Genomic DNA, 576,716 nt, shown 5'->3' with positions numbered 1-576,716 from the left:
ATATGATTCCCTTGGTCAGGGCAGTATTAAAACATAAATTTTAATTTGCATGCCTTTGCAAGGAAAGGGCATACACTGTCCAATTCACACAATTTCCTTCCCCGCTTTGCCAGATGCCTAAAAATACTTAAATTTGCAACTTCCAAGATAGAATAAGCAAAATTATGGCACTGGGAGGATAGAGAGTGCCGACCTAGCACTTTCTGGGAACTGTAACTACTTTAATATAGTATAGCATCAACTACATGGAGTAGACTAATGTAATACAATGTTTATAATAATTGCTAATATGTATTGAGTGGTTACCATGTACTACTTCCAAGCACTTAACATGTATTCATTCCACTGTTCTTTAAAACAATCTCATGCAAAGCTTGGATTATTATCATTGTTTTGTTTTCTAATTTTTTATTATATGTTAGAGTATAGTTAACAATGTTGTGTTAGTTTCAGGTGTACAGCAAAGTGATTCAGTTATACATATACATGTATCTCTTCTTTTTCAAATTCTTATCCCATTTAGGTTATTACAGAATACTGAACAGGGTTCCCTGTGCTATACAGTAGGTCCTTATTTTAGAAAAGGAAACTGAGACAGAGAAAGAGAAAGGTTTGGTATCTCTCCCAAGGTCATGAAACAGGTAAGCAATAAGAGTCAAGACTTGAAGCCAAACAGTTCAGAGTGTGAGTTTCCAAACACCAATACATATGTGATAAAGGTAAAATGAGAGAGGGGGAATGGCTTTGAATCTCTCCAAGGAATTTGTACTTCATTCTGTAGTAACAGGGAGTCACTGAAGGTTTTTAAAAAGAGAATGACTGCTCACGTTTGTGCTTTAGAAAGACGACATCGAGGATGCACGGGAGCAGAGTGTGACTGTAGTCAGGGGAATGACCAGAAAACAACAGTGAAAATCTAGATAGAAAATGAGAGCGTGAACCAGGGCAATGACATTGGGGATACAAGGAGCTCCTCAGACATGGAATTCACAGGCTGTCCCAGCTTCCTCCCCAGGCACCCTCACCCCCATCTCAGTCAACTAGAATTTTGATGGCTATGCCTACCTCCCCTGCTGAAAAATACTGGCTGTGTCACTTCTTTCACCCCTTTCTGGGCTTAGACCCTTTGTACTGTTCAAGATGGCAGCTAAAGAATCTGTGCTTTAATACATGTTAACACATTGGTTAACCTAAAGGGAGCAAGTTCAGCCTCAATTCCCTCTCCAAGCAGCAGTACCTATGGGAGAGGTGAGTTTAAGGTAGAATAACTCTGCACTCAGATATAAAACAGGAGTTGGTAATCTGAAGAATAGGTAGAATTTAACAGAATGATCAGGTTATACCATGCAAATTAACCATCATTTATATAAATTTGTCTGTAGCGTCTTAGTCTGTACACACATAATTTCAAAAATTAATTCTTGGTTCAGAAGAGATCCTAGAGTCATATATTAATTTCGTTCATTTAGCCTTTTCTCATTTTTATTTTTTAAATGTTTCATACATAATATGAATGTATTTTACATAAATTCTAAAAGATAATAGCAAATAAACATTTGTGTTCACTGCCCAGGTCCCAGATTTTTAGAACAGAATATTATTTATTCACTCCTATGTATTCATTTTTTGTCCTTCCATCTGATTCCAAGCTCGGCAAACTAAACTGATGGCATTCTATGGCTGAGAAAATTTTTTGCATCTGGGAACACCCCAATAGACCCGTCAATGGTTTATTTGCATAAAGGACCTAGGAACTTACTGGAAAAGAACTCATCTTCAGGATCATTTTTTATCCACTCTAATCTTCCCTATAACTGTCCTAGGGCCTGTTTGTTCTCATGGATGGGGAGTGAAAAGTGTGAAGTGATGAGAAAGGCTTTCAATTTCCATTAGCAACTTTTGGCTGTCTGCAGATATCTTGAAACTGTATTTCAGATACCACTACAGTTCAACCTAGAACCTCATTTACACAGGAAAAGAGATAACCAAGAACTGGCAGATATTTGAGGAAAACCACCAGCAACAGAGAAACTATAGTCAACATAGTCAACACAGAAAAGAACTAAACCCCACATCGAGTGAAACAAGGCTATTAGAGGAAACAATTGGTAACTCTAAAATAACTTAAGTGATGACTCTGAGAGAGATTGAAGAGGATAACACATTTATGTTTTAAATCAAGATGTAACTGCTTTCACAATATTACAAACAATTCTGGGAGTGGTAGACAAAAGATAACAAAAACTACCCCTTAAAAAAAAAAAAAAGGACCAAGCCTGCAAGGAACAGACTATTACTATGTTGCATGAATTCTTACAGAATACCCAAAAATATATAAACCTTCCAAACTCATTCAACGAGATGTTACAACCTTAATATCAAAACTAAAAGAGGTTAACACAATAAAGACAACCTCTCCGTCTATACTGTAACAAATGTTTACAAACAAAGTACTAGCAAATTACAAGAGCACTATATATAAGAATAATATACTATGAAGTAGGTTTTATCACCAAAATTCAAGAATGCTCCAATCTCTGGAAAACTATTAATGTAGTATTTACAAGTTGGAGAATAAAAAGCATATAATCATGATAGATACAGAAAGTTATTTCATTAAATTCAGCACTCACTTCTGATTTGAAAACTAATAAATTAGAAATAGAAGGACTCTTCCTTGGTAATGGGTTGCTTAGGAAATAGATACTGAAAGCTTAAACATAATGGAAAAATTAAAGACAATTTCATTTCCGTCAGGAACCAGTCAAGAATGCTCAGTATCACTGCTACGATGTAGTGATAGGAACAGTCAACTTCAGCAACAAAGAGGTGTGTGTTGTCTATAAAGAATTGCAAAACAGTAGCAAAATCAACTACTACGTTTGGATAAAGAAGATGTGGCATACATATACAATGGAATATTACTCAGCTATAAAAAAGGGATGAGATGGGGCTATATGTAATGAGGTGGATAGACCTACAGTCTGTCATACAGAGTGAAGTAAGTCAGAAAGAGAAAGACAAATATTGTATGCTAACTCACATATACGGAATCTAAAAATGGTACTGATGAACTCAGTGACAAGAGCAAGGACGCAGGTGCAGAGAATGGACTGGAGAACTCGAGGTTTGGGAGGGGACGGGGGGTGAAGGGGAAGCTGAGACACGCGAGAGAGTAGCACAGACATATATATACTACCAACTGTAAAATAGATAGTCAGTGGGAAGTTGTTGTATAACAAAGGGAGTCCAACTCGAGGAGGGAAGATGCCTTAGAGGACTGGGACGGGGAGGGTGGGGGGGACTCGAGGGAGGGTGGGGGAGTCAAGGGAGGGAGGGAATACAGGGATATGTGTATAAAAACAGATGATTGAACTTGGTGTACCCCCCCAAAATAATAAATAAATAAAATCAAAATTAAAAAAAAATCAACTACTACGGTCTGCTTTTATTACCACCACGTGCCAGCAATTCTAAAAAATGTCAATAATAAAATACTTATCTCTGAAAAAAAAATTATTGGTCTAAGATCTAAAACTACAGCCTCAGTGACTATTGTTTGTTAACATATGTATGTATATATATATATATGTCCATTATTATGCACATATATATACATACAAATTAACACATTTTAGTATTTGTCCTTTAATAACTTGTAATATATCTGGAAGCCAATATGGAAAATTCCTAGTTATACAGTCAGCCCTGACACAGGGCTAAGTTACATGGATTTGTACTGAGAGAAAGTTCCTAAGAGTTCAGAATTATTCAAGGTTGCTTCAGGCACTGTTTGTGCCTTGCACCCCTATGGTACTACCTATTCCTGTCTTGAAACAGTAGGTTTAAAATCAAAAAATTGATATCAAAGTGATTACAAAGATGAAGAAACTGAACTGAATTTACTTCAATTCTGCCACTGTATGAAATTCCAGAAAAAAGACAAAAGACATTGGGCTTGAATGCCTCAATCATTTTCCCTAAGAACCAAACACTCATTCTACAGCAATGGATCAAATAACGGCAATGTTTACTACTAGTTAGCCATTTCCTCTGATTTTTGCAGAAGAAAAAAACATTTCTTTCAACCAAATGTAAGAGAAATTTATGAGGACTTTCTGATGAAGATACTTTAATGGAACTTTTTTATACACAATGATATTTGGAAGCTGATAGAATTGATCCCCAAGAAACATAGACACGGTCAGTATTACAATTTCTGGACTGTACTAAGAAATGGGATCTTTCTGAATCACTGAAAATTTTATCTTTATGTTTAAGAATTTTCCTATTTGTGTATCTGCTGCTTCATGTGAAAAAAAAACTCTAAAATTAAAACTAATAGCAATAGTCTATCTACTATGAGCAAAGATGGATTAGCAAACCTAGCTATACTATTAAACATGAACAACCAAGATTAATTTTTCCAAAGTTTAACTGACAAATTTGCAGAAGTTAAGGCTTGAAAATAAAAGTTGTAAGGTTATTATTACTGACAGACTATAGTTATAAATTCCCCTTTTTTCAAAAAATACATTAATTAATTGAAAAGTATTAACCCATAGCTTTTTTCCTTTTATGTATTGTAATACTTGTATTCTTTTTAATATTAACTTTAACTGGCATGTATATAAATATAAAATTTAATTTAAAAATCTCTAAGCTGTCTGCATTTCTATTCTGGCTATTGTTATTACTTGTTTCCTTTCATGATTATTACTAAAAATAACTTTGTCATAGAGAGGACAGAGTGCTAAAAAATGATCTACTCTAGATGTCAAATACATGAGGTATGCTACTATGTCTACCTAGAAAATATAAGACTGTCAACAGAAAAATCTGTCAGAAATTTGGCAGTGTGGCACATTAGCTTTCCTACATAGCAACAACAAAACTCGAAAATAACAAATTAAAAGATTAATAAGCACTAAACTATAAAATAATTAAACTACATAAAATGAAATGAATAAGTATATGGGATGGGACGATTCAATATTTTAAAATCTAAATCTCTCCATCTTGAATTAACTGATAATCAGGTTAAAAGAATCATACAATCAAAGCTGGAAATGACCTAAATTTCTATTAGTTGCATCCATTGAATTTACAAGCAAAACTAGCATATTCTAAGTAGTAATACCTTATGCCCACTTTGATGTAGAAGATAAACAGGATACAGCTCTGGTTTCCCCATCAGTGAGATGTGGGTGCTTTCATATCATAGAAACACTAAGATGCAAACTTCCAGGAGAATGAAAATGGCCTACATCAATTTTATAACACAATTTTAGCAGGTCTCCCGCCATTGTGATCCTCAGTTTGAAACGCCAATGAAATCATACCAGGATAAAATCAGAGACACACTCCACTAAACATTCGTGAGCATTCAAGACTTTGTCTTCTGAACAAGTTGCACGAAAGTAACTCACCAATTAAGGACTGTTTTGGGGTTTTTTTTATTTTTTTTGTTCTGTTTTTGGTTGCACCGCATGGCTTGTGGGATCTTAGTCCCCAGGTCAGGGATTGAACTTGGGCCATCAGCAGTGAAAGCATGGAGTCCTAACCACTGGACCACCAGGGAATTCCCTAAGAACTGTTTTGAAACAGCATTATTCTTTGAAACTTCTATTGATATTGACCTAAGAATTTTTAATTATTAATGCCACTGTTTCCTAGCAACACACATATATAATAACCTCTCTAGATTTGTAGCCTAAAAAAAAGAAAGCATTTGTAAAGAAATACATTCTGTGACTTGGTAACTTCTGGTTAAGTAAATTAAAATCTTGAAATTTCCTATTCTTAGTTGGGAGCAGTCACTGTTACCTTCTAACCATACTAACCAACATTTAATTATAGGATATAAAAGAAAATTTCTAAATTCACTGAAGTTTATGTAAAATGAACACTTTCATATCACATAAAAATTTTATAAAGACAAAGTATTAATTTCCAGACATATTATAGGAGATTAACGAGAAAATTTTTGTAATGTACACAGAAGACTTTGTACACATTCTTTCTGCTCTGGAATCTCTCATTTTACCCAAATATCTAAGATCCCTTCCCAGTGTCTAACACCTGGTACCACTCTTTTCTTCCTCAGGACCCACCTCTTGACATAAAATAATTTCTCTATCTTAAGTTTCCTTTCTGAAGTTCTTAACTCTGCCTTCCATCTTCAGAGTGCCACAAAATTCTATTCTGCGTACAAAATCTGTGGGTCCTGCTTTCTCTGTTTTTAAATTCATGCTCATTTAGCACTGACCATGTTTCTCCCCATTTTTTTCTCATCTGACTCCAGCCATACAGGAGGGTTTCACTCACCTCATTCTTATCTGTTGATCTAGAATGTGAACCGAATAGTATATAATACAAAACACGGGGTCATAATAACCCCCATATGCCCTGCCATTCACTCTCCCCAAGCCAATAACAAAGCAGGCAGCTTAGTTCATATAATATTTAGACTAGCAGTGAAAAGAGAGATCTTTCTCCCTCTTGTACTCTGTATAAATAAATTAGTCTGACCAAATGAAGAAATGTGGTGTAACATGATTTATTTGGGCCAGAGCTGACACTGGGAAGACAAAGCCTCCTTATCTGCTTACGGAAACTTAAGCAGAGGTCAACAGCCACATCCTCTGATTCGTATGCCACGCACGAACACCGTGGGGAAGAACTTGAACCCGGTCTTCAATAGGAGTCCAAACATATACTAATATGTCTTATAGACTAAAAGGGAGTGAAAATAGAAGCCAGACTACAGAGAGAAACACACGGTCTCCGAAGAGAACATCTAAGAGAAGCATCAGGAGCAGGGTTCAGAACCGGTCTGGCCAAGCAAACAAGCGCCCCATCCAGGGGACGGAGCTCCGGAAACACAGCTTCGGTTCAGTAAAGCTGCAAACGCAGTGTCACTCAGGACCTGGTCTCACTTCCATGGGACCACCACCACTAACAATCTGGACCCTGGAAGGGACGGTATTTCCTCGCTGGATGGGAAGAAATTTTACTACCAAAGAAGTGGAGGCAGCTAGAAACTATCCCAAGAGGCCTCTGAGACACTGTGGAACATAGTAGATGAGCACATGTCTGTCATTCCCGTACCAAAGCAAGAGGGACCTGGAGGCAGACTGGGGGGTGAGGGGGTGCAGCTGGAGTAGAGAGAAGCAGAGGCAGAAGCTGGGACTGCAGCTGAGTGCACGTGCCTCCTTTGGAAGCTCCTACAGATCCCGCAGGTAGGAGTGCGGGCTGGACCCTTTAACTGTGGGATCTAGTGTAATGGCAGAAAGTAATATCTAAGTACAAATCAAGGGGCCACATAGACTAGGGGAAAGCAAAATGTTTTCCCCCCAAAAAGACTTTTTTGGAAAGAAGTAAAATATTTTTCAACAAACATGAAAATTCAAAGTAACCAAATGAGGGCTTTTATTGACAGGGTGAGAAGTTTAAGGTCAAGAATGAACAGCGAGTGAGGGTGGGAGTCAAGCAAACCCATCAATTAGAGATCCCTTTCCATTGAAAAGTAGTATTCAAAAGTGCAAATTACACTCGAGCTAAATCTATTCACACTTCAGTAAACATTAAAATATCCAAACCATTAGAGTGATGGAGGAAGAAGAGTCTGGTGTGTTAATTCTGGAGAAAGGAGTCCATCATTTGATGAAACTGCAGCACACAGAGGTCAAGGGATAGGTAATATATTCCCAGCTGACAGAACAGAGGCAACACACTACTTGAATAAAGATAAACAAAAGTTTTTTGGGAAGGCTTCTAAAGCAAACTTAAAGTCCCCATAAACTACAGTGCCTGGATTTCTAGAGAAAACTGCTTGAATTCTATGAAATATCATTTTGATATAGCAATTGACTTTCTGATAAAGGTCACTAATGATAAGAATTAGAGCAAGAATCACATGAGAAAAAGTGTGTATAAATAAATCAACCAACAATTTTAAACAATGTTAAGACATGGATTTGAGGTCCCATTATTTTTATATGGGGCCTTTTCCCCACAAAGACCAGTATCATTTTATCTTTGCTTTTTGGTATATCACATAAATTCCACTTAGGTTGAAATAAGTTGCATATAGCTGTTCGTGAAGGAATTAATTCCCTTTGAATAAACTATTTGTCCTTTTTAAAAGGAAAACAAAAGATGCAAAGACGTAGATATAGAAATCCGTAATTCAAGAAATTAAACCATTTTTTTTGGCTCATTAGTGTTCCTTTTCTGTCAGCTTTCAGTATCTTTACACCTTCCGTAACGCTCAATTCTATTCATGTACACTCTATTGTTCTCCTTGTTTCAACTACTGGCAAAATCACAAAACAGAAGACAAAGGAAGTCATAATATTCTATCAGTTCAAATCGAAGGACCATGCGTTTAGGAAGGATTCAAGCCTGCTTTTGCAAGATGATCCTGGAACACAAAAACATGATGAATATATGAAAAATATTTCTCACTTACTGCCTGCCATAAAAAGATTGTTTGAATTAAACATCATTATTGCTCTGTTGTCAACATGTTAGAACATAGAGATGAGCCACACACGTGCCTAAGCTCTGTCGTGATCCATAAATTGCTGTTATGTTTGCTCTTGCTGGTTTCTTTATTGTTTAATATTTTCCAGTACACACTAACACAGACCCTGATCCTATTTTTGACATAATTCATTTTTTTTCAAGCTGTAAGAGACAAATTCTGCGTGATCCTTTGAACCCTTCAAATGTTTCAAAGTACACTGGTGATGAATGATGCCGTCGAGGACAGGGGCTGTCACTGACATGGTATTTTGTCAAATAAATGTAAGCAAGGTTAAGGGTCTTTGCTATTACTTAAAAGGCTTATTGTGATAGAAATACTTGCTTCATTTCACATAACTATGTATCCATTTTTCAATAATTTAGGATTGCCCTACCTAGTTCGTAGATCATAAAAATTTTAGAGATATAAAGGATCTCAAAATGATCTTATTGAAACCCTTCCTGTGTTCTATGAGGAATCAGTTTGGCCCAAAGTTTAAAGGGCTTGTCCAAGGTCACACAACCAAAAAACAGGCTGGGGGACCTAGAATCTGCCTTTCCATTCCATTGCTAAGTTCCTTCTAGTGTGTGTCGCATCCCATTTTGTGGCCAGCTATACTTATCAGAAAATTTACTACAAGAAGAGCAAGAAACTCAGTGAGGCTGATCCTTACTCTAGTTCCAACAGAAGGTATTAATTGGCTTCGGAAATAACCTATGGTTTGGTTTATCGGTTCTCATTCAACTCCTATTAGAATTGGTGTGTTTTAAAACTTTGCTGACTCCTAAGCGAACATGAATTGAAGGGTTCAGACTGTAGACTTTCTAAATGTGTGAGAAAAAAATGTGCAAATTAGAGGATCCAGGCATAAGGTGTATACATGGTTATGCTGTTGACAGTTACGTGGTCAGATCGTTGTGTTCCAGTTTGCAAATCAAGTGTTTCCATGTGCCATAACATAGCAGGAAAATGTGATGCAGTGACCTACCATCCATCTAGAAGTTTTCACTGATAGAAACAAAAAATTAACTCCTGAGAAAATAATTTATATACATTTTTCCCCGCAGAGCTTGCTTTGCTAGCTAAGGTCGGCTCCAAACAGAAACACCTGAAAACCATGGCTGAGTCTACACAGACTAAACAAAAAAGGAACATTAATTTGATTGCTGTGGATAGCCACATTTAAGAATTTTGACTGAAACAAAGTTAAGTATGCAGGGTAAACTGTTTGGATAACCATTTAACCAAGTGACAGAAGCAGAAATTAATAGTAAAAGAAGAAACATTTTGTTAAAAATAAATACTGGAATTAAAATAAACATCTTGCCCCAATGTTCACAGCAGCACTATTTACATGGTCAAGACATGCAACAACCCAAGTGTCCATCGACAGAGCAATGGATAAAGAAGATGTGGTACATATATATACAATGGAATATTACTCAGCCATTAAAAAGAATGCAATAATGCCATTTGCAGCAACATGGATGGACCTGGAGATTATCATACTACGTAAAGTAAGTCAGACAAAGACAAATATAACATGATATCACTCATATGTGAATTCTAATTAAAAAAAAGAAAAGAAACAAATGAACTCATTTACAAAACAGAAATGGACTCACAGATATTGAAAAGTGGTGGGGAAGGATAAATCAGAAGCCTGGGATGAACACACACACACACACACACACACACTGCTATATCTATTAGGTAAGATAGATAACCAACAAGGACCTATGATATAGCACAGGGAACTCTACTCAATATTGTGTGATAACCTATGTGAGAAAAGAATCTAAAAACGAATGAATATATGCACCTGTATAACTGAATCACTTTGCTGTACACCTGAAACTAACACAACATTGTAAATCAAGTATACCCCCAATAAAATAAAATAAAATAAAATAAAATAAAATAAGAAATTGGGGCAATCATCCCAGAATGGAATTTGGAAATATTAGTCATGAGCCTTTAAATGTTTTTTATCTAAGTTACTCACTTTCAGATCTATATGCTAAATAAAATATCATGGATAAGCAATGAAATAAAATCCTGAACATAAAGACCATGGGCTTCAGAATTCTACTCAGAAGAGGAAGAAATACGTGTTATTATAAATTTTTCTCCATATATTAGATTACAAAGAGATAGAAATCTATTCAGTAACTGTAGAGCAACCGCTATGTTCAAGACACTGTTTTAGACAATGGGCAGGTTTTTAGCAGAAAATAAAACAGACAAGATCCCTGTTCTCAGGCAGGTTAGCATTCTATTAAAAGAAGGCAGCATATAAAAGTGAAGAAATTCATGGAATGATGTTCCTATTCTTTTGTTCTCCAAGTGTCAGGTTTCCATTTGTAAACAAAAAGAGTTTGAGACAAGCAAAGAGTGAAAAAAATCTACATCTCTTTTCATATTTGATTTCTTTTCCTGGCACAAAATTATCCAGTGATTGTCTATAAAATTTTGATTTCATCTCCCTAAATATGAATACCTGTTTAGGCACATTAAATGTTTTTCATATGAATGAAACAATTTTACAGTTAATTAAACAAACATGGATTGAGCATCTACTACTTGCCAGGTACTTCCACAGGGACTGAGAATATACATTTCAAGAAACCATGTGGAGTAAAGACAAATAATTAAAGACAATTATCTCTATCTACAAGGATATTGATGGAAGCATCAATATCCTTGTCCTAAGAAAACACAGATAATAGCAATCTCTAAATAATGTTTAACAAGACTATTTTTAACACTATTTTTAAAAATGCCATTTTACTACCATTTTTAATTGTACATTCATAGTGTCCAATCCTTACATTATATATGTTATTTTTTTTCCTGCTGTATAGATGAGGAACCAGGTTGAAACAGGGTAAATATTTTCTAAAGCTGCACAGGTGGTAAATAGTAAAGCCAGGAATATTTCTTTAGTCAGCCTTATTCCAAGGCCAACACTTCTACCAAACTCCCCAGGGTTCTTCCTATTACCACACCTTACTGTTTCCAAGCATCTAAGAACCTCTTTATATTTGCTCAAATCTTCAAATAAATTAAAGAAAGTGATTTGTGGAGAGAGTGCTTTTATGGCCCTGCCCCCACACAACATGGAAATAGAGACCCCAAAATGACTTGCCTTTCTGTGAAATGATGGGCCCTACTGTGTAGGAGTGTGCTTTACTCCTAAGAAACGAGATGCATGCAAATCATTTCCATGTTGTAGGCAGGCTTCTGAGCAATATGTAAATAAGCGAGAGAAAAAATATCCACATTAATAAACAGCCCCTTGGATACATGAAACCCATCTGCGACATTAGGTAAAGAGTTTGTATACTGTGCAGTCAGACGGGATGTCCATATTGCATTCCTCAGTGTCTGTAAGGGAAAACAGAATGGTGGTTCAGGTAGGGCGGTGCCATATGGCTGAATCCATGAAAATATCACAGAGTTATTTTTTTTTCAGCAACTGTGATCGGTCCATGTAAGCAAGGATCAAGTCTCTGCAAATAGAATTATGACACTCCAAGTTTCATCTTGTTTCCAAGGTCTCTTTCTCACACATCCTGCTGAGATTAACCTATAATATTTCTCTGCACGTGGATTGAGTTCTCCTAAAATAGGGGATGGCGACCAAAGGGAAATTGCAAGTAGAAGAGACACAAGCAACAGAAATGGCCCAAAGTGAGAATCACAGATTGACAATACAACATGTGCCAGTGAGCCCATGGCTGACATTATCAAGTAAGATGACTCAGAGGGAAAAAAAAAAAAAAATCCACCAAAGGAACTGTTAACTCACACCAAACAGGAAATAACTGATTAAAGATAGAACAGAAATGCAAAACCAGGACCTAGCTTGAATCTGACATCTTTAGCTGTGCCGTCCTTGGACAGGACCATAATATGTAATAGCACCTATACTTGCTCGATACTACTGCCACTCTCTTGGAGAGCTGGGGATGATAGCAAGAAATTAACAGGCATGCTGTCATTTCTTCTTAACCACTCTACTTATTCTTTTCCAAATGAGATTTGGGGTTCAATTTTGTTCTAACTAAAAAGCAAGAATTAAGGATGACAGAATCTGAATAGAGTAAGTCAAGTTAGCTGTGAGTTTTGCAGTTCACCTCACCCTCTCTTATACTCCTCAGATTCTAGATAAAATAGACTGCTTCTTTTAGCTGCTATTAGCATCTGCTTTGGGAAAGGTGACTTTCAAAGTCTTTAATGGTATTTTTTGCCAATCATACCATACAACCCAAAAAACTCCACAACTTTGGGCTAGGTGTTTGCCTAGGTTCACATTAGAATTTCAACCACTTCTTCCCAGAAGTGAATTCTACTTTTATCTGACACATTAAGCATATCTACGCTTGCTCCCAACAACCCACTCTGGATTTAATTCTCTAAATGTATTTTAATCAATATTCTGTTTGGAACCTTGAGCCAAGTTGCCCCCAGCTTACGAGGCCACAGAGAGGAAGTAAAGAGGCTTATAACTCCTGAGACCTCAGCCAGCGACACACAGCAAACAGTTGTATACGTAAGTTCTCTCTCTTTAGAACATTAGGAACAGTCAACTAGATTTCTCTCTCAATCCTGTTTGCTTTGCCTATCATCCAAAATGCAAGCCTCACTAGTCTTCCATTCTTTCCTGTCTTCTCACTTCCTTATCACTAAGCCCTTGCTGCTCTCTGAGTCAGCTGCCACCCTTTTGCCTTAACTGAAACCTGGCTCTCCCCCGAGAATAGCTCTTCTCATCCTTCTATATGTCTTATATGTCTGGAGTTGGGGAAGTAGAATGGAGGGACTAATTAGCATTAACATTTCCATGTCTTCACTTCCAGACCATTATCTTCCTCCCTCATGTCAAATCTTTCTGCCTTTCAGGCTTTTGCCCACTAGTCTGTCATGTTTTACTCCTCCTTGCTGTGTCACTCACCATGTCTTTATTTCCTTTATTTATTTATTTTCTTTTTTTGGCCACGTTGGGTCTTCGTTACTGCATGTGGACTTTCTCTAGCTGAAGCCAGCGGGGGCTACTCTTAGTTGTGGTGCAGTGCGCAGGCTTCTCATTGCGGTGGCTTCTCTTGTTGCAGAGCACTGGCTCTAGGTGCACGTGCTTCAGTAGTTGCAGCACACGGGCTCAGTCATTGTGGCTCATGGGCTCTAGAGCACAGGCTCAGTAGTTGTGGTACATGGGCTTAGCTGCTCCATGGCATGTGGCATCTTCCTGGACCAGGGCTCGAATCTGTGTTCCCTGCCTTGGCAGGTGGATTCTTAACCACTGTGCCACCAGGCAAGTCCCTCTCTACATGTTTTGAACACTTTAGAACCTGACTTTTTGTCTTCCTATTCACCCCAAGTTTAACTTTCATTCTAACTACCTTTGATTTCCATCAAAACCCCAGTGTCACAGTGATTCGGCTTCCTCAATTTAGTGGGTTTCACTACTCTACTCCAACCTGCCCACAAAAATTGCTTCATCACCCCAAAATTTTCCACCTGGAAACTATGAAAATTCATTACTTTCTCCTCTGATCACATCTGTAAACTGTCCAGTTCATTTACTGTTTTACTCCCACAATGTGTTGACATCCTCAATCTTCCAGTCCCACATCCCTCCATTTTCTCCCAGTCTTCAACACCTTGCTATCACAATGATGGAACAATGTCACATATTTGCCCAGTTTTTTTCCACTAGAAATTTATGGTCAGAAACTTATATTGCTCTTTTAGTATTACCTGACATTTCTTCCTCATAGTCTGCTTTTTGTCCTTAGCTGTTCTCTTAATACTTAACTACTCTCCCCAAGCTCAAATTCGTTCTTTTCAGAATAACATAGGGAATTACCTCTTTTCTTACGAAGATTAAGGAAAAAGTCTATAAGGGGGAAAGAGTCTTCCTAGTTTTCCTACAGTTGTTTGTGTCCCCTAATTGGCGTGGAAGGAAATCCAAAGATCCCATGTACCAAGAGGGGTTGAAGATGGGCTGAGAGAGCCAGCAGGGGTACAGGGGTCATATGGCCAGGATAAGAGTTGGTTACTGTTCCAACTAGAAACCTGAGGATAACACGCTGAATTTTGGAGAAATCAATTGAGCCAAAGATCCAAGCAGAGTTCCATTAAAACCGCAGACTAGTCATCATTGAAGAAACACTGGACACTGTTTATGACAAGGGATGGGCTTGATAAATGACATCTGGGGAAAATGCCAGTGCAGAACCAATTCAGAGCCAGAGCAGGAAGTAGTCCTTCCCTCTCCAACACTGGTGGCAGTTGCATAAGATCCCTAGAACCTAGAACTGACCCCATAGAGGATATGGTGAGAGAACCAGAGCAGAAAATTTAAACCTCTTCATGGCTGAATTTTTAACCTGTATTAACTAAGTATCGATATAAGGTTAGTTTATTGAACTGATTAAACCTGAAATTGACTGTATAGCATTTTCTGTTATCAAGTGGAAATGGGGAATTTTAATAGAGACAAAGTCAAGTCACAAGGAAAAAAGTTATAAATTATATGCATGAATGTGGTTTACCAATTTCACTTAAAAATTCATATAGTCGCCCATGTCAAAAAATATAACACATTTACCCTTGAAACAACAAATCCCACTTGAAGAAATTTTCCCTGTGAAGATACTCAACGATACAAAAAGAGATAGGTGTGCTGGGCTGTTCATGACACCATTCACCAGGGACTTCCCTGGTGTTGCAGTGGTTAAGCTTCCATGCTCTCAATGCAGGGGGCCTGGATTTGATCCCTGGTCAGGGAACTAGATCCCACATAAATGCCACAACTAAGAGTTCGAATGCCACAACTAAGGAGCCGGCAAGCTGCAACTAAGGGGCCTATAAGCCACAACTAAGGAGCCTGCCTGCCACAACTAAGACCCAGCACAACCAAATAAATAATTATTTAAAAAAATAAAGGCATCATTCACAATAAGAAAGGCATGGAGAAAACCCAGGTACCCATAATAAGAGATGAATTATGTATCTAGCCATAATTCATATATATAATATGCAATAAAGTAATCTAAAAGTATATATCTATATTTATTCGCCTAGAAATCTATATAACCAATAGATTGAAAGGGGAAAACTGACAGCTCGTCCCCATATATGAAGCAGTGCGTTTTCATTCTTCCCTAATAAACAGATCCACAGTATCCACTTGGCCATGGTTAGGGCTCATTTCCCAATTACGGCCATGGTATGTTTATCAGCATCCTTGCTAACAGTGTCATTGTAACGCTTCATCAGACAATCTCCTTTCTTCACATTTAGCAGCAGCAGGAATTTTGCCCTGCCAGAAACAGAGCAAGGGGTGAGGAAACTACCTGTTCTAAGAAGACAGTTTTCAACCCCTAAGATGGTCCTACTCATAATTACGGGATTCAAGATAATGGATCTCACAGCCTACCTCTTAACTGGTGATACTCCATTGAGTTCTTGTCTTGGATAGTTTTCCTTTTCATTTTAAATACTCTGAGTGGTCTTATTCACAACACGTCTTAGGTACACATACCCAGAAAGAGAGCTTGAGATGAGAATTTGTGTGCAAGTGATTCATTAAAGAAGGGCTTCCCAAGGAGACCAGCAAGGGAATGCAGAAGCAGGACTGGAAATGGGATCAAACCAAGCAATGGTGCAAAGTCCTGGAGGGCAAATTACATCTCACAGTTTGCCCCACCTGGAGGCAAGAGAGCTAGGCTTTCGCACTCCATTACCACTTGATCATTGGCTAAGGTCTGCCCCTTGGTACAGAAACAACCAGGCACTTCCAGCTCTCTGAGCCTGCAGACAAAGCAGTCACAGCTCCTAAGGGCAGCTCTCCATGGGTACAAGCCACTGGAGACCATATGGAAGATGGGGTGGGATGCTGGCTAGAAAATAGAAAATGCAAAAGGGACTCAGGGGATCTGTGTGCAAAATATCAGTGTCCCCTTTAACACCCACATCTTCAACCAGCGTGAAAAATGCCAACTCTGTATCATTACTGCAGACCTCATCCTTGAACTCCAGACCTATACACCTTTCTACCTATTGTACCTCTTCCTTGTCAACCAGGCTCCCCAAACACACCTTGTCCAAAACTGGGTTCACATCCTTATCCTCATACACTGCTTTTCTCAGTGAATACCACCTTCATACCCCCAGTGGCCAATTCAGAAAACTCAATTCACCTTGCCAGACACCTCATCCTTTAATTCACCAAGTCCTTGTGATTTTACTTTTTCAATATATCTCTAATCTATCCCTGACTTGATACCTTAGTTCCAGCTTATTACTTTCCTCACTGTTCCTTGTTTCCTGTGCCCCCGATAATTCATCCTCCATCACTCTACCGTGGATTATCCCTCTCAAATTTAAATCTTAGTATATTACTCCTCTGCTTTAAATCTTTGAATGGCTTCTCATGTTGCAGGTTAAAAAACTAAATACTTGGCATTTCAAATTATATCCATCCTGTTCCAACTCCCATCTACTTTTTCAGACCATTTTCTACCCTTAAAATCCTAAACTCAAGACATATTAAACTATATGCAGTTTCCCAAAGTTGTCTTTCTCTCTTACTCTTGAGGTAATCAATAAATCAATGAGCACCTATACATTTTCAATACTTAGTCCCCATATTACCTCTTCCAAAAGCCTTTGGTGGCATTTCCTCCCTTGAGCTGATGAATTTTTCCTTTCTGTTCCCATTGCAACTTGTGTACATTCTCATGGCAGTATTTATTTACATCTAGATTATTAGATGATGAGGTCTTAATGGAAAGAAATATCTTATTCACTCTTGGCCTGCTTAGCACACTGCCTGATGTAATGCTCTTGTCGTTTTTGCCCGGCTTCTGACTGCTTATCCATGATCAGACAATACTGCTATATTGGGTACCAGTGATACAAAGATGAGTAAGGCTGAGTCTCTGCTTACAGTCTAATAGGGAAGATTTTCAGATATGAGATTTTTCAAATACAATCCTATGATGAGTTCTGAGTTAGGGGTATCAACTGGGTGCTGTGAGTTTCAAAGGGGAACATTTAGCCTAACCTAAGGGTTTAGGGAAGGCTTGCTGTAGAATATAATGTCTGAGCAGAATATCAAAGGAGAAATAAAGGTTAGCCGGGCAAAGAAACGGGATTCCTCCCAATATTGCCATTTCAGCTTAAAGTAGTATTATCAACCAACTGTGTCTTGTCCCTAAATGTCACCAAAGAAACAACCAGCCAACTTGGCAAAGGACAGTAAAATGATAGGCCTTCCTCACCAGAAGTCTAGGTGATTTTATCACTTTGGTTGGATTATTTCTGAGCCTCAGTGAAGTTAAACACCATGTAGGCCTATATATATATTTAATAGACTCTCCTTAATGTAAACAATATCTGGAATGACCTTTAGTACCACTCATCCTAGATTTTACTGGAATTAAGCAATTAGCAGGCAAATGTCACATAGCTGATTTTCCATTGCCTTTTTAAAGGTATCACCAGAGTCCAAAATGTTTGCAAGATTTTTTTTTAATGTTATTGCAATAGGGTAAATTTTTATTATTATATATGGAAGCTAATCATTTCAGAGTAAACAACAGATGTTTGCACCCTTATTACTGTTTGGTACTGACATCGGTATTAAATGATAATATGAAAACATGTCACAGACGTGAATGATGAATTCAAATGTCAGAAATGGAGGAAAAGAAATGTTTAAAATAGAAAATGTAAGAGTCTTGAGCAAGAAGTAAAACTATGAGCACCTTCTTCAGGCAGAGTGCAATACTACCTTTCCACAGAATAATAAAAAGCTGAAAAATTCCAAGGTACATTTCTCTTCAAAGAGTTGTTACTGAAGTATAGGTGATTAAAGTTTTCATTTAATTGATAAAGTAATAGTACCTGGTGAAAAATGCAACTGTATCAAAAATAGTAAATTTATTAGATATTATGTATGTATAATAGATAGATAAATAGATTTCTAGACAGATGTTCTCATATTGTATACCATATTTTCCGGACGTTGTTTGATCTGTTTCTAGAAACCCAACGTCACATATTTAGATATTGATTCACCGTACTGGCAGTTGCAAATGATGTTGTTAATTTAAATTACCATCATTCATGTTTTCTGAGAATTAACCTGATTATGCTAAAACATGTACCTATCAAAATGGGCTAGTTTTCACCAAAAATTAGTAACGACCATTACTAATTTTTTTATTTATGTAGTTTTAAAATATTGGGTGCATATCACTAAATGAAATGTTCTCTTTTTTCCTAGTCATTAGCTCAAAGTGATCAAGATTGATGAAATGGGATATCAAAGGCTTCCCCTCTACAGATGAGCTCTGTCTCCTTTGAGTGAAGCACGGGCTCTGTGAAAGCAGGCATCTTGTCTGTCTTATTGAGTGCTGGGTCCTCAGCGCCTATGATAAGGCTCATATCTGGGAAGATGCATGATATACATGTGTTGAATGAATAAGTGTGGAATGAACAAATGAGTGAATGGACGACTAATAAAAGCATTCAGAGTTTTTAAGTTTCCTTTAAAATGATATCACCTTGAGCCCAGTTTTGAAACTTTCAAAACATTGAAAGCATGCTGTAAATCTTAAGTATTATGTCTGTAATAAAACTGGAAGAAAGTTGAACTCACATGCATTTTTGTTCTCTACATAGAGGTTAACAGGCATTGGTTACAGCCTCCTGTTTACCACACACACACACAAAAAAAGCCAGGGAGGAAGTTGGCCCATCTTCCCCACCATACCCATTGATTATGGAGCCAGACTTATTTAAAGTAGACTGTACAAAAGCAGAATTGTTTATTTTCCAAGGGAACAGGAATGGTAAAGTGACTTAACTTTGCAATATATAGGAATCATTACTGCTGGTAGAAGGTTGCGACTCTTCCCCAGAGAAACGAGGTCCAGATCTAAGGCTTGGCATCTCCTCCATGTGCCTCTGTGTTTCCTCACAGAGTTTGGACTCTACTCTTCGCCTGAAAATACATGTCCTTGGTCATAACAGAAACCACGGAAAAAAGTGACTGAATCTTTCCAATTCCATGCCTTACATAGTTGTTAATGTAGGCTCTAGAAGAAAAACACATGGTTTGAATCTCAACTTGAACTCTTTGGAGCTTGAACTCTGAGAAACTCTTACTGTAGGTAAGTTCCATACCTTTCTTACACCTCCTTATCACCTGTGAAAATGGGACTAGGAATAGTTCCCCTTCACGGGGTTGTTATGAGAATAGTCAGTGATCAGTATGCAAGAGGTATTTGTGCTATAGCAGCATCAGCAGACGACAATCATTGCTCGGGTGTGATGGCCTCATGTAGGGAGGAGAAAATCTCTTTCCTTGAATCTCTGACATTGGCTGGTGTAGAATCAGGATGCTAAAGCCAAGGCTGTTAAAACAAGCAAGGATATCTTTCACTTGTGAGAAATTAAGGGGAAAGCAACTAAAATGTATTATCTCCCTACTGTATGTCATGCACTTACCATGTAGTTCTTAATGTAAACTTCACAACAAATCTAAAGCTCAGTATCGTTTTCCAATTTTCACATATAAGAATATGAGGCTGGAAGAGGTCAAGTAACGTGCCAAGCTCACAGTCCTGGTAGGTGGCAAACCTGGGACTCAAAGTGGGTCCGAGTCTAGAGTCCATATTGTTTGAATAGTGTCCTCGTGCTGCAGCTAGTCCTGGACCTCTCGTTCAGGGCCCACCCCAGCCACACACTGTTGCACCTACTAGACTAAAACACTCCTGGCAACTATGAGAACAGAACAGTGTGGCCCCACCACTCCTGCGCCCCACCACTTACCAACAGTAAAGCTGACCTTTAGCGCTCCATCCAGCTGTTTCTAAGACCTATCTTTTAATTGAGTCTAAACTTAGGAGACATTGTTATGTATTGGCTACCTCTAAAACACTAAGCACAGCTGACTGGAGTGGGAAACCTGGTAGAGAAGGACTCAATCTGACTGGGAAAAAGACGTAGCAATTGCTGGCATATTTGGAACATATCGAATAAATCCTGCTTTTGCTATTGAATGACTCATTAGGTGGGTTAATTGGTTGATTTTTTTTTTTCAGATAGCTTTGTGTGTAAGATAAATTTCTAATCCTTTCTATGTAGGCACCTTTGCTCTGGAGAATGTAAGGAGCGTTATAGAAAAAGTGCTAGAATTCAAGTTGGATTTTTGACACTGCAAGTGACCTATTGTATGCGCTACATGAACAGTAAAAACCAAAAGATACTGTCGATTGAGTTATCATCCTTATGACTCGATTTCTTAATCTGAATGTGTATAGACTTTTGAGATTCTTGGAACAGAGAAGCTAAATGACTTCTGTATATCCTATTCCAAATGCATTAATTTTAATGAGACTGAATTATATCTATTAAATTTCTTACCACCTTTCTTTTGATAGAAAATACCCTTCTGTTTCATTTACTCTATTCATAACATATTCTGATATTCATCTGCTCTTCTTTCCATTAATATTGCATTCAAATTACAAGGTGACATCATTGTTTACATACTGGTATTTAAACATCTTTCCTGAGGAATATTTTCACTTTTTATTGTTTAAACAAGGTAATAAGCAGATGAATTTAAATTCAAGCTGAAGATAACTTTTATGTACATGTTATAGTTCCACTGAATGCCATATACAACCCAAGATAAATATAACCCCCAAATTCAAAAGTGGAGAAAAAAATATTTATTCTCCATGAAGTCTAGTTGAGCCTTTGTACAAATTCAAGTATAGTATTCATGACATTTTATGCATAGAAAATGAAAGGTAAATTTGACATTTAAAAATAGGCTTACCCCTGCCCTCCCCCAACCCCTTGACTACTTTTACAATAACTATTGCAAAGCATAAGAGGCTTGAGAGACAGTTTTTAAAATGGCAATTTTTTTCCGGACTCTTTTTCAGAATTAAGATAAAATTGTGAAAATAAACACTGGAAGTCTGCAAGTTGAAACTTACCCATTGACAAATAACATACATGTCTCCATTGTCAAAAATGTATTTAAAAGGGAAGAGCTTAACGGTGTCTCATTTTAGCAACCCAGATGTTTGTTGTCAGCTTATCCGATTATTATTAATAGGAATCTAATTGATATCAATTCTTCAACAACTAGGTTAGCACTTTCTCACTGTTTAACTTTTTCTCTATAGTTGCCACATTTAACTGTTTTTTTAAATTCCCTCCAGTCAAATTCTAGGTGACCTTCTCAGCTGTAAAGATAAGCTGTAAAGATAGCAACTTTGTTTAGAAATACATTTTACCAAGCTTAAACGCTATTGAAGTCTCATCAGCTAGCAAAGGGCAAGCCACACTTCATTTTTTAGATAGCTCACATTGTTTTCCATAATGTAATGACTGGAGCTTGGGATGTTTAAATGGTACTTCACGGTGCAGACGTGGTCTAAACTTCTTCATGATTATACATATGCTATTCTATGGTGCGCACTAATCTCTTCTGCCTTGGGTGTTTTAACAAAATGGCTGAAATTTTCAGCCATTATGGATGAGTTATTCAGCAAATCTGTAAAAGCAATTCCACTTGACAAGCCTATAGTACTACTTTAAGTGATTGAATCTCTTTGATTCCACAATAGCAAGGTCCTTATTATTCTTGCAGGAATTTTACAAGTTCTAAGAATATTTCCAAAATGCCACTAGCCACAGTGCCAGAGAGAGACAGGCAATTCAGTCAGAACTATACTAATTTGATTTAGGGAGCCCCATTAGAGCAATACTTTCTTTTAATAGAGGGAAAAAAAAAACAGTACTATTTATTATACTTTGTATTCAAATGCACTGATCTTTATTAGATGGTCTTGAAGTTCTATCCATAACATGGCATTCCTCTCTTGCTTAAATTTCTTTTCTCATCAGTGAATGGAAGTCACAAAATTGGTGAGGTCATGAAACTTATTTATCTGAAACACTGAATTGTATACATCCCTTAAAGGCAAAGGGATGTTTTTTGCCCTGAGGGTATTAGTCATGGTCCACAGTTCGTGGGAAAAACTAAGGAAGTCTCAAAATTGTGTTCCTATTATTTCCATTTCTCTAAGACTTTGTTTGAATTCCAAAGTGAATTTTCTATTATCCCATTGTACATCGCATAGGAGGGTACCAACCAACAGCCTTTGGGGCGCAACACCTGCAGTTACATTCAAAGGCGTGACTTTTCCAAGCAGTTTGTGAGCTGGCCTGCATTGTCCTCCAAAGGATAAAGGCCTAGGTTTTTTACCTGACTGGCAGAAGCATTCCAGCACCACGAAAGGACTCTAAACATTGTTTTGTAAGTAATGAGTCCCGCTGGTTTCATCCTGCAAGACATTGAAATCCCACAGGGAAAATGTGGTTAGAAATAAAACAGAGGGCTGGGGCCTTTAATGAGTTTCCTATCCACAGATGCCATCAAGCTTTTATACTATTCATTTTATTTCTACAGCTTCAACAAAGATTCCCAGAGTTGTGGGCCATACTCTTAACACTGAAGTGCATAGAACTTGGCAGAAATCTACACTTCAGAGATAATAACATATCATTCCATGAAATAAAGGAAAAGGCATAATCAAAAAAAGAAGTTAAATATGGAAACCTGTTTTGACAACAAATGAATACAGATGAAGCCAGACAGGAAAGGTGTTATGTATGCATGTTTTCTTTTCATGTTTCACATAATTTATGATATTGCAAGAACCTATCAACTTTTCTTTTCTTTTTTTTCATATCCTTTCAGTCAGATAGATTATTTATATTGCTTTCCATCTTGTATCAAGGAAAAATTTCAAAGACTGGTGCTTTGAAAGAACAGAACAGCACTTGCAAAAACCTATCAAAAATATATATGGCTCATTCCCCAATTGCATTTTATTAATTCCTAGAATTCGGGATTCCTCAAAGCCATTTGGATGTACGACAAAATAAAGTCAGACTTTCTGAATTTAAAAAATAAGAAGAAGGAAAAAAAATAAGAAAAAGGAAAAAGCAATTGTTACTTAGTAGATGAAGCATGGAAATTACCAGTGGAAGCAAATATTCACCAAATATATTTTGTTAACAATGATATAAAAAGTTTCCCTGAAACTTTTCACTGGGTGAAAATATCAGATCTCATCAAATTTAAAAATAAATGACAGATAAGGGACTTTTTTGGATTTGTAATTATTAAAATCAAAATAAAACTGATTTTTCCAATCTTATAAAACTATCCCTGAGTTTTATTTTCACTTACAAAGATTTTTCATGTATAATCAAACTAGAAAATTTTAGAAGAGATTTAGTAAAGAGTCAAGAATTATGGAGAAACTATACCATGAAAAAAATCTATCTTTCCAAGAGTTTTTTACTTCAAAAAATATTTAGGTTGCCTTTTGACAATTTGATATTGACCCTTAAGGAATTTTTCAGGTTGACCTCTGGTGAGCCAAAGTTTTTGTATGTCTTGGATTTTACTAGCCTATCTAAAAAATCATTGCTTAAGTAAATTAATGATAAATCTAATAATTTTATGAATTATTGTTGATAAAAATAATGCTAAACATGCTAGTAGAAATTACTGAAATATTTCTATCATTTCAAACTCATCTGTCCCAATGCAAATGAAGGAGAAGGTAATAATTCAGAAGACCTATAGAGACTTTTTTAAAAATAGATATGCAAGAGACCTAAGTTGATGAACATTCAAAAACAGAAGCTTGGAGTAGTTCAAAGGTATTAATAGAAAAGAAAAGAAAAGAAAAACTTTGGAGACAGTGAATGAAGAAATCCATAACATCTCTATCCCCAACCCAAATCATGTGTTTTAAGTTCTTTAATCTATAACATTATTTTTGCTAGCCTGATTTTTATAACTAAGAGGCCAATGTGATTGAAAACTGATTTACATTCATATATAAAACCCAGAAGTTAGGACTCTTTCTTCCACTATTGCCACCATCACCTCACACATTGCCTTTTCTTCATTCCATGGATCATAATAACAGCTTTCATTCTTTGAGTGCCTCCATCGTGCCAATCATGTTAATGCACATTTGCAATAAAAGACTTCCTGCAAAATAGGTTTTCATTCCCATTTTATAGATGAGACTTAGAAAGTTTGCATAAGGAAAGTTTCCCAAATCACACCACCTTAAAGAAGTTAACCCAGGATTTGAATCAAGTCTTTTTATGGCAAATCCATGATCCTCATACAAAGCCTGTTACGTTATATATTTAAATTTTCTTCCATCCTTATTTTATATTGTGTTTATATCTCTATTTCCTCTGTTAAATCAAATAGACTATCTTTTTTCAAATTATTTGATCAGTAAATTTAGTCAAAATCATCACATGGCTTCATACTTGGAGATTCAAACTTAAGAAATGATGATAGAAGGCATCAATTGAGAAGATTAATTTTTCTTAAATGAATTTTCTAACTTTGGCAGTTCAAATTATTTTAAATTAGTTGAACTATATTTAGTACATAATAATGCTTGAACCAACTGCAATACCTGAAATCAGCACGGTGTATCAAATGGGAAACCTTGAGAGAACTGACAAATAGGAATGCTATGATCCCAGCAATAATGGAAAATTGTTAAAAAATACTAGCAACTTGAATAAATTAAAGGTAAACAGTTCCCATGAAAAAATAGACACTGTAGGCACATTTAAGGTTAAGAAACAAGGGAATTTTTGCACCTGTATACTATTTGTGTTTTATCAAAATCTCGATGAGGCGTGCATTGCATCTGCACGTTAGACACATATTTTAAAATATGTGAAAGATTTGATGCTACCAAAGAATTTTTCCATAGTTGCTTTATTGATTTTGACAGGAAAATAGTGGTTTGTAGGGCCTCACTTGTTACTTGACTATTTCTTTGGATTTCCAGACAATTTAATAATTTAATTTTCTAAGAAAAAAAATAACATTAGTTTACTATTATGTTTGTATTATTTTGGTCTATTTCCTACTATTATTTACCTTACCATGAATTTTAAGTGATGATACCTTGACATTTTAATTGTACATGATTTGGAATGTGTTAGTCAGTTAACCCATTTGAGGTTTTTTTGTTTTTTGCTTTTTTCAGAATCGAAAAGACTTATGTTAACCCTTCTGGTTTTAGCAGAACTAATTTTAACTGATTCACAGGTTTTAAAATTAACATACAGGAAAGATGACTTACTCCTCAATGTGCATTCAACAAAGGCCTCAATAACATCATATACAGAATGTATCTGAGGGAAAAATTATGCCTTATCTCGGTTTTCAATTGGGATTCACATAGTTCAACTTCTTGATTAAGAAATATTAAAATAGGGTTTCATGTTCATGGATCTGTATGAATTGAAAGAATCAGAGCTGATTTCAAGACTTACAGAGTTTAATTTGGAGGAAAACAGAGGCTTGGATCTTACAAAGTGATTTAAAGGAAATAAATTTTGTGCTCTGCATTTCAACTACTTCAGGAATTGGAGTCATTTGGCAAATAGTTAACATTAAAGTCATGCACTTTTTTTATTGTTTGTCATTAACCTTGATTTCATTTTTAAAAGTCATTTCATTTTATCACAAAATGTGAGATGAAACCTTAGGTTGTTTTGGGGAATCAGTTTTTGTTCCCACAGGCACATTTGTAAATGAACAGAATTTGAGGAAACTAAAAAGGAACCATACAGGAAATCTGTAAAATATGGAGAATGTGCTTTGGCAACATCCTACTATGTACCAAAAATTACATATTTTTAAAACAAGCAACATTCTAGATACAAATGGATTCTAGGAATCAAATGTTTCAAGTGAAAGGCTCTTAAAGGTTTATAGTTAGCATAGTGGAAAAAAAAGTACACTTTAAGACAATTTCTATGCATAATCTATTTATTACTATCTATTTTGTGTAAGTAAAATAAATAGCAAATTATTTCAGAGGTAAATAACCATCTTTTAATGCTTAAATCAAGTTATTGGGTAAAGCGAACAAGTTTAAGCACTAACTAGTATTTTGCATACATACCATGGACACAAAATAGCACGTGCTTTCTATTTATGTTGGTTACCAATCTTGATATTCAAGGGAAGAGTGTATAAAGTTAACAAGCAATTATTATTTGGCAAATTAGTACTCAACAACCCTGAGTAAATAGGAAGTTTGAAACCTATCTGTTATACAGCTACTTTAATTTGCATAGCACACTGGTGTGTTTGCTTTGCAAATACTTTGCAATGAATCATCATTTGTACTATACAGTCCAAAGAAAAGCAATCAAAATTCACAGCAAGACAATGAAATTAATTATAACTGTTGAATTCTGTGGTGGTAATTCCTCCTCATGCGGGAAGATTAATTGCATTGCACTTTCCTTGCACTCCACTAAATGATCTGATGAATGTATAATCATTTACAGATTTCTCAAATGCTGAAAATTGATTACCTTTGATTAGCTCTGATCTGCACAAAGAGCTCTGACAGAGTATCAGTGAAACATTACAACATTACAGACAAAGTAACAAATGATTTAATTACCAGTGTGCTTATTAATGTTAGATTCCCTGCAGTGATCCTGGCAAATCAGGGGCCTGTAATAGACCTGTGGGTTTCACTGAATTCCATTAGGGTTTAAATAATATTTCTCACTATTTCTCAAATCCTTCTTTTCATGGCTCCTTAATAACTCTAATTAATTTTAATTTGCACCAAAAAAAATTCCACAGCATCTATAGAAACTTTTAATTAGCTATAAAATAAAACTCTTCTCCTCCCAAGAAGACATATATGATCAGCTTTGGAATAGACTCACAAATAAGTTTTCATTAAGGGTAGTTATCTCTCGCTAATATTATTAAATGAAAATCTAAAGCAAATGTTGAATTGCACATGTGGTCCAACTCTCTTCTAGCGGCAAACAAAATGAAATTTGTTTAACAAGAACCAAGTGAAAGAACAGTATATGGTAAAATGTTTAGATAGTAGCGTGCTAAGCATCATCATAATAGTCTTTTTTTTTGTCTCAAATGCATACTTTCAACCATTTTAACTATAGTATAGAAAACACACTGATTAAGAAGCTTCAGTGTATGTGAAAGAGGATTTGAAAATGCAAGAGCAAGAGAACACTGGCCCAGTTAGACACAGAATGTGATGAATAATGTTGGCACAAACAAATCAAGCTTATCTAGGCTTGTACGCGGGAACATTCAGATCACTTTGGATTGGCAGCTTTTAGGGCTTTCCCCAATTTGATGCCATTATATATGACATTAAATTATTGTGAAGCGATGACAATGAAAACCCAGATGATCAGAGGAGTCAAACAGAGCAGCTTAAATTAAAATATGTGCCTGCAAGTGTTTCCAGGCAAAGAAAAATTAGAGGGTAGGCAATTAAAAGGTTGTTTAGCACAGAAATGCTGATATACAGACAACTTTATAATAATATTTTTGCACAGTGGCTCTGCAGTTCTGCAGAGACAAGGCAGTGCTGCAGGTGTTTCTGGGTGGCATTTCAAAGCCACTAGCTGTAAAACTTAAGACATGGGATATGCAGCCCCCAATGCTAATGAATACATTTGTTATGTTCAGTGCTGTCAGCAGCTGAAAAGCTATCCATCACATGGAAACAGCGCAGAGTCAGGAGTCTCTTTTTGTGGAGAAATATTGAAGTCAGATTGTTGATGTCAAAAGTCAAAGTCTAGTTCAGCTATCTGTTTTATGAATCTGACTGAGACACATTGTGCCTGAGCGCAAACTGATATCTAGCAGAGCTCATTTTAGCAAATGTGTGATTTAGAAGTCAAAAAAACACTCCTACAACCAAACTCATAGCAGGCAGAGGCTGTGGCATGCATGCAGAGTTTTACATTTTAATATGACACCGTTTGGTAGTGTTTATCATCTGAAATCCAAACCATATCAACTTTCTAGCTACGATATTTAAGATCTGTGTACTTTCAGAAAAAAAAATTCACACAGAATAAGAGAATGCATTAAAATACTACCACAATAGCAAAGTGATTGGCCTTGTTGGGCTTGGTTTTGTTTTCATCTTTTTGCTGCAAATCAAACCACAAATAGTGAATTCACTTTGTTCCCAACAAAAAATAGACACTTATATGGGGTCGAAATGAGATGAGTATTTAATGGTGGTTAAATTGCAGACACTACTCAAAGCTCCTTTTGGACATATGCACCTCATTACACTCCTGGAACCTCTATTATAATATTTCTTACAACGTCTAAGTGTATATTTTATATGTAACGTACCAAACATCTCCAACAGCCAAATGTTGCTGCATTCCTAGAAAATTTGAGTAAAACAGGAAAAAAAAAAAAGCGCAAATTCACTATGCTCAGGGCCTCTTTTTTTGCTTATTTTGGTCCGCAGCTCACCTTGTTTCAAAAGATATCTACCTTCTTTTTTTTCTCATTGGAAAAAAATTTCAAATTAATTTACAATAAAAAGTGAATGAAACAAAATTGGTTTGGATAGTATATTCAATTCTAATAGAATTTTTAAACTAACTTCAAAATAGATGACATAGCTTGGAAACTATAGTTTCACTTGAACAAATCTTGGGAACCAAAGTGTACAGTTCGTGTGTATTTCTTTAAAGGAGGGCTTTGTGTCTCCGAGGTAGCATATGCTCAGAATGCTATTACACTTGCCAGCCTTCCTGCAAATTTGTGGTGTTTAACAAAAAACAAGCACTTTTTTCAATTCAAGTCAGGAAGACTCTTTTTTTTTTGCTGATTTCGCCTTCCTTTTTCTTTTCTAGCACAACCTTCAGGGCGCATGGTGTAATGGTCAGCACTTGCACACGGGAGCAAGAAAGCCTTTCCTGAACTGCAAACTTTATTCAACAAAAAAGATTGTGCCCTAGCTCTTTCTTCCTCCCAAAGGGGAAAACATACAAATATCATGTAGAAAGCTTCAGGACTTCTAAAGACCTCAGTAGGTCTTAGAAACATCAATTACCTTTTTTTTTTTTTTTTAAGAACAAGGAAAAGAAGCAACACACACAATAGCAGAGATTATTTTTACTCTAACTTGGTTCAGTGATGCCAGATGTAGACTAGAGCTCTATGGCTCGAAGGGTCACGAGTTTGAGTCAAACTCAACTTCAAGTTAACTGGCTGGCCTTGGGGGCTGTGCAATTGCAGAGAGACATATTTGTTTCTGATGGGGAAAGAAAGGATCGTGAATCCAGAGTCTCTGCATCCCCTTGCGCTCTTGTCAGGAACTCACTCTCATATATCACTATCTTAAAAACAGACATTTTCCTGATAATAAATAAATAAACAAATAAAGCAATCATGATAGATCCTGTTAGAGAGTAAAAAGGAACAAAAGAAAACAAAAATGAAGGGGGGAATTTATTCCTTCCAGATGCATATTTGAAAGCAGTGCTTGTTTGTTAGCCCTGAATTTTGCCTATATTACCCAGCAAATCTGCTGACAACCATATGCATTTAAATAAAACCTGACATCATATCCTAATTTTAATACTTTGCAATGTATAAAGGCAAACCCTATAGTTGAATGGCCAGATTTTCTTGTGTCTTTTTTTATCTTTTTCTTTTTTCATCAACTAAAAACCTCTTTGGAATACTAGGCAGGATTATTTCATTTTAAAACTCCTTCCAGATAGATATATTAGCAACCATTTGGAATACCGCTATATATCTGTCAGGGAAAAAAATCCACAAAAGAAAAAGAGCCACCATATGGAATTCACTAGACACTAAAGCTCTTGTCCACCCAAATTACACCAGTCCTCACATAATAAGAAGACATTGCAGAGGCAGTGCTGTATGCCTTCCAGGCAGAGCTCCATAGCCAGCAATTAGTCTATATAGTCAGAGGCCAAAAAACCTTATTGTCTTACTTGCTGTATAATTATCTGTTATGATGAACTGTGATTCTAAGGACTATTGTCTTTACGCTTGGATCTGTGTGTGGAGTGGTTGTCTGGCTGAGACCCAAGAATGGACCTTCCTTTTAGTATCTCTGCCTGAGTGATTTCTCTGGTCTCTTCCTGGCTGGGTAAAACAGAGACTGTTTCTGCATGATTTCTTGGGTTGATGAGAAGCAATTATGCCTTAAATGAAGTCATTCATGTCTGCCATTTTGTTTGCATATTTTCCAGTGTTCACCTGTTATTAAACCTGTCTTTAAACTGTAAGCTAGTTTCAAGTAGACTTTTGTGTCTAACACAGTTTGGTAATCAGAGGAAAACAAAATAGATAAAATGTTTTCTGCACAAATCACTCAAGCAAGAAATCTAATAAAGTGATTAAAATCTAAAATAGCATTTAAGAATTTCCTGGGCATTTTTATTTCTTTGAATTTTCGCCTCATTCCCTGAAAAATGGCAATTGTCTTCGCTGTCTTAGTGTGAAAGTTAAAGCAACTTTGTCATCTGTTGGAGGAAAAGGAAAGGACAGGGAAAGGAGATGATGTTAAGAAATCTTACTCTCCTTATCAGATAGTTATTGTTGTTCATTATTATATGAAAATATGTTGGTGTATGTAATAAAAAGGATATTAGAAATATTTGTTTAAAACTGATTATTTCTTATAGGTAATGAGTTCATTGGAAAACATGGATTAAATATTTAAAGATATATAATGTAGCCAGATGTAATTATTAATTTAAAGTGTATTCTAATGAAATTTAGACAACTAAAAGGAGAATATTTTACATGAAATCTTGTAAAACAAACATTCCATTGTATACTTTTCAGTCTTTAAATATCTGAAAAGCAAATGCCTATACTAGCTTATGATGCAAGATTAGATGAACTACAGTTTAAAGTCAAAACAGTCAGAAAACAAAAATTGAGTTTACTATCAATTTATCTAAGCTAATGCATGTTTTATTAAATGAAGCTTTATTGAATAACTTTTTCCCCTTTTTGGAAATTTTTACATTTAGTCAGCTATTTATTAGCTACTCTTTGTCAATGGATATATTTTACACCTACAATTAGTTTTAAAAATAAGCCACAGTGGCTGGGCCAGAATGACTTACTGGATATTTTTCTAATAGTAAATACAAGATGGAATATTGTTAAGCAAATTGGAAGTATAATTGATGCTCTGATACCTATATTATTTCATATTATACTCATTAATTTTGGGAAAGAATCATTTTTTTAAAGGATATAAACTTAGTAATTTAATTTTAAAACAATTTCATTTTGTCTAAGTTTTAAAAAAATCCAGCTAACCATATGTGTTTGATTTCTGAGTTTCAATGAAATAAGAGAAGACTTGCTGATGGTTTAAAAGTACTTAATTTATCACCACTGAACAGAAAGCATTTCCCCCCTGAAGAGGTTTGTACTAAGGTGACCTCTGCTGTTTAAAAAAAAGGCTTGCAAAAAGCAGTCCCTTTCCTAAAATATTCAGTAATCCTAAATTACAAGGATGGAAGTGGGTACCGCTGTGCTTGAAAGTATTTACTAAATTCATTACTGTTTCGATTATATATGTGAATTTTAAGCCTTTTTCTCTCATAGCTGGGAAATTTCCTCTGTCATTTACTTCCTTGCATTTTGCGTATAAATTCTGACTGACTGGGATTCCTGCCATTGAATTTTCTTCTCACTGAAGGGTTTTCTCCGCTCCTGGTGGGGCAAAGTCATGACCCAGAAAAAAATTGATTCATGAATTCTCAGGGTACAAGTAAAGAAGAGAGGAAATATGCCTTGGCTGAGCTCCGACTAGTGACAATTTAAAACCTGTAATTAGTCTGAATTCAAGCTGCAAAAGGAATCTGAATTAAAAATTCATTAATTCAAACTGATATATTAACTTTAACAAACTAGATCCCTTATTACAAGGAATCGGTTTTTATGAGCTGTTGTGTTCACTATTGGAACCTAAATTTTAGTAATTTTTAAATTATTCAAAGATGGTACAAAGCCCACCAGATTGTATTGCACTGTGCCTTTTCTCTACCTTGATAAGCCTAACTTTTATTGGATTTGCTTGGCATTAGTGCCTCAGTCCTGGGTTTTATTTCCACCTTTGTCCTAAATTTCGTGTTTGTAAATCCCCATTGTCCTGTGAAGCACATGTTTTTTAGCTGTTTCCCCCCTGATGTTTCCAAGACCCCAAGGCCCCTTTAGCTAACTCCCTGACATTTCCATGAACCACACTGCTGAAATGTTATACAGTAATTAATGTTGATCCTAGTACACACTCAGCCTCCAGTACAAATTAGGATGGAAAAGGTTATCATAATATTTTGCTAGTCTATTTGGTAGATCTGAATTGCTCCCTGTGGGGGACAAACAAAAAAGAAAGGTGTCTTAAAGTTAGGCTTCAGAACAAAGACCATCCAGATAGTAATGAGTCCTTGAAAATCACTCATATTTTAAACTTTTCATCTGAAAATAATTCATCATCATGTGTCAACATATTGATTCGTAAATTATAATCCCTCAAGACCAATGTGCAAGTCTGTCAAGTGGGTCACTAGGTACTGACCAGGGACGGGCTCTGGAATTCAGACTAAAACTCTGTTATCATTGGGTGGAGTTCAAATCCAGGTACAACCAGCAGCTGGAGCTTCTCCAACTGTCAGTAGTGTCTGAAAAACACCAAGAGACTAAATAATTTAGATTACACTATATTGACCTATATGATTGTTTAAATGAGTAATGCAGCCACCAACTGAAAGAGGTCAACCATCTGTAGAGGAAACACCGAATTTGGTTTCATTTCCAAACAAACTTTTGAAGAGCAAATTGTTTTTTCTGTGGGAGGTAGAGGAAAGTCTGAAGACAGATTAATGACTTCTCCTCCTAAATAAAGGTTAAAGCTTCTGTCATTTATAGCATGGAACTTCAATAGAAAAGAAGTCATAAGGCATCTGGTCCAACTGCCACATAATCAGTGTAAATGGGTATTGTTTCGGGTGGGTTCAAAAGTAAGTGGCTTTGAGAAGGCAGTATTATTTCATTATATGTCATCATCATTCATTACATATACGTGTGAGTACATGTGTATATGAAGGGAAAACCCTTTGGAAAGACAATCCTGAAGTCAGAATAACCACATTTTTAAAGATAATGGCAAAGTATTTGTTTTAAATGCAATACTACCTAACCCCTTATCTCTGCGGCTTGGAGCATCTGTAAATCAGGATTTGAGATGCATACAATTCACATCCAGTTTATTTGAGGAAAAAAAGTGCCTATCTTAATGACAGTAGCACGTACGGATCAAACTCTTGGTGTTCAGGCAGCTCACACTGAATTAAAGTTGGAATAATTAAGTGCCCCTACCAACTTCTTCAGAGCCATTACCTTCCAACGGGTTGCTTGCCAGGCAGAGTGGTTTAATTATTGGATTTCTTCCGTGATCCTCTATTCTCCTGCCACTCTACTTTAACAGGCTTCTCCAACCTCTTCATGGTAAACAAATTACAAAAGAAAAGAATGGCTGAGAGGAAAGAGATTAAGACCTGTGTGCTCATGAGCTAACTATGAATTTAATGCCATGAATTTAAAAACAAAAAAAAACCCACAAAAATCTTTGCCATTGGTCTTTACTTCCTACACACACACACACACATACACACACACATTTCTTTTGAAATTGCTTGAGGCCAAGTGCACATGAATGTTTAGTAAACACTTTCCTCAAATGCTTCTGGACATACTGTCCATGCGGTTAACAAAAATATTCTTCACTATTCATCTTTGCATCGTTAGTCATCTGTTCAGCAATAATAAATCTTTTATCATAATAATTCAACATATCAAGAAAATACCTGCACTCCATATGTGAAATGTTGAGCTTTTTAAATGCTCCCTGGTTGTAGTAATACTAATCCAATAAATCTTTACGTATATGGGCAATATACACATATTGCTACTAAAATGTAATTTTGATTGCTGTCGGTTGATAATGAATGCTAATTGGGAATCTATTATTTAAAAAAAAATTTCTGAGAGCCTACTGAGAGCTTAGTGCTGTGAAGAATGCAGAAATAAATAAAATACAGACACTACTAATAATTTATTTATGATGAAATGGAAAAATCCACTGACTTACGATAGGCTCATTTCTAAGAACTATGACCAGAACATACAGCCATCATGATACAAGTCCCTGTACCATGGTTTCATGCTCTGACTTCTAACTCAGGAGTAAGCACAGGCTGGCGCTCTCTCGCTCTCTCTCCGCCTCTCTCTCTCTCTCTCTCACACAGACACACACACCCCCCACAGGAAGCTTTACACATTTCTTATCCGAGCCAACTTTAAATAAAGACAAGGAGAAGCAGCAGAACGTCACATGGTCTTTCTCTGTAACTGTTTATGAGTCCTGTACCCCACCAATATTTCCCATTCCAACCTCCCTCACATCCCAGAAGTGAAGGTTACAAAGGATGGTGATTAGTAAAATGTGATCCAGTTGATATGTCTCGAGTAGAAGCCACTGTAATGCATATCTCCTTTGTGTCAAAGAAATACCAGGGAGAGAAGAAAAACTCAGTAGTGGCTAGGGAAGAACATGGCTAAGGAAAAACCTAGTAGTGGCTAAGTTCAAGTATTTTGTTCACTTTTTCAACATGACGTACCAGTTACATTGACATCTTGATACTTTAATGCCTACTTATCTATTTTTTTGTCCAAACATTTTTATATTATCTATCACAATATTTATTAGAGAAATTGGAAATAGAAAAAAATATAATTCCAGGGTAGTACTCCTCCAATGTTGTGCTGCATTTCTAAATATTTTATGGTCTGAAAACAAAGTCATATTTTGTTTGAATACTGCTAATATAATCATTGTTCCTTTCAACATGTATCAAGTCCTTACCTCATGCCAGACACTGAAATGAATCCTGCAGATACCTCACAGGAGAGACACAACTCTGGGGATACAGGAAAGAACAAACATACAGTCCCTGCTCTCATGGCACTTACATAGTAGCTAAAATTATGAAAACTATTCAACTTCTGTAAGTGAGGAAAAGGCCAATTCTCTGGGGCAAAAAGAGACTTGTGGATATAAATCATCTAGATCAGCACCGTCCCAATATGACAGCCATTAGCCCCCTGTGGAAATAGGGGGCTGTGGCAGGTTTCAGTAGAATATGATCAGACTCTCTTCAAAGATCACTATGGCTTCTCTATTGAGAACAGAACAATCCTGATTTATGCAAATTGTCTTGGGATAATTATTAATAGTGCCCTGTTTCACTCACAAAGGTTTGGGTGACAAATGCATGGTCACCCAATAGTCTGAGGCTGTGGAGGTGACCCAGTAAGACACTGATCTAGGTGGCTTGGACAAGGATGAAGCGAAGTATCAGTGAAGTAAAGCATATAATGCACAGGAAATTGCTATTTTTATTACATAATCCTACACCTCCTCTTTCTTTTTATTTTTAATTGCAGTAAAATACACATAACATAAAAATCTTCATTTGACCACTTTGAGGGATGCAGTTCAGTGGCATTAAGTACATTCACGTTGTTGTGCCACCATCGCCACCATCTGCAGAACTTTATTCCACATGTAAAACTCAAATTTTGTGTCCAGTAAACAATAGCTCCTCATTCTCCCTCCCCTCAAGCCCCTCGCAACCACCATTCTAGTTTCTGTTCTATGAATCTGACTACACCACGTACCTGATATAAATGGAATCATACAGTATTTGTCTCTTTGTGACTGGCTTATTTCACTTAGCATATCTTCAAGGCTCATTTGTATTGTAGCATGTGCCAGAATTTCCTTCCTTTTTAAAGCTGAGTAATATCCCATTGTATGGACATAACCCATTTTGTTGATCCGTTCATCCACCGATGAACACTTGGGTTGCATCCGCCTTTTGGCCCTTGTGAATGCTGCTACGAATATGGGTGCACAAATATTTCTTCAATATTCTTTTGGGTAGATACGCAGAAATAGAATTGCTGAATCATACAGTAATTTTATTTTTAATGTTTTGAGAAAACACCATACTGCTTTCCACAGAGTCTGCACCATTCTATGTTTCCACCAACAGTGCACAAGTGTTCTAATGTCTTCCCATCATTACCAACACTTGTTATTTTCTGGGGCTTTCTGATAGTAGCCATCCTGATGGATGTGGGGTAGAATCCTGTGTTGCTTAAAACCCAATTTGCATTTCCAGATTCAACATGGTGTATTTTCCCAGAATGTCAAATTATTGCAAAGTGTTGGATAAAACATATTTTTGTACTAAAAAAACAAATAGATTTTTGTGAAATTGAATATAATCTGCATAAGAATTTCTTGTACACATCTGTAAGATAAAAGTTTCAACGTGATATTTCTGCCCAAGCATGGTCCCTCCCTGGGTCTCCATGGAGTGCCAGTTCACTCTTCTTATTTGAGGTGCTTGAGGAGAAGAGTTTGTAAAGTAGTGGAAAATCTGTTTTGATATTCATAGCAGTTAATGTCAGCTAATATTTGAGTCTATGGTTGACCAAATGTGTGACATATATGATTTTTAATCTTTTTACTGCAGTAGGCAATGCCTGGCATACTAACTGCTGATAACTGTGAAGAACCACAAATAATCTCAGAACTATACTTTTGCTAATCCTTCCAGCCTAATACTTCCCCTATTTTTGTTTACCAGAGTAACTAGTAATTATTAATACGTCCTAATTTCATAATTTTTTATTGAGAAGCAGCATTACAAAGTAGTTAAAAGAATGGCCTCTGCAAACAAACGGCCTAGATTTTAATTTCAGTTTAGCTACTCACTAGCTAGGTGGTCTGAGTGACTTCAGGCTACTTACTGATCCTCACTGTGCCTTAGTTACTTCACCTTTAAGATGTCAATACATGCAAAGCACTTTGAGTAGGACTTCAACAAATGTTTATTTTTATTATTATTAGTTTAAATTGTATTTAAACATATATATTTCAACCAAAAGAATAAATGTGTTCTTTCTGATTCATGAACACTAATGTTTGCTATGGTTATGAGTATCTACTATACCTACCAATGGATCATTGTGTAAGTAAGCAAAGATAAACATATAACAAATTCATATTAAAAAAAACTCCAGATTTGTCAATCAAAGGCTTTGACTCAATTAGAAAATTTACTTCAATTGGTGTGATTTAGCATTGCTAGAAATTATCTAGATTGAGAGAACGTTTCCTGTGATTCACCAGCTCTAAGTTACCACTGACACAAATCAACGGAAGTGCTTGTTTCATCTAGAAATGTGCCACTGTATCCATATTTTGCATTGCTGTATTCCACATTAATCTACAAACGCAGTCTGTAAATGCCTACTCCAACGTACGAGCGTCTGACTAGCAAATGGCATTTCAACTCCAAAGACATCATGATACGTCCTAATGTATACATACAGAAGAGTCACTGACATTGGGCAAATGCATGGCTGTAATAATTCAGTTCCCTACTGACACGAAACAATCCATAGCTACCCATCCATTTTTATAAAAGGACAGTGTGTCATTATCATCAAAATATGAACTTAAGGCATCAGAATGACTACATTTGAATTTGAGTTTTTTTAATGAGGTGAATATTGTTTTATATGGAAATTATTTATTTTTTGTTATTCAGTTTATAGTAGCCCTGAATGTGTCCCACCTGGAAAAAAATTTCAGCAGTAAAAAAGGTAGTTACAATAAAATCATTTTTCCCAAATTTAAAGATAAAAAATAAAAGCTTTAAGCATTATGTAGTTGTCTTTATGCAACCAAGTAGGAGGGAAAAAACAAGCTACAAACAAAAAATGCATTAATACAGTATTGTCTTTTGTATGTACCTATGTAGGTTTCTTTACTCGTGTTCTTTATTTCTTCTTGTGGATTTAAGTTACTGTCTCGTGTCCATTCATTTCTGCCTAAAGGTCTCCCTTCGGTATACTTTTAGGGCAGGTCTGCTAGCAATAAATTCTCTCGGTAATTTCTCCTTAATTTTTTTAAAAAATTCTATCTATCTATTTATTTATTTTGGCTGCGCTGGATCTTAGTTGCAGCATGCGGACTCTTATTTGTGTCATGTGAACTCTTAGTTGCAGCATGCAAACTCTTAGTTTTGGCATGCATGCAGGATCTATTTCCCTGACCAGCGATCAAACCAGGCCTCCCTGCACTGGAAGTGCAGAGTCTTACCCACTGGACCACCAGGGAAGGCCCTCTCCTTAATTTTTGAAGGATAGCTTGGTGGATATAAACTTTTAGGTTTACAGTCTTTTCTTTTCAGCACCTTGAATAGAACATTCCTCTTCTTTCTGGCCTGTGTAGCTTCTATTGAGAAGTTACCTGTTAATCTTACTGAGGATCCCTTGTACATAAAGAATCACTTCTTTTTGTTTCTTTCAAGATTCATTCTTTGTTTCTGTCTTTTGATAGTTTGATTATAATGTGTCTGGGCGTACATCTCTTTGAGTTTATCTTGCTTGGAGTTCATTGAGCTTCTTGGATATGCAGATGTTTGGGAAGTTTTTGGCCAAGTTTATTTTCAGATATTCTTTTTGCTTCTTTCTTTCTCTTCTCCCCTTCTGGGACTCCCATTACGTGTATGTTGGTGTGCTAATGGTGTTCCACAGGTCTCCGAGGCTCTGTTCATTTTTTTCATTCATTTTTTTTCTGTTCTGCAGATTGAAAAACCTCAACTGACCTATCTTCAAGTTCACTGGCTTTCATTTCTGCTACCTCAAATCTGCTACTGAGTCCTTTAGTGAATTTTTCATTTCAGTTATTATACTTTTCAATTTCAGAATTTCTAATTGTGTCTTTTTTATATAATTTCTATATTTTTATTGATATTCTCTATTTGGTGAGACACCATTATAACACTTTTTTTTTGTTCTTTAGATATAGTTTCCTTTAGTTTTTCTGGACATATTTTAAATTGCTGATTTAAAGGCTTTGCATAATAAGTCCAACATCTGGACTACTTCAGGGACAGTTTTATTGATTGCTTTTATTTCTGTGATAGGCCAAATTTTCTTGTTTCTGTACATCTCAAATTGTTTGTTGTTGTTGTTGTTGTTCAAAATTAGACATTTAAAATAATGTGGGGGCTTCCCTGGTGGTGCAGTGGTTGTTAATCTGCCTGCCAATGCAGGGGACACAGGTTCGAGCCCTGGTCTGGGAAGACCCCACATGGAGCAACTAAGCCCATATGCCACAACTACTGAGCCTGTGCTCTAGAATCTGTGAGCTATAACTCCTGAAGCCTGCATACCTAGATCCTGTGCTCCACAACAAGAGAAGTCACTGCAATAAGAAGCCTGTGCATTGCAAGAGTAGCCCCCCACTCTCCACAACTACAGAAACCCCACACACAGCAATGACGACCCAATGTAGCCAATAAGTTTAAAAAATAAATAAATAAAAATGAAATAAAATAATATGACAACTCTGGAAATCAGATACCCAACCCCAGGCTTCACTGTGGCTGTTGCTGGTACTATTTCTTCATTTAGTGACTTTTCTGAGCTAACTGTAATTTTGGAAAATCTGTATTCTTTGCTGTGAGTGATCACTGAAGTTACTGCTTAGTCAGCTTAGTAGTTTACTAATGATTAGAAAGATATTTTCCTAAATTCTTGAAACCAGTAAGTTTTCAGCCTTTGCTGAGGTTCTCTATGTACATATTGAGGCATCCCTTCAATGTCCAGGTGGTCAGTTTACATCTCTGCTTTAGCCTTCATCTACTGCCTCCACAGAGCATCAGGGTCAACCAGAGGTGAGCACTCAGGGCCTTCTCAGAGCTTTCCTGGGTATTCACAGAACCCTTGGGATGTGCACAGCTCTGTGCATGCATGACCTTCTAGATTCTCAGGACTATATAGGAGCTTTTCAAAGTCCCCTATGGACATCTCATTCCCTAGCATTTTGGGGTCATCTTCTTGTTTGCCGCTTAGACAGGGGTGATGTTAAGCAACTGCAGTTAATAGTTTTCCCTCGGGTAAAAACACTGTTTTCACTGAGTGATCTCTGAGTTGGCTCAAGTACAATAAAAGCATGCTCTGCAAGTGGAGATTTCCAGAGAACTACCGAACAAGTCAACTGATGACAATTCTCTGAAAATGGGGCTTTAAAAAATCTCCAACCCACTGTGATCTTTGTAGTGGCTGCTAAGGTGCTTATTTTCATTGTGATTTTGGGGCTGTTGTTTTGCAAGGCTTCTCCAGATCTGGGGAGAAGGTGGTGGAAAGGGCACACTAAATACCACAAAACTTGCTGTTCTTAGTGAGATTCAGCCATTTTTCTTGAATAAGTGCTCCTTGAATGATTGCAGGTTTGAGATATTTTCCAGAGTTCTGAAAAAGTTATTTTGACTATTTTGCAAACATTTTCATTCATGGGAGTACAACTTTGAAGTTCCATACTCTGCCATTCCTGTTAATGTTCAGCCAAACCCCTTGATATTTAAACACCAAGCTATTTATGACCTTTAAAGAAAATTTCAATAGATGATTTGGAACGTTTACCTCTTTAATTCCTCTTTACCTAACTCAAGTAATAGTTGTTGAAGCCTTTTGAGTCCTAGGGCTTGTGAGTAGCTTTCCAATATGCTCTAGGTCCAGTGGATTGACTCAAATTAAAGAGAGATAAAATGATGTAATTATTAATAATCCATGACTAATAAAGAAGCACCTTTGATCCAGAGAAATAATGATCTTTTGTTTTATTATTAACATTAGCACTAGTCACTATAGGTGTTGCAGCTGGCGACTTGAAGGAGGAGATTACATCAGGTAAATTAAAAATATACCAGAGATAGCACTTCTTAATTAATTATTGTGACCCTGAGTTTTGGGGGCAGTTCAGTCCAGAGAGAAGGAAGAGAAAGATTGAGTCACTGAGATTCTCCAATGGACATGCTAGGAAATTTGCGGAGTATTCTATGCTCAACAGTATTATCTTTTCTTCCCTAAACTATGTTGACAATGAAATCCATTCTCATATTATGAAACGTTTTAAGTAGCACTATAGAAATGTCATGGTATAAGCTGAATTACCACTTGCCTGTCTCTTCAAATCTTTACATTTTACAAATTCTTGCCTTGTTAACTCAACATTCCTAGTCTTAATTTTTCTAAAAATTTGTGTTGCCAATATTAAAAAATCCAGTCAAGTATATAATTTCCTAGAAATGAGTCTAACTACTAACTTTTGCTAGTTTAGCTGGTGATTTTGGCATAATTCAAAGTCAAACATTTCAAAGGTATAACACTGTAGCACCCTCATGGCTATGGTTCAGGGTAAAATGATTCCTGCCGTGCACTTTGATGTATAACTGCAAGTTATCATTTAAATACATTTTTAGGAATTTGAGTAACTCATAAGCTGCTTCTTAAAGAAAAAGACTAGTCCCGAGGGTTGGCATCTTTCAACTCACCTCTGTGCAGGAGGGAGCTCTTCTCTACAAACAGAATTCAGTCTGACTTCCTGAAGGTGTAACAGCATGTGAAACTCACAGCCACTCATCTGAGACAATAGGAGTCCTCAGTTACCTGGTGCTAATTACGTGTCATATATGTATTTAATCCTTGCCTAAACTCTATGGTATTCCCTATTGTTAATCCCATTTTATAGAAGAAGATGCTAAGACACTAACGTCTCGCAACTGAAAAGAGAATGGATTTTGCATTTGGACCTTAACATTTGGTTCTACAACTGCACTTTATACTGCTACATTAAACATCTGAGAGATAAACATGCTTATTCTTAATACAGAATATATATTAAAAATGTGCTTTATTAATGACATAATTCTCAGGAGAGAGGACACATTTCCATATCTAGTTTTCATGCAAAAGCTCAAAGAAGTAGTACATACACAATGAAAAGAGAATGTTTCGAGGAACATATGGATCGTTTGTCTAATAGACTGACAACCATCTCATAGTAAATTAAATTAGAAAGCAGTAAACAGACCATATTATCTAAGCTCACTGTAATAGATTTACTAAGTAAACAATTTATAAATTATTTATTAAAATACAAATAAAATTATTATAAATAATTTATATATTACTAAAATTTTGATGTGATGCCCTTGATTCTTCCAAGGGTTTAATAGGAAAAACCATATAAAACTATCATTGGAAATACCTTCTACATATTTTGTTTGATGTCCCTTATGAAGTTTTTTTAGAATTTAGTAACAAAAAATGTCTTCCTTTGAAGAAGCAATCTGTATCTTTTACAAGATAATAAGAGTTATGAAATCCATCCTCCTTTCCTTGTTATCGGCTGCCAGGACTCTCTGAGCTAAGTGTAAGACTTAGTCACAGTTAATGTATTTGCACTTGAAATAGTATATTTTCTACCTTTAGAAAAATCTTTATCTATTCTAAAAGCATTTTTGTATACACGTTTTTTAAAAGCTTCTCCAAACCCATTCTAGGAGCAAGCAGGTGATTCTTTTTAATATCTTATTGAGAAAATGTCTTTCTCAAAACCAAGGTTATCATTGTTTCCCTGTGAGCTAATTCTGAAGTTCTTTAAAAGCCACAAACACTAATTCAAAGAGGATCATTAGTGATAATTTTTAAAATCTCACTTAATATCATCATATCAACAAAACTAAAGGAAAGGTGACTGATGAATTCTAGACATTTTACTTCTGCAAACCACTTCCCTCAATGACACAAAGGAAGAAGTAGCTATGGTCACCTTCCACTGGACCTCAAGTAATGTTCTCCTACACAGTTTGAGATTTGAGTGTTACAGGCTAGTGGGTCCAATGCCAGAACTACACTAGAAACACCTCATCACTCTATCCGATGATATGGAGACGGTCCCTGTCCCATGAATTATGTTAAAAAGGTGTAGGCCATGGCTCATCCTAGAAAGCATTAACTTGTATTTCTCTTTGTATATTATATATATAATATATAATGTGTATTTATGTGGGTGTATTAAAGGACAGGGATATAAACTATCTTCAGTGTAATGGTCTCTTCTCTTTTGGAAAATAAATGAGAATTTAATTAACAAATTCTTTGTACTTCTTGTACTTGTTCTTAAGAAAATACTGATAGGTGTCAAATATGCATGTTATCTCAATATCTGTGCCAGATCCTCTTAATATTGATTGCTTTCTTTTCTTTCTCATTCCCTTCACTCACCTCAGATTGGAATTTTCATGATTTTTTTCTGTGCTATCACAATATTTTACTTGTATGTCCATTTGTGAATGCATCCATTTTCCCAGCTAGGTTTCTAGATTTCTTTAAGACCAAAATGTGTACCTTTGTATTTTTCCAGAATCTGACCCTAAGCCTTGTACACAGTAATTCTTCGGTAAATACAGATACCTTTTGCTGGATTAGGACTACTGACAGAAAGATTTTGTGGAGTGGATTATGTGATATAATTTTCCCTTACTTAATATAAATGGTGAGGCTGCTCTCATCCTTAAACTATGAAATAAGGTACTAGTAGTCATGTAGTATAGCAATTGAGTGTCAGCTCTAGAGCTAGACTGTGTAGGTCCAAAATCCTGGCTATTCACCCCTTCCCAATAGCCTCATTTGTAAAAGGTGATAAATTGGACACACCTCACAGGGTGTCAAGACTATAAATTAGCTAATACAAGCAGAGTACTTAGTGCTTATACAAATTAAACTTTAGCAATGCAAAAACCTAAAAATTTTGACAGGTGAATCAAGAAAGTCATGGTTAAAAGGGTAAGTAATTTTTAAGTTAGAATTTGGTATCCAGAATTTCATTAGTACTTTACAGGTCAATGAGCTGTTGTGATACATCGACATGGATTTTATAACTTTTCAGAAACAATGTTATTATATAAGACATTACCAATATTGAAAAAAATCTTGTCTAATAATTTTGTCAGAGGAATTGTTCTTATTTCACTAATTACACAAATTTGGAAAATACTGTGTTGTAACTAACATAGAAAAAATAACTTTTGCATCAATTTTGTCTCTCCTATGAGATTTATTCTAGAACAGCTTTTAGAAAAACTTCATTCTCATAATTTGGGCAAAAACTTAGGTTCTGGAGTAATCAACTATCTTAATAACAGATCACTGAGCCTTCAGAGTCTAGGAATGAATAACATATTTGTCTCTCTTTTGTAAAACAGAATGAAGCACACACTTATGAAATGAAACTGCTAATGAGTCATCGCACACATAACAAGCGCTCATTCATTTACATGTCTAGTATGTGTTCTGATAATGCCCATAAAGGAAGATCAAGATGTTTTGGAAGTTGTAATCAATAAAGTCTTACTCTATGTCAAGAGCACTCATAACTTAAAATTCAAGCATCTAATGTTCTGTCTTCATATCTGTATTTGGATCTTTATATTTTTAAGTTCGAAGGAAACCTAAATCAAAATTTTCAAAATTGAGAACAAATAATTTATTTCCAAAATTCCTTCTCCAAAATATTCATTTGATTCTTCTTTATAAATTCTGTACTTTATTAATTACCCAAACTTTTTTTTATTAACTAAATATCAGTCATTTTTGTGTCTTTGATTTTGTAACATAGTCTTTGTAAAGGAAAAATTATTGTCCTTATCATGAAGAAAAGAATTTAAAAGTTTATTTTTCCCACACCTATTCATTCTAAGAACTGAAGAAGTTAATATAAATCTTGATAGTGGAAACATGAGCTAATGCTTTATGATCCTTTATACTTTTGTGTTTCTTAAAAATATTTGAGATATGCCAAGAAATGGAAGCAACCTAAGTGCCCACCAATGGCTGAATAAAGAAGGTGCAGTGTATATACATACAATGAAATATTACTGAGCTATAAAGAAGAATGAAATCTTGACATTTGAGATAACATAAATGGACCTAGAGGGTATTATGCTAAGTGAAATGTCACACAGAAAAAGACAAATATTGTATGATTTCACTTATATGTGGAATCTAAAAAACAAAACAAATAAGCAAACACAACAAAACAGAAAAAGAGTTATAAATACAGAGAACAAACAGAAGCGGGGCAGGGAGGAAAGAAATAGGTGAGGGAGATTAAGAGGTACACACCACCAGTTGCAAAGTAAATGAGTCACAGGTATGAAATGTACAGTGTGGGGAATATAGTCAAAACAGTATGGTACTGGCACAAAACCCATAACAGATCAATGGAACAGGCTAGGAAGCCCAGAAATAGACCCACACATCTATGTAACATCTTTGTGCACTGACATATTGCAAGTACACTTTTCATGGCGATCATTTTGAAACATGTAGAAATATCAAATCACTATGTTGTATAACAGGAAGTAACATAGTGTTGTAAGTCAATTATACTTAAAAAAACAAACAAGCAAACTAATAGAAAAGGAGATCAGATTTGTGGTTACCAGAGGCAGGGGGTAGGGGGAGGAGGAACTGGATGAAGGAGTCAAAAGGTAAAAAATATACATATATTCATAACATATATTCATAACCTATATATTTATTCATAACCTAAAATTTTTAACTTTGGGGGAAAGCCAATTTAATGCTATAATTAAGAAATTCTTAAACATAGTAAACTATACAATAAGTTAATTCTCACAATTAAATAAAATAAGGCTTTTTATTTAGTGTATGTCATTATTGTTCATTATATTTGTTCAGTAAAAATGAAATGGTCAGAAAGGGAAATAACCTCATGACTATTTAAAAACTCATATCCATGAAAGATCTTTTCTTTTAATGTTTTACTTCATACTAGGGAGTTTAAGCCTTGGTATTCGCAGTGTACCACGTTATGACCCCTGCAAAGAACCTTCAGTTAGATTTTATTACATTTAATATGGAGCTCAAGTCATTATCCCAACAGTCAAATCTGCATTTGAAATTTGGGCTGTACATTACACATTGGTGGCAGATGTTCCCATATTCTAAAATAATAGTAATAAAGTTGTGATTTCTTTCAGTTTCTCTTAGCGATCATTACTTTGTGAGTTGGTATGGAATTAATGTCAGGCTATCTTTATGTGCACATTTTAACAAAGCATTTTAAAGGACTGGAAGATTATCAGATATTAAGGGAATTAAGAGATTGATTTTGAAAGTCATTTAAATTAGCAACAGATAGAAAGACCCCAAACAGCTAAAGCAATCCTGAGAAGTTAAAACAGAGCTGGAGGAATCAGACTCCCTGACTTGAGACTATACCATAAAGCTACAGTAATCAAAACAGTATGGTACTGGCACAAAACCCATAATAGATCAATTAGAACAGGCTAAGAAGCCCAGAAATAGATCCACACATCTGTGGTCAATTAATCTTCAACAAAGGAGGCAGGAATACACAAAGGAGAAAAGGCAGTCTCTTCAGCAAGTGGTGTTGGGAAAGCTGAACAAATCAATGCAGTTAGAAACTTCCTCATACCATACACAAAAATAAACTCAAGATGGATCAAAGACTTATATGTAAGGCCAGACACTATAAAACTCTTAGAGGAAAACATAGGCAGAACTCTCTTTGACGTTAATCGCAGAAATATCTTTTTTTGATCCACTGCCTAGAGTAATGAAAATAAAACAAAAATTAAAAAATGGGACATAATTAAACTTAAAACCTTATGCACAGCAGAGGAGATCATAAACAAAACCAAAAGACAACCCACAGAATGGGAGAAAATATTTGTAAATGATGCAACTGACAAGGGATTAATCTCCAAAATATACAAATAGCTTATGCAGTTCTACATCAAAAAACAAGCAACCCAATCAAAAAATGGGCAGAAGATCTAAATAGACATTTCTCCAAAGAAGACATACTGATGGCTAACAGGCACATAAAAAGATGCTCAAAGTCACTAACTATTAGAGAAATGCAAATCAAAACTGCAATGAGATGTCACCTCACACCAGTCAGAATGGCCATTACCAAAAAGTTTACAAACAATAAATGCTGGAGAGGGTCTAGAGAAAAGGGAACCCTCCTTCACTGTTGGTGGGAATGTAAATTGGTACAACCACTATGGAGAACAGAATGGATGTTACTTAAAAAACTAAAAATAGAACTTCCATATGACCCAGCAATCCCACTCCAGGGCATATACCCTGAGAAAACCATAATCTGAAAAGACACATGCACCCCAATGTTCACTGAAGCACTATTTACAATAGCCAGGACATGGAAGCAACCTGAATGTCCATCAACAGAGGAGTCAATAAAGAAGATGTGGTACATATATATAATGGAATATTACTCAGCCATAAAAAAGAATGAAATAATGCCATTTGCAGCAATATGGATGGACCTAGAGATTATCACACTAAGCGAAGTATGTCAGACAAAGACAAATATCATGTGATATCACTCATATGTGGAATCTAATTTTTTAAAATGATACAAATGAATTTACTCACAAAATAGAAACAAATTTACAGATATTGAAAACAAACTTGTGGTTACCAAGTATCCCTACACTTGGTGAGGAGGGATAAATCAGGAGCTTGAGATGAACATACACACACTACTATATATAAGATAGATAACCAACAAGAATCTACTATATAGCACAGGCAACTCTACTCAATATTCCATAGTAACCTATATGAGAAAATAATCTAAAAAAGAATGAATATATGTATATGTATAACTGAATCACTTTGCTGCACACGTGAAACTAACACAACATTGTAAATCAACTATATTTCAATAAAATCAAAATCTTTTAAATAACAACAACAAACTGGTTTTCTTTTAAAACCATGTTAATATCTGGGTGCTACTAAATGAAAAATAACAAACACAAAGGGAAGTTTATTTTTCATGCTAATATTAAAGACTGAAAAACAGATGATACTGAGTTCTAAAATAGTGCACTAATTTATCTCTATAAAATGTGAAGTGGACAGGCTTGATTAGTGAATTGATTTGTTAATTTTTCTTAATCTTTAGTTCTTTTCCACAAATATGTTAAAGTTATAAAAGAAGGCTGGAGACAATAAGCTAGACATGTTTGAAGAGACTGACAATTTAAATATGAATAAGGGTCTATCACTCAATAACAAGGCAAATGACAGTAAGAAATACAACTAAAAATGCCAGGAATTCAGATATCTTAAGAATCTACCATAAAGAGATGTATGATTATGAACAAATACACCTGTGAAGACAATATGCCTATGTTTTTTTCAAAATAGTTCAGTATATAAAATACCTTCATATCACATTATGAAAGCTTAAAAGTCAATTATTAGATACTTAAAAATACTCTATAAACAATGAAAAAAGTAAAAATCCAATATTCTACACTAGTCTCTTCTAGTGTGGTTGTACATTAAAATAGTTTTCATTTCCATGGGAAAACAAATAGAACCAAAGTGTTGAGATTGTGTGTTTATATATACATTCAATATTTATAATCATATAAGTACATATAATGTATACCATGTATGATAATTTTTTTAAAAAATTCCTGTACAGTAAGAAATGCTATTCCCCAAATTGTGGGTAAATAGCAACAGCCTGTGGTCATTTCTGATGTTGCAGTTTTCCTATTTATTTACTTTAAGTATAAATACAATATTTAAGCATTTGCTTTAAGAAACACTTACAGTATTTCAGTATTTACTTATAATAAATATTCCATTTACCTGTCCTAATAGTTGTGAATGGCCCTCTATTCATATCCTCCTCCTCACAAAGCACCACCTTTTAGGAAATAAAATCTGGAACTAAAAATCTGATTAGCTAGTCTTATGGCAGTTGTGGAGGGCGGTTGCTACATCCCACCTAAAAACATAGCAAACTTCCAAATCTTGCAGACATTGATATACTCTATGATACAGTTCATGTCCTGAGTTGACACTAAGGGTGATTCAGATCTCATAGGTCTCAGTACGGAGTTTAGATTGTGTAATCAAGGCAATGAAAGTCATTAGAAAGTACTAAGCAGGAGACAGTGGAATGACATTTTAAAAACACGGTGTCGGCGGTCTATGTGGATTAGTGTGGAGAGACAAATGTGAGGATGGGGTGTGAGGAATCTGCGTTAGCAGCCCAGGTGACAGATGAGGGTGGCTTCACCAAAGGAGGTAGCAGCAAAGGTGGTACAGGATGGATGGATTCAGGACATGTTGGAAATAGCTCTAAAGGATTTTTTTCATGGGTTAAAAGTAGGGCTAGGGAATCAAGAAAGAATACTAGTTTTTTTTCACTTAAGTAACTATGTCATGAGATAAGGAAGACTGAGGACAAACAGATCGATTTTATCAAGAGTTGTGCTTCAGACATGACAAGTTGGAGGCACCTGTTACCCACCCCTGCAGAGACACGGGAGGCGATCAGAATCGAGAATCTGGAGTTCACAGGCTGGGGAAGCCCAGCAGGAGGTTATTATTGACAGCCATCGACATATAGATGATACTCTAAGCTTTGAGCCTAGAGTCATTCACTTATTCATCTACCCAGCAAGTATTTACTGAGCACCTCAGATGAACCAGGTACAGTTCTAAGTGTTAGGAATACAACACTGAAAAAATTCAGATAAAATCCTTGCCCTTATGGGACTGACATTCTATGAAGAGATCCCCTAGAAAGAAAATGTAGAAGGCAAGAAGAGGACCCGGGTCTGATCTCTGGGATACCCCACCTTCACTGGATGACAGGACAAGGAGAAGCCCACAGAGAATACACTGGAATAGCTACCTGGAGAAGATAAACCAGAAGATTGTGGTGTCGCAGAAACTACGAGAAAAAGAGACTCACCCATCTGAACGCTTTTTTAACAATTGTTCAACTTTGTAAATGCCTGCTGAGGTGTGGAGAAAGATTAGAAAGAGAAAATGATTTTTAAATTAGGTGATAAGCAGATTGTTTGTGTCCTTAAGACTCCGTGAAACAGAAGACAGAATCTGTATTTAAGTGGACTGAAAGCAAAAACGGAGGGGAGGGTAACAAACTGGAGGCAATAAGTGTGAACTTAGGTAAGTTTTACTGTCAAGGGAAGTTGAGAAATAAGCAAGTGGCTGGAGGACAAATAGATTTCCGTGTGATGTCTGAAAGCTCTCACCAGAGTGTATGACACATAGTCAACATTCAATAAACACTATACATTGTTGCTGATGACCAGTGAGATTTAGATTTAACAGTTTGGATTAAAAAATAATTTACTGACAAGGGGTTGTCACTGAACCTAAGAGTTGTGGATTTTCCACTGGAAGTCTTAACATTAGTTCAGATTGCACAAAGCCTGAATTCACAAATCAATAAATACAAATTATCAATAAAGCTAGATAGGCAGCATTTTTCATCGATTAAACTGGCAATTTTTTAAAGTATAATATTCAATGTTGGTAAAGGTGCAAGGAAATGAATCTTAAACAGAATTTGTAGGAATATAACCTTCCTGGAAAGTAAATTCGTATATATTAAAAGCCTTAAGAATGTGCTTGCTTTTAGTTTTGTCTGTTTTTCCCATGAATCCCATTAGAGTATATTTAATGGAAGAGAAATTATAAAGTTAAAGAAATACAGAAGACAGACATTTAAAAAAAGAAGCTGAAAATATACATTTTCTGTAAGTAGCATCTGATGTGGGACTGTTTGCATAAATTTCGTGAAATATCCAACTATTCAGACTTTTTTTTAACCTTAAGGCTAATTGTTGTAAAGCTCTGTACTTAGTGCCAGCCTTTGAGACCACCCAGAGTTTTCTTCAGGAATGCAGAATGTTCACCTTAGTGGGGTGAGCTTCTAGGAGCACAAGGACCTGAGAGCCAGTCTCTGGGGGGACTTTGCTTGTTTACCCTATTTTCTGAAGCAGTGCCAGGTTAATAGTCACATTCATCAGAGTTTTTAATGGTTAGGGATCTGTCTTCCCCGACAGTCCCTGGCTCCCTTTTAGCAGCCCTGTTCTTAGAACAGTACAGTTCAAATCTGGGCTCTCTGTGGGGGACTCAGAGAGCCATACCAAATAATTTTGATTTGTACAAAATTTGGTGGCCCTGGAATATAGCTGACACACTAAGTGAAAGGTGGAATTCCTCAAAGGACCACCAAACCAGTCCAGTGTCTTAGAACGAGATGCTTCTGACATGATGGGGATCACTGCTAATTCTATAAAATCAGAACATTCAGACTTTGACTGGCTAGAGACAGGACTCATTTCACAATGCAGTGCTGTTATATTTTCTTCTTGAAACTGAGTTTTTAAACCAGCCCATAATATCTTATTTTAGTACTTGACAAGGTTTGAAATGTTTTTATTATTCCATTTGCGCTTTAGCGTAATGTTATCCCCATTTAAGCTACTGAGAAACTCAGATTCAGAACTGCATTCCCTATGTAATAATAAGACTGCTTCATAAGATTTCCTTAACCACTGTGAGCAAACCCAGAATGTGGCACAATACACAGCAGAAAGGCTACAAAGCGTGAGTGGATATGAGGGCGTTGCATTAACTTACCTCTGCCCTTTAAAGGCCGTTGGGAATACACGGGCAAGGCTATCTTTGCACTAGCTGCTTCTTACATATGGCCCAAAGCATGCTTCCGGCACCAGTGTCTTTGGAAGAGGTGTGAAAAAAACTTCTCTCTGAGTCCAGGAGAGTGGGCTGTTCAAATCCTCCTGGAGACAAAAGAAAGAATTGGTTCCAGTGCCTTTTTCAATCCTAACAGCTTTCAGATGACACATTGGGAGTCATTTATACAGACTTGAATATACCCAAAAGCGTTCCTCGCCAAGCCTTCCCACAGTCTACATGAGCCAATGCAGATCACTTTATTTAAAAAGGTTATATGTTATGTAAAACCCACACAACTATCTGTCTTGGATTTTTCTCTACCCCTACTTGGACTTCTGTGGGGTTTCCTCCATATTTTCCATCTTTAACTCTAGCCTGACTGATTTATCATCACCCATAAAGCAATGTTCAGTTTAATACCCCACATTCCAAAGCTACCAACCACTGGACGTTCTGCTCAGTTCATCAGTAAACCTGCTGCCTAGTGGTCACTTCCCCTGCCAGTCGACGAGCAAACGATAATTGTAAAAGGTGACACTCCTGGAAATCTTTCTTTTATAGAGTAGTAAATCAAACCAATATATGGTGCAGCCCATGCCTAAAATGTTGCTTTTTTTCTGATAGGAAACTCTCAGGGTCATCTGTGAATCTCTGCCTTAAATACAGGTCAACTGTATTTAACCTCCTGCTACAGGTAGATGTTTCAGCAAAATGCATTTTCCTACTAGCTCTTCTCACCAACTAGGAAGTCTGCCTCATATATTTTAAAAGGTAAACACTTCACTGACTATATTCTAGCACCAAAAGGTACCCTCTGTGGTGTCATATTGGACTGGAGAGACATTGCTGGCCATCTGACCAAATGTCCTACCTCTGTGAAAGCCCTTGGAGGGCACTCTTGCCTCCGACTTATAAATTGGAAAATAAAGTTTTATTCCTAATTATCTATTATTATAGCTACTATTTTCATTTCCCATGATGCCTTTCATTCTGTTGTGGTAACAAATGGCTTACTTTATATTTTTTTTATTCATATTTATAGCAAGCCATTAGGTGGGTAGCTTTCCATGAGATTTACGTGGATAGTATTTTAGAGATGAGAGGTAATTCTCTACCATGCTACAGACCTGATCCATTTCATGAACAGACTTCAGTGAAACAGCAACAAGGGGAAACATGGACAAAACATTCGCCGATGGGCATCGGTCACCCGTTATCTTTAGCGTCTTTTATTTTCTCTGCCTTATAATGTCATTTTTAATCTTCCTAATTAAGCCTATATGATGTGCATTGACATAAATTCTGGTTCAAATAATTCCAGGTTCAATGACTGTGACATAATTTCAGGCTCTTGCTTGTTGGTTGACTGGTAACTTCATGCTTCATATATGCAAATATAGTTAAAATGTGATTCCCCTATTTTGAGAACATACAGCAAAACCAGGTCTTCAAAAATATAAATATTTTAAAACTGTTAAAGAGAAATATATATTCATAATTTTATTCATAACTTGAGTATAAATTTATATCTTAAAGAGTATAATTTAAATTTTATGAATATAAACTAAATTTTATTTATAAATTAAGAGTGCAAGTTCATATATATGTGTGTGCATATTTTTTCCTAGATTTCTTAAATGCACACTTAAGAAAATATGTATACATACTCAATTTCTAGATTTCATGTTGGAGTCTGCTAGTAAGGGCAATAAGCACTTTTTTCAAATCAGTTTTTTATTATTTATTTGTGAGAAATGAAAACAACATGAAATTATACTTTAATAGTGGATTGCCAACGCAATTATAAGTTATTTTCCCCAACCATCTCTATTTTTGGTAGATGATTAGTGCCCTGTGGGATCCAGAGACTTCTCTGATCGAGAGCTGTTTGTTTTCTGCACGCTGCAATTATATATTACACATACACCAAAGATGAGTAGCCTCATGTGTTGGGATAAATATGTTATTATAAGTTCAAATGCTTAGATACTTTTTCGATGTTTATTTGAGCTGAGCAAAACATAGTGGTTTGAGTTCACAGGGGGCTTACATAAACCTTTTGGGGGAGAATTTCAGCTCACAGGGGTTTGTAAGCAGATGGCATATGCAAGCAATCACACTTCTCCTTGGTGGGAGGAATGGCATTCTCAGGGTAACAAAATAAGGGAGGGAGGTGCCATGACAAGTCTGTTCTCAGAGTCTCCACCTGGGCTTTCCCCACAAGGCAAAGGCACTAAGCATAAGTTTGAGGGATAACATGGAATCAGAACACAGTGAAGTGCTTCTCTCAACACCTTCAGACTGGCCCACCCCCATTCTCCCTCTGGGAGCGTTGGAAGCAAGTTGAACCATCCCACTGTTCAGAACTGAGGCGAAATTTTGCAAGAAGTTGATGAGATTATGTTTAGAAATGTGAGAACCTGGAAGTACCCATTACTTGTCCTCACAGGGTGCCACCCTTGGCGCTACAAGCAAGAAATAATTTCAAAATGGGAATCAAAGGACACTTTTATAATAGTTGGACAGGCACCCAGTTCTCCAATGAATAGGACTCTGGAAAGTTTGGGTGGGAATACATGTAAGAAGAGCCCTCCACATTCCAAGCAGCTCTATCCATTCTCCACATAAATCTTGGGAGGATCATCCTGCCCAATGTTATCAGAACTCAAAGCAGTGACCAGTAAACTATGATAAAAAGAGAGAGACAGGAGAACATCTGGCCCCAAGGAAAGCCCTAACCCAGCTTAGTGAATGCACAAAATTGGGGTGAGTGGGGAGCAGAACAGGGGGAAGAGAAAGGGAAAAAAGAGAAATAATACAGGAAGGGAAGTGAATGGAAGGAAAGCAAAGGAGGAATGTTTCTTAACCCTCAGTGACCGCACTCACCAGCAAATGTGCCTCAGCCAAAATCCTACAATCTGGCAGAAACCATAGCAACACCGCCCCCCAAGAGGGGAAATGAAGAAAGAAATGGACATGGATTTGGTTATAGAAGATGTTTTTGCCCTCTCTTCCCCACCAAACCGTTGTGTTTTAAAATAACCAGGGTGTCCAATCAGACCTCAGGTCATCTACCCCCTCTGAAAAAATACTACGGCTACAGTAGGTGTTTGTGGGACAGAACCTGGCACGCAGATATGCTCTAGGACAGGTCTACAAGTTGACCACTGAAACCACACAAACACACCAAAGCTGACGCCTTTCATTTTGGTTAAACTGGAAATAAACTTGCGTATTAAAGGCCAGATGTGGGGCTTCCCTGGTGGCACAGTGGTTAAGAATCCTCCTGCCAATGTAGGGGAAAGGAGTTCGATCCCTGGGCCAGAAAGATCCCACATGCTGCGAAGCAACTAAGCCCGTGAGCCACAACTACTGAAGCCTGTGCGCATAGAGCCCGTGCTCCGCAACAAAAGAAGCCACCTTAATGAGAAACCTGCACACTGCAACCAAGAGTAGCCCCACTCTCTGCAACAAGAGAAAGCCCACACGCAGCGACAAAGACCCAACGCAGCCAAAAATAAAATAAACAAATAAATAAAAATTAAAAAAATAAATAAAAGCTAGGATGGCAGAGAGATGATTGACAAGACTTTACACTCTTACTAGCATGTCTACTCATAATAAATGTGTAGGAATCATTTTCCATCTAGACCAACATGGATCTACTTGGGGTGACACAGAAGCCATATTGCTGCCAAGAAAAAGCAAAGGGCACTACTATGTTCAAAGAATTTGACTCCCAGCTCGCTTCATATACACTGAAACAATACTGAAATGTAATACCTAAATAGAAAGATCATTTCTCTATGCCGTACCATTTTCCGAGTGGCTGTTGCTCCTAAACTGTGGATTTAAACTTGTTCTAGTCTTTCGTATCTATTTCCTTCAAAGCCACAGGTGTAGCAATCAGCGATGCTGCTCATAGCTGAAGTGCCATCATTTCACTGCTACTATCCAGTTTACCCCATGACAAGAAATACTGTAAGTATGGACAAGTTATTCTATAAATGAAGAAAATACCATGCTAAATCCTGAAAATGTGGGAGGGGTCCTCCCTAAATCAGTGGACTATATCTTGAAAGCTGTTAAAAGAGAAAACAGGGTAATACCAATTCCAGGCATTTGTGTCAACCACTCACAGTTTGCGCCTAAACTACAATGCTGCTCAACAGTGAGCTGCACTCCTTTAAATGTGAAGGTTGTATCTGATCAGAACGCAAAACACCACTCAGATAGACACAGACTCACAGTGAGTTGTGCACACAGCAGAACCACACCAAGCTTAGAAAGAAAGAATGAATTTTGGTCTATAATTGCAACAGAATGAAAAGAAAAGGATGGGTAATTCCAAAGGAAGGATAAACAAGATTGGGTGAACTGGAAAATAGGTAAGAAAAAAGAGAAAGATCTCAGAAGTATATTGAAGATCTGAAACCCTTTAAGTTTTATTCCATTGATTTAACAGTTGTTTTACTTATCACAGACACCAGGAGAAACAAGATATTTACAAGGAGCAGTGTTTAGCATTCTTTTACTTTAAAATAGGGCAGGTGAACTGGCTTCTACAATGGGAAGTAAATCAGAATCTAGGAGGATACTGAGGAAGTCCCGGCCTGTGCATTCAGATGACAATGGGGCAGCTGGAGAAGGGCTTATGATGAGGTGGTTCAGTGAAGGCAGCTGTGACCAGATGACAAATGTGCAGCATTTGAAGTCCTTTGGGATTACAAAAATATTAGGTAGGAATCTGATTAAAAAAAAAAAGGGTTTCCTACAGTAACTTTGTGCAGGTTATCGGACATTAGAGCAAAGTATATTTTCCATATTTATTTTCTCCATATGGAATGTTTGGAACTGGAAAAGGGCTTTAGAGAAAAACTAATGAAATCCAATGGAGTTTAGTTAATACTAATAATGATATTAAAATGTGAAGTTTAGTTCATAGTATTGTATCAAAGTTGGTTCCTTAGTTGTGATAACACTACCATAGTAATGTAAGGTGTTAGCAATAGAGTAGTATATGGAAACTCTCTGCACTCTCTTTGAAACTTTTCTGTAAACCTAAAACTATTTTAAAATAAAATGTTTTCTTAAAATTAAAAAAAAAAGTAAAAAGCACTTGCTAGTATATGCAAGTTTAAAACTCTGGCCTATGTGTTTAGATGAGTTCTTAGCACATGTAGTAAATCCTCAATAAATTCTAATATTATTACGAGAAAATGCATAATGTCTAAACATTTAAGAATTTAGGTAAGAGTTTTACATGATAGAAAGTTTTAGAAAAATTGATTTCGTGGCTATTTGGTAGTTGGCTTGGATAAGGCAGTAGAGGCTGTAGATTCTGGGAGACCATTAAGAAAATTTTTCACCTCTCTGTACCTTGGTTTCTACATCTGTAAAATGCTGAAACTAAGTTTACCTTCCTCATAGGGTTTTGGTGAGGAGTAAGTGAGTTATTATATGTAAATTTCTTAGAACAGTGCTTGACATTTAGGAAGAGCCCAATAAGTATTATGTATTACTAGCATCATTTTTATTATCATTGCATTATTATTATATTGAGCCCTGCTGAAGAAAAGAATAATAATTGTATTGACAAAACGGGGGGAGAGGGGATAGGAAAACACAGTAATTTTGAAAAAGAAGAATGATCGGCTAAGAAAGAAATATCTAGTAGAGATTTGGCAAAAGGAGATTAGAAAACTTTTTTGCAGACAAGATCATTTAAATACAAGAATAAATAAAACCTCTGAGACTATGGAGAAAGAAGCAAGCCAAGATCGCAACCTTAAAAAAGTAATCTCAGCTAAAGGGTAGCAAAGGGTAGAGAAACTCATAAAGGAAAAGAAGAAAAAGAAATAGAAAAGAAGAACTGATCAGGCTATTGCAGTCTCAGAAGGGAACAGAATAAGAATTTATAAAAACGAAGAGGGGGTTAGGTTTATGGAAGACCTCAGAAGACATCTAAGAGAAGACCTAAGAAAAGCAAGAAGACTCACTCATGACCTGAAACAAATAGTTCAAATAGAGAGAGAAGTCAAAGAATGGTTTTATTCATTATGTATACTATTTTTGTCTGTCTTTCACCCTGTGAATATAAGCTTCCTCAGGACAGGGATTTTGTCTAATTTATTCACTGATCTATGTACTCAGTAGGCATTCAATAATATATGGTGAATTAAGAAATAAATAATTCTCAAACCAGGTTCATAATTTTAAAAATAGTCTATATTATAATTGTGGAATCAATGAGAAAGAAGCTATCGTCAAAAATTACTTGACAATACTAACTTCCATGAAGAAAAAATGGAACTAGGACTGTAGAATTTCAAACTGGCAATAACAAATTTATTTTTTTCCAGGAAAAAAAATCCAATAATAAATATCACCAAGTAAGTTTAGCATTAACCATATTTAACTTTTTATTCAGAGGAATGGACATCTTTTCCAGCACCTCTAAGACTATAATTATTGTACATTCTTCTCACCTTTGCTGTTCACTGTAAAAGAAACTTTGATGACAATTTGGAAGTGAAATTTCTGATTTTTAGAAAAATTTGGAGTCTGGGTGGTAGAGAACAAAAGAATGCCAAAGTCAAATCCTGTTTGAAGATTAGGTTATCAAATTCTTTATGATAATACTAAAACCTGAGGTCAAATGTTTTATAGAAATAGGGCGAAAAAAGAAATAGGACGTAAAAATTTCCAAAACACTAGAGAGATTTTTTAAGGAGCAAAGTCTACATGATCACTTCATATAAGTCGAAAATTAAATGGATGCAAATAACAGCAAGAAAAGAAAGTAAAAAATAAAATGTTAGGAACAAGATATAGAAGGGGTCATAATAAAAATGAATGGACTAAAAAGACCCTTTTAAAAGACCAAACATTGTCTGAATAAACAAAAAGGAAAATCTATAAATTCTGTTTTTTGGAGACATACTTAAAATAAAATGACACAGAAGGGTTGAAAAAAAAGAAAAGTAAAAATATATCATAAATGAAAACAAGCAAGCTTGAAAATAATTTATCAGTAAGTGTCCTGGCAGAAAATATTTAGCACATTCAGCTTGGATAATTTAAAGAGAGTTTAATAAAAAGAAAGGATGGGCAGGGTTTAGGAAAACCAGCGCTACGTATAGCAGGAAATGCTTACCATCCCTAAGTCTGCATGGGTAAAGGGAGGGAGCTATGGCAGGAACCCACAGCCTGTAAGGAGAAGGTCGTCTGACAGGAGCTGTGACCTCTGGTCAAAACCTAGAGTCACATGACAGCTCTACAAGGAAGGAGCCTGTGGAAGAGGTACCCCAACTTCATTCTCCTCCCTCCCTGAGATGTCTTGCCAGTGGTCCCCGTTAGTCTAACCCAACCAGAAGCCAGAGGGCAAGGGTACCTCTTGATGTGTGTGGTCCATACAAGTCAGCATCTAGAGGCAGAGCAGAATAGACAATGGTGGAGTGTGGATCTGGGAGGAAAGTATAAGATTTCCAGTGCAGATAGTCATAAAAGATAAGTAGAATTCAACTTAAAAATCAGGTGAAGGAAAGTGGAGGTGAATATTTTCCATGGTTAAAAATTTCAAAGATACACAGTCAGGAAGTTTTATGCACAGTAAATGTATCACTGAAATATATAAGGTAAAAAACATCAACAACATAAGAATGATCTGATGAAACTCTGTTGAGTGACATAGCTTAAAATCTGACATGACCAGAACTGAATGAATGATTGACAAATGTGCTTAGTAAACATATACAGAGAGTTTTGTACCTAACTGAGAAACATATTTTTTTCTAAAGACACACAAAAAAATTAATCATCCACTAAGAAACAAAATAAGCCTCAGTGATTTCCAAAACAATACATTTACAGAACACATTCTCTTACCAGAATTCAATAATAACTGAAATTCACTAAGCACTAATTTTGCATTCTAATTTAATTCACATACTACTATATGGGAGATGTTACTATCCTCATTTCAAAATAAAGAAATTCTAAAACTGAAGGAAAAACCATACTAAATGTTAAAATGCTGTGGAGATAGTAAATACATTCAAATATCAGCTATATATATTCTTACAGCAGAATGGAGTGATAGAGATACTGAGGAGAAAAAAGACAGCACCAGAAGATAATATATAAATGATACAAATTATATATGTATATATATGTATGTATATATATGCATATGTGTGGATATATATATCTATCTCCAGAAAAATGAAACAGAAGGAAGAACCAAATAAAAAAGAAATTTCTTTAAACTAAAAACTCAATTGTTCAAACTGAAAGAGCCCACTTGATACCAGGCAAAATGAACGGAGAAACATGACTAAACATAGCTCGTGAAGTTTTCTATTTCAAAGGCTGCTAACCTTATTAATCACAAGTCTGAAGCTATGAAAACCTAATAATAATCATAAATATGTCGAATATTTAAACATATGGGAAAGATCTCAACTGAAAAGAAAACGTAAAGTTCCCTTCTACCCATCTTCTGGGTACTTTCTCTTCTGGGCAAACCCACCTATGCACTGAGATCACTGTTTTTTCGAGGTCCCCTTTCAAACCCTACTGTCAAGGGCTACAGGCAGAATCATCTGAGGTCTATTGCAATCCCCACTCTGTATTTTTATTAGGTACCTTTCAAAATGCATTGATACTGCAGTTTATGGCTTGCATATTTTTCGAAATTTCATGTTTGGAAGCAAATTACAGAACAGTGATTCTGTTTATGTTGAGAAAAAAACGTATGCGTGTGTGTGTGTGTGTGTGTGTGTGTGTGTGTGTAAAGAAACAGAAAGGAAACAAACATAACGTTAAGAGCAGTTACCTGAAGGATATTCAAAAATCTGTGAAGATCTAAACTATTGAGCTGAAGAATATTCCCAGCCTCATCTAGGATAATAGGTACAGATTTCCCCATCCTCAGCAATCAGCCAGCATAATTATACATAAGTGAAAAAAAAGTCCAAATATACAAGCGCTTGTGTTCAAGCCAGGGAAACTTGTCTGAGGCTGTTTCACTTCCTAGACCAATTAAGTGGAAAATATTATTTTAAAAATCACCGCATTCTCCAGCCAAGTTTCTTAGCTGAAGTTCACTGTAGTAGCTTCAGTGACACATAAATGCCTCTTTAAAATTTCAGAACTTTTGTTGCGATATTTTTGCCATGTCCATACATTTGTGGTTCAATCAGCAGTAGCAATTGTTGTGGTTTCCTGTGGTTCCTTAAGATAGCCCACTGAGTTGAGAGAGTTGTTATTTCTGAGTTCCTGCAGGTCACATAGCTACCTAGAAAGTGATACATGTAAACACTCACAAACACTCACATCTCATTCACTTTGAACCCATTCATTTAAAAAACAGCATTTGCCTGCTACATAGCCTACTTTTACGATTTTGTTTTTCAGTTTTGCATTTACTGGTTTTGAACGTCTCACTCACTGTTCTATAAATTCCTTGAGGATAAGGATCAAACTTTTTTCATTGCTGTATCCTTAGTACCTAACATTTACCTACCTATGTCTGGCATAAAGAAATAGAAAATAAATATTCTCTGGGTGGATGAAATGATGGACGGGTGGATGGACGAATGGATGAATGGATAGATGGATGGACGGATGGCTATGTTCACTTATAACTTTCAGCTCTATTTCATCAGAAAGAACTTTGTGTAAAGGATTTCTAGTGTGGTAGTTAGTAAACAGCCCTTGCTAAAGTTTAGGCATTGTCCTGACTTTACTGTGTTGATATGTTATAATAAGAACACAGTTTTTAAATCTCACCCCTCCCAAAAAGATTAATCCAAGTGATTAACAGGTAATCTCATTTATGAAAAAAACGATATATTTCCATCTTCTGGTCAACTATTTTCATTGGTTCTTACAATTTCCCTTTTCTCAATTCTCCAAAAGATTACTTCTCAAACTTTTCTAACAAGGGTCATCAAATAATACTAAGATTTTATTTCGAAAAGTGTTCTAAAATATGTTTTTAAACTTCTCTAACCAACATTTCCATTAAGAGATAGAGCCTGCCATAATGTGTCTTTATTTGACCAATTCAAGATTGACTATCTCCATAAAGTGATAGAGCAAATCCTCCTCTACAGCCTGTCACTCTCAAGAAGCCTTTGCCAAAAACCAAAAATCATTTTTATTTTATTTGTGAATTATCAGCCCAGCTGTAGGTTAATCATCCTATGACAGCTGTTGGTCACTGAATTAAACCAAAACGACACTAGTGAACAAAACTGAGCAAGCAACCCATATATATCCCGGAATGGAACAGATTATTTTCACTGTGTTCTCAATCTTAGAAAAAGAGAGGAGAGCAGTTACATTAAAATTTTCACATTAAAAAAAAAATCCACTTCTGGCTACTCTCCTGTTTTGTTTTGGTCAAATGGTTTTAAATAGCCATTAAAAATCAGTAAAGGAAAAATAAGAAGGAAAATGTGAATCTAAACTCAGAACTGTGAAATTAGGCTCACTGTCTATTGAATACACCCTACACCTGTTACATTTTGCCACTGGAACGGGATAAGCATTGTAACTAAATGGATTATGCTGCATTTTACTAGAAACAAATTACCCAATACTACCATTTATGAGTTAAGATTTCCTGTAAGAAAATAGTGCAGGAAAAAAAAGAGGGATTATTTCATATCTTTGAAGGGTATTTTATCACACTGTGCAATTGCATGCAATTTAACACCTAAACTGCTTAAAGTGCAAATGATATCAACTAGTCCACCCTAAGGGCCTGGTAATAGTCCTGCGTTTGTGCTGCTAGAGCTGGTTTTGTCAGCACTTCCATTATAAGCCCGGTCTTTCAGGATTTTTTTCCACTCAACCATGAAAATTTGCTGTAGTTTACAACGTGGCATAGCAGGTTTCAGCTTAACAGCTCCTATTTTTCTTCCAGCTATTTTGTCCCAAAAGAAGTCAGCTGGCCATCTCTTTGGTTTGTAAAGAAGAGAAGAGAAAGAAGAATTTATGCTATAAATTATAGGAAATACATTTCAAATTAATAGTTGATTCATCAAGGATTTTATCTAACCTCATTGGTGCTAAGAGAGTTTTACCCCTACAGCCCCATCTCCACGAGAGGCTCCTAAAATATTTGGGGGACAGCAATTATTCCCTTCCAAAGCAACTGCTGGCCTGGCAAGTTTTCCTCGGTCCATATACACTGGGGCTACAGTGGAGAAATAAGAAAACGCTTCATAAATGGTCAGAGAAATCTCAAAAGGGTGATTACAGACAGATAGGAACAGAAGACATTATAATTGCATCTGGTCAGTTGCTTCCTGGAACCACTACCCCTTCACCCCCTCCCCATCCAACCACAGAAGAAAGCACTTAGAGCCTTAGGCCATTGAAACCAGGGTGTCCACACATAGATGTTCCAACTTTTCTGACATCTCTCACTCCTACTCTGGATAAAGATCATTCTCTCAAGTGCCTTTCTGGGGGAATTCTCCCCTCTTTTCACAAGAGATGATTTTTTATCCCCAATCTCTACTTTTCATAAAGAAAAATAAACATTGGGTTCTTTTTTGTTTTATCGACAACCTAAAACAGAACTACACATGAGGTAGCTCAACACTGACTGCAAACGAAGAACCATCCTTTCTCATATACACATCACTGTGTGATCAGTGGCCACCTCCCCTCATGCCTCCTCAGGGACTTCATTCCTTTTATTATTCTCTTACATGCCCATACTCCAAAGCCTCTTTTTTTTTTTTCCAAATTCTTCCTATAAATTTATTAAACAAACTCCACCTTGAAAAAAATTTTAAATCTCCCCTTGAGCCTCTGTAATCTTAAAGAAAATGTTATAGTTATTTCAAATACTATACACAAACATATTTATGCATTTAATCCAGCCAGAATTTTTACTCAAATATGCAGTAAGCAGGGATCTATGTTCATTTTCTTCCATGTGGTTGTTAATTTTTCCCAAACCATTTATTGCAAAAGCCTTACTTTCCCTATATATTTGAAGTCCTTCTTACCTGTTTATTTAAGTGGACAGATTCACACATCTTTCAGTAAAGGTTTTGAGTTACACATACACACAAGCGTGTATTATGTGTATGCATACATACACATATCACATATCATTTTTACAAAATTTATTCCTACATATTTTATAGTTTTTAATGCAAGTATGATTAGAATCTTTGCTTACACTATTTTCTAGCCAGTTTTCACTGGTATAAATAAAAAAGCTATTGAGTTTTGTATATTTATTTTTTATCCTTCAACTTTACAAAACTTGCTTTTGTAGAGTCTATCCCACGTTCTAAGTAACTTTTGTAACTTTCTGTCAACTGAAAAAAATATTTTATTTTCTGCTGGTAATTACTCTACTTTTTTTGTTTTACTCACATTGCATTAGTTGGAACCTCCGGGAATGTTAAATAATAGTGAATATCCTGTCTTGATAGAGATTTAAGAAGGAAAATATTTAGTGTTTCAGCATTTAATGTGATTCCATATGCTTGACGTTCCTGACAAACACTGTATAACATTTAGGGTACATCTATAATTTCTATTTGGCCTATATGGAATTTATCAGAAATGACTGAATTTTGTCAGGTACTTTGCAGGATTATTTTATATAATCATATTTTTTGGCCATCACTTTGTTAATAATGATGATAGCTAATGCTTATGTAGTTCTCGCTCTGTGCCAGATATAATTAAATGTTTTATGCTGATGAGCTCATTGAGATATGTCATATCATCACCCCAATCTTACAATGAAGGAGCAGATACATAAAGTGGTCACACAGCTTTGTGTGGAATAATCAGGAGTCACGTCCAGCAGCCTAGACCCAGAGCCCAAGCTCAGAACCACTATAAGTTATTCTTTTCTCATGCTGGCCTATGTCCTAGACTTTTGCAATCCTTGGATTGCTGGAATAAATGATATTTTGTCATTATGTATTATTAATAAAATAACTTTTAATATAGTACAGACTACACCTGTATAATTTACATTGTTAATTCTATATGAACAAATGAGATTGGTCTGTAGAGATTTGTATGGAAAGTAAATATAAGAGATTTTATTATTACTCATACCTAACTTTTTCTAAAATGTATTGGGAAGCTCTCCATCTTTTTCTATGCTCAGAAAAAGTTAAAACAACATGGGATATACTGGTTCCTTAGAAGTTAAATATAATGTACACACTATTATTTTGGACTGCAAATTTATCTAGTGTTACCTCTTTGAGCACATTTTTAATTTCTTCCACAGTTATTGTTCTGTTCTAATTTATTGACGTGTGCTCATAAATATTTTCATGCAATACTGGTAATACTATATTTACATAATTATATCTATTTTTCATTCATAATATAAATTTCTCTCTTTTCATTCACATCAAGGATTTACACATTTTGTTCAATAGCGTGAGGTGAAAACTCAGTTCTACTTTTTTTCCTACTTTACTATTTAATCTGTCGTCTTTTTCTTTATAGAGGTAAGAACACTTAACATGAGACCAACCCTTCTGGTACAATTTAAGTGGAAAATACAGTTTTGCTAACTATGGGCGCCATGTTGTACAGCAGATCTCTCACACTTATCTTTATCTACACTCATGTGCCTTGCTTTTTGTTGCTTTTCATCTTTTTCTATTTGTTCAATGATTATTTAATAATAAACCACATAAGGCCATAGGTTCTAACTACAGTCTGCACTGTCATATGTTTTTATATATTCATATCTATTTTATAAACTGCAAATCATTTGCTTCAGTTTTGATTGGCTTTTAAGTCCATGTGTTATTTATAACAGTTCTTTTTTCTTGCAAGTTCCTAATTCTGTTGCATCCTTTATTCTTAACTTCTCGTTTTATTTAATCATGTAAAGCAAATATTCTGTAAGCTGCACATTTTAAGAATTATAATTTAGGCTTTATTTGTAACCTTTCTAATGAAAGTTTCTTTTACTCTCACAAATATTTTGTGAAAACCAAACCTCTGTATCTCTCGCTCTCTCTGTTTCCTCTGTGTGTGTGTGTATTGAGGGCTGTAATTAATATTTTTATTTTTGTTACTAAAATATTATATATCAATTAGTATATTTTGCCTAAGTTACCTGTTAAATTCTTCTACAATAATATATTAAAATCTTAGACTATGATTATAGTAATTTAAACTATTTCTAAGATTATAGATATTCTAGTGCTATATTGTTTGGAAGATGAGGGTTAATGTTATCTCCTTCATTTAGTTTAATTTTATCCTTATGTAGGTAAATTAGATACATAGATAAAAAGGATTCAAATTTGTTAAAAATGTATGAAGGTAATCACTAGAAAAATAGATTGCATAGTTGAATTTCCAAATATCCAAAAAATAAAGAATTAAGAAGACATCTTTACCAGCTTTGCAAAAGCAAGGAATGGGATGAGAGGAAAGTAGACAATGATACTAAAAGAGTATCAGAGAATATCATAAAATGGCAACAAAATAGAAAACAAAAAAAAAGGTAGGAATAAAAAATTCAATTACCCAGAATAACATGAATTGATTAAATTCCTATATTGAAAAACAAATATTGTTGAATTAACTTAAAAAACCATGGAGATTCTTCTGTATACGAGAGCCACACCTGTAACAAAATGGCAAAAGGATGTCAAGTCAGGTTGCGTATAGCCTTTACATTTGCAGTGTCCGTCCCACTCAGTCCGTCCCCACTGAAACTGCCTACAACAGTCTTCCTCCATTCTGACTTCCAGTTCTAAAACAGCTCCTGAAGTGGGCCCCGTACCTCCAGATTTGCTACCTCCAGTCAATCCCTCCACATTACAGCTTAAGTAACCTTGTTAACGTGAGCTCTGAATTTCTCCTGTTTTTTTCTGAGTTTCTCCCCAAGTCTCCATCTTCATCACCCAATGCTGCCCTGTGAATCGCTTCCCTTAGCCACCCCAAACCATGGTCCTCACAATTCTCTAAGTGAACTGTACTATATCATGTCTCTGAGTTTCATGACTCAGCAAAAGTTCCATGAGAGCAGAGATTGTGTCTGTGTAGGCGCTCAATAAACTTCTGTTCAGTGAATGAATGAGTGTGTGGGTGAGTGAACAAAAAAACAAGGGAATTGGTAAAAGGATGAATAAATTCTATTCCCTTTTTTTGGAGTTCCATCTCCATCAGCTGGTCCAATTTCTACACTCCTTTAGCAAAGCTTCTCTGAGAAGTTTATGACGGTGTGTGATATAATAACCTGTTTTATGTGACAGTGCAGACATAGTAAGTTCTTTTATAAAGAATTCTACATAAACTGGAAGTAATACCTGACGTATTACCTAAAAATAATGTCCTTTTATAAAGCGATCTGCAATTTGTATTCATTTTTTTTCTGTGCCTTTATTCCCTGCCTATTATTCATCCAAGACTCCAGTCCTTTTCTTCTTTTTTTCACTCAGTTCAGGGTTTTTCTTTTCCTCGGTGACAAGTATTCCTCCTGTCTTCAAATTAAGAAGTCAAGAGTTCAACTTTCCAAGGCTCTGGATAATGAGTTAGAATCCCAGGAGATGTATCACAAAGAGAAAAGAGATCAGCCTACTCATCTTCACCTACACTTTCTCTGAACTGACTCATAACCTAAGAGAGAGGATGGCACACACAGAGAGAAAGGGCAGGGGCAACCTCTCTTGGTCTCAGTTTCTTCACACGTAAAATGACGGTGTCCGATATGACAATCCTGACAACAGCTGATATATGACCAAACAAATGCTTTGTACCAATTCATCCCAGGTCTATGCTACATATCAAAAAACCAGACAGTTCTTTCCTTTATATAACTATTTTCCCCAAACCCTCCTACTAAGCTTCAATAAAGGAGGGGCTTAGTTTTAAAGGAAACTGACTATGGCAACTAGGATAACGAAAGAAGCCTTTAATCTCACTTTAGGGCCATTTACACCAAGACCTAACCCTTCTGTATATACTCTTTCCTGAACAAAATAATGTTGTCCTTCTTACGCTAAAGGGCTCTAAACTGGAGTCTGCATCCTGATTGGTCTCCATACATGTTAATTTGTTATTCTCAGTGTTGAAATAGCTCAATATTGTGATCTGGCTGGATGAATTGTGGTGGGCCTCACGTAATTTGTTGCTAATAATAAACCACCACATTTTTTTCAGATAATTACTTTTTTAAACAAATTAGAACATACTCAAAGTTAATTCTTTCTATATCATCACTCTTACCAACTTGTAGTCCAATTATTCCTTGGTTGAGAAAGGTGAAATTAGAGCAAGAACATGCAGAAAATTAAGCATAGGCTCTGCATCTAAACCACAGCTACATATTAATACCATCCAAGAAACCTTTTAAAAAACATCCATGCCTGGACCTCTACTTCCAGAGATCCACTTTCAAATGGTTTCCCATGAATCCAGTGGTTCTCAAAGGTTAGCAGGCTTGAAAATCATCTGGATGGTTTGTTAAAATGCAGATTTCTAGGGCTCATCTCTGGGGTTTCTGATTCAGTGGTCTGGGGTGGAATCTGAAATTTTATATTTATAAATATTGCTGATACTTCTGGTCTGTGAACCACATTTTGAGAAACACTATTAACTATGCCACAAAAAGTACCAGATGATCATAACACCTTAGAAACCTATCAATAACACAGCTTTCCAGACTAGTCTCATGAAGATTTTGATTTAAAATGTTTGGCATGCGATCAGGGAATTTTTATTTTAACCATTATCGTCAATGACTTCTCACCAGGCAAGCTTGGGCATCCCCACCAACAAGAGACCTCTGGCAGCAAGTAGAGAAGGACAGTGGGGATGATGTCTCAGGCTTTTGCCCAGGGCTGCATCATGGTCGGAGCCATGTGGCGGGGTACCATGTGCTTATTTTCAGTCTGTTTCCATACTGCAGGTGTCAGGACAGATCTTATTCCACCATACTCTGCTCTTCCTGGCCTCTCCCTCCATGGCTTTCTAACCGCATTGGCTTCCCTTCTCTATCTTGGCTGATTTCTCTAGCACCAGATCTATTTCGCTTATTCCTTTTCCCATCACATCTCTCTAATGGATGTTTTATATCATCACAACCACTGTTTTCTTACCGTAGATTCTCCTTAGATGAAAGGAATCTGGCTTTCATCCACATCACCTTAAGGAATAAACTTTAGAACAGTTTTTCTTATATTTGAGACATGTAACCTCTTGTAACAGAATCCTCTTCTAACCTATTGGTGGTATTAAATTATTTGCATTTTTGTGTTACCTAAATAGGCATAAATACAAATTCAATTTAAACTCTGTATAACTGTTATCAGTTATGATAATGTAAACATAAAAGTATAAATTAAATACAAATTGAAAAACCAATAAATTATAAATGTAAAATATAAATCTAGTATCTAGATGATATATTTCAGAAAACATTTAGTTATGTTTAGTAATAATATAACATAGCATAATATATGCATCTATATCTAATCTGCTTCTCTATTTTGATATCAATAATACTTATACCTATCTGTACAACTCAGTTTTAGAAGATATATAAATAATATTTAGTCTTTAAACTCTTTGAGGAAGCAATCTTAAAATGTCAATTTTAATTCGCTGTCCCTTGAGAACTCTCTAAATTTATCTTGTTTAAGATTAGTACTGCTATATTGTTGGAATCTGTTAAATGCCTATGTGATCCAGTTAGTACAATAAGAAGAAACAGAAAAGTTCTTCATTAAGGTATTTAGATTTTGGATTACTGCTAAGGACTAATGTGAACAAGGACAGAATCTACACAATACAGCTCACAGGATGGATATGACGTGACCTGCTACTGCTCTGCTGCCTCTGAGCTCAGACACCTATATTCTGAAGTGTATGTCAAACTAAGTCTCCCCAACACGTCCACGTTAGGTGCTATGTAATGATCATCGGTACAGCAGACACTGACGGAAATGACAGCCATCCTTCACTTCTTGAAAAAATATATCTTAGATGCAAACATGAGCACTGACCATCTAGCAAGTGGATATTCAATAATACAATTTATGTTTATATTATTTTTTAGATTTTCAAATAAAATGAAAACATAAAATTTAAACTTATTTCATGGTGAACTCATAAGACCCAGAGGCTATACCTATGAACCTGTGGACTGCACAGAGGGTAGTTTGAGGAAACTACTTTAGAATAATGGTTCTTATTGGCGTGGAAGAAACAGTTACTTCTGGTGGATCTGAATAACTTGAAATGTTTTTTAAACTACGCATATCCTACTATCAGATTCTGATACAAGATACTGCTTTTGATCATCTCCTGCTGTGATAATGCATTGTCGCTGATGGGAGTGGTTATATATCTTATGTTATAGAGAGAAAAAGAAGTTTAAGAATTACTATGTTCAAAAACCACCAAAGATGTCTTTAACATCAAAGTCACATGCTTTTCCTCAGTTGTAATCCTTATCGCTCAGACTCATGTGATGTTTACTATCTTTTTCTTGAAACTCTATCCTATGAGTCTTAAAAACTTATTTTTTAAGACTCATAGGATCCACTTCTACTTACTTGACTGCACGTAGTCTTTCTTTTTCACCAACTCCTCTTCATCCACTTTGCTCTTAAATGTATGTTCTGAAAAGTTATTTGTTTCTAGCTTTTCATTCTTAACAACCATTCCTACTTCCATAAAATACTCAGAAGACTGCTTTTAATCTTTCGAATTATTGGGCAAAGGAATAAAGAGGATTGAGGATACAGTAAATGAGTATAACAAATATAGATTTACATAATCCCACTTCTCATCACTGTACTATGATTACAAAAATGAGTCAATCCTTTCAAGAGTAACCAAATATTGGAAAAACAAATTCAAATTATAACCAGAAATTTCTTCCCACACCTATATCAGCACAATAAAAAGTTCCATCAAGAGCAAGTGGCATGAAACAATCCTTTACTGAACGTAGTACCTGATTGAGTTAATTTATAGTAATTTAAAGTCATTTAATTTTTTTTTCAAGTTCAGCCAATGATTAGTCAGAGAAAAATATCCGGGAAAAGAATTTCTGGTTCCAAATATGTCTTAATGAATAGGATTTGAAATCTGGACTATAGCTTAAAACACAAAAATAATAATGATATTTGGATAGATTAAGATCAGAACAGATAGAAAGAAAGGTTTTTTTCCAGAAGATCATCTGACCTGATCTAGAGGACTTCTTGTTGTATATGGATGGAAGGAAGAAAAGAATGATTTAAAAAACTTGAGATGTCAGTTTCAGGGGAGGAAATTATATTGGATATATTTATACAGAGAAACTTAGGAAAGTGCTCGTGATTCATAAGATATAAGAAAGGATCCATGATACCTCTGTATTAATTAATTTTTGCAGTCTAGTCTTGGCTGTTATACAAACTGATTTCTCTGGACTTTAGTTTCCTTATTAATAAAATGAAGCATTTGGATTAAATCAGATTATTAATTATGCTGCATTGATAATTTAACCCCTAAATATCAGTGGCCGAACGGATAAATGTAAAATATTTCTCATGTCTAATATTGGCCTGCAAACGTTCTGCTACATTAAGTCACTCAGCAACCCAGCTGATGGAGGTCTTGTTACGTTGAGACATGACCTCAATCTCAGGACCAGGCTTCACAAGGCACCATGGTAAGGGAGGATGTTGATGGAGGGGGCGCTAGCTTTTAATTATCTCAGCCAGAAAGTGATACACACCATTCCCATCATGGCCAATTGGTCAGAACTATTCTTATGGTCCGAAGGTGTCTGAGAAATATAAAGGAATACATGGGATATTTTGTGATCATTTCTGTATCTGCCAAATCTGAAATTTCTCAACAGGGGTCCTAAAATCTTTCATCATAAAGGCTGGCATTTACTGACTACCTTCTATTTCTCAGGCAATTTATACACATTAAAACTTACGACTTACAGTACTAAAATTTACTACCTACAGCTGCAACTTACAGTAAAGTAGGCAATATTATCCAATCTTATAGATAAAAAACAGATTTAAGAAAAACAGTTTTTCTAATAAGTACTGGAGTTGAGTTCTAAATCCAGGGCTATTAACTCAAATAAACAATGAGACTGTTTCTCTGTATCTCACTGTCTTCCCTGAGTGTGGTATAATGAAATTGGCTTTTGAAAGCTTGCGCTTTGCTGTTAAGCAGGAAAACAGATCTGAAATTTGTTTTAATTACGTCAAAATGCCTAAAGGAAATTGTATGTTTATTTATAATATGACTGCAGGTTATCTAAAATGTCACATTTCTTTACTTTTGATTGAAATTATATAAAATCATATGATAACAAGGATTATCTAATGCTTATTAAACACTCTTATAGCCCATTATAGGCCTTTGATGAATAAAGGGAAAATATTACAAAATATTGGATCAGTTGGGAAAAAATTATAGTGATTCTACATGATATAAACTGGGTATTACTGGGATAGGTTAGATGATCATGAAGACATTTCTAGCTCTAGGATTCCCAGATCTTATTATATGCATTGTTGCTCCCATATTTGCAACTTCTTTGTTCTTGCCAAATGAATATACCCCAATCAGCACATTAGCTCTCCTGATGTTTTGTTTATATGGTGCCAGCTCTGCAGTTATTTGGAAACCCCAGGTGATTCGATGAAGTTTTCCCTTTGTATTTGAAGGTTTGACATCAATTAATGCAACAAGAAAGTCATTAATTTAATTAATAATCACTGAAAATTCTCCCTTGCCCTGCCACTTCTAAATTTATCCTCAATTAAAAACATTCTTTTGGGCTTCCTAGGTGGCGCAGTGGTTAAGAATCCACCTGACAATGCAGAGGTCACGGGTTCGATCCCAGCTCCAGGAAGATCCCACATGCCACGGAGCAACTAAGCCCGTGTGCCAAAAAAAAAAAAAAAAAAACATTCTTTTATTTATTAATTTAGCCGTGTTCACTGAGTACCTACCGTATGCTCAGCAGCATGCGGGGCTCGGATTACAAAGATGAAGATGTCGAAGACCCTGCTTTTAAAGAGCTCAAGATCTCAGGAGTAAAAACATTTTAACATTTGTTTCAGTTTGGTTTTGTTCCCCCTTAACTGGGCCCCCAAACACTCTCTTTCTAGCAATTTACTTTACCTATTTCCTAGTGAAACTAAGCTTTTCATCATTTTATTAAGGCATTTGTGCTTGTATTGTCTAAATGGCACCTGTTTTCAAAATACTTAGGAATATTAATTAGCTTGCTTTTCAGCACAAAAGATAAAATCATGTTTTAAAAACATAATTACCTTTTATCAGTTGTAGTAATAGGATTTATTTTACATATTTGTTTTGCAATAGTATACAAACAAATGCTAGAAACAAAATATGGGTGGATTTTTTTTTTTTTTTTAGTTAATACAATATTTTTAGGATCTCAATAGCTTGGAGAAATGAGTTACTAGCATCTAACACTTGAAAGTATATACTACATTTCATTTGACAAACACCTGAAAAAGAACAGCCAATTTCCTAGAGCAGAATTAATATAAAATAAAAATTTTAGAGACTTTCTTTTTCTCTTTAAATTTTTATTAATTATTCTTAGTTTGCTTTTGGGAGTTGGAAATGTGTTCCAGTGTTTTCAAATACAGAAAAATTTACTGAGTTAATCCATAAATGCCCTCTTGTGACAGTCTCCAAAAATGCAACTGCCTTTCCCCCATTTATTTTGTTTTTTTCTAAAATAATTTAATATATCCAAGGCTATAACTGTTTTGATAAAATGTTTTATATTTTATCTGATCAAATTAACTTATCTCTTTTTTAATAAGCTATGGCAATATGACATTGTGAAATTGAGGCAGAAAACTTATGACAATACTATTCCCCATGTAAGGTAATTATTGCAAAGACCTAGGAAAGATCTAATTCTACCATTACTTTATTCTACTTTGATGTGCATGGTAAGAGAATTCTAGATGTTGTGAAAAGATCCTTTTTTCAACCTTTTCTTGAGAACTTTTAGGGTCATAGCATCTTCCCCACTATGATAGCTAAAAGATAATAAATACATTAAATCAGCTTGAACCATTCTTTCATAAAGTATTCATAATTTTTAATTGATTGTCTTTTCTATTCATTGGTCATCCTGGATTTCCTAGAAGCAAATTTTACTATTTACAGTTGGAAATGAAACAATTAATGATTAAAGCAGTTAAACAACTTGCCCAGAGAAAAAAGTGAGTGCATCGCTGTATGACCTGTGGGCCAACTGTGGCTTCCATGAGCTTTTCACATACCTATAATCGAAAGTCAGATGTCAGCAAAAAGCTTTTCAAAGAGCAAGTGATGTGTACTTCTTAAAATTTATTTCTAAAATTTTGTTTTAGGCCAAGAACACTCAACATAATTTCAAAACACAAAAAGAGTGTTGAAAAGTGTTTCCTTTCCAAGATTCATTCTACAAAAGTTTTCAATAAAGATATAAACATGAAATTTCTTAAGAATATGACATAACATAAAACACTGAAATGAGACAGACCTTTGTTGGAACAAATTACTTGATTTAAAAAAAAATCAGTTTCTTATTCTGAAAGATGGCAATAAGAATAACCTGCCTCATAGGGTTTAGTGAGATTTACATGTGATCATGTATATGTCAATTTCCTTGCCCTTAGTAGAAGCTTAAAAATTATAGCCATTATTATTAGAAAAACAGCTTAAATGTGTGCTGTGGACTCAAAAGAAAAAACAATTTAGCATTATTAAGTGGCTTTATTTAGATGGCCACATATCAATAACTGCTAATTCCTTATATCTTAAATTTAAAAACAGTATGATTACATATGGTATGCTTAATATTCATAACAAATGAGAATAAGAAAATTCAATAACATGAATTCTATTTATACTTTTATTGTTAACTTAAATATTTTATTTAAATTAAATTCTCTTGATAGTAAAATCGGACAATAAGTAGCAGAGATACAGTTTTTTTCCTGAGGATGATACAATCTTGAACTTACAAAGTCTTACCTTAACCAACTGGAGACCAGTTGTAAAGAATAAACGTTGGTGATCTATGATGGAATTCAGGGGCATCCTGGACAAAGGAATGTCAGAGGAGAAAGAAGGGAATAAGACTGCTTGTCATTCTCCTTCAGCAGGAAAACCTTGGGAGCAATAGAACACTAAATTGCCCACAGTTTGGAAACGGACACAATATATTTTGCAGAGATATCAACGCACTGTGGTTTTTCCGTATGGGGATCCATTGCAAATAATCATATTTTTAAATTTTACAATCATGTATGAATTTCAAGCCAGAGTGCAAGATTTTGGGAGAAAATAATTGTCAGTTATGATATCTGAAAAGGTCCCTCATCCCAAAAGTAAACTTTGACATCCTTTTCTTTTTCCTCACTTCCCATACCCAATGTATTGCCATTCTTGTAAATTTTACTTCCAAATTACATCTTGAATCTTCCCTCTCCTCTCCATCTTTACCATTACCTCCCTAGTTGAAGATACCATCATCTTTCTTCTGGATTATTATAAAAGCCTTCAAAACAGTATTCGTAATTCCACTCTGTTCCCCCATTACCACCCCTTGTCCCCCCCACCCCAAACACGGGCTCCAAATTCTTTCTCTGAATCACAGTCAGGGTGATTTTTTTGACACCACAAATATGATGAAATAATGCATTAGGTAGGAACTTGCAAACATTTTCTATGACACACAGAACCCTAACATTGCTGAAAACTTCTGCCTGACCGTCTATTTCTCCAAACTTGTGTCTAATCACTCCTCTCAGCAAATTGTGGGCCACATTGGCCTTTGTCTAGTCCCCCAGATACATCAATTTCTTTTCTGTTTTAGGGTTCTCCTGAACATTTTTCTTCTACCACCTTTTGTCTAATTTTTTTCACTCCTCTTCTGATCCCAGCTCAGCTCAAACATCACTTCCACAGAGAAGTAATACTACCCCCAGGACAAGTATAGCATCTGTGTTATAAACACACTCCTGGGTCATTTCCTCCAAACAACCTACCACCAATTATACTTAAACGTTTATTTGGTGATGTGTTGATAAGAACTGGTGATTGGCCTCATTAGACGTAAACTCCATGATGCTATGTCTACCTGCTCACCACTAAATTTCAAAGCCTTTAACAGTAGTTGGCACCTAGCTGGTGCTCAATAACTCTTTGTTGAATAAATTTAATTGCCTGTTTTCCTTTCAGCTAAAGAAACCATTCTGTGTTTAATCTTTCTTCAGAACAAATATGTGTCCCTGCAGTAGTTTCCATCTTTTTCGTCTCTTTTTCCCAGTTCCAAGCTGACCATCTACACTTGCCAAACAACTCAACTGTCTCAATCCATCGGTGCCACCTGTTGGCCCTTACCTGCCTCACGCATTTCTCTCCATCTCCTTCCTCCTTTGAGGGGAATGAGGCCCTTGAAACATTCTTGCGCCTCATCCTTCTCTCTGTTTTTAAACACATAACCAAACTTACTTTTAGTTAATCTCTTTCTCACACAGACACACATATCTTTCTAAATTTTCTATCTTTTTTCTATTCCAGCTTTTGTTCAATAATTTAGGAAAATTTCCTCCAGGACTCTCTCCTGCACTTCCTCTCTTTTTCCTCATTCACCCTCTTCCTTCCTCCTTCATCCACCTTCCTCCTTCTCTTTCTTTCTCTCAGCTTCTTCTTCCTTTTTCTTCATTATAATATTATTCATGTATAAAACTATATTCAAATTCCAGAAATCTACTTTCCAAGTTTTGACTTGTAATTATTTGTAAGACAGGACTTTCTAAAATATCTTTGGCTTACAAAAACCAAGATGGTAAATATTTGCCCCATTAGCATCCTGATAAAGCCTAAAATTATAAAAGTTTTTATGGTAATACTGTGTTTTAGGGGTAAACTTAGGTAAATAACTTTAGCAAACATATAATCTCAATGAATTACTATGTTAGTAAGTAATGATTGATTTGTACATATATGGTATTGTATTCAGTGACAATTCACTAAAGCAATTATGGCCAAAATTACTTATACATTTAGTACATGAAAACTGAGATGGGGAATTACATTTTGTCTAAGTTTACCTTATGAAGTTAATTATTTTTAAATATAAGTAACACAATAAATATTTTAACATGAGGTGCAACATCATCCCTTATAAGTAAAGACAAACTCACCTGTCAAAGGGTTTCAGTTCAAGTTGCCAAACATTTAGTGAGCGGTGACTCAGTACCATGAAGAATACACGGATGCAGACAAAATCCCCACCTTCTCGGAACATGAGTGAACTGAGCAGAAGAAGTGGAGATCTGTTTTCAAACAAAAAGAAAATGAAGAAAAAGTTGGTTGTTTTATGAATATTAATCTTGCACAAATCAGAGAACCCCCCTTTCAAGTTCTTGAGTAACTCGTTAGTGGGGCCATGGGTCTAGCATTCTTTATACACCAAATCTAAAATCATTATGTATTGCTTTGGCTGGTATCATCATATTCTCAAAAAAATTTCAGCATGAGTGTTATAAGCAAAAGTTTGTAAATATGACCAGTAAAGTAGCCTTGAGAGGACTTAGAGTGGGAATTACAGAATATTTATATTACCTTTTATTGATTAACATAAGAGAAAATTTTAACATGGTAAAAGTTCTTCAGGTAGCATTTATATATTAGAGATGAAAAGGTCCAGTTCTGACATGAGTGTCTCAGTATACACTCTTTGTTTATCAAAATATTCTTTGATTTTTATCAAAATAAGGTATAGTTTATGGGGATAGAGTTAGTGATAAAAGTATTTTATATGTATAAATGCCTAAATTTTATTTTCTAGAGAACAGTTCAAATTTGATATTGTGTACTTTACTACATTTTTCCCCACAAGGATCTTTCTTTTTTAGGCATAAAATCCTTTCTCTACATAAAAGAGGAAAAAGCAAAACAAGCAAAACAAAAATCCTGTTGGACTGGCTAGAATACAAGATTCCAGGAATCAAAAGTCCAGCCCCCAGACACAATTATGCCTCCATATTCCACTGCTACAAAGCTGGGCTGCTTATCAGTTCGGCCGAAAGTTAAAAAGGAAACAAAACTCAAAAAAATGTGTGGGGTATGTTTGAACAATCTTTACATCAACTTGGAAAAATTTCTATCTCTAACATGTTCTTTTAAAGTCAATGAAATATATAAGTATCTAGGGTGCCAGTATTTCTAAATAAAGCCATTTTATATACTAATTATATCATAAAAGTGTGGGTCACATGTGCTGTAATATATCCTCCTGCACCATATAGCTTAGAAAACAATATCTCAGGACTAGATTCTTTAGAATACCCTAATCACTGGGATAGCTATAAATAAGTTAGTAGCCAGCAATTGTTAGTGTATTAATTAATGGAACAATATATAATACTATATATATCTTCTAAAATATTACAGCATATATATTAATTTTAATTTCTCAGGAAATATTATTCATATAAGTAGATAACAAACAAGACAAACAAAACAGGGATCTTGATTTTTCCAGAAAACAACACAACCTGAATCTTGTCATTATCCTTACACTGACATATTTCTGTCTCTATTCCCATAATGCATCAGACCAATTTTTTTTTGTATTCAACTATTTAAAGTTTAATATTTATAGCATATTACATATTTTGTGTTAAATTATGACAATAACAAATTACATCTCAGATTTAAATCTTTTGATACCTACTAAAATTTGCATTCTTATTGTACAACTATTTGAATTTTATAAAATATATTATGTATAAATTTTTCATACTTTATGTAAAATATATAAATGTGCTGCTCTGCTTAACTCAGGAGTAATAAATATTCAGACATTTATTTTAAATGATCCATCTCTTGGGGAAACTGAGTATTTACCACATTGCTAATTTGAGTTCATCTAAAACTACTGTCCAAATTTTTGTTGAATTATATGCCATTAAACAAAAGTGAAGATAAATATTGAGAAGGCATACATGTGCAGCTAATATTATTTAATCCTTCTCCAAATACTGGCATGTTTATCTTTTCAAATCTTAAGATTCTTAAGAATTTGAGAGGTCATTAATTCTGTCCCCGCTTCTTCACCACGTAGCAAATTCACATTGAATTAAACTGGACTGAAACATTACTCGGTAAGAGATTAACTCCAAAGGCTAAGCCTGATTAATTACTGTTAAATTTTAAATACTTTCAGCACTCTTATAATCAAAATGCTCCACCAATAAGTTTATATGATAAATTTATCACGTATGTGACTAAGATATATACTTTGTTCATTCATTTTTTTCAACAAGCATTAATGAAGCATTTATTATTTGACATGTATGATTTTTAAAATATTTTAATGTTGGGGTTTTTTTAGACATATTTACTATATTCTCCTTTAAAGTTTTTAAAGTACTCCAGAAAGCTAAAGAAATCTACTTTTACTTATATATTGATTATATTTCATGTATATGTCAAAGTAGTGATTATAATAAATATTATTTACAGATAAAATATTATCATTTTATAGTATTGTGGGTAAGCAGTTATGAAGCAACATAATAATTTAATATTACCAGAGTTGAACTCAGACTCAGATATGTTAACAACTGTATACATAAAGCTGACCTTGAGCAAAGCTGACCTTCACAATCGTCATTCTGTATTACTCATATTTCTGTGTGGAAATAAAGTGAACACAATTGATGCTACCAGTGAGAAAGGGATAGTTAACCTGATTACCGGGTATAACGTATCTAAACATAATAATTTTTTTGGTGAATTTTTATTTTATCTTTTTTATGGTCGTCTAGATACAATAGCTTTCTTGACTCTTAATATTGTATGTGGATTTTGGAAATAACCATGAGAAAAATAAGAGAATTCACTAGGATCATACAGATATCAAATATGTGATTTTATTTATCAAGAGAAAATAATAATATACTGAATAGTATAAAAATATGTGAGTATATATACACATATACATATTTATATGTATATGATTTTGTATATATGTATACATATATACATATAAATATACATATACTTATCTATGTATATTTTCCAGCTCATAACTTAAATCTCTATCCTTATATTAATTATCATATTAATTAATGGAGGGGGCTAAATAACAATAAATTGTTAAAATCAAAGGAATTTAAAATTTGAGGTGTCATCAACCAGAAGATAATTTTTTGATTTAACTAAAGTCATAGCAATATGTATCACATCATTTATAGTAAGTCTAATCAGTGAATCTTATTATAAAGCTACCCATAACTTGGTATACTTAAAGCATAAATGTGGTGCCATTTCACTGCTGACAAACCAGTTCTATTGATAGAAATAGCTTGAGTTGAAAGGAGGATCTTGAAAAGTTTACAGCTTTATTTTTTCAAGCACCACAAACTAATAAGTAAAAACATATGAATTAGATAAAATACTTCATTAAGTTACTTTTATTGGGTGAGTCAATGTGATATGATTACATTTCAGAGACATTTAATTCCCCATCATATAAAATAACATTGATGTTTGGTTATATTTTCTCTTCTGGTGATGTAGCCATTCAAAGTATTTTACTCATATCAAAGCAGAGACATTATGAAGTTAAAACTAAAGTCATTTTCATCCAAGCTAATCATAAATTTTATTTCCTAAAGTGTTTCCCAGAGTAATCGCATTGCAGGTCTTTAAGGGAGACTCTCAAAAGTCCTCTTGGGTCTTGGGTTCTAATTAGAAAGAATCCCATCAAACTTCGAGCGCTGCTGTGAATACAGTCAAGAGAACCTAAACAAAAACACCCACATTTGGTTCATGAAGCTTTGGATGAACCCATTGAACACCGATATTTTAGGAAGGTATTTCTTAGTGTTGAAAGTATAATTGGCCATTCATTACTTAGATGGCCAGCTCTGCAGTGCTTTGCACCCATTTGTATAAGTTATATAAATGTATAAATGCTTCCTTTGAAATGAGATAAAATTCGAATCATTACATAAACTGGTAAATGATAGTTGCTCGCTATCTTGTACACAGGCCCCTTTTTATTGGTTAAAGAAGGTAGGTGAACATCACAGATGCAAAATGTTTGTTGTTAAGAATGTGTGTTTACAGGTGTGGAATACCCTAAGGATGGGTAGAACTGCTATCCTGCTGCAGGTGCAGACTTTAATAAACAGGAACTTGTCTTTCCTCTAATCACTTCTCTCCTTTATCACGCTTTTGGATTATCTCAATTCACATTAAGTATCACTTGTGCATAAAGCATATACAGTGTGCTATATTTATTTAGATATACATGTGACTAGATTTTCTGTGAATAAAACCCAAAATGCATTCACATGAGAAAATGGAGTGGCTTAATTTAAATATTTTAGGAGTGCTAGAATACTAATAAACATCTGGAAGAACAGATAAAACTAGATAAATGTTTAGCCTTGTTATGAGTAACACACTAGCATACGATTAGGTTTATAATGGTTGTAATTTAACAAAACTGTTGTATGAAATATTTTGTTTAGCATTCATTAAAAACTGTTAATGCACTTGTGTTTTTCATGGACTAAATTTTTTGCAGCAGACGCACATTATTAGTATAATACAAATATGCTAAAAAGCAAACAGTTTGGTGTTAAAATGTTTTAAGTAGAATTGTGAAGGGAAATTTTACACCGATCTTTATTTTTTTTTTCATTTTTACAGGGAAAATTTTTACCACAAATTCCATATTTTAATGATATTATACCAACTCTATTTTTTAAACTCATTTTGTCACTGTTTTGTAACAGAAACACTGTAAATATTATAGATGTGGTAAACTATTATACTTGTTTTCTTATAAATGAAATGATCTGTGCCAACACTGACAAAATGAATTAATGTGTTACTAAGGCAACAGCCACATTACATGCTTTCTCTTTCACAGTAGGCAGCAGAGCATATGGTTTTCTCTTAATGGAACGCTAGCTTCTCATTAACATACCAGTAGCAGTGTCAGAACTTACAAACCAGCATAACAGGGAGATGGAAAAACTTATAAATTAGACCCTTTCAGTACTATTGAGAAGGAAATGACTGATGTTCTAAGGTACAATATTTAGCTAATACTGTGCCCTTTTCTGCACCTTCTTTCCACCAAAAAAAAAAAACTTTTTTCTTATAATAAATATAAATATAAATATTGAAGTGCAAATAATTTTTACCCTGCTTCTAAGAGTGATTGGCACCCTGATTTTGATCACTCTTCTTTAAAATAATATTTCCTTTCTGCACACAGTATGTTTTAAACAGCTGTATTTTCACCATTCTGTTTCAATACAGTAAAGCAGTTGAAATGTAAAGCGAATTTTCATGTCTCTCTAAAAGAGGAAATTCATCAGGTAAACAAAAAATGAGGATGCGAAGGAAACCCCTTATTTTCTGGAGGCAAAAGATGACCATTCCAGCAAAAGAAGTGGCGCCGCCAAGAGGTTATGCTTGGTAGTGAAGGAAAATAATTATTTTATGTTTCCATTTCACTGCGTGTAGCATAAACCATATGCAGCAGTCTCATAATAATTATGGTGATAGGAATTTTTCATCCAATTTTTTTCTTTATTTCAAGATTCTTCTCACAGAGAATTCAGCTATATTTGTAGAAGGAATATATCAATGTCGTGTCTTAAGAGACATTTTAAAATTTAAACCTACAAATGTGGCATGGAAATTACACTTATACATGGATTACCATGACACGACCTCATATTCCAGGAATTCCATAAACTGAAGTTATTTTTTTCACTTATACTTTTAAAATTTTCATAACATTTACCTACAATTAAAAGGTTGAGTTCTATTAAAAAGTAAAATATAAAGTCCTGGGGAAATAGCCTATATGTTCTAGGTTGCTGCAGAGTAAACTCCAGAAAGAAGGCAGATGTACTAATCCTCTGATAATCAAAATTCTGGAGAGAGAACAAAGTGGACTGATGGCTCTTTCCAAAGAGTTTAATGTCTGCACTAGTTCAATTCACTGAATGGAAAACTTTACTCCTAAGAGTCTACCCATTTACTAGGCGTTTCCTGCAATGATGTTTGCAGATGTATCCCTTAAATCTGCAGATCATGATGAATGACAACAATCTCTTTTAAAAGAATTTCAGGAATATACTGATAGTACCCAAATTACTTGAATCTTAACCATAAAAATATCAACAAGCTTTCTACCCATTATTATTCTGAATAAGTAATCCACTGATATTTGTAGCTTTTAAAACTTATTTTTTTCTCTTTGGTGGAGTTCGAAATTTTACTGAATTTTGATAACTACCTAAAGTTAAAATATTTGTGACTTAGCTCATTTCCTACAAATGTCTGAAGAATGGCCCAAAGGGCCAGGAATCAACAATATAATTATCTGTTAAGAAGGTATCCAAGTAACCTTGTTCCCAGAGGCATTACAAGCCTGATCTTATAGAGAGTTAACCCCAGCATTTAGAATTTCAGAACTTATTTCTCTTCCTTTTGCAAAGAGAAAGATACTAATTCTATTCACAGAAAGACCTTTCTCTCTCCCAGCTACCACAGGACCAGACCATATGTTTACTTGATAATCATTCTCTTCCCCCCCCCCCACCTCAAAGTTTGCTATTATCCCCAACATATTGCAAGTACTTTGGAAACTAAATTAATAATTATTATTGATTCGAGCCAGTGTCATTAATGAAAACTATCAATTTAAGGGTGTCTCCATACTTGCTGGGTAGCAAGCTGCCAGATAACCGCGGCCCCTGTTGTAGATTTAACTTGTGAGTCAACGGATCCAGATTTTTCCATTTGGAAAGCAAATTTTTTTTTCCATTTCACCAGTACCCAAGAGAGCCACGGGGAATAACTGGGTGGCTTGGCCTACCCCTCTCCTATCCTATAGATAATTTCTCTGTAACTCTAGAAAAGGTGTGTGAAAAGTCACTCCCTCTCAGTGTGTTTTTCAACACCATGGAATCAGGAACATCTCTGCATACAGGTGTTAAAAGAAGCTTCCACCTCATGTCTAGCATTAAAACTTAAACTGATGGTTGTTATTCAGCTGAAGACAGTATCAGTGTAAAGTGTCACCGATCTGGTCACTATCTCTGGGAGGCTGCCAGAGCTTCTGCATTGGCTTCATGGTGTCGTCTGTGAAGGAAGCCAATTAAGATCACAAGATAGTGGCTGGTAATAATAAACTTCTAATGATGTTCCTGACTGAAAAGAGGTAATTAAAATGCGTATATGGATGACCCCAGCTTCTGTCAGCTCCGTGTAGCTGTTACACTGACAATGTCCATGGTTTGTTTAGGAAAAGGGGTTCGTGTTGTCTAACAACAAAAGAAGCAATTTAATAATGTAGAAAGGACTGCCTTAGAAATATGCACATTGGTTTCAATTTTGTTGCATCCCTGATAAGATTCAGTTGACTGCCATCTCCTGACTGGTCAATAGTTTGTTGTTTTGGTGACTGACTTGGTTACATCTCCCGCCTCCCCTCTCCATCTTCCCACCCCTTGCCTCCAACCCCAGGATGAGTTTTGGGGTTGCTTGTTGTATTTCACTAGGACTAGGTCCTATCTTTTTCAGATACTTCTCGAAATCAAAGACTGTGTTTTGAAAAGAAAGACAATTAATTAGATAGCAAAGGAAGCCTGTCCTCTTATCACTCGATCTGGTCATGGACATAAGTGCTTCACACTTTTTCCATCCCCTAACCCTGCAGCCCAAAGCTTTCCTGTACACCTGCTCGGCTCAGCTCATCAATTTTCTGTGAGCCAGTTAAGTTCCTTTAAGCCTGTCCACTGAGAGGTGGTGATAGGTCTCTGAGAAAAAGAAGAAAGAGAAAGAGAAACAGAACGCTGCTCCAGGCCCTTATCTTGATCACACTGTTTGTTTTCGCATTGACATCTGTAATGAAACAAAGAGGATTTAATCTTGTTAAACAAAAGCCTGTTGGTACCCAGAGGAAACTCATTTAACTCTACTCCAAGTCTTAGAGTTTCAGGTTTCTTGTCTTCCTTTTTGCGGATCCACCAGGCTGAGTTTCTTACCTGGGGCTTAAAATTGTGAGGTGTGAAACTCTTCTTTTGTTTTGACAGGTGCTCTTTGCTAAACATCAGCCCAGCCTTGATGGTGATAATACACAGAAGGGGAAAAAAACTTCAGAGACGCTAATGACTGTAGTTACCCAACTTCTGCCTTTCATGGGTTTTATTAGCTTCCCTCATTGGAGTACTTTAGGATAAAGTGGGAAAACAAGTTGGGCTGATGGGAGGTGAGTTGTGAAAGATAGCTGCTAAGGAGAAGACCCAGAAACCATCCCCATCTTGGCATCCCAAGAAGGAAAGAGAAGTGAAGAAAATAAGCCTAAGATTGCTCTTTATTGATCAAGGAGTTACTTGGCAGGACTGGAAGCATTAAGAGTTATTTGGTGGAAGAACACTCACAAGTGACACCAATAATTCAACATTTGGCCAAGGCGTCCCCAGACATGATTCTCACTTTAGAACACTACAATAGTTGTCAAGAGGGTCAAGACTCGACTCATAATTCTTCTCTCTTCTACCCAGAAAAGTCTCTCTGGGTGGAGAGTGAAGCCCTGACTTCACTGACTTGAAGCCATCCTGGTGTGTTTCTTGGCTGACCACCCCTTCCCAGTGATCCCAAAATGGTTTTCCTGCATTTGTTTAAAGCACCACTTTACTCAGTCCCTACCTACTGTGGCATTTCTCTCTGTGCCCCCCACCGTCTCTCGAAGCACACTCACCTTGACAGCACTCCTGAGGAGCGGAAACTTTCCCCTTCTGCAAACGCTGACAGATCTGCTATGCTGACCAGGTACTCCGGGGCAGGACAGCTGAACCACATTACCCAATGGTGAAAAAACCTGGCAGTGCTGAGCTCTGTTATCAAGCCAGAAAGTTCCACTGCTCCAAAATTAATTAAAGAAAAAGCACCTTCTCTTTTTCCTGTATAAACTCCAGTCTTTGTCCAGCTTTATTTAGACACTGGTGATAGGAGTAGGGCATAGACTTCTCCCAGAATAAATTCAATACTCACAAAAGGTTCATAGAAAATTACTAGAGAGGTGGTAAGAATTAGTGGTTAAAAGTGGACCCAGACCACCTGGGCAATTTCAGGTAAAGTGCTGCGGATTCCTCAACTTTAAAATATATTTACAATAGCACCAAGATAATAGATTATCATAAGCATTTAATTAATTAAAATACTTAAGTCAAGTCATAGTTTGCACTCAATTAATGTTAACCATTATTATCTGCAGCTGGGTGATCTTCTCAGGTTACGTTGTTGATTTGCTGAGCTTCATTTTCTTCAACGTGTGTTTCATCTTCCAAGTGCTGGCTTCCACTTGTTTGCCAAGGCTTTGGTGGAAGTGAGTTTTTTTCATTTAGGAGGGCTTTGCCTCCCATAACCATTCCTTCTTTTCAGCAAGCAAATCCTGATGTCTCCCTACACACTCCTATCCCTAAAATAATTCATTGGGCTGTCTAGCCTTTCTGTTTTCTCTTTCAAGGTCTTAAAGAGGATGGAATTATATATTTAATTTCAGTCCTTCTCTTGAGCAAGACCTAGGAGGCAGAGAAGCAACAAGGAACCTTCAGTTCTTCTTTCAGATCTTCACTGGTTTACACAAACTGGCCACATCTTCTTGTGCCTGCTCTGAAGTCAGCCCTACACAACCCTCCATGTCTTCCTCCTTTGCAGCAGTGCACAAGGAAAGTGGATGCATATTGATTGTAGAATGTTGCTGCTGCTGCCGCAAACCTGGATTTTCCATCTTAGAGGGCTGCTCTTAGACCTGAGGTAGTTTTTATTCCAAAGTTTGATTCTTTTATTATGGCTTCTTGATAAGTTAATTATAAACTGATGTCTTTATAGAAGAAAGAATTATTTGGTAGGAAACTGAGGCAGGTGAGAAGGCTTAGTAAAAAGGCTAATAATGTAGGTCGTTACTCTTCTCAGAGAAAACGATAAGCAAACTGCAAATATGGTTGATTTCTTAAGTCAAATACCTGGAATTAAGCAAAAGGATGAGGCCAGGAAGAAGAAAGGAAAAGTGGTGACCCTGACTCCTTCCAAAACAGGAAGGTACTCATCCCTTACAGATGCCTTTATCATGATTTTGACATAATATTCTGTATTTGCTTTAAAAATAAGAGTTAACACATGAGTAGCAAAGGGGGCATTCAAACACCAATTACCTAATTGGAACAATTCAAACTGAATAGGCCTGATGTTGAAATGGGTATTGTGGCGAGTGGTGTCTGTGCAGACTTCTGTTTAAATTCTTAATTAAACTGGAAAACAAAACAAAACAAAACTCTAGTGTCACCTCTGACAGTTGAAGCAATCAAAGAGAATATTTGGTTCTTCAAATTCTTTTTTTTTTTGACTGGAAATATATGTATGAGTCCATTTTATTCCTTTCAGTGTAATCATGTTATCTATTATAGTTACGTTTTTAATGCAGATTTATTAAGATTTATTTAAGAGGGTTTCCTTACAATAATGATTCAACTATTCTTTAGTCACAAAATAAAGAATAATAAGAAAAATGTACTTTCTGCTTTTTCCTCCCTTCCAAAATAAAAGTTGTCTAACCTAAAATGATCAAGTCTTGTCTTTGGTTTTTCTCTTTTCTACCCTGCACGTCCAGATCCAGTGAGCTTCCCTTGCATTTGCGTGTAAGAGGACTATAAAAAGTTCACCTATGGCTCACAAATTATTTTGTTAGGGTGCCATCTGCTGGTGTCAAACAAACAAAGACTTTTTTTTTAAAGATTAAATGGTACTCATGTATTAAAACTAAAGACTTAGAAGTTATTTGATTCAAAGTATAGAATTATAATAGACACTATTTTCAAATGCATAATTCTTAAACACTTTAATAGGGTAATATAAAATGTGACTTTATATTAAAGTGAGGAAAATGGAGGCAACAGACATTGCCTTGACTTCCTGGTTCCTGATCTGTTTGGAGTCAAGCTTCATTTTTTAGTTTCCATGGTTCCCCTGACTTTAAAAAATTCTGTTAAATTTTCCCCTTAGAAAAGCAATTTAATTGCTGTGTTTGTGATTACATCGATTTCAACAGATAAAGTCTTAATTTACTCATGCACTAGGCTTGTTCTCTATGCCATGGTATAAGATGCATACACAATCTGTTGTTTCATTATAAAGCAAAAGCTTATCAGCACAGCCCTTATTATTCATGTCCAATATCAATGACCAGCTTATCTTCATAAGTGGTAAGGAAAAACAACTGCTCTACTCCCTCCTGTTTTAAAAATCTTTACCACTTAACTATCTGTGTGACCTTGAACAAGACATTTAACCTCCCTTTACCTCTTCTTCCTTATCTGTAAATTTTGGATACTAACAGTAACTACTTCCAAGATAACTCCATTTATCTTGATTGCTAAAGAAAATCACACCTATAAGTTTCTACAACACTGCATGTATCATAGTAAACGCACAATAACTATTAGCTACTTTACCATCATTGTTATTTAAACAAGTCAAAGAATATGGGTTAGCATCAACTAGAAAACCATTGCTTTACAGCGATTTTGGGGATCCTTAACCCCCTTTCAACTGGGAAATATAAAATGTGTATGTGTATTTGTATTTTGGAGAATGTGGAAAGAATAATCATTTTCCTTACTTTTTTTCCACCTCCCCTGCTTTTCTATGAGTGCTTAGCTGGTTTGAAATCTAACTGCTTTAAATCTTATATAAAACATGGTCTGACCTACCTACTTCTCCATCCCCATTTCTCACTCTGTTCCAGTCATAATGAACTTCTTCCGGTTCCTTGCCTGAAGAATGAGCCATGCTTTCACGCTCCACGCATTTGTGCAGACTCTTGTCCCCGTGCCTGAAACACCTTCTCTAGCCCCCTTTCCCCCCATCACCTTATCTCAGCTCTCCTGCTAAGAACTCTGAAGGCAAAGATCAGATAATCCCTTCCTGGGCTCCCCAAACACTTGATACTCATCCACCCCACCCTTATGCCATCACATTTCCACAGGGTGGAGACAGGTAGGGTCTAGTTTACTCACCATTACACTCCCAGCTTCTAGAGCAGTGTGACTGTCCAGTTGGGACTAGATAAACATTTATTACATAAGGGACTGTGTACGTGTGCAGTTTATTTTGGTGGAGTTGAGAGAGAAAACATAAACTATCTCCTGCCTACAAGGTTAAATTCGATCTTAAGCAGTGACCATCTTTCTCCAGTTATTTTCATTAGGGCACTGCCAGTATCATTCTCATTCATTAATACCTTTTTATTTCTATATTTGTAGCAAAAATCAAGTACATGTGATAAAAACAGATGTGATTGGGGTTTTTTGGTATGCAGGTAGGAATTTATTTTTAACTTCTATGTTGACAAATCATGAATATTATCTTTGCATATCTTAATTTTAACAATTCTAATTTTCATAAGAATGTATGAGTATAACAATTTATTCAACAAGTATGTGCTGAGTGCCTACTATTTGCCTGGTACACTTCTAGACACTGAGCAAAGCAGACAGAAATTCCTAACCTCATTGAGCTTAATTAGCTCTATGTTTTTGCTTAAGTTTTTCTGTATCTGTCCAGAGAAGAAAGGAAACCTGAAGGATAATGCAGCACCTTGGGGCTCACAATGAGGGGAGCTGTTACCATCCCTGCCTCTACAGGAAAAGGGAAGGAAGATGTAGTTTACCAGAATTCTAGGTCCCGCCTTCATTCTCCTGCTATTTCCTTCCACAGGCTGAAGCCAACTGAATGGAAGCCAGAACGGGAAGCCCAGGAGAAGCAGGACACAAACTCTGTCTACCCGAGCACAGAGCAGAGTCCTGGAACGGCAAGAGTAGATCTGGAAGGACAGATGGAAAATATCCAGTGCTAACCCTGATCAAGAACTTTTAAGTTATTATTATTATTTAGTCTCTAAATCTTTTTTAAATACAGAGCATTCTTTCAAATAATTGGCAGTTTTTGTGCTACTCAGTCAGTGACACCTGTTGGAAATCAGGGCCTATTTTTATAAACCCATGCCTTTTAAACAAATATTAATGTTCTATGTATTTGGAGACTTTTCTTTTTATATCAAAAGGAGAGACAAGTAATCTAACATGAATGAATAATCTCATTCTAGATTGTCTCAAACTCATGTCAGACCTTTTAAAAGGAAAAAAAAACCAAACCAAAAGCAAAACAAACACAAAAACCCAAAACGGTTTGAAATTCTGTGACTATGGAAGAGCTAGTGATGATGTCAGTTATTTGCAGCCTCCCCACGCTTTCCCTGGAGCTGCTGTGGAAGCAGGCATGACTTTGTGCCTTGGCTCATGGCCTGAGGAGGAGGCCAGGGAAAGTTACACGCAAATAGGACAAGGGTTACGAAGGTCCCATGGTATCTTTGAGGAGACCAAGATTTCTTTGTAAGGGTGGAGGTTCAATCTGAGTAAGTCTAAAATCCAAAGGCACAAAAAAGCAAGAACATTGTATGAACCACCGATTTTGCTGTCATTAGTTGTACCATTTTCCTTGAAAACCTCATTAGAATTTTGCCTTGCAAGCCTACTATCCATACGATTTATGCTTTCATAGGAGGTGCTATTTTCAATGATTTATAATTCAGGTGGCTACACTTGCTATGAGGTAAACTTTTATCTGGAACAACTTACTCATTACTTCTTCCTGAAACCCCAGCTTCTCACTTCCCTGTCCCCAGTTTACATATGAATTAATTAATCTAACAGCTTGGTACTTAACACCAAGTACCAGGTGTGTTCCATGTCGTGAGGGTATCAGCTTGTATGACTTCCTTCCTTCTAGGAGTTAGAAGTCGAACAATACTGGGGCCATTCAGAATAACTTACAAACTGGTACTATAAAATTTTCACAGCTTGTTTTGTGCGTTTTTGAATTTGGATGACCATAATATTCTTTGTTGTTAGACCCTGACTCCTATAAAAAATACAAAAACCAAGAACTTAAATGAGTCGCCCAAACCAACCAATAGGTGAACTTAGGATCTGTGCTATGCACCCACTCTCTGATAAATCAACAATGTCATGGGAACATCAGAAGCCTTGGGTTTTAGACCCAGGGAGTCCCAGATGAGGGACTTTCTCTGAACTTCAGCTTCATCTTCCACACAGTGAAGGGCTGGTCCCAATCCTTTGGTTCCCTTCCAGAATCAGACATCTGTGGAATGCTGAGACTTTTGACATATTGTCTCTTTGGTTTTTTAATCTTCTGGATTAGACTCTATTTGAGGGCTGAGTCCTCACTATCTAGCACAGTACCTGCAAAATGCATATAGGACATCAATAAATATGTGCACGACTTAATATTTTGCTGCATTATATAAGCATCACCAGTTCTCTAGAATGATTTCAAAACATATTGTAACTCTAGCTTTAGCACATGGCGATGTTATGTTTTCAGCTGCTAATAATGTACAATGATGTAGGTCAACAGAGCGTTTTGAATGTTTTAGAAAACTTGGCCAGTGTGAGAACTCTCCACTTGATTAGATTTCTGGAAAGAGGATTCAAGTATATTTATCTCACCTGGGCAAAAGAACAGGTTTGCATTTCATATCTTAGCTAAAATGTTACCTAGAAATCAGACCCATGGTTCATCTTTAACTAATACCCTTTTCAAAGGTGACCCTGGGCAAGTGCGACGGACCGAAGGTTTGTGTTTCCCCCCAAATTCCTATGTTGAAGCCCTGATCCCCCATGTGATGATATTTGGAAGTAATTAGGAAGTAACAGCAGTGGTGCCCCCATGATGGGATTGGAGCCCGTAGAAGAGGATGAAGAGACCAGAGCTCGCTCGCTCTCTCTCCATCGTGTGAGGATACAGCAAGAAGCTGACAGTCTGCAAACAAGAACAGGATTATCACCAGGAACCAAACCTACTGGCACCTCGACCTCCAACTTCCCAGTCTCTGGGACTCTGAGAAATAAAGTTCTGTTGTTTAAGCCACCCAGTCTCTGATATGTTTGTTATAGCAGCCCAAGCCGACTTAGCAAGTAAATCAGGTTTGTTCACAAACAAAACAGAATCTCATGGTAAAGAAATCAGCTTGGTAATGGATTCTTTTCTAACTGCAATTAAGGAGTAAGAAAGCTAACAATATGTCAGTAAGGAGGGACAAAGAGGGATGGGATGCCAAGTCGGACAGCCCACAACCTTGACAGAGTGATTCAATGGCGGAGATATTTCTAGTGCAAAACAGTACATTTCAAGGTTTGCCAGACTGTGAACTTCCACTGGTTGCAAATTATGTCTTTTTATTGCTCTTCTATAAATTACCAGCTCTCTATAAATGCTGCTTTTCAAAAAATACATTACAAAATAAATATGTTCTTGAGTATTAACTTGGTCGTATCACATCACACCAGGCAGAATTCAACTCTTGTTTTATCTCACACTATTTACAGAGAATACACTACTTTATTATGTGCAGTAGGTTTTCTTGAAACACTGAGAAATTTAATGTATGTATTAGGGGGGTGTGTATGTGTGGTTGCAAAGATGGGAAATCCAGTTAAATCAGGTCAAGAAAAATATTTTTATTTGAATGATATAGTGGGATCATCAAAAAGAAGTACAGCTAAGTTACATGTGACCTAGTATTGGGACAGGTACCTCTTTATGAATTGGAGCAGATACTTGCCCACAAATCTTGGCTTTTCCTATCTGTCTCTCTCCAAGTCTCCTACCTTCTCGTTCTATCTTCTTTCTATATCATTCTCTCTCTCTCCCCCATCTTTCCCCATGTTTCCCTAGCTGCTTATGTTATATGGTAGGCTTCCTACAGATATATTCTGTGAGTTTACTGTTTCCCTGGATTTTGAAATATTTTATCACTGGTTTATTCCAAACCTCCTAAAACATATCCCTAATTATAATACTGTTGTGGCAGGACACGATTGGGGCAGAAACCTTCATCTCTGACTAAAAAATGTTAGCCCTAATTTCTGACCCTGATTCACAACAACTCTTTGTGGTAAAAGGCAATGTCTCCAGCCAAGCCTTTGGGCTCCTCCTGGCTACACACATAGAACTAGAGAAGCTTCTACATTCCTAAGTGAATGGTTCATTCTAGCAAAGCAAGGACTTAGTATTTGGAACTGGAAATTCTTGACCTTCAAATGCAGTATCTTATCCCGCTCTTATAGACCGCTAAAAAAAATTGAAATATTTTCGTTAACAAGGTAATCAAAACCATGTCAGATCAAATAGGCACTGTTCTTCCAGCTCCTCTCACACAGGGAATACCACCTAGGGATTCTGGAATGCCAGTGAGATAACATATTACTAATTTCAGATAAATAAAAATAAATGTCTCTTCAAATGAGCACATTATTATCAGCTTTCAAAAAGTTTCAAACATCAGGTTCCCAGGTGAAGTGTCCTACCTCACCAAGTCTTCAGAGACCAATCATCATGAACATTTTCAGACTAGATGGTCACCTCTCAAAGGCTCCTTATGGGCTCAAGTAACTGAGAGATCCAATCAAGGTAACTAAAAAGAAAAAAAAAAGTTGGTCATGGTAGGGTGTTAATAAAGAAAAAATGATAAAAATAAGAGAAAAAATGTCAAGAAACCAGGTTGGGAATTGTTACACAGGTGAGTCTCATGGGAGAATGAAATTGATCTGAAGCTATTCTCTCCTTGTCTTTGAATGCAGACTGTCTCTCTATGAAGCTCATTTTCTCTCTCTATCCTGACTGTTCTGCTTCCTTCTGAGCCTAAGCATCTATTGCTAGTACTACCCTAAATTAAATTCAATAAAGCATATTTAATTCTGTTGAGTATATTCATGAGACTACCAACAATGTGTTTTATCAGCTCTAAGAATATCACTCAGGACTTTATTTTTTTACAATAAGTAAACTGCTATGACTATTTCACAATCACCTTCACTGTCCTGGTGGCAGGAATATACTGTCTAGTCTTGTTTGTCTATACATCTCTATAGCCACGCTTAATCTACAATGAAACACCTACCTTAGTATTTAAAATCAGAAAAGATGATTTCTAAAAATCAGTCTTACTTCTCCTGAGTCCATTTGGATATTTATTCATAAGAGTTTAGATTTAGGGTTTCCAAATAGTCACATATTTCTGTAACATTGTAAGAGGTGATGCTATTTTCTGTAATTTTCTAAAATAAAGTGTTTGTTTTGTACTATTTATAATAGCTACCTGATTTGAAGTGAGACCAGAGAAAGAAAATAAACTTGTGTGCATTGTAATTTGTTTTGAACAGAAACATAGGATTTATTGAATGCTGCAGTTTGACTTATTGCATACACAAACATCATTAGGAAACAATGAAAAATCATACACACTACTTTGTCATGGAAAATTAAGGCAGAACACGGGAAGCCAGGGAAATAAGTTCCAGGTTTAATGACTCCTTCCATCACCACCTAACTCTTCTGGCAAGTTCTACAAGCAGGGGTTTTCACCCTCTGAATCAGGACACATTGTTTCATGGTCTTGGGAAAAAGTGGTATCACAAGTGTTCTGTTGCCAATAATTATAGAAATGTGTAATTGGTGCATATTTTAGAGAAATTAGAGCAGATTTAAGTTTATCCCTACAATATCATTCTTGTTCCCAATTTGCATGCTTTTCTTGCATGGAAGGAAAATGGGTGGAGTCTCCAAAGGAGAAGGAAACAGCATTTATTGAAAACCTGTGCTCATTAAACATTATATGAAAACACAAATGTAGAAAAGTTTGACAGGATATTGAAATTTTGAAAAGACAATGGGATTATGCTTAATGTCTATTTTTTCCTTTATGTGCATCTGTACTCTCTAATTTTCCAACAATAAAAATACATTGCTTGTGGTAAGGGTTGTTGGTTTTTGCAATATATCCACATGCTCATCTGCAATTCTCAGCTGCCATGCAGCTACATGGGATCATGTGACTCTCTCTCAGCAATCAAATTTAGGAGAAGTGATGTGTCACTTTTCATTGTGGACAGCAAAATTTGGGTGTATTTCTGTTGTGTGCTCTCTCCCATTTGTGCTGCTAAAAACTGGGCTTCTGCTTGGAAAGGAATCCCACCAGATTTGCATCAGCAAATATAAGCAAGAAATAAACATTTATTTTGTTAAGCCACTGAGACTTGGGGGTTTATTTCTTACCATAGCACAGTCTATGCTATCCTGACTCACACACTTGTATAATTTTTAATATTTTTTCTATTTAATGTTCATGAGTTCACTTGAGGCAAGTGTAATTATTTTTATATTACATATGAGAAAGCTGAGACTTGGAGACATCTAAGTACTTGCCTAAATAGGAAATGGCTGAGCTGGGATATAAATCAAGCTTTCATTTGAACTGATTTTTTTTCACTTAAACTATTCTTTATTATATCACATATAATGTGACTTGCATATGAATGGAGCTACTATTTTTGCATGAAAGCTCTTTGGTATGTGAACAAAAGTGATTCCTTTTATCCCCTTTTATTCTTATGTTTTTCAATGTATTCCTGCTATGACCATCCTCACTGCATAAGAGAAGCCTCTTATTCTGTGAGGTAAAACCCAACCTTCCTAATTCAGAGCTAAACAAGGTACTACAATTGTTTCCAATACACAACAGAGAACAGCCTATCAGAAATCTCCCTTTTCATTCTAGTTAAAACTGGTGGGTAACTGAGAAAAAATATGTGGCAGAAGCCTCTGTGCCCTGGCTACTTGATGCTTCTGGAGGGACTTGTCCTCATTGGACACACGAGCCAAAATAATTCTTGAGAGCTCATCATTTAGAACAGCCATTGGGGACCTAACATCAAGAGCATCTGTAATTTGGGTTGGTTTTTTAGTAACAGAATGATAATCATTTCTCCCCATCATTTCTCTTGTAGTCAAGGCTGTGTGTTTTGTACAGGACTCCATACTACTGGTATAATTTTGAGAAAGTCTCTTTGGCTGAATAACATGAATAAATATGCAGCCTATCAACTTTATCGCCAAAGCTTAAATGAGTCAAAAGTGTATAGATTTTCTTTAGGGAAAAAAAATTAAGAAAATTTAGCTGAGCTGTTCAGCTCACTACATTTAAATAGCATCTCCTGCATTTTGAAATAAAATGCAGCTTAAGAATGACTATGTCTGTGAAACTGTTGTTTAAATATTTTTAGTTGTGGACCATTTTTAAAGTCTTTATTGAATTTGTTACAATATTGCTTCTATTTTATGTTCTGATTTTTGACCATACGGCATGTGGAACTTCGCTGTCTGACCAGGGATCGAACCAACACCCCCTGCATTGGAAGGCGAAGTCTTAACAACTGGACCACCAGGGAAGTCCCAAAACTGTTGTTTCAAACCCAGTTTACTGCCTCAAGATACAGAGAACTAGTGACTTGAAATGGCAAAAACCTCATGATTATGCCTAAGAAAGAGCATTAAAACCAAGAAGATTCTCTGAGTAGCTTTCATTCAAAACAAATGTTTGAATATTTTGTTGATTTACAAACATAGGAAAATCAAATCTCATGTCAAAAGGAATCAGCAAATGAAACAACAATATAATGAAATATACAGTAGTTATTATCTTGCAAGTAACCCAAACCTCTTAAAAATGTATTTGGCAATAGCTACTGAACTTCTAGAAACATCTTAAATATTCATTTCTCCAGCACATTTATTTCTTAAAGATTAAACTGGAAAATATAGAAACTAGAGCTTGGCTTAAGTGTTCATGGATGTTTTGGTTTGAGTTTCACAGAAGGTTGTCATTTTTTCACATATATGCTCCATATTTATGACGTCATGAGTTTTATTTTCTGTTTAAAACTTTAGGGAAATGCAAAAAAGAGATATTATGCCAATATTCACACTGTCAAGAGTAATAACCCTTTTCTTATTTTTATTAACATTTATTCTGCTTCCAAATAACTACTGTAGCAACATACAGAAAAAACATTTAAGAAAGGTCCAGGAAAGGTCATCAAGCAGTCATATCAACCCATAATAAATTCATCTCATAGGTATTCATCTCGGGCATGGTCGTCTTTTTGTCATGGTCATTCAAGTCTATTCTAATATATTTTTTCTGGTATTGTTATTAAATATATAAGAACATCTAGCCTTTTTAACAGGAAAATCTTTAAGCCATAGTACAGATGGAGTCATGCAAATAATTACAATGACCACAAGGTGGCAAAGTATACAAATCTACATCATTTAGATGGGACCTTCCTGTAGAAAAACATGTCTTTCAGCATGGGGGAGGGGGTAGGGAGGGGAGGGCTTCTCTTATGATTGTCTGCTGGCTAGAGAATAGCAAAATTATACTAATTTCTCAAAATTTGGTAATTATTCCAAATTCCTGGTTCTTGAGATGAGTGTCTGTATCATGTTACTATTCTAATTTATTATAAATGTTTCCTTTTTAGAGCAAGGTTGAATTTCTTAAATCCTAAATGTGTATTTTAAAGGCAAAATGATTGGGTCTCTCTCATACAACATTTTAAATCCAACTGATGTGTATACATGAGTCAGTCGGAAAGTGGGCGTTATTGCTACACAAATTCAGAACCATGATGTGATTATATGATTAGTGCTAGTTATCACAAAATTACAGTTATTTATAGCTCAAAAATTTTTGGTTTAGAGAAGCTAAATTATAAGACTTCTTAATATTGTTGTTTCCAAAACTCTATGCTCTGGCTTATCTTTTCACTCTGACGTACTTGGAGTGATTGACCAATTTTCAGTGACCCCATGTGTAACACTGACTCTCAAATCTACAGCTGAAGCTCTGGCTTCTCTGAGTCCTAAGCCAGAGAATCTCAAATAGCCATCTAGAGAAGCCATACACAATTTATATTTAATGTATTTAAAACCAATCTCATTTTCTTCCTCCCAAAATTGTATCTGATTTCACTTCTGGTAACCCAATGGATGGTGACATCCAAGTAGGAAACCCAGGACTGCTTTTATCTATTCTTTGGTTCCCCTGTACCCTTCGTGGTCTGGATCCTGCCCCCTTCTTTGGTTTCAACCTCAGCCATTCCAGGGCCTTCTTCCAAACTTACCACATTTTCTTGCCCTTCTGTGCCTCTGCTTATGCTATTTTGCTACCTAGCCTGTACTCCTGGTTTATATTCAATATCAATCCATATAAGCTTTCTGGAAGCTTTTGGTATAATGTATTAAGTGCTTTAGCAAATTCACATTCTTATGTTTGTCAATTTTACTTTTCAGAAAGTAAATCATCAAAAAGCTGGTCTGACATTTGTATAAATATTATTTATAATAGCAAAAAAAAAAAAAAAACCAAAAAAAAACCAACCCAGAAAACTAACATGAAATGGTAAAATAAATTACCAGTAAAACTCTAACAATATTGTACAGCCATGTAAATAACACTTTAAAATAGTGTTACAGTTTAGAAAAGTGCTTGCTGTATAACATTAAGTAAAAAACTAAGTTGGGGGGGCGGCTATTGAGAGGACTCTGAGCCAGACCACCTAGTTCACATTTTCACTCTGTCACCTTCTCACTACAAATTATTTATCCTCTCTGCTCCTGAGCTCCCTCACGTATAAACTGGGAATGATAATTATAGAGCTGTTATGAGGCTTGCAGGAGTTAATGCATGTAAAGCGCTGACAGTGGACGACACAAAGTAAGTGCTGAATAAACGTCTGCTGCTGTCACTGTTCAGGACTGGGGTTCTGCGATTTTGCTGGTGGCTATGAAACCCTTGACATCCTATGTTGATAGCGGTTTTGATCCGAATCCCTTAACTCCTCACACTTTTATTAAACCACGTTAAAATTATTTACGTTTGGTCTAAATAGGGTACTCCCTAGAGAAATTGTTTATAATATAATCCAGCAAAGTTGTTATATTTCAGTAACTGAACTGTTAGAGCACAATAATCTCCTCAGAGAATGGTCTTGAAAAGATTAGCCTCAAACTGAATGTTCTAAACAAAAGCAAGGTTTAATATTCTAGCTTTTGTTCTTAAAATAGAAATTGATGTTTTCCCAAATGAATATTAATAAATATAATTAAAGACATTATGATAGTCTACTCATTTACTCTGAAGGTGCCTGAGAATTCTTTAGATCGAAACCTAACTTAGACAAGTAGATATGAAAAGCCTCACGTTTCCTGTGTTAATTATATTCTTATATAAAAAGTCATGAATTTTAGTTTGTTTAGCCAGTTGGTTAAAGATTATTCATATTCCAATATACATGTGATACTGTAGGTCAAGATTTAAGACTTTAATATCCTCTTATCCCCCTATTAACCTCATCAAACTTGGACTTATTCCAGAATATGAAATAAGGTTAACCTATAGGAATATGTATTGAAATAAGCAAGTCTCCAAGTGAATTTAGGTAAGTTTTAATTCTTCAACTACGGAATTCTTCATTCAACTTAAAAAAATTATGAGTTGTATTTTATAAATTCAAACTTTAATTTTTGATTATTCAGAAGGGCTCAACTCAAACTGATTTTACCTGTGATGAAAGTATCTGCTAACAATATCAAAAATCATACATAATAACATGAATACTCAAGGGAAGAAAGGACTTGCTTTCAAATTTTCAGGGTCCCATTCTTATTTCACTGATGGTATAATTTATTTAATAGATTGTTAGCATTGCTAAAATTATTATATATGCTAAAATATAATCAGAATTCTAAGTATTGTTTTTTTTACTATTTCATACTGACCTTAATTCTAGAAAAGTTTTGCTAGAAAAGTTTTTTTTTTCCAACTCAGCGCATTATCCATTTTCTGAGCTAAAGTTGGTTGACCTGTAGTCTCAAAAGATGTGTGTATATTCTAACTCCTCTAGTCTGTGGATGTGGCCTTATTTGGAAAAATGTTCTTCGCAGATGTAATTAAGATAGAGGTCTAAAGATGAGCCCATTCTGGATTAGAATAGGCACTAAATTCAGTGAGACATATCCTTATCAGAGTCACATTAGACACTTACCAGAAGATTAAATGTGGAGCAATATCTGATATTAGTTGTGTCAGAGTAATTTTCCATAATATCAAACTCTCCTTGCTTCAGTGGTGGATTCATTACTGGAAACAGTTTTGGGTAAAATCAAATAATAATTCGAGAGCTCTTTAACCTTTAATCTCATAATTAATTGCTCTATCTGGCTTCAGCTGTTAGGGTAATGGAACAATTCCTCCTTGATGAGTCACTTGAGTCTGGAAGATGAAAGGGTCTATCAAAAGATTCCTGGCCCCCTATATGACCCCAATCCTCTCTCCTCTCCACCACACACAGGACAGGGGTGCTGTGAGACAAGTGAGAGCAAAAGAGCGAGAGAACGCTAAGTTCCCCTGCCTAAGGAAAGTACCTGGAATTGAGATATGCACAGCTAGACTGAAATGGTAATAAGCATATTACGGAAGCAAGTTTGACCTAGTGAGAAATGCCCATGGTTGAACAGGCTAAAGGAATTTCAGAGAGAACAGGGATGTCTAATATTTCATTTCATTCTATCTGCTGTGATGTAACTCCACACCGTGATCCCTAAACAGATAATAACAACCAACATTTATTAGATGCTTACCGTATACCAGATAGTTTACTTTCATAACTTCACTTTATGCTTTTAACAGTTCTGTGAAGTAGGAACTATTGTGAGCTCCAGTCTTCAGGAAAGGTTCACAACATGCAGATGCCTCATGGAAGTGATAATCTGGAGAAGTTATTGGCTATGTTCCATTTACATTCGGGTAAATGCAGACTAGAGAAAACACAGGGAGATCAAAAATATTTATTGCAAGTAGGAGGAGATGTCACACTGAGAGAAATACCAGACTAACCCAGGAATTTCCAGGAAACATTGTGTTTCCAAACTTACAAAGAACATTAAATTTTTACAAGCTAGAGTGGCTCAAGTAGACCAAAAGAATTGACGATATTGAGGAAATTGATACTGAAGGCTGTAACGCATTGATGGGCTAGTTCATAGAACGTGATGTACATAACTAATGATTTATTTTTCTTATCTGCATTTTTGACTAATTCTTATTAGTATTTTGGTTAGAATGAATTGAGACATTTATATATCCCAATTTTCCAATTCTGTATGTCCTTTTTATTTTTGTAGAATCCTAAGATTTGGATCAGAGTGAAAAAAGAGAAGTCTTGAACAAATTTAGACAGGGTTTTTCTGATGAAATGTTGTTATAAAACTTTATCATAAGGAACAAAATCTCCACACCATAACAGTTCTTTTCTCTAAGAATACATTTAGTGTGTGTTGCAATACATTATCTTACGTTAAGATCTAATTCTAGATACATAACGGAACTGCCAGAGAAGTTGGTTGACTGTCATTTTTAACTAGACATGGATATTTATGTAGCATACTTGTCAGAAAATATTAGTATGCTGTTAATTGAACAGATTAAAGCAGTAGGAGCTGTTTGCCACTCAGTGAGTTGAGTAACAAGGAAAATGGTGAACATGAACTGGGATGCACGTGCCTCCACTTCCCTCTCTTTTGTCTTCATTCCCTTTTATCTTGCGAGAGTTGACACTACAGTGCTATGTCTTCAAAGGGACCTCCAACCCCTTGGGAAATACCAGGCTGGAACCTAGCTTTAGTGGTCTTCCCCTGCTGCAGCAGCTCTGGGACTTTTCATTATGGGAGTGTAGGGGCTTACTCTCCAAGCCCTTCAGACAGGTTCAAAATTAACTCTCGGGACCTTTCTCCAGGACTTTGTCTCTTAATAACAAACACAACTTTATTTAAAATGCCAGACATAGTTTTTATAAATGTTAAGAATCACTGAAGAAAGAAAATCATGTCAGCAACCCTGTGTTCAAATTAATTTTGCCATTGTTTCTTTTAAAATTAGAAGGCAGTCACTGTGCTTTAGTGCAGCATCTCTCAAAATGGTTATGGTAAAGAATCAGTTTTTTGTTTTTTTGCTTTAATTTCCAATCCATTGCATAGTTATACTTTTGCAAAATATTGTAAAAATGAATTACTGCAATAATAAAATAAAAGCAAAGACAATAAAATATTAGCCTACTTTTCAATTATAATATTCAACATCAAATTACTCTATCAAATTGCCATAAAAGTTTCTAAACACTTACTTTCAATCTTTGTACTCATCTTGTGGTGGCCCAAGATCAGCCTTATTCCACAGATTTTACTTTCTGTAGCACTATATTAGTGCTTTGGTTGGGGTTTTAATTTTATGAATAACTGAAAGCTATTGATCGTCTTAATTTAAAAACTTCTTTTTCCAGCAGGAGGTGATGCTTGTGGAAACCTCCTACCCTCTGTACGCCCTTCCATTTAACATTAGAGTTTAAAAGTCTGAAGGGAAAGGAACTGTGTGAATAAATCCAGCTGATACGTGTCTATCAATGGGACTTTAACATTATTTTGATTCCCCAAATTTTTTCTCAGCCTTTGGAAATAGTGGTAACATCACCACTTTGTCAACTAATCTTTACTGCTTTCTAAACTTTGAGTAAAATAAGTCAAGCTTGTAGCTATAGCAATTGCACAATGTTCTTCCCCAAACGCATAATATCATAGGCACTGAAACAAAATATAAATAGAAAACTAAGCACATATGCTTATGATTAAGAGCTTGGTGTCTGGAGTCATTACCTGGATTCAAATCCGGACCCTGTCAGTTATCAACGGCGTGACCTCTGGTAAGTTACTCAATATCCTTGTACCCCAGTCCCCTACCTGTAAAGCTAAAATACATAAAACACCTATCATATAACCGTTATAAAGTTATGAAGTGAAATGCTTGACTTTTTGGCACGTTTGTTGCTTAAATCTCACATACTGTTATTGTTTGGACATTTGTTTCAGGCTCCAGACTAAAGCATTCTTTCAAGATTGGTTTGATGACTAGGGCTCAGGAAATCTAAACCTTGGTTTCTGTTTCCAATCAAATGGAGTAAACACATACCATCCTAATTCTTCCTCCAAATGCAATGAAAAAGTCTGGACATAATACATAGAGCATCTATCTGAGGACTCTGAAAAGTAAATGGTAGCAGGCAGATTGGGAGGAAAGAAACCAAAACTTGAAGTACTACCAAATGAGTGATGAGTTTCCCAATTTTTTTCCTTCTCTAGTATCTCTTGGCAATGAAAGCTCAAAGACAGCCTAAAACCTGGGAATATTCATTGAATGTTAACAGAAACAGTGCCAAGAGAAGCTATTTTCTGGCCACTATGCAGGAAAGGGCCTCCGTGGGGTCAGAAAAGTGGGAGAAAATCCTCTTTTTGTATTTTTTTTTTCTGTTGTCTTTCACCCTAGCCCCCAGACAATCCCAAAGCAGCAGTGATGGTAACAGCAGTGACTGTCAGGCAGGCACCTAAAACTCAAATGAGGTAATATTTCTTGTTGACACAGCAACTCTGGTACCAAGAGTATAGCCCCATTATTTCTTTATCTGTGTATTGGATTGGCCAAAAAGATAGTTTGGGTTTTCCATACCATCATCATCATATGGAAAAACCCAAATGAACTTTTTGGCCAACCCAATATCTCCTCTTGCTGGTTGGCCCAGGAGACAGTCCTAGTTATAGCAAATAGGCAGCAGTGTGGGGAATGTAAGGCCCTGGCTTACTAGCCAAAGGACCATGAGAGGCACTCCTGAGGGACAGAGGTGTCAGGGACATCACAGAGAGGAGGCACACTCCTGGGTTCAGTCACAAGTTTTGCATGCTTAAATCTGACTCTAAGTAGCACATCAAAAACGTTGAGAACTAAACTGAGGGACAGACCATTTCCCAGATGTTAGACTGCTACTGGGTGGAGCACACAAAAAACAGGTTCAGATAGGACATTTTGTAAAGGCTTTAAAAACTGCACTGACTTTGAAATTACAGCCCACAGAAGCCTGAATCTAATAGGATCAATAACTACTAAATTTAAGAAAAAAATAATGCAATCAATATTCTTCATAAGACTTAAACAAAACAAAATCATAATCTTAAAAATGTTCAGGATAAAATCATAAAATCACTTAACCTACAGAAAAAATAAAATCTCAATATCACACAAGAAAAATGACAACCAACAGACACCAAACCTGAGATGGCAAGGATGTAAAAATTATCAGAGAAAGACTTTAAACTAGGTATTTTAATTGTATTCCAAAAAGTAATGCCAAATACTCTTGAATGGAAAGAGAGAAAGTCTCAGCAGAATAATAGAAGACATAAAAACAGAACCAAAAGCAAACTTTAGATCTGAAAAACACAACAAAAACTAAAAACTCACTGGATGGATTCAAGAACAAAATGAAGATGAAAGGAAAAAGTAAATTTGAACACAGATCAATAGAAAGTAGCCAATCTAAAAAAAGGCTGAAAAAAATGAACAGAGCTTTGGGGTTCTGTGAGACAATACCAAAAGGTTGGTCACTCTCACTGGAGTCCCAGAAGGATAATAGAAGGAGTATGGTTATGAAAAACTGTTTTAAGAAATAATGACTGAATAAGTTACAAATTTGACCAAAATCATAAACTTAGAGATTTATGATGCTCAGTGAAACCTAAATAGGATAAATGCAAAGAAATCCATGCCCAGAAACACCATAATCAAACTCCTGAAAACAAATGAGAAGCAAACAATCTTGAAAGCTGCCCCCTCCAAATGAAACATTGCATGCATGTACAGAGACAGTTTGAATGACAGCAGATGTCTTATCAGAATCCAGAAAAAAGTAAGTAGTCTGAAAGCAGTAGTGCATGTTTAAGTGCTGAAAGAAAACTGTCAAGCAAGAATTCTATATCCAGTGAAATTACCATTCAGGAATTGAGGAAAAATAAAGATATTCTCAGGTGAAGGAAAACTAGAGAATTTGTTGCCTGCAGCAATGCTCTTAATGAAATGCAAAAGGGAGTTATCCAGATTAAATAAAAATGGCACTGCAGGATACCTTGGAATGTCAGCAATGAAGGAAGAGTAAATGTCAGGGCAAACATAACAGACAAATATCCCCTCTCAGCTTTTTAAAGTATGTATGATGATTAAAAGCAAATATTATAACAGTCTGATAGGGTTTTCAATATATGTAGATGTAATACATTTTCCAATTACAACATAAAGAGGGGAAGGTAAAGGGACCTATAAGGTAGTAAAATTCCTATATTCCACTTGAAGTGGTAAAATATTAATTTTAAGTGCACTGTAAAAAGCTAATTATGTATATTTTAATGCTTAGATTAAAAACCAATATTATTAAACCAATAATAAAAAATTACAAAGAGATATAGTAAAACCCTCAACATACAAACTAAAATGAAATACTAAAACATACATATTCTAATAATTCAATAGAAGGCAGGAAAGGGAAAGAATGAAAAAACATAAGCAATGAATAGGAAAACATGATATTATGGTAGAACTAAATCCAAAACTACAGATAATTATATTTAAATTGTCTGAACACACCTATTAATAAGGTTTTCATAATGAATTTGTAAAATCCCAGACCCAGCTACATGGTATCTACAAGAAACTCTCTCTATATATATCCTTTCCATCTTTTCCAAAGGATGGAAAAAGATGCACCATGCAAACACTAACCACTAAGCAGAAGGATATAGAAGAACTGAGCAAAATCATCAATCAACTGGATTTAGCTGACATTTGTAGGACACTCCACCCAACAACAGCAGAATACATATGCTTTCAAAGCACACATGGAACATTCTCAAGATTGGCTATCTCTTGGTCATAAAAAAATCTTAACAAATTCAAGGGAATCGAAATCATACAAAGTACATTGTCTGAGCATTATGGAATTAAACTAGAAATCAGTAATAAAAAGATAACTGAAAATTTTCCAAATACTTGGAAATTTAAAAACACACTTTTTAAAAAATTGAAGTATTGTTGATCTACAATATTATTAGTTTCAGGTATACAGCATAATGATTCAGTATTTTTACAGATCATTTTCTTCATCCATTCATCTGTTGATGGACACTTAGGGTGCTTCCATAGCTTGTCTATTGTAAATAGTGCTGCTATGAACATTGGGGTGCATGTATCTTCAAATCAGTTTTTGTTTTTTTGGTGTATATAACCAGAAGTGGAATTGCTGGATCATATGTTAGTTCTACTTTTAGTTTTATTGTTTTCCATAGTAGGTGCAAGAACTTAACATTCCTACCAACAGTGTACAAGGATTCCCTTTTGTCCACATCCTCACCAACATATGTTATTTCTAACTTTTTGATGATAGCCATTCTGATGGGTGTGAGGTGGTATCTTGCTGTAGTTTTGATTTGGATTTCTCTAATAATTAGTGATATTGAGCATCTTTTCAAGTGATTGTTAGCCATCTGTATATCTTCATTGGGAAAATATCTATTTAGGTCTTCTGCTCAGTTTTTGATTGGGATGTTTGGTTTTTGTCTGTTTTGATACTAAGTTATATGAGCTATTAATATACCTTGGATATTAACCTGTTGTTGGTCACACCATTTGCAAATATTTTCTCCCATTCTGTACATAGGTTGTCTTTTTGTTTGTTGATGGTTTCTTTTGCTATGGAAATCTTTTAAGTTTAATTAGTTCCTATTTGTTTTCCTTTGCTTTTATTTATTTTGCCTTAGATGACAGATCCAAAAAAAATATGGCTACATTTTATGTCAAAGAACGTTCTACCTATGCTCTCTTCTAAGAATTTTATGGTTTTGGATCTTACATTTAGGTCATTAATCCATTTTGAATTTGTTTTTGTACATGGTATTGTTCTAATCTCATTGTTTACATGGAGCTGTCCAGTTTTCCTGGCACCACTTGTTGAAGAGATTGTCTTTTCTCTATTGTATATTATTTCCTCCTTTGTCATAAATTAATTTATCATAGAAGTGTGGTTTATTTCTTGGTTCTCTATTCTGTTCCATTGATTGATATGTCTGGTTTTGTGCCAGAAGCATGCTGTTTTGATTACTGTAGCTTTGTAGTATAGTTTGAGATCTGGACAGGTGATACCTGCAGCTTTGTTCTTTTCTCTCAAGATTGCTTTGGCAGTTTGAGGTCTTTTGTGGTTCCATATGAATTTTAGGATTATCTCTTCTAATTCTGTGAAAAATGTCAGGGGTATTTTGATAGGAATTGCATTATATCTGTGGATTTCTTTGGGTAGTATGGCCATGTTAACAATATTAATTCATCCAATCCAGTAGTACAAGATATGTTTCCATTTCTTTCTATCATCTTCAATTTCCTTTTATTGATGTTTTATAGTTTTCAGAGGTCTTTCACCTCCTTGGTTAAGTTTATTCCTGGGTATTTTATCTTGCCAATTTTTACTATAAAGTTAACATGCACTCACCACATAAACAAGCAATCCCACTCATGAATTTCTTAAAAATTATTTTTAATGTTTATTATGTGTTAAAATAATAGTATTTTGGATACATTAGATTTAATAACATATATTATTGATATTTCACTTTTTTATTTTTTTTTTTGCTGTGCAACAAAGTGAATCAGCTGTATTTATACATATATCCCCATATTCCCTCCCTCCCAGGACTCCCTCCTACCCACCCTATCCCAGCCCTCTACATCACCCATCATTGAGTTGATCTCCCTGTGTTATGCAGCAGCTTCCCACTAGCTGTTTTACATTTGGTAGTGTATATATGTCAGTGCTAATCTCTCACTTCGTCCCAGCTTCCCCTTCACTCCCCACCCCATGTCCTCAAGTCCATTCTCTACATCTGCATCTTTATTCTTGCCCTGTCACTGGGTTCTTCAGTACCAATTTTTAGATTCCATATATGTGAGTTAGCATACAGTATTTGTTTTTCTCTTTCTGGCTTACTTCGCTCTGTATGACAGACTCCAGGTCCATCCACCTCACTACAAATAATTCAATTTCTTTCCATTTTATGGCTGCCACTCATGAATTTTTAACCTTGAGATATGAAGCTTGTTTTTACACAAAAATCTGTATACAATTATATATAGCAGCTCTATGAAAAATTAACCCAAACTAGAAATAATGTAATGTCTTGTAATAGGTGAATGGATAAACAAACTGGATATATCCATGCAGGGGAGTACCACTCAACAATAAAAAAATATAAATTATTGACTCACAGAACAACACAGACAGATCTCAAAGGAATTATGCTGAGGGAAAGGAGCCAGCCTCAAAAGGTTACATACTCTGGTATTCCAGTTATATGTGATTCTGCAAAAGGCAAGTCAGTAGAGATGGAGAACAGATTAGTGTTTACCAGGGGTAAATGTGGGAGATAATGTGACTACAAAGGATTATCAAAAAGAAATTTTTTGCTGTGATAGAACTGTTTTATATTCTGAATGTGGTGGTGGCTACATTAATCTGTATGCAAGAAAACTCACAGAAATGTAGGCCAAAGAAAAAAAAAAGTCAATTCTACTGTATGTAAGTTTTAAAATAATAATAAATGAATCTGAATATCTTACTTCATTTGTTCATACTTCAGTGTGCAACACTGGAAACAAACTGTAACCACTTTAATGCATCAATTTCCCTAGCTTAGAGTTCTAAAAATTTATTTTGTATTGCTATACTTATAGGATTAATGAGATAATGTTTGTGAAATGTTTTGAGCTCCTTAAAAGGAAGTTGCTATGCAAATATAAAGTGTTGTTATCATTACCCAGGCACTATGTTTCTCTTTTGCTTATATGATGAAGTTTATGATCTTCATTTTTCGCATTATTTTTAATGAATTGTAACAATAAAATGTGGTAGCCAAGATACAACATGAAACACATGTGTTAATGAGGCTAAAACTTTGTAATTAGAATTTGAAACAGTCTGTCTAAAGATAATTGGCTCTAATGATTATTTCTCCGTGTACTCAGGCTACAGTTTTATGATGTCCAAGTGTGGCTTCTTCTGTGGTTTTGCCTACAGAGCATACTTCAAGTCACTATCTCCTCTGAGACGTCCTGGGTTTATCTGGGTGCCTGAATAGAGGGAATCCAGAATGAGGAAAAAAATTCACATCTGATAGTAAAAGAGTACTTGGTCTTCAAAAGGGATTAATGAAAGTGTAGTCAGTTTAATTTTAGACTCTGCTCCTACTACATTTTTTAAAAACCTTTTAATCTCATTATGAACATAAGCATGACTTAATATTTAAATTCTTGGACCCCAAACAAAATTTTTATTATCCCTTTAAGTGTAAAATAGGGATTCCACAATTCCCCTTGACAAAATAACCAAGAGCTTCCTATATATTTGGGGACAAAGTGTGAATTCTTCTTCCTGGTTTTTGAGGCCTTTGTTAATCTAGCTCTGGTTAACCTGGACAATGTTATTCCCTGGGTCAACCTCTGTATTAACCCTCTACTTCATCAAGAGCTTTTCCCCTGTTCAAGTTCATTCTTACTTCTTTATCTTTACTCAAGTGATTCCTCCTGTTCCTCTGCCTCTACCTAGAGGGGTGAAAGCACCTGCAATGAACCCAGTTTCTTGCAGATTTTGCAGGAGACCTATATATAGGTCACAATCAGGTATTTGCTTCTAATAACCGATGTTTCTATGGTAGGTAGTGGGATTCAGCAGTCAACCAATACTAGATAGTTATCTACCTTCAAGAGTGGAGACAAAGTTATGAGAGACAAGAAAAATAATCTATTTGGATCTCCTTGAAAATTGAGATCACTAAGTGTCCAAAGCTCAAGTAAAGCATAACCTCAGTTCTCAGAACCAAAACATGCTAAATATTTCAAAAGGAAAATATCCAAGCGTTTTGGGTTTATTGAAGAAAAAATAGTATAAAACATGAAACTCCTTTCATTTCCCAGAAAAAATAAAACTTAATTCAAAATCTTACCATTTCATTCAAGGTACAGAAAGAAGTTTTGAGGCAAATGTTCACACTTTTCAGCAGAAAGTATCTGGTAGCCCAGATTCATTTAAAGGAACCATCAATGTCAAAAGTTCCTAGACACAATCTATGATACAAATGAGGTCCAGGGAAGGATGTGACTTTTCCTCTTTCAAAACAGAATTTGCCCCAGAGAATCAGAAAACACATGCATCATTGACATCTTGTTGACATTCAACTTAAACCCTGCTTTCACGAAGTCTATGAATTAGAAGGTAAGTTAGAAGTCAGTTTGCCCAGCTTCTAGTCTTGCTATAGAAACAAGAAATGAACTTCAAAGAGGTGAAAATTGTTTCTGTCTAAGCCCTGACATTCATATATGTGGTTCAGAAATCTGTGGAATACATGGACTTCTTACTGAATAGTACTTTATTATTATTTCTAGACCCCACAGATTTTGCAACACTAAGTAATATGAATTCATCTTATAGGTAACTGGCAGCAGAGTCTTTGAAGATTTCAGAACATATGAGTACAATGATGAAAGTAATTTGGGGGAAGGTAACTCTAGCAGAGGTGTGTAGAGTAGGTGATACGGAGAGGAGCCTGAAGGAGAAGATTTCACTTAGGAAACGTCTACAGTGCAGCTGCTTTGAAAGTGAATTGGTCTTTAGATGTGTTGAATTTAAGTCACGGTGGGACCTCTAGACAGATACAGATGATGGAGATTATCTATAGATTTATAGACAGATGTAACTGGAATGTTGAGAGTTTGAGGTGGTCAATATGGATCTGGGAATGTTAGCTATAGCAGCAGTTGAATTCATGCAAATAAATCATATCAGAAGAAGAAAATTTTGAAAGAGAGAAATAAGAAAACCTTGGGAATGCAGACAGAGGTAGGAGAGAGGAGAAAGTTAACATCTGCTGAGCTGCAACATATGCCAGTGATTTGGCAAAGAAATTTAAGTACTTAGCTTAGTTATTCCAACTGCACTCTAAACATGCATCATTGCCACTCCACTCCTGAGCACATTCAGAGATTTTAGAGGCACTTGTCTAAATTCACTAAACAAGGCATGGAGTTGGGATTTGGACCCATGCTTTTTAAGCTTCAGAATTCAGGCCTTTCCAGTAGCTCATCAAAACAAATGGAGGCAAGACATCAGAGAAGGAAGTTACAGGGAAATAGGGACAGTAACCACATCTGTCTTTTCATCTGCTATACTCCCAGCACACAGTGGTAAAAAAATAGTTGTTGAAAGACTAAAGAATAATAATTATCACCTATTGATGGCTTTATTGATGTCTCAGGCCAAGGATGCACTAAAGAGTTTTATATGCATTATTCTATTTAATCTCTCACAACGCTCCTGGAGACATGAGAGAGTATAATGCTTTCACAGTCACCCAGAATTCAAGACAAAGGTAGTCTGTGTTTTCATCTGGGTTTCTAACCTCTATGGTATCTTGAGAAAATCCATCAGTTTTGAGTTAAAAGCCACTGATGACTCACATGAGAAGAAATTTATTGATGATAAAAATGAAGATTTTATTCCATGGAATAAAAATACAGAAGCCAAAGGAAAAGAAGAGAGGAATTTTCCAGAGAAATAAAAGATAGTAATTAGATGTTTGCTAGAAGAAGAAAGATCCAACTTGATTTGTTTAGGTTTTGTTGAAGGTGGGAAGCTGAACTTGTTTTAAGTCAAAAGATAATTTGTTGGTGGATACCAAATACAGCAAGGTTAATTGGGGGCTGTGTTCTGTCTGAAAGAAGGCAAGGAAGAATCAGAAGAGTCAAGTAGGAGGGTTACTCAGCCTTTGAGTAGACTTAAAAAAAATTCCTTCTCTGAACCTGCAAGAAAAGTTCAGAGCTGGGAGAAAGAGAAGCAAGTCAAACCAAAGGGAAAAGGAGCAAAGAAGCTCAACATGCTGAGGAAAACAAGCAGAACAGCTACCATCAGTGCCAACTCTTTGTCTCTGGAAAACCAATTTGGAACATTCTCCTCAAGCAGCATCACATATAATTGAAATTTAACTACCTGATAGTTTAGTATCTCATCATGAGAAATCTGAATAAATGAAAAAATTTGGATTCTCTGAATATTTCCTGCTAATGTATCTCTCTTTTTATTTATAATAGATTATATGTGAGTTTTCAGGGTGTTAGGTGTAAGTCCTACGGATATTCTTAAAGTGAGGTTAGTGTTATTCACTCTTAAGATTTTCATAATAGTGGAGTGAGAAGCTCAGCAAATCTTTTAGCAAAAAGCAATAATATAACTAGCAAATTTCCCCAACACAACCATTTTAGGACCGTGGAAACTGACCAGGGCATGCAATGAATGGATAGGCATTTATTAATTAACCCTTAGAGAGAACAACGGGAGTCTGTGGCCTTCTACCTTGCTCCCATCCTCCCCTCTCCCCTAAGTTCTCTGGCAAGGTAATTCTACCAGGGTGGGGAAAGCTGGGAAAAACCAGGGGTCTTATCGAGAGCCGGCTTGATTCAGAGAAGAGCATGGAAAACACATTTCTAGGGTTATTGTCCAAAACAATAGCAATCTCATCATAAACAAACATGGAAGGCCAATATTACAGCTATCCTGAGGGTGCAATACCGATTGGGGGAATGAACAAATTGGTAGAACTGCTAGAAATTTACTAGGAAGATACAGAGGTTTTCACATATCCCAGTGGCTGAAAAGCTACATGTGTGAACAAAGGTGTATACACATTCAGAAGAGTCTGAGCCTTAGGCAACTATTCTTCACTTGGTTGAGTGAAAGACCTTGTGCAGAGAGAGAGTAAAAGCATCTTGGGGAAAGAAACTTATTAACTGCTTGAACCTAACCCACACTTTGCTTCCTCAGCAGAGGACAGAAGTCTTACTTGCTCAAGGTGCTTAAACACAATCTCTGAACTATCACTGATCACTAACCTATGCCTTCCTAGATGTGGCATCTAGGAAGCCAGTAGGAATAGAGATGCAGACACAGAGAACGGACTTGAGGACACCGGGGGGAGGGGAAGCTGGGACGTAGTGAGAGAGTAGCATCGACATATACACACTACCAAATGTAAAATAGATGGCTAGTGGGAAGCTACTACAGAGCACAGGGAGACCAGCTTGATGCTTTGTGAAGACTTAAAGGGATGGGATAGGGAGGTTGGGAGGGAGGTTCAAGTGTGAGCGGATATGGGGATTTATGTATACATATGGCTCTTTCACTTTGTTGTACAGCAGAAACTGACACAATAGTGTAAAGCAATTATACTCCAATAAAGATTTAAAAAAAAGAATAAAAGGTAAAACACAAACTAAAACTGAGCAGAGACATAAGCAGCTGGGTACTTCAGGGAAGACAGTTTCCAGAGTAAAGTTACTGAACAAACAAAAGCAACAACAAGAACTATGATGGGGAAGATAAGAGATGAGTCGCCATGCAGAGTTGCTACAATATGTTAGTTAAAATGCATAATTAAGAAACAAGAAAGTGTGATGCATACACAGGATAAAAGATTATTCAGCGGAAACTGTCTCTGGTAGGGCAGAGGATGGGAGAGAGGGCCCAGAAATCAGACTTAACAATGGCTTCAAAGCAGCTGTTACAAGCATGTTCGAAGAACTCAGTGAAACCACATTTAAAGAATTGGAGGAAAGTATGATAATGACCCTCCTGATAGAAAGTACTTTTTAAAATGAGAGTAATAAAAAATAAGCAAAGAGAAGATTTATGTTTGGAAAAAAAGTAAAATAGAAAATGCACTGGAGAGGCTCAATATCAGATTTGATTTGGCAAAACAAAGAATAAATGAACTTGAAGATAAATCAAATCAATGCAGATTATCCACTTTGAAGAACAGAAAGATGAAAAACAAAAACAAAACAGAGCCTCAGAAACCAGTGAGACTCACCAAGCACCCCAACTTATATGTAATGGGAGTCCCAGACAGAGAAGAGAGAGACAGAAGGGCAGAAAAGTATTTGAAGAAACAATGGTCTGACTTTCCCCAATTGTATGAAAAAAATTATCTACATATCTAAGCAGCTTAAACTCAAGATAAAACCAAAAAACCCATACCTAGATACATCATCTTAAACTGCTGAAAGACAAAGCGAAAATACTGAAAGCAGCAAGAGAAAAATAATTCATTACATACAAGGGAACCACAATAAGATTAAAGGCAACTTCTCATCACAAACAACAGAGGCTAAAAAAGCAGTGGAATGAAAGAAAATAAAACCCTGTGAACCAAGAATTCTATATCCAGCAAATCTTTCCTTCAAAAATAAAGGTGAAAAAAAGACATTCCAAGATATGCAAAGACTAAGAGAACTTGTTGCTAGCACACAAGCCTGAAAGAAATCCTCAAGAAAGTCATTCAGGCAGAAAGGAAATGGCACTAGATAGTACCCAGAATTCACATGAAGAAATAAAGAGGCATGCAATAGGAAGGTAAACATAAAAGTGTATTTTTTCACCTTTCTTCTCTCAACTGATTTAAAAGATAATTGCACAAAATAATAATTACAAAACAATATTATTGGATTATAACATATAAACCTATAACATATATAATGGTAACACCACAAATAAGGGTGGAGTGAATGGGGCTAGCTATGTTGGAGCACAGTTTGTATATTTCACCAGAATTAAGTTAGTGTAGATGTGAAGCAGATTGTGATGAGATGCATATTATAATCTCTAGAGCAATCACCAAAAAATAACTCAAAAATAGTAAAAATCCAACAAAGGAATTAAAATGTTACCCTGATAATATCTATCTAACAAAAAAGAAGGTATTCAAAGAGGGGCAGGGGAACAAAAAAGACATGAGACTTATGTCAAATGCATGGTAAAAGGATAAACAGGAGTTAACAAGGCAAGGTGGTGGGGTGGAGACCACAGTGTTTCAGACAATGTGTAAAGGCTAAGACGAAAGAGCTTGTTCCCTTTTGGCAACTAAGGCAGTAGTCAGCCCTTCTCCATTGGCCCCAGAGTGTCTCCAGGTGAACCAGTATTTGGTTCCTTAAAATAGGTCTAAACAGACAGTATATAAAATGCAATCACTTCATAGAGGTACTCAAACATTGATTGGATAATAGATGCAAAGAGGAGACAGATGGTTTTCTTATTCTCATAGCTGTACTTATTTTACACATTCAATACAATGGCTGACCATATATCTCTTTAAAAAGTCTTAATAGAGTCATTTACTAAACTCAAAGATCCCTTGGGGCTAATGGACAAATCAAAAGCATCACTGATCCAAATATTTTTCTTAGCACTGTCTTCTCGCTCAGGCCAAAAGGAAGAACACTGGGAGTCTGCTTTAATGGTTCAGGATATATAGAGATCAGAAATTTTTATGGCATCTTGAGTAGACTGATAATGCCACTGTTCAAGGAATATTGCTTCTTCAATAATGACAGAGTACACATCCTCCCTAAATCATGCTTCTGTCATTTCCCTTATTTTTGTCAGAATCAGAAGCTACTCCTGTATCAAAAATGTTGCTCTGCCTCTTGTATTAAACGCAGACTACTGCCCATGCCACTGAACACTATCAGATACCACTGTTGTAAAGTCTGGGCTACTGCACTGATGGTATTTAGCATAAAAAGCAGGTGCTGGTTCAGGAAAACTGGATTCTTTGCAGCACCAATTGATATTCTGGATGGAAGAAAGTGGCATGAGTTTCAGTGGCAGACTTTTTTTCTGAATGTTAGCAGTTACTTACTCTTTCCTGTGCTTGATGACACTGCAGAATAAGTTTGGTCAATATCCTTCTGACATGCTACTCTGAATGTAACAGAAAGAGAGTCATGTTTGTTACAATCCGCTGGAATAGTTGGTAAGGCTGCCCCCCAAAGGCTGAAAACGTTATTCCTCCATACTATTTTCTACAGTTTTCTACTTCCTTCCTGAACTCACTCATTTCCTTGAGTTCCATAATATTATTCCATGTAATTCTATCTTTAAACATTCCTTTTCAATTTTCCTTTTATTCTGACTGAACCATTCATATTGATATTTTTCAGGTTTGTGTCCTAAGATCATTCTTTTTCATCCTACCCCCAAGGACCCGAGTCATTCTAATCAACTTGTGGTGAGTTTCTGACTTCCAAATCTGTACTTTCAACTCCAGAATTCTTCCCTAAACTCTACACACATAACTAAATATCTTCAGGACATCTCAAACTTGATGTGTCACAGGAACTTTATAGTCAACATGTTCAAATGTGAACTTGCCCTTTCTAAGGCTATAACTTCTTTTGATTAACAGTTTCATCAATCATCCGAGTCAAAACCCAGGATTTATTTGGACTTCTTTAAATTCCACATTCAACCAGTAACAAAGTCACATTGTTTCCACCTATCAACATCCCTCATGTATACCTCTCCACCTGGTCTTCAATTTACTATTGCCCTAGTTCATGCTCTCATCATCCCCGATGTGTTATTTCAATAGTTTACCTGGTCATTTGGCTCACCCCTGCCCTGGCTTCAGTCCAGACTCTGTCTTGCTGGCAGAGTGAACTTGTGGATGTTGCTTATTCTTCTGCTTAAAAAGTTTGAATGGTTTCCTCAGACTTACACAGAATAATTTCCAAATCCCTTAAAATAATACAAAATCATAATTAACCACTGGAAAAATCAACTACTCTCCCATCCCTCCAAGTCTGCCATCTTCACATACTTATGTAATATATTCAAGTGGCTCACAACACATAAAATTCTTCCAAATATTTACGGAAATTATTTTCTGATATATAGTAACAGTAATACATGATAATTCACTGTTATCCTGCTACAAAGAAAAACATCCCACAATTATCCACCCCACACACCTGAAGTTTGTTAAGTTCAATACTATGTGGTTTTGTCGTTCCCAGGGTATAGGACTTTACTTAAATTGACTTTCTCTTTAGGAATTTTCCACTATTGATGTGTTATTGTAGTTCACTTCAGAACCTTCTTATTTAGAAAGAAATTAGAGCCATTATTCTAATAAATCAGGAAGCTACATTGAGATTGCTCTTTGAAAGCTCTCTTTTCTATAAACTAGATGACATGCAAGATAGAGTTCAGTACACTTGGGAACATACTTCTGTGGCTGCAGACTAGATAATGCTAAGTTCTAGGGACTTCCCTGGTGGCATGGTGGTAAAGAATCCCCCTGCCAGTGCAGCGGACACGGGTTCGATCCCTGGTCTGGGAAGATCCCACATGCCATGGAGCAACCAAGCCCGTGCATCACAACTACTGAGCCTGAGCTCTAGAGCCCTCAAGCCACAACTACTGAGCCCATGCACCACAACTACTGAAGCTCGTGTGCCTGGAGCCCATGCTCCACAACAAGAGAAGCCACTGAATTGAGAAGCCTGTGCACCACAAGGAAGAGGAGCCCCCGCCCTCCACAACTAGAGAAAGCCCGCACACAGCAACGAAGACCCAATGCAGCCAAAAACGGATAAGTAAATATAAATAAATAATAAAACTTAAAAAAAAAACGCTAAGTTCTAGGCCATGAGATGTTTTCTGTGTTTTGTTTTCTTTTGTTTGTTTTTTAGCAGATACCCCTGGCTCCTACTTGGCCAGAAAACACGAGCATGGATCACAAAGGAAAATAATGCAGCCGGATGGACACATGTTTTGACAAGAATATTTATTTGTTATTGTTCAAAAAATACACAAAGGCAAAAGGTTGTTTAGCTGCTGACTCTTCATAGTACAGCAGGGTATTGTAAGAAACGGAGAAATATACCTGTTCTATACATGGCAGTTACATTGCTAAGGCATTTAGGCGTGAAAGTAGTAGGTGCACCTAGGCCCATTTACTTGAGTTTAAATATACTGAGGCACACCACGCAGGCAAAGGATTTGAAACGATACAGTAAAACTCTTTCATGCATTTTGTCTTAGGATTGCATATCCATCCTTCGACCCCCCAGCCCCCATCATTCTTTTTTTCCACATGAGTTTTGGAGTTGTTCATAGAACACTGGTAATAACCTACTCTTCAAGAGTTTGCTTACAGTCACACCACCAATGGGACACACAGAGCAGGACTATTTTGTGGACAGCCTCTGTAGACTCTTACCAAACTGAGGCTCCAGTAAGAAAAACACTGATCTGCAAAGGCACAGTGGAGACAGGTTTAATGCATTAAATATAACAGGAATCATTCACAATAACAAGTTTAGTGTTTCAGGGAACTTTTGTTAATACAACACAGTTGGTCACACAAAATACAAATGCTTCTGTTGATTTGTCTTGGCAACTCAGATATATCAACAGTGCTAACAGTTTAACAGCTTTGTTCGCATCTGACAGAAAATAATGGCAGTTCTGCAAGGCAAATGTTAAACCTGACCGTATGTATTTATTAATTCCACAGTGTTTTGACAGATCATAGGGGATGGAACTCAGAGGATGCTGACACGCTCACTGAGGGCTCTCATCTCTGTTTCTTCGGTCTCGGGACTGTCCCGGTGGCGCGTGCTCGGATCGATCAGGTGTGCAGGGTACTGCAGCCCCTGCTCGCCTGCATGCTGTTCCCACCTTGAGTCATCGCTCTCATGGGTGATGTAGCGTTCCCCGATTCTGCATTCCAGCTCTCGTAAATCTAACCAGGTTTGATAATCCTGAGGAAGAGATTGCAAACTATTACCACAGATATGATTAGAACTCATTAAAACACTGTTTCACATGTTGTCAGTTCCCACAACATATATGTTACGCTTTTTTCTCCCACACCAACCGTGCTGTGTCTTTCGCCAGGCACCCTGAGGTGGCAGCATCAGCACCAAAGCCATCCTATTTGCCTAAACTTTGCAAATGCATACTGTTTATAGGATATCATGCATCAGAGGGTGGGCAGTTAATACCTGCAGTCAAGCAATGCGGAATGCTGGTATTCCTTTGGAATTTAATGCTTACAAATAATCCTTCAGTATTTCAGAGGACCGTTTTTCTAAACTTTTAAATTCAATGGGAAAATAAAAAATATTTAAGAGAGAACATACACATTGCATATGTTTTACATCTACCATGCATTTGTTTTACGAGTATTGCCTAGGATTTAAATCTAGCTTCTAAACGAGTACAGTGCATGACCAGATGGGCATCTACTTGGCTATTTATCAGGATTACACATACAGATGCTTTTGAAATCTGGTCCTTGGAGTTTTGTTATGACCCTTCTTTTTTTGTTTTTTGTTTTTGGTGCGTAGGGGGGTCGGGTGGGGGGTGGGGTGGCGTGTTTCTCCCTTATCCAGTTTTCCTAATAGAGAGGTTTAGAAACACTAAATTGCTATTAAAGCCTAGGAAGCTGCATGCATTTTGGCAAACAAACTGGTATTATAAGTATACTTTAAAAATACGACAAAAGATTTTTTACATATAGTATCAGATTCTTAAATATTTACAAGCTTAGTCGACTGAGAAAATATCCAATGATTGATTTTTACCTGTAGCCAAGGGTGACTCAAGGTCTTATCCACACTATAGCGCTTTCTCATTTTTACTTGCAGCAAGTTATTGATAAGATCAATGGCTGAAAAAAATTTTTATTGGTAAAAATAGATGACATATCTGGAACATATGCATAATTCATTTATAGTTTATTCCACATCTGCTATATCACACAGTTAAATGAAACACAGTGATAATAGACACTAGAACCTGAAGAAAATTCCCCTTGAGAATTCTAAAATCTTGGCCTTAATTTTATTTTGGACACTAAAAAATGAAATTGGAAATAATTATAGAGGAAGGAGCATGAGTCCTTTGTGAGTATGATATGAATTTCTCTTGGTATAATTTTTAATACATTTTTCTAAAGTAGGAGTTTTGTTTAAATATACATCATTTAAATGTGTTACACTAATGGCACGATAAAACTAATATTCAAGATAAAGCATTTACTAATTTTGTTATGTGTTTAAAGTTTGAATACACATAATGGGCTTTGTAGTCTCGAATTAAGTGACAGACATCTGGACACCACATTTAAAAGGAAGAAAATAAAGCATAACATAGGCCATTGACTCATGATAAACTTAGAGTCTAAAAACAAACGGCCCAGTGGTGAAACACTTTTGTTTCTTTTGCTTTGCTTTTAAAAATAACCAATGAATTGAAATTATATCAGCCTTCATTGTTTTCATGGGGAAGACAGGAAAGCAACTTGTCTAACAAGAATTCTTTGAAGTGGTTAGAATCACAGACCATCCAGCCTCGTACTCTGCCCCCGTTTGGGACTTCAACAGAGTGTAATTTAGGGAAAAAAAAAAAAGTGATTCTTCTAGTTATCTAGTCGAGAAAGCATCTTACCCAGAGTACCACGTAACAAGAGTTCACACTCACCTTTCTGAAAACTATATTTTCGGCCTATACCATCAACAGTTCACTATTTATTAAACTTAGTACCTTATGCTTCCCATTCATTCTTATAATGACTTCCCATTTCTCTCTTTCCTGTTAGCATTTCCTTCCCAAAAAGAACTTAGTGAAATCTGCCAGATTAAATGGAACCATTCACATTTCACCAAGTTCATTCTCTCCCTTAATCTACTCTGGTCATTAAGTTTCATGTGAGATGGATCTTTCTACCAAAAACCTTAAGTAGGTATCTGATAAAGATGCAAATTAACCCCCCAACTTCCCTAACCATCAAGTCCTGAGTGAGGGGGCTTTGACTCCATTGTTCGGTCTACATCAGTTTGTGTGGATCTGAAAGTACAGAGTGTCACAGGAGTCCTGAAGCCACCTGGAACAAAGATCACTTTATTCCACCAGAATGAATCCGAATCCTTCTTGTTACCAGGCAAAGAGAAATGATTTCTACAGGCTTCTGGTCACCTAGAATTCTTTCACTTTGATGCTAATATTCCAAGTCTTTGCCTGCACGGAAGGACTGCAGAATCAAACATCTAAGAATCGTTTGATTGGAGAAAGTAAATGCAAGAGCACACATTTAAATGCTGTCGATGCCTCTACACCCTCGCCTTAGCTAGGATACCTTAGGAAACACGGTATTTAGTACAATTTCAAATTCCAAGCATGTGTTCTCAGAGAGCTTTTGAAAGTACAGTTCTCTCAGTGAACTGGGTATTGGGCACAGGCTTTAAAACATCCATTCACGTGATTTACTCACTGGTGAGTAAAGTGCACCTTCCATTCTTGCTGCTGTGAAGTCACACAGCAAAAACGGAGAATAAGGCGAGAAAGGAGAGTGCACGTGCTATGGTAAGCATGCCGCAGCATTACGCTTCCCCAGACACGGCAGGGAATAAAGACATGTTATTAATTCACTCCTTCTGCTTTGAATTCTATAATTAGGAAGGTAGGAGTACAGCAACTCGACAAAAAGTCTGGTTTGTGCCCAAATGGGCCCCAACAGTGAACCACACTGCCTAATGGGGAGGGAAGTACTGCTAGGGGAGAAACTAGACATGTCTGAAGGGAATGGAATATGTGAAGACGAAAAAACTGCTCTGCTGAATGAAGCAAATAATCACAGGTCTGACTACAGCCGCGGTACCCAGCTGACCTGAATAAGCTCAGCAAGCCAGTGACAAGCACCTCCAAGAGAAAATAGTTTAGGACCTAAGGAGAGAATTAGAGGGAATGTGTGTGTGTACATACATATGTGTGTGTATCTGTGTATATATAAATACATTTCGTGACTCCTGGTAGCAGAAAACCGAAATAATTAACTATTAAATGTTGGACACTGTAGTTAAATGTTGGGAATCTGGTGTTAGTGAGGCAATAGGTCCACTGTTAGTGTTTCAGAGTTCCATTCCACTGGTCACTGTTTATGGAACTCCCAAAACATCATTTTCATTAATCAAGTCTCATACAACCCAGCATTAAATGTACCATCCAAAATACCTTTCACTAAGCTTATTTTTAAAAAGAGATTCTAGTATTTTTTTTTTACAATGTTCTCTTTATTGGCCATGTCCATCACATGTATGTATCATTCATCTGTTTATTCACCAAACATTCCTTAAGGAACTACCATTGGGAATGACACTGGGAACAAAAAAGTTAATGATAAAGCCCTGAAAAGCTCCCAATCTATTTGCAAAGGCAAAGTATGCACCCACGCGTGTATGAACACTCACACACAGACACACACATACATAAAATGACAAAATGCACCATTTAAAATCTCTGACCTCTAATTAATACCTTACTAAAAAAACAATGTTTTCTTCAGCACTTCTGAAACATAACTAGCTAGGGTCCTAGTGACTAACTGCGGTGGTCCCATCTATTTCGTATGTCAACGGTGTTGCATGATACCAGTGACAAGAGTTCTTGTCTCCTATGTTGTGCCCAAAGTTGTCTTTTTATAACTTTCCCACATTAATCCTATTTATGTTCTAGATGCAATGAAGAATTTCACTATTCTACGTGACAGCTCTTCAAGTTTTGGGGACAGTGATTTGCCTTAACCTCACCCTCCGCGGTTCCCTCAGCCTTCGCAGTCTGCCTGTGCACCCTTATTTTTATGTTCACTAGCTGTTTTTCAATGTTCCTGTTCACAATGGACTGGAATTTTCCTCACAATTAACTGCCAGCTTGATGTGTACACACAGGTATTATTCATATAGGCTAAGATGGAAGGTTTTCCTTTTTAAAAAAATTTCACGTTCATATTCTTAGGTAGTCCTCGTAACAAACATATGCAAGTAGTTATTATTTTAATCTCTATTTTATATAAAAGGAAAAGCTGAAACTTCAAAAGGTCATATAACTGGGTCAAATTCAGACAGTTTCCAGGTAACACCTGAGGTTGAAACCCAGGTGGCTCCAAAGCCCAAGCTCTTAAATACTATGACATCCAGTAGCCACTCATACCATTAACTCACTAGTATTAACTCAAAATAATGTCAAAACCTAATGAAATTTAGAAATTTTCCAATAATGAATATTAAATTCTTCTTAGTCATGTTTCTACCATACTTTTACGTACATGAATGCCTGGATCAATCGATCGATCTATCTTTGTGACTTTAGCTCAACACTGCAGCATTCAAAGACAATTATTATGAATGTGATATGATACTCTCCTATCAAAGGGACCAGTACCCTAGCTTTCCACCATTTCCAAACTGAAAAGCCTATCTGCTATGTATTAATCAAATTACTAGGAACCTTTTTTCAGGATAAAGCTTAAACATAGGACTTGATGACTCTATGATAGATTACACACCCAACTGCCATGCCTATTAATTATTTTTTGAACACACTCATAAATGAGCAATGTTTCCTCCTAGGAGTATCCCATTCAGTCCACATGTTATCATCTTCTCCAAAGGCTACTGTGGGAGATTTTTTTCCTAATGTTTTATTATAGTTAAGAAACATCAGTCCTTGGAATTACTCATTCTACCAATCTGGCAACCCCATTGAAAAAGAATGCAATTATTCTGGAGCAATAGATTCTAAGTAAACTAATATTGATCAGTGTTGGTTTTTAGTCATTTCCTTCTCAGTACCAGGATTTGTTTGCTAAATGTTTGCAAACTACTCATTTAGTCATTCATTCTAGGATTTTGACAAGCACAGATATTAAGTCTCTTCTTGAATGATTACAGAATCCATTCTTTCCCCCTTTTAGAAATTCAGAAAACTCTAGCCTGTCTTAAGTATTCTGGGATCTCTCATTTTATCCATGACTTACTAATATAATTACCCACAATGGCTCTAGGAGCACCTCTGTTAGCTTCTTCAATACGTAGTAAGTCCTGTTCTGAACATCAGCCATAGTTTATAGCTGTCATGGAGTGTCCTCTTGTGACACCACCTATCCCTCCCCCTCCCCCCAGGTACTAGCTTCCAGCTGAGACTGCTATAGGTAACCTTCAAAGATCCAAATTAAGGGAAGAAGGAAGCCAACAGCAAAGGAGCCAAAAAGACTAGTAAATCTGCCCTAGCTACAGCAGTCCCAAAAGAGAATCAACAATCAGAAAATATTCCAAATGAGATCTCAACTCCAGTTCCAACATTCAAATCAAGACTTGGAATTCTGACCTTGAGGGAATTTGACAGGGCTTGCTTTTGAAAGGTCAGGGTGGGTGGGGGCGGAGAAGGAGAGATGATGGGAAAGACAGATACAAAATTGGGCCATTCTGTGAATTTCTTCCAAAAACAAAGCACAGGAGAAAGGGACCGTGGTCTCACTGTGGGAAATAGGAAGGAAGGGGACTGCAAAGCAGAATGGGACGTCAGAAGGAAAGGTGACACGCTGGCATGTCAGCTGAATAGGATACTAGCGCCCAAGGTGGAAGGCTAGAAGGATGCAGAAACTCCAGGTTCCCCGGAGCACCAGGAAGATATGGAGCCCCATGACAAAGAGATACTTGGGGAAGTAGAGAATGCCTTAAATTCCTGGTACCCTGTATAGCATATAAATATATAGCAGATACAGCAAAAAGTACATATCCCAATACCTGCCTTTCATGTTGCTACACAGTGCTGGATTCTCCACTGCTTGGGGCAATAAGCAGATGTAATTTTAAACAGCTGTTGTTGTGCCTAGGGCCAAAGCTGTGCAGGAAAATCCTCTGTTCTCTTGAGTTATATTTTTTGTTTCACACCCTCCTTCCCTTATTCTCTCAATGTGAAGACCCGTTTCCTCTCAAAAGAAAACAGGAACAAAAGAGCAAAATAGGCAGTGGCTATTTTGCTTCTCTTTGCAGTAAATATGATGTCAACTTTTTCAGAGAGCGGTAGGATTATTTTCTGTTTATACCTGCCCATTTACTCTGAGAGGCAGTCTCTCTAGTATTGTTCTGAGAGTTCTATTCTCTTATTCACCCTAAAACTCAATCCCTTCCTTCCATATTTTTAATAAACTGTCTTAAGTCCGCGCTCTCTGAACACCTCAAATAGCTACTCTGGGCCAATATGAGATATCGCTCCTTTTTCTTTCTTACTGGAAAATTTTAAACAATTGTATGGTTCAGGTTATTTTTGTTGTTGTTGTTTTTAAGAACTTTTATTGAGATACAGTTAACATACAATAAACTGCATATATTTAGAGTGTACAATTTGGTATCCCAATTTCCCAATTCATTCCCCGCCCCCAACCCTCCCCGCTTTCCCCACTTGGTGTCCATATGTTTGTTCTCTACATCTGTGTCTCTATTTCCGCCTTGTAAACTGGTTTATTTGTACCATTTTTCTATGTTCTGCATATGTGTTAATATACGATATTTGTTTTTCTGACTCACTTCACTCTGTATGACAGTCACTAGGTCCATCTATGTCTCTACAAATGTCCCAGTTTCATTCCTTTTTACAGCTGAGTAATATTCCATTGTATATATGCACCACATCTTCTTTATCCATTCATCTCTTGATGGAAATTTAGGTTGCTTCCACGTCCTGGCTATTGTAAATAGTGCTGCCATAAACATTGGAGTGCATGTGTCTTTTTGAATTATGGTGTTCTCTGGGTATATGCCCAGTAGGGGGATTGCTGGGTCATATGGTAGTTCTATTTCTGGTTTTGCAAGGAACCTCCATACTGTTTTCCATAGTGGTTGTATCAATTTACATTTCCACCAACAATGCAAGAGTGTTCCCTTTTCTTCACACCCTCTCCAGTATTTACTGTTTGTAGCTTTTCTGATGATGCCCATTCTCACCAGTGTGAGGTGATACCTCATTGTCGTTTTGATTTGCATTTCTCTAATAATTAGTGATGTTGAGCAGCTTTTCATGTGCCTCTTGGCCATCTGTATGTCTTCTTTGGAGAAATGTCTATTTAGGTCTTCTGCCCATTTTTTGAATGGGTTGTTTGTTTTTTTGATATTGAGCTGGATGAACTGTTTATATATTTTGGAGATTAATCCTTTGTCTGTTGATTCATTTGCAAATATTTTCTCCCATTCTGACGGTTGTCTTTTCATCTTGCTTACAGTTTCCTTTGCTGTGCAGAAGCTTTGAAGTTTCATTAGGTCCCGCTTATTTATTTTTGTTTTTATTTCTGTTACTCTAGGGAGTGGATTAAAAGATCTTGCTGTGATTTATGTCGAAGAGTGTTCTTCCTATGTTTTCCTCTGGAAATTTTATAGTGTCTGGCCTTACATTTAGGTCTTTAATCCATTTTGAGTTTAGTTTTGTGTATGGTGTTAGGAAGTGTTCTAATTTCATTCTTTTACACGTAGCTGTCCAGTTTTCCCAGCACCACTTATTGAAGAGGCTGCCTTTTCTCCATTGTATATCCTTGGCTCCACTGTCATAGATTAGTTGACCATAGTTTTCCTCTGGGCTTTCTATCCTGTTCCATGGATCTATATTTCTGTTTTTGTGCCAGTACCATACTGTCTTGATCACTGTAGCCTTGTAATACAGTTTGAAGTCAGGAAGCCTGATTCCACTAACTCTGTTTTTCCTTCTCAAGATTGCTTTGGCTATCCGGGGTCTTTTGCGTTTCCATACAAATCGTAAAATTTCTTGTTCTAGTTCTGTGAAAAATGCCATTGGTAATGTGATAGGGATTGCATTGAATCTGTAAATTGCTTTGGGTAGTATAGTCATTTTCACAATATTGATTCTTCCAATCCAGGAACATGGTATACTTCCCCATCTGTTTGTATCGTCTTTGATTTCTTTCGTTAGTGTCATAGTTTTCTGAGTACAGGTCTTTCACCTCCTTGGTATTCCTAGGTATTTTACTCTTTTTGTTGCAATGGTGAATGGGATTGTTTCCTTAATTTCTCTTTCTGATCTTTCATTGTTAGTGTATAGAAATGCAAGAGATTTCTGTGTGTTAATTTTGTATCCTGAAACTTTACTAAATTCATTGATTAGCTCAAGTACTTTTGTGGTGGCATCTTTAGGATTTTCTGTGTATAATATCATGTCATCTGCAAACAGTGACAGTTTTACTTCTTTTCCAATTTGGATTCCTTTTATTTCTTTTTTTCTCTGATTGCTGTGGCAAGGATTTCCAAAACTATGTTGAATAGTAGTGGCGAGAGTGGACATCCTTGTCTTGTTCCTGATCTTAGAGGGAATGCTTTCAGTTTTTCACCACTGAGAATGATGTTTGCTGTGGGTTTGTCATATGTGGCCTTTATTATGTTGAGGTAGGTTCCCATGCCCACCTTCTGGAGTTTTTAATCATAAATGCATGTTGAATTTTGTCAAAAGCTTTTTATGCATCTATTGAGATGATCATGTGGTTTTTATCCTTCAATTTGTTAATATGGTATATCACATTGATTGACTTGTGTATATTGAAGAATCCTTGCATTTCAGGGATAAACCCCACTTGATCATGGTGTATGATCCTTTTAATATGTTGCTAGATTCTGTTGGCAAATATTTTGTTGAAAATTTTTGCATCTGAATTCATCAGTGATATTGGCCTGTAATTTTCTTTTTTGTAGTATCTTTGTCTGGTTTTGGTATCAGGGTGATGGTGGCCTCATAAAATGAGTTTGGGAGTGTTCCCTCCTCTGCAATGTTTTGGAAGAGCTTGAGAAGGATGGGCGTTAGCTCTTCTCTAAATGTTTGATAAAATTCACCTATGAATCCATCTGGTCCTGGACTTTTGTTTGTTGGGAGATTTTTAATCACAGTTTCAATTTCATTACTCGTGACTGGTCTGTTCCTAATTTCTATGTCTTCCTGATTCAGTCTTGGAAAGTTAATCCTTTCTAAGAATCCGTCCATTTCATCCAGGTTGTCCATTTTATTAGCCTATAGTTGCTTGTAGTAGTCTCTTATGGTTCTTTTTATTTCTGTGGTGTCCATTGAAACTTCTCCTGTTTCATTTCTAATTTTATTGATTTGAGTCCTCTCCCTCTTTTTCTTGAGGAGTCTTGCTAGAGGTTTATCAATTTCATTTATCTTCTCAAAGAACCAGCTTTTAGTTTTATTGATTTTTGCTGTTGTTTTCTTTGTTTCTATTTCATTTATTTCTGCTCTGATCTTTATGATTTCTCTCCATCTACTCACTTTGGGTTTTGTTTGCTCTTCTTTCTCTAGTTTATTTAGGTGTAAGATTAGATTGTTTATTTGGGATTTTTCTTGTTTCTTGAGGTAGGACTGTATTGCTATAAACTTCCCTCTTAGAACTGCCTTTGCTGCATCCCATAGGATTTGGATTGTTGTGTTTTCATTGTATTTATCTCTAGGTATTTTTTGATTTCCTCTTTGATTTCTTCAGTGATCTCTTGGTTATTTAGTAGCATATTGTTTAGCATCCATGTGTTTGTGTTTTTCACAGTTTCTTTCCTGTAATTAATTTCTAATCTCATAGCATTGTGGTCAGAAAAGATGCTTGATATGATTTCAATTTTCTTAAATTTACCAAGGCTTGATTTATGACCCAAAATGTGATCTATCCTGGAGAATGTCCCGTGTGCACTTGAGAAGAACGTGTAATCTGCTGTTTTTGGATGTAATGTCCTATAGATATTGATTAAATCCAGCTGATTTATTCTGTCATTTAAAGCTTGTGTTTCCTTATTAATTTTCTGTCCATTGGTGTAAGTGGGGTGTTAATGTCCCCCACTATGATTGTGTTACTGTCGATTTCCTCTTGCATAGTTGTTAGCATTTGCCTTATGTATTGAGGTACTCCTATATTGGGTGTATATATATTTATAATTATCTCTTCTTGGATTGATCCCTTGATCTTTATGTTGTGTCCTTTCTTGTCTTTCATAACATTTTTTATTTTGAAGTCTATTTTATCTGATATGAGTATTGCTACTCCAGCTTTCTTTTGATTTCCATTTGCATGGTATATCTTTCTCTATCCCCACACTTTCAGTCTGTATGTGTCCCTAGATCTAAAGTGGGTCTCTTGTAGACAGCATATATATGGGTCTTGTTTTTGTATCCATTCAGCCAGTCTGTGTCTTTTGGTTGGTGCATTTAGTCCATTTATATTCAGGTAATTATTGATATGTATGTTCCTATTACCATTTTCTTAATTTTTTGTTTTTGTAGGTCCTTTTCTTCTCTTCTGTTTCCCACTTAGAGAAGTTCCTTTAGCATTTATTGTAGGGCTGGTTTGGTGGTGCTGAATTCTCTTAGCTGTTGCTTGTCTGGAAAGCTTTTGATTTCTCCATCAAATCTGAATGAGATCCTTGCTGGGTAGAGTATTCTTGGTTGTAGGTTCTTCCCTTTCATTACTTTAAATATATCATGCCACTCCCTTCTGGCTTGTAGAGTTTCTGCTGAGAAATCAGCTGTTAACCTGATGGGAGTTCCCTTGTATGTTATTTGTCGTTTTTCCCTTGTTGCTTTTAATAACATTTCTCTGTCTTTAATTTTTGTCAGTTTGACTACTATATGTCTTGGTGTGTTTCTCCTTGGGTTTATCCTGCCTGGGACTCTCTGCACTTCCTGGACTTGGGTGGCTGTTTCCTCTCCCATGCCAGGGAAGTTTTCAACTATAATCTCTTTCAATATTTTCTTGGGTCCTTTCTCTCTCTCTTCTCCTCCTGAGACCCCTATAATGTGAATGTTGGTGTGTTTAACATTGTCCCAGAGGTCTCTTAGGCTGTCTTCAGTTCTTTTCATTCCTTTTTCTTTATTCTTTTCCACATCAGTGATTATCACCATTCTGTTTTCCAGGTCCCTTATTTGCCTTTCTGCCTCAGTGAATCTGCTATTGGTTCCTTCTAATGTATTTTTTATTTCAGTTATTGTGTTGCATATCTCTGTTTGTTTGCTCTTCAATTCTTCTCAGTCATTGGTAAACTTTTCTTGCAACTTTTTGATCTTTGCATCCAGTCTTTTTTCAGAGTCCTGGATCATCTTCGCCATCATTGTTCTGAATTCTTTTTCTGGAAGGGTGCCTATCTCCTCATCATTTAGTTGTTTTTCTGGGGTTTTATCTTGTTCCTTCATCTGGTACAAAGTCTTTTGCCTTTTCATTTTCTTTGTCTTTCTGTGGCTGTGGTTTTCAGTTCCACAAGATGAAATACTGCTGATACTGCTTGATACTGCTGTCTGCCCTCTTGTGGAGGAAGCTATCTAGGAGGCTTGTGCATGCTTCCTGATGGGAGGGACTCGGTTCAGGTTTTTATTTCAAAGAATCTCCTATCTCTCATAAGCAGAGGGTTTTGTGCTTTTTAAAATGTCTCTAGCCATGGATTCATATTAATGTTTCTTATAAATTAAAACAAGAGCAAAGAAAATCTGTTTTATGATGCCTACTGTTTCTTTTTTGCTATAAGAAATTCTTGGCTTACACAGTTACTTTTCCCCTCACTTCCTGTACAGCAATTTCTCTTGCTGACCCATAGCTGAGAGACTGAAATGGCAGGAAAGCGCAGAGAACATTTTATCAAGTGTTCCTTTTTTTTTTTCTTTTACCAGAATGGGACTTTCAGCAGATGCTGGGACAGCTAAAGTTATGTGTAGCCTGTTTGCCAGGTGCATAAGCATATCTGAACAAAAACAAAATTAAATGGTATACACAGGTGCTGAGGGCTTTATGTTTTAACACGAAAAGAAATGCTCCATCAGTGTTAATTGTATGGATTCTATTTCCTTAGGGGGTGAAAATTCAGAATCATCTTTGAAATTGTGTAAACTATATTGCAGTCATTACCCATCTCAAAGCAAATACCATGTGTATGGAGAATAGGTTCCGAGTATGTAGAAGTGACACTGGCATTTGTCATGGCTATGGCTAAACAAAACGGCATCCAAAGCTTGGAGAAAATCCTACAAAAAGAATGGAACTAGACATAATTAAAGACATAATGGGTCCCTCAGGTCACACATCTCAGTCATCTTCCACTTTCCATCTTTTTTCTTTCTTTTTTCTTTTTTTTTGGCCATGCCATGAGGCTTTTAGGATCTCAGTTCCCTGACCAGGGATGGAACCCAGACCCCTGCAGTGAAAGCACCAAGTCTTAATCCCTGGACTGCCAGGGAATTCCCCCATTTCCCATCTTTTATTTTTAGTACTTGCCTGTCTCCCCATTCTCCCCAATAGATTTTAGTTCCCTTTAGGTCCCACAGATTGTGTATTCATTTTTGCAGAATTTCATAAATATTTAAAATAAAGTTCATTATTTAATGTATTGGGGAAATGCTTGCTAAAGAGCATTTGGTAGATTGAATACATTAATTAGAAATTTAAATAGCCATGTTCTCATCTCAAACTATATCCACATTATGTGCATATAGTTTGTATATTTTGGCTAAAAATACTCCTCTCCTGGGTGGAAGGACATCTCACCTCCACAGATCACAGGATCAATGACTTCCATCAGAAAATCAGAATAATGCTGAGAGGATCTGCAATACAGATCATGTTTATTTTACAATGTTTATTTGACACAAGAGAAATTATCTGTGAAACCCTGGGACTGACCTGTTTTCTCCGGACAAGGTAGTTTAGAAAAAATTGTTTTTTCCATACTGTCTTCTGTACAGCTGCAAATTATTACTGAGGTACAAATTTTCAAATCAGAAACCAGATCAGAACTACCACTCTAGTGATGGAGTCATCTACTGTTACCACTGAGCTCCTTGTTTTCTTTTTTCCTTTTCCATTCTGCCTCACTGCCTGTAGGCTCAAGTACTTCTCCCTTTGGCTTGCTTCATGCTGATGGTAAGTTGTGTGTTTATTTAAAAAATCGTTTTGCAACCCTTCACATTCCAGCTCTCAACCCAGCAAGCTGTTGCCCAGCAACACTAACTAGGACGCTCCTCTCAGGGGCTGAAACCAGAGGCTGCTGGCACCAAACAAGGCCGCTGGAAATCTTCATCTCACTCGTTCCTGAGTCAATTACCGCAATCCCATGAAGTGCAAGACCTTCAGAGACTCAAGCCAGGTCTTTCCTTTCCCAGTTCTTTCCTCAGTAGAAAGTTATTCTATCATTGGGTACTCCTTTGCTTTACATTCAATTTAATTTCCTCCCAAAGGCTAGAAAGACAGTCTTGGAAATCATGAATTGTTTAAACACAGCATACAGCAGCCCACAAACTGATGCCAAATTGATTCAAAATTTAAAGTCTAAATTAAAATATATTTCTATTATTTTAATGAAGTTTGGGGTAAGTTTGTTTTTTTCATTTTCACTTTGGAGAGACTGGGTTTTTTTTGTTTTTTTTTAAATAAACATTTATTTATTGTCTTTGTTGGGTCTTCATTGCTGCACACAGGCTTTCTCTAGCTGTGGTGAGCGGAGTGACTCTTCGTTGCGGTATGCTGGCTTCTCATTGTGTGGCTTCTCTTGTTGCAAAGCATGAGTTCTAGGGGCGGGCGCTTCGGTAGCTGTGGCACATGGGCTCAATAGTTGTGGCTTGCAGGCTCTACAGCACAGGCTCAGTAGTTGTGGTGCATGGGCTTAGTTGCTCCAAGGCATGTGTGATCTTGCTGGACCAGGGATCGAATCCATGTCCCCTACATTGGGAGGTGGATTCTTAACCACTGCACCACCAGGGAAGTCCCTTCTGTTGTTTTTTAATGCTGATACTCAAGCCACAGGTCAAGTGAAAAATCTTTAGGGGAGGGGCCTCCAGGTGTTGGTAGTTTTAGAAGCACCTCAGGTGTTTCTAATATGTGCACCTATGGCTGAGAATGGCTGTGCTATGCAGTGCTTCTCAGACTTTTACATGCATACGAATAATCCAGGGATCTTAAACTGAAGATGCTGATTAGGTAGGTCTGGGGTGGAACCTGAGAGTCCCTGGTGGAGCCTTAGACCACATTTTGAATAGCAAGGGACTAGGGGTATGAGAACACTGAAAGTAGTTAGTAACTGGTTTAATATTGCCCAAAGGTCCCGGCAGTCGATGGATATAAACATAGAGAAAGGTATCTGCCCTCAGCCCCATCGTGTTCAGTATTCTGGAACGCATAAATATTGAAGACAACAGAAAGGTTTCAGGATAGCTTCTACTCAGAGGATGCCCACAGGAAGAGCAGACAAGTTGGATTACACAAATAAGTTTCAAACTAACTATATACATACATAGACGTACTGGTAAGATAACATTTAAAGGGAACAAATGAAACAGAGTCCTCTGTTTAGCTCTCCCATCCCCGCCCAAGAGAAACCAAAAGCAACCCAGTCTAAGTAGAGAACTTAAAATGTGGCTTAAACAACACATACGAAGAAAATTCAGAGTTCTAAATGCACAGTAAACTCAACATGAGTCTACATCTTATCCATAAATCAAGTGTTATCTTATGCCATGTTAAAAGAAATGAGTTCTTTATAATGAAGGAATGGTGGAGTCACGTTATTCTCAGGCTCACGGACCCTTGAGTCAGAACAGTGTTGAGGTTTGGTTTAAAAAGAACATAAAGAGGGAGTGTTTGGACCAGAGTGAACAGGAGGTTAAAGGAAAAACTGCCCAGAAGACAAGACTTGGGTGACATGACAGCTGTTTTCAAACCTCTGAGATGAGCCCTTATTTGGAAAAAGGATTGGGTTTCTTCCTACTAGTGGGTAAAAGCCCAGAGCCATTTTGTTCACTGTGCTAGGCTCAAACTGAGAAAAAACAGGGCTCCTCACGAAACTGTGTATTTTCTATTACTGTAGCAACGTAAGAGTATTCTAAATAATTGCTCACTGCATTGGTATTGTGGAGCAGTATAGGGGTTAAGACATGATTTTTAACATTCTGTACTTTGAAATATTATTCTGTGTTGTTTTTGTGGAAGAAAGCTAACTTACAGAATATTTAATGTTTGTTGCTCCTATATCCTGACATCTCCAATATATTTAGATGTCACATTTCAACTCAACTAGGATATACATTCAGAAGTGAAATTTTATTTGTATAATTGGGACATATAGGAAACATTTCAATTTGGAGCACAAATAAACAGCCAATTTTTGAACACTTATAATACTGATATTCTTGCCAAAACTTCTTCAGATCAGTTTCTCTCTATAAATTATCATTTGTTAGAAAAAAATTTCCTTAATCATATTTTATTTGCGATCAAATGGTTCCCTTCCTGGTAGAACACCTTTTCAGATATTAACTCAATTGTATTTCAAAATATGTTATGTGTGGATATGTATATGTTTATATATATGTTTATATACATATCCACACATACATATATTTAAAAATTCACTCTACTAAGTAGATATTATTTAAACCATTGTGTGCCTTTGGCTCATAATTTTAAAATTCCTTAATACTGAACAAAAAAGCATACTTTTTCAAAAAAATTAAAAGTAATTCTAGAATTTCAAATAGAGATTGTTTAAAATGTTAAAACCCAGTGGCAGTTATGACCCACATCATTCACTTTAGCTTATCAATCACGATCGCATCTCATGGCACCCAGTCAAGCATTTTTAAGGACTTCACTGCCTAGGCCCCTCGCACCTCCTCTGTGCTGTTATGTCTGACAGTGGTGCTAATATGTTGACAAATCAATCTATTCGTTAATATTCAGCAGGCTTGCTGGATTTGCAAGCCTCATAAACTGTTACAAACACAGTTTAATTTTTAAATGACAATTGTCTTTCTTTTGTTTCCCATACCATTGGATTTCTGGGTCTCATCTACCCGAGGCTTATTTTCAATGGGGTTATTTTTTGTTTTGAACAATATGTAGTGAAAGAGGGACCTACAGCTGGTTCCTTTTCATGGCAAAGTGCTACTTCCAACTTAAGTGTTTAGTGTTCTGGAACACTGTTGGATTTTGAAAACATACCATGTGGTAATGGTGCTAGGCTTTTATTTCGCTTTGCTTTGTGTTTGTACTGGCCGTATTTTTCATCTCCAATTTCTGGGGGAAAAACACACTTGTGACCAATTTTATTTGAATTTACCACATTGAATGGTAAAAAAATGCTTTTAAAATAAAATTTAGTGGGATATTATTATATTCTATGCCTTGGGATGCCACATATTCTGCACTGAACATAAATGTCAGCGAAGGATGGAGACCAAATGGAAGAATAAACTACAGCTGTGCTTATCAGGGGCAAGAAGCAGCAGAAATACTACCATTGAGACTGTTGGAATGCACAGTGCAAAAAACCTGTGTCACGGGTGCACCATCACAAGTTAATAATTTTGAACTAAAAACAAGCTATAGGGTTAATACAAGGGCATTTCCTTTTTTTGTTTCTTCCTTTTCACATATTTCAAAGCTTCATGTCTGGTCTTAATTCTTGATTATACCAACTAACCATGTGACTCTGAAGCTGAGCAGCGACAACACAGCAGGTGAGTTGAGAACAGGTGCTTCTTTAGACTTCACCTGCGAGCACAGAAAATGATCTCTGTCTGCAGGGGTCGCGGGCTCGTTGTGAGACAATTTCCGAGGCTGCCTCTGTGTTGATTACTGACTGCTTGCCCCCTAATGGCATGTAAAGGAATATCAAAACTCAGAAGGAAAAAATAGTAATTTATCTGGTGATCGTCATAGTCTATTACTAACCTTCCTCAAATTTACCGTGTGTCTCTAATTGAACACATCAATTCAATTTGATGATGGAAATGTACTTTTACTCTCAGAGAGGCTTTCCCATCACTGCAGGTTTGTCATCATTCTCCTAGTAAGATGACTTGCACTGAAGCAAATGATATTTCACCTTATTAGCTATACAAACCACCTCACATGGTTACCTGTGTCATCTCCCCTCTTCTTCTAAGAATAAACTCTTGGGTAAACAATGCTGTATTAAAAAGTCATTTATAAAACAAAATAATTTAAGATGTGTTAGGATCTTGATCACCTGAAGAAATGTAGAAAAAGAATTCATTTGACTTTCCTTCGTGTGGGCAAAGATAGGTTTAGAGATTTAAGACTATGTCTTCTTCACCTGCTCAGTCACTATGCAAGGATTGGTATTATAGAAAAGGAAATATAACCCTCTAGCTCTTCAGTAATATTTGCATATGAAATAGTATATATATATATGTATGTGTATATATAGATCGATAGATCTAGATACATAGATACAGTTTGTATATTTAACATGATAGACAACTTTTAGACCAGGTATGGAAGAATTTTAGTCACACAAAAGGTTGTATTCCACTTATCCCTGGAATTTCTTGCATTTTTGTTCATTATTACTATTTTTGACAAAAGTGTCATATGCACCTGGTAAAAGATCTAAATCAATCAGTAAGAAGAGTTCAAACTGAAAGATAAAACCTCATATCTCATTATTAAACCTCTTTTAACTATGTAAAATTTTTCTTCTGATTACCTCTACACCTTTAAAAAAATTATGTGCAGTATCATTTATGCTGGATTCACTGACTGGAAGCTCTTCAGGGTGTGGATTAGTGCCAGTCTGTGAAATGTTTATCAGTTTATAACGAGATAAGTATAGAAAGTGAGACGAAGTCTTTGGAAACTTTCACAGCATTTTGACATTGCTGTCACATTTTTATTCTATTTCACAAAGTACTGATCCATATGTTTGGAAATTAAATTAAAACAAAACTGGTCCTTCATCACACAGTTTGAGAAGAATCACCTTGAAAACAAAACAAAACATCGATTCCCTTCCATTAAGGACAATAAATCATTTCATTTCTGTTTTTTCTACCTTATTGTCCTCCTTCACTCAATTAATTTAGTTACATTAAATTAATGTACTGGCTACTGCTGTAATTTAGAACAGTGCCTGGTGCACAATATAGGATATATATATATACACACACACACATATGTATATATACATATATATGTGTATATATGTGTGACATTTATTCAAAAGGATTAACTCTATGATTAAATCATATATTAAATCATGCATGTGAATGTATAGGGTTGGCCAGAAAGTTCGTTCAAGTTTTTCTGTACAATCTTACAGGAAAACCCAAACCAACTTTTTGGCCAACCCAATACATAAGCCAATCCACTCACCTCAGCAGAATCCGATATGAACTCTGCGGAAGTTACAGCTCTGACAGCTCCCTTCACCTCTTCTCTGTCTTCCCTTCCAGTGTGGAAGAATTTTCATTATTTACACATTCTTTTGCGTAATTATAATGAAGTCAGATATGCTTGGTCTGCTTGATCTAAAGGTTTACTATAATTTAAAATTAATAAGCAATATGTAGAATAATTTCTATATAACTATTATGAACTATAGGATTATAACTCATACCCCCTATAGTCTATAACCTATAACCCTACAACCTGTAGTATCAAATTTCTACACCTATGCCCAACTCAAAGGAGAATTTTCAAGTGTTGAAAGGATTCTCTTTTCCTACATTCCCTTCATTGCTCAAAAGCATGACACAAGTTAGCAGCTTCTTTATTACACATAACTTTATTACACAACTTTTTACATTTCCTGGATTTATTTTTCTTCTTTCATCTTGACATAGGAAGCTTGTCAAGAAACTTTTTCTTACTATTTTTTCCTTAGTATCTTCATGGAAGTCTATATTGAAATACATTCAACATTTGGAACAAACTACATTTCCTGATATTAAATATCTGATAAAGAAAATGATGTGGATATGAAAAAATGTTACGAATGAGGGGAACTTTTAATTTATCTAAATTTGAATATTGGAAATTTTTTCTTAGAGTACTGTAGCTTTCAGGTCTTTCAGGGCATCAGGGCTCTTGAGCAGTGTTTTAGAACGTGCGCTCCATGGACTTCTTACATTCTCAGAGCAAGATGGCATTTTATGGGGGTGGAGTCTGGGAATCTCCATTATTAACTAGCTCCTCTGGTTAACCGTTGGCATGCCAAAGTTAAAAAATGTCTGCTATAGACTTAGAACTAGACAATTACAGGTAGTTTAAAATGAGCCATAATCAAGGAGGTTCTTTGGCAAAATTATTAGTAATCCCCTACCTTGCAAATACTCCTGTGTTCTGACTATTAGCTAGTTTTTCTATTTCTTGTTTCTAAGCTCTACATCCCTGGCACCTATTTCTTAAGTTATAGATTGAGTCTTGCTTCCAATTTTCTGGTTTTTTTGGCCATGTCCATCCAGGATTCACCTTTATTACGTACCAGATGTGACAAACATGGGGGACAGCCTGGCCTACCTCTTGTTCTTTTGGAATTTCTAAAAATGCAAGGAAAGAAAGGGAATATTGGTACATGATCAAGTAAGGTGCAATTCTCCTTAGTTTCACCTGATTATCTAAAAAATGTTTCAGTGATAATGGGCTGTCCTTTCCATTAGATGAAGTAAATCTGGCTTATCAAGTAACTATTTGAAAATAGGAGAACAAGTCCTTTCATGGAACTGAGAAAGGTCATAGCCATCCTATGTGCTGAAGACTAAGCTTAACCTAGTATGAGATAAGGCTGGAGGTGAGAGCGAGGCCATGTCTAATTATTGATAGGCAGCAATGGACAAACTAGATGTCAAGTGGTCATCAGACAGTCAGGATGAAATGCAACAAGGTTAACACACAACACTGCCTTAGAATGAACTGAAATGTTCTCAAACTCCTCCCTTCCCATGATTACCTAAAATCTCCTCTTGTGCAATTATTTGTAATCATATGATTCATTCTGGAATGTTTTATTGTATATATGCATTCTTATTTAATTATATTTGTATAGCTATATATAATTTATATAAGTATTTAGTTATATATATATAACTGTAATTAAATATATGCATTTAGTTACATATATAATTGTATAATTATATGTGTAAATTATAATTATATGTGTATCAAACTAAATATATATACACAGATAGATCGACTGATCATGTAAAGTGATTGGAAATAGAAAGTGTTCAATACATTTAAGGTAATTTAGTTATGTCAATCACTGTGCTAACCACTTCCCAGTGTAATTTCATCTAATACTTAACCCAGTGAGTTAGTAATTAGTGTCACTTAATTTCAGACAAGAAAACTGAGACCTGAGAGAGAATAAGTAACTTGGATGAGGTCACCAAGATGCTGAGTGGAAGAGTTCTCAGCTCAGGTCTTTATCACAAATGATTCTGTTTCCCTGTCTTTTTAAACACTATTAAAAATTGTGTTGCGGGACTTCCCTGGTGGTCCAGTGGTTAAGACTCCATGCTCCCAATGCAAGGGGCGCGGGTTTGATCCCTGATCAGGGAACTAAGATCCCATATGCTGCATGGGGCATGGCCAAAAAAAAAGAAAAAGAAAAAAAAAAAAAAAAAAAAGAGGACTTCCTAGGTGGCGCAGTGGTTAAGAATCCGCCTGCCAATGCAGGGGACACAGGTTCAATTCCTGCCCCAGGAAGATACCACATGCTGCGGAGCAATGAAGCCTGTGGGCCACAACTACTGAGCCTGTGCTCTAGAGCCCGTGAGCCACAACTATTGAGCCCATGTGCCACAACTACTGAAGCCCACGCGCCTAGAGCCCGTGCTGCACAACAAGAGAAGCCACGGCAATGAGAAGCCCAAGCACTACAACAAAGAGTAGCCCCCGCTCTCTGCAACTAGAGAAAGCCTGTGTGCAGCAACGAACACCCAACACGGCCAATAAAATAAATAAATAAATTAATTAATTAAAAAAAAAGATTTTAAAAAGAAAAAAGGAAAAAGAAAAAATCATGTTGCTACACTTGCTCTAAGCGAGTGTAAGCATATTAAAAATTTAATGTGACAGCATGGCTAAATCCATTAGAAGTATAATCAAGTAGTTATAAATGCAGTAGGTTAAAGCACCTACCTTGGAACAGTCTGAAAGGATTTGCACCCTAGCCCCACCCAGGGAAGCCACTTAACCCTCTACGTCTGCACTACCTCATCTTTAATATGGAAACAACTATAGTATCTACTCAAAGGTTGGGGACAATTAAATAAGTTCATATAGGTGAAGTGTGTAAAGTAGTGCTTGGCTACAGTGCAAATGTTATAGAAGATTAGTGATTCCTATTTTTTTCTTTCAAAATTTAATTAATTTTACTATTACCATTTTACCTGTAACATTTGCTAAGTTATATTTTCCTCAAATTTTTTCTCATTTTTCAAATCATGCTTTAATTCACAAAAAAAAAATCTATTTTTATAATGGAAATCTGTTGATGCTTTTGTGTTTGTTTTTAGCCTAGTAACTTTTCCCTGCAGGAACTTCCTCTCTTCAACCTGGAGGGGCTCTCTAACATCTACAGGGCCAATTAGAGCCAGGTTCCTGCAGTGACAATGTGATAGTTTCCAGGGTATTATGGGATTTAAGCACAGCCAATCAGTGCCCTTTCAGAGACTCCATGGCTACTGAGAGATAATTTTGGCCCATTCTGAGTCATGTACAATGGGTAGCATGTAACCCTGGAGCTGCTGGGAGATGACTTTGCACCACATGAAAAGTCCACCTGAGAAGGAGGTCATCATAAAGGAAAGCAGAGGTGAGAGATGGAGAAATGTGACACCTGAACTATAGGATCCAGATGAATGGGGTTCACCTTCTGGACTTCCCCAGTTGTGAGTCAATAAATTATCTCTTAAGTTAGAGATAAGTTTCTATTATTTGCACACATGACTCCTGATTAACTCACTGATAAATTATTAGTAAGCATATCTCTATAATGCCAGTACTCAACTTATTATATTAAAATAGCATAAATAATTAATGAGTTTAAAATATTCCCTATAGGTTCCTAAATATCAACACATTAGAAACAAGCAACAATGGTGTGCAACAATGTATGCTCTAAAGAATGGAGAGGAATGATTTCAAGTTCAAGCCTTACCCCTGTGTGACCTTAGGCAACTCATTTAACCTTTCTGGTTTCTCTCTAAGACAGAGACTAAAACAAGTTACTTATTAGAGAACTGCTGTAAGGATCAAATGGCACAATGACTGCTCAAGCACTCATTCTCATTCTGACACATTTACGTATGCTACAAAGACCTTACAACCTTTCTTTTATCTCTTGCTTTTTAATGCCAAGAAAAAGAAGTACAACAAACAATATGTCTGAAGAACAGTTGGGATACGTGCACATCAGTTTGCATATAATTTCTAAAAGTATACAGTCAATTCTTGGTTCCCCGCCAGAGCAAGTGCTTAGCTTCGTGTTCTGCTATCCTTTTCCTAGATCCAAATCCTTGGCTCACCCCACACCTGCATTCTATAGATGTCTTTCACATCCTTTATCTCTTTCAGTCTCTATTACAACTTCATTATATGGGCAGGAATCATTAACTGGTTTTATAGATAAGAAACCGAAGCTCAAAGAAGGTAAGGGAGGGCTAATTAGAATGGCAGGAAGTACACCATCACAAACTGCTTCACTGCTGATCCTTACCTTTGATTTAGAGTCACTGAGGTGCCTAGATTTTTACTTCCTTGCATCTGGATTTTTGGTGGTTCTGGTGTGGCTTACAGTATCCTGAGACTGAAAATTCACTAATTTCAATTGTGACCACCTTTGTCCGATACTAGTTTGCTTGTGTATTCATCAGATTCTACATGCTTAAAATTATTTGGTACTGGCCCCATGATAATATCGAATCAGAAAATTATCTGCTCCCAATAAGACAGTGGAATAGAATCTGGGCCAGTAATTATTTTTGTAACACCTCAGCTAATATAATGACATAATTTAACTAGCTTTTCTTTATATTCAATAACACTTCTGGTTCCTACACCAGCAAGTAGGTAACTCATTTGCTATCAGAGCTTCAGTTAGCAAATAGTACAACTCCTGTGCCTCAAAGGCAAGGATGACCTAGAAAAAGATACTGAGGAGAGAGGCAAGTTAATTCCTAAGCTGATACTTGAGTCATTTAGAAGAAGGAGATGCTACCTGAGCTGGTTTCCACATCACTTTGAGTGGCAGGAAATTTTTAGTGCTTAGACATATCTATAGCCACGTAAAATGTGTTCTTTCTAGTCAAATATTATCCCATGTAATTCCCCCTTTGTGAAATGCTGTATCTCTTCCTTTTCATTCTTTAGTGACTGGCCTAAGTTCCATCTCCTCTGAAAATGCAATTCTGACTAGTCAAATCCACAGTGATTCTTCCTCCTCTGAATTTGGAGACCTGATATTATACCAAGCTAACAAGTCAAAGAAATAAATGATCATTTTCTCAAGATCATATAACTCATCTCCCCCAACAAACTTTCAAGTTCTTTGAAGGACATTTTATATTTTATATTTATTATTTTATATTTTAAATCATATTATTTATGCATGTATACTGTGGTTTCCCAACAAGAATTTCTTGAGCTATTGATATCTATGCCTCTGGTTTCTATTACTAGTGACAATTAAACATTTATAATCTATAGCTTCTATCTACATAGAAGGCCAGCATATTTCCAGGACACCAGAGAGTGGGCATCATTTGTTCCACTACTTCAAGAAAAAGTACTCTACTACTCCAAGAAAAATTTTAATGTGAAGGCTGTTTTCCTAATGTCCTATTCCTGCATAACAGGAAAATGTCTGACTGGCTTCAGAGATATTTCAGATTTGCACTGTGGTAACAACATCAAGTTATTTTACTGGATTTCTAAATTACAGATATCAAACATAACGGTTAACTGTATTTAAAGGTAATGTTCCCTGACAATGTCAGGTCACATGGTCATTTGATAATTCTCTCCTTTCTGCCTCTCAGATGAAAAAAAGAATTACACTTCTCTTTTTGCCTCTGTTGAATTATCCTAAATATTTCATTAGTCCTTTGGCTACACAGTAGTTCTTTTGAAGGTCACAGATTTCTTTAAAATATATCAACCTAGCGATGATTTACAGCTAATTAAATGATGTTAAAGGTTGTTGCCAAAATCAAAACTACAATAAGGTTTCACCTCACACCAATCAGAAGGGCCATCATCAAAAAGTCTACAAATAATAAATGCTGGAGAGGGTGTGGAGAAAAGGAAATGATCCTACATTGTTGGTGGGGATGTAAATTGGTACAGCCACTAAAGAAAACAGTATGAAGGTTCCTCAAAATACTAAATATAGAGCTACCATATGATCCAGCAATCCCACTCCTAGGCATTTACCCAGACAAAACTATAATTCAAAAAGACACATGCACCCGTTCATTCACAGCAGCACAATTTACAATAGCCAAGACATGGAAGCAGCCTAAATGTCTACCGACAGATAAATGGATAAAGAAAATGTGGTACATACATGCTATGGAACATTACTCAGCCATCAAAAACAATGCAATAATGCCATTTGCAGCAACATGGATGGACCTAGAGATTATCATACTAAGTGAAGTACCAGACAGAGAAAGAAGATTTATATGTTGATTTGTATAATATTCTAAAATATTATACAAATCAACATATCTATGAAACAAAAACAGGCTCACAGATATAGAGAACAGACTTGTGGTTGCCAAGGTCAAGGGGAGGGAAGGAATGGGTGTCTGAGATTATCAGATGCAAACTATCATACATAGGATGGATAAACAACAAGGTCCTACTGTAGAGCACAGGGAACTATATTCAATATCCTATGACAAACCATAATGGAAAATAATATGAAAAAGAATATATATATACACATATATAATGTATATATGTACGTATAACTGAGCCACTTTGCTGTACAGAAGAAATGAACACAGCATTGTAAATCAATTATACTTCAATAAAATTTAAAAAAAAAAGGTTGTTGCCAATAGTAACTCAAAGCTCTGATAATGGATGGATCATGTCATCTAGTATGAATGCAGTCTAAAAACTGCAAGTAGTCTATAGATGCTCTTTTCCAATTTCTGCACCACCACGTGCAATAACAGGTATCAAATAGATGTTGATCTATGAATGTATCTGCCTCTTTAAGTGGTGAAAACTCTCAACAAACATAGAACTAAATGCTGCCTGAAAACTAAAAAGGAAGCAGGACTAGTCATTAAAGAATGCATGCTCAGATCGTCTGGATATAAATTCCGGCTCTGCCAATTACTAGCTTCGTGATTTTGGTGGGTGGTTCACTTCTTTTGACTCAGTGTTCTTACTTGAAATACAGATATAATAGTAAAACCTATCTTCAGGGTTTTTTTTTTTTTTTGTGAGAATTAAATAAACTCCAAAGCATGTTCATGAGAAACGCCTCTCTGAAGCATGCAGTGAGCCATTTTCTCTGCCCTGACTGCCCCACCACTTCTGTTAAAACTATCTACGGCTCTTCCTTTAATAAGGAAACATTTATAAAGAAGAATATAATTTTAAATAATGCAACACTGCCAAAGCAATCTATCCCAAAATATCATCAGAGATACATATAAGAAATTTTACATAAAGGTTATCTAACACTGAACAAATAGAAATAACCTAAAAATATAATAGCAGGGAATATGTATAAAATACTATACATTCTCTAATGTCACATAAAAGAAAACAGTATACAAAAACCTGGCATACTAACACATGTAATAATGATAATTAAAATATCAATATCATACGGTTCTTGTGTCCATAAAGAGTTAAAAGTGCTTAATACAGAAATAGGCATATAGTAAATAAAAGATTACTGTTAGTAAAGATCAAGTATTACCATTATATCAATCTGTAAATATTTATAAGTTCTAAGGAAATATACCAAATATTAACAGTTTCTCTTTATTTACCTTTTAATGTGCATTTCTCAGTTTCTCTGTAATATATACACGTTTTATCAGTAGACATTTTGTCTCCATTTCTTTCACTTCTCAATCCACCTCAATCAATTTGTGCCCCTACTCTAGTGGGTCATGTGCACAGAGCACGCATCAATTAAAAAACTCACAACTCAATTAATAACATGACTCGAACACTTAATGATTAAATCATTACCACTTTTGAATGGCAGAGGTTACCTTCGTGAGAGATTTCCTTCCAGGGATTCGGTGGATACATGAACGCTGCATTCTGGATTTGGTCGTGGATGTCCTCGTCTTCATTAAATGGGAATGTGCCACTCAGGCTTACGTAGATGATGACCCCGACAGACCACATGTCTAGAGAGCGGTTATAGCCCTTGTTCCTCAGAACCTCAGGAGCCAGGTAAGCTGGGGTCCCCACCACTGACCTCCGGAAAGACTTCTCTCCAATGATCCGGGCAAAACCAAAATCACAAAGTTTCACCTGTTGATAATAATGGTTTGGAGATACGGCAAGGTCACAAATTGTGTGTCTATGTGCATCTTAGTCCACATCCACTAAAAAAACAACTATAATACTTTACATGTGTTGTATGGATTTCTCATGGTAGAAGTAATAGCTATTTTCCATTTTATGCACTTGAAGACAGCGGTTTAGGTAATGATACAAAAGTATGTTTTTATTCATGAAAATATCATCTAAACATCCTCCCTTCCTCCTCCCTAAAACCGAGAAATAAATGTGAAAATATGTATATACAGAAGTGGGTAATATTGTTTGATAAGGCAGGCAAACATCATGCAAAGCGATGAATTTAACTCAAGGGCTTATAAATAAATAAGCCAGGGACACATCATGCCATCCACAATAATCCTCAAAATTAGCCCTGCAGGGACACCTAGCCAGGACCTGAGGATATCAGGGAGGCAAGGCAGAACAGCCACCTTGCTCAGGTCACTTCAGACACAAGAGTCTCTGGGAGGAGACTCAGTTGTTTTGCATCCTCTGAGTTGAGGAAAAGAAGAAACTTTTTTCCTTGTTCCCTGAGAACAACACTGAACTGCAATATCTTGCCTAACATTAGAGATCTGGTAGCATCCCTGGGATTCTTAGGTGTCTCCCTCGCAGGCCAGTGCCCCTGGCCTTGACTAGTGCTGCCAGTTCTCCAGGACATCCACAGGTCATAAGGAGAAGGAGAATGAGAGGCTCGGTTATTATTAAGGCATGCTGAACTGAGATGCTGAACGACAAAGCTGCAGTCCCCGCAATATAAGAAAGTAACAAATGGATGAAAACAGACCGGTGCAACTTGAAGCAAAAAAAGGTCTTGAGGAGAAAGGATGACAGAATGCTGCGGGGGAGCCAGTGATGCTGTCTGCTGGCTTTTTGCTGAGAGAGGCTTTCATACTCGCCTGAGGGAAAGGATCGGCTGACGCTAGCAACACATTTTCCGGTTTGAGGTCACAGTGAACAATATTTTTAAAGTGTAGATGCCGCAAAGCCACAAGTATCTGTAAAGGAGAAAATCATCAAAAGCATTTTATTCTAGTCTAAAAGTTTACTTCAAAATGTTTTCTACTAGGATGTAAATTTAAAGGGTCAAGAGAAAACACAAAAGGAACAGTTAAGGTTCGTTATGTTCCAGACCCCAAAATGAGCTAGATTAACATAGCAGGTTTCTAAGGGAACTTTAATGGAAAAAAGTATCATATTATGGTATCCATATAGCAACCAAAATGGGTATAGATAAAAGAATTCAATGATATCTAATAAGGATATACATTCTTGAATATTTTCAAAGAATCAGGACTCAGCCACTGTGCATTTTAAAATTTCATGAGTAATTTTAATACATGGACCTGCACACACATTACTCATTTCGAACGTATCTTGAATTCTGGATACTACAGGTGAAAATTAGAGAATACAATAAGCCATTGCAACTTTTTTAGTGTAGTTTAGACTTTGGAGGGAGGGACTAAATAACAAGGTTAGAAAGCTCTAGTTAAACAGCAATAACATTTGATATTAAATATTATCTTTTTTTCTGACTCTGATTTCTTACCTGAGTAATTAAAAACTTCGTTATGTGCTCTGGCAACCTGCCCTTTTCACTTGACAAGATCATCTCCAGCATGTCTCCATGGAGTTTTTCCATAACAACAAACACTCTTTCAGGCGTCTCAAACATACACTCCAAATTTACAACACCAGGGTGATGAAGGTTCTATTAAAGATAAATAAAGCACTTGAAGAAAATGAGTTTTTTGATATTGTTTGGCAAGCTCAATGATTATCCAAAACTGTTCAAGCTTAAAGCTATGGAGAAACCCACACTTAAGATTTTTAACACCTCTAAATTCCACATGTGCTGCCTTACATTTTTGAAATTCTAATGTCTCCAGAAAATACATCTTTACTTTCTGTGCATAGTGAAATTTTTTTTTATGCTACAAATCCAAGTTCCAGCACAGTGAATTGCTAATTAGGTTTTAATTAGAATACCATATTGAGAAATCTGTAATTTCTTAGGATCATGTCCAATATTAAGCATACTGTCCTAAATAAGTTTACTAGGCCATCTCTACACACTTGGTAGAAATTCAGCGTAGACAAGAGGAAGTACATTCATGGAGTGCATCTGACCGCACTGATGAAGCACATTAGCCAAAACCTTTTGGAACTGCTCTGCTCTTGGAGGCTGCTCTAGTTTGCTACAGAAGCTCTTATACAGAGTAAAGATCCCTATGAACACAGAAAAAAAATTATTACTGAGCCCCTGTTTTGTTCAAGACATCATGCTATGTGGTAGTGCTGCATGGTTCTCAAGCACTCAATAAATATTTCCACAATAAAGTAATGGCCAATAATGATAGGCTGCATTTGCCCTGACATGTTAATTGTCACACACGTCAAGTAAAATTACTCTTAACATTAGATGGGTCTTTGTAACGATGCTTAAGTCTGAATGTTGGTCCGTGGTCATCAACAAAAGCCTTTGATTACTTGACCTTTATTATTTTTTTCTGCACACAACAAAAAATCTGAACATTAAAAGAAATTATATTCCACTTATATATCAATGAAAACCAGGAAAAAAAAAACTATGAATGAAAAGTACCAAAAGAATAAAACAGGGATTAACTTAAATGTGCTAACAGCTGAACAGAGAGAAGAAACTGGATCCTTTATTCTAGGAAAAAAAAGCTCAGTGAGCGATAAAATAAAGCATAAAATGCAAATTTCACAAATTATTGGAAACCTGAAATGGCTCAGTCTTCAGACCTCACAGACGGATACTGGGTGATGAGCAGTAGAGGGGATGTGGCTAAATCTGCACGGTCATCGTCCTCCCTGCTTCTCATCGGCACAGAGAGCCTGGCATCGATTCCATACAGAGCCACACTGTAGCTCCCATGATGATAACCTGCCTCTCAGGGTGCCCTTCCACTATTTTGGCAATTTTTAAATTAATTAATTAACTTATTGGCTGCGTTGGGTCTTCGTTGCTGCACACTGGCTTTCTCTAGTTGCTGTGAGCAGGGGCTATTCTTCATTGCGGTGTGCGGGCTCCTCATTGTAGTGGCTTCTCTTGTTGCAGAGCACGGGTTATGTTGGCAATTTTGATCTCTGCCTTAAGATCCACCTTTTTTTTTCTGACTCTGATAGGACTTCCTGATGCTGAGGCCTTGGTGCCCAATCATGCAATATCACGTGCTCATGGAACAGCGAGGTTCTAAATGTGATCTGAGAGATGCCTGCACGTCTATCCAACAGCCTCTCACCTCTCCAGGGCTGGAGTGATTGTTCCTGAAACCACCGTACTGTTAACTTATCAAATCTGGCTACTTCAGATAGACTAGGCCCCTGGAGTTATTCTTTCCTGGTCAGAGCTGAAGCACATGCAACGACAGTGGGATTGACAAAGCTCACACTGCCACTACTCTTATTTCGTGCTGACTGCCTGCAAATAGGACCAGATAGCTGGTTGCCTTTGACCACCGCGGGAGTGCCAGATCCTTAGGTGGGAGACTCTAATTAGTGACTCCATACATCTGCTCAATATGCAGTATGGAAGACCAGTGATAGCATCGTTCATACCTGAACCTGTGTCCAGGCTGTCTCATTTCCTTTTTTTTATATCCCCTTCCCTGATAGAGGAGCCACACCAGTTGGACAGACCACCAGCCTCTGGTTACCCAGGCATCTCAGCTGTCCTCTTTTAAAGCAATGATCACAGCAGAAGCTTTAAAGATGACATTAGAGTTCTGCCTGCGTTATAAATCTCCTGGGATAAGTCAACTATGAGATGTGATAAGTACACCTTCCTCTTCTGAGCATCTTCTTAACTGATTCTTTTTTCTATTTACTCTAACTTTAAGCACTTAAGCAGTGTTCTGGGGAGTTTGGCTTCCTTAATTGGCCAAGGTCTTGTCTGGGTGGGAAGTAGGAACAATGAATAGGAAAGGAGCAGACCAACAGAAATAGTCAGCAAAGCAACTGGGTCCTTTGCGTGCAGACAGAATAAAGCCTAGAGTGTGAAGGAGAAGATAAAAATTAAGGGAGTGAGACCTCCAGGGCCCAAGGAGGGCAGAGGAGGAAAAACGTGGTACAGCAGCGCCTCAGCGTGCTGCTTCTGCTGCCCTTGTCTGACGCTGTGAAGTTTGGGGGAGGAAAGGGCGTCAGAAGATGACCAGGAAGCTCTTATACCTAAATAATCCGAATATATACACCATGTCAACCCCCATGGGCCTCTACTTATATTCTTCTAAGTATGTGAGTTCTTAGAGGTACTGAAGTCCTCCACTCGATACACTCCTTTTTTTCTTTTCACCACTCAACAAGATGACTTGGGGGCCCCTATTCAGAAGGTAGGCTTGAATGTGTATTTATCTAACTGGTGTATTCCCAAAGTGTTCTAGGTCAAAAGTATGGAATGGATTAATGAGATTGCTTATTGTCAACTATTTTGTCCCATGTTCCCTGTAGACTCTGAAGGACTGTACAAATGTCCTCTAATAGCATCTTTATGAAAAGTTTTTATTTCTTAATAAAGGACTTTGAATATAGTTAGGTACATATTTTAGAAAAAAGTATATTCAACGAATACATTGAATTAAAGGTCAGGTATACACAACTGGCAAAAAAAAAATATGTCTTAGAAACGTTTAAACTTATATGTTCACTGCGCCCACCCCTTGCTCTTTTACCCGAAACCTTGCGTTTCATGTTTGCTAAAGAATGCGTTGAATGGTAGCTGAAAAATTTTTCCAATAGCAAAATGACCTTATTTCTTCTGCATAGCTGATATATAATAAGTCGACATTTTTTGAGTTTATTATGTATGGCTGAGACAAGACCAGCATAGATGTCTACTCAAGAGCTGTATTTTTCCCACTGAACCAAACGACCAAACTTGTTTTTACATTTGACAATAACAAAAGAAAATGGAATATAAAGAATCATGCCTTCATTATCTGAATTCTCCATACTATACTGATGAGAAGTATTTATTTAGCCTAGAGAAGATATTTGAAGACTAGAGATAGAAAAAAAATTAAAGTTATTATTTTCTATCATGTATAACTCATATTATCTTTTTAATACCTTATGATCAACTCTAAGATGAGCTTTCACCAAAGTAGCTGATGTGACTAGTTCACAATTTTAATTTCTTATATAAAATATGAAATAGCTTTTCAACATTTTCCTTCTAAAGTCTTAAGTAACTTAATTAACATAAAAGTGGTTTGATGACTGTGACATCAACTGTGGCATACTAGCGTTCAGAAGGAATTTTTGCTCACTTCTCAGGCCTATCTCAGGGATTTGGATAATAAATTTCATGGCAGAGTAAGCTACTACAACATTTTCTGGCCATCTGTTTGTTGCATTTAAGTAATTTAATTTTCAGGAAAAGAAACATTTGGTCAAATATAGGAAAGAACAGTGTCCATTCACACATTACAGACTGAGGACATATCCATGGGATGAATATAAGTTGTTCTGAAGACTCGGAAGAAATGCCATTTGGAGATCAAGACAAAAATTCTCCTGACTCAAACTGCCAAGAGAATTCTCATGTAATTAATGGAAACTAGTCACTAAAAGCAAAGGATTTTATAAAAGCAGCACTATTTTATTAAAAAAAATTAAAATTTTTTAGCTTATGCGTACATTCTATTTTATGTTACGTTTTTTGGATTTGTATTAAGGAATATTTTATTTGTACTTATAATCTTTGATTCTAATAGTGTTGCTTTATTGTAAATCTAGCATTGAGAATTCATTCTACATATTTAGCTGTGATAAATTAATGTCATGTTTTCCTACCTTCAGGATTATTACACTCAAACATGAGAGGTAGGAAAGAAAAAAATTAGAATCAATCTATCTTTTTAACAGGTTATTTAGGAGGATTCCCCCTTAATGTGGGAACTTCTGACTACTTTTCTATCAAACGACTAAGTGATTTAGGTCATACTGAGACAGAAAGAAAGAAACTTAAATGTGAAGAATTCAGGATCTAAATTCTAAATAGCATGCAGAACAGACAGAAGAATACTTTGTGGCACAGTGGTGTGGGTGGGGAAGTGAGGTGACTTTCTCGGAGGCATTGCACCATGGCAATGGCTTTGTTGGTTCTCATTCCTGGATTGAGAGAACACACCATCTTATGCATTTTTTAGTCACAGTCTCTTATAATTTATGCTTCACTTACTGGTCCTAGAAATCACAATCACCTAACACCTTATGAAGGGGACCCAGCGTGTAATAATACCTTGATAGATGCTAAAAAGTCATCGTGCAGAGAGCAGATGATTATAAAAAGACTTGTGAAAGATAATACCCAAAATGATATGGTAAACTAGGCTACCTCTCAAATTCTCTCTTTAGTCTGATAACTGGAATTTTAAAGTAAGTGGCAGAAAAGAAAATATCCTTTTGTCTTTCACCTAAAGGAGGCTACATTAAGCTAAGTATGAACTGCCACAAACTTGCACCTTCTAATTTGTCCTCCCCTATCTTCTCCCACGCTGTATTTTTAAACTTCCACGATGGCAGAGGTGCTTCTACTCTGAGGTCAACAGGTGAAGGCTGTGTTACACCACATGAGAGCCCTCCTGACCTAACATGAGGATGGAGATCGTTTGGTTGTTGCATGTGAATGTGTCCCTATTTCTGTTCAGTTGGCAAAAAGCTTACAATTTAAATAGGTTTATATTTTAGTAGATATCTTTTAGGAGGTAGTATTTTGGGGGAAATGCTGCAAAATTTTATAAATGCACATTGATAACAACCTAGAACCAAATAAAGCTAACATATACTGTCAAAGGAATAAATGTACCAATATTACTTCAATAAGACCAGATATAACAATGCACCCTCCTGTGAATAGGTATCACTGGCTGACATTTAGATCGATGGGGCCACAACCAAATTTAACCTATTAGACTCTGGGGACTCAGAAATGATCAGATCATTCCTGGTAAAAACTGTCTGCATATACCATCCATCAGAACCAGAGTGTAATGTTACTTTTTTTGTGTGTCACTAATGAGCTCAGGTTGACCCTAGTTTAAACAGTTCACAATTTTGTGGAAGAAATAATAAGTTGAAGCATCTCCATTGACTAATAATGACAATATGTATATTGTGTCTGGATATCAAGAAAGGGAGTCAACTTTTTAGGTGGCTAGCCTACAATGCACAGTTTATCATTACATTTTTTTTCATCTTAGGTTAGCTAGAAGTCCTGCGCAACCTATTAAGTAACAGTGGCCCAAGAAATCTTTTTTTAAAGGATCAGTTCAATATTTGTGTAGAAGAAAAAAATCAGGTGATGCCTGATACATAACTTTTGTAGTCACATATATCCATAAACCTATCTACAACCCTCTCAGTCATTCTGCACTTCATCTCTTTGGGAAATGCTTTAATCTAGCTCTAGATTCCAGGGCTGTGCAGACACATGATAAATAGAATGAGTCTTCTCTTTTCTTTATAAAAGAAGAGACAGAATGCAGAGGGAGAGGAGTATACAAAACACGCTTAAAAAATCTTCCCATCATCTCTCAAGCTTCTAGCCTTTCTTGACTTTTCACCAGGTGGAATTAGTATAGAAAAATGTGACATTTTCTCTCATTACAAGCAATCTTTCAGATTAGAAGCTGGATGGGAAATTTAAAAAGCAAAATATAGATGTCGTAAGGCCACCATCTGGACTCATACACTGAGGTTCCACTGGCACTGATGTTTGTATACAGTTGAAGTTGTTGCTATAATTCTGGGGGGTTGAGGGAGTGATTGCTACCAAAAGAACTCAGGAAAAACCATTTCAAGGCAAGGATCCTATATGTATCCAAGTATCTATCCCCTAACCCCCGACCAAGGCCAGAGTTTCAACTTGAGTTTAGGCAAAAGGATGTAATATTTGAGAACAAGCAACAAAGCCTTCAAAGACAGGGAAAAAATCAGTATTAGTAAACATTACACCCATAAAGTGTGACTCCCTTTACTCCATGCCATTACTCAGTTTGTGTTTAGCAGAAAGGCAAGCATTAAAAGAATGGCTTGTTAAAATAAATTGGAATTTGTAGATCAAAGTGTGTTTATTGTACATAAAAACTGGAAAATGGATCAAATATCTGGATACTTTTTCTATTTGCTACACATGCATGACAATGGAGACACATCTGGAATACTTTTTTTTTTTCCTGATAATCTACCTGGTTGGAAACATGAATACATGAATCCAATCTCTTCCCGGTGTTAGATTTAAAGTGCAACTTTTAACAAATCATATCACTGTAGCCCAGTTACTATATTTAGACGTCAGCACTCCAGAAACCATAACATTTTATTATGAGGTTAAATGACCTGTGTAGACACATAATCTCTCTGATGTCTTAAGTACTGGATATTGTGAACTGGAGCACGTAGGGTCTACTGGAGAGGGTTAGAAGACAGAACATTATGTGCAAAAAGGTCAGATTGTGATATCTTATATTTGTGTAAGGGTTCTGAGGCACTTAACTGGCATATTATCAAAATTAAACAAATCCTTAATTATGAGGCATCTTATCTTTAATAAACGAAAGAGTATTCACTTCTGAGATGTAGGTGACCTGGATGTAGCACACAATATTATCTAAACTGTCTTCACAAGAACCTCTTCACCTCTCCACTCCCTTCCATGAAGGAATTCAAAAGACGTGATCTTCCAAAAACTATGCTGGGAAACTGATTTTAATAACACTTCATATATTATTTAATTTAATCTCCCCAAAACATTCCTGTGAAGCAAGCACACCAAGTCAGATGAATTCTAATCCATAATTAAGGAAACCAAGGCTAAAAGAGACGTGCCAAAAAATGGAAAAGTTTTGACTGGAACCTGGCCTTCTGACACTAAGTTTTCACTATGACTAACTTCTTATGGAACACAATACCTATTCAGAAAATTTTCTAAGTTTGTTTTCTTTTCCTTGTAATAGATTTCTCATATTTTCCCCTCTGTTTTAGACATAAATACACATAATCTGTGGGCTTTATTTTTTGGAACATGAAGAAGACAAGATTATGCAAAACATGTCTTTAAAAGAATCAATTTCACTAAAATCATGTAGTAATACAAAAAGGAAAAATATCTGAAGAAATATGATGAACATATAAGATGAAACTACACATAAAAGAGAATGTACTCAAATTTTGCATATTTTTCTCTAGAGAAAGAAAAGTTGACTTCTTCATGATTTAAATGAAATCACCATTTTGTGCAAACTTTCACTTTCCTATTCATACTTGGCAATATTATTCTCTGGTTTCTGTCATGATTACCTCTTTTCCATCTATTCTTGACCATCTTTTTAGACTAAGAGAACAAAGCCAGATATTTACAAGATGCATATTTAATCTTGTTCCATGAAGATAAATTACCCTGTTTTGTAGTCAAAAAAGGAATGCGTGCATGTGCAGTTGGGGCAAATTCTGGACAAAAGGTACAAAGAGACCAAAAAAACCCAACCGCTACTTTTGAAGACCCAAGAGCAAATGCAGGGGGTTGGGAGCAAAAGCAGGGTCTGAGCATGCCCCCTGCACACAATACCACCTAAGGGGTAGGCACCACCTAAGCCACCCCACCAGTCCAATCATTGGACACACCCCTACCCTCACCCCATATAAGGAAGCAGCTCATTCCCCCTCGGGGAGTGAGCAAGGGAACCTGTCCTTGCTTTCACTCCCCCCTGCTGCAGCAGGGGCCCCAATAAAGCCTTCCCCCACCCCCGCAAAAAAAAAATGAAGGTAAGGAATACTTTATTGTCTTACTGGCATGCTCTGCAATTTTGTATCCCTCTGTTTCCTTCAGCTGCTGTTACATTATTTGTTCAACAAATATTCACTCCCACTACTGGGCATATACCCAGAGAACACCACAATTCAAAAAGACACATGCACTCCGATGTTCATTGCAGCACTATTTACAATAGCCAGGACATGGAGGCAACCTAAATGTCCATCAACAGATGAATGGATAAAGAAGACGTGGTACAGAGATCCAGGAATCAAGATGGCGGAGTAGGAGGACGTGCGCTCACTCCCTCTTGCAAGAGCACCGGAATTACAACTAACTGCTGAACAACCACGGACAGAAAGACACTGGAGCCTGCCAAAAAAAAAAAAAAACAGCCCACATCCAGAGACAAAGGAGAAGACACAAGGAGACCCTAGGAGGGGCACAATCGCATTAAAATCAAATCGCATAAATGCTGGGTGGGTGACTCACAAGCTGGAGAACAGTTATACTGCAGAAGTCCTGAGGGTTCTGAGCCCCACATCAGGCTTCCTAACCTGGCGGTCCAGCAATGGGAGGAGGAATCCCCAGAGAATCAGACTTTGAAAGCCAGTGGGATTTGATTGCAGGACCTCCACAGGACTGGGGGAAACGGAGACTCCACTCTTGGAGGGCACACAGAAAACTGTGCTCACCAGGACCCAGGCGGATGGAGCAGTGACCCCATAGGGGACTGAACCAGACCTACCTGCTGGTGTTGGAGGGTTGCCTGCAGAGGTGGGGGCAGCTGTGGCTCACTGAGGAGACAGTGGCACTGGCAGCAGGGGTTCTGAGAAGTGCTCATTGACGTGAGCCCTTCCAGAGTCCACCATCAGCTCCACCAAAGAGCCTGTAAGCTCCAGGGCTGCGTCACCTCAGGCCAAAAAACCACCAGTGTGGGAACACAGCCCCACCCATTAGCAGGCAAGCAGATTAAAGTGTCACTGAGCTCCACCCACCAAATCGGATTAAGGTTTTACTGAGCTCCACCAACCCAGCCCAACTCACCATCAGTTCCTTCCATCAGGAAGCACCAACAAGCCTCCTAGCCAGCTTCCTCCACAAGAGGGCAGACAGAAGAATCAAGCAGTATCAGCACTATTTCAACTTGTGGAACTGAAAATCACAGCCACAGAAAGACAGAGAAAATGAAAAGGCAAAAGACTTTGTACCAGACGAAGGGACAAGATAAAACACCAGAAAAAAAACTAAATGAAGAGGAGATAGGCACACTTCCAGAAAAAGAATTCAGAATAATGATGGTGAAGATGATCCAGGACTTTGAAAAAAGATTGGATGCTAAGATCGAAAAGTTGCAAGAAGAGTTTACCAAAGACCTAGAGGAATTAAAGAACAAACAAACAGAGATATGCAACACAATAAATGAAATGAAAAATACACTAGAAGGAACTAATAGCAGATTAACTGAGGCAGAAGGACGAATAAGTGACCTGGAAGACAGAATGGTGATAATCACTGATGCGGAAAAGAATAAAGAAAAAGGAATGAAAAGAACTGAAGACAGCATAAGAGACCTCTGGGACAATGTTAAACGCACCAACATTCGCATTATAGGGGTCGCAGAAGGAGAAGAGAGAGAGAAAGGACCTGAGAAAATATTGGAAGAGATTCTAGTTGAAAACTTCCCTAACATGGGAAAGGAAATAGCCACCCAAGTCCAGGAAGCGCAGAGAGTCCCAGGCAGGATAAACCCAAGGAGAAACACACCAAGACATATAGTAGTCAAACTGACAAAAATTAAAGACAAAGAAAAGTTATTAAAAGCAACAAGGGAAAAAAAACAAGTAACATACAAGGGAACTCCCATCAGGTTAACAGCTGATTTCTCAGCAGAAACTCTGCAAGCCAGAAGGGAGTGGCACAATATATTTAAAGTGATGACCGGGAAGAACCTACAACCAAGAATACTCTACCCAGCAAGGATCTCATTCAGATTTGATGGAGAAATCAAAAGCTTTCCAGACAAGCAACAGCTAAGAGAATTCAGCACCACCAAACCAGCCCTACAACAAATGCTAAAGGAACTTCTCTAAGCAGGAAACATAAGAAAAGAACCTACAAAAACAAAATCAAAACAATTAGGAAAATGGTAATAGGAACATACATATCAATAATTACCTGGATGTAAATGGACTAAATGCACCAACCAAAAGACGCAGACTGGCTGAATGGATACAAAAACAAGACCCATATATATGCTGTCTTCAAGAGACCTACTTCAGACCTAGGGACACATACAGACTGAAAGTGAGGGGATGGAAAAAGATATTCCATGCAAATGGAAATCAAAAGAAAGCTGGAGTAGCAATACTCATAACAGATAAAATAGACTTCAAAATAAAAAATGTTACAAGAGACAAGAAAGGACACAACATAAAGATTGAGGGATCAACCCAAGAAGAGGAGATAACAATTATAAATATATATGCACCCAATATAGGAGCACCTCAATACATAAGGCAAATGCTAACAACTATGCAAGAGGAAATCGACAGTAACACAATCATAGTGGGGGACTTTAACACCCCACTTACACCAGTGGACAGATCATCCACATAGAAAATTAATAAGGAAACGCAAGCTTTAAATGACACAATAAATCAGCTTGATTTAACAGATAGCTATAGGACATTACATCCAAAAACAAAAGATTACACATTCTTCTCCAGTGCACATGGAACATTCTCCAGGATAGATCACATTTTGGGTCATAAATCAAGCCTTGGTAAATTCAAGAAAATTGAAATCATAGCAAGCATCTTTTCTGACCACAATGCTATGAGATTAGAAATGAATTACAGGAAAGAAATTGTAAAAAACACAAACACATGGAGGCTAAACAATACGCTACTAAATAACCAAGGGATAACTGAAGAAATCAAAGAGGAAATCAAAAAATACCTAGAGACAAATGACAATGAAGAGGCAACATTCCAAAACCTATGGGATGCAGCAAAGGCAGTTCTAAGAGGGAAGTTTATAGCAATACAATCGTACCTCAAGAAACAAGAAACATCCCAAATAAACAATCTAACCTTACACCTAAATAAACTAGAGAAAGAAGAGTAAACAAAATTCAGAGTTAGTAGATGGAGAAATCATAAAGCTCAGAGCAAAAATAAATGAAATAGAGACAAAGAAAACAATAGCAAAAATCAATAAAACTTAAAGCTGGTTCTTTGAGAAGATAAATAAAATCGATAAACCTCTAGGAAGACTCATCAAGAAAAAGAGGGAGAGGACTCAAATCAATAAAATTAGAAATGAAACAGGAGAAGTTACAATGGACACCACAGAAATAAAAAGAACCATAAGAGATTACTACAAGCAATTATATGCCAATAAAATGGACAACCTGGATGAAATGGACAGATTCTTAGAAAGGTATAACCTTCCAAGACTGAATCAGGAAGACATAGAAAATATGAACAGACCAATCACGAGCAATGAAATTGAAACTGTGATTAAAAATCTCCCAACAAACAAAAGTCCAGGACCAGATGGATTCACAGGTGAATTTCATCAAACATTTAGAGAAGAGCTAACACCCATCCTTCTCAAACTTTTCCAAAACATTGCAGAGGAAGGAACACTCCCAAACTCATTTTATAAAGCCACCATCACCCTGATACCAAAACCAGACAAAGATACTACTAAAAAAGAAAATTACAGGCCAATATCACTGATGAATTTAGATGCAAAAACATTCAACAAAATACTAGCCAACAGAATCCAACAACACATTAAAAAGATCATCCACCATGATCAAGTGGGGGTTATTCCTGGGATGCAAGGATTCTTCAATATATGCAAATCAATCAATGTGACACACCACATTAACAAACTGAAGGACAATAACCACATAATCACCTCAATAGATGCAGAAAAAGCTTTTGACAAAATTCAACACCCATTTATGATAAAAACTCTCCAGAAGGTGGGCATAGAGGGAACCTACCTCAACATAATAAAGGCCATATATGACAAACCCACAGCAAACATCCTTCTCAATGCTGAAAAACTGAAAGCATTCCTTCTAAGATCAGGAACAAGACAAGGATGTCCACTCTCGCCACTACTATTCAACATAGTTTTGGTAGTCCTTGACACAGTATTCAGAGAAGAAAAAGAAATAAAAGGAATCCAAATTGGAAAAGAAGTAAAACTGTCACTGTTTGCAGATGACATGATACTATACATAAAAAATCCTAAAGATGCCACCAGAAAACTACTCAAGCTAAGCAATCAATTTGGTAAAGTTGCAGGATACAAAATTAACACACAGAAATCTCTTGCATTTCTATACACCAACAATGAAAGATCAGAAAGAGGAATGAAGGAAACAATCCCATTCACCATTGCAACAAAAAGAATAAAATACCTAGGAATAAACCTGACCAAGGAGGCAAAAGACCTGTACTCAGAAAACTATAAGACACTAATGAAAGAAATCAAAGAAGACACAAACAGATGGAGGGACATACCATGTTCTTGGATTGGAAGAATCAACATTGTGAAAATGAATATATTACCGAAAGCAATTTACACATTCAATGCAATCTCCATCAAATTGCCAATGGCATTTTTCACAGAACTAGAACAAGAAATTTTACGATTTGTATGGAAACGCAAAAGACCCCGGATAGCCAAAGCAATCTTGAGAAGGAAAGACGGAGTTGGGGGAATCAGGCTTCCTGACTTCAGGCTATACTACAAGGCCGTAGTGATCGAGACAGTATGGTACTGGCACAAAAACAGAAATATAGATCAATGGAACAGGATAGAAAGCCCAGAGATAAACTACGGTCAACTAATCTATGACAAAGGAGGCAAGAATATACAATGGAGAAAAGGCAGCCTCTTCATTAAGTGGTGCTGGGAAAACTGGACAGCTACGTGTAAAAGAATGAAATTAGAACACTTCCTAACACCATACACAAAAATAAACTCAAAATGGATAAAAGACCTAAATGTAAGGACAGACACTATAAAACTCCTGGAGGAAAACAAAGGAAGAACACTCTTCGACGTAAATAACAGCAAGATCTTTTTTGATCCACCCCCTAGAATAATGGAAATAAAAACAAAAATAAATAAGTGGGACCTAATGAAACTTCAAAGCTTCTGCACAGCAAAGGAAACTATAAGCAAGACGTAAAGACAACTCTCAGAATGGGAAAAAATATTTGCAAATGAATCAACAGACAATGGATTAATCTCCAAAATATATAAACAGTTCATCCAGCTCAATGTCAAAAAAATAAACAACCCAATAAAAAAATGGGCAGAAGACCTAAATAGGCATTTCTCCAAAGAAGACATACAGATGGCCAAGAGGCACATGAAAAGCTGCTCAACATCACTAATTATTAGAGAAATGCAAATCAAAATTACAATGAGGTATCTATCACTTCACACCGGTTAGAATGGGCATCATCAAAAAATCTACAAACAGTAAATGCTGGAGAGGATGTGGAGAAAAAGGAACGCTCTTGCATTGCTGGTGGAAATGTAAATTGATACAGCCACTATGGAGAACAGTATGGAGGTTCCTTGCAAAACTAAAAATAGAACTACCATATGACCCAGCAATCCCACTGCTGGGCATATACTCAGAGAACACCATAACTCAAAAAGACACATGCACCCCAATGTTGACTGCAGCACTATTTACAATAGCCAGGACAAGGAAGCAACCTAAATGTCCATCAACAGATGAATGGATAAAGAAGATGTGGCACATACACACAATGGAATATTACTCAGCTGTAAAAAGCAATGAAACTGGGACATTTTTAGAGACATGGATGGACCTAGAGACTGTCATACAGAGTGAAGTGAGTCAGAAAGAGAAAAACAAATATTGTATATTAACACTTATATGTGGACTATAGAAAAATGGTACAAATCAACCGGTTTGCAAGGCAGAAATAGAGACACAGATGTAGAGAACAAACATATGGACACCAAGTGGGGAAAGCAGGGAGGGTTGGGGGGGGGAACGAATTGGGAGACTGGAATACCAAATTGTACACTCTAAATACATGCAATTTATTGTAAAAAATAAAAAAATAAAAGGTTAAAAAAAAAAAAAGATGCGGTACATATATACAATGGAATATTACTCAGCTGTAAAAAGCAATGAAACTGGGACATTTGTAGAGACATGGATGAACCTAGTGACTATCAGACAGAGTGAAGTGAGTCAGAAAGAGAAAAACAAATATCGTATATTAACACATATATGCGGAACATAGAAAAATGGTACAAATCAACCGGTTTGCAAGGCAGAAACAGAGACACAGATGTAGAGAACAAACATATGGATACCAAGTGGGGAAAGTGAGGAGGGCTGGCGGGGAATGAACTGGGAGACTGGGATACCAAATTGTACACTCTAAATATATGCAGTTTATTGTATGTTTAAAAAAAATAAAAAAATAAAAGGCATCTGATCATAATAATTTCTTTTTCAAAATATTTCCACAATTCACAATCACCCAAGCATAATAAAATCCAATTTACTTGGCACAATATCTAAGGTTCTCTATGAACTCACATAAAACCCATTTCTTAGTCTTACCTAAGCTCACTTTGTCCTTTCACAGCAGTCTCTAAACTAAGGTAGGCAAACTCTTGGGGAACCAGGAGATTTTAAAGATATGTGAGCAGAGGGATAGTTTTAGGAAGTGCTTTGTTTACATTTGTATCTCTATTGCCTGGAACATGGTGAGTACTTAATAATTATACTTTGGATGAATGAATGAATCTTAACAGCCCATAAATATTCTTCTAATATAGATCTATTTGAGAAAATCCCCACAGTCTTCAAATTCTCCATCCCCAAGTTGTCTTTGAGAACAATTTTTCTCACACTTTCCAAAAGGAAGGTATGCTTCTCACACATTCCAAAGGTGTTAGAATGTGTGAGAAGGTACTAGGGTACCTTGTCATGGGGAATAAAATTGGGAGAAAAAAAAGGGAAAAATTGAAATATTGTATTGGTACAAAGTGAATGACCCTAATAACTTGGAAATCAATTCTTTTGCAACTTAGTTTCTAATTCATGCTTTCACCAAAATTAGAGAAGCATTTAGTGGATTTATAAACAGAGAGAGAATTAAAAGAGAGAGGACAAATTTCTGAAGATAAATCACTGAGATTGTTTTGCCTTGCTTTGAGAGGGTTTACAATTTGGCTCCTACAATTTAGAAAAAGGAATAAAATTGTTGCTGAACTCTGTTTAATTGAAACAATAAATAATAATCACCTGCCAATTTATGAACTAAATTTTTAAAAATCTCATTATATAATGTATTTTCAGCAACACTTCATTTCTTATGTTTAACAAGCATAGATCAAATTTTACAGAATATTTATCTTGTTGGAAAAAGGTTTTAGTAACAATAACTGTAATAATAGGAGAAAGCTTAAAACATTTAGTGTTATAATCAAGAAGCTTTAAAATATATACTTATGTTTATTGTAAATAAGTATGAAAGGGGGACCAATGAAAGACTTTTAACTATAAAAATATATTACACTGGAATACTGTTCTGTGGGAAAAGTGTATGTAGTCAAAGAAAACAAGGAATGCTGTAAAATATACTATTGCTTAAAAAGCCTATTCATGTATTTTTAAGTGATTGTTAAAAATATCAAATGTTTCTGATATTTAGATTCTTTTTGTTTTTAAGCTCTTTATTGGAATATAATTGCTTTATATATATAACTCTTGTACCATTAGATTCTAATGCATATATTTAAATGAGTTATATAGCAGCTTTATTTTCACATAATATTTTCACTGCAGTAAAAAATTAAAATTCTTTAAACTTCTGGCAAAATGGTTCTAGCTGTCAACTTTAAAATACACATGCAGATAAAAGGGTTTTTAGAATTATTTTTGAGGACACATGAAGTCATCTGAAGCCACTTTATTTACTTATTTATTTTTCCATCACTTTTTTTAAGCTTTTTATTGGAATATAATTGTTTTACACTGTTGTGCCAATTTTTGCTGTACAACAAAGTGAATCAGCTGTATTTATACATATATCCCCATATCCCCTCTCTCCCGCAACTTCTTCCCACTCTCCCTATCCCGGCCCTCTAAGTCATCACCCATCATCTAGATGTGTTATGCAGCAGTTTCCCACTAGCTATCTATTTTACATTTGGTAGTGTATATATGTCAGTGCTACTCTCTCACTTTGTCCCAGCTTCCCCTCCATCCCCCACCCTATGTGCTCAAGTTCATTCTCTACATCTGCATCTTTACTCTTGCCATGCCACTGGGTTCATCAGTACCATTTTTTTAGATTCCATATATATGAGTTAGCATACGGTATTTGTTCTTCTCTTTCTGGCTTACTTTGCTCTGTATGACAGACTGTAGGTTGATCCACCTCACTACAAATAACTCAGTTTCATTCCTTTTTATGGTTGAGTAATATTCCATTGTATATATGTGCCACATCTTTATCCATTCATCTGTTGATAGGCATTTCGGTTGCTTCCATGTCCTGGCTATTGTAAATAGTGCTGCAATGAACATTGTGGTACATATTTCTTTTGGGATTATGGTTTTCTCTGGGTATATGCCCAGCAGTGGGATTGCTGGGTCATATGGTAGTTTTATTTTTAGTTTTTTAAGGAACCTCCATACTGTTTTCCATAGTGGCTATACCAATTTACATTCCCACCAACAGTGCAGGAGAGTTTCCTTTTCTCTGCACCCTCTCCGGCATTTATTGTTTCCAGATTTTTTGATGATGGCCATTCTGACCGGTGTGAGGTGATACCTCATCATGGCTTTGACTTGCATTTCTCTAATGATTAGTGATGTTGAGCATCTTTTCATGTGTTTGTTGGCCACCTTTACGTCTTCTTTGGAGAAAGGTCTATTTAAGTCTTCTGCCCATTTGTGGATTGGGTTATTTGCTTTTTTTGGTATTAAGCTGCATGAGCTGCTTGTATATTCTCGAGATTAATCCTTTGTCAGTTGCTTCGTTGGCAAATTATTTTCTCCCATTCTGAGGGTTGTCTTCTTGTCTTGTTTATGGTTTCTTTTGCTGTGCAAAAGCTTTTAAGTTTCATTAGATCCCATTTGTTTATTTTTTATTTTATTTCCATTATTCTAAGAGGTGGGTCAAAACGGATCTTGCTTTGATGTATGTCATAGCGTGTTCTGCCTATGTTCTCCTCTAAGAGTTTTATAGTGTCTGGCCTTACATTTAGGTCTTTTATCCATTTTGAGTTTATTTTTGTGCATGGTGTTAGGCAGTGTTCTAATTTCATTCTTTTACATGTAGCTATCCAATTTTCCCAGCACCACTTATTGAAGAGGCTTTTTTTTCCGTTGTATATTCTTGCCTCCTTTGAAGACACTTTTAAAATGATCTAGTTTTCCACTTTATTTCATAGTATTCAATATATTTATTTTATTAAGGTGGCCCCTCAGCCTAATAACCCTTTTCAACAATTCTTTGGTTACCAAAAATCTATGAATCTTTCAGATTTCACCAATGCCATATTTCTCTTTGAAGTACTCCTTCATTCCAATGCCCTGATGTCTGTCATAATGCACAACTTCTTTCACTATGTTTACACAGCTATCCTGACTTGCATCTTCTTGTATCTATCTGCCCAAATAGATGGTAAACATCCTAAAAGGTTTCATTCATTGTTATATAGCCCCGGGGTGCAGTAAATCGCTTTTTATCAGAGAAGGAAGTGCTTCCCAGGGACTGCTGAATGACTTAATATTTTTATTAATTGAAGGAAAAGGGTACTTGCCTTAGAAATTGGGAGAATGGCAGCAAAACAGACAAAATTAGGGAGAAAATAAATTGCAGGGAAAGACATTAAGAATAATCATTTACTTTTTGGCTGATTGGTTTGGGTAAGGCTGGCACAGCAAAATGCAGAGGTGCTAAGGTCAGAAATAGGAGACTGAAGTGTCTGTGAAAGAATAGAGCTCATGAGATAAATCAAGGAATGACCTGCAAAGAGATAACAGATGACTCTCTTGAAGTCGATGAGCTCATTCTGGAAATGAGTTCCAGACTAGCATAAACCATTTAGATGAATGGAAGAAGTTCAAGGAGAAGGATGGAGCTAGCACGGAAGATGAAATGGGGCCTGATAAGTGCAGGGCTGAAGTGAGGAGCGAGGTTTAAAAAGGAGCAAATGAACAATGTTGCTGAAGGACTGAGACTTGTCAAATACGGTAAAGACTAAAAAGTAGCGAAAGGGTGATAGTTGGGCAGAAGCAGAAGACAGGAATATGGCAAAAGGGCTTTGAATTATAAGAAAGGTGCAGAAACCAAAGAAAGGAATTTATGAATAAGCATGGAAAGCAGCTTGTAAAATTCTTACACATTTTCCCCCACATTCTGTATTCAGCACCTTTATAATTTCAAAATGCTTTAATACATTATATCATAAACAGAAGCCCTAGTATTGTTCCTTAGATAAATAAGCTGATATTTAAGATAAAGAGGGGAAAAAAAACATAGTAAGTCAATTAGAATTATATTCATAAGTATTATCCTAAAGCTTTTTATGCATTGATATGTGAGAAAATAAAAATTAATTTAGACTGAACAAGGCTATGTTGATAACAAGTTATATTAAACATATCATGTCAGCATCACTTACTCTAGATTTTAAGTTTCTAAGCCTTTTAAGATGTAACTGCATCTCTCTATAAAAGTCAGTTTTCTGTGATATCCTTGATAATTATAAACTATCGTTTTACCCTTATTTTGTTGACATGAATAGAAAAAAACAGTAATTTCAAATTTACCTTTTTTAAAATCAAGATGCAACTTTTAAAATAATAATATAAATAAGATCTCTTGGGAATTTTTGAACTAAGCTTAACATCCTTTAACATCTACATTAATTAGCATCCTTCTCAAACATAATAATCATAATGAAGCAGTTAGAGATAATGAAAATGGCTATTTGAAATAAAAAAATAGGGCATAACTATGCCAAAAGATTCACATTTGCCTTAATTTTTCAACTATTCAAAAAATATCTAAAGAGCTCAGCTTTCTAATGACTGAATCAGACCTTGGAAAGCCTTCACCTAGGATATGTAAAGAAGATGGAATAGAAAAAGAAAGGAGAATTCTACTTTTTCACACATTCTGTATTTATATAACTTTTGAAGTCTTCGGTAAGCTAAGGCACTTTTTTTTTTTTAAACAAAAAACAGAAAGAAATCAAAATCTGACCAGAGGACTAACAGAACTGCATGAGGAAAATTTTCTCCCATCAGCCATTTCAGCCCACTTGATCCCGTCTGGAGAATCAGCCAGAGGAATGGGATGGGGCAGAACTTGTCGGACTCCAGGTATAACCATACACCAGGAAAACAGCTTTCATAAGCTAGAGACTAGAGGGCAGAGGATGCCAAATGCTTCTGGGTATCACTTTTACATCCAGAGGGATAGAATTCTGTTTCTCAAGATAAGTAACAGAAAACCTTCCCCACCGTTCAACTGATTTCAATCATGGAACTTTTTCTGTACATATCAGTTAAGTGAGTCAGAATCCTTCCCCCATCTCTCCCCTCACTACCATTTTGTCTTCTCAGGTTCAAAAAATGTGTTCTTTCTTTTGATAAGAAATATAAAACAGGGCAATGAGGGTTTTCAAAGAACAAAGCACTCACACTCCTTCTTAACTAACCAATTAACCATTAATAGCAAATAGTCTAGACTTCTGCTACCTGGTTGGCTACTATGTATGTCTTCTTATGTGACAGGATGATGTCTCTGTGCAATTTTAATTAAACAAACATTCATTCAACAAATATCTGCTAAACACCTAATGTTTGCCAGGAACAATCTCTGGTGTTTGGGATATACTGGTAAACAAAACAACAACATCTGCTCTCCTGAAATGTATATATTCCAGTGGAGGGGCGAGGGCTGGGGATGGGGAAAGATACCCACTGCAAACATAACACATGAAATTCTGTAATAGGCTAGAAGATGCTAAGTGGTATGGGAAAAAGAGAACACAGAGTAATTTTTGATGAACAAGTTTGAAACAAATGTCAACTTTTGATAAAGTATGAACTCCTAAACCTCATACATTTAAGCCAACCCTTAATAAGACTCCTTGTACAGGTTTTGCAATTAAAACCTCAACACATAAATATGTTGCAAACATCAGACTAAAAGTAAACCTGAGTAATACAATCTAAAGACTCATGACAGGAAGGACTTGTGTGTCTTTGTCCCCACTGTATCCACTGAGCCTAGAATAGTGCTTAGCTCATGATATGTACCCAGTAAATGTGAGTTTGATGAAGGAAGCCAAGAATGGTTGGGGACAATGGGGATGAGGGATAAGTGATGAGGAATCTTGAGACTCCAGGGCATAATATGAGAGCTGTTTAATCACTTCATATGCTTACAGGGCAGAATTTGACTTTCAACCTAACCAAACTCTTTTCAGAAAACCACATTATAATGAAGTTTTTGCCAGACCTATGTTTACTGCATCTGCATTGTTGATTGCAGCTACTCTTGCAAAGAAGATGGAGTCAGTTTACGGTGTGTTTTATTTTGCTACCTTACTACAGAGTCAGCAGTTGATAATGTGTTGACAGGCTCAGGAGAGCCAATTAAAGGGCTATACACAGAAAATTAGACCTTCCTCTGCAGCTGCAATAAAATGTAGAAAGATATAACCATGTTATCCTCTTATGTCCTGTAATGGAGGATAAATGTCTTATCCTTATGCCAACTGTGGCAAGCTGCAAAGGAATCTGCCTGCAGGACACCATGTGAAGGTGGAGACCAGGAAAGCAGGGTCCAAGTGTGGAAAGATGCCATTTACTGAGTTTTCAGATGTCATTTGCAGCTCAATGTTGCCAAATGAAGAATAGAAAAAAAGAATCTGATTAGCAAGCACTAAGCTATGAATCTATGAATTGTCGGCTTAAGGTCTGCGGTTATCTTCTTCCAGGAAAGCAGAAAACACTGTGGTGGTTCTCTGTGTTACATTAGTTGTCCAAAAGCACAAAAACACCATCTTTAGAAAACACGAGTCCCAGAAAGGTCTATGTCACTTTTTTAATGTACAGCAATTATTTTTGGTTGTCTGTACACACGAGCTACTTTAGGGCAGAAATCATATTTTTCAACTTTTTTACTGTATAAACAATAAATGGCAGTTACATGAAACAATAAATGAAGAAATGCACTCTCTTTTGTTTTGCTAGCAATGTTCAAATGAAAATTATTCACTAAAACTATACACTAGAAATTATGATCAGCTTTCATGACAAGCAGAGAATTATGGAAGTTCTATAAAAATAGGCATCTATCAATGGTCTAAATTGTCTAGACTGGATCGCTAAGTTGACCACAATTAGCAAACAACTGCTCCATTTCCTTTTGATCTGCAAAAAAAGTTTTAATGGTTACGGGAATTATGTATACGACATAATACCTTTTATTAACAAATTCTGGCTTTAAAAAGGGACTGGCTTTAAAAATGAGAAGATTTAAGGAACAGTCCCATTATTAAATAAAAGGCTCACAGTGAGACACAAAGAGGACATTAATAAGATCAAGATCATCTGATTCTCCAAAATGTATTACTCTTTTATCTGGTATGCTGACAGCTACATACTCATTCATATAATTATCACAGCATAAAGGAGGAATGTTTATGAAGGCCAGGTCACTGATAATGTAAAACAAAGTGGTCTCAGCGTGTCCACTATGAGCAAATGCTGAAACATTACCCATTTAATGAGAATTAATAACACATTAAAACCCAGAATTAAGTGCATAAAAAAGAAAAACTGCTGCCTAGACTTAGGAAAGATACTACCCAGGCAGTAGTTTGATGCTTGATCTGCCTTTTCAGTTATTTAAAAATGTTCTTAAACATCTATGCCACAGATATTTGGATAACTTATCTTTGTTGAGGGGATGTTTTACAGCCCCTATATGAAAAACGAAAAAGTACCTGAAGAATTGCAACCTCATTACGAAGTTGGCTTTCTTGTTTTGTTGGAAATCTTAGCTTGTCAATGATCTTAATAGCTACATCTCTTCCTGTTTTACGATGTTTTCCTTTAAAACAGAAAAGAAATATTAGCATAGTCTTATTAAATATCACCTCTATTAAAGAATACCGGAATTTATGAAAAACATTTTGGAATTATAAAAATGCTTTACTGAATAAATTAACATTTCTGATGAGCATTGACTTATATCCATAAAAATTTCATTTCTCAGCTCCATTATTCCAGGTCATATATGCACTATAAAATTAGCCACAATTTAGAACACAAAAGCTATTAAAAGCTATTCATATGAACAGCCTGATATTTTCTTGTAAAATATATGTTTTAGAAACAGGACATTGAGCGACTTAATATAGAAAATATTCATACCGCTGGCAAAAGTACTCTCCTTAAGAAAGTATAATTTTAAAGTCCTGATAAACTAATGTATGTTATAAAGGAAAGAATAAAAGCCCTGGCTCTCTCCTTTATTAGCTTCATGATCTTGAGCAAACCACTTAAGTTTTCCGAGTTCCTCATTTTCAATGGTAGGGTTGTTGTGAGAATTAGATGTAATAAGACATGTACTGTAAGAGAGCCCAGATAACTATACACACTCAAAAAATATGAGCTATCACCATTATCGTCACCACTGTCCTCACCTGACAAGCCCTTTACATACATCACATCCCATTTAACTCTCACAGCAAGCCCTCTAGGGACTCACAGGGTACCCTCAAGCTCTTAACTTCTACACTGCTTGATTACGGGAGGTATACAATATAGTAATGCTAACTGAATTTGCAAATGAACCTAATCACTCATTTTTTTGGTCACATACAAACTAACGTGAAATTCCATTATTTTTACACTTGGTGTAAATCTAGTGTTCCTTCCCCCTACATCCCACTTTCACTACTGCTTCCAACTCCTTCCAGAAGGCTTTCCTTTACAACTGACGAAACTATTGTCTCGTTTTCACATTCTCGATTTCCTTCACATCACTTGTAAACTCTCTGACTCCCTGCAGTGTCTATTCCGATGCAGACTTTTATTGCAACTACTATCTTTAAGGTTGCGGCTTCTTCTGTCCCTATGGCACTTGACCTCTCTTCTGTGACTGTTCTTATCTGCCTCATCCCATGTGTCCAGCCGTAACTTTTTAGTCTTCCTTGGGGAGGCCTCCTCCTATGCCTGCTCTTTCACTGTTGGATGTTAACAAAGTATCTGGCACCTGCTGTTTCTCTAACCTCATTTCTTACCCGTTTCACCCCCCTGGTATACACAGTCATGTGTATTTACCATGCTTTATATACTATATTCATTTTTGCATGCAGTTATGACACTGCAGAACAATTTTTTTTAATTAATTAATTTATTTATTGGCTGCATTGGGTCTTTGTTGCCGTTCGCAGGCTTTCCCTAGTTGTGGTAAGTGGGGGCTACTCTTCACTGTGGTGTGTGGGGTTCTCACTGCGGTGTCTTCTCTTGTTGCTGGGCACAAGCTCTAGGCTAGTGGGCTTCAGTAGCTGTGGCATGTGGGCTCAGTAGTTGTGGTACACAGGCTTAGTCGCTCTGCAGCATGGGGGATCTTCCCGGACCAGGGATCGAACCAGTGTCCCCTGCATTGGCAGGCAGATTCTTAACCACTGCACCACCAGGGAAGGCCCTGCAGAACAATTTTCTGTGTAGTACTTGGTCTCCTCCATTACACTGTTATGCCCTAACCAAAAGCACAATGGTTGCTGACTTATTGATAGGTTTTCCATAAAAAATAATCATTTGTGCATTTTGTAAGAATCAAAATTACTTTTAAAATAGAGTAGAATTTAATTAGTTTTTAAATGAAAAGCAAATTATACTCTGATAAATAATATTGAGACATGATTATTTCAGAGCACCCCCCACTTCACCAAAAAAAGAGAATCTGTTACTGATTATATTAAGCAACTGAAAGTTATGATGTCATTTTATAGGGCAGGTAAAACATTGATATTAAATCTTTCTTAAAGACTTGAAAAATGTGATTGAACTGGCTAGAATCAAAAACAGCTGAAGTTTTAACTAAATTCATCAAATAGCTTGACAATAAGAAAAAGGTAAAAATTCAGTATTTTACTTCAAAAATGTAAAAAATGCAAACCTTAAGAAAATACATAACATTGTTAAAGATGTTAGAATTAAAGAATTTTTTTGTCTAGTTACATGAATGGATTTCTATAGCATTCTGATCAAATAGGCTAAGAGGAAAAGGAGTGTTTATGATTACAGCTGCCTTGTTTCTCAATATTTTGTCTAAATAAACCAATATTTAACCAGTATTGTGTACAGAATTTGTTGATATTTAAGCAAAAGTTTGTCGATATTTAGTAGTAGAGAAATTTCTCTTTTAAAACAGACATGTACTGAATTTCCATTTAGTGACTACCTCAAGAAAAATTTCTAAAAAGGTAAAACACAGAGAGACATACACACAAACATATCTACATAAAGGTCTTTATATTTTTCTTGGAGATATTATTTTTCTAAACAAAAATAGCTAAAACTTTAAATTAATAAAAATACTTAGCGAATTAACCTACCTCCATAAACAATTCCAAACTGCCCGGAACCCAGTACCTCATCAGGAAAAATCTGATAAACTGTGCTGATGTCCTATAGGTGCAAGTCCAGAGAAAGACAAACATGAAGTGGAATAAAACATTAGTCCTAATAAATTCTATAATTTTATTAATATATCACTAATACTGATAAATATTTTAAACATAAATAAAATTTAAATGCTAGATGAAATCTACAATATAACTCTAATATTAAAAACCCACTCCAATTTAATGTAACATTGTAATGTTTGAAAACAATTTTGCTCTTAAGCAGCAGAAACTTTCCAATGTTCAATTACATAGGTTTCATCAGAGAGCAAAAAGACTTAAAACTATGTCAGCTACATGCATAATGTCAGTATTCAAAAAGGGATTTGCTCATTGTGATGGTTATTCAGAAATTTCACATTAAATAATCATGGTTCCCAATCATATGTCTGTGTGAGTACTGATTCCAGCCATTTCATTCTTCATGGTTAAAATGGTGAGGCTGCTTCTTTATTAACCATCCACATCCAGATGAATTTAAACTAAAGGAAGAAGGGGCTGAATCACTGTGAGTGAGCCAGAGACACCACAAAAAGATGAAAATCCACGATGAAATTCTCATCTATGAGGTAACCAAACTCTTCCACTTTTTCTACTTCTGGAGATAAGAAGTCCAAATGTCTACTCTTTCCTCTTTGAAATAATAATTGCTAAGTAAAGCAGTCTGTTTTAGATGACTATGTTTAGTCTGTGATTTGATGACCACACTCATGAAAGCACAATGCAATACTTTTTTGACTTTCAGCATTCCTATGACATTCTATGGAATTTTCTGCCTATCCTCTACCCTTGTACTCTTTTTCTTCGCAAAAATAAAAGTCCTTTTATATCACATCCTACCCTCTGCATATTCTATACATTCCTATCCTTTTCCTTTGTCCTTTCCCCCAGAAAATAACTACAAGTTCTCTCTATCCTGGGATCCCTTCAGAGTATCCATGGTTTAGAGTTCAAGGTTGTCTGAAGACAAGAAATGAACTAATACTACTCCAGTATGCCGAGTCCAAACTACTACTCCATCTTTCTCTAACAGCTCAATGGCCACCCAGAATTTTCAGCCAAACAGGGTGGAAGAACCCCACAGGAATCTAGAATTTCCCAGGAGGCTTATAGGTAGATCAGTATTTCCCAAAGTCTTCTCTGGCTAAGCAAGAACAACAGGAACCTTCAGGTCTTTAGAAATCTATCCCATGATTGACAGAACAAGACTACGTCTATTCTTCATTATGAAGTTTCCCTAATTCTCTCAATCACACTTGGTTTTCAGCTTACTTTATGCCAGTTTAGCAAAGGTTGCAAAGCTATGCTAGCGATGAATCGAGTTTCATGGAGTTTACTCTTTAAAAAATAAACTCAGCTCAGTGTAAGGCTACAAACTTTTTCCTTTTGGTCATAGGCATAGCAGTCAAAGTAAAGGGAAAGATCTGAGTCAAAGGATGAGGTAGGAAAAGGCTTATCACTTTTGGGCTACTTGCCACAGTGACAAAGTATAACAAAAAAAGCAAACATATGACAGAGTGTAAATTATTTCATAATATGTCTTATCTACAATTTTCAAAAACTGAGCTGAAAGGATGGAGTTACGTGCACAGTTGACTAGGACGCTAGAATGTGGACCCATAAAATCTGATTCATGCAGCTTTCTGAGGTCTCCTTGATAAGTACAAGTGATTGGAAGAGTATTTGCAACTCCTTGTCGTGAGACAGCACTCCTGGGTAGCAATCAAGGAGTGGGAATAAGGACATATTTAAGCTATTCATGCGACTCAAATAATTTATTTCATTTCATCTGGTATTACATAACATCAACCATTTAAAATTCTAGTACTAAGATGGACAAACATGTGAAAAATCAGGCACTGCATTATAATTGGTTACCCGAGATGAAAAATAGGTATTTAACGCTTCACACTACAGAACAGATTATAGAAAATCACTAAAAGAACTGATACAATGTAATGTTTCTAAAATTTTATAGAAGAAAAACATTCAAAGGGAACCTATTTTATTTTCTAGAAAACACTAAAAAATTGAAATGTTAGATCAATAAAAAAATATTTTACGATGCTCCTATTTTCAAATAAAGGATCACAGTACCACGTTTTATATTAGTAGGTATACACTCACCACATTTTCTTGAATCTGGCAATTTGATACCGAAATACTCACAGAAATATCTCCTGGAAATACATGTTAAAAATACACAAAAGAAGTAAGAGAGATACTAGCAAAACAAGTAAATACATGCTTATTAATCAAGCTGCAGGGCTGTTTTAAAATCATAATAATTAGACATTTCTAGGAAAACGTCTACTAACATATTTCTTTCCTTTTACAGTTACGGATTTACTCTGTACTTAGCTTTGAAAAATAATAATATTTTGTCAGTTTAGAGTTAGGAGTCATGAAGACTTGGGTTCAGACACTGGTTTGCCATTTTGTAACTCTGGCACAAGCTGAGGCAACTTAATGTCTCTAGGTTTGATTTCCTCACCTGTAAAACAGGCAAATCATCAACATCCACCTACTGGGGTTATTTTAGGCATTAAAATAGAGACCTCACATAAAATGCTTAGCACCCAAATAGGTATAATTAATATTAACATGTATATATTAATATCCTTTTAATAGGTACATTGGTTGTAGAGAGCAATTAAAAAGTTGTGATAGGTCATCAGATAACACACTGTGATGTGAAAACAGAGGGCTTTTTCCCACAGGCTTCATTATCAACAGTCCTTATAAGATTTTAAGTTGCATTGTAAACAGATATTCCTCTAAAATATTTTTTAAAAATTCATCCTTAATACTGATCCTGATTGCATTTTGGTCAATTGTATCTCATTCTACAATGAACTTTTTCCTGGGATAAAATGATCAAGCGTTTCTAAGTACTCTGCACGCTACGCATCCTGCACAGGGGAGCACATTAGGTGGATTTTGAGGACACCTGCTAACTCACACTTGCACATGGCCAGACTGGCATTCCAGGTCAAGCTCAAGCTCATGAGGTTACTTCTTCTTTTAGGGCCAATAGCCCTAGGTTTCTGCTATGGCCTAATATATTGGGTGGACGTGCATTTGTTCAAAATTTTAGCACAAAATGAAAAGTAAAATAGGATAATTGAATGAATGAAATACCTTAGTATGTGTAGCAGCTTTTATTTGGAGACTATGTTCTCCAATAAAATAAATCGCCCCCAAAGAGGCTCTCTTAGCCTGTTCTACAGATAGTCAGAAAATTGGCAGACTCACTGTGCACGTTCGTTCCTGGCCCCACGGAGGAACCCTTGGGAATGACGGGCATGAGGGCATGCTGGATGGCCAACTCCCACATCCTGGCCACATCTGCGCCAACGCCGCTGGTGAGCACACTGCTATTTGGTGGTGGGCTGGAGGGATTGACCACATTTTCTCCCACATAATACACGACATTTGCTGTAGTGATCTCAAAACAGTGAGGATTGGCCCCGCTAGGAATTAAAGCTGAAGGTTTTGCTGGTTCCAGAGATAAAATTTCTGATAATGGAATTTCCTGTGGAAGAAAGTGTGTGCTAAATGTAGTTTATCAAAACTATGTAAACTTCCAAATAAAATTCATGCCAGGGACATGTGAGAAATGACATTACAATCAGCCATCGTTTATATAAAATGGTTTTATAAGACAGAATATTAGTAAGAAAAATACAAAAATACCTTTACTAGGGGCAAATTTATCATCTCCTTTCTACAGAAAATTCAAGGGACTTTTTTCCTATGTTTATGCGGTAAGAATAAGTATGAATAAGAATAATATTTTGAACCTACATCAAAACCTAAGACTTAGCGTATAAATGATAAGTTTTATAACTGTGAGGTAAAATCATGACCCTTTTGAAATGCATTTGGGTATGCACAGCTGTTTTTAAATTTCCACTATTCTTTAAAAGGCACTGAAAATGAGTCATATAATTTGATTCCATAGATATTAATATAATAATATAGCCACATGAATAGTTTTAGTGAGGAAAACCACAGAGGGAGGTTTTAAAAGCAGTTGCTTTTAAGACAACTTTGCTATTAAAAAAATTAATCACCACATTGTCTTCCAGGAGGTATGGAGTGACTAAGAAATAATAACTTTTAAAACAAATTTTTAATGTAAAAGTTAACGAGGTTTCCTTTTCCTGTTAGATCTGTGTAAAGGCGCCATGGAGAACGACACCACTATGGCTGAGCCTGCATTGATCTTGAAGGAGCCACGATATACTGTGTTCAGCATGAATTTCTTTGGGAAGAGTGTTTTACTGGGTGACACGTTATGTGACATCTGTATTATTTCCTATAGGGAGACAGAATGAAAATAGCTGCCAATTTTTTTTTTTCTAGAGGAAAGTGCTCCTTATGAGTATTGGCAATACATGGAGAAATCATGCAATGTTTCTTAACCCCCTGTGACATACTACAAGGCCACAGATGCAAAATAAAACAAAGAAAGTTGGACAGAATAGATTTCAGGAATTTACTTTTCGCTAATCTTCCATGACCTTGAATTTTCTAGTTAAATTACACATCTCTGCTAGAATAGTCAAGCTTCCGCTCCCCCCAGCCCCTGCCCCACCATCGCATGGGGCCAGAAGCATTCCACAGGAATATTTGAAATTTACAGATGACTAACATGGGGTCACAACCTGATTTCCCCCAAATGTGTAAACTACAGAGAACAAGAGTCATGTGTGTCGGATGTATGTTGTATTTCTGACACTCTGTGTTCCCATGAGAAAGCAAGAGGGGGCATGAAACTTTAGTCAAGGAAAGAGCCACCCTTACCTTGTAGTACCTGCTTCCTGTGTCATTTTGAAAGAGGGTAATACACTTGCTATCCAATCTCCAGTAGTGCCGTTTCCGCTGAAACAGAAGTTGGATTCAGTATCTTTTAAAAACTTAAAAAATATCTAAGATAGATAAAAATCAAAACACATTCCCACTGGGGACATAAGATTTGATGGTGGAAAGTGCAAGGGCTTTGGACCAGGAAGACTAGCACTCAATTTCAAGGTCACTCTAGAATGTGACTATTCAGCAAATGTGTGGTGAGTTTCTGTATCTACATCAGAGAGTTATGAATAATAAAGCAGATGAGGTATTAGCACCCAGAGCAGTACCTGGCACTTAGTGCATGTACAGTATATAGAAAACACCATTTTAAAATTTATTTGATGGCTTGAAGAGCTAAAGGTGGATTTTTAGCTGTAATAAAATAAAAAGGCTTAACAGGAGATATAATATTTATATATTCTTACTCTTTGAGAACATAAGGCATGCTATGCTGAGCCAGCCAGGTATATGGCTTCCATTAGAGATGGAAGAACTCTGAATGTTACAGAAGATCTAAAGAATGATGTGTGGGATGGCAAGGTTGACTCCATGGCATCAACTTAACAATGTCAGGGGAGTGCATCAATACGCGATCTTCTCTTAAGCTCTCTGCAGCTTAAGAGATCTAAACGTCTGTGATTTGGTGATCAGGTCCTTGTGTGTCTGTATGTGTGTAATCTGTTTCTTCTTTTTAGACCAAAATGTCCTAACACTATTCTTGGTCTCTTCCACAACCTATCTTAGACCAGCCAAATACACTAAACATGCTTCAAATACTTTACCATGTCTACGAAGGACTGGATGGTATTCAGTTGAGTTCTACATTAAGTCGTGTAAATCTCTCTCCAGAAGAGAAGGCTGAGATTATAGCTAGAGCAATGCGGTTATAGGTGTCCATTATTCTAAAGAAATGATAGGAATCCTGTATCTAGGAGGTGATGAGGAAACCACTACCAACAGCTGAGAAAGAAGCTCATCACTAAATGTCAATTTAGTTTAACTGAAACATTCGTCAATTTTCTTCTCTCTTACACACACGTACAACCTCGTTCATCAACTATTAGGAAAATAAGAAGTAGTGAACAACTCAGACTGTATTAAAAAATTTAAATGTGCTTTTATCTAATAAAATACAGGATTATTGTATTTCTAAATAGGTCAGTTTTTAAGTGAACACCTAAGGATTTGAGAAGTATATAACAGTCGCCATTGTTTCTTCTCTCCCTAAAATGCAGTGCTTTAAAAAAAAATCTGAATCACAGAGGAGTGCTCTGAAAGCACAGCCTGTCGTTTTCATGGCTGCTATAAAATGACAGGTAGACATTCAAGTTGTTTGGAAATCATCTCAAGTAATGGAGGGAAAAGATTTTGTTTCCCTGAGATTGCTGTCTACACTTTTTTTCTAACTCAGCTGTTTGCTCAACTACATGGGACACTGAGAGACCGTGAACATGCTCCCCCAATCCTGCATCCTGCCTGCACTGACGTTTGCTCCTGGTAACCAGACCTCTCACAGTCGTGACCGGGCATCAGCAGCTCCTCCAATTAAAGACTGCACGACCAGAGAAAACCGCTTGCTGTGGATCTTACCAGCGTGTCCTTGCTGGTGTAGTGGACCATCCATCCTTCTTTCATCACCGTGCTGCTTTTCCTCTTCGTGTGTTTGACAGACTGCACTACTCTCATGAGTGGGATATTGTTGCTTGTTGATGGACTTGAAAAGTCAAAACGTTTTAGGAAAGAAATGTTTTTAGATACAGATCTTCTTTTCCTGCATCAAACCTTATTTTCAGCTATTTCAAAGTGAAAGTCAAAAAAAAAAAAAAAATCACACCCCATTTTAGTGAAAGGTATTGTCAGAGTACCATAGTTGAGAATCTGGATTGCTCTCAAGAGCGACAGGTGCTTTATATGTGCACCTTAACAATCCCGAGGGATTGATAATAAGCACCTTGGTGCTTCTCAGGCTGAACTACAGGGTGCTCAGTTTGGGGGTAAACATTGGGTAGATTACCATTTAGTGTACCAAGGCCACAGTATTCAGAATCACACATGAACGCTTATTTGCTTACTACATCTTACAGCCACAATATCAGTCATTTGGAGATAATATCAGTTACTGTGAATTTCAGTCTCTGGATAATTTCACAAAAATTAGAATCTGCTGTTGAAACTGTCTTTTAAACAACTACTGCTCATGGAATTATGCCCATCCTTCATCTCTTTCTTTCTCTTTCTTTTCTGTCTCCGTGTTTTCCTCTCTCCTTTACTGCCCCCAAACGCATGCCCCCTACCTGACACCAATCTTTTGATACTAAAGAAATATACACCTTCGAAAGACAGTGGGGTCACAAGACTAATATTTTCCAGTATTTTAAAGATATTTCTCATGCTATTAAATGGAATAAAATCCAATTATTTTATTGCTCTCCTCTCATGAACAATTTCAGTTAGTCAATGAATATGGCATTCGTACAATGGACATAAAAGTTTGAATACACTTTATAACATAAATCAGAGGTTTGGAAACTATTTTTGTAAACAGCCAGGTAATAATAATTTCAGGCTTTGCAGAATACTTGACTTTGTCATTTTGCAAAAGCAGCCATAGCTGTGAACCGGCATGGCTGTGTTCCAATACAACTGTATTACAAAACAGGCAGCAGCCTGATTTGGCCACTAATAAAAAACTGGGGATCATCTACAAATCCAAAAGCACAGATAATTAGATCACAAATATGAAACTCCACACACTTCTGAAATAAAGTCAAGAACAGTAAGGTCCAGACAGAGGTGATATTTGTAATATGGGCCAGCTATAAAATAGATGGTGTCTGCTGAGGTTGATCCCTTATCTCCATATTTGCACATGATGAGCTTTGAATAAATATTAACTTAGTAGTAAATTTGTGGTTTGCAAATACGTGTAACCTTCACATGCAAAAGAAAATGGGTCAAAGAATGAGGCAATCCCAGGAAAGGATGCAAACTATAACTCTCCAAGGGAATCTCGACCTCCTAACTCCAAATTTAGGAGTATTCTCTACAGTATATAGCTCATTTATAAATAAATTATAGGTATACCTCGGAGATACTGCAGGTTTGGTTCTAGACCACAGAGATAAAGCAAATATGGCAAGTCACAAATTTTGGGGTTTCCTGGTATATATATAAGTTATGTTTACACTATTCTGTAGTCTATGAAGTGTGCAATTGCACTATGCCTAAGAAAACAATGTATGTACCTTAATTAAAAATTAGTTTGTTGCTAAAAATGCTAACATCATCTTAGCCTTCAGGGGAAATGTGATTTTTCTTTGCTGGTGGAGAGTCTTGCCTTACTGTTGATGGCTGTGGACTGATGGAGATGGCTAAAGGCTGGTGAGACTGTGGAAATTTCTTAAAACAGGACAACAATAAAGTCTGCTGCTTCGACTGACTATTTCTTTCACAAATGACTTCTTTGTAGAAAGCAATGCTGTTTTATAGCATTTTACCCACAGAACTTCTTTCAAAATTGGAGTCAATCCTCCCAAACCCTGCCACTGCTTTATCAACTAAATGTACGTAATATCCTAAATCCTTTTCTTGTCATTTCAACAAACTTCATAGCATCTTCATCAGGAGTAGATTCCATCTCAAGAAACCACTTCCTCTTCTCAACCCTTAAAGTTTTATCATGATACTGCAGTCATATCTTCAGGCTCCACTTCTAATTCTAGTTCTCATGCTATTTCCACCATATTAGTGGTTACTTCCTCCACTGAAGTTTTGAACCACTCAAAGTCATCCGTAGGTATGGAAACAACTTCTTCCAAACTCCTGTTAATGTTGATATTTTCACCTCTTCCCATTAATAATGAACGTTCTTAATGACATCTAGAATGGTAAATCCTTTCCAGGAGGTTTTCAGTTGGCTTTGCCCAGATTCAGTGATAACCTTACAAAATGTATCTCTTAAATAGAGACTAGAAAGTTGAAATTACTCCTTGATCTATGGGCTCCAAAATGGATGCTATGTGAGCAGGCATGAAAACAACATGAATCTCATCGTCCATCTCCGTCACAGCTCTTGGGTGACCAGGTACATTGTCAGTGAGCAGTAGGATTTTGAAAGGAATCTTTATTCTGAGCAAAAAGTCTCAACAGTGGACTTAAAATATTCAGTAAACTATGTTGTAAACAGAGGTGCTGCCATCCAGGCTTTGTCGTTCCATTTATAGGGCATAAGCAGACTGGTTTTGGCATAATTCTTAATGGCCCTAAGATTTGCAAAATGGTAAATGAACACTGGCTTCAACTTAGAAGTTACCAGCTGCAGAGTCAGCCTGTCCTTTGAAGCTTTGAAGCCAGGCGTCGTCTTCTCTCTAGCTGCGAAAGTCCTAGATGGCATTGTCCTCCAATATAAGGCTGTTTTGTCTATGTTGAAAATGTCATGTTTAGTGCAGTCATCCTCATAATCTTAACTAGATCTTTTGGTAGCTTGCTGCAGCTTCTACATCAGTACTTGATGCTTGCCCCTGTCTTTCTATGTTACGGAGATGGCTTCTTTCCTTAAACCCTGTGAACCAGTTTCTACTAGCTTCAAACTCTTCTCCTGCAACTTCCTCACCTTTCTCGGTTTTTGTAGAATTGAAAAGAATTAGGGACCTTGGTCTGGATTAGGTTTTGCCTTAAGGGAATGTTGTGGCTGGTTTGACCTTCTATCAAGACTACTGAAACTTTTTTCCATCAGCAATAATGTTGTTTTGCTTTCTTATTATTCATGTGTTTACTGAAGTAGCACTTTTAATTGTATCAAGAACTTTTACTATGCATTGACAACTTGGCTGACTGTTGAGCTCAGGAGGCCTAGCTTTTGGCGCATCTCAGCTTCCGACATGCTTTCCTCACTAATCTTACTCATTTCTAGCTTTTGATTTAAAGTGAGAGACGTATGACTTTCTTTCACTAGAACACTGAGAGGCCAGTGTAGGGTTATTAACTGGCATAATTTCAATATTGTTGTATCTCAGGGAATGGGGAGGCCTGAGGAAATGGAGAGAGACAGGAGAACGGCTGGTTGGTGGGACAGTCGGAACACACGCAGCATTTAGTGAGTGAGTATACTGCATTACACTGGCAAGGTTTGTGGTGCCCCCAAACAATTACAACAGTAACCTCAAAGACTGCTAAACACAGATCACCCTAACAAATATAATAATAATGAACAAGTTTGAAATTTTGTAAGAATGACTAAAATGTGACAGAGAGACACAAAGTGAGCAAATGCTGTTGGAAAAACGGCACTGATAGACATGCGCTACCCAAAGCTGCCGCAAACCTTCAGTTTGTAAACACACGGAATATCTGCGAAGTGCAATAACGCAAGCAAACGAGGCATGCCTGTAAACTCACACTTTAAGTTTCTTCTATAACAGATAAAAAGATCAAGGAGCTTCAAAAAGTAAATACCACTGGAGGCTCCCCTGTCTGACCAAGGATGGAATTGCAGCCCTCACCTGATGGTTCTGTTGGAGTCCTCGTGGTCCGGGTCTGGATCCTGCATTTCCCCACTGTCGTTCTGGCACTCTGCCATCACCATCTCAGCATCCTGGACCATTGCCTCTTCCATGTCATCCATGAGTGCACTGTTTCTTTCACTGTCATTGTCATCGCTCCCTTCTTCCATGACTACATCAGACTCTGCCCCAGGGCTAAGCAAATCTAAAACATTGTTTTGCACCCATGAAGATAAGCCTGGAATCCTGGAGCCAGGACTTAAGAGAAAGTTAGGCAATTCTAAAACAAATCAATTGGAAGTCCCCAAAATATCGTTCTGTGAAGGACTGTTCTTTTCTTTCGCCTTCCTTTTAAATTTTAGTTCTAAGTACCTGAATATATGAGAGGACGAATGTATAATTTTACCAGCAGATGCTTTGTCTTTTGTGCCCCTAAGCCAAAAAGCACGAAAAGTCATAGGAAGCCTTGGAAGGAAGCCAAGGGTGAGACAGAAACTAAGTGCTAGGAAGCAAAGTGATACCAGGCATCAGTGAAGAGGAAACTAATCTTATTTCAGTAGCACAGCACTGGTGGGAAAAATAAATATGTGAGAGGATGTGGAAAACTTTGACATGCAAGAACACTCAAGGTCACTGATTCTTGATATTCCAGTAACTTTTAAAATCATGGATTCCAATACATTAAATTGGTCACATAAACCTAAGATATTTGATATTTGAAGTAATAGTGAATCCTGTCTTTATATAGTTGATGGTAATGTAGTAAATTATAATTACTAATTACTGCAAAGTACTTACTTTAAAATTAGAAAATAGATTGATCAGAGACCCTGGCCTGCCAAGCTTGAAAAATGCACATTTTTCCAGATTTTTCCGACTGTATGGAAAAATGCAATTTCAAATTAATCAACATAACATAAACTACGCTGTATCCCCTTGGTTCTAGTTATCAAGCACACATTGACATTTCCTGGGCTTGAACAAAATCAATACCATATGCCACAGAAAGTGGGAAGATTGCCAAGCTTTTGATTTTGGCAGCTAATTCATCCATCTCAAAGCCAGAAACTACTAAGGGCATGTTTTCCTAGAGAGCTTTCTCTTCTTCTTCTACAGAAGAAAGTTGGAGAACACAGATAACCACTTGTTCCTCAGGACTTTAGCAACAGAAATAATCTGTTTCTCCGGTCTTTTATCATCGGTTTTCTTCCCCGAGGAATCAGCAAACTGATAACAGCCTGAAAGTATAACACAGTCTACTATCTATGGAAAAAGTCAGCCGGGATACTAAGTCAAATATTTGATCAGAATCCACTAGGAATTCTACCAGGGAAGAAAATGAGAGGTGTTCCTTTAGGACACAGCATTTTTCTGACGATTTCTTCAATCCTAATTTATGCAATTCCAGTTTTCCCAAAGGAATATTCCCCAATATAGAAAAGGATATGTCAATTTTAATTGTCTGAATTAAAGTTCCTTTCATTATTATCAAAGATGCAGGTTAACAAGCACATTCATAATGAGAGTAGTAACTGGGTGGAGGAAGAAAGTAGGTAACTATTTCCTGGTGGGTCAATTTCTGTGATTCTTCCCTTCCTTGACAGACAGGAAGAAAAGTTAACTTCTGTCTCAATGCCTGTAATGAAAAGGATGGAGGAAGGGACTGATAGGTATAACTTGTAGGCATTCCAACAATTTCTACACTTCTGAATACACGAGGATAGGTGTAGAAAACAAGAGAGCGGGGGAAGAAATCCTGGATATCCAAGTTCTCAGTACTAGGTTCACCATGTAAAAATCAAGAAAATCTATGGTCTTTATCATAATGCAATGATGTGTTGCTTTTCTACGGTAAAGCAGGACAGAGGCCATAATTTACTTTGGGCTGGGTCACAAGTACCTGCATGGAAAAAATTAAAAGTAAAAAAATCCCGCTATGTCCTAACTGACACATGCCTTAAGAGGGAAAAAAAAAGCATAGACGTGACAGCTGACCTTTTACCTACCTCCGTTAATGGTCACTTCGCCAAGGCAGTTGTTGGGTACTTTGGATGCACAACGTTTATGACAGTTGAATCTGCAATCTAATCACAATCATTTTAAAAGAAAACCAATCAAAACCAAGCATTCACCAGAGGAGGTGTGGGAAAAACAGTAATTTCAGACAGGTGAGGATAAAACTCTGGCTGGTGACAAATACTTGGTGGCAAGGTCATCCTTACCTTTGCACTGCAGGCCCTGCCTGAAGAGCCCCTTGAGAAGCTTCTTGCAGTACTGGCAGACCGTTGGCCGGGTGTAAGAGTGGATGACGAACGTGTGCGGCACTTTAACTTTGCTCAGCAAGATCTTGTCAAGCTGGATGGGTCGTCCAATGTACGACTGGGAATTCGACCTCTTCTCTCGACCAATGAATGACTCCGATGGTGACTTCTGCTACATGTTAGAAAAACAATAAAGGACAGTAAGATGTAAGAGACTATCTGATTTACATATTTATGTATATTTATTTTTACTTTTATCTATTTTATGGTCCAACAAAAGGTCTCACATATTTATTACTGAGCCAAAGCACTAGTGCAGAAACACTGACACAAGGAGAAAAATCATTTTCCCAATAAAACACATCCAGTTGTTCAGACAGTAGTGATGCTCTCAGAGTGATATGGTAAGATGTGAGTGACTTTGACACAGCATAATACATTTATGTATTTTTAAATGGCCTTTTTTTTACTATTGTATTTAGTGCTTTGATCCTTAAGAGTGTAAGAGGAATAAACTGAAACTATATTTCTGTTCATTAATGTAATTTATTTCCCCTTAATTTCTTATTTGAGTTACTTTGTTTTTATAGAATGAAAAGAAAAATGAAAAGAACTGGAGATAAGACTATTTGAACCTGATTTCTAGGACTTTCAAATAATTTTCAGCTTTTCAATTTCATTAGTTTTAACACAGAGATACAAAGTTGAAAGCGAACCAAAAAATGGTTCTTAATCCCACTGTATATATTACTTCACTGATATTTTCTAAAGTTTTACAAGTAGAAAATGCAAGCAGTTCAAGAAGATAAAAAATGAAAAGTAAATTCCCCCAGACTGTCCAATATAGTACTTCATCTAACAGGACCTATAGTTTCTTTGGATTCCCTCCAAGAAAAAAATAAATATAATTTAAAATTACTCCTCAACCATACAAAAGTGAAGGGTTAAAACTATATTATCATTTATATAACTGAAAAACATAGTGACTGGATTATATTAAGATACGCAAATATTAACGTTTTGGTTACAATTATATCTCTGTGCACTCCTGTCTCTCATTTTGTAATTAATCAGCTCAGTACATAGATTAAAAAAAAAAAGAATTAAAATTAACTGTGTTTCCAATGTTTTTGAACAATTTTATGATATCTCTTGATATCATGGAAATGTTCTTGGGAGTCATCAGGAAAAAGAATCATTGGAATAAAAGAACTGAATTACTTGTTAATAGTTACTATAATTATATATCTCATTTATTAAGCTCTTAACTTAGTATTAACTCTTAATATTCACTGTGTTAGGCCCCATACAAGACAGGCCTTGTTATCTATAGTTGAGGCACCTAAGCTCTTAAAATTTAAATATACTCTTTTAGGTCAAAAATTAGTAAACAGTTGAGCCAAAATCTGAACCTACATTTGTCTGCTTCTAGAGCCCTTGTATTATCACGTTACTCAGTTAATTTCTAATTTGAAATAATTACTGATCAGATAAGAAACAAATCACATTTACATATAATTTCCATCCCTTTCAATGTCTATCTGCACTGATAGGTAATACCATTTATTACCAAACGGGAAATTTTTGATTTGCAGATTTACCAGCTGCAACAAAAAGAAATTTGAGATGAAGTTCTACTTAGGGATGTCATGTCTACAGTTACATGTATAATTTCAATTCCATAAAATAAAACTATAAAGCATAATCATTCTGGAAGGGCTCAGCTCTTGCAGAGACATCTAGGGCGCTTTTAAAGACGAGTCAAAGGTTTGCCAAACCAGAACCATATATATATTGAATAAATATCTTCAATGGAATTGAATTTTACTGGAAAAAAATTAAATTTCATAGGGTTAGGTCCCTGTTTGAACTATATCCAATGGGCCAGATTTAAGTATACACTAAAATGAAAAGTGATATTTTTCCATAGTTGGAAAGTTTCAACACTCAGAATAAAAGCTGACGTGATGTCACACTTTCTCAGCAGACTTTAAAAATGCTATCAGATTTGGAAAATCATATGAAAAGTTGACCAAATCATCTTTCAGTTATTTTCCTTAACTTCAGAGATCTAATTCTAGGCTGTGTTAACAAAACCAGTCTGATGTAGGACTACTCATATGCCATGGGACAAAATCACTTAGAAGAACAAGAGGCAATCTGATAAAACTGAATGTTTTCTCTTCATCCAACATGGTAACACTCACATAAACACTGCCATAAACTACAAGAACCAGAATTATTCTTGAGAAGTCATTTCATTTATTACCTTCAAGGCAGGATTACATAAGGAATTTTAAAACATTACATGACTTTAGGGAAAAAAAATAGGGTGTTACTTTGCGGCCCAGAGTCTGTGCTACACAGGTATTCAGGCAATAATGAGATTCACACAGCCACATGTGTCCTTGGCGCAGAATAACAACTCACAAACTGCATAATTTATAGTGTCAAAACTTAAGACTTTAATAGCATTTAAGATACAGTAGCAATTAAAGATTTTAACAGCATTAATAATGTGTCCTCTTGTCACTTATGACATTTAAAATTGAAATCAACTAGCAACACAACCAGAAATACTTATCATTCCCTTTTCTTATAGTTCCAAACATAATCAATCATTTTCAATGTGGCCTCTATTTCTAAGTGAAAAAGTAAAGTTTTACAATCTTGAGATGGGTTGCATGCATGTGGGAACTGATTTATTGCTGGAAGGAGATTGAATTGTTTAATTTTACTAGATAAACACTTTGGGAAAGGGAAGTTTAGTCTACAGAACTGTATTCTATGTTTCTGAGAGTTTACACATACACATTTGCACATGCTTTTCCTTGTCATGTAGCAAATCTAAGATCTAAGACAAAAAGAGAAGACTGAGTCACTATCTGATGACTTTGTAAATGCTTATCGAGACTGACATATCTATCCATTCTTCAAAGTGTGAAAAAAAGCTTTTATTTATATATAACAGATTGTAAAACAAACAGAAAAATAAGATCCTATGAAATAAGGCCATTGACCTGTAATATAAATTTATATTTGTAATATCTATTTATATACCACTGTTTATATAAATGTTTAAAAACATCATTGCTGGAATCCTGCCAAAAATCCCTTCTAATAATATGAAAGCAAACCAAACGCTTCTAAGGATTTTCAGAATCAGTGATACATTTTGATTAATAATTCATATTCCATTGCTATTTTAAGAAAGTTACTAGTTGTTATTTCAATTTTTATGTGAAGGTTTATTTGAAGGTTTATACGCCAGAAATCCACAATTACAGTAGATTTTGTTTGATACATCAATTTACAGAGTAGGCAAAAATTTAGAAATTAGTAGTTTTAAAAGAAAGAGGGGGTGGTTCAAAAAATCTCATTGATCTAAATTCAGCTAGCTTGGACTTTAAGATAATTTCGATATGAAAATAGACTTAGTAATTCAAAGGGTAAAGCTGACAACTAACAGGCTTTCATGGATGTCATACATTATTGCAAAGTAAAGAGATATGGAGATACGGTATCACTGAACTTCATTAACTTATTTCCTTTTATTTTTTACTTGTTTATTTATATACTTAATTATAATGTGTACAGTTCTTTACAGTTTTAAATAAGATCTTTCTTTAATTCTGGTAAAGAGGAAACTCTCCCTTACCCATCAACACTAGTTTTACTAGGTCAACTAAATGGTGTTTAAATTAATTTTCACTGCTACTTGCTGTTCTAGTTTGGCACTGAGTATTTGGTGAACCTGGACAATCTGCAGAATGAGTGGGTTTTTTTTGTTGGTCTGTTTTTTTGTTTTTCGGTTTTTTACTGGAGTAGGGGGGAAAGTGGAAATGTTTTGGAAAGGCAACAGCAACATTTTGTTTCATTCTGCTTCATTATTATTTGCAGAGAAAAAACTGGCTCAAAACACTGAACAGATATAAAATTCCCATCTCTATAATCATGGTAAGCACAGGCAGGAGGATATGCTTCTAAAATTTTACAGTTTTATATTAGCCATTGGTCCTATGAATTTTCTTTTCCTGAGAGGAGTGTGGAAAAAATTATAGGTATGGAACTTTTGTGATAACTGACATCACTGTACAATATGATATTGGGATGGATTGATATAAATGATCTGATTTGACAAATTACAGATGATGAAAAGTATAAAGATCTCTTTTTTGATCTCCCTGTTAGAGGTACCACATCATTGACGGGAGAGACTACGAGAACAGAAAAATGATGAAAGCTGAATTTTAAAGCCAGGATTAAGTATTAAATAAAGATTACAGATATTAAATTTTTTTTTAAAGCTGTGGTTTCCTGAAGTGTCTGTAACATCCTCATGCTAACAGTATTTCATTTGAAATGACTGCCAAAGTTAAAACTATATGCACTGAACACCTACTTACAGAGACAATGCATCTTGCTTTTCTAGAGACTGAATTTGTTTTTTAACCTAGTATATTAAATTGATGACTCAGCGAGTTTGGAACCATCCCAGGAAATGACTGCTTAGATTACATTATGGAAACTCCAACTGCCAGCACATCTTTTAACATTCAACAGGACTCTGAAACAATTTCCCAACAAGGTATATATTCCACTTCACAGTTCAAAATGAATTCTCTTTATTACTAAAGCTAGAAAACAGGGGGAAAGTTGCTTTTACTTGTGGTTTCTTGTTGTCATTTATGTAAAAATCAAACATAAGATTTCCTGAGAGACAAAAGTCACTGTACAAAAAACAAGATTCAAATGAAAACTTCTCCAGTATTAAAATATTTGTGTTTATTATTAACTAAAATCCATTTCACAGGCCCATAATGGGGACTGGCTTTGGGGTGACATAAACTCCCCTTGAGTCAAAGAGAAATAGAAAAGTAGAGAACACTTTAGTGTACATGTTGACATCTCTTTTTGGACTTCTCATTTTGGGGACTCTTTTTGTGCTTAATCATCACACAATAAGCTCCTAAGGGAAGTACTGCATCTTAATCACATTTGTCCTCTGTTAATGGAAAGAAGTGCCTGGTACATGATAAATAATAAGCATTGCTTGAACTAAACAAAAACGAATGTTTTCAAGAAATAAATGCATGCAAATAATGGAGGAGACATTTCAAGAGAGATGTTCAAAACACAGGCTAACATAAGCTTTTAAAAAAATTTAGTATTATATGCATTGTAACACTGACACACTTGCTCTATAGGGTTTCAATTTTAAGAGAGTACACTTGGCTAAGGAATGTTTCCCACTGGAATTTTCTCTGTACTTGTCTGCCTACTGCTCATCCCTACTTGGCATATCCAACATGCATACAAAATCTGCCAGAACCCTTTTGCTCTGAAAGAAGACAAGTGGCAAAATCAAACATCAATACATTCCTGTAGGCTGCTAATATCAATGGGTGTCAGGGATGCAATAGAGAATGGTGGAGACTACGTTACATTGGAGAGGACAGGCTCAGTTTAAAAGGGATGGCCATGGCTCAAACACAACTAATTGCTGCACGTGAGTATAAAAGCCCTATGTTTCCAGACTTCTTAGTTTTGCAAAAGAAGCAGAAAATCTAGTTGCTTTACCAAAGAACTCTATTTGTAAACATTAGCAACTGAAAAAATTCTGAAACATTGTGCCAGTCAACTGATTTGGGGCATAAATGTGGTCACAGGGAGTCTGAGACCTCTGAACTAGATAATGACATACAACACTATCATCTTTGTATGTACCAGATTCTTTTCATAGCACTTTACATTCATCAACTTATTTAAACCTCATGACCACCAGGTTTCTTCTCTTACAGATCAGGAAACTGAATCATAGAGAGATTACATCCTTTGCCCAAGATCACACAGAGTATAAGAAGCAGAGCTATGAACTCAAGTAGTCTTGTTTGACATGATAGTAATGATTCCTCTCTTTTTAGTCTCTCCCAGTTCTCACATCCCGTTTTCATGTTAATATAAAAATAGAAAGCACTTTCTTTCCTTCACTGAAGTCATGAAGGAAGAGTTCACAGGAAATGAGAATAATGAAGTAATAGTATGTTCTACATGCCAAATTGCAATGTGAAAATACTGTGAACCCCTTAACCTTGACCTACAGAAGAGCCTTTCAAGCAGCATGTCTGTGTTCAGAGGACAGCGTCTGAGTCATGCATGTTTTCTAGAACATGACGATTAGCAGAACACACAGCTTCTATGCGTAAGTATCACTCAGTGGCCTGCCTACTTTCCTATTCAGGTGCTGTTCTGCTTAAAAGACATCAGCACACCTGTGTGGAAAAGAGCCAACCAAACATTAATCTTTTATTCTAGAAGTTTTAAAACCTAGCATTTTTTGATTATCAAAGAACTGTGCAGAATAGCACCTCATGACAGTTTGCTCCTACTGCCATCAAGACGGAGCTACCTAATTTAGCAAGTGTTTCCTGGGACAAATCCTACCTGACGGCACACGTCAGATGCTACAGGACATACAAAGATCGGTAAATAAATCTCTGTGCCCAATGAGTTTACTATCCAGTTGAATTCTGGACACATGATAACTGTTACTGTCAACAATGTGTGCTCTTCCCTTCTATAGGCATACAGGGTTCTGTCTTATTCTTCAGATTCCAGGTCACATATCACCTTTTCCAGGAGGCCTCCAGATCACCTCACTTCCTGCCCACATGCCCGCCACTCTGTGTTACTCTCTCGCACATCATCCTGTCCCCTCTAGAGCCATTACTGCAGAGCACAACTGTCTTATTTACCTATTTATTAGTTTTTAACTGTCTCCCTTCAGTAGAATATAAGTTCCATGTGAGGGGGATCTTGACATTTTTCTTCCTCACTGTATCACCAACTTCTGGAATACCACCTCACACAGAATAAGTGCCCATATGTACGAAGGTTCGAAGAAAAGATAAACCACTTCCATGGTGGAGATGAAAGGTCATTCAGAATAGGAGTTCCCTGAAGAAGACGCACTAGGTGTGGATCCTGAAGTGTCTTGCCACGCAATGACTATGTTGGCTACCATTAGCAGTTAAAATTCTGTTTAGGACAACTGAGTCCTCCTAATCTTTGAACTGCCTAGAGGTTTCTTTTATGGGCTCTGAAACCTGTTTATCCCACTTGGAAATGATTATCTCACCCCTCCCACAGTCGCTGCTAGTAAAACAAGGCTGTGAATCTTAGTCTGAGGCTATTTTATGAAGCAAAAGGAAACAATCGACTTCTGTCAACAACACTCAGACGAGTATTTCACCTCAGACACGGGGAGCCTGGGATTTTCCAGCACAGAGCAGTTCCTGGGCAACAGACAAGTCTGAAGACCTCTGGGAAATGGGGTTCGCACAGGAACACCCATGTTGCTATGCCCTGTAATCCGCTGAGTAGAGGGTAGAGTGCTTGGCGAGTTTTAAACTTTTCAGTGTTGTTCTGTTACAATTCTGATTCTACAAGCCCTGAACTACCTGCCAAGTGTGCCAGACAAATGAGTTTGGCTCCTCAGTTGGATACCCTATATATACAGCATAAATAAAATCTAATCAACACCTTTTCATAACCGTCAAAGGACTGCTACAGAGCAGAAATTTTAAAAAGTGTGCCCCCTGCTTAGTGGTGACAGATGCTGTTTTACAGTGGAGAATCCATTTTTAATGTCTGCAGCAATTTGTGAAAACTTTCACAGTAATAACATTTAATCTCTTATTAAAAATACAAGGTGATCTGGATTTGCTGAATGCTAAAGCAGTCTTCAAAGTTACATTAACTTTTATATTGCCTCACTCTATTTAAGTAAACAGAAATGAAGGATAAAAGAACCTTACTATTTTCTTAAGCAATCCACCCTTTCCAGGGAAAGCACTAGACCTGTTGGAGAATTGTTACAAATTACATGCACTGTTCTTTCAAAATGCCAGTTACTGACATCCTACAAATCTGTCGGTTCCTGGAGGAAAGGGAAGACGTAATACAAGTAAGATGACCTCTCCTCATACTTGAAGGCAATGCAACCTAATGCCACACACTATATATTCATAAAATAAAAAAGGAGCATTTCTACTGAGGAAGAAAATAACTCTGCATGTCAACAAGTTGAGAGCTTCGACTGTCAGACTTGATCTACATATAGAAAGTGAACTGGAAGGTAAGCAGATCATGTGGAAAATTCAAGAAGAGTGGTTTTAGGGACACATATTCTCATAGGATCTGACCTGACTGAACTGACAGGGGCCCAGCCTCAGTTTATGAGCTCACTAGAAAGCCGAAAGACATAATCTGGAAAGAGACCGTCCCGTCGATCACTGCCACGGAGACACCAGGGAGAAGCTGGAAAAGCATGACATAAACACAGTGCAAAGCTGAAAAGGTTAGAGCCTCTCCCTTCGAAAATGGCCCACAAGGGTAACTACAGCATTTTATAGAATCCTAGCCTGTAACAGTCAATGATGAATATGCAGCTTATGTGCACATGCATGTGCACATGTGCTTCTGAAACAATATGGCAGAACCAAAGACTAGATTTTTAATGCAACTTAAAATAGAGAGAGAAAGAGATGAGACTTTTTTCTTTACCTACCAGAAAAAAAGCTGACTTTAAAAAATTTATTTATTTATTTATTTATTTGGCTGCGCTGGGTCTTCGTTGCCATGTGCAGGATCTTTAGTTGCAGCATGCATGAGGGTTCTAGTTCTCTGACCAGGAATTGAACCCAGGCCCCCTGCATTGGGAGCATGGAGTCTTAACCACTGTGTCACCAGAGAAGTCCTGAAGCTGACTTTTAAAAGTACAGGGGGATTTCCCTGGTGGTGCCGTGGTTAAGAACCTACCTGCCAATGCAGGAGACATGGGTTCGATCCCTGATCCGGGAAGATTCCACATGCCGTGCAGCAACTAAGCCCACGTGCCACAATTACTGAGCCTGCACTCTAGAGTCTGTGAGCCACAACTACTGAGCCCACGTGCTGCAACTACTGAAGCCCACACGCCTAGAGCCCGTGCTCCACAACAAGAGAAGCCACTGCACTGGGAAGCCCACACACCTCAATGAACAGTAGCCCCCGCTTGCTGCAACTAGAGAAAGCCTGTGCACAGCAACAAAGACCCCACACAGCTGAAAATAAAAATAAATAAATAGATAAATAGTACAGGGAAGCACTAACTCAATGAAATTCTATCAGTCGGTATACACAGCTCCAGAGAAACAGACACTTCCAAAAATTGGGATATTTGGGAAAAGGTCCATTTGTTCATAACTTCTGGATACTGTTTCATCTTGCATCTCACTGTATTTATTATCAAAACTGCAATACAGTCACTCTTCTTGAGAAGCGAGAGAGGAATTCATCTGACCAGATAGAACCAACCTAATGATTAGAACCAGGTCTACTTGACCAAGTAAAATAATGTACCTAAATATTTCTGAACACGCTGATAAACATTTTAGAAGCTGAATTATTTCTCAAGTTTCTAGAAGTTTAATTTATAGTACCACTTCCAATCTTCCACTCTCCTCACTCCTCCTCATTATTATTTCTCCTACACAAAACTTTTTATTCTTTTTTGTCTGGGTGAGAACATTCATGAGGATCCACAAGCTCTCCAAGGGAAAATGGGCAACCTTTTTTCATACTCAGTTAGAAGCTCAGTAGTCACAACTGGTGAGAATTTAAGGAGAAAAGATTTAAATTTGGCAGGCCCTGCATGACACTAAATGGACACAGATCGACACTAAGCAAAGGGCTGTTATTGGTAACAGGGTGGTGCGTAAGGGGCTGTTTTGGATCTCAAAGCAGAGAGCGATGTTTTGTGTCTTATGGCACGGCTTGTGGAGTGTTAGAGAGGCCAAGGTGCCTCTCCGATGTGAGTGCAGGCCTTTCAGGGCCTTCACTAAAGATCCGTTTGTTCCAAAGACCTGTAGGTTTGCAAACGTGGACAAGCGGTATATGATGTGTTCTTCCCCAGTGGAGTTCATGAAGAACTCTCCAGCTGTGTTCACATGTAGAATTACACAACTGGAAGTCTATGTTCAGAGCATGAACAATAATGTACATATGGTAAGCCTGACACATTGAATGAAATCAGGCAACAGCTGATAAACAGCACATCAAAGAAGGCCTCACACTCTTAATTTTGCTAATGGGCTCCTTCCTGACAAACCCACCACTGAACATACTCTTCTGCCTCTCAGGAGGTGGAGAAGTGCTGGTTAAAGAATTCTTGGATGTCTTTTCCTCACTGGAAGTATACACTGCCCGGGTTTGAATATGGAGAATGAGTTTATACAATCATCACAAGAAATCTCACAATATCTGGCTAATGTACTACATGGATGTCATGGTGCATATTTAAATGGAAAAACGATTTCTTAATTCAGATGAATCACCAGGATTCCTGGAACTCCAGAATACCAGCGTAACAATTAAAGTCTCTACCTCTAGATAGAGTTTTGTTACTTTGGAAAATATCCTGGAAAATATTTTTTTGGCCAGAAATTTCATCATAGTTTCATTCAGGATTAAAAGTAATTTCTTCCCCTATTATTCACTCGTTTGAAAAGAATCTACCTTAACTATTAAAAAGCATTTAGGGATCATATCCAATTACAGATAGATAATGCAATGCTGGTATTCTCTTGTCTTTAACTATTAACGAACAGAAACAGTAACTGAATGAGTCATTTTGGGGGGAGATGTTCTAGCAAAGTATGTAGCCAAAAGTTCCTTTTAGTACAATGCTTGTCTTAATTAAATGCCAGTAAACTTTATAAAAATAATAGCAGTGTATGGCAAAGTATCATTTAGAAAATATGCACCCTCGCAAAGAAAGTTAAACTGAATATTGTCCAAATTTTATAAAAACTAAACAATGTGAAAGGTAAACAGTCAAACACAGGGAAAGCTTTGGGAATAGGCAACTTATTTCCTAATAATTATCTGTAAGACAGTCTGAATGTTAAGAATTACCAAAAAGACTAGTCTAGAAGCATTTAATTTCAACCCCCCAAAAATAAATTCTCTCTAGAGATTCTTAATTTTAAGGCTATAATAGTAAATACTTCCTTAAAGACCTTTAAAAACATTTAAAATAATTTCAGTAAAGTTCTTAAATTTTAAAAAAATTCCATAAGGCCTACCTAACTTAAAAAAATATTGTGTCATTATTTGTATCCTATCATTACAAAGGACGCCAGTGTCTTAAATTCTGCTTCATTTTCTACCTTGACTTCAGCTCATTTATGTCAAGAAAAGACTATTCTCTTGAATCACTCGAAAGGAATATTATATTTAATCTGCCTACAATGATTTATTTTCAATAGTATTCCATGTACAGTAAGATAATGAATGAAAATAAATTTTCTCTGTATTAAAATATCAGTATGAAAAAAAGCTGTCAAAAACACACATAAAACTGAAAATATACTTCCATCACAGATTAACAGAGGGTTACTCTCATAATATATATTCTAAGCAACCAATAAGCAACTCAATAGAAAAAGAGGCAATTCACCACAGGTGAAAGACAAATGGTCAATAAATATATGAAAAGCTGTTTCTCTTCTCCAGCAAAGAAATGATATTTAGGAACAGAAATTATTTTACCTATCAAATCAGTAGGGGGAAAACCTTTTAAAATACTGATAAAATCAATTGCTGGGAAGAGTATGAGGAAATGGAAACTGTCACACACTGCAGTCAGTGAAGTCATAAATTTAAACTTTTACATCCTTTTGAAGAACTAGTTGGCAAAAAAAAAAAAAGTATCTGTTCTTTAGTCTACTTGGCTTTTAAGGATATAACCTACTGGATTCATTCAATAAATATTTAAAAAAAGGAACCAATCTATCAATAGGAGAGATTAAGTAAATTAATATAGATCATTGCAGTGTAATACCAGAAAGCTTTTACAAAAACATAGTTATTTGTTCGTATATTGTCCATTCCTGCAAGTCCATGAGGGCTTGATCTACACTTGTATACTTCTGCATCCTCGAGTTACAAACCTGAAACATGCTGAACGTGGAGCCATGACCAGGCTTCTTGAACAATTCTGCAACTCACAAACTGTCACTAGAATACCCCTCTGAAATACTGGTCAAATTTTATGAATCATTATCTTCCAAGACATTATAAAGAAAAGAAGAAAAGTTTGTTACCTTTCCGACAAACCAGCTATAAACAACTTTAAGAACAATAGGTTATGCAGAAAACGCATCCTATTTCCCTCAGGAGTTATCCCGTGAAGTCCTGGCTGCCTTTAAGTTGTACAATTTACACGGAAAAGCAAACTACTCTTCAGTCCTCTTTTATACAATCAGCTCCAATTTCAGTGTAGGAGAGGGAAGTGGAAAATGCTTCCCGTCCTTGTTTGGCTTTATTCCCAAAGGATAATTTGAAGGGAAAGATACTAGTCCATATTTAAAATTATGTCTGGAAGGCACTGTAAATTACAAAATTTAAATTTACAAGAATATCAAAAATTACACTGACCTAGCATTCACTCTGGACTTTTCTAAGTAGGGCACATTTTGAACTAGGATAATTTTTCAAACATGGGAATTCACTATTATTGAAGTAGATGTCTTCATTTTACATCCTATGAATCAAGATATCTTGACTTGTCGATTTTATTTAACCTAGAACATGTTCTGGTTGTGTTTTCATTAGTTTTCTTTGTTAGAGTTACCTTAACAAGACCATCTTGGAATGAACACTAATAATGGTATTTGAAATTTACAGTCTCATGAAGGAAAATAACAATATGTCAACTCTCAATTCACCAGAGATACAGAAATAAGAAAACTGAAACATTAACAAGTCAACTGGTCAAAAGAAGTTATCACAAAAAAGCACTGTTGTATATCCTGCTTTAATGCATGACTTCTCTATGTTTAGGTTATTAATTGCTTGAGAGAGATAAAAGGCCAATTTTGGAGGGAGCCTTACCTAAAACCTGTATGAAGGAAATGTGTGTTTTTTCCATATATAATTTCTTCTTGAATTGAGACCTTAATACATACATTTGTATATCATCCTTTTAAAAAATAATTAAATAGACTGTGATAATACATTAAGATTTCAAATGTATTATGAAAGCTCCTTTCTTGAAAAGTTACAGTCATCTTCAGGCAGTCCTTGTTTTGTGCCTTACTTCGCCCACCAAAACTGGTGGATATCAGGATGGTGACCTCACTTGGCATGGTCCTATGGTACCTGGCATCAGGACTCCGTTCCAACATGCATGCATTTCAGTTAATTTGCTACCAGGTAAAGTGAGTGCTGTGTTCTGTTCTATTCTCAACTGGCCTGCTCAGTTTCACAGAGAAGACACCACTGTTATGGAATCAAGTAATCTGTGGGCAAATTTTTATCTAATAAACCATTTATTAGTCTAATGCCTGCATTGCTCTTGGTCTTACTGAAGATGTGAAAACTTAAACAATAATACCAGGAAAAGGCAACCCCTACCACCACCCGTCGGCTTTCTGCAGTTCAATAGTTTGGATTCTGAGCTAAATTCTGACCTGAGTATTCTCATAGAGACAATATAGATAACTGTCTGATGTTAATTTAATACTGTAATGTTGGTTTGCAAAAGATGGTGAAGCACATTCCTAGGTAGAGTTAGTACCTACCTCAAAGCCAGGACTCACAGGAGACTGAAACATGAAGTTGTAAGAGCAAAAAGCAGACATAGGCGCAGAATAAAGGGAGGGAAAAGACAAGAGAACCTTGTTATTGGAGGAAAGCAATGCATGTTACACAATAATATTATTAGCAAATAATAGACATATTTTCAAGAAAATGAAGAATGTGATACTAATCAGTCTTTGTGGCACAGAAACATCTGGGTTAGAAACTACTTTTTAACATTTAACTGGAACTACAGACACTAAGTTAAGATTGCAAAAACACAGTTTACAGCTTTGAGCTGGTAGAGGTAAAAAAAAATCTACTTGTCACAGTGTCAGTGATGAAAGACGGTTCATTCACCTTGTTGAAAATAAATTAGAGTCAGAATGAAGCATTTTGACCTTTAAGTGAAAGATTAGATTTTCTTCACAATAATTCATCCTCTCAATGGGAAAAGAAAGAAAAAGGTCACCAAAGTAATCAAATGTGACATAGTTGTTATCTGCCTGCAGGCAAGAATAAGCTGATGAATAATCAGTATCAGTCAGTGCTTTACAAATCTGAGAAGTCCAATAGTGGGTTAGAGTTTTAATGAGAGAACTATGTCTACAGTGCATTCTTTGCTCATTTTAGAGTCTTTGCTGCATATCCTTGTTTTCTGTCTGATTTCATTCAAGATTGAAATATAATTCAAAAGTAGAAAGGTTATTATAAATTTTTTTAAGAGGAGGAGTATCAATGAAAAATGTAAGAAACATCTTGCTTAAGCAGACACACATCTGGTAATTTATGCGGAATATGTTCTTTTTCATCTCTGTTCCCTCAAGCTTTGGGGGGGCAGCTCTAACTGGTAACTAGAAATTAAATGAAAACTAAAATACAGTTGACTCTTTTTCTTAACAAAAATGCAAGACTGTTTTGAAATCAGTGATATTTCCAGTGTTTAATAAACCATTATACCTTGAGAAAAATCCTATTATTCGTCCTCTCAATCCCTGTATCCTAATTTGCAATCTACGGCTAACTTGTTTTGTAAGAGACTTTGTAAAGTGATGTGCATACATTTAGACTGAGGTTCTGCTATGATTAACTGTTACCCAGTAATACCTGTTAGATTTCTGGATTAACATGAAGCATGAGCAGAACTCAGGGGCAACATTTGCTCATTTGGCCAGATCCAAACATGACTTTGAAGGAGAAATTATAACCCTGTTTGAATGTACTTTTATGGAACATTTTCATACAGAAGAGGCAAAGCTTTCTCTTCGGGAGAAGAAATCAATCAAGTCTCCTCAATTTCCAAAATAAGATATTATCCTTGTCATCAACATATCTGATATCCAAAGCTTAGGATTCTCCTCAGGTTTGTAGCCCTGACTGTCTTTACTCTGGGCTATCAGCAGAATTCAACTCCAGCTCAGTGCAGGTTGGTTGCATGATAGTTGAAGATGGTCTATGCAACATGCAATAATTGACTTATTCCTCTAAGTTACCATTTCTAAAAGTGCACGCTTTTTTTCCCCCATTAGATTTTCCTTGGTTTTGTGAGAAAAAGGGATTCCATATTTTAGTCAGTTTAGGAACACTGATTTCATTACTGCAAGACTTCTGAGAACCAAAACTATGCTTACTGAATATTGTGATGTCCAGTACTTGAATGGACCAAGAAGCCCTTTCCAATCTTATTTGACTAGGAGAATGATTTTTTGCATAGTATTTTATAGCACCATTATTTTAAAGAAAAAATTTTGGGGAATACACACCTCTATATTTCTCTCTTGCTATCAAATGAGAATCACCAGAAATGTCCACAGGTCACCAAGAAAAAGAGAGCCACCTATTCCTTTGGTAGTTGGTTGTAGTATTTTACTAGAGCTTTGTTTTTATTTTCCAGTGCAGTGGATGTGAATTCCATCTTGTTGTGGAACTAAGACCCCACATGCCATGAGGCAACTAAGCCTGCACGCCTGATGCAACTACTGAGCACTTGGGCCACAACTAAAGAGCCCGCATGCTGCAACTACAGAGCCCATGCACTCTGGAGCCCATGCACCACACCTAGAGAGCCCGTGTGCTGCAACTACTGAGCCTGTGCACACAACTAGAAAGAAGCCCGCATACCACAGTGGAGGATCCTGCATGCCACAACGAAGTTCCTGTATGCTGCAACTAAGACCCAAAGCAGCCAGAAATTAAATACATACATACATAAATAAATATGAAAAACTAAGAAAACAAACAACGCAATTTAAAAATAGGCCAAAAACCTTAACAAATACCTTACCAAAGAAGATATACAGATGGCAAAGAAGCATATGAAAAGAAGTTTCGCATTATATGTCATCAGGGACATGCAAATTAAAACAATGAGAAACCACTATATAGCTATCAGAATGCAAAATCCCGAACAATGACAACAGCAAATGCTGGCAAGGATGTGCAGCAACAGGAACTCTCATTCACTGCTGGTGGGAATGCAAAATCGCACAGCCACTTTGGAAGACAGGTTGGCAGTTTCTGACAAAACATAATCTTTTCATATGATCCAGCAATTGCATTCCTTGATACTTACTCAAAAGAGTTGAAAATGTATGTTTACAGAAAAACCTGTAAACAGATGTTTATAGTACCTTACTCATAACTGCCAAAACGTGGAAGTAACCAAGATGTCCTTTGTTAGGTGAATGGATAAATGAACTGTGGACAACTTGACAATGGAATGTTATTCCACTCTAAAATGAAATGAGCTGTCAAGCCACGAAAAGACATGGAGGAAACTTCAACGTGTCCTACTAAGTGAAAGAAGCCAAACTGGAAACGGTACATACTGTATGACTCCAACTATATGACATTCTGTAAAAGGCAAAACTATAGAGACCGTAAAAAAAAAAAAAATCAGTAGTCGGTAGGGGTTGGGTGGAGGGGAAGAGGGAAGAATAGATGGAGCTAAGTGAAAATACTCTGTATGATACCAAAATGATGAATACATGTCATTATACACTTGCCCAAATCCACAGAATATACAACACCAGGAGTGCACCCTAAAGCGAACCATGGACTTTGCATGATTATGACGTGACCTTGGGTGATTATGATGTGTTAACGTATGTTCAGTGTTAGCAAAAGTACCACTCTGGTAAGTGACGGTGATAACGGGGGCGGCTATGCATCTGTGGAGGCAAGGAGTATACGGGAAATCTGTGCCTTCCTTTCGATTTTGCTGTGAACTTAAAAATGCTTTAAAAAAGTGAAGTCTAAAAAACTTTTTTTAAATGCTTGTACATATCTTTCCATGCGTATCTATACACATTGCTGGTAAATATATACCTAGGATAAAACTGCTGAGTCACATGGTATGCATATATTCAGCATCAGAAGACAACTGCCAACCAGATTTCCTAAGTTGCCGAACCAGTTTATATTCCCAGTAGTAGTGTATATGAGTTACAGTTGGTCAATATCTTTACCAATACTTGTTACTGTTAAGGTTTTTGCCCCAATGTTAGACATTCTGGTGTAGAGACATATCATTATAGATTTAACTTTAGACTCTTTGATAAATAACGATATAAAATACCTTTTCATGTTTCATGGCTGTCTTCTTTTGCAAAGTGCTGTTTTAAGTACTCTGCATGTGTCTTAAATAAGGTTGTCTGTCTTTTAAACTTTTACAGATGTTCTTTATACATTTGGATATGAGTATTTTATAATATATATATACACACACACACACACATATATATACATACTATATATATTGAAAATATCTTCTCCCATCCTGTGACTTGTTTTTCCACCCTTTTTATGGTATCTTTTGCTGAAAACAATTTGTTAATTTTAATGATGCCCAATTTATCAACTTTTCTTTTGTCATCAGTGATTTGAGTCCTATTTGAAAAAGCTTTCCATGTCCCAAGTTATTGTAGACACTCTTCTATATTATCTCCTAGACGCTCCTAATCTACACAGTATTTATTTTGTATGTGGTATAAGGTAAGGTCAAGAATCATATTTTCCATATAGATATTCCATTGGTTCCAGAAATATTTGTTGGAAAAAACCATCATTTTCTCATAGCAGTTGTTGTCATAAATTAGTTGGCCTGTATATGCACAGTTTCTGGACTCCTTCTAGTCTGTTTCATTGATTTACTTTCCTGTTCTTATGTAAAACCACATTGTCTTCATACTTCATAATTAACATTGCGTAATACTACATTATCTTAACTATGGCTTTATGATATGTTTGTAAATTCTCCAGCTCTGTTCTGCATCAGGGGTTCTCAAACTCAGCACTGCTGACATTTTGGGCCAGATACCTCTTTGTTTGGGGGGCGGTCCTGTGCGTTGACCTCTCTGTGATTTCCTTATTTCTGAGACATCGGTCAATCAAATCCTGATTGCCGTGGTTGCTCTTGGTTGCCTTTCAATATTGTTTTGTTATGTTCTGTTATACTTTATTCAGCTTTTATAATTGTCCCTTACAGGAGAGTTGATCTGATACAAGCTTCTTCATAGCTAGGAGCAGAAGTTCTGGAACAGATTATTAACTTTTTGCCCAAGACTAAGCCTTGCATAACATCATTTCAAATGGCTTTAACTTTTCCCAACACCACAAGAATATCTGTAAATTTTTAAAAAGATGAGTAAATCATAGAGAAATTATAAGATCATTTAATCTTGACTTCTCCTCTGCAACTGTCTAAAAGTTTATAAAATGGATATAATCTTAATAAGTATACTTATACATAATGAAACCACATATTAGTGTGTCCTCCTTAAGTACCTACTGAGTTTTTCTTGTTTCCTTCTAACACAGGCGATGATGTACAAAAAGATATACATCTTCGCAGAGCTCTTATGCCATAAATTGCCTATTTTGGGGTTTTCTTAAAAAAAGGACTGCATCATGGTTGGAATAATGGATAGATTTACTGACACAGCTGATGACAGATAAAGCTTGTCCTAAGATCTATGTTGTTATACTTTTTTTCTATCTTAGCAGCATTACAGAAATCCAAGATTCAATCTATTTTCCAGAAATGGGTAAATTAATAGAATTCCCAATATTTTAATCTGTATGTGAAACGGTGATTTTATAGTCAAAATAGGCAATCAAGTATTGAAGAGAAAAATCATTCTTTTACATTTGGGAGAAAATCTATAATTGTGGCACACTTGCAACAAGGGTGGTCTAGTGGCATTAGTTAGCAAATGCCATCTTTATATAGCCCATCATCCTTTCCAGAAATGGAAAATATTGTTTATTGTATACAGTACTAAAAGGTTTTACTATCATTACCATAATACTACCTTCGACTAGGTATTCACTATAACTTTTAAACTACAGTTACTGGCCTCCTATGCTTTGCCCAGTGACGAGAAGAGACATATTTGCTGCACTCCAAGCATGCAAAGAGAGACACACCGGCACCCCACAGCGGCACAAGGGCTATGATGAAGGTAAAACATGCATTTGAGAGCCAATGTGTCACAAACACTATTTCCAAAGGCATTTTTCATTTAAAGGTCACCCCAGGGCATTTTAAACAAGATCATGAAAGTTTATAATAATATTTCTCAAAGTATCTTGTGGCCCCAATATTTTCTCACCTCATAAATATCTGATTTGATCAAACTTTTATAGCTATTCTTGGCAGATATAGTTAAAACCTGGTTTTTAAAATGTATTTTTAAACATATTTTTAAGCATTCTACTACAAAAAAAATTCCATTCAGCAATAAAGTGCTAATGAATTTCAACATCTGATGTACAATATAGCTTGTAATCAACTAATTTGAATAATTAAATAATTATGTAATTTGATTAAATAAAGCAATTAAAGCAATTAAATAATTTGGTTGAAAAACACAAAAACCTGCTTAAAGACTTTAGCAATCTAAATTAAATTTATATATGTCATATATTTACATTTATATATACACATGCATATAATAATTTAGTTTATATTTATAAAGTCTAAATGATATATATGATGTTTGGAAGTGTATATACATACACATGTGTATATATGTATACATTACTAAAAGCAGTTTTAAAAGAAGAATCTTTAACATTAATTATCTAGATTCTAAGCTATTCTAATGATGAATAACTAGAGCTTTAGATTTCTTATGAGATGTTAACTAATTTTTAAAAATCTTCTCTGGTAAAACTAAAAATACTAAATGTTAATTTATAATTTTGTCTCAAACTTGTTTAAAAATGTCTATCGTGTAAACAGTATGGCTCTCAGTGATTATACGTAAAAGCAAGAGTAACTGTTAACTTATGAAATCACTACTTACAAAAATTCAAACGAAATCAAGAAACTTCAGAGTTGGAAAGATATGAGAGTTATTTGAAAAACTAAATAGATTTTGACTTAAGCATCTTTCAGTAAGAGTATCATTAATTCTAACACAACTTTATAGAATAATATAAAATCACACATATGTATTCTGAATAGTCACCAAAACATAACATATCCTTCTATTTACTGGTGGGATTTATTGCCTGCCTTCCCCTAACAGGTTCACTTCATAAAAACACAAGAAACTGCCCGCAAAAAAGTCACAGAACCACAGAGTATGGACTTTTCCTATTTATCAAAATAAACATTCATCTGAGTTATATGTCTGGTTAATGTTGTAACAAAATTTAAGTGATTTAAAGATTACAATAAAATATTTTCCAAACAATAAAGTAATTAATACAACATTTAGAGATGGCTTCAAAATGTATTGCCCCTCTCCACTCTGGGGATTTATCTATTCTAAATGTTTCATAATTGTATGTTTTTCTCTTTAATTGAGTTTTATAATAATTAGATTATAAAACTTTTTGTAAAACCCACTGGCAGAGGGAATAAATACAGGAAATTTAAGCTTTCACTATTAGCTTATTTCAGAATAATGTTCTTATTTAAATAATGCACGTAATTACCACAATTTTTACTTTGCTTTGAATGTTTGGAAAATCCAAATTTAACTTTCTTAAAGAAAAATGTTTAAGCCATACCCACAGATACATATTTTAGAGCTAATGGAAATATTTAAAGTATTAAATGCTATTTTTCTCACAGCATTTGTCAATCAGTGTCACTGTGACAATACATCAGTATGTATGCGATTAAAGCCAAACAATTGAAGACTTTCATTTCTTCATGAGTGCAAATTTCAAATTTTCTCCCAGAATAAAGAGTCAGCTATGCCACAAAGTACTCTAACAATCTTCAGAGAAGAACATCTTTTATCTCTGGTTTCCAAATTTTGACAAACTATGTTTTGCAACATTCACACATTAGTATGTGCTGCTTTGGCTCCATGACCATGATGAAACCTCACAGATTTTAAAACTGCTCTAAGCTCACACATAAAAGCCAACTCAAAGCTGCTGAAGCACTGACCAATCTACAGCCCAGGCCCTGAAGAAGCACAGTCATTAACACCCTGACTGTGTCCTCCCTCCCAGGGCACTGTCTTGGAATGGCACTGCTACCACATCACCCTACAGATTTCTCATGTAGATGGGGAAGTGGATCAACAGGAGGCCATACCAGAAGCGGTTCATCGGGGGCACTGGCAGAGAGCTCGGCAGATGCTGTGCGGACGGTGCTGAGGCCAGTGAGGGAAACATTCGAGAGCCTTCTCCGCCTCACGCCACTGCAATTGTTGGGGATTTTAAATGCACATCTCTTGTGGTAATTCAGCCCACATCCTGGAAGGAGAAAGTAAAAATGACTTTTGTTCAGCCATAAATTAAAAGCTACTCTAGTATAAGTTGTAAATTATGAATTTTCAGAAATAGTACTGCTTCTGTTTTTCTGAGGCTGCCTACAAATTTAAATGTTCTTTTGAGCTTTTTCTGATTTGTTTTCCCAATTTGTCAATAAGCTGGGTTTTGAAATCTGATTTTATTGGATGAGCTCAGCAACTATCCTGGTTATCATTTTTAGAAATATTTTCTAACATAAGGGACTTGGGTTTTGAGGGATCTGGCAATAAAACTCTGAAGAGATGACCTATCTTTAGCTGCCACAAGTTCTTTCGTGAGGGAAAATTAATCATAAAGCTTCACAACTTTTGAACTACACTGATTTGAATCATGGCTCCAAAACCATGATTGTTTGTCTACACGCCTTGGACAAATTACTTCACCTCAGTTTTCCTGTCTGTAAAATAGGGATAATAACTACCTTGTAGAAAATACGCAAAATACTTCACATGCTAGTTTTCACATGGTAGATAATTAGAAAAGCACCATTTTCCTCTCAATATTTCCACTTTTCATAAAATTTAATCTTACTGTTCAGAATTTCCCCATGTCACACAGCAGGCCAGACAAATTTTCATAAAACTACACTTTAGGTAGACTTTCTTCTAGATCACTGCCTTCTAACTTCCCTTCATACAGACAGAACTTCAGAAATTATGGTTATCTTATTTATGGGTTTCATCACAAAAAACCTGGGTTTTTTGGTCAAAGTTCAAACAGCTCTATCCCTCCCTGCCCCACCCCTTAATCAAAAAAGGGCAGGGTACGATTTGGTCCATTTTTAAGATTATATCATGGTGTTCTAGAAACCTGAATTGTGCAGTTCAAAGAGTTCCATCCATGGAGGATGATAAAACTATGATCTTGGTGTAGAAACCTGGGTACATGTTCCAGCCTGCCATTTGACAGCTGAGTGATCTCGGATGGTTTGATTACCTCCTGAATCTTAGCTCATTTCAGCAAACATATACTGAATGCCTACTATTCCAAGTTCTAGCTTAAGATGCAAAATTTACATTTAGCCTATTAGCAAAATAACCAACACCTTATAGGAGAGAAACATATCCACATGATATAGGGGAAAAGACAGGAGAATCTGGTTTCCCAGATCAGAGCTAACATGTTAAAGATAGAAAATGAATAGAACAAAATCCATGCACTACCCAGGTCCCTGGAAGATATCTGAGGGAAAGAAGGCATTGAAGAAGAGGGCACAACATAAGCAGATAACTCCAGCATGCATTCCACTTGGCTGGGGAAGGAAATACCTCACCTTCACATTTAAGGCCTTGACGCACCAGCCCCCACAGCATTTCTCCACAGTGATCACAGAAAGCTGGAGCTCTATATGAATGAACAAAGAGAGTGTGGGGACGGATCTGAAAGTCTTCAAAGGTGGCGGAAGCTGTAAAAAGAATAACATTGAAAAATAAGTTGAATGAATACCCTGATCTGTACATAACTCGTATGCAAGATAATTAATGTACAAGCATGGATATAACTCTGGGCAAAGTCAGGAAGAATAAGATGCAACACTGCTTGACTTTTAGCCATTCCACTCCACTCTTCCCAACCACAGCTTTACAAGTGGTGCCACAGGAACCTCTTCCCTGCCTTCCTGCTTATCAAGGTCTCAGGCCATTCAAAAATAACCAAAATGCAGGACTTCCCTGGTGGTCCAGTGGTAAAGAATCCATTCTGCAATACAGGGGATGCAGGTTCGATCCCTGGTCAGGGAAATAAGATCCCACATGTCAATGCGGCAACTAAGCCTGTGTGCTACAACTACTGAGCTCACACGTCTCAACTAGACAGCCTGCGTGCCACAAACTATGGCGCCCACGTGCTCTGGAGTCCACACGCCACAGCTAGAGAGAGAAAACCCGCACGCCACAGCTAGAGAAAAGCCCATGTGCCGCAACCAAGAGCCCCCACACCACAACAAAAGATCCGATGTGGCTCAACAAAGATCTCACATGCCACAACTAACACAGGGCACAGCAAAAAATAAAATAAAATAAATAAATAAATAAATAAATAAATAAATAAATAAATAAAATGTAAAAAATAAAATAAAATAAGAAATAAGATATTTAAAAAAAATAGCCAAACGCTAGAACAAAGAATGAATGAAAGGATAACTCAACCCAATTTCTAAACACAGGATGTTGCTTTAAAATACTTTGCTTTCTCTTACTTAAATGAACCAGATAGGTATTCAGAAATATTAACGGAAAGGAAACACTTGATGAATTGAATTTAGACAGATCAGAAGATAGTATACTTGAATATGACCTTGAAGAAGTACGTTAGAAGGGTGGGGCCCAACTGAAAGAAATATGAGCAGCCTCTTTTGGGGAGATACAGTTGTTTGAACTCTTAGGCAATGCAACCAAGCATTTAAATTCTGACCTAAAAATAACAAGCAGCTTCTTCACCAATATGCCAAACAGAGGGATTTAATACAAACACTGGTGGATTTCAGACCACTCTGAGAAATATACTTTAGCAAATCATGCTTATGCTGTAGCGTTCTTTTTTGTTATTGCTTATTGTTATTTATCCCATATGGTATTCATACAGAGTACTGAAATTCATTATTTTAAAAAAATTATACTTTTCCACATACTTTTTATCGTTATAAAAATAGTTCATGGTTTTTGGTGTTGCTTAAATCAACAAATAGAAAGGTACAGAGGTGCAGAGAATTGAAAGTCAAAGACCACCCCTTTCCCCCAAATTCTAGTGGGTAGGGCTTTATCCTTCTAGATCTATTTACACACATAGCCTGATGTTGAGCCTGCGCAGAATAGTCCAGGGAGTGCTGACCTGTGAGATGAGCTGGATGAGGCTTTGCCAACACCTGAGTGACACCTCACTGAATCATCACGACCCTCAGTTTCCCATACATAAAAAGAGAAGGGCTGACTGATGGTGACTTCCCCTAACCCTTAAAGTGTAAACTTCCATTAATCTTAGAACAGAACCATGTGCACTTGATTTCATAAGGTTTTATGCAAAGAGAATTTTGGGAAGAATTTAGGCCTTAAGTACATCCTTCTATTCTGCCTTCCCTTCTCTTCCTTCTGTTTGTCTTCTTGGTTTACTTTTTCGACACACATTTATTAAACACCTTTTCAATGCTGTCAATGGCACCATTCCAGGTATAAAGATGTAAAGATAAGACATCTTTACAAAGCCTACCAGACCAGCAGGAAAGACATAAAAAAACAAACAAAAGACTCCACGATAACTATAAAATAACTCCTAAGGTTCAAAGAAGCTACAAAATTTGGCCTACGTTACTAAATAGAACTAAGACTACAACCCACAAGTGTTTTGTCCCCAATCCAGTGTCCTTTTCATCATTCCAGTGTTGCATCTTCGCTTTCCTAACTCTGCCCAAAGAGTTATATCCAACAGGCCCATGGTGTGAGAAATACACATCTGCAGTTTTCCTGATGATGCCTTGCAGGAATGGGCTACCGAATCACCTGTGGAGCATACTTATGATGTGCTCACCTTGTGAAGTATGCAAGGTGTGACAAAGTGAGTGCTGAAACTAGGCAATTCATCTCTGCTAGACAGGTGTCCAAAATTATGAGGACAACTTTGAGGGTATCACATCCCTCAGGGCAAGGGACAACAGAACATGCAGCAAAGTAAATCACTTCAACCAGAAAGAATATTACTGATAGTTTCAGAACAGACACCTGGACCTTAAAAGGAGATTAACATTTTTAACAGGTTGGTTTTCACTTGAACCTTGAACAAAAAGCACTTTATTCCAAATTAATGTGGTTTATTATTGGAAGTCAATTATCAACTTACTAAAGGTACTATTCTTACTCAGTGGAAAGATAATGAGAATAATAATAAGCTTAAGATTGAGCTCTTACTGTATACCGGACACTATGCTAAGAGATTAAAGTGTGGCAAGAAGGATTAAGCAAAGAACTGCAGCCAAGTAACCTGCTCTAGCATTGCCTACAAGGAGTTCTGATTGGTGTTAATATTCCTTACAAAAAGGATTTCAACTGAAGTAAGATTGGGAAATTGCATTATTATGTTTCTCACTTCAAGTTTCACAATATTATGGTCAATGCTTATTCTAAGCAAGTCAGTAAAAAGGTATGGTTTGGGTTCCAATCAACTACTTTTATAATTTGGTCAAAATGTGTCTAATTTTGTAAATGCTAAATCCTCTTTAAATTGGCCTCTCATAGGCACGCACAAAATTTGTTTTTAAAACACAAAGAAAATAGTTAAAGAAAATACTCTGTACCAATCATTAACTTGTAACTTCTCCCCTGCCTCTCCCCCCATCCCCATTCCCGCCAAATGTCCCACAAACAACTGTGACAATACCATGATGGCAGTTAGTTGAATAACTGCAGTTTTCTAAATAAGGAATGTTAGATTTTGACAACATTAATACCTAGACGTGTTCAGATATTTTTTGAATTAATCAGAAAGAATATAAATAATTAAAAAAGATTTTCAATGACCCCCCCCCCCCAACCCAATTTATGTCAGGTACGTTTGTTTTTTCACTTTTTGAAAGGGATTAACATTCATAAGTAGTTAGCACCCTTGACTTATGTTTAAATGCCATTTTCTAAAGTTCAATTTTAATATTCTCCTGTTAATTTTAGAATAATTAAATACATTTTTTAAATAAAACTACCAAGTGTGGTGAGGTTTCACATGCATTTGAAATCAAAGCACAACATCCATTCATTATGACTTTACCTGTTTCTGCACCCTGGGGGAAATCAGCATTAGCTGAGTATATGCATGCCATCTTGCCTAATCACAAAATTGCACTTCAGAGATAATCACTTAGCACAGGAAAACAAAATGAATGCTGTAATTCCATTTCACTTAAGGTTTGGAAGCAAAATGGACAGATAAGAACAGGAATATTAAAGTGTCTAGAGATTCCAAGAGAGGACAATGTGCTATCTGTCAGCGTGTCATAATCAATCAGGTGACCTAAATTAAAACCATATGACAGGGCTACAAACTAAACACAATGGGCTCCTTTTACTGGTATTTGTGTCCCTTTGATTTGCTCTATTCACAGTCTATTGTTATACTCCACTGTGCAGGAGAGGAGAAAATGACATGCTTTCCTTAGTCACTGAGCATTTGAAACAGATAATTGAGCCAAAAACTCTAAGATAATCACTACTTCTGTTAAGGTTCATTATAAATTGTTGCACAAAATGGAATAAACTTGTTTGGTTAGCAGCATAGAAGAAATTAGGCTTCTGAAGCAAAATAAATAATCTCTGAAGGTCAGAATTATTTGCCTAATAAAATAAAATAATGTCCTATCTTTCAAGATATTCAGTAATTTTTTTTTTACTGGTAATTTTGGCAATTTGGGAGAAGCATTAACTCTTTCTGGCATTGACAAGTTGAAATGGGTATAAGAAGAAGAAAAGCTTAACACATTTCAAGTATCATCTCATTCAATTTTTCACAAGGATTCTATGAAGTAGATATTATTATCCCCACTTTACAGATGAGAAAATTGAGTCTCAGAAAAATGAAGGCGCTGCCCTAGGTAACAAAGGATCTTGATTCAGACAGCCTGATACCTGAACTACACAAATTTTCTCAGCCACTCTGAACCAAATCATCACATTCTCTGACCATTAAAATTCTGTGGATTATAAACAGCACCTTTATTTTATGAATTACTAGGAGAGATTTTAAAAACACTGCAATTAAATACAACACACCACTACTTTAAGGTGCATCTTTATCTCAGAGATGCAAAAAATACTGAGGAAAAAAAGTACAATAAATAATGTATAGCATGAAATTAATTCAGTTCATGATCAAAAATTCTTCTAACATTCTTTCTGCATATACACCTTTTTTAAAAAATCCTTCCCCCTCCAAACAAGTTGGCGTTAGTAACAATAACCTGTTTTAAAATCTTTACAAAAATCAAAGGTAACGCATAACAGCCAATTGGAGTTTTATGTCTACATGATAATCAGTGTCATTCAATTGATAAGTCTGGCCCAAAGCAAAATATTATGAAGCTTTTAAAAACTGTTAAGATTTGTTGTAGATAAATTTGTTTTTTTCTTAACCTCTGGAATATTGAAAATAGCTTCAGAATATCACTCCCCCCACATAAATACACATACTCATCAGTTTTAACGTACTCTGTGGATAAGAAACCATATCCACTTCAACATCCTATTATTCATCCATACACACACACTGTAGATACACATAAATAATCCTCTGTTACCTGAGAACTTTCATTAGTGGAATGATAACTATTTACAAATCCATTTACTGCATTTGTAAATATCCCAAATTATTAGAAATATATATTTTTTAATATTGAGTCCCAAACACTACTCTGTAATTTCTACTTGGTGGCGATAGTTCTAAAAGCAAGCATTTAACAATAAGACATTTTCGTGTCTTAAATCAGCTCATGTAGGTCAAGCAGGCCTAATACCTTCAAGCATTTAGTTGATTAATGTTATGTTTTACTAGTATATCTAGAACCTATTAGATAGTAATATATATGTATTGTAATGTAGTATATATTAGAAGTAGAAAAACAACAAGGAATGGTATCTGCTGTTGAGGGTTCAAAGTCAAAAGGAGGATGAGAGACCCATAAATAATCATAATACAAGATGCAGAAATGCAAACACAAAAGAACAGGTAACTAAGACTGTTTGGGTCTATCAGGGAAAGCTTCATCAAGCAGGGATCACTGAACAGAATCTTGAAGGATTAACAGTATTTTGAAAAGCAGAGAATAGGATAAAGGAAAGAGGAAAGATTTTTTATAGCCTGATTTTATTTAATTATAGATCATTTATAAGATTATCTACAAATTTCTTTAGAATTATGACTGTGGGTTCCTGACACGTCATCATCATTGGTGCACTGTCAGGACAGTTAGCAAGAGTGATTCCAACAAACTGTCCAAGACACAGGTAACAGAAATTACAACAGATCATTTGCATGCTATTGTGGCCCAGATATCTGACTGCACTTGTAAAACTAAGCCTGCGCCTGTGTACTTCCCTTTCCCCATTCCACTACCTACTACACACATACCTACACCCTGAGGTTAGTCATTTCTTTCTGCTTCTCCATTGACTGCAGTCTCTCCAAGCCACTGCTGTACCAGATACTCCATTCATGCAACCAATGTTCAAATTAATCACATGGTTCACATTCTTCTTAAGCCTGGAGACATCTAGAGTTGGGAAAGTCCCTTAACTCTCCAGAAACAAGAGCATTAACCAAATTCTTGTTGAGACACTTTCAATAGCATCTTTTAGATGACTGGAGAAAAAAAGATGGAAATTTCAAGTTTTCACTCACATATGACCAGAGAAACATTAGTGAGGAGCAATGATGGGAACCTGGGAAGCTGTGAATGTATCATCCCAAAGATTACAGCAGCCAAGAGAAGAAATATAAAATGTATTTAGATATGCTGACTAGGCAGTGCAGAAAGTTCTGGGAAAACATTTTATAAGTCCATGGCTAAAGACTTAAAAAATATGGCTCCAAAAGGAATAAAAATGTCTCACAAGCCCGAGTGACAGCACAATAACAAGTTACCCTAATTAGGGAGAAGAGCGGGTGGAGCCTAGAGAAAGTGATGTAACTGCCCAGGGAACTCTGATAGGCTCATACTCAGAAAGAGACTGCAGCTACAGAAGGAGCTATGCAGCTACAGAGTCAGGGAGACCACAAATAGTGGCCCGCCCGGCCAGTGAGAACCACCCTAACAGGAGGAGAAAGCTGAAGCTTTTAAAAAGCTGGAACAGAATGAAAGGTCTTTTAGCGGTGTGTTATATGCGGAAAGAATGAGGAAGACAGGCCTGCATCATGGAAAAAATAGTTTAATGCTAACAGACAAAGTAGAAAAGCTAAACTATTCAACTCTAGTTTTGTTTCTACCTTTTCCAGAAGTGGAGTATCTATATTCAAACTAAAAAAAAAAAAAAAAAAAGAAAGAAAAAAAAGGGAGGAACAAATATCAAATATACTCAAGAAGGAAATGAAGTCTAGGGTAGATGAACAAAGATTAGCTAAAGGCTTAGGTGAACTATTTTCAATAGGCCCAGGTGTGTTATATAAATTTACTTTTAATCTTATGAAAACATCTACCACAATATTCTAACAGAGTCTTGTCGGGCTTGAGGAATTATGCTAAAGGCCTTCTGTAAGAAAAATAGAAAATATGCAATAAGAATGGGAAAGTTTAAAAAGATAATTAATGAAGAAATTTAGCCCTAGTTGATATCAAACTATTCTATTAAACTGTGGCATTTAAAAGTTAAGTGGTGGTTGTATAAGACAAGATCAATAGGATAAAGCTGATAACACAGAAATCCACTCTATGTATGAATGTAAAATATGACAGAAGAGATATCATAAATCAACACAACAGGGAAACAATTTAACAACAGATTAACAATTAGTAACAATTAGCTACTTGGGGGAAAGCAATTTAGAAGCTTATCTCCTATGTTATAGAAATATATAAATACATATTTACATATATAAATAACATACCTGATGGGTAAAAAGTTAAAATAACAAACCATGGAAAAACCAGAAGGAAAGAGAAGTGAGTGCTTATCAAACCTCTGGAAGAAAAAAAGACTGTAGAAAGTAAGAGAAATTCATAAATCTTCAAAGTGATGGAAGAAATCAAATGGGAAAAGATTTATTAGCATGATCATGTAGCAGGCACTACTGACTGACTTACCCTAAGAGTTTTATAATACTCTCTTGTATTTAGCCTAGGTTTATTTATAATAATTATATATGCTAGGTCACAGAATTATGTTTAATATGTCCGAGCATTTAGAATATAATCACCAACACTCAAGAAGAGATCCCTATACTTGTTAGATGTCAGACCATGCAGGTGACAAGCCCTATGTTTTGGTATGAAAATCAGGAAACTTCACACGTATTCATTCATTCCTGCTCAGAAAGAAACAGATCCTTCTTATTTGTCTTCTTTTATTTTTCTTTTTAACCAGAAGCAAACAGCAGGACAGTAGGAGTTTTGATGGCAGGGCTAAAAATCTGCTCAAGAAGTGTAGATCTGTTCATGAACCTGGAGAGTTACAGTTAACACCTGAGCAATCAATCCTTTGTTGCCCTCCCAGGCAACTGAGCTCTGTAGCTGCTGCAGAATATCTGCTACAGAAGTAGCAATGTCTCCTGCCAGGAAGATGCACCTAGGATGAAACAGATACAAAATGGAACTCTATGCAACTAAAGGAAGAGACCTATAAGACAAGTTATTATATCCACCCGCTGCCATATTAAGAAGTAGCCTTAGACCTTCATATTAACACTCGCCCCAACATACTTTTTGATCCAGTCATTACTGATGTATGCCTCCCTGCCTTTCACACAAACCTTCCCTTCTGCTTCCCATCCCACAACTCAGCTCAGTATCTCCAGCTCTGGAAGTCTTCGGTGATAAGCCTACACCCAACTGACACAAACTGCCCTCTTCTGTGTTCTGACAAACTCCTGGGCACACTTGTATCATAAAATGTGTCATGCTATACTGACACCCCAACCCCTTTATCCATTCACACCTGACATTAACAGATTGCTGAAGGACAGATTATACCTCCTCTGAGTTTATATGCACATATTAAGCAATCAGTTAACGTCCATGGCTGAATAAATGAAGCAATGCCTTTAAAACTCATATTGCTAGCCCGTAGTTCTAAGGTTCTACATTTTACTAAGTCCTAATAATCTGTAAATATAGTATTTCAAGTTCAAAAGCAAACCCCATCAGAATCATAACGTGGATCACAATTTACACATTTTTAAAAAGTGTCTGGCAGTGTCCCTGACACTTCCAGAGACGTCTCTGCTACTGTCTTATGACTCTACAGGCAGAGTGGTGCAGGCAGCGGTGAGAAGCATGGACTTAGTGTCAGAGCGCATCTGGGCTCTGGTCCCAGGCACAGCAAATGGGCGACCTTGGTGTGTTACTTCCGCTCTCTGAACCTCAGTGTCCCCGAGGACACTATCAAACTGGCTTAGTGAAGCTCGCCTTGTTAGGCTGTGAGGAGGACACAAGGTGAGTAGCACAGACCTTGGCCTACTGGTTGCAGTTATCACAGGAATCTCTTAGCATAATAATTAACAGTATGGGCTTTGTAATCAGAAAGATCTGGGTTTGAATCCCAATTATTATTTATGTTATTTATAATTATTATTACTGTCATCACCACCAATACTAATAGAGGGAAATACTGCTTTTAAGTCTATCATCAATCACAGCACTTAAAAAAAATTAAGGCCTTTAAAAACTATGATTATTTGTTTCCTCTACAACCTCATAAAGAATATGTTTCCACTCCAGAGGAAATTGCTTTTCTTTCCACTGTTCTGGTTGATGCTAATTAAATGGTGCTAAGTCCATAGGACTGTGTCTAGTTCCTTCTCTGAAATGAATCAATTAACAGTTGGGAATTGCAGTGGGGAAAGAAGGGTCACCATATCCTGATGTGACTGAATGACAAATGCCACAGCTGGAAGGAGATTAGAGAGCATCTCAGGTCAAGAAAGAACATAAATGGTTGCCCCATGTGTCCAACATAGAGGAAAAAGAAAATTAAGTAAAAATGTCATGGAGTCAAATTCTAGTTAATGAGTGCAGGCTCTGCAGGCACCCGGACTAGGGGAAAGAAAGGTCAAGTCTGTTTCTCAGAAAGCTCCATCGTATACAGGAGACTTTATACCTTTAAAAGGATAATGACCTCATTTACATGAGGAACACCAGCATACAAACTGCCCTTTACACTGCTTACAAAAGGCTGGTGGACAAAGGCTAGGTATAGTATTCTACTGAAATGTTCTAACAGGCAGCAGGGTTTCTGGCAACACATAGCATCACTGTTGTCAAATATCTTCGCGCACAGAGATACCAGGTCGAGGTCCTATATGCTTTACTTCAAGTTTCTTTAAGTCTCACTGTCCTTTTCTTAAAAACAGATGCTTACTTTTGATTCATAAACAAACCAACCAACCCATAAAAGCTATGAAATCTGCTGCCTGCTCCCACGCCCAAAGAAGCAACAGTTCAGTGATGGCTGAATTCCACTCCGCGCCTGCTGACCTGGCACCTGCTGTGAACAGGAACAGTTCTGGCTGCTGCTCCCGGCACCCAGAGGAGGGAATTCACTGCTGAGCGACTCCTCCGATTCTTTTAGAAGAATCAGGCTGACTGACTCAGTTGGTCTACTCTGGTTTATCAGAATAAAAGAGCTTTATTAATTGAAAATCTCCATTTATGCTTTTTAGTCACGCTTACTGAGTAAATTTTTTTACATAAAGTAAAACCTACGCTTTGCTGTGAACAGTTCTGACAAACGCATACAAGTGTGTAACTAACACCATAATCGAAATATGGAACAAGGTTTTTCAGCCTCTCCCAAACTCCCCTGGGCCCCTCTGGAGACAATCTCTTCCTCACCCCCATTCCTTGGCAACCACTGATTTATCTTCTGTCCCTTTTCCAAAATGTCACATAAATGTAGTCTTTTGAGCGCAGCTTCTATCACCATTGTGCATTTAAAATGCATCCTTGTGTTCTGAGTCAAATTGCATTCGGCTGATCTGCTACAGTCCGCTTACCCATTCACCAGCTGAATCCTTTCAACAGGACATCAGTTTATCCATTCACCTGGGCATTAAGGCCAAGGGTCATGCTGGGTTTGAGGGCAGTAGGGACCTAGGCTCCAGAGCCCAGGCTCCAGGAGGGAGGAAGAAGTGGAAAGGAATGTTTATTTGTGATCTCTACAGGTCATTCACAGCATGGGAACTTCACTGTTGAAAACAATTTTCTTTTTACAACATTGGACAGCATGTGACTTTTAGAGTGAGAGAAAGTGGCTTCGTTGCTGTTTCCACCTATCACTTTTAAGCCGCAACATCTCTCTGTATCTCATTTCCCTCATCTCTGAAATGGGTATAATTATTAAAGCGAAGAATAGCTGCATAGTCATTTCATTGAGAAAACATTTTGAAATAATGGCATTGTACTTGGCACTACCCTGTGGTAATGCAAAAATATGGTAAAGCACACTAGACATTTTCTCAAATATGCATATGTAGACATGATAATCTTATGTTTCTGCATTATTTGCAAAAATTAACTCAAAATAGACCTAAATATAAAACCTAACTATAAAAACTCTAGAAGAAAACCTTAGAGAAAATGTTATAAGCTTGGTTTAAGCAAAGATTTCTTAGATATAATGCCAAAAATACAACTTATTTTTCAAAATTGATAGGCTCTTGCTTTATTTTTTCAAAGGATTAGTCTCCAAAATTTACAAACAGCTCAGGCGGCACAATATCATAAAACAAATGCAATCAAAAAATGGGGGGAAGACCTAAATAGACATTCTCCAAAGAAGACATACAGATGGCCAAGAGGCACATGAAAAGCTGCTCAACATCACTAATTATTAGAGAAATGCAAATCAAAACTACAATAAGATATGATCTCACACCAATGAAGTCAGAATGGCCATCATCAAAAAATCTATAAACAATAAATGCTAGAGAGGGTATGGAGAAGAGGGAAACCTCTTAACACTGTTGGTGGGAATGTAAATTGGTACAGCCATTATGAAGAACAGCATGGACGTTCCTTAAAAAACTAAAAATAGAGCTACCATATGATCCAGCAATCCCACTTTTGGGCATACATCCAGTGAAAAACATGGTCTGAAAGCATACACGCACCCCAGTGTTTACTGCAGCACTGTTTACGACAGCCAAGACATGGAAGCAACCTAAATGTCCACTGACAGAGGAATGGATAAAGAAGATTTGGTACATATACACAATGAATATTACTCAGCCATCAAAAAGAATGAAATAATGCCATCTGCAGCACCATGGTTGGACCTAGAGACTGTCATACTAGGTGAAGTATAAGTCAGACAGAGAAAGACAATATCGCATGATATTGCTTATATGTGGAATCTAAAAACAATGATACAAATGAACTTATTTGCAAAACAGGAACAGACTAACAGGCTTAAGAGAACAAATTTATGGCTACCATAGAAGGAAGAAGGGTAGAGGGGAGGGATAGATTGGGAGTTTGGGATTGATATGTACACACTGCTATATTTAAAACAGATAACCAACAAGGACCTACTGTATAGCACAGAGAACTCTGTTCAATATTCTGTAATAACCTAAATGGGAAAGGAATCTGAAAAAGAATAGATACACATATGTATATAAGAATCACTCTGCTGTATACCTGAAACTAACACAACATTTTTAATCAACCATACTCGAATATAAAATAAAAAACTTTAAAAAAGCAGAAACAAATAAAAATCGATAGACTTTATCAAAATTACAAATTTCTGGTCTTCAAAAAATCTGCTTAAAAAATGAAGAGGAAAGCTACAATCTGGTAAAAATATTTGCAATATACATTTCTTTTTTAAAGATCTTTACTGGAATATAATTGCTTTACACTGTTGTGCCAGTTTTTGCTGTACAACAAAGTGAATCAGCTGTATTTATACATATATCTCCACATCCCCTCCCTCCCATGACTCCCTCCCACCCTCCCTATCCCAGCCCTCTAAGTCATCGCCCATCATCAAGTTGCAGCAGTTTCCTACTAGCTATCTGTTTTACGCTGGGTAGTGTATATATGTCAATACTATTCTTTTGCTTCATCCCAGCTTCCCCTTAGCCCCCCACCTCATGTCCTCAAGTCGGTTCTCTAAAACTGCATCTTTATTCTTGCCCTGTCACTGGGTTCATCAGCGCCATTTTTTTAGATTCCATATATATGAGTTAGCATACGGTTATTTGTTTTTTCTTTCTGGCTTACTTCGCTCTGTATGACAGACTCTAGGTCCATCCACCTCACTACAAATAACTCAGCTTCATTCCTTTTTATGGTTGAGTAATATTCCATTGTATATATGTGCCACATCTTCTTTATCCATTCATCTGTTGATGGGCATTTAGGTTGCTTCCATGTCCTGGCTATTGTAAATAGTGCTGCAATGAACATTGTGGTACGTTTCTTTTTGGATTATGTTTTTTTCTGGGTATATGCCCAGGAGTGGGATTGCTGGGTCATATGGCAGTTCCATGTTTAATTTTTAAAGGAACCTCCATACTGTTTTCCACAGTGGCTGTACCAATTTGCATTCCCACCAACAGTGCAGGCGGGTTCCCTTTTCTCCGCATCCTCTCCAGCATTTATTGTTTTTTTTTTTTTTTTTTTTAGGACTCTACACTTTTATTTTTTTTATTTTTTTTTGGGGGGGGGTTACACCAGGTTCAATCATCTGTTTTTATGTGTCATGCTATACTGACAGTATGGTACTGGCACAGCATTTATTGTTTCTAGATGTTTTTGATGATGGCCATTCTGACCAGAGTGAAGGATCTGTATCCAGAATATATTAAAAACTCTCAACAATATTAAGAAAAGAACCAATTAAAAAATAGGCAAAAGGTTTGAAAAGACAAGTTGACCAAAGAAGCTACACGGATAGCAAAGAAGCACACAAACCTTAGTTCACTGCAGTACACTGGGGTTCAGTGGTCTTTAGTAAACTAGTTTGGGATCATTATCACCATCTATGACACTCTTTAAGTAAAAAAATCATTCATGTTCTAAATATTTAACTTCCCAGTTAATACATTTGGGGATATAACTCACCAATAAACAAGGCTATCTATATCTGTCTTAGGATATTATATCACATTTCATTTTCGTAACTGACATCACAAACTATGGTCCTATATTAAGAGAACATTTTGGAAGATCAAGTTATCACTGCCAAACAATTTTTAGAAAACATCACAAGTATTTGCAGATTATGATTTTTAATCTAAAATTAACTATGTTGGGACAGCCTTTAATCAATTTTGTGTAACATTCATTTTTTTGATTATCAAAATGCTCTGCATGTGTATGGTAAGTGAATTATTATTTCAACTTCGTTCATTTACTCATTTAATATACACTTTATTCTCACATAGTTCTATTACATTTATACTTGATTTTAGCATTTGCTTTAATATCATCCCTTCTCCCGTTTTAAATCACAATGTCATTATTATTAAAAACAACAAGGGGCTACGTTCATTATCATATAAATTCTCTACCAGCATTCTGAATCTAGTGGTTTCAGGACAATAAAGGATAAAGAGCATAGATAAAAGTTTTTAAAGGAGATAGGTGTAAATTTTCATCTAAATGTGACGTTTCCTGTTATGGTTGTTTAGGTAAGCGATTCTCACACAGCAGTAGTATTTTCCCAGTGATATTCCAGAATTGGGAGGGGAGGGAACAAAGTAGTTTTCAGATTATGCATGCACCCTTGAAATTATGATAGCAGTTCCTTTCCTGGTCTAGAGGAATATTCTCCTGTGACTATTATTTCATGTGATAGCAGAGTTTACTTTGTGCTAAGCATGTAGATAACATAGAGGCAGAAAGGACTGTGCTGTTTTGTTGCATGTAATGGGTTAGAAATGCCAGTTCTGGAGCAAGAATGCCTGGGTTTTGAAACCCAGCTTCACCACTTACTAAGTGCCTGAGCCTGGCTATATTCCTTAACTCTGTAGGTCTTAGTTACCACATCTGTAAAATAAGGGTAATAAATACAAAAGCAATTCCCTCAGGACAGCTGAAGTATTAAATATGTATATAAGCATTTAGACCAGTGCCTAGCCTATAATAACTTTATCATAAAAAGGATTGGCTAATACTTAGGAAATTTTTTTGTTTCTCTAGTCTCACTTCAAAGTTATTGTTAACATACTATGATATATGCAAAGTGAGCTTGTCCTGTCTAGCTTTCTCTGTCCAAATTCATTTTATAACTCATTTGTTTGTAAGTTATATGAACACTGCAGAAGTGAAACAGTGTAACAATTTTTCATTCAGCTTTGATAGAGTAATTTTTTAAAATGCTGTTTCTAAATTGAAAGTTTATCCCAGTTAAAGCTCTAATCAACATTTGCAAATCATCAATGAAAAGAACTATACCAAGGTACTGGATCTTAATTCTCTGCTTTTGTTTTCTTTCCTTTGTTTCATTTTTATTCTTACAATAGCATACTACCTGGCATTTCAGCTACTTGGCAGATATATGTTGCATGAATGCATTATCTCTATCTTCCTCAGAGGAATGTTCATTCATTCAACGAGTACTTATTGTCGCTAAGACAAGCAAACATTTATTTAGCACTTATTATGCCTTCAGGTTAGGTGCCAAGCACTAATATCCTGATCATTATCAGTGTTATTTTGTATGACTTTCCATTTACACAATTTTTTAAAGTCCTTAATGTTTTCATAATGATGGTCCTGTACTGTCTTAGGATGGGATTAGGTTAATATGTTTATTTCGAAGAAATCCAAAATAACAGTGGCATAAACAACATGGGAATGTGTTACACTCTCACAAAGAGGTAGGAAGCTCCATGCTGCTATGGCTACTCCATGAGCATATGCTCCTTCCAGCTGACCACCTGGGTATCTCCTCAGCTGGTTTTTCTTCCAGCTCCAAAATGGCTATACGTTCTAGGCAGCAGGATAAAGAAATAGGACAGCCCACCTCCCTTTACTCACACTTGCTGGGAGCCACTAACTGCAAGGAATTCTGCAGAAAATGTGTCCAAAAAAAAAAATGGGGGTTCATTCAAATAGGGGGGAGAGTGGGGGGGACTCGAGGTGGGGGGGAGTCAAGGAAGGGAGGGAATACGGGGATATGTGTATAAAAACAGATGACTGAACTCGGTGTACCCCCCCAAAAATAATAAAGAAAGAAAGAAAGAAAGAAAAGAGAAAGAAAAAAAAAAGGAAAAAAAAAAAGGAGGAGGAAAGGATGGATACTGGGAGGGAACTAGTCTCTTTCACAGTGGATTTTTTCAATATTTTTCATTTCCTTGAGCATCAGTGGGATCAATTCCTGAGTTCAATTTTGGATCCGCTAAGTGCAAGAAGCAACTGAGAAAACAGGGAAATACAAGCAGAGGTAGGTGAGGAGTAGGCAAATGGATACACAATGAGTAAGGTGTGGGCTGAAGGGTTAATTTGGGAATTGAGGGCATAACAGTAGTAAACAACACCATGTGAATTTATGAGATTCCTCTCAAGTCTTAGTTTCCAGTACTGTAGCCACCAGCCACATGTTGTTATTCCAATTTAAAATCTGTTCAAATTTAATAAAATTAAACATTTAGACACACTAGCTACATATCAAGTTCTCAGTAGCCACAGGTGACCAGCGGCTACTATTGGGTTGACCAGAAAGTTCTCTTACATAACATCTTATGGAAAAACCCAAATGAACTTTTTGGCTATCCCAAGAAAGCATGGAACATTTCCATGATTGCAGAAAGCTGTATTGAACAGTACTGCTCTAGAGAGAGCATTTAGCAAAGCAAAATGACCTTGTAGCTGGCAGATAAAACAGAGTGATTTTTCTACATGTATTTACTAAGCTTAAGTTTCATTTTTATTCTCAAGTTTTATAAGTGTTGCACTTACTAATAAAAGGCTAACATTTATTGAGCTTACTTACTTTTAGTCAGGTTCCGTGCTAAAAGCAATATATTATTTGTTTCATTTAATCTCCTGAATTCACAAAATGAGTGCTATTATTACCCTCATTTTATAGATGAAGAGATTAAGACTTTGTTGACAAACTAGGCTACAAACTAATAACAGAGAAGTTCTGCAGAATAATTTGGATCAATTTGAATCCAGACTTACATATGGATTTTTCCAAGTCATTATATCACCTGCAAATAAGTATCACTTTGGCTGTTCCTTTCCAATACTTCCAATTCATATTTTTTTGTGTGGTGTTATCACATTTCCTAAAATCTTTCAGAACAATGCTGAATTCCAAACAATTTACCTACAACTTTTGTATCCAGGAAGCAAAAATAATATTTCATTAATTGCCTGATTCTGATTTCAGATATTCCTGAGTTGTGTGTGTTCTTTTTAAATTTATTTTTGGCTGTGTCGGTGTTAGCTGGGGCATGTGGGATCTTCATTGAGGCATGTGGGATCTTTCATTGTGGCCTGTGGGTTTTCTCTAGTTGTGGCGCCCAGGCTCCAGGGCACGTGGGCTCTGTAGTTGTGGTGCACGGGCTCTCCAGTTGAGGCACGCAGGCTTAGTTGCCCCCTGGCATGTGGGATCTTAGTTCCTTGACCAGGGATCGAACCCGTGTCCCTTGCATTGTAAAGTGGATTCTTTACCACTGGACCACCAAGGGAGTCCCAGATATTCCTCCGGTTAATGTACAATTTTGCTACTAAATAATTTGGCGACTGTTGGCAAATTAATGTCTCTACACCTCTGAAAAAGGCTTATCATAGTGCCCAGTGAATACTAAATACTCAAAAACATTAACCATTCCATTAGTGCGTATGGTCTACAGTTTTCTTTCTGTCTTAGTCCATTTGGGATGCTATAACAAAATACTACAGACTGGGGAGCTTACAAACAACAGTTCTAGAGCCTGGGAAGCCCAATATCAAGGCTCCAGGAGATTTGTTGTCTAGTGAGGACCTGTTTACTGGTTCAAAGATGACTTTCTTTCTCTCTTACCTCACACAGCAGGGGGAAGGTGCTCTTGCTCTGCTCTCTGGGGTCTCTTTCAAGGGCACTAAAGCCATGAGGATGGGGCCCTCATGACCCAATCACCCCCCAAAGGTTCTGCCTCCTGATACCATTACCTTGGGGGTTAGGATTTCAACATGAACTCTGGGGGGACGTAAACATTCAATCCATTCAATTTCCCATTCTTTTGTATACTTTCTTTTCTAAGTTTCAGTAGTAAAATTTTGCTAGATTTAGGTAATATATTGGACAAGATATTCAACTTCTATGTGTTCTAAAATAGTTTCTGCTTAAGTGTTTGACAGAAATCGCACTTAAAATTGCCTACATGTGTTTTTGTTTTTTTCTTTTTGAGGGAAAATTTGGGTAGTTGGTACATCTTGAGCAAATTTCAATTTCTATCAAAAAGTGTGTGTGTGTGGGGGGGGGGTGTTTACCAGAGAGTAAAGAGGACATTCCAATACATTCTTACAACTAAAATCATATGGTGGATAAATCTTACTATTAAAATGTATTTCAATAATTGATTTTAATTGTATCTCTGATGAAAATAATGAATTTTAACAGAAATGCTCAGATTTAAATTAATAAACTGTGAATATTTGAGTCACAACACAATTAGCATACATTTAACATGATAATCCTCATCTTAAATCATAAGATACTATTTGAAATGATAAGTAAGCATTAAAACAAACATTAAAAACAGAGGACAATTTGTACATCAACTTTCAGCTTTAGGTAAGTTATTAGCTTCAGCCATTAATATGAGCTGCCTGTTAACCAGAAGGCCACATGGCAGGAGAGAATGCAATCATTTTTCTGGACATTTTTTAGTAATTTTCCTAGATGAAAATGATAAAGAAAAACAGTACAGAATTCAGAAACCAAGTCACGTGCCGTGTTTATCCAAAAAAGCTGATGAAAATAAACCTAAAAATGGAAATTTAAAATGGAAGAAAACTGATTTGATGATAAGCAGAGAATAGATTAAACATGTACCATATGGCACTTTTAGCCCATCTTCCTAAAGTGTGCTATAAACATAACATTAGCACAAGTGATTCTGAGCAAAACGTTCCAAAAGGTGATTTTGCCTGCAGGATTATTACATTTGGTAAAGCGTTGAAGTCATTTTCAAAGGCCATTGTTTTTGACACTCAACGATTGTATCTGGTCTTCAACATTTTTTGGCTAACTCCACATTTACGGTAACATTCTCCAAATTATTTCAACACTCGACATGATTAGACCAAACAAAAAAGCATACTCCAGCATATTTAAAACAAAGTAGCATAAGATTCATGGTCAGCCCTCTAGAATTCTATATTCTAGCTGAGAAAAGATGATAAATATACTAAAACAAACAAACTAGGTCAAATAGACTATAACATAGCATGTGACCAAATATGGATGTGGACATTTGAAGATCAGGAAGACTTCCAGGCAAGGGGAAGGGAGGGTATACAGATAGATCTGCTATAAAAGATGATGGAAAATATAAACCTTGGAATGAAGAAGGAACAGAATTTCTCAGCTAGAAAAACAGTGAGAATAAGGTTCAGAAGAGGAAACAAATGTGGGAAGTAATGGATATTGAAGAAATTAATGTGACTGGAAGGGAAGGTTACTATTGCCAAGCAGTGAGAAAGACAGGGGATAGTTTATTTGAGATTATCTGATGGCCAACGTTGGTATTTCAAGCTTAGGCTCCAGAATACAATAAGACATAGTTAGGACTCTTTCTAAAAAATGACTGTAATTCATTTTAGTTAAAAGTATCACATATACAAAAGAGCGTATGTAAGATATATGTAATTTAAAGAGTAATACTAAACAGCCACTGTACTTTCCACTGAACTGAAGAAAAAGAAAGATCACCATTACCTCTGAAGCTGCCTTACAATCCCCCTTCTACTAGGTGGATTAAACAGAGAAGGGTCTGTGTTTTGGTGAGATTAGCCAAGTATGTTCAGGAGCATTTCCAGGGAGACACAAAAAGACACACTTAAGAGAGCAATACGAATCCAAGGGGCCTTAGACTAATAAAGAAGCAGTGGGAACACAGAGGAAAGGAAAAACCTACAATATACTGTTATGAAAGAATCGGAAGGCAGGTATGACTCAATCTGTTGTTTGTTTTGCTTGTTTATTTTTGAAGTTGTTTTAATTTGACTTGTTCTGACATGAATGAAACAAAATATTTGTACCCTTAATACAAACAGGAAAAGAAAGCAAGGTTTGAAGGGAAAGCCCATGTTTTAGATCCATAGTTGAGGGAATGAGACATTTAAGTGTGAAAACTACATCAATAGAAGAAAATGCACAATGACGTCAAGGTGAAGGATAGGGGTTCAAGAAATGAATTCCCAAAACGCCTGCTGAAGAATCTGAGACTACATGAGTCTTTTGAGAAGTAAGAAGTAAAGAGTTAAGATTTGAGGCTTGAGAGCTGAGAAAGAACCAGATGGAGGGGTTGTGAGAAGTAGAAACACAGGGCAGATGGGCACCAGAAGCACCCTGTGTCACCGGCAAGGAAAGAAGAGAGCCTTGGGAGAAGGGCCTGAGAGCACACCTGCACATTTTTTAATGTCAGGTCAGTTGGAGACTTTTGTGAGAGTGAGTGAAGGGGCAGAGTCCAGCCTGACGGACGCTGACCAAGAAAAGGATGAAAAAGAGACAGTGATTGTGCAGCGACATCGTCCCTCACTTGGAATGCCAAAGGAATCTCATGTATTTCAGCTTCTCTTATCCACAGCAATTGGCATCAAAGGGCAGCCGAAGTCCACAGTGATCCCTTTGGGTCATGGGAGGAAGAGGAAGTTTCCTTGGATTCTAGCCACGTAATGATATTTCTGCCGAGGAAGCCCTCTGGCACCTACAATAAGCCCAGAGCAGTGCTGAGACATTCACCACAACTCTCTCCTCTCACAGCCTCTTCACGCCTTAAGAAAAAGAAACAAAAACCAATACATACTTTCTATTCAATTCCCAAAGCAGATGGCCTTTCCTAAATGTCCCTATGCCTCCTTCCCACAAGTTGCCTGTATCTACTGCAGAAATTCTCAACCTTAGCTGTGCATTAAAATCACCTGAGAAGCTTTAAATCAATGGAAGATGTTGGACCTGACCTGTAGAGAATCTGATTGAATTGTTCTGGGGTAAAGCACAGATATATATACATATATTTTTTTTTTTTCACTCTCATGAGTGATCAGGGTGAGAATCACTGCTAAAAGAGTGACCTCACTGATTTTCATGGGTTTCCAAAAGTCATTCAATTAACAAAGTCTTAGAACCCAGCATGGGTTTATTGTTTTTCAAGGTATTAAGGGGCATATTTAAAGCACGACGTGATCGCCATCCATCATTCGCGAGATGGAGAAATAAAACATTATATATAACAATTTTAAGAATATCGAAAGACATCCATGACTCAGAGCTGAACTGTATGATGCCAATCAGTGGGAGCAACACAGTCAAAACTGTATGCCTGATGCTACTCTTCCGAGTATGAGAGAGAATACTCTAGCTTAACATAAGCCCAGTGAAACTAGAGAGCAGTGACGCGTGGAGTAAAACTCTTCAGTCTTCCATGCATTCTTTACCAACGGGTCAGTGTTCGCCTGTGAGTTCAATAACTACTCTCCACAGGCAATGCTGCGAACCTCCCCCATAAGAACAGAAAGTGCTGATGGCAGAACATGGGCCACGCGTGTGCTATTCCTTCTGACAACTCTACCTGAATTAGCTGCTAGGACAACTAACTCCCTTCTCTGGATTCTAACATACACGCCTTCCTCTGGCCAGCGTGGCATTCAGAGGAATAAAGTTTGCTATGGGTAGGGGTGTGGTCTCTTCCTTGCAGCCTACCTTGCATAGGAGAGGTAAGGACAGCCTTCCATGGTATCCTCTCTAATCTGTTGTGGCAGCCTATGGCTTATACCACTGCCCTTATCAATTTGATCTTATTTGAAGCCGGTATATCCATTGCACTATCGCAAAGATGGGAGAAGAGCAAACATGAGGGTTCTGGGGTCAGAGCCCTGGGCATAAACCTTTGGCCCCTCCATCACTCATCTGCTAGGTGATCTCAGGTGAGTTACTTATTTCTCTGTGCCTCAGTTTCCTCATGTGACAAAGGAGTTGAGAATAAAAATAAGACCTAGTTGGTTCCAAGGTTTGAAGAGGCTCTTAGAACAGTGCCTGGCATATAGTAAACATGTAGTAAGTATAAACTATTCTTTATTGTTGTTTATAATCTTTTTTTTTTCTTTACTTCCTCCCTCCTTCCCTTCCTTTCTTTGAGTGAATGTGTGTGTGTGTGATACCCTAGTATTAAAGTTTGTCAAAGACCTGCTCTATGTATTCAATCTAAAACTCTAAACCCCAATTTCAGGAACACTTTTCTAAGAATACCCACCAAGGATTTTGGAAAAGAAGTTAAATTCTTGCTATTTTAAATATGGACCATGGATCTACAGCATCAATATAACATCACCTGTGAGCTTGTTATAAATGCAGAGTTACAGTCATCCATACCCTTCACCCCCATCCCTGCCCTGCCAGACATACTGAATCAGTACCTACATTTTAACAAGATAACCAGGGGATTCAAATACACATAATGTGATCTGGGGCTGATGAGGGAGCTGATGAAGCTTTGGACTTTGAGTCGATAATAACTTTTGCACCTCTTTGGGATGTGGGGTGGATGTGAATCTTTTTGGGACTGAGGGAAAACTGTAATAAGCAGAATTATCACCCCTTCCCCAGAGATGTTCACATGTAAATCTCCCAAATCTGTGGATGTATTCACACAAAGAAGTTAAGGTAGTAGATGGAATTAAGGTTGCTAATTAGCTGATCTTAGATAGCAGTATTGTTTTGGATTATCTAATCCACAATGTAATAATAATGGTCCTTAAATATGGAAGAGGGAAGTAAGAAGAGTCAAAGGCAGAATGATGCAAAATGAGAAGGATTCAATTCTCCACTGCTGGCTTTAAAGATGGCAGGGTGGCCATGGGCCAAGTGGTGCAGGCACGCAGCCTCTAGAAACTGGAAAAGGCAAGGAAGCATATTCTCTCCTAAAGCCTCCAGAAAGAAATGCAGCCTTGCCAACACGTTGATTTTAGCCCAGTCAGACCCATTTGGACGTCTGATCTCCAGAACTGTAAGATAAATTTGTGCTGTTTTAAGCCAATTAGTTTGTGGTAATATATTAAAGCAGCAAAAGAAAACTAATACACAGAAGCACTGTTCCGTGTATTTCAGTTTAGCACTGTACAGTCCTATACTGGTATTTTGGGACAAATTTCCTGCTGCAAATAAAGTATTACTTCTTGCTTGCCTTCTCTTTCATACTTCCTTGCTTTCTAAGATGGGAGACTAATATATTGAAATAAAATCCCCAAGCCTTAGTTACTGCCCTCAATTTTTTTCCACAGTAAAATTTAAAGTTTTCTGTGTTACTTTCAAGTCTGCTTCCTGACCCTTTGTGTTTTCATGAAAATGAGAATATGTGATGAATTAAAGAGTTCAAGAATTAAAAAGAAAAAAGAGAGGAGAACTCAGCATCCTGGAAAATTTGTTCTGTTTCTGAGTAATCATAAGTTAATTATATTTATGGGTGTCCATAACAGAGATGAGTAATACTTTCACACTGGAGGAAGGGAAAAGTGAATAAGCTGTCTGTGTCACTACTATAACATCCACAGACCAATCCTGCCCTCCCCATGTTCCCAGTCAATGTGTATTTGAAAAGTCATTATGACAGGCATTTTTCTCCACTGCATTCTGAGTAAGGTGAATGAAGCAGAGACTTATTACGCTGAAATTATTAGGAGGGCACTTGGACACGTCAAGTAATTATATACTTGAATATCTTTAAAAGTAAAATAGAAAAAAATAACATCTCTGAGAGACACTTCCCTTTTGTCATAGTTACATTGTCCTTTGTGTAAAACCAAAACCTGCCCTCATGGATCATAGCTTTGATTCTGTGATTTTTGATTCTAAACCTGCAACGTGGCACAAACTATACTGAAGAATTCACACACTTAATGGTGAAATGCTTTTAGAGGGATCAGTACAAGCCAATAACACTGAGAGGATGTGGAGAAAATGAGCAGTTAAGCTTTCAAAAGTGCTGAGTATAGATGTAATCCTCAATTACACTACCAATGACAGTTTCCATAGCAAAAAACTATGCTGAACCTAGAGGTAATGAACAAATGCAAAGTGAAAACTAGCAAAATGGCCATGGATCATTGTGCATCATTTGATACCCTCTGATCATACAGTATGTGTATCTGTGCGTGTGAGTAGTCATGTAATTAAAAATCTAGGTATGTGATTTGACTTCGGATTCTCTACCTTACTAGGTCATCTACAATGTGAATGTCATGTCTGAGAATATCAACAAGATTCGGTAATTATTATCCACTTATTTATTTAGCATTGGTTAAAGTGGGGGTACTGAACTATGCATATCAGGAAGATAAAAGGTACAAATCAGAGAAATTTCCTTTAACCTCTATCTCAAAAGCTTTTTCTAAGCCTTCCCTAAGCCTGAAAGGATAAATTGGGTTCAGGGTCTCAATGAAATAATTTTTACTCCCCCTTTTAAGTTTCAAATATTCTGAAAACATAGCTCAGATCTCTCATGTAATTAGTATCAGACTATTCTTCCTGCAATACCATTTCCATCAATACCCTTCCCTTGTTTAAAATTAAATGGCTTTATGTTTCTCACTGCATTATTTTTTTAATATAAATTTATTTTTTACTTATTTTATTTATTTATTGGCTGCATTGGGTCTTCGTCGCTGCACACGGGCTTTCTCTTGTTGCTGTGAGCGGGGGCCACTCCTTATAGCGGTGCGCAGGCTCCCCACTGTAGTGGTTTCTCTTGTTGTGGAGCACGGGCCCTAGGAGCGTGGGCTTCAACAGTTGTGGCACATGGGCCCAATAGTTGTGGCTCACGGGCTCTAGAGCACAGGCTCAACTGTTGTGGCGCACAGGCTTAGCCGCTCCGTGGCATGTGGAATCTTCCCAGGGCAGGGCTCGAACCCGCGTCCCCTGCATTGGGGCTTGAACCCGTGTCCCCTGCATTGGCAGGCAGATTCTTTACCACTGCGCCACCTAGGAAGTCCCTCACTGCATTACTGATTCAAGAAACATTTGCTCGTAGTGAGGTGGATGGACCTAGGGTCTGTCATACAGGGTGAAGTATGTCAGAAAGTAAAAAACAAATACTGTATGCTAACACATACATATGGAATCTAGAAAAATGGTACTGGTGAACCTAGTGGCAGGGTAGGAATAGAGATGCAGATGTAGAGAACAGATTTGAGGACACCGGGGGGAGGGGAAGCTGGGACGTAGTGAGAGAGTAGCACTGACATACACACACTACCAAATGTAAAAGAGGTGGCTAGTGGGAAGCTACTACAGAGCACAGGGAGACCAGCTTGATGCTCTGTGAAGACCTAAAGGGGTGGGATAGGGAGGCTGGGAGGGAGGCTCAAGAGGGAGGGGATATGGGGATATATGTACCTATGTGGCTCTTTCACTTTGTTGTACAGCAGAAACTGACACAATAGTGTAAAGCAAGTATACTCCAATAAAGATTAAAAAAAAAAAAAGGAACATTTGCTGAATGGCAACTATACAGAAGACACAGTGCTAGGAAGCTGGCAGGGAAGGATAGGTGCAGATATTAAGAGAGGAGAAGTAAAATACAGTTCAGGTGCTTATGGTCTAGTAGAAGACACAAAACGTGCATAAAACTATAATAGGTAGAACGTGACAAATGCTGTAACAGATGAAGGAGAAGCACATGCAGAGTCTGGGATCTCAGGTGGATCCTGAAGGATAAATATGAAACGTGAGAGGCAAAACTAGGAAGAGGCAGGTATTCTAGGCAGAAAGAGATGCCCAGAATCGGAAAAGCAAAGGGCAGTTCAGAGCACAGCCATTCAGTTGGACTGGATCATGGAATACCCAAAGGCATTTCTATGGGAATGCCAGGGAAAATGTGGAAGGTGAGTCAGGACTTGTGCTGACTGGACACTTGCTTAGTAAGCTGTATTCAACAGGGAGGAAATGGAGACCTTGGAGCAGAGGTGGTGGCAGACGGTGGCCAGGTTTTTGGAAGATTAATATGTCGATGTTCTGCAGAGAAGAACTGCAGAGGGGCAAAGACACTAGCCAGAAGGAGTTACAGGGGTTCTAAGAGTGGAAACAAAGAGAGAAACAAGGATGTGCTACAGACTTGACAACTTCTACGACAAGTTAGTTACTGAGAAAAGCAGTCAGTGGTGACACTGAGCCCTCACAACTGACTGGAAACCAGTTGGCACCATTAGTATGGCAGGTGACCAAGAGTGTGAGCTGAGCCAGAGGAACAGTGAATTCAGCTCTGGATATACGGAGCCAAGAGTGCCAGTGGGATATCCAAATGGAAATATCAGTAAGTGGTTAGAAATATGCTTCAGGATTGGAGAAGTAACCTACCACACAGGTAGTTCTTAAAGGCACGGGAGTCACAAGGTGACCAACAGAAAGAGTAAAGAGGCCATTTGGAGATCTTCTGAGGGATGGAAGACCCATGGTCAAAGAGGAGGCAAAAGTTCAATGGGAGCTAAGGAAGAAGTGAAGTCCAAACCAAACGGTTTTTAAACCACGAGCCCCATTGCTGTGAGATTTCTTTAGCTACAATGTCCCTCATACTCCTCAAAACCAGCTCTGAGAGTTTAATTCAAAAGCCATCATCCCCAGAAAGTCTGACTCTCCAAATACCCTCTTTATAACATTTATAGCATTCACTTTTCAAGATGTAGAAGACCAGTTAGTTTTATGTAACGTCCTATGTGATGCACCAATGATATAAGTGCATTGTTCTCTCCTCGGCTAAGTAGCTGGTGCCTTTAGACAGAGATGTGTCACTTTGTATATTTCTTCTTTACCTGATAAAGCAACTTGTCAGTGAGAGGTATGCTATACCTAGTGAGGAAATATTTGTTGTGAATTAACCCATGACTCCAGACTCTAAAATAAATCAGAATTGTGCAGAGGGTTAAGAAAGCAGAAATGTTCTCAGTTATATGGATTTACCAGGATGGTTCTAAGAGAGCAGAAAGATATTCTCAGCTCCCCAAAAAGCCTGAATGGACAACGACTAGGAAGGAAAGACCCTGCTCACTGGCTGGGGCTGAGGTGGGCTGTTCCGAGCTAGATGTTCTGAAATTATACCTGGCTTCTCATGCAGTTATCTTACCCCTGAGGCTGTCAGCAAAGTAAGGCATACAATCTTTCCAATGGATAAATTTAAATTTATTTTAGAAGGCTTTCTTGCCTTTCATTCTTTGATTTCTGAAATCTGAAAGAATTTTTCCCCATTCTAGGGAGTATTCTACAAAAAAATGTCTCTCAAACAAAACTTTAATTTTTTTTGGTAAGAAAACAAAGATGGAGCCCTTCTTGAGTGTAAGATTTAGATCAACTCCAAAATGTAAGCCCCTCCAGTTCCCTGGCTCAACTCCACCTGGCGGCACTTCTCAGGCACAGACTCAAGGTGACTTCTTTCCCATTCAAAGTGCAAACGAAGCTGCCCACTGGGCAAAAGCTTGATTGCCCTTGGGACTTAGGGACACCTTATTTGTATCCAGAACATCTAACTTGACGACTGCTAGAAAGGACATCTTTCCCCTGCTTTGAGTGCTTGTTTTCAGCTTGTTTAAATACACTCCACAATGTTATTCCAAACGTACTTGAGAAAGCAAATGCTAAACTAAATGCATGAAAACCACTGTTCCTTCATCATCCACAATGGAACTTCAGTTTGATAGAAATGATGGGATGGCACATGCAAACATCTAAAAAGTTTCATTTTGGCAAAAAAAAGACTATAGCAATGAAGCTTTTTACAACTGAACCTTCCTCATGCTCCATAAGTTTTTATCTTAAAATTTTCTGTACATTATCAGCATTTATCTCTCTGAAATACTAAACTGAACAATGTTATTACACAAACACAGTTTTGTATCCTCTCCAAGGAGAAAAATAGTAAAATGTTACTTTAACTGCATCGAAACGAATCTGGTATCACAAACTCTGTTACAAGGGGACCATCTTACTCAGCTTTAGCTCCATCTTGTTCAAGTGAACAAAAACGTGGGTGGTTAAAATTCCCAATCCTGTGATCAACATTCTGACCTATTTTCCAGGAAAGGTGATAAACCTTTGGAAGCAAAGAGCATCCTTTGTGGATCTTTAGTTTAACACTTTAGGAGGATGAACAGTGACAATTCTGAAAAGGAGATACGATGTATCTTTATGCTCTCACTCTGTGTGTATATGTGTGTGCATGTTGTCTTTTCTATGCAATACTGGACCAGCTAACTATAACTCAAACTTCAGATGTTTATTCTTAGGAGAAAAAAAAATGTTTCTATTTTGGACTGTATAGCTCTCATCAGCATTTAGTTTTAGAAATAGAAACTTTTTAAACTCAGAATTTCTAACAGTAAGACAGATTCTCATTTTGATGATGACAGCTGATTTGGGGAAAATGTTTATTTCCATTTTAAAGTCTTCAAAGACACATATAATAACTTTCCACAGTAACAATATTATCGGGGGTGGGGGGGGGGGACATGAGGCAGTTTTAGGTTCTGTTTGCACAATTCTTCAAGTGGCTTCCTACTTTTTTTGTCAGTTTTATGAAACGGGATACAGAGCTCCTGTCCCACTGGTGGCCTGAACCTTACCCTTCTCCTCTTAATTTGTATCCTTTGGGGTTCTTTCCTGTTTCGAGGGGAGAGTTGCTCCCCAATTCAGCTGGTGACATGCTTGCTTGATGTGCCTGACTCTGACTGGGTGGACTAGCAAACGCCAGGATTCTCACAAGGTTTCTGGGTGGCAGCATTTAGGGGAGTGATCTACAGGAAGTGTGGTTGGGGGCTGGAGGGCTTTAAGCTGGTGCTCTCCGTTATGATGTGATATCCAGCTACCCTTTTTAGTCAACTGTGACAAATGTACTTCTTCAGGCTTCTTCTTAACACTCAGAGGACTCAAAGCATCCAGTTCTGATGGCTGAATCTTTTCTCGCATTGTCTGTACTAGGATACAGACAATCCCCTCTACATCTGTTGCCCCATCTTGATTTTGCCAGGGTTCCCCTCATTGGTTCAGCCACAGACACTAACCAGGGGCTGGGGCCTTGCTATTATCTGACAGATGTTCTGCGTTCCCAGGCAAGGGCTTTGTCTGTAGGCCCTGTAACTCGACTAGCCAATTACCAGCTATGTGACCTTGTCCGGATTCATACACTTCTCTGTGCCTCAGTTTCTCCATCTGTAAAAACGGGAATGACCATCACATTACTTACCTAATAGAATATTTTGAGGATTCTTTGTAATGTAATTAAGACAATACTTGACACTCAGGTAGATAAGAAGGAAATCCACTATCATCACCATTCTTTTGACCTGAGCAGAGCACAGCACAGAACTGACCACCAGCTGACTGTTAAGAATATGCCACGGTATTGTTGCCAGAGCCTTCTACCCAGTTCATAAAGCTCGGCCTGTTTTACATCATTCTCCACAGCCTGACCTTGACCACCCCACCCCTGCCCCAGGTTCCGTGACCTGCTAGCCTGGGCCCTCCTGAAGCATTCAGCCATGCCTACACTTTGGGCATTTCTTGAGGCTAGTTTTACCATCTACAACATATTTCTTTTCATAATACGGACTTAAAAATTTTATCAGAGAAGAAAACTTCTTGTGTTTTCTTAGAAAACACACTTTAGTCTCTTATGATGATGTACTGATATCAGAAGTAAAGCACTTGAAGCTATTTTACCAGCTGTGCTACAGCCCAGTTGAAACTGGGTTTTTTCATATTTTTGGTGGGAAGAGAAATCGGTTGAGATTAGGAGTGGAGAGGAAAGGAAGAGGGAAAAGCGATTAATTATGTATATGCTTACAGGCTAGCATCACCAGAGGCTCAAAATGTTTTGCTAACGTCTTCAAGGTCAACAGCATGAGGCCCACGTTCACCTAAGACTCCAGCACAATTTGTTGCAGGTGGAAAGGGGGCCCTGAATGTGGATAGTCCTTGCTTGGGGTGGAGAAGCTGTTTTTAGTTATCACAACTACTCTGATACACTACTTAGCACTTCACAGATAGCTCAATACCAGAATTATCATCACTGATTGTATATTCATGTGACATTTGTCTCCTGATCATTTTCCCTGCTACTTAGTAACTGCTTAAGAGTCTAATGTTAAAACCAACCACATCTGGCACAATTCACCCCCACCTAGTGCTCAATATCTGTCACTGAAATCAGTAGAGGAAAACATAAACATGCCCTCATAAGCATGTTCATTTGTATATCATTTGCTGTCTTTAAAACTATTTCACACCCACAATCTCATTTCATCTGCCCAACACCTGTATTACTTTTCTACTGCTGTTGCACCACGAACTTAGTGACCTAAAACAACATACATTCATTATCTTATCATTTCGGAAGTCAGAGGTCCAAAATGAGTCTCAGTAGGCTAAAATCAAGGTGTCAGCAAGTGGCATTCCTCCTCTAGTCCCCAGGCAAGAACCAGTTTTCTTGCCTTTCCAGCTTTCAGAGGTGGCTGGCATTTCTTGGTTCACGGCCCACTCCTCTATCTTCAAAGCCAGCAACTCAGGCCAAGTTCTTTTCATGCTGCGCTCTCTCTGGTTCTCTCTCTCTCACCTCTCTCCTCTGCATTTAAGTGCCCTTGTGATTATCCTGGGCCCACAAGGATAATCTCCTTATTTTAAAGTCAGCTGATTAGCAACTGTAATTCCATCCACAAGCTTAATTCTCCTTTGCCATGTAATCTGACATTTTCACACGTTCCAGGTATTAGGACATCGACAACTGTGACAGAGCGTTTCCAACAACTGTGACAGAGCGTTTCCAAAGATGGAGGCAGAAGTTTCTCCAGGGATGGATTAGGAAAATGAAATGAGCACCATTCAATGACTTGCACAGGCATAGTTACAAAAAGTAGCAAAGCCAGAGCTATAACCTAGTTATACTCATGTCCAGTGTATTGGTATTGGACAGGAATGCCCACTAATAAACTCATTTATTCATGAAATTTTTAAATTCAGGCTCTCCTCTCTTCTCACGTTATGAATGAGGTCTGTCACTTCCCTGGTTTAATTATCCTATGAATGTTCCCCAAGTCACCCCTAGCCCCGACATCAAGCATGAGCTTTAGATTTGTATGACCAGCTACTATTACACAGTTCACTTGTTCAGTTCACAGGAGCCTTAGGTGTCATATGTTCAAAATTAAACTCGTCAAAATTAAACAAAAAAATTTGCTTTTTACAAATTGAAGGTTTGTGGCAACCCTGTGTCCAACAAGCCTACAGGCGCCATTTCTCCAACAGCACTTGCACACAGCTATGAGAGCTTAAAAAAGATGTTTTCCCCTCCCCACTGCCTACCTTAATGAAGAGGCAGCCTTCCTCTAGGGGTTTTAAAGATGCACACATACAATTCTAGGTAAGTGTTCCACCAGAATAACTAACGTTAAAATTTCATAAATACATATACATGCATCCAAGCTTTGAGTACAACAAATTTTCCTATGATGATACTGTGTGCTTGAGATAAGTGACCTTATAAGTTATCCCCATTACAATAATCTGGGAGGTGCATTTTAGGAATGTAAAAGTGTCTTCAAATGCAGTTTACAACAGACTTCCCACTCATTTTAAAAATTCTGCTCAAAAGAAAACAAAGTGTCCGAGCAGTCTTTAGTCCAAGTGCACCTGTTGGATGATCTAATCTCTGCCTTTAAATCTCTCAGTGTACACGGTTACATAAAAATTAAATATCCTTAGAGCTTTAGATTGTCTTGGCAATTAACCTCATTTGTGTTTTTGGAAGCAAGATGCTGTACCTTAAGGACTGGGTTTTAATAAAGGAAAACTTCACAGTACGACCATTCTTGGGGTTGCTTCTAGGGAAAGGATTATTTTTATTTAGAGGCAGGAGAGAAAGAACTGCAAAATTTGGTGGCCACCAGAAAAAGGAAATTTAAAATGTTTGACTAGAGGGGACAACCAGAATATCTTCTTTTGTAATGAAAGTTTAGTTTGAATATAAGTTACTGGAAACATACATGCTCATGTTCTGTTGTTGTTGTTGTTTTTAAATAAGGATGGCAGTGGCCTGATATAACACTTATTCACTGTCCTCAACTTCCTCCAATTCAGGATACCCCGAATGCTGCTCCACAAGCACTGAATTCTAGAATTTAAGTAGATCAGCTAGCTGCTATATTGTGAGCAGACTGTAGGAGGCAGCTGGATATGAGAGTCTGGAGTTCAGGGGGGACATCTTCAAACTGGAAAAAGTTTAGAGTGGATCTTTAGGGAAATACCAGAAAAGAGGAAGATGGCCAGGCAATGAAAACTGGCACATATTATCCCAGATTTTAAAAAGCGGGAAGAAAGTGGGAAAATGATAGACCAACAAACTTATGATATAAATTTCTTACTGGATTATTAGATAAGTTGAGAGCACTGAGGGAACCAAAATAGTGATCAGTTCATTCATTTAAGCCAAATAAATTCACTCTGTGTTAGCAGTAAGTCTTCTGTAAGTGTTCTTTTTGGTATATACGGGAAGATGAGGGAATAACCAGAGCATAAAGCATCTTGTTTTCTGCCAAAAACACATTAGAGTGGCCCGGGTTAGTCCAATAATTAAAAAACAAAACAAAAAAACACAGGCTGAAGATTGAGCATATAAACTGCTGATTAATGAGTTCGTATGTATCACTAGGAAAGCATCAAGTCAGACTCCATAAAGCCATGTACTTGTCTATTTCTGTGCACATATACAACATTTTTTGGTTTTGTTTTTTTTTTTCAAATCATTATTCTGGATGGAGAGATGAAATCTGAAGTATATGCAAAGTTAGGAAAGGCCAGGTGTTTATGAGACATGAAAATTAAGTTTCCCAAATTTTGAAATAAAATCTAGTTTAGAGACTAAAGCTGATTCCTTTGTTTCACATCTACCAGGTTCATACTTTCAGATGTCTATAAAGACTGCTAATGGTTATAACGTTTCTTTTGGAGGTGATGAAAATTTCTCAGACTAGATGGTGACAGATGCACAATTTTGTAAATATACTGAATGCCACTGAATTATACATTTTAAATGATTGAATTTTATGGGATATGAATTTTCTATCAATAAAGATATTTTCAAATGTCTCTAAGACCCGGTGGAAAATAAACAAAAATAAATTAAATGAATCATCTATATTATTTCAACACACTCTGCTTGAAACATTCAGCCATTTCATTTTTTTTGTTTTTGGTCATTTGCTAGAGACATAGTCGGTACTAAATATTTCTGAATTATGAGAGGGACAATTTGCAATTGCAAAGACGGGTGGTAACTGACCCTCAGCTTCAGTGTCAGGAAGACGAGGGAGAGTGGAGGTGACAGGAGAGTGGAAGATCCATCAGAAGAGGGGCTTGATGCTTGGTGATGACCTAAAGGGGTGAGATAGGGAGGTTGGGAGGGAGGCTCAAGAGGGATATGGGGATATATGTATACATATAGCTGATTCACTTTGTTGCACAGCAGAAACTAACACAATACTGTAAAGCAATTATACTCCAACAAAGATCAAAAAAAAAAATTGAGGGGAAACCCTCCCCCCAACAAAAAAAAGAAGAGGGGCTCCCTGCAGGGTGGCGGCTGCCATGGAATGTTGAGCCTGAGCACCAGGCCCTCTGGATTTTCAAGAAAATCCTGGAATCCAGATTTTATGTGAAATCTCTGTATTCTGAAACATCTGCTCTAATTTTCTGGAAAAAACATTTTGTTGGCTCAACAAAGCATGTCTACAGGTTGTATCTGGCCCCATACACTGCCAGTTTGTTGCCACATGTTGATACACAGTCAAAGAAAATAAAAATCATGTGCCCGTATTTAAGTCTACTCCTACACTGACCAGACAATTTAAAATCCCAGTATTAGGAGCTAAAACATGGCGCTACATCTTTTGAAAACTATTCTTACACTGTGCTTGCAAGGGAGGCGGCCACTTCCACTCAGATGGCAAATGACAGCACCAACACAACTCCCTGCACTACTATTGCATAAGTAAATATATGTACACGATTAAACATTTAATAAAAAGTTAAAATGTCGTCTGCATTACTATGTTCTAAAATAAGGATGGTCTGTGTCATGTATGCAAATTTGCTTTTAGTAACATTTTAAATTTCATGACGCAAAATGTTTTAGGGTAGCCCCTGATTCACAGTATTTTCCCTCACTGCAAACATCTATTTTATAAAAATCTATGCAAAATAACTTTGGGGGAGAGGCAATAAGGTTGTAATATAGAATTCTGTTTCATGAATTGGACTAAAGAAATTTTAGGTAATCACACTTCAGTTCTTTTTCACTTTTTTTTGACATGATTGTGCTTGAATTTCTCCAGCAATTTCAGCAAATGTATTTTTAACTTTAACAAACAGTAAGCCGTAATGTATTCCTGTTTGACATAACGAAATTGTATAACTCCCACAGCTTTCTACTTTTTTGATATTATATAAGAACCCTATAATTTTATACGCCAGAGAAGACAGAGCACCTGAGAATAAATGCCTATTCAAACCTGCAGAGCAATATCTGAAGCAGTACTATGCATTTCTAAAGTAACCTGAGGTCAAAATTCACACGGAAACAAGAGATGTTCAAAAAAATTTACTGAAATATGCCTTTCTGATTACACCTTATATTTCAAATTTTTCTAAAACCTATTATCATTAGTGACATGGGATCTGTCAAGTGTTGCTATCTGGAGCAATAATCCAGTGTTTCCTCACTTCAAAGATTTGGATATTCGAGAGTAAATTTTGGGAAAATTGAAAAATGACATTCAAAACATAAATAAATGTTTCTAATTACTATTATCTGGATTATGAGATACTATATTAAACCTTTTAAATTACTAAAACTAAGTAAAGTAGACATGGTTCCCTAAGATGTCATTTTTTAATGAAGAGAGCAAAGTAGCAAGTTTAACAGTGTTATTTACAAGGAAAGCTTTTTACAGTTTTGAAATTTTATAAAGCAAGCTTTATCAAGCTCTACCAAGCTTGACAGGGAAGAAATGAGATAATAGAAAATGATCTATTAAAAAAATCCTAGATGGTAGATAGTTTGGCCGTTCGAATTAATTTCTGCCTTTCCAGGTTGTCAATGAAGTTTAGATAGTACAAGGAAATCTTGGCTTTTCCAATTCCTTTTTAGCTCTCTAATCATGAAACATTTATTCCTCTTAAAACTGGGAGAGGGTCTACCCTGCTTATTGAAAGAACATCAGCGTAACCCTCTGCATGAAAGCATGTAGAGACATTTGACAATGCAAAGACCTTCCAGACACAGTTCCATCCAGCATCTCACAGCTCTGACTGCTTGCTAGTTTGTGAGTCCTGACAGTCGACTTAATCATGATCCACTTGCCCTAAAATAAAGGACAAAATCAACAGCAGCTAGGACTCTATAAATAAATCACAAAACACAAAGCTCGGCCTGCACTGCCCTCATGAAGTAAAAGAAATCTTGTTTGGGATGAGCGAGGAAGGTCTTTTCCTGTTAGATGCTAAAGTTCAAATATAGATTCATGTGGTCAAGTGCAGCTTTTTAACAAAGAGCATAACTCAGGACAAAAGTTGCTGATGTTTTTTTCACTTAATTCAATATTATGAGTATTTCTGTGTCAGTAAATATAGATCTCCTTAATTCTACCTTCTAATTATGAAATAATATTTCCTAGCAGTGAAGTATCAAAATTTATTTGATCATTGAGCACTTATTATAATGGATTTCTAATTGGTTGCTAATAACCTTGAAAGAGTATTTCTACATGTGAAAGTATTTCTAAAAACTGTATTGCTAGAAGTAGAACTGCTTCGTCAATGAGTTTGCTTTTTAAAGATTTTAAAAGGAACTACCAAGTTGCCACCAAAAGAACATTACCAATTTGTTTTCCAACCAACAACACATGAGGCTGCACACTTCTCTGAAGCCTCATCTGTACTGGACATTGCCTGGCTTTTTTTTTTTTTTTTTCTGGCCGCACCTCTTCGCTTGCAAGGATCTTAGTTCCCAGACCAGGGATCAAACCCATGCCCCCTGCAGTGCAAGCACAGAGTCCTAACCACTGGACTACCAGGGAATTCCCCTGGCTTTTAAGTTTTGACAATATAGGTGAAGGCTATATTATATTAATGTGCATTTCTCAGATTAAAAATGAGGTTGACCATTATTTCAAATGTTTATTAATAGTCTCATTTGTTTGCATATAGTTTTTGTTCTTCTTTTGCGAGCTGTCTGTTCAGATCTTTGCATACTTTTCCTTTGATTGATTTCACTTGTTCTGATTTCAGAAGGAGCTCCACAAAAATCCAAACTCTCAATCCTGTGTCTACTGTGGCAAAACATTCTCCAATCCATGCATCAGCGCTTTATATTTATGGCTTTTTAATTGTTCAGAAGTTAAAAATTTTAATAAGTTTGAATCTGGTAATAATTTCCCTTATGGATTTAAAGTTTTGTGTCATGCTTCAGAAGGCTTCACCTACAATTTATAGATTTGCTTCTTAGCTCTTGACTGTTTAAACTTATTTTCTAAATGGATATCCAATTGTTCCAACATCACTATTGTATAATCCATTCTTTTTCCTTATTGATTCAAAATTAGTTTTTCTACACAAATGTCTCTTCTTGACTATATATTGCTAATGATCTGCCTATCTACAAGTTAAAATCACACTGCTTTAATTATGCAGATGTATAGTATGTTCTGACATCTGGAAGAGTAAGTGCCCTGCCCCTCTTATTTTTCTTTTACAAGGCATTTAAAAATTTTATTATGAAAATTTTAAGCCTGAAGAAAGAACAGTATATAGTAAACTTTCATTCCCCACACGAGATTCAAATACTATCAAGATGTTGCCACATTTGCTTCACCTATCCATTTCAATTCTTCTTTTTTACCTCTGCTTTAGCATTTTAAAGTAAATATCACACATTTTTGTCATTATACCCCTAAGTATCTGAGTGAATTTCTTAAAATAAAAAATGACAGTTCCATACATAATCACAAATGCCATAATAACATCTAAATGAAACTAACAACAACTTCAATTCTTGGTCATTTCTATTCCATAAACGAACGTCTCCAACAGTTTCAAAGCTTCTTTTTACAACTGATTTGTCCGAATAGGTCCAAACAAGTTCAGTGCATCACATGTGGCTGTTTTGTCTCTTAAATCTCTTGGTCGAGGGCAGATTCCCCTCCTTTTCCCCTCCTTTCTTCTCCCCCTCCTTCCTTCCTTCTTTCTTTCATACCACGGATATGCTGAAGAAGCTTAATCACTTCTACATCCTGTTTTCTTATTTAATTTACTCCTCTTTCTCCCATATTTCTTACTAAGAAAAGTTAGCTCTAGAGGCTTGAGTGGATTCAGGTTCAACTTCGTTGGCAAGAACAACGAAGTTGATAGTTACTTTTGTATGTCAATTTGACTAGGCCATAGTACCCAGATATTTTAGCAAACATATATTCTAGATGTTTCTGTAAAGGTATTTTAAAGGTGAAATTAACATTAACATCAGTAGACTTTGAGTAAAGCAGGTTATCCTCCATAATGTGAGTGGGCCCCATCCAATCAGTTGAAGGCCTTAACAGGAAAAACTGACCTCCCCCGAGCAAAGAGGGGATTCTGCCAGCAGACTGCCTTTGGACTTGAACTGAAACATCAACTCTTCCCTGGGTCTCCAGCCTCACGGCCTACTCTGAAGATTTTGGACTTGCCAGTCTCAATCACGTGAGCCAATTCTGTAAAATCAATCAATCTCTCTCTGTCTCTCCCTATTGGTTATGTTTCTTGGAAGAACTCTGTCCACATAGTTGAGTACTACATACTCACAGTCTCTGGTTGTCCTACTTTAGTTATGCTGACTGATGAGCAGATTCAGGTGATGACAGTCTGATTTTTCCATTCTGGTTCCTCACCAAAATTTCATCTAATGCAGAGTCTCTCAAAGTGTGGTCCTCAGACTGGCAGCATCAGCTTCACTTGGAAACTTGTTAGAAATGAATATTCTTGGCCATACCTTAAACACACTAAATCAGAGATTCTAGGGGGTGAAGCCCAACAATCTGTATTTTAACAAGTTCCCTGGGAACTAGTGTTCCCTGAACACTAAAATTTTTAGAACCAATGCTGTAATGGTTTCATCCATTGATGAACACTGCCTGAATCAATGATCTCATTAGAGGCTGCAAAATAGTGATTTTAATTCTATTATTCATTCTACATTGTTAGTTGGAATATTTCTATAAAGAATGTCTTTTCCTCATAAACTGGTGTTATTTGGCTCTTTTGCAATACAGTTAGTATAGGGAAGGCAAAATAAATTCTTAGTTCTTTCCATTTACTTGCTATTATTTTCAGTAATGAGTTAGTGCCCTAATTATTTCCAGTAGTGTTCAGTAAGTATTTAACTACTTTCTCCTTTTTTACTCTATCTTTGACTTAAATATCATGAGCTCACATATTTTTTACATATTCAATGTTTCCATCAATTAGACATTTCTTTTTGATGCTTAAATTGTGTCACACTTACTCAATGGGAAACTCTTCATGTTGGCTCTTGTATCTTTTTGATTTTATTTATTTATTTATTTATTTATTTATTTATTTATTTAGCCTGCCTTGGGTCTTCATTGCTGCGCATGGGCTTTCTCTCTAGTCGTGGGGGCTACTGTTTGTTGTGGTGCGCAGGCTGCTCATTGTGGTGGCTTCTCTTATTGCGGAGCATGGGCTCTAGGTATGCGGGCTTCAGTAGTTGTGGCTTGCGGGCTCTAGAGGGCAGGCTCAGTAGTTGTGGTGCACGGGCTTAGTTGCTCCACAGCATGTGGAATCTTCCTGGACCAGGGTTTGAACCCATGTCGCCTGCATTGGCAGGTGGATTCTTAACCACTGCACCCCCAGGGAAGTCCCTCCTGTATCTTTTTGACAAGACTCATTACTTTCTGATAGCTTCTTTACTTCCAGACACAACAAAATATCACAGGCTCATCTTGTATATTTCTTGTCTCAGACATAAATCCTCCAACCTTCTAAGAATCATCTAAAAATGCCATAATCTGAATACCCCAAATAGACTGCACATTTTCCCTTCCAAATCAGCTTTTCAGATTAACTTGAAGTCTCTTAAACATTATTAAGATTGCAATAAACTCATGGTTATTCTGGGAAGAACTGAAATGTTTTATTGAAACTTCTTATTCAGGAATATGGAACTACCCCCTTTGCTCTTACTTTAATGTCTTTCAGCAATGGATAATCGTTTTCTCTTAGAGACATTAACAGTTCTAAGGTTTATGGATTTCTCTCATGATTTATGGTCTATTATCTCACCATATTCTAAACCCTCTAATCACTCTTAAGAGTTTTTCAGTTAAATTCCTTAGATTTAACTATTAGAGAGTCAAACTGTTCTTTTAAAATACAGTTGGTTTTCAACACTTACAATTTGTTTGACATATGTCATTAGCTAAGACCTCTTGTACAATATTTAATAACGATGGCATTAGACCATTAGACCAGTCTACTGTGTTTTATTCCAGACTTTTATGAGAATGATTCTTTCTCCCTCCACTGTCACATGAGATGCTTGATACAGGTTTCTTAAAATATGCTTTATAAAGTTAAGGAACTTTACCTTAATTCCTAACTTGCTAGATTTACAACATAAAAGGATGCAAAGCTTTGCCAGTGCCTGTTGAGCTTATGATATTATTTTTCTCTTTTAATCTATTAATGTAAGAAGTTACAGTAATAAATCTCTAGAAAGTGTACAGTCCTTCACTCCTAGAATAAACCCCATTTAGATTTTCAAATGTATTGGTAGAAATAATGCACAGTATCCTCTTTTATCTTTTGCAATTTCCTTATTTATTGTTCCCTTTACATGTCCTTGAGTGGAATGATGAATTCATTATTTCTAAACATTCTCGTATTCTAATAAATGAATTTAAGAATATATATTTTCTTCTTAAGACTACACTGGCAATATCCTAAAAGCACACGATGTATCGTGCTATCATTCATTTCCAAATAGTCTATCACTTCATTGCTTGCTTTTTTTTCTTTAACTTGTATTCCTAGTACAATATTCTAAAATTTCCAAGTTGACTGATTTTGTTTGTTGTTTAGATTTTTATTTCATCTTATTGCACTTAGGTTAAGGAACATAGCCTGGATGGTTCCTACTTTGAGGAATTTATTAAGATTTTCTTTGCCGTGTAGTCAGTCCCTAATTTTTTCCCATGGGTTTTTGATCACGCTTTGTCTATGCGTTCTCTTTAGCTACCTCATCTCCATTTACTGATCCTCAGCTCATGAAGCTATCCCATTTAAATCCAGAAGTCTCCCATCACCCTCCAGGCAAAAATAACGATAACATTTATGACCACATCTACCAGACTGTGGACTAAAGCTAAGCTAATGTCTCCTTTTTACTGTCTACCTCTCAACCTTCAAGAAACCTACTTCGCCTCTGTGAAGCCCCCACTGCATCAGGTATGGCAATTAAATCACGTGGCCACTGTCCTGATATGCACCTCAATGTAGGGTCCTACATGTGAATCATCACGCTCCACTGGATGTTGGGGCTGTTTCCAGTGCTCTTAACTAAAATGAATATACAAAAATCTGTGAGCTTGTAATATGTAAGTCAGAGTGAAGAAAAAAAAATAAGCACCTATTGAACACCACTGGAAACAATTAGAGCACCAACACCTACTGAACACCACTGGAAACAATTAGAGCACCAACTAATTATTGCACACACACACGTACAGACACATGCATGCACACAATTCAGTCCATGCAATTTTTGTCCTGTCAAAGCTAACGATGTAGTATTGTTCCATCAAGAATATCACATCACTGCATCAACATGGATAAGTTAAGGAGATGAGAGAGCTCTGCACTGGCAAGAATGGAAAATCTCTGCAGCGAAAGAATCAAAGCATATTGTACTTCAGAACGACAGGTGCTATAGCCAAATCCTTTGAATTATATTAACAGGCTATTCTCAGAAGAGAACATTTGAATAATGACCCTTCCTTAAGTAGGTTCGCAGAAATAAAGCTTGTTTCAGCTTCTTGACTCTTTAATCCTTATATTCTACAGATCATTAAGCAATTAAAAGCCTTTAAAGCAACTGAAATTGTGAATGAAAGACCTCCCACAGTATTTTTAATACACTATCTTCCTTATCCTCCCTTCACCAAATCTTTATCCTCTAGATGAACAGAAAAGCCAAATTCTCTTCTTTTTATTTTTTGTTTCATCTACTTTCTGTCTCTAAAATTGTGCCTATCCTACACATTTCATATAAATGGAATCATACAATATGCCACACTTGCACCTGGTTTCTTTCATTTAGAAGAATGTTTTCCAGGTTCATTCATGATGTAGCATGTATCAACCCTTCATTCATTTTTTATGACTATATAATATCCCATTGAATGGATATACCACATTTTGTTTACCCATTCATCAGTTATTGAAAATTGTTTTTTTTTTTCTATTTTTTGGCTATAATGAAAAATGCTATGAATATTTGTGTACAAGATTTTGCATGAATGTGTCTTCTCTTGGATATATACCTAGGAGCAGAATTGCTGGGAAATTCTGAAGAACTGTTAAACTCTTTTCTAAAGCAGCTGCATCATTTCACATTTCCATCAGCAATATATGAAGGTTCCAATTTTTCCACATCCTTGCCAAAACTTACTGCCTATTTGATTACAGCCATTCTAGTGGGTATGAAGTGGTACCTCACATGGTTTTGATTTGCATTTCCCTAAAGACTGATGATGTTGAGCATCTTTTCATGTGCTTATTGGGCATTTATGTAACTTCTTTGGAGAAATTTCTATTCAATTTTTTTGCCCATTTTAAATCTGGTTTCCCCACTTCTTTTTAAGCTTTTTAACTCCAATGGAGACTTATTCCATATGTTCTTAATTCTTGTTCACTGATGAGTGCTTTTTAGGAACACTGTTGTTAGATGCTATTCAAGTTATGAATTTAAAAAACCCACAAACATTCATTTGAAAAATTTCTCTTTGGGTTAAGAAGTAATAATGATCATGTTCTAAACTGATTACCATGTGTATCATATTTAAATCCAAATCTGACTTAAGTGCCCATGATGATAATCAGTGTGGAACTTTATGTATTCAACAGTAATTATTGAGTGAATATTTATTGCCATATGGTGCACAAGGCACTGAAGATGATAATACTCAGAAGAAAAGTTAAAACATGTAAGAGGTTGACAGTAGTATCTCACATAATCTTTACCAATAGTCCTGTAATATTACTATTACATTTGCATGTTAGATAACCACAGCCCTTTTACTCACAGAGTATCATTTACTTTAAAGCCAATAAACATGTTATTATAAACATAGTGTTTGTGAAGGGAGCAACTGGCAGGAAGAGCTGCCTGACCCAAACCTGATGTTTCAGCTAAGACTTCCTGGAGGAGGATACAGATAGCAAGTCATAAAAGATGAATAGAAGTTGGCCACGCAAGTCAAAAGAGGATGGAGGTGCATATGAATAGCACAGGTTGCAGGATTAATAGGTGTAAAGGGGCACTGGAAGGATATTATGAACATTGGAAGAAATTAAGGAAGTTCCATATGTCCACATTCTAGAGTTGGGTAGGGTATGGAGTGGAATAGGATGCCATGTAGCTAGAGAAATAAGCAGAAGGCAAATCACAGTTTCCTAAGACATGCAGGAGGATTTATCCCTGTGCTACTGAAGGGTATTATACAGAGGAATGGCATAGAATTTGCTAGAGTTGCGTGATGGAAGACAATGAATGAGCAGGGACAAGACTAGAGGCAAGGAAACCAATTAGGAAACTGTTCCACTGACACAGGTGGGCAAATATGGTGAACTGGACTAGAAAACAGTAAGAGATGCAGATTAGTAAAAGGTAATATCCACAGAACTTGCCAATTTATTACATTGATTCATGTATTCATTCATTTAACTTATATTTATTGTGCTTAGTAGATGTCAGGCTCTGTTCTAGCCAGTGGGAATAAAGCATAAAGAAGTAAACTGGTTGCACAGAAACCTGCAAAGTGAAAAAATACAACACATCCCAGAAAAGAGGAGACTTTAGGGGATTAAATACTTAAAGGATGATATTAAAAAGTATAATTAGGATTATTTTGCACGTCTTCAGTGGGTAAACTTAAATGATTTAGAGAGCTGAGATAACTATTAGGGTTTAAACCCTGCAAGACTTTGTTTTAGTGACTGTATGACTGCTATTATAAATGCATAAATATTTGAATTTTTAAAATTTATTTCAAAATTTATATGGTGGTCCTGATGTCAAATAAGAGATTTTATTATTCTGTTCTTTACCTATTAGTGTCAGTAAAGACACCAAGCATCTTTATGTTATAATATTTATTTTATAAAAAACTATAGGTCTTTAAATTGAGATAAAGCCACAATCGCTCCTTCTACAGCTAGATAGTAAACATTTATATATTTATTCCAAGATATATTTTTATGCAACTTAACTTTTACGGTAGTATTGTGTCAAGTTTCTTCAATTTGCACTACAATACTTGGAAAAATTGTTCTTAAGCAGTTTCTTTTTTATGACAAATTCAGATCTAAAGATAAGAGGATCCTTGCCCATTGATTAGTACCTGCTTCAAAAGCAGATTAGTTATGGGGTAAAGAAACTCCATTAAGAGTTAGTTTATTCAGTACCCAGGGTTTGATTTATCATTTTTACTACTAAAGAATTAAGGAAGAGATGTATTTTATTTTCCTAAATAAAAAAGAAAAATCTCAAAGTGTAAAAAAAAAATATTTTATAGCTTTTGCTGACTAAAAGTCATACCTACTTAACCATCTCAGAAGAATACCAATGTATAAGTTGTAAAATATCACAACAAATGTGAGGCGATGATTAACTTAAGTTTCAGAACTGTGGAAAGGGACAGAGTCAGGGAAGAGGCACACAAAGGGTTTTCAGGTTTATGGTATTTCTCTAATTCTTCAGTGGGATGGTTAGTATTTTAGACAGAGTTCTCTCCAGAGAAAAAGAATCAACAGGATGAAAATTATCTATATCTGTATCTATATCGATATCTATGAGAGAAAGCACAGGCTCACACAATTATGGAAGCTAACAAGTCCCAAGATCGGCAATCAGTAAACTGGAGAGCCAATGATTTAGTTCTAGTCCCAGTCTAAAGGCAGGAGAAGACCAAAGTCCCAGCTCAAACACAATCAGGTAGACTGTCTTCCCTTGCCGTGCCTTTTTGCTCTAATCAGGCCTTAGAGGGATTAGATGAGGCCTGCCCACCATGGGGAGAGCAATTGACTTTAGTCTATTGATTCAAATTTTAATCTTATCCAGAAACACCCTCACAGACACACCCAGAATAATGTTTAACCAAATATACGGGCACCTATGGCCCATTCAAACTGACATATAAAGTTAACCATCATGGTTGGTTATATTGGTATTCACTGGGGTTCAGAATTATCTCTTTGAACTATACATATGTATGTGTGTGTATCCTCTTTATATGTTTAATAAAAGCTGAACTCAAAGACACTACTATGTATGAAAAGTGGCACTAGAATTTGTGTTATAAAATGTAGGAAAAAAAAAAAAACACCTAAAAATCGGGTTTTGAATAATTGCCAAGGTCATGAAAAACAAGGAAAGTCTGAGAAACTGAGGCAGACCAGAGGAAACAGGAATAAACCTAACAACTAAATGCAATGTGATACTCCAGATTTGGTCCTGGAGCAGAAGCAGGACATTACTGGGAAAACACTGCTAAATTCAAATCATTGACCAGTGTTGATTTCTTAGTTTTGATAAATGTATCAGAACAATATAAGATGATAACATTAGAGGAATTCTAAATCTGAGTGAGGTGAACTTTCCGTACTGTCTTTGCAACTTTTCTGTAATTCTAAAACTATTCAACAAATAAGAAGTTTAGTTAACTATCTGTCAGGCTTGATTACTGATTCACTTACTAGGATGCTATCACCTAAGGAAGCCAGTCTGATTTCAAAGTGGGAAAGATGTATTTGTGCTTGCCTCACTTGTTCTGCGTGTTAAGTACTCCAGGAGACCAAAAATAGATTTCAGACATTAGCCATCACAAACCAAGACCTCTGCTCAGCACTAAATGTTTTGAAAGCATAAAACCAGCAAGAGTGGAGATTTACGCATGAGATAATCCTCAGGTTGCTGTTAAGCTTGAAGGACAACAAGATGAATCTATTTGTCTGGATACAGAAACATTACACATTTGTTCTTGGGGAAAAGGTAGTATATGAAGGCTGTAGAATTAAACAAATATTTTTCATTAAAATTTTCACAATAATTGTTATAACATGTCATAAGGTCTAGTGTGTCTTTTAACTTTGGAATTACCCAAACATTTTAACTCCTTAAAGCCAAAATTAAACTTTTCCTTTCAAATTGAGATCCATTTATGAAGGCTTAAGTTCCAAGCAAAGCATATCAATCATGAATAAGCAGTTACAGAGTGACTACTGTATGTCTGGCACTGAGCTAATTGTTATACATATTTTTGAAGAACTATCACATATTGTCTCTGTTCTTTAGTATTATTAATATTGTTGGATACATAGGATAAATGCATATCACCTACATTCATTTTAGCAAACTTGTGTCTTGCTCTTATCATTGCTTTTCATGCCCTGATTCCACAGGAAGTGATTTTTTTACAAGTCAATTCTCAAAAACATAAATGATTTTTTTTAAGTGCTTGAAACTCAAATAGTGAAAGATCTCATGTGGGGGCAATATAACACATAACCAAATGAATTCAACTTAGACCTTTACCGATATGAATGTCAAAGTGTAAAGGCTAGAGCAAACCAATGTCAAACTATCCAACTTGAGTTCTGAAATGGTTATGTCTAGTCACTGTGAAGAAAGGTGCTGCTGGATGGAGTGTTCCATACCAGATCTTTACAGTTTCCTCATGTCCGTCATTCCTGAATAATCTGGTTGTGGATAACATAGTGAAACAAGGGGCAGTATTTCCTTTAATTTTTTTTTCAGCATCACAGGATTACTATGTGGGGAAATATCTCTTTTCTCTTCATCTTTTTCATTTTTTAAACAGAGGACCAACTGCTTGTTTTCACTGAGAATTCTTCACACAGCTCTACATTATCATGTTCTCAGGATTATAAAGTTATAATGATCAGAACCTCAAAAAACTCCTGAGGAAATTAAAAATAGAATAAGATGAGACCCAGAGATAGCCAGAAATTTTTCATTTTCTAGGAACCAAAATGCTGAAATTCCTTCATAACATGAAATAAATAAATAAATAAATTCAGAGTTTGACTCAAATCCCAATTCTTATATTAAAGTGTATGTAGGAAAAGAGATACTTGGTGTATTTGTGTGTCAATTTCTTTTTGAAGTCAACACTGGTAAGAGGCTATAGATATCTTAAATTAAAATACTTAGAAAAGTGGAGGTACGAATACATTCTGGTGTAGTACTGCTCTTTTCAAATACATCTTTCTATTTTATTCCTCCATACTGGCATAATGAAGAATCTATTGCTGTTTAAGACTTAAAACAGCTGCATTTCTAATTTTGGCAGATTATGAGGGATTTTTATATGGGTTGCATGTTAAAAGCAAATAAATGACATGCCAACCAGCAAAATGAGAGTGTTGGGCAGATGGCAGTACGGCTGAGTTATTGAATTGAAGTGCTATGTGCTACCAATCATGGAACATCAAAAAGGGATATTTGGCAGCTTTTCAAGTGAAGCCCAATCCTTTACCTCAAGCAAAAATAATTCACGTCCATGAAGTCTTCAGACAGTCATTCAGTAGCCATTCTCCAACTGGCCTTTGTCAACACAGGCAGCCTTCAATGACTTTATTTCACGGATTTTGATGGTATATGCAATTCTGCCTTTCCTTCCTTCCTTTCCTCCTCTCGGCCCGTGTGTGTGTGTGTGTGTGTGTGTGTGTGTGTGTGTGTGTGTGTGTGTGTGTGTGTGTGTGTGTGTGTGTGTTTTGAGAGACAGAAAGAGAGAGAGAAGAGGAGAGACAGAGAGAGGAAGGAATATGGAAACAAAGTGTATATTACGATTTCTCCTTCTGCTAAGGAGATCATCTTGGAAGAAGTCAAGAAGCATTTCAATACATCCTCATAGTTAAAAATAATACATACATATAAGATCATGAGACAATCATCAATATTAATCTTCACTGATCAATCTTCATCAATGCATTTAAAAAACTGCATTCAGAATACTACTATATAAATTTCGTACAAACGCAGAGAGATGATTTTCTAGAGAATAAACAAACAGTTCGGCACTATATCAAAGAAAGGTTTGGCCTTCAAAGGCAGGTTTTTCTCTGATTCAAGGCATCTTAAAACTATGAGACTAAAGTTATATAACTTCTTAAATATTTTAGAATTTACATTCTTAACTAAACATTGTCTTTTCTAACTTGGACAAGATCCATTGTTAACCCCTGATATTTTATTATATTTTATATGTTTGCAAACCACTATAAATATACGTTGGAAAAATGTGAGATAAAACAAAGAAATGAAGCCATTCATATATTATACAAAAAGTGTATATACTATACCATGACCCTGTATTACCCTTCCTGACCTATTTCTTTTATTTTCTACTATCTACCTTCCCTATCTCCTTCCTTTCTAAGATGATTTTACAAAATCTGAAGGTCTTAGGTAATGTGTTAGATACTTTACATTATTATCATAGTCAAGCCTTAGTCTGAAGGCACCCAAACAATAAGCAGCTTTCCCAATGCCTCACAGCTAACAAATGGGCTGCTGGGAATTGGACTCAGGCGGTTTGGTTCCAGAATCTGTGCTTTTAACTACTAGGGCATTCTGTGTAGCACACACTGAAATAAGATAAAGAAATCAAGAAACCCTGGGGAAAATTAATATTGTGCCAAATACAAAGGATTAATATAGTGAAAGCGATGTAATATTGACTTGTACCATGATTAAAGGTGGCCCATGAATTCAGATTTGAGAGGCCAAGGCCAAAGCAAGAAGGAAAATTAAATGTCCTAAGAGTAATATTATTCATAAAATAGAGCTGTTTTGGGTACTAAAGTCTGAGGAATTTATCCAATAAGGAAGTCACAGGATGATACCGCACACAATTTGTCCCATGAGATTTCAGTAATAGACGTGCTACCAAAATTTTCAGTTGTGTTATTTATAACATCTCTTAATGTGTCATATCAAAGAACATTTCAGTTAAAAGCATTTTTTCAGCTTGTGTGTGTGTGTGTATGTGTAAAGAATGTGTTTCAGAGTTTTAAGAGTAAAATTTCATTTATCTAGCTGCTCTGTCCAACAGAAATTTTTTTTTTGACAGTCAAAATGTTCTGTATCAATATGGTAGCTATTAGTCAACGAGCCCATGAAACACTTGAAATGTAGTCAGGGTGAATGAGGAGTTAATTTTTAATTTCACTTTAATTCTAGTTAATTGAAATTTAAATAGCCACACAGTTAGTGGCTACCACACCGGACAGGGCACAGCCAGAGGCATGGTTGGACTGCATATTCCTCAGCCAATTCTCACAAATACAATTTCATATTTTTCTAACAGATGGACAAAATAAAAACCCAAACACTTTTATATTCTAGTTTGAGCTCAGAGCACAAGAATTTTGTGTTCTTTAACTCAGCAGAAAACGAACCATTTTTTCAAAGTTTCTGACTTGGAAAAAATCCATATTACCTCTGTATAGAATTGAGCCGAGGACATACCTATTTACAAGATACTATTATTGCTTATAATATTTTTTATATTATGCGCAGATTCTGTAACTCATCTATTTCAGTATCTTTGATGTGTCAAAATCTTCATTTCTGACTTGCAGTGTGATTTTTGGAAATAAGCTCCAAATAATTTTGAGTCAAAATCTGGTAAATAAGATAGATTAATAACACATTATTTGTGTGCTTTATACACCAATTATAAAGACAAAATTAATGTAAAAAGGCAAAAAGAACAAGAACATCTTACTATGTTTTCTAGAAGGATTCTGAATATGCAAGTCCTCTGAGATCCTGTTGTATCACTAAGGTGCTAACATGGTAAGATTTATGTACATGAGATGTTGAATCTCCATCCTAGGAAGCAATTATAAGGAATTTTTGGTTACACAGAGACCAGAAAATACAGAGGAAAAAAAAACCCTTTGTGTGGTTTTCATTACCCATGGGTTCTTTTCCTGTTTATCTGGATGACTTCTAATACTGTTCTCAATTACAGAAGTAGCAGATGAAAAGAGAAGAGAAGGAAAAAGTATGATTTCTGGCTGGATATTCCCTTGCCAGATGGTAAAGAACTAGGCCTTAGGCTAATTCTGTGTGAACAGAAGGGCTAGATATGTCTCTCTCTGAAAACCACAGTATGTACACGGACAGAGATCTCTATGGAGATTTAGACTCCAGTTTTGGAGGGCATGACTCAGCTTTTCCTATAGATCTTGCCAGCTGACCCTTAGGCACAGACAGCTGTTCTGCTGGATGGAGAAAGCTACAGAGCTCCAATGTGAGGAGGGAAAGGAGTAGGGGGACCACCAGGAAAGGTCAGCCAGCATCTCAGGATATCACTCTTTATTCCTTCCAGACACTGAACAGAAACAGAGCCTGAGGCCAGCTCCAGGGTCACCTCTCTGAGTTCTAATGCCAGGAATGGAGCGCTGAGGCTCCAGATGAAGAAATGACAGTAAGCTGATGAAGGAAAGTGAGATTAGTATTGAGGGGGAGCTCATCAAAAAGAAGCAACAACTGAACACATTTCAGAAAGAAAGCAAGAATCTTTGGAAGAGCAATGGTGGGAAAGCTGATTCCGGCAGGAATGAATGGATTTCGGTAGCAAGTGAGGTCACTTGGTCATGGCGATGAGTATAATCCAGGAGCTGCAAGGCTTAGATGGGAAAACAACTGGTATTCTATGAATTAGGTCTTATTTTACAGGAGAAATGTTGTGAAAGACGCTGCAATGTTTTGAAAGCAGAACTAAATTTCTAAAAATAAATAATTTTCAAAAAATAGTTTCTAAGGATATGTAGAAGACAGCAAGAAACCAGAAAAAAACGGATTAGTCAGATGATAATACTAATACTACTAACCGCTCAGGCCAAGGAGAGTCAACAGCAGCACTGAAATTCCATTCCTACAGAACAACAGCGATTGTGCATGTTGTATGCAGAGCGCCTGTTTAACCACTCATTTGTTTGTTGGTTTGCTCATTTTGTTAATGTAAGTACTCATTCATTCACCGAACGGACACTGATTGCATGTTATGTGTTAGGTCCTGAGGATTCAATATCAAAACAAACGGTTTCTGTTTCAAGCATTGTGTAGTCCAGTGGGGTGAAGGAAGGGCATGAAGGTTGAGAACTTCACATTTGCCGGGCATCTTGTGAAATACTTTCTATTTATTCTCATGAAATCTGTAACCCAACCCTATATTGGAGATACTGTTATTGCTATTTGACAGGTGAGAGGTAAAGCCTCAGGAGAATGAGAGACCTGCCAAACACAATACAAGAAATAAATGGCAGATCTGGGGCTTAAACTGAAGACTTGGATTAGAAGTCCACTGTTTACCAAATTGAAGTTATGTGGATATATGCCACAAAAGAAATATGCATATTTCTGAACGAATCTATGAAAAGCACTTAGAGCAGTGCCGAACACATCATAAATGCTGAATGTCCTTACGTCACTATCACTAATGTTATCATTATTTCTTAAAGAACAACATGGGGAAGAAATATTTATTCAAAATTATATTAATCCTGGAGTTTGGGATTAACATATACACATTACTATATATAAAATAGATAACTTGACAAGGACCTACTATATAGCACAGGGAACGATACTCAATGTTTTGTAATAACCTATAAGGGAAAAGAATCTGAAAAAAAATAGATATATATGTATGTACAACTGAATAACTGCTGTACACCTGAAACTAATATAACATTGCAAATCTACTATACTTCAATAAAAAAAAAATGAGAAATACAATGTAGCAGAATGCAACATGTGTATAAAATTTTGAAATGAAAAGATTCTTCAAGGAACTTTTTTCCCTTAGGGTTTGTCTTATGCCCCATGTGACCTGGGGAGAATGTCTTCACTTTGCCTTGACACTTAAAGATAGTTAAGTGAAAAAAAAGACAGAGAAGCAATGTACTATTGTACTATATCTCCTTGGAGAATCCACTCCACAAATGGAGAAATAATAGAGTACACTATCAAAGTAAGGGAGGAGTGCTGTAAGGCCCCATCTTCCCATGGAGGTCACAAGTAGAAAAAGATGGGAAATCTACGGAAACATTCCAACAGTCTGCTCTTTGCACTCACTTTTTAATGAAAATTGTTTAGGGTGGCATAATAGACCAAAACCAGGTTTATCTGAAAGATAAGAATGAAAAGAGAATAAATATTACTAATTAATGGAAATGCTGAAGACACAGTTAACATAAACCATACTTAGAAGAAAAGAGTAATGACCTGTAATCTTACATTTAAGTTTTCTATTGTTACAAAACCACCTGCACAGAAAATTGCAACTAAAGATGGACAGGAATAGGGACCACTCCACCTGGCAGATTTAGATGTCCAAGAACAACTACAAAGAAATATAAATTGAGTAGTAAAGGCCAGGACTTTTACAACCTAATTACCCAAGCAGTATTAGGGCTGGGATTCTGTCTTCTTAAAAGTAAACACTCTTATGTCTATATGATGTACCACTGAAGAAACAATAATGCAGTGATCTAATACATGACTCTCAAGGTTTTTCCCTCCTATCCATATTTCAGAGGGGGAAAAACACTGCTATGCAATGTACCATATCTGAGAGAAATGGATTTATACCTGGCACAGCACCCTATAAATCAATAATTTACACTTTCTGTAAAAGAAGGGAGGACTAGCTAGAATTTTGTTTCCATATATTTTTTCTGGCTTATGGTTTAGACAATGCATCTTACTAACAGAAAAACACGGTCATAAGGATCCCTTAAATACAGTGACCCTAGGACACTATTTCAATTTTGATTAGACCTGTGAAATTATATGATGGGATCCTATTTAAACAAGGGCACGGTTACTTCATTGTTTCATATTTTGTATCATAACTCTACAGAGAAGCGCCTCCAGAGTTGTCTTAACCTGATGATAATTTGTATATTTATTAAATACCTATTTCTATGGGGAAGAGGGAAATCACGGTCCTGTGATAACAATCACGTCACTGGAACTTGTAGCTGCTTCGCTGATGGTTCTGTTGTTACAAATACCACCAACGTTTCCCTGAAATATAAACTGTCTTACTATAGCGGGAATTCTTTGAACAGCTTCTCAAGAATTCCTGTTTACTGGTCCAAGTTCAAAGGGCTAACTTGTGAAGAGTTCAGTCTTAGACTCAAGCTGGTACTACCCCTATTCACTGCAGGATGTGGGCAAGTTAAAATTTATATTCCATCGCTTTTAAGATATCTGATTTCACTACCTCACAGAGTCACTGCAAAGGAAACCACATTACTTATGTAAACTGCTTCAAAAGTCTATGCTACTATGTAAACACAGATTTATTGCTTCTTAACTCCTGCTTTTCTATGGTTCAAACATTCCCCTCTGTGAGAGAGAAGTGGCCTGTATAGAGAGAATGGATATACCCTCTTACATCACCGGTCCATGGGCTTGACCCAGAGAAGCATTTCCAGTGTGAACTGCTGAACCCAAGATTCACCAGATAGAGGAGGAAAAAAAGTCTTTTGTGATACAGTGAATTTGGGAAGTGATCTTGGAGAATTATGTTTCCTATTAGCATGCACCAAAGCTCTGAAGAGTCTTGCAGTAAATAATTCAACATTGCTTAACACAACATTTCTCAAAGTTATCAAAGACTAGGATTCCTTTTTGTGGTATGTTTAATAACCATGAACATCATGGGGAAAGGCCGCTTAGAGTGTGAGGAAAGCAATCAAAACAGCTAACATCTATTGCACAGCTGCTATGCACAGAAATTCTCTTTAGTGCTCTCTATGCACTAATTTATTTTAATTTTCGTAATAACCATACAATGTAGGTACTATTGTTGTCCCCATTTTACAGATGAGGAAACTGGATCACAGAATGATTTAATGTCTTAGCAAAGATGTAAGTGGTGAGGCAGAGAGAAAGGATATGAACCCAGATGATCCGGCCCTGGCAACTGCACTCAATCCTTACACATACCACTTCACCTGCAGACTGAAGAAAACATGCAATCCACGTATTATTATCACGGTATGATACTTTCATCCAGTATGACTCCTTTTTAGATTAAAAAACAAACAAAACCCCTGAATCCCAAAGGTTATGCAACTTGTACAAAATCACGAGGGAAATCAATGCTACTATATGTCCGTGAAATCAGTTCTTCAGCCCCTCGGGGCAGTACCCAAACCATGTGGCAAACACGTTGAACAATGTATGAGGGCAAGACTTGGGATGAGGGAAAGGAAATGAGATCACGCTTAGGTAACTGTAGCTCTCTTTGGAGTCGCCTTCATTTTTTCATCTCCTTCATCAACTATATCCAAATGGTTATTATATCTCTTTAATGTTATCTCTAAAATCTCTCAATCTCTCTACCTCATTTCCAGCTCTTCTGTCACTGCCTGAGAATAGGTCCATACCCTTCTGCATGGGCTATAGCACTAGCTTTCTAAGGAGGCTCCCATCTCTAGACAGTGGAGAACAAATAACCACACGTGGAAACAGCATTTTGCAAAAGTTATAAATAATACAGGATAATCTACTCTAAAAGATAATGAAAATTTCCCAGCAAAAAATAAGAATTTTTACTATTAACAAAAGAAGGAAAGATTTAACATTTATTAGCTTTAAGACTTTAAAACTGATGTTATTTGAGAAATTCTTGTAGTCCTTGTCTATTTAGTCACCTGCAAGATAGATACGTACACACAATTATTAGAAATCAAATCCAAACAAAACAAAGCAAAAAGAGTTGAGTCATATGAAGGCAGTCCTGTTATTAATATGCTTTGTTATGGCTGAATTACCATGCTCCATCAACAGAAACCCATCATGACAAAGACTTCAGCTAAGTTCCATGAACTTTACTTTACAGGTCACTACCATACACTTGAACTTGACTTTGGCTTTAATAAAAAAAATTCCGTTTGCAGTGTTTTCCTACTTCATAACAATAGTAAAAATGCTAATCCTTTGGTCAACAGACAAAGAAAGTTTGCCAGCCATGGGAGTGTATATGGTGGGGAACTTCCAAGGAGTGTTTTGTTTTTTTTTTCTCCATAGCCCAGCCCATCCACCCATGAGCAATCTGTTCCTAGCTTATTGGGTCTAAAAGCACTAGCTCAACCAAGCCATGTTTTCCTAAAAAAAAAAAAAAAAAGGTTGGGGGCAGGGGTAGCCAGCGAATTAGCCAGGAGCAATCTAGCTAGTACTAACAGATGATGAAAAGTCTCAGCAGAAAATGACATAAGCAAGAGAAAATTCTTGATGTTGTCTGAGGGGACAAGCATGTTTAACCTTCCTTAAAATTAATTTTTTCCATATTTTCTCACATTTTATTACTGTACTATGTCAGAAAATGTTCCTGTTGGTGGAATGTTGGTTTAACATGAAAAGAATCAGATTATGTTTATGTCAAACTACAAAGTGAAATTTAATTTTTCATGAGGAAAAACAGAAAATATGGATAAATGAATTTTAACAGTAAAATTATAGTCTCCAGGAAAGAGAAAATTTCCACAGCATGTTTATGTTCTGGAACCGGTCAAAAGGCCACAGTGGGGATGTCCAGTGTTTTGCTCCTCTACCCTTCTTACCCACTGCCTTTTGAAAGAAGCTGATGCTTAACCACACCTCTAGGAAATAGCATATTTCTCTGGCCAATCATAGCATCTATTCTCTTCAGGGACTGGTTCAGGAATGAGTATGTTTATGAGCTCCCTTGCACCATTGTCTGAAGTGTCTCAGTAGCTATCATTTTGTCTTGCCTCAAATTATAATGCAATACAATCCTGCCCACATCACAGGCCCCAATTTCTTGTCAGGGCTGGGTAAATGCATAGAAAGGAGACGTGAACTTCAGTTTACTTCTGAAGATATATCTAGAAATAATATTTTTACAACAAATCAGCATTTTTACAAAATTTTGTATATGTGATAACTTCCAATGTGATAGCCAGTAGTCAATCAAGCAACCCATATATGTTTGCTGAGAACCTCATGTCTATGGCAACAAAAGGATGGGAGAGACGTGCAGATGACGAAACAACAGTAAAGCCAGGTGAAAGATCTGCCTTGAGCCATGCTGGCAAGAGACTGTGTGTCTGGCAGTCACGTGTCGCTCAGGAACAAGAATGGTAAAAAAAAAAAAGGAGGTTAAAGTAATTCAGATTACAGAAAGGTACAGCAGGCGCTGCTAGGGTATAAGAGAATACCAAGCAGTCGAGACTGCACCAAAGTGATGTGTAAGACATGAATATAATGGGCCATGCGCAATGGGGAAAGAAGAATAAAAGGAAAAATTTAGTCTAACAATGGTAGGGAGTGAGTGATTGAAAACTGCAGTGAAAGAGACAGGGATTGTGCATTTGGTGGGGACCGACAAGGTGGAGGAGGGGTGCCGCCAAGCGGAGATCTCAGAGTGGGGGCCACACCTCATTGGCGAGGTCAGGTCTGAGGCTACACTGCAGGGGACTGGCAACAACCAGCAAAGGGAAGAGGTGTGGGGGGAAACAAGACTGAAATATGCAGGGCTGGGAGGGTTTAAGGGAAAACTATTTTTAACATGTATTGAGAAAATCACAATGCTGAACTTCAGAGTGGGAGACGAGGTAGGAGAATACATTTACCAAAGACGTTTATAAGTAAATGCTGGAGATTTAACATAATTGAATGCGTGTGCATATATAAATATGTATGTGCGTGTGTGTGTGTATATATGAATATATGAATAATTTAAGGGTTAAATGCACTGGGGAAGTGGAACTACATGGAATAGGAAAAGGGTTCAGAAGTTCAAGGTTCGAAATTGGAATCGGGCTGTTATAAAATGGCTCCTTTTAAATACCAACCAGCTTGCTGCTGACTGGGTAGGAGAGGCTTTCCTGAGCCAGGTGCTGCAACAGCAGGTGAGGAAAAGGGCTGCCTTTAAATGCCCCCTCAGCACTGTGGTCAGGGAGACAGGAGAGGCGGGACACAGAACATAAAGGGTGGATGGCAAAAGAAGTGGAGGGTAGGCACAGTGAGGTTCTGGACTTGCAGGGATGGAAAGGAAAAGAAGAATGCTGTTCCCTGTGCCCAGGGGCCCTCCGGAGCACCACATCAGGTCAACATGGGGCAGAGCGGGTCTGGCTCACGGACGCCGTGGGGATAACATGCAAGGCGGCAGCACCTGTCCCCATGAGAACACCCACACACAGCTTGTATTCGCTCCGTCTGGTACTACTCTGAAGAGCTTGATAACAAAAGTAAAGTGGAAAGAAAAATAAATAATTTAGAAATGCAATTTCAGAAATCTTCATATATTTCTGGACATGGCCAAAGGGAAAAGACTCATAAAGCACATCCTTTGCAAAGCCGGCCAGCTATGAGTCTAACGTGAATTATGGTGAGAACAGATCTGCTGCATGATGCCCCTGAATAATTTATTAATTCAGGCAGCCCCTAGTGTTCAGAAACATGAAACTTAGAGAACAACATGTCTAGGCACTAGTGTTTTGAGACCAGGCACGGTGAGCCAACGTCAAAAGAGCCAAAGGTAAGTAAAATGGAGAACCTATAGCAAGGGATTCCACCCCTCACCCCCCCAAATTTAAAACATGAAAACTTTTCCTTTTCCGGTTTGTTTAGCAACTGGCAAACCTATAAACAACAAGAGAATTATTACTTTCATCTAGCAAAACACGTTGTTTTATAGGATCTATCTACCCAGTGAAAATATGGCAATCCCAGGACCTCTCACAACGATAGCAGATCAGTACAGACAATGTAAATTGGACTGAATCAGAGCAAAGGCGAAGAGAATTATAATCAGTGCATCCAAGTTCTGGGCTCTGGAACTTGAGGAAATGAAGCCTAGAATCATTTTTAAGGCGAATGGATTTCCTTTAGTCACAGAGATAGCAAGCAAAGAAGGCCAGAAGGGAGAAAGGAGCGATGCAACCTGCATTTTTCAATAATGACTCCATTTTAACAGAAATAAACAATAAAAATCTGGAGCTCTTTAGAATATTGCACTGATCCCTGCTGTTAGGACCCCTGCTACAGGAGTTCTCTGGCATTTTGTTAAAAGTTAAATTATTTTCTGAATTGACAGGCACAGTCCCGTCACTAACTTCTAAATCCTAAACATGAAACATAAATCTGGGCAGAGGGAAGCACAGCCACTTCTCAGGGAGTGAGTTAGGTAAAGTCACAGGGCATGGCCTGACCTGCTGTAACTCCTGAGCTCTGGTTCCCAACTTGCTCTTGGCTAGTAGCTACTGGATTTCTGACTCGACTGAAGCAATGGTTTCCTAGTGCTTGACTTCCAGACACTCAGTTCGTTTGGGGCCCTGACATCTGTCTTAGCTTCACTGTTGGTGAGTTTGTATTTGTTTGCTTTTACTGCTATTTTGAATGATTTAAGGTAATGAATGAAAGTATTCATGTGTGTTGTTGGGGGCCTGCGGAGAGCGTGAAGTTGGGAGAATGATTGGGACAGGACTGGGTGGAGAAACAGCCAATTCAAGGGAAATCTTTTGCTTTTTTCAAAGTAATTTTGAAAGTTCATATACACAGAGCCCTAAAATTCCCTCTTGGGGCCGAGTCTGATGTACGTTTTCTATGCTGCCTTAAAAACCGATGGCCAAGAATTCTCCAGATACAATGATTTATCTGTGGATAGAGGAAAGAAGTATACTACCTGACAAGACAACTTCAATGAGATCGCCTTCCTGGATCTCGCTAGCCGTTTTCACCAGTTGAAGGATGTTTTCAGAGGTAGGGTCATGGCGAAAAAGCAGGATCTTATCATACATTCCATAGAAACCACATTCAGGGAACTGTAAATACAAATACCGCAACAGGTTAAATGTCAGAATCTTCTTAAACTGAAAACCAAAACCAAATAAATAAACGTCAGGGGACCAACACAAGCTAATTAGAAACGTTCAAAATATCTAGAATGTTAAAAAAATCAAAATGAATGGCCAAAATGATACTGACATGACTCCAAGGCAGGAGGAAAAAAATCACATATCACAACGGCAATAAGGACAAAATGATCTTCTAATTAGAGATCAAGAACACAGGAGAGTCTGAGATAAGATTCAAAGAAATCCCTGGCAGTAAGGCAGTTAAGAAATACAGTAAGCGGTAAGAACTGTGCATTTTCACACGATTTATAGCAACTCAATAACATTAAAATGGGAGTTAGTCTGTAACAATTCCATCATCAGTATTGTTGCAATTTGTTTGCCAAAAAAAATTAAAAAAAGGAAAAAAAGGTCACTTCATTTTGGCATCTTCAAAAATAAGAGATGACTCAATAAATTTAAACATGTTCTGTGCGTGGGCAGAGGTGTTATGTAAATTCTTCGATTCAGGAAAGCACCAGAGGAGACAACACAACTCTCCCTTTTGTTGCTGCCCATACATTGCATTTAGTTTTCATGCAATCTAGGTTAAATAGATAAATACAATAGTTAGAAGTCAATTTGTTTTAAGTATACACAGTTTATATTCTCCTCACAGGGATAAATCCAAGAGTTTATTACTCAAGACTATCTCCCAAGAGCAGGCATATAATGAAAGATAAATGAATGATATTTTATAACGAGCAAACCTATAAAAATTCTGATATTAACAACTACTAGTAGAATATTAACAACTAATATTATTCCTTGCATTTCCTCTCTTCCTTCTAATGCAAGAAAGGGCTCTTCATTCAAACCATCGTCCTGGTTGATGAATTCCATTTTAAAAGTAGAATTATCTGATCAAAGGGTAGGAACATCCTTAAGAATCATAAAGCCAATTTCAAACTTATTACAAACCACAATCTCATGAACAGTGTAAGCAAAGATCCATCTGTATTAGCATTAGATATTTTTATTAAAACAAACAACCTAGGCTAATATGGTATGGGAAAAGGGCCTTCTGTTCTTGTAAGTGATATTTTCACATAATGAGCAATTGTTATTTCTTTTATAAATTGATGTTTGTCGTGTGGAAAGAGGTCATAAGTCAAGGAGAGAAAATTGTCTGGTTCCTGAAACTTGTGATGTGTCTGGCACAAACGTCAATGAAGGCTGATTTCAAGGAGCGACTGCCATGAAGACATGTCCAGAACATGATACTTTCTGAAGGTAAATAAAATATATCATGCATTCTTCCTTATTTTTTCCTACTAATAAAATTAGGGGCTACAATCATGTAAGACATTTTGTGTGAAGTAAAAATAAGTTTATACAGAACATTCTCTTGCTCTTAAAATGGGGTTGACCACCAGGCTTAAAACTACTTTTACGTTAATACGTATAAAATAGATGACTATTAAGAAAAAATATCAAATTGCACACTTTAAATATATGCTGTTTATTTTATGTCAATTATATCTCAATAAAACTTAAAAAAAAAACTGCTTCTGCATATCACTTAGTAAAGTTGGCTTCCTTAAAAAAATAAACACAGGAGCTAAAATGATATCACTGCTTCCACTGTGCTAACTAAAATAAAAATAATAGTTCCTTTTTCCTGTAATTTCCCCAATATTATTATTAGAGTGCAAGGAAAGAAAAAAAAAACTAAAACACCATTTTCTAAATCAAAGCAAAGAATAGATCATGTACTATTTTAAAAATCAACTTCAGCTGACGTGTAATTTACACTAAATAAAATGGATAGAAGTGTATAAGTCTATGAGTTTTGACTACTGCATCAACACCCATGAAAGCAAAATCACAACCAAGCCATGAAACATTTTCATCAACCCCCAACTTTTACTGTACCCCCAGTAGTTGATGCTACCCACAATCTTGACACAGTTTTACTTTGTCACCAATGATTAGTTTGCCAGCCACAGAATTTCATACAAATGAAATCATACAAAATGTACTATATACTCTTCTTTTAGCTGGCTTCTCATTATAATGTTTTTGAGACTCATTTACACTTACTGTATTTGAGATTCACCTTTTTTTATTATTAGTTATTAGCATTTCATTACATGGATCTAGCATAATTGCTTATCTGTACACCCACAGATGGACATTTGTATTTTTCCCCAGTTTGTGGCTATTATAAATAATAAAGATATGAACACTTATACAAGTGTTTCAATGGGTATTTTTTTTTCACTTCTTATGAGTAAATATCTAGGAAAAGAATTTCTATATAATCAAACATATAAGTGTATGTTTGATTATATAACTATATTTTTATGTTAATAACACACTATACTTATTATTGGAGCTTTATACTAAGCCTGAATTCAGTTAGTGTAAGCTCTCCATCTTTTTCCTTTTCTAGATTGCTTTGGATATTATAGGTCTTCTGAATTCCTATACACATTTTAGAATCACTTTGTCAATTTCTACAAAATAAATCTGCTGTGATTTTTCAATGATATTACATTGAAACAGATCAAACTGGGTAGAACTATATTTTAACAATATGGAGACTTCTATTTTGTTATGAACAAGGTGGTATATCACCCTATTTATTAGTTTCTTTTAAATTTCTATAAAAAATATTTTGTAGTTTGCAGCGTACATGTCTTAGATATATTTGCTAAATTTATCTCTAAGCTTTTATATTTTTATGCTATTATAAATGGGTGATTAAAGTGCAATTAACATACAATAAAATTTGCCCCTTTAAGTGTGCAGTTCTGAAAGTTTTGAAAAATGTATACCACAACCACATGCCATATATGCAGTATACACATCACAGCCAAGATATAGAACAGTTTCAGTTCCTATATTTTGGTCTTTTCAAGAATGCCATATAAATGGTATCATACAGTATGTACATAATTTTGAATCTGACTTTACTTACTGCAATGAAGTTGAGATTTGTCCATGCTGTTACATGTATCATTAATCTACTTCTTTTCACTGCCTAGGATTTTTCCATTGTGTTGTACAGATGCACCACAGTGTAAGTATCTATTCCACAGTCAGTGGAGGGGCATTTAAGTTAGTTCTGTTTTTGACTACTACAAATAAAGCTGCTATAAATGTTCACTTAGAGATTTTTGCCTGAACATAAATTTTTATTTTTCCAGGGTATATGGAAGTATTTGGATGACTTTATAAGAAACTGCCAAACTATTTTTAAAGTAGCTATACAATTTTGCATTCTCACCAGCAATGTATGAGAGTTCCAGCTGCCCTGCATATTTGACAGCATTTGGCAATGTTGGGTTGTTAAATTTTAGACATTCTAATAGGTGTATAATGGTATCTCATAGTCTTCATTTACTTTTCCCTAGTGACTAATGATACTGAGCATCATTTCTTGTGCTTAACATACACACACCTGCTCATTTCATTTGCCCACTTTAAAAACTGAGTTGTTTTCTTATTGTTGAGTTCTCATAGCTCTTTATATATTCTAGATAAAAGCTGTTCCTCAAATATATGTTTCACAGATATTTTCTTTCGGTCTGTGGCTTATCTTTTCATTCCCTTAACATTGTCTTCTTAAGTGTTTAATTTCTATGAAAACTAATTTATCAAAATCTCTTCATGGGTCATGGTTTTGGTTTAATATTTAATAAACAGGACAAAGTGACAGAGTAGCATTGACATATATACACTACCAACTGTAAAACAGATAGCTCAGGGGAAGTTCCTGCATAACATAGGGAGATAAACTCGATGATGGATGATGATTTAGAGGGCCAGGATAGGAAGGGTGGGAGGGATAAACAGGATGGAGGGGATATATGTGTAAATACAGCTGATTCACTTTGGTGTATGTACCTCAAAAATTGGCACAAGAGTGTAAAGCAATTATATTCCAATAAAGACCTTTTAAAAAATATTTAATAAATATTTGTATAACCTAAGGTAACAGATTTTCTCTTATGTATTATGCTACAAATTTTACTGTTTGGAGTTTTACATTTGGGTCTATGACCCACTCTGAGGTAATTTTTTAATAAAGTAAGAAATATGGATTGAGGTTCTTTTTTTTTTTTTTTTTTTTTTTGCATATTCTGGAAGATTTGTATAAAACTGGTATAAATTATTCCTTAAATATTTGGTAGAATCCTCCAGTAAAGCCATCTGACCCTAGATTTTTTTTTTGGAAGGATTAAAACTAGATATTCAGTTTTCTTAACAGATATATTACTACTTAGATTTTAATTTCCTCTAAGTGAGCTTTGGCAGTTTGATTCTTTCAAGGAACCAATTCATTTCATTCAAGTTGCTGAATTTATGGGCAAAAAGGTTTTTTCATATTATTCTTTTGTCACCCTTTAACATCTGTAGAGTCTGTAATGATGCCTCTCTGTTATTTTTTTATATTTGTAATTTGGATCCTTTCTCTTTTTTGCTTGATTAGTCTGGCCATTGGTCTTTATATCTGATTTTATGCCATACTGTTTTGATTACTATAATATATTTTGAAATCAGGAAGTGTCATGCCTCCAGCTTTCTTTTTCTTACTCATAATTGCTTGGGCTATCGGGGGTCTTTTATGATTCCATATGAATTTTAGGATTGTTTTGTCTACTTCTGTAAAAAATGCCTTGGGATTTTGATAGGGATTGCATTGAATCTGTAAGTTGCTTAGGGTAGTATGGACATTTTAACAATATTAATTCTCCCAATACATGATCATGCAATGCTTTTCTATTTATTTTTCTTTGCTTCAATTTCTTTCAGAGATCTTTAAGTTTTCAGTGTACAAGTCTTTCACATCATATTTTCATGTAATCATGAAAGTTTTTTTCTGCTAAGTGCATCACCTTTACTATTTCTGATATGTTTCCATTAAACTCTTTTAATCCTGGTCATGGGTCACATTTTCCTGATTTTTTATATGTGTACTTTTTAAATTAGATGCCAGACTGTATGAATTAATGTGAGCAGTTGTACTTTATTGTCTTCCTTTAAAGAATGTTGATATTTGTTTTGGCAAAACATTAAGGTACTTGTAGACTGATTTTATCTTTTCAAGGCTTACTTTTAAATTTTGTTATGGCAGCTCTAGAATAGTATTTGTTCTAAGGATAATTTAGTCCTACTACTAATGCATGACTCTGTATCTCTACAGAACACCTCAAATGTTCAGTGAAATCTCTCCTATTTGTCTGGTAGGAACTTGACCATCTCTCAGCTCTATATGGGCTCTGGAAAGTTTTCATTTCACAGCTTCCCAACAACTCCTCTTTCTTCTGTCTTAGATTTTCACCCTATGGACTTGTATCCAGTCTAATATTCAGTCGGACCCTTAAGCAGATCTCTGGAGCTCTTCCTTTGTATAGGTCCTATCTTTCTAGTATTCATCCCCTAAAAATTCTGCTGACTTGGTCACCTTGAGCTCTATTACCTTTCTTCTCCATGCAGCCACACAACTAGGCTCTTCTTTGGTTCTCTCTCCCTATACTACACTCTGGATCGTGGCTCCAGGCAGAAACCTCAGATGACTGTAGTACCTACCTTGTTTGTTTCCTTTTCTCAGGGCTCACCCTGCATTGCCTGTTGGCCAATGTCTATGACAGGCATTTTATGTATTTTGTATTATTTTCTATTTGTTTGGGGCAGGTCAGCATGTCCCATACCAGATATTCCTTGTGAATGAAAGCCAAAGTCTCATGTGCTTTTTGAATACAGAATACCGATCTTTTCTATGCAACCTTTTGATACTTAATTCTATGCAAATATAATTTACTTTACATTTGCAAGAAAAGTAAATTAAAGAAAAATAAAGTGTCCATAGTAAGAGTACATTTTTAATATTACATTGAAATAAATATGCAAAGTATATTTAATGAAATAAGAATAAAAAATTTAACAACTCTTTTATAACCCTCAAAACATAGTTTGACCTGTCCTGAGTTAAGCTTTGTTAAAGGATTGTCCCTGATTGGAATACAAATGTTCTTCAAAATATAATATTTTAATTAATGCACAGTTCCTTTTAACATATTCTTTCAAAAACCATGGTAGCTGATTCTGACTCAAGAGAGCAGAGAAAATTCAAGGGATTCAGTACTTGAGTTGGGATGAATAGAAAATAACAGCTGGAAAGGAAGAGATGAAACAGCAATTGTTTCCCCAAAGAAGAATTAAACTTTACCACATCTTCTAACAAATGCCTTGTCAATGTGCTTGTGTGGTGGAAGATAGGTGGGAATACTGAAGAGGGGCTTAGGAGACAAGGATTCTGCTAGCTCATCAAAATTTCAGCACAACCTGGCCTCTTGGACATCTATATATACCATTCCCTTGTGGTCCTGTATTGCTGACATGTGGACATCACACTCTGCGTCATGTCTCTCTGTAAATTCATGGTTATGATGTAACCAAAGATTTGGTATTCAAGTAAGGCTTGAATGCCTCACATCCTAATTATGTTCCTTTCTGAGGGTGATTCAGAAAACATTTGGAAAAATCGGAACAAGTAGAATAATACCAATACACGCCACACATTAAAGCTATTATTTTAAAAGGCTAAATTAAAAAAATGAAGTTAGTGTTATAAATGTTCTTGAAGGTTATCTGTCCAATATATAAATGACTGAGGTGTGTATAGCCACTCTCCCACATTCCTTCCTACTGGGTCACAGACACGGCTTTTCTCTCTTTATTAACAAGACATTCAGAAACAGGTTGTAGAGCCTTGTGAAGCAGGGCACAGGGGTGAACATGGAGATCTAGCCTCTTGGGACAGTTGTCATGGCAGCAGAAGCTAAGGGTTCAATTTTTTTTAAGATTGTACCTTTTTTTTATTGGCCAGAATAAAACATACGCATATTTGTCTTTTCCTGTTAAGAGAAAACCTTTTATGTAATGTAATGGTCTGCTTGAATAGAAACTATATACAATAAGACTTTCAAAAATTAGAGTTAAAAATGATGTCTGGAAGGTGAAGAGTGTAATAGAACAATGTCTGACAGCTGAGAAGAGAACATATTGGGGGAAAACCCTCCTGGAACAACATTCCCTAATTTGGTCATAATCATCTGTTTTTATGTGAAGGTGTATGAGCTTTGAAATCTGAAAACCCTCATTAAACTAAACAGGCTTTCAGAAAGGCTCAGAGGCTTGTAAACTCAGCTGGAGGTTATTACAAGATCAGTTCTGTGTTTCTCAGAGGCTTTGTGGTTGTGAGCACAAACATCTGAGATAAGTGATTTCAAGCTCTCTCCAAGTTCGATTCTAACAAAACTGGCCACTGTGAAAACACGGCCAACAATCCCGGCACTGGTCCTAAGCTCTTTAATTCTACCCTATGCTGGAAACCTCTGTGCTGCTGTGTGTATCATTTGGCATTTTTTGACCACAGAGCACAATTTACTGTTACATTTCACTATAAATTCATGGCTGGCCAGACAATGTGCTCCAGAGCAGAATAAATACATGTTTTAATGAGTAGCTGAAATGCGACCTGGCCAACGGGAACTCTAAGGAACAAAGGGTGCTTTTCCATAGTTGAGGCCAATCACAAAGGGTGAGGAACAAGCAATACCAGAAACAAATTAATCCATGACTCAGTCAAGCAGAAAAAAAAAGAGAGAGAGAGAGAAAGAGAGAGAAATTTCCTGATTAGGAAATGAAAATACACTGCAGTTTACTTTTGCTAAAAGGTGATGAAAGTCCTGAAATTAAGTTTTTCTGCTCAATAAAAGTACACATCAAGCAGCTGAATACGGTACTCTTCTCATCAAAGCTGATTCCCAAGTCATTTTCCAAGGACTCTCCTATTTAGAACAAGTAGTGCCATGACTGGTCACCCTTAATGAGCAAAGAAATTAAAAAGGTGCTACTGCTTCCTAGCTTGGCCAAAATCCTAAGTTTTGTTCCAGGAGTACAGGGACAATGAGGACACACTGTAAGCAACTATTTTAATGAGAATTCCTAAAATGCTGGGTGAAAATGTCTCTCAGCTCCCTTGGAGGAGTTGCACCTGAGTGATGCTGCCATTGAGCTGTAAAAAGCAGGAAAAGTCAGGCACTTAAAGATGGTTCTGAAAGCAGTAGAGCCTTAGGTCAACTGGATCCTTCCAAAGGGTATCATGAGCGAGAACTAAGACGCCAGTCATAAACCTGTATTATTAACTTTGCCTAGGAAATTAAATCCATCCCCTTTTTAAAAAAATCATCAAATAACAGACTGAAAATTTAAGCATGTAAAAATAATTAAGTAAATGAAAAAACAACAAATACTTAGTGAATAACCACTGGGTGATTATCATGTACACAGCACTATAGCTATAATGACAAAAAAAAATATGAGATGGCTCAAACCCACTAAAAGCATGAACACGAAATTTTCGCTTAGAAACACTAGTTATAATGCGTCAATGAAACAATAAAAGAAAAAGTGAACACTCAATATTATTTGCAGGCATAGTTCTGAAATGTGTTCAATTTGGGCACAGGCTCTTTTATTTGGTGATTTCATTCCTCAAAAGGAGGCACTTGAAAAGAATTCCACACTATGACCACATAGCTACGTGACCAGTGTCTGAATGTAATCTTAGGAAACAGAAACCAGAAAAAATTTTTTAAACTTCTCTTTTTCCCTCCCTCCTTTCCTCCTCCACCTAATGCCACCCTCACCCAAACTAGGCAGAAAATGAATAGTATTTCATCAAAATAACTAAGAACTACTATTAAAGGTAGTACTTTACTCTCTCTCCTAGTGGCAATCTATTTTCCTAGAGCTTCTTGGTCACATCATTCATCTCTCAGTCTGAAAGATGTGATTCAGGTACATAAATCTGCAATACCTATTTTCATGAAATATTTCTTAAAAGTCTATGAAAAATTTCAGTTTCTGAAATGATAAATACTAAATGATAATTACAGTGTTGATTTTAAGACGATTCATTACACGTTTCTCAGCCATGGAAAACAGCACTGCTGTCCACTGCAGAGCCAATGACATTACTCTGTGTTTGACTTTGCTCTTTTCTGGGCCACGGGCGTACTGTCCAAACGCCTATCACCCTGGCAAACAATCACAATCCTTGCCTTGCTTCCTCTGCAGTTCCTCTTCTCACATGAGCACCTGCAATCATATGACCCTCTGTTTCACAAACCCAATGTTTCCTTTGAAAAGGGATGCCTAACACCAGGGGTCTATCAACTTCAGAAATCTTCAAGGTCCAAACTTAGAAACAAGTCACTCTAGTTAGTCCTCCTTTCTCCACTTTACCACCAAAAACTTCCTTTTCTCATTCGAGACAGAACTTAAATTTATTCCACTCTTTGCTTTCCTACAGGCAGATTCAGAATCTGACTCACAGATTTTCTTCTGCTTAGATCTGCTTTTTTTAGCCTCTCTCCTTTCCATTAAATTCAAAACCCCATGGTTTAAATAATCATTGTCATTCATAATTTTAAATTTGGACCTTAGCCTTACCCTCTATAGGTTTTACAGCAAATAAATAAATAAATAAATAAATGGAAAAAGATATCTGAGACAAGAAAGAATATACTTCATCAAAGAGAGACCTGCTTGGAATCTTCTGGAATTATAGTTTAGATTAAAGGTGAAGTGGGAGATTTTGGTTATGAGATCAGAAAGTCAGTTACTATAAGATGTAGAAACATGCATAAAACCTGAACTTGCAATGCTGTTGGAGAATAGAACTAGACTATAAATTCCTCTTCCTTAGGCATATAAATATACTGATGGTCTGTATCAGATATTGCTAAAGAAGTCGGCCGAATAAATTATATGCGTATCTTTAAGGCAGCAGATGTGACTCGGTGTGATGCTTAATTGTTGGCAGAGACTTTTCTCCTATTTTAATTTGAATAATGTCACCTATTAAAAAGACAAAAGCAATAAGAAATGACTTAATACATCATTAACTCTAATGCAACAACTTCTGCATATAGACTTCCTAGAAGTATTTTAAATCATTATTTTGTTGTATATAATTTTTAAGTTTTAGAATAAATGTTCATATCAAGCAATTATAGGTGGTAATGATTAATGAGAGCCTCACCATTGTTGTGTAAAAACATATTATCCTGCATTATACCTTGACAGATTACTAGTCAGTGATAGCTATTAGAAGTCTTAGTAGGCACTCTGAAATTATTCACACAGCAGTAATTAGGTGTGTGGATGTGCAGCTTGGAAATGGAAAAAAATGTACTTCACACTTTTTGTCTCACTCTGAATAAAACTGTCATTATAGCATACTGCAGACTTTTTACATTGCATAATAAGCTTACATGTTTGTTCATTAATGAACTAATGATAATTGATGCACGTACTGGATAAAATAAAGAATGTGACAGCAACTAAAAAGGTTTTACCAAGAATTAAGAATCATTAACTTTGGAAAAGAAACCTTCCAGATTATTTATCTCCTTATTTAGAGATAAGTAAAATAGATTGATGTCCAGAACATATTACCAAGGTGACAATGGTAGGTAATACCAGAACAAGGATGAGTAGGCCAGTCTCTTAAAACATACTCCTTGATCTTTTCTCTCAGTTCTACTTCTCTTAGAAAGAAAATACAGGAAGAGTTGCCAAATGTCTAGTAGAGAGTGATTTAGAATTGAAAATCCTGAGCGGGACTTCCCTGGTAGCACAGTGGTTAAGACTCCATGCTCCCAATGCAGGAGGCCTGGATTCGATCCCTGGTCAGGGAACTGGATCCCACATGCATGGTACAACTAAGAGTTCTCACTCCACAACTAAGAGTATGTACGCCACAACTAAGAGTATGCACACCACAACTAAAGATTTGGCGAGCTGCAACCAAGGAGTCCACCCACTACAACTAAGACCTCGTACAACCAAATAAATAAATAAATATGAAAAGAAAAGAAAAGAAAATCCTCAGCATTTTTCTTGGCCACAAAGTATAGACTCAGGCCTACAGATTTTGGATTTTGAATAAACCAAGGTAAATGGCTTAATGAGCTCTGTAGCAGCTATTCCCTGGCAATCTCCAGTTCTTACTAGATAGACAAGTCATTGAAAGGGTAGTGACAGTGAGGTAGCCCATTGAAGGCTGTCAGACAGCAGAACGGACAGCATATAGCAGCAGAAAAACTGGCTGGGGTCATTAAGACAAGGGGCAGTCAGCCTCACACATCCCACCTGCGAAGGAGTATTGCATTACATGGAACTGCAATTAATATTTACAGAATTATTGATTTTTTTAGATAAAAAGAAACATATACATAATATTGAATAATGCATGTGAAAAGATTTCCGTGAAATTAACTAAAATAAAATTGAAAAATAAAATGCACTCTTATTTGGAAAATTTGTACCTCTGACTACCATCTTCATTGATGGTGATAAAGGCTAACTCTATTAGTATCTACAATTTTGGTTTGTATTTCAGATGCAGGAAGTCTAATTTTCCATTATATTAAAACTAAATTTTAACCTTAAACATACAGAGACCAATGACTAGGAAATGCTAATTTAATAGCACATATTTGTGATAAAGTATTTATGTTATCCCTAAAGAAGGTACTAACCCTCAAATAATTATAGGACACCATGAACAGTTTGCCAATTTATGAAAGTCAGTTTAAAAAAAAAAATCAATCTTCAGTAAAAAAAACTAAATAAGTAAACCATCTCCTTTTAACTGTTTACTCTCATGTTCTAAAATGTTTAATTTTTACTAAAATTAGAATTTCATTCTAGGTAATTTTCATTGAAAAGAATAATGGGATAGATCTAAGTATGCATAATAATCAGGGATTATAACAACACTGGAGATAGGTATGGTAGAGAGGAGAACTGTCTGGATAACACCCCAGGTCATAAATACAGAAATGGAGGTTTCCTACGAGTTTGGAGGTAAAATACATTTCTTACCAAAGCTTTCTGAATGATGTATCACAGAGGAAGAAGGAATGAGTACAGACACTGGCTTTCCAAATGAAGCTGAAAAGCTGATATCATGAATCCAATACTCATGATGAGAGCCTGCCTGGATCCCCACAGCACACAGCATACAACACTGCTCACAAGAGGTAGGTACAGACATGGGACACACCACAAGGGCTCATGGCCCTTCTTTCACTCAGGGAATACTGAGCAGACACTTAGGCACTGTGTCCCTAGCTAGAGACAGGAGCATGAATCAAACCAGAGATGGTCTCTGTTGTCATAAGTCAGAGGAGGCTGCATAATCAGGAAAGCACAAGCAGGGGAGACAGACATGAGACAGTATTGCACTAATGAGGGGGTAACAGCACAGTGAGACCAATGTTATAAAGAAATGGAGTATCATTCTACAGGAGCATATAATCAAGGGCTGTGACAAAGGACTAGACAGGGAATTAGGAAAGCCTTCCCTGAAGAGGTAATATTTTAGTTCAGATCCAATGCTCTAATGCAGTAACTTCAGATAGAAGGTGGCAGGAGGTTGGAGTTCCCAGCAGAGTAATCATCTGTGCAGAAATCTTACATGTCCTTTATTATCATGAAAAAAAATGGCTCTGGGACTTCCCTGGTGGCGCAGCGGTTAGGAATTTGCCTGCCAATGCAGGGGACACTGGTTCAAAGCCTGGTCCGGGAAGATCTCACATGCCGTAGAGCAACTAAGCCTGTGTGCCATAACTACTGAGCCTGAAAGTCACAACTACTGAGCCCACGCACTGCAACTACTGAAGCCTACGTGCCTAGAGCCCGTGCTCTGCAATGAGAAGCCACTGCAATGAGAAGCCCGCGCACTGCATCAAAGAGTAGCCCCCACTCACCACAACCAGAGAAAGCCCACATGCAGCAAAGAAGACCCAATGCAGCCAATAAATAAATAAATCTTTTTTTTTAAAAAAAAGGCTCTAAATGTCCTTTGATTAACGGTAGGAAAAAGTATTGCTGGCTCTCACATTATCACCCCTTCAGACCCCAGTTATACGCATCAAGTCCAATGCCTGTGGCAGGATCTGCTTTGTAGCTCTGATACCACAGGAGATCCCACAAAACACTCATTCATTTAAGAATCCCTTGGACTTAGACCTAGACCTGAGTTCAATAACTAAATTAACATGTCTCAAAGCATATGTACTTACTACATGAGAAGCTCTATGATGACAAGATTTGAAATAAATTTGGAAAATGTGGTATACAGTACGCCATTCTTGAAAACCCACCATGTACTTTAACATAATTAATGTTTATAAAGAAACTTGTTTCCCAATCATATTTTCTATATTTGAAACATATATGTATATATATGTGATATATATATATATACATAAAATAAACATGTATACTTGTTTGTTTATTGATTGATTGCCTCCCGGGACCACTGCAGAGATTAAATGAACTAATATATGTAAAGCATTTCTTTTTTTTTAAAAATAGTTTATTTATTTAGTTAGTTAGTTAGTTGCACTGGGTCTTACTTGCAGCCGGCAGGCTCCTTAGTTATGGCTCGTGGGCTCCTTAGTTGCAGCCAGCCAGTTCCTTAGCCGCAGCATGCAAACTCTTAGTTGCAGCACACATGTAGGATCTAGTTCCCTGACCAGGGATGGAACTTGGGCCCCTTGCATTGAGAGCATGGAGTCTTAACCACTTTGCTACCAGGGAAGTCTCACATATGTAAAGTATTTCTAAAAGGCCAGACCCATGGTAAATGCTTGATAACTGTTGTTATTATATCAATAGATAATAATTACAATACTTAGTTATAAGTAAGTTAGCTATAAAAAAAGCAAGATTTTCTAGCCACTCTGTTCTCCATCAAAAACTCCAGAGGAGGGGCAACTCAGCCACATACATCAGGCATGTTCGGTGTTCTGCTATTTCTGCTTGGCTCCTACAGCTCCAATACAGCTCACGTGATTTCCAATTGGCTCTAGCCAGATCCTGAAACTCAAAAGACTCAAAAGCTAAGACCTTCTTCACTCCCAGTTTTGCACATTTTCTGATACATATATCTAAGATATCTTATTTTTCTTCAAAACTAACCTATTTTTGGTGAAAATAAGTTAACTGATTTTTAAAAACTCCCTTCCTTGCATTTATTTACACTATAGCATTACTGCATTGATTTCAAGTACTGCACTAGAACCAAGCAAGGGCCATAGATTTGGCTGCTGGCATCGATGCTGCAGAATTCCACTACTCTCATTGTGCTGCTCATGATCCTTTGGCTCCATGGGTAAAAAATCTCACTTCCTGAAAACCAAATCCCCAAGGAGTTGGTGTATTTTTTTCTTCTTCTTTGTGCTGATAAGCAGGCAGTGCGTCTGATTTATAGGATCAAAACGAAAACAATTTCTCTCATTTACTTTGATGTTCCCCAAGATAGGAAAGAATTTTTTCTCCCCTTGTAAAATGCTATACAGCTTCTGGAAAGAATGCTGTGGCTTGTGGAAGAGGCAGGAGTGGCCAAAGATAATAAAACCACCTGCCACTCCACCAGAAGTAACATTTAATAAATTAGCCTTTCAGTTCATTTCCAAGTAGCCAGATGTCCTCACTGAAGCTTTCCGTCATGAAAAGGTTTTGGCCCCACCTACAAAGACCTTTCTAAGCCTGTTAAAAAGATACCTTCAAAGGCTCTTACAAATATCTGTGATGCCTTGGACCTTGATTCAGGTTACTGGGTCATAGAGAAATGTATTATATTTCCAGCAAAACTGACCAGTCTTCTGATCTGCTGCTCATAAAGGCAGATATAGATAATTTGCAAAAACTAAGTCTGAAAAATGCTGGGGAGAGAGAGCAAGTACACTTGATCCCCAAAGAGGTGGAATTAAAGGATGAAATATTGAGGGAAAAAAACTATAGATGTTTGTGTTTTTTGACTTAGAGTATAGTATCGATGAATATAAAGGTGAAATCCTATAGTATGATTTAGCATTAAGTAGGTTAGTTTCTTTCACTTTTCATACATATTGAAGGTCACCTATAAATATACATGTAGGCTAATATAAAACAACTTGAATTTTTAAGGAGAAAAACAATGATAGCTAAGCTGCCAATAATTATACTAATACCTCGTGGCATAAGTTATTCCAGTACGAGTTTATGTTTTTATTTTACTGGGTGCCTGGAGACACAGTGGTAAACAGACAGACAGTCCCCACCTTCAGGAAAATCTAAGATACCCTCTCTATTTTCTCTGCCTAAAATTCATGAGTTCATCATAATTACCACAGACGGTCCCCCCAAAACTAACTTCTTGACATTCGTCATCCTGTCCCCTTGGTATTTTATGATCTAATTTGCTTATACTAATCACAGCACAGTAAGGATGGTAGTCAGTGTGGGAAATGTTTTAAGCGAGACATTTTGAGAGAAGTTTCTATGTGCTTTTAAAAGAGGGCAGAACAAAATCCTCTTGAAAGGAATCTGGTTTACAGTGTGCTATCTGAGAAATCTGGGCCATCTGAATAGCCCAGCAACTGCGAGTTGTCAAAACTCTCTAATGTATTCTCAAAGCAATCGGGAGTTTATGAGTGCAGCCCGCAATGATGTCATTTCATCTAGATCCAGTCTTTGCACTAATTCATATTCCTTTCCACTGGGAGGTAATGACTGCATGTAAAAATTAAAACAAAATTTGAACTGAATATGATATTTTAAAGTTCACTATATGTGTGCCACACGATTATATTAGCACTGAAAACAAACTCTGATTTGTTGAACACAGAGAACCAAGAAAATGAGAATCAAAAGAAATCTGATGTCTCACTTCAAATTCATAGAAAAGAAAACTCATTAGTTGAGACTGGAACACGTTAAGAATCAGAATACCATGTTTTATGAAACTACAAACTCAACAATCAAGTTCAGGCTGCCAGCGAAAGACTCCAGATGTACTGCACTCCAAAGTCCATTCCATTTCCCTCAGCCCATTTAGAGAAATCCTCCTCACAAGAAGTACTGGTGCTCAATGCACACACTCTCACTTGAGTTGACTGCAGGTGAGCTGTCTGCCCAAACTCTACTCTCAAGCCAGTCTCTTAAGGCTGTCAATGACCTTCACATTGCCAGATTCTATGGGTGACTTTCAGTCCTCGTAGGCAACATCTCAGCACCATTTGACTCAGGGGTTCATTTCCTCCTCCCAGCAAAATACCTTCTTCCCTTGATTTTGCAATAGCGCATTCTCTTGCTTTACCTCCTACGTGATATGCTGTAACTTCTCAGTCTCGTTTACTGAAACTTTCTCTTCTTTCCAACCTCTTAGATGCTAGTGTTCAGGGCTCATTCCTCAGAAAGTTTACTTTCTCTATTTATAATCACTCTCCTAGAGGACCTCATCCAGTCTTCTGGCTTTAATGATGATAAACATTTGTACCATCATACTCTTGAGTGAGTATCACCACACTCTGCTAGTGAGCTTTCCCGGGAAACGCAGACCCATCTATCTAACGATACTCAACATCTCTGCGTAGATGCATCTATGAGGTGTTCACATGAACACGTTCGTGATGGAACTCCTAATTGTTCTCCTTGCTGCTCACCACCTGAAGAAATGTTACCAACATCCAGTTGTCGGGTCAAAAACCTCAGAATCATCTTTAAATGTCCTCTTTCTCTCTTACTTCATATGTAATCCATCAACAAATTCTGTCAGCTCTACAAAATTTCAATATACTCCAAATTTAAATTTTTTCACCACCTCCACTGCCATCTCCCTAGTGCAAGTCACCATCTCTCACCCAAACCCCAATAACTGCTCAAGCCACCTGCTCCTACTCTTGATCCCACAATCTATTCTATGCACACGACTTGCAGTCATCCTTTTAAAACATGTGTCAGATCAAAACCCTTCGAGGGCTTCCCTTCATACTTAAAACCATTCCACAGTGGTAACCAGACCCACAATGCTCTTACCCCAGCTAATACCTCTCTGCTCTCATGTTCTACCATTCTTCCTTCACCCTGGCCCCATTACTATTTTTCAAATAAATCATAAACAGTTCTTCCTCCAGGCTTTTGCACCTGTTCTTCTCCTGCTGCTTGAAATACTCCTTTTCTTGATGTTCACATGACTAATTCCTTCACATTGCTCAAGAGTCCCCTCTTCAGCAAAGCTTTCCCTGACCACCATAAATGAAATAACAGTTCTTCTAACTCATTTCTTTCATCCTGCCTCCTTCTGCTTCAGAGAAGTTATCACTATCTGAAGTTATATAATGTATCTATCTTCATTTTTTTCAATTATTATCTGTTTCCCCAACTAGAATATAAGTTCCATTAGAGCAGGGACTTTTTCCACCTTATTCACTATTAAAACTCAAGAGCCTAGAATAGCGTCTGGTACATAGTATATGCTCAATACGAAGTACTGAATGCACCAAATAAGTCACAACCAAGCGAGCTATTTTACTCACAAATATATTAGAGGAATTTGTTAACCATTGTTTCATTTTCCTTTAACATTACGAACCTAACAGTACCGAAAACCAATTCATGACTTCTCAATGGAGGTTATAAAATATATCCTGACACATTTTAAGAAGTATCTAGTGATCCACGGATTTACAGTGATGATCTCTCTTCCTATTCTAATTCCACAATTAAAACATGTCAGTGACCTGTATTTACTGGGACAGTCTGTTCCCCTTTGACTCTTAAAATAAAAGAGTCTTTATTTTTAGAAATCAGGATTTCCTTTCCCTGCAGAGGTTACAGCCCAGACACATTTGGGCACTCAAATGTTTACGGTGACTGTGGCGGACTGCTCACGCTGGAGAAGCGTGTTTCCCCAGTATAGAAACTGCAGGCCCCAGGGGCCGAGTTCTCAGTTGTTGTGCCACTGGATATTTCCTCAGTTGGCTCACCAGAGAATCTTCTCCTTATCACCTTTGTAAAACTTCAGACTAAGCAAGGAAAACTGAGTATGCTGATCCACTAAATCAACAGATAACCACCCACTACTGGCTCAGGTCACCTCTCTCCCTCATCAACTACCACCCTCCACTCTCCCCTCGGTCACTCTTCTTGGGAAGCTTCAACCCCCAGGCACAGATGCCTCAGGGTCTTTGTTCTTGCTGTTCCCTTTGCCTGAAACACTCTTCCACCTAACTGTCCACCAGTACATACCATGTGATACTGGTATCTGCCCAAATATCTTTATATTATATATCTCACTGTGTGTGTGTACCGCATGCCTCTGATCACTAAAATGCGACCTCACTTGAGCACAAACTATGCGTTTGGTTTATTGCTCTATCCCAGTATCCAGGACGAGGCCAGGCTCAGAGCAGAGCGTCAGTGTACAGCTGCTGAGTGAATGCTCCACAAAGAGCACATCTTCACGCTAGTTTCCTTCATTATTCACAGAGAAATTTTTCATTTATTTCTAAACTATTAAGAACAAGCTACTTTAGAATATAATTTTCTTTCTTAGTTATGAAATGACTCACTTTATTGATCTGTAGAACATTACTGAAATGTAAACAAATATTACAGCTAACAGTTATTAATATATTTCATTAATTTGTGAATTGACATGATTTTGTCTATGATTTTGTTTCACTACTTCTCTGGAATAATTTCTCTACTCCATTCTATAAGTTTCCACAGCCAATATACTTTAAACAATTTCAATGTAAGTAGCTTCAAAGAATTACAATTTAAAACTACAATTCTTCTTAAACAGATATGCCAAAGCCTCTCCAAATACTTCATGCAACATGTCTACTGGCACTGTGTAATCCGGCTATAGAATCACTGTTTGAAATATTTCCCAATAGAAAATATCATAGAAAACATTCTGATTCTATTAATAATTAGAGTCACAGCTATAATTTACTGAACATATATAATGTACTATGATTTTGGATTTCCAAATACTGGGGAAAAAGAAACTGAAATCTCTACAACCAACCAAATACATGCTAAAGGAATTAAATATAAAATAAATAGTTCAATAAATAAACCAGAAAGAAATATAAGAGTATATTTATCTGATTAGGAAATACCTTTCTAGTCATTTAAGCTAAGAAGACCTTCTGGTTTAAGATGGCAGATGAAGCATAAACATTAATGTTTCATTTCCAAAACTTCTACTGAAAGAACAGTACTGTACAAAGAGAATTTTACTCATATCACCACCGAACACGGGAGTGGAAAAGCCATCAATGAACCAAACTTTTGACAAGTATCCAGAAGATGGAAATCTGATGCAAACAGATCTCATACAGGCCCTCCCTTTTCCTGTGCATGTATTTACAGGGAGACTGACTACTGTTTCCCTCAGGGTAAGCTTCCAAGGAGCAAGGATCTTATCTGCATCATTCACTGCTATATCCTCAGCACCTAGAAGAGGCCAGATAAATAACAGGTGTTCAATATATATTTGTCTATTGAATGAATTAACAGCTATTAATAGAAAATTAAAGAAATAAATTAAGATGAGTCATTTTAATGTACCACTATGCCACCTTTAAAATCCAATGCCAATCATATACGAAGTTCTCAATAAATATGTTCTGAATGAATGAACAAACAAATGGATAGTGGGAAATGAAATACTTAATGTTGTGAGAAATTTGTCATGACGTTCCAGTAAGTGAAAAAGATTATAATACAGACAATGCAGCCCTTATTTTGTTAAAAATAAATGCATTCACAGAAAAAGGATTTGAAGAGAATCAAAAAACATTAACTGTACATACATCTAGGAATGGGATTGTGAAAGGCTGTATTATCTTTTATGCTTTTTTTTTTTTTTTTTGCAATTTTTCGAGCTTTCCACTACATATGTGTAATCCCTTTGTGATTAAGGAGCGGGGAAAACTACTGTACAACAGAAGGACTTAGTTCTGCTGTTCTCCCAAAAGTACTTTGCTTGCTATCTCTTCTCCTACTCTCTAGCCAGCCAGCTCATGCCACACTACGTGCCAGACTGTAGCCCTATTCTTCAAACACACAGGAAGGGAGGCGAGAGCAACAGAGGGTGGCGAGCAGGCTGTTACACAGACAGGCAAGACCCAGGTTATGGGTATGATCTGCCTTCCAGGATAGAGTTTCATAGCCTATTCAGGTTGAAACACACATCAGATACGTTTGCATGTGTGTGTACATGTGTCTATGTTGGGATGGTATATAGGGGTCACTCCACCAGGTAATCCTTTCCTACCAACATTTTTGGGGTGCTTCCTCTACCACAGTACAGTCCCCAGTGCCAAGATGGAACCATGGGGTCACGAACACAGCTGAGGTCAGGAAGAGCAGGTCAGGCCCACTTAGCTCAATTACTTAATGGTCATTACTGACCTATGCTTGCTGTCACCTTCTTTACCTACATACAAATAAATCATGTGGCTGTCTGTAAAGTTGTCAAACAGGGCCTGGCATGTAGTAAAGTGTACTAAATAATCGACATAATTATAATTACTTATTAATAAATAAGACAAGGAGACAATATAAAAACAGTGACTGAAAGGTGAAACCCTATACCTCTAAACCCTTATTTAATCACAAATCCAATATTTATTTTCCTCCTCCATGTGCAAGATTGCTTTAGAGAAAATATAATTAGTTGCTGGCAGAATTCGTTGGGGATGTATACCATACACACATGAAAAATTACACAGCAAAAAATATTACAACAAATGTATTCCATATCACAATAAAAGAGGTACCGCAAGGCACAGTCTGATGAACTGCCAAAGGAATTATTATCTTGTCCTTGCACTATCTGGAACAAGGGTCACTGCATCACAGGTCATTATAAGTCTCCCTCAGAAGTGTGATCAATATTCTAACAAATGTGAACCCAGTAAGAGAATCAGTTCATTCTAGCAAAGCAAATTTGTGAAAAATCATGTATGGATTTCAACATTTATTTAGCTTATCATAACTTCAGAATCATATACTTTTGTGCCAGGAGAGTATGCGATATTGCAGAGAAGATATCTGTAGTTAGTCAGAAAAGAGAATCTTTCCATTCAAAACATCTATGCCCCATAATGGAGAATATGTGCTGTGGTGGTGGTGTAGTGGTTTTTGTCATTATATATCCATTCCTCTCTTGGAGAAATAACATTTCACTTTTTGGTAGGGGGAATTAGTATCACATCTTTGGTCCATTGGCTGTACAAAAAAAGGGACATTACATTTCCTCCTCTGGCAAAGGGGTGATGACATGACCCAAGATATGCAAACTAAGCTCTGCTATGCCTCTAATCCTTGAACTGATACAAGGGCATGAGAGGGGACACTGACTTAAACCTTAATCAGTTATAGTCTCCTAAGATACTCATGGGTCCTGCTCAGTCACAGCTGCCTATCCCTCATAGCTATTCCCATCCCTTCTTGGAAAAAGCCTGAAAATTGGTATCCCAGCCTCCCAAAGCTAGGGGAGGTCATGTGACCTAATTCTGGCCAATGACACATAGGGGCAGTCTACTGGCTGCTTCTGGCAACACTTTTTCCTTCCTAATGAAAGAATAAGTCATGCAAATCAAGCTCTCTCACTGCCCTGACCTCTCACATACCTTCTGCCTTTATTCAAAGTTTTATAAGGCCACGACGTCTAGAACGTGGGCAGCTATCTTATGACCAAGAGGATAAAGCCAAGAGAATCACAGAGATACCACCCCTCAACCTGAGAGTGTGGAGCAGTAGAAGAGACCCTAGAAATGCCTACCTACAAACTCCATGCTAAACACACTCATATGTCCTTATAGTTTAACATTGTTCTGTGGGTTTTCCGTGATGGAGCTGAAGGCATCTATGATAGAATGAACACATACAAATGACTGGCAATTGTTTCCTTCCCTATATCCACATCCATTCAGTTACCCTGTAATTTTTAGTGCCTTCTCAACTCTGACTCTGAGATTGGCCATGTGACTTGCTTTGGCCAACAGGATGTAAGCAAACAAGATTCAAGCTCTGCAGATTAGAGTCTGTCCTCTCTTGCTATCCCTGAAACCTGCCATTGCCATGTGAACAGCATATATATGAGAGTGCGCACGTACACACACACAAACACACACACACACACAGGAAATTTTCTTCCAGTATTCAAAACCACCATTCAACTCGGCAAAGAACTCATTCATGTCATTGATGAGTGTATGAAATTCCGATCCCCATTTTGTTTCACTTTCATCTCACTTGTTCACATAAAAATATTATAAACCAACAGTCATGTCAGAACTATACTTATTCATCATTTGCAACCACAGGCTGCATCCACAGGAGTTTAGGGGGAAAAAGACAAACTTAGTCTGTGAGATGTAATTGGCTATACGGAATTTACAATAAAGGATATTGTACATTTTATTATTATTTGTAAATTATATGCTACACTTCTTATATCAGTAAAATTTATAATTTTTTTTTGGAATTGGGTGTTAAACATTTACCAGTACACTACTGGGTATGGTATATAACATGCCACCTTGTTCCCTGAATTCTCAAAGGCTCAGACAGAGAAGAGATTCTTCCAGTTCTCCATCACATAAAAAGATAATAAGTTACTTTCCCCAAGATAATACTGCTCAGCTTTATAGGAAAAGAATGACATAATCAGTTAAAGTAGGTTTCAACTTCCTTACAAACCTGCAGGGAAAGCTAGAATAATGGTGGGAGGTGGCATGCGGAGATGGATTTCCGAATACAAGGACTTTTTATTTGCATTTCTCCACAGGAGTGAGCAGTCAGTTTTTAAAATTTATTATTATGTCCATGCTCTTGGAAATGTATGCATCAATTAGAACTAGGAATCAGGTAACATTTTCTTATGTGGGCCTCATTTTTGAGGATCCAAGAGGGCATCACCAACTTAAGGTGAAAGGCCAAAAAATGATATTAGTTGATACAGTGATTAAATTTAATTTTTTCATTTCTGTGAAATCATCAAAGAACAGCCTACATTACCAAAAATAAAAAAGTAAAAAGGAGTATATTTAGAAACGAACTTTTCTGATTTCCTGAGTTTTTTTCCATAACCTTTACTTTCTACTGCTAAAATATGTGCATGAAAATAAGATCAAGGAACCTAGTAGTTTATTCCCTCCTACCATTTTCCTCCCAAAGTCATATTAGGAACAGAGTGTGGGAGGTGTGCAGGACAGATCTGCAAGCTGAGGAAAAACAATCTCTTAGTAGAAAGAAATGGGGACAGAGGCTGTGTGACTGAAACAGGAAAACCTGTAGAAAGAAATGTCTTTTTTTTTTAATATAAAAAGGAAAAATGTGGAAAAAGTTGATATGGTGGAAAAAACTGTGAAAGGACAGAACCAAGGAATGTAAATGATGGTATAGAAAAAACTAGGAGGCATATAAAAGAAATAGGAAGAGCAGAAAAGGAAAGAAAGAAAAAGAAAGAAAGAGAGAGAGAGAGAGAAAGAAAAAGAAAGAAAGAAAGAAAGAAAGAAAGAAAGAAAGAAAGAAAGAAAGAAAGAAAGAAAGAAAGGAAGGAAGGAAGGAAGGAAGGAAGGAAGGAAGGAAGGAAGGAAGGAAGAAAGGAAGGAAGGAAGAGAAAGAAAGAAAGAAAAAAGAAAGAAAGAAAGGAAGGAAGGAAGGAAGGAAGGAAGGAAAAGAAAAAGAAAGAAAGAAAGAAAGGAAGAAAGAAAGAAAGAAAGAGAAAGAAAGAAAGAAAGAAAGAAGGAAGGAAAGAAAAAAAGAAAGAAAAAGAAAGAAAGAAAGAAAGAAAGAAAGAAAGAAAGAAAGAAAGAAAGAAAGGAAGGAAGGAAGGAAGGAAGGAAGGAAGGAAGGAAGGAAGGAAGGAAGGAAGAAAGAAAGAAAGAAAGAAAGAAAAAGAAAGAAAGAAAGAAAGAAAGAAAGAAAGAAAGAAAGAAAGAAAAGAAAGAGAAAGAAAAAGAAAGAAAGACAAAGAAAGAAAGAAAGAGAAGAGGGAGGGAGGGAGGGAAGAAAGGAAAAAAGAAACAGAGAAAATCACAATGAAATCACTTTTGTCAGAGCTAGGGAGAAACGTCCACGTGTGACATGATTAGTTTCTGACTTACAGTGCCATGATATTTCAGAATCCATTCTGCGAATGCTTGCCAAACCTTCTGAAATGTAAGTAGCTAGCCACTGTCCCCACATCTGGGGGCCCCAGGTCTGTGGGTGGCTGATTTGGCAATGACTATAAATGCAGTCAACACTCTGTGGCCTTAGCTCACACAGTATTCTCGCATACTCTGCCTGTTAGAGGCTACTCTGATGTTCTGACCTCTTAAGGATTCTTGAGACAGTAGACACTTGCCCTTTTTTGGCCAGACAGGATTCATTCTTTGGTCTTTTATGATAGCTATGCTTCCTGCTTCCCTTGGGATATGTCTCTTTTCCTCTTCTCCTTTATACCTACAACTTACCTCCTTGTTCTCTCCACCCCAGGGAAAGCCATCATATGTTTCATGGTATCTTTAGTTTGTATGTACAGGCATATATTTTGATTTACATAAATAGTATTATGCAACATATTGTTTTATTTCTTTTTTGCTTTTGAGATATCTCCATGTTGCCATATGCACATCGAATTCAGTTTCTACTTGCTGCATAATGTTCCTTGACGTCCACTCTAATCTACTTATCCACTTTTCCAGTGATGACACCCATATTTTTACCAACTCACTTTCTCCACACACAATGCTGCAATGGATATCCTGATAATAGGCCTCCTCATAAAGAGCAAGAAGTTTTTTGAGGATTATATGTACCCAAATGCTGAGTTACAATATTTGTATATTGTAATTTCACTAAATCGTGCCAGATTGCTCTCTGAAATGGCTGCACCAGTCACACTTTTACCAGCAGTGTCTGAGCCTTCCTAACTATACAAAACCTCATCAACATCTGGCATTATCCAACTTTAATGTTTTTTCAATTTAACGGGTGAAAGATGACAATTCATAATTTGTTTAATTTGCATTTATTTAATGACAAAATAATTTGAGGTTGTGAGCATTAAGGGTTTCTTCCTCTATAAATTAGCTGTTCATATTCTTTGCCTATTTTTCTACCAGTGTTGCTTTTTTTCTCTAGTTGATTTTTTGAAACTACCTGTACTCTATATATTGGTCCCTTGTTGGGTTTTAGATATTCCAAATATCATCACCCATTTAGCTACATTTTTATTAACATTGTCCATGACATCCTTTGATGAGCAGAAATCCTATAACAGATGATATAAATTTCAAAAGTTTTTCATTTCATGATTTTGCTTTTTGAAATTTTGAAGAAGATGGGCTTCTTCCCTCTCTCCATTATAAGATAGTCTCCTAAACTTTCTTTGATTCAATTTACAATTTTACCTTTCATAACTAGCTCTTTCACCTATCTGGAAGAGGTACATCTTTGTATATTGTATTAAAAAGGCATGGGGTTTCCTTTTTTTCATACTGTGAGCCAATTTTCCCAATATTATCTACTAATCAATCTATCTGTTCCCTAATGATTTGTGGTGCAATGATTTATCATATATAAAATCTAACCCTATATACCAGTTTATTTCTGAGCTCTTCATTCAATCTCTTCAGTCTATTTGTCTATTCTTGTACCAATAAAATTCTAAAACTTTTACTATGACTTTGTATTATATCTTCATATTCGATGGCCAAATCTCTCTGCTTTCCTCTTCTTAAGGTTAATTCAGTTATTTCTGGAATTCTATTCTCCATAAATATTTTAAATCAAATTAGTATTTTTTAACCCAATTGAAATTGAGATCAAGGTTAATTTAGGCAGATTTAACATATTTATAATAGCAAATTATATCATCCCAAGAGGATGGATGTACAACACCTATTTGGCTTTCTATTTTCACATTCCCCATGCAAGTCCTATATATTCAAATGTTAATTCCTAGGTATTTAACACTTTGTATTGCTTTTTTTCCATTGTAATTTCTAGTTGATTATTCCTGGTATAGAGCAATAGTATTGATTTGTGAAAGCTGATCTTGCACCCAGGACCTTCATTAACTCTTTTAATAATTCTAATAGTTTGCCTGTTAATTCTTTGGGTTTTTTTCTTTTAAGATAGATGGTCATTTCATCTGCAAATAATGAGAGCCTTTCTCTTTCATTCCAATCCTTCCACTTTTTTTTTAAGTGTTGTCCTTTACTCATTAACTTTTTAATGTTCCAAAATATGTACTAAAATTTCCCATGAAATATAATCATTTCTGTAGTTTTTCATACATAAAATTTATCAAATTAAGAATGTACCCTTCTAATCCTTTATTCCCAAGATATATTTTTCATCAACAGGTATTGAATTTTATCAAATGCTCTCCTGGGATCAATAAAGATGCTCATTTGACTTTACTTCTCCTTTGATCCCATAGCACGAAGAATTATTCTGACATATTTTTAAATATCAGATATCAAGCTCTACTTGAACGTGATGCACCACAAGATCTGCTTTGCTGAAGTTTTACTCTGTACAGATCGTGGTATCTGCAGTCACACGAGAAACAGGCCTATAGTAATCTTTTCTCTATGGTGCTCCTCGGGCTTTAGAGTTAGGATTATACTAGACTCATTAAATGAGCTAGAGAGCTTTTTCTCATTTTCAATTTTCTAGAGCAACTTTCAAGAATAGCAATTAGAGTTCTTTAAAAGTTGGGTGCAATTAACTCATAAAGCCATCCGATCCTGGGGTATGTGTTTTTAATAGTTAACTGATTAATTCCATTCCCTTACTGCATCTTGTGCCAATCTGAACATTTTATATCTTTCTAGAAATGGATTCATTTCATCTACATTTACAAATCAGACATTATTCTTTAGAGAAGTGACTCTACCCCAGCTCTAGAGTCAGGCCATATATTTTAACCCTATCAATCAGCAAAATTGGTTACCTTTACCATAGTGAATGGTCCAGGGATTAGCTGTATTACCTAAATGGGCCCAGACAGAAAAACCAGAACTTTTTTGTCAAGAGTGATAAACAAAGCTCTTCACTGCCTGGCTTAGTAGCATAAGAATATGAGGTACGGAATCATAAAGGGAGGCGCACTGTGTATAGCTGGACCCAAATCTGAGCCAACAAAGCCAAGAGATAAGCCCTGGTGAGACTGAGTCCTGGATAAAACCCCACCCCACCCCACCCCACCCCCCGTCAGTATACTTTGTTGTGCCAAGAGCTCAAGAAAACATTTCTCAACTAGTTTCTGACATTTGTAATCACACGATTCCTAAAAGTTTGGTCTTAATACGTTGGCCTGTACACTTGGATCCTCCTTGGTTCTTGGTGGATTACTGACCTCCCATCCCTGAACATGCTGTCAGGGAAACTGTTAACTCCGTGGGCTTTGCCTTGATATCCTGAGCCCACAGTTTCTGCCTGCTCTCAGGTGTGCCAAACAGAGCCCTCTGAAGCAGGAGCCTTTATCTCACTTTCAGAACTTGGCTTTCTTTTGACTCTGAACAACCAAGCTTTCTCTTTAGCTCTCCACCCAATCACCACAGCCCAACACTGCCCAGGTCATAGTGTCAGAGATTTGCAGATAAAACAGAGATTTACCAATTATCACACACATTTATCACTCACTTTCCCTAGTTAGTCCCCAATTGCAACTTCACAGTTTCACAAACTTAATGAGAAAGAAGGAAAAAATATATTTATATATAGTCATATCTATAGCTATAGTGGTTATACATATGTATTTCTTCCTCTAGTAAGTTCTGGCACTCTCAATACCCCCAATGAGTTTCCAGAACATATGATATCATTTCAAAGACATATGACAGAGAAACAATGTTTAGATTTCTAAAAGTGACACAAACTGAATTTTAACTGTAACAAACTGTTGTACCAAGCTATGTTTAAAAACTTTACATTTAGAAACAATGACACATGCTGCCAAAGTCTGCTTGAAGTGTTCTTTCTCTGCAATGTGTATAAAGATTTCCTATGTTTTTAAATCAAAGTTTACTCAGTAATAAAGGAATATCCAATATTTTGATGATGGGGGGTAGTAGAATTTGAAAATATGCATATGGTAGTTTATCTCTTACCAATCAAATTTTCAAGAATAAAAGCAACATTAAAAAAAAAAAAACCTCTCAAATACTAATATTAATAGCACAGGTAGTTCTTTGAAATATTACTTTAAAACAAAGCAAGACAAAATTTCCACCAAAACTGTCCTATGTTTATCCTTTCTTCAGTTCTTGATGGAAATAGGATCAGTGTGGATACTGAAGACTAATTTCAGGAACTACACCATTGGTTCCTTCTTCATTGCAGACTGAAGGCTTTACCACATAATGAAAAAGTCTGAGGTCCTGCAGACAAAGCTCTGTGAGCCTGAGCAATGGCAAAACCACAGCAGACTTAGGAAATGGAGTATTTCAGAAACTACCTGAAAGGGTCAGGACTCATCATTAGGGACTGCCCTCTGAGTTAGCTGTTCATGAGTTTTACAGAAAGGGCAGAGTGGCTAATAAACAATTTTAAGGCCTCTTTTAACTTGAATGCTCTCTGGTAGAATAGATTATTTGACTTTAAAGTCCTTTTGTTGGGACTTCAATGGTGGCACAGTGGTTAAGAATCTACCTGCCAATGCAGAGGACTCGAGTTCGATCCCTGATCCGGGAAGACCCCATAAGCCACGCAACAACTAAGCCCACGCACCACAACTACTGAGCATGTGCTCTAGAGCCCGCGAGCCACAACTACTGAGCCCATGTGCTGCAACTACTGAAGCCTGCACACCTAGAGCCCATGCTCTGCAACAAGAGAAGCCACCATAAGGAAGAAGCCTGTGCATCGCAACGAAGAGTAGCCCCTGCTTGCTGCAACTAGAGAAAGCCCAACATGCAGCAATGAAGATCCAACTCAGCCCTTTGTCTTAGTCTATTCAGGTTGGGTGGTTTAAAAACAATACAAATTTGTTTCTCACAGTTCAAAAGGCTAGAAGTTTGAAACCAGGGTACCAGCATGATCCAGTGATGGTTCTCTTCTAGGCTGTAGACTTCTCACATTTTCTTCACGTGATGGAAGAGGCTAGGGAGCTCTGTGAGGTCTCTTTTATAAGAGCACTAATTCCATTCATGAGGGCTCCACCCTATGACTTAAGCACTTCCCAAAGGCCCCACCTCTTAATGCCATCACATTGGGCATTAGGATTTCAGCATACGAATTTTGGAGGGACACAAACATTCAGACCATAGCACCCTTACGTCATATAAACTTCATGTTTTTATTTTAGATTTACTTGTCTGGGTAGTTAAAAGACTAAAAATAATTATAACTCAGAGTTTAAAACTATATAAAAATAATAATAATTATAAGAGAGGGGCTAAATGAATCTACTGTACCTGAGTCTTAATAAAGATCATCAGAGCCAACATGTCACCTTGCTAGTAAATTGCAACAGCTCCATACCCTGAAGGAATGAATAACTGAAATCTACTAGCTGTTTCACCATGCTTAGGTTCTAACCCAGTACCTCAGCATACAGACAAGCATCACACTGAACCCTGAGGATTCTGGGATGAGAGATATTTCCTGTTTTCCAGGAGCTCATGGTCTAGTGAGAGAGCTGGAGAACCATGCGGTGTTTACACACTGATAAAGCTAAATGCAGGGATGCAGGGTACCTGGCCCATCCGAAAGCTACATGGCAGAAACGTCATCTCAGCCGTTCTGAAGTATGAGGCGTAGCTGGGCAAAGAGAGAGGGGCATGTGCAAATGTACAGCACTCCTTGAGAATGAGGGCTGAAACAGCTGTAACACATCACACTTCGGGAAAATGGCAGGAAAGGTTAACAGAGAGAAGTCCTTGATTGTTACAAGAACTTTTTGTTTTATTGTGGGTGCAAAAGAGTTTGACTGATTTTTTTCAATAGAAAACGAGGTATTCCACGGACTAGCATAAAGGGAGTGAGAGCGGGAGCGGCTGCCATCCAAACAGGAAGTGTTGAGAGCCATCCAAGGGTAGAGCCGTAAGGACACAGAGGAGGGCAGCAGCTCTGATCGGGAGGGTGTAGTGTGCATGGGGACATGGCACGGACGAGACAACTTGCACAACTGAAGGCTGACCCCCCAGGGAGCTCACGTTGATAGTCTCCAAAATTGGGAACACAGGAGGAAGAGCGGAATTAGGGGAGAAGATGAAGAACTGTTCCTGGGAGTACGAAATGCCAAGACGCAAGCTTTGCTTCCTGGGTGTGCCTCTCTTTCTGATTACACTGCTCAGAAGCTAGTAATTTTCTGCCAAAATTACAGTTTCCTACGGGATAAATAAAAATCTCTTCTTACCAAGAGAGGGGGATAAAAACATGGAAAGGAGAAAGAGAAAAAAGAAGATATTGGTACTTCAATGATCAGAGGGAACGTAGAAGGAGAGGCAAGTGATACCCACAGAAAGTGGAAAGAGGATAACTAGTATCAGTGAGAGTGAACCAGACCTTAGCAGCTGTGCAGACTTGACTTCAAGGCGGCTTCAGTGAGACCAGCAAACCATGAAAGTAAGACTTTCAGAGATGGCTGGCAGTTCAGCAGGAGGTCACAGACCTCAGGCACCTCTTTTTAACAAAAGCCTGTCCTGTCCCTGAGGGAGCCAAGCAGGGGTCAGGAGGGCTTACTTAACTCCCTTTTCCACAGATGCAGACAGTTAGCAAATATACACTGCAACTGGAGAAGTTTAACTGCAATATCAGGACTTACTTATATCACATTTGAAAAGAGACAATTCCTCAACTGAGCTTAAGAGCACAAGCGGTCAATTCCACCAGCAAGATGGGTATAGTCCATACTTCATTTTTTTCTGACCAATTATTTAAAAATTGGGAGGATTCACATCATTTCTGATTTCTTTTCAAAAATTAGAGGCTCTGGCCACATGAGGCCCACCCTCCCCCGTGACATACAAACTTGGGACTGAGAGAAGCCTCCGTCTTCAGTTGGAGAACTTGCTAATTTTGGAACCTCAATCTATCACTCTTGAGGAAAAGAATCCTCCTGTCACACAATTATTTTCCATACTGTAATCATATTCCTTTGATATAAGCACGTTCACTTCCAGTAGAAATAAATTTTTAAAAACAAGAGTTCCTACACTAACAAACTCTCAACTTATAAACTTTCAAGACCTAGAGACTGTCATATAGAGAGAAGTAAGTCAGAAAGAAACAAATACCGTATATTAACACATATATGTGGAATTTAGAAAAATGGTACAGATGAATCTATTTGCAAAGCAGAAGTAGAAACACAGACGTAGAGAACAAATGTATGGACACCAAGGGGGGAAGGGGCGAGGGATGAACTGAGAGATTGGGATTGACATATACACACTACTATGCATAACATAGATAACTAATGAGAACCTGTTGTATAGCACAGGGAACTCTACTCAATGCTCTGGTGAGCTAAATGGGAAGGAAATCCAAAAAGTGGGGATATATGTGTATATATAGCTCATTCACTTCGCTGTACAGCAGAAACTAACATAGCATTGTAAAGCAACTATATCCCCCCCCCAAAAAAAAGAATACAAATAAAATAATAAAGCTGCACTCCAGAGCAATAGTACCTCAACATTCTACAGACAATGTTCATTATTATTATGTGGTCACTTTGGTCTTAACCATCACAGGGTTCTTGAGTCTAAGGAGACTGTTGTAACTGTGCTGGATTTTGTGGGCTCCGTGACTGCAGGTAGCACACAATACTGAGACTAGGTGCAAAGGCAGTGAGTTTGAAAGATGCTAGTGTGATGATTATATACTATCAGGTAGCAAACAAAAGAGGAGAAAAAAATGAAAAAAGAGAGTAGTAATTGGGACTATGCAAGTGCACATGGAATTCACCTGAAAGAGCGTGTGAATCACTGTGTGTGAAAAGCACAGGGTCCTTGTCACAGAACCCTACTTAATTTAAAAACAGCTATCTTTCTATTATTATGAAGGCAAGCTCAATCATTAAACAGGTCCCATTGTTAAAATGTGTTAAGCCTCTTCACCCTTTAGGTAACTTTAAACACTGGCCTAACACTAATTTAAAAATATAAACCTTCCAGACGCCACTACGGACTAGGAAGCAAGTGCACCGCGCGTCGTCTACACTTTGGCAGCGGTTTGAAAGGTGCCCAGTTTAGTGATACTCAGGATTAGCGCAAACGGGAGGGCTGCTATTAAAGTGGAGAACATTGTACTTTGATGCAAGACACACGAGAGCCCACCGAGCACACAGAAAACATAAGAGCCACACGCACAATGGCAGAAATCCGTAATGTCTGCAGTCAGGCACCAACCTCACGTAAGCGAAAAGCTGCTGCATTACGGCAAAATTCACTCAGTGAAAGCGCTTAAAGAGGCATTCGCGCGAAAGTTTTGTAGGTATATTTTCTTTATGACCAAGACACTGCATATTAGTCACTGGCAACATATTTTCTACGTATAAAGATTAATTTTAACTTTTTCAAATTTAGGTTTATGGTCAAAAGTTACAACAATCTGGCCTACCAGACCCTGGGCTAACACATGCAAGGGCTTTAGAAATACAGACCTCCCCAACATTATTCAATAAGAGACTATTGTGTCCAGTTAATGGGTAAGAACCATTGTTTACTATTTTCGTATGATGGCAGTTTTCAATAGCTCTCTTATTTTCCTTTTAATAGGCAGCATTCCATTCAGCCAACCCAAAATTCCCTCTTTCCTCATATTGGAGAAAGTGTTCTGTGCTGTAGCTTGCAGAGTCGCTGAATTACCAATAAGAGACCGCACACAGCTCACTCCTGTTGCGATGGTGGTTCATTAGAACAGCTTCTTGATTCCAAATTCACTGTAAGGTGGCACTTAGGTCTCACCATCTGGAATTTTCTCACCTTTAGCCAACATCAAACATGTTAGTTGACGTGCATATTAATGAATTATTTCTTAATTACTACCTTGTAGCTCCATTCTTCTGGCCTTACAATGCAAGTCATTCCACTTTGTTCTAGTCTTTCTAGATCCTTTGTAACACATATATCCACCCTAATAATTGATAGATTGTATTTATATAGTTACACAGTAAAAGTTTATCCTAACAAAACTCCTGTAGAATTAATGGTCATAGGCATACCTTTGTTGGCTAGATGTCCTAATGTTTTATTTTTAATTAGCATTTTAACCCTGATTTTAAGTAACTAGTCTTGAAATATTTCTAACATAGGAATCATGCTTCCTTTCCTCCAAAGGATATTTTGTTAAACATAATTTAAATTTTGAACATTAGCTTAAAGTCATCATACTAAACATCAATAATTACTGGAAGCAACACAATGGAGCATCAAAATCAGAAGCATTTTAAAGCCCTAGGCTCACTGCTCACATTCATCAGGTTCCTCGGGATTGTCTGACCCTTGGACTGCTTATGCACAAGATGGAAGCAAGAACACATTTCTCATGTGGTTGTCAGGATGACTGAGCTAGATAATTAAGAGTCTGCATCACTCCTCTAGAAGGCTGGAGCGCTCTCAGACTCTTCTGAGGCAGGTGACACCTCTGCCTCTAGTCTCAGAGCTCCAGACCACTGCACATTCAGAGTTCTCACGCTTGACTTGATCGCTATCATCTATGTGTCTGTGCTATAGGCTGATGCTATCACTGCCATCGTTATCTCAGCCAGCGGTCTAACAAGTCAACAAAAGGGGGCACAGGATACAATAAATAAAAGGAACCTTCCCACATAAAACAGAAGAGTTCTTCACTCTGTATGCACAGAAGTGGGTTCCCCTAAGTAAAGAGCTTCCTGAAGGGAAATGGGGGAAGAAGAGGTGCTACAAACTGATTTATACCAACTGGACCCATCACAACTGTCCAGTTCTTTTGATAAACATACATGTATCCTGGAATAATCAGCAAAGCCTGTTTGCAATGAAAGTACGTCCTAGACTGAACTTGACCACCAGTTCAAACAGGCATTAGCAAACAGGCATAAACACCACCATGTCACCTGTTGCTGCAGACTCTTGAACTCCCCTCTTAACTTTTTAGGCACTTGAACCGGCACTCTGCATGAAAGATTCAGCATTTCAGGAAGATCAGCTAACCTTCTAGACAAATGAGGAGGCAGAATGCTCCTCTGAGTAGACTCATTGGAATTCTCAATTCAGGGGCTTTATTCTGCTGGTGTTAGATGTTCCACTTGCAAGATTTTTACACACCCTTCATGCAAAGGATGAAGGTACCCATATAACTCCTAACAAACCACACTCATCTCATTGGAGAATTATTTCTAACATCCACTTCATCAATTAATTAATTTTGTGGTTCATATTTATAGAGCAATAGTTGAGTTTTTAGTGACCACTTTAGGTGGTAGACTCCCCCTAAGGTTCCTCTTATATAACCAACCATGTCTACATGGAAAGCAAACTTGAGCACACATATATATTACTGACTATACTGCAGTATTTCAAAATTAAATTATGATTAGTAACAGGAGGAATGCAGCAGTTTGATTATTGTTACATTTGTGTTCCTGGTGGCAGAAGGACCAGAGAATAAAAGGCAGAAGCTTCAAAGCTAGGAAATGTGATTCTTGTACCCTTGGGTGGTGCTCCAGAAGCTTCCATAGATGTTCAAGGGACTGATGATTTGGTTTGTACCTCATGGGAGAAGCCAGAGAAAAAGACAATGGACTGGGAACCAAGTACGTAAACCCCCCCCCTTTTCCCTGTTATTCTTCCTGCTGAAAAATATGTACAGAGTAGAGAACTCACTGGAGCAGCTCCTGTTCTAGTTAGGATATACTGTCTATTAGATTTTGGCTTACACTGGATCCCAAAGCAATTCCAGGCAATATAAATTACCCCCCCCTCCTATAATTTGTTGAGTTTTTAAAATAAATTTATTTATTTATTTTTATTTATTTATTGGCTGTGTTGGGTCTTCATTGCTGCACATGGGTTTTCTGTAGTTGCGGCGAGTGGGGGCTACTCTTCATTGTTGTGCGTGGGCTTCTCATTGCAGTGGCTTCTCTTGTTGTGAAGCACAGGCTCTAGGTGCATGGGCTTCAGTAGCTGCGGTACACAGGCTTAATTGTTGTGGCTCATGGGCTCTAGAGAGCAGGCTCAACAGTTGTCGCACATGGGCTTAGTTGCTCCGCAGCATGTGTGATCCTCCCGTCCCAGGGATTGAACCTGTGTCCCCTGCACTGGCAGGCAGATTCTTAACCACTGCACCACCTAAGAAGTCCTAATTTGTTGATTTTAATCTGCTTTAAATGTATAAATTAGGATAGCATGTATTGTTTCTTTGTAGGTAGGTAGACAGATAGATTGATTTTGTTTTACAATGATACTTCAATCATTCTACAGAACAGAACCACAGAGGAAAACTTTGAAAATTAGACCTGTCTTACCCCACAGACATACTGAATCAGAATCTCTGTGGTGGGACCCAAGCATGTGTATGTTGGGGGTTAAAAAAGAAGTTGCTATTTGATTCAGATGTACACCCTTGATAAAGAACCACTAAAGAAGTGCCAGTTTGCAGTAATGATGAACTAGGTTTTCAAACCAATCCTCCTCCACTGGCAAAAAAAATCTAAAAAATGCTGGGTAGTTTTTTTCTTTTAATAAATCACTTCAAAAGCACCAAAGAGCTAACAGGATAATAAGGAATTATCACACTGATACAGAAGGGAAAACAAGAAACTGAAGGCTAGCAGGGGACAACATGTTTTCTTGAGTGCAAATTTCACAGTTCCTACAGATCTGAATTTTCTCTTAACAGGCTTACTAATAGGTGTCTGAAGTCAAAGTCCCAAGCTGACACACAGGGTGGGGGATCTAATAGGAGATCACCCTGACGGAAGTAAATATAGATTCCGTTTGCAATCCCAACTTAAATTCAGGGTACAGGTGTAAGAGAATGGATCTGCAGCCCTGATTCGCATTATGAGGGTCATCCAAAGAAGTTCTAACCCTGAACTTGGTGCTAGACTGAAAAGTACTGCCAGGTGCCTGGTAGAAGCAAACACAGATTCTCTCTGGGGGAAGGTATCTTCATTCCAGAACACAAGTAAATGGGACTATATTCAAATAAATTACTTCTGTTCATCAAAAGACATCATAAAGAAACAGAAAAGACAAGTCACCTAATGGGAGAAAAAAAACTGTAGCACATGTAACAGATAAAGGACTGATGCCTAGAATATAGACAGTCCTATATAAGGTTTATATAGATACTTCACAAAAGAGGAAGTCCAAATGCTCAATAAATACATGAAAAGGTGCTCACCTCATTAATAATCAGGGAAATGCAAAATAAAGCCACAATTAAAGACACTATACACCCTCCTGAGAGCTTGGTTCTGAAGCCTGGGAATAGGACATGTTTTTGAGAATTGGGAAACACTAACTCTCATACCCTTCTGACAGGAATATAAATTGGTAAAACAAACAACAAACAAAAAAGCACTTCAGAAAGCATTTGGCTTTTTCTAGTAAAGTTGAAGAAACATGCATGCTATAGAAATTCCACTCCAAGGTATATATTCTACAGAAACTCATGCACAGGGAACATCAGGAGACATAAACAATCATGTTCTTAGCAGCATTCTTCTTAATAGCCAAAACAGGAAGCAACCCAAAAGCCCACCAGCAGTAGAATGCATAAACAAAATGTGGTACAGATACACAATAGAGTATCAGATAGCAATGAGAATAAGTAAGCTGCAATTATACACAGTAACATAAATCATTACAGTAAATGAAAAAAAAAAGCAAGCCACTGAAGTTCCTATAGTACAATTATATGAAGTCAAAAGTAGGTAATATCAAATAATATTATTTAAATATGCACACACAGTGGTAAAATTCTAAAGAAAACGGAAAAGAATTGGGGAGTTGGAGAAGGTTATAAATGGGACTGGACACACAGGAAAGCTGGTAATGTTCTTTTTCTTGACCTGGTGATGACTGCATGGATTTGTGTTTATAATAATTCTTTAAATCACACTTTCAGCTTCATGGACTTTCCTGGTCACATGTTCTATTTCATAATGAAAACAATATTCAAAAAGAAGAGGAACAAGAAGTAATAAGAAGAGGGAAGAAGAGAAGAAAGAAGGAGAAGAAGAAGGTAGAAATAGAGGTGGAGGTGAAAGAGGAGAAGGAGGAGGAGGAGGAGAGCTTAATACTGACTTCAGTCCCAAGTTCACTAAGACCAATGACCATATCTTTTCCTCTGAGTGTCAGATCAGTTCTTACCACACACCACACGGTGCCTTTCTGTAAACCCTCTCAGCTGCCCACCACTGTTCACTGTGGTCTTAATTCAGCTATTGTCCTGACTTTTGGTTCTCTTTGACAGCTTTCTCAATCAGCCAAAAACTAAGACACAATACATCCTGAAATGAGTATTGAAGGAGCAGGGGAAATGGGCAGGATGCCACAGGTTGACACTTGCTCAATATAACCTCAGCCTCATTGAATCTCACAGATACCATTCTTACAGGTATGATAAACACCTCTACTGAGGCTTTGTTTTCATGGACATTGTCCATGAATCTCCCCAATGCTGAACAGTCCTGAGAGTATTATCATCAATGCCATGTTCTCCAGACACAATATGAGAGCAAGCATGTGATTTTTCTCTCTTCAGCCTCAGCAGGAGGAGAAGTGGCTGCCTGTAATTTATATATGTATACTCCCCCAGACTTGTTTTTAAAATACCCTTAAATATGTTGTTGGAAAAAAATGTTGCCGAACATAACTCATGGCTTCTAACAGATTTTGAGATAACATTTTAGGGGCCAAACAATGTGATTCTTTTAAATGAGGAAGTTTAGTTCAGAATTTAAGATTATAGATATTTGAGGGTAAAGGAAGAAAGCAAACAAAAACAAGAACACATTTGTCAAATATTTGTTCAACCTACTGCATATTCTTTGGGGACACTCTAGTATCACTCAGTGCACTGGACCTAAAAATTAACTAATCATTCCCCAACTGTCTTGAGGGAGAAATTCTACTTAAGGGTAGGAATTTGTTCCTTCTCCAAACTGAATATTTTACCTAAAACACACTCCAAAAAGAAATGGTTTGTTTTCCATGTCATGTTTAAGTTTTTAAAAGTTACCTGCAGTTAATCTTATATTATTTCTAATTATAGTCCCCAAACCTTTACCCCTAAATCCTGATTTTCATGTTGTCAGACTCTCCTGAATCTTTTCTGCCTCTGCAACAGAAAACTTGCCCAGATTTCCTGCTCCTCCTGAGCAACCCATACAGTTTCTCCAGTTCTGAGAAAAGAGTCTCCCCACACCCATGCAGTAATGCTACCTCATTCATCTCTGCGGAATGTTTATCCAGCTTGAAAACCTTCAGCAACAGTGAACCCAAACTCCAATGAGACAGGATCCATCACCTGAGTAGCAGTAAGGATGTTCTAATTATTTCTTGTAAGTAGTGCCAGCTGGCTCTTGTACATTTTTGAGCCATGCAAAACATCTCCAATCTCTCAACCTCACGCAGGTGTGTGTGTGTGTGTGTGTGTGTGTGTGTGTGTGTGTGTGTGTGTGTGTGTGTGTGTGTGTGTGTGTGTGTGTGTGTATAGAGAGAGAGAGAGGATTCTATTTTCTTATTTCCAGGTTAAACATATTCCATTTCTTCAGCTGTTTTGCAAAGAATATGGCTTCAAGAACCATCACTGGCCTGAATTCAATTTTGTCAATGTTCTTTCCAAAATAAAGTGCTCAAACTCAACATGGTACTCCATACTTACACCATGTTGCTATTAATGCAGCCTGGAATAAACCCTGTTTTTGTCAGCTCTTTCACACTATTACCTGAAAATCAGCAAACCTTCAGAATTTCGCTCTCTCACACACACACAATTATATTTTATATAAGTAATCAATTTCAATAGCTATGTTTAGTTTATACTTTCACATAATAAATATCACCCTATTAAGTATAACCAACTTTTGAGTTGCCTGAAATATTTATCTTTACTCTTTTAACCAAGACGTAAATTAGTTAGCATTCAATGAGTACTTACTGTCTGTAACACAGAAAATTGTTATTTTTAAAGATAAGGAAATAGAGGTACAAAACCTCAAAACTAACTTGCCTTGGAATCAGCGTTCGTGCCTCATGTGACCCCTAAGTCTGTGTTCTACCTCCCTGCCCTTTACCATGCATCCAATAACTTTGGATAAACATAGAATTGACAGGTAGGCCTTCTAATCTTAAGTCACTGATAACCTTCTGAATGAGGCGAAACTAAGGAAGGAACTTGCAACACACTAGAAACCTCCCACAGGAAGACACACTGACCCATTCCACAACAGTCCATGATGGGTTAATTTCACAACTAAGAACTAAGCTAAACATTTCCCAGAAGTCCATACTTTTCTACCTACTTTGTAAGACTATCAAAAGAAATTTTGTAAAAATGATCCAGACTCACCACACACACACACACACAAAATTCCCTGCACCCCTAATCAAATAACTGTTTGGAAAGAGATGTGAAATGTTGAAAGATAAAGATATTTAAGCAAAAATCCACTGAAACAGGGCAATGTCAAGCAAGACGTGCTTAGGAGATCTCCACCAACAGGAGCTAGGGGCAAGATTTCGGTCAGGCAACACCCAGAACGAAATTATTCAATTGGCTAGAAGCTGTTGCCTTATTTGGGAAAGCCTTGTTGGCTGTTTTTGATAGGTTGTCCTTAGGCTTTGATTTCTTAACCTTGAGGCATTACAGGCTTAGGTTTGGGTTTGTTTACATAGGCTACTAGGGCACTAGAACCACCTCAGTCTAATGGACTTCTTGTCTAATTAATTTAACACAAGTTGGAATGGCATGATTTCCCCTTGGATTCTGGAAGCTGCATCATCTCCTATTAATCACTGCTACTTTTCTAAGTGCTCATACTGTCATAACCTGTGTTGAAATTTTACTAAAATTTGAGATTAAAATAGGTAATTGGTAATTTATTCATATAAATTCTTCTATTACCCCTTCTGGAAAATTATCTTTAATCTCTTAGAACTCTTCAATTCTTTGAAGCTATAAAGATGACCAGTGATTTTCCAAGATCCCTGTGTGGTAAAGCTGGACTCAAGACAAAACTTCTTCATTACCTAAGGGTTCACTCACTATTTCCACATCTTTTAAGACATCAAACTCCTGTTAGCCAGTTTTGTTCTACCTCTAGAATTTGAAGCTCTTCCTCCTTGATTAAAAAAAAAAATCCAAGTAAAACAATTATTAAGTACCTCTGCTTTCTCTTTATCATCTAGAAACACCATACAACAGTCTTCAAATAGTCTATCTCTTCCATGATCTCATTATGAAACTAGTTTCAAATGCCTTCTTTTTTGGCAGAATATTATATATTTCAGATTATGCTATGCCTTAAACTTTCTGAAACCAGTTTTAAAAGATACTCTCTCTCTCTGTTATAACCATCCTTGGTTTACATACATCTCAGGGCCAACATGATATGCACTGTCCTGAATCTGGGAGACCAAGCCACTTGTAATCCCTGACCTGTACATTTCCTTCTGCCCCCCACACCCCAAAATGCTGAACCTGGGCCAAATGTTAGCCGATAAGAAGGAAACTAAAAGCATTACAGTAACTTGTACAAATACCAGGAAATAACAGAAGCGTCAACAGATAAGGGTCTTGGGGGAAAAAAAAATGACAGAAATGCATGTCATGGCAGCTCCACACATCACCAATGGGAGAAAACCAAAGCACCACAGGTCTATCTTGCAAAGACACACTCAGAGAGAGACTCTATATGGTACTCTTTATTCTATTTTTTTTTAAATGGAATATCTAAATTCCCTAGGAATTTATGTAAAAATTTCTTGAGGAAGAGTCCATGCCAATATTTTCCTTTATGTGGAAAAAAGCAGAAGTTTGCTATCTCAACCCCCTTTGGTACATATCCTTTGGTATATTAATATCCTTTGGTATATTAAGGAAACTAACAACGAAATTACATACCATATACACATACATATGTATAAATGTATAGGAAAATAGTGGTATGGGCTGTTATACAAGGAAATTTACCTATATGAATATAAACAAAAATTCATATTAATTTGAATTTTAAAACTATGTATATTATAGAAAATAATTCTCAATAAATGACACATATTATGCATTATTACATATTATAAATCATATTTCATATATTATACCTTACATATTATACATTTCATATTGATATCTGTGTTTGAGTATATATTTTTCTTCTGTTTTCATCTGAAATGTTCCTGACACCTACTTAATACCAAATCCTGTCTATACTGACATTTCACAATTGCTCATGGGTTGCAAAGCTCCGCCTAAGATAAAAGGTTATGTGATTATACACATTAGATCAACAAACAAATTATACTTTCTTGCCTTCAAAGATTGCAGGCTCAGTTCTGTTGGAGATTGAAAAACTACTTGTTTTGAGAAGGCTCTGGACAATGGAGAAGAGATGTTATCAAAGATACTCTAAAGAACCAGTAAACATTTCTAACCACTATCGATGTTTTTCTGTCTTAGTCAAGTGTTCTGCTCTCAAGAGTACCTGCATTTGGGACTTTCCTGGTGGCGCAGTGGTTAAGAATCCACCTGCCAATGCAGGGGAAACGGGTTCAATCCCTGGTCCGGGAAGATCCCACCTGCCGCAGAGCAACTAGGCCTGTGTGCCACAACTACTAAGCTTGTGCTCTAGAGCCCACGAGCCACAACTACTGAGCCCATGTGCCACAACTACTGAAGCCCGCGTGCCTAGAGCTTGTGCTCTGCAACAAGAAGCCCACACACTGCAATGAGGAGTAACCTCCATTCGCCACAACTAGAGAAAGCCCGTGCGCAGCAATGAAGACCCAATGCAGCCAACAAATAAATAAATAAACTTTAAAAAAAAAAAGAGTACTTGCACCAATATTTTCTGGTCTGAGTCACAAATGCATTTTGGGTCATTTGCTTTATCTTAAAGACTATTTTACCTTAATGACTTCTCCTGAGTTTTAAGTATTACTAACAACAACAGAAAAGTCCTGAAGCACATCACAAAATTTGATTTTATATTAGGTAAATTATACATTTTAGGTGACTTATAACCATGAATCTTTCCTTTGAACAATTTTAATATTTAAATTATGCTGTATTTGGTTTGGGAACTTGTCACTGTTTAATACTAGGGATGAAAGCTAGTTAGAAGCATCATCTAAGTATGTTGCATCTAAAAACACACATCATGAAAGTCGTATCTGCTAATGATGTATGTCTGGCTGAGAGAGCATCTTATGACAAAAAGAAAGATGTATATTATTGATACAGTCTACTTATTATTTACCTTGCCAGCTGTAATGTAAAGAAGGTCTGTAATTTATTCAACCACATGCTGATCATATGCCATAAATACCATTAGGTTTTCACTTCTGCTTTTTGAACAAAAAAGCTGATGCCTCTCAGTGATGAAGGTATTCAACAACTGACTGAGTTTAACAATCTCTGGAACTAGCCAGCCCCAAAGGATCTTTCTGATTTAATCTATTTATAACATCCCAATTTCCCAATCTCTATTCTTGTTTTCAATCTCATAGCTCATATTTCTGTTCAGTTGTTTCACTTGTTTAAAACTAAAATTATCTCTAAACATCTTTATACAGAACTTGGAATCACTGTTTCACAGGGTCTTTATTGCCATACTATAAAAGTTATGTTACGATGATATTTTATTCATCCATTCACTCAACAAATAGTATTAAGCTTTAAGTATGTACAAGGCGCTGTAAACAAGACATATCTAGTTCCACACTCTAGAGGGGATACAGACATTAATCAACTAATTATGCAATCCATTATATGACTGCAATAGTCACAAGTGTTATACAGCTGTACAGGATGCTATGAGACCATATAAAATAAAGTTCTGACTTAATTTGAGGAAGAGGCATGGGAGAAAAGGCTTTCAGGAAAGTCTTCTCTGAGGGTTACTGTGAAAATTAAATGTTTGAAAAGCATGAGGCCCAGGGCCCAGAACACAGCAGCCACTCAGTGAAGTGATGCTGATCATAATGATGATATGACACAATTAAAGTCATTCAGCTCAAGATCTTCCTAGGCCTCCAGACCCAGCATGTTTAGAATACATTATGAATAGAACCAGATGTGCTAAGAGCCACTGCATGCTGTCTACTGCTTCAAGAATCACAACAAAGGGCCTTAGAGTTTGCGGCTGTCCGTTTCATTGTCTTTATCATTACTTTATCATAGACTCTGCTCATCAGAGGCTTAACAGTATGTGCCTCCCTAGAATACTTCTAGTTCTCTTTTCTAAATATGTTATTTGAGATCCAAACGGGAGTTGCCATGCTACTCAGGAAAGAGAAGAGTTACGGCTGAGGTCAGGCAGCTCCAATCATATTAGGTCCCTCATTCCTCCAGTTTGCAGGAAGCCATTGAGAAACTTAGCATCCTTGACCTGTTCAGTTCTGCCCTTTCATACCTCTCCACATTCCTCAGTCATGTACCTCCTCTTCCAACTGGGCCATTTCAGTGAGCTCAGCCTCAGCAGTCACTGGCAGAGCCCAGGACCTGCTAGTGTAACCATTCACACGTGTGGACAACCAGACAACTTAAATAGGGTGAGAGGGGCTTCTATGAACGCACACACAGAAATAAATAAGAACCAGTGTATATAACAACCCTTAAATATACACAGCAATTTTCTCACTGGAAGAGAAACTAGTGTTTAACCATTTTCTTCCTTGTAGTAGAAATGAAACTGATTTCCCGCAACTCATCATTTTATCATTTCAGTTTAATGCCATGCATTGTGAGGTTGCCATTTCCTAGGCAACGTAGTAGGTGCTTTCATATGTGTTACCTTTTTAAATTTTTAACAGCTTAATTAAGGAGTAATTGACATAATAGACTACACTTACTGAAAGTGCACAATTTGATAAGTTTTGACATATGAATACATCACTGAAATCAACACCAAAATCAAGATAACAAATATATGCTTCATCCCAAAGGAACCGCTATGGACTGAATGTTTGTCCCACCCTCCAATTCATATGTTGATGCCCTAATCCCCAATTTGATGGTATAAGGAGGTAGGAGCTATGGGAGGTAATTAGATTACGAGGATGAAGTCCTCCTGAATGGGGTTAGTGACCTTAAAAGAAGAGACACAAAAGAGATGATCTCTTACTCCATCAGATGATGACAGAGCAAGAAAGTACCATATGCAAGCCAGAACCTGACCATGCTAGTACCATACTCTCAAACGTCCCAGCCTCCAGAAATGTGAGAGAGAAATTGCTATTATTTAAGCCACTCAATCTATCATATTGTGTTACAGAAGCCCGAAGAGACTAAGATAGGAACATATGCATCATATCTCATGCTCCTTTGTAATCCCTCTCTTAGCTCCTCCCCACCCTCTGATTCCAGGCAATCGCTGATCTACAATTCTGCACAGCAGATTAGTTTGCGTTTTCTGAGATTTTCTATAAATAGAATCATTTGTTATGTACTTTTTAATGTGTGGGGCATACAGTTCACTTAGCATAATTATTTGGGGGTTCATCCATCTTGTACCATATATCAATACTCCATTCCTTTTCATTGCCAAGTATGATTCCATTGTGTGGATATACCCTAGTTTGTTTATACATTCACCTACTAAAACGGACATCTGGCTTATTTTCATTGTAAGGCTACTGCAAACAAAGCTATTATAGGTATTTGTATATAATTCTTGGTATGGACATATCATACCAAGGTATAACAGATTTCTCTTGGATAAATAACCAGGAATGGAATAGCTGGAATATATGACTTTTTAAGAAACTGCAAAACTGTTTTCCAAAGTGGTTGTACCATTTTATATTCCTAACCAGAAGTGTATGAGTTCCACTTCCTTTATATCCTTACCGACACTGAGTATGGTAAAGCATTTTACTTTCAGCTATTCTGAAGGTATACCTTGTTTAATTCTCATCCTATGAAAAAGATATATAATCTCCATGTCACAGATCAGCACAATGAAGTTCTGCTCATGCTTTCCTCACAGGGAGATAAATTACAAAAGGTCCCTTCAGGGTACACAAAACTGTGTTCTAATATTAAAAATTTTAAACTTAAAAAATGTCAAAATTCTTATGCCATTTGATATTATAATTGAACTTTCATAATGTAGATTTAAATCACAGTAAAATTAGCAGGCAAAGGAGTTTTAATCCCAAACACAGACTAGAACATGAAATACTATAAAAAACGAAACACTTTCTACAAAGCAAGAAGGTCCAAATTTTGTACTGTAATCTTATAAAGTTGGGCAGGATAAGATACTTCCTTAGTACAGTTATCAAATATTAGTAATATGTCAAATGTTTCACATATCAATTTATCTGAAATGTTATTATGAGTGATTCCTTTGTAGAAAAAAATCCTATTCAATATTTAAAGTTTCCAAGGCCAATACTTGGCACAATTTGAGCTTGTGAAATTGCAACCAGGATGCTGAAATTTGATGACCATGAAAACTAAGTCAAAAAATAATAATAATAATAATAATGGGAAGAAATAATTTGCCATCCCAGTAACAGCAGCAGCCAGAAAAATTGGTAAAATGTCATAAGTGCCAGAACATGACATTGTTGAAGAACTCAGGCAAAAAGAAAAGGTTTATTATCTACATGGAAACTCTACCAACTCCCAAATACCAGGGCACAGCAATACTTGTAAAGAAAGAAATGACATGATGGAAACAACAGGAAAAATAATTCAAATTTACTTAGCAAGGTTTCAGTAAAATAGCCAATGTTAAAGTGCTGCCAATTTGAAGCCATTGCTTTAAAAAGTCAAACATTCCTGTAACATTCACTAGGTCAAAAGTGACCTAATCGCAAAATGAAATACATTCAAAAATACAAGAGAATGTAATGACAATATAGAGACAGCTACAAATCAGATTCTTTTTTAACTTCACACTAGAATCACGAAAAAATTGACAATCTGTAGATATTAGTGCTGCCAAAACTAGAGAAAGTTCTTATGGTTAAAATAAAAACAAAATATGCATAAATATATAAGGGTAACAAAAGACTATTTTTTGCTTGTAGCAGCACTGTAATTTTATTTAAATGGTAGGTGTTTCTGCAGAATAGAAAATGGAATTGCACTTTAAAAAAACCATCAAATTCTATACCTCATATACAGTAGTCATCTTTAAAATGTTGGCAAGAAAAAAGTGCCCACAGGAAAAATAAAAGAAGCAAACTATTTTCAAATCATCCAAACTACAATAACCAAAGAAACACTTCATCTGTTCACTTTTTTCCCCCGTATCAGGTAAATCTGAGTTATGCTCTCCTTAAAGAAAAAGAAAGCCGCTATCAAGAATCCATCTGTTCTAAGACACTTGCATACCTAAATCCCACATTCTGTAAAGAATATCACAGCTATCTTTTCAATGTGTGTTCTGTGGGAAGTTGGGAGAGTAAAAACACTATTTTGTTTGAACAATTAAGTTTCTTATACCCAAATAGGTACAATGTTTAAAATAATCACATCCATGAACAGTGAGTATCTCTGATTCAAATAGGAAGAAAGGAGTACAAGTTTGGTCTTTCGATTTGTTTTTGGTTGGAGGGTGGGGTTTCATTTGTTTTCTTTTTTTTTTTTTTTAAACTCTTTTTTGGGATATAATTGCTTTGCACTGTTGTACCAGTTTTTGCTGTACAACAAAGTGAATTAGCTGTATTCATACATATATCCCCACGTCCCCTCCCTCCTGCGACTTCTTCCCACCCTCGCTATCCTGGCCCTCTAAGTCATCACCCATCATTGAGTTGATCTCCCTGTGTTATGCAGCAGCTTCCCACTAGCTATCTCTTTTACATTTGGTAGTGTATATATGTCAATGCTACTCTCTCACTTCATCCCAGCTTCATTTGTTTTCAATTTCTCAAGCTTTGAAAAATGAACCTGATCTCCAGCACTCTACCATATAACTCTACTGAAGCGATGCATTTTAGGTCATTCACAGCTGCTGTCTAACCACAGAAAATAAGATGTAGAATTTAGTTTTTTTTCTTAAACACAATATTATTTTTATTCCATGTATAGGTGTATTTTGCATTAATGGGAATGCTAAAGACAGAGAGGAAACAAGCAAGCTAGAGGAGTACCTTCTCTAAACACAGCAATTCAGGGGCCATGCTATGAACTTAATAACGTCAAATGTTCCTTCCAACACAGATTTTTACTGTGGCCATTTTAAATCAGCTTATTAGCAACTTGCAAATTTCTGCTATGCAAAGGTGATTAAGCTTGTTTTGTTGCCATAAAATGCAGATATATTAACAGACAGTTTAGTTTCAAATCTAAGTTGTAATTTGAGGTTTATATGCTCATTTTTAAAAAGGTGGCTCAGAATTTCAAAAAATTATTTCAGATTATTTTCAAGTTCTAACTTTATTCATACAAAACAAGGGCCATGATTTATATAACATTTTATAGTATATGGTAGAGTATACTTTACTATGTAAAAGTATATTTCTTTATAATGTATGAATATGCAACGATTATAACCAGAAGCTTAAATTAATAAAGAAGCAAACAAAGCGAAATTACACTAAATAACATCTATAAATTACTAGGGTTGGGGTTTTTTTTCCTTAGCCTATTCCATTCACTACCCTTCTACATACAGACTCTTAGATGTTTATAATCATTGTGTAGATAAAATGCTGCATACCGATATATTTAATTCAAATATGGTTGTTCAATTTATACTACATCTTCATAATAAATATAAAAAATTTATACACACTGCTATATTTAAAACAGATAACTGACAGAGACCTACTGTATAGCACAGAGAACTCTGCTCAATATTCTATAATAACCTAAACAGGAAAAGGACTTGGAAAAGAATAGAAACATGTACGTATAACTGAATCACTTTGCTGTACACATGACACTAACACAACATTGTTAATCAACTATACTCCAATAAAAAATTTTTTTAACTTACTGAAATAAAACCAGTTTAAATATTAAAAAAAAATTTAGACACTTTCCCCCCTCCCCCCTCTCTCTCTGCCACTGTATTTAATTTGGGGGTTACTTTCTTGAGCAAAAGTCTTAGAATTAGAAGCTAAATGGTGAGTGAAAGGTACAATCACAGTTGTAACCCTCCCAATATACTGATAAATTCTTCCAGTTTACAATATTATAAGCAGTGCATGAATTCACACATATCCCTACAAATTCACCTACAGAGGATTTATAATTTTTAGTTATTTAATAATTTAATAGACAGTAGTATAGACCCCACACTTAATTTACATTTCTGTAATATTACTAAGATGAGTATCTTTCTTTTCAACTTTAATATTTGTTTTCATTTATATGAAAATTTGTTTTCATTCTTTGAATATCTATCTTTCCTTTGCATATCACTCATCATTTGCATTAATTCTCCATAATGACATCAATATAAATTTCCTAATTATCAACTCTATCAATACTTCATCATACTATTGAATTTATTGAAATTTTAACTATAGATAGGGAAAGCCAGAAAATTTCACCCCAAAACCATTTTGCTTTTGCCAATTTTTGTATTTCTTCTATCTTTATATTTTAAAATATAACACATATTTATGTACAAATATGTAATTATTTTAATCTGTTTTGTACATTGCATATGTCTTCCTGTTTTTGAACCACATGAGATATAGGGAATCTTCTATATTCTTATCTCAGTTTTACAACATTGTGCATTAAATAACTCATGTTCTCACTATCTTCTCACCTAATTTTCATATAATAAACTCTAACAAACATTTCTGACATCTTCAATTAAACTTTGTCTTTTCTGCAACACAAGTAGTACTTGTGTAACTTAGAGAATGAGTAAACATTTTGGTGACTAAGGTTGAAATGAAGTAATCTGGAACTGCTTTCAAATCAGAGTTATTTTCTAGTGAGAAATTATAGCAAAACTGACCAAGCAGTTAATAATGATAAATACAATAATTTGGAATATTCCCAAACTCTAGGTGTTAAAATAATCATTTAAGGCACGTGACACAAAATGTTCTAGGATGCTCATCATTATAACTTTGGACATTTTTAAGCCTGAATATACAAGAAGTATGCTGTGGATGGTAGGTAAGCAAAAGGTACAATGTTTACAAAGGGAAGCAAGCAAAACAAATAATTTACTAAGATCATTTAAATGTGTTAGCTGGCCACATTAGTATATATGTTTCTTCCTTAATTATAAATGCTATATTCCTCTTTTATCTATTGATATATAAATAACAGTGCTATGCATAATTGTAACACTCTTCTAAACAAGCAAATGATTCTCTGGCTAAATGATATCTCCCAATAGGATTACATGGTATATTATGTTGGTATGAATTAGTTTGTTAGGTAAATAACTTTAAACATGAAATAGCAATCAACAAGTATGCATAAAAATCATTTAAACGTGTATGATGTTTTCCTGAATTGAGTGATTCTAGTTTGTCTATCTGAAGTTAAATTTCCCAACTCCTGAATACTGAAATTAGAATGACTTTAATTATAATGATATCAATGTTTTAAAATTTTGTTCTTTATTTATCATCTTACAGACGGCTTTTTCTTTTTGGTGGAAGATGCGAAACTGGTCTATTCAAATTTTAGTGTGTAGAACCAGAAATTCCTACAACTTATGAAATAGAAAAATTGAATGTTTGGGAGAGACTTCTGGGTTAATGACATGAATTTGGCAGGCATCAGCCTATAAACGATATTTAATATCATGAGACTGAATGACGTCCCCAACGGTAAATAAGTGCAAATGAAGAGGAGGTCTAAGTACTGATCCTTCAGGCACTCCAATATGAAGATGTCTGGCAAAAGAAAGGGAAGGAAAAAGTGAGTCATGGGCATCTGGGAAAATGCACTGTCTCTGCTGCTCTGGGGTAGATCAAGTAAGATGACCAACACATTGACCAATTCAAGTGACTGGGAGGTCACTATTAAACCTGATTAGATTTCTGGTGGAGCCGTGGGGACATAAGTCTGATTAAAGTACGTTTAAGAGACAATTAAAGGAGAAGTAGACACAAGAAGTATAGACTTGTTGTGAGTTTCACTGCCAAGGGAAATAAAGAATGGCTAGTGGGGCAAGAAAGATGAAGAGGCAAGAGGGTTTTGTTTATATAAAGTCCCTAGACAACATATTTTCTTAATCCAATTTAAGGCTCTAAATGAGGAAGGGCATTAAGAAATGATGATCTGGGCTAACTGTAGGAAAATATTTTTGTCTAGAAAACTTTTAACCCTCAATTAGGCCAGCTCTATTTTCAAATTATTAAAATTGACAAGGATTCTAACTACATATCAAAAGCAACAGTCAAGTGCTGTATTTTCCCTTTCATAAATGATACTGGCATAATGGGAAATCTCCTGAGGGACACTATTCCCAGAACAGGTAAAAAAGCAAAGCTGTATCAGGTGGTCTTTTAGGGGGACCATTAGTACGCCTTGTAAACAAACTGTATGTAAGTGATAAATTAAAATCGCTTTGGTGTTGACTTATTGATCAAATGTAATAAGCTTAATTCAATAAAATAGACCTGGATGGATGATGTTATTAACACCAGTTCAATTTGATGTTTAAAATGTGTTCCTGGAAGGAATGGTTTAAATGTCTGTCTGAAGTATCAGAAGTGTACTGTTAGAACACATAAAATATGTAACTATGATCTGATACTGCTCTAGCCATACCCTTACATCAACTTCTCACTAAGTAACAAGATTTCTCAAAACATCTAAAACTTTTATAAAAAGAGGCCACTTTGCACTGACTGCAGTGGATAATTAATTCAAACTACACATGGGGGCCTCAATCAATTGGTGGAGATCCTGTGTCCCACTGAGCTCAGGAAATCTCAAGGCACATCTACCACTGCAGAAACACACATCACTTGATGAGCAGCTGTTCACCTCAGCTCTCCTGTTCTTCCTCCCCAGTCTGCCCAGCGACCATGATCTAGGTGGGGGACCATAAAACAGTCGGACTGAAATTGCCATTAACTACCATTAACTATACTTTTTTTTTTTTTTTTTTTTTTGCCGAAACAGACGTTTGAGATAATCACTAGTTAATACCGAAATCCAGGTGACATACAGAAATGAAACCTCACACTAAAATTTAAGCTGAACCCAACTGATGTATACCAGTAATACAGACATTCAATCAGGTACAACTGTAACTACAGAACTAAATAACACCCAAATCTCACCGCATATTAATACTTAAGACATTCCAGAAACCACCATGAAGATGTACGCACATTAAATACAAAGAATTGTCCTCAGATTATTTCCTAGTTGTTATGAAAATGTCAACAGGAATTTTAACAATTAAAATGGACAAATATCAGCTTTCCTCTTTTTGAAAATTTTATGTCTTTGAAGACATGTCTGAAATGAAATGTTGCCCCTATAATTTTTTTTCTTTGAGAATTGCACTTTTCTGACAGCAATATGCAGTTCCACGGAGATCCACCCACTTCCCACTACTTTTCAGGCTTATGTAGCAGAAGCGCCACCAAAATACACATACATATTCATAAGCTGTCTGAAGCATTAATTCCACACATGGCAATGTATACTTGCATCTGTGGTTGGAGCTTCTAATTTGCAAAAGCAAATATAATGTGTCTAAAAATCTTGATGAGTGAATCTTTCAAATTCAAGCCCAGAACATTAGGGATCCACGTATACATAATTTCAAGCAGCAATAGACTTCAGTTTTCTGACTACCTAATATAATTCTCTCCAAGTCAGAGTGTCACTATGTGAATATGATTATTGCCCATGCTAATTTCTCTAATTTACTTCTTATATGTATTTCAGGTTATAAATATTCATAACCAAAGTCCTCTGGTAGTGTCCCCTTCCACTAGTCTAAACTAAACTCTACTTGCTGTAACATAAATCTATTTTCTCCCATTCTAATTTATGAAATGGCTGAGGAAAGGGGTTTGCGATATCTTTTCAAAATAAAGAAATAACAACCTAACCTTGCTTTCATTTCAGTGTACAACTGTCTAGTGGTTGAAACACTGACAATACAATATTCAAATCATCTCCCGTATCACTGATTCTCCATTTTTTCTTCTTTTTTTGATAATCTCACCAGTATTTAAGCCGATCTACTCCTTCTGCCCTGAGTCCTAATTTTGCTTTAGTAACTAGAAATGAGTAGATCCTCCATTTACTCCTCTCTCTTGGGTGGGTGGGAGGGTACCTCCATGATGTGGCAGCTGCTTAAGCCATGAAAAGCCCTGGTTTGCTAACTCAGGACTTTTAAGCACAGAAATTTGCACACAAGTACTTGAAGAATGAAGAATTACAGGACTGGCATCAATCTAAAAGCACAAAATAAACAGTTTGCAAGAATCAAAGTTGTAGACTTGTTAATTTCTTGGCAAATTTCAATATGACAAAAATCATTAAAAGGTGAAAACCTCAATTAAACAAGTAATTGTCTTAATATGGTTAAACATGCGACATGTTAATGAATTAACTTTGTAAATCTTAGTGAAAGGAAACAAATTGCTTCTCCACTAATATTTCGGAAAAGATGACAAATTACTGTGCTCAGATTTTGACTGTTTATTTTTGTTGATTTTATTAATCATGCCAGTGCTTCAAAACAGACACCTGAAATTGCTAGGGTTTCCTGAGGAAAGCCTATTGCTATATTTGGAGTTTTGTTATTTATAGCACTTATTTCCTTCTCCTAAAAGGCTGCTGTAGCAAGGATTAAAAATGTTTATTAAAGAATCTTACAAATGAACATAAAATGTTTAGAAGCCCAACAATTTTCTTTGGCAGCACTGTACTCTGTTACAGAGTGGCTCTGCGGGAGGCTATTTAACCACAAATATTGCATATGGATTTTCCAAAAAGTTCCAAACTATTTGCAGTAGATCCTCATTATTTGTAGATCCTGTATTTGTGAATTCGCCTATTGGCTAAAATGTATTTGTAACCCCCAGATCGATACTCATGATGCTTTTGGGGTCACGCACAGAGATTTTGGGGGTCGTTCACAGAGTGGCAACATATCTGAGTCGCCCAACATGCACGTCCCCAGCGGATGCCCTGCCTTCACGTTTCAGCTCTCATACTGTAAACAAGAATACTTTTCTCAGTCTATTCAGTGCCACATTTTTTTGCATTCGGTGCTTCTTTTGACGATTTCTCTGTTTAAAATGGTCCCCAAGCATGGTTCTGAAGTGCTATCCGGTGTGCCTGAGTGTAAGAAGGTTGTAATGGGCCTTATGGAGAAAATATATGAGTCACATTAGCTTCATTCAGGCATGAGTTAGAGTGCTGGTGGCCAATGAGTATATTAAACAAGGAGTCTTTAAACAAAAACACACATAAACAAGATTATGTATGACTGGTTGACAAAAATGTGGCCAGAGGCTCACAGGAACCAATCTTGTATTTCCCTTATGAACAATGGCTCAGTATTTACTAATTCAGGGCTCAAAGTAACTTTGTAGAACATGACTACCATTGACTGTGTTATTTCTAATCAATGTGGCTATGATATACCATCGCAAGGAGAGGCAGCACGGGGAGTAAAGCAGAGCATTCACGTGTGTTCCTAGATTTTGTCCATTTAACAAACATCTGATTTTTAGATTTGGGGATTTATTGAGTGTTATCTCTAATTTACAGCAAACAAACAAACAAAGAGCTTGACTTCTATGGATTGACCATGGTGATTCTGGGTCTAACATTACTTTTCTACTACAATCCAAATTCCTAAAACCACCACTCTTTTTCCTTTCAAAGTCTTCTTATTTGGAAAGGCCATGTTTCAGGAAAATACTTGACATGCTCTACCTTAAAAATTCCAAAAGTAAAAATTTGAACACTACAAACTCTGTAGATGGATAGATGCCAACATCAAATAGGAGGGAAAAAAAACCTGGCATTTGTTTTTGTTGTTGCTGCTGGATTTCCTTGAAAGAGAAAAAGTCTTCAGCAATTTTGTAAATCTTTCCCTGGATGGCTATCACATGAGTATCTTTAGACTGTTTCAGCCTGCTATTTTGGTCATTTTGGGAAACAATCCAATCCCTCACAGCCCCTTCCTTCTCTCTCCACACTTGCTCCCTACCTAATAAGACCACTGGCACCAATCCTCCCTATTACAAAAATTACTATATGCCATAAAGAATTTTAAATTTAAAACATTGTTCCAATTTGGGAACTTAAGATAATGCAATAAACATTTTTGTGTAATACTTTTGCCAATTTAATTGTCAGAACCTATATGAGCTTAGCAACCAATCGTTGTTTCCAGAGAAATAGAACCCAATAGTGTTGCGTGTGTGTGTGTATGTACTCACAGTCTGTGCGTCTGAATCATACAATTGTCCAGGCTGGCAACTCCAAAATTACTGGTCAGATAGGCAACCTGGAAACTCAGGCAGGAGGTAGTGCTGCAGTCTCGAAGCAAAATTTTTTCTCAGTATTTGTTCTTAAGGCCTTCAACTGATTGGATGAGGCCCACCCACATTATTACTTAAAGTCGACTGACTGTGGATATAAACCACAACTACAAAATACCTTCACAGCAACACTCATATCAATGTTTAACCAATAACTAGACTCCACAGCTGAAGGAATTTGACACATGCAACTACCGTCCCAGTACCCTACCCCATAAAGTCACCTCCAGTGAACACTAATAAGCATGGGGAAAAGAACAAACTGAAGCAAGACTCCTGGGCTTAAATCCCAGTTGTAACTGTGTGGTTTTAAGAAAGTCACTTTTCTTCCCTGAACCTCAGTATATTTATTTGGGAAAAAAAGTATGTATGTATGTATGTATGTATCTATCTATCTATCTATAGTACGGATTTGATGAGGAGCTTAAGGCAATCAATGAGTGGCAGTACTATGTTATTAGGGTCTATGTCTTTTATAACTGTATTACCAAACACTAGTATATTCCTGACATGTAGTAGATGTCTCATAAATGTGTGTGGAAGGAAGAAAGGAAGGAACAAAGGAAAAAAGGAAGGGAAAGATGGAGGAAAGAAGGAAGGAAGGGGAAAAAATGAATGAATGTATAAGTAAATGAAGAAATAAACGTCAAAGTTCACTTCTGGAAAGAACCTAAAGTCACAATACTTGAGATTACAGAAGAAAAAAATGAGAATAAAAAGCAGTCCCTGATTTCCAACAATTTAGACCTGATAAGTGGTAAAGAAGTCCAGTCTGCAAATACAAATATTTATAAACATAATACAAACATATTAAGAAAGTGACACAGAAGTAAATGCATCTAATGCACAAAGAATTCTGGTGTAAGACAAACAAAAGGCACATTCTGAGACTATAAAGGGCCAAAAACCAAACACAACGTATGAGATCAGCCGTCCAAAGACTCCACAGTAGAAGGATCCCATTGTGGTTTTGTAAACCTGGATTACCTTACAAATTAATTGATAAGGATAGAGTGTTGCAAAATTTAAAACAAGGTTACAAAGCAACATCTTTAGAATGACACTATTGGAATGGAAAACGTAAAGGAGAACTGTAATTCAGTCAGTTGGAGTGACAGATAAGAGCTTAGAACCTGAAGATCCATCAATGTTTATATCAAATTATCCAAGGAAAAGAACCTTATCGGGTGACCCAATAAGGCAACGAGGTTTTCCCATAACCTAGATGGAATATCCCTCAAGACTAATCAATTCCTTATGTTTCAATTCTGAGCCAATTTAGCAACTTTCCAGTTACTGACTTTGCTTCATAGGTATCTTGCTATAGAGAGGCAATACCCTAGAAAAGCACATTGCTCATTGTGAATTGATAAATAGGCATTCTGGTTCATAAAAGTATTTTTTATGAGTTTTATTAGAAGGTGTTTGTCTTCTAGGAGCTATAGCAACTTGGGCTGGAAGGAAAAAATAGAATTTCTGGAACTTAAAATTTGAGAACCAGAAACTGCACCTCAATGAACCAGTCATGTGATAGGCCAGCTTGACAGGCCATGCATGACAGCCCTTTCTGTATTCCTCCCCAATATTGGTCTTTGAGTCATTCCTGTATGTTGAAGGCTGAAAGGACCCAGAGGATTCAGAAAAAAAGATGGAGGATAAGAAGTATTTTAATAGGCAGAAATTTTTAGGAGAGCATTCCAGATAGAGAGAAAAGCACAGCTAAGATTCAAAGATGGCGAAACACAATGTATGTACCGATTAGAATAAACAGTCCAATCGTGATGCCCATATACAGGAAGACTGAACAAGAAGACTGTAACAGGTAGACTGGGTATTTGGAGCACTTTAAGTGACCATACTGGTAACGATTTTTATTTTACTGGCAATAGGAAGCCTCCAAGTTTTGATTTTTCTTTTGAGCTGGTGAATATCAAAATTGTAAGTACGATAACATAATTAACTTGTTAAGAGCACAGTAGATATCTTTGAGGAGAGAGTGACTGGTCCATGAAGTTTATTTTAACAGTCTACATAGGAGGTAATAATAATCCAAGCTGGAAAGATGGTTGTTGGAATACAAACAGTAGATGTAAAGGTGAGACCATAAGGAGAGGATACTCAGTGGGATTCACTGAGCATGTGACTGAATGTGAAAGATGAGGGACCTAGAAAGGTTGATATGGACTCCAAGGTTAGGAGTAAGGGTATAATAGTGCCACTAAGAGAAATATACATGGCAGGGGAAAAAGCAGACATAGGGTAGCAGGAAAGACAAACAGGTTTGGCATTAAATAATGAACCCAGCTGCAGATGCTAAACAGTGATATTAAGAGATTCAACCCATTAATGTAAAAATGATGTTTGAAATGTATATAATGGCATATCAATAATTTTTTTAAAAAGTGCAAATGTGAACATATAGACACATATTAAGAAGGAGAAAGGAACATTAAAATATACTAATTAATCCTGGAAGTTTCCATGAGAGAAAGGTGTTTTAAGCTATATTTTCAAAAATTTATAATACAAAGACAGGATCAAAATAAGTAAAGTGAAAATCCTTTCTGTATTATCAGCTCACAATATGGTTGAACCAGCTCTGGACAACCAGGAACTCTGTCTTGATGAGTCATGCTCTGTCCAGGGGGTGATGGGAGGCATAGGGGAATTTTAAGTGAGAGAGAGACATGATCTGAATTATATTTTAGAAAGATTGCTTTTATGAGGCAAAGTACAGGAGACAGGTGATACCAGTCTTACATTTCTGCTGTCTCTCTTTACAGTAAATGTTATAAAGACCGGAGTAAATTTTTGTATTAATAATCATAGTTGCAATTATAAAGAATGCATGGTAGCTGAGGAAGTTGAATGAGTTTATCCACTCCATTTCGTGGTTCACAAGTCAAAATCCAATCTAGCAAGCTGAGTCTTTACTCTTCACAACCACAGCCAGCTGCAGAGTTTCCAAATGTTCCACCCATTCATAAAGACAGGCAAAGGTAAAGGCAAGGCAACAATCTAACAACACTACTCTGCGTGGTTTACAAGACTAAGCTTTCAAAAGCAGTTTTCCCACTAACCATCTAGCACTTTTGGTTTTTTCCTGACAGCTGAGAGATACCAAGAATCGTAACACTAGCCTGACCCTCCTATTATGCTGTCCACCCCTTCAACATGGTCCAATGTCTCCCCTTTCCAGAACCTTGTTTCAACAAAGCACTAACCCCAAAACATCAAGAGCACTAGACTCTCTTAGCAAGTACCAAACCAGTAGCAGAAGAAGCCCAAATGTGCTTTTTTGTGCTACCATCCCCATACATAACTCCAACTAAGAAAATGCCTCCTAATTTTTAAAACAGAGTTACCACAGCAACAAAGTGAACAGTTAAAAAGCAATGAACTTAATCAATGCAAGTCATTGTTGGAAAGATTATCCCTCGAGACAAATCTCTCACTGCTAAGATTATTGCTATTTATCTGAAGTGTTTTCTGAAAAGGCAAGAATGACTGACTGAGGGCTTCAGATCAATGAGGTGGTTTTTGTTTTGTTTTTTTCCTTTCAATGAGCTAAAGTTCCCAGTAGACCTAAGCTACACTTTTAATCGTGACATTAATCGATAACAATTACACCCAAGAGAATGCCAGCATAGGTTTTCCAGGAAATCTCATAGGGCTTAAACTGCTATACTTGTAGAAATAGTCAATATTATGTGTTGTAAAATAGAATTCAGGTTGATTTCTTCCTATTTCCCTAGAGCAGAAATTTGGTGCTGCAGACACAGAAATGTTAGCCTGGTACATCTCAAATATTAATGTGCTTAAGAATCACCTGGGGACCTTGTTAAAAAGCAGATTCTGAGTCAGTTGGTCTGCGTGGGGCCTGAGATCTGCATTTTTACAAGCTCCCAGGTGATGTCAGCAGACCATCCCTAAAATAGCAAAATGACAGAATACATTACTGACTAGTCAGAAGGAAGAGCCAAAGGCAGCACATTGGCAGAGGGATGCTTACAAAAGACGTACTTGACTGCAAAAGAGATTCTGCTTCCAGATTTTCTATCCCAGATTGCCCTCCTTGGAAAATGACTGAAAAAAATGGCAATGCTAAACTTACCTTGAAGAGCAGCCTTTTCCAAATGTATCCCAGGGACCCCTAGTTATCTGGGATATTAATTGGTGTTGTCAGAAAAATAAGATGCTAATAGGAGACTCAATGGTCATGTAACTGAGTTAAACGAAATTGCTAACATTTGTTAAACACTTACTGTATGTCAAGCATTGTTCGAAATACCCAATACGGAATAACTCATTTAATCTTCACAGCAACTCTATGAGGTAGAAACTATATTATCATCCCCATTTTACAGATGTGGAAAGGAAGCAAGGAGAGGTTAAGTAACTTGCCTAAAGACACAACACTGGGGAGTGACAGAGCCAGGATGCAACCCCTGGCAGGCTGCCTCCAGAGCAGAGGCTCTGATCTCTGGAACGTAAGTACGCACCAGTGTTGATGGGAAGTGTGAACCACTGCAAGGCGACAGAAGTGCTCGTAAGCTGCCAATGAAAAGGAACAGGGCATGGAGAGGAAAGAGGAAAACTGAGAAGTTAGGGTAAGACAGGAAACAAGAATAAGGTGGAGAAGGGAAAATTTAGAAAATGCAAGTAATATTTGGAGAAGAATAGATTTCAAAGGGTGCTGTATACTTCAACGAGTACCTCCATTAGGAGGTATCATCCATCCAGACACAGATGCACTGAATGAAGACCAGTATGCTTGGCAAATAAACACCCAAGAGAGGAAAGCAAGTCAAGTGGTAGATCTCGCCAACCACAGGAGGACAGGAACAGTTTACTTCCACCAAATATACTAAAAAGCACTCAAAGATAACAGAGTCATGATTATCCTTACACTAATTACCTAATTTACAGATTATCTGGGTCCCCTGCTAGGTCTCTTTCTTCTTCCTACAGGATTGTTTGGACATTTTGCTCCTAATTAGCAACTTGGTAAGAGTGAGTAGGGAGAAGAGAAGACGATTAAATCAGGGTTTTGGATTTTTTCTTTTTGTTTTTGTTCTTATTTGGGGATTTAGCAATAAATAGGTTTGGACGAGGGAGATTAGGATGTGAAACTAATGATGAAAGTACAACCTTATTCAGCCTAGATTTCAATGCACCCTCTTTGCCTGGCCTTCACATTGCTGGGGGAAGAGATGTGCTGAGTGCACCCAGCCTGAAGTACATAGCCTGAATCAGAAAACAGCCAGCACGTTATGCAGAGCAGACTTCCGGTCAGACAGAACTATAAACAAAGCAGTTGTCTGGTTAGATGAGTACTGGGAAACAGTTCAGATTGTTCAGACAAGCATTAAAACAAAAACTGAGCTTGGAAACTTCTGACATTCACGGATCCCTATTGCAATATATATGTGGAGATACTCATGGAAAACTCTAACACTAGCTTAAGGAAAACAAAAACCTTAACTGGAGACAAGGAATTGCCTTTCAGCGTCCTGAAAGGATCTGATATGTAAATGTAGTTACAAGTACCAAAATGAAGATAATTTTTTCAAATAAAATAAGAGAGGGCCTTTGGCCTCCAAGACAGAAATGTGTCCTAACAACTGTACTTTTTCAACATCATCTCACCCCCAGGAGCAGGGCTGCCTGATACTTACAAGGCACCTGTATTTGTAAGGCTCTAAGGTGAAGCAGTCTAATTTTGTTATGCAAGTACTTCAACCCACATTTACAAGCTTTTCAAATATTTTAATTTTATTTTAATTTTATCTGAATGTTTTCCATTAGCATGTTCCTTTATATGTGTGTGTGTGTATATATATATATATAAAAGAATCCTTCATTGTTCCAAGATACAAATCATATCCCTTTGAATTCCAGATGAAAACATTTTAGGCCTATTGATGATTGTATTTCAATTGACATGTACACACATGTAAAGCAGTTTCAATGTTATTTAAAAATACACTCCAATAGTGTACTGTGTTGATATTAGCAAAGCACTCAAGAAAATGCTTCCAGGTGGCAGGCACCTGCCCTGGCTTCGAAACACCAGCCTCAAAACCTATATAGTCAAGCGCGAAATGGGGAAAAGCAACAAACTATATATTTCAGCACCTAGCAGTTTTGGCAGCTCATTTGGAACTGGTTATTGCCAGCTGGGCATTTTGCCATTTCCCTGAGGCAAAATTAAAGTGGAAGATGCAAGGGTTTTATTGTAATTTTCCACCACATATTTATATCATTATGGGTTTTGTGCTGCTCTAGTCCCCACACAGTCTCACTGAATATCTTCTTACTATGCCTATGAAATTTGAAGCAAATACTGGATGATGCGGAGGAAACAAGTGGGCACTGTATCCAGCGCATGACTGCTGAAGGTAACACTCTGCCTATCAGAATGGCTCCAGAATTTGCAGGGCCCCGTGCAAGATGAACAAGCGGCCCCCCTGTTCAAAATGCAGATGAAAAGTTCTAGTAAAGTTACTGAAGTATCAAGGTTTTCCCTTTCTCCTGCAGCTTCTCTCCCAACCTGCCAGGGTGTTATTTATTTGCTACTCAATGTTTCAATCCTTCAGGCACAGGGACACCTTCAGAGTGAGTGCAGATCTGGGTACAACCCTACGTGTACCCCCACAGTGCACACTAACTCCCCACCCACTAGGTACTGAGCTCCCCCTCCCTCCAGTCATAGACCAGTACTCTATGCACCAACCGGGGAGGGCAAGTCAAGTCAGGCATCTCCCTTTCCACAGGCGCACCAACCCAACCCAGAGATACCCCCCCGCCCCCCCGCAAGAGCACTACAATCTCTACGCAAGAAGGTACCTGGATTGGGTACCTAGATTGGGGTGGATGAGAGGTTTGCTATACTGAGGTACCGCGGTGACACTCCAGGATGCGGATGGCCACATCAATGTCCTGTCCTGAGACATCCTAGGCTCTTGCTCCAGACCCTGAGCCTCCCTTGCCAGGGGCTGAAGGCTGCAGCAGTGTGGGGCAGGAGCACGGAGGAAGAGACCAGGTCCTTGGGGTCCTAGGAGGTGGGGGAGTGAGCAGTGGAGAGCAGAAGAGAACCCATCCCAAGGAGGCAGTCACCCAAACTAAAGCTTCCAGTTTCAGGATGGGCTCCTTTATCCTGTCGGACTTCACTTACAAAACACAAATTCAAATATAAAACTAAGTACCTCAAGTTGGGAAAGCCAGCGTACTGAACCCCAACTGAGTGCTCTGGTCACAGGCCCATGAAGCCAGCCCTGATTCATATAAAAACCCAAGGCCTAGACTTCCCAGGTTGCGCAGTGGTTAAGAATCTGCCTGCCAGTGCAGGGGACACAGGCTCGAGCACTGGTCCAGGAAGATCCCACATGCTGCAGAGCAACTAAGCCTGTGTGCCACAACTACTGAACCTGTGCTCTAGAGTCCATGAGCCACAACTATTGAGCCCTCATACCACAACTACTGAAGCCTGTGCGCCTAGAGCCTGTGCTCCACAGCAAGAGAAGCCACTGCAATGAGAAGTGCACGCGCCACAATGAAGAGTAGCCCCTGCTTGCCGCAACTAGAGAAAGCCCGCACAGCAATAGATTCAATGCAGTCAATAAAATAAATACATTAAAAATAAATAAATAAATAAAAGGCTATGCTTTACAAAAACAAAAATCAAGAAAACCCAAGGCCTGTGCTTACTTCTGCAGCACACACACTAAACTTGGACAACATAGACATCAGCATGACCCCTGCACAAGGATGACACACAAATTCATTATGTGCTCCATTTTTATTTTATAGAACTAAATACAAATACACGCACATACACACAAATGAAACTGTGAAAATCTGGGAAACTGGGAAAATCTGAGTAAACCTGGGTAAAGATGGACTGCATCAATGTCAGTATCCTAGCTGTGATACTACACTAGAGTTTTGCAAAATGTTACCATTGGGAGAAGCCATGTCAACTACACAAGGGATTCTCTGTATTATTTCTTACAACTAAATATTGTAATTATCTCAAACTTGAAAAAAGATCCAAGGCCTATTAAATGGACAAAATACAGCATACAGGTGATCATTACCAAAACTACCTCTACCTGGATATATTCCGAACATGAAATTGTATATAATTTGACTTGACGTGATGTAAAAGAGCGATCCTTGAGATAGCTGGCTCAAATACAAATCTGCAATCGGCAGGCTAACCACAGTTACCATCGGGAGGAATGTGTTCAGCTCCACTCCTTACTGAAGCTTCTCTTATCTACTTAAGATAAAATGAAAACACACAGCAGAGCAACTACAGAAATACTCTGGAAACTGACATGGTCTATGCAGAAGCATGCCTTTAATCACGAAAGAGGGAGAAGTGTGTATGGAATAGCTTTAAAACGTTAAGTTCTTACATCCAGAGAGCTGGCCCGTGTACCACTTACAACTAAAAGGACATATCTGATGCTGGCACAGTGACTTAATTTTTATATACAAAAGATGAAACACCTTTCCTGTCAGATGCTGAAACACCACAAATACAATGGGGAAATTTTGAATTCTCCAGGCTGAGTTCCCACGGAACTGAGCCAGGTGACAGTTCCATGTCGCTTTTTAGGACTGTTTATGTGAGCAAATACCCAAAGGGGATCGATCTTGTCACAGCCCAAGGGGAATGGCAAGGCCACTTCTATAGGGCCTCAGAGACAGAGACTGGCCAAAGGGCACCTAATTCTACCCTGACTTCCATAAATAAGGTAACAGAAGAGATGTGCTTAACACCACAGAGCCCAGCACCCTGGAAATACTCACAGACTGTAACAGTTTATCTCAACCATGGCAGCCTGTTCCCACTGTGACCTCTCACATGCTCAGCACCAACTCCATATAAATTATGCATCCAATTACTATTTCTTGCTCCACCAGACAGTGCTCACAGACAAGATAAGCCCAACTTTGGTTCAATCCAGAACTTTGCAGGGAACCAATTAAGCAAGGAAAGAAGTTTGAGACTAGAATTCATTTTGCCACTGCTAACTCTGCACCTCTGGGTAAAACACTGGGCTGTTTGTTAGTGAAATGGAATTTGAATTTCAAAGATGGATGAATATTCATTCACTTTGGCTAATTACATACCAAGGGGTTCAAAAAATATTTGTTGAATGAAAGACTGAATTAATGAATGGATCTGTTCAGACATCTCTCCAACCTGGCTCTTTTTCTCTTTCCTAGCTAAAATTCCCTTTCAGCTTCGTTTTGGAGTTAACATATCAAAGTAGAGGGGGAGGAACTCCAAATAAAACAGCACTTTGCTCACGACCTCACTTGACTGTATCCTGCAGGCTCCGCTACGTAATTAATCACCTTCAGCGCCAGCCGGACGCGGATCTGCCAACAGCTCCCTGTCAGGCTTTGCCAGGTGTGGCAAATTACTGCACCTCCGTCTAGCCAAGCTCTGAGCATGGGAGTCTAACAAAAAGCATTTAAGAACCTCCCCAGGCACAGAGCAGCGCTGGCTGACTATCAATGTCTCCTTCTTGTGGTGTCCTAGTTTGTTCTAGCAGTCTCCAGGTCCTATGGATTCCTGGGCTTCTGACTGTGCCAGGGCACTAAGGAACTGGGCTTTTCCCTGTCCCATCTCGGGCCTTCACGTTTGGAACAGCTCACCTCTCATGTCCGCCTGTGCCCAGACCACAGTCTGCACACCTGACTTGCACAGACTTTCTCAAAGGTATATTCAAAACCCTCTCCACTTGGCGTAGGCTCGGATCCCGGGCTGGCTGCGTGCCCGTCTCAGTGATTCCCTGCTGCCTCCAGGGCTGGCACCGACACAAATGCAGCTCTGTGTCTATTCACCACAAAAACCTTGACTCTGTTCTATTCTATCATTGATTCCTCAGCACTTGAAATGAAGCTAATTTTATTTCATGAAATTTAATTAACTACATGCAAAAGTTTTACTGGCTAAGCAAAACATAGGTAAGAGCCAACTTGAATTGTGTCACTATATAAACAGTGTAAAGGATGGTTTAATATTTAAATAAATACCAGTCTAAAAGATGATGACAAAATGTGTGGTTTAACATAGATAAACAATGCAAAGTGTTTTGTGTTGATTCTTAAAAACTAGTTTTCTAAAACGTCCCACTGAAATCATCTGCTGCTCCAATTTCCCTGCTCCTCTTCCAAGCTCTGTTTCAGAGGTTTCTCACTGCCTTTAAAGCTAAAAAGCCACTTTAAAAGTGCATCAAATGACCTTTTAATCATCAAAGAAAAATTACCAGTGACTGAACACTACTATATCATTAAATAATTAATCACATGGTAAAACTACCATTATAAATATCTAAATTATTTAAGAGAAGTCAAACATATGGTAATTAGTTATTTCTTTCTAATCCACTAGTACATCATAGCTGACACGAATGTCACAGAGTCGCATGCCGTATACGCTCCCAGCATATTCTCACCTCTCCATTCCAGGAATTCAGTTTCAAAATGTCCCTAGGGAGGAATTGTTGAGAGCAAGATGTTAAACACAACAATGAGAAGAAAATTCAAGTATAAAATACAAGCCTTTGGCACAAACTGGGATATGAATATGGACACACAAAATGGGGAGAAATTTATTCATAACAATCTAACCAATAATCCAAGTGGTACTTAGAGTGCCTGGAACCATTTACAGACCTCTGCAATGGAACATCCACAGCCTGATACATCTTGTAACATCCACCTCTCTGGAGAGTGGGACATGCCTCCTCATCACAGGGTGCTTCCCAGACCATAAACAATGTATATGGTTCTTTCCAAGTCTTTAAGCTGACTCACAGTCCACTGAATACTTCCAGCGGTGCTTCTCACAGTCGGAACAGCACAAGTTCAGACTCCATTTTTATTTCCAGGTAAACTACAGAAATTATAATAGCTCTTACGTCTATCAGTTTAAATGTGGTGCCAGTTTTCTACATATTAATAATACTCATTTCTCCATTAACTTAAAAAAATAATTCTACCCTCAGTGCAGGTGTAAGCAAAGGGAACACTTTAATGAATGAAACATAGCCATGTCAACAATTAGTCAATACTCCTCTTAGAAGCTTTTTATCAGCAATTTATAGAAATCAGCACAGAGAGAAAGCCATGCTCCCTGAGCTACCATCACTGCCTAACAAAAGAACTAACCATGTGCCACAAACTCAGGAACGACATCAGAACCACAGTGGCAGGGAGCTGATTTTCAATCTTTTTTAAACATGTTTTATTGTTACTTAAATCTATTGCTATGAAACTTACATGGTAACATAATTAATAGAAAAATTGTTACCCACAAACACATTTAAATAATTTGTAAAGTTATTTGCTTTTTTACATTCTCATTATTCACTGCCCAACATAGGAACTTCTTTTAATGAACTACTGTCCTTAATTTCTAGGCAATTTCTTTTTCTAATAGTAAATATATATCCTCAGCCACATCATTAATAACCTTCAGAAGTTTACATTTACTCTGACTGTGCCATGTGTGAAGATGTTGGTTTAGACTTCTTTAGCTTTGCTGACATTTTTATATTTCAGTGGAGCGTAAAAGTTGTTGCTATGGACTGAATGTGTCCCCCACAAAAATTCGTATGTTCAAACTACATCCCCAATGTGATGGTATTAGGAAACAGGGCCTTTGGAAGGTCATGAGGGTGGTGCCCTCATGATGGGATTAGTGTCCTTACAGGAAGAGACACAAGAAGGCTTGTCCTTCCTTACTCTCTCCTTGCAACTAAAGACACAGCAAAGAGATAGCCATCTGAAAACCAGGAAACAGGCTCTCACCAGACACCAGATGTGCTGGCACGTTGATCATGGACTTCCCAGTCTACAGAACTGTGAGAAATAAATGTTTGTTGTTTAAGCCACTCAGTCTATGGTACTTTGGCAACTGGAACTAAGACAGTTGTCATTCAGGATATTATGCCCTCAATAAAGTAAATAACCTATTCCATGTAACCCTATGATTACTAAAAATGGTTTCCACACACTGAAATGCGCCACATTCCTGGCAGTCCAAGAGATCGTGCTTTCGCTGTTGCTACCTTCCGGACAGAATAGATATAAACTACTGGTGGTCTACTAGGTTTCGAAAATGACTCATTTTAACTACATTTAGATAAAATACACATATGAAGGTCTGAAGGTTTATAACTAATTTTTCTAAATGCACATTTATATAATGTACTTTCATGCTAGCTGGGTTTTTTGTTTTGTTTTGTTGAAGAATGAGGTTATATCTCCTAGGATCATCTTTTAAAATATCTTTTCTTTCAAGTTTATATACCTAACATCTGTGAAATTTTAAACTATATGTTCTTCACAAGAACACAGAGTGAGGCTCTTCCTAAATCAAAATGAAGACATATGAGTAAGTAGAAGTCCGTGGATGAATAAACATACAATAGTTAACCTTTGCATAGTTAATGCCTTCTCTCAACCAAAGCAGGGATGAATGGCAAATTGACACATTTCAACTTTTAAAAAGGTTAAATTTCACAAATGACCTACAGTTCTTCAACTAACGGCCCTCTACTTCTCTGAGAACTCTGAAGAGCTGTACATTCTGTATTCCAGTAAGTCATACTGTGAAGAAAAAGAATGAGTGTAGTAAAACTGGGGGAGGAGGAGACACTTGATTTTACTTAATAAACACATACCATTCACTATAGTCTAGGCACTATTTTTAAGTATTTTACAAACATTAACTCAATAAATCTTCATAATTTTATGACTCTGTACTATTATATAATTCCCATTTTACAGATGAGAATGTAGAGAAACAGAGAGAGGCAGTAACTTGTTGAAGACCACTCAGCTAGTAAACTGCTTGGGTCAGTATCTGAACCCAAGCAGTAAGACTTCGGAGGCCATGCTCTTAATAAACTGCCTTCTCCTGGGTACTGCTTCCCTTATTCTTCTCATAAACCCCACCAAAAAATCCAATAAGAAACCAAGACAATATCTTTATTACAGAACAAAATGAAAGTGTATAGAGCTTGGGAGTTTTTTCCTTCTCAGTTAAAGGCAACATAACTAGTTTTCACCAAAAAAAATAAAAATAAAATAAAAAAATTGACTTCCAAACACGACAAAAAAACAGCAGGGAAGGAAAAGCTATTTTCAAGTTTCTAGGAGGTTATCATAAACAATAAAAAGAGAAAATCAAATTAAACTTTTTTAAGAAATGGCATTTGATGGTGTCCTTTCTACCTTGCTGCCTATGACAATCTGAGGGGGCTGTATATAGTGGCTGTGCAGAGCACCCGAGGGTGTGAAAATGAAAGATGACCATGCTTGGAGAGAAAAGAGAAGCATATTGTAAGCAAATGTAAATGCACAGTAAGGTCTGAATGTTGTGGAAATAAGCCCAGGCTGCCTCTCAATTCATGAGTTTAGCGGAGATGGCAGAACAGATGACAAACAACAACAAACAGAAATATCAAACTACATGATTCTCTCCTAAAGTGGGGACAAATATCCAGAGCTGTTTGTTTAATTTCATGCTAATTTACTTTCTTGTTTAAACATTCTAAATATTTGTTACCTATGAAATATTCACGTATTGTGTTTTAATACCTTGAGGGTTTTATTTTTCAATGATTAATTTATAAGTACCTGTAGTAAAAACAGCACATCTTCCTCAAAATAACAGCAAAAGCTTGGATTTAAAGACTTAGTCAACATATGGAACTGGAGGTGAATTCAATCTTCTTGACATTTAAAAATTCAAATACTGAAATGAATAGTCGCTTGAAATAAATACCTCATTTTATTTATTTTTATTTTTATTTTTTAAGAACTTTTATTGAGATACAGTTAACATACAATAAACTGCATGTACTTAGAATGTACAATTTGGTATCCCAATCTCCCAATTCATTCCTCATCAATCCTCCCTGCTTTCCCCACTTGGTGTCCATATGTTTGTTCTCTACCTCTGTGTCTCTGTTTCTGCCTTGCAAACTGTTGATTTGTACCATTTTTCAATATTCCGTGTATATGCATTAATATACGATATTTATATTCCTCTTTCTGACTTACTTCACTCTGTATGACACTCTCTAGGTCCATCTATGTCTCTACAAATGTCCCAATTTCATTCCTTTTTACAGCTGAGTAATATTCCATTGTATATATGCACCACATCTTCTTTATCCATTCATCTGTCAATAGACATTTAGGTTGCTTCCATGTCCTGGCTATTGTAAATAGTGCTGCAATGAACATTGGGGTGCATGTGACTTTTTGAATTATGGTGTTCTCTGGGTATATGCCCAGTAGTGGGATTGCTGGCTCATATGGTAGTTCTATTTTTAGTTTTGCAAGGAACCTCCATACTGTTTTCCATAGTGGTTGTATCAATTTACATTCCCACCAACAGTGTAACAGCGTTCCCTTATCTCCAAACCCCCTCCAGCATTTACTGTTTGTAGATTTTCTGATGATGCCCATTCTAACCAGTGTGAGGTGATACCTCATTGTTGTTCTGATTTGCATTTCTCTAATAATTAGCGATGCTGAACAGCTTTTCATGTGCCTCTTGGCCATCTGTATGTCTTCTTTGGAGAAATGCCTATTTAGGTCTTCTGTCCATTTTTTGAATGGGTTGTTTGTTTTTTTGATATTGAGCTGGATGAACTGTTTATATATTTTGGAGATTAATCCTTTGTTGATTCATTTGCAAATATTTTCTCCCATTCTGAGGGCTGTCTTTTCGTCTTGCTTATAGTTTGCTGTGCAGAAGCTTTGAAGTTTCATTAGGTCCCACTTATTTATTTTTGTTTTTATTTCCATTACTCTAGGGGGTGGATCAAAAGATCTTGCTGTGATTTATGTCAAAGAGTGTTCTTCCTATGTTTTCCTCTAGGAGTTTTATAGTGTCTGGCCTTACATTTAGGTCTTTAATCCATTTTGAGTTTAGTTTTGTGTATGGTGTTAAGGAGTGTTCTAATTTCATTCTTTTCCATGTCCAGTTTTCCCAGCATCACTTATTGAAGAGGCTGCCTTTTCTCCATTGTATATCCCTGCCTCCTTTGTCTTAGATTGGCTGACCATAGTTTATCTCTGGGCTTTCTATCCTGTTCCATTGATCTATATTTCTGTTTTTGTGCCAGTACCATACTGTCTTGATCACTATGGCCTTGTAGTATAGCCTGAAGTCAAGAAGCCTGATTCCACCAACTCCATCTTTCCTTCTCAAGATTGCTTTGGCTATTCGGGGTCTTTTGCGTTTCCATACAAATCGTAAAATTTCTTGTTCTAGTTCTGTGAAAAATGCCATTGGTAATCTGATAGGGATTGCATTGAATCTGTAAATTGCTTTGGGTAGTATAGTCATTTTCACAATATTGATTCTTCCAATCCAAGAACATGGTATACTTCCCCATCTGTTTGTATTGTCTTTGATTTCTTTCATTCGTGTCTTATAGTTTTCTGAGTACAGGTCTTTTACCTCCTTAGTTAGGTTTATTCCTAGGTATGTTATGCGTTTTGTTGCAGTGGTGAATGGGGTTGTTTCCTTAACTTCTCTTTCTCATCTTTCATTGTTAGTATATAGAAATGCAAGAGATTTCTGTGTGTTAATTTTGTATCCTGCAACTTTACCAAATTCATTGATTAGCTCAACTACTTTTGTGGTGGCCTCTTTAGGATGTTCTATGTATAATATCATGTCATCTGCAAACAGTGACAGTTTTACTTCTTTTCCAATTTGGATTCCTTTTATTTCTTTTTCTTCTCTGATTGCTGTGGCAAGGACTTCCAAAACTATGTTGAATAGTAGTGGTGAGAGTGGACATCCTTGTCTTGTTCCTGATCTTAGAGGGAATGCTTCCAGTTTTTCACCATTGAGAATGATGTTTGCTATGGGTTTGTCATATATGGCCTTTATTATGTTGAGGTAGGTTCCCTCTATGCCCACCTTCTGGAGAGTTTTTATCATAAATGGGTGTTGAATTTTGTCAAAAGCTTTTTCTGCATCTATTGAGATGATCATGTGGATTTTATCCTTCAATTTATTAACATGGTGTATCACACTGATTGATTTGCGTATATTAAAGAATCCTTGCATTCCAGGGATAAACCCCACTTGATCATGGTGTATGATCCTTTTAATGTGTTGTTTTGTGTGGATTCTGTTGGCTACTATTTTGTTGAGGATCTTTGCATCTAAATTCATCAGTGATATTGGCCTGTAGTTTTCTTTTTTTGTAGTATCTTTGTCTGCTTTTGGTATCAGGGTGATGGTGGCCTCATAAAATGAGTTTGGGAGTGTTCCTTCCTCTGCAATTTTTTGGAAGAGCTTGAGAAGGATGGGTGTTAGCTTTTCTCTAAATGTTTGATGAAATTTACCTGTGAATCCATCTGGTCCTGGACTTTTGTTTGTTGGGAGATTTTTAATCACAGTTTCAATTTCATTACTTGTGACTGGTCTGTTCATATTTTCTATGTCTTCCTGATTCAGTCTTGGAAGGCATTACCTTTCTAAGAATCTGTCCATTTCATCCAGGTTGTCCATTTTATTGGCATATAGTTGCTTGTAGAAGTCTCTTATGGTGCTTTTTATTTCTGTGGTGTCTGTTGCATCTTCTCCTGTTTCATTTCTAATGTTATTGATTTGAGTCCTCTCCCTCTTTTTCTTGATGAGTCTTGCTAGAGGTTTATCGATTTTATCTTCTCAAAGAACCAGCTTTTAGTTTTATTGATTTTTGCTGTTGTTTTCTTTGTTTCTATTTCATTTATTTCTGCTCTGATCTTTATGATTTCTCTCCATCTACTCACTCTGGATTTTGTTTACTCTTCTTTCTCTAGTTTCTTTAGGTGTAAGTTTAGATTGTTTATTTGGGATGTTTCTTGTTTCTTGAGGTAGGATTGTATTGCTATAAACTTCCCTCTTAGAACTGCCTTTGCTGCATCCCATAGGATTTGGATCGTTGTGTTTTCGTTGTCATTTGTCTCTAGGTATTTTTTGATTTCCTCTTTGATTTCTTCAGTGATCTCTTGGTTATTTAGTAGCGTACTGTTCAGTCTCCACGTGTTTGTGTTTTTTACAGGTTTTTTTCCTGTAATTGACTTCTAATCTCATAGCGTTGTGGTCGGAAAAGATGTTTGATACAATTTCAATTTTCTTAAATTTACCAATGCTTCATTTATGACCCAAAATGTGATCTATCCTGGAGAATGTCCCATGTGCACTTGAGAAGAACATGCAATGTGCTGTTTTTGGATGTTATGTCCTACAGATATCTATTAAATCAAGCTGATTTATTGTGTCACTTAAAGCTGTGTTTTCTTATTTATTTTCTGTGTGGATGATCTGTCCATTGGTGTCAGTGGGGTGTGAAAGTCCACAATTATTGTGTTAGTGTCAATTTCCTCTTTCACAGTTGTTAGCATTTGCCTTATGTACTGAGGTGTTCCTATATTGAGTGTATATATATTTATAATTGTTATCTCCTCTTCTTGGATGGATCCCTTGATCTTTATGTAATGTCCTTTCTTGTCTCTTGCAACATTTTTATTTTAAAGTCTATTTTATCTGATATGAGTATCACTACTCCAGCTTTCTTTTGATTTCCATTTGCATGGAATATCTTTTTCCATCCCCTCACTTTCTGTCTGTATGTGTCCCTAGGTCCAAAGTGGGTCTCTTGTAGACAGCATATATATAGGTCTTGTTTATGTATCCACTCAGCCAGTCTATGTCTTTTGGTTGGTGCATTTAGTTCATTTACATTCAAGGTAATTATCGATATGTATGTTCTTATTGCCATTTTCTTAATTGTTTTGTGTTTGCTTTTGTAGGTCCTTTTCTTTTATGTTTCCTGCTTAGAGAAGTTCCTTTGGCATTTGTTGTCGGGCTGCTTTGGTGGTGCTGAATTCTCTTAGCTGTTGCTTGTCTGGAAAGCTTTTGATTTCTCCATCAAATCTGAATGAGATCCTTGCTGGGTAGAGTATTCTTGGTTGTAGGTTCTTCCCTTTCATCACTTGAAATATATCATGCCACTCCCTTCTGGCTTGTAGAGTTTCTGCTGAGAAATCAGCTGTTACCCTGATGGGAGTTCCCTTGTATGTTATTTGTCATTTTTCCCTTGTTGCTTCTAATAACTTTTCTCTGTCTTTAATTTTTGTCAGTTTGACTACTATATGTCTTGGCATGTTTCTCCTTGGGTTTATCCTGCCTGGGACTCTCTGTGCTTCCTGGACTTGGGTGGCTATTTCCTTTCCCATGTTAAGGAAGTTTTCAGCTAGAATCTCTTCCAATATTTTCTCAGGTCCTTTCTCTCTCTCTTCTCCTTCTGGGTCCCCTATAATGAGAATGTTGGTGCGTTTCACATTGTCCTAGAGGTCTTTTAGGCTGTCTTCAGTTCTTTTCATTCTTTTTTTCTTTATTCTTTTCCACATCAGTGATTATCACCATTCTGTCTTCCAGATCCCTTATTTGCCCCTCTGCCTCAGTTAATCTGCTATTGGTTCCTTCCAGTGTATTTTTCATTTCAGTTATTGTGTTGCATATCTCTGTTTGTTTGCTCTTTAATTCTTCTAGGTCTTTGGTAAACTTTTCAATCTTTGCATCCAGTCTTTTTTCAAAGTCCTGGATCATCTTCACCATCATTATTCTGAATTCTTTTTCTGGAAGGGTGCCTATCTCCTCTTCATTTAGTTGTTTTTCTGGGGTGTTAGCTTGTCCCTTCACCTGGTACAAAGTCTTTTGCCTTTTCATTTTCTCTGTCTTTCTGTGGCTGTGGTTTTCAGTTCCACAAGACGAAATACTGATGATACTGCTTGATTCTGCTGTGTGCCCTCTTGTGTAGGAAGCTATCTAGATGGCTCATGGGTGCTTCCTGATGGGAGGGACTGATGGTGGGTAAGGCTGGGTGGGCGGAGCTCAGTAAAATGTTAATCTGCTCGTCTGCCAATGGGTGGGGCTGTGTTCCCACCTTGTTGGTTGTTTGGCCTGAAGCTACCTAGCACTGGAGCTTACAGGTTCCTTGGTGGGGCTAATGGCGGACTCTGAGAGGGCTCATGCCAATGAGCACTTCCCGGAACCCCTGCTACCAGTGCCCCTGTCTCCTCAGTGAGCCACAGCTGCCCCCCACCTCTGCAGGCAACCCTCCAACACCAGCAGGTAGGTCTGGTTCAGTCTCCTATGGGGTCACTGCTCCTTCCCTCAGGTCCTGGTGAGCACACTTTTTTGTGTGCCCTCCAAGAGTAGAGTCTCTGTTTTCCCCAGTCCTGTAGAGGTCCTGCAGTCAAATCCCGCTGGCTTTCAAAGTCTGATTCTCTGGGGATTCCTCCTCCCATTGCTGGACCCCCAGGTTGGGAAGCCTGATGTGGGGCTCAGAACTCTCACTTTAGTGGGTGGACTTCTGCGGTATAAGTGTTCTCCAGCTTGTGAGTCACCCACTCAGCATCTATAGGGTTTGATTTTAACGCGATTGCGCCCCTCCTACCGTCTCATTGCGGCTTCTCCTTTGTCTCTGGATGTGGGGTGTCTGTTTTGGTGAGTTCCAGTGTCTTTCTGTTGATGATTGTTCAGCAGTTAGTTGTAATTCTGGTGCTCTTGCAAGAGGGAGTCAGTGCATGTCCTCCTACTCCGCCATCTTGATCCTCTGTCACTCATTTTATTTTAAAATATAACAAAAATTTTACCTGTCCAACACAATATTTTTGTTCCGTTTTACTGTATTTTTGTTTTATTTTACTAATGAAAACCCAATAAAAGGCAGTTTATATTTTTCTTGCAGTACCAGGAAGAGCCTATTTAAACAACAAAAATTGATTTCTCCAATCTGCTTCTTTTGGGTATAAATCTTTTTTGAAAGATCTGTTTAGTTCTGTGTGAAGTTTCACAAATATTATCAACTTACTCAAAAAAATTAAGTAACACACAGTTTTAATGTAGTAATTACTTGTATTAGATGTGCTAATAACTTACTAGCTCAAATCCAAATTGTCAGTTTAAGGAGAAAAAAAATGATCGAACAAAATCTACAACATATAGAACCTCCAAATAAGGAATGTTCTACTTAAAAAAGAGGGTGGAGTGAGGTAAACTGTATTCTTCAAAAGTCAATGTCATAACATACAAAGAAAGGTTGTGGAAATGTCCACATTGAAGCAGGTAAACATACTCACCAAACACAATCCCTGACCCTAGGTTGGATCCTGTACTAGAGGGAAGTTATTGACTCAGCTGATAAAACTGTAATGTGAAAGACAGATTACTGTATTTTCTTAGTGACAAATTTATTGAGGTTGATAATTATACTCTGGTTGTATAGAAGAATACCCTATCTTTAGGTAATACACCCTGCAGTAAACAGATGGAAAGACCCATCTCCTGAAGATGCCTGCAAGATCCTCACATGGTTCAGCAGTGGGGAAAAAAAAGCATGAGAATGAGGAAGAGGTAAAGGGGATAAGATGTTTAGGTGAAACTGGGTAAAAGGTAGAGGAGTATTCTTTGTATAATTTTTATTGTTTTCAAATTGTCAGCGAAATTGAAGTCATTTCCAAATAAAAATTAAAAAAATAAATAAAAGCAACAACGAAGAACTATTGACCTGACCTAGAGGTATGAATTAAATTCTGCAGATTGAGCTCACTCTTTATAGGATACAGAAATGGAGTCCCTGAAGCCTGCCCTCAAGGTATTGATTTTATGTCATAGGCTATCACAGACATTCAAGTCTCAAAAGACCTTTGTCCATATGGAGTGTCAGTTATTTCTAACACTAAGGTCTCTCCAAAAAGGTACTCCTGGATACACTCAAGTCCTCAGCCACTATAAGCTCACAGTCTCCATAATAAGAAGGCGAGGTTCATCTACCTTAACACTATGGTTGCAGGATCACAAGGCCACCCCTCATGTGCCCTGGAAATAAGGTTCACCCACACCACCAATCCAGAGGCCACACCTTACGGCTACAACTCTAGTGGTTTGACTCAGTGAATGTTTACTTAGTGCCTACTAAGTGCAGGCACTGGGCTATGTGCTGGGAAGAGAAAGATGAATAAGCTTTGGCACTAATCTTAAGGAACTCACAACCTAAGGAGAAAAAGACATAATTCCATAATTACAGTAGAATATATGAAATACTGCTGTAATAAAGGTATATATCAAGTATTCTGAGAAGGACTCAGCAAATAGGTGAGACTTCGCTTCATTCACTTATTTCCTCTGTGCCAGGGAAAGGAACCTTAAAGATGGGTGACAAGCTCCAGCTGACAGAAGAAGTGAGAAGGGAATTTCAGGTAAAAGCAACTAATAACATGAGACAATGGCACAGAGGCACGAAAGTGTAAGCTGTTTACAATGAATAGAAAGGGAATCACTATGGCTAGGAGCACAGCATCTCCTGTGAGTGTGGTTAACAGGGGAGGTACAATCAATTAGAGCCAGATCCTGAATAGCCTTGTAGAGCATGCTAAGCAGCGACAAGGTCATCTTCTTACAGACAGAATGGCAGAGTATTTTCAGCAGGAAATTTTAAGTGATTAAATTTTTATTTTACAAAGACAATTCTGGTTGAAATGTTAGCATATATAATCAAAAAAAGATGGAGTCAGGAAGAACAAGTCACGTGTAATTGCATCAGCCTTCCAGAGTTGTGACCAGAGCTTGTACTGACACAACATCAAGGAAAGAGACATTTAAGGAAGCAGAATGAGTAGGGCTCAGCAACCAAATGGTTATGTGCGATGAGATATGACAGGGATGTGAGTGAAGACGCCGCTTTCTAGCTTAAACTTGGGGAGTCATTAACAGAGACTGAGTCTGGAATCCCAGTGCAGTATGCTTTACGCTGTTCAATAAAGAATTTAGGATTACGGGAAGTGCACTGAAGTTCAGGAGAGAAGTTAGAGTAACTGTAAAGATGCTAGGGTCATACTGATGATGGTTAAATACGACATAGCTTTCTTTAAGGAAGATTGTGTAGATTGAGACGATATTAAGGATAGATATTTAAAGATGATCAGGGAAAAAAAACAAGCCAAGAGAAGGAAAAAGAATGAGAAGTCAGAATTATATGGTAAGTGGTACTATGCGGTACTTGTATATGAGTTAGACACCCAGTCAACACAATTCTACCAACATTCAACACACAATCACTGAGGCCTATCAGACACCCAATGCCCTGCTACCCGATTATTACACTATCCCAATTTCCTACTATGTCTGAATAAGATGGTCACTTTCAAGCTTGGATATAGTTCAAGTTAAATCCTCACTCTATTTACTCTCTCCTTACACACTGAACTACAAAATTAAACAAAAGGCTTTATATTAAAAGGAACTATAATCATGGACACACTAGAGCCTTTGTTGCCATTCAGGGCTATAAAGATAAAAAGGTTCACAAACTTATTCTTTAACACATTCACCCTTCTTTTAAAAATTATTTATGGGGAAAATATTATAATTAACCATGATTAAAGTAATGCAAACTTCTGATTTCACCATAGCAATGCCAGATGATTCTGGGTTAAACAACAAGCATCCGCCACAGGGAATGCCTGCAGATGTGCATGTGAGAGCACGCATGTGACAGCACACGTGTGCTCACACACCCACACATAACCTCCTCACTCACACAGACTTCATAGTCAGAGCGACCTTCTGAACACTGCCTTCATCACACACAGTGACCACCAGTCTGGTGCAATCACCTATCCTCTCACAGAAACAGTGATACCTGTAATCAGTAACCCAGCATAGCAACCAGGTTTTACAACTAACTCCCTGAGCCAATTTGGTCTCTGTATAATTTTTTTCTTTTTAAATTTCATGATTAATGCACTGCCTGGATCTGCAACGTTCTTGGCCTCCCAGGTCACTACAGAATGCAATCTGTTTTTCTTGTATAATCATTTGAATAAATAATACCCAGTCATCTGACTACAAGTATTCATTACACATGAGCTATAGAAAATAATCAGTCACAGATCAAGTTTAGTAGCTTCAAAACAAATTACGTGGGTAGGATTTATACAGAAGCCTTCTAGGAGTTTCTTTTGTCCAGAAATGATCTGAATTTTATCCTATGTGCTTTACACAACCTCCTTTTTTCATTTTGTGAATATTTCTCTTGGGCCAATATTCACTTTATGCTTTTCTAACTCAGCAAATAAAAGCTCAGATCCAAAATGGATTTGCCATTGGTCTAGCATGTTAATAGAGCAATAATTATTTTAGTGCTTCAATCTGGACAGTCAAAAAGATGACCTTATGATGAACCTCCTGTAAGAGAAACAGTATTGTTTATAAATAAAATCTCATGCTAAGAGATCTTTAGCTTCCAAAGGAAGAAAGCATTCACTATGTTTGCAGGCAGTTAATGTTCTGCCCTTTACTTTGGGTACATAATATCTAGATTTTCATCAACATTTTTTAAAATGTTGCTCTAAGTACAGAATCCTGGGTTTTGTTCATGCATATCTGGAAACTATTCTGTTTAAGGAATAGCCCACAAGCAACTGGGATGCAAAAACCACATTCTTTACTGAGTCTTGCTACTAAGAAAATACTCCCACAGTTCTTGGTCCAGTACTACCACGTTCTTTAAGGTTATTCTGACTAAGGAAGAGTTGCATATTTCTGTGAAGAATCAAGATACCAAAAAAAATTCTTTTCCAAGGAAATTTTTAAAGTTATGCCACTAGTGAATTATACAAAAGACTAATTCAAGATAGGAAACAGTGCAGTCAGGTTTGAAAGTCACATTTGAATTCAAACAGACCTAAATTTCCAGGTTTACAGGCTGGATGACCTAAGGCGAGTTATTTGACTTTGCTGAGAATCCAGATGGAAATAATTGAATATAATATGTGAATAAATTAAGCCTAGCATTTGGTATCCCCTAGGCACTCACTAAATACTACCTTCCTACTTGACTCTCCATTTCGATACTGTAAATAACAGCACTATTAGGGAATTCCATAATTTTTCATTATACATGTGTGTGGTTTGCATTTCAGTGATTACTTGCCAGCCTGTAAAAAAAGAATATCACAAATATCCCACTGTGGGACATGGTAAATAACTATCACAGGTGGATTCGTAAGCTATGTTTAATGTTAGTTACTTCCATAGCCTACGTGTTCACGGAATAATACAAAAGGAAAACTATTCAAATGCACACATATTAAAGTGTATATGCGATTAATAAATGTGAAAAAAAAGGGCTTGTAATTTTAAAATACCTGGGCTCCTAGTCCTATCAGATCGAATGATACAAATGACAAAAATCATTCGGTGAATACCACATCAGCTCCTCCTTTGTACTACCTAGTAAACTGGATCAAATATAAAACACTATTTAGTGGGACACTGTCTCCATTACATAACCCAAGAGCTGGCATAAAAAGGAAGAAGGTCAAGTCTGCTTTTGTAAAGCTCTTAAGTAACAGGTCAGAGGACAGAAATATCAGGATGAGACCATTATAAGTTGTTGATGGAAGAGGGAAAAAAAGGTTTTGGGTCTTTGATTCTCAATTGTAACCATTCCAAAATATATCACATTAATAAACATTTTTTCCATCTTAATGATGAATAGCCACCTGCTGAAGTCAAAGAAACAGAAGCCCACTCTTAATTGGAAACAGCAAGATTGTGTGTATTTTCCACTGTGTATTTTGGCTCTCCAAATGTCCCATTTGAGAACTCTGAGGGTAAGCCTTAGAAACCCCCCAGGTTCTCCATAAGCCAACACACTCTCAGACACACTGCGTGCATTCAGTTTAATCAGAAGACACACAGCTGGAAAGCACTGCTTGAGGTCCATGCATTTTTTAATCAGTTTGTGTGAATTTTAAGTGAGTTACCAGCTATGGTCAGGGCACAACAATTCTGTATTTGGAAAGTTCTTAAATGGAAGTAATAGGATCCGAAATGTTCTAATGTTCCTTTCTTCATTTTAGAGAAACAGCCTCTGTCACACTTGCTACCTTCTGCCAAAGGCTACAAGGATCAGACTTAGTGGTAGCAGACTAAGCTAAATAATGTTTTGTCCAAGTTTCCAAAACAAGCTTTCACAATTTTCCACTTACGAAAATTAAATGTAGGGACTGTATCTTAGCGTTCTGAACAACCAAAATGATGTCATAAATAAACTTGATTCTCCCCCCCACCCCGCTTCAAAACCACCAGTCTTTTAAGTGGCAGCAGCACTCGGTGGCCCCTTCCTTTCCCTGCTACATGAGATCTATCAACAGGAACTCAATTTACAGTCAATATTATTTTCAGTTCAGGTCCTATACCAATAATTGGACACAACGTTAGTCCCTCCAATTATAATTTGTATATCAGATGACCTGTCAAAATGTTACCTGAAAAACAAACAACTTGACTGATATAAAGAGAATATATTCATATGCAAGAAATGTACTCACCATTACTGATGAAATTCTACCAAGAACTCTGTTAAGTACATTCTTTAACTGGTTGCCGTTCTAGGTGACTTGGAGATAGTTTATATAATTGGCCATATGAAATCCCTACATAGATACCTGAGGATGTGTCTTGTTCAGGTTTGTTTTTAATTAAGAGGGACTGTGGTTACATATATCCCAGCATTTGTCAGTAATGATGACAACATGTTGTTTAGTCCAACTGGATATAAACTCAGTATTCATCCACTTGTCAGAACATACTGAAAAAGCCAGAGAGCTAATCACCTAAGGGGGATCCTATGGGAGGACAGGAACCTCCATGTTTTAAACTTTCATTGAATGTGAGAATTTTCCAAAAAGAGATAATACTTTTGGTTCCAAAATCTAGTGGGTGTCTAGTTTTCCTTACTGAGGAATTCAAAAGATAAGTGTTCTTGTCTGGGTTTCAGAAGAGATTATTTTCTCAGATGTGTCAGGAAATGTAATAGATGCTTCCTGATGAAATAAGAATATAAAGAGTAAACACAGTCCAAAGGGAAAAATAATGTATAAAAAGACTCTTTCTTTACAATGTCATGATTGCCATGACAGAGGTATGTGTAGAAAGCAGTGTGCATGGCAGATATGAGGTCTGAAACATGATACTGGAACTGACATTTGACAAACAATAAGAAGTAGCAATTGGTCAGGCTAAGAGCCATATCTTTAAATGTGTGCGTGTGCGTGCACGCACATGCACACACGTATGATTTGTATGTACATGTGTTTGTGAGAAGTCACTGCCCTGAAACGGGAAATTCACTCTAGTAAAAGTAGCATAAATTTCAATGGGATAGAGAATGAGGAATGGATATTTTCCAGGTCCATGAAGACTTTTATAGCAAGTTTATACCAAGGTATGGACCTAGTTTCCAAAGGGGCAGTATATAAAGAGTTTAAAAGGAATAAAGACATTGCTTGATTTACATTTTAGTCGTATTATATCAAACAGGGTTTTAAAGACTGGACTGTTGTTTAACTGTAACTTTCCAAAAAGGACCAGCAATATTTTGTCAACACTCCCCCATCAAGAAGTTGGGTCTGCAACCTTTACCCTGAAATCCAGACAGGCTTGCTACTGCTTCAACCAATAGAGTGCAGTATAAACAACAATATGTAACTTGCTAGACTTATTCTTAAGAGACAAAAGGCCTTCCCCTCTCTTAGAATGCTCCCTCTTGGGCATCTCAATTCTTAGGAGGCCTCTCTTGGAAGCCAGCTGCCATGTTGTGAGAAGCCTAAACCACACGGCATGGGCATAGACAGTCTTCAAGCATCTTACCAGGGAGCCAGACATAACACTAAAGAAGCCTCCAAATGCTTATAGCCTCCAGCCATTCCATTTTTCCTAGCTGAGACCCTAGCCATCATGCTATAGAGACAAAAAAACTCCCTGTGCCCTTTCTTAACCCTGATCTACAGAATCTATTAATATAACAATAAAAAAAACCCTGTTTAATGTCAATTAATTTTGGGAGGATTGTTGCAGAGCAATAGATAATCTGAATAAGGTCTGTCCTTAAAAAAATTAAGATACATTACATGATTTTTTAGGTAGTTCACTATTGTATCTTTCTTAAGTAGAATCCAAAATATACTGCCTTATACAAACTTAATAGGGAAGAGAATCACAGTAGGCTTTTACTTTTCACTTTTTTTTAATTTAAAGGCTTCGTTCTTTTTGGATCAGTTTTAGGTTCACAGCAGAATTGAGAAAGGTACAGAGAGACTTCCCACACACCCCCTTGCCCCTTACATGCGCAGCCCCTTGCATTACCAACATCCCCCACCAAAGCAGTGCATTTGTTACAAGTGATGAACCTACATTGACAAATCATTATTACCCAAAGTCCACAGTTTACCTTAGGATACATTCTTGGTCTTGTGCATTCTATGCGTTATAAGTAGATTTCTGTATAATGACAAATGTCCATCATTCTAGTATCATTTTCACTCCCTTTTAAAAACACTTTTATTATGTATTTTTTTAACCTAAGTATTTTTAAATCTCTAATTTGGAGGAGGAAAATGGTTTGTTTGTATGTTTGTTTGTTTGTTTCTAGCTACTCTTGATATAACAAGAAGTCTTCTTTTACGGAATTACCCTTAGGCATGGAGCCCATCATAACATAACATTTCTCTACTAACACAGAAACCTCACATTTAAGAAAAATAGAACCTCGTTCAAGTTCAGACAACTTCCCCACTTGAATCCTAGCATTATGCATACTTTGAAACAGATGTTGTTCTAGTCACGTGTACTCTTTTTTTATTTCACTAAGTTCATATTTACTGCTAAAATATTTCTTTTAAACTTGCGTTTGCATATCAGGGAAAATAAACAAAACACAAAAATGAAAGACAACTGATTCACTTATTTCCTTTAGGCTGACAGATTTCATAGAAAGTGCTTTTGTAATAAAAAAAATATTAATGAAGCAGCAATGTTTTGTGCAGACATTTGCTCCTCTGTCTACTTCATTTATAAATACACTTTAATGAGGTAATAGAGACTACACAGCTCTGCAAGTGTTCCTTTTTCTAACAGTTGTTCTGAATTCAAAGATTAGAAACAGCTAATCTGCTGCATTTGGGGGGCTGGTTTATGAATACAGCATTTAAAGCACATTGTTCGAGCATCTGGAAAGCTAACATCTCATAAATAGCCCATCCTCCCAAACATATGATTAGACAATGAGGGTACTCTGAAATTTGTTTACAATCAGTAGCCATAAAGCAGATACAGTGTACTACAAATTGTCCCTCCCCTCCCCACTCTCCACCCCAGCGGGCGTATTGAAACATGCCTTAATGGGCCTTCATTTGCCAAGAAGACATTCAGAGTGGAGTTTGTCTTTGTACAATTAAATTATGCACATTGTCAAATCTTCTCATTTAAGAAATCTATATTTTACTGAATCATATCTAAGAATTAAGTCAGGTCCGTCCAGGAGATACTCCATGTGTCTCCATTCTCCTGTTAGATGATTAAATGCTAATCCGCAATTTTTTTTCTCAATAGATTTTTTTTCATTAGTACTCAAGCCTGTACATATTTAACCATAACAATCAGCAGACTTAATAAAGGACATTGTTCAAGTCGACAGTCAACCTTCTAATCAACACACAGAAAAAAATCACATATAACACGTTTAAAATTTTTTCTTGTTTCCTATATATATTTTTTCTTTTCTAGATTAAAAGCTACTATCTAACCAACATTTAGAAAAAGTATGACCAGCTTACCTAATGTAAGACACAAGTCCCTGGGAGTTATATATATCAAGTTTATTATCATATCCTGGAAAACCTTGTTATCTAAAAGAAGTCTCTAAAGAGGAAAATATTCTTTATGATTGAAGTATCCCACAGTCAATCTGTTTCATAAATTTACTTTGAAGTCATGGCTGTAGTGGCTAACATTTATTGAATTCAATCTTATTCAAGTGTGTATGTATTTAAGCATACCTGCTAGGCACAGAGATAAGTACGCTACATGGATTATTTTATATATTCTTCAAAACAATCCTATTAAGTAGGTACTACTATTAGTTTCCATTTTACAGATGAGGAAACCAAGACAAAGTAAGTGTACAAAACAGACCTAGTGTCTCACAGCTACAAAGCTCATGAAACTTTCAAGTTTAGAAGAAACATTTAAAATCGTCTTGCTTTGTAGGTAAGGAAACTGAAGGCCGACGGGTTAAGGTTACAAATATATTAGTAGCAGAACACAATCTAACCCTGTTCTTCTCAATCACAGTTTAGCAGTCAATAAAATGTTTTCATTTCACGTACTGTAGGGGTTTTTAATTTTTTAGTACCTTTTGTTCTCCTCATTTGTATCCATCTCTTCCTAAATATTCAATGATTATTTAATAATCACTTGTTACAGGTATTCAGAACTGACATACATATAACTATTTTTTATTTAGGTACATGGTATGTACTATAAGTATGTTCCTTTGTCGTTCAAAATTATGATTGGTGGGATTTGTCCATGTAATTATGTATGTATGTATATCCATGTCATTATTTTTAGTTTCTAGTTACATCCACCCTATGAACATACTGTATTATTAAGTTGTTTCTGTTTTTCATCATAACAAAAAATGCTATATGAACATATTTGTACATGTCTCTTTGGGCTTATCTGCAGAAGTTTCTGGCTCAATGTACATGTATATTTTCAGCTTCACTAAATATGGCCAAATACTTTTCCAAAGTGGTTGTACAAATTCACATTTTCACCCACTGCACAGTTATCCCTGCCAGAACCCCCATCCAATTCTCTCTAATGCATACTACCCAAAATTTCAAATTTTGTCAGAGGATATGAAGTGGTATTATCATTCTTATTTTATGCATTTCCCTGAGTACTAGTTCATTACTATTAATTGTTCAGATTTCCTCCTCTTTAATTCATTTATCTTTCACCCATTCCTCCACTGGCTTGTTTGTATTCTTCTTACTGATTTGCAAAACTTTTTCTATTTGTCTGTTATATATGTTGTTTTTTCTCAAAGTTGGCTTTTAGATTTGCTCACAGTATTCTTTATTATACAGAAACTTTAATTTTGAGATAGTAAAGCTTACCTATTTTTTCCTATTGACTAGCACGATAAATTCAAATTCATATGAACACATATATTTTTCATCCAAGATTTTTAGAAACGGCCCCCTTTTTGTAACTCCCTGAAAGAAAATTGAGAAGAGAATAAGGACTGGACTAATTCCTTCCTTGCACTGAGCAAAACGCTCCTCAAAGTGACTATTTACATCCTTGGTTATTATCAATAAAATTCAGAATCCATCACTTTATTTTCAGTGGAATTATCTTTCTGTTTTGTATTGTTTTATTTTAAGTAAAAATATTAAAATATTTATAATTTCATTATGATAACATTATCCATCATAACAAGGGCCATAGTAACTTATATGATTATATATTTTACCAACTGACCCATCTGTGGTATTTTATTTTATTCCCTGGTTGTACCTGGGTATCACGCTTTGCATATGCTTCATTCTTTATTTGGAGTCAGTTTTTCTTATTACTAACTTACATTTTTAAGCTTTCAGAGAAGCTGGGAATACAAACCGCATGTACAACTGAAAAATATTATATATAAGGAAAGAGATTATAAGGACAAAATATATTTTTCCCTGTAATTCATTATCTGTTAAATTTTAAAATATATCTCAAAATATAGAATTTGGAAACAACCCATTTTTGAAAGATGGCACTTAATGAACACTATCCCTAGCCTAGATTATTCTTTTGGAAATCATGTGGATGAATTAATAGTATCTTAAATAGTTCTGCCATTAGTTACGTAACTACAGTAAGTCACTAAACCTCATTCTCCATTTAAGTAAAATAATACATTAGGCAAAATGACCTCCAAAATTCTATTCCTTTACAAGTCTGTTAAACTACACACACACACACACACACACACACACACACACACATTCTCAAGGGCCTCAACAGCAGCTAGTAAACTAAAATTTCATTTTGACATTCAGCTGCCCAAAATGGGATAGGCCACTTCCTTTCTTCTATACATCAACTGAAATAAAAACCATTACTCACAACCCAAAGGCAGTGTGCCTCAGAGGAAATGGATTCTGATGATGTCAGATATTTATTGTTGCTTCCAGAGCAGAAAGAATTGAACAGTCCTTCCTTCCCCATAAGGTAGGAAACATTTCAGTATAAGAATATGTATAATATAGGGTTCTACTTTACAACTGACCACTTTATCCATTTTCTGCATTATCTCTGAAAGAACTTGAGTTGATTTATCTTCCTATACATTGAAATTGCTATTTGTTGAATTCAACCAATTTCAATTTCATATATAAAAAGCAATCCCTTTTACTCCTCCATTTTCTACCCATCAGACCCATTACTGAATAGATAGCAGTGAGTTTGAAAAAAAAAAGAAAATGAAAAACTCTCAAGAGAGTAGCTATTCAAACCTCTCGAGGTGAAATACAGAGCAAGGAAGACAGCTCTCTTCTGAAAGAGCATGTCCTACTCCATCTTCCTGATGGAGATCCTCTCTATAGATTTCCTACCACAATAGACCAATTCTTCCTTTTAAAAGTAATTATATGGGTTTTACTATTAAATTATATAGGTTCCTAAGACTTTGTTTTAAACTACACGAATATTTTCAAGCGGGGTTTTTCAGTTAAAAAAAAATTAATCAGTTTCACCAAAATGGCTCTAACAGAGATAGAAACTGTCAGTTGTTCATTGTTCTGGTTGGAGGAACTCATAAATCCAAGCTGCAATTTGGGCAAGATGTAGCTGTACCATTTATCTAGTTTGTTTGTGCTGACATACTATTGCCCAACTTTTCTTGTTCTGTTTGAAATAGAGGCCTGATTTTGTTACTGATTTTTTTTTCCCTCTAAAATGATTCTGTCTAGTTTTTCTCATCCAGTGCAAACATCACTGGTTCTACAATAAGATAATTCTTTTTCTTTAACATTAGTCCTCACACACAACTAAGTTCCAGGTTTAGCTTACCCTAAATCTTAGAACGAAGCAAATTAACCAAAGCATATTCTTAATTATTTAATGCTTGGTCTTCCAGTTTATAGATAATTTACAGATAGTTTTTTTTTCTCCCAACGCTATTGTTTTCTATTTAGCTAAATATTAGTGGCATTATCTTGTAACATACTTATTTAAAAAGCAATAACAGTAAGTTACAAACATATAGCAATCATTATGTTAGGCACTTTACTAAGCATTTTACAAGGATTATCTCCTTAATGCTCCCACATCCTAAGAAGTAAATATTATCCCCATGGTAGGAAGAAGGAAACTGACTCATATCTGTTAAGTAATTAGCCAAAGGTCATACAGCTAAAGATGGTGGAGCTAAGAGTCACAGTGAGGCTGTGGACTCCAGCATCAATGCTTTTAAATGCTATAATTACTACCTTCTAGTCCTTAATGTTGTACAGAGACCTACTTTTTTTCAGAAACTTATCCATTTCCATTTGTGACTTTACAATCTGATTAATATTAACACAGAAAAATACAAACAAATGCAGGAACACCAACTAACAAGTAGATTTAATTAAAAATGTACTCGTGCTGTGAATGCTGTTCCAATGCAATAAAAAATAAATTTATTTTGTAGAACTACCGGAGCAGTTAAAAATGAAAAGATTAAAACTCTTCACTGCTTTTACTTAGCAACTTGGTCGTGCTGATGAACACTAATAACGTTTTCCAGCTCATATTTTATTTCCTGCTTTTACGGGCCTGAATAATTGAAAACTGGATGACGGGTTCAGCTTTTGCCTTTTTTACTTTAAGGGTGAAAAAATCTTATAATTACATAGTACAGTTTAACCTTAACAGGCAAAAGAGTGTAGATTTAAGGAAACTGGTTGTTATTTTAGGCCAGCTTTGATTAAAAATCTGCTGGTTCTTGTTCAAAGACTCCTTTTCTCAATCTGCACTGACTGACCAGACTCTGAATGTTTGTCACCTCCGGGTTTGTTTTTTGGAGAAATTATTTGAAAATCCAGGCATAACCAATAGTATATTCTTCCTGAGGTCCAGGACCCCTTTTCATATCTCATGCCATCATAAAACCCAATAAAATTTTCTAAAAATAAAAAGGTATAATAACTGCCACTTAAAAGGTATGAACTAAGTACCATGAGATATCAGAAGAGTTGACTCCCCCCACCCAGAGGAGACAATCAAAACAGGCTTCATTGAGAAGGTGGTAATTATGCCAGCTTTTCAATAGAGCATGGCTAAATTCAAACAGACTGGAGGGAAAAGTGTATTTCAAACAAAAAGGAGTGTGCTTGGAAACATCAAGCACATTTAGCCAGCTGGAAAATAAAGGTGTCTGGAAAGTAAACGGGAGCTTAATGAGGGTGGGAGGAGAGTGGTACTGAGCCTGGACTCTCAAACTGAGGTTTTGGTACTTTATTTGGTAAATCTTGAGGAGTCACTGAAGGTTCTGAACCATTCAGTCTTAAATCAGAGCAGTGAACTAGGAAAATTTTCCATATTTATTAATAATAATGGTAATAATTCCATAAATTACCATATTAATTAATATGGCAACCAAGAGTAGAATGTAACACAGGATGTTTACTATATAGCTAAGAGCTAAACAAAGTGGTCACTGATCTTGAGGATCTTGAAGAACCATAAAGCGATGTTGCAGACATAGAGCTCATGTACTTGTAACCTTGGGTGTTAGAACAATGTCTTAAGAGGTCACCGGACCACACCAGTGAAGGTGAATAGCAGCAGCTGGTGTCCGTAGGCAGACAGAACGGAAGAGAGGATCTGCTGAGAAGTCACATAGCCAGGACTCAGCCCTTGGGAGCAAAGGTTTGCCAACACCTCCTCATCCTCCAGTCAGAGGCATCAAGGAAAGCAGCCTCCCTGGAGAGAGCTCCGAGAGGAAGACCAGTGTCATCAGAGGATTCGCTTTTAACTGAGGGGAGCAAGTGGGAATAATGAGGGCCAGGTGGGTGAGGAATGGAACAAGCATTCCTCAGGGCCCGTGAAAAGGCCAGCAGGTGGGACGGCCAGATCTGAGTGAGCTAGTAGACAGGGTTAGGATGAAGTTCAGCAGGAAGTAAGTTAGAGGAAGAAATGGCAGGCCACATGATTCCACAACGTATTCCTAAAAATCATAATGAAGTCACAAGCACAGACCTATCACCGGGATGGTTAGCTAAACTCCTAGCTATGAGTGTAGTCAAAATGATTCCATCTAATTTCTTGCACAGTAAAAGATCTTTGGCTGGATTCAGACTTTAAGTGGCCCTAAGAACTGAAAAAAAAAGGATCATGCACCTCTACCCCATAAGTAATTCCAATAAACACACTGACTATAAAAGAAGGGAAAGAAAGGCAACCAAGTACCCTTTTTTCTCATGATGACGGGAGTGTTCTTTTTGTAAAGGATTCAAAATGAAATTATTTCCAAAACTAAAATAAAAATAAAAACAAACAAGCAAACAAACCCCACTATTTCTAGGTCTCCTTGTTTTGTTGCAGCCTGAAGTACACGGCTGTAGCCTGCTTTAAAAAAAAAAAATGGAATTTGGTTCATAATGTATAAACCAATACACTTTCAATCAACTGTTTTCTAATAAACATTATCCATTAGTGCTAAGGTTGTTTACTCAGCTTTCCTATGTGTATTTAGAGAAGCTTAATATTAACACTGTAAAAGTAGAGAGGTAATCAAATTCATTTGTATAAACCCTTGAGTAATTAAAACCTACTTTCAAGGAAGACAAATTATGATGAAATATAGTAGCATAAAAGATTTAATTCCAATGGGCACTTATAATCTATGGCTTTGTCAGGTATAAATTTAATATAAGGCCTATATTTTGCACCTAAAGCTTACATAAGTAAAATCAAATGTAAAGTATTAACATTAATTGTAGTAATAAATAGTTTAATAGTAATTGATGTGAATAATAACTAAAACTGATTCTCAATCATAAAAAAGATTAATTTAGGTTTGCTAAAAGTATTTATTGTTACATACACACACACATATATGTACAAAATATTGTATATCTATATTTTAGAAAATTTTGATAAAATTTCAAGCATTGCAATAAAAAGCTCTACTGACTAATTTTGGGAATGTCAGATTTACTTTATCAGTATACTTTATACTTGTTTTTCAAACATTCTTACTAGTCAATGTTGTACTCCATTAGAAAATACTGTTACTCCACGGCTGCTGACTTTTGGAAGCTATATGGAGTTCTCGGCAGAGCACAAAACTGCAGAACACAAAACTCCCTATTTGCATTCACATACTAGTTTTCACAGGTGAAGATCTAAAGATGCTTAGTGAAGTGAAATGGATTCTGAGTGTTTTCTGATTTTATACTTCTTTCAAATAGTTTCTATGTGTGGTGAATTTTCTGGGCCCATAAGTCTAAGAAAATGTCTCTGTTTTGCCCTCACACATAAAGTTCACGTACATGGGCACAGGCTTCTAAATCACTTATTGTTTTTTAAATAAGAAATATTTAAAACAAATAAAAACTGCAGAGTAGCAGAAAACAAACATTATTGGAACCACCATCCCAGTCTGTCCATTCTTAACATTGTGCCATATGTGCTTCAGATCTTGTTTATTAAGAAATAAAAGTTACAGACAGAATTCAGGCTCCCTATATAAACCTACCAAGACATTATGTAGCAGTATAGGGGACTTCGTTCGTGGTCCAGTAGTTAAGACTCCGCATTCCCAATGCAGGGGGCCCAGGTTCAATCCATGGTCAGGGAACTAGATCCCACATGCATGCCTCAAGTAAAGATTCCCACATGCCACAACTAAAAGATCCCAGCTGCCGCACTGAAGATCCCGCACACAGCAACAAAGATCCCATATGCAGCAATTAAGACAAGGTACAGCCAAATAAATAAATAAATACTAAAGAAAAATGTATAGAATTTCCTAAAAATATTTTTCAGATATATGAGGTTTTTAAGTTATTTATTACTGGTTTTTAATTAATTGCACAGTGATCAAAAATGTCTGTATTATATCAACATTTGGGCTTACTGAGTTGGCTTGATGCCACAGTACATGGTCCACTTTGTAAACACTCACTGTGTGATTGAAAATATGGTTTATTTTCTAATTATTGGGTTCAGGACTCTAATATGTCCATCAGATCAAGTTGCTAATTGTTGTCAAGGTCTTCTATATCCTTATTAATTTCTCATTTTTAGTTGTTTGACCCAGTGGCTCTCAAAGTGTGATCCCCAGTCCAGCAGCATCAGTTACCTGGGGTTTTTGGAAATACAAATGCTCAGGTCACCCCAGACTTACTGAATCAGAAATCCTGGGGATAGGTAGTGAGGTACAGCAATCTGTTTTAACAAGTCCTGCAAGTGATCCTGGTGTATGATAAAGTAGAAAAAACACTGCCTTGATCTACATATTTCTGAGCAAAATTGGTGTAGTATTTGCATATAACCTTTTCACGTCCTCCCATATATTTTAAATTACCTCTACGTTACTTACAATACCTAATACAATGTAAATGATATTATATAGTTGTAAATACAAATGTAAATCCTAACTTTTGCCTTTTAGAACTTTCTCGAAACTTTCTTTCCCAAATATTTCTGATTCACTATTTGTTGACTCCAAGGATGCGGAACCCACGGATACAGAAGGCTGACCGTATGTTTAATATGCATCAATCCCCATTGTGGATTTGTCATTTTTTCCTTGTAAATTTGTTTGTTTTTCTTTAGATACTTAAAGGCTATGTTATTTGGGTGTATATACTGTCCAAATTGTTCTACTGTCCTGGCAAATTGTTCCTTTAAGACATAATAAGACAATCCTTTTCTGTATACTAATTGTCCATCTTTGACCCACATTATCCTCCAAAACTAAACCAAACGGACACGTCCACAGGATGGTGAGCATACCAGGCATGAACACAATCTTTCCTTTGAACCTCATTTTCTTTTTTTCACTTTATTTTGTTTTTATTGGAGTACAGCTGCTTGACAGTGTTGTGTTAAGTTTCTGCTGTACAATGAACCTCCTTTGCTGAAAGACTCCTGGAAATATGGACAGGGCACAGGGTTGGATATTGGGGTGGGGGGATGACTGGCCAATTCAAAGCTTTGAGAAAAATGTCATCAAAAAGACAGTGTCCAAAGGCTAAAAGAGACAAGAAAATTCAGGTTGTCCCACCATGCAACTTACAGAAAGAGCCAGTCAGAGAAAGAGGTGTTATGAACTGAATTATCCCTGCCCCCCACCAAAATGCCAAAATTCATATGTTTAAGTCCTAATCCCTAGTACAGAATGTGACTATATTTGGAGATAAGGCCTTTAAAGAGGTAATTCAAGAAAAAGGAGGTCACATGGGTGATCCCTAATTCAATATGACTGGTGTCCTTATTGGAAGAGGAGATGAGGACACAGAAGCACAGAGGAAAGACCATGTGAAGACACAAAGAGAAGACGGACATCTACAAGCCAAAGAGAGGGGCCCTCACAAGATTATCAGTCCTGCCAACATGTTGATCTTAGACTTCTAGCCTCCAGAATCCTGAAAAATGTCTGTTGTTTAAGCCACCCCGTCTACAGCACTTTGTTGTGGCATCCTTAGAAAATGAATAAAGAAAATAAGTGCAGGATGGAAACTAAAGGCTCCATATCAGAACAGCAGCAGACACGGAGCAAGGATAAGACAGGGAGCCTGAAAAATAACCTCTGGAGCCTGGAAAAGTTATAGATATTTTTCACAGAGTCTCTAAAACCACAAATAAAGAGAACATTGTAAATTGCTCCTCAACATGTTTATTCATTCATTACATCGTAAATGTACTATCACTACTGTTCAACAAATATTTATTGAGCACCTACTACGTGCCAGGCACCATTCCATGGACTTGGGATACTGTAGTAAAGAAAAAGATTAACAATCCTGCCTTCACTGAAACATCTACTCTGGTGGGAAGTAAAAGACAACGAACAACAGAGCTATTCAATCAATCACTCAATCAATCAATCAATCAATCATATAGTATGTTAGAAATGATAAATGTTATAGAGAAAACAGAGTAAGAGTGATTAAGAATGGTGGATAGGGTTGTTTACAATTTAAACACAGCTCCAGGATAGGCTTCATTGAGAAGATGAAATTTGAGCAAAGACTTGAAGGTAGTAGATTAAGTACTGACTTTGGCTCTGGTACTGTATTAAGCAATATACAAGGATTATCTAATTTATCCTCAAAATACTTAGAGTGGAAAAATATATCATACCTATATTACAGGTAAAGAAACTCAAGCTTAGGGAAGCCTGGAGTTATTGTACAGAGGGACCGGGATAACTGAGTAAACCAAATATTCAGTGAGTAACCAAACCCAGCTCCAGAGCTTCCTCAAGGGCAAGTGAGGGAAGCATGGAAGAAAATAAGTAATTACAGTAGGAATACCAAGCACTAAACTAAAGGCAGGTACAAGGCATTACAGGAGAACGAAGGTGCAGCAAAGCTAGGGCATCTTTTTCAAAGGGAAGAGCTCTTGGAGAAGTAAAAGTGAATTTCATGAGCTGTGCTTAAACAGGGTTTTTGAACACAACATATACTCAGCAAGTTAAAATGCAAATCAAAATATTCCTAAGAAAGACAAAAAGACTGCTATATAGAAGAAAATAATTAGTCAGATAATGGACCAATTAAATAAACTATGGTATACACTCATGTTAAGTAGATATTAAAATGTCTAAATATAATTTTAATGATATGAGAAAATGAGGATATGATATTGAGACAAAAACATATACATATGCTCTCAACAGTTTTGCCTCAGCTCTGTGTGAGTTTGTGTGTGTGGTATGTGCATGTGTGTGTGGTATGTGCATGTGTGTGTATCAGATACATGGACACAGGGAAAGACTGGAAGAAGGAAAGCAGTTTTTGTCCCAGTATAGCAGGATAACAGGTGAACACCTGCAAAGAACAATAATTTAAACAAGACAAAAGGTTTTTTCCTTACCCTTAAAAAAAAAAGTCTGGAGGCCCAGAGCTGGTATGAAGGTATGGAGGCCCAAAGCTGGTATGAAGCTTTCACGAAGTTATTGATGACCGAGGCTCCTTCTAGTTTATCACTCTGCCATCATTACAGGATGACCGTCATCCTCAAGGTCCAGTGAGTCTGCGGAGCAGTATCCATCAGGTATCTATTCTACTCAGCAAGATGGAGGAAAAGAGGAAGAGGAAGGGTACCCTCCTGCTGGTAAGATGATTTCTCATCAAGACCACACAACACTCCTACCCAGAACATAGATACCCATCTATAGCATGGCAAGGATACACCAACTTTACACAGGTGGCAGAATGCCAATCTGACTGTTGTTGTTGCTATTCTTTCTAACTAAGAAAGAGGGGAGAAGAGAGTAAGAAAGCACCTAGTAGTCTCTGTCTTAAGACTTTTCTGTATTCTCTAAATTTTGTACAATGCATGGGTAATATTCACAATTTTGAAAATAAAGGTTTGCTTGCTTAAAATACTCAAGTTATTAAGTGATACCAAAACATAGCGGTCTGTAAAGAAAAGGCTTAATGTTAAAGAGAAAAACTAAATTACCAACAGGTTAATGTTTACTTGTCACAAAAATTAGGGAACTATACTATCTTATAAACAATATCCAGGCATATTTAATGTATTTTCTGTCTATAAGCATACTGCTAAAATAATTTATTCCAAGAAAGGCTTTATTAGGTTATAAAACATATTTTTAAAAGAGCTGCAAAATTACATACTTTCTAATGAAGTTCAACATTTGGAAAATCTTTAGATAAACTCTGAACACGAGACAATATGATCAAGATCAATGTGGAATTCCCACAATATGAGTAAAGTTAAGACAGCATATGATTTTGACAGTATATGATTTAGAAAATAAATCACATTTTGTCTAGCAGCATATTTTGCTAAATTGATAAAGCTAATACAATGGTAAAAAAAAATCAAAAACAAAAAGAATCAAAATCACTATCTACATGGCACTTGTGGCATGACTTATAGTGTATAATACAATGAAAATAATGTCTGAGACATTTATTAATGTCTATAGAATAATAAAGAATTAGCAGAAACTTCTACCCCAGCTGAGAAAAAAAGTACCTCCCAACAAAAGCTATGCATCTACTGTTATTAAATACTTGAGAAGGACCAGAGGTATGCTGTTTACCCCACCAACCACAGGCCCAACATATTGCTTAAAATTTATCATCGAGAATGAGATGTGGATGAATCACTTTAATATCAGCTCAGGCTGTTACAACTACCAGATTAAATATACATATCAACTATGAGATGCAACTTGATTTCCAATAATAACAGACGAAAAAAATCTTAAAATTAAGGAAATACACTATCAACGCTTTGTACCTAACCAACCAAGAAAGCTGTGTATTTTTCAACATCTAACAGGTGATAGTTTCTGGTAGCACTTACTCATTCATTATCAAACTAAAATCAGAACTTACGGATGTCAGGCATTCTTCCAAGCCCTGGGGATACAGGTGTAAACAAGACAAATCCCTGGCTTATGAAGCTTACATTTTACTGTGGGAGACAATTAGCAAATAAATATAAGGTACAACTGCAGGTGGCAATAAGTGCTACAAGGAAAAATAAAACTGATAAGCAAAAAAATCAAGCGTTAGGGGAAGGATGGGGTATTCTGAATTTGGGCAAGGCGAGTCTCTCCAGGGAGATGACACTTAGGCAAAGCTGTGACCTAAAGGAGGAAGGGTGCCACACGAATATCCAAGGGAAGGACATCCAGACAGAGGGCTCAGGGAGTACAAGAGCCCTGAGGCATACATGCTCAACAGCCAGTAGAGGGACTGGGAGGAGAGGAGAGGGAAGACAGAGGAAATGAGTCAGAAGGGCAGCTGGAGGCCAGATCAGGCAGGGCCCCGTGGACCACGCAAAGGGTGCTTGGGTATTACTCAGTGTGCAAGCGGAAGCCACTGGGAAGGTTTACAAGAGAGCAGAGACGTGATGGGACACGTTAGAAGGATCATTCTGGCTGCTGAGAAGAAAAGAGACTACAGACAGACAAGGGCCCGAGCAGAGAAACCAGAAGGTGACAGACTGGCAGTTGAGAGTGGCAGTGGCAAGACAAGGAGATGGTAAAGACAAGGAGTCAGACTGGAACACGAGGTAGAGCTGACAGCACTTGCGGCTGGACTCGATAAGGGAGGAAAGCGAAAGAGAAGAGTCAAGCATGACACCAGTGTGTCAACCCAGCAACTGGATGAACACTGGTGTCGCTTACTAAGATCAAGAAGACACTGGGAGAAACAGGTAGGAACAAGAAATCAAGAGTTCAGTTCTGGACACATGAAGTCGAGATGCCTGGCGGGTGTTCAGGAGGTGATGTTAACTATTCCGCTGGATATAGGGGTCTGGAGCTCAGGGAAGAGGCTGAGGTAGACATTAAAACTGGGCATCATCACTACAAAGGTAATATTCAATTAAGTAGACAGGACTGGATACCATCAGACTACATGAAATAACCAGGAATAAGTGTAGATAAAGAGAAGGCCAACAACTGAGCCCTGCAGGATCTCAACATTTGAAGTTTGGTAAGAGAAAGCGAACCCAGCAAAAGAGACTGGAAAAGAATCACCGCTGCTGTAGGAAGAAAATCAGGAGAGTGCAGTACAGTGGATACCTGGCGAGAACGTATCTTAAGAAAGACAAGGACAACTACAGCCACGTCAGATGCTGCGGAGGGCATGAAAAAGATGCGACTACCTCGACACATGGTGACTCTGGAAACAGAGTAGTTCAGTTTGTTTTTGGTTTTTTTTTGGGGGGGGGAGGGTCATAACGAATAGAAACTAATCTGAGCAAGTGCCGACAAGACCTTTTATTTATTTTATATTATTCATTAGACCGACACGTAAGTCTCTCTTGAAGCCAAGGTAGCAATGGAGTTGCACCTTGTGATGGAGAAAGGCAGCCATCTCATAGCGCCCAAATTTCAACATGCTTACAGTTCCAGCGGCACATAAAGACCAACTGTAGGACCAACAGCCAAATCCCTAGGAAAGATAATCTGATTTGCCCAACTTGGATCACATGTCACCCTTGCAGTTTCTGTGATTCCTTCAGGGCAGTGGGGACATGTCTAACATAACTGGCTTCATCCAGGACCTTATCAAGCAGGAACGTGTTGGGCAAATCCTAACCGTAACCAAAGCCTGCCAGCATTCTGACCATTGTTGCAAAAGCTGTTCTGAGGACAGTGCGTATATTATCCCAGTATCACAATCACCAGCTAAGGTAATACACAGATGAGAAAACCAAGACTCACAAACGCTAAATAACTCATTACACAGCTGATTAAGTGGCAAAGCGGAGATTTTCAGAATCTTACGCAAATTTACCCATGCTAATTTAGCCATGCACAGTATGACACTCTTTTTGACTGTTACTACCAATAGTTAGAAGTAAATGAAAGGTTTGGATTTTTGTCCCTGGACATTACAAACAGGTATAAAAAGCAAGACTTAGAACAAATGGTGACCCATTTAGGACATTAATTAGCTAGAAGGGACAAAAAAGCAAGCAAACATACAGTTCTTTAAACTTGCTTATAGGCTCAATGAGGTCGCAGGTTTCTATTCTTTTAGGGATCTGATCTTACAATCCATGCAACAATCTAGAGAGAGAATTCTGTTATCCTTACACAGGTATTAAGCAACTATAATCCCCTGATTATTAGCTGGCCAGTTTGGGATTCATGCTTCCATTGTCATTCCTGAAAGCCACACTAGATTCCTATGCCATGTTTTTGCAGGGGCAGGATGTGTGTCTAAGATATTGCAGCCAATCCATGAATCCTGAATACCACTTTTTATGTAAAATATTAAAACCCATTCAAGTATCCATTATGCTAACTAACAAGCCATGAATTTCACCAATAAAAATCCACTTTGGACACTCACTGGTGTACTAGTGTGAAAATTAGTAAAAGGAAACTTCAACTAAAACTGGAGTTGGGCAGGTCTATAGAGAGAGCTCTCACGTCCTACCACTCTTCAATTACCCCAAGCAGGAAGACATCAACTACCCCCAAAAAGAAGTTACTTTACTGATCCCCAACAGAAAGACATCAGTTACTGACCCCAACTGAAAGAGATGTACCTTGTACTCTCAAACAGGAAGCGAAACTACTTTACTACCCCAGTAGGAGGAAGGAAGACTTCCTTTTTGCCCAGCAACAAGCCCAGCCAATGGAAAAAATGCCACAGTTCACCCCATCCTCATCTGAATTTTTATTTTCCTCCAATGTACTTTAATCTTTTCCTTACTGGTGACTTCCCTTCCTTGTCCTGCCCTCCTTACTATAAAAGCCTTCCATGTTGTATAACTCCACAGAGTATCTATTTGCCAGATGAGATGCGCCCAACTCATGAATCACTTAATGAAGCCAATTAGATCTTCAAATGCACTCAACTGAATTTTGTTTTTTAACACTAGCAAAACTTCTCCTGTTCACTAGAGATTAAGACATGGGATAATATGCATCTCCTCAGTTCAGCCTTTTAATTAAATCCTTAGCTCCTGGTGATGTGTATTCCTAATTGGGGCAGAGACCACCCTAGGATACAGCTTAAACTAACACAAACATAATATAACACTGTCATAATGAAGTGTTTTAAGTCCAGACGCTTCTACCACATCTCAACACAATCTGAGTTCTACAGATGCGATATTTTTGCTCTTGTTTTCATATTTGATAATGTAATTTTAACCATTCGGTCTTATTTCTTCACTCCTAAAGTGTATCCTATTTTAATTCTGCCTTGGATTACAGAATATGAGACCCAAATGACAGACTTAAAGGCCATCTTAATACTAGCTTTAATTTATAAGTGAGGAAACTAAGACCCAGAAAATAAAGGAACTTATCAACAGTTATGTTTCTAGTTAGTGGTACAGATGCAACCATAAACAGGCCATCTAGATTTCTGCTCTTCCCACTATGCGCCACTGCCTTCCCTGGTGATAAGTTTCTGATGCAAAAGTACACTTGTGGAAGTATCATCTTTGATATCAGAGAATACATCATAACTGTACGCAGACTCATTATAATGGAATTATTCTATTCCCTCAGCTTTGGGCTTCACTAAAACATGTATATCTGGATGAAGAGTGACACAGGATAAAGAATGCTGCACCCAATACCTCACATCACAGAGGGAATAAAGGAAGGTGAAACTGGCCGATTGGAAAAAAAACTGGAAAACCAAAAAGCAGCTGCCAGCCTATGTAGGTCAAAGACAAATCCTTTTGCCAAATCTACAAGAAGACAAGTCATTTTTCACTTGATCCAAGCAGATAACTTTACATTAAGAATACAGAAACTCAGGCATCACTGCCCATTCCTCAATTCCCTCAAAAACGAAACAAACTAATGCAGCCAGTTGTTGAAATACCTGAATAACTGGTAGTACAACCACAACCAAAGATCTGTCAGGTGCCCTAAGCAGAACAACAAAGACACTAAAACCACAGATTTCTCATTGGGTGTTTTGGGGGAAAAAAAGCAAACAATCAGCTAAAGTGTCCCCATGGAGTAAGAAATCCAAACAGCTAAAGGGTGTGAATAAAAGATAAAACTTTATCTAAAATCTGCAGCAGGAGGTCCTGTCCATAGTGAACATGAGAAGGACCAACAGGGTTGTCAGCTCAATATACTAATTGCTGTTCCAAGTTCCTATTTTAATACTCAAAAGAGGGAAGGAGCAAGCTCAGGACAGGGTCCAAGCACAGGGGGCCAGGAGGCCTGCTGGAGTCTGGCTGAGGTGGGAACGACCCCAGCACAGCTCTGAGCCTCTGGTGAGGTGTCATGAGACAAAGCAGCCCAACAGAACTCAAGCTGCCAGGCTTTCCTTCCCACAACCTAGTCCATCTGCCTCCACACACAGGACATGAGAAGCAGCTTATCGATCCTGAGTTAACAGAGCACATGTCTAACGAGGGACTAGTTTCTCTGGAATCATCACTCCTTTATTTCTGGGATAATAGGGATGAGGAGAAAGGAGACTTGAGGATCAACTCTACTACTAGCTGTGTCACCTTGGGCACATGCCTCAACCTCTCGAGCCTTCTTTATTTGTAAATGGTTTTATTACACACTCCGCAGGACTGTGGGAAAGACTGAATGAAATCATGAATGCATGTGATCAGACAGCCGGGAAACATAGTCTCTAAAATAATCATTGTCGTGGCTGCCACCAGCTACCCACCCACACGGGTAACAGACCAGACTACTTAACTCAGTAGAACCAACTCTCCCCTCCCCCACCCCGACTTACAAATGTCCAATTTAATGAAAGGCAGGAAATAAAAATGCCTTTTGACCCCTCTGTCTCTCTTCCTTTGCTGTCATGGGAGCCATCAGAGAAGAAAACTCCACAAGAGTTTTTTCACAGGAGGAAGAGAAAAAGGGAAAAAGCAAGGCTCCATATCTTACCTCACAGTGGACAGAAAGGAAGTGTTGGCCTTTGAAACCCAGTGGCCCTGGGCCCACAGTAGTTTCTCTACACTCCCTGAGTGTTTTCACTTAGCTTTGTTAGACATCTTAAAACCCCAGCAATTAGTGAATCAACTGTCCTCAGAACAAATGCAAATTCTTGTGTTCATTTTAGGGTTAGGCTCATATTATGCCTCACCTGTACACTAATGAGAAGTAGTTCCATCAAACTGCTCTCCTGGTAGGGTACCTGAGGGAGAACCAAAGATAAAGAAGATGCTGGAATGCCACAGTGTGCTTTCTAAGAGCAGAGCAGGCTGAGTGTGGCTGGAAAGGGCAGCGTGAGAAACGAGGGTGCTGAAAGTCTGGTAGAAGCATGGAAAACCAAAACTAGCCAATTCAAAAATGTGCCCACAAGGTGGCCACCAGGTATCCATGGAAGAGGAGGAGGTCCTCTCCTCCTTTTCCCTCCTATAACTTGGTTTCTTCCTTCTCCCAAGAACCAGAATGCAGTCTTCCATCCTTAGTATCACAGTGAAGCTTTAACAGGGGTTCAAGGGGATTTTTATGAGCCAACTAAGAATCTTAACTTCATTTGTTTAACTTTTTTTCATATAGGAAAATGAGTTCTAAGTTCCACAGAACTCAGGCACATGACTTCCTGGAAGTATAACCTATATTTGTCTTATTTAAGAGAGAGAATTTATTTCATTAAACTAATAGATGAGCAGATGTATGGAGGAATGAATAAACGAAGAGAAAGCCTTCATGACAAGCCAGCATCCAGAGTAGCCTGATCAATCTCTCTCTCTCTCTCCCCTGATCTCAGTCTGGTTTTCTTCTAAGCACATATCATTATCTGACCTTATAATATGTATTTATTTGTTTGTCAATTCATTGCCTGTCTTCTACACTAGAACATAAACTCCATGAGGATGCGTACTATTTATTTGGTTTGCTAAAGTCCTCACCTAAAACAATGTCTGGCAATTGTAAATGCTCAGTAAATATCAATACTTGCTGAATGAGTGGATGGCTGATCTGAAAAGGCAATATATCTTCGTAAGATACTTTGAGATTGAACACTAAGTCTTGAAGAGCAGTACTCTGGACCCCTCCCTCATTCAGTCTCCACTTCCTGTTTCACACCATAAGTACCTGACTACTGTCTGGGCTTGCGATCATTTCCTTTTAAATAATGCCCCACTGATTACTTTGAAGCCCTGGAGATCACTTGTCATGATACGAGTGACTGTCCTTGGCACAACTTCTCCCCTGGGTTTTTTTTAAGAAAAATGGCAAGCCTTCAAAGAGAGTCCACCTGTATCAAAAGTAGACAATTCCACATATATAATGAATCTCTGTTTCTTTTTTTTCAGTGCCATAAACTCTTTACCCTCTCTCTTTGAAAAGACCTCTGAAACCAAATCACATAAACAGAAACGTAAGATCTTCCCATTTCTTTTTCTGTAGGAAAAAAATACTGATATTTAGAAAAATGAGGGTAGGGGATACAATCACCTATTTCATATTTAGAGTTTGAAAATCACTTCCTCTAGAACTGTCTGCTTCTAATATTAGAGAAGTCTCCTCTATCCAAATAATGGCACAATACCATTTATTTCTAATTAGTTATTATCCTTTTGGTTTCAAAAAGGCCATGACTATTAAACCAATGGCAAAAGTCAGGTCAAATCTATATTTTCAGACCAAGGTATTCATTGCTTATATTGATTGTTATAAAGTAATAAATCATTTCCCCACTTGGATAGACTCTCACATGAAGTGTCTGATAATTTTCAAAATAAATCAGGCTATCAATAGTCAAAGCCCAGCTGCTGTGTGAATCATATTTACAAGTCTGGTAGTAATGACTCCTTTATATTCAGTCATCCAGCTTCCTCATGTAGATGAGTGGATTAAATAAAATAAGCTTCATTTTATAACCTTGATCTCATCATAAGAATTCAAAGATGGAAAGGGGAATTTAGTAACAAATTAATTACTAATAATCATAAAGTTACATTACTTGGTAGTAAACATTCCAGGCCTAGAACGGGATCTGTAATTCTTCTTCAGTTGGAGGCTATGCTTAGGAAATAATGTATCTTTTTAAAATAATTAACTCTAACATACTTAGTCTAAGATATTCCTTTAAGACAATGTATAATTAATATTTTTCATAATCTGGATGAATAAAGGGTTCTTGTGGGTTTTTAGAACATTTTATGAATTGTATGTAATTCAGTCCCAGTCAAATCAACTCTTCCTTCCTAGAAAGTCTTCATTCCTAGAAAGCACAAGAGGGACGGGGCAAGAAGTGGTTTTGGAAAATAAACACTTCACTCAAAATATACATGAATAGATACACCGTGTCTACAATCTCCAAAATAAGTACACTTCTTTCTCCTGTCAGGGTTATTCCTGAAAAAAACATCATGATAAGACAAGCAACTTTGTTTTCGACATCACCAGCTGCATTGCGTTGAAAGTATGGAAGAGCAGAGGTCTACTGAAGAAAATATGTGGCTACACTTTTCTGGAAGAATGGAATCCAAACTCAACGGCATAGACAATGTATAGCTCAAAAGGGGACATGAAGGCACTCATTTTAACATGAGGCAGGATAGATGATAACAGCATTCTAACAGCAGAAACTGCAAGGCAGAAGTCAAACCAGATGTCTCAGACTTGCTGCAACCAAATCAAGGAGCAGTCCATGGAGGTTTCAGGGGAGTTCAAATGTAAGCGTATTCAGCTCAAATCCCATCTGAGATGCTGTTGCCCAAAGCCAGCACAGATACTTCTACAGCAATAACTCTAGAAATAAGACCATACTTTAGCTATTGCTTACTGATGTCATTCTACCATTCGCATGCATTACAAATGCCTTTTTCATTTAGTAGTCATACCTTACATGTGTTTAACTATCTGCAATTTAGAAAGTACTTTTATAAATATTACCGCCTATCCTTTGAAGTAGGCGTTTTTATTCTCCCTTTATAAATAAGGCAACTAAGGCTTAATTTAAATGTCATTCCTGAGGTCACTTGATAAAACTTGGACTCAAATTTAGATTGACTCCAGGGTCAATAAACTTTCCACCAAATCAACTTCCCAGCTTTTCCCAGATCTTTATCTCACCCAATTATATGTTAATTCTGTAATCAGACAGGTTACGTTTCCACATTTGCTAAAAAAAAAACAGACTAGTCTAATTTCAAGCCTACGTGAAACAGGCCCTCCCTTCCATCATTTACTTTTTAGTACAGTGATAGTACACTAAGCAAGCCAAATTAAATTCACTTTTCAGCCAGCATAAACGACAAAAGTAGTCCAAATAAACTATAACTAGCACCACCTAAACCAACCATAACTTTTACCGAGTGACAGCTGTGGGGGAAAAAAATAACAGCGGGGAAGGGTGCTGTTGGTGCCACTTCTCATGAAGTGAGTTGGTTTCAGCTTGGTTTAGTTTTATCTCTACTAAGAGATGCCCTGAATCACAAACTGTATCCTGACCATTTCTAGAAGTTTTTATACCATATATAATTCTATCCTACATGCTCACCAAGAGTTTTCTTCTTCGGCAGCTTCATAGAGCAAAATCAACTTTGGCCTTGATAAAGACAGCAATATCTTACTAGTTGGATTAAGCTGCCACTTTCCACTGAGAATCTGACTGAAGAGCAGCTACACGGATTCAAGGGTTTCCTTTCACTGACCTCTCAAGTGGGAAAGACACACATATTGAATAAAATTGGCAGAAGAGTCCATTTATGAGTTAAAAATCAAAGAGTCTATTTTATTTCCTACTCTGGACGTTTAGGTAGATCCCCATAGTATCTTTTCAATATTGTTCTTTTTGTCATTAAATCCATAAAGTGAGTATAAATTTCTACTCATATCTTCTTATATTAGACGGAGGTAAAAACAAGATATCAGACACGAAAGCATTTTGAAAACTGTAGAATGAAAAACAAAGTGTTCTCAACTGAGTGCTTCATCTGTATGAAGAAAATGCACCACTCCCCTGGAGCTGAAAAAAAGCCATCTTGTTTTTCAGTTCTTTTGTTGTCAGTTGTTCATTTGGGAACCATAACAGAAGTTGTTATTCTTTTGTTCTCACATAATAATGTGCATACAATTTATTTTCCATTCTACTAATTATCTCTGTCCAACTTTTTAATTTTGTTTTATTTTTAATTTATTGAGCCCAAGTGCCATGCTGCATGATGTTTACTGGGAATACCAGTGAATAAAAGAAGAATAGGGAAAGACAGTCATTAAATAATTACATTTACTACTGCAATAGCTGCCATGAAGGGAAAGGTACCCAGTGCTATGCAAAAGTAGAAGAGGCATGCTTGACCTAGCCTAAGAGGATGGAGAAGGTTTCCATGAGGAAATAATATTTCAACATACAAATTCTTTTTGTCTTGTTTTTGCTTCCAAGTATAAGATCCACGGTTTCTATTCGTCAGTGTTCTTGAAATGCTCTTGCCTTCCTCTCTTCTAATCTTAAATTGATACTATTGAAATAATTTTTATTTTTTTGAAATCTGCAAGTCACATTTTTCCTCTTTCTCCAAATCTCCCACTCTACCTCCTTTAAAACAAACAAACAAACAAAAAACCACAAAGGTTTTAGGTTTCAGGACCCAATGTGACTTTTAGAACTAACTGTTGAAAGCTAAATGAGGTCTAAGAATATTCCTATCTGCTCTGGTCACAAAGTGACTTCTTATAATTAACAGAAAAAGGAGAAACATAAATAGGTTAATATATCGTGAAAAATCAACTAAAATACATGGCAAAGAAAATGTGACCACCATTCTCTTGCCCTTTGTTTTCACGGCTCCTTGGGGAAGTCTACATTCTTACTATTTTTCATATTTGGATAAAAGATCCATTACTCTGGAGAACTATGTCCTGAAATGCACACTTTTTCCCCAACAAAAATCAGCAAAGCATACAGAGTTTTTCAGAGAATGTAAGAAAATATGATCTCAAAAAAATGACAAAAGAACAGCAATTCTAACTACTTCTAGGAAACAGAGGGATGCAAGAACCACCAAAATAATTTTAAGGTAAACCTAAAATTAAATGACATAATACTGTTTTGCAGTTAAAAAAAATGCTTGTTTTTAAAATACAGGCATATGGTATCAGCTAAAGCAATGAATCAATCTCTAAAGCAAGATACTAAAGAGAATATTTATTTTATGAGTTAAAAAGCAGAACCAAAATCACATTAATTGGGACATTTTTATCACTAGTGGGCAAGGACTATATATGAATTCAACTGGTGACATATTAATATTCCTGCCAATGTAACTTGGTCAGAAGACATCCTTATAAATTCTATAGAAGGAATCAAAGAAAATACATATGGAAAATTTTATTCACTCTGCCTGTTCAAAGAATAGAGCCTGCGAGCCTGCATGTAAAAGTCTTTAAGGGTTCCTGAATATGGAATCGCAATTTATCTACCAATTAATTCAGTTCTCTTCTTTTAAATGTAGACTCTGACCTTAAAACGAAGACACATTCTGACTTTGAAGTATATCCAAAGTACACCTTGAACAGTCCAAAGCTCTGAGTTCAATGCCTATTCTTTCCCAAAGATCCTCAGTACTGACAGCATGAAGAAAAATAAATTAAGCACAGCTACTTTTTCTCTAAGAATGTCGCTCCTTTTTATCAACAGCTATTGTCATTTTAGCATCTCAAAGGCTCAGAACACATATTTAAAATGTCTCCTACCCCACAGACAAACCAAAGGAAGAGTATGAATGTGGGTGTGTAGAAAAATTGAGGGACAGTTTGGCACCCAAAAATGAATCACTTTGAAGATGACTTTAAGAAGAAGCAATTTAGTTAAAATCCCAAGAGCCTGGGATTAAGGTATTAAGGACAGGGAAATAAAGGAACTAGAGGAGTAGACTTAGTCCATGTGAATAAACAGCACAGATCTATTGCATTTCTCCTCTGAATCCTCAATTTACTGGTGGATGCGCTTGAATTCTCTCTAGGTCTGATCTTTAAGTCACATGTTCACATTATTTCATCAGGTTTTCCCCAAACAGTTGTATCTTTATTGAACTGAATATTAAGGTAGTCTTTTCAGATCTTCAACTACTTTCTGTATTTTCCTAGCATACAAGTCACATGTGCAAGAAACATCAAATTATAAAAACATATACAAAACTGCTATCAACATATATTTATGATAATAGCAATCAGTCAGGAAGTACTTAGTGATCATATGAAATTAATATACAAAATGCAAGGGAGGTAGATGCCAAAAAATCACACGCTCAATTGCATACTGAAGATAACGTAGACATCATGAGGGTGGATGACTCGGCTTGTCTTATTCGCTTTGTAATTATCTCTAGCCTCCAACACAACAGAACAGGCACTGAAGAAACATCTGCTGAATAAGTAAGTTTTCAAAAATGCTGCAAATGAGGAAATTAAAATGGCCACGGTTGTCTCGTTAGCTGTGTCTTGCCATTTGCCGTGTCTCTCTGCTGCTTTCTGCTAATGGCAGGATGTCCCAAATTCCACTTTCCCGGCTTACTGGCCAGATGACCTATTACAACAAACCTTCTATTAATCCTGCATTTTATTGATCAGAATTATCCAATAACTTCCGTATGTCTGGGATACAATAATAACTGTTGACAATTACAGCTTGTTAGACCTTAAATTACTTTTTTAAACAACAAAGGTTACTTTGTACCCAATACTCTTTGAATGTATTTAATTTTTTAAAAACTCTAAAAGTTTGCATTATCCCCAAATTAAAATGAACAGAGTACTACTATTCAACCATGTTGAACAATGATGTTCATTATACATTAATCACTGTGAAAGTGCACATGATAAAGTGATGGAGAGAAAACAAGACATGGAAATTTAGGAAGTATACTGATATTATATCAGACCAAAAAAGAAAAAGAATTACCCTTGAACATGGCAACTATGTCATTCAGAGGTCTAGCATGTCTCTCTACATCAGTTTCTTACTGAAGTAACAGAGAATACAAGCATTTCATAAACAACATAGTCAAATAGTTAATTTCTTAGTCAGCTATGTATTAGCACCATATAACACACTGGCAGGAATATACATGAGAAGAAATTCTCACTTAATTCACCACCATCAAATGCTTTCCCCATGTCTTCCCTAAGATGCTTCATTGAGACATATTACAAAGATACAGGAGAAACTGCTATACACTCTAGATGCTTACATATAGCTGGGAAAATGAGACCTGAGGGAGAAAGGATAACACAAAATGGCAGCACAGGGGCAGGTGGTTAATAAAAAATACCACTGGGGAATGAAGTTAGAAACCGAAAGAGAAACACTGCACTGGGCTTGAGCTTTGGATTTTGTTTTACGTCTTACACACCCAACGCCTAGTGAAGCCTGGCTCATAGCAGACACTCGACTCTAGCAACCCTCACTTCCTCTCCACCTGACGCTGGCCTCCCACATACCCAGCCTAACCCCAAAAGTTGTCCTGAGAACTGCTACACATTTAAAATCTTAGAAGCCAATCTGGCTCTCTCAGACCTCCATTCCCATTACACCTTTAATCTGGTAGAAACTTTACTCTCACAGTCTACAAACTCCCTTCTGTCATCATTCCCTCCTGGGGGGGGGGGAGGGGAAGAAAATAATAAAGCAAGCAAATAAATATAAACTCACAACTCTGCGCTATAAGGAAAACTGAGTGTAACAAAAGAGAGTTATGGGGAGACAGAGTCACATAGTGTGGTCAGAGGAAAACTTTCAGAGAAGTGACGTTTAAGATAAGACATGAAGGAGAAGGAGCCAACTCTGGGAAGAACAGAGAAGAGGATGTTTCAGCCAGAGGAACAACACATACAAAGGCTTGTAGAGGAGAAAGATCCAGGCTTCATCTAGGTACAGAGAGGTGGCCAGTGTGGCTGAAACACAGTGGTCAAGCGACGGAACAGAAGGAAAGAAGGTCAGAGAAGGCAACAGGGGCCACATGACACAAGGCTTTGTGAGCTGTGATAAGGAGTTTGGAACTTACACAAACTGTAATGGGATTTCATCAAAAAGTCTGAAGCAGGAAGGTAACATGGTCAAATCTGTTGGTAAAAGATGACCATGACTGTGGCATGCAGAAGTGGTGCCAGAGGCAGGATGGGCGTGGGGTCTCTGCAGGGAAGTCTCTGACACTCTGGCTAGTATAGAACCTGGCACATGGTAAATGTTCCAAATATAGATGACAGAATTAATGAATAAATGAGTCAACAACTTTAAAGCTGGCAGTGGTAGTCACAAATTAGTTTCAGAATGATTAGTCTGGCAATGTGTTTTAGACTATAGAAGAATCCGTGTTAGGAGAGCATTAGTCATAGACCCTGAATATCTGGACTACTAAGAAACATTCTACAGTTGACTAGGCCTTCTGAAAATTCAGTCAAGCTTTATAGGATTTCCAAGAACAGCCTAACAGAACATTAAATCACTCTGTGTAAGCTGTTCCCCAAGTTTACTAAGAGTCTCTATTTATCTTGTGTCTGGCCAACTGTGTGTGTGTGTGCATAATATAATGTGTTTAGAGATGCTTAAGACTGATGGTCAATTGAGAAAAACCCAAGCTGAAACTGTTAAGGGCTGGGACATGAGCCAGTCGGCTATCACCACAGGAAATGCCTGAACTGAGTTCCTTGATGCCATTCTGGTCATGAGCATTCCTCAAAGGATGCCACTTTGCATAGTTTAGTCCTCTCTGATGCAAAAAGCGTCATTTCTGAAATCAGGTGGAATTGTTTTAAAAAGAAATGTCAGTAAAATGAAGCTCAACCTATTCACTGATTATAAGAACAGTAAAAATAAATGGTGGCCCTTATGCTGTAAAAAAAATCTATCAGAAATATATGGAGGCACACTTTGAGAGATCTAGCTCTGAATCTCAACTTCACTGAATTTTCTTTTTTCATGGAATCATATAAGAGGGGAAAAAGGAGGTGAAAATTTCATCAGTTCCTAGTAGAAATTCTTCCTCAGAAGTAATAAAGAAAAAGACATTTTCCTGGAGTGAAGTGGAGCTTTTCAAAAATACATATTATTTTTAAAAGCAAAACGGACCGATTACTGAGCGCATAGATTCACATTCTCTTGCTCTGCAAATGTCTTCATGGTACAATGAAACTCTAAGCAGAGTAATACCAATTTATTATTTCTAGTTCCTACAGATACATGCATTCAGCTTATTGAAGCTAATCCATATGGACATAAGTGAAAAGCAAGTACATTACGAAGAAATCATATAATAAATAATTCTAGTACAATGAGCACTGAGATATCAGCAATAACAGCCAAAAAGGACCCACAAGTCACTGCAGAATGTTCTCTGAAGACTAGCCGCCAGTACCATTATGAAAACAAAAGCAAAAACATAATTCTACATTTTAGAATCCCACCTTTGAAATTTGCCATGTGCAAATAAACACCACACATACAAAGTTTAAGGCTGACAAAAGACTACGCCAAACCCAAAGAAAGGAAGGAAAGAAGGAAGGGAGGGAGGGAGGGAGAAAAGGAGGGATGGAGGGAGGGAGAGAAGGAGGGAGGGACGAAAGAAGATTTATCAATACATGTGATGAACAAGGCTTTGTTCAATAAATCTCGGTATCAAAAATGAATACCAATCTCCTAAATAAGGTCATATAAATGAGAGTGCATACATTTTCTTTTTTAAAAATCTGTTAGTTATTCAGGATGTAACCTCTAGACAGAAAATTAGATAAAATTATAAATATATAAAAAATCAATCAGCAAATATTTGCTCATACTCTACTATGTGCTAAGCACTATACTAAGGTCTATAAGGGAAAAAACTAAGTTTTAATTCATTTTGACAAGAATTTATTATGCATTTCTGTTGTGCCATGTACTAAGATAGTCATCAGAGGACATAAAATAGACAAGATACCACTCTAGCGAAACAGAAACTGTTTGCAATATAATTTATGGGCAACACATGCTACTGAACTGGCATTACAAGATAAGACGAAAAATGGGCTAAATGAACAGTACAGATATGTGTGCTAAGAGTTTTCATAAGAGAGACGATTTAGGCTTAGTCAGTCAGAGAAATTTTCACAAAGGAGATGGCAATTGACTTGGGCTTGAAAAAAATGGATGGAGAGAAACAGAAAAGGGCATACAGCTGACAAAGGTGATAGGGCAGGAATTTATAAGGCTGGTGTGGGCCCTGATAAGACCTGAGACTTTAATTTTGAGGGGACTGGAAACAATGACAGAGTGGTAGCTGGACCAGATAGAGAAGTACCCTTTACTGGGTCAGGGGTCTTTGGAATGATGACAATACTTTGGCACTAGAGAGAGGTAATGTATGCACAAAACCAAATGTTCTGTTACGTGAATTCCACTTCTGTTAATGTTCATGATGATGGAAATTATTACCGTTAATTAGAAAAATATTGGAAATATCTAAATATCCAACCATGTAGAGACTGGATGTTGAAAATCCGTATGATAATGTTTGAAAGTCCGTATGATTAAAGAAGCTGTATATTCTCTAAATACAATATTAGAGAAGAATATTTAATGGCATAGAAATAGGTCCACAGTGTACTGTGTAAAAAAGCAAATCCCCTAACAGTTTACCGTATCAAATCTATAACACAAGAGACTAGAATGATGTGCTCCAAAATGTTAACAGTGTCCTCTCTGAGTGTTAGGATCATGAGTGATTTAAATTTTATTCCTTTTCCTTATTTTTCATAGCAAACATCTAAAAACATCTATCTTTAAGATAATGTTTATTAGAAATGTTTTCATGTACAATACAGTATTTAATCAGAATGGACTCAGTGCAGATACAGAACTTAGCAAGATGATTCACGATGTTTTTTTAGATTGAGCCAGGCATAAAGTAAAAGATTTACACACAATATGCTACTTTAAGTAGCAATTTACAACATTTGGTGGAATTAAAGTAAGCTGTAGGTAAATAGCTTAGTATAGGTATACACTATAGTATAGCATACACTGTAGTATATATACACTATAGTATAGTATACACTATAGTATAGTATAGGTATAAATATACTTAGTATAGGTATAAATACTCTATAGCACATGCAAATTTTCAATGATTTTCTTTCTGTTTTTAATCTCATGATATTTATTCTCAATTCTGCCCCAAAGCGACAGCATAAAAACTAGCCTATTTCCACACTTTCAGTTTTTAAATTTTTATCAAGTAACAGACTTTGATGTAGTCCATGGTTTCCCTCCTTTTCCTTTGGCCTGATATTTGTTTTCCTTTGAAGGTATTACCCACCAAGAGCGCGCTTCCTCTCAAAATATGAAGTTCACCATCATTGCTCACTTCCTCATTTCCTCACTCTTAACAACTTTCTTTGAATATGAGCAACTCGTGTCACTACAATCAACAACTCCAGATTATTTTAACTTTTCATTATTTCCAAGGTGGGGCAAAATAAAAGTAATCAGGTAAAACCCTTAGTTCGGATTTCCTCCATATTTCATGCAATCCATCACACAATTGCCCAGATTATATTTCACAGTGAGATGAGCAAAAGCACACCTCCCCTTCAGCTGAAGCCCCTTTCCTTGTGCATTCCTGGATGCCAAAATCAGAACCTACAGTTCGGGAGCTGCACACAGTTGCATCTTGTTTTGAGTTTTTGTTTGCAAACTGTCAGTAAGATCAGAATAAATTGCATGATATACAGTCCAATATGTATATTCTTGAGCACATCTCAATGTATCCACCAAAAAATATTCATAGCTGCAGGTGTACAAAAAAAAGGCAGAATTATGGCTTGATTTGCCTTGATAAGCATGGCAATTTTCTGTACACTTTTCATAAAGTGCTAATCAATTTCAGCTCAAAATAGATTGAAACACCCAACAGATTGCTGCCATAGTCCACAAATGTTTGTCATTCGTAGAATGTGGCAACAATGTGAATTCTGAAGAGGAAAACTGCAACTGAACTATACCTTATAAAAATCCTTTTCATCTGCCTTAATAATCCCTGAAGAAATGCTAAGAATTATTTTGAAGTCATGTAAGTTTGAAATTTCGTTTTTTTCCTGTTACATCTAAGTATTGCTCGTCACACTGTAATATCCGTTGTTTAAGTATGGTTACAGATGGATTATATTTAGAACTCCGTGTAACGGTGATATTTAAGAATCAGATATCACATCCATATTGCTTATTATTCCGCTGAAATATAATTACAGACATCACATACTACTTGGAATGGAATCATCACAGACTTCTACAATATATTACTCTTTGTCTATATCTTTAATCAGTAAACGTAGTGTAATTCTTTGAAAATGTTTTGTCAATACTCTAGTCCTTCCATTAAGGTTATTTCACAAACACTTAGAGGTGCTAATATTCACGTTAATGCACCTTTACGAGTCACAGCTCTCCTGCCATATGAATCCCTCATCTGCCCGGGATGTTTTGCCAAACACAAGTGCCAAAACTCTGCTGAGGACTGTCACACTCCTACAAGGGAGCCTCTGCTCAAAACTGAGCATATACCTTCCCTTTCGTTAAGTGTGAGAAACAATTGGTAATGACATTTAGATCAGGGTATGGCATGTTCTCCACAGAAAGTTAAGAAATTGAATGAGAATAGATAACATTTCAAATTTTCACACCTTCCTCTTCAAAACTACAAAAGTGATAATATAATTTGGGGGGAATAAAAGCTACACAATTTGGCTTTAGAAAAAAGAGTACTTAGAAGTTGTGACTTTAAGCAACTTCTGTGATCACCATCTGCCAAAAAATGTTTCGCCAAAATCAGAGGCAGTAGAGTGTAGTAGACACAGGCTCTGCAGTCAGAAAGCCTGAGTTCTTATGGTGACTCTGCCATTAAACACATGACCTTGAACAAGTGACTTGTCTCAGTTTCCTCATCTATAAAATGGGGGTCACGAGAGTACCTAACTCAGGGTGAAGTGAGATAATTAACACATGCGAAATTCCGAGGATTAAATGAGATACTATATGCAAAGTTCTTAGCCGAACGTGTTCTCATCAATTCTTAATAAATATTAGCTATTCTCATCAGCAGCAGCAGCATTATTTCAAAGAGCAGTGAGCGCTCTTACCTGACTTGTCTGCCAAGTGTTTGGTTCTAGGTCTGGGTCATCATGTATTGCATAAATTAACCTATTTTCTAAAGGAGATGATAACATGTGTGGAAACCAAGCCAGTGCTGCACGAGACAGTAAAGCTCTTGGCCCAAATTACCATTTACTAATCCTGGTAAAATAGGATGAAAAAAGTATGTGAAAGATAGGAAACACATTTAGAAAGTGTAATCTTGACTCTCCTGCACAAATAGAAAACTGCCATCTTTTGCTTATTCCAGACCTAATATAACAGTAGCAGTATTCACTGATAAACTGTTCCCGTGATGTTTTTATTCTCACTCATTAATCTAGTCTCCAGAATTTAGCTAGTCAGTCACCTCTACTTAGCCGACAGATTTTTCAGGAGCCACTGGGGGAAAAGTATCCACATTCTGACCTTGAAAATTTGATTCTGATACCGTTTCAGGAGAGGAAATTCATTTTATTTATCCAATAAAAAAACGAAAACACACTATTCAGGGAAAACTTTCTAATGTACTTAAAATGTAACCAAAAAAATACATTTCAAATCTTCTTAAATAATTACTACAATCAAAAGGAAAACATCTGACTGGCCTGACTCAAAAAACATTTAGCAATCTCCACATCAAGTATCTTCCCTTTCTTTCCTTCTCTTTGGAATATTTCTATTTGATAGTTGCTATGGAGCAAATCAATAAAAGCAGTCAAAATGGAAACAGTCACGTGAATTCAGGCTATGAAAAACTATACATATATTTAGATGTTGTTTTCCGGAGATCACAAAGAGTCATTTACCAGTTTCCCCTTACCATTCTATTAGATTTTACGTCTTTGTGTTTTTCTTCAAAATGCCAAAGAATCAGCATAAATGACTTCATAAGATAAATTATCACCTTGTTCACTTTTCCAAAGACAATTTATATACAAGTTACAGATGAAGGTTGCAAATAAATACTGCTTTACAACTGAATTTGGTGTTGTTTATACTATTTTCTCTAATTATAATTAGAGGCACATCTTCAAGGACAAGGTTTTAGAACTTTAGCCATGTAGTAAGTTAACATTAGATTTTATCAGAGGTTACTGATTCAGAAACACAGCATTCATTGTTATACTGTATATTTTGAAGACAGCAAAGCAAGATCATGACATTTTCAAAGATGCTTTATACCTAATAAATATTCAACATACATTTGTGAATTGATGTAAATACCCTTCCTGTGTACAAGACTTTTAAATATTTGTTTTTAAAAGTGCCTGAACATATCATACAAGATGGCTTTTAGCCATTTTTCAATCAGTAATTTACACAAGTAGAGGGGCACCCATCCCAGAAATGGGCAAGAAAAACCACTGTGAAGAGAGAGAATAGTAAAGAATATGTTCATATTAAATAATTTCATATTAATGCTATTCTTGCCTTTATAAAATGTGTATTGTTTTAAGTTTTATAATATATGCATTTAATTAATATAGTTATGTGGAATACGTGATGTGGAATATATAATCCAATTTGTTTTCACCAATGGTATGTGTATTCAAAAGAGTTTGACGACTACACAAAATAGAAAACTCTTCATTCATAGATTGAATTCATGCAGTTATTTTATATGTTATTAAGATTTATTTGCTACAAGTCTAACAGTGTGTATTAATACATATTTCACTGCTTGGTAGTATACCCAGTAAAAGCTCCATGTATCTTGAATAAGCAGACTGCTTTGTAATCACACACATTTCAACTTAAAGTTCTAGCTAATGTTTATGGAGAGGAAAAATACAGAAAAACAATGATGACTACAGTAAGTATATTAAGTCATTATAGCTGTAAAGATTTTTACCCTGAGAGATACAATGCACACACCTTAAGTAAAGTGCTGAACTTTCCCCTGTGGGAGGGAGTTTCAAAAAAGCCAAGGTCGTAGTTTGTATTATCATTATTAAGGTCCAGGAGTCATACGTAAAACCAAAAGTGTTTACAATAATGTGCAAAACCTGGAATCTTGACACACTGCTGGTGGGAATGTAAAATGTTTCAGCTGCTGTGGAAAACTGGCAGTTCTTCAAAAAGTTAAACACAGAATTACCATATGACCCAGCAATTCCACTCCTAGGTGTATACCCAAAAGAATGCAAAACAGGAACTCAAACAGATACTTGTACATGCATGTTTCCAGCAGTATTATTCACAACAGCCAAAAGAGAGAAACAACTCGTGCCCATATATGAATGTGTAAACAAATTGTGGCATCTATATATAATGGGGTATCATTCAGCCATAAAAAGGAATGAAGTTTGGATATATGCTATAACCTTGATGAGCTTTTAAAACATTATGCTAAATGAAATAAACCAGACACAGAAGGACAAACATTATATGATTCCACTTATATGAAATATCTAGAATAGGCAAGTTCAGAGAGACAGAAAGATTATAAATCACCAGGAATTAGAAGGAGGAGGGAACAGAGAGTTACTGCTTAATGGGTACAGAGTTTCTGTTTGGGGTGATGAAGAAGTTCTGGGATTAGATGAGATACTGGTTGGTCAACATCATGAATGTACTTAATACCACTAAGCTGTACACTTGAGAATTACTTAAGTAGAAAATGTATGTTATGTTCATTTCACCACAACAAAACATTTTAATAAATAAATATAAAATTAGATTATTATATCCTCTCCAGAATAATTCTATTTTTTTTTTCCTCCTCTTTATGATAAAAATTACTGAAAGGGTTGTCTTCATTCATAGCCTCCACTTCCGATGTAACTCCACAATCCCTTTCAGCCTGGCCTGGGCCCTGCAAGGCGCCTAAAATGCCTTCACCAAGCACACCACCCAGAAACTTACTGCCAAATCCTTCCTTGACATGCCCACTGACCACTGCCTCATTCTAGAAACACCCTGTTCCCTTGGTTTCTTCAAATGACATGCTAGGTTTTCCTCCTTCCTCTCTGACCCACTCCTGCCCAGTTTTGCTATCTGCTTGTTTTGGGGGGTTTTTTTGTTTGTTTTTGTTGGTTTGGTTAGCTTTGGTTGTGGGCTGTTCATCCACTGTTAATTCTTTAATTTCTGTCCTCTGGTTCCATATTTTAGACTTCTTTAGTCCATTCCATGGTCTCTCACTAGGTTCATCCATCCCCTCCCAAGGCTTCACTGAAAATGGATGTGTTTTCCCCAAATCGCCCCTTCCTTTTATGTCCTTACCTTGGTGAACTGCTCAATTATTCACTCAGTAGTCCAAGCCATAATGTCATCCTTTGCTTTTCCCTCCCGACCCCGCCACGTGTGTGTGTGCGCGCGTGCACACACACACATACAATAAACTCACGTGCAATTTAAGTCTTGTTAGGTCTAGCTTTTGCATAGCTCTGGAATTCATTCACGCCTTTCTATGCCCACAGCCAGTGTCAGTTATTGCCTCCACTGTGCTGTACTTAGTAAGTGATGGCAGTGCCTTTTGTTTCATTCCAATCTCTTCTTGTCAATGCAGCCAGACTTAAATTTGTAAAGTACGTATTTCTCTATACTCTCCTTCTCTACAAAACTCTTGCACGGTTCCTCAATGCCATCAGAATCATGGTAAAAGGTGACATATACCTTCATTATATAACCTCCTTTTATCTATGGTATCTCTCCTCTCCCCACCAAACTCAATGTTCCAAGCAGAGTAAACTCCTCTTAGTTATGAAGGCCAGGTTCTCTGAGCCCTACAGGTAGACTACTACACCTGGACTTGGGAGAGTGAAAAACAAATCATCTGAATAGGACTCCAGGACAACAGGCACAAAAGATAATCCCAGGAAAACTGAAAGATGCTCTCTCAGCCCACAAGGTCTCTGCCCTCATGGTTCCCTCCAATTTCTCCTCCAACCATTTCACCTAATTAACTTCCAGTTCTCACTGAACTAAGCTATTGCTTCTTCCATAAAAGTTTCCCCTGAAGCCCCAGAACAGAAACCCTGAAATTCGAAACTTCCTACCTTTTCCCATTTCACTCTTTATTTACCTCATTCATAATCTTTATGGTACTTTATTGTAATTTTATGTTTATTTGTAAACTTTTCCCCTGCTCCACTGCAATTGCCTTTACACTCCTTGAGGACAAGACTTATTAACATTGTATATCTGAATCCAGCTCAGTCTCTGACATGATAGTAAGCGGTCAATAAATACTTGAATAAATAAATGTTTCCAAATTATGAATTGATAACCATAAAAGCAAAGAATCTCTGTTAAATACATATTTGGACATAGGGATTTCAGTACTTTAGTTTGCTTGTAATTATTCTACAAATAATAATTTACTATGTATCCACTGGATATTCCTACTTGATCTGTAATCATGTATTATATCATAACCGTATTAAAGGCTCAAAGACCAATCCTAGGTATTTATTCTGTAGAAACAATTATGACTAAAAATAAACAAGCTTTGGTCTAAAAATTATACATTCTCTCCAGTTTCTCTGTTTTTATTGTGGTAAAATATACATAGTATAAAATTAACCATCTTAACCATTTGTAACTATACAGATCAGTAGGGTTAGGTATACTCAATTGCTAAAACTTTTTCATCACACACCACTGAGGCAGAAACTCTGCACCCATTACACAATAATTCCTCATTTCCTGTTTCCCCAGCCTGTGGCAATCACCGAATGGTTTCTATGAACTTAACAAATCTAGATACCTCATATAAATGGGATCATGCAGTATTTGTCTTTTTGTGACTTGTATATTTAAACTTAGCATAATCGTTCATCCATTTTGTAGTACACGTCATAATTTCCTTTTTAAGGTTGAATAATATTTTATTGTATGTATATACCATGTTTTACTTATGCATTAATCCATCAATGGACACGTGTTCTTTCCACCTCTTGGCTATTGTGAAAAATGCTACTATGAACATGGTCACCAGTTTCTATTAATAACAGAAAATAAACAATATTACAATCATTAAAAATAAAGCAAAAGTTTACAGAAAAGAGAAGTATTTTACCACGTGTATATTAACTGTTTTTTTTGTATAGCTATTATTTTTAGATAAAATTTTTCTTTGTGACTCACATTTTCACTAACAGACATATGTTTAACACAATCCAAACATCATGTCTGTTCTAAAAATGAATATTCATTCACTTTAATGACAAAGTAGCTCTTTTTAGCCACATTTAGAAGGAACTTACTTTGGGAAAACACTTGCTTTCTGATTTGGGGGTATATCTGATTGACATATCACAAAATACTTTATTTCATGCATGAATATGTAAAACAACGACTGGCCTTTGGGGGCTGCATCTGAGATATGCGACCAAATTTGCACAGTCCAGAGACTCCAAGACTGGGAACAAAGATAAGCAGAATTAAATAAACTGAGAACACCATTCACAATTACGAAACTTCTGCAATCTGTCTTTACTCACTGCTCTCAGATGCATCATTGTCTGCATCTGACCCCGTTAGGTGGCTGATAAGAGGATTTTGAAGGCCAGCAGATTTTATTTTTAACCTCTCCATATGGTTGACCTTCTAGCTTCAATGTGAGCATCATCTGCAGAGATGATCATCAAATGGCAACTCCTATCCTAAAATGTTTTGGGTAATTTGGTCTACTCAAAAGTGATGCTCAGTTAAAGAACAATATGTGATCCTCTTTGTACTTTAAAGTCTGTACACAAATACATATTAAAAGGTCTGCCACAAATACATTTTCAAAAGGCCTGCAGGGCTGTAGACAAAAACGTCAAAAATAATTTACTGACATTAGGATTAAAAGAATTTTTTTTCACACTATATACAATGTTCTGCTTGTATAATGAATAAAAATGTAACTAACTTTTGTTGGTAAGATTTTTCAATTAGTTAAGTTCTTTTTTAATATGAAACAGTATCTCAGATTTAAAGTAACTAAATCACAGAAAGTTAATAAGACTTTATGAAAAAACTTTCAAATATACATTGATGTATTAATATTTCAAATCTAATATTAGCAATACCAATGATCAATATAACACATTATGTTATTACACTCTTCAAATTAAAAGAGATAATTTATCTGCAATTCATGGTCCACAATTTTATACCTTCTTGAACCCTGAAGATAAAGATGGCAAATATGATTTTCCATATATGAAAGTTTTGCATATAAGAATAATATTAACATTCTTATGGCCAAAAGGCACATGAAAAGATGCTTAACATCACTAATTAATAGAGAAATGCAAATCAAAACTACAAGATATCACCTCGCACTGGTCAGAATGGCCATTATAAAAAAAGTCTACAAATAATAAATGCTCAAGAGGGTGTGGAGAAAAAGGAACCTTCCTACACTGCTAGTGGGAATGTAAATTGGTGCAGCCACTATGGAGAACAGTATGGAGGCACCTTAAAAAACTAAAAATAGAGCTACTGTATGATCCTGCAATCCTACTCTGGGCACATATCCAGAGAAAACCATAATTTGAAAAGAAACATGCACCCCCTATGTTCATAGCAGCACTATTCACAATACAAAGACATGGAAGCAACTTAAATGTACATTGACAGATGAGTGGATGAAGAAGATGTGGTATGTTTATACACTGGAATATTACTCAGTCATAAAAAAGAATGAAATAATGCCACCTGCAGCCACATGGATGGACCTAGAGATTATCATACTAAGTGAAGTAAGCCAGAGAAAGGCAAATATCATACGATATCACTTATATGTGGAATCTTAAAAAAAAGATAAAAATGAGCTTATATACAAAACAGAAATAGATTCACAGACACAGAAAACAAACTTATGGTTACTGGGGGGGGGAGGGAATTAGGAGTTTGGGATTAACATATACACACTACTATATATAAAATAGGTAACCAAACAAGGACCTACTGTATAGTACAGGGAACTACACTCAATAGTTTGCAATAACCTATAAGGGAAGAGAATCTGAAAAAGAATAGATATGTATATATAACTGAATCACTCTGCTGTACAACTGAAACTAATACAACATTATAAATCAACTATACTTCAATAAAAAGTAATATTAATACAATATAAAATTATTCACCTATCCATTTTTTCAACAAACATTTAATAGACATCCATTATGTCCCAAAGACAGATCCAAAGATATATCTGACAAAACAAGGGAAGAGAAGAAATTCTCAACACATAAAGGACTTTAGTCAAGTGATAAAGACAGAAGTTAACATATTATTAAAGCATATAAGCAGTTCACTGAGAGTGGAAGGGAGGAGATTGGGGGGACAGAATGGAGCAAGCAAAGAACTCTTTCCTGAGAAGTCAAAAAAAGCATCCTTTGAAGACAAGTAAATAATCCACTGGTAAATTCATGTGGGGTTGAGCCCAGGGTTTGGTGGGTAAAGCGACAAGTCTTTAGGCAGAAGGAACAAGCAGGAGAAAGGCATAAGGGCCAGAAAAAAAAATATTTAAAATATTTTTCTTTGTAGGCTCTATTCATCAGTCCTGAGAAAATAAAATATACAATTTATTTATGAGATGTGCTTTCAATGGGCACTATTATTCAAAAAAGCAAAACAGTGTAATTCTTTTAACAGTTATGATCTCCTACTTACCCACAGGGACCCCATATTTTTTGGACGAAGCTGGCTCTTCATTTATTTTCTTTTATAAATTCCCATTTACCCAAGACTTAGGAACAACACCGTGTACCAATTACAGGACCAAAGAGTGACTTTAGATATTTATCCAAGGCAGTTTATAGAAATAATTATAAACAAAAAACAAAAAAACCCACCTCATTTCCTGGCAAAACCTGAATAAGAACGGCATTGAGCAAGGTTATGGGGGAATTTCCCATTCCCTAAGGAGAGGAATTTAAAACACACCACACTTTTTTTCGGATACAATGGTTGGAACATGTTTATAGAATACCTGACCTATGAGGAACACTCTCTGATGTTCATACAAAGCCCCTTCAGGCAACAGTGCAGTGTGGCTCCAGGAACTTCAGGACAAGGACAAGAGAAAGGAGAGGAGGAGACGTGCTCCACACTCAGACACATTCCTACACAAGAAAAGCTCACAGTAAGTTCTAGCTGCTGGCAAACACTGTTATTCATTAACGTCCCAGAAATCAGTGGAATTGTAGGGTGTATCTGACACGTTCAACACTTCGAACTGAACGGTGCCTGACACTCTTTAATATTTAGCAGTAGCTGCCAAAACTGAAAAGAGGTGAAAAGAGAACATAAAGGATTAATACTACCTCTAAATGTAGAGACATCCAGACCCAGGTAGAACACCAAAAGATTTCAGATGAACGTCAACTGCAACTGCTTCTTACTCTCTCTCTCCCTCTCTCCCCCAACCAAAAGACACAAAACCACAGTTCTGCTAAATTGAAGGCAACGTTTTTTATGACATAATATTATGAATGAGGAACCTATTAGTGTGTTTAAATGAATGAGCTTATTTTCAAAAATCATATTGGGAGAGCGTTCCTGGAAGCATACGCAACCATGCAATGACAAAACTTACCCTGTGCCTAGCACCATCTGCTGACACCCTTCCAGGCAATTCTTTTAATATAATAAACCGTACAAACCAAGAAATGTAAGGCAGTCAGCAGGGCGTAACCACACCCACTGTACATGTGTCCTCAATGAGACAGTCTTTAACAGATTCTACGGCTATTTTGCAAAAGAACAAAAGATGGACTGAGCAGTTGCCCTTGTTACTTTTCCCGTCAGCCACATTTAATTTATCATATTATTAATCATCCAGATTGGTATGTGATGGGAAAGAAAAAAGAATTGTAGTTGTTCTCCCTCCTCTGATGGTAGGTGCTGTCATTTTAACATGAATGATTGACATTCGCTATCAAGCAGTTTTCTGGAAAGGAACTTGTGCACCTCTCAATGGCACATCTGGTATCTGCAGATGGTGTGGATTAGCATAATTTTCCCAGCAATGATGCGCCAAAAGCATAACGCAAAATAAGACTTATGCCTGATGTCAATTGTTTGTTTCTTGCCAATGTTAATATAAAATCTTCTAGAGACGGTTCTAATGCTTACTATCAGCTCAAACTACAGGGAAAAACTCAGGAAGCAATCCTGACTGCTCCGGGGGGTGCGGGGGGTGGGCATGAATTAACTTTTATGACAGCCCACTGCCACTATTGCTCTCCCTTCCTCTTGCACAAGGATGGTCAAGTCTCCCACTAGGGGCGTGAAAGGTACACAGCGGGGAGTTAACACAACGCATGCCCCCTATAATGCACGAAGATTTGATCTGTGTTGTACCTGTACGTGTGTGTACTTAATATGCTCATACTGCAGTAGGAGCAATACTTCTTCCAAATAAGCATTAAATAAGCTACGTGTTCTGAGGACAACTATACTATGGAAAAACCGAGCTCCCAATTTGTTATTATTTTCTGTTCTTTCTCATCATTTTACTTTTTATTTATTTATTCTTTATTGGAGTATAATTGCCTTACAATGTTGTGTTAGTTTCTGCCGCACAGCAAAGCGAATCAGCCATTTGCATACACACGTCCCCTCCCTCTTGCTGCTGCCCCTCATCCCACCCAACTAGGCCACCACAGAGCACCAAGCTGAGCTCCCTGTGCCACACAGCAGGTTCCCACTAGCTATCTGTACCGAGCACCCAATTTATAAAAGGAACAACACTGGGCTCCTTGAGAGATAGTAAAGAATATAAGAGCCTTTCCTCAAAGACTTTAAAATCAAGAAGAAAGAAAAGCTCAAGTTATTAACATATGGTGTCATATGTCATGTGCCATGAGTCCTATTTCAATATGAGTTGAGGCAACATATAAATGACTTATAAAACATAATAATGCAAGAAGGCCTATAAAAAGATGTATCAATTTTTACATGGAATAGGCTAGAAAGGCATCTCATGAAGGGAGAGACCACATGCTCAAGACCTGGAATATGGGTTGTATTTTCGTAAGCAGTATACTCAAGAGAAGAAGAAAAAATTCAGATCTAATGGTTTAATTCAAGGTTAGCAGGACAGCAAATCACAAGTTGCATCTGAGGAAATCCGTAACATCCATATTGACCAACAGGGTTGACATAGGTGAGTAACGGTCATAAAATTCCACATAACAATGAAATAGAAAAAAAAAATTAGAGGACTGATGAAAAGAACAGTTACACCATACAAATGAGAAATTCAGTTCCTAGGTAATGCATAATTTATTTATATAACATTAAGTTATTTATAGCTCACCTAGTTCCACAATTCCCAGTATTTACTGATACCTACTCAACCCTGTTTCTAAAATGATTTTAAGAGAGTGCACAAAGAAAGCATACAATGTATAAGGTGAAAATAGCCTGGTGAGTAAAGCTGGGCAAAGTCTGCCCTTTATTATACAAGTAGTGATAGTGACCTAAACCTCTGAAACATCTGTCTTCCCCTATCCTGAGTTACTGTGTTCCTAATTTGTGCAAACACCCCCCAAGCATTCCAAGTTTGCGTTCTCCTCAGAGTAAGATTAACATCATTAATCCTCTAGCCTTTGAACTCTTGGTACAATTTCTTAAACTCATTTTTATTTTAATGCAATTTAGATTTATAAATACTGTTAGCCTAACATGATCAAAATTATGATTTTAAAGGCTATTATGTTTCAGATCTAAATTAGAAAGACTATTCCCAAATCAAAATTTTGATTAAGATTTGTAGTTACACAGGGAACTATATTCAATATCTTGTAATAAACTATAATGGAAAAGAATCTGAAAAAGAATACATACATATATATGTGAATATATATATGTAAACTGAATATATATATATAACTGAATTACTTTGCTATACACCAGAAACTAACACATCATTGTAAATCAACAATACCTCAATAAAAAATTAAATTTAATTTAAAAAGATTTGTAGTTGCAATGATCTCTACCAATGCTTCTTCAAGTGATATACTAACAACTATTGTATAAGGGATAAAAAGAAGTTTCCAATTTACATGAAAACGTATACGAAACGATAGCTGACATCATTACTTAATAATGACACAGTAGGAGTAATCTTCTAGAAATACTGCTGTTCACAGTTTTAACATTTTTTCTGGTTTTGATCAAGCTATGGACATTTAAAAAAAGAAATAAAGAGTTTATGTACTGAAAATGAAATGACAGTATCATCATTTGAGTATAACTGCACATCTAAATAGAGAAGCAACCGAAAAACTACTACGTGAGGGATTATTTTCTTTGCAATAACAACAAAGACACATACAAGAATATAACTCTAACTTCCTATTATTAGCTAAGCGATCATAAAACATCACTTCACCTCAATTTCCTCATCTGCAAATACAGACAAAAGTGTCTAATATATATTATTATTTTCTTCAAGGAAAAAAAAAAGCTGTTGGGAAATCAGACATGAAATCAACATATCTAAGTGATTTTTTTAAGCTCTTTATTGAAATATAATTGCATTACATTCTTGCACCAGTTTTTGAGGTATACCAAACTGTATTTATACATATATCCCCATATCCCCTCCCTCCCACGACTCCCTCTCACCTTCCCTGTCCTGGCCCTCTAAGGCATCACCCATCATCGAGTTGATCTCCCTTTGTTATACAGCAACTTCCCACTAGCTATCTATTTTACACTTGGTAGTGTATATATGTCTATGCTACTCTCTCACTTAGTCCCAGCTTCCCCTTCGCCCCCCTCAACCCCGTGTCCTCAAGTCCATTCTCTGCATCTGCATCTTTATTTTGCCCTGTCACTGGCTTCATCAGTACCATTTTTTTAGATTCCATATATATGAGTTAGCATACCGTATTTGTTTTTCTCTTTCTGGCTTACTTTGCTCTGTATGACAGACTCTAGGTCTATCCACCTCATTACATATAGCTCCATCTCATTCCTTTTTATAGCTGAGTAATATTTCATTGCATATATGTGCTACATCTTCTTTATCCATTCATCTGTTGATGGGCATTTAGGTTGCTTCCATGTCCTGGCTATTGTAAATACTGCTGCAATGAACGATGTGGTGCATTGCATGTTTCTTTTTGAATTATGGTTTTCTCAGTTTATATGCCCAGGAGTCGATTGCTGGGTCGTATGGTAGTTGTATTTTTAGTTTTTTAAGGAACCTCCATACTGTTCTCCATAGTGGCTCTATCAATTTACATTCCCACCAACAGTGCAGGAGGGTTCCCTTTTCTCCACATCCTCTCCAGCATTTACTGTTTGTAGATTTTTTGATGATGGCCATTCTGACCAGTGTGAGGTGATATGTCGTGGCTTTGACTTGCATTTCTCTAATGATTAGTGATGTTGAGCATCTTTTCATGTGTTTGCTAGCCATCTGCATGTCTTCTTTGGAGAAATGTCTATTTAGGTCTTCCGCTCACTTGTGGATTGGGTTATTTGCTTTTTTGGTATTAAGCTGCATGAGCTGCTTATATATTCTGGAGATTAATCCTTTGTCCGTTACTCCACTGGCAAGTATTTTCTCCCATTCTAAGGGTTGTCTACTCGTCTTGGTATGGTTTCTTTCACTGTGCAAAAGCTTTCAAGTTTCATTAGGTCCCATTTGTTTATTCTTGATTTTATTTCCTCTATTCTAGGAGGTGGGTCAAAAAGGATCTTGCTTTGATGGATGTCATAGAGTGTTCTGCCTGTGTTTTCCTCTGGGAGTTTTATAGTGTCTGGCCTTACATTTAGGTCTTTGATCCATTTAGAGTTTATTTTTGTGTATGGTGTTAGGAAGTGTCCTAATTTCATTCTTTTACATGTTGCTGTCCAATTTTCCCAGCACCATCTAAGTGGTTTTAATTATGAATAAATTCAAGCAAATCAAAGATTTTCAAAACAGAAAAGTTTCAAAATTTAAAAACTATTCCTACAGTGGTCCCATAGTCCATTAATAAAATTAGACATGTCTGGAACACTATTACTGGACAAAAGGTTGCTTTTACAGAGTTTTATAACAGCACATCAGTTTATATGTATAACATAGAATGCATATGGTGAAATGGTTTACTGGTTAATCAGCAGTCCAAGTATCATTTTAAAATAATATGAATCTCTACACCTTCCATTTAATTTTTTTGTGAAACTAAAACTTTCCTAAAAAATAAAGTCTATTAAAAAAATAAAATAAGGTATGTTTGATGAGAAAAGTAACCATTTTTGAATATAAGGAATTACCCTGTATAAATATAATTTTAAAACAAAAAATAAAAATAACAGCTATAGACTGCTGAATGATGATTCTATCCTTTACAAATGCTTTTTGAGCATTTAGAAAACACAGAAAACAATGCAATCAGTGATGCTGAAAAATGGTTTCTTTATCTAGCCTACTCTAAAAACCCTTCAAAGGTTCTCTCACACATCCAACAAGAATTTACAGAGCATATACTGTATGCCAGACACTCATCTAGGCTCTACAGATACGGAAGGAAGCAGGAAAGTGTCCCTGTGGAGTGTACAGTCCAACAGAGGAGGCAGACATCAATTAGAGAATCATACAAATAAATGTGAAATTACACTGTGGGAAGACAATAATGTGATACATGCTACTAAAAAAATAAAAGGAGATAGACAGAAAAAGTAAAGAGTATACTACTCTAGCATAAAATCACCAAGATCATTTCACTATTAAAACTGCTCACTTTGCAGATGAAATAATATAACATACATAGTCAGACCCACTCCCTCGCCCCCAAATTATCAGAAGCACAAAGTATACCTTAGACTGCAAGCTGAGAATACTGCCAATAACAGCCTGCAATACTTCACATATTTAGGGAATTCTAATCTGAAGAAGTCAACCCCTAAGATGCTCAAAGATATACTTCAATCCTGTCCATTCTCACTGACTCTTCAAAAGGAAAACTTCTGGAAAAAATCTAGCCCTGAAAAATACAGGAAATAAGCTAAAAATCCTTTCTCAGCAATTCTCTAACAAGGTTCTCAAATAATTTGTGTCATTTTTATTACATGTTTGAGCTTCTTAAATCCCTAGATGATTATATTACTATTACTATAGTAAGTCTTTTAATATTTCTGCCAATATTTTATCAAACATAGTTCTCTCCAGACATCATTCTGTTCTCCTAAGATAAACCAAAGATCTGCTAGTTTCTGATATGTTCAGATATTTCAATGTTTTCCTTTTTCTCACTGTTGAGAACTTTTATTAATTCTCCCAATCAATTATAAGCAGAAGAACAGGAAGCCGGTTCAAGATGGCAGAGTAGAAGGACATGCACTTACGCCCTCTTGCAAGAGCATCGGAATTACAACTAACTGCTGAACAATCATCGACAGGAAGACACTGGAACTCACCAAAAAAGACACCCCACATATAGAGACAAAGGAGAAGCCACAATGAGACAGAAGTAGGGGTGCAACTGCACTAAAATCAAATCCCATAACCACTGGGTGGGTGACACAAACTGGAGAACAGCTCTACTACAGAAGTCCACCCACTACAGTGAGGGTTCTTAGCCCCACATCAGGCTTCCCAATCGGGGGGGGGGGGGGTCAGCAATGGGAGGAGGAATCCCCAGAGAATCAGACTTTGAAGGGCAGCAGGACTTGACTGCAGGACCTCCACACAACTGGGCGAAACAGAGACTCCACTCTTGGAGCGCACACAAAAAGTAGTGTGCGCACCAGGACCCAGGGGGAAGGAGCAGTGACCCCACAGGAGACGGAACCAGACCTACCTGCTGGTGTTGGAGGGTTGCCTGCAGAGGTGGGGGGCAGCTGGGGCTCACTGCAGGGGACGGGGACACTGGCAGTGGGGGTTCTAGGAAGTGCTCACTGGAGTGAGCCTTCCCAGAGTCCAGTCTGCCATTAGCCCCCCCAAAGAGCTTGTAAGCTCCAGTGCTGGGTCGCCTCAGGCCAAACAACCAACAGGGTGGGAACACAGACCCACCCATTGGCAGACAAGTGGATTAAAGTTTTACTGAGCTCTGCCCACCAAAGCAACACCCAGCCCTCCCCACCACCAGTGCCTCCCATCAGGAAGCATGTACAAGCCTCTTAGATAGCTTCCTCCACAAGGGGGCGCACAGCAGTATCAAGCAGTAGCAGTAGTATTCCCTTCTGTGGAACTGAAAACCACAGCCACACAAAGACAGAGAAAATGAAAAGGCAGAGAACTTCGTACCAGATGAAAGGGCAAGATAAAATCCCAGAAAAATAACTAAAACAACTAAATGAAGTGGAGATACGCACCCTTCCAGAAAAAGAATTCAGAATAATGATAGTGAAGATGATTCAGGACTTTGAAAAAAGACTGGATGCAGAGACTGAAAAGATGCAAGAAAAGTTTAAAAATTATAAGTAGAAGAATAAATCTCTTAAAGGCAACTTTTGAAAGCAAGAACCTCATCAAATAATCTCTCAGAGTCAATCCCTCACCATAACTTACTAATTGTTTACTTTTGAGCAAGAGAGCTAAGTCTCTTAATCCTCAACTCTTCATTTATAAAGCAAATATGCTGGAAAGAATAACAAATGTGGCCCAGTATCTGACATAATAAATGTTAACCAAAAATAAATGTGTGTGTGTGTACGTACAGATATAGATAGATGAGTTAAACACCTGACAATGTAAAGAATGAAGGTGAGTTTGGCAATAACCTTAGAAAATTCAGATATACTTTAAGGACTATCAGAGGACTGAAACAAGCCCCTTGACTTGTCTTTTTTTTTTTTTTTTAATGAAATGGTTAAAGATAATATATTCTAAGTATCTTCCAAGGAAAGGGAATCTTCCAATACAATCACTCTTCCAAGAGAAGACACTGCCTAGATGGCATACAGATAGATGACAATGCAAGCCTGAAACCAATTACCGAAGAAACCTGACAGCTGTTTGACCCTGCATACTCTGACGAAGATGTGTAATTTTTTATGAAACTGATCCACTGTTGTGATGCTCCATGTTAGATGCTTCACATGACTGAAAATTGTATCTATTACCACAGTCACAGGTCATAGTTTCTTGTAATGAGCCTAAGCTGCCCTTCAGCATACCTGATACTAAATGTAAGAAAGAATACTAAGAACATTAATCAAATGTTGAACAAGTGCCGGCTATGTCCCAGGAACAGTTCTAGACAATGGGGACTTCTCAAGGGAGAGAAGCAGCAATGCACAACACCTCCCATCACATATGGTCAAGGGATGCTGGCAGGATGCCCAACAGACAGCTATGTAATAAGCAGCAAGTGCAAAATGAGTGAACAGAAAAATTCATTTAAAAGGGATAAATATCAATGATGTGGCAAAGGTAATGGTTGCTCAGAAATGGAGAGAACTTTTCTCATACAAAGCAGAGCCACCATGGATGGCAACAGCTTCTGGCCAATTCAGCAGCAAAAACCACAAACCACAAGTGAAGTACTTGGTTAGATACCAGTTTCCCTTTTCCGTTCTCCCTCCCTCCCTCCTTTTCTCCCTCACATGTGCTATTATACTATTATAGTCCATTATCTAAAGTCATGATGTCTCTTCCTGCTCCATCTTCACATATACAAAGAAGCCTCCTTCTTCAAAGTCTACTCCAATGCTTACCTCTTTCATGAGGTAAGCTTTCCTGATCCCTCTAATTGAATGGGATCTTGTCCTTCTTTGTCTCTCCCAAGGCTTGGTCCCTCCCAAACTGCCTTTACTACTGGATGGTACATTTTTAGTGTGTTTAACAACAAAACAAAAACAAACAAAACTCCTTCTAGATTGTTCTCTTTGCCATATATGTGGTAAATTTCTAAAGAATGTGTGTACCTTACCCCTATTTAGCCCTTACAGAAAATATACACTGTCTGAAAAATAGAAAGTATTTGAGAGATATCTGGGGAATTAAATTCAGAAGCAGAGTTTACATATAGCTAGCTATTTATAAACACACACATATATATAAATACCAAAATAACCTAATCTAAATTTATTTTTTTTATAAAAAATTCTAAAGGATTTCCCTATTTACCTCTTAAAATTTCTAAAATGTTTTCACCAAAACTTTTAAGGCCCATTGATGCTGACACTTAAATCACTGCATTAGTATTAACAGTAATGACTTCACTTTGGCATAAATTAAGAATTATTTAGTTTCACAAAACCACGTCCTCTTAATATATGGGGGATGTTACACCACATATGTCTTACAGATCACACATTCTCCAGACTTTTTTTTTTTTACCCTCAGCTCCTCAGCACCTTTCTTTCATCTCATCATCCTTGTCTATATATACAGCCATTCTTTCTTTCATTTAAAAACACACCAGTGTATTGAGTGTAACACCTTGGTAAGTATATGGTAGATACTAGATAAATAATTGTTAACTGGGCTTTCTCTTTTCACTTAAGGATTCAAATCTCACAAATACCTTGGCCAAATTACTGAAGAAGTTGTGTCTCAAGGACAAATTTCTGTGCCTTTTTCTACTAAATTTGGATTTATTTCTTGCTACCCAAACCAAAAAAAAACAAAAACAAAATAGTATTAGACATCACCTCTTTCAGGAGTTTGTTTTGCAGTTTCCACCTCACAATAAAAGTCTTAACACAGATTACCATTCTTTGCAGTGCCAAGAGTGACTTAATGCTACAAGGTCTATTACATATACATCTTGACCTTCCATCATATATGAACTTGTGGATAAGGCAGAGGGTCAAAGCTGAATCATCTCCTGGTGTGCACTGGTTTTAGTGTGCTGAGCCATGGTACTTTAGAAGTGGACCCATTAAACTGAGAGCAAATCAAATGTTACACAGTAGCCAGTTGGCACTTAAAAACTGATTATTATTAGAACTGATAATAATAAATATGAATAGCCATTCACTGAAAGAGAGGTCACTAAAGTCCAGCTGGCTTCATCCACTGCGTACAAATAACCTGTCAACATTTCCATCGAACACATCTATTTCTAGAATGTTACAGCCACAAAACTTATTTTGGAATAGAAGCACCATTAAAAGTGTCCATCAAAGACTACTCCTTCATAAAGTTAAAAATAAGTTCCATTCAGCTCTATGAATCTGAAATACTTAGGATACCATATGTACTTCAATAGCATATCTGTTTACTTCTGAAATGGCTCTTGATGCTATCTCAGGGTACAATTCAAACTTTTAAAACTGAATCAATGATATAAAACTAAGTTATAATAAGGAGATTAGTAGATTTTAATTTTCTAGTAGAAAATAAGTTTCATAATGACAAAAATATAAAAGATAAGATTTCAAAATATTGACTGCATCTAACAGAGTAGTTCATTACTGGCGAAACCAAATTTTCTTATTTAAAGGTTATATTTTATTGAGGGTGTTAGTGACCAAAGTTAATGTTTTTAAAAATAACTGGAATTTTTTAATAACAATAATTATTTATAACATAGCCTTATAGGTTTGTTTTTCAAATCTTATTAATGTCATTCTTTTTGTCTTCACCCATATATACGAGGCCAAAGTTTTCCCTCCCTCATTTCCATTTATTAAATATAGCTGCTCTTAATTAAAGTCAGAAAAATGTTCCAGTCAATAATTCCAGTCACAAAATTTATAATAAGCACATGTAATGAAAAAAAATTATATACTCTTTCAATTTCAAAACGGAAAGATGAGAAATGCCTGTTGACATTATATATTATTTTCTTTAGCATGTGGTTCTTAGTGTCTTACATGTTACCACTGGGTTTATGGACATCAATTTCAGTGCAGGAAAGAATGTACATGCCTGGGTTCTAGTTCAAGGTAACTTTGTTAATCTGAATTCTAGTTCTGCTCCTAGGTCTCACCCTACACTAACACATTAAAATTAACACATTAAAATTTCTTTGATAATTCCTGAAAACTACCTGTGAAACTATAGTCATTTTCTGAATGCATTCACCAGGCAGACAGTGAGTGCTCCTTATTTACTAAGAGCTGCATCTGAGGTTGAGATTCAAAAGATAAATAAAAACTTTCACTTAAAAAAAAATTTTTATTGGAGTATAACTGCTTTACAATGTTGTTAATTTCTGCTGTACAATGAAGTGAATCAGCTATATGTATATGTATATCCCCTCCCTCTTTGACCTCGCTCCCCACCCCGCCTCCTCATCCCCCTCTCCCCATCCCACCCATTCAGGTTGTCACAGAGCACTGAGCTGAGCTTCCTGTGCTTTATAGCATGTTCCCACTCGCTGTCTATTTTATGCATGGTAGTGTATATACATCAATCCTAATCTCCCAATTCATCCCACCCCCCCCTTCTCCTGTGTCCACATGTCCATTCTCTACATCTGAGTCTCTATTCCTGCCCTGGAAATAGCTTCATCTGTACCATTTTTATAGACTTCACATATATGCATTAATATATAGTATTTGTTTTTCTCTTTCAGGCTTACTTCACTCTGTATAACAGACTCTAGGTCCACCCACATATCTACAAATGACCCAATTTCATTCCTTTTTATGGCTTAATAATATTTCATTGTATATATGTACCACATCTTCTTTATTCATTCATCTATTGTGGGACATTTAGGTTGTTTCCATGTCTTAGCTATTGTAAATAGTGCCACAATGAACACTGCGGTGCATGTGTCCTTTAGAATTATGGTTTTCTCAGGGTATATGCCCAGTACTGAGATTGCTGGGTCATATGGTAGTTGTATTTTCAGTTTTTTAAGGATCCTCCACATTGATCTCCACAGTGGCTGTATCAATGTACATTCCCACCAACAGTGCAAGAGGGTTCCCTTTTCTCCACACCCTCTCCAGCATTTATTGTTTGTAGATTTTCTGATGATGCCCATTCTAACTGGTGTGAGGTGATACCTCACTGTAGATTTGATTTATATTTCTCTAATAATTAGTGATGTTGAGCATCCTTTTATGTGCCCCTTGGCCATCTGTACGTCCTCCTTGGAGAGATGTCTATTCAGGTCTTCCACCCATTTTTTGATTGGGTTGTTTGTTTTTTTTTGACATTGGGCTCCATGATATGTTTGTGCATTTTGGAAATTAATCCTTTGTCTGTTGCTTTGTTTGCAAATATTTTCTCCTATTCTGAGGGTTGTCTTTTCATCTTGTTTATGGTTTCCTTTGCTGTGCAGAAGCTTTTAAGCTTCATTAGGTCCCATTTGTTTATTTTTGTTTTTCTTTTCATTACTCTAGGAGGTGGGTCAAAAAAGATCTTGCTGCAATTTATGTCAAAGAATGTTTTCCCTATGTTTTCCTCCAAGAGTTTTATAAAGTCTGGCCTTTAATCCATTTTTGAGTTTATTTTTGTGTATGGTGTTACACAAAATGTAATGCACGTTACGCACGTGCACTCACAAACATTCCTCATCAAAATTGTTAGTCGAAGCAGAGGTTTGTTTTTCCCTTCTACAACTAATATTAGCTTAGGTGACAGGAGTGGAAGTGGACTCAATGGTTTTCTCTCCCTGACAATCAGTAAGCCATCCGGAAAATAGAAAGAGAGACCTTATTTCCCCCTCTATCAGCAAAACCTTTAGATATGGTTATAAAGCTGGGAAAACACTACAAAAAAAATAAGACATGTGGCAGCCAAGTAAAAGTCCATCATATCATGGTGGCTAGGCCTTAGTTACAGAAGATGGTCCAAAAATGCTGATGTTTCAATTTATCGTGAGAATTAGATTAAAAAATCGAGGAGGGAGCAAGAAACTCATCGGCTTCTGTAACCACAATTAACACACAAATGAGTCTTCTTGTCAGAGCCTAAGAAGAAGACAAACCCAATAACTATTATGTTTAGCAGAAGAACAGGCAGTGGAAGGGGCTATAGATACAAAGTATAAGAGAAAATAATGATATTAACCAATAATATAAGCCCCTAAATATTTTCCCAAAATAATGATATTAATAATATAAGTCCCCTAAATATTTTTCCTTTTAAAAGCAGAAAAATTGTTTTCCTTTATTTATCAGGATATAAAAATTTGTAAATGTTTCATATTTTATTAAAAATGAAATACAATAAAAATGAAAACACAAACTCATCAGCCAGAGAAAAACATTTACCATTTTAGATGATCAGATTACCTTTCTAGACTTCTATGCACATATACAAATTTTAATTGGCTCATTTTATATGTTTTATAAACTTTTTTCACTTAACCACATATCACAGACACCTTTATGTAAATAAAAATATAGTTCTACACCCACATTTTAATGTCTGTATAATTCTTGATAACGTGGGTACAGCATAATTCATTTACATAATTCCTATTGTGACATACTTCAGTTGTCTAGTGTATGTTTCCTTTCATGAACAACTATGCAATGGATATTCCTGCACATATGATTATACACATGTGAGATTTTCAGCTTAAAAACCCAAGAAACGAAATTGCTAGATCAAAGGGCAAGAATATTTCTACACGTTTTAATACATATTCCCCCAAGTTTTCTCCAGAAAGGTGATTCCAAGTTTATACTCACATCAACAACACACAAGAACAGTCATTTTCTGACACCAAGTTTTATTGTTTTCATCTTTACCAATTTAAAAGGTGAAAACCAGTCTCTGAAAGATGTTTTGTGTGCTTTTTTATTACAAAATTTCACAAGCTATGGGCAAGATCTTTTTTTTGTCTAATGACCTGTTTCTAGTCTCCAAATCCACAGAAGTAGAATCAATGGGAGTGGGAACCAGGATTGCATTTTTAACACACTCAGGAGATGATTCTCATGAACACTCAAGTCTAAGAATCACTAGCCCTTATGTTTAATGTTTATAGTGCTGAACAGCTTACAAAAGGTTTGGCTTACTTTGTCTCAATAGGGCTACCCAAAAAGCAGGTAGAACAGGAAAACCAAGAGATACTTCCAGAAATTTTAAAAGAAAAAGGTTCGGAGAGGCTTAATAACTTGTCCAAGGCCCCACAGGTAACAAAAGAAAGAACTCTTCATAATGCTGCAAAACAGAGATAAGAAATTATCCAATTTCAGAATTCTTAAAATTTTGCATCTTAAGTTGGAGAATATTTGGTAATAAATTGTGTGACTTAGCCAACTCACATTTAACCTTAAGGTTAAAACTCACCACGTAGGGAAACATTACATAATATTTTTATGTTTCAAACTGGTATTTTTAGAAAGGAATTAAAAAGAAACACTTTAATAGAGAAAACAAAGATGAAGCATGTGTTGGGGAGGAAGGTGTGGTCCAAAACCCTCATACTGATGGAACCCCATGAACAGCTATAATAGACCCAATTCATTTTGAAAATGAGAGTATTACCAGATGACAAATGTCATATTAAAGCAACCCTGGGCATTGCAGCGCAATGATCTCCGATGTGGAACCAACCATGATCCAGTGGGAAAACAAGTGTTTCAGAGAAAAGAGACCTTTGCCATTTACTAATTATTCTTTTTGCCACAATTTCCTAATCTTTAAATAAGAACAATTCCAATCTCACAGCATTTTTATGAACATAAAATCAAAAAAGGGAAGAAAATGAGTAAAGTGCTCTGTATCTGGTAGGTGCCTAGTTATTCTAATTTTTTCTAAAGATATGATTAAGAATTAGAGTTGTGTTCCTGAAAGACTGACTTTCTAACTTGGCAGAAACTGACTGCTTCCATATGATCTCATAGTATTTTGACAGCTTAACTAACTGTTCAGTGCACAATAGCTGTAGTGCATAATCAAGCAAAACAGGACCCACCAACAAGTCTCTTAAACCGTCAAAGAAAAGTTTGGTTATTGCTGAAGAGAGTATGACATAGAGTTAGTGAAAGAAAAGACTTTTGCAATACACAAAATATTATCTGCATATGAAGTTTAATTTGGAGGGCATTTCATGCAAAAATAGAAAACTAACAATGCTTTCCTGGGACTTTCCCGCAGTCCAGCGGTTAAGACTTCACCTTCCAATGCATAGGGTATGGGTTCAATCCCTGGTCAGGGAGCTAAGATCCCACATGCTTCTTGGCCAAAAAACCAAAACATAAAACAGAAGAAATATTGTAAAAAATTCAATAAAGACTTTAAAATTGGTCCACATCAAAAAAAAATCTGTAAAAAAAGATAATGCTTTCCTTTCTTGCGATTAGCTTAAATGCTAAAGTAATAGAACAAATATTGGTCATTTATGCTATACTGGTAAAGACAGACATATAATACTTTAAAATCTGGGGAAAAAATTAAGAGTTTTTAAGAAATAATTTGGTAAGTTTTTTTCTCCAGTAGAAATCATTCTTTTCAATGATTTTTTATAAAAGATAAATTCTGAGTACTAACGTTCAAGAAGTAGTTAGCATTTTCTTATATATTGAGGTGATTTCTCAAAAAAATCTTATATAGTAATATGGAGCTACCTACGTTTCTTGAAATGTAAAGGAATATATGATATACTTCATATGTTATGCACCCCTTTAAATTTGAAACAAGTTAAAATTAAAGTGAATTTATCCTAAACAGCTAATTTTCTTAATTTCACAAGTTAAAAAAAATTAAATTTTATTATTCATCATGTTTCTTTCCAAAAGTAGTATATCCAACTTTTCAACTCTGAATTTTGCAGTTCTACATCTATGTGTATTTTTGCACATTAAGAAAGTAAGTCAGGGGCTCACTGTATAATGTTTATGGAGGTCATTAAGTATAATAATCATCTAAGTTTGAAATAACAGAAGAAACTACTTCATTTTTTTAAAGGATTCAAAAAATTTCACTACATTTTAGTTAATATGCCAAAAGAAGCCATGGAGTGGTATGTGAGCTTTTCAGGGTAAGGCATGGTCTTTTACTCTTTTTACATCAACAAGTCTGCTTGCCTAGTGCAATAAAGATACATTACAAAATGTTTACTGAACAAATGAATACCACATTATTCAAATACTGGTGCTTTTCACAGATAAGATGTAATTTATATCACATTTCATCACTTCACCTGGTTATTAGACTTCTTAAGACAAACCACATCATTATATCTTCTAACATAAATAGATTGATAATTCTGACCAAAATAGAAGACACTGTTATCACTAATAATGTTGGTTTTGTTTTTAATTGAGCTGGCTGAACTAAATAGGCTCCAATTCACTCCAAATGATCAGGTGTGTCCACAGATACAATCTGCTTGAGCCTTCCTTTGCTACACTTAGTATTGGGTTGGCCAAAAGGTTCCTTCGGTTTTTAAAGTAAAAATAAAAGACACGTTTTTCATTTATGCCAAGAACTTTACTGAACAATACACTCACCCTTTTGTTCCACTACCTTCTGCCATTTTTCAGGCAGCTTCATAATTCCATCTTGCCCAAATTTTTTATCTTTTTGATCAAAGAAGGTACCTTTTACAGTCTTCCAGGGAATTGAAATTTTTTCCATTAAGAGAATTATTTAAAGACAGAAATAAATGGAAATTTGAAGGTGCAATGTCTGGTGAATACAGCACATGAATGAGAACCTCCCAGCCAAGCTGTGACAGTTTTTGCCTGGTCATCAAAGAAACATGCGGTCTTGAGTTATCCTGATGGAATTTTCTGTTGACTAATTCCAGGCACTTTTCATCAAGTGCTGCTTTCAGTTGGTCTAAATGGGAGCAATACTTGTTGGAATTAATCGTTTGGTTTTCCAGTAAAAGCTCATATTAATAGAGATCTCCCTTCCAATCCCACCATATATACATCACCTTCTTTGGATGAAGACAGCCTTTGGTGTGGTTGGTGGTGGTTCATTTCTCTTGCCCCACAATCTCTTCCATTCCACATTATTATATAGTATCCACTTTTCATCATCGGTTACAATTTGTTTTAAAAACGGAATGTTTCAGTTACGTTTAAGGAGAGAATCATATGCAGAAATACAGTCAGGAAGGTTTTCTTCGCTTAACTTATGTGGAACTCAAACATCAAAGTGATTCACATAACCAAGCTGGTGCAAATGATTTTCAATGTTTGATTTGGATATTTTGAGTATATTGGCTATCTCCCATGTGGTATAATGTTGATTGTTCTCAATTAATGTCTTGATTTGGTTGCTAGCGACTTCAACTCATCTACCCAACCCTGGAGCATCATTCAGCGAGAAATCTCCAGCATGAAAGTTTGCAAACCATTTTTGACATGTTTGATCAGTCACAGAACCTTCTCCATACACTGTACGAATCTTTTCTGTGTGTGTTTCAGTTGCATTTTTACCTTTCTTGAAATAATAAAGCATAATATGCCAAAAATGTTGCTTTCTTATTCTATCTTCAATATTAAAATGGCTACACAAAAATTTACCAATTTTGATAATTTTTTTTAAATGCACACTGCTATGACAGGTGTCACAATATTACCTAACAAAATTGTTTCAAATGAAGTTAAAGACAACTAAACGCTACTGAAGCCATCTTACAGAAAAACCAAATGAACTTTTTGGCCAACCCAATGTATTTAAAAATAGTCCTTTCAAAATAAAAAGAGAGATATATTTTAAAGAATGAATCAATATTATGGCTCTTACCTGGCTGTTATTTTATAGGATAGAAGGCAGAGAATATCTCTGTGGGCTGGAAAATCTTAATACTCATACAGAAGCTTGATTTACAATATCTTGATCATTGGAGTGTTCTGAAGTTTAATTGATTAATATTTATGAAATGCTCAAAGTGCAAATTCTCATACTTATGATGCAAATATGAAAATATTTATATCAAAGTTAGCACTTGCTATTTTTAATTCAATCCACAGTTCACTAAGAATCAATATAAGTACACACCAACAGAATGCAGTTTACATCAAATAAATACAGTTTTCATAACACTGAATTTAGACACATTTGTAAATAAAATTCAAACATCTCTTGATGAAAGTTCCTACGATATAAGTCAATTTTCCAGTTTTCAAACCTTGTCAAAAAACTATAGAATCAGGGGAGAGGTCTCAAGATGGCAGCAAAGGAAGACCCTGAACTCACATCCTTCCACAGACACACTGAATCTCACCTACATATAGAGCAATTCTGTCTAAAGAAGACCTGACGGCTGATTGATTTTTATGTGCACTTTCTGCAAATAAAAGGACCACGCAGAAATCGGTAGGAAAGACAGAGACACAGTATCCATAGGATCCAAACCCCTGATGCTATGACCTACAATAAGGAGGGATATTGCTGAGGGGCCTGAGTGAAGACTCACCTGCCCTGGGACACAGCAATAAAATAGCAGTTTAAAAGGCTGGACTATACAGGAAGGAAATCCATATACTAACACGAGAGCTTCTGTCAAACAGGCAGGGAACTACTGGAGTCCTCTTCCAGGTTGGAGGCACCAGCAAGAACCACTGTTCAAAGACTCTCAAGACTACCTCTAGCCCATGCCCACTCCAGCCCCAGCCTTCCTGTCAGGGTGGACACAGGCACAGTGCTCCCCAGGGACTGCCCCCAGCCTAGCCTGCTCCATCCCCAGCTGCCCTGGGGTGCAGCAATACCCAAGGACTACGCCCAGCCAGCACCCATTCCAGCTCCAGCCAGCCTGTCAGAGCCACCAAGCACGAGCAGTCTACACAGGGGACACTCCCACATAAGGCCAATTCTTCATGGCCAGGAGAGGTAGCTGTTCCGCCTAATTCACAGAAACAAAAACCTAAGGTCAAACAAAATGAGGAGATGGAGGAATATGTTCCATACAAAAGAAGAAAATAAAACCCCCAGAAAACACCCTAATGAAATGGAGGTAAGTAATTTATCTGATAAAAAGTTCAAAGAAATGGTCATAATGCTCATTCTTTGGAAGAAGAATGGAGAAACTCAACGAAAACTTAAAAAAAAAATCTAGAAAATATAAGAAAAAAGAAATTACAATTGAAGAATATAATAACTGAAATAAAAAATGCACCACAGGAAATCAACAGCAGATTAGATGATACAGAAGAATGGATAAAAAATGTGGAAGACAGAATGCAATGCAAATAACCCAATCAGAACAGCAAAAAGAAAAAAAGAATTTTTAAAAATAAGGACAGTTTAAGGAACAACATCAAGCATACTAACATGCACACTATAGAGGCCCCAGAAGAAGAGAGAGAGAAAGGGCTAGAAACCTTGTTTGAAAAAACAATGGGTGACAACTTCTCTAACCTGGGGAAGAAAACAGACATCCAGGTCCATCCAGGAAGTACCAAGAGTCCCAAGCAAGATGAATCTAAAAAGATCCACACCAAGGCACAGTCTAATTAAAATGGCAAAAGTTAAAGATAAAAACAGAATTTTTAAAGCAGTAAGAGAAAAACAACTAATCACATACGAAGGAGATCTCATAAGACTATCAACTGATTTTTCAGCAGAAATTCATAGACCAGAAGGAAGTGGCAAGATATATTTGAAGTACTGAAAGGAAAAAACTTGCAACCCAGAATACTCCATCTGGTAAGTTTATATCATTCAGAATTGAAGGAGAAACAGAGTCTCTCACACACAAAAACTAAAGGAGTTAACACAATTAAAACAGCTTTACAAGAAATGGTAATGGGTCTTCTTTAAGTGGAAAAGAAAAGGCCACAACTACAAATAAGAAAACACAGAACAATATAGGGAAAATCTCACTTATACATAGTAAAGTCAGTGGATCAGACACTTAAAAAGCTGGTATGAAAATTAAAAGAAAAAAGTGCTATAATTAACTACAACTACAATAAGTAGTTAAGGGATACACAAGATAAAATAAAAGTAAAGGGATACACAAAGTAAAATATGACATCAAAAAACAGAAAATGTGGAGGAAGGAGGCAGTGAAAAGGTGCTGCTTTGGGAATGGCTTCAAGCTTAAACAACTATCAGGTTAAAACAGCAATATATAGAGACTGATATAGATATGTGAACCTCATGGTAACCACAAGCCAAAAACTTACAATGAATACATACACACAAAAGAAGAAAGTAATCAAAACATAACACTAAAGAAATATATCAAACCATAAGATAAGAAACCAGGTGAAGAGGACAGGAACAAAGAAGAATTAAAAAAAAAAAAAAAAAAAACCAGAAAACAACAAACATAATGGCTGTGAGTAAAAACCTATCAATAATTACCTAAAATATAAATGGGCCAAGTGTTTCAATTGAAAAACATAGGGTAGCTGAATTAATTTGAAAAAACATCTATATACTGACTACAAGAGATTCACCTCAGATCTAAAGACACACAGACTAAAAGTGGAAGGGCAGAAAAAGATATTCTATGTAAGTTGAAATCAAAAGAAAGCCAGGGTAGCATCACTCATATCAGCCTTTAAAACACAGACTATAACAAAGATAAAGAAATGTATTACATAATGATAAAGGGGTCAATTCAACAAGAGGATATAATATTTGTAAATATTTATTCAGCCAACATAGGAGCACCTAAATATATAAAACAAATATTAGAGAAATAAAGGGAGAAACAGACAGTAATACAATAATAATAGAGGACTTTAATATCCCACTTATGTCAATGGATACATCACTGAGACACAAAACCAATAAGGAAACACTAGCCTTTAACAACGCATTAGATCAGATCAACTTAACAGATATATAAAGAACCATACCTCGAAAAGAAGCAAAATACACATTCTTTTCAAGTACATATGGAACATTCTCTAGGACAGATCACATTTTAGGCCACAAAACAAACCTCAATAAACTTAAGAAGACCAAAATCATATCAAATATCTTTTAGACCACAATGGTATGAAACTAGAAATCAACCACAAGAAGAAAAACAAAAAAATATAATCACATGGAGCGTAAACAACATGTGACTCAACAACCAAGGGGTTAACAAAGAAAACAAAAACAAAGTTAAAAAAAAAAAAAAAACAACTTGAGACAACTGAAAATGGAAACACACTTGCCCAAAATCTATGGGATGCAGCAAAAGCAGTTCTAAGAAAATTCATAGTGAGATAGGTCTACCTCAAGAAATAAGAAAAATCTCAAATAAATAATCTAAATGTACAATTAAAGGAAGAAGAAAAAGAACAAAGTCCAAAGTTAGTAGAAGTAAAGAAATAATAAATATTAGAGAGAAATTAAATGAAATAGAGTCTTAAAAAGCCACAGGAGAGCTCAATGAAGCTAAGTTGGTTCTTTGAAAAGATAAATGAAATCCACAAATCTTTAGCCATACTCATCAAGAAAGAGAGAACCCAAATAAACAAAATTGAAAGAGGAGAAATTACAACACCACCATAGAAATACAAAAGATAAGAGAATACTATGAAGAGTTACATGCCAACAAATTACACAACCTAGAAGAAATGGATAGATTCCTAAAAACATATGACCTTCCAAGATTAAATAGTGAATAGAAAATATGAATAGACCAATTACTAGAAACGAAATTGAATCAATAATCAAAAAACTCCTCCAAAAAAAATTCCAGGTCCAGATGGCTACACAGGTGAATTCTATCAAACATTTTAAGATGAGTTAATACCTATCAATCTCAAATTTTTCCAAAACACTGAAGAGGAAGGCTCACTGCCAAACTCAATTTACAAAGCACGCATTACCCTGATACCAAAACCAGAGAAAGACAGCACACAAAAGAGAAAATTATAGGCCAATATCCCTGATGAACACAGATGCAAAAATCCTCAACAAAATATTAGCAAACCAACTAAAACAACACATTAGAAGGACCATATACCATAATTAAGTGGTATTCATTCTAGGAATACAAGGATGGTTTGACATCTGTAAATCAATCAATGATATATACCCCATTAGTAAAACAAAGGATATAAATCATATGATCATCTCAATAGATGCAAAAAAAGCAACTGACAAAACTCAACTTCCATTTATGATAAAAACTCTCAACAAAGTGTTCACAAAGGAAATACCTCAACATGATAAAATCATATATGACAAACCCACAGCTAACATTATACTCAATGGTGAAAAAGCTAAAAGTATTTCCTCTAAGAAGAGGAACAAGAAAAGCATGTCCACTCTTGCCATTTTCATTCAAAATAGTATTGGAAATCCTAACCACAGCAATCATGCAAGAAAAAGAAATGAAATGCAACCAAATTGGAAAGGAAAAAAATAAAACTATCAGTATTTTAAGATGCTATGATACTGTATATAGAAAACTCCAAGGACCCCATCAAAATACTATTAGAACTAACAAATGAATTCAGTAGTTACAGGATACAAGATTAATATAGACACAAACAACAAACTATCAGACAGATAAATTAAGAAAACAATCCCATTTACAATTACACCAAAAAAGAATAAAATACCTGTGAGTAAATTTAAGCAAGGAGGTTAAAAAACTTGTACTCTGAAACCTGTAAGACACTGAGGAAAGAAAAAGGAGACAACACAAATAAACTGAAAGATGTACCATGCTCATGGACTGGATAAATCAATATCATTAAAATGTCCATACTATGCAAAGCAAACTACAGAGCCAATGCAATCCTTATCAAAATACCCATGGCATTCTCAGAGAACTAGCACAAATAATCCTAAAATTTGTATAGGACCTCAAAAGACCCAAAATAGCCAAAGCAATCTTGAGAAAGAAGAGCAAAGCTGAAGGTATCATGCTCCCAGATCTGAAACTATACTACAAAGCTATAGTAATCAAAACTGTGTGGTACTGGCACAAAAATAGTCACCTAGATCAATGAAACAGAATAGACAGACCAGAAAGAAATCCATGCCCATATGGTAAATTAATCTACAACAAAGGAGGCAAGAATATACAGTGGGGAAAAGGCATACTCTTCAATAAATAGTTTTCAAAAAACTGGACAGCTACATGCAAAAGAATGAGCCCAGACTGCTTTCTTATACCATGTACAAAAATAAACTCACAATGGATTAAAGACCTAAAACCATAAAATTCCTAGGAAAAAATATAGGCAGTAACCTCTTTGACATTGGTCTTAGAAATATTTTGTGGGGGTAGGTCTCCTCAGGCATGGGCAACAAAAGCAAAAATAAGGAAATGAGACTAAATCAATGACTTCAGAGCACTCCCTCATACCATACACAAAAATTAACTCAAAATGGCATAAAGACTTAAAAATAACATATGACACCATAAAACTCCTAGAAGAGAACACAGGCAAAACATTCTTACATAAAGGATAGCAATGTTTTCTTAGGTCAGTCACCCAAGGCAAAAGAAATAAAATAAAAAAATTAAAAAATGGGACCTAATCAAACTTACCAGCTTTTGCACACCAAAGGAAACCATAAACAAAATGAAAAGACAACCTATAGACCGGAAGAAAATATTTGCAAATGATGAGACCTACAAGGACTTAATTTCCAAAATAAACAAACAGTTCATACAGCTCAATATCAAAAAACCAACCAACCCTATCAAGAAATGGGCAGAAGACCTATATAGACATTTCTCCAAATAAGATATGCAGATGGCCAACAGGTACATGAAAAGATACTCAACATCTCTAATAATTAGAAAAATGCAAATCAAAACTACAATGAGCTATCATTTCACATCTGTCAGAATGGCCACCATCAAAAAGTCTACAAATAATAAATGCTAGAGAAGGTGTGGAGAAAAGGGAACCCTTCTACAATGTTGGTGGGAATGCAAATTGGTGTAGCCACTATGGAGGTTCCTTAGAAACTAAAAACAGAGCTACTATATGATCCAGCAATCTCACTCCTGAGCATATATCTGGAAAAGATAAAAACTCTAATTCAAAAAGATACATGCACCCCAATGTTCACAGCAGCACTATTTATAATAACCAATAACTAAGTGTCCACTGGCAGAGGAATGGATAAAGAAGTTGTGGTGTAGACATACAATGGAAAATTACTCAGCCACAAGAAAGAAACAATGCAATTTGCAGCAATATGGATAGACCTAAAGATTATCATACTAAGTGAAATTAATCACACAAAGACAAATATCATAGGAATTCACATATATGGAATCTTAAAAATGATACAAATGAACTTATTTGCAAAACAGTAAAAGATTCACAGACATAGAAAAACAGACTTATGGTTACCATAGAAGAAAGGGAAGAGGGATAAATGAGGAGTTTGTGATTAACAGATACACACTACCATATACAAAATAGATAAACAACAAAGTCCTACTGTATAAAACGGGACTGTATTCAATACCTCATAATAACCTACAATGGAAAAAAATCTGAAAAACTACATATATATATATAAAACTGAATCACTTCACTGTACACCAGAAACTAACATAACTTTGTAAATAAACAACAAAAAACAAGCAGAGGACGTAAACAGGTATTTTTTCCAAAGAAGACATACAGATGGCCAGGAAGCACATGAAAAGGCACTCAACATCACTAATCATCAGGGAAATCCAAATCAAAACCACAATCAGTCACCAAATCTCACACCTGTGAGAATGGCTATTGTCAAAAAGATAAGAAACAAGTGTTGGCAAGGATGTGAAAAAAGGGGAAGCTTGGTATACTGTTAGTAGGAATGTAAATTGGTTCTGCTACTATAGAAAACAGTATGAAGGTTCCTCAAAAAATTAAAAATAGAACTACCATACAATCCATCAATACCAATTCTGGGTATTTATACAAAGAAAATTAAAACACTAATTTCAAAGATGTATGGAATCTTATGTTCACCGCAGCACTATTTATAAAGTCATAAGTGTCCATTGGTAGATGAATGAATAAGGAAGATATGTGTGTGGATGGATAGAGAAGATACATACACACACACATATATGCACACACACACATATACATACACACACAATGGAACATTACTCAATCATAAAAAAGAATGAAATTTTGCTCTTTGTGATGACACAAATGGACCCAGAAGGTATTAGGCTAAGTGAAATAAGTCAGACAGATAAACACCATATCATTTCTTATATGTGAAATCTAAAAAACTGAACAAACAAAACAGAAAAAGAGTCATAGATACAGAGAACAAACTGGTGGTTGCCAGAGGGTGGGAGGGACAGATGAAATAGGTAAGGGGCATTAAGAGGTACAAACTCCCAGCTATAAAATAAATAAGTTGCAGGAATGTAAAGTGCACCTACAGAATACAGTCAATAATACTGTAACAACTTTCTATGGTGATGGATGGTAACTGGTCTTATTACGGTGATCATTTCATAATGTATAAAGATATGAAATCAGTATGTTGTACACCTGAAACTATATATATACTACTGTATGTCAGTTATAACTCAATAAAAAATTAAAATAAATAATAAAATCAGAAAACTGAAAAAAAACGTGGAATCAATTTATTTTACATAATACACCCTTAAACATGGAGAGGTTGTTCATGTAAAATAATAATTTACCATGTATAATTTTGCCCATACAAGCATGAATTTACGACCTTAATAAATGCTGTGAATGAGCTTGCCATCGTAGCCAGCACAGACTGCTTAGAATGTGTAACGCACTGTTTGTCCTACAGACATTAACCTGCATGATAATATTATTTAAAAGTCACTATGATGCATAGACACTTATTATCCCCATTTTACAGAAAAGGCAATTGAGATCATAAGTAAACTGCCCAAGGTTACTCAGAAAGCAAGTGGCAAAAACAGTATTCAAGCCAAGCTTGTCCCGTTCAACTTCCCCTTACAGAGTTCATAGTGAGAGCCAGTGTTAATTAAAAACCTTTGGGCTTTGGAAAGAGAAAAAAAACTCTTATAACCATACTATAAAGCAGTTTAAAAGGTAAAGCATAAGGTCCATTAATTCTATGAGTTTTCAACTCCACATTTACCATTTAATCAACTTATACTGGCATCTGATCCACAGTAACATGAAAACGTCAAACTATTTCATCAATAAGATTATCTTCCAATTATAACATTGCTGGGCCATTTTCAAAACACACACTCAAGCCATTTTTCTTTTGATGCTTTCTACAACCACCCAGGTGGAAGGAACAACAGGTATTGCTATACCTGTTAGATAAGACATGGTAAAAGTGGGGAAACTCAGGATTCAGAAGTTAGGAGACTACCACGGATCCCAATGCTGTTCAAGTTTGCATCTCCAGTGCTTCGAACAGAGGCTGGCCTATAGTAAGTACTGGGTATACTTCTGGATAAGACCATAACCTGGGTCTTCCTACTCGGAAGCCAGATTTTTCTTTCCACTCTGTCATGCTGCCACTCCTCTCACGGGAAGCAATGCACAACATGGAGCAAGGTGCACTGGAATTGTGATTAATTCATTTTCATGGCAAGAAACTCATTCAAAATACATTACGTTTACTGGAAGAAATTATTTTTATCAATAATATGGATCATCAAAAGCGTTTAATGCCTTCTAAAAGTGCGGCAAATAGAGTAAAGCGAAAGCATCAAATTAATAGCTGCTTAGCTGAGGTTTTTATTTCCTTTAGAAGCTATTTTTGAGGGTGTATCATTACAATTTTGAGTTTTTTACTGGCCCACAGAGGAGGGACTGAACATTTCACTCCTACGTGGATGTTCCAAGGATGCAATAAGGTACTGTTCTGAAAGTACTCAACATACAGCCTTGTTCTACAAAGGTTTATTTGGTCATTTCAAAGAAGTCTAATTCAAAATGACAAAATAAAATCTGCACTCATAGAGCCCTCTAATTCTCACATGACCCTGGCTTTCCAACCACAATTTTTATAAAAAAAAATTATGAAAAGTAAAAAGAAAATAATAAAATCATCTGTCTTACCCCAAACCAGAGATAACCATTGTTAGGATTTTTATTAATTTGTTTATATTTTGCCTTAGCTGAAAAAGGAAAAAAAAAAAACAAGTGTGAGGACAAAGGGGAGGTAGGAACAAATTTTAAAATCCATACCATAATGTCCTATACACCTGCTCTTTGGGCCCCAAATTTGGCTCTAACTTTTAGGGCAGTCACCACAAGATGGAAGAATGTTCATTCTTCACACTATCAGTGAGATTAGAAGCCTAGGAATGGCTCCACAGAGAAACAACTATTCTCAGAATTAATGTTTAACAGGAAACTTCTCTGCAGGTTCCTTACAAAGAAGTCTGTACATCATAATGAACAATGTATTGCCCTTACCTTAGACCTGAGATTCATAGGATCATACTGACTAACCAACCTAGAAATGGCTTAATGGCAACACGACAAGTAATTCTACATTTCATTAATGCAATGCCTTTTGGCAATATAACTTGATTCAGGAATGTACTTTAAAAAGATCTGGGAGAATGGATGGATTCTGTATCCTTCAAGTAATTCCCCTGGAAGGTCAACTCTCTTGCATAAGATACTACTAGGGAGCAAGCATCAGCATAACGCCTGGAGTATAATTTTTCTTTGTTGCTAGTTGAACAAAGAAACACATATCCTGACTGACAATAAAACTAAAAGGTAAGGAGCCATACAAAGCCAAGCACTTAAATGCAAGGCATCTCCCTGTAGAAAGAGTAACTTTACAACACCAAGATTCTCTCCGAAACTCATTCTGAAGACTCTCTGGACCGTTAATTTAAAATAAATATTAATATTGAGCTTCAAAAAAATCTGCGGAAAAGAAGATGAAGGGATAATGACTGGAAAACAAGAAATAAATTGTTAGTAAAACAAAACTGGCTATATTTTGATAATTATTGAAGATAGGTTATGGGTATATGGAGTCCATAATTAAAAAGTGAAAATAAAAATCTAATGAAGTAGCCAAAGAAAGCCTAACATTGTAAGTATTAGTCTTTTTATTTTATTTTATTTATTTATTTATTATATTTTGGGGGAGTACACCAAGTTCAATCATCTCTTTTTTTACACATATCATAGTCTTAATGTACTTTTTAAGATAAACTATTTGTGAGGATACCAAGAGGCTTAAATATGCATCTACATTTTATACATAATTATATATGATTATAACAAATACATATATTTTATAGGTACAAATACATATGTATATATATAATTGCTTCTTTTAAACCAATTATAAGCTTGGAAACAAAATAAGTTTGAATTTAGAAAAGTTTATAGGTACCCATCTTTATGGCAATAATTAATTAACAGGATCAGTCTCTAGTCTGGGCACCTCATAATTTCAAATAATAAAACATCAATTTCAAAAAGAATATTTTCTTTGTATTTTCTATAACAGACATCTAGCTCATTCAAAAGTATTATCAAATGATTAAGATACAAGCTAAAGGGATGAGGGGCCACTGTTTTTTCAGATTTATTAATCTGCCTGGAAATGCTTAAGATGTTCTATAGATATAGCCTGGTGGCTAAGTACATAAACTTCGGAGCTTAGATGCTTAAATTTAAATCCCAACTCTGTCACTGCCTATGTATTCTGGATAATTCTTCCAGTGACCCAATTTCTTCACTTGTAAAATAAGGCTAAAAGTTGTTATCTACCTCTGGGGTAACTGAGTTAGTCTAGGTAGACCCTTTAAAAGAGTGGTATAGTAATGGCTGACAAATGTTAGCTGTATTAGGGATAATACTCACAATAATAATAATAATTGCTAATATTATTTTAATTGACCTATCAGAAGTTGATTCCTACTGTTGTTTATGCCAATGGTCCCTTACTGAGCAGGTTCTGATAGAGCTTAAATGATCAAGGCTATATGCTGAGTTCAAATAAATTAAATCACAACTGATTCTTATTCACCGATTCAAAGGCCAAGGTGAGATTAATAAAATTTAAAGTAATTTGCTATTATTGCCAGTTAAAAGAGGTGGTACAAGAATAGCATCCAACTCCTGAAGGCTCCTAATATAAAATCACTGGCCTATAAAATAACCACTTAGATTTTTAATTGGAAATCAGTTTGGACAAAAGGCCAATAAATCAATAATTTGTGGCGAACACATGGTACTTTTCCTGAAGACAGTTTAATTGTTCTCTGGGACTGCCAGATGACTGATGTCACCTCTGAAGCTGATTTTCATGTGCACAGCATACTGATTGTGTGAGGTGAGCCCCATCAAGATGAAAGAGCACACCTTCAAGGGAGTCCGAGAGAAAATGCTTGGAGGAGAAAGGCAGGAAGGTCACACCACACCATCAAGAGTGTTGTAACCTGGCCTACTTCATGAAATTTAACAAGTTTCTCTCCAGTAACTCTTAGTCTTCCATAGCCATGCACCACAAGGAATTGCGGGGCGGGGGGAGGTGGATAGGGTCACTAATCCAAAAACAAACAGGAAGAAAGTTTTTTGTATATCAAGAGCTCAACTCTTAAAATGCTGGATAAAAGATACGCTTGACTTTAAACAACTCTTTGCCAGTGGAGAAAATTTTCATTGTGAAAAATTCAAGTTGAGATAACTCCTGCTCTCACCAGCTTTTTCGTTCTTTAAAAAATCTTGCCAGGAAAGGTGGGGACCAGCCTTGTGTAAGTTAAGCCTAGAAGCACAATAGTTTTAAACAGAAACACAGGTACAAAATCACTACTGTTCCACCTGTCATGAATGACTGATGTGGGTATATCCTCTCCCCTAGCTTGGCACCAAGGGCTGGGAGAAGCCCTCCCCAGGAGTGACTGTTGAGGTTACACAAACTTCTGGCTGACAGCATGCAACTCTTTGCCCAAATAGAGTGGTTATGTACTTGGATGATCACAGATTCCTCATCCAAGGGCTGGATGCTATGTTAAAAAGCAACAGGGTTAAAAAAAAAAAAAAAAAAAAAAAAAAAGCAACAGGGTTCCAAAAAATTAAATATGATATCCATCCAGTGGTGTTTATGACCCTGGAGAAAATCTACTCAGACATTTAAGAACATCCTGTAAGACTTAAAACTGTATGAGAACGTAAATTATGAAAAAAAAAAAAAAAAAGATACAAACAGTAGGACAGAAAATTTAAAACATATGAGGTGTAAATCTGGATTGTCAAGAGCTAAAATTATGAACAAAAAATAAAAAGAATTAAGAAAAGACTTTAAAAAATGCCTCCCCCAAATAAGATAAGAAATGCAAACATAAACACATATAGATGGACAGATACAGACATAAAATTTAACACCTGCTGTCTAGTATACAAGTATTAAAAGTATGAATAAAAATTTTTTCAAAAATAACCATAACTTTAAATCATTTAAAAAGCTAAAAAGTGACAAGAAACATAAAACACAGTAATTATGACATAAAAAGTAAAAAAATTAAAGGTTAAGAATTGGCAGGAAACAAAGAAAAGGTAAATGTCTCTAAATTGCAATCCTACTGATTCACATCAAAGCAGCCAAACTAGTGACTATTAACTATTAAAAAAGTTCCTTGCTGGAGGCCTCTCTGTTGAATGTTCCCTGTTTCCTGTCAGCCCATCTGAGTTACTCAAGTTCACTTCACAAGCCAGTTGGAAGCAAAACAAAAAACCAAAAAAACAAAACAAAACAAAAAACGCAAAGGGACTTCCAGCTAACATGGGTTGAGTTTGTGTTATTTTCTGATTCACCCCCTCACCCCCGCAAAGACATTATTCTTTCCTCTCCATCACCGTCTCTCCTACCACTATATTTTACATGTCAGACTTTTTATTATTTCCACAACTATGTTCTTAAAATCTACAGGTAAATGAGGCTGAGATTTGACAAGTAAAACACTGAAGTGTCTTTCATAATATTTCAATTAGGCATCCAGTGACAACCACAAAAGACTCCTTCTGTTCCAAAGACTCAATTCAATTCAACAAATATTTATTCAGGCCCTATCACAAAACGTTTTCAGGAAGGCTTTCACTGGCTTCAATTTCTTGGCCCAGTTAGATGAGAGGAATACCAATTCCTCAGAAGAGACTCAAATCCCAGTTTTGTGTGTGTTTGCCTGTTTTCTCAACTAACAATCCAACTTTCACCAGAAGTACATCTTATCTCCCAAAACACTTCTAATTCACTTTAAAAAAACAAAAAAACAATGAATTGAATAATAATTATGGATCAAACGTAGAAATGAGGAATTCCTAGAAAGTAAACAGCCCAGATATAACTAAAGACTTAATTTGTATACAGACTGATCACACAGTTCTGCTTCTAGAAACTTAACCAGTAAATAATGGGACAAATTATTACTTCAAATCATTCAGTGCCAGGCACTGTTCTAGATCCCCGGGATGCGACAGAGGAGAAACAGGCAAAGATGGCTGCCTGTATGGTGTTTTACACTCTCATGTGATTTACTCAATCTTATTCAATTTACTCAATAAAGACATTCCTGAACCTTTGTGTATAAATCAAAGTATTATCAATCAAAACATATTTTAAATTATCAAAGACAGCTCTACAGTCTTGAATAAACAATGCAATTGCTTCTTTTGCAAAAGAAAGGTCTTTTGGAGAAAAATGGACATGTCAAGATGACACTCACATATGTCTTTAAGAACCTCTTTTCTGTCTTTCAGGTGTCTAAAAAGCATTACAGAGAACTATAAGAGCAAGCTAGGATGAAATTTTAATTTTTAAGTAATTGCCCTATGGAAAGGAAATTTTATAAGAATGTGTATTTTTCAGACTGCTTTTTAAAAGATCAAAGTGAATTTGGATATACAGAGAAAATATCGGGCCAGTTGTTACAAAAGAAAGCAGGAAAATGGAAAGCATTCTCTTTTTTAAATTTTATTATTTGTTCATTGTGAATGTGCTAGATATATTCCATATGTAGTCTACTCAGTGATGGATTTAAGTGTTGGCTATTAAATATAACAGTTTATTCTGCACCTTGGTGCTTGCTTCACTTGATTTTTCTCTTTAAAAACAGAGCAAAGGGGCTTCCTAGGTGGCACAGTGGTTGAGAATCTGTCTGCCAACACAGGGGACACGGGTTCGATCCCTGCTCCAGGAAGATCCCACATGCCGCGGAGCAACTAAGCCTGTGCGCCACAAATATTGAGCCTGCGCTTTAGAGCCCATGAGCCACAACTATTGAGCCCATGTGCTGCAACTACTGAAGCCCACGTGCCTAGAGCCAGTGCTCCACAACAAGAGAAGCCACGGCAATGAGGAGCCCGCGCACCACAATGAGGAGTAACCCCCACTCACCACAACTAAAAAGAAAGCCCGCACACAGCAAAAAAGACCCAACACAGCCAATAAAATAAATTTATAAAAAAAAAAAGAGCAAAAAACCCAAAACCCTATGAATTTGTACATTTCAAATTGAAGAAAGCAAAGAATCACTATAATTCTAAAATGAAAACTATAATCTAAATATTAATCAGGAATATTAACAGAATATTAAAAGACAATATTAATCTTAGGAATTTTAACTGACAAGTCCAAATATAAATGTTGTATATGTGAGAAAAATTCTGCATGGCATATGCATAAAGACTTTAAAAAAAAAACACTAAAACCCAAAACTGAAAGAATCCTAAACATCCAAGAGTAACAGACAAGTTAAAAATATTGACAAATTCATATACCAATTCTATTCAGATATTAGAAAGTGGTGCCCTGAGTGTTCTTTTATTTACAGAGGAAGATACCAAGTTAGGAGAATCATCTTATGAATTGTGACTTCATGGTCAGGCAAAGCCCTGCAAGAGGGCCAACATTCAATCACATATTACTTAATATCTCTAAGAACAATGTAGCCTTAAGGAAAAAAAATTGAAAATGCAGTTACTCCTTTAGGTTCGGAGCTCTTTAGTATAGACGGAAAAGGGATTCATTTATCTTAGGACTTAAAGTAATTCAAAATCCAATCAAATGATCAATCTGGATAGGAATTTGAGACTTTCAGCACACAGAAGTAACATATAAATTGAATCCAGGGATGCGGAATACATGATTACCCCCATTCTTGAAGTAATGGAATCACAGAGAGAAACAGGATTCCATGGAACTGACCTATACTTCCAGCAAGAATCCAATCCCTGTCCCAGCTAAAAGCACTGGCGTTTATGTAAACTTAAGCAAGCCAAGAAGACAACTGCAAAATTTATATGGGGAGGGAACTCCGCAAACTGTAGAATCACGTAACTATTTCACAGGTAGAAAAACATCTTTCAAAAATGGGAACATTTGAAATTAAATATAGAAAAGTTCGAGTCAAAACCATCATATTAATAGTTTTGTGCATATTATATAAATTAAGCAATTAATTTTAATTTTGTCTTCTGTATATAGCAATGGAACATTTAAGAACTTAAATTTTACCATATTTGCATATTTATGTTTCATTTATAAGATGTATAAGAATTACTTAAGATATAAAGATTTATCAAGCAGGTGATTTCAGTATTTAAAGGAAATCGAATATATTAAATTTCGAAATGCAATTTAAAATGTTTTAAAGTACCTAAATAATTGGATTTGCAAAGGTTACTAATTTTTCAAAGGTTCTTAACTGTGATTGTTAAAATCTACTAGACTTAAAAAATTAAAATATTTATAAGCTGCACCAGAAAGATTAAGACTAACATCTGAATCTATAACTTTAATAACTTGAATATTAAATTCTAAAACCAAAGTAAATATCTGAATAGCCTTTCTTCACACAAAAATTACTCCCAAGGTCATTGAACATTTTGCATTTAAAATCTGACACAGAAAGACAGTATCAAATGAAAAGAGAAAAAACTATATATGAGTTGTGCTGAGTATATTCATTTATAGAATGAACAGAACTCCCTTTTGGGGATTTATCTGAATTTCTCACCTTTTCTGCAGCGGATGTGGTATATTAGTTTCCTATTACTTCTGTACCAAACTACCACAAACTTAGCAGCTTTAAAAAAGCACAAATTTATTCTCTCACAGTTCTGTAGATGAGGATTCCAAAATCAGTTTCACTGAGTTAAAGTCAAGATGTGGTTCCTTCTGCAGGCTCTAGGGGAGAATCATTTTTCCTGCCTTTTTCAGCTTCTAGCTTCAACGGTATTGCTTGGTTCATGACCCCTTTCTTGAATCACTTCACCGCTAGTTTCTGCTGTCACATCTCCTCCTCCTACTCTGCTCTACTCCTCCAGTTTCCCCCTCATAATGATCCAAACATTCCTTGTTCTTGGCCAATTTCCTCCACCTTCAAAATCAGCAAAAGGGGATCCATTCCCTTTTAATACTTGTAATCTCTCCTGCTTTTTGGTGTCATCTGTCCGACCTAACCTGGAAGGTTCGCCACTTTTAAGGGCTCATATGATGGGACTGGGCCTACCCAGTGAATCCAGGATTCTCTCCTCACCTCAAAATTCTTAAACACAACTGCTAAGTCCCTTTTGCCATATCATTTTCAGGTTCCAGGGATTAAGATGTGGACATCCTTGAGGGTCACTATTCAGCCTATTATATGTGGTAATTTTAAAATTTTTAAAATAAAAGAAAAACAATTATTAAATTGAAGTATAAAACTATAATATTCCACGTGGGAAAAATTCTAAACAGAAATGATCATACAAACTCAAGTTCCTTTTCAAGTGGGTTTAGACCCCACTGACTTGCATTATTTTCAACATTATAACTTCTGAACTTAAAATTCTTAACATTACTTCAACAGCATATTCATCAATAGAAATCAAGCATAGAGGAGCAGGTATAACTTATATATTTGCTTCTTCCAGGCTATGCCTGTGAACATCTTAAGAAAATATGAGCTACAGCCTACACACTGTTATTGTGGGACAATACAATTTCCAAAATAATTATCTCCCTAATTCACCTACTTGTTTTTTAAATATAAGACAAGTTTTCTAAGTAATCAAGGATATTTGTGTGCAATTTCTCCTTTTTTGCTAACCACATATTTTCTGCAGACCAGAGAATACAATAAAGTACAACTTGAAACTATGATAATGTTATCTCTTTGCATGTAAGTCAGTGTATTCTGCCTTTGTGATGGTTGCCAAGGGTGCTGGAGCTTCAAGGCAGGCCTTTCTGTTTACTTACTTGAATTAATAAGGGCAGTATGAACTACCAGAATAAGTAAAATTATTTGCTATTTGAGACAAAAAACGTGCACATAAGTGTCATAGTATCTTGATTTACACTGGTTGGAAAAAGTAGAGCTCAAATCACATTAGATACTGTATTCAAAGTCAGATCTAATTAATTGGTTTATGAAGTCAATTCTAAATGTCGGCTATCTTCATTTTTAAGTTATACAGAAACTTTTGGTCAAAGGGGATAATATTCTAATCAAAGTAAGGTTTTTGTTTTGTTTTTAGCTTAAGACTCCATTTAGAAAAGTTACTCAATGTGACATGGTTAATACATATAATCTGATAGCTCCATGAAATAAATTCCAAGTTTTGCTTTTATTTTTAAATATCAAGGACATTTGGCTAAAAGGCAATAAAATGTCTGTCCTAAGTAAGGTTTTTCTTTCTGTTTTTGTTTGTTGTTTGCTTTTAACTTAAAATTCCACAGTTTTTACCAATAAAGAATTTTACCAAAAAAGAATTCCTGGAAAACAGACACAACTGGGACTGTCCCAGACAAGTGGGCATCTGGTCACTCTATTTAATTCCGCTCAATTAGTCCATTCTCACTGTATGTTCACTTTTGCTCCCCATTCTTGCCAAAGAATTGAATAAAAGCGGAAATCATACAAGATCTAGTCTTTCATTCTTTGCAAATCTACACAAGCTATTGGACTTACTTAAATACTCTAAAAATCTACATCCCAGGTGACAAGAGCTCATGCCACGTAAGTAGATGGAATTAGCTTGTGTCAAAGGGAAGGGCATAGAACCTTCCTGTCTAGAAACTACTCTAAAGCTAAGTAATTTTTTCTCAGCACCGACCATTGGTAGAGAAGAGCCAGGCATGAGTGGTCCACCTTACTACTCCTCAAACAACAACTGATGCCATGCCCTCCTAGTTCAAGATAGGTTATCTCAAGATAAAGCTTACAGGCACAGTACTCCACTAGAAGACATTCAGATTTCTAGTGCAGCTGGACAGGTCTGCTCCCTTTTTTGCCAGCCAAGAGACTACCAGTGAGTCACGTTAAAAGAGAATTCTCTATGTAAACTGTCCACTGCACTAAAGCTGCAAAGTTCCAAATATATCAGAGAGAGGCAATATTTCAGGTAACTTTCTAATCTATTAAGGCTGAGTAACTACTTAACTATATGCTTCCCAAAAGTCATTCAGGGCAGGAACCCTTCGGATATAATTGAGTTATGGTTATACTTTAAGTAAAATCATGTCTACCTATATATACAACTACATTTTTGTAAAAACAGTACAGTTAATCTACATGGTAAGTGTTGGCCTCCGCCCTGTACAAGGCAACACAAAGGAACGCAAGACAATTCACAATCCAGATTCTTTAGCACTACTAAAGTGGAAAGAAAAATTCCACACAGCCTGTAATTGATTATGCACAAGTGAGACGAAGTTTACCTTAGGGTGGGAACTAATTTATAATTGACCAAAAGTAAGCAAACAAATACATAAACTTTATAAAAAGAGGAAACATATTTGCAAAGCATAATCTTTACTATATGCACACAAGCAATCCAAATACTTCTCAAACGAAAAGTAACCACTGACAGGCACTTTTCTTAAGACCCTTTATTTTCACAGAATCTGCTCAGAATCAATGTATTGTTCAAGAAGAAATGATTCACTGATTTTCACGGGTAGCTAAGAGTCTTTATATCCACTAGTCTTGAGCTACACTTATCAATACATGTTCTTACCACAATCACTTCTTCCAAAACTCCTCTGTGTCCACATTTCCTTGGAATGAAGTGTTGTGAACCAACCCAGGAAATTTAATCACATAAGGTAATTAACTTCTCTGGATAAATGACAGTGGTGTTTGGAAATTTAAAGAGGGGTGAGGACTGGCTATCCCCACATCTTCTTGCTGGAGTATAATGAAAGCAAATACCAAACCAGATCCTGCTATATAGATATTTATTTTAAAAAGAAACATATTAACAAGCAGATACACTACAGTGCATGTGACTCCTCAAGGGTGATGCATGTCTCTAAAATACTTCAGGCAATCACATATCTCTAATGGCCCTAATATCCCCAATGAAAGTCTGTATTTAATGTCCCTTATGTTAATTATCGATACCTAGGGTGGGTATCTTGCCACCGATAAGAGAAGCCATGCAGTGGTGGTCTCCAAAGTGCTTAGAATTCCACCAACTGGGATTCAGGGAAGTCTTCGAGATTAAGGAATAATTTAAACTAACAGAAATAATATCACACTGTCAAAGCTGAAGTGTTTTTAAGTAAATTTCGCCCAACATAAGGGAGTTTAACATTCCCCCTCCCCCTCAATTTGATAATTCCAAACTCTGTGTATAGATGTATGGCCATCCCAGCCCTCCTTGTTCTTAGGTTACCTACAGTGAAAGGAACAAAAAATTGGGTGGCTTTGCTTTTCACTTAGTAGCTATGTGATTTGAGGTAAATGATTTAACCTCTCTGATCCTTACCTAGCTTCCTCATCCTTCAAATGGAGAGAAAACGACTATCACAAAGAGCTACTGCAAAAATCAGACATGACCAATGCAAAGAAGCCAAGATACATACTGGCACACAGTCAATGCCGGGAAGGTATTGCTCCTGGAGGCTCCCCTTTGCAGGCCATTGTGACCATGAGGCCCGAGAACCTTGTAGAGCAGGATCAAAGGCTCCCAGGACAAGCTCTTCCTGAAACTCTCACAGTCAAACAGTCAAGTCCTTGCGGAGTTGCTCTTTGAACCTCTCATCTGTGACACTGAAAACTTCCCAAGAGGACTGACTCTGCTTGCAAAAAGCCATTTCCATACCTCTCCCTCTTGCTAGGCATGCTTTACCTGGTGGGACCATTCCTGCTAACTCCATCCACAGGAGGTCAGAGCTTTGCTGTCATTCTCCTTTACTGCCCTCAGGTGCCACTAGTTTCAAGATCCCACAGGCCTTGCCCACGGTAGCCTACTCAAGTCTACTCAACCACCATGGATTCAAAGCCATCACCAAAGCTTAACTGCCACCTCTCCTGTGCCCACAATTCCCCTCAACTCTTTCCTGCTTTTAACAATGGTGAAAGCCACAGCTGCGTGTGGCTCATATTTTAACTATCACATTCATTTCATGACATATATGTGAAAAAAGTGGCTGCTGACAATTAGGGAGAGAGGCATTCAGAAATTTTTGAAATTGTGCCTAAATACAAGCAGTGATTCAACAAATTCCTCATCAATCGGCGGCCTGGTCAGAATAAAAGCCAGTGAAGCAATGAAGCAGTGAAGGGTATGTAACTTTTTTCCTTTTCCCTAAAATAAGTTGGACAAATTTGTGCATGATTGCATATTTAAAAATCTAATCTTCATATTTGCCAACATTGCTTAGCTGCTGTATCAACTGTCTAGCTTTAGCCAAATAAAACCTTTTTGCAACTTTGGAAGAAATTTCTATAAAGGAAATTATAAATTTGGACAGGCATAATTGTGTCTCAATATGTGGTATTTTTACACCAACTCTTACCTTCATAACTATATATAAATTGTGTGATATTCCATAATGGCCACAGAGGCCATGTAATTAAAGGCTTTATTTATTTAATTATCTGTTTTCTGTGATACCAGAAAGACAGAATAAGAAACAGCATAATGTGGGTTTCTCTGCTGCCAAGTAACTTCAAGTGGTGCTGTCATTATCAGTTTTTAATGGTACAAAAATATTTGGTTGACAGTATCAGAGGAATTCCTGGGAGAAATTTCACATATTCTTGTAGATGGAAAAGAATTTTTAATATCTGTGAGCAAAATAACCATTTTCTCTGTATCTAAATTGTATCAGAAGAAAGAGAAATATTGATGCATTTTTGCTTGCTGTTTTGTGTTATTCTAAAAAATTCCAACATCAAGGAAAGATTTAATTAACTGAAATTCATTTTCAAAACTTCTCTAGAATAATACTAGGGAAATTAAAAGATGAGTACTATCTTTAAAAACACCTACTTTCAACCTCTGTTTTCACTTTTGGGCTTCGATCTTTCAGATAAACCAAGGTGGCTATCAAAGGTCAGAGGTCAAAAGCATTAGCTATTCTCAAAACACACAAACAAATATAAAAATAAAACAAAGAATTCTCATGTTATGATCAACTCCAATGAAACTGCCTTTCACTCACTTCTAATCCGAGTCCAGCCTTGCTATCTTGATGACTGTATTAGTTATACTAGTTTCTCACTATAGTCTGAGAGCTTATCCAATGATTCCAGTCTAATACACACACACACACACACACACACACACACACACACACACACACACACACAGAGGTTTCATATTATTCTCGATTCCACTTTTCTTCTTTAAAAGATGGATGAGTAATTACTGCTGTTGTCTAAAGGTTTTTTTAATGGAGCATGGACATCCATTAAAAGTGGTAGGTAGTTAGCAAAAAGATCTGGAAAAAGATTTGTGATTGGCTTAGCCAAACTGCTATCTCAATTGTTTCCCAGTAAAATTGCCTCTCAACCTAATATAGCACTTCTGCATGTGCACAACCATGTTTTATTAGCTATTCATCAGATATAACAGTTTACCAAACAAGCTTTATATGCTACCATGAGAGCAAAATGTGATCTCCATAAGTCATTTCCAAGTGCCTTCCTCCTCACATCACGCATTGATTTACAAAGGAACTTCTGACTTCAGTCTTGAGGAACAGGTCTGAGAATCATTACGCTGCCAAACGTTATACCATTGCTTATTTTATTTCCCTTTTTTATCAAATGAAATATCATCAGAATTCCTCATGCAATTGAAAAGGAATTAAATCAACTTCTTGTAAAAAATAATAAAATGCAACAAAGAGAGGCTTTATCAACATATGTGTTTTTCATTTAGCAATAATCAAATTACTCCTTGAGGAATTCTGAGAGGTTGAATTTGAGAGGCAGTATCAAAATTCAACTACTCCTAAGATTTGCCCTAATATAGAGGGCAGAAAAAAAAAATGTTACCTTGACCTTACTAGCCATATTGCTTTTCAACACAATTTTAATTTTATACTGAGACAAGAATGAGATGATAAGAGTACACATTTCTTTTGTTAACAAAACAATACGTTAGTCCATAAAGTCTCGCATGTCAATAATCCTATTTATTATTCACCTATTTACAGGCAGTATATTTAATCCTTTACACATATTATCTTTAATCTTCAAAGCAATCTTAGATAAGTGACAACCATACATTCATAGGGTTATAAATTTGTTTGTATTGTCTAGTAAGGTTATTAAAAGTCATTTACACATAAATAGTGAAGACCTACATACAATCATCTTGCCAAAAAAAAAAATAATAATTGTCAAAATAAAGTTTTAAATCTCCCTTAATGGCTATCACAGGAGTCCAGTGATAGAGTAACACAGTCATGAAGTATGGGACAGATTTTCAAACTTCATTAATAGTCTTCCAGCTCCACTCCCTACTCGCAGCCTCCACGCTCACATACACACACCCACTACAGCTGTCACAGAAAATTCTTTCAAATTTATCTTAATCCTGGATCTAAAGGTCTAAAGTAATTCACAAATTTGTCAAAACAGCCAATTGTCCAATTCTTCCCAGCCCAAAGTCTGGAAGGCTTACTCAAATGATATTTCCTTGGGAAAACTGTTAAACAGTATACATCAATAAGAAAAGGTTTTTGGTTCTGTGTCTTGATGGAAAAAACATAAAGCAGAGTTTCTCTTTTGGATTATGAAATATATAACAAGGCCCCACTTTCTGCAGCCTACAATGCAAAATATAAAACAATAGTTCAGCATCTGGAGGCTATACATGGATAATTAGGCTTTCGAAATTGTTTCAAAACACACAGACATTAAGGTAATATACTACATATGTATGTATATATTAGATACATATTACATAAGCGTTATACATATATCAAAATATAATCCTATTATAACTAAACTTGAAAAGACAATTTTAAATATACAGTATTAAAGCATTATATTACTTTAAGAATCACTTAATGAACTGACACATTCCATACCTCCTCATTAAATCAGAAATCAACAGACATACAATGATGACAAATATAAAATCTGAATAAAAAATACAAATCTAAGACCCAAACACTTATTAGCTTAAAAGGATTTTGTTGGTCTACATATGTTGGCCTGGTCAAGCAGCTAATTCCTTCCAGTTTCCTCAATCTGTGTAGAAGTAGGGTAGCTAAAATTAACAGCAAAAATTAAAGTGACACTACAAGTGTTAAGAAAACAATTTACAATTAAGAAAGCAAAACAACTATAAGTAGAGCACAGCTGTGCTCAAACCAAGACACTGACTTCTGTTACTCTTTTAGTGAGCTATCTTCTATAAAATCTCACTCGTTAGTTTCTTTGGTCAGATAAATGACTATGCAAAGTGAAACTATGCCAGGAGTCTTATAGATGTTATTACTTCATTTTACATTCAAAAGGGAAATATGAGTCATCTTTCTAATAAGATAAGAGGCAACAAATGGATAGTCATATTAATCGCATCCCGCATCCCTAAATTAATACTGCTTATTTTAAAAACATGTGTGTGTGTGTGTGTGTGTGTGTGTGTGTGTGTGTGTGTAGACACACAGATGATGTCCTATGAAACTAAAGTAATTCTTCCTTTAGAATACTGTTTCTTGTTTCAAAACAATTCCTTCTTAGTCTATATATTCAAGGTTCTTTTGATAGTAGAAAGTAACAATGTTTCAAAGTGAAGTGAATTACTGTTATTATTTTTTTTACCCTCCAGAAAATAATAATCATGTATACTATCTTACTATCTAACATGATACATGTCTTTATATACAACCAACCTTCAAGGTTACATGCTTGCAAAGTAAAGAAATAAGCATAATATAAATAAAACCTTAAGTTAATATTAAAAAAAGAAGGAATTAATTCTATCTCTGTATTCATAAATTGTTACATACAGAAATGCAACACTAGATTTTTCATGTAAATTAAAATATTTTAAAAAATAACTGAATCACTTCTGTACACCTGAAACTAATACAACATTGTAAATCAACTATACTACAATATAAGATAAAAATTAAACTTAAAAAAAGATTAAAAATTTTTAAAAATTCTTTAGCTATATAATTCAGTACATACTTAGGGTACATTTATCTTTAAATAAGAATTTTTTTGTTCAATTACCACCAAAAATTTTCAAGTACAATCATATGTCTTCCAGTTTCCAAACCTACATAATTAAATAAAAACTATACTCTAAATTCTAAATAATAAGAATAATACTTAAAGATTGTTTCTCAGGGACAGGACTTCTCTTATGTAGCTCTGTACACCTCAATCACTCTTCCCACAGAAAATGTCCCATGAATGTTGCTGATATAAACTGAACTGTCAGCTAATACTTCCAAAGATTTAAGCTAGTCTGATCTCTGTTAGTATTTAGAGAACTCTCAAACATCGTATGAAAACCCTCTTAATGTGTTATAACACACTGAATGTGGAGGCTCAGAAAATCTGGAGAATTCTGCTGTGAGCTCAACAAGACTCCATTCTACAAAGTAAACTGTAAATGACTTCAAACTCCCAGCACTCTCCTAAAACAGCCATTTCCTTCCCTCTCTCCCTTCCTCTCTTTTTTCTCTCCTGTCATCCTTCCTCAGAGTTAGTATCTTGAAGAAAAAGTACCTCAAGAGAACCTGAAATAAGGGACAAAGGATCTCGTCCCTTATTTCTTCCTTAACTCCACAGTGACCCCTCCTCCATTTCTACAGTCACAAAACTATTCTGTGATGGATACTCAGCCCTCTTAACCTTGTTGAGGCAATAACTGTATCTCAAGATACATGATAGAAGACAGAAAGATAGATGAAAATTTTCCTATTTAGACCCACCATCCAGTAAATACTTATTTCTAGTATCCGGTACATAATAACTCTCAAATCAACATTTCTAAATCTCTCCCTTTGCCTTAACCTTAAAAAAAATTGTAAGTGAGAACTTGATTCCAGCTATTACAAGCAGCCAAACTTTTCAAACTCTTAGAGACAGAAGAACTACTAGAGTAAACACAGAAGGAAGGGGTTCCCCCTATAAATCAGTCACCAGGGCTGATTATTTTCCTTTCCCAGTATTTCTCCAGGTCTCTCCCCCAGAGCTCTGGCTCAGAACTCTATTAGCTCATGAACTCCAATTTACCTTCTGCCATAAGATTTTTGGCATTCTAAAACATATTCCATGCAGAAAATCCATCTTTCGTATGTCCTTGGTTTGATAACTCTGTGTAAACGATTACGGAGACTCTTAGTAATTTGAGTTCATCTTAACTGCAAGGCCTACTCAGTCTTACTTTCTCTAAATATCCTAGCCTCTACCCTCAAGCCTGCTGTGCTCCATAGGTGCTTGCTGCCTCTCTCCTCCACACACAAGTCACCCCCTCCCCATAACATGGCTCTTGGTAGCTACTGAGATAAGGATTCACTCTCCAATCAATTTCCAGTCATAAACCTCTTCAACCATACATGTTTCTCCCCATCCTAAACTCCATGAAGGTGTGTGTTTATGTATGTGCATGTGTGTGTTTTAAAGCTGGTCCAAATGGTCTGTCTACATTAGTTTGATCCAATTTGAATATTACCTGTAACTCTATCACTTGCTTTCAGTTAAAATTCTATCCAATTACATTAGCTTTTTAAGAAACTTTATTTTACATTGTTTATATGCTTATTCATTATTGTCCTTTAATTAACTGGCTTGCACCCCAATGAAAATTGTTGCAGACTGCAACTGACATTAAGGGAAGGCTTATCAGTGCCTTGGAGAGGGCACCTGTTCACCTGCAACAGACACTCCACAATACTTATGATGAGAAGGTATGTGATAGGACTTGCAACAGAATTAGACAAAATTTGTCATTTATGTGGAAGTTGCAAAAAACTTAAGAGTCACGTGTATTATAAAATGTCATTCTGTTCAATAAACAAAAATTCCTGGCACTCACTGTTACCTTAGTCTGGCCTCCAGAACTTTCACAACTTTTAGATTAGTGACTTTTTTCCCCTGGAGCTCTTCCTAATATTCCTGTGCTCAGTGCCACAACTCACAACACGCAGGTTTAGCAAATTCTGTTCCAAATAGTTTAAAGAAAGCTTTCATGATTATTCGAGTGATCTTTATAAGGCAAGTACTGGTCAGTCCTCCAGGGCTGAAATTTAGCACCTTTAAAGACCTCTGTCTCCACCCCTAAACCCTTGCTGTTTATACTAAGAAGACTGGCGCCATGGCCCCCTTTCCTTTATGCTCTTATCACCCTCTCCCATGCAACATCCCTCTGGATGGCTACGGAAACAACCTGAAATTCAGAATCGCACTATCAACAGAGGTGGGCGGGCTAGGTCTCCTCCCTGACTGGCCTGGTCCAGGATAATGGCCCTTTTCCCACCCTGCCTTTGGTGGCCGCTGTCCAGAGTCCCACAACCTCAAACTTAAGGGCACAGCCATCCTCGGGTGCTCCTGGACAGTACCCGTACCATTTACATGCCTGTGCCCCCGCTTCAACGCTCCACTATCAGTGCCCCGGGAATCAAAATCAAGAACGCTGCAACTTTCAGATTCATCACTGAAAAATTTGCACCCATGTTCACACAGGGTTGGGAATGAAAGACCACAAGGAGGTGGGTAGCTGTGGTCCGGTCAGTTGTTTTCACAGCTGGCCGAGTCAATCATTCTCCCTTAAAAGCTTCTTTGACAGGTGAGAAATTCCTCCTCTCCAGACCCTTCCAGGAACTTCTCAGCATCAATCTGAGGCTGGGAGAGGGGCCTGAAGGGGAAGGGAGTGGTGCTGAAATCGTGCTGAGCGTGTCCCCGGGGGAACTCTAGTGCAGGAAGGAGGATTACGGCGCCAGGAATGTGCTGGTCCAGGGTCCAGAGGGAAGAGAGCGGAGAGCCGGGAAGTCTTAAGGGAAAGGGAGAGGCGCGACCAGAAAAGAGCAAGATACCTGGAAATGTCCTGAAAGGGATGGAAATGGGTGAGGAGGATGCAGACTGGAGAGAAATCGGGAACATAAAAGGATGGGGCGAGGAAAGAGCTGGACTGCAAGGAGCGCAGTGCCTCCGATGCGGGCGTCCAAGCTCGGCCGGTGCCAGACCCTTCCAGCGCGCCGGCGAGGCTGGCTCCCGGCCGAGCCCCCGGAGCCGGAAAGTTGGCGCGGCGAGGGGGCGGCCGGGCGGGCAGCGCCCCCCTGCACGGCGGGGAGGCGCCGGGCTCGGAGCCGCGCGGCGCCTTACCTTCTGGTCGACGATGGAGCAAGCCATCTCGCGGACGTGCGCCAGGCTGTAGTCCCCGGACGAGTCCTGCAGCAGCAGCACCGGCTCGCGGCTCAGGCCAATCTGCAGATGGAACGAGACGCCCCCGGCCGGGGCCGCGACGGGAGCCAGGAACGGCGCGGGCCCCGGCCCCGGCCCCGACCCCGGGACCAGTGCGGCCGCCGCCGCCGCCGCCGCCGCCGCCGCCACGGGCAGCAGCGGGCTGGGCGGCCGCAGGACCGGAGGGGCGCTCATCGCTCGGCCGGGCGCGCCGAGGGCCGCGGGGCCGGACCGCTGAAAAGTTTTGCTGCCGCCGAGCCGGGAGCTTCTTTCTTCAAGAGTCGAGGCGGAAAATAAAAACTTTCCGGAAAAGTCCCCGCGCGGGGGGAGGGCGAGGGGATGAGGATCGGGAGGGGAGGGGAGGGGGCGGAGGGAAAATGGCCGAGGCGGGAGGACTGCGCCGCCAGGAGCGCGGGCGGCGCGCGGGGGAGGCGCCGCCGCGCGGAGGAGCAGCCGCCGCGGCGCGCGCGGAGGGACGGGGCGGCGGGTCAGCGCGGCCCGGGCGCCGCGAGGGGGCGGGGAAGGGGGCGCGAGGGGCGGGGAAGGGGAGCTGGGGGCGGGCACTGCGGAGCCACCACCCGGCGGGCGCCGGAGCCGCAGGAGCCGCGGCCGCGCGGCCGCACTGGCCGCGGGGTGGCCGGTCGCCGCCCGCTCCGCCCGAGGTTCCCGGGGCCTAAGCCGGTCCCCCGGCCGGGGCCGCCTCCGCGGGCGTGGTCCGACCGGCCCCTCCCGGACTCCGCTCTCCGCTGGCCCTGCTGCCCGACCGCGGGCGGAGGGGACGGGGCGCACCTCCTGCGACCCGCTGCCTCGGCCCGCGAGCTTCAGGGTCCCCGCAGTCCCCGCCACCTCTTCCAAATGTCCGAGGACTACGCACTTCTACCAGTGAGGTAACCTGTGCCGGACCCAAGAATGCCCAGCCCTGCGGTTCTCCGTGGGTCTTACCTTCGGAGTGTCGAGGGAGGATGAAAATAGAGGGTCCCCGGAAACCCACTTCCATGCCGGCTCCTAGGAGCCATTGGTCTTGTTGCCAAAGAGGGCAGGAAGCCAGTCCACGGAAGTGTATTTAAACATGTCTCTACCTTTTTTGACTCTGACACACCCTGATACCCAACCCCACACACTCCACCGCAGCTCCCAAGGCACCAAACACAAGTCGCTGATTTCAGGATAAGGTCTCTTTTTGAAAGAGAAGGCACTGTCTACATAAAAAAAGGAGGACGGTCTGATGTGGCCTCTTTCCTTTTACCTTACTCTTTGTGTCTGATGTTTCTACTTCGGGAGTCTCAGAAACTGTTTTCTTTGCTTTGCCATCACGCTAAAGTCAGCTTTATGGAGCGATGCTCCCAGCGCCACAACCATCACTAGCGCCACCATCAAGGTTGGGCACCATCTGCTTTAGTTTTGATAGCTGTTTCTTGCTGCCTTTGTTGTTGTAGTGTTTGCGGGGGTGGGGAGGTGGGGGTGATGTTTGGAGATGAATTCTAATCTTCTCCTCTCACCAGGGCATGCTTCCCACACCGTACAGGGGGTGTGACCATGCAGGTGCATAGGGCCTCGACCTTTGAAAGGCCCTGTGGTCTGCTCCAGTCACCATCTTGGGATGCTTCATGATTTTTTTTTTTTTTATTACTATTTTGCAGTGGGCCAGGTAAATTATATAGCCCACTTTTCCACTTCCCTAGTCCTTTCCCTTATACAGCACAAGCACACATGTACACACATGGAAACTAATAGGTATGTTTTATTTTGTATTCAGTTGCATTTTGTGTGTGTTTATAATATTTATTTATCTATGTCTTGACATCTGTTTCTGACCCAGGACATGACATTCACTGCAAGATGACTTTCTCTTGGAGCCTCATTCCCAGGGTCAGAAATGGAGCCTTGAACGTCCCCAACGACATTAGGTCATTCACTGCTCCGGAAGAGACCTGAATTTTTTTTTCTGGATTTGATGGTATGAGAAGGTCTACATGTGTGTTGGCAGTTTCCCTCCTTACTTCCTTAAAAAGTGGTTTGCTTCATCCATGGTAGAGTGTAATTTCCCTCATGTACCAGATTCAGCTAAGCTAGGAGAATGGTGGAATTATTCTCAACGCAATGACCTTTGGAATTCTCTGAGGTGTTGTGTTGGTTTTGTTTTTTTTTTAATGTCAGAAAATGTATTTCATTTTCTTTTAAATTGGAATAAAGTCAATATTCCCACAGTTTCCTATTACCAGAAGGAAAAAAAAATGTTTGCTGGTCAGTTTACAAGGGCCTTACAAAAAGCTAATGGTTTTGCTTGCAATTCAGGAGAGCTGAAGACATTCATGTTCTACAGATATGGCAGTGATGTATTCAGGCCTTCTTTGTGCAAGGCACTGCTGGCACCAGGTGTGCAGTTGTGAGGACAGACAAGGTCCCTACCATAACAGATCATATTAAAATAAAAAGAAAACAATAAGATTATTTCTGACAATTGCACTAAATAAAAATAATACAGTAGTAATGAGTGACTTGGGGGGGGGGGGGTGGAAAAAGAAGCACAACTTTGAGTTAAGGATGAGAGAAGTTTTCACTGACTTTACATTTGAGCCAAAACCTGGATGACAGAAAAGGGCCAGACTTAAGAAGATCTGGGGGAATTACACCCTAGGCATAGGAAACACCTAGTGCAAAGGAACTAACATTGGAATGTACTGGGCATTTTCGAGGCACAGGAAGAGAGGGGCAAGTGCCTGAGATGAGGTCAGAGAGCTGGTAGAAGTCAGATCACAAAGAGTCTTGAAAGCCCACAGTAAAAAGTTTTCATTCTGTTCTCAGTGCACTGCCCAACCACTGGAAGATTTTAAAGCATGGAGTGATAAGATTTAATTACCATTTTGAAAATAATCACTCTCTGGTTCTGTGTATAAGAGAAAAGAGTCAAAGCAGAGACACCAGGTAAGATATTAGCTGTTTTCCAGTCTAGAGACATGTATGGCTTGGACGACTATGGTGGTATTAGAGATAGTAAAAACTGAAAAGATACAGGATCTAATTTGGAGGCAGAACTGAAGGTCTTGTTAGTGAATCAGAGGTTTATGGGGAATAAGAGAACAGGAGAGTTATGAATGATTCCTAAATTTCTGAGCAATTAGCCTGATAGGGGTGCTGATGATCTGAGACAGAGAAGACAGGGAGGAAGCAAGTTTTGGGAGAAATAAGATTTCTGCTTTGACTATGTTGAGTTTGAGATGCCACTAGACATTCAACTTAGAGATAACAGCTACAGTTAAATATTTGAGCCCACTGTTCAGGAAAGAGAGGAGGGTCAGAAATACATTTAGAAATAATTAATGTGAAGATGTATCAAAGGGAGATTAGATGAGATCGCTAGAGAGGGAGGGCTTAAAGCAGTCATCAGTTACATGAGACAGGAACTTAGATGTCCTGTGTAGGAAAAAGTAAGCTGTGGAACAAAAACTGCTTCTTATAGTCTGATTTCTCAATAGTATGAGAGATTCTTGTAGGATGTTGGAACTAATTCAGGAGAAAGCAAGGACAGGAGAGAGAATTCTAAACAATTTTAATTCTGGAGCATTAGAATCACTTTTAAATAGCTGGTAAATTACTAAATGTAAGAGAGTGAATAAAGAGGAAACAAGAAGAAAAAAAATCTCAGAACCACTAGAGCTCCCCCATAACAAGCAGAAAATTCCCATGGAGTTGGTTATTGCAATTTCAATAGTAGGTACCTGAGATCTGACAGTTTGCCAACTGCTCCCCATTTCTGCTGAGTGACAAGAGAATGAACAATAGATAGTACCTGAAAGAAACTGATGTGCATCTCTGATGACTTTGAAATTATATAAAGAAAACTTGAAGGATTTGAAAGAATTCAGTGGTTTTAATCCCTTCTGGGTGTTTGAACTTCAGCAAAGAAAAAAAGGATGTAGAGAGTGAATAGCTGTTTATATAAGTTATATTCATGAATTTTGGATTTTTTTTAAAATCATGGCTAACATTACTGGAATAACGGACTTCTGGCAGTGTCAGGGAATACCAGTTTGAAAAGTAGGTTCACTGCCCTAATCAAGACTCCTTGTAAACTGATTTGAGTGTGCAGAAGTAAGTGGAGGTACTTACAACAATTTCCAAAGATGAATGTTAATCCTTTAGGATGGTCTTCAAAGAAGGGCTGGATGTTGAAATAATTTTGAAATAAGTGCGTACATTTTATTTTTCTTTATAGCTTATCAATTAACTTAGCATTTAAATTCTCAATATAAATTAGCATTTGAAGGCACTGAGAAGTCCTACAAAAGTTTTCTTTCATTTAACCCACTACTTTCTAGACAGTTTTGATCTCAGAATCCCTATCATTTGTTGTTGTTATTGTTGATGTTGTTATCAAACAGCATACGTTAACATTTCACACAGCTAGTGTTCCACAAAACACACTTTGGGAAATGGAGTACTGTACAACAAATGGAAACGAATTTAAGTTAAAAGTTGAAGGTAAAGAAAATTGCTCATAATTAAAAGCAGATGCTTTGAAGAAGAGCACGGATGGCAAAAACATGCATATTGAGTGTCCAGCAATTCACAATCAGTAATCAGAAAGAGGATTGAGAGTAAGCCGATTTGAATGGGAGTCAGTCTGGAAGCACTATATGCTTCGTCCAGATGAAACAGACAGTGGAGAAAGAAAAATGAGTAGAAAACATATGCAATTCTATGGCTGAAAGGATCCTGTCTATCACCGAGTACAACCATTTTACAGCCTAAAAAATTGAAGGGCAGAGAAATTATATATCAATGTGGAAACTGGAAATCTGAAAGAGAAAGTATGCTCCCAGGATGGCCTCCTTTTTACTCAATTAAACACCAAGTTGTGAGCATGAGGGTAATGGATAGATGAGATGATGGATGGATGGATGATAGATGATTAATATACAGATAACCATTTTATATTGTTTGCTTCCTTAAGAGTGTTCATATATGATAGTCTGTAAGACCAGCTTAAATAACAGTAATGACACAAAACTGGCACAACAGAAAAATAATGTCCTAATGGAGATATCAACCATACAATCATCTGGCAAAATATTGTTCTGCTGAAACCTGAGAATGTGACAAAATGTTGCCTTGTCTTGCTGATAATTTCATGGAAAATAAAACGGAAAAGAAGTGAAATTAATTTTCACCAAGAAAAACTGATTGACTCTTTAAGAAAGCAAATTTCAAAAATTCAGAGAAAAAAACAAATATGATCCTAGAATCAGAGACCCCCAAAAGGACAGGAGGCCCTCAAAGACAAGCGTTTAACTATAAAATCACAAATGATCCGGGTAAGGAATAAACTCAGACACCAGTGTGACTACACTTTAAGTTTTGGATGAGTACAGCTCTGCAAAGAGAATGAACGAAAATAGACATAAACCATATAAGCAGGAGTAAATAAAAATAAAGCTTAATTTAAGGTAAGAACAACATGTACTAGCTATATGTGAGAATGCCAAGTTTTTAAACATTCTCCCCCACCCAAATAATTAACTTATAGGGCAATAACTAAATTTTTCAATTTAATTTTTACTTATGTGAGGTTAAACATTTTAATGGGCTCATTGATCACTTGTATGTCTTCTTTTTTAAAATATTATATTCTAAGTTCCTCATACATTTTTATATTGGAATATTCCCTTTCTGCTTATTAATGAATAAAAGATTGTCATATACAAGGAATGTCATTCCTTTGCTATATGTAAAGGCAAATACTTCTTACCTTTACAAGAAAAAATTCATCTTTTAATTTTTGGGGGCTTATATGTTTCAAGCTGCTTTTCTGCCTTTGTTTATATTGCTTAGAAAGGCATTCCCTAATCTGAAATCATAAAAATATTCATCTGTAGTTTTTATTTTCTATTATTACCCTATTATTTTGCTTTTTAAGAACTTTAATCAATCTTGGAGCTGAGTACATGTACTGATTTCTAGACCTATTTTTTCTAAAATGTCCATTGTCTCAGCTATTGGAGGACATTTTTATTTGCTTTTATATTCATCAATGGGCTAGAAAAAAATAGGTCCAGCTTCTATTGTTTAGCTAAAGTTTTTAAAAGTATTTTTTAACTTATATTTCTCTAACATTTAAAGTCACGGAGTGAAGTGAACTTTAAAAATTTTTGTCCAAAATGTTGAAGGTTTTACTTTTTGCACACATGCACAATACCTACATTTACATTTCTATTTTATACTGTTCTTTTGTTAGACTTGATTCCCTAAACATCACTTCTTCTTAGACAGTAATAACGTTGACTCTGCTGTTCTAATAAGAACTAAAACCTGCTGGCTCCAGGTATTATAAAATCTGCTCAGGTCCCCTGCAGAAAACAGAATGAAACACTTTTTCCTTGGACTTCAGCACACTCAGAAGGCTATTGCTTAGTGTTGCCAACCTTAATTGTGCACATCAGCTTTTATTAAGTCAATCCAACATTCAAATTCAGAAACCATTAACAGCAGCACTTTTTTTTCTTTTTTTATAAAGATGCAATTCTTCTAATCCCATTTTGAGGCCCCTTGGTTCCAGGGATACAAATTTTTCCTCCATTCTTATTGGCTCTTATATGTTTTCATAGCCAAATATTTTCCAAGTATTTTCAAAATTTGTATATGAATATCAAATACATCTCACCAGTCAATAATATTCCATAACCTAATTTATTCTCTTTAGTAAAGGTTATTTTGTGATATTTTACATGCTGTTATTCAGTACATTTTATGAGACACTGACCAAATATTGAAAAACTAATAAGAAAGAATAAGTGAGGTACAATTAATCCAAAGTTGCCTTTTGGGTTCCTTCCTGGAAAAAAATATTTTTTGAGCTGAAATTTCTTGTGTGTGGTTTCTGATGCTTGATTTGGAAAATGAACTTTTTAAGGGAAAGAATTTGGCAGGTTTATTTCTTTGTGACATAACCAGGAAAAATAGTTTTAATAGTCTGAGAAAAAATAATTTGCTTTTCTTGGCTCAGAAAATTTTAAATGGCATTATTTCTAAAATTCACTTATAAAATTCATATTCCACTAGGATGAAAGTCTGCATAATTAAAATGAGGTCATTTATATGGAATTAAAGCCATATTTTATCTAATTATCATGCTGCATTTTCCTTATTAATTCTTATCCTCAAACATACCATCCTCAAAAATCATATTATTGCAACCACAGTAAACCTTCTTACCCATACTTTACTATTTTTAAACTGAATTTACACATTTGATCTCACACGCATTCAAAGTAAAAATCTCTACCTCATACAGCTCAAAGTAGAATATTTACTTCTTGAATTAAATATTAATTTTGAACTTACTTTAAATATATAAATTCTTTATATTTATATATTATACATACTTTTTATACATATATTTTGTTTTGTTCAGTAAGTTTGTTTCCAGTTTCCACACTGTCTAGGAAAATTGAAGTCCTTATAAACTGAAAAAATCATTATATTTTAGACTTATTTCAGAATGTATTCAAGAAAAGTACTTACTCTTTTAGATAAAAGAGGAACATTCTAGAGTACGTTAATCTTTGCACTTTGCTGCTCTGGTTGAATGCCGAAGCTGACAAGTGTAGATAATGAGATCTGAATGCTAGTTTAGTTTGTCCATGCCACAGCAGTCCTACCACTGCCCAGCACATCTTTGTCTTCTCTTTATTTCAGTACATATCCATCTACATCTAACCTTACAAGTTGAACTTTTAAAAAATTTACTTATGGAAATAAATTTTACTTGCTTTGGAGAAAGAAAACAATTTAAGTCACCTATGAGGAAGATTCATTTTAATCTTTATTTTCTTTACCAATATTGTCTTTGCTTTTATATAAAATTTTAAATACTTCATAAACAATAAATGGATTTATGTGGTCTTAATTTATGATATATCACCTGCATCTTTTCAAAAAACAATGAAGCCATTTTAATGATTAGAAAATTTTTTATCGAAAGTAGCACAAATATCTCAACTAATATCCATGATTTCTGCTGAAACATTTAGCTCTAACCCTCCTCACAGTCAATACAAAAGAAGGAAAGCATCTATTTTCTACTTCTTATTGTCTGATTTTAAACAAAAAATTTAAATAAAATTATCACGTGTCCATATTACACAAGACATAGAAAAGCACTTGATTTACAATCTGAGCTTCCTGAGGGCAAGACTTGTTTTACTCACCCTTCTATCCCTTAGCACCCAAACACAGCAAATGTCTATTCATGTGCTTTTTTTAATAAAACCGTTCAAATACAGTTAGAAGATTAAAAATTTGCAAATTTTTTAAGATAATATTCATTTATATCCACCCCACTCAAAAGTTCAAGTCACAGAAACCAACTCTAAATCAGACAGACATTTCTTTGAGGGACTCAGTTAATGAGGTTCAGATAAATTCTGTTCTTTGTGATCTAGTCGAACATAGTTCCTCCCCTGGCCTGATATGCTTATAGCACTTTCTTAGGATTATTACTCTCGCATCTATCACACTATATGGATTTTACTTTCATCCTTTACCTGTGGGAACCATTTTGTAATCGTCTCAACATACCCCTCCTAAAGTTTCTCCAGAACCAATTATTAAACCTGATGTAAAATAGATGCTGCTACTTGGTAATAGTTCAATAATTGTTTATTGAAGGAGTCAATGACTTGAGTTTAAAATGCCTCAAAAAAAAAAATGGGTTGCATAATCTAATGGCCCAGCTTCCCCCCCAAATCAACTACTTCAGCTGTGCTTCCATTTTGGAATAACATGCATTGTTCTTTTGCTGATTATAAAAGCAATATGTGTTAATTTAGAAAAATTGGAAAAAACAAAAATCTAAATAAAAATAATCTATCAGCTCCTAACTCAGAGTTAATGTTAATCTTCTATTTCTATGTGAGTGTATGTATGGAATAATAGAAATAAAATATTGTTTGTTAATCTGATTTTAAACTTAATGTACCAAAGTATTTTTCTGAAGTCATTAAATATTCTTTAGAAACATCATTTGGGATGGCTGCAGAGTATTCTAGAATAAGGTTTGTGACTCGCTTTTGTGACAATTACTTTATTTTTGATTTTGCTTGGACACTTTAAAAATGTGAATAATAGCACATTATTTGGCAATAATTACTTGGGCATAAAGATATTCATAAATTAAGATATAGATTTAGAAATGCTGCTGCAGGAAAAAAATATAAATAAGAGTAATAAATTGTGGAAAGAATTGGCTCTGTTAACAAGGGTTATATGCAGAGGCTTTTAAAATAGATCACTTAAAAATGCACAAAATTTCAAAGAATTCATAATGGTAAAATACATTAAGCTGACATGAAATCTGAAAAACCATTTTTTTTAAATTAGCAAGACACTTTGTAGGTTTTTAAATTGAATATTCAAATCAAATTTGACACCTCAGGAGAACATCAGTTCTGCTGTCAAAAATCAAAACAGTGATGTATGCTATATTTAGAAAGTAAGTGATAGAATATATATATTTTTACTGTATTTTATTATGACAGAAATTAATTAACTTCATGAAATATCACTGACAAGTGAAGTTGTAAAGTATTTGCTTTGCTAGTTCCCAACCATACTTTTTGTTAATTGGCTAGAAATATAAGTGCCAATCTAATTTTTTTAATGCTAAAGTATAATACTTTAAAAATTATAAGCACATGGTTCAAAAACAGATGGAATAAAAGATGTTTAAAATTGATTTTTAAAACCTAGTAAAACTATGTTTAAAAAAACTTCAATTTTAACAAACCAATCCCATTTTCAAGATTACCACGTCTTGGTTATTGGTAATGATACAATTGATGAAATAATCTAGTTTTTAGTTTAAAAATATTAAGCAACACTATTGAGCCTATAAAACTTCCTTGGCTCATCCCCAAGTTACTTCACTAGAGTATCTCTAACTGACCTATGTTCTTAGTTGCTGTTAACTGCATACTTGTGGAGCACTTTGACAGCCCACAGCCTTGAAATAACCTGAGGAAAGCTAGCTTCTTTTGAACAAATGTGTCACACACACACACATACACATACACTCCACTGTACTGTATCAGCAAAACTAAAACTATGGTCATTATAAAATAGCCCTTCTGGGCATAATCTCAAAATCTTAAAGAATTTACTTTTTAATGGCAGAATGATATATGTAGTTGTTATGGGCTGAATTGTGACCTCCTCCTGAAATTCCTATGCTGAAGCCCTAATCCCCAGGACCTCAGGATGTGGTTGTATTTAGAAATAGGGCCTTTAGGTTAAAAATGAAGCCTTTAGGGTAGCCTCCAATCCAGTCTGGCTGGAGGAGGAGATTAAGACACATAGAAAGACTATGGGGCATTCATGCCCAGAAGTACAACCATGTGAAGAGGCAACAAGAGAATAGTCACCTGCCTCCAGAACTGTGAGACAATAAATTTCTACTGCTTAAGCCATCCAGTCTATGGTATTTTGTTATGCTAGCCCTAGCAAACTAACACAGTCACATATAATATGTTATATATTTCATGTATACCTACAGAGCCAAAACACAAATGTCTATTTTCTTGGACCACTGGACATACAGTACAATAGCCTCTCTTTCTGATGTTTGACCTTTTTATTTCATTAGAAAAGTGTGGGAAGGGAGCATATTACTGAAAAATGTCAAGGAAAAATATGAAATTACTTAATAAGATAACCCTGAACTTAACAATTCACAGAAAACTAGGATAATAGACTCTTTTTATTTTCTTTTTTTAATTGAATGTAAGACTAAATTCTGTAGTGCTTTACAATTTTCAAAGGTTTCACACACATGACTTCCCATAATAACCCTTTTTCCCCCTACCTCCAATATTGCCTCTACCCCCATTCCCTCTCCCCACTGGTAACTACCAGTTTGTTCTCTATATCTGTGAGTCTGCTTCTTTTTTGTTTTTTATTCACTAGTTTGTTGTATTTTTTAGATTCCACATATAAGTGATATCATTAGGTAGCTGTCTTCCTCCAAGTCCATCCACGTTGCTGCAAATGGCAGAATTTCATTCTTTTTATGGCTGAGTAGTACATATATATCACATCTTCTTTATCCATTCATTTGTTGATGAATGCTTAGGTTTCTTCCACACCTTGGCAATTGTAAATAATGCTACTAGGAACATCGGGGTGCATGTATCTTTTTGAATTAGTGTTTTTGGTTTTGGGGGATATATACCCAGGAGTGGAATTACTGGGTCATATGGTAGTTCTATTTTTAGTTTTTTGAGAAACTTCCATACTGTTTTCCACAGTGGTTTCACCAACTTACATTCCCAGCAATAGTGTATGAGGGTTCCATTTTTTTCACATCCATGCCAACATTTGTTATTTGTGTTCTTTTTGTTGATAGCCATTCTGACTAGTGTGAGGTGAAATCTCTTGTGGTTTTGATTTGCATTTCCCTGATGATTAGCGATGTTGAGCATCTTTTTATATGCCTGTTGGCTACCTGAATTTCCTCTTTGGAAAAATGTCCATTCAGTTCTTCTGCCCATTTTTAATTGGATTGTTTGGGTTTTTTGATGTTGAGTTATATGAGCTGTTTATATATGGTTGATATTAGCTTCTTATTGGCCATATCATTTGCAAATATCAGAAGCTGGAGGAATCTCACTCCCTATCTTCAGACTATGCTACAAAGCTACAGTCATCAAAACAGCATGGTAGTGTTTTGACACTAAAATAGACACATAGATCAAGGAACAGGATAGGAAGTCCAGAAGTAAACCCATGCACTTATGGTCAATTAATCTACAATAGAGGAGGCAAGAATATACAAAGGAAAAAAGACAGTCTCTTCAATAAGTGGTGCTGGGAAAACCGGACAGCTGTATGTAAAAGAATGAAATTAGAAACTGCACTAACACCATATACAAAAATAAACTCAAAATAGATTAAAGAGCTAAAGGTATTGATAAGACTGGATACTACAGAACTCCTAGGGAAAAACATAGGCAGAACACTCTTTGCCATAAATCACAGCAATGTGTTTTTGAATCCATCTCCTACAGCAAGGGAAACAAAAGCAAAAATAAACAAAAGGGACCTAATTAAACTTAAAAGTTTTCACACAGCAAAGGAAACCATCAATAAAAGAAAAAGACAACCTTCTGAATAGAATAATAGGCTCTTTTTAATCAAATCAATTTTGGTTTTGACATCATCTTGATTGTTACTATAACTACAAATTGGATAAAAGTTTATCCTTGAGGGAATGAATATTTTTCAGGATTTAAAAGTGCTTTAAATAAAATATAAATAAGGAAAACAATTTTCATGTGGTATTTTATATTTCTTATAAGGGATACTAGCTGGTCCTATTTGTAGAATTTTAGAGGTAGAAGTGGTATTACAGACCATCTTATCCAACTGCTTCATTTTAGAGGTGAAAAAAGGAATACTCCAAATCATGTAAGTTAGTAGAAGAGCTAGGCAAGAAATGAGTCAACAGCAATTTCATTACACCAGTGATCTGCAATCTGAATTTGACTGTGTATCCCATTAGTTAAAAATTGACCATGTACCCTCTATATGTGTGTTTGTATACTTACTTATAATTTAACATACATATAATTATATTCATGTTATATGATTGGTGTAAAATATACACAAAAATAGAAATTCAAAAGAACATTTACAAACAGGACTTCCAGGTCTGGATAACATGGAGTAGATACACTTATTCCATAGTTTTCCTATTACAACTAAAAACCCTGCACATTGTGTATTAATGAAACAAGAGGACTCTGAAAAGTAGGGAGAAGAAGACAGGCCACCTAGGGATTTTTGAGACCTAAGAAATATTACAAAATTAAATTCATTGTGATTTATTTTTGCCTCATATGTCTGGACTGGGTGCTAGAGAGGCTAACAGCCTGGAAATACCAACAGATATAAACAAAACTGCCCTAAGGAAAGCCTGCCTCCTGTAGCCAAAGGGCCAGGAAAGGGGAAGCCCAGTAAGACAGACAACTTTGAGATAATAACTACCTTATTCCAGTCTAACACCACGGGAAAAACTGTGATCCACACCCATCATCCAAGGCTGAGCCTGAAGCCTAGACTTCAACTGTCATCGCCCCACTGTAACAAGCACCACCCCCAGTACACATACAATGCCCCACCATTCTACCCTTGGGATAATATCAGAGAAAGTCAAGTGGGGAGCTTGGACTCTCAATCCATCCAGCTGTCAACAATCTCCTGTCAGTAGAAAGCACATGGTCAGCCTAGACTTCCACACTGTCTGAATGGTAACAAGGCATCCATTCCCCTATTACTAGAGTGGTGCTAGCAGAAGCCTAGTGGAGAGTCTGAAATTCCACATCCACCCAGCAATGAGGTAAGCCTCCTCACTGTAGTGACAATGTAGGCAGACCAGGGAATTGGACTTCCACCTCCACCTGGCAGTAATTACACTGCCTCTCCCTCTTTTCACACAGTGTCAGAGGAGACCTGCTAAAATAGAAGATTTAAATAAGATTCAGTGTATTCTAACACAATATCCAAAATGTCCAGGATACAACTAAAAATCACTGTCATAGCAAGAGTCAAGAAACCCTAACTTGAAAGAGAAAAGAAAATCAACAGATAACACCACCAAGATGTTAAAGGTATTGAAATTATCTGACAATGATTTTTAAATGAGACATTATAAAAATGCTTCAATGAACAATTACAAACATGCTGAAACAAAAGAAAAAAACAGACTCAAAAACAGAAAGCTTTAATAAAAGAAAGAAGAACAACAAGGAAGAGGGAGGAAGAGAAATAAAGAAAAATCAAATGAAAATTTTACAACTGAAAGAAGCAACTGAATATCCAGTAAAATCTCAGTGAATGAGCTTAACAGAATGAAAAGGTCAGGGGAAAGAACTGGTGAACTTGAAGATAGAACAATAGAAATTACCCAGTCTAAACCAGAGGAAAAACAGACTGAAACAAACAAACAAATAAATAAACAGAGCCTAAGCTATCCACGGAAAGAGATGAAGCTCCAACATTTATGCCATTGGAGTCACACAAGGGAGAGAAGAAAGAGGGTAGATCTTAAAAAATATTCAAAGAAATAATGGCTGAACATTTTCCAAATTTGGCAAAAGATATAAACCTACAGATTCGAGAAGCTGAGTAAATCCCTAACAGGATAAACCCAAGGAATTCCATACCAAGATACATCATAATCACGCCTCTGAAAACTAAAGACAAAGAAAAGATCTTGAAAGCCTCCAGAAAAAAATGATGTCTCACTTCTAGAAGAAAAACAATTTGAAAGACAGTAGGTTCTCATCAGAAGCCATGGAAGCGAGAAGAGTCACAATATTGTTTAAGTACTGAAGGAAAAGATCTGTCAACCCAGAATTCTACACTCAAAGAAAATATCCTTTAGGAAAAAGGGGGAAATCAAGACATCCTCAGATGAAGGGAAACAAAAGAGAATTCTTTGCCAGCAGACCTACCCTAAAAGAATGGTTAAGGGAAATTGTTGCAATGGAAAGGAAATAACAAAAGAAAAAAACTTGGAACATAAACAAGGAAGAAATAACAATGGAAAAATAAACATAGATAAATTCCATAGACTTTTCTGCTCTTGAGTTTTTAAAATTAGATTTGATAGTTCAAAGAAAAATTATACAACTGTATGATGTGGTTCTCTGTCTATATAGAGGAAATAGTTAAGACAATTATACTATAAATGGTGGAAAGCAAGGGGAGTTAAAGGGAGATAAGGTCTCTATACTTCATTCAAATGAATAAAATGTTGATACCAGTATACTGTAATAAGTTATATATGCATAATGTAAAACCTAATGCAACCACTAAAAAATATACAAATATATACACTCAAACACACTACAGATAAATCAAAGTAAAATTTTTTTTTAAAGTTTAGGTAACACACAGGAAGGCAGGAATAAAAACAGAAAAGGAAAACAGAACAGATAAACATAAAACAAGAAATAAAACAGCAATACTTATTAAAAGGAAGAGATTGTCAGGGTGGATTAAAAATCATGACTCTATAGGCTTTCTACAAAACTGACTTCAAATATAATACTATAAAAGAATTTAAAGCAAAAGGATGGAAAAGATACCCTATTCAAACACTAATGAAAAGAAAGCAAGAGTGACTATATTGATATCAGACAATGTAGACTTCAGAGTGAAAAAATTTCCCAGGGACAGAGAGGGACATCACATAATGATTAAAAAGGTCAACCCACCAATAAGACATAGCAATCCTAAATGTAGAGGCCTCAAACATCAGAACTGCAAAATGAGTGAGGTGGGGGGACTGATAAAAGTGAAAGGAGAAATAGACACATTCACAAGCAGAGAGCTGGAAATGTCAATATCCCACTCAACAAATGATAGAAAAACTAGGCAGAACTCAGCAAGTATATAAAAGAAGTAAACAACACCATCAACCAACAACATTGAATTCACAATTATAAAACACTCCGAGCAACAAGAATAGAATACACATTCTTTTAAAACACCCATAGGGCTTTCATCAAGATACACCATATCCTGAGCCATAAACAAATCTCAGTAAACTTAAAAGAATCAAAATCATACAGAATGTATTCTCTGATACAATGGAATCAGACTAGAAATCAATTACAGAACAATAACAGGAAAAATTCACAACACTTGGAAACTAAACAACACACTTCTAAGTAAACAGTGGGCTGAAGAAGTCTTAAGGGCGATCATAGATCATACCCATCTAAATGAAAAAAATACAACATCTAACAATTTGTGGGATGCAGCTAAAGCAATGTTGAGAGAGAAATTTATAGCACTAAAAGTATATACTAGAGAAGAGGAAAATCCAAATTAATAATCTAAACTCCCACCACAAGAACCTAGAAAAAGAAGAAAATAAATCCAAGGCAAGCAGAAGGAAGGAAATAATTAAAAGATAGAAATCAACAAAATTGAAAACAGAAAAATAGAGAAAATCAAAGAAATAGTTTTTTTGCTGAATAAATTTTTAATTTTTTCAAATAAAATTGAAAGAAAAACTTTAGTAAAAAAGATAAAGAAAAGGAGAGAAGACACAACTTTCTGATATCAGGAATGAAGCAGGGAATATCATTACAAACCCTACAGACCTGAAAATGAGAAGGGAATGCTATAGTGAAGTCTACACACATAAATTTGACAACTTAGATGAAATGGAGCATTTCTTTAAAAGCACAAATACCACAATTCACTCAATAATGAATAGGTAACTGAATCATCCTTTAACTATTAAGGACATTACAGTAAATCTATAATTTTAAAAGTTCTTAAATATGATACCAAAAGCCTGATTGTCTCTGTCATTCCAGGCTGCTATAACAAAATACCATAAACTGTGTGGCTTAAACAACTGCTTCTCACAGTTTGGAGGCTGGGAAGTTGAAGATCAGGTGAGTTCTGGTGAGAAAAGATCTTGATATTTTAACCGGTGGTACTAATGTTGGTTGTGATGGGGAATGGGGAGAGGGGACAGGTTATAAGTTAAAGCAGGGAGTGTGGCCAAAGTCAAGTATCTAAGAGAAGCCTGAAGTTAATTTGCTGAAATTTTTTGACCCCCAAATTAAGAATTCATGTATAGTAAAGAGTGAGAAATGGAATGTATTTGTCACATTTTGCCAACTTCAAATCTAAGATGTAAAAGAAGTTTATCTCAGATCTGGAGACCTCAGGAAGTTCTTTTCCATAAGTGTTTTTGTGCCTCTGTCCTTTAATGGAGGTTTCCTCCACAAAGTCATAAAGCTCACTGCTAGCCAGGCTGTCTTTTTTTTCTGAGTAGGTACTCTATTTATTTTTTAAATTTATGACTGTGTGCTCATGGATTCTTATTTACTCATGGTATTGAGATCTTTTTATTATTATTACTATTACTATTATTATTAATTTTGATGCTCAGATTTTCCTGTACTTGGCCAGTGAGCTCCTTCCAGCTGACTCCTGTGGCCTTCGGATATATTCTAATCATTGACTAGTCTCACCTTCTGGCACAAAAAGATATCCCAGGCTCATGTTGTTCTCCATCTGCAGCCCTGGGGTCAGTCATTTCTGCAAGAAATGATTGATTCCTTTAGCAGAGGATAAGTTACCAGAAATTGAGATCAGGGCCCTGCCTGGTAGTACCCATTGCTACTGATGGGTCATTTCTTCTAGTCTCTCTCAGCAGATGCAGCTAGGAAATATATGTATGTATATGTTTCCATATACATGAATGTATGCACATTAATACTTCTATATCTATTTTTATACCCATTTGTATATATTATGAAGCAATGAGTTCACACTGATATTGTATTTCTGAGTTTGTTAATATAGTCTTCAACATGAAAAACTTGGCTGGCATCATCCTCAGTATTTTTATTCATTTGCTCAAGAATTTACTTATTTTTTTCAATATGACCAATCTCTCAACAATGCTGGCCCACCCTCCACCTCCACACAGTGCCACCAACACCATTCTGTGTCCTTGGCCACAAAGCCTGCTGGCCTGTATCTCTGTGTACCCTCCCACCTGTCTTCATGGCCTGCAGTCTTACCTGCAAAGCCTGCTGGCTCATGCCCTCACCCTATGCCCCTTTCCCAAGTTTCACATCCTTTTCACTGGCCTGCACGTCCATGTGGCTCCACTCTCTCTTACTGCCCTACATCCCCAGCTACTGTGTAACTTCCTCCATGGATTTCACAGCTTTTCCTTCTTTCCAAATATTTAACATTTCCTTCTGGTATCATTTCTCTTCTATCTAAAGAGCTTCCTTTAGCAATTCTTTAAGAGCAAGTCTATTGACTGCATTTGAATTCTTAGTCTTCCTTCACTGGAGACTATCTTTATTTATCTTAATTCCCGAAGGACATTTTCACTAGATACAGAATTCTGGCTTGACAAGTGAGGCAGTATGAGTCAGTGTTCCTCTTTTGCCTAGGTGGTGTCAGTGAAACCCAGCAAGAAGTTGAACGTACACATCTAGCCAACCCTTGGGCTATACCTCACCAGGGGCTTTATTTTCTAAGAGAAGATTAAATAGTATCCAAAATGGCCAGCAAACAATAGAAAATCACTCATCATACTGGGAATATTACATGAATGAGAAAAAATGATCAATAGATTCCAATACTGAGAAGAATCAGATATTGGAATTATCTGACAAGAATTTTAAAGCAATCATTTTAAAAATGTTTCAACAAGCTATTATAATTTTTGTGGAATAAATGAAAAATAGACAACCTTGGCAAAGAAATAATATTTATTTAAAAAACCAAATGGAAGTTATAGAACTGAGGAATGTAATATCAGAAAGAGAAAGTTACTTGGAGGGCTCAGTAGTAGAATGGAGATCAGAGAGTCTAGAATCAGTGGACAGATCAAGAGAATTTATATTAACAACAAAGAGAAGATAGACTGAAGAAATAATAGCTTCAGAGACTGATGTTTGAATCACCCCATTTCCAGAAAGAGACAATGGAACTAAAAAAGTAGTCAAAGAAATAATGGTTGAAAATTTCCAAAACTTGATGAAATACATAAACCTACAGATTCAAGAAGCTGAATGAACTCCAGGTAAGATAAAACCAAAGAATTTTAATACCAGGACATATCATAATTAAACTTTGGAAAAGTAAAAGCAAAGAAAATATTTTGAAAGCACCCAGAGAGAAATGACACTTTACCCTTGGGGAAAAACAGTTCAAATCACAGTAGAGTTTCCATCAAAACCACTGCGACCAGAAGGAAGTGGTACAACATTTTTAAAGCACTGAAAGTTTTCTTTCAATTGAGAATTGTAACTCAGTTGTGGGAATTCTTTCACAATGTATACATCTATCAAATCATTGCATTGTTCACTTTAAATATTTTACAGTTTTGTCAATTACACCTCACTAAAGCTGAAAAAAAGGCAAACTAGCAAAAAAGAGAATGGTATATATTGTCAATATATCATTCACAAATGAAGGGTGAGTGGGGATAGTCTCAGAAAAAAGAAAAAATAGAATTTGTTTCCATGAAATCTACCTGTAAAAAATGGCTACAAGGAGTCCTCTGAAAAGAAAGGACATTGTAACTGAAGTCTCAAAACTTCAGAACAGAAAGAACACCAGAATGGAAAAAAGAAAGGTCAAAGTAATAGGCTATATTACTTAAGTCTTGTGTCATGAGTTTCCTAGATCATATTTGATGGTTGAAGCAAAAATTGTAACACTATATGATGTGGTGTTCGATGACTATAGGGGAAATACTCGAGGCAATTATATTTTAAAATTTGAGAGAGTATAGGAACCTAAATGGAAGTAAGTCTCATACGCTTTCCTCAATAAAATGGTAAAATGTGGTAAAATGTCAATAACAGTAGACTGTGACAAATTATGTATGTATATAGAGAAATAACTAAAAAATTATACAAACCATATGTTAGTAAACACTAAAGTAAATCCAGATGAAGTCTTCAAAAATGTTCAAGTAACTCACAGGAAGATAAGGAAAGAAAGCAGAAGAATGAAAAAATAAAAAATAAAGATAACAAATAATAAAAAGTAAAGTTTAATTCCTAAGATCTCAAAAGTTACGATAAATATAAATGTTCTAAGTATACCAAGCAAGAACCAGACACTGGCAATCATTTGCACTTACATAAGTCTTCAATTAAGTAAGGACAGGCTCTGGAGAGCATTCATTTTTTTCTGGTGATTGTGGAATTGGCAGTGCCACAGGCAGTTTCTCCCTTGGGACTGTTTTTAAAGCAGCTCAGAAGTTGGCAGTAGACTATGGGTAATGTTCTGGTGAGGTTATCCTGTTTCTTCCTCTAGCCCTCTCAATGACTAAAAAAACTACCTAGTATCTTTAATAAACACATTTTCTGCTTAAATTAAACAGAACCAATGTTGCTGATTGCAACTAAGATTCTTAACAATAGAATACTTTGTATCAGAAGCGCAAGGAACCCTCAAGGAAATGGATATCTGGGATCCATTATCTGGCAGGTTGAGAGTGAAAGCTCTCAGGATCTAGTCAGTCTTAGAGACAAGAGCACTAGTACCCAGGGCACACTGCAAAGAAACAGTTGCTTATCTTATCATCTGTGCTAATGGTCTCCTGGAATAAAATGACTATTAAAGACAATGAATGGGAAGAATGAATGGTTGCTGCCTTAGAACAGTATAACAGGCATGAAGAATGCAAGAGCTTAGGGTGAGTCGACTACTTCTGAATGTGCTGAGGTTTGACAGAAAGGACATGACAAGCTTATAGTTTTAAATTTTCAGCTCAAGAGAGTAAAAAAAGCCAGGGGGACCAAATGATTACCCTAAAATTAGCTCTCAACTCTTCAGGGCTGATGAAACTGAAAATTAGGTGCATGGTCTAATCCTGTGGCTTATGAATTATGTCCATTGAATTCAGTTGGTACCATGTCTCTTGTTGAAAGTTAAGACATTAAAATCCCAATCATAAATGGGACAAAATGGGAAAACCCTGAAAACTCAGAGCATCTTGAATACTTTAAGTTACTAAACATCCCTTCCTGGAAGAAATAGCTTTTTCACCAGTGTTTAATGAGCTTCTTCTGCCCTCCTTGAAAATTATGTAAGCACGTTGCCTGGGGCAGTTACCTTGCAAGGTGGTGTAACTTTCCTCACAACCTATTCCTGATACCCTTCAATGTCTTAGGCTCATAACTAGTGTCAGAGTATCGCATGCTCCAAGATGTCACGGCAAAATGAAACCCATGAATAAAAAGCTTATATACCAAAAAGAATGCAGTATATTGCCAAAGACCTGCAGGAGTATATGCAGGAATGGACTCCGAGATTCTGAGTCAGAACAAATGGAATATAATTATCTGCTGAGGCAAAGTTTTAGATATGGGTTTAGAAAAAGGAAAATATGAAATTAAAAAAAACAGACAAATAGACACAACCATCTTTGAAAAGTATGCGTCTATTCTCTGCAAGCTGGAAACAACAATGAGAGATGCTGCCATTAACATGAGCCTCATTAGCAGCACTTAACCCACATAGTGATAATCAGAGTAATTTGACACACATCACTTTGCCTTGCTGATTGATTAGGAGGTCCTCAGCTCTGAAAAAGTTATGCACTCACGAAAGTCCCCCTTTATCTGTATAAGCAAGACAAACAAACAACAGCAACAACTCTGACTAGAAAACAGAGTCCAGAATTGAGCCTCCATGCCATGGCTCCCTCAGCCAATGCACAGCACAGAATTGCTTAATGCAGAGGAGGCTGGGAATTCTTTTTTTTTTTTTTTTTCTTTAAGAACTTTTATTGAGATACAATTGACATACAATAAACTGTATATATTTAAGGTGTACAATTTGATATTTTTTTTCTTATTAGTATTGTATATATGGCAATCCCAATCTCCCAATTCATTCCCTCCCAACCCCCGCTTGCCCCACGACGCTTGTATTTTTTAATGTTTCTCAGGAATCTTTATACTGTTTTCCATTGTGCCTGCACCCATTTACATTCCTGCCAACAGTGCACAAGGTTTCTCTTTTCTCCACATCCTCACCAACACTTATCTCTTTTTTTTTTTTTTTTGCAAGTTTTTTTTTTTTTTTTTTGGGGGGTACACCAGGTTCAATCAACTGTTTTTATACACATATCCCCATATTCCCTCCCTTCCTTGACACCCCCCCCTCGAGTCCCCCCCACCCTCCCTGCCCCAGTCCTCTAAGGCATCTTCCATCCTCGAGTTGGACTCCCTTTGTTATACAACAACTTCCCACTGACTATTTTACAGTTGGTAGTATATATATGTCTGTGCTACTCTCTCGCTTCGTCTCAGTTTCCCCTTCACCCCCCGCCCCCTCCCATACCTCGAGTTCTCCAGTCCATTCTCTGTATCTGCTTCCTTGTTCTTGTCACTGAGTTCATCAGTACCATTTTTAGATTCCGTATATGTGACTTAGCATACAATATTTGTCCTTCTCTTTCTGACTTACTTCACTATGTACGACAGATTGTAGTTCTATCCACCTCATTACATATAGCTCCATCTCATCCCTTTTTATAGCTGAGTAATATTCCATTGTATATATATGCCACATCTTCTGTATCCATTCATTTGTTGATGGGCATTTAGGTTGCTTCCATGTCCTGGCTATTGTAAAGAGTGCTGCAATAAACATTATGGTACAAGTTTCTTTTGGGATTATGGTTTTCTTTGGGTATATGCCCAGGAGTGGGATTACTGGATCATATGGTAGTTCTATTTGTAGTTTTTTAAGGAACCTCCAAATTGTTTTCCATAGTGGCTGTACCAACTTACAGTGAGGCTGGGAATTCTTGAGGATGAACCCTATGATAACACTGTCTTAGACGGAGTTCCTTCAGAAGTAGACTTGAAGTAAGGATTCCTGCACAAGTGGTATATTTAAAAAGTGCTCCCATTAATGCACAGAAATCTCTTGCATTCCTATACACTAACAATGGAAGAGCAGAAAGAGAAATTAAGGAAACTCTCCCATTCACCATTGCAACCAAAAGAATAAAATACCTAGGAATAAACCTGCCTAAGGAGGCAAAAGATCTGTATGCAGAAAACTTTAAGACATTGATGAAAGAAATCAAAGACGACACAAACAGATGCAGGGACATACCATGTTCCTGGATTGGAAGAATCAACATCGTGAAAATGACTGTACTACCCAAAGCAATTTACAGATTTAATGCAATCCCGATCAGATTACCAATGGCATTTTTCACAGAACTAGAGCAAGAAATCTTACGATTTGTATGGAAACGCAAAAGACCCCGAATAGCCAAAGCAATCTTGAGAAGGAAAAATGGAGTAGGTGGAATCAGGCTTCCTGACTTCAAACTATACTACAAGGCCATAGTGATCAAGACAGTATGGTACTGGCACAAAAATAGAAAGGAAGATCAATGGAATAGAATAGAGAACTCAGAAGTAAGCCCAAACACATATGGGCACCTTATCTTTGACAAAGGAGGCACGAGTATACAATGGAAAAAAGACAGCCTCTTCAATAAGTGGTGCTGGGAAAATTGGACAGCAACATGTAAAAGAATGAAATGAGAACACTTCCTAACACCATACACAAAAATAAACTCCAAATGGATTAAAGACCTACATGTAAGGCCAGACACTATAAAACTCCTAGAGGAAAACATAGGCAGAACACTCTTTGACATACATCAAAGCAAGATCCTTTTTGACCCACCTCCTAGAATCATGGAAATAAAATCAAGAATAAATGAATGGGACCTCATGAAACTTAAAAGCTTTTGCACAGCAAAAGAAACCATAAACAAGACTAAAAGGCAACCCTCAGAATGGGAAAAAATAATTGCCTATGAAACAACGGACAAAGGATTAACCTCCAAAATATACAAGCAGCTCATGCAGCTTCATACCAAAAAAGCAAATAACCCAATCCACAAATGGGCAGAAGACCTAAATAGACATTTCTCCACAGAAGACATACAGATGGCCAACAAACACATGAAAAGATGCTCAACATCACTCATCATCAGAGAAATGCAAGTCAAAGCCACAATGAGGTATCACCTCACACCAATCAGAATGGCCATCATCACAAAATCTGGAAACAACAAATGTTGGAGAGGGTGTGGAGAAAAGGGAACTCTCCTGCACTGTTGGTGGGACTGTAAGTTTGTACAGCCACTATGGAAAACAATTTGGAGGTTCCTTAAAAAACTACAAATAGAACTACCATATGATCCAGTCATCCCACTCCTGGGCATATACCCAAAGAAAACCATAATCCCAAAAGAAACTTGTACCATAATGTTTATTTCAGCACTCTTTACAATAGCCAGGACATGGAAGCAACCTAAATGCCCATCAACAAATGAATGGATACAGAAGATGTGGCATATATATACAATGGAATATTACTCAGCTATAAAAAGGGATGAGATGGAGCTATATGTAATGAGGTGGATAGAACTACAATCTGTCATACATAGTGAAGTAAGTCAGAAAGAGAAGGACAAATATTGTATGCTAACTCATATATACGGAATCTAAAAATGGTACTGATGAACTCAGTGACAAGAACAAAGAAGCAGATACAGGGAATGGACTGGAGAACTCGAGGTATGGGAGGGGGCGGGGGGTGAAGGGGAAACTGAGACGAAGCGAGAGAGTAGCACAGACATATATATACTACCAACTGTAAAATAGTCAGTGGGAAGTTGTTGTATAACAAAGGGAGTCCAACTCGAGGATGGAAGATGCCTTAGAGGACTGGGGCAGGGAGGGTGGGGGGGACTCGATGGGGGGGGCGTCAAGGAAGGGAGGGAATATGGGGATATGTGTATAAAAACAGTTGATTGAACCTGGTGTACCCCCAAAAAAATAAAATAAAATAATAAAAAAATAAAAAATAAAAAAAAAATAAAAAAATAAAAAAAAAAATAAAAAGTGCTCCCAAGAGAAGCTAGGAAGGGAGTGGGGAGGCTGGACCTGGAGGAGAAACAGCTTCAGCCTGACCCTGAGGGATCTCTGGAGCATAAACTGGACCTCAGAGTTTATCCCAACTCAGGGCAAGGGAGATGAGCTTCAGACCCCTCAAAAACAAAAGTTTGAGTCACCCTACAAGGTAAAAGAACCATAACCAACTAAGATTCTGGTCGAGGGAAATGGGAACTTGGAATCTGTAGTGAAAGCACAGTGTTGTAAATATTAACTACAGCCTTATGATTAGTTACAAAAAAGGAGGATACTTGCAGACACATTTTATTTTTTGATGGTCATATATATACTTTATAACATTTTCCATGCCCCACCATTCCCAATACTATTATATTTTAGTCCACAGGTTAGAAAATATATCAAGATGGACTTGTGAATACAGTATTCCCCACTTATCTGCAGGGATACCTTCCAAGACCCCCAGTGGATGCCTGAAACTGCAGATAGTATTGAACCGTATACATACTATTTTTTCCTCGCCATACACACATATTAATGATACAGTTTAATTTCTAAATTAGGCACAGTAAGAGAGTAACAACAGTAATGATATAGAACAATTATAACACTATGCTATAATAAAAGTTATGTGAACGTGGTCTCTTTCAAAATATCTTGTACACATTTAACACCTTTTCCATTTTAATGAAGAATTTATCATGAACTGTAGCTGTAACTTCTGAGGTGTAACAGCAAGACTAGCATAAATTTATTCTTCACAATTTCATGGATAAAAGATTTGTTCTTATCGTAGCAACCTCAGCATAATTCAAGAAATTCAGCTTTTCACTTAAAGGGAACACTTTACAGCTTCTCCTTGGTATATCCAAATTGCCAGCATCATTATTCTTGCGATTTGGGGGTCCTTATTAAGTAAAATTAGGGTTGACCGGATATAAGCACTGTGATACCAAAACAGAGAAGGCTACTAAGTGACTAATAGGTCAGATACACTGGACAAAGTGATGGTTCACATTGCAGGCAAGACAGATCAGGATGGCATGAGATTTCATCACCCTACTCAGAATGGCATTTGATTTTACACTTATAAATTGTTTATTTCAGGAATTTTCCATTTAATATATTTGGACTGAGATTGACCATGGGTAACAGAAACTGTGAAAAGTGCATCTGAGGTTAAGGGGCCACTACTGTACACCAGAGGAAGAAAGGACATCACCTAAATCTCAGACGTGGAGCTTGACTGAGGAGAATTTGGGTATTTCTTTCAGGAAAAGAGTAAGAACCTTTAAAGTATAATCGATAATTATAGAATATTAGGTTGGAGAATATTGCTGCTGTATTGTTTATAAGTAAATTTGGTAGAAAAAAATGTATATTGATGTTTGTCAACTGAAAGGTGGGCTGAGATAGCTATTTCTCATGTATGTTTGCTTGCAAATAAATTTTAAACACCCACTTTGCATTTTAATATTTTGCCACAATCTTAGTTCTACCTTCTTAACCATTCTTTAAAAAATCCTACATGTCCTAGAGTGTCGAATAGCTAGGGTGGGACACGGGGACATGGTTCCATCAATCAGAAACATTCAGGGAAGACAATGATTCAGAAGTGAGCTATGTGAAACATCTCTGGGTGGTGATTTTTTTTTTCTTACCTCAGGTAATGCTATTGTTCTTGAGATATTAGTGACAGATTTTTCATCAGGGTGAGTTCCTCTGGGTATGCTCTCTCTGGATGTGTTCCTGTTCATTGTTTCTGGGAGCTTATATAGTTTTTTATCTCTTCCTCCTTTACTTTATGTCTTTTCTGTAAATTAGCCAGAGTGGATTCTCTTGTTTGCAACTAAGAACTTTAATAGTACCCTATAAACATACTTTTGAAGCTCATTTTCAAGAACATGTGGTATTGAATGGGAGAAATAAAGGACTTTTAAAACCTCTCTTTGATCTTTTCTATAGCACTCTCTAAATTCATTTCTCTAATTGTTAATCTTATATAAGATGAGATTTCAGAGGTATCCACAACTTTTTCCCTGTGAGCTTTTTTAGAGGAAAGGTAAGATGGAATACTCTCTGTCTTTATGGCATGGCTTGTTTTTCCAAGTAAATATTAGATGGCAGTGTGAGCCACGGTTAGAGCAATCGTCACCTCCGTTAGCCTTCTTGTAGTACATACAGGAAGAATGGAGGAAGCAAAAACATTACAGAAAATGCAAACATCTTGGATTTTTAAAATACCAATTTAGGAAAATTTTTGTAAATAACTAAGGGTGATCATGGAATCAGGTCACAGAATAAAGAAAATAAAGGGAAAGAGAAGAACTCCAGGGAACAGAGGGAGCTGATTGACCCACTGTGGCAGATTAAAGAAGGCCACCAATTCCTTGAGAAGGCTCTCATTGCTTTTATCGGTAAAGTATGGTGAGAGTGATGCTGTGCCAGATTTGGGCCTAGCCTTTAAGAGGACTCTACTTCCATTTCCCCACCTCTTGGTACCTCAAGCTACTCTGTAAGAAGTCTGCCTACCTGAAGCCATCATGCCACGAGGAAGCCCAAAATAGCTATACGAAGAGGCAGTGGATCATGAGAGAGAACGGTTGAAATCTTGGGTTGGTGTCTAGCTATTTCAGCCCCCAACCATTAGAATCTCAGTGTCATTCAAGATGAGACCCTAGACCAACAGGCACATGAATAGATGCTCATCATTGCTAATTACTAGAGAAATGCAAATCAAAACTACAGTGAGATATCACCTCACACCAGTCAGAACGGCCATGATTAAAACGTCTACAAATAACAAATCCTGGAGAGGGTGTGGAGAAAAGGGAACCCTCCTGCACTGTTAGTGGGAATATAAACTGGTGCAGCCACTATGGAGAACAGTATAGAGTTTCCTCAAAAAACTAAAAATAGAACTACCATATGATCCAGCAATCACACTCCTGGGCTTATACCCAGACAAAACTATAATTTGAAAAGATAAAGCACCCCTATGTTCATAGCAGCACTATTCACAATAGCCAAGACATGGAAACAACTTAAATGTCCATCAACAAATGAATGGATAAAGAAGATGTGGTACATATATACAGTGGAATATTAGCCATAAAAAAGAATGAAATTATGCCATTTGCAGCAACATGGGTGAGCCTAGAGATCATCATACAAAGTGAAGTAAATAAGACAAACACCACATGATATCACTTATATGTGTAATCTAAAATATGACATGAACATATCTACAAAACAGTCTCACAGACATAGAGAACAGACTTGTGGTTGCCAAGGAAGGTGGGGGAGTGAAGGATTGAGAGTTTGGAATGAGCAGATGCTAACTAGTATATATAGGGTGGATAAACAATAAGGTCCTACTGTATAGCACGGGGAACTATATTCAATATCCTGTAACAAGCTGTTATGAAAAATAATATATATATATGCATAACTGAATCACTGCTGTACAACAGAAATTAACACAACATTGTATATTAGCTATACTTCAATAAAATTAAATTTTTAAAAAATGAAGCCCTAGACATCATGGTTGAGAAGAAAACCACCTCTTTTGAGCCTGTCCAAAATCCTGACCCACAGAATCATGAAATAAAATAACAAGTTGGAGTTTTTTTTAATCACCAAGTTTTGGAGTAGTTTGTTATGCAGCAACAGCTAAGCAGAACACCATGCTATTTTCATTTATTTTTTCAGTAATTTATATATGCTAAGTACTATTTGGTATATCAATCTGTGGGCTTAAAGTATATTGGAATAACTTTCTATTAAACTGGCTTTTTCCCCCATTTTATGAAGAACAAAAATGTTTTAAATATCACCAAAGTTGATTATTTGCAATTAATAATGGAAAAGGGTAAATAAGGACAGAAATTTGGAGTTTGGAGGAGGGAAAGTTGGAACAAGTCAATGGGTTGCTTTAGTGATTTGCAGAGAGACAAGCAAGGAGGGTTGCTAGTGACTTTGAAGAGACATGGCAAGAGTGGCTTTGTAGTCCAAGGGACACAAAGGAGCACTGAGTAGAGGATGACAGTACAGGTAGAATGAATTGAGGTTCATCACCAGGGGTGTTAAAGCAAACAAGCAACCAAACAGCAATGGAATGAACAGTTACCTGCAAAGATTAACCTAAAAATAAATGCTGTGATCTTTCCTGACTTGATTAAAATCTTTTTATGAATGAAAACACAAACACAGGCCCCAAATTCCACATGTGTTTGGGAATTTAAGTTGTTTTTGAAATTTAGAAAGCAATGCAGGGGGGGTTGGGGTGGGATGAATTGGGAGATTGGGATTGCCATGTATACATTACTAATAAGAAAAAAACTATCAAATTGTACACTTTAAATATAAAGAGAGAGAGAGAGAGAAAGAAAGAAAAAGAAAAAAGAAATAGAAAGAAAGAAAGAAAAAGAAAGAAAGAAAGAAAGAGAAAGAAGAAAGAAAAAGAAAGAGAAAGAAATGCAATACATCTACTATGTATTTCTTAACAAGCCCATCTAGGTCTGGAATCAAACATGTTCATATTTTTGTATTTTGTAACAAAATGTACAAAAATGGATAAAAAATATAAATAGCTGTATGTCAGTCCAAGTCAAGTTGTGCCATCTAATGAGTGTGGTTTGGGTTGGATTCTAGCTCTAAATGAGTCATGAAAAGTTATCTGTTTTCAGAGCTTTTTATAAATGTGGACAAATATTGTTCACCTGTAACAGACCAGTTGTGGCTGAAGATCTGTGATGTCTGCAAGAAAATATACTTTAGCTTGGGGGAAAAAAACTACTGTATTTAAGATCAAAGTTAATAAAAAATATGTCTGACAATTTTGAAAATAAACTGAGGATTATCATTAGTGACTGATATTATCCTAATGCAAAATCTAAAATTTTCTGTCAATAAACTTAAACTTATATATAACAGAATTGTATCTAACCTTCAGTCAACTTTGAAGTGTTACTGGACACAACAAAAAATTTAAGGCAATGATACAATTTAGATCACCCCCTAAGAATTTACTATAATAGAATTTGGACCCTAATACTGAAACCAGGCAGGACCCTGTAGACACAGAAGCCTTTCCATGTCTCTTGTTTCTTGTTTGTAGGGAATAGACTCCAGCCTCCATGACCTTCCCTGAGTTCCAGGGCAGGTTTGAACAGTTGCTAATCAGAGAAGGGAGGAGATGCAGAAACAAGGGAGGACCAGCCAAGAAACAATAGTGCAGCCTTGGGGCAGGGTCATGGTTCCCCCTCAAAGGATACACATAACCATATCTTTGAGCTCTTTACAGAACTAAAACCCCCAACAGGTGAACAATGTTAGCATTCTTCATTCCAGAGAAGACCACAGTTTGATAACCTTGAGAAGATCATCAGGAGACCTCCTGAAACCAGATTAAAGGAGTGCAGGCCCTGCACACACCCTGATCCTTATCAGCAACTCGGTCCTTGAACCATTGCTATAAAATGCCTCACCATATCCTCCTGGGTTGGGACATACAGTTTTTGAGGCACGAGCCCACTGTGTCCCCCTTTGCTTGGCAAAGCAATAAAGCTATTCTTCTTTACTTCACCCGGAACTCTATGTCTGATACTCAATTCAGCACTGGTGCACAGAGGCTGAATTTTCGACATCAATACTTTTGGACTAAAGATAAACAAAAGAGAGAGACCTAAGATATAGTGAACCTCTGACTTCGGTTATTGTGAGAATAAATACAATAATAAAATCTTATATTTGCTTACCAATTTAGACTCTTAGAAGTGTTTCAATTCAACATGATAAAATGGAATTATAATTCTCATTCAATTCAAAATTTGTGACAATCCACAGAAGTATTAAGTACCGTACTACAGTTCTTAGCCCCATGATAAAACTGTGGGGAATATAAAATAAATTCATGTCATGGTCCCTTGTTCTTAACACACTGAAATAATTAGGTAATAATATGGGGACATTATGTAGCTAAATGTTAAATGAACAAAATCAGAGCCAGCGTATTGGGCTGTTGGGCAGAGACAGCATCATCTTCCCTTTTTAGAGGAAGAAATTATCTTACACAAACGTACACAACACACTATTACCAAAATCAGTTTCCTTTCCCTCTGGCTGGGCCACTCTGCTATCCTGCCTTCAGGAAAGTCTTTGAAAGGTGACTTGGGAGGTGAGTTGAGGACTGGTTTGAAAAATTGTTGTCCCAGGTCAAGGAAAACATTGAAAAAAAGGGATTCTGTGGAGAGGGTTCCCACTAGAATAATTTTTCTGACCAGAATCGTCTCTGGAACAATTCTCATGGTCGTGTTTTAATCTTCCAAAAAAAACCCAAAAAAAAAACCTCATGCTCCACCTGTAGTGTTTAAGGTTGCAAAATAAACTCAGAGATGACAAGCATCGTATTTCATTTATTCTGTCTATAAATGAAACACTATCTAAAAACTGCCAGAACAAGGTCAATGCTTTCTCCTGTGAAGTCACTAGGGAGAAAGATTATCTTCTAATAAGTTTTTGGACGATAAGTCTTCATGTGTGACTTTTAAAGTTAATTTGGTAGAGAGCCCTTAATGATAAGTTACTACATGTCAAGGTCAGCCTTAATTTCACTTTAAAGAGTTACCAAAGACTATAACAAAATCTCCAGGAACACCGAATTCTGCAGCTAATGCTTCAGAGGCTGCTGCTTGCAATAAAGTTAAATAATAAAAAGAAGATGCATTTGTTTCAATGATCACATCATTTAAAAGATGATCTTTTATCATTTTTACTCGTACCACAAATATTTGAAAAATAAAAATTTAAAAGACATGGCAAATTTCCTTTACACATCATCTACTAGAAGTATAGGATTTCTTTTCATGCCCATTTTTATAAATTCAGATTTTGAAATTTTCTCCTTACACTTCATTCATCCTTTACTCAATCTCATTAAGTGCTTTAATTCCTTCATTTGCACATAAACATGATTATTTTTGTATATATGTTTGTTCAGAAGGTCCTTATTTGGATTTGCCTAGTGTTTCAGACACAACTGTTCACCTCACTGCAAGTTCCTAGAGATAAAGCATCAATTTCTTCTTTGATGATTCATATATGATTAAAAATACAAACATCTGTTGCAAGGTTTTTAATTTTGTAACACTGACTTGACTATCCTCGTACCTCAATGTTTTAATCACTAACTTTACAAATGTTTTAATATGTCAATTTCTTTCTCAATATGCTTCATTTATATTTTTCTTGCAATATTTGTTCATGCATTCTTCCAGAAGCACCACACACGTACTTTAAGATTGTTTATAAGTTCTCTTAAGATTTTTTTTTTTTTATTATTTTATTTTATTTTTTTTGGGGGGGTACACCAGGTTCAATCAACTGTTTTTATACACATATCCCCATATTCCCTCCCTTCCTTGACGCCCCCCCCCCGATTCCCCCCCGCCCGCCCTGCCCCAGTCCTCTAAGGCATCTTCCATCCTCGAGTTGGACTCCCTTTGTTATACAACAAGATTTTTATTTGAATTAAATTTAGCATATAAATTAATTTTGGGAGAATTGATATATTTACCATATTGAATCTTACCCAAAAACCAAGTAAAAAATAAATTACCATTTATTTAATCCTTTTCTTTGTAACATCTTCTACTTTCCTTTTGTTCTCATGAAAATTCTGTGGTTTTGTTGCTGTTGTTGCTGCTGCTGCTGTTGTTAATAGCTGACATCTTCTTAGGGCACCGACGTGATAACCCCATTAACTCCAAGTACACTTTTGCCTTTTCCAATATCTGTACCACTTATCTTCTCTTTCTCATTCTCTTACTCTGTCCTTCTTTCTCTTCCTCCCCTTGCTTCTCTCCTTCCCTCTCCTCCTTCTTTCCCTCCTTTTGGGTTTGTTTCATAGTATTAGCTTGAATTCCAGGAAAAAAAATAATAAGTGGAAGTGGTGACCTCACTCCTAAATTTAACTTTAATGGAAATGCTCCACTGAGTAGAAGACCAGCAGTTAGTTAGAAATAGAAATTCTTGATAATGTTGATAATTTATCTGTCCAGTTTAGTAAAAATTTTTTCAACATTTTCTTCTTTGACTTAGTAATACAAAAGGTAGTAGTTTTTCTTTCATTAATCTATCCTTTCCTTCATTAATCATTTTGAAGTATATTTTAAATTTGTTGAACATTTTACTTAGGACTTTTGAATTGATATCCATTAATGAATGTATCAATTCTTTTTTCTTAATTTCTTTACATGATTGTGTTCTCTTTCTACCTTTTTAAGCATATGCATAATATATTTTAATTCTTATTGGTTAATAATAGAAGGATAATATTGGTTAATAATTAGTTAATAATAATTTATGGGTTGCTTCAAGTTTGACTTTGTATCTATGAGTTTTGATACATGGTATATTCATTTAAATTCCGAATCAGTGTTTCTCAAACTTTTGTCAGTATCTCTTCAACAAATATGAAAATCTTACACTTACAAATTTTATTTGAATTCCAAAATAAATGAAACTCCTCCCTCTATTGTGAATTCCTATTTTAAATACTTTGTAATTTTTTGTTTTTGAATTCCAAAATAAATGAAACTCCTCTCTCTATTGTGAATTCCTATTTTAAATACTACAGTAATTTTTGTTTTCAAGTTGCCCACATTTAAGCTTGAAAACATTATGTTTTATATTTACAGCAATGTAGTCAGAACATATGGACTGTATTAACTGTTTTATGGCTTACTATAAGATTAGGTTTTGTGAATCTTCCATGGATTCTGAAAAGTGGGTGTTCTCAATTGTAGGACAAAATGACATATCTGCAATTTCTTAACTCAAATTTTCTAATCATTTTATTCATATTTGTACCCTTATTCATGCTTTGCTTTAATCTGTCAAAGATTCACAGAGCAATGCGGTCTCCTACTTCTACTGCGTTTTTAATCAATGAATCCTTATATTCCTAAAACATTTTGCTTTACATATTTTTATGCTTTCTGCACTTAAAAGTCCATAACTAACATCCTCATTGTGGGCTGTATGTTTTTCAATATTTGTTTGTTTATTTTGTTTTGCCTTGAATTCTACACAAACTACAAAAACTACTTTTTAAAGGTTTGTATGATTTGATATATTTCTCTGCCTTTAAAAAAAAAAAAACAATTAAGCTCTCAGTTTCTATAACAGGGAGTTATCTTCTAGTACTTGAAGCCATCTTGGCCCAGAGGCCAAAATATGTGAATTGTACATTTATGGAGATAGCTATAGGAAAAAGCATATAGTTGCATCTATTTTAACTTTTTATTCCATATGAAAAATTTTCTCTTAATTGGGAGTGTTTAAATCCTTATACATTTTTAGACATGAAATATTTGCATATCTCTTCGGTCAGCTTGAATTTTACAAACTTCTTCCTTTTGGGTACCCCTTGTCTGTATAATCTATTATTTTTTGACTCAGATGATTTTATTAAAATATTATCTTTATTTTACTGCTTCTGCAATATTCATTTTTATATTAGTTTTGTAATGAAATTTTGACTCTTTTAGACTTAGTTCTATTTTTGCCTTGTTTCATTACTTGTCATTTTATATAAATTCTTATAGGTTCCCTATTCTTGAGCTGTCAATTCTGCTTTGTTTCGCAGTTGAATTATGTACATTTGGGATAATATTTTTCCTCAAAATATGTGAAATTTCCATTTTCAGATTCCTTGTTTATTTCAGAATGTTTCTCTGCTCCCTTAACTGGGTGACATTCTTGAGCTTTAACCTCTCTTTGAATCAGAGGGCATACATTTCAGAATGTTAAAAGCGCTTCCTTTCTCTGGGGGGCATGGACTGTTTCATGACCTCTAGACATGCCCCAGTGAAAAGCCTAGGTTGCCTTTCTTCTAATTGCCCCATTTAGAGGTCTAGATTCAATTACCATCCTATCTGAGGTTTCAACAGCCTTTAACACAGTTACTCCTCCTAACCTCTTGAAGAGTCTTCTTGGTGACTTTAATGAGAGCAGTTTTCAGTAAAGTGGTAGAAGTAGAACCAAGATTGTAAGGGGATAAAGAGAGAATAAATATTGAGGAAATGAAGTCAACCAATATAGACTATTCTTTCAAGAAGGCTAGTTGGAGAAGGGAATGAGAGAGGAGCAGTAGTAGCTAGAGAGGAGACTGGTTGAGGAAAGCTATTTTCAGAATGAGGGAGACTTGTACATGCCTGAAGGAAGAGAGAAATGAGCTCTTACAGCAGAATAGGTTGAAAATGCCCCAAAATGGGTACTAATGTGTGAGGCAATATTCTAGAGAGGACCAAAGAGGTTAGGGTCAGTATACAATTACCAAATATAGGCTTTGAGATGCCGAGGATGTGATTTTTCATAAAGGTCTGTCTTTTTGTAAATCTCTAGAGTAAACTGGCAAACCCCACCACTAAGAATTTCTAAATTTGAAGCAGCGTTTACTTTTTTTAGTCAGACTTCCCAGAAGAATAAAAAAAACACCTAGAATTTTGTGATGAGAGTAAATAATGCCAAGTTAGTTTTGTTCACCTGCTGATTTCTGGTGTATTTTGATGACTTTATTCTCATCTCTGGTTTTTAACCATGAGCATGAGAGACTTGAATCCAGAAATGATCCTGATATATTCTCTGCCACATAGTTTGATAATTAAAGAGAATTACCATTATATTGACAGAAACTAAAAGACATTTTTATTCACAGCTATACATTTTTTTCTGTTAAAAAAACAGTTCACTGAACAACAGTGCAATTGGTAATCAGTAGGATACTTTTCTTTTAATGTCCTCTTTCTCTCAGACCTTGTTATTAAAGGATTTTTGGGTCTCTGTATTTTAGTAGATTTAAAATAATTTTCCTTAACTGTTGGTGTATGTGCATATGTTTATGTAGACAGACACAACTCTTCTCCTATGAAGAAAGTAATGGTGTAATGAAAAAAACATTTATTGGATGTGTATTGGCATAGCACCTGTTGTTTATACACACCAACATTGAAAATGGAAATGCATAGACTGATGAGCCAGATATTAATCAAGTTAGAATTAGCACCAGGTCTTACATGCATTACTCCTCAAATGTTGGAGTAAATGGCTTATTCCTTACCGCTGCATTTTAAAATTTGCATATGCTAATATTTGGATCATTATATGTGTTTTAATAATTGATTGGAAAGCTAAGTTATAAGAAACTACTATTTCAACAATTCTTTTAGATAAATATTAATATTCTAGTGCATTTGGAAAAAAGATGTAATTGAAGCCACATGATCTTACAGGGAATCATTCTTAATTACTTTCAGAAATATGAATAGTAATGGGTTTTCAATTTAAATAGACAAAGTTGTTAGAAGAAAATTTTCTGACTAAATCAGGTGGACTTTTCCATTTGTATTTAAGAGGCTATCTGGCACCAAGCAATAACCAAGGCAGTGTTTCTGGAAACTAGTTTGTACTGCTGATGCTAAGTTAAATAATGTGACTTAATGAATTGATTTAATATATTTACTTTAATCAAGGATCGACAGATAAATGAGATTCATTTACAAGTATACATAATTAAGTTTACATTGCTCAAATGGACACAATCAATAACTTAAATTCTTCTAATTACTTGTCTAGGACACAGGGACATGAAAAATAATCTAGCTATGATATTGTCAATAAATTCAAGAACAAAAATTAAGTCCCCAATTTAATCTTTAGTGTTTAGCCCCTAAATACCCCCAAAGACTCTTTGCAAGCTAGATGAGATAGGCATAGACTCTAATGGAAATAAGTTAAAATAATCATAAGCTTATTATAACAAATTTAGACTAGAAATCACAGGCTTTACTCCATCAGAAAAATAAACAAAGGCAAAAACAATGAACAAAACAAAAGCGTGAATCGGGTGCAGTTTTCCGACAACTAGAGCAGATTAAACAAAGCATGTTTATTTTTGTAAGCATTTTCACAGCTCAAACAACCTAAATTTAAAAGGATCATAGGACCTTCTTACAAAGTAAAAATGCAGACTCTAAATGATGACTAACTTGTGGAAACCTAAATAGGGAAATTGAAACTGAACATGTTAGGGACCAATACATTAAGGCTCGAGGAGATGAAACTGGCCTGAAATTTCTGCTGCTGAATTTTAAAAATACATATATAGATAGACAGAAAAATTTTCCTCTTCTTTTGCTAGTTTATAAGACTGAATTTTCATAAAAAAAATTATGCAAGGCTAGCATTACTATATATATGGAATTCAACAGACAAAATTTAAGTGACTGTTTAATGATCCCCACCTGCTGTCAAACTCTAATTTTTCTAATTTCCTGGTAAACAAATGAATGAACTGTGCCCGTCTCTCAGTAGATTTCATGTATAGCTCTGTTCATGTGAGAAGCACTGAATTCTGAAGGGGCAGAGATGCTGGCAGGTCACACATCAGACTCTTAACATCCACACACATTATATGCTAAGAGAAAGAACAAAGTTACTCTGATGTGTTCAGTGACCATGTGAAACTGGATCCTCACATCACCAATAAAGACCTGGCACTTTCTTTTCACTATCAATTTTTTGCTGACTAATTGGATTTGTTGGTTTGTTCATGAAAATTGTGGAGTATGTTCCAGAGAGGCCAGGCAAACATCCCTGCCTGTGCTATCCTGAGTAGCCTGGAGACAGGAGAGTGGGTCTAAGTCCTAACTCTCAGGTCTGTGTGACTTTCATCGAGTCGGTGTATCTGACTGAGATCCAGGTTCTTTACTGGTAAATGAAGCCCATCATCTAGATTACTTCTAAGATGGTGTTTCCCAATCTAAAGTTTTCTAAATTGATAAAGGCATTCCAATTGACACAAATGCAGGGATAGAGCATGGGCTTTAGAAAGCTAGGAGGGATATTTGGAGCACCTTCAAGGTTCACAACAGCAGAAAGATCTGTATTCGGCAACTTGCTGAATTTTTCAGATATTTACGGCAGCAAGTCAAATAAATTTTTAAAATGACAACTCAGCAAAGAGTTGTAGTTTCCACTAAAATGCCTTTCCTCTAAAAAGACCTGGATTCTTATCTTCTATGTAAAATGTGAAACGAGTAGTAGAAAACCGATCCCATATCATTATAAAATATCACTTTAAGGACCTCGCAGGGAGGGGGTAGGATTCTGGGCACACACGTAAAGTGGGTAACATTTGTCTTTCAAGCACCAGTCTTTCTGTTGCTTTAACTTTTCCTATCTGCAGTGGTAGGCCTTTCTCCCAGGGATGCAATGTGTTTCAGGGATGAACTGAGAGACTGTGTGTGGGGTGTAGAGGAATAGAGGAGCTAGGATTCAGCATAAGTGAGGGCAAGTCCACGTAAAGCCTCCATCCCTGCTCCCTTGACAGTTTCTTCATGGGCATGTTTAACCAGCGTTAAGAGTGGCCGGGATTAAAAACTGACATATTCATGGGTCAGGTCACCTTACTGATTTATTAAAAGCTTTGCTTATCAACTTGTGAAGGGCTCATCCCCATTCCTCCCCATTACTGCTTGCTACCATTCTTCCAATGCTGTTTTTTCCAGGTCCTTGACCAACTGATATAATAAACTTGCTAGCTATTCTTATGAATCAACACAGATCTGCATCTCAGGACATCTCTCCTTCCCTGCCAACTAGACATTCTATTCTTTTGGAGGATTTTTCCTTAGCCACTGTCTTTCAGGGCCACCTCTGACTGGAACTGTAATGCAGTGCCTATCGACTTTCAGGCGTGTGTTAGCATACAGTGCTGAGCCAGGGATGCAGGTTGAGAAAGAAGTCACAAAGTGGTAGAAACAGGTACCATGGGATTCTGAGCTACCCACTTATTGATTTTTGTAGAGCCTCCTGGATCTGCTAAAGCTTTACCTCATTCAGACCATTTTCATTTAACGTTGGAATACTGCTGCAGATATACAAGTTTATGAATCAGTGGACCATGGGCACTTCAGAGGGCACAGTCACTCGATATCCCATGGCCAGGTCTTCAGTCTCTACTAAAGCAAGCCAGGAGCTTATTTTCAAATGGAAAATGGCTGACGGCAGAAGAGGACGTGAACTTACTCCAAAATCCTAGGGCTTTCCTATCAGGGCTAGCCAGAGACTCCATAGGTCCTCTCCATCTGCCACCAACTCTGTGAATGCAAACTGGTCTGCTGGGTCCTAAGGCCTAGGTGACAAGGCAGTTTACACCACACTTTTACCTGCTGCAGAGTATTTTTATGCTCTTAATACCACTCAAAACTGCCTTATGGATTACTCAGTAATTAAATTGGAGCAACATGCCCAAATGCGGTATATGTGGCCCCTGCTATCCAAAGAGACACATCAAATTGTGCCTCTTTCTCTGTGGTGGGCAGTACAATGTAGCTTTCGTTTTAGAAGGGGTCTCACCACACGCTCCAGACAGCACAGAGGCCTGGAGACTTCACTTATGTGATGAAACCAGCACTTTTATGGGGTTTACCTCCCATCCTTTGGCCTGTATGTGTTTCAGTAAAGCATCTAGGGTGCTTGCTACTTCCTGTTCACCAGATCAAATGGGCCTAAAAGGCCTGAGAAGGCCGCATATTTAATTGGCACCACAACTTCACAACTTTTAGAGTCAGGCCATGGGGTTGGTCCTCAGCCATATCTGCTCTGCAGCAATAGGGGATAAGACATTCCTCTACCGTAAAAGCTTCGTGAGTTTCCTTTATGCAGTGACTCTGGCATTCAAGCCTTTCAATTTGTCCTCCTCTCTTTACACACTAGAGAACAGTCAGAAATAACCAGCTCAAGCTGCAATTTTGTGATCACCATTGTCCCCAAAGTGATAAAGTGTCACAGTCACCTGATCTTAAAATATTTTGCCCTTGACCTAGTCTCTATTCTATGCCACCATAGGTGATAGTTTGAGTAATAGTGATGCCGTTACATGCCACGATTACTTGTCATATTTTCTTACAGTAGGGAGGTTATCTGCGTCCTTCACAAATGTGTTCGCAACTCAATTATAGAATCCCGTTTTAAAGGTTTATTTCCTGCAGTCACTCCTGATGCCAAATGACTTTTTTTAGGATCCTAGAAGGAAAAAAATGTCAAACTCAAAATGAGAGATTAAAGAGAAATTAATGGAGGGACTATTTAAAATGTGTGGGCAAGGTGAAAGAAAACCAACAAGAGATGGCAATGTTCCTTAGGGTTAGCAACAATAGGAAGCTGACAACACTCACAGATAGATGATAGATGACAGATACATAGATGATAGATAGATATCTATATAACTATATATGTTTAGAACAATTGACTTATCTTTGAAAAGCATATGAACAAAATGTATGCTTACTTTGAATGTGGAGAGAGGATATCATATTTCAAAGTCTGTAACAGAATCGCTTATTTGCATTTTAGTGATACACTACAGAATGGCCATAATTTTAACATTAATAAAAATGCAATAATGCAAATGTCAACATTAGCCTGAGATTTAAGCAACATGAGTACATATCAGTGTTATTCAAAATATGTGGTCCTTCTGCATGTGTTCCCTGTAAGATCTACCTTTACATTTTATTGAGTTCACACCCTTAGCACAATTTGTGGGGAAAGCATGTATGCCAGAAAGCCATTTAGTGGGTTGAATGATGGCCCTCAAAAAGATATGTTCACATCCCAGAACCGGTGAATGTAATCTCATCTGGACAAGGGATTTTTGCAGATGCAATTAAACTAATTATCTTGAGATGAAGATGGAGGCCAAGAAATATCTGGAGCCACCAGAAGCTGTAAGAGGAGAAGCAGGATTCTCCCGTAGACCTTCTGAAAGGAGCACAGCCTGCCAACAACTTGATTTCAGATTTCTGGCGTCCAGAACTGTGAGAGAATAAATTTCTGTCGTTTCAAGCCACCAAATTTGTGTGATTTGTTATGGCAGCCCTAGGAAACAAATATAGTCATCCATAAACATTTTACTTCAGCACATTTTTCTGGTGGAAATGATGCTAGGCATTTGGGGCATAAAAAAGACTATGGCATAATTCCTTCACTTTCTAAAAGGGCAAACAGACACATTCAATTAACTCAGGGTAATAACGTTGAGTTAGCAGTATGAGGGGAGCACAGAGGCAGAAGTTATGAATTTTGGCAAGACTATTCAAGCAATGTCAAGTGGTATGATGAGGCTGGAGTACAAGGATGTATGATGGAGAGAGACAAAAGATGAGACTGTAAAAGAACAGAGGGACAGACTTTTAACGACCTTGATTATTATTTTAAAGAGCCTAGGATTTTGTCCATGAACATTTGGGATTGTTAACTTTAAGCACCAGCTCTAAGAGTCAGATAGTTGCTACTGGAGTTTGGTGTTTAGATGGATTATGAAGCATATCTGGCTTACTTACTCATTCACCAAAAATTTATTGAGATCATATTACATACTAGTGGTATGCTAAGGATTTGGAATTTAGTAGTTGGCAAGGTAGACACAAACCTGTCCTTATTGAGCATATGAACTAAAGGAGAGAAATAAAAAGAAAAGAACCTTGATTGATTGGCCATGGACATGTGGGGAGAAGACACACTTATAATACATTCATTAACCATAGTGACCTGAATATAACTGCATTTTGTGGGGATCACTCAGTTGTTGAGAAGGATGAATTGGGCTGGGGAGAAACCACAGACAAAGGGAGCTATAAAATACTATTAACACTCTTGGAAGAATTACAATGATCATAATTAGGGAAGAAACAGTGGAAATGGGGGAGGGTGGTCAGATTAAAATTATATTCCACAAGCAAAAGTGACAAAGTCTTGTAATTAACTGGATACAGGGAGTGAAGATGTTGTGGAAGCCTCTGATCATTTTTAGCTTAGATTATTTTCAATCTATGCCAACTTTGATAGTAAAATGCACCATTATTTGATCTATCACTAAGAAAGGAAAAACTATTAAACTATGACATGTTTTCATATCTCTCAGAATTTTTATTTTGAACCAACTGAAAAAGTTACTTTATTTAGACAGAAATTTTAAAGACCATAGTTTACTCTTCTGAACAGGAAAACACAAGCAAAATAGATTGGTTAAAGCATTCCTAAAACTTTTTTCACATTCAGAATTTAACTCTTACAAAGCATTTTCCTACTCAGAATTGTCAAAATCCATTTTTTTCATACAGTATTGTCCTTTGTGACAACAAGGGTCCTCCACTATTGTTTCTGAGATTTTCTTTGAAGTTGTAAGCTTTGAAGCTGGCACTCTGTTGATCTTACAAGAGCATGTCAAAGGAAGGCTTTTAGACAATGTCTAGGATTTATATGCCTTTAAGTGATCCTTAAAATTTTTCTTGACTAAAAGGTCAGGGAATTGCCATTGTCCAGCACTATCAAGAAGAATAATTAAGATGTCCATGCAGGCACCAGCAATGAAAATTATATTACAGCTGTGTCCTGGCCCAACAACAATTAGAAGTCATTAATTATGAGATGCATCCTGATTACAGAGATGTTAAAATGAGTGGTGGTGTGCTTTAGAATTGACAAAATATGGGAATGATGAGATGACATTAAATAAGATAGGCAGCAAAGGGAAACTAAACATTCAAATTAAGTGTCACTGTTATCCCACTAGAAACACAAATGGCATGCATCACTCTCAGACTGTCATAGAGGAATGAGTGATAGCGGACATTTTGAACATAGGCTTCCTTAAACTATGTGATATAATGTTTTAGTAAGATTCCTGGGTAAATTTGTTAGCAATAAAGTGTGTATACATTGACAGAATGTGTATGGAGGCTCTCTGTATCTCCCTCCTTAGACACTTTTACAGGAATTGTGATGCGTACTTTCTCTGACAGATCACACTTGGGCCAGACAGCAGAATGCACAGAAGTTCCCCTGGCTGCTTCTGTAAAGTACTGGATCTAAAGAAAAAAGTAAACTTCAAAAATGCATTCTCCTGGCTACCCCTGACACCTAGAGAGTTTTTGTTGCTTAAAACCATTAAGCTCATCAGAATCTATACTAAAAAATACTTTTTAAAAAGGGGTTATTTAGGCTGGTCGCTATTACTTGTCATTTGAAAAACTGCAAGTGGACAGTTTAACCACAGTTAGAGGAAACCAGGCAGTAAACTGGAAATTCAAACTGTTCTCACTTTCTATTAATTTTTTGTTGGATTAGATAAGCTTTCCAACTATTAGTTTCATTTTGAACTCATGTATTTCTACTATAGTTTTTTCCTGTTAAAATTTATAGCAGTGAATGAGAAACTAGTTGTTTTTAACTTCAAGTTGGCACCTTGGAAACATAGTAAAACAGATTGTCTTTGAGAAAAAAAATAAAAAACAATAACAAACATATGATTCGTGGGAGGGGATGTGATGTGCAGATTTTAGGCAAAACTAAGTTCAAAGACCAAAATATGTAGCTTCCTTAAGCTTTATTGGTAAAATGGATATACCAATATTTTGTTTGTAATGATTAAATATGATAAATAACATAAGATTACTTGCACATAGTAGCACTTGGTAAGTGGTAAGTGGTAGCTACCATTATCATTGTTGTTACCGGGGTTCAGCATTACAAAGCTTCAGCCGTTAGAGGAAGTCCTCCCTTTACACATGGAACTTGGGGTCTGGAAGGGCAGCAGCAAGTCAGTTTAGACAAGGTCTGTGTGCTTTGTTACTAGACGCGCCAGATGAAACAGCCATTTTTGTGTGTTGAGTTTCATATGGTCACCTAATATGATGGGACTTGTTCAATGCGTCAGCTTGTTACATGCCACTTTGGTTTTTTCATTACCACTCTAAAACTGTCAATAAAAAAAATCTATGATTGCTGGGATAAGAAGTCAATTTGGATATTAATGATCTTTTTAGTGTTTTGTCTTTCCAGTGGTGGTTTGTTTCTTGACTATTAAATAATTGAGTAGATGCTATAGCAAGTTATAAAAATTAAAGTCAAAGAAAAGCACAAGAAATAACAATTGATGAACGAGATGTGTAACCCATTTCCATCTTTCCATCACTAGATCAGGCCTTGTGTATATTTACCGTGTGACAGAGAAACAGTGGGAAGGTGGTCCCCATATCTGAAATTCTGCCCTTTCCTGTGTGTTGAATACATCTCAGTTTATTAAGATGGCTCAGAAGCGGAGACTACCTGGAGGGACAGAGGCGCTACATAGGAGAGGTGCCGCCCCAAGGCAAATGTAGCACTTGACAATTATCTCATACATTGCACTGCACATTCTCTCACCTTATTCTCTGATATTTTCACCTGAAAATCAGAGGTGAACATGGTCTGTTTATCATTCTTGGCGACTGTTAGGTTCCCAATCCTGCTTATTAAAATTGCACTGATATTTTTCAGAGTTACATGTCACCCGCTGATAAAAACTAATCTGACTTTGGGTACCAGAAGACTTGTCCTTCCTACAAAAACTCCTTTCCTTGAGAAGAGCTTTGTGTACTTTGATGGGGACAAGGAGTAAAGGGCAAGTGACTGAAAAGTGTGCTGTACATACAGAATTTCACCTCCGTCGGATCCCAGAAATTCAGGAAATGAGAGCAAATTAATGCTTGCAGCTTGATTTCAAGTTTTTTCAACAAAGTTGTACTTCAGATGTCTTAACAACAGTTTAGTTGGGAGGCTTTACATTCATGAATTCTCCCCTCTCAGGAATTCAATCATTAATAAATGGTCACTTTTAATTACATGTTTGTCCAGGCTAGAACACAACTGATTCTTATTAGGAAAGGATTTGATGGTAAGAAATGACCTTGTATGTAGTTTTAAAGAGTGAAATATAAAAGTGTGTGTGTATAAGTATGTTGGGTAATGATTGACTATGCAAAAAAATTTTTAATCTTAAAAAATGAGTGTGTTTCACAGAAGGGTAGAAAAGCCAGTGGGAAGTAAATAAAAATGTGCATACATTTGTAAAAGTAAAGTTCAGAACACTGACAGACCTTTTTTTATGACAAATGTACTTGTCTTTTGAATAACATGTTTACTTCTTGAAATAAAAGTTACCTTTTTTCTCTGTCAATAAAACCTGTTTATCTTGTTCTACAGAAGCCAAAGGCTCAGAAAGAAATATTTCTCCAGAATGTTTTGTTCTGGAAAACAGGGTCATTTAAACACTTGATAACCTACGGAAGACCTAAAATATTTGTAGCCTATACACAGATGAAAGGACTTTCAACCTTTTGATATTTACTACCATTTCAGCTGTGAAGAGAAAAAGACTCGCCTAATTATTTTTTTTAGAGCAACATGGGTTATATTTAACCACTGGCTTAGCATGAATTTGGATATTTCCCTTGTATTCTGTGAACATCACCCCCTACACCCTCAACCTTGCTGCTGACTGTGTACAGACAAAATAACCTCACATTTCTCAAAAGGTGTTCAGCAGTTCACCAGACCTTTACACCAGGCTGTGAAAAAAGGATTAGGTGGCTGAATGAGGTTGGGTACATTGTGTATAACCTTCCCTTTCTCAGGAGTTCATGTGATTAATTGCTTTGAGAAGCAGTGCAGTAAAGAAACTTTAGTTTGTTTAATATGATGTCTCCCAAATGTCTTCGACCATGACTTTTTTTTTTAAGAAAGACATAGTCTGTCTTCACACCACTCTCTTTCCTCATTACAATGTTTGCTCCTCTGATGGGGCAAAAAATAGAAGGAAAATACTAATAGCTGCTTAATACAGTGCCTTGGCAAATGGCTGTAACTTCTGTTCTGGCTTATTCTCATCATCTTGATGTAAAACAGGTGGTGGCTCCAGGCGGCACCCCTTCTGTTGAGGGACTCCCTCCCACAGCCCCTGGCCTTGGGGGCCCACGAGACTCCGTTGTATCTCTGTGCTGCCTGGTAGCAGGCAACATCACACTGTCTTCCTCTGAAGCGCGCACTTCTCTGTGCTGTGTTGTGACAGCCTCCTGCAAGGCTAAAGCCCCAATCTCATTTACATACTGTGGCCAACTCTTGAGCTTCTGTCTTCCATTGGAACTGGTAACTTGGAGAAGGGGAAGGCCTGGCCCATTTCCCCTGGTTCCTCTGAGAGCCAGCTCTCCGTATGCCTTTGGAAAGGGAGTTGGTCCTGATAGCCAGCTTTCTCTGAACTTAGACTGTGGCCTTTTAGTGCCTCTGTTTCTCTGCTGTGGACCCCAGGCCAATTCCAGCACTAACCCCCTAACAGCTTCTTGTTCCTGAACAACAGAAATAACCACTGAACAGTTTGAACAATATCCCACAGAACTGTTTAATTGAGGAACCCCTATGTGCATCCTAAAAACACATTTTAGGAAATATGTATTAGTCTTTTTAGGTATGGTAGAATAGAATGTGATAGTTAATGCACCTCAGACCACAAACTCAGAAGTCCAAGAAATAAAACTGCACTCTCTAAGCTCTGCCATACTGGGTTGTGTTTGGAAATCCTAGCATCTGTCTCATTAATCCTCTCCAGGGATATGTTACGTCCCAAGTGATGTGGCAATAAGGCAGAGGGGAGGGACACACAAGTTACTGCTAAGATGCTCACTGATCCAGTCAAGCAAGGACCTAAGGTCCAGGAAACCCCTTCAGCTTTCATGTTACTCTTGGAACCTAGGAATCCTCATGTGAGAATGCCTGGGGTCCTATCTGTCTTCAGATATACTCTAAGAAAGCTATTTAAAGTAACCTCCTTTTCTCCTCCCATCTCTCTCTGATCCAAGGAAAATTTTCTAGTCTCTGGGCATTTTTCCTCTCATGTTTCCATTTTAGCTATTTAATCTGTGCCCTAAAACCTCACATCCCTTCTCTGAAGCCATAACCAGTATTTTCATCTGTCTCAATGGGGGCAAAGGGAGGGAGGAAATACTAGGACAGGAAACATAAGTAAATAGAAAAATATCATCTTGATACATTTTTCCAGAAATTCTCTGCTTTTATGCAAAGAAATTTTACTTTTCATCCAAATATCACCCTCTACTTCCATCTCCAGACTATAGGACTTGTCTTTGTCCCCAGTTGGGTTCTGAAGACTGTAACTCCCCCTCTAATAGCACTGGCTGGCTGTGTGGAGATCTTTCCCTAAGTGCGGAGTTGGGGAGCCTCGTTAGAGGACAGATGTCTCACTTCCTTTGTGGGTCACTACATGTTCCCTCAGGAGGGTCTCAGTCCTGCCCCCCAGGAAGCTAAGCTAGTGGTGCAGATGGAAAGTTCTTTGTTTGAGATAAGCCTCCAGCAGGCCTCACATAGTTGGTGGGGGAGTGAAGCAGGGAACTGGAGAAGACCAATGGGTAGTTCTCCAACTTGACCTTACCCACTACCTTGTCTTCCTCATGGATCAGACATCTGGTACAAGAACCCAAACAGATTCGGCTGAGCCTGGCTCTTGTGGGGCCAATGGAGCTCCATGCTCCGGTCCTGCTCTGGTTTCTTCAGACCCCACTAGTACAGTATCAGCAGATCAGAAATTACAGCAACTAGAGTCTGTTCACCAAGCAACACACCCATGGCTGCAGCCCTGCAGTCTTTTGAAGAGGGCTGTTGACCATAAAAAAACCCATCTTCTCCATAATCAGAACAAAAAGAGAAGTGTTTACACTTCCCTAAATCTTAGAAACATCATCCCATCAGGATGAGCAGTGTTCTCAGTAGAAACTCTCTCCTTGGTCTTAGTTTCTCCATTTGTGCCCCAGGCCACCCCACAGGAAGCAAATTTAGTGTTGGCCCATTTGGAGAAACCCATGGGTCCCTTTGCCCTGGATAAGCTTTGCAAGGTCTGTGGTTGCTCCACCAAGCTTCCCATAAAGCCAGGAGAATGTCACCCAGGACTTTTAACTGAGTAAGAGGCCATCTAAGTATTAGAGCCTGAGTTGGTACCACTAGAATCATCCACCTCTCCTTTTTTAAAATAAGTGTTGAAAATAAGGTTTTAAAAATCACCTTTAATCCTTCACTTTTGAGGTATTTTCTTGGGAATCTGCGAATTTAGTTTTGTCAGCAAATTGATAAGGCTGTATTTCCTTTTCTTCTTTTCTGTGCAGGACATCCTGCACGTGCGCAGAGTTAGAGGGCACTTTGTAGCGCTCTCTGTGACCAGTCTCATCACATGCCACTAGTGATGGCCTGAAATAAGCAATAACTGATGAGACCATATAAGGCTGTGGTTAAGAGTGTAAGCTCTAGAGTCAAATTGCTTGAATTTAAATCCCAGCTCTACCAATTATTAGAAGTGTTACCTTGCATAAGATAATTAACCTTCTTAATTCGTTGTTGTTGTTGTTGTTTTAAGCCTTACTTTCTTCATCTAAAGTAGCTGTACACACCACATAGGGTAAAAATATGGAAAATAAGACACTGAAAATTTAAGTGACTAATGATACACTTATAATAACATAAAAATGAAATACCTAAGAATAAATCTAATGATATACAAGACCTCCAGATACACTCCAGCACTACTGAGAGAAATGAAAGAAGACCCAAATAAATGAAATGATAAACCATGTTCATGAATTATATTGAAAATTAGTCTGTAGAGTAAATGAAATTTCAATCCAAGTGATAAGCACATTTTGGGTTTTTTGGAAGTTGGCAAGATAATCCTAAAATTCACATGGAAATGTAAAGGACTAACAATGGCAAAGCCATTTTTAAGGAAAAAAAAATAGGCTTTGTGGAAGTGTTACAAGGATAGATTAAGAGATTGGTAGAATAGAGTAGTGAGTCCAGAAGTAGACTCACACATATAATGACAAAGGAAGCCCCGGGAGTCAGTGGGAACAGTGTAGTAGATTCAATACATTGTTCTGGATCAATCAGATGTTCATTTGAAGAAAAAAAAGATATAATCTCTACTTCAAACCACACACAAAAATCAAGGGATTGCAAATTAAATATTAAATGTAAAGTAAAAAAAAAAAAATCTAGAAGATAATAAAGGAACATAACTTGATAACAGGAAAAAGTCTTAAATAGGACACAAAAAAGGAAATGATCATCAAATCATACTACACTAAAATTAAGCACTTCCCTTCTATAAATGATACCATTAAGAGAGGTATATGGCAAGTCACAAGGAAAAAAATATTTGCAGCACCTTTAAATGGTAAAGAGCTTGTATCCAGAATATACAAGGAACTCCTATAAATCAGTAAGCAAATGACAGACAATACAATAGAAAAATAAATATTTAAGAAGATCCTTAAATGTTATTCTTCAGGAAAAAACATATTAAGACCTCAGTGAAATAAATCTTATTTGGTCATTGTGTATAATCCTTTCTAGATATTGCTGGATTTTCTTTGCTAATACTATGGGAAGAATTTTTATGTCTAAATTCATGAGGGATATTGGTCTATACTTTTCTTTTTTGTATTGTCTTTATCTGGTTTTGATATGATGGTAATACTTTTCATTAAACAAATTGGAAATTGTTCCTTCCCCTTCTATTTTCTGGAAGAAATTGTGTAGAATTTGTGTTAACTCTTTAAGAGTTTGGCAGAAGTCTACAGTGAAACCATATGGGCATGGAGATTTCTTTTCTGGTAGTTTTAAAATTATTAATTCAACTTCCTTAAGAGTTATACATCTATTCAAATCTATTTCATATTAGGTAAGTTGTGGTAGTTTGTGTTTTTCACTGGAGTAATGCCATGTCAGTTAAGTTGTCATATTTATGTGTGTAGACTTGTTCATAGTAATCCTTTATTATCTCTTTGATGTCTGTAGGGTATGTACTGATATTGGTAATTTGTGTCTTCTTTCCTTTTTCTTTGCCAGTCTTACTAGAGATTTGCCACTTTTATTAATATTTCAAAAAAACAGTTCTTGGTTTCATCAACTAATTCTATTTTTCTGTTTTAAATTTTATTAATTTCTGTTCTAATCTCATTTCCTTCTTACTGATTACTTTGCTCTTTTCTTTCTAGGTTCGTGAGGTGGGAGCTCTAAAATTCTTTCAACTTAGCTGTTCATTTGAAAATTTCCATAATGAAATGTTGGCTGTGGGGGAGACTCAACTCAGGCATAGGCCCTCTGACATACCTTTCTAGACCTTCAGCCCCATCTCTGCTCTAGTATAAGCATCACTATTTCCCCCCTTCCTTGAGTTCCTATAATGCCTTACACATGCTTTCATCATTGTATTTTAGTTACCTGTTTGCATTTGTCTCCTCCATTAAACTTTGAGCTCCTTGAGGATGGAGATTATGCAGTTTACCTTTGTATCCTAAACACTGGTCTAGGTACAACCTCAATTTGATAAAGAGCATCTACCAATACCATACAGAAAATATTATATTTACTGGAGAAAGACTGAAGACTGAATGCTTTTCCCCTATGCGTGGGAATAAGGCAAGAATGTATACTTTCATTACTCTTATTCAAACAGTACTATAAGTTTTAGTCCATGCGATAAGAAAGGAAAATGCATACAGATTAGAAAAAAGATATAAAGCTTTCCCTTTTGCAGATGACATGATTGTCTACACAGGAAAATCTCAAGGAATCTACAAAAACATTCCTGGAACTCATAAGTGAGATCACCAAGGTTATGGGATTACAAAATAATCATACAAGAACAAGTTGTATTTCCATATACTACAATGGACATGTGGACACTGAAATTAAAAATACATCACTTACAATCACTAAAAAAATGAAATATTTAGCTGTAAATATTAAAAATGTAGAGGGTTTATACACTAAAATGCTCACAACACTGATAAAAGAAATTGAAGAAAATCTAAATTAATGAAGAGAAATATCATTTTCATAAATTAGGAGACTCAACAGAGTAAAGACATAAAGTTTCTCCAAATTTATATATAGGTTTAACACAACTGCTATCAAAACCCCAGAATATTTTATAGACAAAATTATACATATATGTATATTATTATATATTATAATTACAGGCAAAGGGACTAGACTAGCTGAAAAAATTATGAAACTAAAAATATAGTGGGAGGAATCAGTCTACCTAATTACAAGATTTATTATATAGTTATAATAGTCAAAACTGTGTGTGACTGGCAGGGATGAAGGAAAATAGAGAACCCAGAAATAGACCCGTACCAATTTGCCCAGCTGATTCTTGACAAAGGTGAAAAAACCATTCAATGAAGGAAAGGAAAACTTTTCAACAAATAGTGGTGGAGCAGCTGCGATCCATAGATTTAAAAAAAAAGAAGAACCTCAACTTGAATATCACACCTTATACAAAAATTAATTTGTAATTGATAATGAACTTAAGTGCACGGTGTAAAACTATACAAATTCTAACAAAAAAAAATAATATGAGAAAACCTTTGATCTAGGACTAGGCAACAGTTCTTAAACGACACCAAATGTACAGTCTGTAGAAGGAAGAACTGATAAGTTGACTCCATCAAATTTAAACACTTTTTCTCTGCAAAAGATCCTATTAAAGGATAAAAAGACAAGCTAAAGGGGGAAAATATTTACAAATCATATATACAACGAAGTATCTGTATAAAGAACTCTCAAAACTAACCATAAAAAAGAAAAAAAATCCAATAAGAAAATGGGCAAAAGACTTGAAGAGATATTTCACTGAAGAAGATGAACAGGTGGCAAATAAGCACATGAAAAATGTTCAACATTATTCATTGTTAAGGTTAATGCAAATTAAAACCACAATGATATATCACTACACACAAATCAGTATGATTGAAAGATGACAACAATAAGAAACAATGGCAAGAGAGTGAAGAAACTGGATCACTCATACCCTGTTGTTGGGAACGTGAAATGGTCAAGTCACTCAAGAAAGCAATTTGTTTTCTTAAAAAACTAAATATGTAGCTATCATATGATTTGGCAGTTATGCTCCTGGGCATTTGTCCCGGAGAAATGAAAAGTTAACACTCACACAAAAACTTACACATGAATATCGACAGCAACTTACAGCTGTACTATGAACTATTATTCTTCCATCTCACAAACGGAACAAATTTGATATGTGCAACAATCTGAATGACTCTCTAGACAATTATTCTGGGTAAAAAGGCCAGTCCTTAAAGATTATATACTGTATGATTCTATTTATATAGCTTTCTTGAAATGATAAATTATAGAAATGGGGAACAGATGGGTAGTTGTAAGGGGTTAAGAAGTAGGTAGAATAGAAAGGAATTAGACGTGGCTATAAAAGTGCAAAATGAGTACTGATGGGAATTTCCTTACAGTGATGGAAATGTTCTTTTTCTTGACTGCATCAGTGTTAATACCCTGATTGTGATATAATATTATAGTTTTGGAAGATGTTACCATTGGGAGGAAACTGGGCAAAGACAACACAGGATCTGCTATATAAATTCTTACAACTGCATATAAATCTACAATTATCTCAAAATAAAAAGTTTAATTAAAACACACAATGAGAGAATACTACATAACACTGGAATGACTAAAGCTGAAAAGGCTGAAAATATCAAGCATCCCTAAGGATATAAAACAATGTAAACTCTCATTACAGTGCAGGTACGATTGTAAATTGGTGTAACCGCTTTGGGAAACTGCTTGGCATTATGCACTAAAGTTGAACATATGTACACCATATGACCAGCAATTTCACTTCTAGATAGACATCCAACAGAAATGTTTAGAAATGTGTTCCAAAAGACAAACATTTTTCTTAATTTTCTCAAACTGGAAACAACCTAAATGTTCATCAACAGTAAATGCATAAATTATAGTATACACATATAAGGAAATATTACACCATGGTGAAAATTTAAAAAATAAAGCTACACACAACAGCATTGATTGAAATATCACATATATAAAACAGATTCTATTTATATGACTCTCAAAGATGGACAGAACTTACTTGTGACATTAGAAGTTTGGATAGGGGTTTGGGAAAGAAGATGGGCTAGTGATAGAGTGGGATGAGGGTGACTTCTGGGGTTCTTAACCTGGGTTATTCTCTTTGTCATAATTCATCAGGCTGAACATTACGGCTTGATACGAATAATAAGTGTAGTTCCCTCTATGTACAATTGAAAAGGTTTTGTTTTGTTTTTAAATAATAAAATTTTCAGGGAAAATTGGCAAGTCCATTCCCTATGACAAAGCCTTTTAAGACACCTCAACCAATAACTGATAATTCAAACAAAAAAAAAAAACCTGAGGATATAGAAAACCTGGACAACACAATTAACAACTGTAACAAATAATTAGAGCAAGTAGAAATGTTTATAAAACTTACCCAGATAGAATATCTTAACATTTGATCTATACTCTAAATCCTTTCCCCTCTCTAGGGTTCAGGTTTTTTGCCTACAAAAACCAGACACGTGCATTTATTTCCTTTTTCTACCCTATAGCATATTCTCTGAATCCATTAACTCAAAGCCAGTTGCTTGAATTGTGGAATAGAAAATGGGAACTCCAGGTAGAAAATAACTATAAACTAACATCTCAATATATATATTAAGCATCTATCTTGTACCTAGTACCATATTAGTTTACAGGGTTACAAAGCTACACAAAACAAGGTTCCTGGCTCTGAGGAATTCACAACTCAGTAGAGGAGACTGATATATAAAGCAATGATATCCATTTGGTGTTGGAGCGGGCTGATACAGGCTCATGAGAGCCAACTGTTAAACATTTGGGAATTTTTGCCAGCCAGTTGTTAAACCATTGATAGCTTCAAATTGGCCACGGTGGGAGTACTTATAGCATGGAAATCAACAAATACTACTAATCAGGGCTTCTCCACACCCTCCAGGGAGCTTCTTTATTAACACACTACTGATTGTATCATAAAACAACCTGATGAGTGTTTTGCAATACAAAATGAACCATGTGTTGTGGGAGCATACACACACCATGCTCAGCCAACCAGGAGGAGAAATTTCCAGAATATCCTCCTAGATCAGTTCAATTTGACTTGGCCAAAAAGTGAACAGAAGTTTGTGTCAGAATTATGAAGGTGGTCATGGCATTCCAACAGAGGGGACTGCATATGAAAACTGCTGAGAAAGAAAGAGTCATATGTCAGGGAAATGTCTGCAGCACACACTTGTTTAGGTTGTGCACTGCACAAAAGTACCATATCAATGGGCCCTAATTCACATTTTTATTATTTTTCACTTTTGCATGTTTTCATTATAATTGTTGAATCCAGAGATGGGCAATTTGTATACTTATGGTGATTTTCTGGCTTTTATCATATTAAATAAATGATATGATTAGGCTTGTTTCTGTAGAGTTGGTCTTGATTGTTCCATTTTGACTTATAGAGTTGATGTGAATTCAAGAAAGCTCTTGTTGATCTACCAACATTTTTGTAAACTGTACTTCTAAAAGAGGAGCTTCTTTTCTGACAGATGCGCTAGTTAGGGGCCATATCTCTACATTAAAAAAATATATATCCTGACAGTTTAATCTGGATAATTCTAATGTTTCAGTTTGTAGCTAATATCATCTACATTTACTGCACCAGAATGTATGCTGTTTCCAGTTTAAATCTACAAATACTTTCACTGAGACATGATTCACATGTGATTATATTTAATAACTAATATATAATAATAACAATCCATTTATAACAAAATCCACCTGAGGTAACAATTCACTTTGTTATGAATTTGCTATTGATAAATAAGAAAATATACTGACCATACCTGCTCTTCTCCTTGAGGAAGAAGTATGTTTTCCTAATTCCCACAAAGGTGCTATGTGGATGGGAGAACAGAAACACAGGGTATCCCGGCATAGGGGGTGGGGATGCAGGGGCACAAGCACTTTCACCTTATGTGCCAGTTTCTCAAAAGTAAGGATATAATGTTTCCTTTTTGCTTTTTCCAGATCTTTATTGGAGTATAATTGCTTTACACTGTTGTGCTAGTTTCCACTGTACAACAAAGTGAATCAGCTGTATTTATACATATATCCCCACGTCCCCTCCCTCTTGAGCCTCCCTCCCACCCTCCCTAACCCACCCCTCTAGGTCATCACCAATCATCGAGCTGATCTCCCTGTGCTATGCAGTTGCTTCCCACTAGCCGTCTATTTTACAGTTGGTAGTGTATATATGTCAATGCTACTCTCTCACTTCATCCCACCTTCCCCTCCCCCACCCCGTGTCCTCAAGTCTGTTCTCTACATCTGCGTCTTTATTCTTCCCCATCACTGAGTTCAGCAGTACCATTTTCTTAGATTCCATATATATGCGTTAGCATTCGGTATTCGTTTTTCTCTTTCTGACTTATTTTACTCTGTAAATTGATACAGCCACTATGGAGAACAGTATGGAGCTTCCTTAAGAAACTAAAAATAGAACTACCATATGACTCAGCAATCCCACTACTGAGCATATACCCTGAGAAAACCATAATTCAAAAAGATACATGCACCTCAACATTCACTGCAGCACTATTTACAATAGCCAGGACATGGAAGCAACCTAAAAGTCCATCAACAGATGAATGGATAAAGAAGATGTGGATATAGTGTTTTCTATTCAATAATTCATTTTTTTTTCCTGATTGCCTACCACTTACAAGCTAAATTCTGTAGAAACTATATAAAGCACATAACAGGGAATCAGGTAATGTATAACTGAATTAATAAGTAAGCAAAAATGTATCAAAGAAAAGTCTAACTCATATTCACAAGGACTCTGGAAAAAGCCCTTTTGATCAGGACACACTAAATCTCCAACAAACCCAGTAACACAAAATGATGTGAACTTGTGTGTCCAGAGGGCCTATATGAAACAAAGACACTAAAATGAAATTTAAGAACATTTTTTATTATGTACCTTTTTTAATTGGCATTTTTATTTATGGTAGAACCACACTGTTCTTCATTTTAAAAGCAAGAAACCACAGGTCCAAAGAAATATACTGGGTTATCCAAGGTCATACAGCTTGTAACAGTGGAAATACAGCTAGATTTCTTTGATGACTATTATCCTTGCAGTGATTCCTGCAGACTTGGGCATTTTCCTCTTTGCAATGATAGAGCGACTCTGTCTAGGGCAATCTTGGCTGCTGGGTTTTATTGTAAAAGATGACTAGTCAGAGGGTGAAGAGAATCTTGCCACCAAGTTGGAGGCTTAGAATAGTTTATTGAATGAAAAAGGAGAATTTTCCCAAATTACCTAGATATCATGCTCATTTTTTTTAAAGTACTTTTATTGAGATACAGTTAACAGACAATAAACAGCATATATTGAGAGTGTACAATCTGGTATCCCAATCTCCCAATTCATCCCCCCCCCAACCCTCCCTGCTTTCCCCACTTGGTGTCCATGTGTTTGTTCTCTACATCTGTGTCTCTATTTCTGCCTTGCATTTCCTCTTTCATAGTTGTTAGCATTTGCCTTACGTATTGAGGTGCTCCTATATTGGGTGCATATATATTTATAATTGTTACCTTCTCTTCTTGGATTGATCCCTTGATCTTTATGTAATGTCCTTTCTTGTCTCTTGTAACATTTTTTATTTTAAAGTCTATTTTATCTGATATGACTATTGCTACTCCAGCTTTCTTTTGATTTTCATCTGCATGGAATATCTTTTTCCATCCCCTCACTTTCAGTCTGTATGTGTCCCTAGGTCTGAAGTGGGTCTCTTGCAGACAGCATATATATATGGGTCTTGTTTTTGTATCCATTCAGCCAGTCTGTGTCTTTTGGTTGGTGCATTGAGTCCATTTACATTCAAGGTAATAATCGATATGTATGTTCCTATTACCATTTTTTTAATTGTTTTGTTGTTGTTTTTGCAGGTCCTTTTCTTCTCTTCTGTTTCCTGCTTAGAGAAGTTCCTTTAGCATTTGCTGTCGGGCTGGTTTGGTGGTGCTGAATTCTCTTAGCTGTTGCTTGTCTGGAAAGCCTTTGATTTCTCCGTCGAATCTGAATGAGATCCTTGCTGGGTAGAGTATTCTTGGTTGTAGGTTCTTCTCGGTAATCACTTTAAATATATCATGCCACTCCCTTCTGACTTGCAAAGTTTCTGCTGAGAAATCAGCTGTTACCCTGATGGGAGTTCCCTTGTATGTTATTTGTCGTTTTTCCCTTGTTGCTTTTAATAACTTTTCTCTGTCTTTAATTTTTGTCAGTTTGACTACTATATGTCTTGGGGTGTTTCTCCTTGGGTTTATCCTGCCTGGGACTCTCTGCGCTTCCTGGACTTGGGTAGCTATTTCCTTTCCCATGTTAGGGAAGTTTTCGACTATCATCTCTTCCAATATTTTCTCAGGTCCTTTCTCTCTCTCTTCTCCTTCTGGGACCCCTATAATGAGAATGTTGGTGCGTTTCACATTGTCCCAGAGGTATCTTAGGCTGTCTTCAGTTCTTTTTATCCTTTTTTCTTTATTCTTTTCCACATCAGTGATGATCACCATTCTGTCTTCCAGGTCCCTTATTCGCCCTTCTGCCTCAGTTAATCTGCTGTTGGTTCCTTCCAGTGTATTTTTCATTTCAGTTATTGTGTTGCATATCTCTGTTTGTTTGTGCTTTAATTCCTCTAGGTCTTTGGTAAACTTTTCGATCTTTGCATCCAGTCTTTTTTTAAAGTCCTGGATCATCTTCACCATCATTATTCTGAATTCTTTTTCTGTAAGGGTGCCTATCTCCTCTTCATTTAGTTGCTTTTTGGGGGTTTTATCCTGTCCCTTCATCTGGTACAAAGTCCTCTGCTTTTTCATTTTCTGTATCTTTCTGTGGCTGTGGTTTTCAGTTCCACAAGATGAAATACTGCTGATACTGCTTGATATTGCTGTCTGCCCTCTCCACGCTCATGTTTTTGAAGACTAAAGACAGGCGATGCATTTGCAAACAAACAATGATAATGGGGACAGATAAAACAGATTACTTAAATGCCTAAAAACATCTATGTGATTTTCTGCCCCAAATTTACCTTAAAATTCATACAATTGAATTAAAAATTGTTTTACTGTTACTTAGAACATCTATACATATTTGTACTATAGCAAAGTAATGATTTATTCCAAATTTTGGGGGGAATATTTATTTTAATTCTGACAAAGTTCTTAGAAGTAGTGTTTTATGACTGCCTTTACCACTCGCTTTTTCAAAGGATAAAATGTCCAGTTAGTTGCTTTGGATAACTATGAATGCTAAGCTCTTTTAGCTGATTAAGGAATTTTCTCATGTGGTAACATTCCTATCATCTGGGATTTTATGCTTTTTGACTAACACTGCTTAAAGGCAAGAAGTATTTGGTTGTGCTTTCACACCTAAAGGCATATGGAGGATCTAGAGAGTCATGGGATTGATAGCCAGGAGCTGTGACACATATTTTCACATTATCTGATTGTAAATGTCTCCTCCAATTAACTGTGAACTTCTTGAGGGTAGGGGTTATGCAGTTTACCTTTGTTTCCCAAGCACTGGTCTAAGCATGTAGTAAGACAAATAGCATATTATCTCTCTTACATGTGGATCTAAAACAAACAAACAAACAAACAAACAAACAAAGCAAGCTCACAGATACAGAGAACAATTGGATGTTGGAGGGGCTGGGGGCAGGTGGTAAGAGGTAGAGAAATGAGTGAAGGGGATCAAAAGTTTAAAAAAAAGGAAATTTAAATTTAATACTAAAAAGCTATCTGAACCCACAGCTCTGTGGCCCATCTTGATGAATATGAAATAACATTATTATTTGTATGAAATAATATTAAAGAGAAAGTGGGGGGAAAAGAAATATACACAAAGTACACAAATACTAAGTAAAGTGTACAGGTAAATGAATTTTACAAAGTGATGCACCTGTGAAACCTCTACCAAGATCAAGACATAGAATATTAAAACAGCAACCCAAAAATGTCTCTCATGTCCATTCACCCTTATTACCCAATGGAAAAAGAGTATACCTATTTTACCCCTATTTTCATAGCTTAGTTTTGCCTCTTTTAAAACTTCATATAAATGGAATCGTTCTTTCGCTTAATATTATGCCTGTACATTTAATGATCTTGTGTATGAAAGACATACATTCTTTTTCGTTGCTGTATCATATCCCATTGTATGAATATAACACAATTTATGTTTTATTGGGTTCTTTGTTTCTGATCTAGTTTTAAACAACTGAAAATAAAGCTACAATAAAAATAGCTCAGCCTCTCTTGCCTTCTGAGATGGCCCACACTCGTCTGTGGAGTGTGTTTCTCTCTAAATAAATACACACACACACACAAATTTAAAACAAAACAAAAAAAAACAAACTTTTTAAAAAATAGCTCAATAAATACAGTATTTGAATAAATTTTTACAGGCATCACATGTTTCTCTGATCACAGAGGAATTTGGCTCTTATAGTCAATGGGGGGTAGAGAATTGACAACTGAAGGAGCAAATAAAGACAGCATGATCCATAGAAATTGATAAAGTAGACATGTAGGAAGTACAGGCTGTGGCATACAAGTAAACGTGGCTTGCTCTACAAAGTGAGAGAGGAAGGAAGAAAAACGTAGAGGAACCTGTTGAGAAAGCAGCAGTGGGTGACAATTAGTGGTTATGCTATCAGAAGGCACAGGAAACCACTAAACCCAAGATTATCTCTAGTGAATAATGAGAAAATAGAAAACTGGTTTACAGAGTTGAAGAACATGGCATGAGAACAAGGCATTGCTATACTGTAGACTAGAAGACATTTTACAGGACAGTGAGTGGCATTTTTTTTTTCTTTTACATTTGTCCGCAACATTTTTCATTTGCCTACACTGATAATTGGGATTAAAGGTTGTATGATCTGTTTAATGATCCAGAGAGAGACTCGGTGTAACAGTCTTGTTAGAGCTTCACTGAAGCATTAAGTAAGTGCCAACCTTAAGGCCTTTCGTGCTTAGTCTATGAGAGCTGATTACTGAAACAAAGTTGAGACTACGTGAGCTAAGTGAAATGAAAAACTGAATCAACCAAATTCAAGGTAGCTACCTGGTCATTCAGGATAATTCACACACGAAACACCTACGTATAATTCTTCTTGAAGACCTTGTTTTTATGGTTAGCTCAATGTTCCCTGATATTTGACCTTCAAGTGAGTATACAGATAGTAAGAGCCTACTGCTCCTCAACCTTAAACTTAACTTCATTCACATAGCACTTTAATGGAAACTACAAGTCATCTGCTGCAAATGAATTGCTTCATGTGTACCGCCCATTACAATAGCTCAGCTATAATTGTTCTGTATCTCTAGCCTTAATTTAATAATTCACCTTATTCAAATATTCAATAAACTAAATCCAACTCAACAATTTTGCTTATAAGTTTACATTATCAAAATGATGAGTCACACATGCTAAGTGACATTTTAGTGTCCAAACAGTGATCTAAAGAACATTGTACCTGTGCTTTTCAGATTTCTTTAAATTTGGTTTTTAATCTGATACAATGTATTTTAATATCTTTATTGAGATACAATTTTATAATGTAAAGTTCACCCATTTAACATAATGCAGTGCCATTTGGTATATTTACAGAGTTACATAACCGTCACCATAATCTAATTCTAGAACATTTTCATCATTCCAAAATATTTCCTTTGACTACAGTTTCAAATCATAATTACATTCTTTAGTTAATAAAGAAGTCCACACTTTAGGGTTTACCTCTGCTCTTGTTTCTTTTTCACATGGATTCAATGACCTCAGTCTGTGTGTGTGTGTGTGTGTGTGTGTGTGTGTGTGTGTGTGTGTGTGTAAGTCAGATAGAACAGAGTTCACCTTTTTCAAAGTTCTAATCGTTATAAAAATCCTCCTGCAACATTTTTTTTTGTGAACAAACTATTTCTGTCACCTTTGTTTTTTCAGTAGCAGAAGTGTATATTTAGGGTTATTGGAATTGTACAATAGATTCTTAACTGGAGCTGAAAGATTTTCAACCCTAGAGAGCTTTTAAAAAATGCAGCCTTTCCTGAACGAAAGCAGGATGGCAAGATAACTCCTGGAAAACTTTCCCTACGGCCCTGATGAGATAGAGAGTGAAACGTATCTTACTGATCAAATGACTAAACAAAAGTTATCATGGAAGATTTTGAGAAAAGAGAAGGCTATCCTACTGAATTAATTATATTTTTTGTACGCGTTGGGGGAAAAAAGCTTTCTTCTCTTCTTACCCAGATAGATATGGGCTACGACTCTATTTTAAGGGGTTATCATGCACACACTTGGAATAACTTCTCACGTTGTGATTCCTCTCTCTTACTAACTGTGTAGCACAAAAACACTGACGCTCTGGCAGCAATGATTTCCCCTTCTGGTGCTGGTTGACTGGATGAGGCTAAGCTGAACCAATCAGGGATCTGAGATTGGGGTGGGAGGAGCCTGACTCAATTCCTTTGAGTCCTGAAATACGTAGGCTCAGAGTTAGAGCTACTGATGAGCGTGATCTTCCTTTCACGTGGATCAGAGGAGCAGACACAGCAAATACAGAGAAAAAGAGAGAAGAATGAAGCAGACGCGTAAATTAACAGACCAGGCAGAAAGACAAGGAATCTGAGTGGTGAAGGGATTCTGCACAGCTTGGCATGCTCTAGTTTCTGTACCTTCCGAGGCTCTGCTGAACTTCTGCCTTTTGATTCTGTGAGATATGTCTTTATGCTTAAGCCAACGGGCTTTGCTTTGTGTTACTGGAAACCCAGAGAGTCCTAAAAGCTGACTAATTTAAAAGGGAACCTAAGGCTTTGCTAAGGTTTCTAAATCATTTATGAGTGATACCAAAGAAATAAAAAGATAACATTTCTGCTTTTGATTACCTTAAAATCTTATTAGGGAAACAATACCTTCACATATAACAAAATTCTCCAAAGCACTGCAGCGTATTCCATAATGAGCATTAAGTCATATAATTATGTGCAGTACACAATGGAGAAATCCACGTGGGCTCTAGCAAGTAGGGAAGATCTTGGAGGTGTCATTCTTTGTGATAAATGTTGAACCATAAGTAGAGTTGGGTTAGATAAAAAGTTTGGTTAAATGAAAAATGTGTTCTAGATTAAGAGACAAGGAAACCAAGAACAACAGTAGAAGCTGCAGAAATCCAAGTAAAGAATAATTGTGATGGGAGTTGATACTGGGTTGGGAGGATGGAGCCAGATGATGGAGAGGTGTGAATTCCAGAATGAGGAGTTATCTGGACTTCCTGTAACTAGGTATAAGGAGGAGTTGTAGATCCTTAAGCAGAGGTGTATTGTGACCAAATTTTGGGTTAAAAAGTTAAATCTGGTTGTGGTATACTGTCCAGTTCAGAGGCAAATGAAATAACTAACCTGGAAGATGTTTTCTCTCTTACAGTAATTAGAGAGACAGGAAAAATCTAGGACACACAGAAGAAGAAACATAGTGATTTAGATGAGTGCTTCTCAAACTTTATTGTATGCATGAATTGTCTAAAAATCTTCTTAAAAATGCAAATTCTTATTCAGTAGTTCTGGACTAAGGCCCAGAATTCTAAATTTCTAACAATCTCCCAGGTAATACCTACACTGCCAACTGTGAACCACATGTTGAGAAGACAAGAGTTTGAAAATAATGATCTAGTCCAGCATGATGAAGGGAAAATAAGAGTCAAAGATGATTCCAAGGTTTCTTGTGTGCTACAGTAGACAGAAGAGACAGCAAAGGGAAACTGAGTCACTGAGTGACTGCTATTCATTATTTTCTTTTATCCTGTGACATAACTGCATAAGGTAAATCCACTCATTCACTTAGTCAACATGTATGCACTTATATACTAAGTATCCACTAAGTGCCAGGCATTGTTCTAAATGTTGTGGATTCAGTAATGAAATAAAACTATAAAATAAAAATTTAAAACATTGCTTACAATTTAAGGGAAAGAACAGAAAATAGACAAAATAAGTAAAACATATAGTTTTAAAGTTGGGAAAATCAAGTAAATAGCCCCAAATCTACTTTAGCTGAGTTTCATTCAAACAAGTCACCTTGAACATCTACTGTATAACACAAATATGATAAATTTATAAGGGATTCAAGATAAATGTTGAAGCTAAAACTATTTTTAAATCCTTTGAAAGTATTTTACTGAGTTAATAAAAAATATTTCTGAAAGTCCTGGGAATCTTCGATGTGTCACACCTGGGCATAGTTTTAATGAAAGTGTGTATCTGAATGTGTAATGGAATATTTTGCAGCTTTCACAGTCATCCGTCTCAGAACAAACATCTGTCTTTCTAATCAGGTGATATACGATCTGACTGAGTGCTCATTTCCCATCCTCAAGGGGCTGGCTTAAGTGTTCTTTGTTTCTTACCATAGATAGTAGAGAGGAATTTCTTTCCAAATATACTGTAGAAATTCATTTCTATAGTAAGCTGAAGGAAACACTTATGGGATTAATTAGTCAAAGAAAACAAAGGAACGGATTGAGAAATCTGTCCTTGTATGTATTTATGTACATATGTATGTATTTAACTATCTATATCTGTACTTCTGCCATCTACGAATCTGTAAAAAAAAAAAACCTGAATAAAGTGTAAATGGAAGCCTATTACACTATAATTGCTATAAAACAATAGTTTCTCATCCTCCAAAATTTATATTTAAAAATTGCTAAATGTATCTTTGTTCACTAAGCACTTTAATTAACAACTATAACATGGTGATTATATTATTCAACATTTAAATGCTTAATTTGCAATCTGGAATTGCAGGCATTCCCTGATAAAGGCATATTTTCATTTGTTGCATTTGTATTTTTAGTAGAAGACAAAAATAAGAACATACTTATATGGTAATATGATACTAGATCCATAAACAAAAGTTTTACTCCTTTTTTTTTATCACTCTTGAGATTTAAAACACAATAACAATCTATATTTACGCTTTGAGCTGTTGGGTTTTTTTCATGTTATGAGGGGTTTGAAGTACTGTACCTGCCATCTACTGGAAGTCTATGGGAGGTACATTTCCCTACTAGCAACTCAAGTTCTCCAGACAGTGAGTCTAGAAAAATGCTATCAGTGCTCTTTGAGGAAATCATATTACGTGTTTGAAGGTCCTTTGCTACTGTTAAAGAAAATTAAAGATAAAATCATCTCAGTAATCACTGGTGAAAGTACAGAAGGAACGCGTACAAATTTGAGAAGCAAAATCGAAAGAGAGATTCACCTCTGAAATGTCAAAAGTACTAAAAGGCCATGAGCAAAAAGATCTACCAATTTCCTTTCCAGCATTTTTATTAAAGGAAGTGCTCTGGCAATAGAAATATGTGTATATAATTCTTAACTATTACAAATAGTTTTTACGATCAAGGGAGTCAGAATTCTGAGAACTTCTCTAGTGACTTCTGTCCATTTCTGGGCTTCAGTGGATTGCGTGAATGGGGTAAGAGTCAAATGGGGGAGCAGACAGGATAAACTGAGACTGCAGCTGAGATGCTGAATTACTGCAAAGAATGGAACACCATATTCACTTGTTTAATTACAAGCTTTGTGACTATATTTAATTCCTTCAACTATGCTCTGGGTCAGAATAGTTAGCTCCAGTCCAACATGTAACCTAGACACTTACATGCTTGGATGCCTAGACTTTTCCTATTGAAATCATGTCAGTCTGTTTTCTTACCCTAAATAATTTTAGCATTACGTATCTAATGACCACTTTCTCCTGATTTATGGAAAAGAACCCAGAAACTAAGCGCTACCCTTTAATTCAGTTTTTATGAATGCCTTTAAAAATTATAACTTAAAAAAACTGAAAAACATAAAACCTTTCAGCTTTTAATCATTCTATACTTTTGGTGGCTACAATTAATTCTCAGAAGTAATAAGCTCTAGAATTACATGATCATAGACAGAGCTTGAGGGTTTCATACAGATTAACAGTGGCACTAAGAGGTAGAATAATTTAATTCAAGGGCATACAATTTTTTTTATTTTTTTTATTTTTTTTATTTTTGGGGGCTACACCAAGTTCAATCATCTGTTTTAAGGGCATACAATTTAGTGGTAGAACTTAAACTCTAATTCAGGTGGTTTCACTGTAGTCACTTGTATTTCCACGACCTTGTACTGCCTAGAATGTAATTATAAAATAAATATTGAACTTGAAATTGAAGCAGGGAGCTTGAGTTATTGTCATGTGAGAGAAGAGAAGGTAGGTGAGGAAGGATAAAGATATTTGCCAGATATGTCCTTGGCATCATTCATTAGGCGTGTTCATTTTTACTTTGAAATTCAAACAAGGCGATCACTAACCCATGTCAAATTTTCAGGCTTAAATTAGCCCCACTTTCTTTGAACATGTCAATGAAAACACACGAAGGCAAGGAATTCAGATTTAGAGAGTTTCAGAGACAAGCAGCATCCAGGCATTTCTAAGCCTAAGTGATGAAACAGTAGGACCTCTGTGTCTAGCAACATTGCAGATTATTACAGACCCTGAAAATCTTCAGCTGCAAACACTTGTAAGTATGAGATAATAACATAACAAACATTGTTGAAAATGCATAGTCAAACTCACGGAGAAGTTGCAAAATTCCCAGGGGCTAAAAGCAAAAAGAAAATTGAAAACCAGATGAGTGAACTGATGCTGATAGTTTGGCAGCTTGAGGGAGTGGGGCATATTAGTCACTCTTGTTATTGAAAGGAATTTAATAAACATTATGGACCAAAAACCAAAGCATTGGAACTGCTTGAGCTGGGGAGTTGGACTAGCAAACCCTCCCCTCAAAGACATGCATGTAAGTCCAGGACACATGAAGGGCTATGCCCTCAGGGCAAGGGTAGCTACAGAAAAATTCATCTGCTGGCAAAGTGAAATGAGAGTAACCTTGTTGAGTTGACCTGGGACCTAGGTAGGAAAAAGAAGTCTATAAAAAATTTGCATCCACAAGACTTCCTTGGTGGCGCAGTGGTTAAGAATCCCCCTGCCAATGCAGGGGCCATGGGTTTGATCCGTGGTCTGGGACGATCCCACAGGCCACGGAGCAACTAAGCCCATGCGCCACAACTACTGAGCTTGTGCTCTAGAGCCCGCAAGCCACAACTACTGAGCCCATGTGCTGCAACTACTGAAGCCTGTGCACCTAGAACCCACACTCCGCAACAAAAGAAGTCATTGCACTGAGAAGCCTACAAACCTCAACAAAGAGTAGCCCCCGCTCGCCACAACTAGAGAAAGTCCGTGCACAGTAATGAAGACCCAACACAGCCAATAAATAAGTTAATTAATTTAAAAAATTTGCATCCACAGGAAAAGCAAACAGCAGAATAAGACCCTGGGAGCTTTAGGTAATAAGATTGAAACACACTAAAAAATTAAGTATGTTTAAACTGATTAAAATAAATAGAGGAAGGACAGTAAATTACCCTCTTCAATGAGCTGAGAAAAGTGGATATTTTATGCTCATTTAACATCATTTAAGACTGAGATCAAAATAGACATTTCATAAATAAAAATGGATTGTATTTACTATCACTGAAGGAATTGCTAATAAACGTGCTTCATGAAAAAGAATATTGAATCGGTAAAGAAGGATTGAGATGAAAAAAGGGAAGGTGAGCAAATAAATTGGTAAAAAGTAGATAAATCTAAAACAGTACTGACTTCATTAAATAACAAGAATAATAATGATTAATTTGAGGAGGAGGAAAAGCACAAATTGAGACTTAAATACCCAACAAACGTAACATATAAGTTGAAGCAGTAATACTTGGTATTAAAGATTAAGGCCTTTTTTGGGGGAAAAAAGTCTGGTGTGATGATTAATTTTACATGTTAGCTTGACTGGGCTACAGAGTACCCAGAACTTTAGTTGTCATTGTTGTGGATATTTCTGTGAAGATACAGAATAACATTTAAATCAGTAGGCTGAGTGGAGCAGATTGCCCTCCCTGAAGTGAAAGGGTCCCAGTCAATCAGTAGAAGGCTGACCAGAACAAAAAGGCTGGCTCTCCCATGAGTAAAGAGTTCTTCTTGAGAGTTTGAGAACTAGGATATTGGCTACTTTCTGCCTTTGGACTCTAACTGAAACATCAGCTCTTCTTGAGTCTCAGGCCCTCTGGGCTTTGGACTAGAACTATACCATCTGCACCCCAGGCTCTCAGACCTTCTGACTGAGGTTGAAACTAAACCACCGGCTCTCCTAAGCCTCCACCTTGCTGATTAACCCTGCAGATCTGAGATTTACCAACCTCCATGATCTTGTGAGCTGATTCCTTATAATAAATCTCTCTCATTCTCATTCTCAACCCCTCTCTCGCACGCGCGCTTTCATGCTCACTCTATTCTAAGTGTATCTCTATCTCCACCTTTATCTCTCTCTCAATCTCTATCCTACTCGTTCTGTTTCTCTGGGGAACTCTGGCTAAGACAGGTTTTACCAACAGTGATTCTAGAGTAATAGAATTATAAGAATGAGTTTTCTGAATTGGTTCTGGGGGTTCTGGAATTGGCTTTCTAATCTGATTAGATTTAAAGATGCTAATAACTCCATTTCCAGTAGTAAAGAGAGCACTGACAGTTCATGATCAGGCATCTTCTGGCAACAGAGATAAGCAAAATATCACCACTAGAGACTCCTAAACAACCACGTACAAGAAGGAAGGATCTAAGCGTCTGTGTACATGATACTTTTGAACATTTTTGTCAAACTAACAAGTATAAGGAAATTGACTCATTGCTCCCCACGTTGGAGGACAAAGTGGGAAAAGAAAAGAATGAGCTAAGGGATTCAAGTTTCCAGTTCAAGTGCCACATAAACAACCTGAAAGCTCTATGTGTGCTCCTGTAGCTGCAGGGCTGAAAATGCTGAAAGTCAAAAGCAGAATCTCAACCTGTAGCTGGCTGAATTATAACACATATTGATCTCCTAGCCTGGCAGGGTGTCTACTATTAAAGGGCACTGATTGGGAAGGAACTGGGATCCTGAAAAGTGGAATGAGGACACATGAAAAGGCCTTGATGAAGCTAGGGACACTGAGCCCCTAGGTTCTGATGAATCGTTTTGCCAATGGAAGCAGCCCTTCTACTCACAATGGAAGAGGCCTTTCCAACCCCAGTGGAGGCAACATCTCCACCTCCCGTAGAAGCAGCCTCATGACCCCCATCTGAGGGGTTTGACCCTGCAGTGCCTGTCAAAACAGTAACGGCCTACCCTGAGCCAGCTGCCATGCAAGACCATGCTGATTGTCCTCCACGCCTCTTTGCTTCCAGACCTACAACTAGACTAAAGTCCCAACAGGCCCCGAAGGCTGAGGTACAAAGTGTGACCCATGAAGCTGTGCAATACACTCAAAAACAAACAAACAAACAAAAAACCTTGAGTTTTCCAATTTATACAGACAGAAATTTGGAGAACATGTGTGGGAATGGATAATAAGGATGTGGGATAATGGTATCAGGAATATAAAGTTGAATCAGGCCAAATTCATTGATATGGACTGACTAAGCAGAGATTCTGCATTTAGCTTTGCATCTTGGGGAGTTAGAAAGGGAGCTAACAATTTGGTTGCTTGGTTGGTTGGTTGGCTAAAACACAGACCAAAAGGTGGCCCACAGCGAGCAAGTTGGAAGTGGTGGACCGACCCTCGTTTACTGTAGAGAAAGGGAACAAAGGCTTAGGGAGACTACAATGTCAGAGTGGATTTGTCACTTAAGACCTACTCACCCACCCTGGGAAAGTCCAGAAGACACAGTTCTCACCACAACTATAAGGAATAACTTTGTGAGGGGAACCCCAACAGCCTTGAAGAGCTCTGTTTGCTCATCTCCCTGAGCTAGACCTTACATGGGGATCTGCAGTCACTGAACTGGGAAACCTAAATGCAATGGAGTAACTGAATTCCAGAGTGGCAGGGGCCAACGGCACCACTTAACTGCCAGAAGTAAAGTGAGTGTGTTTACTGCAGTGGATAGCAGAGTCAAAGCAGCACTTAGAATAGTCTGACTCAAGCAGTATCCACTAGCTGATCACGGTATTTCTAGATGTGAACTAAATGTCAAGCTTACTAAATTCTTATTTGATCTGTGTAAGCAGAAAAATTCTATGTTAAGTGAACAAAAGTCTAACTTGAATATAAAAAAAGAGAGTCACAGCCCATCAAACTGTTCCCAGACTTGAGCCAGTTTACAGACCCAGAACCCTTTAAATACAAGGGAGGCCCTCTTGAGGAAAGACCCTGGTACACTGCCAGAAATTTATACTGCTAATCTGTATCTCAGTCCTCCCCCAAAGAGATCTATGGCCTTTTACCAGGATAACTGTACAATGGAGAAAAGGAAATAATCAGACCTTTCTGGGACTACTGAACACTAGCTATGAACTGACACTGATTTCAGGAGACCCAAAGCATCACTGTGGTCTACCAGTTAGAGTAGGGACTTTTGGAGGTCAGGTGATCAATGCAATCTTAGCTCAGGTCTGACTCACAGTGGGGCCAATAGGTCCCCAAGTCCAACTTGTGATTATTTCTCCAATTCCAGAATGTATAATTGGAATAAGCATACTCAGCAGCTGAGAGACCTCAACACTCATTCTCTGATCTGTGGTGAGAAGGCTATTATGGTGGAAAAGGCCAACTGGAAGCCAGTAGAACTGCCTCTACCTAGGAAAATAGTATACCAAAAGCAATACCACATTCCTGGAGAGAATGCAGAGATTAGTACCACTATCAATGACTTGAAAGATGCAGGTGTGGTAATTCCCACCACATCCCCATTCAACTTTCCTATTGGGTCTGTGAAAAAGACAGAGTGATCTTGGAGAAGACAGTGGATTATTGTAAGTTTAACTAAGTAATTACTCCAGCTGCAGTTGCTATACCAGATAGGGTTTCATTGTTTAAGCAAATTAATACATCCCCTGGTACCTGGTATGCAGCTATTGATCTGGCAAATACTTTTTCTGCATACCTGTCAATAAAGACCACCAAAAGCAGTTTGCTTTCAGCTGGCAAGGTCAGCAATATAACTTCACTGTCCTACCTTAGTGGTATATCAGCTCTCCAATCTTATGTCATAATTTAGTTTGCAGGAATCTTGACTGCCTTTCCTTTCCACAAGAATCACTCTGGTCTATTACATGGATAACATGCTGACTGGACCTAGTGAGCAAGAAATAACAACTATTCTAGTCTTATGGGTAAGACATTCGTGTGTCAGAGGGTGAGAAATAAATCTGACAAAAGTTCGGGGATCTTCTACCTCAGTGAAATTTCAAGGGCTTCAGTACTGCAGGGCATGTTGAGATATGCCTTCTAAGATGAAGGATAAGCTATAGCATAACCAAAAAAGAGACACATGCCTAGTGGGCCTCTTTGGAATTTAAAGGCAACATATTCCAGACTTGGGTGTGTTACTCTGGCGCATCTACTGAGTGACCTGGAAAGTTGCTAGTAATCCTTGGATTAGGCAATGAAATGCTTGAGGAGTTGCACAGGTGTACTTGCCTCCAGGCTCCACAAAATAACTGGGAAGCTCTGCAACTACATAGCTCCAAATAAATAAAGGGAAGAATTTTCAAAAGAAAACCAATGAATATGATCAACTCTACAATAGACAAATTAAAGAAATCTGATGTTCTTCTGTCTTTTAGTGTCCAAGCTAGAAGTTATTTTCAGTACCCTCCTAAAACAACAGGTGCTATGCATAGCAGCTAAATATTATTAGGGACCCTCCATTTATTTGACTCATAATCAGAATTTTTCATGGATAACACATTTCTAAGTCAGATACAAAATACATACACCATTAAAGAATATGAAAATAAAGATTCATGTACCATTTGAAAAGATTGAAAGATAAACCAAAAACTAGGGATAATGTTGTAACATATATGTAAGACAATGGATTAATAATCCTAACATGAAAATAACATAGGGACTTCCCTGGTGGCGCAGTGGTTAAGAATCTGCCTGCCAATGCAGGGGACATGGGTTTGAGTCCTGGTCCGGGAAGATCCCACATGTCACGGTGCCACTGAGCCCGTGAGCCACAACTGCTGAGCCCATGTGCTGCAATTACTGAAGCCCATGTGCCTAGAGCCCATGCTCTGCAATAAGAGAAGCTACTGCACTGAGAAGCCAGAGCACCCCAACAAAGAGTAGGCCCTGCTCGTTGCAACTAGAGAAAGCCCACGCGCAGCAACAAAGACCCAACACAGTCAAGAAAAAAAAGGGGGGGAGGGGAGGGAGAAAGAAAATAACTTATAAATCATTAAGATAAACTTCCCTATGGAATAAGATCATGAACAAATTATCAAGAAAACACAGATTCAATAAGTATGTGAAAAATATTTATCCTCACTAATGATAAAAAAAAAAATTCTACCACTGATGCAGTCCAAACAGGTCAGACTCCTAGGTCACAGAGAAGGGTGGGAAAATGAGGAGTGAATCTGAAGGAGCAAACAGGAAATATCCCACACAATAAACTTTGCTAACTGAAGTCTCTGAGATTTTCTAATAAGACATCTATAAATCTGCACAGAGGAAATACAAAGAAAATTCGCAAGCCTTTGTTTAGAACTATTTGTTCCTTTTGCTATATATGTCTAAACTATTTTGGAAGACACAGGAACCATTGTTTCCTAAATAAATCAAAAGAAAAGCTAATGGGATTTTTCCATTGGAAAAAGCCTAGTGGGATTTTACCATCAGAAGAAACGGTAAATAACAATTTACTTACCTTAGAGGATTTCCTCTATGCTGCAGGAGTACGGTATTGTCCTTCCATCACAGAGTGAACAACTGGTAGCTCCTAAGACCAGCACAATTTGATCAGTTGAATTTTGCCACCTGCAGGTATAGAGCTAAAAATGAGGAGGAAAAATACCTTATTATTACTTGGAAATTACATTCGATTGTGAATTTATATACATTGAAACTATTGATCAGTCACAGTAAGTATTTTGAATTTTTTTTCTAATTAAGATGAAAAGATTCAAAGCATAGTCTAGCCCAGATCTGGCAAACCCTACAATAACGACTATTTATTCATTGGTTCAGTTGTTTGTTCAGTTCATCCAACGTGCTTTTATGTAGTCTGTGTCAGGAATTGTTTCAGATGATAGAGAACTAGAGACGAATTTCTCCTGGAGCTCATAGGTAGTAACGAGACGAATGTAAAGTATTAAATGATGTGAGAGGTACTTGATACAAAGTGAAAGGAGCTACGAGAGCACAAAGGAGAATTTCTGAAGGTGGGTTTCTTAACAGCAGAGCCTAAGAGACAAGGACTCTTGTGCAAGTGATTTATTGAGGGAATGTGTTCAAGTGAAACCTAACATACAGTGAGGGCAGCAAGAATACAGACAAAGATGTAAGTTCAGTAGTTTGGCTTCCGTCTGATTCTTCAGGAAGCTCTGGGTTAGGAGCAGCATGATAAAGTTGTCCCAGCTGGAGATAAAGGCCCAGACCTTGTATCCGTAAGGCACAATCCCCAGGATGGCCCTGGGGAGAGGGTATAAGCTCCTAGGCATTTCCAAATGGGGAGGCTTCTGTTGACCGGGACGACTCTCAGGCAGGTCCCTGCAGGCTGTTAGCCGTCTTCACGCACAGCAGCTGGGGGATGCGTGCACCGGCCCAGGAAACAGAATCTGTGTCTACTGCATTCCACTATTTACACTGTTCAGACCCACTTGCTTTTCACATCAAATTCATATCACGATGGCACAACTTCTCCAGGATTTGGGTTGTTCAAAATTTCTGGAGAAACGTACATGAGGAGGGTTCATGAGACGAACTAGAGTCCTTACTGCACTAGTACTCACCATCCACCTTCTCTACCCACCCATTCTAGAGTTCTCTCTGCCTTGGATAGCACTTTTGTTGATTCAGGTACTTCGCCTGGTAAGGTGACCCAGGCTGTCATCCCTGACAGATCTGAATCTCTGTTATCTTGACCATTCTAGGTCGTGGTTGCCATATTACCATTTACACACTTACTACTGAAATGGAGCATGGGAATACCAGGAGATGACTCATGTGGTCACTTGTGTGCCAAAAATATTCCCTACCCCACAATGTAACGAGTCTTACTTCCTGCTTATCAAAGTTCAATTACCCCTTCAAGTATGCTCATTTCCCTTTTTTCTTGCTGGTCTATTGGTACAAGGAGCCCAGAATGACCAGTGACAGCTGCAGCTTTAATTTTGGTGGAAAACTTGAGGCCTCTAGACACACAGAGCCTAAAGATGTAGGGTTGTGAAGCACAAATTCTCCAAGGGGGTTACTATCACTTATAGGTGCTGGCCAACTCCTACTTCCATGCCTTGATTACCAGGTGCATATATTCTACCTGCTGGAGACACAGCACCATGTTACAGGGTGATATCTTCAAGCCTCAGCTCACCTTCAAGAGGCCATTCCAACCAACACTGTGTCAGGCTGGCAGCTTCTGCATGGTGTAGTATGTGGCACGAACAATACACTTCATTTGCCATAAAGTGGGTCTTGGTTCATGGCAACATTATACTGGATTTCCTGCTGGTAGATCAGACCTTTGAATTTTGGTGCTGGCCGAGGCACTGTGACTAGGAAATGCAAACTTACATCCAGAATACGAGTTAATCACAGATTAAATGGTTTCTCTTTCTAGGGTGGGAGGGGTCCAATTTTATCAGTTTGCTTGCATTGACTGGGGGCTAAGTGCCAGTCTTTGTGGCTCACAGGTCAGACAGTCAGCCATGGGAGTAGCCAGATGAACCGTGTTGAGAGGGAGCCCATCCCTATCAGGGCTCTGACTGGCATCACAGACTCCCCGAGGCTGGGAATTCAGCCTTCTTGGAATTTCTGCCACTCTTACACGTAAGTCCTGTGCCTGGTTGTCAGCTCTGCTTGCGCTTTGGCAACAAGAGGTATGGGTCTCTTTAATTGCAGCCAAGGAAGTATTTTACTTTTTAAATTGGAGACTGAGTCTGAGCCTGTCATTTTCTCTCTTTAACACATTCATAGCACTGAGCAACAACTCCCAAATACCTCCATCTTTATACTTATTATTTACCCTGAAATTCTCAAGCCTCAGGACCATGACACAGCTATGTCCACCGGTATCCCATCCAAGATCACCAGAGGCGAAAGTCTCAGCAGCTGTATTGCTACAGCAGGTCAGGAATCAGTACCCTACTAGTCAATAGTAACGAGGTCTTTGTTGCCTTCTGGCTGGTGAATGATCTGACCCCAGCCTCCCATCCTTACAGACTACTTTCTAGGATCATTCCTGGTACGAACTGTCTTAGGCTGGGTTTTCTAAAAGCAGAGCCGAGCCAGGGATTCTCGTGTAAATGGTTTAATGAAGGCGTTCCCTCAGGAGAAACTTTAAGTTAGTGAGGAAAGCAGAACAGGGCAGAGGGTGAAGCTAGGCAGAGATACAGCTGAAGTCTAGCCTCAGAGATCCCCTGGTGAACCCTCCAGCATGAAGGGCACACTGCATTGTCCCACCTGGGGGCAAGACAGCCAGCGGCCTTTTGTCTCCCCATATCGCCAGCTCTGGGACAGAGAGCACCATTTCAGATGTTTCCGAGTGAGGAGGTTCCTGGTGGTGGGAGGCAACTGTTGTATGTGAGCTGCTAAAAAGGATCTGGGCCGGTCACCGGCAGCTCTCCCACAGGAGGAATGAGGAACTCTTTCCTGAGGAATTAGAAAAGATTTTGTCATGAAGATGACACTTGGCTTGTTAGGAAGAGGAAAGAGGTAACTAGGCTGAGAACGGAGTAGCCAAGGTAGGGAGTGAAGAGTAATTTAGGCAACAAGATCCCTGACTTCAAATTTGGAGGAGATTTACGGTCAGAATCATACATACCTGATTTCAGCCTTCTTCTGAACTCAGTGGGAGTTCATCGACTAGGTGTTAATTTTTTTTTTTTTTTTTTTTTTTTTTTTGGCACACGGGCTTAGTTGCTCCGTGGCATGTGGGATCTTCCTGGAGCTGGGATCGAACCCGTGACCTCTGCATTGGCAGGCGGATTCTTAACCACTGTGCCACCTAGGAAGCCCTAGGTGTTAATTATTATTTTTTTTAAGTTTCTTTTCTTTTCTTTCTTTTTCTTTTCCTTTTTCTTTTTCTTTTGGATAATTTTCTTTAAGCTATAGGCTGCCAATTCTTCCTGGCAGTAGTATTACTGAATATAGCTAGTTAATGAGGTATATTGGGGTTAGTTTACAACATTTACACTAATTAAGGTATTTAAACATCTCACTAGAATAATAATAGACACCTTATAGAAAGGCTGTATACTTTGGCAGATGTTAAAAAGGAAAATCTGTGTATGGGAGGTAGTCTTGCCAGAGGCTCCAGAATTTCTGAAACAATGTAGTATATAAAGGTTTACATTTAAATTAAAATGGTAGGAAAATGGCCAAAGTGAGTTAGAAAAAGAGATTGGATAATTTTGGATTATCCTAATTTATTACTTGCAAGATATAAGATGTAAGAAAAAACACAAAATTAACATTTGATCAATAGTATTCCATTTTGAAATCTCTATATTTGGGACTCTTCATTTGAGTAAGAATGCTGTTTCATATCGAAGTTCAGATAATCACCAACTCTCAGTTGAGTCACAGTCTACTGGAAAAAGGGTCAAGGAAACAAAGACTCAAGGCTGGGTACCTGGGGATGAATTTGGGTGAGTGTGCATATTCGTATGCCTGTGTGTATAAAGTGAGAGAGACTTTTTGTATGTGTCATTTCAAAGCCAAATATAAATAATTTAAATTTTGAACCGTGCATACCTGTGTATCTCTGGTGTCGTGTGTAGGTAATCAAGATTTAACACCACAATAAGGCAAGCATTTGAAATTAGAAGAGGAGAAATGACTTTCTTTAGAATCTACCAACCTGGAACTAGTGGTTATGCAGTCAGGAGCTTTGGTTATTAAATGAAATCAAAAGCACATCAGGCCTATCAGCATCTTAAAAACCATCAGTGTTTCATTTAAAGAGAGTGTCTTGTTTCTGCAATATTCATAGCTGGAACCCGCCACCACCGCTGAGAGTTACATCTCCTCCCTCCACATTATGCTTGCTGAATCTCTTTACTCGCTATTGTAGGAAAAATATTCAAAGATTTATAGGCAGCAAAGAGAAGGCAGCAAATTATGACATCCATTATTGGCATCTGCTCTTGTCTGTATCCCCAGGAAATGCAAATACAAACGAATTTCAATTTTCTACTACAACTGAGTTGCAAAGGGAACTGTTATATGCAGATGAGGCAACTTCTATTTGGACAGAGATAAAATGGAAGAAATTTCAGTCTACTACACTTGGCATACCATTTGCATAACTCTGAGAAAACTGTCACAAAGGGAAAATAAAAAATCATAAAGCTCTTAAAGAACCACATACAATGCCTATAACTAGGCTGCTCATAAGAGAAACAGACACAGCTTTAAGTTGTAGGGGCTGGTGCAAGATCCAAAAACAAAAGGGTGATTAAATATAGAAGCTTCTATATTCACTGGTAAAAGTGATCCCTCTTCTCATGTTTGGCAAAAGGATTACACTAGGTTTGAAAATAACTTATGATCCAGTAGGCAGTAAAGACAGACCTCACATTACCAATTTTTAAAAATTCTTTTGGCATAAGTCATCGTTTCTCCTGGAGTAATGACTAGGACAACATTTCCTGTTACAGCGTAGGCTCTTTGAGAGCAAGGAACTCGTGTATCCACTGATGTCCTGCATCCTCAGTGTCTAAAATAGAGTTTTGAACATAATAGCATCTGAAAATAAAATGCTGAATGATAGGAACTGAAGGAGTCACGGTAGGACAGTAGTGGGACTTAGGAGACCAATGTTCTAGTGTAGCCTTTGTCTCTGAGAATCTGGCTGGGTTTCCCTATTTCTATGGGCCTCAGCTCCCACCTTTCAAAAAAAAAAGGACACGATAATACCCATCTTATTTGGTTCTGGAAAGAATTAAATGAAAGTATCATGCCTAATGTCCAGTATAACATCTGGCACAGATCTGTCTCTGAAGACGTGGGTCCTTTTTTTCCGACCTCCTCCAACTCTCCTACATGTCTCAGTTTGAGGATTAGGAAGGTCAGCAGTTTCTGACAGTCTTAGATCCCAGGCACATGGCTCATGTCACCTGGATATTCTCTGTCTGCTTTTTTTTTTTTTTAATTTATTTATTTTATTGGCTGTGTTGGGTCTTTCTTGCTGTGCACCAGCTTTCTTTTTCAGTTGCGGTGAGTGGGAGCTACTTTTGTTGCGGTGCGTGGGCTCCTCATTGCCGTGGCTTCTCTTGTTGCAGAGCACGGGCTCTAGGCGCGTGGGCTTCAGAAGTTGCAGCACATGGGCTCAATAGTTGTGGCTCACAGGCTCTGAAGCACAGGCTCAATAGTTGTGGCACACGGGCTTAGTTGCTCCACGGCATGTGGGATCTTCCCGGAGCAGGGATCGAACCCGTTTCCCCTGCATTGGCAGGCAGACTCTTAACCACTGCACCACCTAGGAAGCCCCTCTCTGTCTGCTCTTATCTTTAATGCTCCACCTGCCTCAAAATTGCTTTCCAGCATTTACTAAAACTGGCCCTTGACTCTCAATTTCCCTCTTCCCCAAGTCCTGACTTTATCCATACATGCTTTTCTTGTCTATCTTGCCTCCCCATTGGGGTCATAATCTGCCTCAACTTTTCAGGCCTCCACACTCTCGCAATGCACCTGCTGACTTTTCCCACCTTTCTCTTCATCTAAATTCTTTATCCATTGGGAAATGCCTTCACCCATTTCCCAACAAAACTGTTCTAGGTGACACAATTAGAACATCAGTGACCACGGTGAGCTCTGGAACTTTACATCCTTCAAAGCTTGGCATACAAAGCTTTCTCAGTTTCTGCGCTGTGATTGATCACTTCCCTGGATGACTGACAGTGGGAACATTCATTTCCTTCAGAAAACACTACTTCCAACTACCGCGTGTCATCTTGTCCAGGTGAACGCCACACCCAACTGTTTTAATCACCTCCTATTCAGACCCCTGTTGGTGAGGGAGGGATTTCCACCCTGGAGTTGTGAGGATGGCCCCAAAGCTCCCATGATACTCACGACACTCACGGTTCAGGAGAGGAGGACACCATATGCCAGGCCTGGCCACATGGGCTTGTGCTTGGGAGCAGAGTGAATTACCAGGGGCAGTGGGACGTGGCATTATAGTACCAAAAGGGTAGGTGCCCCCTGGCTCCCAGGTGAGGATGATTGGCTTGCTGGGATAATTCTATGGGATGACAGGGAACTGAAATCCACTGCTCAGGGATAAGCAAGAACTGCACCTGGTCCCCATGATAAGGAGGGCTGTTTGGCTAGGGGGTCTTACCTCTGAGAGCAGAGTAGGGGTGGGGGAATCTTGTGTTTAGGGTATTTGAGACCCTTCCTATTTTACCATATGTCAAGGCAGCACATCATACTGAGCCTTAATTTTAGGCTTTATCCCACACCAACTCTCGTTTCACCTCTCGATTCCTTTAACTCCTAACTCCAAGGACTTTCACTTCTGTTCTACGTTGGTAGGGCTTACACTCCAGCCTAATGCTCAGAATCATAATTTCCAACCTCCCATTTCTTATTATCCTTAGAGTTATATCTTATTGTTCTGCCATAACCTCTCTGAAAAAAACCCAACTCTGAATCTACTGTATACTCTGCTGAGAACTACAGGAGAAAAGCCACACGGTGGGTGAGATTTGTGCTGTTATATCTTCATAGGCTTTAACTGCCAGTGGATTACTAATATTGCCTAGAATCTCACAGCCTTGTTCTCTCTATTTGCAGAGAAGCTGCTCCACATTTCACTGCTATTCTCAAGGCCCTACTCAACCTTTCCCCAGTCATGCTTATCAGACCACCTGAGATAAGAATTCTGTCTACACTGCCATCCTACCTTAAGCCTCAGAGGAAAGGCCATTTCTCTTGCTTCCCGTGACCAAATGCATAACTGTGCTCTGAATCCCATCCTTTCTTATCTCCTTGACAACCTCATTCCATCAATTTTCTCTTCTCCTATTTATCCTCAATCTTCCCCTTTTGGTTGATCTTTTTGCTTAGCACATAAACATGCTCAAGTCTCTTCTACCTAAAAAATCCCGCCTTTGGCCCTTTAACTACTACTGCATCTCTTTAATTCCCCTTGCAACGAAGCTGCTTTAAAGAATATAATAGAATTTAAATATCCTCCAGCCCTGAAAAAGGAACCCTCCGACACTATTGGTGGGAATGTAAACTGGAGCAGCCACTATAGAGAATAATATGGAGGTTCCTTAAACACTAAAAATAGAGTTACCATGTAATCCAGCAATCCCTACTCCTCGGCATATATCCAGAGAAAAATCTAATTTGAAAAGATACGTTCACCCCAATGTTCACTGCAGCACAATTTACAATAGCCAAGACATGGAAGCAACCTAAATGCATAGCGACAGAGGAATGGATAAAGAAGATATGGATAAAGAATATTACTCAACCATAAAAAGAAACAAAATAATGCCATTTGCAGCAACATGGATGGACCTGGAGATTATCATCCTAAGTGAAGTAACCCAGACAAGTATGATATGATATTGCTCATATGTGGAATCTTAAAAAATGATACAAAAAATAAATAAATAAATAAATAAAGATTAAAAAAAATGATACAAATGAACTTACTGACAAAACAGAAATAGACTCACAGACACAGAAAACAAATTTATGGCTACCAAAGGGGAGAGTGGGCGGGGGGTGAGTGGAGGATAAATTAGGAGTTTGGGATTAACATATACACACTACTATATATAAAATAGATAATCAACAAGGACCTACTATATAACATAGGCAACTATACTCAGTATTTTGTAATAACCTATAAAGGAAAAGCATCTGAAAAAGAATACACACACACACATACCTGGATCAGTTCACTATATACTTGAAACTAACACAATACTGTAAGTCAACTCTATTTCAATAAAAATAAATACATACGTAATTAAATCTCCTCCAGCCCCATTCCCTCTCAGTGAATGGCAACAATACATCTGTCAACACACATCAGTAAATTGGCTCTCATCAAACCTAACGTAGGCCTTTCAGGTCCAGTCCCCCCGGGGCCCTCTAGACCATGGAACACTGTCACTTCCACACCCCATATACACACACGCTTCTGGGACACCTCTCTTCTAACTCTCTGACCACCTGTTTTTGGTCACCTCTGCCTCTGCTCCCCAGCTGCTGCCTGCCCTGAATGTTGGAGCTCCGCAGGGTTCAGTTCTCAGCTATGCTCCCTAGGTCTTCTTATCCGCACTCCACGACTGCTGACTCCCAAAGCAGTAAGTCTTACCCAGAAGCTTTCCCTGAGCTCCAGATCTCTCATTTTAACTGGCTACTAATTATCACCAACTGCTTCAGACTCTGCACACATCACACTCATCACTTTTCCCATACGTTCACCTTCTACTTCACCCCTCAAATATGTCTCTACTTCATTTTACGTCCCCTGTTTTGGTTTTTATCCTCCTATCACCTAACCCAAAATCCCAAGTAACATCCAGATCTCCTACCTGCTCTGCCCCATGTTTTTACATCTGTATTCTTCTACCTCAGTGTGGACTCATAATAGTTTCCTAGCGTCCTCCAGTAAAGGGTTTTTAGTCTTCCAAAGAGTTTGGAATGTATAGTGTAGTCAATGGTTTCCAAATGTGATTTACCCAAAGAGCCTGAGAAAGAGTATTTAAAAATACGGGTTTGTTATTTGTATACCTATCCACCCACCCCGCACCATAAACATACTGAGTCAGAAAGGGGAGAGGAATAACCTGCATTTAAAAATTTTCCCAGGTGATTATCAAGTAAACAGCTGTCTGATGAACACTGGGCATTGGTGAGGAATTACACAATGATATTGTATATAATATTATGCTTCAGAAAGGTAGTTCTGGAAGCAGTGTGCAGGACAGACTAGAGGCTGATTAAATGCTGCCCACGTGTTTTCTTGCAAGTAAAAATGTTAAAGGCACCAGTTACAGCCCACAGCTGCATGCACAGATAGTGGTTCCTGCCAATAGTGTCTACTTATATTCCTGTCTATCTGTCATTATCACCTATCAATCTCTTCTAGCTGTAAAACAGATTATTAACATCTGTGCTGACTGCCTATAGTGACCAAGAAACTCAGAAATATTAATTAACTTTTGTAAAATCCCATAGTAATTCAGTAATATAAACAAAGATCAGATTTTTATGATTTTCTGTCTCCTTTTCTTGTACAGTTCTCCCAGGGCCAGTAAACTGTCTAGAGATGGGTTATCATTGTAGCTTCTTTAAATAAATCTTTCCAGTGGCTTTTGGAATTAACCAACATCTCATTTCCTCATTATGAAAGTATCCAGGCAATCATATCCACTCTCAAGCCCAGGCCTTCCAAATCCTCTGAAGAAGATTCAAATCTGAGAAGTGAATACATTTTATCTAAGCAGAGCCTGTCAGAACATTTTTAATAAAAACCTGGCCCAATTTCAGAGCTTTCTTTTCATTAGGGCAGGTCTGAAAGCAAAGGCCTTGAAAGTGGTTAGAAAAACATAGTGTAATCACTATGGTACCATTATCCTGTCCCTGGGTAATCATTAGGCATCAGCTTGCCAAAGCAAAGGGCAGCAAATTACTCATTTATTGTTACCTGAGCTGCACAGAAGATTGAAATCTGGACTACTAATGATTTTTTTTCACCTTGTTTGGGAGATTCTGTAGACAAGTTCACATGTAGCACAGATGCTAGCTGGATGGCAAAGTTGCTTTCAGACAAATATAAAAGGGAAGCAAAGCATCACCTTCCTTCAAAAGTAAAGCTGAAAAGCTCCACATCACTTCATATAAGCAGCTCTAAGGGAGAAATACTAAAAGTCATCAAGATCTATAACGGGAGAAGAAACTAGTTAGTTGGCTCTGAGTAGATTTTTATCTGCTCTAAAAGATGTTAGACACTCAAGAGTAGAAGTTGGACTTCATGCAAATCAAGTTTAAGGTAAATATTTACCAACCAGTTTGTAGGAAGAAATTCTTATTTAAAGAGATCATCTGATGAATTAGATTTGTGTATGTGTGTGTCAGTTGCTTTAGCAAGTTTCAAATTCAATAAAGTCTCCAAGGCCAAGTGTCGTGAAAGAGAACCAAACCGTTCCTCATCTCATTAAAGTTGAAGGATTTACAGGATCTAGTACAGGCAAGTATGATTGGGAACATGGAAAGGCAGCCGTTACAATATTTGTGTCCACACCTAAAATAGACATCTGGAGTGTACTACCACGCAGTTCCTGGTACTGGGATTAACATATGCAGGCAGCGAAGAGAGTTCAAGATAAGTTTTAGATAGTTTCGTGAATGTTGAAATGTTACACTCGAGGGTAAAGATCGAATGCCTCTTGCTCCTATAGGTAAAAGTCCAGTGTCTGGAAAGGGGACATGAGAATCAAAAAGCATTGATTTCTATTGCTGGCTCAGCTGGTGACTGCTTCTGTAGTCTGAGGCAATTTTCCCAGCCGATTTGTGACTAAATCTCAGCATCTACAAAATGAGGTTAGGAATCTTTTCTGTTTGACACCCAGCTAGTATTATTAGGACTTTTGTTCATGCTATTAATGTTTATGATGCCTTCAGGGATTTTCAAATAAAAGAGCATTATATGAGCCCAAAGTGTTATTAATATTACTTTTCATGTTATTCCAAAAGGGTATTATGGAAGCTGATGAATTAACATTTGCAATATTTTGTAGAAAGGGTTGGAATAAACAGTGTCAGTATTATTTAATGCACAAATTATCCCTTAAAGAGCATGCAGAAAACCTATAAGCGATAGCTTCCTTATTAACCTGATATTCGGCTTATACCAGACTCTCAGTCACCTAAAGCATCTGCCAAAAGATTACACATATGTATCCATTTTGCCAGCTAAACTCAGGGTGCCAGTCTACCCATTCCATCTAGAAAAGTGAAAGAATGTCATGAAGTTTCATTTGTTCAAAATTTTGAAAGATCTAGTAATGTGTAAATTGTAATTTTCCCTTTGTTTCACCGTTGATTTCTGAACTGTTCTTGATGCACTGTAATTCAGTTTTCTAACAGATGGAGTTTTAACATGATGGCATCCTTTGGGTTTTGGATTTTTGTCGGAGGTTTGCTTCATGTTTAATGCCTTATATAGATGCTGGACATATTTTTATGCTGCTTGGCTTTGAATGGCTATTAAAGTGTATATTGCAGGCATAAGGCACCTTCAATTTACAGTATTTTACCTACTTATGCCATTTCCAGGGCTCTCTATTGTAACATTATCATTAGGGTTGCTGGCCCTTTGCTGCCAACAACATGATTAAATCCTATTACAATTACTCTTGTTATAGAATCTGCTCATGCTTCTTGGCACTAAAGGTGCACAGAGCCATGCAGGTGGTCACATAAAAAGGAGCAATGTACTCTGAACTGAAATGTTAGGAGAGCTCTTGCCTAGAGAAGGCAAATAGATCCCCCAAGTCAGATATTACTGTATTGCTGTACCCTCTGGGGATGGATTTTCTTTTGAAGTTTAGTTTATAATACTAAAGAGGGTTTTGCTCTTATTTTGTTTTTCTCCCTAGGGAGTGAAGGAGGGGGATGTAATCTGGAGGAATTCTTCCTAAAGAAAGGCTCAGAAAAAGGCCCAATGATGACTAGAAAAATGACAGGCTGTTTTAAGACAAAGAGGGCAGAATCTAGTCAATGAAATAATGTCTCCTATTTCGTACACAATAATGGTGCTTCTTACACCTGGGAATAATGAAATGTGAGTTGGGATTTTTCCCCTCTTGTGGTGAAGCATTCAGCAATGCTTCTCACAACCAGAAGCAGCAACCTGTAACACAGGTGACACAAGGGCAGAGGTGCTCCCTTATGAGACTGACTTGCCTTCAAAACTATTTAACCTTACCTCATTAGTAACTCGGTCTAAGCATCTGTGTTCTGGGAAGACAGCCCAGTCCCTGCATGGTGTGTACCTGTGCAGGACTGCGGGAAGGGGTGCAGAGGGCTGGTTCAAACCACCAGGGCTTTGCGAAACCTCCTGTGTTTACTTCCCGCCTCTGTCATGTGTTAGCATGCTCTCCAGCAAAATACCTGTGCCTCGGTTTCAGTTTCCTCATCTGTTTCCTCATTCTCATAAGGTTGTTGGGAGGACTGAAGTACAGTCGTTGCTATTTATGAAACACTTAGAATAACACATTCTCCTAGCAGCAGTGATGCAGAGTGTCACTGCTGCAGCCCCTGGAACGGGCATGCACAGACGTGCTGACGTCTGATGGTACCTCTGCCTGATGAGAATGCAGTGCGAGGAAATTTGGCAAAAGAGAAAAGGAGCATATAAAAACATATCTAAGTCACTGTAATACAAGCTATTTCACATAATAATAATAATTAATGATTATTGGACATGGACTCATGCTGGAGTGAGCACTTCATGTGCATCATTTCACTTAACCCTCCAGTAACTCTATGAGGAGGCAAGACTGTTATCCTTAGTTTACCACTGAGGGAAATGAGGCCTTGAAAAGTGAAAATGATACAACTTACACATGAAGAGCTGGGAGTAGTTTATCCAGCTGCTGTTTTTCTACTTATCCCCCTCCTCTTCCTAGCTGGCTAGATAGATAGATAGACATAGAGATAGATATGAATAAGAATTGTTAACTTTGGGGTTTCCCTAGTGGCACAGTGGTTAAGAATCCACCTGCTAATGTAGGGGACACGGGTTCGACCCCTGGTCTGGGAAGATCCCACATGCCGCGGAGCAACTAAGCCTGTGTGCCACAACTACTGAGCCCACGAACTGCAACTACTGAAGCCCGGGTGCCTAAAGCCTGTGCTGTGCAACAAGAGAAGCCACTGCAGTGAGAAGGCCGTGCACCGCAACGAAGAGTAGCCCATGCTCTTGGCAACTACAGAAAGCCTGCACACAGCAACGAAGACCTAACACACCCAATAAAAAAAGATAAAATAAATTAAATAAACAAATAAATTTATTTTAAAAAATGAATTGTTAACTTTGCACTAAACCATAAATATGTATATAGTTACAAATATAAGATATATATGTGTCCATATATTACATATTTTCTCCAAAGCAGAACCAGATTATAATTAAATAAGAATTCATTTATAGACATGAAGCTCTAAATCCTCTATTAACATAACCACCTTTTTGTGTTTGCATGTGTATTAATTTGTATAAAGATGCACACGAAGTGTCTACTTTCTTGGAGCTCCATATGCATGTCTTGTCTATTCTCCTCAAGGTCAGTGGCAGAGTAAGGTGAGGGTGGTGTGGGGGTGTGGTCTGCCCCAGGTATAGGTTGTCAGGAGGCACACTATTTATAGGGAACTGAAAAACTATAATAAAACCAACTAGACGTCTGCTTACATTTTCTTATCACCATGCATTTCTAAATCATGCTGGTGACAGAATACGGCTCCTCCGCAGGGCAGGCCTCTAGTCCTCTCCCACCTGCCTCCTCTTTGGCTTGCCAATTCACATCTGCCTTAGGGTGGGAAACTCAAGTGGGATGCAAAGGAAAGGCTATATTTCCAATAGTAAAAAACCTATTAGCTATCTAGTAGATATTTGTTTAGCATGTTAGATGTTGCTAATGACTGCTGTTATGACACTTTCACAGCACAGAGAAAAAAGAAACTTCTATGGAAACAAATACATAAACCCAGAAACAAAGGCAAATAATTGCCACAAAACCACCTTTGCTCAATCCACGCCTTTTAACATCCAGAAAGGCCTGAAGGCACATCTTTTTTGTTCCTGTTGTTTGGCAGGGAGGTGTGTAGTTCTTTGATGATGAGAGGAGAATAGAAGAAGTAGTTAAGGATAAACCCTCTCCTATTTAATGGTTCCATTCTTTTCTTCTCCCCAAGGTGATGGATGAGGTACGGAAAGGAATAAGAATTCAGAACAGTATGACTAAATCACACTTGTTAAAGTTAGAAAAGCCCTGAATAGGTCAATTTTACTGACTTCACAGAGGGAAAAAAAGCACAGAAACCTATTCATGAGGAGTAAAAGGTGTTGTAATTCCCCACCCGAGCTTACAATCACTGTTTACTCACCTGCCCTACTACCGTTACTGTCATCAAACTTTATGGATAAGGTCATCCCAAGGCAAAACTATAAAGTATGGGGAGTTTTTCTTTGGCCCTCCCTACTTTTGGAGGCTCCCCTCTCGTTATCTGTGGCTGCTCCCCTAGCCGTCACGGCCACCATCATCACCACCATCTTCCACACTCCTGCCACCACTCAGAAGATGTTGAGGGCTTCGGCAGGACCTCATGTCCCCAGTCTTCCCCACGCATTTTCTCCCATCAACATTTTCCCTTCCTGTGTCCCATTCCCTGAGAATCCTGCCATGAGAAAACGGCTGGTGATAAATCAATCAGAGGGTCCAATTCCTGAAGCCGGAATGCAGTCGTCCCGGGTGTGGGATTGGCTCCAGGGCTCCTGCGGATACTAAAATCCAAGGATGCTCAAGTCCCTCATATAAAATGGCCTAGTATTTGTATATAACCTAAGTACATCCTCCTGTACACATTAAATCATCTCTACATTACTTTTAATACCTAATACAATGTAAATGCTATGTAAATAGTTGTAACGACAACAGAAGTGTTATGTAAATAATTGCCCACAACTTCAAGTTTTGCTTTTTGGAATTTTCTAGAATTTTTTCTTGAATATTTTCGGTCTGTGGTTGTTTGAATCCGAGGATGTGGAACCCGTGGATAGGGAGGGCCAACCATATAAAACAATTATATACACATCAAAAAGATATATACATAAAAATTTATAGCATGTTTTCATTTTCTGAGTATTGTTTTCTCTCAGTTAACGAGCACTTTTAAGGCAAACTGTCAGGTAGGCTTTCAGGCACAGGGCATAGCACACCCTGTTTCCATGGCTTTCCGTCAAAGAATGCTTTATTGTACTCTTTTAAGTTGTGTTTGGCATCATTCCTTCTTGTTTTATATATAATCTCATGTCTTTAAAAATATAACTGAAGAGAAAAGAAAACAGATTTGGCATGATCCTGTATTTACCCACATATTTACCATTTCTGATGTTATTTATTTCTTCCTGGGGATTCATGTTACTCTCTGGTGTCATTTCCTTTTAGCCTACCTTTAGAATTTTCTTGTCAGGAAGATCTGCTAGTGATGAATTCTTCCAGTGTTCATTTTTGAGGCAATATCTTTATTTAGCTTTCATTTTTGAAGGATAATTTTCTTTGCTGTATATAGAATTTTGTGTCAGTTTTTAACAACTTTATTGTGATATAATTTATATACCATACAATTCACCCATTTAAAATATACATTTCAAAGGTTTTTAAAATATTCAGAGAGTTGTGCAACCATCACCACAATCAATTTTAGAACGTTTATGGATATAGAATTATAGGCTGACAATAGTTTTCCATTTCTTTCAGCACTTTGATTATACCATTCCATTATCTTCTGGCCTCTATTGTTTCTGATGAGAAATTGGTTATTAATCACATTGTTTCCCCTGTATATAATGAATCATTTTTCTCTTCTTTTCAAAAAATTTATTTATTTGGTTTTTCTATTGACCTGTCTTCATGTTTTCTAATTATTTCTCCTGTTATCTGAAATCTGCTGTTGAATCCCATTAGTGAATTTTCTATTTTGGTTACTTGACTTTTCACCTCTAGAATTTTCACTTGTTTCTTTTCCATAGTTTCTGTTTCTCTACTGAGATTCCTGGTTTATCACTGTCATCATATTTTCTTTTAACCATTTACATTTATATTACATGTACATGGTTTCCTTCAATCTTTGAACATATTTATAACAGCTGCTTTGAAGTCTGTATCTGGTAAATCCAAAATACTGTATAAATCCACTCAAAGTCAATTTCTATTTACTGCTTTCCCCCTGAGTATGCGCCACATTTACCTGGTTTTTTGCACGTCTCATACTTTTTGTTAAACATTGGATATTTCTATAGCATATTATAGCAACTCTGGATTCTACCACTAATGTCTCTGCTAAGGTTTTAAAAATTCTCATTTCTGTTTGTTAGTCTGGCTTCCTAGGGGTCACCCTGAATAGCTTAGTGGTCAGAGACTGCTCAAGCGCCTTGTGCTCACAAAACTTTTCCTCTGCCAATGGATCTGTGTGTGATTTGAAGAAGTCACACAAAGTTCAGGCAATTTTCATGTCTGTCCCAGATTTTATTTTCCTCCCAGCTCTCTGGAGTCCCTCTGTGTGTTCACAAAGTCCCCAGTCAGTCGGGGATGTGTGGAGAACATACATGGCCCTGCTACAGTTCTCTCACTTCCAGGATCTCCCTGTTAAATTTCTGGCTGGTCTGTAAGCCTGCCACCCGTCACAAATAGGACTGCAACCTCAGGCTAACAAAGCTGCAGGCCTGCCTCATTCCTTTCTTACCAAGTTTGCTGCTTTTATGGAAAACACCTGCTAGCCATGGGATTTTGCTCTCAGCTACAGACCAATTGCATTCCCTCTGGCAGCAAAGCTGCTGGTTTCACAGACAACCTTATTCTGGTCTCAATAGTGCGCCAATTGTGCTGGGGTGGAAGAGAGATGGAAGCAGCCTCGGGCAAGAAGGCCACTGCCTCCCACTGTTTTTACCTAAATTCTAGCAGCTTTTCATAAATAAACGGTTCTCTCTTTATTGTTTGTCTTTGGTTGATTTCTACCCAGAAATGCTTGGGGGATTTGCTTTGACAATTTTGTACACTTTTACAGTTGGCTTTTGAGAATGGGATTTGCTGACCTCTTCCTTCCCCCATGGCCCAAAGTTCTACCTTCAAATCATGCATTTCTTATTCCACAGTGGACCCCTTTTCCACCTGTTAGTTTCTGCTCTCTGGAACAATTTTGACGCATATGCCTGACTACAGTGGTGCAACCTGTTGAACCTGTCCCAAATAAACAAAAGAGTCATGATGGCTTTCAAAATGCAAATTTTACAGTTGTTTAAGCCACCTACCAGTGGACGAGGACTACGAAATGATCTATAAGGGAAGGTAAAGATCAGAAAGCAGTCAGCATATTATTAATGGGGATTCACAATGTCCTTGTTATTATAAAAGGCACCGTAACATTATGGCATATTAAGAGCATAGCTGCCTAGCAGCACTGACCAATAATTGTGTGGAATGGTGGCTCAAAAAAATGGACGTAAAAAAATGATTTCTGAGAATTTTAAGAGAAAGGATTATTGCTGTTGTTCAAGGTTGGGGTTACCTATCTTCATCCCTGAATAGTCCTAATTCAGTTCCATGTCTGCTTCCAGAAACACATATCCCTCATAAAATACAACATGTCAGCCTACTCTCTGCAAGAATGTGTAGGTGTTTTATTTGAAGGAGGATTGACAGAGGAGTTTGGTTTAGGGATTGATAGACAATCTCACAAGAATTCAAGAATGGGAAAGAATAACACAGGGTTCATAGGATGGGATCTGAAAGGCCAGGACAAGGCTTTCCACCTTGGCTTTAAAGCAGGTTCATTCTAGTGGGTCTCTGCTTCTCCCCTTATTTTATTTATTCTACTTCCTCTGTAAACCAGCTTTGTTTGCCCATGGTCTCTCTGCTCCCACAAAAAGCTGCATGGCTTTGGCTTGCATGAACTGATTTTTATCTGTCTTTACAGATATTACAGCTCTTCTTCCATAACTGGCTTAGTCATTTAGTGCTCAGTTTATAATTCTCAAAAGAAACAGTCTGATTCATCCATTTTGGGTCAATAATCTCTGGCCAGTAGGTTGAACTTATTGCTATAATTATGATTTTCTATGGCCATCCTTTCAGCAGGGTGGAGATCTTAAGAAGGTGCATAGACTAGGAATGAGGACAATGACTGACATCTATAATATAACTGGTTTCTTCCTGAGTTTCTCCTCTCCTTAAGTGCTAAACACTTTGTTGGATTTTCTCTAAGGCAGATACACTCAGAATTTGATTGGGGTGAGCTCTTGAACCTATTTTGATAACAAATACTATTTTCAACCGGCCCTAATCCACTTTTCCATCTCACCTTTGTTATGGAGCTCAATTTTTGGTTAACAGATCGTTTAACATAAACGCCTGCAATGTATAATTTTAATTAATGCATGTAAATACATAAGAATTAAATCGAGGACAGGAGAAGGCACTTCATGTGAGGGAAAGAGCATAGCAAAATTATGGAGGCTGAAATGGTCATGGTTGATGTGGTTTCCTGTGGCTGTTGTAACAAATTACCACAAACCGGGTGACTTAAAACGATAGAAATGCATTCTCTCGCAGTTCAGTTCTAGAAGCCTGAAAGCAAGATATTATCAGGACCATGCTCCCTCTGAAGAGTCCAGGGAAGAATCCTTCCTTGCCTCTTCCTGGCTTCTGGTAGTTGGCAATTCTTGTTGTTCCTTGATTTTCAGCTACATCACTCCAGTTTCTGCACCTGTCTTCACACGGCTGTCTTTGCTCTGCGTGTCTGTGTCCGTCCAAATCCCTTTCTCCTTATAAGTATACTAACTATTGGATTTAAGGCTTTAACCCGGTATAACCCCATACATACATCTGCACAGACCCATTTCCAAACATGATCATATTCACACGTACTAAGGGTTAGGACTTCAACAAACCTTCCTGCGAGACATAATTCAACCCACAACAGTCCAGTTAGGAAACTAGCCTGAATGAAATGGAGGACATGTACTATGGAAAAAAATGAGGATAATCATGAAAATGGAATTCATAAGACCTGGGTCATAAATATTCATGGTGCAGATGCAACACCATATTAATCAATTCCAAAGGTGTCTTTCCCAAAATAGCCTACATAAATTTGAAGTATTAGAAGTATCTCCTTTAGAACTCTTCAATAGTGTTGAATTTTGTTTGATTATTCTTTGGTGCTTTTGTTTCTTCTTCCTATTTTGCTGAGAATTTCCAAAGATTTTCCCAAATCTTCCCCAATGCTTTTGGATTCCTGACTGTTACCAGAGATATATTACCTAGGCTCTTATCTAAAGCCTATCTGTAACTTTGTACCCTAAAACCTATGCTTTAGCAAATCCCTCTCCCTGACTTTTCTATTTTCAATCTCAACTGAATCATCCCCACCAACATGCATGAAGATACTATTATTTTGCACATCTCAAAAGAACTCTTGAGTCCACTTTATCTGCCAGATGCTGCACAAATGGTTTTGTTCCCCTTTGTAACAAAACTCCTTGAAAGACATCTGTATGCCCGTCACCAAGTCCTTTCCTACACACTCCAATCTGACTCTCACCCCATTACACCACTCAAAATGTTCTGGTCATGGTTACCAATAGCTTCCACATTGCTAAATCCAATGGTCAGTTCTCAATCCTCACCTTTATGGACCAATCAACAGCATTTGACACAGCTGACTACTCTTGTCTTATAGATCCACTTGCCTTCCAGGACACTATACTCTTCTCAATTTCCTCTCACTTCACTAGTTGCTCCTTCTAGTTTTATTTTCCGGTGATTCTTCTTCAACTTCTTAATATTTGAGCATATTAGAGCATCCCTGGATCTCTTTTCATACACACACACACACACACACACACACACTCCTTTGGCATCTCATCCAATCTCGTGGCCTTAAATACCATCTATATGCTAATGACTCCAAAATTTATATCACCAGTCCAGATTCCTCTCCTGTACTTCAGACTCACATTACTAACTGCCAATTGAGTATGCTTGGGTACGTAACAGACATTTCAAACTCACAATGTCCAAAGCTGAAGTCATCCTACCACCAAACCTGCTCTGCTTTTAGCATCTCCATCTCTGATGACTGGCAACTCCATTCTTTCAGTTATTTGTGCCAAAAATCTTAGTCTTTCTTGACTTCTTCCTTCTTCTCACACCTCATATGGAATCCACAAAGATTTGTTGTTCAAAATATAAAGTAGGTTCAAGATATAATCAGAATTGGGACTTCCTTGGTAGTCCAGTGGTTAAGATTCTGTGCTTCCACTGCAGGGTGCAAGGGTTCGATCCCTGGTCAGGGAACTAAGATGCCACATGCCGAGTGGCCTAGCCAGAAAAAAAAAAAAAAGATATATGCAGAATCCAACCATTTTCTGCATTTCCACTGATATATCCTCATAAATCCACTATCATTTCTCATCTAAATTATTACTTTAATGTTTTTCTAACCGGTCCATTTCTACCCTTGTCCTCCTACAATTTATTCACAACATAGCAGTCAGAGTACAGCTGTTACAATTTAAGTCATACAGTATTTCTTTTCTGCTCAAAATCCTCCAATGTCTCCAGGAGCACCTCATGCGGGGTAAAAGTCAATGTCTTTACAGTGGCCCATAAAACCCTACATGAACTGGCTCCTTGAAATCTTGAACCTCATCCTATTTTCTCGGTCACTAACTTCACACCAGCCATACTGCCTTCTTAACAATTCATCAAATGTGTCAGGTATGCCCTTGTCTTAGGGCCTTTGCAACTACTTTTCCTTCTGCCTAAAATGCCTCTTCTCCAGCTACTCGCATTTCTAATTCCTCACTCCTTCAAGGTGGAGTAATTATTACCTCCTCAATGAGGCATATCCCAATCTGCATCAACACCCCCTCTAAATATTCATTATTTTGTACTACCATCTTCTTTATACAATATTTCTTATGTTTATTGTTTATTATCTCCTTCCTCTAATATAAGGTTCGTGAGGACAGAAATTTTTGTCTGTTTGGTCACCAATGCATGCCAAGCACCAAGAACAATGAATACTTGTTGAGTGGATGAATGCTTTAACTTTTAAGCTAGACCAATAGCTTCGGAAGGCAAAAAGAATTTTTCTTTTTCCTCTAGTGATTGCGCCAATTAAGGTATAATTATGACTAGCGTAACACCAAAAACTGCCTTCAAAAAATATACCTCATCACTGACACTAGTGGAGAAGAGCTTCACAGTATGCTAAGGTCTTGGATAGGTTACTTTTAAGTGGCTGTACGCTACAATGAGTAATGGTCCTTCACCTTATTGTGTAACGCAGCCTAGCAGGGATGACACTATCTCTTCTTTGGTATACAGCTGGACTCTACTTCTCAGCCCTGGGAGTCTTAGGGAGGTTATGAGAGTAGTTCTAGACAGTAGAATAGGGTAGAAATTCAACAGAATAGGAATGCACTTTCCAGACTGATCCTTCTCCTCCCTTGTCCCCTGGTCAGAAGGAGAGGATGCAGTGGAGGATTCAGAAGCCCTAGAAGATGATGGAATCACCGGATGAAAGAAGGCTGAGTCTCTGAATCACAAGGCAGAAGCCCACTCACCAAACTCTTTATTGGACAACGATGTGAATAATAGCTAAAATCTTTATGGTTTTAATGCACTGATAGTTCGGGTTGATTTTTATATCTATTCCACCATGACCAACAGAGCCAGTTCCTAATATTGTCTCAGAAAGGTGGGAGGAAACCTGATTATGCAAAGCTATGAAAATGGCATATGTTAGCATCAAGCAAACTTGAAATCTCTGGCAAAAACCTTTGCTTTGAACTAAAATGCTCCAATATCTTAGCATTTCCTCTTGAAATAAACAGATTGGTGCTTTCTGGACCTGAGATGTGAATCTCTGGCCTAAGTTAGGATTACTCTTTGAATTCAATGGCAGTGTCGATAGGAAAGCAAGTTGGCTGTTTGTGTGCTTGGCACCACCTGGCTGCAGTTACATCGCTCAGCCCTAAACACGCTGGCTGTGTCAGAGCTGAGTACTGTCATTCTGCTGAAGTGGGGAGTGTGTTGGCCTGGTGGGAAGCCTTTTAAATTGAATGACAAGGTTTTTCTTATTTGTTACATCCCCAGGCCATTGTCAAATCATATAATGCCAGCCCAGGAAAGTAATTACAGAACTGTTGTGAGGCTGTTAGCAGCTGCTTTTCATTTTTCCCCATTGTGACTGGGATGTGGTGGAGAAAAATTGGGATGCCTAAGAACCACAACATAAACGCCACCCAATCTGCTGGCCAGTCACATGTGGCACTTACTTTCAGCCAAGGGAAAAGAGCAGCTTCCTGAAATGTTATTAGATGTAGATGCCAAATATAATGAAGAACCTAGAGTCAACTATCAGAGGCCAGGTCATGAGGACAGGTGGATTTCATGTATTAAATCATTACTGAAAGCGTCAGGCCACAAAAATCTAATTTCTAAAGACAAAATCATGTGTTGACCCCACTGAGCTACCCCTTCTCCTCTTAGCTGTTTCTCTTTTTTTCTAGTGTTTTCTTTATTATTTGTGTAAGGACCACAATGAACCTTCAGCTAATAATATGTAATTCAAAGTTTCCATCAATAAATGAGGTTCTCATAAAAAAGCAGCTATAAAGATATACGAAGGAGAAATGGACAATATTAAATGTATTTTCATCTTACCACCTTATTTTAATTTGGTCCTTTCGAATAAGAACTTTATAAGCTGGCCAGTGTTTATTTTCAAGGTTAATTTATTTCCTAAACTCTACTGAGTGAAGAATGGGATTGCTTTTGATAGGCTACTGATTTAAAGTAAAATGTGTATTGTTTTAAAGTTATAACTGTTTAAAGTTAATGGAAACTTCTTAAGATTCTTAACACAACTGAATGTTGTGTTTCCAATCAGGTGACAATCTAATCAGGATGAACCTTAAGTGATTATTCATTATTCATTTTCTTTGAATGAAATTGTTTAACTAGCATGTAGCTTTGCTAGCAAGTTATTATGTTCACATATAACCCTTTCTTGTTCTGAAAGTCATCACTTTCCTCTCCGTGGTTACTGAAATACAATACATACATTTATATGTCTTTTAGAGGTTGCAGAAGGCAGTTGCTTCCCTATACTCTAGACAAAATTCCTTCTACTAACAATGTGTTACCACCTTTCATGAAATAATTTATTTCTAAATGATGAAAGTGGTCAAAGGCTTAGGATCCAACAATATCCCAAATGAAAATAATTAGATTTGTGATAAAGATAAGATTGAGGTTTGAAACCTGTCGGTACATATCACTAGGTAGAAATAAATTATGGCTTGTCAAAAATGACAGATTTCAACAAGGTGCTTCCTTTTCACTTTGAGTAAGACCTTTTTCCACCCAGCAATTAACTTTATTCCCATTAATATTCAGTAGCATTGACAAGGCTGACAGAGTAAAGCTGGGTTTTATAAAACTAAAGACAGATTGATAGAGACTCATTACTTTGTCTAATAATTTCACCGTTGTATGTTAGATCTTAATAAATAAAGAACAAAGCTGTTGACTGTAGCATTGATTTGTTGTGCCAGGTAAAGGACTCAGATTTTCTGTGTATATTTGCTTTCTGTGATTTACAAATTTATTTTTGAAAATAAACAGTAATTTTGCCTAAAGGGTTGCAGAGGTGACACAATAATACATTTATACCATACCATAATATGCTTAGCACTGGTATAGTTTTCTTTAGGTATTTCTTCACAATCTATAAATAATAATTATACTACACAGTTAAATTAAATAAAATGAGTAACTGCACTTACACGACCCTTTGATTATAGATTGAGAAAGCTTAAGTGCAAATATATGCTTGTGGTGTGGTAGGAAAAGAGCAAAGAATTAACTAACAGCCCACGGGAACATGAAAACCAAACATTTTCATCTTTCTCCATTTATGATATAAAAAGTTAGAAATAGAGCAGGTTTCATGAAGTTTCAAGATGTGTCAAAGATGATGTTACTTAGAGATATAACATCTGTTCCGTTTTTGTATTTGTCATATTTCCTAAAAAAAAACTGAAAATGAAACACTGTGCTTTTCTGAGCTTATGGACACAGTTTTTTTGTTTTGTTTTGTTTTTTGTTTTTTTCATACAGGATACTTTGGCTGAGTTCAGCTTTGCTTTCTCTTCTAGAACTGTGAGAAAAAAATTCTCACTGTTGGTGAGAAAAATGTGATATACGCCTAACAAAATCAACTTGCATTTTTTTCTGCAAGTTTCTAAGTTGTCCTTTCCCTCTGCCATGACAGGTGACTTCTCACAGGTGAAAGTCTGTCATTTTCCCCCAAGAGTTCTTTTTCCTTTAACATTATATAGCTCAGCAAATTTTTTGCCAGGGGCAATATTAGTGAGTTCTGGATGTATTACTGACATGGAATTTTGCCACTTGTGTTTATTTTCTGTGCTATGACAACCTACTGTTCTGTGGTAGAAATGACACAATTTTCGTTCTCATCAAATTCATAGTTTCTGCAAAAGTCTAATTTTTCATAAGTGAAAATTCATGTAGTGAAAATGGAATCATTTCACACAGTTCTACTTTGGCCTCGAGCACATGCACTGAATAGCTCTACTCTTCATTCCCCCACTTTTGTCAGTATCAAAGTCTGCAGATGGGCAAGTCACACCTGAACACCCTAAGCAGGAAGTCTGTAATTAGGTTGTAACAGTAAAAACTTTGGATTTAATTTTCCTATTTGTTGTGTTTCCTCTGTTGGATCCCTCTCTGATGTTCCACATCCCTTAGATCTTCATCTCTCTTTAGCTCTTATCTCTCTTCATAGCAGTCTACTTCTCTAATTTCAGTTTCATTCAGCTCCTTTGCTGCCTCTCAAACGCCCCTTTGAATTACCAATGCTAATGTTTTCCTTCAGTTATTATCTTGTTTTCCTCTTGATTGTTTTGTTTTCTAATCCATTCATGAACCTGCTCCTGCTCTTCATTAATGAAGACTTTTTAGAGAGGACAGCAGAAGAACAGCTGCATTCATTTGTTAGTCACACATTTATTGAGAACTTTCTATGTGCGACACACTGTGGGAGAACACAAAGATGCTCTATACATCACCACTTCTCTCCATAGCAGCTGATGCTCAAACAGCACCAACTATGTGTCCAACACTGATCTATGTGATTTACAAATATCAACTTGCTTCACCCTCCCAACATTCCCTATGTTTTAATATGCAGGTTTTATTATTATTGAGGTATGGTGAGGCCAAAAGATCAGTAGATGACTGCCAATGAAAAGACAGTTTGTTACCCATAGTTCCCAAGAGAGGGGGACTTGTCACACTGTGCAGGGCCACACAAGGAAGCACCAGGATCAATCAGAAGACAAAAAGAGTAAAAGGAAAATGCGGGCAAGAGACTTTATTGTTGTTTCCATTGGAAGGAACAAGCAAGGCAGGGTAAACAGGCTTAATATTGGCTAGTTGGAATGATTTCAGAAAGCTCTGGGGTCTAGGGGCTGTCCCAAGTTGCCTGATGCCTGGCCTTGGGGTGACTGAGGCAGGGAAATATTGGCCTGCAGTATAAGAGCCTGAGAGAGGAGGTAGGAGAGGGTGTAGGCTTTAGATTGGTTAGCTTGCATATGAGAGACATACTCACAGACTAGTCACTTGCTATCTCTCAGAACTGGCTGGCCCTGGGAGGGGCAAGTAAGTCTCCAGTACCAATAAGTTTCCACATATCAAATCATCAGAATAAAAATAAGTGCGTAATACACCCTGGAGGCACAGTACTAGTAAGTATTAAATCTGGTTGTGTCCAGATTTGGACCCAGTAGGTCTGGCTCCAGAGTTCACATTCTTAATTCTATTTCATATTGTTTCACTAAGGAACTTGGATTTTTGTAAAGGAAATTTAAAATATGCAGTTTATACGTGATGTCATCTAAGTTCTGTAAAAGTAAAAAGGGGCTCCAAAATTCAGTGGAGGGAGATGTTAATCAGATTGGCGCTCAAGCAAAAGTTCAGAAGAAACAAAAATTGAATATGCATTTGAAGGATAGCAAAGATGCCCACAGATATGAAAAGGTCACTGCAGGCAAATGGGGTTGCCTGAACAAAATTGTGAAGATCTGAAATTAATGAATGGATTCAGGGAGTTGCAAACCACCCACATGGCATAAGCAAAGCCTGTGCATAGGAGATTGATGGAAACGATATTGGGAAAGTTATCTGAGATCAGCATTAAGAAAGTTATGAGTGAAATAATATAGGATTTGGACTTAATTCAGGGCAAAAATGAGAAAGAGTAAGAGGTGTAATATATACATTTATTTATATATATGTATATACAATGTCTTTGAGTAGGAAAGTAACATGATCACACCTGTGTTTCAGAGGTTAACTTGGCTTCTGTGCAGGTAGAATTGGAAAGAGGAAAAACAGAAGGTGAAAACATCAATTAGGACATTATTGAAATAACTCAAGTGAAACTTAAGGATAAATCAGAGAGTATTAGGGGGCTGATTCCAAAATCATTGTGGAGATAGAGTTGAGAGCACCTTGCTACTGATGTTTCATCTGTTGAAAACTCAAGGATAGACTCTTTTGGTTGCTGTATTAGGCCAGATCTCAGAGGCTGCTTTGGGCTGCAAGGTGGGAGAGAATGAAGAAAGATGTGGACAGAGCTTAGGAACGCTTGTATTTTGATACAGTTCAGAAGCTGATAATAAGTAGTGCAAAGAAGACTCAGCACCACTATGGCTCAGCATATCACTGTTAGTGGAATAAAAACATAATTTATAATAAAACAATACATATTTCAATATGTAGATGCTCAGGCAAGGCTAACCCAGAAGACTTGATGATGTAGACAGGTTCTCGCACTTACTGATAATGAATACGTTTGGGATTTAAGGGAGTTAAAATCAGAAACCCATCATCACAAGAAATTTAGGAGAAGATGAAAGAGTAGCAATATCGATGGTCATTAAACTAAAAATAAGTCCCAATAGACCAGACTTATTTTTCTATGAGAAAAAGAGGGAAATAATCTTAATTGATATAAGGATAACATGCCAAGACAAATTACAGACTTTGGAAACAGAGAAAATGATGAAGTATGATATTAACACAAACGAGCCGGGCCTTATTTATAAGTGCAATGTCAAAATAATTCCCAATGTTATGACGGGATAGTGACAAAGTATCTCTGAAAACATATCTCCTGCCTTGAATTTCTCCACATGTTGAGGCTCACAATCAGTCTCTGGCACTTAGAAAGACCCAGGAGATCATATCCTTTGATAAGCTATGGGGGATGGAGGGTACACTGCAAAAAGAAGCAGTGATACAAGAAACCAGTGAAAAACTATGACAGGGAATCTATGTACACTGGCAAAAACAGACAACCCTCAAAATAAATAATTCCAACATTTATCATCTATATTTCTTACTATTGTTATTCACAAAAAATTTTAAATATATGTGAAGGTAATAATATGAAATATAAAAACAATCTTTATTAATAAAATTCAGTGAGATCCTTGCATTTTGTGTATCTTCACTAATTTAACAATCTCTAATTCTAAGTCTGTTAAAAAGAGTCTCAGGTTTCCTTCATTATATATTTGCATGTGACAGCTATGTGTACCAACTGACACTGGTAAGTTATATTGGTGATTCAGTTATAATGAGTGACATTGTTTTGTTGATGCAATTTTCTGAAATGGGGAACATTACTCAGAAAACATAGTGCAATATTCCCTTGATATAAACAGTATTGCATCCCTGGAAATTTGAGTGAGTTTATAACTCTAAGGAAGAAACTTTGTTGGGATATGTAAAATTATTTTCTGGTCTATCAAATAATTGTAAACCATTTTCCCCCTACACAAGTATTAATTTCAAATTTCAAAAGTTTGAAACTCATGTACCATAACTCTCTACTGTGTAAAACTGACATATGCATAGTGGGACATCTACCATCTCTGTCCACCCACACCCTCTAAATAACATCATCCTCCATTTGCTATGAAAAATAAAAATAATCACATCATGTAAAAATTCTCCCTGTGAAGAACTACTGTTTAAGTAATGGAGCTCAATAGAAGGGAGATCCCTGCCATAAGACATTCTCAAACATATGCTAGAACCTCTTAGCACAGAAATGGTGGGCAGAATTCAAGCACTGGGTGAATGGTTGGACTTGATCAAGGTTGAAAAATCAAATGCTTACAGACACAAAGCAGGTATGAGAAATGTGTAAACTGGGCCAAGAGAAAGACAATAGAGAACCATGTGGTCTGTGTGACCAGTTGGCCCAGAACCATTTGTTGAATGAATATTCTTTCCTCATTGAATTGTCTTGGCACCCTGTCAAAAATTAATTGGTTATAAATACGAGAGTTTATTTTTGGACTATCAATTCTATTCCACTGATCTATACATCTATCCTTGTGTCAGTACCACACAGTCTTGATTACTATAGCTTTGTAATACTTTTGAAATCAGGAAATGTGAATCCTTCAACTTTATTCTCCTTTATTAAGATTTTTTTTTGCTTATTCTAGATCTCTTGAATTTCCATATGAATTTTAGGGTCAGCTTGTCAATTTCTGCAAAGATGCCAGCTAGATTTTGGTAGGAATTACACTGACTTTGTACATCAATTTCAGGGAGATTGCTATTTTAAAAATATTGTCTTCTGATCCATGAATATGAGATATCTTTCCATTTATTTAGGTATTCTTAAATTTCTTTCAACAATGTTTTACAGTTTTCAGAGTGCAACTTTTGTACTCCTTTTGTTAAATTTATTCCAATTTTATTTTTTTCAATCTGGATGTCTTTTATGTAGCTGTCTTGACTAATTGCCCTGGCAAGGTCTGCTTAGTTCTTTTTGTTTTGTTCTTTTAATAAATTTATTTATTTACTTATTGGCTGCATTGGGTTTTTGATGCTGCACAAGGGTTTTCTCTAGTTGCAGCAAGCAGGGGCTACTCTTCATTGTGGTGCGCAGATGCAGGTTCCTCATTGTGGCAGCTTCTCTTGTTGCAGAGCACGGGCTGTAGGTGCGTGGGCTCCAGTAGTTGTGGCACATGGGCTCAGTAGTTGTGGCTCACAGGCTCTAGAGCACAGGCTCAACAGTTGTGGTGCACAGGTTTAGTTGCTCCATGGCACGTGGAATCTTCCTGGAGAAGGGATCGAACCCATGTCCCCTGCATTGGTAGGCAGATCTTTAACCACTGCGCCACCTAGAAAGTCCCATGCTTAGTTTTTAAAATATCTATTTTGTTTTCTATTTCTCTTTTACTCATTATTTGTTAACTTGGCTCGATCAAACCAATCCCCTCACTCTTTCTTTCAGTACTTTGCATCTTGCTATCTTTCAAATCTTTCATAATTTAATCCTTCAAAGAAAACACCCCTGATTAACATGACCCAACTACTCCAGAGATCATTTTTGTTAACCAACACTATTCTGACACACTCATGGTCATAGTACAGATTGCCACTGCCATTTATCCTGTTACTGTTTATGATCTGGGACACTATTTCTCGAATTAAATTGTAAGATCTGTTGGGTAGGATCAATATTTTCAACTTTAAAGTCCTGAGTCCTATGCATAAATAAATGGCTCAAAAATGTTTTCCATTTGCTTTTCTTCTTTCACAGAGAAGTAATTCAGTGAAATGAAAAGAATACTACATTATCTTGAATCCTGGGTTTGCCACCTAAGTTCTGTATGTTGAGTGATTAATTTACATCTGAGTCTCAGTTTTTCCATCTGTAAAATGAGGGTAAAAATGTCTAACTTGCTAATAAAGATCAGAAATAGGCAAGTAAAACGTATAGCCCATGGCAAGCATTTGGTATACAGCATGTGCTTTCATTATTGATAAAAGCAATGTAGCAATTAAAAAACTAGGCTTAGGTTGTTTTAGAAATAAAGGAAAAGGGACAGGGCTTCCTAGGTAGCACAGCAGTTAAGAATCCACCTGCCAATGCAGGGGACATAGGTTTGATCCCTGCTCCAGGGAGATCCCACGTGCTGTGGAGCAACTAAGCCTGTGCGCCACAACTACTGAGCCTGAGCTTTAGAGCCCGTGAGCCACAACTATTGAGCCCATATGCTGCAACTACTGAAGACCACGCACCTAGAGCCCGTGCTCTGCAACGAGAGAAGCCACGGCAATGAGGAGCCCGCACACCACGACAAAGAGTAGTCCCCACTCGCCACAGCTAGAGGAAGCCCGCACACAGCAATGAAAACCCAATGCAGCCAATAAATAAATAAATAAATTTATAATAAAAAAATTGACACAGGCAGAAAAAAAAAAGAAATAAAGGAAAAGAGAGAATGGAAAACATTTAAATGGTTACAGAAGTTATTTCAGATTCCAATTATTTTTATTACAATGTCATATCTAAGTCCTCATCAGTGCCATATTTTCCTTGGAACTCTCACCCTTTATTTCAGGGGGAATATACAGCAACAAACAGGAAGTGTGACACATAGGTATGTACACACAGACACATACACACACACACACATGCCCAATATTATTTCTTATTTTATAAAAATTTCCGGCATCTTACACTAAAAAACAGACAGAGGAATAACATCAAGATGCAATTTACTGAAAGTCAATTTTAATGGCATATAGAGCAAAGTCAAAAGGGCTCTACACTAAGTCATTTTTTCAGTTTGAAATTAAGTGGGAAACCTTGGAAGCTACTTTTACTGTTACCAGGTTCATATTTTGTACCCATTAACCAGAGAAAAGTAATGCAAAATGTTATATGCTGATTTTTCCTTCTCCACAAACTTCTGAAATAATTCTCTTTGTAAAAGTTTATTTTTAAAAATTCTAACAATCAGTAAAGTTTAACCAGAGAAATGATACAATTAGGTAAAAAGCAATATTTCAACTTCTTGAACTTCATTAAAGCAGAGATTTCTTTTCTACATCATCTTTAATAAAGAAATATTTAATTTAAATATATTCTAAATAGAGCAAGTCAACAGACGTATCAGAGTAAATTAAAAAGTTGCACATTCTTGGGCTTCCCCCTTACCAGGTGTATTTTTGGATTTGCCCTCTGTGGGTGACCGAATAATTTTCAGTCTTTATAGAGATTTAAAAAAAAAAAGTCTGAAAGGTTATTTCATATGTACTGAGGAAATTATGTGTATCATCAAAGTCTAGCCAGGAAACAGAAACCACCTGAGTAGTTAAAGAGACTTTAACGCAGAAAATTGATTCCGTGGGTGATGAAAGAGCTGAGACACCAAACAAGGGACACTGGGGCAATGCAAAGATTAACAACAGCAGGAAGCCGCCCTCGCCCACAACTGATGGGATAAAAGGCAAAGGCAGTGTTCCCAGCACTAGTGGAAGCTGGAACCATAGTTTGGCCCGCCTACCAAGTGCTGGATTCATAAAGCTGCTGGCAAGGAAGGAAGAAGAGAGATACCCTGGCTTATTCCTCCCTACTGCCCCCTCCACAATCCAGTCTGAAGTCAGCAAAGCATGGGAACCAGAGCTGCCTCTTGATACAGAGCAGAGCAAGGGAAGGGCAGGGAAGGGGTGTGACAGCAAACAGAGCCAGGACACACATATCATATAATTACCTACTATGAAAAAGGAACACGGAATGACTGTGGCCATCTACATTTTGGAAGAGGATATAAAATGGACCCTGAAGTTTTTATTCTTTCACAGGAAAACAATCATTGTGTCTGGGACGTATCCTGCCTCTTGATTTTGCATTACACACTAGGCTTATCAATGCCACTATAGTCCCACTGCCAGGTGGATACCTAGGAGCAGGGGCCACGACATTACCCTGTCCCACCACAAACTTCTGGTATTCCAGTATGACATCACAATGTTCTAGTGATTTGCATATACACACACACACACACACACATTTTAACTGACAGAAACATGACAGAACATAAAATGTGATGGCTATAGCAATCAGCTCTGTAAACTGTGAAACATAAGTTGTGATCCCCATGTTCTGTGAGAGTGTAAAACTCAAACCTATTCGTCAAGACACTTTTCATATAATGAAAACTTTCATGAGTCGGGAAAGACATCGCAATGAGGTCAGATTTTGCTTCCCAAGCTATTTGGTCAAGAGGCCACACGCCCCAGCTACTGCTGGATTTGCTGACGTCAGCAGAAATGGGCTGGATGGCAGAGGAGTGTGACTGTACTAGACCATGGGTGGGAGTGGAGAAGAGCCCATTAGGACCTCCAGCTGGTTCCTAGTCACTGCAGTTAGGGACTGACTCCTGTCTGATGTGCAAAACCATTAAGAGGATATTATTACCCTTCATCTGATCTTGACAAGAGAATTTTTTATGATTAAAAAAAAAAAAGACAAACTGATTAAGCTGCATCTGGGTTAACTTTCCTAAATAACAAATTGGCAGACAGCCTGGAAACAATGTAAATTCTGCTTCATTAAAATTACAATCACAGCTGATTTTTCTTCTACCTAGCTGACTACTGAGAAATAAAATTTTGATGGCTGTATGGCTCACATATAAGGCAACATATAGTAAATTTTCACAGAAATTCCCATAGATGGGACTGGAGGTAACCACACAGGAAAACGGGAAGCCAGGAGAAAAAGCCACAGCAAGTGCTGGGCTTCTCCAGAAGTGCCCTAATACTCTCAAAACTGTTCTATTAAAAGGTCAAGAAAGGAGGCTTGCTAAGAATCCCTTTTTTTGGAAAGGTAAATATGGGAGTTTATTTGCATATTAAGCAGTCACAGAAACATTTTACAGTATAGCTTTCATTCACTAAAAACTGGCACATGATAATTTGAGTAAGCATTTTTCTTCTCCAACTAAACTTAGAACTCAGGGCACATGCTGCAAGAAAAATAACAATAAAATATTTTCTCTACCAACTTTGAAAAAAGCCAAAGAAATAAGATCATGGTGTGTTTGTTTGGCATCAAACGTGTTTTGACTTACTGTCTTTAGAAAGGGCCTAAAGGTTAAAAAAAAAAGGGAAAAATTGTCAAAACTGACTTTGTTTCAAGTCATTATGCCCAACAGTAGTTTGGGACCATGCAAGACAGAGAAGTTGGGAAGGAGAGGTCATAAGAGAAAAGTAAGATGCCTTCATTTTGAAAGATGTCCAACACATACTTAGAAATATAAGATTGGCTCCCTCTTTCACAAGGCATCTCAGAGGAAAAGCAGCTGGTTCAGGATGAAGATAAGTATCCTCTTCCCACTCACCAGCTGCCAGAAAGTCACTGCAATAGACAATGAACAAAAACTTCATACTTTTGTTAAGAAGCCTATGGACACAGAGGTTGCTGATGATGCTCTGAGTCAAAAGTGGAAGGGTTATGTGGCTTGAATCAGTGGTGGGAATGACAAACAAGCTTTGCCTGTGATCTAGTGTGTTTTGATCTATGGTCATCTTCATCTGCTACCGAGTTGGGGGTCTTCCTGTGATAGACCAAGGAGAACAGGAGAAAGAAGGTACAAATCTGTTCAGGTTGCATTGTGGATGGTAATTTGAGTGTTCTTAACGTGGTCATTTTTTTAAAAGGGAGAAAAGGAAATTCCTGGAATAATACTGCTATGCCTCATTGCTTAGACCCCTAAAAAGCTAAAAGCATCTGCAAAGTTTTCAATCTCTCTAAAAAGATGCAGTCCATCAAGATGCTGTGAGAAAGACACTGCACAAAGAAATTAAGGAACCCAGAACCAGAGCGCCCAAATTGTATGTCCTGTTACTCCATGCATTCTATAACACTGCTCTGAAGAAACAGCTTACTAGGAAAAGTAAGGACGAGGTTGAAGAATATGCTTAACTTTTGGCCAAGAGAATGGGAGACCAAAGAGAAATGCCAGGAATATTTCCAAGAGACAGAGGCTGCTCTCTAAGAGCTTCTATGCTAGTCTGAGTCCAGTCAAAAAGAATATTTTCTAAAAGTAACAAATAAATAAGATCAGATTTTTTAAAAAGGAAAGAAAAAATGTGGTATCAAAGCTTGGATAAAAGTCAGAAGTGAAAATGTAAATTCTTTGCAAACACAAATACCATAAATAAAATTAGAAGAGAAACAATGGGCAAAAAGGTTTAAACCACATATAAGAAACAGAAGATTGGTTTTCAGTAAACTTCTACCAATTAATAAGAAAAAGGCAAAGACTGTGAATAAGAATTTCACAGAGGAGGAGACAAAAACGTTCAATAAACAGAAGGAAAGATGCTCAGTCCATTAATAGCCAAGGGAATTAATATTAAGAGCACTATATATCATTTTATACCCTTCAGGTTAGCAACAAATTTTTTTTAATTTGATGATGTCAAAGTATCATGTAAACAGGTTCAAGTAGCCACACACTTCACATGCCATGCTAGCTTGAGCAGCATTTCCTGGGAAACACTCAAGGGACAGAAGCAGGTGCCCTGGAGCACCTCACAGCAATCTAGTAGAGCCCAACTCCGGGGTCTAGGAAAGCAACTCAGATCCTTAGGCTGTGATGCTTTTATGCAGCAGGATGGAGAAAGGCCAACTCCTTCCCTGGGAGGGATTTAAAGTCAAGTTTCAACAGCAACATAATATGCAGAACCTTTGCTACATTTCTCAGCTGCCAGTTTGGTGTTCACAGCTGGAAAGAATGCCTTTTCTTGGGAGTCAGGTAAGTGTGCATCGTGGTAAGTAAGCAAAGAATCTGCCCCCATGCTTTCATAGTTGAGGAAGCGGTGGCCCCTCAACTGGCATGATGGAGTGAGGAACTGTGGTCCAAGCCTTGAGACTGCCAAGTATTGGTGGCCTTAAACACAGGTCACAGCCAGTTTTCATGGGGCTTTTGGGGAGTTTAGCTCCCTTTGGAAAGTCAACCAACAGAAGATCAGTTTTGGACAAGTTAACACTTCCTTACCTCTCACAAGAATTAGCAAGAGTTTTGGGGAAATGGTCCTTTCATACAACACCAACAGAGGTTTTACCTTTTACAGCTATTTTGGTGGGGATTGGGGTGGGCAAGTGACTCACTTCCTGTTCTCTGACAACGTCCCAAAGATTTTACAAGATCCCAGAGAGGAATGGCTACAAGTTACCAGTCTCTCCAAAGACCCTTATGCCTAAAACATAATCAAAAAAACTGTAGAGTTACCCAGACTTGAATGGAACATAGAGCTTGGACAATGGACATTTCAGTACTAACCAGTAGAGACGGATAACCAACAGACATAGGATCTCAAGAACCCCTTAAAACTTGTTTATAAATTTTATCCTGTTTATTTATTTACTTTCAGCACCTGGACAGGGACTTGAACCCTGGACCCTCAGATTAAAAGTCTGATACACTACTAGCTGAGCTATCCAGGCACTCAAAACTTGTTTATGATGTTGGATCCCTGGTGCAACCTTGCAGAGGAAGAGCTTCAAGAACAATGAACGAGCCACCCAGCAGCCCAATGGGAAGAAATGGACGTTGAGTTGATTTAAAGAAAATGAAGAATTGCTATGTTTCTTGCAAATATAATTTACAAACTGCAAGTCCAGGAAAATTTTATTTTACTTTATTTTTTAAAATAAATAATTGTTTTATTTATTTTAAAGAGAATAAATATTGTTTTAAAAGTTCTGTGATTTGCTGATGTTTCATAGCGGTTGTGAGCATTCAAGGTAAAAAACTAGGTTTCAAATTACTCCATGATAAGTGCTTGAGATGTGGTTCTTAATTTTTTAAGCTGTAGTTTCTACAAGTGTAAAATAGGGATTGTTATTAAACACTAAGATGAATGAGGCAATGTTTATAAAGCACTTATTAGCACAGTGATCTCAATCAGTGGTTCTTTAAGGATAATATGCGCATTATAGGAAACTGAGAAAATAAAAGAGAGGAAAGATCACTCATAAACGGATCACCCTAGCACAAGTACCATCATTTTGGTAGAGTTTTAACGTCAGGGATTGTTTTGTTATAGTTGTCATGTCAGCTTCATGAGGGCAGAACCTCAGTACCTTTCATAGTTAACAATTTAAAAAAGTAATGAATTTTCGGGAATTCCCTGGCGGACCAGTGGTTGGGACTCTGAACTTTTCACTGCCGGGGGCCCAGGTTCGGTCCCCAGTTCAGAAATGAGGATTCCCACAACAGCACGGCAAACAAGTAAACAAACAAAAAACAACAGTTTTTAAATTAGTCGATAAATTGGAGTTAGTTTGTGTTTTTTCATATGTAGTTTGGTAATAAAATGCTAGTCGCTCTCAAATAGGTAGGAATGTTCTTTTAAAAACATTTTTAACAGTTTTTCTAAAAAAAATGAAGACTTTTATTTTTAAGTTGCCTATATCATTTCAAAATATTTCAAAAGTATGATTAGGCAGCCTCAAATGTATGAAGAACATTCATCAACTCATTTTTAAGCACTCCACTTTTAAGCTTTTCATTATTGTTCCTAATACATGTAAATAAAGATACTTTTTTTAACGTGGTATTGTATACGAAGAATCCACTTGCTTTACACATTTGAAAGGGCAGTTCCTCTTTTTTTTGTCTCTTTAAAAATAAAAGGGCAGCACGCACGTGGAATTGCTGGCTTACTTAAGATCCTTGAAACGTGTTTCTTCCCCAGTGATTTCCTCATAGCCTTTCCGATCCCAGTGAAGCTCCTGCTTTAGCAGGAGGCACACCACTGCTTGCCATCATGCTCATTTTGTACTTTCCTAGGTAGTGTTCATTTCTTTCCTGTCCTTAGTTAAGAGATGACTCAAAAGCAGCTTAGGTAGCCTGTCCTCCAGCTCAGTACTCATTTAGAATATCTGTGATGTGGACAAGAGGAAGCTAACTTTAAAACACATAAACTGAATCTGGGGGAGTCAGAGCAATCTCTAGAAGACATTCTGCGCCTCTGATGAGGACGCAGGCTTGCTGGCGACCCATCTGTTGCCACTCTTTCCCGTGTCCTCCCACACATACTCGGACTAAACCTTTCAGCAGAGACTAGCCAGGCCTCCTCCTCCTTCCTCTGGTTTAATGATAACTTGGCGCTCCAGTGAGATTCATTTTCCCCCATGTTGGTAAGTCTCAGTAATATCACAGACGAAACCAACATATATGATCATCCTTGATCCATGCATTATTCCTCTTCATTCTGCATTTGTTAACATATTTGACTATTTTACTTATAATTGGCAGCTTTAACAACAGATTCTTTGGGGAAAATACAAATTAAATTTTGGTTTTAGACTTCATCGTTGAATCCTGATTGAATAAAACTTCAAAGTTTTATGTACTTAGAGAAAGTACTATTAGAATTTCATTTTGCAGAATATTTCCAAGTAATAGCTGAAAAAAGTACATATAAATTGGCTCATTTCAGAAATATTGGAAAAACAAAAAGTAGATACAGGAAAAAAAATTAAATCAGTAAGTAGAAGCTGTTTCCAAGTGATATGCATAATAAACAACTACTCTTATAAATTGAAAAATAATAATAACTAAAAATAAACAACTCATCTGTAGAGCGCTACTTTATTTAAGATAAGGCATCTAACAAACTTCTACTTCTTTCTACACCCCCACCCCACCCTTCATCTTGTTAATATAATGTGAATGTTGAGTTTTATCTACTTGATACTAAAATATTATTTTGAACACTTGATGCTTGCTCTTAAGAATCATTTTGACATTTATGTTGTGTATTATAATTATACTTACAATAAAATTTTGACCTCTGTTTAACTGAAAACAATGTTCATTTCAGTTAAACACTAGTGTTGTTACCCAATGACGACCTTACTCTTCAATTCTGAAATCTGATTCCTCTCTCAGTTTTCATGTACAGGCATACCTTGTTTTATTGTGCTTTGCGGATACTGTGTTTTCACAGACTGAAGGTTTATAGCATCCCAAGGTAGAGTAAGTTTCTAGGCACTATTTTCCCAACAGCATTTTCTCACTTTGAGCCCCTGAGCCACATTTTGGTAACTCTTGCAATATTTCACTTTTTCATTATTACCATATTTGTTATGGTGATCTGTGGTCCGTGATCTTTGATACTGCTATTGCCATTGTTTTGGGGTGCCACAAACTGTGCCCATGTAAGACAGTGAACTTAACTGATAAAGGCTGTTTGTGTTTGGACTGCTTACCCATCAGCTGTTTTCCGGTCTCTTCCCTCTCCTCATGCCTCTCTATTCCCTGAGACACAACAATATTGAAATTAGGCCAGGTAATAACCCTACAATGGCCTCTAAGTGTTCAAGTGAAAAGAAGAGTTGCAAGTCTCTCACATTAAATCAAAAGCTGGAAATGATTATGATTAGTGAGGGAGTGATATGGAATGCCAAGATAGGCCAAAAGCTAGGTCTCTTGTGCTAAAGAGTTAGCCAAGTTGTGAACGCAAAGGAAAAGTTCTTGAAAGAAATTAAAAGTGCTACTCCAGTGAATACGCAAATGATAGGAAAGCAAGACAGCCTGATAGCTGATATGGAGAAAGTTGTAGTGGTCTCGACAGAAGATCATATCAGCCACACTTCCCTGTAAGCCAAAGCCTAATCCACAGCAAGGCCCTAATTCTCTTCAATCCTAGGAAGGCTAAGAGAGGTTAGGAAGCTTCAGAAGAAAAGTCTGAAGCTACCAGAAAATGGTTCACAAGGTTTAAACAAAGAAGCCATCTCCATGACATCAAAAGTCAAGGTGAAGCAGCAAGTGCTGATGTAGAAGTGGTAGCAAGTTATTCAGAAGATCTAGCTAAGATAATGGATGAAGGTGGCTACACTAAACAGTAGATTTTCAATGTGGATAAAGCAGTCTTATACTGGAAGACAATGCAATCTAGGACTTTCATAGTTAAAGAGGAGGAGTCAACCCCTGGCTTCAAAGCTTCAAAGGACAGGCTGACTCTCTTGATAGGGGCTAATGCAGCTGGTGACTTTAAGTTGAAGCCAATGTTCATTTACCATTCTGAAAATCTTAGGGCCTTTAAGAATTGTGCCAAATATACTCTGCATAAGCAGAGTATAATGTGTATATCAAATGTGAAATAAAGTTCAAGTTAGAATGTTAGAAATAACATAAGCAGAGTATAAATGGAACAACAAAGCCTGAATGACAGCATTTCTGTTTACAACATGGTTTACTGAGTATTTTAAGCCCACTGGTGAGACCTACTGTTCAGAGAAAAGATTCCTTTCAAAATGCTACTGCTCATTGACAATGCACATAGTCACTGAAGAGCTCTGACGGAGATGTACCACAAGATTCATGTTGTCTTGATACCTACTAATGTAATATCTATTCTGCAGTGCATTCATAAAGGAGTAATTTCTACTTCAAGTCTTATTATTTAAGAAATACATTTTGTAAGGCTATAGCTGCCATAGTGACTCCTCTGATGAATCTGGGCAAAGTAAATCAAACACCTTCTGGAAAGTTTCACAATTTTAGATACCATTAAGAACATTCACGATTCATGGGAAGTGGTCAAAATATCAACGTTAACAAGAATTTGGAAGAAGTTGATTCCATCCTGCATAGATGACTTTGAGAAGTGCAAGACTTCAGTGGAGGACGTCACCGCAGAGGTGGTGGAAACAGCAAGAAAACCAGAATTTGAAGTGGAACCTGAAGATGTAAATTGTTGAAATCACATGATAAGACTTTAAGGGCTGAGGAATTGCTTCTTCCGGATGAACAAAGAGAGCAGTTTCATGAGATGGAATGTACTCCTGGTGAAGATGCTGTGAAGATTGTTGAAATGACAGCAAAAGCTTTAGAATATTACACAGACTTAGTTGATAAAGAATGGCAGTGTCTGAGAGGACTCCAATTTTGAAAGTTCTACTATGGCTAAAATGCTATCAAACAGCATTGCATGCTGCAGAGAAACCATTCATAAAAGAAGAGTCAATTGATGAGGCAAACTTCACCACTGTCTTATCTGAAGAAATTGGCACACTCACCCCAATCTTAAGCAATTACCACCCTGATCAACCATCAGCCATCAACATCAAGGCAAGACCCACCACCAGCAAAAAGATTACATCTTGCTGAACACTTAGATTATTATTATTTTTTTAGCAATAAAGCAGTTTTGATTTAAGGTATGCACATTGTGTTTTTTAGACATACTGCTACCTCACACTTATTAGACTACAGTCTATAACTTTTATATGTACTTGGAAACCAAAAAATTCACGTGACTCTTTCGTGATATTCACTCTATTATGGTGGTCTAGAACTGAGCCCCCAATATCTCTGAGGCACAACTTTTGACTTTTTTTTTCAGTAAGATTATTTGAATTAGCAGACTTTCTTTCATATATCTCTGGTATACTTCTTAATTTTGTGCACAGAAGTATGGTACACACAGTCAGTGGTTTTATAGCACACAGGTATTTGACTGTAATTAAAAGATCTTGGAAGGTGTCAATGATACATTATGTGAATTACAGGAAAAAGTAAAGCTAAATACTCTTATACTCAATTAACTTGGCAGTTATTTAAAAGACTAATTTGTGCCAGACTTTCCAGGCTTTTGAGAGATAATAGCTGAATGAATAAGTGCATAACAAATGTGCGACAAATGAATCAGAAAACAGAAAGATCAGGAGAAGGAGAATCAGTTAAGCGATGGTTCCTAAATCATTATGCAGAAAAATGGAAATGTAGACCTTGATCCATTTCTAATAAATCTTTCCAAAATCTTTAATTCAAAACATAATTCATACTTGGTGTACCCCCCAAAAAATAATAAAAAAAAAACCATAATTCATTCTATCAAAAACTTAGGAGACAACAGAAACAGAGTCACATATGTAGAAAACAAACTTATGGTTACCAGGGGGTAAAAGGCAGACAAGAGGCATAAATTTGAAGATTGGGATTGACATTTACACACTACAATATATAAATAGATAACTAATAAGAACCTACTGTGTAGCACAGGGAACTCTACTCAGTATGCTGTAATGACCTATACTTGCAAAGAATGTACACAAGGATGGATATATGTATAACTGATTCACTTTGCTGTATAGCAGAAACTAATGCAACATTGTAAATCAACTATACTCCAATAAAAATTAAAAAACAAAACAAAAAACAAACAAAAACTTTGGAGAATATACTGAATACTAAAGGGAGTAAATAGATTATGCTGCCACACATGACCACTGACCACACATCTGGAGAATGTTTGTGTAGATTTTCTAAGTTATGTGACTTGATCTGACTCAGGAACACATTATTCTTTCAGACAACCAACCAAGGACAAAACTTCCTTATGATTAGATTTTCTGCTGTGTTGGATCTCCTGGGAAATAAAATTGACTGTCTCATCTTTCTAATTAAAAATTTCAGGGAACTCCCTGGTGATCCAGTGGTTGGGACTCTGTGCTTCCACTGCTGGGGGGGGGGGGGTGGTGCCTGGGTTCAAGCCCACAACCTGCATGGCACAGCCAAAAAAAAATTCAGGAAGCCTTATCTAGTAATCCAAGTAACACTGCCAGTTTAGACAGTTCAGTCAGGTATTTTAGGTCCTAGAGTAGATTCTAGATCCAGATGACCTAATTATTTAGTCAACATATCTATACCAAACAAGTTAATTAATAGCTACTTTCTTCTTTGAAAATACAACCATGGATAAAAGACATATTGAAATTAAGCTTTTAAATATGGATGAAGAAAAAGAATTTCTGAGAAGTCCATTTTTGCCCAAGCATTTGCGTAAATTTCGAGGAAGACAAAAGCATAATTATGATGACATCTTGGATTTACAAATTGTCCTTTTTATGAAGAACTCAAAGATAATTAATAGTACAGACAACATTAAATTGAAATAAAAATCAGCTCATCTGAGATGCTGCAATTGCAAATTTTGTTAAAATTGGAGGTTCTAATCTTTTGGACAACAGTGCTAAAGTTTTGCTTTCGTGCAACCCAAATAATTACTGTGTCTTAAAACACTTTATGCATTCCCTTAGAACACATGTGAGAGACTTATTATGCCCTATCATGAGAAGAGGCAGGAGGAGAAGACAAAAAGAGGTGAAGAAAATGTCAAACTCTATCTAAAAAGAGGGACTGAGAAGGTAATATTTTCCTAGCATAAGGTACCAATGCTCAAATAAAGCTGGTATTTTGGAGCCAACCAAGAAATCAGCCAACAAATGTAGTTTGAATACCTTCTTTCTTTCCTAGAGGTGTAAAAGGATGCCATGTGGGCTTCTTCAGCTTTGGAGGAACTCCAGAGAAATATCTCACCAAGGTTTCATGGCAGATAGGGAGCCAAACGCATCCTGGATAATATCCTTGTGGTGTGTGAAGGTGTTAAAGAGCCAAAGAAAAGTCATTTTCAGATTTCTCTGAGCCAGATTTAAAAGAAAAAAAAAAACTCACAAAGATAAAAAGTCAAACCTGACGGATTCCAGATGGGTTTAGTATTTCAATATATCCAACCTATACACACATCATTCCATTTCCTAATGGGGATGAGGCTTTGCTATGCTAGCCTCTCATGACCTATGGGAAGCAACACATCAGAAACAGAACGAACAGGGGGCTGGAAATGCATCTGAGAAAAAAAAGTGAAGGGGAGCAACTCAGGAGCAAAGTTGTTTGGCATAGACTGGGCTTCTGATCCCCACGATGGTGTAATGGAACTCATGAGACCGTCCTGTAGGATTTTAAATATGTGTAAGATAACGATGCTTAGAAAATTCCCCACTGGGAAAACAGAAAGTACATACCAAAGGTTTATTGGCACTGACCATGGATACATTCTGCTCCTGCAGCCCTTACACAGCTGCTTAAAATGAGAGAGGGGAAACAGGAAGGAGAGAAAAAGGAGAAAAGCCTTTGGAAAGCACAAAAGCCTCCAAACAGTTCCAATCTTAGAGTGTTACGATGTTAAAATATGAGGCACATTATCAGGAGATGAAAGTTCAAAGAGGCCTCCGCTTCGTGTTGGATAAACAGGAACATATGCCCAGGCTCAGAAATATTTCAAATGTGTTGTGAAACTTCACTCGGTTAGGAGAGAAATGTTAGAGTTCAACTGTGAAAAATTCAATTGCATATTTGAAAAAAAACAGGTGCTGGGAAAGACCACAAACTTTCCGAGTGTGTCAGCACTAAACACCACAATAGCAAACAGAAGTGAAAATGTTATTAAGGCTTAGAAAGGTTTTCTGAGCGATACATCAAATGAGCCCAAGTACTAGTTACATGTTATCATGAAAATGTATTCCTCTGAGGGAAAAAAAAAAATCGAAAAGAAGGAAACTGCAGCACTGCAAATATTTCACAGTCGCCCTTTGTGGGAAATGTATAAAATCAAGGGAAATTTGTGCTGAAGTCTCTATATACCAGAAGTGAGAGATCTCCGCGGAGGGAGTTTAATTGAAAAGAAGAAACAATTTTATCTACAAAATCTACGCCTGTAATTAGCTCACCAGAGAAGTCCTGTTCCAAAGGAATTTTACTTGCTGACTTCTGAGTTGTGATGGCAGAGGAAAAGATGTATAGTTAATCAAAAATCTTTTCTCAATCCTGTTACGGGAGAGACTGTTTAATGTAGTTATGCCATTCCTCTTCTAAGTGGCCTATATCTCTGTCTCTTTAGTATCCACTTCACTGAGAACAGAATTCCTTGAATAGGGAGGAAGAGCCATTAGATGCTGACTGATCATCCGAGCAACAACCCAGTACCAGCATGGAAAACGGAGTCCAGCAGTTCCTCAGTGAGGTCGATGCTGGGGAGCGGGACTGGCTTTGTTTCCAGTGTGAGGACTGTCACCTGTTGAAGCTGGAGTGCTCTCCTCCTCTGTCCCAGCCACACATCCCTCCACGGGGGCCACTCAACAGGCACTGCCGAGCCTTGCCCTGACCCACCCCCAAACCCTACATACTAAACTCCGGGCTTTTACTTTTCAGTCTTACAGTTTACAGATGATCTCGAACAGTGTCCACACAGAAACTGATGAATTATCACAACCTGAGCACTACGGGTCAAAATTACTCCTCTTGTTCTGTGTCTTGCCTTGAAGCCCTGCAGTGCATTCTGCAAATCTGGAAAAATAACCTATGCTACTATGCCAACGGGGTCAAGGGGTTAAGCTCCCCAGTTAACACTAGGATTTACATTGGTTGCGAAAGAACTGAGAGAGAAGAGAAAGTAGTCTGACAGAGTAGCAGGGTTGACGGAAGCATTTTAAAGCCAATCACTCTTCTTTTGAGATCTGCTTGTTCAATGAACAATACCATTTATTCATTGCAGTGACCTCCTGGAAACTCGTTTTCCCATCAAATATTTTGGAGGGAAAAATTTTAAATACGGTAAAAATGCAAACACACACATCATCATCATGATGCATGTCCTATTCAGATATCAGAACTAACAAATGCTTACAGTTTGTCACTTTGTTTCAGATTTTTTAAAAATAGAGCATTTCCGATAAATTTGAAACAGTCTTCGTTACCCTTCTTCACCCTGTACCCCTCCCCCCATCCCTCCCTCTCCAAATGCTATCATTATTTGATTTGTATACTTTTAGGTCTTGTATATACTTCTAGGTTATTGGATATATACATCTATGTATAAATAATATGATATTGCTTTGTATATTCTTTTAATTATTCATATATGCACTCATTCTGTACATATTCTTCAACTTGCTTTTTATCACTCAACAATGTGTTAGTAGTTTGTTCACTTTAATTGCCAGGTAGCATTTCATTATGTAATTGACCATACTGTAACTTTTCCCATTCCCCTATTTGATATTTCTGTTTTTCACTATGATGTGCAGTACTGTATGAATATCCTTATACACATCTCTACACACGTGCAAGAACTCTTTATGGATACCACACTTCCAAGCAGAATTGCTGGATTGGAGGATTCAAGTACCTTCATCTTTACTACATAGTACCAATTGGTTCTCTAAAGCATTATGTGAGTTTATATTTCCACCAGCAATGTTTGATAGTTCCTCTTTCTCTACATGCTCACCAACATTTTATATTTATATTGTCAAACCATTTGCCAATCTGACAGGTATAAAATAAAATCTCCCTATTTTAATTTAAATTTCCTTAATGATTGCCACGCTGGAAGATTTTTTTCACAATTATTGGCCATTTAGGTTTCCTATTTTGTGAGTTGTCTTTCATCTATTATATTATCCAATTTTCTTTTGAGATGTTTGTCTTTTTGTCATACTTATTTGTAGAAGTTCTTTACATATTCTGAATGCTACTATTATATCTCATATAAGTTTGTAAAAAATCTCTCTATATGGTGTTCATTTTATAACTTTGCTGTGACTTGTCAGAAAAACATTTTTAATACTGATATATCAGGTTTTCTCTTAGTGAATTATGGTTTTTGTGTTTTGTCTAAAATATACTATATTATAATTGCATACATAAGCATATATACATAAAATGTACAAAGAAAAATGTTTAAATTTATACACACACACAAATATCACCCACACCCACATATCCGTCTACAGAAGTCTGTCACCAGAATCATCAGGTGCTTTCGCTAGAAATCTACGCTATTCAACTGGGTCTGCTCTGTTGCTCAGCAATTGTTTTTCACCTCAAATTGAGTGCCAACCATATTAAGAAGGCAGTAAAGGATTCAGCATTAGAGAGACCTAACAGTAAGCTACAGCTCTGCCACTTACTATGTATATGACCCTAACCTCTCCATGCCTTGATTTCCTTACCTGAAACACAGCTATTATCATAGTAACTATCACACAGATTTCTCTGTCTTGATCCTCTCATGCATAAAAAAGGTGAAAATAATGGCATTCTTCTAAGCCCTTCACAGTTAACTCATTTGATCCTTACAACAATATAATGAAGGGGGCACTATTATTATCTCCATTTTACAGATGAGAAAACAGAGGGACAAAGAAGGCAACTAACTTGATCGAGGCCATATGGTTAACATACAGCAGAGGCAGAATTTAAACCTCCAGAACTCATGCTCTATATCCTTTCAATGTACTGCCTCCAAATAATCATTCCTTGTAAGTAAATGAAGAAATGAATGTAAAACACTTACCCTCCTGCTTCGTCTACAGATGTTCTCTATAAATGGTATTTATTTTTATTTCCCATAAAGTCTATTCTAAATTTTTCACTTTACTCTAGACTTGAATGTGTACTCACAGATGACCTTACATTAGTATGTCCCAAAATCTTCTGTAGAACACTAGAGCCATGGAATCTATGAATTGCCTATTAAAATTGTCATATAAGGCTTTTGCCTTCCCCCCTCCCCTTCAAAACACCTTTGAGAAACCTCACCTGCCTTAACTTTTACTTTCAAAGTTAGGACCCTCAAACAAGTGCACTTTCAAATTTTTTCTTCTGATTTACAAATAAAGCACCTAGTATAAAGCCTGGAATATAGCATGTGTTGAATAAATGACAGATTTTATTATTTGGACTCTCCAGTGTCAGTGTGCAACAGGATAATCACATCCTCTTCATAGACTGACTTGGATTTCTTCAGCAGCGTGAGTAAGAGGTGGGTATAAGCAACAATGGGATATTAAAAGAAGAAAGTTTACCTTCTCTTCTCCTTCCAACAGAGAACGAATTTCACCTTCTTTCCCAAGGTAACTCCTCTATTTATGTCAATGCTCTTACCCATTTTTGCCTCTTCAAGTATCTTAACCCCTCTTTCAAGTTTTCAACCTTTTGTCCTCTTCTATTCTCTAAAACTCTATTTTATTGACCCTAAAGATATCATCACTTGTAAAGAAGGAAAAATGCTGCCATTAAACTAGGATAGAACACTTTGTCTCTTACATATATCTCTCTTGAGCCTACATAGAAAGGAAAAGAGAAGCAAATCAGTTGAATAAGGTATTCCTAAAACTCTGCATTCACAGGTCAACTCTTCTCATACTCAGGATTGTTGATGATATATTTCCACTCAATATTACACTCTCTGCTAACAAGAGTGTGACACGCCCTCGCCTATGATGCTCTGCTGCTGTCTCCAATACGTTCTTCCAGTTGCTTCCCCTGTCCTCTAAGCCTTGACATGCACGTGCTGACAGCGACTAGAAGTCGTGACTGCTGCCTCGCCAACAGCAACTACAAAACGCATCCTGATTTCAGAAATATGGAAAATGAACCAAGAAAAAGTCTGCCATACAAACAATGAAACAGAAGATCATCCTCTTCCTGACTTATAAACATGATAAAGTCCCCTCATAAAGTTAATGAGAAAATTAAACACTAGAGGTCGAAAAGTAGTAAGGAAAAGCAGACAGGAACAAAACTTCTTTCTCTTCAAACCAACGGTGTGTATATCAATTTAGTAACATTTATTGATTCATTTATCAAAAATTCTGATCCAATATGTGTACTTTTTTCTTTGTGTTCCATATGATTTTTCTGTACATCCTACACTTTTCAAAAATCTAACTAGACAAGTGAGCTTTTCTTTCATAGGATAGTGATTTTTTATGGTCTTATCAAGGTTATAATATTTACCTTATGCTTTATAGTATATTTAAGTATATTTTATATTATTTAAATATACTTTAAACAATTAATTCAGTGACCTTCCCAAAATGCTGAATCCACCTAACCAATCCAATGTTTAAAAATTCTATTGTTTGGGACAAAAATGATAAATGATTTCCATACACTATTTAAGAAAATATCTGCAAAATTTATTTTGCAAAATTGATGATATTTTACTTGTTCTTAGTAAAAAAAAGTCCTGGCAAAACATCCAAGATTGTAAAATAGCTGCTTTAAAACTTTAAGAAATTGAATTTGCTTTTTAAGTATAAGTAGATAAATTATTTACTATATAGTTTTAAAAGATATCTTTATCATAATAATTATGTGAAAATTATTAAGTTTTTCTCATTTCATACAAATTGTTGTATTGGCCTAATTCTTGAATTCCTGAATTGTCTTGAGTTATTTCCCCCAGAACAATGGAGCATTTTAAACCATAGGGCAAAGAATCAAATAAATAAAAATTAAACAATGAATCTCCTTTATTTCCCCATCCCCATCTGGCAGAGACAGTAACACCGACTAGATATTTCACTTACTCCTTTTATTTTCTGTCACACCCTTGCAGTGAGGTAGAGCCACGTAATTCACTCTAGTCAGTGTGGAATGTGAAAGTCAGGTGTGCCACTTCCAAACTGAGGCAGTTAAAAGCCCTTGTAAGACCTTCTAATCCCTCCCTCCTCTTACTTTGAAAATTGAGTAGGCAGGGCATTCCAACCTTTGCAGCCACAAGATGACGGAGCTTCCGTCAGCCTGGGTCCATAAGTGAATGTGTGGTATAAAGCCCTCCACTGACCCATGTGGGATATGTAACATGAGCAAGAAATAAGCTTTTGTAGTATTAAGCCACTGAGATTTGGGGATTTTGGTTATTGCTGCATAAATTGGCCAATCCTAACTGATACGCATTCTGAAAGATTTAGGACATGTCAAATGAAACAAGTGTCAAGGACATAATATAGTAAAAGGTAATATAGTTTGTTTTCGTATATGAAATTACAGTATTTTACATATTTTCTTCATAATTTTATTTCTTCTAATTTTTAAAAATAAGCATACTTTTTAATACGTAAAATTAAATTTTTTTCACAAATTTTTTTAAGGTAATAGTTTTTTTTTTTAATGGATTACAGAGATGTACAGACAAGGTTGCTCAGTCTGTTTCGCAGGGGAGAGCAAGGGCGAGGTAAGTGGGTGCTTACATGCTGTGACCCTGAGGTCACAGTGAAAGAAGTGAAAGAAGATTCGTGGTGGCAGTAGGAAAGTTGTGGTACCATACAACGTGGGATAGAACATTAAGAACAAATGTCCTCTCCTAAGTAAAGTTAAGTCAGAAAGAGAAAGACATATACTACATGATATCACTTACATGTGGAATTTAAAATACAACACAAATGAACATATCTACAAGACAGAAACAGACTCACAGACATAGAGAACAGACTTGCGGTTGCCAAGGGGGGATGGGGGAGGGGTGGATTGGGAGTTTGGGATTAGCAGATGCAAACCGTTATATATAGGATAGATAAACAAGGTCCTACTGTATAGCACAGGAAACCATATTCAATATCCTGTTATAAACCATAATGGAAAAGAATATGAAAAAGAATGTGTGTATATATATGTTATATATATATATGTTATGTATATATATATATATAACTGAGTCACTTTGCTGTACAGCAGAAATTAACACAACGCTGTAAATCAACTATACATCAATGATTTTTTTTTTTTTAAAAGAACAAATACACTCTCAACGGAAAATGCCTTGAATGTAAGTAACGAAGCCGGAGAAGAAGAGCAGAACCTTGAATTATCCGAACAGCAGCAGAGGTAACTGCCTGAGCAGAGAATAGCATTTATGTCAAGGTTTTGTGGCCCTTGTGAAATTCTCAAAGTATTCTTCAGTCTGTCCAGACACTGACCCGTTTTCCTTTGGCTCCCCTCAGCCTCTCTTTCTTTCCTACTTTGTCTCTGGGCCTTCTCTCTTCCATTCCATTTTCTGCTTATTTTATTCTCAGGAACCATCATGGCCTCAGGATATTTTCCATTACTCAGAAAGTTTTCCATTACTGTAAAAGCAGTCAGCATGGCAAACAGAAAACGCATGGCCTTTCAGATGAAAGTGAAGTTGGAAGAGTTTCTTCCTGTCCCCTCATGGTGAAGAGTGAAGGTTGTAGAGAAGGATGGAAAACACGCTTGTTCCCGATTTCATGAAGGTTACTGCCCCAGAAGCAGAAGATTGTTTTCCCTGATATTGGTTAGCCCATCGGGTAAATGTTAGGGCTGGGAGCTTTCCTTTGTTGCAGCACAAACATTGATTATTCGATTTACTTGTTTTCTATTCAATAGGGCAAATCCACAAGCAGGGAAGCTCCCTGGTTTTCGACATGACATTGATGTAAAGCTTAGAAGACACTCTTCTTAAAAGCAGAGAGAACTGTATGAGGGTTTGATTCCGTGCCACGGTGATAATGAGGGCCGGCTAAGGAGGTCTGTGACTGGCAGCACTGGTGTGTGCTTTAAGACACGCAGCGGTGCCAAGAAACAATACAAAGTGTGAGAACAAGCAGACTGAGTCACGATCCATTGCAGATTCTAAATGGTACACTTCTGTCTCTATATATAGCATGTCAAAAGTGTCATTTCTGCTGTCATGAGAACTTTTTAGATTGTCACCACCATAAGTACTGCAACAACAGTAGCGTTTCTTTCTATTAACTACATCTGAATCCCACGGCAAGATATAGTTTCCCCTGACACATGAGTTGGGGAATATTAGGATGGGAGATTCTCTGGGGGAAATGGGCACTGCTTCTTGATTCTACGTAAAGAAAAGTCGTTCTGGTTGACAAAGACTACAGAGTGTTGTACTTTTTTGGATTGGGCTGTCAGAAATCTCCAAGTGTGGTGTGAAAGATGGTATGATATTCTTTCAGCAAGGCTATTTTTCTAACGGATGTTATGTGGGTTTGAAAATAGACTGGGAGCGCCCTCGTTAATAATCCTCCTGCATCCCGATCGTGCAGCTGAGGTGCTGGAGGCGAGGCGCTGTCACGTTTTCAAATGTAGGGGGAAAGAAAAACACTTCAGAGGGTCACATGTATTTCTCTTCTGTTATTTCTGCCTTTAAAAAAAAATACATCTTTGGTTCATTCTGGAGAAAAGCTCTTATTTATGCAGATACATTATAAAATAAAGTCTTCCTTTGTTACATAAGACAAAACAATTCTTGGGAATGCCTTTGGGGATGCTTTAATGAATGATCCCTTTTATTTATTTCTTTTCCTATGTGCATTTTAAAAATCTCTGGTAAAAATAAATCTAGTTGGTCTTAAGAACACAGAAGTGTTCTGACTACAGAAATCTCACTATGACCTGACGTAGGCAAAATTCACTTTATACAAGCTTTAAACACACGCACGCACGCATACTTACTGTGTGGCACTAGGATGAAAAAAAGAAGCCAGGTCCTTACCCTCAAAAAACTACAATATGATTTTTTTTAAGCTCTAAGTGCTGACTCTTTCTTTTTTATTTTTAAAAATTTTATATACAGTAAAATGCACTCTTTTGGGCGCATTGGTCTGTAAGTGTTCACAAATGCAAACAGTTGTGTAATACCACCATAATAAAGATATAAACAGTTACTTTACCCCAGAACATTCCTCCAAGTCCCCTTGTAGCCAAACCCTGCACTCACCCCAAACCTGGCACCACTGATTTGTTTTTTGTCTCCACTGTTTTACCTTTTCCAGAATGTCTTATAAATTGAATCATTAGTATGTAGTCTTTTTGAGTCTGGCTTCTTTCACTTAGAAAAACATATTTAAGATTGACTCATATTTTAAAATGGATTTATAGTGCATTTTATTGCTAAAGAGAATTCCATGGTTGGATATACCACAGATTGTCCATCCCTGCATCAGCTGAAGGACATCTGGGTTGCTTTTAGTTTTTGGTGGTTATGAATAAGGCTGCTATCACTATTCATTACAGGTGTTTGTGTAAACATAAACTTTTATTTCTCTTGAGTGAATACCTGGAGTACTGGAACAGCAGTAGAATGTTAGGTCATAAGTAACTTTAAAAGAAATTGGCAAACCGTCTTCCTCAGTGGCTATACCTACCATATTGCACTGGATTGGCCATATTGCAATATTCCCACCAGCAATGTACAAGAATTCCATTTGCTCACAGTGCTTGCTCACAATTGGTATTGTCAGATTTTTTTTAAATTGTATTTATTCTGATAGTTTCTAGTGATATTTCATTATAGTTTTAATTTACATTTTCCTAATGACTAATGATGTGGACCATTACGCCACATGCTTATTTGTGATCCATGTATCTTCTTTGGTGATGTATTTGTACAAATCCAGAAAAATGGATTCTTTATTTTCTTACTGAGTTTTAGAGTTCTGTACGTATTCTGGATAAAAGTTTTCCCTTAGATATGTGTTTTGCAAATATTTTCATGAAGTCTATGGTTTATCTTTTCACTCTTTTAGCAGTATCTTTTGCAAAACAGGTTTTCATTTTGATGAAATCAAATTTATCAATTTTTCTTTTGGTGCTTCTGGTGTCATATCTAAGAAATACTTGCCTGGCCCAAAGTCACAAAGTTTTTCTCTTTTTTTTTCCTTCTAGAAATTTGATAGTTTTAGATTTTTACATTTAAGCCTATGATCTGTTTTGAGTTAAATTTTGTATAAAATACGAGGTATGGACCAAGGTTTATTTTATTTCTTTTTCGCTTTGTCCAATTGCTTTAACATCATTTGATGAAATACTATTCTTTCTTCATTAAATTGCCTTTGCACCTCTGCCAAAGATCAATTGATCAAATATGTGGGGGTTTGCTTCTTTTTTTTTTCTTTAAGAAATTTTATTGAGATACAATTGACATACAATAAACTGCATATATTTAAAGTGTACAATTTGATATGTTTTTCTTATTAGTAATGTATATATGGCAATCTGTGGGGGTTTACTTCTGACTCTCAGTTCTGTTCTCTTGACTATGTGTTTATCTTTACACCAATGCCACACTGCCTCAATTACCATAGCTTTATAATAAGTCTTAAACACAGACTGTGTGAGTCTTCCAATTTGTTCTTTTTCAAAATTGTTTTGGCTATTCTAGTTCCTTTGCCTTGCCGTATGAAATCTAGAATCAACTTGGGGATTTCTACCAAAAAAAAAATACTGCTGGAATTTAGACTACGATTGCTTTGAATCTGTATATATTTTTAGGACGTAAACTTCTACAAAACACAACTAAAAATCCTAAGAGGCATCTTAGAATCAATCCACATGGTAACATTCCTGTTTGTGAGCTTGGCATTTGACAGTCGTATAACACTTCTCTTTTAGAACAGTACCCATTGGATAAAGCACTGGAGAAAAATATTGAGATTAGAACACCCATTTCTTGGCCCAATACATTCTGATAGCAAGTCTCAGCATAAATAACAACTTATTTCTCAGGTATGCAAATCAACAGAACAGGCCTTAGAAGCCAATATAATTAGGTATAAGAAGATAGCTCATTTTCATAGCATACTCGGCCTACTTGCCTCAAAATAGCAAACTTCAAACTGGAAACATGATTCTCTCTGCAGGAAGACTGAGTGGTGTCGCACAGAGAACCACTGTCTCCTACAGTGTCCCTGTCTGTTTGTCCTATTTGGAGAATGACAACACAGCTGCTTAGGGACACAGGTTCCAAGTTAAATTATAAGAATGAGGGATGTAAAGGAGTATTCACATCATATTGGAATAATTCTTACTCCAAAGAGAACTTAATGAAAGGGAGCCTGAAATTCACGTTCATGGGACCCTAAGATAGCTCCTATAGTAATATCACAGAAAAGAATAGTACTCTTTTCAGTGGCTCATCTACACTCTGTTTGTTTCTTCCCTTCAATTAGATTGTTTGATGTATTGCCAGTTTTCCTGGTTTCCTGCAGATTTCCATTGTAGAAGTTGTAAAAATCTTTTAATTGCACCAAACCAAGTACCCATCCTTTGTTGACATGGGGCTGGGTTGTGTCTTGAGAAATTTTCAAACAAAGTCTGTGGATAAAAGTATAGCAGCATGTTTCGCACATTGAAGGGGAAAAAAATCAAAGAGAACTGGCTTTTTTTTTTTGTCACATGCTTTCTGGCATCATTTTAAATTTATTTATAAAACTGCTGTCATTAATATTATGCTCACTTGGTTGAAATTATTTTGTTTCTCCCCTTTGGAAATAGAGCTGTTCAAGACTGATAAATAATAACACATTATATAAGTACTGTGGATTATTTAACATTCTGATTAATGAGATATTTTCTATCCAAAAATGACAATCTTCAGAGCTCTGCAGAGGTAAGCTTGTCAATCTCAGATCATGAATAGTGTTTACATCTGAAAGATGAATCTGATACATTGTTAAAATGGTTAATTTTGCCCTCAAATCTTTTTTATGAAACCACTGATAGAATAGTCAGAATGAAAAGTTCTCATTAAAAACTGACCTTGTTTGTATGGCATTAAGCCAGACCAGAAAACACAAGCTCATTCAAGCTCAATATTTTTTGAGAATATAGATTCAGATTCTGCTAAGGCTATTTTCACTTTGGTTTATTATCAAACCAGCAAATAAGCATGGCAAAAACTATAAAGGAGATGGGGATATAAGTGAGTGGACTATACAGGAGACTAGGGTACAATATAGCTTACCCTGCTGCAGCTTCTCTTGTTCTGACATTCCATAAGGAATTTATCCAGTCATAGGAGCTGGAATCTTAGGCTCTCTCCCCTTAATTCTTTAGGGTAGAGGATGGCAGGGGCATCAGCCTGATTAGTATGTGAGGAAATTCTTGCTGTGCCCAGTTACCTACCTCCCACACCGTCAGCTTTTCTTTTCAGGGCACTAGGCTGGGCCATGGTCTGGCCTAGGTGTTCTTCCTCCAAACATGCTGCATTCAGCACCACATCCACTCAGTCCTCATTAGGCTATTCGCTTCTCTTTATCAAGCATACTTCCACTGGCAGAAATTTTGCTAAGCTTTGTCCCTGTTTTAAGAGAAAGATATGTTCACAGCAAAGCATATTTAAACACTTGGATTCCTCAGCCTTTGTGGCTAATTTTTAACTAATCTAAGAGACTAAGGAAGTTCTCAGGAAGCTAGTGAGGGCGCAGCCATTAAGAGCAGTTGGATAATCATATAATAAATTAAAGCCTGATTGCTTTGGATTTGCCTTTTGTAGGAACAGATTTACAAAAAAACGAAAAAAGAAAAACTTAATGCAACCCCCAAATCATCAAACCTATGTGATTTTAAACAGCATCAAAAGAAAAAAGAGACTAAAACATTGGTTTTAAACAAAATGGCTCCAACTACTTTTCCAGACTCTAAAGAGTTCTATGTCTCTGGATTCTCAGTTCTTTGGTCACTTCAGAGTTTTAAAGAGAAGTCGAATAAGTTTCCTGACAACAGTTTATTCAATCACACAGAACAGATTAAAAACGGGTTGTATCCATGGGAAGAAGTATTCTTTACAGTGTCAGAAGCTCCCCTGCTCTGTCAGTGAGGGAGAAGAATCCCTCCTTACTCTGAGGGAGTTGCCTTCTAAGCTCATGCTTGATGCAGTCAAACATCCTGATGTTCTAGTCTCTCCACAATAATATAGCAATATAATCTTAACCCTGAGCACCTCCAGGAGGAGATCAAGACTGAGAGCAGAAGAGGGTGCAGCTGCTGCTAGGGAGGAGTTTAGAGACCCTATAAAGGAAAAGGAACACTCAGCACGGGAATGCCATGGTTCCCATGCACTCTTGGAGAGTTCAAAACCAGAAGGAGTATGGGGAAAAGAGCAGTATTAAGGAAAAGATTTGAGAGATCAGACTCTTCATTGGGCTCTCAGTGGTGCCTATAAACTAGAGATGGTACCTCATGGAACCTAAAAACCATGCTTTTAAGAGAAAAAGAAAACCATGAATGTAGATATTTAACTCACCTCCACTTGCAATTGCCATGAAAAAGACTACAGAGTATGAAACTAACATTCCAGCAGCAGTGCTGGAAACCAGGGGGAAATACCACTCATATGCCAGACACTTGGAATTTCTATTGTATTGAAGGTGATATAGAAGGCCAACTGGTGACTATTCTATACCGTGAATTACCTGGGAAACAGGTATAGGAGACCCTAAAATAACACACTGATACCCTATAACTGAGAAATTAGGGCAGGATATGGAGTAGGCAGCCACACCAAACAGAAAATATGTGTGGATGAGCTTTAGTCTAGAACAGATGGCCCCCCAAAACCAAGAGTTGGCAAAGTAGGGCTTCTTCAGAAAGACATGTAAAAGATACTGTAAGTCAAAAGGAGATGGACCATCTGGAGGAAGCAGAGGAAATGCCTTCTCTAAAATAGATTTATTGCAAGAAAAAGAGCACATTTTATAAAATGTCTATTTTGAGTTCTCAAAAATATATGTCAAATATCAAAAGGAAACAGTTAAGAAATGTCAGATTTCATGAAGGTAAAAAATAAAATTGTTCAACTAAACCCTGATGAGGGGCAATAAACAGAAGATAGGATACTGCAGAAAATTCCTTTAGTGAAAGAGAAGACAAATTTCAGGATTTACCTAAAGGTGAAGGATAAAAACTGAAAATAACTTTAGATAAAAGGAATTCTATGGAAGAAAAATTCTAATCATCTATTCTGTATGTAATAAATAACAGAATGATAGAAACCAAGAGTAAGGAAGAAAGAAAAATAAATAGGGTAGAAGCAAATAATAAAATAAATTTTAAAATTAATAAAGCCTGAATCTACAGAGCAGGAAAGTTCCCTGAAAATCACCAACTCAAGAATAAATAGAAAAAATAAATTTAATTTCTTAAGTACTACCTACCTATATTGATCTAAAACATTAGTATCCTCAATACTCATATAATTTAATAACTTTCTAAGGCGAGATGTTACTTGAAATCCTTTCTTTTGTGGCTTTACATTCTAGTAGTATTAAATAGTTTCAACAATTTCAAATGGCTTTTTAAGCACTACCTTTCTAGCTAACTCTAAAGAAGATTCGCATTTAGTCTAAGTGCCAAGCAAGATCTACCTGAGACCCACACATTTTAGGACAACAAAACTAAATTGAAATCAAACCCAATTAAGAAAACTAAAAATATTAGACTAATATAGTTAGCATGCACAAATCAGAGGTCTTAATTCCCTGCTTATATTAAGAAATTTAATCTAAGCTTGCAAACACTGAATTCAGTTATCTCGGACTAGGCAGAACAATGAAAGAGAAGAAAAAGTTTTAGCAGTTTATTCAACTCAAAACAGAAGTTCAAACTAGACAACCTAGAAGAAATAGATAAATTCCTAGAAATATATAATCTTCTAAAGCTGAATCATGAAGAAAGAAAAATTCAGAATAGACCAATTACTAGCAATGAAACTGAATCAGTAATTTTAAAAAACACCCAACAAACAAAAGCCAAGACCAGACAGGTGAACTTTACCAAACATTTAAAGAAGTGTTACTACCTATTCTTCTCACATAATTCCAAAAACTTGAAGAGGAAAGTATGTTTCCAAACAATTTTATGAGGCCAGCATAACCCTGATACCAAAACAGACAAAGACACTACAAAAAAAGAAAATGACAGGCCAGTATTCCTGATGAACAGACATGCAAAAACCCTCAAGGAAATATTAGCAAACCGAATTGAACAATACATTAAAAGGATCATACATCATGATCAAGTGGGGTTTATCCAGGGATGCAAGGATACAACATATTAACAAACTGAAGAATAAAAATCACATCATCTCAATAGATGCAGAAGAAGCTTTTTGACAAAATTCAACATCCATTTATGATAAAAAACTCTCAACAAAGTGGGTATAGAGGGAACGTACCTCAACATAATAAAAACCATATATGACAAACCCACAGGTAACATCATACTCAATGGTGAAAAGCTCAAAGCTTTTCTTCAAAGATCAGGAATAAGACAAGGATATCCATTCTCACCACTTTTATTCACTATAGTATTGGAAGTTCTGTCCATAGCAATTAGGCAAAAAAGAGAAATAAAAGGCATCAAAATTGGAAAGGAGGAAGTAAAACTGTTACTGTTTGCAGATGACATGACATTATATATAGGAATACTAAAAATTCCACCCAAAACTATTAGAACTAATAAATGAATTCAATAAAGTTGTAAGTTACAAAATTAATATACAGCAATCCCACTTCTGAATATTTTTCCAGAGAAAACAAAACCACTAATTTGAAGAGATACATACACCTCTATGTTCACTGCAGCATTTTTACAATAGCCAAAATATGGAAGCACCCTAAGTGTCCAAAGTGTCCACTGATAGATGAACAGATAAAGAAGATGTGGTATACATGTATGTGTGTGTATATATATGTATATATATGTATATGTATGTGTGTGTATACACATGATGGAGTATTAGCCATAAAAAGCAATGACATCTTGCCATTTGCAACACATGGGTGAATTGAGAGGTATTATGCTAAGTGAAATAAATCAGAGAGAGAGAGAAAAAATACCATACGATTTCACTTATTTGTGGAATCTAAAAAACAAACAAAACAGAAAGAGACTCATAGATACAGAGAACGAACTGCTCTTTGTCAGAGGGGAGGGAGAAGTGCGGACAGGCGAAATAGATGAATAGGATTAAGGGGTACAAAATTCTAGATAAAAATAAATATGTCATGGGAATATAATATACAGAATAGGGAATATAGTTTAAAATATTGTAATAACTTTGGTGATAGAGGGTAACTAGATTTATCATAGTAATTATTTCATAATGTAAAAAAAAACCTATGTATATTTTTACACATTCTTTTTAATATATTTTTATTTTATATATTTCATTTATTATATATGTATAATATATACTGTATATTTTTGTAACATATAAAAAATCACTATGCTGTACACCTGCAACTAATATAGCATTGTAGGTCAACTATAATTGAATAAAAATTTCTTTTTAAATAAAAGTTGATGTTCCCAGTGTCCGCTGTACCACAGAAAAACATATACGGTGAATTTCAGATTATGGGTTAGTAGGTAATGTGATCAGAAGGGATTATGAGGGCCTATCTCCTTATGCCTATGCCAACAACCTCTGCCAATTTATGGGAGTTTTAGAAGAAGTTCAAACTGCCTAGACTAAGCAAAGGGCAAGTAGAATATTGACTTCTTAATGAACTCGACTAGTAAACACAGATATATGTGTATGTAGTAATATACTAAAAGCCTCCCACAAGTGTTGGTACCTTGTCTCTGGAATTAACATGTGATATCTCCCACCCCTGGGCTACTCTTGCTCTTCCTCTCTTTTCTGGATCCCTTCCCTCCTCTGGGGCTTCTTTCACTATCTGTATTAACAACCTATTTGGAACAAGTCTTCAGGCTTTCATCTGGACATCAATTCCAGGTCTTATCTTTCCTTTCTCCCATGGCCCTATGAATCTCTACTGCACATATCAGACACTATGACTCCTAAATCTTGCCCCAGGTTCTGCAGGAATTCTCTCCCCACCCCTAGGAGGAAAAAGATCACTTGTATAGCTGAACTTCCATGAGGTCAATGGAAACCACAATTTTGGAAGTAATTTACAGATTAATAAATATTTATCACGATTTAGGTTTCTCCAGTGGAGGTGTATGGAGGAAAAACTTCCAAGCGAAATACAAACCAGCTGCTAACATGGATATGGGACTTACTGAGCTGAAGGAGAATTACAGAAAATATAGTTTCCCTGAAATTTGGAAATGAATATATAAATCTCAGAACTGTCCTTTAATTTGTGGCCCTGTAGCAAAACTATGCCTTTTATTTGATTTTAATTGACTGTGAAAATGTATTCTTTCATAAAATCACAAATTCAAAAGTGAAAAGCTACCACCAATGATGCAATTTTGGAATCAGAATTATCATGTGTCTTTTTTTTTATTGAAGTATAGTTGATTAATAATGTTGTGTTAGTTTCAGGTATACAGCAAAGTGATTTAGTAAATAAATAAATAAATAAATATTCTTTTTCAGATCCTTTTCCACTCTAGGTTATTATGATATTGAATATAGTTCCCTGTGCTATACAGTAGGTTCTTGTTATCTATTTTATACATAGTAGTATGTATCTGTTAATCCCAAACTCCTACTTTATACCCCCTCTTCCCCCATTGATAACCATAAGTCTGTTTTCAATGTCTGTGAATTTACTTCTATTTTGTAAATAAGTTCACTTGTATCATTTTTTTAGAGTCCACATATAAGTGATATCATATGATACTTGTCTTTGACTTACTACACTTCATATGATAATCTCTAGGTCTACACATGTTGCTACAAATGGCATTATTTCATTATTTTTTTATGGCTGATAATATTCCATTATATATATATATATATACCACATCTTTGTTATGTGTCAAGTAAAAAATATCCCACAAGTTTTGAAATTAACTCAATGTACTAAGTAGCAGTATATTTATTGATTTGCTAAAAAATGATCAATGACTAGCAAGATGCTATTAATGGTAAGCTTTCCATATAAATAAATTGATTAAAATTATTTTTATATGACTTTCAAACTAGATGTTTTAATATATAGGCTATAATTTATATTTTTATAAATTTTAAAAGTCCTTGCAATCTGAGTACATACAATATGTGATTGAATAGCTCATTACTGAAAAAATGTGAATGTTCTGGTCTAGATGATAAACTGTCTGTATAATGAAAGACATGGGCAAGAAGAATGATTATGAAAAATTAGGCTGCAAACACTTGTTCATGGTGCTGTTTATAAGACCATTTCCTGTTGGTAAATACAGATGAACACAGAGAGATAGAACCTGTAGGTTCATTACCTGCACGTCACAAATGTACTTATTTACACGTTCATTATAGAAACATGAAATAAGAAATATGTTCATTAACACAAGACTCTAAGCAAATGGTCTATAGAGAAAGTAAAAACATACACTATTGCAATAAATCTTTTGCATCCAAATACATATTCTGCAAAGCATTTGTTTTTCTCTCTCTTTCCTCATGTCTTGGGACTTGGTTATCTAGGTTTAGGAACTAGAGAGCACTGTATTCTATTGTTTTCTATGTATTCTACAAATAACCAGGCATGAAAAAATTGCACATGAACAGGTGAGGAACAATAAGAGATTAGAAAAAGAACGTGTACAATTTGAGTTAGTTCTTGAACTGGAATTGGCAGATTAATAACACTGGGGAAATCTAAAACACATAAACCTGTAAGAAAGTGAGCATTTTTCTTATGTTTGAAAGCATGATGTAGAGAGATATGGTTGAAAGGAACCTCAATTTTGTGGCTTTTCATATATTTAAGACCTAAGGTTCCCATTCATTGCTTTTTGTGATTCATTTACCTACTGCCATGCCCTTAAGTCCTTCCCCAAAACTAAAGGTGGAAAGAAAAAAACAAACAAACAAAAAAAACTCCCATACAAGCAGAAAAAAGGGATTCAATGAAATGAGGAAAAAGTATCATTCCTAAGAATGTAAGTGTGTGTGGCTGGGGGGCGGTGAGGAGGAGCGTGGCATGAACATGCTGGCTCCACAGGAGTACATGCCCCCATGGTAAAGCACCATGAAGTCCTGCTCAGAGATAAAGTGCTTTAACTATCAGAAACTCAGTTAAACATTAACGTGTTAGCAGATGCAATTAGCTACGTGCTCTATAAAACTTGTCTTGTTTCTATATTGTTCTCCTTTTTTTGCAAAAAAGAGACAACACGTGTCAGGAAAGAAACCAAACATGAGGAAAACATACCTCTTGTCTAACTGAGAAGCCTACCACTATCAGATCCTACCATTCATCTTTTATAGTTGCCAATTACAAATCCCTGTTCCAGTTGTCTACCTAGCTTCTTCAGCATATGCTTTTGATATTTTTCTTTTAGTTTTTGCTTTGAGTAAACTATGATCAGCTATCTTTCTTCAAGGCCAATTATAAAAACATGTTAACAGAAAGAAAGAAAAGAAAAAAAAGAAAAGAAAAGAAAAAAAAAGAAAAGAAAAGAAAAAAAAGAAAAGAAAAGTGCATGCTTTGCCCATTTTCCTGAACCAAATTTTCTACAGCAGTCTGGTCTCAGGAAAAAGCAGCATGTGAGAAGACACCCTTTTTTCTTGTCTTCCCTAGGCTGCCCAGCATGCTAGATTTCAGGGTAGATTTATACTTTATTCATGGTAATGTGTGGCTCTTGCCACAGGCTTCAGGCCCTTGGTTTTCCTGCCTTTACCCTTCACCTTAGACATACCATCAGAGTTAAACAGGTTTTTCTGGATGTAACTTTTGGATTTTGTACAACAGGGAAGCAAAAGAAATTATCTGTAAGTTGCTTGAGTTGGGGTGTTTCTGTGGTTGGATTGTTTGAAAATTCAAGAATGGTGTTTGAACAATACTTTGAAATTGAAACCAGAAAAGGACTTCAAAGCATAAATCTAAATTTTCCTAACTTTCTGAGATGGTAACTCTTATTTTAAGATTCACTGTTAGGTGTGGATGAGAATCGCTAACTTACCTGAACCAGCTGCTACCACCTCATGTTATGCTCATAATAAAGACGTGAGAATTTTGGCAAGTGAAAACTGTTTAAAATCTAAGAGGCTGGAAGCATCTGTCAAACAGTGTATTCAGGCCCAAATCTAATGGTTTACAAACCAGAGGATGAGTATGCACATGTTATGAATTGCTGCTGTATGCTGCTTTCCTAAGTTTTGTACACAACGTGGTGAAAGTTTTCATTCTACTGATGTGACTCACAAATACAACAGATGAGATGCTTGATAGAAACATTGCTGTCATTTCTAATGAATTCATAAGCTATTGTTCAACTCCCTTTTATGCTACAGGCCCAGCTGAGAGCCCAGGAGTTTGTGTTTAATCAGACACAGTACATGTCTATCTTTCACAGAACATTGGGATAATGACCCCTATGATTTTTTTGGAAAACCCTAATTTCTTAAGTCTGTCAAGTCTTATTTAAGAAGATTCAGTTTAACTCCTTGGAAGAGCTCATTTCTATATAAGCTTTTTACACTTTCAAGTCATCATTCGGTATAGTTTGACTTCCCCTTTGAGTATAATCAGAAGATAGATTTAGTAAATTCCCAAAGCTGCTAATACACAAGAAGCTATAGCTGATAACAGGAAAGCAGAAAGGCTGGGTCGAGAAGGAACGCATAGTGGTGTTTGAATTGAATTTTGAGACTGAAAGAGAAAGATTTTAGAGAAGAAATGCCTGTATCCATAACTTTCAGAGAAGGCAGCTTTAATTTGCATTTTTGTATCAGTCAGGGATGAGAATTGCTAGGTGGTCTGCAGCAACTGGTACAACCGTATTTCATGCCAGGAATGCCTATTATCATCCTAACACAAAACTTTAGGTTTTCCTCCTAATTGTCTGCAAGTGCAGGCAAGTCTCTAGGATTTTCTCTTTCTCCCCGCTGAAGAATTCTCTTCTCATTAGGATCTGACTGGAAACCTTGCTTTTCAATGTCAAGTCACTCAACTGACTGTGCACACATTCTTGGCTTAGTTAGTTGCAGAGTGCCAGAGACTACAGTTAGTAAAAGATTCAGCTCTGCAGCATGGAAAGAGGAATGTCTCTTATTTTGATTGCTCTCCTTGGGAAAAAAAAAGAAATGACTTCCTTATCTAGAATTAAAAAATAATCTTTGAAATGGATCTGATTTGATGATTTAATAACCAACAAGATTATAAAGAATCTTGTTTTAAAAATATGGTCCAATATCAGGAATTAGAGAGCACATTCAATTTTCATTTTTTTTAAATAAAAACTTTGTTTTTGCCCATTTATCTATCTATTGAAAAAAGAAAAAGGTGAATTTTAGCATATATGTGTACAAAAAAATCTGACATATGTCATTTCCTTCAGCTAGCTCCTATTTAATGCTTCAATGATTCTTAATTTAGAAGAATTCTGAGTTTTATGGATTGTTGATTAAAAACAGAACAGCTGTAAACATACACTATAATCATAATAAATCATGATAAATGAAAATATACAGTATGGGACAGACTAGTATATTTAAATTTCTTACAACTAGAAATATTATATTAACACTTGATAACCTATCTAAATTACATTTATTGATTTTTTGGAACAACTAGAAATATTATATTAATACTTGATAACCTATCTAAATTATACTTATTGATTTTTTGGAAGTAGTAGTTAATCTAAGTTTAAGTTAAATCTGTCTCCAAATTTCCCAGTGAGGTAGCTCAACCAATGCTGAAAGCCAATTACTAAATACATGTATCATTTCTACCACAGATAATTACAGAGGGGTCCTATTAATAGGTTAGAAGTAAATGGACAGGAACTCCTACCTGTGAGAGTACTACTGCACACTTGATGGGAGGTCTGCCTTGGTCTTCTTTAGTATACCCTTAAGAAAATCTGGTAAATCCTCAGCCCATGCTTTAGGGCAACTACCTTCTGTCTGGTTCACTGGAGGAGAATTCCAACCACTTTACTATCTTACAGCACAAGGCACCATGTTAAACATTGGGGATGGGGTGATCATTAAGACACACCTGGTCCATGCCCTCATGGAACTAGTGAACGTGACTTCTAACCAGTTATTTGTAAATATGAAGAGACACTTTAAAACCTCCAAAAACAAAGAAAATTGGCTGCTTGAAAGAGAGGTATTCTATAAGTTAGGACACTGTGTTGTGAGAAAAATCCAATATAAATTAGCTTAAGCAAAAATAAAGACAAAAAAGAGGAGAGGGGTATGGAATTTAGAGGCTTACACAAACAGAAAAAACACAAGGGCATAACTGGTCTTAGCAATAATAACTGAAATGAAGGATTTGGAACAACAACAGGAATCTCACCATGGATTTTCTCTGCTTATAAGAATGTCTTGCCCTGTCACTGGGTTCATTAGTACTATTTTTTTAGATTCCATATATATGAGTTAGCGTACAGTACTTGTTTTTCTCTTTCTGGCTTACTTTGCTCTGTATGACAGTCTCTACGTCCATCCACCTCACCACAAATAACTCAATTCCATTCCTTTTTATGGCTGAGTAATATTCCATTGTATATATGTGCCACACCTATCTGTAGTCTACAAATAACCAGGCATGAAAAACTTGCACGTGAACAGGTGAGGAACAGTAAGAGATTAGCAAAAGAATGTGTACAAAACGAAGTAATCCACGACAGACTTAGGTTTCAAAAAGTTTGTGTGAGATGGGTACCGAAATAAATCACAGAAGAGCATAAACAAAAATGTTTGGATATCTGTAAACAAAATTTGGACCGATACTCTAAGGAAGGTGAAAGTTTCTTAAAGAGAATCATTACTGGTGAGGAGACATGGATTTATCACTACGAGCCTGAGAGTAAACAGCAGAGTATGGAACGGAAACATCCTCAATCAGTGAGCAAGAAAAAGTTCAAAAATCAACCATCAGCTGGAAAATTGATGCTTACAGTTTTCAGGGATTCTCAAGGGCCAGTTTTGGAACATTATCAAGGAAAAAGGTTCAACAATCAACAGTGCTCATTACAGTGAGATGCTTATTGAAGAGTTGAAACCTAAACTTCGGATCAAATGCAGAGGACTGCTATCCAAGTTGTGATCTTGCATGACAATGCAAGTCCGCACACTTCTGCTCACACTGTCGACACGCTGCAAAAACTTCACTTTGAGATGTTAAAGCATCCTCCCTATAGTCCTGATCTTGCTCGACTGCACTTTCACCTGTTTGGTCCCCTGAAAGCAGCCCTACAAAGTTGAAAATTCACTTCTGATGAAGAAGTGAAGACAGGGGTGCATTCGTGGCTCGCAGCTCAGCCTAAAACATTTTTTAATAAGGAAATATGAAAGCTTGTTGACAGATGGACAAAGTGTATTGAAAAGCAAGGAGATTATGTTGAAAAGTGATGTATTTGTCTTTTCTAAAAGTTAATTAAAATAAATTTGACAGCCAGAGTGCAGATAATTTTTGACTCACCCTTGTAAAATCAATGGATCAGAAGGAGAATCTTAGTAGGGGTTCATGTGGAAGGAATGAAGATCGTGAGCCCCAAAGGAATAATCTTCCAAAGATAAATAGGTTGGCTGTGTTGGAAATGCATTCTTGAATATCTTCAACTATTCAAATTTATCTGATTGGGTTGATGTATACCAATGTATACATCATTGGTATACGCAGTGGGGCTTACACAGTGTCTGAGGAAAGGCTGGTTTTCAGGTGCTTGAATCTTGAAGTTGCCTGCACCTGTTCATCTCTATGGAACCACAGAAGCTGGTAAGTTGTGCCACAAACATCCCCCTCCACGTTCTCACATTTATTTTACTTTTGTTCTGTGGTAATAATTTTATTGAAGTATATTTTATACATGGTAAAATACACATATCTCAAAATATAGGTTGAAAAGTTCTGACAAATATATGCATCTGTGCAACAACCATCCAAATTATCTAAATCAAGATAAAGATCCATGACCTCTTAATGGCAAGACTTGAGTTAAATCAACTGTGAAACTATAATGTGTGGGAGCTTAATCATTCCAGGTTAATTAGAAATCAAAGCTAATGATATCCTTATGTATGCAAAGCAAAGAGATGTAACCTTAAATATTTCCTTTACTATAAGGAAAGAACTATCCAACATAATTTAATAAAACTCTCAGTTCAAGCTGGAAAAAGTACAAGAAAATAAACAGAAAGTAGAGAATAAATTCATAAAACAAGAAGCAGTAAATAAGTTAAAAACAGGAACCAAGAGAATTAACCAAATAAGTTAAAAACTGGTTTTCTGAAGAGAAAAATAACATACAACAATGTGCAAATGTTAAGGAAATGGATAAATAATGAAAGAGAAAAAACAAGTGCATAACTTTAAGAAAAGAGATGTAATCACACTTACAGAAGAGAGATTTAAAATAATAAGAAACAGGACACATAAATTTCTACTAATAATCTAAAATCTGAAAGCACTATTTTAAAGTGTATTATAGATTCAAAAAGGAAAATACTTTAGTACTGCAAATAAATACAAGAAAATAGTTTTACATATTGGATAGGTAAATGCCTTTGTGAACGTGACTCCAAATTCAGAAGCCATAAGAGAAAAGATCTATATTAAAATACTTTAAAAAAAGTAAAAGCTTCTACAAGGAAAAACATACAAAATGTAAAATCAAGCAACAAACTGATGAGTTCTTTTTTAACACTATAAGGATCAAAATGTTAATCTCTTTATTATTTAAAGAGTTCTTACTAATCAACAAGAAAAAAAAGACAAGTCTGTAAAAATATAAGCAAATTACATAGACAACTCACAGAAGAATAAATAAATGGCCAATAAAAAACTGAAAAGATGCTCCATATCGTTAAAGTCAGAAAAACTCAAAGAACTATGAGGAATCAATGTTTTACCAACCAAGCTGAGAAAGAATTTAAAAGGTAAATAAGAACCAGTATTGGAGAGGATATGGGAAAACAAGACCTCATATCCAGTACAGATGAGTACAAGCTGGTCTGGCTCTTCTGGTGAGCAATTTTGTAATGGTTCAAATATTTAAATCTGTATCCTCTTTGACACAAAAATTCAAATTCTAGGAATTACTATAAAGAAACAATCAACAAGTTAAAAGACATATACACAAGGGTATTTACTGCAGCAGTTTATAAGAGTAAAAATTGGAAACCTAAATATCCCTCAACAGGATTTGATTACGTATATACATACAACCTATAAAAGTTAAATTTGAATTACACATACAGAGAAGGATGAAGGACCAAATCTTGCTCACTCCTATTTTCATAAATGAAGTTTAACTGGATCACAGCCAACCCATAAATTTATTCACTGGCTACAGCTGATTTTGAGCCCAAAGGTAGGATTGGGTAGCTGTGACAGAGACAGCATGATCACAAATCCTAAAGTATAGAACCTTTACAGAAAGTCTGCCAAACTCTGCTCTACTGATAGAGAATAACACATATAGTAAATAAAAATAAGATAAAAATTATTGTTGTACAATTATGCATATGAATAGATAGATAGATAGACAGACAGACTAGAATTGTTTAGTAAGAACACCACGAGTGAACCTACTTGACTCTGTCTTGGATAGTTAATACACTGAAATACCTTTGGATCATTGTCTGAAAAAAATTTTCAACATACAGATCAAAATAGAGATGTAAAGATGAACTCTGGTGCAGAGACGTATATGACATAGATGATAGAGCTGAGTCTAAACTCAGTTATTAACTGAGCAACATTCTGTTTTATTGCATTTCCTTTTTAGATAGCTTTGTGTGTGTGTTTGTGGTTTGCTTCTTTCTCTTAGAAGTTAAATTGAAGAGAGCCAAAATTTTACATTAATATATTAAGGACAAGTTGTTAAATATGTATGCCAGAATGTACAATGGTGTATCTAATCTGAGAATGGACATATTCTTCTAGTTAAATTTTCTATGCATGTTGTTCTATTAAAATGATTATTCTTTTTAGAGTATAGTAAAATGAAGTAGAAATTCATAGAAATGTAGATGCGCGTGACTATCACCTAATTAAATGCAATAACTTTCAATTATAACTGATATAGTTGGAGGTACTGTGATTTATTATATCACATTTTTATTGTAATCTTTTCTATTATAGCCAAAACAGTTTTGGAGAGGTCGAGTTCAGAAATGGGAAAAAAAATTTATGCTCCTTTGTATTTTAAATCATTCAAGAGTACTTTATTTACTCACATATAGTCCTCTCATATGTTTCCCCACTTCCAGTTTCTAGCAGGAAACATTTGGCATTTCTCTCCACAAAGTTTCTTTCCCAGTGGGCTATTACTAATGTCAACAAAAGCAGTAGGAGATCCTCTGAAGATTTAGAAAAAGCAGTTGGACAGGCAGGAATGACCCCTGTATGCTTAGAGTAAAATGAAGTGTTTACCTCCATATTCAACAATTTTAGAGAATTTCCAGGAGGAAAATTACACTTTAAATCAGTATTCCTCAAGTTCTGTCCCTTGGATGATTATAGAGCTAGCTCTGTGGTAGTACTCAGGAGCTGTTCAAAATGTGTTTCCTAAAAATGTATTTTTAAATTATTTTTAAATTGGTCATTAAAAACAAGCATATGCCTATGAATTCTGTATCAAATTTTGATACACTGTAGATTATCAAACACATTTGCCTGGGCTCCTCCTTCATTTTCATGGAGATTTCAAAATAAAGCTCTTTTTCCCCAACTCTGCATATATCTGAGTATTGCAAATGTGTCATTACTTGGGAGAACTGTAAGTCTGCACTATTTCCTTTATTCTCAATTCAGATTGATATATATTGATTTCTGTAAAATTTACAGGTGAGTGCACACTGGTCCCAGAGACATTATGCATGCCAGCTAGTTTTCTGCATGCTCTGCTCCATTAAAAAAACATTTTCCCCACATTCCTTTGGGCATCACCTTCCAAATGGACTCTTGGGAGTCATTAAAGCAGAGAATGGGAGCTGTTCTGAGGTCTTTTTTTTTTTTTTTAAGCACATGGCTTTAATTTGTTTTTAATTAAATTACACTTGACATACTGTATTATATTAGTTTCAGGTGTACAATGTAGTGAGTTGTTATTTTTATACATTATGAAATGATCACCACCACAAGTCCAGTAAACATCTGCCACCACACAAAACTGTTACATTATCATTGACTGTATTCCCTAGGTACACATTACATTCCCTACCACTTTATTTCACAGCTGGAAGTTTGTACCTTTCACTGATTTTCTCGCCTCCCACCCAAGCAACCATCCCTTTGTTCTCTGTATCTATGAATCTGTTTCTGTTTTGTTTCATTTGTTCATTTGTTTTGGTTTTTAGATTCCACACGAGTGAAATCATATGGCATTCGTCTTTCTCTTTCTGACTTATTTCACGTAGCGTAACACCCTCTAGGTCCATCCACGTTGTCACAAACGGCAAGATTTCATTCTTTCTATGGCTGAGTAATATTCCATTGCACATATAAATACCACATCTCCTTATTCCTTCATCTATAGATGGGCCCTTAGGTTGCTTCCATATCTTGGCTATTGTAAACAGTGCTACAGTGAACAGAGGGGTACATGTATCTCTTGGAATTAGTGTTTTCATTCTCTTCAGATAAATAAACCAGAAATGGAACTGCGGGATCATTTGGTAGTTCTACTTTTAGTCTTTTGAGGAACCTCATGCTGTTTTCCACAGTGGCTGCACCAATTTACGTTCCCACCAACAGTGCACTGGGGTTCCCTTTTCTCCACACCCTTGTTCTTTATAGGTCTCTCACAGAGCTCTGGAGCCCCTCTCTCTCTCCAGAGCACCCAAGCAAGCTGTTCCCGTCAGGGCTCTGAAAGGTGCACACGCACCCACTCAGCATACGATCTTGCCACACAGCAAGTCAGCTGAGCAATAATAAGTACATCATAACATATTATATAGTAATATAGGTAGCTTGGTGTTAATTGTGAGTTCTGGAGGCGTCCAGCCATAAGTTTATATTCAGAACAAGGAATGTCAATAGTTATTTTTAATAATTTAACTTTGAATCAAAAATTCCACTCTAAACTGGTTTCAATTATCTAGATTAGTTTAACTGAAGAGCAAGCTAAGACAGGTAAGCGGCTAAAAATTATTGCCATTTGCAAATACTTATTTGTGTATGAAACAGGATTTTCTCAATATCGCTCACTCTAAAATTCTTGCTGATCTATTTCCTTCCCACTGACTTCTCTGACACCATTCCCGATCCCTGTTTTTCTGAATTCCAAATATACTTTCATTATGATGAAAGTAATGTGGCTTTTGGAATGACACCGACTTCCCATATCCTCACTACTGGGCCTTGTAACTTTCCGCAAGTTTCAGCTTGCAACTCTCTGTTTATCCTTTCAGAACCTTAGTGTCCTTACCAGCAAACCAAGATGGTTGTGAGGATTAAATGAGGTTATTATGTAAGTGGCCTAGCACAATAAATGTTAGCTCCCTTTTCTTTCACTAAATACATGCAATTTTCAATACTTTGGGGGGATTTTTCTGCTGCTCTATTAAACTGTAAGCTCTATGACAAAGAATATTCATTGTGTGCAACTTCCCAAATAGTAGGCACTTGATGTTTCTGGTTGAAACAAAAAGAGATAATAAATGGATTATTCTAATCAAGATCAATGGGATAGATTTCTTGCAATAATAAAAGTAATCATCATATTCTATATTGTACTTTTCTTCCTAAGGATTAAAAATAAAACAATTAGGACTCAACAAACTTTAGAACACACATGGTGAAAAATGATAAATAATAATGGCCTACAACTGTGGAGGAAAAATATTCAATTCCTAAATACCAGTAATTCTCATTTCATAAGAAGCAGATTACTCATGATTTGCCTTAAAATTATACAACAAAGCAATGGATGGCTAAGAGAGAACTGGAACAAAACCACTTCTCTAAGAAAAGTATTCTTTCCTTAATAGCATTTTGTCATTAAAATTAAAACAAATCAGTATTTTCTTATGGTCTAGAATCAGACAACCATTTCAGGATTTTGACCAGAATCATGGCATGATCTAGTGAGGATTCCTAACATATCTGAGCTGAGGCGTGAATTTAAAAAAGAAGTGTACTTACTGTCTAAGAATCAAGTCATGGTGATGTCAACGTATTCTAGAAAACAGAGGTGTTTCCAGAAGTCTGCAATGAAGGAAAACATGAATGGTGTTTAGAGCATCCCTCTGCCCTCCAGTAATTTACATGCTAAGGAATAACTGTATAAGAAGCTTTCCATTAGATTATTTTATCTACTCTCCTTTCATTTTCTTTTAATTAAGCTGTGTAATCATAATTATTTAGGGAAGCAAAGGCAACAACATTAAAATGAAAAAAAATGACACTGATGCATGAGTTCTTTACGTATTGAACAGCTGAGCAGGAGTGGGTTGGAAGCAGACCGAAAATAGGACAAGACAGTGTTAGGTTCTTAATGTTGCTAGAAATTCACGTGCATCAACTCTAAAGAGAGAGCTGGAATCTGAGGTACCTGCCCCACTTCAAGTTCTCAGCATCCTCCTCATTTTTTTCTAAAGTTTCATGTTTCAAACTGTTTAGGTCACATGTGAAATGTGGTTGGTTTTGAGCAAGATAACATTTGTGAGTAACGTATCCACAATGCATTGAAAGTTGAAGTTTATAAAAAAAACAAAGGGATGGCTGGTCATGAAGAATATGGGTAACATAGTGAGTAAAATTTGTAGTTTTTTTTACAACAATTTACACCATGGTCATCATATGATCACTATTCCATTTTTACACTTTTTGAGCACAAAAGATCAACCTAAGAAAGCAGAATAGATTGATAGATATTGATATATTTATATTACATATGCATGTGTGTAGATAAGTGTATGTGCATGTGTGCATTTAACATTCCCGTCACACACGCGCAGACACCCCCCCCACACACACACACACCCCTACCTACCTACATACTGGAATCTTTCACCATCCTAGTTCTATTGGTCCGGATGGATACAGATAGAGGAGTGAGAGAGACAGGAGAAAGAAAGAGAATTGAGACATACTGTAAATAGATGGAGCCTTGTTTACAGCAATTCCTTAACATTTGTTTTACAACAGTTGTTTCCACGTTCAGCCCACACCAGCTGTTCCCCAAACACAGAGTTTTTAAAACTAATATGCTTTGCACCAACACAATTCTCCATAAAATGTTTAATGCAATGTAATCTTTGTCTTATTACTGCTCTTGTTCTGACTACATCCAGCCCATCCCAAATTTCAAACAAATTTTAGGGAAGTAGCCATTTGTGGAATGGAAAAAATGATTTCTGTATTTCAAAACTAGAAGGTGGCTGATGAACAAGATTTGCTAAAACATGTTTCCTGCACCAGGACTGTGTTTAGCCTTTCAATACCACTGTGAATGTTCAGCCAGATGCATTATTAATAAATGTCATCTTTTCATGTGAGTTCAGTATTAATATTGATACAAACTTTCTTCCTGCTCTTAATTTTGCATCTCAATAAAGATATGAATGTTGGCAAGCACTGCTATTGACAATTGATAAAATTATGCAAACACAATGTTTTTGCAGCTTTTGAGTAAATACTGCATGCTAATGAATTTCAAAGTGTTTTCTGTGTTCCTGTAGGAGATGAATTTGTGTAGGTGGACTGCGCCATGGATGTGCTTTTCTAAGCCTGTTACACTTATCTCAGCAGAGCTGTTGTTTGCTTCCTAATAAGCAATTTGGTAGTTTTATCATGAGCTCTGAGGCCCTCCAAAGATCATTTATATAATGACATCTTGTGAAAGCAAGCCTCTCTAGAACTTTTCGAAGGCAATAATTATTTCATATATTTGTTCTGTAGCCACAGTGGTGCTTTCAAAAAGCTTCCTGCTAATTTTCAGTCTAAATTAGATGCCACAGGTTTGGTCTTCAGTTGTAACAAAATGGTTTGGGCCATAAAAGGACATATATTTTGAGGCACATTTTTAAAATATCTAACTTGAAAAGGAAAAAATTCACCTAGCTAACAACAATTCTTTTATACTCCTGTCCTTAGATTTTCAGGAGATAATTTGGGAAATTAATATATCAATGTACGGAAGAACACCTAAATAAAGGGGAAGTAGAAAGAAGTTAAGAGTAGTTTACGAATACCCAAATGAGGTCTTTCTAACTGTACATGACACCCAGAATGATTCCTTGTTTTCAAGAAACACATCAATACAAATTATCTGAATGTTCATAAGAATTAAAGAACTGTGTCTTACTGGAGGACATTCTGAAGACATGATTTAAAAGAAGAAAAACAAAACTTTGAGTAAATTTAGTGGTGTTATTAGTTTAATCTTAAAAGCAGTATGTTCCTACTCTAAGGAGTTTGGCCATAGCCTCAATACAAAATAAAATTTGCTATGCATAAAGATTCTTCCCAAGGAGAACTAGTTAAAGTTAGATTTTGAAACAAAATTAGGAGACTACCATATCAATGGTTTCCCAACCTTTATGACTGTGAAAAATATATATACCTCTAATACATGGATATGTAATATTTATGCAATATATACATATGTCACATAATTCATAAATATTATGTATGTTAGAAAACATACACAAAGCAGGAAACTTAAAAGGCTCAGATAAAAATAGACATGAATAGGTGTTTGGATTGTCAGTCTCTGAGGAATACACTCTCTCCTTTGGAGAGCACTGCTCCACCATAACAGCAAACACTTACTGTGGTCTCGTTCTAAGAGCTCTGATGCATTAACTCAATTCACAGAACAACCCTCTGAAGTTGGTACTGTTAGTGTCTCCATTTTACAGATGAGGGATCTGAAGCCTGGAGGAGTTGCATGATTTGCTTCAGGTCACACAACTAGGAAGTGGTAGAGCTGGAATTCAAACCCAGAAAGTGTGGTCCAGAGTATGGATACTCAACTTCCATGCTACACAGAGCAAGGTTTACTGGTCACACTCCATGCCTCACATGTCCATCTCATCTCACTGCCTCCCTTAGCTGTTACCTGATACTAA

At 36.8% G+C, this 576,716-nt stretch overlaps 1 protein-coding gene and 2 non-coding genes across 3 annotated transcripts; 1 reads left to right on the top strand and 2 right to left on the bottom strand.

Annotated features, from left to right (window-relative positions):
• Positions 1-118,138: 118,138 nt before the first annotated feature.
• PRKD1 (protein kinase D1) lies at positions 118,139-431,563 on the bottom strand. Its single transcript, XM_057722272.1, has 18 exons — positions 431,105-431,563; positions 264,480-264,618; positions 206,850-206,981; positions 205,359-205,519; positions 184,139-184,349; positions 183,923-184,000; positions 181,917-182,121; positions 178,006-178,129; positions 176,368-176,445; positions 174,814-175,093; positions 173,686-173,738; positions 171,490-171,562; positions 168,868-168,974; positions 146,578-146,739; positions 145,925-146,023; positions 144,728-144,995; positions 119,467-119,552; positions 118,139-118,641 (listed from the first exon to the last, which is right to left on the bottom strand). Exons 1-18 carry the CDS (start codon positions 431,375-431,377, stop codon positions 118,423-118,425), a joined length of 2,748 nt encoding a protein of 915 aa, XP_057578255.1. The 5' UTR covers positions 431,378-431,563; the 3' UTR covers positions 118,139-118,422.
• LOC130847323 (U6 spliceosomal RNA) lies at positions 326,884-326,986 on the top strand. Its single transcript, XR_009052093.1, has one exon. It is a non-coding gene; the product is annotated as a U6 spliceosomal RNA (small nuclear RNA).
• A 106,189-nt stretch (positions 431,564-537,752) lies between the features above and the next one.
• TRNAK-UUU (transfer RNA lysine (anticodon UUU)) lies at positions 537,753-537,825 on the bottom strand. Its single transcript has one exon. It is a non-coding gene; the product is annotated as a tRNA-Lys (tRNA).
• Between the last annotated feature and the right edge of the window lie 38,891 nt (positions 537,826-576,716).

Source organism: Hippopotamus amphibius, chromosome 2 (genome assembly GCF_030028045.1).
Source record: "Hippopotamus amphibius kiboko isolate mHipAmp2 chromosome 2, mHipAmp2.hap2, whole genome shotgun sequence".
NCBI lineage: Eukaryota > Metazoa > Chordata > Mammalia > Artiodactyla > Hippopotamidae > Hippopotamus > Hippopotamus amphibius.
Note: the sequence above shows the minus strand (reverse complement) of the source record. Positions and strands in the feature narration are given on the sequence as shown.

Excerpts from the sequence above, each read along its gene's own strand:
- PRKD1 (XM_057722272.1), bottom strand. The coding sequence starts at position 431,377 with ATGAGCGCCCCTCCGGTCCTGCGGCCGCCCAGCCCGCTGCTGCCCGTG. Across the intron at positions 206,982-264,479 it reads CATTGAAGTTGTCTTGTCAG|CTTCCGCCACCTTTGAAGAC; the intron begins GTAGTATACTTC and ends TTCTTTTTACAG. Across the intron at positions 173,739-174,813 it reads GCCAGGAACGAACGTGCACA|GAGATATTTCTGTGAGTATT; the intron begins GTGAGTCTGCCA and ends ATGTATTTCCAG.